Source organism: Rhinatrema bivittatum, chromosome 3 (genome assembly GCF_901001135.1).
Source record: "Rhinatrema bivittatum chromosome 3, aRhiBiv1.1, whole genome shotgun sequence".
Classification (NCBI taxonomy): Eukaryota; Metazoa; Chordata; class Amphibia; order Gymnophiona; family Rhinatrematidae; genus Rhinatrema; species Rhinatrema bivittatum.
Window position 1 is genome coordinate 279,423,212 of NC_042617.1, and position 567,639 is coordinate 279,990,850.

The 567,639-nt window shown below is 45.9% G+C and overlaps 5 protein-coding genes across 15 annotated transcripts; 2 read left to right on the top strand and 3 right to left on the bottom strand.

The window, feature by feature from the left end:
- Positions 1-23,767: 23,767 nt before the first annotated feature.
- Positions 23,768-237,836, bottom strand: SARNP (SAP domain containing ribonucleoprotein). The gene is made up of 11 exons (XM_029594794.1): positions 237,689-237,836; positions 237,123-237,219; positions 235,964-236,010; positions 232,826-232,896; positions 228,311-228,362; positions 215,081-215,154; positions 202,949-202,977; positions 166,491-166,516; positions 100,888-100,956; positions 26,332-26,415; positions 23,768-24,255 (listed from the first exon to the last, which is right to left on the bottom strand). The coding sequence occupies exons 1-11, from the start codon at positions 237,719-237,721 to the stop codon at positions 24,214-24,216; spliced, it is 624 nt and encodes a 207-aa protein (XP_029450654.1). The 5' UTR covers positions 237,722-237,836; the 3' UTR covers positions 23,768-24,213.
- A 252-nt stretch (positions 237,837-238,088) lies between these two features.
- ORMDL2 (ORMDL sphingolipid biosynthesis regulator 2) lies at positions 238,089-337,226 on the top strand. 7 transcript variants are annotated; one of them, XR_003855534.1, is made up of 5 exons: positions 238,089-238,306; positions 268,979-269,153; positions 291,135-291,286; positions 301,980-302,427; positions 334,710-337,226. XR_003855534.1 is itself a non-coding variant. In XM_029594800.1 (5 exons), exons 3-5 carry the CDS (start codon positions 268,980-268,982, stop codon positions 302,113-302,115), a joined length of 462 nt encoding a protein of 153 aa, XP_029450660.1. In that variant the 5' UTR covers positions 238,143-238,279; positions 238,979-239,093; position 268,979; the 3' UTR covers positions 302,116-302,466. The 7 variants fall into 7 exon arrangements, 5 of the variants coding, with proteins under 5 accessions (XP_029450655.1, XP_029450656.1, XP_029450660.1 ...); XR_003855533.1 differs by lacking the exon at positions 334,710-337,226 and adding an exon at positions 332,430-333,105; XM_029594800.1 differs by lacking the exon at positions 334,710-337,226 and adding an exon at positions 238,979-239,093 and having other exon boundaries at positions 238,143-238,279; positions 301,980-302,466.
- On the bottom strand, positions 336,641-373,128 carry DNAJC14 (DnaJ heat shock protein family (Hsp40) member C14). 3 transcript variants are annotated; one of them, XM_029594792.1, is made up of 7 exons: positions 372,985-373,128; positions 353,577-355,528; positions 347,200-347,306; positions 345,752-345,871; positions 345,197-345,357; positions 339,494-339,596; positions 336,641-339,205 (listed from the first exon to the last, which is right to left on the bottom strand). In XM_029594792.1, the coding sequence occupies exons 2-7, from the start codon at positions 354,453-354,455 to the stop codon at positions 338,980-338,982; spliced, it is 1,596 nt and encodes a 531-aa protein (XP_029450652.1). In that variant the 5' UTR covers positions 354,456-355,528; positions 372,985-373,128; the 3' UTR covers positions 336,641-338,979. The 3 variants fall into 3 exon arrangements, with proteins under 3 accessions (XP_029450652.1, XP_029450651.1, XP_029450653.1); XM_029594791.1 differs by having other exon boundaries at positions 372,964-373,103; XM_029594793.1 differs by lacking the exon at positions 372,985-373,128 and adding an exon at positions 372,475-372,913.
- Positions 373,129-503,527: 130,399 nt separating this feature from the next.
- LOC115087506 (transmembrane protein 198-like) lies at positions 503,528-522,549 on the top strand. 3 transcript variants are annotated; one of them, XM_029594801.1, is made up of 6 exons: positions 503,528-503,680; positions 505,997-506,077; positions 509,180-509,447; positions 518,063-518,638; positions 519,783-519,931; positions 520,280-522,549. In XM_029594801.1, the coding sequence occupies exons 3-6, from the start codon at positions 509,258-509,260 to the stop codon at positions 520,427-520,429; spliced, it is 1,065 nt and encodes a 354-aa protein (XP_029450661.1). In that variant the 5' UTR covers positions 503,528-503,680; positions 505,997-506,077; positions 509,180-509,257; the 3' UTR covers positions 520,430-522,549. The 3 variants fall into 3 exon arrangements, with proteins under 3 accessions (XP_029450661.1, XP_029450662.1, XP_029450663.1); XM_029594802.1 differs by lacking the exon at positions 503,528-503,680 and adding an exon at positions 503,749-503,854; XM_029594803.1 differs by lacking the exon at positions 503,528-503,680 and adding an exon at positions 505,077-505,188.
- A 4,155-nt stretch (positions 522,550-526,704) lies between these two features.
- Positions 526,705-545,980, bottom strand: MMP19 (matrix metallopeptidase 19). The gene is made up of 9 exons (XM_029594804.1): positions 545,462-545,980; positions 544,052-544,140; positions 543,779-543,909; positions 542,094-542,306; positions 540,326-540,571; positions 539,974-540,102; positions 529,493-529,657; positions 528,550-528,677; positions 526,705-527,377 (listed from the first exon to the last, which is right to left on the bottom strand). Exons 1-9 carry the CDS (start codon positions 545,558-545,560, stop codon positions 527,135-527,137), a joined length of 1,443 nt encoding a protein of 480 aa, XP_029450664.1. The 5' UTR covers positions 545,561-545,980; the 3' UTR covers positions 526,705-527,134.
- Positions 545,981-567,639: the final 21,659 nt, after the last annotated feature.

Genomic DNA, 567,639 nt, shown 5'->3' on the forward strand with positions numbered 1-567,639 from the left:
CAACGGGAACCGTGGACGTCTCAATCCCTCTAGCCCCGATGAACCCGGTGGAAGATCACAGCAAGGACACTTGCAGCATCATGGGGCGGACCGAGGTTGATAGACATAGGGAGAAAACAGGGCCGCAATTCAGTTGGTAAACCGGGGGAAATCGACAGTGAGGTGACAGGAACAGATCGGCGAACAGGGCTTAGTACTCACCAAGCGTCAATGAAATGTATACGAAGGGAGACCTGTGTAGGGAAATTATTTGTGAACTAAAACTTCAAGTGTTTCCGTGGGGAAAGGTTGTGAGAAAAATCTCACAGAGCTCCTAAACGCGAGGCAAACTGCAGCACTGAAAAGAGAGACACAGAGATCATGGCATGCTCAGTGTGCCAGTCAAAAAAGTGTTCCGTAATAGGGCTCCGCTTGATGACGTCACCCATATGTGAGGACTACCATCCTGCTTGTCCTGGGAGAAAAGTCGCATCAGCTTTCCTGTTCACCGGGGCAACCGACACCAGGTGTTCCCACATTCTGATAATAAGTTGGATTAAATAATAAATAATGAAATTAATGGAACAGTTTTGCACAAGAGAAAAGAATATATTTTGTTTTTATGAGCAAGCAAGGCAGCCTTGGGAGAGAAACAGAAGTGGTTTGTGTAGAGAACTGTCTCCAGCTCAAGGCCTAGCTACTGAGCGGGGAAAAAAGGGAGTGTACCCAGATAATGGCACTGTGACATCATTAGTTTTAGTAGAAGTTTCAGTAATTCTCAACTCCAAATAAGGGAGCCATCCCAAAGAAAAAAAAAGAAAAGGTTCTCAGCCAAACCTGTATATAAGACAATGATGTATCTTGTAATAAGTGAGCAGATTAGACAGTACGTCACTGTTAGATGCACTGTGCTGCTTCCAAGAAAGCTAATTATAAATTCATTTCTTGCCTTTTACTAATAAAGATTATTCATTAAGAAAAGAACTTGTTAATTATTCTAGAAGGGCCGGCTTTCTCGCCAGGAGCATAGGCTGCGGGATTGAACTCTCTGTGTGCGTGGAGAACACAGGTAATGATTCTTTTGAACTCTCTGCAAGGGCAGATAAGGATCTGAACTCCCTAGGCTACGCAGCTCCCAGGTAACTGAACATAATTGGTGACTGTCCGACGTGATTGATTACTGGATGCGAGGAGGAGGAGCTCTTTAAAGATATCATGGACTGGCACCGCCACGACCTCTTTTGGAGCATCGATGAACTGGAGGACCTCCAGCATCTTATGATGGTTATCCTCCTCCGACAGGAACTGGAAGGGAATGGCCTTTGCCATCGCACTCACAAAGCTGGTGAAAGACAGGTCCTTGGGGGGAGAGCGACGCTGCTCTTCTGGAGGGGAAGGCTCCGAGAAGGGGTCATCTGAGAACTTGGAGGACGCGTCCGAGGAATCATCGCCCAACAGGTCATAGGGTCCCTCCTCCTTGCTAGGGTCCGGAAGCCGAGGGCGGGGACCAGGAGGGATGGAAGGCCTGGGCCCCAAGGGCACCGGCAGCATCGATGGACCCCCCAGGCATCGAGGGGGGCATTGGCCACGGTACGCTGTAGGAATCAGCAGCGGCCCAGGGAACCGCAGGCATGGGTGCCCAGTCCCCGATGCCTCATCCTCCTTGGAGGACCCAGGAATCTAGATCGCTCCAGTGGAGAGCGTCTGTGGCCGAGGAGGCATCGGAGGCCTCTTGGGCACTGGTTGCGTCTGTAGGAAGCCAAGCATGACATCCAGATGCTCCAGCAAAGGTGCGAACAATGAAGGCAGAGGCTCAAGCACCGGTATGGGGGCCAGTGGTGCCGGTAGCTCAGTGTTCTGAAGCTCTTTGAGCACCGCCGATTGCACCCTGTGGTCCAACACCTCCTGAAATTCCTGGTTAGTAAGGACTAATGTAAGGGGACAAGGTGTCGCCGGCACATCCTTGAAGGGATCACGAGGAGGCATGGCACCCAGCACCGTTGCCGATGGGGAATGCCTCGGGCTACTGGGGGCACCGGAGGATGGGTCCTCTGGTAGCCGGTGGCACTTCAATGACAATTTGGCAGCCACCGATGCTGCTCTGGAACCGGAACTGTCTCGGAACCGTGACCGGTGTTTATGCTTTCTGGTTTTCCGGTGCTCTGACTGGTCTTTCCCCAGCCAAGGATGAAAACGACCCCGAGGTTAGGGGGAGGGGAGAGACCACAGAGAATTGATCTCCCTTTCCTCGATTCTTAGGGGTACTGGAGAGAGGGACCGTCAGGGGAAGCGATGGAGACTGTTCCCCGTGGTCCTTAGGCATGGAGGACACAGACGCCGAAGTGGAAGGTTTTCAAGAGCCAAAAGGCTTCTCCATTTTATCTAGGCATGCACGATGGCCTTTGGGGGTCATTTGATCGCACAAATGACACCCTCGAACGTCGTGCGAGGCCCCCAGGCAGAGGATACACACCTCTTGCGGATACGTGATGGACCTGGTCTGCGGATACTGGGGACACCGTCAAAAACCTGACAACGCCATCGAAAAAAGAGGCCGGCATGCAGTTGATGACCGACGGGAACCCAAGGCGGGAGTCGGGAATCGACCACGAAAGACTGACGGCAAAAGCCACGGGTACTTACCGGAGGAACCGAATGTGAAGGGGGAACAGACACAGAAAACCCCCCAAAAATTTTAGCAAAAATGCTTTCAAGGGTTTGGAGCTCCAAAACCGTGAGGCTACTGCACCGCAGAAAAGAAGAGACTGAAAGGGGACGTCGCGTTGACGCGCAGATAACAGCAGGCTGCTCGGTCTGCCAAAGTTTTCCATGCTGGGCTTTATCTGATGTTGTCGCCCTACATGTGAGGACTACCATCCTGCTTGTCCTAGGAGAATGAAATAGCCCCTAGAGGTGAGTCATGGTCAAGATGGCTCCAGTAGAGGATCAAAAGACATGCCTGTAGTCTGCGCTGGATCCCCGTGCAAGAATGCAAGGAACAGGAGAGCAACTCACTGGCTCTACTAATGGGAGCAGAGGTAGCGCCAAATGGTCCATTCTATCTGATCTGGAAAACTCCACTGCAATGAAGTGGGAGGAAAAGGAAGCTTGAAGCAATGGCTTGGAGGACATGTGCAGTCCTATGGGTGATAGAGGGATTCTGCTTGGTGGAATTGCCTCAACCAAGTTCTGAAGGAAAGGCTGGAGCAAATTACTAGACTATTTAGATAAAATGGAAGAGAAACTCTTCACCAAAACTGATCTGATCCACCGATTGTTACGGTCTCTGGCCCACTGTAGGTGGTAGTATATCCTCCTCTGACACAAGGACTGGTTTCCCGAGTGTGGTTCTGTGAAGGGTCCGTGGCAAGTTGGAGCACAGAACATACAGGATCTGGAGTCTCCAGATGGTATCCTTCTGCCAACAGTCAAGGTGGAGAAAGTATTCTAGTGATTGTTGGAATTAAGGGCAATCTTACGCTCTCCCCAGGAGATCTAGGATGTGCAATATATAATTGAGCTGGAAGAGCAGCTGCTAAAATTGGCAACTTAGGAGTTGAATGCAAAGATTTTGAAGATTTTTTTTCCCCAAAACATTTTATTAGGTAAGACAAGGAATACAATATCCAAACTATACAGTCCCATTAGCAATAAGCAGAGTTGCTTACCTGTAGCAGGTGTTCTCCCAGGAGAGCAGGATGTTAGTCCTCACATATGGGTGACATCATCGATGGAGCCCTATCACGGAACACTTTTGTCAAAGTTTCTGGAACTTTGACTGGCACACTGAGCATGCCCAGCATGCCACTAACCCTGCATCCAGCAAGGGTCCCCCTTCAGTTTCATTTGTAGTAAAAAGGAAGAAGTGAAAAATAAAATAATAAAACATAAGCAAACCCAACTCCACAGGGTGGCGGGTGGGTTTCGTGAGGACTAACATCCTGCTGTCCTGGGAGAACACCTGTTACAGGTAAGCAACTCTGCTTTCTCCCAGGACAAGCAGGATGGTAGTCCTCACATATGGGTGAATAGCGAGCTACAGGATTGCCTGAATAGAGTGAACCAAAAGCACCCAACGACATGCAACAGGCACAACAAGGGTGCTGTTGGGTATGAGGGCAGCCTGAATTTCACAGCAGGATGCAGGTAGGAAGTTGGATTATTAAACTGAAAACAAATTACGTAGGACAGACTGACCAAAAACGGAATCTTGCCTGCCAGCCTTGTCGAGACAATAATGAGCTGCAAAGGTGTGGAGAGAGCTGCATGTGGGATTTTTGGTAGTTGATGAGAAATCCCAACGAGTGTAGCAGATTGATAGTGAGCTTGAGAGCATTGAGAGCTCCTTGCTTGGATTGGCTCTTGATGAGCCAGTCGTCCAGGTAAGGAAAGACATGTATGTTTTTCTTGTGTAGATGGACTGCAGCCACTGCTAGGCACTTTGTAAATACACGGGGTGCCGAGGCACAGCCGAAAGGCAGGACCCGGTACTGAAAGTGTTGATGTCTCACTAGGAAACGCAGGTACTTGCAGTGATGTGGGAATATTGGAATGTGAGCGTAAGCATCTTGAAGATCCAGAGAACAGAGCCAATCTCCTTTTTTCAGAAGGGGAAGCATGTTGCCCAAGGACACCATCCTGATTTTTCTTTTTGTACAAATTTGTTGAGATTGCGGAGGTCTAAGATGGGGCGGAGGCCACCTGATTTTTTTGGAATGAGAAAATAGCGGGAGTAGAACCCTCTGCCCTGCTGTGCCCGGGGCACAGGTTCCACAGCTCTGGCGCCCAGAAGGGTGGACAGTTCTGACTCTAGAAGACGTGTGATCTTTGTGTATCCACAGTGGATTGGGTAGTAAGTCCGGGGGTACCATGAGGAAGTTTAGATGGCAATTCCAGAATCCATCTCCAAAACCCTGGCAGACATCATAAATTGCTCCCTCACACAAGGATTCTACCCGGACAACCTCAAACTTGCCTCACTCAAACCCCTTCTCAAAAAACCAAATCTCGACCCAAACGATCCTAACAATTTTAGACCGATAGCTAACCTCCCATTCATAGCCAAGATAATGGAAAAATTGGTAAACTCACGACTCTCAAACCACATTGAAGACAACAACCTTCTATTTCCATCACAATACGGATTCCGTAAAACCTTAAGCACGGAAGCCCTCCTCATCTCTATGACTGACCACATCATCCTAGGATTAGACAAAGGACAAGCCTTCCTTCTGATACTACTCGACCTCTCGTCTGCATTTGACACGGTCAATCACTCCCTTCTCGTCAACCAATTATCAGCCATAGGTATCTCAGGCACTGCCCTATCATGGTTCAGAACCTTCCTCAGCAACAGAGGTTATAAGGTTAAGATTCATAATAAAGAATCCTCTATACACCCCGCATCAGTAGGAGTCCCTCAGGGCTCATCCCTGTCTCCTACCTTGTTTAACATTTATCTATTACCCTTATGTAAACTTCTCACTGACCTCAATCTCAAACATTTTTTCTACGCTGACGATATTCAGGTCCTGATCCCCATCGAAGAGTCGCTCGCAAAAACACTGTTGCACTGGGAATCCTGCCTCCAAAATATCAAACAACTTCTTACAAGTCTCAACCTGATACTAAATTCATCAAAAACAGAACTTCTACTCATGACACCAGAAAACAGCTCCATCTCATACACCCATCCCACCGTACCAAACACCACACAAGTGAGAGATCTAGGAGTTCAAATTGACAATCACCTAAACCTGAAAGCTAACATCAACAAAACCACCAGAGACTGCTTTTATAAGCTCCAAGTGCTGAAAAGAATACGACCCCTCTTCCACACACATGACTTCAGAACAATCCTACAATCAATCATTTTCGCAAAGCTGGACTATTGTAACACCATTATGCTTGGTCTCCCTTCATCACATACCAAACCATTACAAATGGTCCAAAACGCCTCCACCCGTATACTCACCAACACCAGGAGAAGAGAACACATAACACCTATCTTGATGGACCTCCATTGGCTGCCCATCCACTTCAGAATAATCTACAAGGCCATTCTCACCATTTTCAAAAACATCCATCAATTAGCCCCAATCGATCTACATATCCCCCTCCGATTACACCATTCCACAAGACCGACAAGAGATGCTTACAAAGGATCACTTCAAGTACCTCCAGCCAAGACTACCAGACACATCACGCTCAGAGATCGGGCATTCTCCACAGCCGGTCCAACATTATGGAACTCCATTCCCCCGGATCTTAGAATGGAACCCAACATCTCAACATTCAAGAAAAGACTCAAGACGTGGCTGTTCACGCAGGCCTTTCCTAACTCCAATTCCATCTAACTTCCTTCTTTCAACACGCTCCGCTAGCATTAGCGTTAATAGCCACCTCTTACAATGTTATTTATACTTATATATAACTATCTGATCTTCATTTCCCTTCTCATTCCAAGTTATTGTTTTCCTTGTTATTTGTAACTGCTTTTCTGCACTATTGTTTAAATGGTAAAGTTTATTATAATTACACCCCTGTTTCTTGTGAACCAGCATGATGGGACCACCGTCTTGAATGTTGGTATATAAAAAAGTTAAATAAAATAAATAAAATAAATAAATCCCTGGGTTATGATGGATATCACCCATTGGTCTTTGGTAATGTTGAGCCAGTTGGTTATGAAATGGTGAATTCGACCTCCTACTGGCAAATGTGGATCTGGACTTGTGGAGAGGCTGCTGTTCTCTGGCTAGGTTTCAAAATCCAGAGGCTTGGCCTGTTTGCGGTGGTGGCTGAGGCCTGGATGTCTTGGGTTGTTGAGGATGTGCTCTCTGAGACGGGCTAGTTGGCCTCACGTGAGATGCAGGTGGGTAGTATCTGCGTGGGCGATAAAATGGTTTTCTAGTGTCCCTTCTAGTGGATCTTCTTGCAGAAGAAGGGGCCTCGGTAGTCACTGTGGATCATTGCCGCAGGGTCTCATTATGGTCTTTTAATTGAGCCACTGCGTCTTGTATCTTGTCGCTGAATAGGTTTTCACCGGTACATGGCAAATCGGCAAGTTTGTCTTGGACTTCAGGTCTCAAGTCAGAGGCTTTTTAGCCAGGTCCACCTCCTGGCGCTGATTCCCATTGCTGACATGCGAGAAGCTGTTTCAAAGGAGTTGTAAGCAGCATGAACCTCATGTTTCCCAGCCTCAAGGCCTTTCTGTAGTATGGCATTGAGAGTATCTTGCTGTTGTTTGGGAAGAGAGTCAGCTATTCCCTGAACCTGCTTCCAGAGATTCCTTTGATACTGTGTCATGTAAAGTTGATATGCAGCTATTCGTGACACTAGCATGGAACCTTGAAATATCTTGCGACCCAAGATATCAAGGAATTTTTGGTCCTTGCCAGGAGGTGTTGAGTGTGGTCGCAATTTTCTGGCCTTCTTTTGTGCAGACTCAACTACCACCGACTGATGAGGCAGTTGTGGTTTTTGGAATCCAGGAATATGTTGGACCGGATAAGTGGCATCTGTCCTCTTATTTACTGGCTGAACAGCACAAGGATGCTCCCAGATCCACTAGAACTCCATGACTTCTTTTGGTGCATCAACAAATTGGAGAACTTCCAATGTTTTATGGTGTGTGTCCTCCTCTGTAATCAGATCAAAGGGAATTGTCTCTGACATCTCCCTAACAAAATTGGCAAAGGAAAGATCTTCTGGGGAAGATTTTTTCCTTTCTTCCAGAGGAGATGGTTCTGATAAGATATCCTCCGTGGATGTGTCGGTGTCAACATCTTGCCATGTGTCAGAAAAGGTCTCTAGTCGAGATCCTGAAGGAGGGAAGAAGGGTGGTATGGTAGGACGTGTTGGCACCGATGGATCCTTCGATGGAAGATGCGGTGGCAACGATGTGGGTTTCGGCGGCACCGGAGGCATCGATTGAAAACAAGGGCCTCTCAGTCCCGAGAGCCCTGATGGACCAGGCATCGGTTCTGGCATCGGTGAAAGGGGACTGGAATCCATGCCTTTGTCGTCTGAGGACCCCGGAATGGGAATCGGGGCTTTCAGAGGCTTTGCGGGTTGCTTTGGCATTGGTGGCCTGGGTTGTGTTGGAAGGGCACTGATGAGTGTATCAAGTCTGGTCAGCAATGGTGCAAATATCGATGGCTCCAGTGTTGGTGCCGGTATGGGGGCCGGCGTAGATGGCTGTAGGTCTTGGAGAGCACCGAGCACTGCCTGGTGGATAAAACCGTCCAGTTCCTCCCTGAAAGCTGGTGTAGATATTGCAGCTACAGGGGGTGGCAGGCTAGGCGCTACTGGCACCTCCACAGGGACTTGCGGGGGCTCAGTACCCGACACAGATATCTGTGGGGATCGCCTTGCTTTTTCGGGTGGAGAGGGGGTTAAAGGCTCCTCTACCCTTGTCTTCTTCGCAAGCGGCTCGATAGCCATCGAGGCCGATGCGGTGTCTGTGCCTCCCTCGGTGCTCAGTCCAGTCTTTCTCCAGCACAGAGGTAGAAGATATAGATGCCTTAGACTGAGTCGGTGACGGACGATCACCACTGCCCTGGTGCTCCCGGCGAAGTTTGATTACTAATTTCTTCGATGCTCCTGCCGGTGATGATTGGATGGACGTCGATGGAGTCAACTTGATTTTAAACAGGGTCTCCATCTTATCGAGGCGAGCCCGCCTACCCATCAGAGTCATCTGGGCACAACTTGGGCAGTGAGAAACGTTGTGTGATGAGCCGAAGCACAGCACACAGACATCATGTGGATCAGTAATCGACATGGTGTCCGGACGTTTTCCGAAAACTGTTGCCATAATGGCAGAGGTTGAGGCCCAAAAACGGTCGATGGCCTGCGGACATCGAAAAAAGGTGGGAGCAAGAACCGACCGGGGACAGTGAACTTTGCTCACCGAGCGATGAAAAACATTATCGCAATGGGAGACCCCTATGAGGGAACTTTTTAATGAAGTAATATTCAAGTTTTTTCCGTGAGGAAAATTGTGTGAGAAAATTCTCACAGCGCTCCTAACCGCGAGGCAAACTGCAGCATGGAAAAAAAAGAGACTGAAGGAGGCCCCTGAGGCTACAGGGATTATAGCATGCTGGGCATGCTCAGTGTGCCAGTCAAAAGTTCTAGAAACTTTGACAGAAAGGTTTTCCGTGATAGGGCTCTGACCAGTGACGTCACCCACATGTGAGGACTACCATCCTGCTTGTCCTGGGAAAACGCTTTTGTGAAGCCTACGAGGACCTGGGGACACATCGTTAGAAAGATCAAGTGATTGCAGAATCAACCTTTCAACATCCATGCTGTCAGAGACAGGGAGTGGAGGTTCAGATGACGCAACAGAAACATATAGAAACATAGAAATGACGGCAGAAGAAGACCAAATGGCCCATCCAGTCTGCCCAGCAAGCTTCACTCATTTTTTCTCTCATACTTATCTGTTTCTCTTAGCTCTTGGTTCTATTTCCCTTCCACCCCCATCATTAATGTAGAGAGCGGTGATGGAGCTGCATCCAAGTGAAATATCTAGCTTGATTAGTTAGAGGTAGTAGGGGTAGTAACCGCCGCAATAAGCAAGCTACACCCATGCTTATTTGTTTTTACCCAGATTATGTTATACAGCCCTTATTGGTTGTTTATCTTCTCCCCTGCCGTTGAAGCAGGGAGCTATGCTGGATATGCGTGAAGTATCAGTTTTTTTCTTCTCCCCTGCCGTTGAAGCAGAGAGCTATGCTGGATATGCATCGAAAGTGAAGTATCAGGCACATTTGGTTTGAGGTAGTAACTGCCGTAACATGCCAGCTACTCCCCGCTTTGTGAGTGTGAATCCTTTTTTCTTCTCCCCTGCCGTTGAAGTTATGCTGGATATGCGTGAAGTATCAGTTTTTCTTTTCCCCTGCCGTTGAAGTAGAGAGCTATGCTGGAAATTCGTGATGTATCAGTCTTTCTCCCATGCCGTTGAAGCAGAGAGCCATGCTGGATATGCGTCGAGAGTGAAGTATCAGGTACATTTGGTTTGGGGTAGTAACCGCCGTAACAAGCCAGCTACTCCCTGCTTTGTGAGTGCGAACCCTTTTTTCCACATTTCCTCTTGCTGTTGAAGCTTAGAGTGATGTTGGAGTCACAGTAACCATGTGTATGTTTATTGAATAAGGGTATTGTCTCCAGGCAGTAGCCATCATTCTGGCGAGTCACCTACTCTTCATTGGCGGCCTCTTGACTTTATGGATCCACAGTGTTTATCCCACGCCCCTTTGAAGTCCTTCACAGTTCTGGTCTTCACCACTTCCTCCGGAACGGCATTCCAGGCATCCACCACCCTCTCCGTGAAGAAATACTTCCTGACATTGGTTCTGAATCTTCCTCCCTGGAGCTTAAAATCGTGACCCCTGGTTCTGCTGATTTTTTTCTTATGGTAAAGGTTTGTCGTTGCCTTTGGATCATTAAAACCTTTCAAGTATCTGAAAGTCTGTATCATATCACCTCTGCTCCTCCTTTCCTCCAGAGTGTACATATTTAGATTCTTCAATCTCTCCTCGTACGTCATCCGATGAAGATCCTCCACCTTCCTGGTCGCCCTTCTCTGTACCGCTTCCATCTTGTCTTTGTCTTTTTGTAGATACGGTCTCCAGAACTGAACACAGTACTCCAGGTGAGGCCTCACCAAGGACCTGTACAAGGGAATAATCACTTCCCTTTTCTTACTCGATATTCCTCTCTCTATGCAGCCCAGCATTCTTCTGGCTTTTGCTATCGCCTTGTCGCATTGTTTCGCAGACTTCATATCATTAGACACTATCACCCCAAGGTCCCTCTCCTGCTCCGTGCACATCAGCCTTTCCCCCCCCCCATCGAATACAGTTCATTCGGATTTCCGTTGTTCTGCATAATTAGAGCTGGATCTGTGCCCAGATGAATTGGTTGCTGTACTGAGAGATCGCGTAGGATGGGAAACCAAACCTGCCGCGGCCAGTATGGGGCTATGAGAATCTTTGTGCCCTGGTCTTGTTGTAACTTCAAGAGTCTTGCTGATGAGTGGAATCGGAGGATATACGTAAAGAAGACTCGTTGTCCATGAGTGGGCAAAGGCATCCCTTGAGGGTGTTGTGCGACTAAGGTGTAGAGAGTAGAATTGGTCTACTTTGCGGTTCTGAATAGACACAAACCTTTATGTGTGGGTGGCCCCACTGGTGGAAAATCATGTTCGCTACAGTGGGATCTAGGGTCCATTCGTGGGGATGAAAGGTCCGGCTGAGACTGTCCACCGTCACATTGTCCACGCCTGCCAGGTAGGTTGCACTCATTACCATGGAACGGGAGAGAGCCCAGGCCCAGATCTGCGCCGCCTCCTGGCATAGCAGGTAAAAGCCTATGTCCCCTTGTTTGTTGAGGTACCACATTGCTACCTGGTAGTCTATTTGAATTAGGATTACCTTATTGGATAGGCAATCCTGAAATGTGAATAGGGCATATCGTATCGCCCTGAGCTCCAGAAAATTGATCTGGTGGTTTGATTCTGCTGAGGTCCAGGTTTGCTGGGTCTGTAGGTTGTTGACATGGGCACCCCAACCCAGGTTGGAGGCATCTGTGTGTTACGCTTAGGCTGTGTTCAGGGGTAGTGAACACCACCCAGAAGGGTGGCTCCAGGTGGAGAGAGACAGGAATGGCTAGAAACGGTGTCTGGGTCCAGGCTGGGTCAAGGCAGGCGGCAAGTAGCAGTGTCTGGGTCCAGGCTGGGTCAGGGCAGGCGGCAAGTAGCAGTGTCGGGGTCCAGGCTGGGTCAGGGCAGGCGGCAAGTAGCAGTGTCTGGGTTCAGGCTGGGTCAGGGCAGGCGGCAGAGCAAGGCAGGTCAGAAGGCCCGTAGGCCACACACACACAGAAGACCCGTAGGCCACACACACACAGAAGGCCCGTAGGCCACACACAGTAAGCGGCAAGGCAGGTCAGAAGGCCCGTAGGCCACACACACACAGAAGGCCCATAGGCCACACACAGTAAGCAGGGCAAGGCAGGTCAGAAGGCCCGTAGGTCACACACACACAGAAGGCCCGTAGGCCACACACAGTAAGCAGGGCAAGGCAGGTCAGAAGGCCCGTAGGCCACACACACACAGAAGGCCCGTAGGCCACACACAGTAAGCAGGGCAAGGCAGGTCAGAAGGCCCGTAGGCCACACACACACACAGAAGGCCCGTAGGCCACACACAGTAAGCAGGGCAAGGCAGGTCAGAAGGCCCGTAGGCCACACACAGTAAGCAGGGCAAGGCAGGTCAGAAGGCCCGTAGGCCACACACATACAGAAGGCCCGTAGGCCACACACAGTAAGCAGGGCAAGGCAGAAGGCCCGAAGGCCGCGCAAGGCAAGGCAAGGCAAGGCAAGGCAAGGAATAAGGCCCAAAGGCCGCGCAAGGCAAGGCAAGGGATAAGGCCCGAAGGCCGCGCAAGGCAAGGCAAGGTCCAGGGACCAAACGCACAGCAAGCAAGGAAGGAAGGAAGGCTAGAGCAGGGAGCCCAGGCGAGCTCGATGCCGAAGCACCGAGGGAACTGTCAGGCAGGGTTATAAGGGAAAGCCCAGAACATAGAGTGGACAGGGGAGATGGACTGGGCCTGCCAGGAGAGCCAGCACTAGAGGGACCCCTGGTGGTGAGGCGGTTGCACAGCAGCCATAGCCGTAACAGTACCCCCTCCTCAAGGCCTCCCCCTCCTCCTGGGTCCCATCTTTGCAGGAGGTACTCAATAATAACGTGAGACCCCTCCGGGGGCAATGCGGCAGGTTCAACTCCTTCCCGAGGCAGTAAGACAGTCCATAACCCCTCCTGGGGTGATAAGGCAGACACAACCCCAACCTGGGGCAGCAAAATAGTCCATAACCCCTCCTGGGACAAGGCGGCAGGGTTAGACCCCTCCTGGGGTAGCAGAGGCGGTGCAGATTCCCATAACCCCTCCTGGGGTGACAAGGGGAACACAAACCCCAACTGGAGCAGCGAAATAGTCCGTAACCCCTCTTGAGGCGACAGGGCAGGTGCTAACCCCTCCTGAGACGACATCAGGTCCGGTATGGGCCCCTCCAGGGGCGGCAGCTGGACCGGTACAGCAGGCTCAGATGGTTGAGTAACAGGGTCTGTTGGCAGGCCCGATTCGGACCCCTCCGGGGACGGCAGCAGAACAGATTCGGACCCCTTCGGGGACGGCAGCAGGGCTGGTTCGAGCCCTTCCGGGGGCGGCAGCAGGGCCGGTTCAGCAGGCTCAGAAGGCTGAGTCAGAAAGTCTGTTAGTAGGACCGGTTCGGACCCCTCCGGGGACGGCAGCAGGACCGGTTCGGACCCCTCCAGGGACGGCAGCAGGACCGGTTCGGCAGACTCAGATGGCTGAGTCAGAAAGTCTGTCAATAGGACCGGTTCGGACCCCTCCGGGGACGGCAGCAAGACCTGTTCGGGCCCCTCCGGGAACAGCAGCAGTACTGGTTTGGCAGACTCAGGCTCTTCTCGGGGTAGTGCAGCAGGCCCGGACCCCTCTTGGGGCGAAACAGCAGGCTTGGACCCCTCTCGGTGTAATGCAGCAAGCTTGGACCCTACTCGGGGTGATGCAGCAGACTCGGACCCCTCTCGGGGTGATGCAGCAGGCTCGGACCCTTCTCGGGGTGATGCAGCAGGCTCGGACCCTTCTCGGTGTGAAGCAGCAGGCTCAGACCCCTCTCGGGGCGATGCAGCAGGCTCGGCCCCCTCTCGGGGCGATGCAGCAGGCTTGGACCCCTCTCGGGGTGATGCAGCAGGCTCGGCCCCCTCTTGGGGTGATGCAGCAGGCTTGGACCCCTCTTGGGGCGATGCAGCAGGCTCGGACCCCTCTTGGGGCGATGCAGCAGGCTCGGACCTCTCTTGGGGTGATGCAGTAGGCTCGGACCCCTCTTGGGGCGATGCAGCAGGCTCAGATGGCAGAGCAGCAAGGTTAGAAGCAGTGCACATGGAAGACACAGATTGCACTGCTGTGGGCGTGATACCTCGAGCCAAACTCTGAGGCTCCTTATTTTGTTTCTGGAGGAGCAGTTTAGAGAAGGCACAGGCAGTTCTAGGACGTCTAGGGAAAGTGCTCGTTATTGTCTCAACAGCAGCTGTGGGAAGCAGAGCCCTGCTAGAGTTAATCAGCTCTCTCCGTTTTAGAGAAACCTGTTCCCGAGGGTCTAGCACTGGTATCACAGAAGCCTTCTTGGTCAGGTAAGTCCTGGGTTTTTCTTCCCACAAACTGCCAGCTAAAATGTCTGTTTTAGTTGAGCCAGAAGCAGAATACAGGTTAGGAGAGCTGATTGTTTTTTCTAATGGAACAGCTGGTCCTAGAGCAGAACAACAGGGGCAGGGTTTGCCTGGTGGTAACAGACACGGAACACAGGAGCATTTCCACCACCCTGGTTTTGGAGTTAGACAATTTAAACATTCCTGATAGACAGAGACGTTCCTCTTATGACAACTGCTGCAAACCCAGTGCTCTTGGTCTGAGAGTTGACATGCAAGACAGTTCTTGTAACTGAGATAGTTCAAAGTCTGGCAACAAGCACAGACATAAAAACTTGGAGGCTGAGGCATAATGTGAGTAGAGGTAAAAGAAAAATTGGCTCACCGGTAGTACCAAGACCTATCTCTTCCCCTGGAAATTGGTGGCTTCGGCATACTGTTACGCTTAGGCTGTGTTCAGGGGTAGTGAACACCACCCAGAAGGGTGGCTCCAGGTGGAGAGAGACAGGAATGGCTAGAAACGGTGTCTGGGTCCAGGCTGGGTCAAGGCAGGCGGCAAGTAGCAGTGTCTGGGTCCAGGCTGGGTCAGGGCAGGCGGCAAGTAGCAGTGTCGGGGTCCAGGCTGGGTCAGGGCAGGCGGCAAGTAGCAGTGTCTGGGTTCAGGCTGGGTCAGGGCAGGCGGCAGAGCAAAGCAGGTCAGAAGGCCCGTAGGCCACACACACACACAGAAGACCCGTAGGCCACACACAGTAAGCAGGGCAAGGCAGGTCATAAGGCCCGTAGGCCACACACACACAGAAGGCCCGTAGGCCACACACAGTAAGCAGGGCAAGGCAGGTCATAAGGCCCATAGGTCACACACACACAGAAGGCCCGTAGGCCACACACAGTAAGCAGGGCAAGGCAGGTCAGAAGGCCCGTAGGCCACACACACACAGAAGGCCCGTAGGCCACACACAGTAAGCAGGGCAAGGCAGGTCAGAAGGCCCGTAGGCCACACACACACAGAAGGCCCGTAGGCCACACACAGTAAGCAGGGCAAGGCAGGTCAGAAGGCCCGTAGGCCACACACACACAGAAGGCCCGTAGGCCACACACAGTAAGCAGGGCAAGGCAGGTCAGAAGGCCCGTAGGCCACACACACAGAGAAGGCCCGTAGGCCACACACAGTAAGCAGGGCAAGGCAGGTCAGAAGGCCCGTAGGCCACACACACACAGAAGGCCCGTAGGCCACACACAGTAAGCAGGGCAAGGCAGGTCAGAAGGCCCGTAGGCCTCACACACAGAGAAGGCCCATAGGCCACACACAGTAAGCAGGGCAAGGCAGGTCAGAAGGCCCGTAGGCCACACACACAGAGAAGGCCCGTAGGCCACACACAGTAAGCAGGGCAAGGCAGGTCAGAAGGCCCGTAGGCCACACACACACAGAAGGCCCGTAGGCCACACACAGTAAGCAGGGCAAGGCAGAAGGCCCGAAGGCCGCGCAAGGCAAGGCAAGGCAAGGAATAAGGCCCAAAGGCCGCGCAAGGCAAGGCAAGGAATGAGGCCCGAAGGCCGCACAAGGCAAGGCAAGGCAAGGTCCAGGGACCAAACGCACAGCAAGCAAGGAAGGAAGGAATGCTAGAGCAGGGAGCCCAGGCGAGCTCGATGCCGAAGCACCGAGGGAACTGTCAGGCAGGGTTATAAGGGAAAGCCCAGAATATAGAGTGGACAGGGGAGATGGACTGGGCCTGCCAGGAGAGCCAGCACTAGAGGGACCCCTGGTGGTGAGGCGGTTGCACAGCAGCCATAGCCGTAACACTGTGGTCAGCGTGATCTAAGGATCTGGAGTTTGGAAGGGTAGTTCTATCTGAGGATTGGACTCCTGTATCCACCAAGCTAGTGAGAGTCGAAGCTGGCTGGTGATGTGGACAATGTGGGACAAATGTTGATGTGATTGGGACCACTGGGACTTTAAAGTCTATTGTGTTACTCTCATGGCTAGTCGAGCCATTGGGGTAACATGAACAGTAGAAGCCATGTGTCCTAGGAAGGTTAGCAGGTGATGAGCTGTAGTAGTGCAGGGAGTTTGTATTGCTTTGGCTAAGGTTGACAGTGTGTGTGCTCGGTCCTTCGGGAGGAACGCCCTGGCTTGAATGGTGTTGAGATCTGCTCCGATGAACGAGAGGGTGCGTGACGTAGTCAGATGTGATTTGGGATAGTTTATGAGAAACCCCAAGTATTGTAGTAGGCGTATGGTAATACGGAGGGATTGTAATACTATCTCCTTGGATGGACCTCTGAGCAGCCAATCGTCTAGATACGGACAGACGTGGATACTGCGCTGCCTTAGGTAAACTGCTACTACTGCCAGGCATTTGGTAAATACCTGAGGTGCTGACGGTAGGCCGAACGGTAGCACTTGATATTGGAAATGTCTGTGACCTACTATGAATCTGAGGTATTTTGGATGAGGAGGGTATATTGCTATATGGGCATACGCCTCCTGAAGATCTAGAGAGTAGAGCCAATCTCCCTTTCTTATGAGAGGGAGCATGGTGCCCAAGGTAACCATCCTGAACTTTTCCTTGCAGAGATGTTTGTTTAGGGCGTGGAGGTCCAGAATAGGACGTATGGTGCCTGACTTCTTTGGAATCAGAAAATATTGAGAGTAGAACCCTTTTCCTCGCTGCAGTCAGGGAACCAGTTCCACGACATTGGAGTGCAGGAGGATCCTGTACTCCAATGTCTCTTGTCTCCTGAATTTTCTCGCTAAACAAATTGTCCTCTGTGCATGGAAGATCTGCCAACCTGTCCTGAACTTCCTGGCGTAGGTCAGAAAATTTAAGCCATGCCCAGTGTCTGGCGCTTATTCCCGCTGCTGACACTCTGGAGGCAGTCTCAAAGATGGCATACGCTGCCCTAACCTCGTGCTTTCCAGCATCAAGCCCTTTTTGGAGGATCGTACTGACTTCCTCCTGAAATTCTTCCGGCAGGGTCTCGGAAAAGTCCTGGACTTGTTTCCAGAGATTCCTTGAGTATTGAGTCATGTATAGCTGGTAGGCTGCTATACGTGCCCATAAGCATAGGTCCCTGGAACACTCTTCGGCCGAAGGCATCCAAGGACTTTTGCTCTTTACTCGGAGGTGCAGAAGAATGAGGCTGGGATCTCTTGGCCTTCTTCTGGATGGACTCAACCACCACTGAGAGGTGGGGTAGCTGGCTTTTCTGAAAACCTGGAGCTGACTGAACCAGGAACATGTCGTCAATTTTCTTGTTTACTGGTGGAACTGTACCAGGGTGTTCCCAGGTACGGTGTAACAAGCTGAGGATCACTTCGTGGACTGGAACTGCCATCACTTCCTTGGGGGCATCCATGAACTGAAGCATCTCCAGCATTTTATGCCTGGCATCCTCCTCCATTTGCAGTTTAAAAGGGATGGTTTCAGACATCTCTTTTATGAAGTTGGCAAATGTGAGGTCTTCTGGAGGGGAGCGGTGGCATTCTTCTGGGGGTGAAGGCTCTGATAGAAGTTCCTCAGAGTCTTGAGAGTCAGAGGAATCATCACCCCAGGGATCGTATGGTGGATCTTCTCCACCCTGCGGGCTTTCAGATGGAGGCAGAGGTCCAAATCCAGCCGGATCTGGAGGTGGCACAGATGGGAAGGATGGAGGCCCCGAAACAAGAGGAGGTGGCACTGAGGACGGCAGTGGCTCCGATGGTATCAGTGTTTTCGATTGTCGTCGGGGTAGAAGTAGACCAGATGGTTCTGGAATCAGCTCTGGCATCGGTGGAGGCTCTTTCTCATCTGAAGACAAGGGAATTGGGATCAGTGCCGGTGGAGGTATCAATGGCTTCGGAGGTGCCGCTGGTCTGGAAGGAACAGGCACCGATAGAAGTGCACTGATCAGGGTATCCAATTGCTTGAGGAGTGGAGCCAGCATGGTAGGCACCGGATCAGGCGTCGGCATGGGAGTCGGCGCCGGTGGCGATTGGAATCCACGAAGTGCCTGAAGTACTGCCTCTTGGACCATCTGGTCCAATTCCTCCCGGAAAGCTGGTGTGGGAAACACAGCAGCCGGGGTTGGAGGCTGAGTAGGCGTTGCCGGAGGGTCCAGAGGAATTTGTGGAGTCTCTGCTCCTGGCAGCAGTGCAGGTGGGGAATGCCTGGGTCCAGAGGAGGATGGGGGCTCCTCGCCCCAGGACTTCTTGGCCGGTGGCTCAGTCGATGTCGAAAGTTTGTTGGTGCTGGCATCGGAAGACGACTCACGTCGGTGTTGATGCCGGTGCTTTTCTCGATGCTCAGTCCGGTCCTTCTCCGGCACAGAGGACGAAGATGTTGATGCCTTTGAGTGCAAAGATGCCGGTGACGGCTGGTCACCGGTGTCTCAATGGTGTTGAGACGTCGATGGTGACTGAGTTGATGAAGAAGACGGCTTTCGACTCGATGCACTCTTGGCTGGAGTAGACGAAGACGCGCACTTAGATTTGAATAGGTGTTCCATATTTTCTAAGCGGGCCCGGTGGCCTTTTGGAGTCATTTCGGTGCAACTAGTGCACTGTTGGAAGTCGTGGGAAGGCCCCAAGCATAAGACGCAGACATCATGAGGGTCCGTAATGGACATAGTCCTTGGACACTCAGGGCACTTCTGAAAACCGGTCGCCATTTCGACAAAAAAGGGCGGCGTGCGGTCGGTGGTCATTGGGCACCGATGGAAGAGACTGCAATAACGAGGTAAAAACTTACCGGTGTTATCGGAGGATGGTGGTCAATGGGGGACCCTGGGACGGGGAAAAATTTTGAAAAATATAAGGAAAAGGTTCCGTGAGGAAAAAGTTGTGAGAAATTCTCACAGAGCTCCTAAGAACCGCGAGGCAACTGCTGTGCAGAAAAAAGAGACTGAAGGGGGACCCTTGCTGGATGCAGGGTTAGTGGCATGCTGGGCATGCTCAGTGTGCCAGTCAAAGTTCTAGAAACTTTGACAAAAAAGTGTTCCATGATAGGGCTCCATCGATGATGTCACCCATATGTGAGGACTACCATCCTGCTTGTCCTGGGAGAACAACTAGTATACTTGTTATAATAACATAATAATATTGTTTGGAATCCAAGTCCAAATACAAGATATCCTGTCTTACCATAACATTTTTGTTATAAACCTCCCTTATTCTATCCTCCCCAGCTTGTAGAGTAAATCTCTACCCTCCACACCTATCCACATTCATACTCATACACTCACATTCATACTAATGTCCTACCCACCTCCCCTGTTACTCAACAAGACATAGTCTGGTGTTTGTTACTCTTTGCTATCTTCCATATTATAGAGTAACCTAGCTCTTTAAGCCATGCTCTCATATCATGTGGCAACAATTGAAAGAAGCATTGCCAGGTGTGCACGTAATCCTGATACTGCTCATGTAAGATAACATACATCATATCTTTCCATCTGCAAAATAGTAGCCATTTGCTCATGCCAAACAACTGAGGAAGGAGTGTTTTCTGAGACCTACTCCTTTAGGATGCATTGGCACGCCACCAAAAGAGCCACAGTAGCAAAACGACACTGACCCTTTGTTAGCTGCAGAAACAAGGTCCTCTGTCTTCTGGTATCTCCCAAAACTAGAATCTTCCCCCTTAGTGGTAAGGTCACTTGCACACATGCCTGCAAACACAAGATAATTTCCTGCCAAAATACAGAGATTTTAGGACAAGCAAGAAAAAAATGAATAAAAGTCCACTTCCATTTCGCACTTTTGACAGTTTTCATTATCCACAAGGCCTGTTTTATATAATTGTATTATGTTTGACAATGATACAAGATTTTAATTGTATATGTTTATAGTTTGTTGAAACAGAAAATGTATGTGTATCCCCAAATAACACCTTAAAATCCTTAATTGTGTAGGGTTCCCCGCTTTATCTTTTCCAATACTCTACCAGCCCCCCTATGATGTCAGTATCAATATTGTTTTTACAGAATTTGTACCAATGTGATATAGAGTTCTTTCCTAACGCTATCCATTCCATCTTAGCCATTCAGCAAATATCAAGTTGGAGAGACTGTTCAGGAATGCCCAGAGACTGGAAATAATGTTTTACTTGCAGGAAACTATTTCAAAGATTTTGACTTGCCAGGCTGAGCAGCACGGCACTCTATGTTGAGGAATTTGATATAATGCATGAATGCTGCACCAACAGAAGTACTATGCATCATTGCTGTACCATGTGCCTCTTTATTGAGTCCCAAGTGTGCTGATCAAGATACCCTGCATAACAGAAAAAAATGGAGGCTTTGGAATGCATCGAGGCAGTGCAGTGCTTCGTTTTGGATGCTCCATGCATGAAGTGTGCAGTCAGAATGCATCAGTCGTCTGCATTGAATGGTATGTGTTGGCATCAAGTGCCTTGAAGTTTCACATTCTGAGGTTTTCAATGCATTGGATAAGTCAGAGCATCATGCGTTGAGTGAGGTGGTGCACCAAGTCTCGACTGCTTTGAAGATTCATGTGCTAAGTATGCCAATGGATCATGCATCACACGCATTGATGCAGAGTGCACCAGAGACTTTGATGCAGGTTGCACAGACGGCATAGATGCTGGCTGGCGTCAATGACACCGGAACTGAGGCATCGCACTTCAAGTGTTTATGCTCCTTTTATGAAGGCTCTAGCGGTTCCAGCAATTGGTGGCACTTTTTCTTTAACGCAAAATGACCACCAGATCTTGATCCCATGCCTTTAGCTTGGGCTGATAGCAAGACTCAGAGGAACCAGAGAGGCAAACAAAGTTGCACTGCAGAACAGGATGTGTTGTGGCTCAGATTTCACAGCTCCTCAATATCAAGTGCCCTGGAGTGTTGTGAGCATGGGGACATCCATCCACAAGCATAAATTTTGCTGATCATGCTCCGGTCCCAGGCAAATGTAACAAAGTTCATGACCATTGGTAATAGACATTACCTTACCACAGATACAGCATCTGAACCCGCCAACAGTCTGTTCTTTCTTCTGCAACATCTCAAGGAGGCAAGGCCTCTTAGAAGAGCAGACAAATATACCGATGGTAAGTGGTTTTTTGTTTTTTTTTAAGTTATCATTGAAAATTTTTGTGGGACTGTCGAGGCAGTGAGGCAATAATAAATATGGAAAAAGTGAAGCAATTTGAGAATTTAGAGAAAAATATAAGGAGAGATAAAGTACACGTCCATACTTTTAACTCAGACAAAAAATGACTGAGGTGGCTTAGCACCTGTGCAGGAATTCCCGCACATGCTTAGTAGAACTCAAAGCTCTATTAGTTTGGATAGAAATTCCATTTGGTGCCAACAGATATAACACCCACATGTAATGGATAATTCAGTCTGCTTAACAGAAAAAGGCCTTTATTCAATCCTTATCCTCTTTGACCTATCTGCTGCTTTTGATCCTGTTAGTCACCATTTACTCTGTTCTCAGATGGATTTCAGGACTCTGTCCTATCTTGCTTCTCTTCTTACCTCTCCAATTGCACTTTTAGTGCAATTGGATCCTCCTCTACTGCCATGCCACTATCAATTTGGTGTGCCTTGGGGTTCTGTCCTGGGCCATCTTCTCTCTCTATATTAATTCCCTTGGTGCTCTGATCTCCTTCCAGATGGCTTTCAGTACCATCTTTATAGTTACTCCCCCCAGATCTCTCTCTCTACACCAGAAATGTCATTGGGAAACCAGTCCCAATCTCAGTCTGCCTGGATGTTTTACTGCCACCTTAGTCCTTAAACTCAATATGGCCAACACAGAACTCTCTCTTTCCCCCCAAATCCACTTCCACCTTTTTCTATTTTTGTGGATAACAGTCATCTCCCAGACCTCGCAGCCTGTAACTTTGGGGATCATCTACTTCTCTCTTTCTTTCTCTCTCTATAAACATCCAAAACACTACTAAAATGAGTCATTTCTCCTCTATAACATTACCAAAATACATCCCTTCCTTTCTGAAAACACTAGCAGAACCCTTATCCATTATTTCATCAGCTCCCATTTAGACTGCTACAACCTGCTCCTCACAGATCTCTCAGTAAACTCTCTCTCTACTACAATCTATCCAAAATTCAGCTGTGTAATTTATCTTTCACCAGTACTGCTACTATATTGACTCCCTATTTCCTTACTCACCTACAAGAGCCTTTACTTTGCAGCGCTTCACACCTCTCCTCTCTTATGTCTCCCCTACACCCCTTTTTGTGAGCTCCACTCACTGGACAAGTCACTTATCTGTGCCCTTCACCACCATCGCCAACTTCTGACTGTGCTTTCCACTTTGCTGCACTGTATGCTGAAAATAGACTTCCTGAATCGGTGCATCATGCTCCCTTCTCCTGCCTTATTCAAATCCAATCTAAAAACTCACCTTGATGTTGCTTTTAAGTCTTAACTTCCTATTATCCTGCTCACAACTTTATTGATTTTAACTATTTCATTTTCTTAATAAATAAAACTCTCAAAGTCTCTTGTCCTGTATGTTTGTCCTGATTATATCGTATACTCTAGTGCCCAGGGATGGTCTCATATGAGGTTTTGTATAAGCTGCACACCCTGAGTAGTACTATAGAGGTGATAAATAGTAGAATTAAGTGTACGCAGGATGGCATCTCAAAATACAAGTAGAGGAAAGATGCTTAAACTACAGTACCATGAAGGAACATGGTAGTGCTCCAAAAAAGTAACCAGAAAATCTCTGGGTTGAATGGAGAAGTTTCTGATGCTATTTGTTGTTCCAGATACTAATTAGCAGAAACAACCACTGTCCTGTGATAAAGCGGCAGATTTCTCTCTCTTCTGTAAAGATGTACCCCACATCAAGATCAACTTTGTGAGTTAAACACTGAATCTGCCTGACTAGCAATGAAGTCTATAAAGAACAATTTAAGATAAGAACTACTATAGGGAGGCTATTGCTGCCCCCTCTAATACTAAGGACTTATTTCTGAAAGGCTTGTTCCCATTTTGTGCCTTGCAGGAAAAATATTCCAGTTACAAGATACCTGTAGACATCTCTTCCATGAGTTAAAAGTGAAAACCATATTGCACCCCTGCCTCAGTAACACTGATGAGTTTATGGTAGTTCAAAAAGAAGCAGGCAGTTTTTTGGGGGGCTAGGGAAGGAAGGGCTATGGCCTCCCAGCTGCTCCATTTCCCTTCTTTTACCATCATAACAACACACTTGTATACACAGATCCTTCATAATTATTATCATAAGAGGCAGCATCTGTTTATATCAGGGGTTCTTAATCTGGGGTCCATAAACCTGGAGCAAAACACACTGTGCATGTGCATTTTTTTGGTGAAGGGGGATCCATAGCTTTCATCAGATTCTCAAAGGGGTCCATGACCCCAAAAAAAGTTAACCACTGGTTTATTCTACTTCATGTCATCAGTCTGTGTACATAGGATAGAGGAAAGTATGATTAACACATGTTCATTCTGGTCAATATGTGAATACAAAAGTTTAATACTGAAAATGAATGGCAAAAGGCAATTCCATATGCCTCTTACTTGGGCAAACTGATCCTCTTGGGAAAGAGAAAGAGAAAGATGGAAAATGAGTTTATTTTTCTCCACAGAATATAAAAAACACTCAACAATTCTCATAATTCCTCTTTTAAATAGGTCTCTCTAAAACCTGGTGGGCACCCTTACCCCCACCCATTTCTTTCCTATGAATTATCATTAAACTCTATTCAAAAACAGCACTCCATTGAACAGTCTTTTGTAACCCCTCCAGGATGGGATGTCTCCTTTGTTCGTTAGCTGCCACTCTCAGTGCAGAAGCTATGGGGAACACATTCTCTAATCTCTGCCAGTACAAAGTGTTCAGGTTATGCACTCTGTTTGGGAGACAATGGCCATTTGGCTTTACAGTCATTTGTTTTTCATTTTACATTTTAGGGTGGGGGTATAGGTACCCTTTTTCATAATGAGCTTCAAACAGAATAAGTTTTTTAAAAACAGGTAGCGGTTATAATAGGCTGCAACCTCAGACGATCCCAAAGCGCTCAGCTCTTTTTCTCTTCTTTGCCTGAAAACAAGGAAAGGATGACAAAAAGGAACAGTTTCAGACAGGAGATCAGCACATGGAATTTATAAGAACCAAAAGAGGAAGACAACAGGAGCTGTAACAGCCTACCAGCAGAGGTGGTAACAGAATTTAAACATGCTTGGAAGAGATACAGAGATCAGTGGAAGTAACAGGGTTGCAAAGCTGAGTAAGAGACACCGAGGAGGGAAAGGGAGCTGGTGTTGGTTTAAATATGGCAAAATATTTACTCATCTATTCAAATGGTAAAATACCAGAGGGGAAGATGAATAGACCGGATAGGCCAAATTGGTCCTTATCTACTGTCATTTATTATGTCACTCTGCTGCATTCCTTATTTTACTGTGGCCATTATAGACATAGGCAGATCTATTAAAGTTACAGCACTATGTGCATCTTGTACAATATTAGCCAGCTTTTCTTAGCCCTGCTGTTTCTGTTCAGTGTATCCCTAGTTCTCCTTTCTTTTTTGCCTCAAGTCATGGATTTTTTTTTTAAACAAAATTGTGATTTTATTATCTAGTCAACTGTGGGTAATGTGCTTTGAAGTCCCTCTGGTGCCTCTTCAGCTGTTCATGCTGAATTCATTCTGTACCAAGGAGCAGTTTCCTTCCCCAAGGTCATTCTGCCATTTATGCTGTGTTCGCACTTTGGTTATAGTAAGAGGTGAAATCTCCTCCCCCAAGGTCATTCTTCTGTTTATGCAGTGTGCTTTTTTTTTTTTTTTTTTTTTTAAAGAGGCATCAGGACAGATTGCTGATTTCAGACAGCATCACAACAACCTACTTTACTCAAATCTGTAATCCTAACTATGACAAAGCAGGAGGAGCTTTAAAAAAGGTAATATATTTTTCTGCACCATCGAATAAAGGTGAATCAATAGAGTATTTTAATTGCACTCAAGGTAGCTGAAAACTTTTTATACTACTGATTATAATAGTTGTACAGATTTTTATTTAAGAATATTTGGATCATTTTTACTTTTGACAGAAGACATTTTCATCTGATAACAGGCTGCACTAATTGGACACTTTCTGAGTCTACAGAGGAGCTTGAAGAGTATTAATTTGTGATTAAAACATTGAAAAAGGATTCACACCTACCATCCCCCCCCCCCCCCAGGTAGTTAGGAAAGCACAGTGCCAACCAGCACACAAAACATGATTTACTGCCACACAAAAGCATGCAGAGCAAATATATGTCACCCCACCACCACCACTCCCCCCCACCCCAAGCTGTAGACTTCTATCAACTTACAAAAACTCTAACTGTTTAAACCCTTGGTGAGCAGAATTCAATGTTTTACGAGCAAACATACAAATATACATACAAAGCCTTAAAGCAGGTGATCTTGCTGCTGAAATAATCTGTTGATTTTGCTAAACATTAATTTAGCGTTTTTTGTGCTTTGGTTAAACAACTTCCCCCCCTCCCCCCTCAATCACTGGCAACATGTTCAGAATGGAGGTAACTGCTGAACAATGGTCACTTCAGAAGGATGGAAGTCCTCGGAGGCAGAAGGGAGTGCAGAAATTAGAAAGAGCAAAGGTTAACATGCTGCCATTCATGGAAAGGTGAAAGGAACACTAAAAATGCAGTTGACTTCTCCAGATATTTCGTTAGCCCATGCACCAGGACCTTATAAATCATAGGGTTTTTTTTAAGCAGGATAGAGTAGGAAACCAAAGGACTAAGTAAAATACAATATCATATAATCAAAACTCTTACAGGGAATGTGAGAGAATACATTCAAATACAAATAAATAAATTTGCTATCTCCACAGTCACAATTCCTAGTTAGAAATGTATATTATGCATTATGTATTTACAGATACCTCAACTAGGAATTACTGCTGCACAATCAGTTCATAATTTAAAAATAAAAGTAAAATAAAAGCTTCAGGGGCAATGACTCCTATAACCACTCCTCCCCCCACCCCAAAAAAAGAGAGTCAGTAATCTGGGTCACAAAGCTAAGGGGAAAATCCTATTGCTAGATATATGAATATAGAACAGGATGGTATAGGGGTGGGGGTCATACACATACACACATTTTACCTCTGTGTCTTCCGTGACTCCTGCTGAACTTGTTATGATGCCAAATCGCTCCTTCCGCTTCTTCAGCTTTTCGTCATCTTCACTCTACAAGAGGAACACTTCACAAGTGACTTTTTAAAAATTGTTTATTGAACAAAGAGAAAACATACATATCAGCTTATAATGTAAGTCATACTAATTGGAGGCAGTGCCCCTAGTGTTCCCCTTTTTTCCTGTGCAGGGCCAGACTAGATGCCTGGTCCACCTTAAATGCCTTAATGCTCTATGGGCGGGATCCTGCGGGGCAGGTGGGGCTCAGAGGGTGCAACCAGAGACTGGGGAATAAGAGCTGGGATCCAGGTGGGGATAACCCAACAAGGCCGGCGGAAGGCAGCTCCAGTGCTTAACACTGTCCAAACCTTGAGCTGAGACGAAGCAACACACTCGGGCCGATACAGTACAGTGTGCTCCGTTGGAGCGCACTGTTAACCCGCCATTGGACACACATTTTCCCTTATCCCTTATTCAGTAGGGGGCCGAAAACGCGCTTCCAATCCCCCGAAATTAATAGCGCCTACAACATGCAAATGCATTTTGATGGCCCTATTAGGTATTCCCGCGCGATTCAGAAAACAAAATGTGGAGCCAAGCCGCACATTTTGCTTTCAGAAATTAGCGCCTACCCAAAGGTAGGCGCTAATTTCTTTGGGGACCGGGAAAGTGCACAGAAAAGCAGTAAAAACTGTTTTTCTGTGCATCCTCCGACTTAATAACATGGCGATATTAAGTCGGAGGTCCCAAAACTTTCCAAAAGTTAAATAAATAAATGAAAAATTGAATTCGGCCTGCGGCTGTCGGGTCGAAAACCGGACGCTCAATTTTGCCGGCGTCCGGTTTCTGAGTCCATGGCTGTCAGTGGACTCGAGAACTGACGCCGGCAAAATTGAGCGTCGGCTGTCAATCCCGCTGACAGTCGCGGCTCCGGTCCAAAAGGCGGCGCACTAGTGTCCCTAGCACCTCCTTTTACCTGGTTTTACCACCGGGCCTAATTAGCATACTGAATCGAGCGCACAGGAGAGTGGCCTGTGAGCGCGCCGGGAGAGCGGGCATTCGCCCGCTCTCCCGCAGACTTTACTGAATCGGCTCGAATGTAAGTAAAGTGTATACACTGTCTGAGGAGAAGACAGTCCATGATTGTGCATGTGGAAGTTATAATAAAGAGTTCATGTTTTAAGAAGGCTGGAGTCAGTCTAGTTCGTCTTCTGGCCTATTGGAATCACCACTCGTTCCCACATATTGATGTCATACGTGGGATTTTTCTAAGCTTTGCACAGAAAAACCCCAACCTCCAAGAAAGTGTCCTTGTGGAGTGCAGGGAGTTGCAAAGAGGACTTGTGGCTCTAAAACTTCGTACAGCGTACAGGGAGTGCAGTAGTGCACAATGGTTTGTGAAAGTATGTGGCAGAAACTGCACTGAAGAGAAGAAAAAAAGACGTGAAAGTTAAATTTTCAGGTAGAGAGGAAACTGTGTGTGGGCCTGGTTGCAGGGTCAGCTGGGAAGTTTTAGGGTTGAACCAGCTAAAGAGAGAAGCCCTGCTGGGAGATAGACAGGGATTTAATAGTGAGCAAGTTATTGCTTGTCAAGCAAGTTTTTTTTGTTTTTTTTTTTGCTTTTTTGCCTTGAAAAGAAAAGTGAAAGAACACTGATGCAGCAGGACTATACTGAGCAGAGTGTGGCCCTGCAAGTTGCCAGTGTTGGCTGAGTGCGCTGTGTGTGGAGGCAGGGTGTGTCCCTTGTAGAAGGAAGCAAGCTACTCTGCAGTGCTAAAAACAAAACCTGGAATGAAGTACCATGGTACGGCAACACCAGGATGCAGCAGTCAGACAGCATGACAGAGGCCTTGATCCAGACTCTCCAGGAGGGAGATAAAAGGTTACAAGAAAACCTGGTAACGAGTCAGCATACTGGGGCCATCGTCAACTTCTGTGTGTGGTGGGGCCTCGCAGCCTTGTTAAAAAGTGGCGACGCAGAGGGTCCAGGATGGGGCACTACAAAATGGCAGTAGCTGGTTGCTCAACTACAAGAAATTTCAGCAGACATGATCCAGTGGGAGAAGGACCGGAAGCAAGCTGCCAAAGAGAATGCTAAGTTAGCGAGTGAGCTGAGAAAAATTCCTAGCCTGCCGGAAGCAAGGCTGGAGATTGGCACTACAGGGGGATCCTGGTGAAGACCCTTAGGGTGCCCAAACACTACCGGGAATCCAGGAATGGTTCCAGTGAGATGCTCAGAGAAGGGGACTGTGAAGAACCCTCAGAGAGAGGCCACAGAGAGCCCAGAGGACAGCAACACAGCTGCCCAGGAAAAGGCAGTAGCGTGAAGTTGGAAGTCGGCACTACAGGAGGTCCGGATGAAGACCCTCTAATTGTGCCCAAACACTACCGAGTGTCCAAAGACTGCTCCTATGAGAAGCCCAGAGACAGAGCGCATGAAAAAGAAAGTGAGAGATGCCATGGCAAGCCCAGAGGGTGGTGCTGCGGAAGAGCCAGCAACTGGCGTGGGTTAGTGGCCAGAGTGAAAAGAAGAGGAAACTGCGGAGAGCCCAGGAGGCAGTGCTGCGGAGAATCTAGAGGAAGAGTCCACAGAGAGCACAGAAGATGGCGCGCTGGAGACTCCAACTATGGAGAATATAGAGAAGCTAAGGATGGACTCTATACCAGAAGCCAAGAAGCGGGCGCAGCTAGTGATTGGGTAACCCCTCAGGCAGCTCCTGTGCGTAACACACTCCAAACCTTGAGCTGAGACGAAGCAACACACTGTAAGTAAAGTGTATACACTGTCTGAGGTGAAGACAGTCTACGATTGTGCATGTGTGAAGTTATAATAAAGAGTTACTGTTTTAAGAAGGCTGGAGTCAGTTTAGTTTGTCTCCAGGCTTGTGGGAATCACTGCTTGTTCCCACACCAATCAACAAAATCACATTATTTGATCTTTGAAGCATTTACAAGTCTTTGTCTAATTATTTATTATCTCCTATAAAGTACTCCTCCCTCACCCCCTCCCTTCTAGCCTACCCAAACTGCTTTTATTAAGGTACTCCATAGTAAGTTCTTTTTCACTCAGCACACAATTAAACTCTAGAATTTGTTGCCAGGGAATGTGGTTAGTGCAGTTAGTGTAGCTGTATTTAAAAAAGGATTGGATAAGTTCTTGGAGGAGAAGTCCATTAACTGCTATTAATTAAGTTGACCTAGAAAATAGCCACTGCTATTACTAGCATCAGTAGTTTTTGGGTACTTGTCAGGTTCTTATGGCTGGGATTGGCCACTGTTGGAAACAGGATGCTGGGCTTAATGGACCTTTGGTCTGACCCAGTATGGCATGTTATGTTCTTAGTCCTTTATTCAACCCATCCTACAAAAATTCCAGAATAAGCAGGATCTTAACTGAACAGAGGAACATCATGCTCCTCGCACCAGGCCTTAAATACTCTCCAAACCCACACATATGCCAAATAAGTGGAGAACGTCTGAGCGCAGAGCAAGGTAGCAATCACCACAGAAGAATATCCATGCTTCAACAAGCGAGTCCTCTCAAGGGCAAAACTGTAAGACATAAAAGAGCCAGATCCTCGTGAAGAACTGGCCCCTGTGCAACAGATTCATGTGCAGCAGAAGACAAAGGGGTTTCTCTACCAGAAGTCTCCGCAGATCCACAAACTTTGGACGCCTGGGCCAATCCAGAGCCACAAGGAGAAAGAGCTCCCTGTAGTCTTCGTTTCTGCGAATGACCCTGCCTACCTAAGGGCCACGGAGGAAAGGCATACAGCAACTCGTTTTCCAGCCAGGTCTGTACGAGAGCATTGACACCCAGGGACCATGGATCTTGCCAGCATCTGAAGAAGCGAGGAGCCTTCACATTGCGAGAAGTCACTAGCAGGTCTAGAGACGGAAGGCCCCAACGATCTACTAGCAGCTGAAACACTTCGGTGGACAATACCTACTCTCCAAGGTCCAGACTCTCCCTGCTGAGAAACACTGCTCTCACGTTGTCCTTTCCTGCGATGTGGGAAGCAGAGATCATCTGTAGATGTCTTTCCACCCATTCTATAAGTTGGTCTATTTCCCTAGCGATTGATGTAGGCCACTGTCGTTGCGTTGTCAGACATCACGCGGACCGCTCAGCCCTGTCATCTGTGGCTGAACTACAAGCATGCCAACTGGACCGCCCGTGCTTCCAGGCGATTGATACTCCAGAGGGCCTCTTCGGCCATCCAACAGCCCTGGGCTGCCAGTTCCTGACAGTGAGCACCCCAACTTTGGAGACTTGCATCTGTTGAGAGAACCAGCCAGTTCGGGGAAGGCAAGGAAACACCCCTGCTCAGATGAGCCTCCTGCAACCAATTCTGGAGGTGAGAACAGATTTCTATCAGCAAGAGGAAACGAACCAAATAGTCCTGAGACTGCAGGTTCCAACGAGACCGCAGTGAGCACTGAAGAGGATACATATGCGCCCTCACCCATGGCACCACTTTCAGGGTTGCCATCAAACCAAGTACCCGTAGACACCCACTGACGTACCTGGGACATCAAATTCTGGATCCGTGCATCCGGCAGAAAAATCTTGCCCTGCCTTATGTCGAACCAAACTCCCAGATACTCCAAAGACTGAAGGCTGGAGACTGCTCTTGGCCCGGTTCACCAACCAACCGAGCTTCTATAAAAAGATCACCTTGTTGGTCACCAGGATGCTCTCTTTTGAAGACTTGGCTTGAATCAGCCAGTCGACCAAGTATGGGTGTACCAGGATCCCATCTCTCCTCAACACTGCCGCTATGACCACCATAACCTTGGAAAATGTTCTGGGGGCAGTGTCTAGATCAAAGGGCAGTGCCTGAAATTGATAACGGCGACCCAGCACTGCAAAGCGCAGAAAACGGATGGGAATATGAAAGCAGGCCTCTGACAGATCCAGGGAGGTCAGAAACTCTCGACTGCACGGCCAGTATCATAAAGCGCAAGGTTTCCACACGAAAATGAGTCACCCACAGATGCCAGTTGATACTCTTGAGATCCAGGATAGGATGAAAAGAACCCTCCTTCTTGGGTACAATAAAATAAATGGAATAGCGTCCCGTATTTTCCTGAGACGTAGGCACAGGAACTACAGCCCTCAGCTGGAGGATCCTTAGAAGTTTAGACTCCACTGCCTGTTTCTTCCGAGGTGAGTTTCAAGGAAACACCATGAACATGTCCCAAGGAATGCCAAGAAACTCCACTCCTTCCTGTAGCACTTCCAGAACCCATTGATCCAATGCGATCTCAACCCACCTCTGATAAAAGAGATAGGCATCCCCTTAACTCCACTTGCTGAAGGTGGGTCGGAAAACCTTCATTGGGAAGCTCGGGATGATCCGCCACCCCAGCCCGCTCCTCTCTTGGACTGTCAGGGATGAAAGGACTGAGACCTCCCAAAAGGCCAAGTCCTCTGAAATGTTGAGTTACTGACAGGATGAAAATGCTTGGAACCCCTGAGTCGATCCCTCATAGAAAAGGGGCGCATAAAAAGCTGCTTAATACTGCGCACACAGACATCATGTAGAGGGCAGAAGAACACGCACAGAAGTGCACGAAAACACCACCGCGGCCTACCAGGCAGCTCGCAGGCCAAAAGCCTTACTGCGGGGCCTAGACCATCGCAGTCACAGTCGCTCAACCCGCCAGGCCGCCCAGGTCCCCTAACTCCAACAGGAGCAGGAATGAATGTTGGGACAGTGCGCCAAGCACGGAGTCCAGAGAAAGTCCTAAAAACTCCTCTAACTGTGTCTGTTGCTAAAGGTAAAACTTTTTTTCCTTTGAAAACTTACCCAAGCTCAGCTCTTACTGGCTGAGTACAAAAATGATCTTGGGCTGCAGGGGACAGGGCAACTGCAGTCACCTCTGCACTCGGCCTCCTGCACCCACTGCCTTTCAGCCATACAAGCAGCTAAGGCCACACCGGGAACAGGCTACTGGACCAAGGCACACATATGAGGGACCATGGAAATCACCTCAGGAATTTTCAACTGATATCACTGCAGGAAAGCGGGGCTTTCGTTTCCTCAATTGAAAATTCTCCTTCCAAAATTTACAGAAATTCCCATAGGGAGATGTATATTCACCATGTGCTGGAGATGGATAATAGTGGCAGGCTGGAGTCACTAAAGGAGTATATATACTGTGACGTCAGCTTGCTCCGTCTCCATCTGCTGGCAGGGGAGCATAACCCACTGGTCTTGAGTCCATCTGTCTACATGCTAGGAAATAATGGTTTATGGACTTTTCCTCTAGAAACTTGTCCAGACCTCTTTTCAACCCAGTTATGCCTCAATACATTCTCTAAAAAAAAAAATAACAAAATACCTTATCCAATTTCTTTAAAATGTATTACTTGTTAGTATTATGGCATGTCCCTTAGTCTTAGTAAAATAGGTAAATAAACATTCCCTATTTACCTGTTTTACCCCACTCATGATTTGATGTGCCCTTGTAGTCATCTCCAAGCTAAAGAGCCCTAACCTATTTAGACTTTCTTCACAGGAGAGTTATTCCATTCTCTTTATTTTTTGTTGCCCTTCTCAGTTCCTTTTCTAGCTTCGCTATATCTTTTTTTAAATGGGGCGACCAGAACTGCACACAGTACTCAAGGTATGGTCATACCATAGATTGATAGTGGCATTATAATATTTTCTCTGTATATTTTCCAGTAATTCCTAACATTCTATTTGTTTTTTTGACCAACACAGCACACTGAACTGAGGTCGCTATGTATTGTTCACAATGACACAAATCTCCTTTTTCCTGGGTGGTGATTCCTAATATGGAATCCAGCATTGTGTACCTATAAGGATCATTTTTCCCTAGGTGCATCACTTCATACTTGTGCATACTGAATTTCCTCTGCTACTTAGATGCCCAGTTCCCCAGTCTCACAAGGTCATTCTGCCTTTCCTCACAGTCTGTTTATGTTTTAACAACTTTGATTAATTTTGTGTCATCTGCAAGTTTGACCATCTCATTCATAGCTCCCTTTTCCAGATCATTTATGTAAATGTTAAACAGCACTGAGCCTAGTTCAGATCCTTCAGACATTCTGCTATTTGCTTCTCCACTGGGAAAACTGACCATTTAGGCCAACTGTTTCCTGTCTTAACCAGTTACCATGATTTTTTTAATTCCCTGAGCAGTCATGATAGACTTAGTAAAATACCTTCTTAAAATCCAGAAAAACATATAGCCAGTCAATATTGTGTATTTACACCTTCAAAAAAATTATAGTTTATTGGTAAGGCAAGAACTCTCTTTGCTGAATCCATATTAGCTCTTCCCCAGTAAGTCATGTCTAGCCATATGAATAGTAATTCTGTTCTTAAGAATAGCTGTTACTATTTTTCTCTGCACCAATGTCAGTCTATAGTTTCTTGGATGATCAAAAGTTCATTGTCTTACAGTTATGTAATAAGACAGGATAACATATAAGTAGCCAGTGGTCACTAGCAGTGTTGTATTTTATTAGGATATGTACAGGAATTATCCCTATCATTCCATACTATACATTGAAACCTCACTATAGGGAACTTGTATTACAGTGTATGCCTTTAAATAACAGTAACATAGCAGATGACAGCAAATAAGGAACCAACTGTCTCATCCATGCTGCACTAAAATGTCTGAAAGAGGAGGATATATCTCTTTTACTGAACCTCCCAACCCTATTCTTACCACTGTACTCTATTTGACCCAAAGATGTCAAAATTCTATCACAGTTTTGACCTCCAACACATCTGCTGGTAGGCTACTCCAGGCATTCACCATTCTCTATAAAATAGTATTTCCTTAAAGTTCCCCTCCTTCCAGCTTCATAGTATGACTCTGTGCCCTTCTAGTTCATTTTCTCTGTTATACTGCAACTTCCTGTAATTTAGTGAAGCCTGTTAAACATTTGAATGTTTCTAACATATCATATCTCTCCTTCTGTGAATATGTTTTGAGTGTTTTTAGCTTCTGTGTAAGACTGTGTCCCAGGCCCTATATCATTTTATTAGCAATTGTCTGAACATTTTCTCCATATCCTTACAAAAAGTACTCTTCAGGACTGAACAATATTCAAGGTAGAGTTCACTAGTAAGCTACACAAGGAATATACTACCTTCTTTTTTTCCAGCTGATATCTCTACTTATATGCTCAATCATACTGTTAGCTTTTCCTGCTACTTTATTGCATTGCCTGGCAATCTTCAGGTCAACTCAGAATTACTCTTTGGTCTCTTTACTATTTAACAATTTCCAGTTCTTGTCCTGTTTGGTATAGGATGATGGATTTTTGCATCCTAATGCATAATTTTTCACTTTTTTTTTTTTTTTTGGCTTTGAAGCAGTTTGCAAACATTTGGCTATTCTTCAGTTTTTTTCAAGACATTTTTTTCACCCCTCCTGGTGTTACAAAATAAATCCCTTAAATCCCACCACAAAGTCACTAATAAGATCATACCAACCAGAGCCTTAACCAGGCAATGTGGCGCTAATGGCTAAGTGAGAAACTGTGCCCTCACCCATTACATGACACCATGATTTTGGAAACTCAAATGTTTGTACAGCAATGCCCACGACCAGTGAAAGGGTATTAGGCACCCTAGGAAAACCTTACAGTCAGGCACCCTTCCTGCCCCAATGAAACCCTCCTTATACACAATAAAAAATTACGCATTTACAACAGTTTTTACATGAAAAAGGACATTCAAAGTACAGTCTAAGGTAAAAATATCACTTACAATGGAGAAATTACTTACCTGATAATTTCATTTTCCTTAGTGCAGACAGATGGCCTCAGGACCAATGGGTATAGTGTACTCCTGATAGCAGTTGGAGACGGATCAGATTTCAATCTGACGTCAGCCCTAGTACATATACCCCTGCAGGAAGCGCAGCTCTTCGGTATTCTCCTCGAAAAGCAATTGTGGATATATGTGTGACTGAATAACTTGATTAACTTGGTTAACTTGAACTGGTTGATATGGTTATAGCTGGAGACCACCACTGCACTCAACCGAGAAACGCCGACACCCGGTAGGTATGGGTGTTCTAATTAGAGGGAAGCTTGGCTTATCAGTGTTTGTCTTGCTCTCAGAGATTGCCCCCGATGTTTCCGTGATTGTCGGCAGCCAGGGGCGGGATGCTGAGTCCATCTGTCTACACCAGTGGTCCCCAACCCAGTCCTGGGGGCCCACCAGCCAGTCGGGTTTTCAGGATATCCACAATGAATATGCATGAGAGAAAATTTACATGTTATGGAAGATATCCCTTTATGGAAGCAGTGCATGCAAATTTTCTCTCATGCATACTCATTGTGGATATCCTGAAAACCCGACTGGCTGGTGGGCCCCCAGGACAGGGTTAGGGACCACTGGTCTACACTAAGGAAAACGAAATTATCAGGTAAATAATTTCTCCATTTCCTAGCGTGTAGCAGATGGACTCAGGACCAATGGGATGTATAAAAGCTACTCCCGAACCGGGTGGGAGGCTGCCCATGGCCCACTTAGTACTGCCCTTGCGAATGCTGTGTCCTCCTGAGCCTGAATATCCAGGCGGTAGAACCTAGAGAATGTGTGGATGGAGGACCATGTCGCCGCCCTGCAGATCTCGGCGGGTGACATCCACTTGGTTTCCGCCCAGGACACTGCCTGGGCTCTAGTGGAATGGGCCTTGACTTGTAGAGGTGGAGGCTTGTCTGCCTCTATGTAGGTCGCCGATTACTTCTTTGATCCAGCAGGATATGGTTGCCTGCGAGGGCCGCTTCCCCTTGTTTCTTCCCGCTGTGAAGGACGAATAGGTGGTCCGTCTTTCGTACGGATTCCGTCCTTTCCAGTTAAGGTGGCGAAGGCGGCGAGATTCTTCCGAGTCCTTATGCTCGTCTGGCAATGGCAGTGAGATGATTTGGTTTAGATGGAAGTGAGAAACCACTTTTGGGAGGAAAGAGGGGACCGTACGTAGCTGTATGGATCCCGGTGTGAACCTGAGGAACGATCCTCGACAGTAGAGTGCTTGAAGCTCGGAGATGCGACGGGCCGAACAGAATGCCACTAGAAATGCAGTCTTTAATGTTAGTAGTCGGAGGGACAGACCGTGGATAGGTCTGAATGAGGTTCCCGCTAGGAAGTCTAGGACTAGATTGAGATTCCATAGAGGCACCGGCCACTTTAGGGGTGGTTGGATCTGTTTGACCCCTTTCAGGAAGCGGGCGACGTCCAGGTGAGAGGCTAGGCTGCCGCCCTCCATCTTGGCTCTGTAGCATGCCGACACAGCCACCTGCACCTTGATGGAGTTGAGAGACAACCCCTTCTGTAAGCCGTTCTGCAAGAATTCCAGAATCGTGGGAATTTTGACTGTCTGCAGGAGGATGTCGCGGTCTTCACACCAGGCTTCGAATATTCTCTATATCCTTATGTATGTTAGAGATGTGGAAAACTTGCGAGCTCGGAGCAGGGTTCAATCACTGCCCCCGAGGATCCGCTCTTCTTCAGGCGAGTCCTCTCAATGGCAAGATCATAAGAGAGAATAGAGTTGGGTCTTCGTGGAGGATCAGGCCTTGTTGGAGCAGATCCCTGAGCGGAGGTAGAAGGAGAGGGCTCCCTGTCAGTAGTCTTCGCATGTCTGCGTACCACAGCCTTCTTGGCCAATCCAGGGCCACTAGAAGTACTGGTATCCTGTGGTGTTCTATCTTGCGGATGATCCCGCCCAGTATCGGCCACGGAGGGAAGGCGCATAGCAGGATTTCCTGTGGCCAGGCCTGGACGAGGGCATCGATCCCTTGGGATTGTGGTTCCCGTCTGCGACTGAAGAAGTTGGGAACTTGTGTATTGGACCGGGTTGCCAGGAGGTCCATGGCTGGTGTTCCCCAGCGGTTTACTATCAACTGGAAGGCTGTGGCCGACAGCCTCCATTCCCTGGGTCTAGACTTTCTCTGATGAGGTAGTCTGCAGTGACGGTGTCTTTTTCCGCAATGTGGGTGGCGGAGATCTCTCGTAGGTTTGATTCCACCCATGACATTTGGGGGTCTATTTCCAGGCACACCTGTTGGCTCCTGGTTTCTCCCTGGCGGTTGATGTAGGCAACTGTTGTGACGTTGTCCAACATGACTCTGACGGATTCGCCCGGAGTCTGTGACTGAACCGTAGGCAGGCTAGTCTGACTGCCCATGCTTCCATCAGTTGATATTCCAACTTGATTCTTCCTTGTCCCATTGTCCCTGGGTGGTCAGTTCCTGGCAGTGGGCTCCCCACCCTCGTAGGCTTGCATCCGTGGTGAGAAGGGTCCAGGTCAGCGGGGACAGCCTTACTCCCTTGCTCAGATGGTCTTCTTGTAGCCACCATTGTAGCTGGGTTTGAACTTCCTCCGGGAGCCGGAGGCAGACGGCATAATTCTGGGACATCGGATTCCATCGTGATAGTAGGGAACGCTGTAGGGGCCGCATGTGAGCTCTTGCCCATGGGATCACTTCCAGTGTGGATGACATGAGGCAGAGGACTTGGAGGTAGTTCCACACCTTGGGGTGAAGACTGCTTAACAGGTTTCGCAATAGGTTCATCAGTTTTGTTCACCTTGTAGGAGTTAGGATGACCTTGTCCTTTCTGGTGTCGAACTGCAGGTATTCCAGAGATTGGGAGGGTTGCAGACAGCTCTTGTTCGTGTTGACCACCCACCTGAGGTTCTCCAATAGAGTTTTGACTCTGGTGGTCGCCTGATGACTTTCCTCTGGGGATTTTGCCCTGATCAGCCAATCGTCCAGATATGGGTATAAGAGGATTCCTTCTTTCCTCAGCGTCGCCACCACTACCACCATGATTTTAATGAATGTTCGGGGCGCTGTGGCTAGCCCGAAGAGTAGTGCCCGGAACTGGTAGTGGTGGTCCAGGATCGCGAAGCACAGAAAACGCTGATGCTCGTGGTGGACCTGGATGTGCAGGTAGGCTTCTGACAGATCCAGGGATGTGAGGAATTCTCCTGGCTGTATCGCCCTTATGACAAGCATAGGGCTTCCATGCGGAAGCGAGGGGCCCTCAGGTGACTGTTGATGGACTTGAGGTCCAGGATGGGTTGGAACGCACCCTCTTTCTTGGGAACGGTAAAATAAATGGAATAGTGCCCAGTATTTTGTTGTTGCGTGGGCACTGGCGTTATGGCCTTTAAGGCAAGCAATTTGGTCAGTGTGGTTTCCACTGCCGTTCTCTTGGAAGGGTCGTGGCAGGGAGATTTCACAAATTTGTCCGGAGGGATGAGGTGGAAGTCCAGATAATATCCCTCTCGGATGATGGTTCGGACCCACTTGCTCGAAGTTATCTCGACACATCTTTGATAGAATAGGGCAAGCCTGCCCCCTATGGCTTCTTCCTGTGGATGGGGCCGGCTGATTTTCATTGTGGGGTGCGGTTGGGGCCTGGACCAGAGCCGGAGCCCCTTTTGTTGTGCTTGTTCCGAAAGGACTGGCCCCTGCCTGCGGGGCGAGATGCTTGATATGTACTCTTGGATGGTTTGAAGCGCTGTGATCCCCTGCCCTTAGATGTTCAAGGGAGGGGCGCTGGCTTCTCTTGTTCTTGTCCTCTGGTAGCCGCGATAGTGGGGATTCGCCTCATTTGTCGGCTAACTTCTCCAGTTCGCTTCCGAACAGGAGGGCTCCCTTAAAGGGCATTCTCGTGAGTCTCATCTTGGACGTCGCGATGGCTGACCAGCTTTGAAGCCAGAGTTGTCTTCTGGCTGCCACAACGGATGAAACACCCCTGGCTGTGGTGCGTACCAGGTCGGAGGTCGCATCCATGAGGAATGAAACTGCTGGTTCTAGTGCTTTGGGCGCGTGTCACCACGGCACAGCAGGCCACGATCTGTAGTGACACAGCTGAAACGTCAAATGACTGTTTGAGGATGGATTCCAGATGTCTGTCCTGGGCATCCTTGAGTGCCGCTCCTCCCTAGACTGGGATGGTAGTGCGCTTTGCAACTGCGCAGACTATGGCATCTACTTTGGGGAAATGCCAGGAGATCTTTAACAGCGGGGTCCAGTGGATCCCCCCCCCCCCCCTGAACGTGGCCTCCGGACACTCCCATTCCAGGTCAATCAGCTGTTGGACGGCTTGTAGCAAAGGAAAATGGCGGGAGGTTTGGCGGAGTCCCTCTAGGAGGGGGTTCGTCTTAGGTTCCCCTGTGGCACTTGTGCCTGGGATAGTGATCTCTTTCAAGCTGTGCGCCACGAGGTCTGAAAGCTCGTCTTTGGCGAATAATTGCCTCATGGTTTGGTAAGGTTCCGTTCCTGGAGGGATTTCATCTTCCTCCAGGGAGTCTTGATCCTCGTCCAAGGTGTCTCCAATGCTGGGGCTTTTGTGCGGGCGAGGCACTTCTCTGGGTTTAGAGGGTCCCGGGATGTTAGGTTCCTCTGGGGGAGGCTGTGGCATCGGGGGCGCCGGTTGCATGTGGACAAAGTATGTAGGCCTTTGAAGAATTCTACCCAGGATAAAGATGCAGGGTCTAAATTGAGAGGCACTGTGTTTCCGGGGAGCCCCGTTTGAAGGAGGCTCCCACTGGGGGTATCGAGGTCCGGTGTACTGTCGGTGGATCTGAATCCCAGTACCGGCTGGGGAGGACCTTGGGCTGGATCACCCAGGACCTCCTCGCACTGTATACACAAGGCCACAGCCTCTTCGTACTGCGCAGCTCTAATGTGGCATGCTGGACAGAGGCCCTGAGCCTTGAGCTTCTTGTCCAGTGGTGCCATGGCTTGTATACGTAGGATTGCAGAAACCTCCGGTCTGCACGTTCAAGACTATGCTGGGAGGCTTAGTTGTGCGCTCCAGGTGCGCCTAATTTGTGCATGTAGGTCAAATGCATGCTCAAGAAGCTGCGCGCGCCGCTGTGTGCACGGGGTTTACTTATGTGTCCAGCACAGTAAAGTGTGCGGCTGAGCACCCTTGTGCGCGTCGCTGTGCGTCCTGCACTTATGCGCGTACCGGTGTGCACACGAGATTTTGTGCGTATGGCTCTGTGCGCACGGATTGAGTCAGTGGACAGGGCACGATCAGGAGAAAATGGCGACTGTGACCACCCAAGCAATATGGCAACCACCTCGGAGGGTCTCCACGTGGGAGGACCCTCGTATCGGACTGGGGTCTAGCCCGGAAAAGGCTGATCAACCTGGTGGCACTGACGCTGGCTGGCGATCTGTGCGGCTCTTCGAGCCTTGGAGACCGGAGACTTTTAGGAAGTTTTCTACCTTACTTGTCTCGGCGTTTCCCGGTCTCGTTCCGGGCGGTCTCCGGCTGCGGGGGGAGAGGGAAAAGTACCTTCACCGCCACGCTCGAAGTTGCACCCACTGCTTTCAGCCGTGCCCGATGTTGGGAGCTAAGTCCACGCAGGGAACCGGCTGCTGGACAGAGGCTTACCTCTGAGGGATCGCGGAAATCACCTCAGGAATTCTCAACTGGGGGAGGGACCCATAGGTATCACCGCAGGAGAGCGGGGCTCGTCTGTAGAGGTAAGATTTCTTCCTGTTTTGGATTTCTTTGGTTAGAATACTCCAACGCTGTGGAAGCGTGTATAGAGTCCCGAACTGCTATGGAGACAGAAAATACTAAGGAGCATGGCGTCCTGCAGGGGTATATGTACTAGGGCTGTCGTCAGATTGAAATCTGATCAGTCTCCAACTGCTATCAGGAGCACACTATACCCATTGGTCCTGAGTCCATCTGTTACATGCTAGGAAATATGTATATTATATTTACATGCACTGCTGTACTGCCAACCAGAAAACCCTACAAAAAAGCATGTGACATGTGAATCTCATTATGGTATTAGGCCTACTGCAATGCATCTTGGACATGGGCATGAGAGAGCCACGAGAAAACAGAATTACGAGAAAACAGAATTACAATGCAATAAACTTTCTATATCAAAAATAGACTAACTGCCAGCACTCAAACAGCAACAACTCTACATATGAAAGTTAATACTGCAAAGATTACACTAGGCCTAAAACAGTAATACCTCCTCTATTAGGAAAACAGATCTTTACATAGAAACTACACTATTGGAATACATCACTTCAGTCTCACATGCAAAATACATAGACCCTCATATACAGAATAAAGATACCATAAAATAGAAATAGAAATGTACAGACAAAAACGGAACTGAAAACTGCAACAAGCCAAATTCTATATGTACTGCAGCAATGGAAAAACAGAAGTATTACCATTCCTCATAAAACAAAATTAGTACAACCATATCAATAAAAAGAATAATTCAAAACTAATGAATAGAACAACATTTAATAACACCGGTAAACAAATTCTGGGAACATTTTGTTTCCTCCACAACCTTTGGTGAAACAAGTAGATTTTAATAAGCTCATCACAAATATACATTTATTATGTCTGTATCACGTACCGTTTGCCAGAAAAGTGTGATACACATTAAGCATTGTTACGTGTCTGTAGTGGCATAAGCTATAATGCAATGTTGGCACCAGAAAACAAAACTAAAAATGTTTTGCCGCAGATTTTCGTTTGTAATCACTGTCCGATGCTTTGCGGATGAGAGTCCAACAATAGTCACCCAGCATGGAGGGGTTCCACTTGCCTTGATATCGTTTCTCCATTTTGACAATGCCTTGATGAAACCTTTCACCATGTTAGTCACAGCGCCAAGGTTGTCTGGGAAGAAGTTCAAGTGGGAATGAAGAAAATGTATCTTCAATGACATGTTGCACTTCATCAATTTTTATGCCTGAAGCAGATTTTCAACCTGTTCGACATAGTCCGCTGCCTTATAGTTGCCTAGAAAGTTACAAACGACATTCTTGAAGGCTGTCCTCGTAACAAGTTCTGTACTTTGCAGAAGACCATCAAAGTGGCTGTCCATCACAACTCGGATTTGTGGACCAACGAAAACACCTTCTTTTATCTTGGTGTCATTTATGCGTGGAAACATTTGCCTCAAATAATCAAAGGCTTTACTTTGCTTGTTCGTTGCCTTAATGAAGTTTTTCCATCGGCCCAAGTTTGATGTGCAAAGGTGGAAGAAATATCTTACTTGGATTCACCAATGGGCTGTGCGTAACATTCTTCTGCCCTGGAACCAACTTCTTGCAGAGAGGCCAGACTTTTCTGATGTAATGCGAATCTCTTGCTCGACTGTCCCACTCACAAAGGAAGCAACAATACTTGGTGTAACCAAGCTGCAGACCCAGTAGAATTGCACTTACCTTGAAATCAACACACAAATTCCAATTGTACCTCGAATACTCAATGTGGTTCAGCAGTAGCTGCATGTTCTCATACATTTCTTTCATATGAAAGACATGTCCGACAGGTATTGATGGGCAGATATTGCCATTGTGCAGCAAAACAGCCTTCAAACTTAAGATTGATGAATCAATAAACAGTTGCCATTCTGTTGGGTTGTGGTCACATGCAAGCACACAAAACAATCCATTGATGTCACAGCAAAAAGTCAGACTGTCTACTTGGTTGAAATATTTTGTCAAATCTTCTCACTGGCACATGGCAGCGCTAAGGCGCTCCTCGGCAGTGGCACCTATGGCCACATTTGTCATAAGGCATGCTACGGCTCCGATACTGACATGAACTAGCCTCAGCACAAGCCATGGGGTAGCCCTTAGATCACTTTACCTTCAACATTCCTTGAATATTTACATTAAAGAGAACTGTGATCTGCTTGGGCTATAGTTATGTGTTGCGAGAAAGGCAGTAGTAACAAAATTGTGAACTAAAAGTTTTCCATTTTCACATCACTATGAAATCCAAGCATTACCAGCAGAATAGTACATATGACATTTGTTAGATCTTCAAACACTCCAACAGTTAAAAAACTATAATCACAGCAATCTCTTTAAATAAAACACAACTCCTATCTTTACCTAATAAGGCATGAACAACACAGTACCATAAAAATGCTTTATCCTGTCGTCCCATAGGTTCTCTTTAAGAATGTCTATTACGATTTAATGATGCAACCAACAGTCCTGCAATGCCTTTTCCTCATATTGGTTATTCTTCATTTTTTCTCCTTTTTTTTTTCCTGTCCCCTTTGTCTCCTTGATGATGGATAAAATAGAGTATAGATGAAAAGATGTAACATATTGACTGTTAATGTTTAAACAGTACCTGTACTCTGTGATTCTTGTTTTCAATAAAAATGCTAATTAAAAAAAAAAGTATAGATTTCCTTTGTACTATATAATTTTCTTTATTTTTTTTCTTTTTCTGTATTTCTGTAGAAAGTGTATTCTTTGTAATTATTATTAAAAAATGCAAGTGAATGAAGGGTTCATGATTGCATGTTCCTAAAAGGAGCTCTTAGTGCACGGTCTTCAGCTGAGGGTTGTCACTGCAATGATCCACCTAAAATAAGTTGTGGGGGTGAACATAAAATAAGGGGGAAAAAATCCCCCGGGTATTTGCAAATGAAGGCTCATGGCATCAGATACCATGCCTGGTTGAGCTGGAAAGCCAAAGAAAGAGGAAGAAACTGTCAGCCTCTGCCCCACAACCCCTTAAAAAATGCAAGTGGTATAAACGTGTAAATGTGTATATGTATCTCTCAGAGCAGCATGGAGCAGGGATTAATTTTTCAAGATATGCGGTGACAATATTTGCCTTCTTTTAGAAATGAAATTTTACTGTCATTCAATAATTGTTTTAATAGGGTTCCATTGTATGTAGAAAAGCCAAGGGGGGGGGGGGGGGGATTTCTCATACAGATTAACATAGAAACAGCATCACATTATGCTGGTAGGAGATTGTCACAACACTGCATCAATTACCCTGAACTGAAAACTGACAATAAGGCACTCTTACAATATCTAGGCTGTAGAGAGGTTCCTCTGCTGACTTAGACCAGTCAATCTAAAATTAGCAGCCTTAATCTCACAAAAGGATAGGGGGACAGATCTGTACAATTACCCCTGCAACTCACTTGGGTAGGCACAGAGGTCTGAGATTTCTTTATTGTTCTGTGTCACACTCCTCCATCCCCCCATCACTGCCTGCAGGGACAGCTTCTAACGGTTCCACCAAATCAGCGCACTTCTAATGATCTTTCACACTTGACCCCGAGGAGGCAGTGTCACAGGGTAGCACGCTTACAATAAACTTCACTCCATCTTTAGCTGCTCACTGACAGCTTTTGATTCATGGGCTGCTGAAAGCCCAGCTGAGGGAAATTGCCTCTATCAAAAAGCAGCTATCTCTGCATTTGTCAACCTCCTCCTCCCCATCCCCACACTGCTGCCCTTGGGCCATGCTCAAGTGCACCCATGGGCACTGTGCAGCTGCTGGGAGCACTGACCTTTCTGACAAAGTGTCAGCTGATTTCCTTAACTCACCTTTTTTCTTTTTTTTCCCCCCCCCCCCCCCCTCTCTTATTTGTCCTTATACATACAGCATCTCTGCATACCCCTTGCTATCTGGGATCTCAGGCATTATCTTCCTTCTTACACCTTTCCCATCCAGTTTTCAGACAGACATCACACATCTTTTCTCAGTGCCATCCAGATTTTCAAAGGGAGCTACAATAATGGTCTCTTATTTCTCCATGCTTCTCATACATCTTTATTCATATTGGCGCACCATGTCAGTAGAAAGAGGGATGCAGTTCTCTGTTGAGCTATTTCTATAGTGCTGCCCTTTGATCACTGTGGTGCTATAAGGGCAGTCTTTGCATTTGCACCACCATGCAGGTGTGACTTGAGATATGATTTTTGTTCAGGGTCTTTAGATTGGTTTGCTTGTGGACGAGGAACTGCTCTTCTAACAGCAGGTCCTGCAAAGGACTGCTGCATGCACAGATGAACAGAATGGTCATTCTTGCATAGAATGGGACAGAATTCAAAAAAGTCTGCATCCTCCTTGTCCTGGTATACAAGGTTTCTGAATAAATCATTCTACCACTACTGCCCCATACCCCTCCATCTTCCTTCCCTCAGCATTTCATACATTTTCACTGATACTTCAAGGTATACCTTATTACCTATCACATCTGTGTTCCCTGTAGCTATGTACTGCTAAAGCAACACTGGCTCCCGGTGGACAGTCTGGGAAGTAAAAGCAATTGGCTAATCACTACATTCTGATTTGATGGGACAATAGAAAATATTGTTCTGCTCTCAAAACATCCAGCAAAAATGTTAATTCTTAATTTCAGCTCAAACTATTAGGACATATAAAAACTAAAACCATTTTTAAAACTCAGTTTAAAATCCAAATTGAAGTGGTTTTCTGCTGTGGAAAATCCAGTTGGTAAGGTGAGGCAGTAATGATCATGCTTTACATAGATGCTGTATGTAATACCTCTAATATATATATATATAATGAGCCTCACAAGTAATACCTATTAGATGTAATCAACTGACACTACGTGATAAGACACTGTGATGATGTTTATACAACTTGTTACATAATTCTGTAAACCGTTCTGATGGCAAAACCGAATGACGGAATACAAAACATGCTAAATAAATAAATAAGTAAATAAATAAATGTCTTGACTGTAAACGTAAAGCATAAGCCCAGGCAGTTAAAACACTGAAATACTATAAGATGCAGACTTAAAATGATTTTGCTTCTGCTCTAAGATATTTTTATCTCTCATCCCATCTGCTAAACTTGGTGCACCTAATGCAATCATAAAGAAATCAGAAGTATTCTCTCAAACAAGTCCTAGCAAACAAGGATAAATAACTTCACTATACCTATCAACAAAGCTGATCATTTTTTTGGAATGCTTTCTGTGCAAGCCTAACAGCATAAGCATGAGAACTACTGGTTTTGAATGCATAGTAAACCACACCACACTGAACATGGAGTCTGGAAGCACAGTCTTTGTACGCACTCTTGTTCATTATAAAATAGTTACTGAAAAGGCAGGGAGAGGAGGAGAACTGTGTGAAGTGGAAAAGAAAAAAATGAACACATTTATGAAGAATAGGGCCTTCTGGTCAGAGTGCGCCTGTAACCATGACTGATGCAAGGATACAAAGCTGCAGGCTTACACCAGACGCTAGATTAATGATGACATGGCTTTGACCTCTCAAAGGTAAAGGTTAGCAAACACTCAAGGGTAACTAAGGCCTTCCAATTTCATACCCCAGGAAGCGGTATGACAGCAATTGCTTGTTTTGTTCTGAGACATAATCCCATGCAGAGTGCCCAGCTGTCACCCATCACCCTGGTTTTAAAACTCATTCTCAGTGAATTTCTGCCTCATGTGTCCATTCCCCATCCCCCATTAACCATCTTCTACAAAAGTAGGTCATGAGTGGACATCTCAAACACAAAGCAAAGGAAGCTTGCATTAAAGAGCAAATTTAATTTTGTTTTCCTCTGCTGTGAATTCACTCCTAGTCATTATACCTAAACTAATGGAACCCGTACATCTCATCCCCTGTGGATGAAGGGATTTGCTTTTGGTACATGGCACTCTGACCCCCTCTTGTGCACAGATCAGTACCTCTGTACTGCAGAAACCTGAGGCTAATTATGCCAGCTTCAAATTGAACAGGTTTATTCAGGACAAAAGCTGCTGCAAGGGTTGAGTTCTGAAGAGGGCACATTTCAACATCAGAAAGTTAAAAGAAAAACGAGACTTAATTGTGGGTTAATTTTTACTTCTATAAAACATGCACTGAAAAAAGTTTTTCAGATATTAATAGGGGATGGGTTTTGATTCCAACCGATATACACCAAAAATAAAATTATAGCTCTATTATTAAAAAGTTAGTGGCTTCTTAATTAGCCTGAAATATAAGCCTGACAAATCTCTGTGGTACTGTGGTGATTTGGCCCAGATTCAAATTCTGTAAGAGATTTTCTTCTTGGCCTAGTGAGCATAACATACGAGCTCTTCTTGCCAAAGCACGGCTTCCCTCCACCCCTGTGGGAATTTGTTTTTGGAGTATTAAGCCACTGCACGAGTCATCAGAACACTGGTGTTAAACGGGGGACGTCTCACTGAGCCCAAAGTTAAGCTCATTTGGTTTCTTTTTGTTTTTTTTTTTTAATTATTCTAATTGAAAAAAGTCCATTTATCTGGTGAATAGAACCTCAGGGCTGCCGCACTCGACGTTCATTATCACAGTGCCGTAGGCCACCATGCTTTTTAATTCAGGCCGCCACCCCTGCTATGTCAGCCATTAACTTGGTCTCTGACAGCGCTGCCAGCAAAGACAACTGCTGGTTGCTGGGGAAATTGACATTTTTCCTATTTTTGCTTTTGTTCACGGCCTTGGTGTTATACACTAAACCCCCAACTCACGTACACACAAAATCTTCTCGCTGTATGACAACTGTTTTTGTTGTACACCCACACCGTGAGATTCTCTTGGCTTCCTGGTAACCCTAGAGCTGTTTCTCCAATTATTCCTGTTGCTACTTAACAAAATGCACGTGATCTTATCTAGAACAAGGTTAGAAAAGGGTCAGATTTCTCCAGAACACCTGCATTCTCTGAATCCATTTCCTCTTTCAGAGTTGAGAGGCCCTCCCTCCTTCCAAACAAGGCAAATGCCCAATAAAACCTCCCAGCTGCTGCAGATGGCACATTATATTTACTATATAGCCACCTTTGCATTGGAGGGTTGTCGTTTAGAGAGGAAACTGTTTTATGGGGATGGGATGCAGGATGCAGATTTAAGCTATAATCCTATGGGCTGCAGTAGCGGGTATGAAATATGCCTCCTACAGCTGCCACTGGGATACTTTCTAGCAAATCTGCTGTGGAAATCTGTGTTAAGATGGCTAAACAAAAACATACAAAACTTAAGAGAGTATCAAGTCAAGTCACTGGAAATGGGATGCGGATTATAAACATACCACAAACATTTGCCTTGCCTTGAATTCATTTTATCAGGTTGCTATGGATATCTTAAAATGCAAAATAATCATAGATGCAAATATAAATATTTCAAAAATGAATACATTTGTCTTTTATGCTAAAAGTTATTTTCAAGAAAAGAAAATTGTGTACACACAGCACTCACAAATCAGAGGCCAGCAAGTGGCCTTTTGCCAGAAATAAAATTATATCTCCTCCCACCCTAAAATAATGAAAAGTTGATTAAAACACCCCAAGCACATCTGGAAAATAAAATTGAAATAATGAACATAAATAAAGTTACATGAATTTTCCTATGCCTTCTCAAAACTGCAAAATTCATGCAAGGAGAGAAATTTAAGAGAATTTCACTCCATCCTGCACTCCTCCCTGTTCTCCATTGCCCAAAGTCTTTTCACATGTAATAGCTTTAAGTGTTACTCCTTGGCAATAAGAGGCTCCATGATACTGACAAGGCATTCTTAAAACATGCCCTGTGGGTAACAGAGGGAATACAGAGGTGCTACACACACCATATCCTCTTCTTAAAAGATGCAAGGATAAACTAAAGAAAAACCTCCTCATATTACAAGGTCAGGCAAGCATTTACACACACCAGCTTTCCTGGGATAGTGTGAAGTCAAGAGTCAATTTTTTGGGGGGGGGGGGGGGGAAAGAAACATGGAACACCCATTCTATCTGGAGAAATTAAAATCTGCAGAGATTCACTGTGAAAAAACCCCAAGGATGGGTCTTGTCCAACACAGATGGCAATGAAGAGTGTATTTGCCTATCAAGTTCAGGCTCCTTCTATTTATAAACTATCCGGCCTCTAGTCTGAAAACTGTTACTGTACAAGAAATAAACACAAAGCCCCAGGTGTGCTGTCATCAGGTGACTAAAGTGCCATTATTGGACAGTGATTAATCCTTCTAATGACAGCAGCAAAGCAAGTTAACATCCAGGGCTTCCTACTCCAATCTTCTCTGTACTAAAACAGTACGTAAAAAGATGTTTTTCAATCTTGAGAGTTGAACAGATATGAGCCAAAAGTTTTAGAACAGTCCCATGTGCAAGGGGGGTCACAATATGAAACTCCAGGGGGTAGACTGAGGGACAGTATCAGAAAATACTTCTTCATGGAAAGGATGGTGGACGCATGGAACGCACTCTCCAGAAGAGGTAGGGAAGACAAGAACGGTAATGGAATTCAAAATGGCAAGGGGTGAACACAGAGCATCCTTAGTGGCTAAAGGATGGAAATGAAGAAAGGGTAACCTGCATGGAGCAGCAGTTACTATCCTAAAAAATATATAAATATAAAATAAACTTGCTGGGCAGACTGGATGGACCAATTGGGTCTTTTTCTGCCATCATCTAATATTTTACTATGCTTTTCATCAGGAAAGGATGATCACAGCAAAGAGCAGTGAGTGCCATGGGTATTAACTGCCTCTGCAATGAAAAACTGGCACCAAACTAAATTATATCACTTGGCAATAATTAACAGGAAAAACTTTCAGCAGCACCCAGGTGTTTATTCTCATGAAAAGCCCAAACTGTAACACCGTGTTCAAGCTTTATGTCCAAAATTGAGCTGTGACTCAACTATGACACTAGTTTTGTTATGCTAATTTACATTTGCAGACCTCATTTCTTGAACAAAAGTTCAACTGAAAGCAGTTTACCTCAAACAATAAGACAGGTTTTTCGTTACAACCTATGAAAAGCAAACCAGTAGGATGCCAAAACCACATTCATAAAAGTCATACACAACATGACTAACCCCTTATGCATAGCTCTTCCCAGTACTGAAAGTGAAGCTAATTTTGTGCCTCCCAGAATCCATCAGCAGCTTTTTAAATTAAAGTTATTAAGCTCCTGGGAGCACTGATGTATATTCAAAGCAGGGCATTGCTAAAATGTCCATTTTTAAAAAATATGAGATGGCAAGCATAAAGCTATAATGAATGACATTTGTGAGCAAAGCACAGGGTGTTAGAGGTATTTTTACCTAAGGCTGCATCTGAAGTTCCAGGCACTGAAAAATCAGTTCAGGGTTTAACTAATGATGTGCATGGACAGCCTGAAGGAAGCATATCACACCAGGACCTTGGGCTTTTATAAAAGCCGCCAATCTGAAATTGGAATGGACTATGAAGTTGGGGTTTTTTCGTCTCTTGGTGGCTGCGAGCTAGGCTTGGTCCCCCATAGCTTGATTAGAACAAGATTCTGCAGGAGTGGGGAAGAGATGAATCCTAGTCTCTCTTATTTGTGCAGTAAAGTACGTAGCTGGGAGCTGAATGGCAAACATGACGACATCATTGACAGAGCTATAATAGGGAAGGGTGGTGAAGGGGTAGATATTTGTGTTACAGATAAAAGACAAATTCTGTATCACAGCAAGGAAAAATAAAGAGGAACCCAATGACTAGATAGGAGTGAGGGCAGGGTTACCTTCCCAATGTTTTGCCCTCCTGCAAGGCCCTAAAACCCCCACCCCAACCTGAAAAGATTTGTTGGGCATACAAAGTCCTTACAAAGGTGACATTGGGGGGGGAGAGACATCAGCAGTCCTCTTACTTTCTTGTCATTCACTGAAACAATGACATCACTTTTCTTTCCGCTACACCAAGACAGGGGGGTTGCTTGATAGGGAAGAACACTGCAGGAAGGTAAAGAACCTTAGATCCCAAGAAAATGAAGTGAAAACAATGGGGGGGGGGGGGGGGGGGGGGAAAGGCGGTTTCTCTTGAATAAATGTGGCACAAGCAAGAGATCAAATTGCATACACACATACAAAACAATGATTAATGAGGCAAGCTGACTTGCAGGATCAAGAGGAAAATAAGGCAGTCCTGATTGGATATGAGCAGAATTCTCACTTCTCATTTTTCATGCAGTTTTGCTGTCTGCACTTGTAAGGGGAAGGGAAGTAGGGTAAGAGGTAGAAGACAGCAGGAAAACTGTTTTAGTTACTTGCAGGAAGTTTCACCAAGGGTCCCATATATGTGCTCTCCCGCAAACAGCATGCCACCAAGAAATTTGCTGGTTTGGATAAGGAGGGGGAAGAGGATTATTCACTACAGGCCACATTAACTTTTATTCAAAAGTAGGGCCAAAAAAATTTGAAAGTTTCAAATAAATAAATAAATACACAAAAATGACCCTGTATTGTAATGGGAAGCTGGGAAAGATATAAAGAGAGGTAAAATTACTAGTTATATGATAGCAAAAAAGAATATTAAATACAGATATTTTGAATTTGGATAAACAGATCTGGCAATGCAAACAATCTTGGACTGAGGTTCCTATAGCAGTAACCGAAGAAAAATATGCTCAGACACAGTAAGCATTAAAATGATTTAATTCACCAAAGAGCAAGTCAACCTCTACAGGCTCTAAGACACAAGCTCTATTTATATGTCTATAAGATTAACAGAATAATGGCTAACTTGGTTCAAGTGCAAAACGCTTCTAAATTTATTCCTAGTACTATAGACACTAGGGGTAACAAATGCACATCTGCATCTTGGATACATGAAGTGTTCAAAAAGTTCTATGCCCAGTTGTATACTAGAGAGCAGGAAGATATTGCTGAGATTGCTTCATGCATGATGGGCACCTTCCTTTAGTTGTTCAGGCAGATCTTCAAAAATTAAATGCACCCTTTATGGCATTTTAAGTCCAAGTAGTGTTCAAAACCTTGTTAAGAAGGTAACATAAGAACTTACCATGCTGGGTCAGAACAAGGGTCCATCAAGCCCAGCATCCTGTTTCCAACAGAGGCCAAACCAGGCCACAAGAACCTGGCAATTATCCAAACACCAAGAAAATCCCATGCTACTGATGCAATTAATAGCAGTGGCTATTCCCTAAGTAAACTTGTTGAACCTTAAAACTTCAGGACTTGATGCTTGCTAAATGAGCACATTACTGAAGATCTGAAGTGCAGTTTTCGAAGTAATAGCTACTGCAAACAAAAGTCCAGATTCCTTAAAAAAATGCTATGATTATAGTTTTATTTAAGCCAATGCAATTACCAGGGTCTTATAAACCAGTTTTTTTGTTGAATCAAGACACAAATTATATGCAAAGATGATTGCTAATAGACTATATCATGTTGGGCCCATGCTTATTCTTCCAGATCAGACTGGTTTTTGTGCATGGTAGGAAGTCTAGTATCAATGTTTGTAAATTACTGGTAGCACTGGAAAGATGTCATCAAGACTCTGGTACAGATTCCCTTTAAGTAGAGTTTGATGCAGAAAAGGCATTCAATCGGGTGTCTTGGCCATTCTTGAAATATGTGTTATCTAAATTTGGCAGAATCTATGACAGTATACGTACTTTGTATTCTAACCCTACTCCTAAATTTATGCCAAGGGCTGTCTTTTTTAGCCCTTTGCTTTGCAGCATGCAATACGTCAAGGATGCCCATTATCTCCCTTGTTAGTCATTCTTACTCTAGAACCTTTAATACACAAAAAATAGAAAGAGTGTCATGAATTTTAGATGTGCATGTAGGAGGTAGAGGCTTCAAGACTTCTTAACGACAATATTTTAATGCTTCTGATATGCTTGATATTCATTGCCGTAGCTCTTTAAATCTTAGAGACTTTGGAACTTTCTTGGGGCTTAAAGTAAAGCAGAATTGCTTACCTATAACAGGTATTCTCCGAGGACAGCAGATGTTAGTCATCACCCATGTGTGAGATCATCAGATAGAGCCCTGATGCAGAAAACTAATGTCAAGGTTTCTAGAACTTTGACTAGGCATACTGAGCATGCCCTATACCAAACGTCCATGCGGTGTCCCTCTCCAATCTTGTAACATAGAATTATAATTAAAACAAAAAAATAGGAGAAACCCAACTCTGCAAAGTGGCGGGCAGGTTTCATAAGGACTATCATCCTGCTATCCTCAGAGAACACCTGTTACAGGAATCTACTCTGCTTTCTTCAAGGACAAGCAGGATGGTAATCCTCACACATGGGTGAATCCCTAGCTACAGGCTGCTCCCCAACACAAAAAGGGAACCGACAGACACCTAACCAGGTTCTAATGAGCACGACAACAATGGTGCTGTTGGAAACAGAGGGGGAAACAGCCTGAACCCAAACAATAGGCTCTAGACGGGGAGAGGTGGGTTCTACACCTCAAACAGGTTCAGAAGGACAGACTGGCTGAACCTACTGTCACGTTGGCCATCCCTATCCAGACAATGGTATAATGTGAATGTGTGCAGAGAACTCCATGTCGCAGCCTTGCCGATCTCCTCCATGGGAACTGCTCACAAGAAAGCAAAAAGTCAAGCGGAAGAAAGGATTGCCAAAGAGGTAAAGCGAGGTGACAAAACATTTTTCAGATACATCAGTGAAAAGAGAAAAGTCCAAAGTGGTATAGTGAAATTGAAAGGTGAAAAGGATCAATGGGTGGAAACAGATGAAGAAATGGCAGAAATATTAAATGAATACTTCAGTTCGGTGTTCACTAAAGAAGACCCCGGAGAAGGACAGTCGCTAGTAAACAAGAAACTGGAGGGGAATGGAATGGATGAAACTCCGTTCACAGAAGAGAATGTATGGGAAGAGCTAAGAAAACTGAAAGTGGTCAAAGCCATGGGGCCTGATGAGGTTCATCCCAGGATACCGAGGGAGCTCAGAGATGTGCTGGCGGCTCTGCTGTGTGACCTGTTCAATAGATCCCTGGAAATGGGAGTGGTGCTGAGTGATTGGAGAAGAGCGGCGGTGGTCCCTCTACACAAAAGTGGGAGAAGAAAGGAGGCTGGAAACTACAGGCCAGTTAGCCTCACCTCTGTGGTGGGAAAAGTATTGGAATCGCTGCTGAAGGAAAGAATAGTGATCTATCTACAAGCAGCAGAATTGCTGGACCAGAGGCAGCATGGTTTCACCAAGGGAAGGTCCTGTCAGATGAATCTGATCGACTTTTTTGATTGGGTGACTAAAATTGGATCGAGGAAGAGCGCTTGATGTCATCTACTTGGATTTTAGCAAAGCTTTTGATACGGTCCCGCACAGGAGGCTTGTGAATAAAATGAGAAGCTTGGGAGTGAGTGCCAAGGTGGTGGCCTGGATAGCAAACTGGTTGAAGGACAGAAGACAATGTGTGATGGTAAATGGAACTTACTAGGAAGAGAGCAGTTGTGAGCAGAGTGCCGCAAGGCTCGGTGTTGGGAGGTGTTCAATATCTTTGTGAGCGACACCGCGGAATGGATAGAAGGTAAGGTTTGTCTTTTTGCGGATGATACTAAGATCAACAACAGAGTGGACACGCCAGGAGTGGAGAGAATGAGATGGGATTTAAGGAAGCTGGAAGAGTGGTCAAAGATATGGCAGCTGAGATTCAATACCAAGAAGTGCAGAGTCATGCATATGGGGTGTGGAAATCCGAAGGAAATGTATTCGATGGGGGGTGAAGGGCTGATGTGCATGGAGCAGGAGAAGGAACTTGGGGTGATAGTGTCTAACGATCTGAAGTCGGTGAAACAATGTGACAAGGCAATAGCTAAAGCCAGAAGAATGCTGGGCTGCATAGAGAGAGGAATATCGAGTAAGAAAAGGGAAGTGATTATCCTCTTGTACAGGTCCTTGGTGAGGCCTCACCTGGAGTACTGTGCTCAGTTCTGGAGACCGTATTTCTGAAGCAACAGAGACAGGATGGAGGCGGTCCAGAGAAGGGTGACCAAAAGGGTGGATGGTCTTCAGCGAATGACTTATGAGGAGAGACTGAAGAACCTAAACATGTATACCCTGGAGGAAAGGAGGAGCAGGGGTGATATGATACAGACTTTCAGATACTTGAAAGGTTTTAATGATCCAAAGTCACCGACAAACCTTTTCCATCAGAAAAAAATCAGCAGAACCAGGGGTCACAATTTAAAACTCCAGGGAGGAAGACTCAGAACCAACGTCAGGAAGTATTTCTTCACGGAGAGGGTGGTAGACGCCTGGAAAGTCCTTCCAGAGAAAGTGGTGAACACCAAAACTGTGAAGGATTTCAAAGGGGCGTGGGATAAACATTGTGGATCCATAAAATCTAGAGGATGTGAATGAGGAGAAGAGACATGGGTGTGGCTTGCGGGAATGACGGCTACTACCTGGTGATTAATACCCTTATTCAATAAACACACACACGGTTAATGCGACTCCAACATTGCTCTATGCTTCAACGGCAAGAGAAGATGCCCAGCAGGGGTCTCCCTTCAGTCTCATTTACAGGAAAAAGAGTGTGCGAAAAATAAAACAAATCGCAAGTGTACTCAACTCCACGGGGTGGCGGGTGGGTTTCGTGAGGACTAACATCCTGTTGTCCAGTGAGAACACCTGTTACAGGTAAGCAACTCTGCTTTCTCACAGGACAAGCAGGATGGTAATTCTCACATATGGGTGAATAACGAGCTGAGGATGCCCGCGCATGTACCAAAAATACCCAAAGACGTGCAACAGGCACAACAACAGGGGCGATTTTTGGAGTACAGGCAGCCTGAAATTCCCAGTGGGCTGTGGTAGGAAGTTGGGTATTAAGCTGAGAACAAATTGCACAGAACTGACTGGCCAGAAAGAGAATCTTATGCACCAGTTTTGTCCAGGCAATAGTGGGCTGCGAAGGTATGGAGAGAACTCCAAGTAGCAGCCCTGCAGATGTCAGCAAGAGGCACAGACCGAAGGCTTGCTACAGACGTTGCCATTGCTCAAATGGAGTGCGCTTTAACGCATCCCTGTAGCGAAAGGTCTGCTTGTTGGTAGCAGAAGGAAATACAGTCCACCAACCAGGAGGACAGGGTCTGCTCTCCCACCGGGATACCCAGTTTAATTTTATCAAAAGAGACAAATAGCTGGGTGGACTTCCTATGGCCTGCAGTGCGTTCCAAATAAAAGGCTAACGCACGTTTGCAGTCCAAGGAATGCAAAGCCCGCTCACCTGGATGTGAGTGGGGTTTCGGAAAGAAAGTAGGCAAAACTATAGATTGATTTAAATGGAACTCAGACTACCTTTGGCAGAAATTTAGGATGAGCGTGGAGGACCACCCGATCATGAAGAAATTTTGTGTAAGGTGGGTATGTTACCAATGCCTGTAGCTCACTGATCCTGCGGGAAGATGTCAAAGCTAAAAGGAAAAGTACTTTCCAAGTAAGATGTCGTAACTTGCAGGAATGCAGAGACTCAAACAGAGGTTTCAGGAGTCTCGCTAAAACCACATTAAGGTCCCAAGCTGGGGCCAGGGGTCAAAGAGGGGGCTTGAGGTGAAGCAAGCCCTTCATAAAGCGTACTACTAAGGATTGTGTAAAAAAAAAAGACATCCCCTGTACCCCGATGGAAGGCGGCCACCGCACTGACATGTACTCTAATGGAGGAAGTTTGTAAACCCGACTCCGAGAGGTGCCAGAGGTAGTCTGAGTTGTGGGGCAGGTAAAAGGATCTAACTCATTTGAAGAGCACCACAATGAAAATCTTTTCCATTTAGAATGGTAAGATATTCTAGTAGAAGGCTTTCGTGAAGCTAGCAGGACCTGGGATACAGAGTCCGAAAGATTGAGAGGCCGCAAGATTAGCCTTTCAATATCCAAGCCGACAGTGACAAGGCCTGAAGGTTGGGATGGCGCAACTGACCACTCTTCTGAGATATCAGGGACGGATCTGTGCCTAGCCGAATTTGCGGACGCACTGAGAGGTCGCGAAGGATGGGGAACCATACCTGTCGTGGCCAGTAGAGGGCTATTAGAATCATTAGACCCCTGTCTTTGCGTAGCTTCACGAGAGTCTTGCTGATGAGAGGAAGTGGTGGGTAGGCATAGAGGAGGCCCGTCGCCCAGGATAGGGCAAAAGCGTCCCGTGGAGGAGTTTTGTGACTGCAAATAGGGAGCAGAAGTTCTCCACCTTGCAATTGTGAATTGACGCAAAGAGGTCGATGTTCGGATAGCCCCACTTCTGAAATATCCAGTCCGCCACCGCGGGGTTGAGGGACCACTCGTGGGGCTGAAACATTCGACTGAATTTGTCCGCTAGAATATTGTCCACACCCACCAGGTAGGTCACTCTCAACAGCATGGCATGAGAGAGAGCTAAGGTCCAAATTTGTGCTACTTCCTGACACAAGAGGTAGGAACCGGTCCCTCCCTGCTTGTTGATGTACCACATCGCTACCTGATTGTCCGTTTGGATCAGGATTGTTTTGTTTGATAAGCAATCCTTGAAGTCACAAAGGGAATATCTGATCACACGGAGCTCCAGAAACGTATTTGATGTCGTGCCTCTTTTGCCGACCAGGTTCCCTGAGTCTGCAGGTGGTTGGACATGTGCTCCCCAATCTAGAGTGGAAGCATCGGTCGTAAGGATTATCTGAGGTTCTGGAGCTTGAAACGGCAGCCCCTTGAGCAGGTGGGACTCTTGAAGCCACCACGCCAGTGAGAGACGAAGCTGCCTGATGACATGGACAATGTTGGACATTGAATGATGTGTCTGTGACCACTGGGATTTTAATGTCCACTGCGTTACTCTCATGGCAAGTCGAGCCATTGGGGTAACATGGACCGAGGCCGCCATATGTCCCAGCAAGATGAGGATATGAAGAGCAGTTGTGGTTCGACGAGACTGTACAGTGCGCACCAGCCCCGCCAGCGTCTGAGCTCAGTCCCTGGGAAGAAACGCCTTTGCTTGGGTAGTGTCGTGATCCGCTCCGATAAAGGAGAGGACTTGAGATGGAGTCAGATGGGACTTCTGATAATTGATTAGAAATCCCAAGGATAGTAGGAGCCGCACAGTAAGATGGAGAGAGTGAAGAATTGCCTCCAATGATTGAGCACTCAGTAACCAGTCGTCTAGATAAGGATAGACGCGAGTGCCTAGGCTTCTTAAGTATGCGGCTACTACTGCCAGGCATTTCGTGAAGACACGAGGGGCCGAAGCTGGGTCAAACAGAAGTACTCGGTACTGGAAGTGTCAGTTTCCGACGAGGAACCGGAGATACTTTCTGTGAGACGGAGTAATTGCTATGTGCATGTACGAGTCTTTGAGATCTAGAGAGCAAAGCCAATCCCCCCGTTGGAGAAGCGGTAGTAAGGAGCCTACGGTTACCATCCGAAACTTCTCTTTCCGAAGATGTTTGTTTAGGGCACGAAGGTCTAATATGGGGCTAATGCCTCCCGTCTTTTTTGGTATTAAGAAGTATCGGGAGTAGAAGCCGTGTCCCCTTTGCAAAGGAGGAACTGGTTCTAAAAGCATTGGCTTGCAGGAGGAAAGCTATTTCCTCTTGCAAGAGATGAGCATGATTGGAGGAAGTCTACCCGGGCCGAGGTGGAGAGTCCAACAATATGGAGAAGAAGTTTAGATGGTAACCTTGAGCTACGACCGACTGGACCCAGCGATCTGTGGTGAGGCTTATCCACTTGGTGGCAAACTGGCAAAGTTGGCCGCAGGGGAATATGACAGTCGCTCTCTAGCAGGGAGTCAAAATCCCGAGGCGGGACCAGGCTGAGCCAGTGGCTGTGTCTTCTGAGATCTGGGTTGTCATGGTGAAGGCTTCTGGAAAGGTCTAGATGGACGAGATCGTGCAGGAGGAGGAAAGTACCTTTGGGCTTTGTAAGCTGGTCTCTTTGCCTCTCTCCTAAACGGCTATTTAGAAGAGGCAGAAAAATCAGCATGAGCAGCAGAGAGCTGTCGGAGCGTTTCATTATGGTCCTTCAGCTGTGCTACCATTTCCTGGATCTTTTCTCCAAAGAGATTATCCCCTGTACAGGGGAGATCTGCCAAACGATTTTGGACTTCCGGGCGTAAATCCAAGGATTTGAGTCAAGCCCAATGTCTCACACTTATTCCAGCTGCTGACAAACCTGGACGCTGTATCGAAACGTCATAAGCTGACCTGACTTCATGCTTACCTGCATCGAAGCCTTTTTTGATAATGGAATTCAGTTGATCATGAAGTTGCTCCGGGAGAGATTCCTCAAATTCCTGCAACTGCTTGAAAAGGTTTCTGTTCTATTGGGTCATATACAACTGATACGCCGCAATACGAGAGATGAGCATAGAGCCATGGAAAACTCAGTGCCCAAAAGCATCCAGGAACTTTTGCTCTTTCCCGGGAGGTGCTGAAGAATGAAGTCTTGGACATTTAGCCCTCTTCTGGGCGGACTCCACAACCACTGAATGATGCGCCAACTGTGTTTTTTGAAAACCAGGAGACAGCTGCACCAAATAAGTCGCATCCGTCTTGTGGTTAACAGGAGGGATGTCCCGGGATGTTCCCAGTTGCGCTGCAGAAGATCCAGTAGAACGTCATGTACTGGAATTGACATTTCTTTTGGTGGATCCAGAAATTGAAGGACCTCCAGCATTTTATGCCTGGAGTCTTCTTCAGTTTGCAGTGTGAATGGAAGAGTCTCCATCTCCCTTATGAAATTAATAAAGGAGAGGTCCTCCGGTGGAGACTTACGCCTCTCCTCAGGTAGCAAAGGCTCCGATGGAACATCAACAGAATCCTGAGAATCAGATTAATCATCTGTCCATGGATTATAAGGCTGATCTCCAGCATCCAACGGGGGTCCAGGCAGTAAAGAAGGACCTCCCCTGGCCGGAGGAGGCCTTGGCACAGAGGGTATCGGTGCCGGCATCGATGAAGGATGAAAAGGCATCTATGGCATCGGTGACTTCGCCGGGCTCCTCGGTGCACTCGCTCCAGAAAGTCCCGGAACGGGCTCAGGCATCTATGACCCCTCCACATCCGAGGAGAGAGGAATGGGCATCAAAGTAGCAATCGGAATAGATTTCCCCAGTGCCATCGGCAGGGCACAGATGAGGACGTCCAGCTTGTCGAGGAGAGGAACAAGCATCGGTGGCACCGGTGCCGGCACAGGAAACGGTACGGGTGCCGATGGCCTCTGAAGGCTCTGGATGGCCTGTACCACTGCCTCTTGCACCATTCGGTGCAATTCCTCTCGGAGCGCTGGAGTGGAGAACCCCAGGTCCGGAGTAGGAGGCATGGCAGGCATCGCCAGAGGGTCCACCGGTCCCGGTGGAGTCTCGGCTGCCGCTCCCACCGAAGGCAGAGAACGCCTCGGTGCATCCGGCTTCGAGGAGGGTTGAGGCTCCTCAGCCCGGGGCTTCTTCCTCGGTGGCTCGATTACAGATGTTGAAGCCACTGGTGTCCCTGAGGTCGACGGCATAGATTTTCGATGTCTATGCCGGTGCTTCTCTCAGTACTCGGCCTTACCTGTATCCGGCACAGAGGACGGGAACGCTGAAGACTTAGACACAGACTGAGAGTCATCGTATCGGATCGATGGCGCGGTTTAGCCGGTGTCGATGAAGTCTGGGATGGCGGGCGCTGCTTCGTATGGAATAAGAGCGCCATTTTCTCCAGATATGCCCGACGGCCCTTCGGTGTCATCTGGGCGCAATTGGTACACGAATCTATGTCGTGCCCAGACAAAGTACATAGACCAAATGAGGGTCCGTGATCTACATTGTGCTAGGACAGTCAAGGCTTCGACAAAATCCCGTCGGCATAGTTACCGTCGAAAATTTAGGCCCGTTGCGGTCGGTGCCGGTGAGGCCTATATAGGTCCCACACGGGAACCTACCGAAAAATGTGGTAAAAACGGACACAGCAATCGACGGCGGAGAAGGGAGACCCCAAGCGTGGCGAAAGCTGCGCGGAAAAAAAAAAGAGACTGAAGGGAGACCCCTGCTGGATGCAGGGTTAGTGCCATGCTGGGCATGCCCAGTAGGTGCCAGTCAAAGTTCTAGAAACTTTGACAAAATTATTCCGTGATTGGGCTCCATCCTGATGATGTCTCCCATATGTGAGGACTACCATCCTGCTTGTCCTGTGAGAATACAGGTAGGCTGATATCAGGGCAGGGCTATGTCAGTGACAACAGCAAGTCAGGTTTACTCCATCTCTATCTGCTGGTAGGAGTGCATAACCCACTGGTGTGGACTGGCCTGTCAGTTGGTCTGTTAATGGACCAATTTGCATCCTATTTTGACCATAGGCCCTGGTTGTGACAATGAGACCTCAGCCTTTTAAGATAGCATGCATTGTCACTATTGTTCACAATGAGATCTCCAGACTGATCCCTTTTCTCAGGTTGTCCTTCTCTGGCCACCACTGCAAACTCTTCCTAACTGACTGTGCAATGGGTGTGAGATACTGGGGTCACCTCAATAGAAGGGAGTTCTGAAGTGGTCACATATGCGTTCTCACCCAGAGGACAGATTCTAGGGTTTCTACCATGGATCCCAAGACCTAAAGACAGTCCCACCAAAAGAGGAGCTTGCTAACAACTCCACTCTTAATTGGAGATGTTTCCTATAGATTTTTTTTTTTTTTTTATAAGTGTTAAGAACATTTTCCCCACAGCAGTTTCTAATCTTATCCCCAGATACTCAAGGCATGAAAGGGATTCAATCTGCTCTTTCAGAAATTCACGACCCAACCGAGCAACTGCAAAAAACTTGGACTACTCCGATTCCTTTGTTTTGACTTCTCTGAAAAGACAGTCACATCAAGATAAGGGTGTACTAGTATGCCCTCTCTGTGCAAAAAAGCCACCACTATCACCAAGATATTGGAGAACATTCACAATGCAGTGGCCAGCACAAATGGAAAAGCTCTGCATTAAAAATGACACTCCATCATTGTAAACTCCAGATTTCCGATTGTTAGAATTTCGCCTGCTACGCAGCCTCATCCTACCCTAACTCAGACTATAATGCCTCCCCACCTGCAGAGACCTCCAGTGAGCTCTGCTCCTGGCCACCAAAGCAGTCTCCATTCCGGTCATCCTACCAGCCTATGGTGCAGCATCCTAACCACCAAGTCCTTAGTGTACCCAGTTTCCAGCCTTGCCAAGCTACTCCTCACCTGCGCCACACCCAAGCACCAGCCCTACATAATCCCTCCTGCCTTGCCAATCCCTCCTCACTTTCGCATGGAGTCAACCTTGGCTCCTTGCTCTAGCCACTGCTACCTTGCAGCCAACCCAGCCTATCCTTTCCTTGCCTCCGGGCCTTTTCGCGCCTTGCCTCGGGGCCTCCGGGTCTTCTCGCTCCTTGCCTTGCCTCGGGGCCTCCTCGCTCCTTGCCTTGCCTCTTGGGGCCTCCGGGCCTTCTCGCTCCTTGCCTTGCCTCTTGGGGCCTCCGGGCCTTCTCGCTCCTTGCCTTGCCTCTTGGGGCCTCCGGGCCTTCTCGCTCCTTGCCTTGCCTCTTGGGGCCTCCGGGCCTTCTCGCTCCTTGCCTTGCCTCTTGGGGCCTCCGGGCCTTCTCGCTCCTTGCCTTGCCTCTTGGGGCCTTCGGGCCTTCTCGCTCCTTGCCTTGCCTCTTGGGGCCTCCAGGCTGTCTCGCTGCTTGCCTTGCCTCTGGGCCTTCTCGCTCCTTGCCTTGCCTCTGGGCCTCCGGGCCTTCTCAATCCTTGCCTTGCTCTGTAGCCTATCCAGGCATATCTTTACTATGTGGCCTATCTAGGCCTCCCTTGTTTTGTGAGCCTTCGAACCTCTGTGATCAGTGTTCCTTGTTCTGTGTCCTGTCCCTGTCCATCCTCAGTCCTCATCCTGTCTTGTCTGTATACAGCCCTTGCCTGCAATCAAGCCTCAGTTCCAGTACAAGCTCCAGCCCTTTCCCTGCACCCTGTTCCAGTACAAGCTCCAGCCCTTTCCTATACCCTGTTCCAGTACAAGCTCCAGCCCTTACCTGTTCCACCAAGATGTACAGCTGCCACAGCCAAGCCCCACCGGTCCCCAGAGTCCAAGGGCTCAACCTGCAGGGGAGGGGGCTAGCTAGGCGGAAAACCATCCCAAGGCCTCTTGCCATCCTGTGCCACTCCCAGGATGGTGTACCTTGAGCCCAATCCAGCCAAGCCCAAAAGGATGCAAAAGCCAACTATTGTACGGCACAGTAATCATGAGCTCCATAGCCTAGTCTGTAAATCTCTTTTTAATTTTCTCCAGACAGACATGAATGACTATGCTTCTGCTTCAGTACAAGATATTCACGATAATGCCTTTTACCAATGTCCTGTCTGCCAAATTTGGAATGATCCTGCCTTTCTACTGTCTTTCTTAAGTCTGTTAAACAGAAAGAAGAGAAGTCTCAAAAAAAAGAAAACATTTTGCACAGCCTTCCAAAACACAATATCTAAGGCTGTCACCCTGTGCCTTTTTTGACTGCTGCGGCAGTCAAAAAAGCAAACAGAATGTTGGGAATTATTAGAAAGGGAATGGTGAATAAAACAGAAAATGTCATAATGCCTCTGTATCGCTCCATGGTGAGACCGTACCTTGAATACTGTGTACAATTCTGGTCGTTGCATCTCAAAAAAGATATAATTGTGATGGAGAAGGTACAGAGAAGGGCTACCAAAATGATAAGGGGAATGGAACAGCTCCCCTATGAGGAAAGACTAAAGAGGTTAGGACTTTTCAGCTTGGAGAAGAGACGGCCGAGGGGGGATATGATAGAGGTGTTTAAAATCATGAGAGGTCTAGAACAGGTAGATGTGAATCAGTTATTTACTCTTTCGGATAATAGAAAGACTAGGGGGCACTCCATGAAGTTAGCATGTGGCACATTTAAAACTAATCTGAGAAAGTTCTTTTTTACTCAACGCACAATTAAACTCTGGAATTTATTGCCAGAGGATGTGGTTAGTGCAGTTAGTATAGCTGTGTTTAAAAAAGGATTGGATAAGTTCTTGGAGAAGTCCATTACCTGCTATTAAGTTGACTTAGAAAATAGCCACTGCTATTACTAGCAATGGTAACATGGAATAGACTTAGTTTTTGGGTACTTGCCAGGTTCTTATGGCCTGGATTGGCCACTGTTGGAAACAGGATGCTGGGCTTGATGGACCCTTGGTCTGACCCAGTATGGCATGTTCTTACTCTGAACTTTGCACGGTATTTTTCTTGCACTGCTTGCAAGATTTTAAACCCATTGCACTACCTTGAACGCATAGTTTGTCATTTCGCCAACTTTAATTTATGGGACTGCAGGAAATGTTGGGTCACCAATCCTGCTTCCACTAAAATCTGTACTAGCTGTGCCACAGCAACATCCTCAATTAAGGATACCAGTGCCTGATAATTCAATTCCATTCCAGAACCCAGCATTTTGGGAATGCAGCAAATGTAGAGTGAGAAATGCTCTGCTCTTCCCAGAGTGCAAGCTGGAAGAAATGCCTATGTCTCCCTGGTTATCTAACCCCAGACAGAGCCTGCCCCATTTGCACTGCTACTAAACCAGCTGCCCTTCAGAAAGCTACAATCAGAGACTGCGACACTGATTTAAACTTTGCTTCAATAAAGATCAATGCAGCTTAGAACATTAATTTAAACTCAACTTCTGAAAAAACAAATTTAGCTTCCACAACAGTAATGAAAATCTCAACCTGCCAAAGTAATTCAGAAGGCACTGTTCCTGTGAAAATCCAAGGGAATTCTAACCCCTTACCTGCTACAGAGAAAGTTACTTCCAAGTATAGCCATGGAAGACAAGAATTAATGAGTACTTTAGAGTATCTGTTTCAGTCTACAGAGGTGATGCCACTGCCAAAGGGAATAAAGTTTGCCTGCTTGCAGGATGCTAAAGAAACTCCCAGTACAGAAGTTTTGAAAAATACAAATTCCCTGAAAGCCTTAGCTTGCCAGCCTAATTTAAACCACACAATTAACACTGAAACCACTTGTTCAATTAAATTAGACCCCTTACCTGGAAAAACAGAATTTCTTTCTGATTCCACTTCAAATAACCAAGGCCAAAAGACTCCTCTGAAAAATTCTAGTTTGCCTCCATCTGCAGAGGTTCTAGCTCAGAGAGAGCTAATTAAATCAGACCAAATCTCACTTCCCATCAGGTGCTTTGGAACAAGTATTTAATTCCAGCCAGTGTACAGCCACAATTCACTCAGAACTGTGTAAACCATTGTTAAAGAAATCTGCTTGGACTCATAGAAAAACTACATGTACCTTTTCCAAGACTGCCTGCTCTGGATCCCTTATGAATAACCAAAACTCTGATATCAACTACAGCCCCCACCTACATTAACTCCTGGTCAGATTTGTGTCTCCTTTTCATATCTTGTTTTGTCTCCTGTTGAACCCAATCAGTATGTAAGGAGAAAGTCTCAGTGATGCCTGTTGAACCATTCCTAGATCTACAGCCAAGCCCAGGATGTCTCACTTCAGGAGGAGTCCATTCCAGCTGTTCCAGTCAGCCTGTGCCTGAAAGACTCCAATCCAGCTGAACTATGCCAGGAAGTGCAGCCCAGCTCAGACAAGCTGCTTCAGGGAGAAGCTATTAAACTGCTTCATCAAAAGGCTGTGTTCAGTGTTCCTTGTTCTGTGTGTCCTGTCCCTGTCCAGTCTTGCCCGTCTGTTTTTTCAGCCTCAGTCATCCTGTCTTGTCTGTATCCAGCCCTTGCCTGTAATCAAGCCTCAGTTCCAGTCCTTGCCTGCATTCAAGCCTCAGTCCCAGTCCTTACCTGCACTCTATACCAGTACAAGCGCCAGTCATTCCCAGCACTCACCAACATGTACAGCTTCGCAGCCAAGCCCTACTGGCCCCCAGATCCCAAGGGCATAACCTTGGAGGGGAGGGGGCTGGCTAGGTGGAAGACTGGTCCAAGTCCTGACCTGCTGTCTCATGCCACTCCCCAGATGGTGTACTGCGAGCCTAGTCCAGTCAAGATGCTATCAATTGATGGGAATATGCAAATATGCTTCTATCAGATCTAGGGATGAAAAACTTTTTTCGTATTGCCTTTATGATCAACTGTAGGGTCTCCAAATGAAAATGGAGCACCTCAAGGCGTTAAATCATGCCCTTTGAGGACCACAATGGGACATTTCCCTTTTTCAGAGTAACAAAGTAAGTGGAGTACATTCCCCAGCTCTCTCTGTCAGCCAGAATTGGAACAACTGCTCACAAATGTAGCAGCATTTGAAGGTTGACTACTGCTTTCTTTTCTGCCTCAAACCAACAAAAGGAGGCAAAGGCAGCATCTGAAATGGGTAAAGGCCAATTTCAGAAAATGGCTGTTTTGAATGACATTCAGCACCCACTGGTCTGTAGTGAGCCTTCCATCCACAGGAATCACTACTGGTCTCCTTAACCAGCAGGAACTGCATTCACTGCTGCTTTTGTTGTGAAGAAGGGGTGAAAAAAGAACAGGCCCAATTCATGGTATATTGAGTGTGACTCATTCTGCTGAGCAGGCTCCTCCTGATAAGCTTGCTCCATCTTGGGAATTTACTTTCTATGAAGGGACTGACTCTGTGGCCCCTTGGGACTTGTAAGACTGGAAATTTCATCCAGGACATTAATGGAGAAATTACTTACCTGATAATTTAATTTTCCTTAGTGTAGACAGATGGACTCAGGACCAATGGGTTATGTGCTTCCCTGCTAGCAGATGGAGACGGAGTCAGATTTCAAAACTGACGTCACCCTAGATTTACCCTCTGCAGTGATCTCAGCCATTCAGTATTCTTTTCAAAAGCCATTATGGACATAATATTGAAAAACTTGATTAAAATTTGATTATAACTTGATTAAAAACTTGATTAAAGATGGCTAACCGTAACTGTACTCAACCAAACATAAGCACTGAATTCCAGCAATATTACAGATGCCCTGATCTGATAGGGCGATGGCTTACCCATAACTTCTTGGAATCAAGATCTACCTCATGGGTGATTCCTTGGCACTGTTCATGGGCAGCTGTTGGTGGGAAGCTGAGTCCATCTGTCTACACTAAGGAAAACAAAATTATCAGGTATGTAATTTCTCCATTTCCTAGCATGTAGCCAGATGGACTCAGGATCAATGGGATGTACAAAAGCTACTCCTGAACGGGGTGGGAGGCTGCCAGCGGTCCGGTTAGCACTGACCTCACAAAAGCTATGTCCTCTCAGGCCCAGATGTCCTGTTAACAGAACCTGGAGAAGGTGTGCAAGGAAGACCACGTTGCTGCTTGGCAGATATCAACAGGAGACAGTAGCTTTGCTTCCACCCAGGATACTGCCTGGGCCCTAGTGGAATGAGCTTTAACCTGAAAGGGTAATGACATCCCTGCCTCTACATAAGTTCCCGTGATCACTTCCTTGATCCAACGAGCTATAGTAACTCACGAAGCTGCCTCACCTTGTTTTCTTCCACCATGAAGGACAAACAAGCGATCTGTCTTGTGCACTGGTTCCTAGATTTCCAGATGCCATACTAAAAGCCTACTGACGTTTAAATGGTGTAGGAGGCAGTAGTCTTCCATGTCCTTGAGTCTATCTAGGGACAGTAAGGAAATGGACTAGTTCAAGTGAAACTCTGAGACTACCTTGGGCAAGAAGGAAGGAACAGTGCAAAGCTGTAATGCTCCTGGAGTCAACCAGAGGAATGGCTCCCGACACAACAACGCCTGCAGTTCCAAGATGCAATGAGTCAAACATATCGCCACCAAGAACACAGTCTTCAGCGTTAACAGGCATAGAGACAGACTGTGCAGCGGTCCAAAGGAAGGCCCTGCTAAAAAGACCAATACTAGATTAAGATTCCACAGGGCAACTGGCCACTGTAAGCGTGTTTGAAGGTGTTTAACCACTTTTAGGAAATGAGCAAGTCCGGATGTGCCGACAGGCGTGCTCCATTCACCTCGCCTCTGAAACAAGAGGTGGTGAAGTGGTGAAGACTAAAACTGTGAAAGATTTCAAAGGGGCATGGGATAAACACCATGGATCCCTAAAGGCTAGAGGATGGGAATAAATAAAAAAGCTTAACCGGCACGGAGCAGCAGTTACTACCTTGGGAAGCTTGCTGGGCAGACTAGATGGACCATTTTGGTCTTTTTCTGCCGTCATTACTATGTTACTTATAAGGAGTTGAGGGACAACCCTTTATTCAGTCCGTCCTTTAATAATTCCAAAACCATAGGGATTTTGGTCGCCCAAAGGGGGCACCCAGCGTTCTCCACACCAGACCTCAAGTATTCTCCAGATCCACATGTATGCTAAGGACATAGAGAACTTCCACGCGCAGAGCAAGGTGGAAATTACTGTCACCAAATATCCACGCTTCATCAGGCGAGCCTTCTTAAGAGCCAGACCGTAAGACAAAACAGAGTTGGGTCCTCATGAAGGATCGGACCTTGTTGGAGCAGGTCCCTGTGTGGAGGGAGGCATAGGGGGGCTCTCCATCGCATGTCTGCTTTCCATGGGCATCTGGATAATCCAGGGCCATTAGAAGGACGTCCTCTGTGGCGTTTGATCTTGCGAATGACCTTGCCCAGCAGAGGCCATGGAGGAAAGGCGTACAGTATGTCTTCCTCTGGCCAGGTCTGAAAAAGGGCGTCGATCCCTTGGGAACGCTGATCTCTTCTATGACTGAATAATCGGGAGACCTTCACATTGTGAGATGTGGCCAGCAGGTTGATGGATGGGAAGCCCCAGCAATTTACCAGAAGCTGAAAGGCTCTGGCTGACAATGCCCATTCTCCTGGATCCAGACTCTCCCTGCTGAGAAAGTCTGATCTGTCCTGCGATGTGGGAGGCCGAAATCCTCTGTAGATTCAACTACGCCCATTCCATAAGGGGATCTATCTCCAGAGACACTTGCTGGATTTTGGTTCCTCCCTGGTGGTTGAAGTAGGCTACTGTTGTTGCGTTGTCTGACATCATGCAGACCGCCTGGCCCTAGAGTCTGTGGCTGAATTGTAGACACGCTAATCTGACGACTCGAGCTTCCGGCAGTTTATGTTTCAGCTTGCCTCTTCCTTGGTCCAAAGCCCCTGGGTTGTCAATTCCTGACAGTGAGCTCCTCACCCTTGGAGGCTCGCGTTCGTCGTGAGGACTAGCCAGTTGGGTGGGGACAGGCTTACACCCTTGCTTAGGTGAACTTCCTGTAGCCATCAATAGAGCCGAGAACATACTTCTATTGGTAAGTGGAGATGAATCGAGTAGTCTTGAGACAGTGGGTTCCAATGTGATAGCAGGGAGCATTGGGAGTGAACACATGTGTGAGTTTTTAATTACAGGCATTTGGACTACTTTTCTTATTATTAGAATCTCACTGTTGGGATGCCCTAATTCTAATGCGTCATTAGTATCCTTTGAAGATTTCTCCCTCTAAACCATGCGCTGCTGAGCGACTGTCTGCTTTCCCCTTTGTTCTAGTTTAAAAGCTGCTCTCTCTCCTTTTTAAAGGTTAGTGCCAGCAGCCTGGTTGCAGCCTGGTTACACCCTGGTTAAGGTAGAGCCCATCCCTTCAGAAAAGACTCCCCCTTCCCCAAAAAGTTTCCCCAGTTCCTTACAAAACTGAATCCCTCTTCCTTGCACCATCATCTCATCCACGCTGACGGCGCCATAGTTAACTGTGACTTGTGCGTTCAGCCAGCTAGCACTTGGACTCGAGTGTGCACAGATCCACCCCGATGCGCTTAAGTATAAGCTCCCAAAAGCATGAATGTGCGCGTCCGGGTGTGCGCGAGCATATGCATGCACTTACACGCGCAGTTATGCACACGGGTATGCACGTGTTAGGCGCACAGTAGGGTCGATCCGCACCAGGCGTACTGATGGTTCTAAGGGGGAAATGGAGCCACACAAAACCGCGTGCAAGATGGCTTTGGTTGTCACCACTGTGCTCGGCTTCCTGCACTCACTGCCTTTCAGCTGTTTCACAGCAGCAAGTCCACAGCGGAAAACTAGTTATCAGACCAAGGCACATTTCTGAGGGATCTCTGAAATCACCTCAGTGATTCTCAACTGGGGGAGAGGGGGGGGGAGGGACCTTTAGGTATCATCGCAGGAGAACAAGGTTCAATCTTTCTCCAATTTAAAGGTACATTTTTTCCTTCTAACAAGTACTGCAATACCACCAATGCTGGTGTAGGGAAAGCACATCCACATCTGCTAGGAGACAGAGAAATACTGAATGGCTGAGGTCACTGCAGGGGTATATCTAGGGTGACGTCAGCTTTGAAACTTGACTCCGTCTCCATCTGCTAGTAGGGGAGCACATAACCCATTGGTCCTGAGTCCATCTGGTTACATGCTAGGAAATATCTAGATTCTTTAAATTGCTACTGTCACTGCATGGACCCCTAAACCGCTCCACAGTGCTTACTTACTGCTAATCTCTGGGGCTTTACCTCCCTCAGATTTTTTACTAACTTCTCCAAGTCTTCACAGAAAGGAGCTTGCATATGAAGGGTAGCTTGCTCAAACAAGACTGTGGCATTATCTGCTGACCACAGTCTCAATCATAGTAGTCTCCAGGCTATGATCATTATGGCCATGGCCCTAATCAAAACATACTACAAGTTACCAGAAGAACTGCACCTGGCTCCATCCAGGCCAACTCAAATGAGCTCCAGCTTCATCTGGAAGTAGATGTGCCCATCTCAGTAGAGATCAGGCCACATATCCCTATAAATTGAAGCTTGCCAACATCTCAAAGGCCTGTTTGAACAGGAATTCTATTTTCCTATCATAAGAGTGCCTAAGATCCATACCCCCCTTCTGAAGGGATTGTGGTCTTGCGAGTAACAGCAGTGACCAAGACATCTACCTCAAGGGCCTTTAATTTATGCTCTTGGCCCTCAGCCAGGAGATAAAGTTCTCTCACCACTTTTCATAGTTTCAGACCACAGTCAGAGCCTTCCCATTACACAATAATCATGTCACTGATAGTCCTGATAGGAAAGGTCTTTGGAGACTTTCTAAAGCACTCCAGAATAGAATCCCCATCTATTCTGGGATTCCATGTCTGCTGATCAGAAATCTTAATGGATTTCTGCATTTGGAATAAGAAAGAGACTAACTCCTCTCTTTTAATCAGCCAGAAGACTCCTTGGTATCCTCCGCTTCCAAGACAGCCGAAAGACTGTTCCTTTCAGTAGAATGGCTAGAGGTATTTTATTTACATTTAGCTCACAGCGAGTAACATACAGATACGGTAGATGGGGCCAATTTTCAAATGGTTTAGGATAATGTTTGGAGTTAGGATCCTAAATTGGCCCTTTTGAAAATTTACTAGGGCAGAGTGCTTAAATTTAGGATCCTAAAATGTGGGTGGCTACAGGGGTGGATTTAGGGTAGGGAAATAAAGTTAGGAAATGCGCACTTAGGGTCCTAAATCTAGGAAAATAAATAGCAGGCCTAAATTTAGGAACCTAAGTTTTACAGCCCTAAATTTATATGAATTTTCAGCTGAAAATTTGGTCCCCTAAGTTTGGTTGAAAATAGGTACCTAACTTGGGTTCCTAAAGTTAGGAGTTTAACTTTTTTGGATATCAGCCTCTAAATATTTCCCTATAACCAGAGGGCTTACAATTTAAGTTTGTATCTGAGGCAATAGAGCATGAAGTGACTTGCCTAAAGTCTCTTCATGCTCCCCTAGTTCTCAGCCTGCTGCTCTAACCAATAGCCTAATCCCAGAGATCATGGGAGAAGATCCCTCTCCTAAAGAATAACATCTCCCTGCAGAGGGTGAGGGGAAGTTGGGCTCCTATTTCCTAAGAAATTCTAAGTTTGGGATGTCTCTTGGAGAACTGGAAACCTATTTAGTAGCATGGGATCTATTTAATGTTTAGGTACTTGCCAGGTACTTGTAACCTGAATTAGCCACTGCTAAACTATCAGTCATCCTGCTAAATACAAAGACCCCTTAAATAGTGAGAAAATGGGACTAGAGTCCACAAAATTGGAGGCTGCCGAGGTGAGGGAAGAAGAGAAGAAATCAACAGGTCACAGCACCGAGAGGAGAATTTCAATCACTAAGGGGACTGGAGCCCTTCACAGTCTTGGGAACTCTGATGCTATTCCTCACCCCATGGACTTTACCAGGACCTCCAAAGTGGTCAGCTAGGAGCCCTCCAAACACTGCATCATTCCAGATATGTCTGCACCTGCTGAAGACAGAGAAATACTGACAAGATTTACTACTGCACCAGTTCATGTACTTTGAGTGACATCATGGAAAACTTGTAGTTCTCTGTCTTGACCTGCTGGACTGGTATGGCAAGATAAAGCAGTTTCCCCCAAATCTAACTGGCCCAGGCGACTCATAAGTATTTTGTTCACACTCTTCCTCTGCAGGCTGGCAAATGCCTCATCCACATCAAGATTTAGCTCTCTAGCTCCATCCAATGGGTGCCAGAAATCTCATTGGCCACACAGAGCATAACACTTCATTAGGAAGTGTTTTGGATGCATCAACACACAAGAGCTTGTAATGGAAAATGAATGTAATCCCAGAGCAGAATATGATCAAACCTAATCCAGGATTAGCAGTACGGCATATAAGGGTTAGGGCACAGAACCCGGATACCCACCTTGGCAGAGATTCCATTCAACAGTGACTCTGTATAGTTTATAGCATGTTGCAAGCAACCTATCCTTAAACTCCAAGTTTTCCTTGGCTTTTTCCCTTTATATCATAACTAGCGGTACCCGGCCACGCGTTGCAGTGGCAGAGTCAGGTTCTTTACCCTCCCTCCCCCTTCCCCTTGCTCATTTACCTCAGTCACTCATCCTCCTCCCCCTTGGTCACTCACCCCCCCTTCCCTCCCCTGTCCCCACTTCAACTCTCTCCCCTCACACTCACCTCTCCCCTCATTCTCCCTCCCCTGAAATGCATGCTTTCTTAAGTAAGAGGACCCAGACTGTAAGAAGCAACTAGGATGCAGATTGAGAAAAAAACACCGAAATAGAAATTGGTGGTGGTAAATGTGGTCCGTCAGTGGGAAGTTGTGCGTGTTCTGTATCAAAATAGGGGAGTGCCTAACCAAGTTAGCCCTCTCTATTTAGTTAATTGTTTTATAGAGGGCTAATTTGGTGCCTTTCCGAGATCAGGGACGTTTTGTGTTTGTGTGTGCCCTCCGTCTTTCCACCCCAAAAGAACCCCACCATAAACGCAGTGTTTAAATACGCACCCCACGCACCCCCCCCCCCCCCCCGGCGAAATACAGTAACCCACCTTCCCGCCCCCCGCGAGAGTTGCAGAATGACCGAAACACCCCCTCCCCCCCCTGAACACGCGCGCAAGAAAATAACTACGGCCCCCCCCACCGTGCAGCCCCCCGGATACCTGTGCAAACAGTCAGTCGGTGGAGCGGGTGTTCGGTTCAGGATTGGGCCGTCGGCTGCTAGCCATGAAAATGGCTCAGACGGCCCTTTGACCTGACTATGTCACTGTGGAGGAGTAATGGGAGCGCTAGGTTCCCTGACATAGTAAGGGCAAAGGTCCGTGGCTGCCAGTCCTGAAAATGGCGTCGATGGGCCCTCGCCCTTACTATGTCACATGGGCTACTGCTGCCATTGTTGTCTCAGAGTGGCATAGCAAGGGAAAGGGCCGTCGGCGCCATTTTGATTGCTGGCAGCCGACGGCCGTAGTGTACGCGATGTGTCCTGGACCATTCTTGGCCCCCGGCTGGAGCAGCACGGACCTGTTTCTGCTTGTGTGTGTGTTCGGAGGGTGTGGGCAGTAAGTAGAACAGGCATGTGCGTGGGGGGTGTGAGGAGGGTGTTTTTGTGTGAGTTCGGAGGGTGTGGGAATTGCCAACATGTGACATGTGCGTGACCCCCCGGTGTAGCAGCCTGGAATTTGGTGCGTTTTGGGAGGGTGTGTAAGTCCAATTGGCATGTGTGTGTATGGGGGGGGGGGGGGGGGGTTGAGGAGTGTGGATTTCTGTGTGTTCGGTGGGTGTGTGAATTAAATACATTTGTCATGTGTGTGGGGTGTATGAGTGTTTGTGAAAGGTGTAAGAGGTTGCGCTGACGTCCGACGTCCACCAGATGTCGCTGTTTTGTGGAACCAATTTTTAAACCTTTTTTACCTGTCACAGGTGTGACATATATGTAATGTAAGTACAGAAGAACCTTCCCGAATGCGAAAGGAAGGTTGTGTCTAAATTTGAAAGCAATCGGTGCAGTGGTTTCTGAGATTAGCAATTTTGTACAAACTATTTAACATTTTTATTTATATAGATGTAGAAAGGAACTCTTACAGTCTATCTCCAGATGTATAATGTTTGTTATACAGATAATGCTGCATATACAATATGTGTTAAGTATTATTCTGTTACTATTCAGCGCATGTATATCATCGTTCCTCTGTGCAACTAAGCATGGGTTCTGCCTTTCACTTGCTCCAAACACATGAACACCCCCATTGCTGTCTTTATTTTGTTGGGGGTGGGGGGGGTGTTAGCAATTTCCTCCAGTTCCTGTGAGCTTCCAGCTCCTTCAGAATCAGAGCCAGAATCCGGCACCAGCCACCTTCATTCACAATTACCTGAAAACCTTTCCCTATTTTATATCCCCTTCCAGCTCATTTTAGCCCAGTCATTGCAGCAGCAGTTTTCAGCCAGAAGCCATGCACCAGAGCTCTTTCAAGAGCCATAAAATCATGGACCCTAAATACCATCCACTATGTGCCACCACTATGCACCAACAAAACTCCTTCCACTTCTAAGGGCTGTGAAAGCTGCCTCCATAGCACTTCCTGTCAGCCTAAAGAGTAGAACACCTGACCCAGACCTTCCATCTGGCTGGACCAATTGTTTTCTTTTCAGTATTGTATTTTGGCTCAGAAGTTTCTCTCTGCTCCTTTAGATGCAGTGAAATAGTACCACAGACCTTCACAGCAACATGTAAGGAAAACACATTGCTTCCCATGCTCCTGAAAAGATGCCATCACTTCCTTCACGAACTCTGAATGCCTCAACCACCAAACCCTCCCCCCCCCCCCCAAACCATTCTTCTGCTTTCTTTCCTTATTTATTTTCTTAATAGCTTTAACAAGCAGGAACCAGACACAGCCACAGGAATCCGCAGACGGGAGGAAAGGATAGAGAAGGAAGCCTTTAGTCTTAAGTACAAAGGCTACAGAAGAGGAGAGAAAACATGGGGTGGGGACAGCGGCGGACTCACGATGTCAGACCAGCCCGGGAATTCGCTGCCCAGGACACGTCATGTGGTCTGCCGAGTGCGGCTCTGTCACGGCCACGCACAGCAGACCACGTGACTGGAGCGATCGGCCCACCGGGGGATGCCCGATCCTCCAATAGGCCAATCCGCCCCTGGGTGGGGGAATTCTAGCAACCATAGCTGGGAAGAATCCTGTTCCAATAATTGGAGCCCACTAGCCAACTGGCTGTGCTCAATCAAGGGAGAGAGAACAAGACTAACCTCAGGAGCTGCCCATTCAAATTTCTATTTTCTTCATGCTGCCTAAACAGCTCACTGCATAGGATGCCTGCCTACCATCTGCTAGAGACAGAATAATGTCAGGCTGAGGTCAGCACAGGAGCTTATATGGGGTGACATCAGAAAGCTTGTTAGTGTTTCCATCTCCCAGTTGGCATAAATCGATGTGTCTGGACTGGTCTGGCTGGCTGAAGAGGAATGGAAAATTTTCCACCTCGTATTTCTGTATGCAATTACCTGGGGGATCCCCCTCCCCCACCTACCCCAGTCGTTGCAATGCCAATTACTGATCAGAAGCCTCAGATAGCAACTCCCTTGGACCTGATATCTAGGTAGTCAGGCTTGAGGATGTCACTAGTAAGAAATGGCAGGGGCTTCTACCTTCTCTCTCTTGAGAACTGTGAATGCTGCCTCCACAGCACCCCTAGCCAGCCCAGGGAGCAAATCTGGGTGCTTCACATAGACTGATGGTAAGCCACCAGGCTGGCATCCTCCCTTTTCCTATCTTACAAATCTCACTCCTCCTTGCAAACAAAAGGAAACAGCAAATATCAGTAACAGGCTGATGCAATACCATGCACTCAGCTAGTGCACAGGTTAATCTGCGGTTGGACATGCGTTTTGGGCATGTCCCAATGCCCTTGATGCATTAAGGGGATCAGCCGTTCAAAATGCGCATCCAGGGGGCGCTGTTGTGCAGCGGATGGAAGCGGACGCCTGATTGCGGAGCTCCATCCCTCACAAGCCTTTGAACCCACAATTTCACCGTTTCCACCTGGAAATTCAATCTGCAAAATAGAATGAGGCACTCGCACACCATTTAACTACTAAATAAGACCACTGACCTGAAGCAATTTTCCTACAGCAAATTTCCCCCGGATGCGAGCCCTGATGCAGACGAGCAGGCAGAACTAAATTTAGAGCCTGAGGGTTCCACAGATGATGCACTTCGCACTCCCAGAGCGCTGGAACCGCGATCTGCCCCCGAACCAATTTTCAGAGATAAAATACGTAACTGGTTTGTGGAATTAAGATCAGATATGCAGCAGCATAAACCTGGGGAGAGAAGGCCTGCGCGATCGGCGCCCAGACCCGTCGGGGTAAGGCCTTCATATTCCCCTTGCCCCCGGCGAGTCCAGCCTCCGATCGCGCGGCCTACTAACCGCGGCGCCCATCAACGCGACTCGCTCTCCTGGACCCTCCCACCAGCAACTAGCAGCCAATTAAAAGCTGAGAGGGTTTTTTGAATTGGAAAAACTCACTTAAATTGCCTGAGCCGCTGGCGCCGCACGCCAAAGGAGCACAACAAAGGGGCTGGCCCCTTTGTGCGCCCCTTCGTGCAGCCACTGAGATTAAGAAGAATTTAAAAGAAAATACTTGAAAATACTTTAAAAAATACTTTAAAATGCTTAGACCTCTACATTCACAGTAATATCACCCCCAACCGTCACTCGGTCTTCGCTCAACCACAGTCATCCTCCAGCAAGCTGCACTCGGACCTCACTCAACCACAGTCATCCTCCAGCAAGCTGCACTCGGACCTCACTCAACCACAGTCATCCTCCAGCAAGCTGCACTCGGACCTCACTCAACCACAGTCATCCTCCAGCTAGCTGCATTTGGACCTCACTCAACCACAGTCATTCCCGCCACGAAGATGTTGACTTTTACCAACCCTCAATTCCAAAACAGACACAAACACCTTATTAACATCCCCCTTTTGAAAAATAACAAAAACTTATATCTCACCTTCCTCCTCATCAATGCTCAATCCTTATCAAAAAAACACATGTTAATTTCTGACATACTACAAGAAAAAAACCCTGACTTCTTTCCCATAACAGAATCCTGGCTTAAAAACACCGATCAAGTACTTCTGAATCACATAGCTAACAACGAATATGACACCTTTTCAATACCACGCAATTACAAAAGAGGAGGAGGCCTTCTACTTCTTACAAAAAAACACCTCTCAATGAAAATGATTCCACATAACCTCCCAAAACAATATGAAGTAGCCCTGTTCGACTCTCAATTCCTACAAGTTTGCCTTATATATTGTCCACCCAAACTACTAGACAGCAACATCTCTCCACTCCTGGAATTCCTCATTACAAACATCAATACTAAAAAACCTTCCATCATCCTTGGTGACCTCAACCTCCAGTGCCAACCCCAGTACACCAAGCTGCGAAATCCTACTAGATATGCTCTCAAGCTTAAACTTCACCCTTCAAGTAAACAACCCCACACATAAAGCAGGTCACACACTTGACCTAATTTTCACCAATTGTTTCTTCACGGACACCTCCATTTCACACACCTCAGTCCCCTGGTCAGATCATCATCTCCTACTATGCAAGTCTCATCTGAACTACAACTTCCCTTCAAATAATAATAACACACAAAAATACTTTAAATACCGTCCTCCTTTTCAAACTAATCCCCTCCTTCAAGAGCTGGGACATCAACTAACAAATCTAGACTTATCAAACATCAACAACGCTATCCAATCTTGGTCTCTTATCACCAAAAAAACCGCCAACATCATTAATCCAGAGAAATTCAAACGTCTGAAGAACAAAAAAGAAAATCAAAACCCTTGGTATAACACCTCTCTAAAAAATATGAAAACAGCCCTCAGGAAAACTGAGAAAGAATGGCAAAAAAACAAGCTGCCTGCAACACAACAGAAATACCGCACACAACTAGCCGACTACAAAAAATCAATCCAAAATACAAAACGAGACTACTATGGTAAAAAAATTATAAACTCCACGAACAAATCGAAATCCTTGTTCAACATAGTAAATAACCTCATTACAGATAATTGCAATTCCATCGTTTTTATCACCAAAAAAAACTTAAGCCAAGACTTAGCTATCTTCTTTAAGGATAAAATCACCAAAATAACAGACTCCTTCAACACCACATCAAGCTGCCAAATACTAACGCCTACAAATAGCAACTCCCCTTGGCTCAACTTCAGACCTATATCCATAACGGAAACAGAAAAAATGATAAAAAAAATCAACCCTGCTCGCCATGTCTTAGACTCCATTCCCACTCAAGTTCTTAAGGAAATTGCTTATCCACTAGCCCCAACAATTGCAGCAATCGTCAACAAATCTCTAGAGGAAGGCGAACTACCTCCCATGCTAAAAATCGCTACAATCACAGCTTTGTTAAAGAAAAAAAATCTCAACCCAGATGACCTAAACAATTACCGCCCAATTTCTAACCTACCCTTCTTTGCCAAATTGACAGAGAAGGCAGTGCTGAAACAACTCAACGATCATTTAGATGACAATAAAATACTTTATCCCACCCAATTTGGTTTCAGGAAAAACTACAGTACCGAAACCCTCCTACTCAACCTTTCCAATACCATATTAAGAGGACTCGACAACAAAAAAGGATACTGATTCTTTTGGACCTCTCCGCAGCCTTCGACACAGTGGACCACAAATTGCTTATTTCTAGTCTTGAATCCATCGGGCTCACTGGAAAAACTCTTAGCTGGTTCTCATCCTTCCTTAAAAATAGATATTTCAAAGTCGCCTACAACAACATATTATCAAACGCCATTCCCCTCGAAACAGGTGTGCCGCAAGGATCAGCACTTTCACCCATCTTATTCAACATTTACCTTACTCCTCTTTGCCATCTCTTATCAAGTCTTGACATAACATATTACATGTACGCCGATGATATACAAATTCTCATTCCAATTTCCTCCTCATTAGAAGATACAATGTCTAGAGTAGCCTCTCACCTGGATACAATCAGAAACATGTTAATCCAACTTAAATTATGTTTAAATATGAGCAAAACTGAATGCATACTCATCGCCAGAAAAAACTCCGGACCTAAAACTATTCCACCCTTCCAATTTGACAATTCCATCATCCAACTTAAAGACAATGTTAAAGATTTGGGCATCTGGGTTGACAATGATCTAAATTATAAAAAACACATCTCTACAAGAACAAAAGAAGGATTTCACAAACTACAAGTAATCAAACACCTAAAACCACTGCTTCACCCCCATGATTTCAAAACCGTCCCACAAGCCCTAATCTTCTCCTGTTTGGACTACTGCAATTCTCTTCTGATTGGCCTACCCAAGTCATCTCTAAGACCTTTACAGCTTCTTCAGAATGCCGCTGCCAGAGTCTTGACGGGGAAAAGAAAATCTGAACACATCACTCCTGTTCTCAACCAACTACAATGGCTCACAATTGAGAAAATAATCGAATTCAAAGTCCTCTCAATACTGCAGAAAGCAATTTACAAAGCAGACTACACTGCTCTTGATGACATCATACATATCCACTACTCCCTACGCACTACAAGAACAACTAGTAAACTACAACTTGTGATTCCATCACTTCCTCACGCCAAACTCTCTTCCACCAGAAATAGAGCCATTTCCATCATCGGCCCAAAGTTATGGAATTCACTACCTCAGTACCTCGCTGGTCAAGAAAACCCTAAATCTTTTAAAAAAAGACCTAAAATCCTGGCTACTCAGCCAATCTCATAATGACAGCTCGGACTATTGATCTCATAACTTTCAGTCTTCTGATTTGACAATTTATCCTGCTTCCTAACTACAGATATCTCCTATTATGTATGAACCCTGTTTTTTCAGTGTACCTAACTTTTGGTATATCTTGTTTTTGCTTGTACCAATTTTATGTTGAATATGTTTATTAAGTGATCCAACAAAACAACAGAACAGAATACAATAGGCAACTAAACAAGGTAACATCCAACGAACTCCACCAAGCAACAATAGAGAATTCAACCCAATAAGGGTGACCTTGCAGCAAATTATAAGGATCATCACTTAGTTTTATCTCCAGAAGCGGGCATCCGCCCCCCGATGCAGAGCGGCAAGGGCCCCCTTTACTTCCCCCCACCATGCTAGGTCCCCGCCGCGTCTGCACCGCGAGCGTCTGACCCCTCCCAGTATTTCCCTCCCCCCACCCCGCAATCCATGACCTCCAAGCACACAGTTCAGGTTTCATGCCGTCACAACAGCTGAGTCATTGAGCACCAGACTTCTAGCGCGAGGAGGCAGCTTCTGAATGTAAGGTTCCCAAGTCTGAAGAAATTTTCCTCGGGCTGCCGTGGACACTCTAGCGGCCAAACTGTCGTATTGCAGTAGACGGTGAAAGTGTATCCGCCACGTCCAGAATGATGGTCCCGTCGGCTCCATCCAGTGAAGGAGGATAACTTTTTTCCCCACCAGTCTTGTACCAATTTTATATGACAGTTCTCAGTCTGTTTAATGTAATTTTTCAAATTTCAATGTAACAGGTTGTTATAATGTAAACCGGAGTGAAGGCAACTCTGCTATACCTCGGTATATAAAAAACGCTAAATAAATAAATAAATAAATAAATATTATGGCTTCTGTAGCTGAACTCAAGGAATATATTGCAGCGATGGGAACGTGAGTTGATGAAATTGACACTTGAGTAGAAGGCCACAGAGAGGCCATAATTCACTTAAATACCCAACAAGCGTCTCTCACGACAAAACTATCTGCTCTTTCTGATAAAATGGAGGATCTCGAGAATCGGAGTCGGCACTGCAACCTCCGTACACTTGGGGTGCCGAACACCCCGGATTATGCTGATGTGCAGGTTATAGCGCAACAAATACGCTCCCACATATCAATAAGCAACACAGCAAAAAGTACACTGACAACACCACCAGCGGAGATCCGATTAGAGAGAGCACATCGGGCCCTGGGGCAACGCCGTGATCAACGACCCTGGGATAGCGTCATCTGCTTTCACAGCTACTCCCAGAAAACACAGGTTTCCGAGGCGGCGCAGCAACAAAAGGACATGCAGTGGCAAAACCACGCTTTGAACATCTACCAAGACTTAGCACCAGTAACATTAAAAAAGCGCTATGAATTGCGTGAAGTGACCTCTAACCTTCATGCCTGTTCGATTCGATACAGGTGGACCTATCCTTTTGGCCTTCAGTTTCAGGCACATGGTGTCACTTATCGTATAAAGACTTTGGCAGAGGATGCGGAGGCCTTCCAGCAAGCGCAACTTCAAATCACATTCCAGGCACGTAAGATGGCCATGGCTTCACACAAGTTTGACAATGCTCCTCGATGGCAAAGAGCTGACAAAGGAGGCAAGCGACTCCGTCGACAATCGGACGCTCGCCACTCACCTATCCCGTATCAAGGCTGAAGGTTCCATTTAAATCCTGGATTGGGAACAGGTTTTTTTCTTTCCCTGAGGAACAGTTCTACAAGTCTTTTAGCTCTGCCAGTCAGTGCAGATTGATTTGCCTTAGTTATACTAATATTTGTTATAATTAGTGAGGTTTGGGTGGACCCTTGGACACTGTGCAGGTGACCATGCCCACGGGGGAGAAGTCCCGTGAGGGGATACAGGTCAGGCTCAGCTTAGGACACACAAACACAGAGATTGATCTTTTATTAGACAATGTGAAGCCACCAGAGGTGGAGTAGTGAGCAGCAGAAGTAGCCCAGCTGGGCTAGTATCCCTCAGGCGCTGGAACAGCGACTCCTCTGGTAGCAGTGCTATAATGGAAAGAACTGAGAATGATAAGTACAGTGGAATATGCACGCCCCAGTATGGAAAACCCCAGGATAGGGAGAGCAGGCCCTCGAGGAGCGAGTACCTGATCCCTGAGAGGCTTGAAGGTAATGTACTCACACAGCGGTTCCACGTAGGAGATGGCACCAGGGCTGGAACGGAGGCAGGCCCTCGAGGAGCGAGTACCTGGTTCCAGGGAACAGCTCTGAGGTGAAGATGGTAGTACTCACTGGTGTTGAAGATAGCGAATCCTTCCAGGCAGAAGAGAAGGTAGGAGCAGACAGCAAGTCAGGGAACATGGGCCCTTGAGAAGCGAGAACCGGTTTCCTGATAGCACCTGAAAAGCAAGTGGGGACCCCGAGGAGCGGGTACCCCATTAGTGTTAAGAGTCCAGTGGAAGATTGGAGGCAGAGTAGCTGGGTATGGAGAGCGAATCCCATTCGTAAAATTCCCCCTTGCTAACTCAAAGGCTAGCAAATATCATAGACTCTAAATATCCGGGCAGCGTGACGTCATCACAGGGGGACGCCCCTGAGGTTTGCGCCAAGTAGGAAATAAGAGTGAGGGCCACGCGGCGCGCGCACCCTAAGGTACCAGCGGAGCATGGCGGGAGGCAGCGCCCAAGCCGGTCCGGGGACACCAGAGAGGACGGCAGGCAGACACCACAGCAGCCAGGTGTCCATCCATAGCAAGAGGAGGTGCAAAGAAAGAAAGGTAGGTGGAGTGAAGCTGTCGGGAAGGGACGGTTGCAACATTAATATCACCATACAGTTTTCAGGGTTCTATGTGACTGTACAATTGGGTTCTATTTAAATTTAATTTTGATTTTAGTATTTTTCACAATGGCTTGTGGGGGATACTTGTGCTAGAGGGTGTTAGCTCCAGTTCGGATGTGCGAGTCCCTCTGGAGTATGATATTCCGCAGGGGAATGGCGGAATACCTATGGACTATTGGGGAAGGCAACGGGGATTGTTACTCTTTTACTAGAGATAAGTCTGGGCTTTGCTTACTGCTTACCAATTGTGTTATGTGTATAGGTAGCAAACTAAGCACAGAAACCTATTATCAGGGAACAGGTACTCTGTCCCAATCTTGTAGACTGAATTTAATATCTATTTGGTATGATGGCAACTCGTTTCAGCTCACTTAATGTGAAGGGGCTGAATATCCCACGTAAACGCCATTTATTGAAAAAGGAGCTGCAAACTCAAAATGCCACCATAGCTTATATACAGGAAACACATGTACGCAAGCGCTATGAGCGTCTTCTTGAGTTCCCTTCTCATTCATGCACATATTGGGCAGCTAGTACTAAAACGTCTTGTTATGCAGGGGTGGGAATTCTAATTTCTAATTCTTTTGTTCACAACATACTATATCAGCGCATGGATTCATTAGGCAGATATATACTTCTTAAAATAAGGGTGGGCACCCGTGTTCTTACTCTCCTTAATGTGTACTTCCCAAACACAAATCAATTAACATTTCTGATTGAAATTGGTCATTTATTAACTAGCTGTAGTGAAGGTGAGTTAATTCTGGGAGGAGATTTCAACGCCACTAGGGAGCCCAACCTGGATAGTTCCTCTAAGGCCATCACTGCTTCTGGGATGAGGAAAAATTGGCAGGCCTTCTTGGAGAGATGGTGCCTGGTAGATATCTGGAGGCAGCGCTACCCACATTCTCGCTCTTACACCTTCTTTTCTCCACCTCACAGTACATATTCCAGAATTGATTACATTTTTGTTTCCACGCATCTACAAAATGCTGTTTGCAGGGTGGCCATAGATGCTATGACCTGGTCCGATCATGCCCCAATTTGGATGGAAGTGCGTATTAGGGACTCTGACAAAGGTTTCCGTTCCTGCAGACTTAATGACAGCCTCTTGAAAGACAAGAAATTTCTGAGCAGCATTGATAACCAGCTCCAAGATTATTTCAGACGTAATCAGACAGATGGCATGTCGCCCTCGATTGTTTGGGAATGCTCAAAAGTGGTAGAAAGAGGCTTATTCATTGCAAGGGCAGCTCATTGTAACAAAGAAAGGGAGAAAGAACACGCGTCTCTAGTGGCAGAGATAGCTCTCCTGACTAAACAACATATGATAACTGACTCTACGGCCATTTATCATCGATTACTAAGGGCCAAAGATGCATTGAGGTCACTCGATGAAGTGGCCATTAGTCATTATTTAACTATGCTGAAGCAGCAGTTTTTTTGAGGGTGGAAACAAAGTTGAGAGATATTTAGCACAAAAACTGAGGGCAGTCAGGTTTCAGACGCTGATAGCCAAAATTCACAATGCTCAAGGGACCCTAGTAACAACCTCTGAGGAGATCAGTGAATCTTTCACGGATTTTTATGCAAAATTATACGCTAGGGACCAAACCATTCAGGAACCTACCATCAGTGCTTATTTAGATTCAGTAAACTTACCTACTCTAACTCCGGATCAGCAGGAGTTTTTAGATAAACCCATAGAGCCCTCAGAGGTCTTAGCGGCCATTAAGAATTTAAAACCAGGAAAAGCGCCCAGAATAGATGGGCTTACAGGGGCTTACTACCATAGCTTTACCTCCACCATTGTAGGCCCAATTAAAGCCATGTTCAATTCTCTTAGGGGTAAGGACCAGATAAGCTAAATATGCTAACACGGCAGGGATCTCTGTAATAGCCAAACCAGGACTGGACCCAACTCAGTGCAGATCATATAGGCCCATCTCACTGATCAATCTGGACTTAAAAATTTTAGCTAGGATCATGGCAGCACGTCTAAATGGGGTCTTACCCAATTTAGTTCATTCTGATCAAGTGGGCTTTGTACCAGGTAAATTAGCGGCTGACATCAGAAGGATAGTTGACATTATTGATTTGGTTCATCATACACACACACCTGCCATACTCTTATCTTTAGATGCTGAAAAAGCATTTGATTTAGTTCATTGGTCTTTTTTATTTCAGACTCTTACACATATGTCCCTTTGGTATCCATTTCATTAATTGGATAATGAAGCTTTATGATCATCCGCATGCCTGAGTAAAGACTATGGTAGTTACGGGAATCCCTTTGCTATTGGACAGGGCACACGGCAGGGCTGTCCATTATCTTCTACCACACCCACACGGGGCCAACTCTAATCAGCCAACGCAACACCTTTAACACAATACAACAGTTTTTCAACGGTCTGTCATCAGCAGCCCAGGAAGACTTTCTCCCTTCCCCTTCTTATACAATTCTCTAACATCCTCCGGCTGCCACCTCTTTACCCCCCCATTCCAGTCTACCACTCTTGCCAAACCGACCTCCCAGAATGCATCCAGTTTTTACAATCCCGATTCTTCATCACTGCCTACCATTGATAGGAAAATCAACCAGGCAAGCACAACACCGCAACCTAAAATCCCTCACTCCAATGCTGATTACACTGATCACCCAACTTCTAGGCCTCACCCTATTTTCGCTATCATTATTCAACGCACAATCTCTAACCAAGAAATCACTGATTCTCGCTGACTATCTCTCCGACGCTAAGCCAGATATATGCGCAATAACTGAAACATGGCTTAAAGACTCAGACACAGCCATAATAAACCAACTACCGACGCTGACATATGACATCTTCTCACTCCCCAGACAGAAATAAAGGGGAGGCGGAATTCTTTTAGCAACTAAAAAAAAACTTAAGATTCTCTCAACACCCAGTCAACTCATACTCCAAACTAGAAATCGGCTTTTTCACTTCAGACCATCTTCAAATTCTACTTGTCTACGCTCCCCCCGGCCTCCTGGAAACAGATGCATCTCCTATGGTGGAAATAGTCTCAACTCTCCTCAACTTGGACGCCCCAGCCATTATCCAAGGTGATTATAACCTGCATGTAGACAATCCCACTCTTACTACCAGCTGTGAAGCCTTTCTCACAGCCCTCTCAACAATGGGATTCAAACAGAGAGTGAACAAACCGACACACAAAGCCGGTCACACTCTGGACATCTATCCTGCATCACTCCTCAATTGCAAGAAAGTACCTTGGTCAGACCACACTCTTATTTCGACCTCATTCTCACTGAAAGAATCCAGCACCCCCCACATTCCTTCACCCACATTTCTTTACAGAAAATCTTGCTCCTCAGAAGACCTTAAGAACCTCCTGACCGCTCAACTTCCCCTTATAGACCTCACCGACCCGAACACGGCTCTCTGCTCTTGGAACAAAATTACAGAAGATATAGCCAACAAGCTCTGCCCACTATCTACAAAAAGGGCACACTCAAATGCTTCCAAAAGACAACCTTGGTTCACCAATGAACTTAGAAGGCTAAAACAATGCTTAAGGCAGAAAGAGAACAAATGGCGCAAAGCCCCATGTGCCAGCACACTCTCCGCCTACAAATCTACACTACACCAATACAAGAGCCTCTACTCTAAAATCAAAAAGGGACTTTTACGCCTCCAAGATCCATAACCTGGTCTTCGATGCCAAAGCACTCTTTGCCTACGTATCTAGCCTTACCCAAATCAACCCCCTGGAAGTTCCTAGCAACCTAGCACAAGCTAAAGCGGAAGAACTAGCTCTATTTTTCCAAAACAAAATTGCCAGCCTTCTAACACAGCTGCCCTCTAATACCACCTCATACTCTACTTCTTTTAATCTCTACTTCAAAAGCACCTGTCTTGAAGCTTTCGATCCCATCTCCTCCACTGAGATACAAGTAGCATTAAGGAGAATGAAACCTTCCTCTCATCCTACGGATCACATTCCTACGAAACTCCTCTTGACAATTCCAGACTCCATTTCCAAAATTCTGGCGGACATCATTAATTGTTCTCTCTCCCAAGGACTCTACCCAGAGGACCTTAAATTGGCTTCTCTCAAACCACTCCTAAAAAAACCCAATCTGGATCCTAAAGACCCAAATAACTTCCGCCCGATCGCCAACCTGCCCTTCATAGCAAAACTCATGGAAAAATTAGTGAACACTCAACTTTCAGACTACTTAGAAGATAATAATCTCCTGTTCCCCTCCCAACATGGGTTCCGCAAAGCCTTTAGCACAGAATCACTCCTAATTTCCCTGACAGACTACCTCATCATGGGCCTCGACAAAGGACAATCATTTCTACTGATTCTACTGGACCTCTCGGCAGCGTTTGAGACTGTCAATCACTCCATCCTCATAAATCAGTTGGCGGCAATAGGAATTACTGGCGCCGCACTTAATTGGTTCAAAACTTCTCTCAACAACAGAGGCTACAAGGTTAAAATCCAAAACAAAGAATCATCACGTTACAATTCAACCGTAGGAGTCCCATAGGGTTCCTCTCTGTCCCCTACGCTCTTTAACATCTATCTCTTACCGCTATGCCAGCTCCTCTCCAGCCTCAATCTAAAATATTTTCTATATGCGGACGATATTCAGATAATAATCCCTGTTAAAGACACATACTTGAAAACACTAGATCACTGGGAAAACTGCCACCAACAAATCAAACTCCTCCTCACTAGTCTAAACTTAGTATTAAATTCCTCCAAAACCGAACTCCTGCTCATCTCTCCCGAGAACAGTAACATCACTTCCACTCACCCTGGCATCCCACAATCCACGCAACTGAGAGACCTTGGAGTTTTAATTGACAATCGGATGAATTTGAAAGCTTCTATCAACAAAACTACCAAAGACTGTTTTCACAAACTCCCAAGTCTTGAAAAGGATAAGACCTCTCTTTCACTTGCAGGACTTTAGAACAATCCTTCAGGCATTAGTTTTCTCAAAGTTAGACTATTGCAATTCTATCCTACTAGGTCTCCCTTCCTCCTATACCAAATCGCTTCAGATGGTACAAAATGCGGCAGCACGGATATTAACAAACACCAGAAGAAGAGATCACATCTCCCCTTATCCTAAAAAGCCTTCATTGGCTGCCAGTGCACTTCAGAATTCTCTACAAATCCATCTCCGTTATCTACAAAATCATTCATCAACATACTTCTATTGACCTGCAAATTCCTCTCCTCTTACACGATTCTTCAAGACCTACCAGAGATGCATATAGAGGTTCACTCCAGGTTCCTCCAACCAAAGCCACTAGACATATTACCTTGAGAGATCGGGCCCTCTCTACCGCCGGTCCCCCTTTATGGAATTCCATCCCCCCAGACCTAAGACAGGAACCCTGCCTCCCAACCTTCAGGAAGAGACTTAAGACTTGGCTCTTCAAACAAGCTTTCCCGGACTCCAGCTAATGTCCTTCAACTTCAAGTTCTATAACACAACCAGCTCATTTAACTGTTCGTTGTAAATATTTAAAATGCTATTAACCTTTTCTTTTTCCTTCCTCTCCCAGTTTAAGCATCCCTGTTTTTTGTAACTGCTTTCTTCCGCACTACAGTTCCAGTTTGTTTTTTCTTTCTATGCACCACTGGTTTTTTTTTTTAATTTAAGTTTTATTCGAGAAATGTAATACAAAGGATACAAAATCATCAATAATCTACATTGAAAGTACAATTAGAATATGGACAATAAAAGAAATACAATGAAAACTTTCAATCTGTCTCTGCGTTTCCCGTTTTTTACCCCCCCCCCTCCCACCCCTCCCCCCATCAGTACATGGGATCTCGTAATGAAAGGAAAAATGTCAAAAGAGGTCCAAAGAAATGGTTTATGACCGCACCTGTTGTTGTTTCCATGTTAAGTATGGAGTCCAAGTACGCTGTTATACCCCCATCTGCTTCCGCCTATGTGCTGTAATCTTGCTAAGGGCACATAATTTAGATACCCGGGATTGGACCTGCATCAAAGTAGGAACCCCCTTATCCTTCCAGTGAAATGCAATCCCGCAGCGAGCTGAAATGACCACCAATCTAATGAATCGGTGTAGCGCTGTGTCGCCCTGAGCATACTCTGCATTAAGGAGAGCCACTGAGGGAGTCAGAGTGATAGGCTTATGTAGAATATCCGAGAGCCAAGTATCTAGACTCTGCCACAACTTTGAGACAACCGCACAGTCCCACCACATATGGTAAAAAGATCCTCTTTCCCCACAACCCCTCCAGCATCTATCGGAAGTAGTAGGGTAAATTTTATGCAGCTTAGAGGGGGTATAATGCCATCTATAAAGAAGCTTGTAGCTATTTTCCATAAACGAGGCCGAGATTACTCCCTTGCCACCAGAAGCAAAGATGTTGTCCCAAAAATCCTCGCCCTGGGGAGTCCCAAGATCGTCCTCCCAGGAGGCAATAAAGGAGGGCTTTGTATGCATGCCCTGTATGAGTAGTCTATAAATTTTGGACATTAAGCTTGTAACTTTATCAGCGGACCTGCAGAAATTCTCAAATAGAGAGATCGGTTTCATCAAATCCAGCGAAATATTGGAGGCTCGGGCATAGCTAGTTAACTGCAGATAGCGATATATTTCACCCTGTGGCAAATCATGTCTGGACTGCAAGGTTGAAAACTCCACCCACGAAGAATTCTCCCAAAGGTGACCATAGTTATATACACCCTTATCTAGCCAACCCTTGAACACCTGGTGAGCCTTTCCCTCTAGAAAAGTTCTGGAGTAAAAGGGAGAGAAGAGGATAGATCCTGTCTTATCCCCCACGACCGAAGACTTCCATTGATGCCAAAGTTGTAGAGTACATTGTATGGGAGTAGGTAAACCCTCCAATTTAGGACACAGACGGCTAGGTTGCCATAGCAAGTTAGTCAACAGAAAGGGCCCCATCAATTCCTGCTCCAAAGTGACCCAGGGTTTGAGTGTGTTTATTCTGTGCCAATCTACTACAGCTCGGAGTTGAGCAGCCACATAATACCGTGTGAGGTTGGGTACTGCGAGGCCCCCCTTTACCTTGGGTTGATACAGAACCTTTTGAGCCACTCTCGGTTGTTTCCCCTGCCACAGGAACTTCATGATCCTGCGTTGCCACTTCAGTAGTGTCGCAGCGGGGATCATACAAGGGATAGTTTGGAATAAGTAGCTTATCCTGGGCAGAAGGTTCATTTTGAAAGTGGCTATACGGCCCAACCAGGAGATATGGTATCGGTTCCATTCTTCCATCTCCCGATATAATTTTGTGAGAAGAGGTGGATAATTGAGGCTGAAAATATCCTTGTGTGCCCCTATATAGATACCAAGGTATTTAATTTTGTCTTTCGCCCACCGAAAGGCAAACGAGCTTTCAGGTCTCATACATGTGCCTCCTGTAGAGTAACGTTTAAAATTTCAGTTTTGTCCCAATTAATTGAATACCCGGACACTTGGCTGTAAGATTTGATGATATCTACCACAGCTGGCAAGGATCTCACAGGGTCAGTCAGGGTCAGGATGACATCATCGGCAAACATGGCCAATTTGGAAGAGTAGGAACCCACATCTACACCCTTAACCTCCCCGGAGTCTCAGATCCTCTGGGCCAATGGTTCAATAAACAAGGCAAAGAGCAGTGGTGAGAGCGGGCATCCCTGCCTGGTGCCCCACCCTAAAGTAAAGAACGGGGAATAACCCCCATTAACTTTAATACAAGCCCTCGGCTTATCGTATAATTTGCGGATCCACTGAATAAAAAAATCCCCAAAACCCATCTTGCGTAATACCTGAAATAAAAAGGGCCAGTGTACCAAATCAAAAGCTTTTTCTGCGTCCATGGCCATAAAAAGAAAAGGAATATTGTGACGTCTCACCCACCAGAGGGAATCCAATAACTTCCTGACATTATCAGATGCCATACGACCCGGGATAAAACCGGCCTGATCCGGGTGAATAATCTGTGCTATATAGCCATTAAGCCTGTTCGCCAAAATTTTGGCTAGGAGCTTAAGGTCTATATTCAGCAATGATATAGGCCTATAGGAGCCACATTTGGTGGGGTCCCTCCCCAGCTTGGCGATAACCGTGATACCGGCCACATTAGAGTTGGGATTTAGGGTGCCATCGGATCGGAGTGCATTAAACATATCAGTGAGCGGAGCAGTTAAATCAGTGACAAAACACTGGTAAAATCTGGCCGTAAAGCCGTCTAACCCTGGTGATTTATTAGCTTTAAGAGGCTTAATGGCATAGAGCACTTCAGCTTCTGAGATTTCTTGATCAAGTACCATTCGAGCTGACTCTGGTAAAGTGGGTAAGGGGATGCCCTGTAAAAAGGCCTGGATATCCTGGGTGTCTATATCTTTGTTATGAGAGTATAACCCAGAGTAGAATTGAAGGAAACGCTCACGAATAGCATCGTTAGAGGTGAGCATAACACCCTGGTCATCCGTAATTTTTGGGATAAGATTTTGTAAGCGCTTGGCTCTCAGCTTATTCGCGAGCAATTTCCCAGCTTTATTGCCCCCCTCAAAGAAAACTTGGTTGGCTTGTTCCAACTCATGGGCAATTTTAGCCGCGTCCAACGCCCCAATTTGGGACCTGTAATCATCCACAGCCACTTTAAGAGCTGCTGTAGGTGATTGTTTATGTTGCCGCTCTAACTCCAATAATTTGGCTGTTAAGGATATACGCTCTCGCGTATCACGTTTTTTAACAAAGGTAGCACGAGCAATAAAGTCCCCCGAATCACCGCTTTTAAGCAGTCCCAAAAAAGTATAGGAGATTGGCCGGGTATTTTATTATGGGTGGTATAGTCTGCAAGAACTTGTCAGCACTGCTCTACAAAAGGTTCACTGTCAAGAAGGCTATCATTTAATCTCCAAAAACGTTGGCCCTGGTCGTACTTAGGGAAGGAGATCTCAGCCCATACCGGCGAGTGATCAGACCACGTAATCGGGTCGATAACTCCTTTACGTACCTTGTGTAATACCCCCTTATCAACAAAAATATAATCTATCCTTGTATATAGATTATGGGGATTCGAAAAAAAGGTATAATCCTTTACAGTGGGATGCAGGAATCGCCACGCATCTACCAACTGAAATTGTGAGAGGAATTTAAGCAGACTAGTACGATCTTTTTTTGAGGTGGAACTCCTACTGCCAGACGTATCCTGGGAAGAATCTAAAGGTATATTACAATCACTCATGACTATAAGTTGACCTTCGTTTTTCTTTTGGACCAGCTCCGCTAAGGAGTCAAAGAATTTACCTTGTTGTACATTAGGTGCATAAAGATTAAGTAGTGTATACTTTTCCCCTGCAATAGTGAGGAGGAGCATCAGGTATCCACCCATAGGATCAGCAATACATTCATGCAGCTCAAATGCAAAATCTTTTTGGAATAGAATCCCCACACCTGCATATTTAGCCAATTTAGAGCTGAGCGCCCAGAACTGATGCGGATAAAGATCAGAACGCATTAGATGTTCATAACGCCTCTTTAAGTGGGTCTCCTGTATAAAAGCAATGGCTATGCCAGCTCTCCGTAGATCTTTATAGAGCAATTTACGCTTACGCGGCGTGTTAAGCCCTTTAACATTAAAGGACATAACCTTAAATGTAGCCATCAAGATAGGTGTAAATGAGGAAAAGTCCCCTGAACAGAGAGCATACACGGAGACTCCACTTAAATCTAAAGATAACCCTCAAAGTCCCTTCCAATATAACCCAAGTCAAAACACGCAAATATATGAGATCCCCCAGAGACCCCGCTCCCACCCCCCTCCCCCCACCCCTATAGGAACCACAATCATCTCTTGGGTTCCGCCACCCAGCACGGGTAAATGATGACAGCTTTCCAGTCGCTATCCCACCCGGTAGCATCCATATAGAACAAGAAAACAACCTTTAACCAACCCTCCAGTTCTGCTGAATCAGCATAGAAGGAGAAACAAAAATCAAGTCTGCAAAACATGAAGATCCAGATCAAGTAGAAGCTCCTTGCACGATTTCCGGGTCAGGGGTTCTCCTCAGTCTCTTGCCCCCCTTTCCCGTCTGCTGCCAACGTGGTTCCTCCCTGTGATTGGCACGTGGAGAAGACGATGACGGCAGATCCACTACGCCAAATCCAAGGTCCTTGAGGATTCCAGCTGCTTCATGCACCGATTGTGCCTTGTATGATTTCCCTTGCAGGGAAAAACTGATGCCAAATGGAAAAAGCCAGCGGTATCTAATGCTTTCTCTGATCAATACATTAGTAATGGGTTTCATGTCCTGGCGTTTTTTAATTGTAATAGGAGAAATGTCAGCATACACTTGCACTTCATGCCCCTTCAGCTGCAGCTTCCCCCTCTTTCTTGCCAAAGATAAAACTTGCTCCTTCACAGGGAAGTCGTGGAAGCAGGCTATCACATCTTTAGATCTATTAAGGGCTCGCTGTCCCTGCACTCTGTGTGCCCTTTCCAGCTTTACCTTGGGGATCTCCCCAGCGCTATCAGTCTCCTTTCCAGTCTCTTGGTGCAATAACTCGGTGCAGAGCGTGGTAATGACTTGCATACAGTCAGCAAACTCTGGAGACTCAGGGATACCCCTAAAACGAAGATTAGCTCTCCTGTTCCTATTTTCTAAGTCTTCCAGTTTTGAGGAGAGCTGTGTGATTTCAGTAGCCATTTCCTTCTGATTATGTTGGAGAGAGCACAGTTTATCAGTGTGAGCTTCTGTGAGTGTTTCATATTCAAAAATTCTCCTCCCCATATCACTCAGCTCCTCTTTCATGTCTCCCACGATTTCTCTAATTTCTGACTTAAACGAGGTAAGATCCCGGCTCAGGGCACCAAACCAAGCTTTGAACTCACCCCGGGAGGGTACCTCCAAATCAGGGAGCGCTGCCGTCTCAGTCGTGTCCTCCGACAGCATCTCTCCCGTCGCGGCCGCCATTTTGTTTTTTTACAGCCGAATCTTCCCGATCCAATTTCTTATAGGAAAACTGATGAAAATCGGGTTTTGAAGCCCGAATCGACATCTAGAGCCTGCAGTGAATGTCCTGATAAGCTTTTCGTTGTTAAAATGAGGAGGTTGGTTAAGATATTCAGGGGATGCAAACCGGCATAGCCAGGAGCTCCGGGTTAGGCAGCCACTCGAGTCGCTGACGTCATCAGCCCCCCACACCACTGTTTTAATGTAAACCAGCATGATGTGATTTTATCATGAATGCCGGTATATAAAAACCTTAAATAAATAAATAAATAAATAAATAAATAAATAAATACACGCACACCTGCCATACTCTTATCTTTAGATGCTGAAAAAGCATTTGATTTAGTTCATTGGTCTTTTTTATTTCAGACTCTTACACATATGTCCTTTGGTATCCATTTCATTAATTGGATAACGAAGCTTTATGATCATCCGCATGCCTGAGTAAAGACTATGGTAGTTACGGGAACCCCTTTGCTATTGGACAGGGCACACGGCAGGGCTGTCCATTATCACCTTTGCTATTTGCTTTATTTTTAGAACCTTTCACCACACGTGTTAGGAGGGCTGATACCATAACGGGCATTCAGAAGGGCATGCATCATTTTAAGATCTCCCTGTTTGCTGACAATGTTATGTTTACTCTTACTAACCCCCCCCCCCCCCCCCACTGCAAGGAGTTACGCAAGAGCTTATCAATTTCACTGCAGTGTCAGGCCTTAAAGTAAACTATGACAAGTCGGAAATACTTAATCTCACATTACCCACTGAAGAAGCACAACTTCTTAGGAAAAGGTATCCTTTTAAGTGGGCACAGTTGGCATTAAAATACTTGGGGCTCATACTAATCAGTTGTTTCAGTTGAACTATGCTCCTCTTAAACAATCAATCGGGAAATTTAGAAAAATTTTCCCAAAGCACACATTCATGGCTGGGTCGTATAGCCATAATAAAAATGAACATTTTGCCTTGTCTGTTATACTTTTTTACTACTATTCCCATTTTCTTATCCTCCTCTCACTGAAGCAATGGCAGCAACTAATATATGGTTTTATTTGGCGCAAACGGCCACCCCGAGTAGCCCGATCCATTCTATATTTGCCAAAAAATAGGGGAGGCCTTAACGTCCCTAGTTTATGTAGGTATTTTTGTGTTGCGCGACTGCGTGCTCTAGTGGTCCTCCACAGAACCACAGTGGTCCCACAATGGATTCTATTAGAGCAAGCGTTGATAGGAGACATGCCACTCTCTGGGTTGCCCTGGCAACATTGATCCACCTGGGGATCGTTTTCACATTTTCCAAGAGCTCTGAACACAACACTCAGAGTCTGGCTCCATTGGAAACCTTTTTTAGTAGGGAAGGAAAGTTAATAATGTGTAACTCACTTTTTCACTAACTCAGTACTTCCGAACGCCTCACAGACGAAAGCATCTCAGACATGGATAACTGCTGGCATCTGCCATATAGAACACATGCAAACGCAGGGCTCCATCTTGTCCAGAGAAGAGATTTGCTCCCATTACCATCTAACTGAACGGGATTTTCTGCTTTATGCCAAAACTTACCACTTTATGGGAAGGGCGATTAGGGCTGGTTCTCTCAGGCTATTTGGCTCCCTATTTGAAAATTACTGTATGAATGCTCAGAACATGCGAGGTGTGATTTAAAAAATGTATGCGCTTCTAAATAGAAGAGTACAGGGTCCGTTTCGCCAACAATTGGCATGGGCTGCTGATTTTGAACATAACATTTGAGGACACGGAATGGGATGTAATATTTATGGCAGCCCATAAATGTTCCATATCGGCAGGCCTGCAGGAAAACTGCTACAAGATGCTTTACAGATGGCACTATCCTCCTGTCTTACTACATCGTTTTACATGCTCTATACCAGAAAATTGTTGGAGAGAATGCGGGATGTTAGGCACCTACTATCATATTTGGTGGCAGTGTCCACAACTCATTCAATATTGGCCACCTGTCATTGCTTGGGTATCCACTGTTCTTACCCATTCATTGCGAACCCATGGCATATTTTCACTTTACCCATAGAAGAATTAAATAAAGAGAAACAATATTTTGTACAAGTTTTTATTGCTGCTAGAACTGAGCTTGCCACACATTGGAACAAGTCATACACCTAGCTTAGCAAAAGTACAATCCAGACTCCACAATTATTATCAATTAGGATGCCTCACAGCTGTGCACCAAAATCGACTGAGCACCTTCTATAAGATTTAGAGACAGTACAGTCAGTGGCTAGATATCCACATGTAGCTGAGGCACCCGTACACTCGTGAAATTTCTGAATGATTGTAGCTACTAGTATGCTCAGTATTTTCGGTCTGGGGTTTAACTACTTGTCTTGTTCAATCTCTAAGGGCAGTTACCACTATGCATGCCCTACCTATCAAGATACATAGTTTATATAAGTCTTATTTTATTGCATTCTTACGTATCTAATGTTTTTCCAAGTCGTTGCCGGGAAGGGAGGGAGGGGATTCGGGGATTAATTTCATATAAAAACTTGTGCAGATATATGTACTTCAGTGCTTTTATACTATTCTGTTGCCTATTAAGCACTTGTTATGTTTTCTTTTTGATAATGTTATAGTGTTATATATCTGCTCCAATAAAAAAGTTTAAACACAAAACGCGCGTCCAAACCAGGGTGTAGCTAAAAGCAACCACCACATGTAAATGCCATATTGATAAGGCTATTAGCTTTTACCTCCCAATGTAAAAAAATAACCATGCACCCAATGCGCATTAAGTTTTGAGGAGCCCCAAAAGTTGAACTAAAAGCAGAAAATACTGCTTTTCTGTGGCTCCTCCAACTTAATATCATGGCGATATTGTCGAAGGAACCACAGAAAGCAGCAACATGGAAGAAAAAAATAGCCTTGATGCTCAATTTATGAGCACCCATTTTCCTAACCCATGCAGTCACTTCTCCTGGGCGCTCAATGCCTAGGAGGCACTAGGGATGCACAATTTCCCCTAGCGTCTCCTTTTTAACGCAGCGGCTCATTTGCCTATTGCATCGCATACCCAAGTGAGGTGGATGGATATGCGTTAGGAAAGTGGGTGCTCAATCATGAGTACCTGTTTTTCCCACACTGATATTGAACCGACCTGTAAGAGCACTGTGAAATGAGCTGTCTGTAAATGAAAGGCTAAAATTACTACCCAAGTGGACAAACATAAGATAGCAACTAATTTAAAAAGCAGATATGGGGCACAGTAGTATGTAATGAAGAGCTCTACCAGAGAGGATACACCCAAATTTAGCCTCTTCAATGCAGTTCTCAAAGCAAGCGTAATGCTAAACACAGACAGGGTCACAGCAGGCATTGACTGCTCACAGGCTATTACCACCACAGGAAAACCCCTTTATTTCACTAAGAACATCTGAGGGATAATCACTAATCAGAAAATGCACCCTTTGTTCAATGGCGAACCATTATATTTTGTCTACATACTTGATAAAATATTTTCCAGAGGTCTGAGTTATATGGAAAACCTTAGTTCACACTTGTGCAAATGATGCTTTGACAGATCTTACTTAAACAATTTTTATATACTGTTTTTTTCACTGGAAAGTAGTCAAAATGGCTTACATTGCATACATACATAATAAAAAAGAAAGTAAAAACGACTCATAAGAACATAAGAAAATGCCATACTGGGTCAGACCAAGGGTCCATCAAGCCCAGCATCCTGTTTCCAACAGTAGCCAATCCAGGCCATAAGAACCTGGCAAGTACCCAAAAACTAAGCCTATTCCATGGTACCGTTGCTAATGGCAGTGGCTATTCTCTAAGTGAACTTAATAGCAGGTAATGGACTTCTCCTCCAAGAACTTATCCAATCCTTTTTTAAACACAGCTATACTAACTGCACTAACCACATCCTCTGGTAACAAATTCCAGAGTTTAATTGTGCGTTGAGTAAAAAAGAACTTTCTCCGATTAGTTTTAAATGTGCCCCATGCTAACTTCAGGGAATGCCCCCTAGTCTTTCTACTATCCGAAAGAGTAAATAACCGATTCACATCTACCCGTTCTAGACCTCTCATGATTTTAAACACCTCTATCATATCCCCCCTCAGTCATCTCTTTTCCAAGTTGAAAAGTCCTAACCTCTTTAGTCTTTCCTCATAGGGGAGCTGTTCCATTCCCCTTATCATTTTGGTAGCCCTTCTCTGTACCTTCTCCATCGCAATTATATCTTTTTTGAGATGCGGCGACCAGAATTGTACACTTCTCATATAACATATGTACACTTCTCATATAACATATGCATTTTAAAAGAATAGATATTAGAAAAATAAATTAAGTAAAAGTAAAAAGTAAGAACCAATTAGTCAGTAAAATTAAAAAATAACTTAAAAAAATAAAAGATAGCTTCCTGAGGGAGTGTCAGATGGTGGAACTATATTTAGACAGGGCAGGAACAGTAGGGTCGGTCAAAGGCCTGGTGGTAGCTGGTCAGGAAGTGTAGTTAGAGCTGATTAATTAGTTATGTCTGGTAAATGCTTTTTCAAAAAGAACTTAAAACCTTTCTTGCTATAGGAGTTTCTTAGGGTGTCTGGGATCGAATTCCAGAGTTGAGGTCCCGCTAAAGAAAACGCTTGCTTTCTGGTTATGTCTAATCATGCGGACTTAATGGTCAGGACTTCTAGTAAGTTTTTACGGGCAGATCGGAGGCTTCTAGATGGTCTATAACAGGGGTGGGCAATTCCAGTCCTCGAGGGCCACAAACCTGTCGAGGTTTTAGGATATCCTAATGAATATGCATGACATAGATTTGCATACAACTGAGGCAGAGTGCATGCAAATCTCTCTCATGTATATTCATTAGGGATATCCTGAAAACCAGACTGGTTTGTGGCCCTCGAGGACCGGAAGTGCCCACCCCTGGTCTATAAATACGAAGCTGTGAACTGAGCCATGAGGATGATAGTAAGTATTTTATATTTTATTCTAAAATCTACTGGTAGCCAGTGTAGGGTGTAAAGAATCGGGGAAATATGGTCTCTGAGAGAAGTTCCTGTAAGAACCTGGGCCGCAGCATTCTGGATCAACTGTAAAGGGTGGAGGGCGTTTTGTTGAAGACCAATAAGTAGCGCATTATAGTAGTCCAGACCATTGAATATTAGGGATTGGAGTATTGTTCTAAAGTTGTTGAGATGTAAAAGTGGGCATGGTTTTTTCAACATATGTAATTTAAAAAAGGAATTTTTTACCAATGTAGATGTGATTTGTTCATGGAAAGGCTGGAGTCAATTATGACACCAAGATTTCGGGCTTTTTTAATGATTGGTAGAGAAGAGTCATTCAGATCGAAAGTAGGGGTGGACCGCAATCAGAGTTTGGAATGGATAACAAGTGAATTTTCAGTTTTGAAGGTATTGAGTTTTAAGCGGTTATGTGAAAGCCAAACTTTAAGAACATAAGAAACTGCCATGCTGGGTCAGACCAAGGGTCCATCAAGCCCAGCATCCTGTTTCCAACAGTGGCCAATCCAAGTCACAAGTACCTGACAATTACCCAAACACCAAGAAGATCCCATGCTACTGATGCAATTAATAGTAGTGGCTATTCCCTAAGTAAACTTGATTAATAGCGTTAATGGACTTCTCCTCCAAGAACGTATCCAAACCTTTTTTGAACCCAGCTACACTAACTGCACTAACCACATCCTCTGGCAACAAATTCCAGAGCTTTATTGTGCACTGAGTGAAAAACTTTTATTGTATTTATGTATAGAGAAAATAATGAGAAAGTATAGGACCATGAAATTGAATAAGGGATATATAACTGTGTATCGTCCACATATTTTAAATTGAATGTTTAGGCTGTCCAATAAATAGCATAGCAGTAAAAGGTAGATGTGGAAAAGGATTGGGGAGAATGGGAAACTGGAGAGATAGACTAAAGTGAGGAAGTGAAAGCTCCTAAGTGAATTTGGCATTGTCTGTAAGAAAGGAGTTGAACCAGTTGTGAACTAAATCTGAAAATACCAATTGATCAAAGTCTAGATAGTAGAATGGTGTGATACAGAGTGTCAAAAACTGCCGAGATATCTAGTAATACTAGGATGTAGTCTTGATTGGAATCAAAGCCTCTTAGTATGGTGTCAAAGGAGGACAGAAGCAGAGTCTCAGATCTTGGTTTAATAGGCAAACTATAGCATTGGCTACAGCTACAAGACAAGAATTTCTTTTTCCCCAAAAGCTACCTTTTATACGGGGTGTTTGCAACATATAGTGTTAAAGAAGAATGAACTTTCCCTCAGGCTTAAGGCTCAGCACACAACATTAAACCACCACCACAACAATGTACTCATTCAGACAAAAACTTTAAAACTTGGCTGTTCACACATGCCTACACCTGATACCTACTCCTCCCTCCTTAACTATGCCACCCCCCACCAGATAATCCCCTTACCCCGCTGCCAAACTTTATCTACCTCCGTTCCATCTCCCCCCTACCAGCTTCTTACGCACAATGGTTGTATATAATGTTTCACAGTTTTTACTATACGTAATGTCTTTTAATGTTTGTACATAATGCTCTCTCACTTTTAATCAATTGTACATAACCTCCTAACCCCCCCCCCCCCACTTAATGCTGCCTCAGTTCCAATTGTACTTTCCATCACAGTTCCTACTGTACACACTGCTGCCTTTGCAAAGCCCCGGGACTTACGCGCTTCCCGGGGCTTGCGCACACCGCCGAGCCTATGCAAAATAGGCTCGGCGCATGCAGGGGGGGTACGCGCGTATCTTACGCACGTACCCCTTTGAAAATCTACCCCAATGTCTTTTTGCATTTAACGATTGTACATAATATCCAATTATTAATCCTAACTCTACCCCTACCTTATTTCCTTCCTCCCCTCTCCCCTCCCCAGTTTTAACATCAATTTCACTGTAAAGCCACGTTGGCTGCATTCTTGTTTTAATGGAAACCGATGTGATGTTTCTAACAAATGTTGGTATATAAAAAATGTTAAATAAAATATAATAAAGAGAATATGTAAGACACTAGTGCTCACCTTCCTGGAAACAGAGGACACATTTAATCCAAACCTTTGAGCTCTTTCCTTCAATTTGCTCATATTTACCTGCAAAGACAGAGATATATAGCTTAATACTTTCCAAGCTGGGAGGAAAGGGTGAGAAAAAAAAGCATCATGCAGGAAAATAAGACAGTCTTAGCTACATATTTTGCATCTGTGAATCTTCATCTTATTCTGGACTGTTGATTTTTTCCTTTGTGCTGGAGGAGGAGGAGGAAACAAAAGATCATAGGCTATTACATGCCATAATTAGTCAATATAAGCCCAGAAGTTTCCTCCTGCTCCTTTATGCTTCCAGCTCAGTTGGAACAACTGGCCTCTACTGGGCTACAGCACCATGAGCTTTCATTCCTAGCTACCCAAGGACTTTCTCCAATTTATCAAACCCACTCCCTACTAGTTTAGCCATTACAGTACCCATCTTTGGGCACATACCATGGCTCCCTCTGGAGTCAAGAATATGTGCACCCTGAGTTTAGCCACTAAGTATTATTGGGCAATAGCCGAGACTCGTTTCTTTCTCCTTCCCAAGGACTGTGAATACTTTCTGCGGCAGCCCAGCTCCACCCAGTCTAGCAAGCTGAGGCCTGGTCCAGGAATTGAAATTAGTTTTTTTGGCTAGCAGTACACAGCACTACCACAGAGCTCTGGGTAGTTTCTTTTAAATTAATGTATTCCTTTCACCTGCTACACCAGTCCAGACAGGTGGGTTATGTCCCCCTACCAGCAGATGGAGGCAGAGAGCAGAGTGTTCTCTGTAACATCATTGCCAGTATATAGAGGTGGTGCAGCACAGAGAAACTCAGTATTCTCTGCCTCCAGCAGATAGTAGGATACAATGTGTAGCAAGGGACACCTTCCCCATATACTGAAAACAAGATCTTCTTACTTGCCAATGCTGTTCATATCCAGGAGCCTAGTAAGCTGAAGGACTGCAGAACCATGATGCTTAAAACCTAGGCATGGGCCAAGCAGGTATGCTTTCTCAGCTGTGTGCAGCAGGGCCAATTTGATTCAAGCCATCACCAATACTAGCTTCTAAGCATGGGGAGGTGGGAAGGACACTTGTGTACAAAGCTTCAGTGCTAGCTTTGACAGCCTGGATGGTCAGAACATCATAAGTTCTACATATGGATGCTCTTTCTTCATGTCCAGAGTGTTCCCAGCAGCGAGAAAACAAAGCACTAGAAGTTACCATGCTTCAAAGTGAAAGATTCACAATTTCATGCATTCTCTTCTACAGTCCAATTTGTTAGGCTATTTACTTATCAAACTCTGGGATAAAAATGAACTTAATACGAGTTTATTTCAATGCCTTAGCAGTATGACTTGACCAGGTGACAAGGACGCCAATTTCCAATCATCCTTTAGTCTCTGGTTTCATGAAGCACTTATTACATTTAAAACCATTATATGTAACGTGCACTTTGAAGAATAAAAATTATTTTCCAAAAAAACCCAAAACCCCTTACCATGTCACCCAGCATATCATGGAACCTCAGCGCGGGCCTCTTGTGTCTAATGAAACTGCCATTCAAAGTAACAGACTTGTCCTTACTAGAGTATCTAATCATTAAAATGGTTTTCATCAATGCAGTCACTTCAGTGAGAATTGTTTAAAAATACGAACTTGGAAGCCCAGACCAGATGTATCCCATGCATTAAAAAAAGCAGCAGGAAGGCCGAACAACTGCCAGCATGATTAAAAGGTGAGATGTAAAAAAAAAAAAAAAAAAAAAAAGATTTTAGCCAAAATAATTTCTTCCAAAAAATGGAAAGAGAATCCAACTGAAGAAAATAAGAAAAAGCATCAGCACTGGCAAGTTAGATGCAAAACAGCGATGTAAAACATTGAGAGGTGGGCAAAAAGAATTTGAAAAGAAGCTGACCGAAAAGGCAAAAACTGAAAAATACAATTGAAGCCCATGAATGAGTCAGCTGGACCATTAGATGATCGAGAGAAAAAAGGGGTACTTAGGGAAGACAAGATCATGGGTAAAAATTAAATGATTTCTGTGTTTACTGAGGAGGATGCTGAGGAGACACCCATGAGGAAAACAGTATTTAATGGTGATAATCACAGTGAACCTGGAAAGTGCAATAGGGCAGATTGACAAATGAAAAAGTAGCAAACCACCTGGACCAGATGGTATACATACCAGAGTTCTGAAAGTACTCACAAATGAAATTGGAGATCTATTACTAATAATTTGTAACCCATCATTAACATAGTCTATTGTACCTGAAGACTGAAGGGTGGCTAATGTAGAGCCATTCTTAAAAAGGACTCCAGGGATAAGCTGGGAAACTATAGACCGGTGAGCCTGACATCTGTGCCAGGAAAAGTTGTAGAAAATACTCTGAAGAACAAAAAACAGAGAATATATAGAAAGACAGTTTAATGGAACACAGCTAACATGGATTTACTCAAGGGAAATCTTGCCTCACTAATCTGCTACTTTTTTTTTTTTTTTTTTTGAAGGGGTCAATAAACCTGCAGATAATGGTGTGCCGAAGGATGTAGTGTGTTTGGATTTTCAGAAACATTTCAGAAAATCCCTCATGAAAGACTCCTGAGAAAATGAAAAAGTTATAGGAAAGGAGACAATGTCCTATTGTGGATTACGAACTAGTTAAAATATAGGAAACAGTAGGACTGAGTGGTTATTTCTCTCAATGGATGAAGATAAACAGTGGAGTGCCCCAGGGATCTGTTGTAGGAACAGTGGTTAATATATTTATAAACGATTTGGAAGAGGAAATAATGAGTGAGGTGATCAAATTTGCAGATGAGACAAAATTATTGTACATTGTTAAATTACAGGCGGATTGTGAGAAACTGAAGGAGGACTTTGTGAGACTGGGAATCCAAATTGGCAGATGAAATTTAATATGGACAAGTGCAAAGTAATCCAAACTGTAGTTACACAATGTTAAGTTCCATATTAGGAATTACCACCGAGGAAAAGGATCTAGGTGCCATTGCAGATGATATTTTAAAATCCTTGGTCCAGTGTGCAACAGCAGTCAAAAAAGCAAACAATGTTAGGAAAGGAATGGAGAATAAAATGGAGAATGTCATACTACTACTGTATCGCTACACGATGAGACTGCACCTAGAGTACTGTGCACGTTTCTGGTCATAGCATCTAAAAAAATAAATAAATAAATATATATAGCTGAATTGGAAAATGTACAGAAAAGGGTGATCAAAATTATAAAGAGGATGGAACAGCTCCCCTATGAGGAAAGGCTAAAGAGGTTAGGGATGTTCCGCTTGAAGAGACAGCTGAGGGGGGATATGACATTTGTCTATAAAACCATAAGTGGAGTAGAAAGGATAAATGTAAATCAGTTTACACTTTCAGGAGTTAGTAAGTAGCACATTTAAAACAAATCGGCGAAAATATTTTTTCACTCATCACACAATTAAGCTCTGGAACTCATTTCCAGAGGATGTGTTAAAGGTAATCAGCGTAGCTTGGATTAAAAAAAGGTTTGGACAAGTTCTTGAAGGAAAAGTCCACAAACCATTATTAACCTGGTAGACCTGAGGAAAGCTACTACTTATCCCTGGGCATTAGCAGCATGGGGATCTTACCAGGTATCTGTGGCCACTACTGGAATTGTGTTTCTGCCCTTGATGAACCTTCAGTCTGATCTAGTATGGCAATTACTCCAATCATCGGCCACCTATCCTCCATACATAAGTTTTTCCTCAATAGGGAGTCTTGCATACGCATCCAAAATTCTTGCTCAAGTTAATCTTGAAGTTTCATTTAAATCAGAAAATTATCCCATCCACCTTCTTTCCTAAAGTGTATATACTGCCAGAACAGGTGGTTTTACATACACTAGACTGTAAGAGAGCTTTGACCTTCTATTCGGATAGGATAAAGCAAATCAGAACATTCACATAGCTCTGTCACCTATGACCCAAATAGACCAGGAAGGCTTATAAACATATGACAGTTAACTGGATATGACTGTATATCCATCTAACAAAGTAGGCCTCTCTGCAGGGCCATGCACATGCTCATCAGATCAGGGCAATGGCTACTTCCATAGTATACATATCAACCTCTCTTGCAAGAAATTTGTAAGGCAACCACATGGAATTCAGTGCACATTATTGTATCCCACTATTACTATAAGTTGCTGTTAGGACAGTAGGTTCAGTCAGTCATTTCTCAAAAGTTCTTCCCACAATCACCTAAATGGTGGGCTGCATTCAGAAGATGTAATTGTGAGAGTCCCCACATGTACAACTATTCATCCTGCCTGTTCATGGAGAAAAGCAATGTTGTTTAACTGTTAACTGGTGTTCTCCATGGATAGCAAAATTAACAGTCTGACATTCCCTCCCACCTGCCAACAGAGTGTAAACAGCTCTTTATTCTGCATGCTGTCAGCTTTGACAAACTGAGGGAGCCTAGCTGAGGGCTGCTTGGTGCACTGTCTAATGCTACATATGCAAAGCCTTCTAGGTTCCAAACCAATGCGCCGACACACTATATATGATGCCATACAATGACATCACAAACATATGGGACTGTTAATCCTACTGTCCACAGAGAATACTAGTTACAAGCAAGCAACTGTTTTACTTCACAAGATAAAGGCAAGAATGACAAACCATTTATGAACAAGGGTACCATAAGGTGAAACTTAAACTTACCTATTAATTTCCTTTCCTTTAGTCCTGCCAGACCAGTAAATGGGTTATGCTCTCCCAGCAGATGAAAACAAGAGGAAAAAAAAAGCTCATAGCTGTCTTCATACCCCTTATAGGGGTCAGGATACTGAAGAGCTGAAGGCAGCAATAATGTTAAAGTTAAGACAATAGAAGGCAATTGTTCAGTTTGGTTTCCAAATCACCATCACAACCAAAATCTGATGCAGCCAAGAAACTTCACTCAATAGTCAATAACCTAGGAATAGATATTCCCTTAGGCATACCCAACCTTCACCTAGACTGGGTAGGAGGAAGTTTCAATAGCTCTTAGGATTCCTGAAATCAAGGTGTAAGCCTCTCAAAGCCTACAGACTCAGAGGTGCTTAGAGCAGGAATGCAACTGAGAAAAAGAGCACTCCCTGCCATTATCCTCTCGAAAGATAGGCTCTGATTTTCTGATTCAGTCTGAGTCTTGCATCTTCATCAAATGGGCATGACAGTCATTTGGGACCTGCAAACTCTTCAGGAGCAGGCTGATTCCTCTTGAAATCAATGCCTTAGAAACCATTATGCTTTAATAGAACATATCAATGACTGAGAAGAAACTGATTATTTATTTATTTATTTATTTAACATTTTTCATGCAGAAATTGCATATCATCTCGGTTTACATTGTAACTGAAAAAGACAAGCATGAGGAATGCAAGTTACATAGAACAGGGTATTAAACTTGGAACAGATTACATGGGTAAAATAACTTAGTACATGGGTAAAATAACTTAGTACATAATAGAGGATGGAGAAACTGAAAATTATCTTATTGTAATATTTTATATTTTAAGCTTGGTTTGAGGGTCTTTAGATGGACTATTTGCTAGTGAGTAGGAGTTGATGTATCTTATTATCATGATTGGAACGCTTGTTCAAATAGCCAGGTTTTTAGTCTCTTTTTGAAGTTGATTGGGCAATGTTCTGTCCGGAGAAAAGAAGGTAGGGAGTTCCAAATTGATGGACCTGCTGAAGACAATGCGCGTTTGCTTAGCGAAGTTTTGACGTGTGTTGTTCGGAGAGTGTTTTTGTAAGCTGTTCTCGTTGGTCTAGTTGGTAGATGAAATTGAAGTGGAAAGTTGAGTTCAAGAGGAATGCCCTTGTGTATGGTTTTGTGAATGATTGATAGTGTTTTGTATAAGATTCTGTACTTTATTGGGAGCCAATGTAGGTCCCTCAAAATGGGGGTGATATGATCTCTCCTGTTGGTTACCTACAAACATCTCAAAAGTGACCTAAAACGGACTTAAAAATGGCCATCCCTGTCCTAGGTAACATGGCTTTACTTCCTCTATGTCATATGAGAAAAGTCTGATTCCGAGAGAAGTGAAACACTACCCTTTGAAGAGGGATAGTACAGGGCATAGAGATATTGCCTTTAAAATTATCAAAAGCCACCAAGAAGATTAATTTCAAAGAGACTCTACCCTATAAGGCTTGAGAGGAAGGGAGGCCAGATCCCTTCAACGTGGTTGAAGAAACGTATCATCGGCAGACGCCGCCACCCCAAGCCGCTCCGTATCCTGTTGGTGTACTGATCTCGCCTGCTATAATTGATAAGTATTTATTTGTTTTTGGTCTAATGTTTTTAGTAACTGTTCACATTTGCATTGACAGCTATTTCGGCCCCCGACGAAGGCATGAGCCGAAACACGGATCCAGTGTCGGGCTTTTTCCATATTAGCCTCGTATGAAGAACATGGCGTTTCTTCACCGTAACTACTAAGCTAAGTTCATGCTATTGAAAGTTAAAAAAAAGTTTTTAAAAAATGTGTCTACACAATTGATTCAAATGAGAGACTATTTTTCACATTATTTGGTGCATTGGTTTCACGAAAGCATATCAAAAAGACTTATCAATGACCTATGATTATAAAACCTGGCAGACTCGATATATGCTAATTAGCATTACAAAACATGCCTGTTTATGAGGTCTGGTATATGAAAAAATAATCTTCCCTCACCTGAGGTGATCAGTAATTATAGTAGGTAAATTGTGGTGCCACAGTAAATTTTTTTGTTTCGATTATATTTAGCTGCTACCACATTCTAAAATCTTGAAGAGAGTCTTTAAGGGGTTCCTTTAAGGCCAGGTACTATCCCGCCCGCGCGGCCCTAGTAGGATTCAGGGGGTGTGGCTTAATCGTGCCGAGGAGACACCGCGGCCATCTTGTGGGCAGCAGCACTGCCGCTGAGGCGGGCTGCCGATGCCGGCCCCAACGTCAGAGCCTGGCCCTGCCACGCGGGTGAGTGACCGACCCCCGGTCGCGGTCTGAGCCCAAAACAACAGTTTTGGGCTCAGAGATATCTTTTACTTTAAAATTACCAAAGGCCACCAAAACGACAGACATCAAACAAACTCAAAGACGCCCTATGAGGTTTAAAAGAACGTAAGGTGGGAACTCTTCAAAACTAAAGTTCCAAACTGAGTAGACCTTCAGAAGCCGAAGACTTGCATTCTTAGCTCCCTAAAAGAAAATATCCCATCCAAGAGAATAGTGTGAGAGCTGCTGTGTCTATTGCCCTTGCAGCAAGCCAGAGTCACTCTCTACACTCTTTCACATTTGCAAATTATGCCTTCATTCCAATCTCCTGTGGCGGAAGAACAAAATTGAAGGAATAGCTCCCTTAAAAGGGAAATACTGTATCCTCCATAAACTGAACTCAGAGGCTCCAAACTCTAATTCAGGCCTACTACAATGTCCTCTTTCTGCTGCCAGATTCAAAGGAACAAAGTCCTTGACCTATCGATGCAGGAACAGTTATTTCCCAAGGAGAAAAGGAGAATCAGTCCCAACAAGACCATCATCCAGCGTGCTCCCAAGACTCAACCTATGCTTCACATGGAGCTAAAGCCTTCCTGACAGCAAGCTATACTCCACTGGGAGCCTGGGCCTAAAGCCTTCCTGGGAGTGGCCTATAATTGGTCCTCACATCTGTACCATCTGCTGGAGACAGAGACATACAGAAGAGCTGAAGACAGCACCAGATCCCTATAGGGAGAGTGAAGCTTTGAGCTTTTATTCTCTCTCTATCTGTTGGCAGGGACTGGCTTGGATAATAAGGAAGTAGCCTAGTTCTCTCAACAGCCAAGATTATAAAAGAATAGAAGGGATCTTCCAGGGAAAAATCCTCTGACTGACAAAGAATGTAGCACCACCCATGCCTGCACTTTCACAACTTGATCCAGGGAATGTTCAGGCTCCCAGTGGGGACACATGAGAATGCCAATAATGTTTCTACCAGGATATCCAAGCCCCCAAGGCTCCTGCTTTCCTTTTCCGGGAAAGGACGCCAGAGGTCACAGCAAGCAATCCAGGTTTTTAACTCCACAGCCCCAGCTTCCAGAGGCCCCACACTCGTTGCAGTAGAAGAGGACCGAAGACGCATCTGCATACTGCTCCCAGCATCTCCCGGGAGAGGACTCCAGAGATCACAGCAAGCGATCCAGAATTGAACTCCACAGCCTCAGCTTCCAAAAGCCCCGCACCATTTGCAGTAGAAGAGGACTGGAAGCATGCGCCGAATCTCAAACCTTTCAATCCTTTGAGTGAAGATCAAGTTAATGGTGGTTGAAGAGGATTGGTAAATATAGCTTTGGAAAATCTATGGACCTAAAGTTTGGAGAGAGGTGAAATAGTGGGACATATTCTTTAGAGCTTGTGTGTGTCTGAGATAATAAAAAAGCGAGAAGGAGTTAATTCTAATGTCTGTCTTTCCAACCCACCCCTAGCTCAACCCTTGATTTTTAGGCAAGAGTCATTTTCTCATTAAAAAATCAATCAGGCTCTTATGTAAATTATACTATTGCACCAGCTCTTATTGAGAGTTTAATCATCCCCATATAGGGCACTAGCAGATTAATTTGTAAATAGATCTGTAAATTTAAATTACTCTAATTCCAACTCCCTTAGTAACCTAAACTTAACTAGGAACTCAACAAAATTAAGATGAAGGGAGGAGGAAGTGACGTCACCGAGCTCGATGGCTGGCTGAGTTGCGAGCTCCGCCGCTGAAAGTTTTTTAAGTCCTCAAAACAGGAGCTAAATTTCATTTAAAATAAGCCGACACGCTTCACAACACATAAGAAACCCTGCGGCATGATCGGGCAATGGCGGCAAAAAGAAAAACTTTAGATTTACAAAGTTTTTCTTACCGGTCGGAGGACCGGGAGGTGGAGGCCGCGGAGAAAATCACGTGTGCGGACCCGGAGGCTGAAGAAGCAGAGATGGACGCTGCATTTAATGTGACCTCGGAGGAGGCCCCCATGAGGTAAGAATTCAGGGACTGGTTCTGCAGTCTCTGGAGAGATTTAAAAGATTTCAAAAAAGAAATGCAATCTCTGCTGGGGGAATATCATGAGGAATTAACAACGATGGGGCACAGAGTAGATGAGCTGGACATGAGATTAGATGCCCAGATAGAGTCCCACAAGCATCTTCAAGAACTTTGCTCTGAATTACAAGCTGACAATATGACCATGCATGCTAAAGTAGCAGACTTGGAAAATAGGGCAAGAAGAGGGAATCTGCATTTCCGCGGCTTCCATGAGACTGAAGCTAACAAAGATTGTGCAGATACCATAAGCCGTTTTTGTGCATTTTTACTGGATACTGCACAAGAGCCCAACGGTGACCCACCACTGACCATAAAATTAGACAGGGCTCACAGGGCCTTGAGAGCTCCCAGCAATGGTCAAAACAGAGATATCATAGTATGCTTTCATGACTACGGCTTAAAAGAACGCATCGCTGGAGCAGCCAGGAAACAAATGAGGTGGTCCTGGGAGAATCAAGAGATTTCAGTTTATGCTGACTTGTCCCAAGCCACCCTTCAAAATAGACAAGACCTTAAGGAAGCGACTACATTTCTCAGGAAGGAAAACAAAAGTATAGATGGCTGCACCCTTTCGGTTTGACATACACCTGGGGTGGAGTATCCGCCCGCATATACAACATGGCGGAAGCTAAAAAGCATCTGAAAGATCGAGGCTTCACAGCATCATCGGAGCAATCATCAGGAATTAAAAAGTCAAACCCGAAAGCTCAACATCCAAGATGGCAAAGTGCAAATTCCAGAAATAGCAGACTTCAATGTCATTCTGATACACAGCAATCGCATAAGGACAAGACCTGATAAACTCATGCCTGCTACTACACCCAGGGTATCTATTACTTACCCTAAAATCAAGGTTTTGTTTTTTTTTTAAACTATGTTTTATTAAAGTTTTTAAATGCATACATCATCCAACTAAACCATAGATAACAAATGTTCATACATTTCCCCCCCCTTTCCTCCTTACCCTTCCCCCTCCCCCCCGCAAAATGTCTTATACTGTTTCAAATGTACAATTTGTGATCTCGTAGATGCTCATTGGTCCTCCTCTTCAGTCCGTCTGGAATCATCTCCTTCAATAGGCAGAGCAGCGCTCCAGGGGTCTTGGTTGGTGCTTGTGCTAGAAGGCAAATGCCGAACAAAAACGGACCATATCCTCTTGGTAGCCATAGATCTCTTTGGCATGACATCATTGAGAACAGCATGTTCCATGGAACAAAGGCGCAGCATTCGTTGAAACCATTGGTCATAAGTCAGGTGTCCCGTCTGTAACCAATTAGCCAAAATAACCTTTTTCCCCATAAGACTCGCCTTCATGAGAAACAGGCATTCTGATGGTGTTAAATGTAAACGGCCTGAGGGGTCAAGCCGAATAACCATAATGTAGGATCAAAATGGAGGAATTTTTTCAAAAATTTTTGACAGGCTCGACGGATCAGGCCCCAAAAACGGTATATCACCCTACATTCCCAAAAACAGTGATAATAGTTACTATTGTCACTGAAACATTTCGGGCATTGACCATTTGGTGTAATACGCATTTGCTGGGCTCTCAATGGGATGATGTAACTCTGCCAGAGGAATCTATAACCAGTTTCCCGTAAAAGGACATTTTCCGACACTCCTAATAAATCAGTAAAACATGTTTCAAACTCAGAGAGTGTTAAAGAGAACAACGACCATTCCACCTACCGTCTATGAAGTTGGGTAATGACATGCGCGTCCTCCTGTCTGATAAGCTCTTTATAATAATAGGAGGTGTTGGGTTTATTATTTTTTTTTGTCTGCAGTAAATCGCTAAGCTTTTGAATTTCAACCGTCATTGTCAGACGGAGTCTCTCTGTGGAAAGAAAGTGATGCACCTGTAGATAAGCATAATAGTCCGTAACCGGTATATGAAAGAGTTGCTGGAGAGTAGGAAAGGGGAGAACCGCCCTCGTCACTCTGTCAAACAGGTCCGATACTAAACGAAGACCCAGAGCTCCCCATCGGTGAAAAACCCCTTTCTCTTGTCCTGGTGGAAAAAGGTCATGCCCAATAATGGTAAGCATAGATGTCAGCCTGTGTGGAATCTTGCCCAGATGACACAACGTATACCACGCTTTCCGACTAGTGTGTAAGAAAACTTGGGCTCTAAGGAAGTGGGGAATCTGACAAGTATCAATCTGTAACAAAGGATTTAAGGACGAGACCCCATACCATTCGAGGAGACATTTATGGGGAGTGAAAGTTGAGGTAGCAAACACCCAGTCTCTGACATGTCTAAGACTGCAAGCCAAATTATAGATTAGTAAATCTGGGCAATCTAACCCCCCTTGATCTATCGGACGTGTTAAAACAGTTAAAGGTATTCTGGCTTTTTTCCCCTTCCAGAGAAACAGTCTAAGGCTCCTGTTCAATTGTATATGATCAGCCTTGGTAATCCAAAGCGGTAACAGCTGTAGGACATAGAGCCAATTGGGGAGCAGAATCATTTTAAATAAGTGTATACGGCCTGTTAAAGATAACGGTAAATTCGTCCATCTCTTCAGCGTAGTTCGAGTGGTTACCACCAAAGGCTTAATATTAGTGTTATATAAATGGTTTATATTAGTGGGAATATTTACTCCTAAGTATTTGAGACTGCCCGTCACCCAGTATAGCGGGAAGACTCCTGGCCAAGCAGCATGGACATAGCCAGTTAGGTCTATGGCTTCTGATTTCTCATAATTTATCTTAAGACCTGAGAAATCACCAAACTCGTCTAATAATTCTAGGACGACGGGTAGGGAGCGTAAAGGTTGTGTTAGAAATACCAAAAGGTCGTCCGCAAAAGCAGCTATCTTGAAAATTTGAGCCGGTCCTCCAAAGCCCTTAATCGCAGGGCAGGCATCAATTTTTCGTAGCAGGGGGTCAATGTAAAGGATATATAAAAGAGGAGACAGCGGGCACCCTTGTCGGACTCCCCTCTGTATTTGGACTGCCGCCGAGAGGCAGCCGTTTGCCAAAACTCGTGCGGTAGGGTTGTGGTAGAGTAAAGAGATATATTGAAGGAAATCACCCCTCAGGCCAAAACGTTGTAGAACAGAGTAGAGATAAGGCCAAGCCACCCGATCAAAGGCCTTTTCGGAATCGAACCCTATGGCCAGTGCGGCAATGTCTTGGTGTTGACAGATATGGTGGGCCGTAATAAGTTTAATGATATTCGCAGTCGGGTTTCTTCCCCTAACGAAACCTGTTTGGTGGTGTGATGCTAGAGTAGGGAGGAAAATCTTCAAACGGTCAGCCAGAATTTTCGTTAAAATTTTAAAGTCACAATTTAATAAAGATATTGGTCTATAAGAGGAAGGTTGTTGTGGGTCCTTTCCTGGTTTGGGAAGAACTGTAATGTATGCTTCATTAAATTTCTCGGGGAAACAATTTTGTTTCAGGCTTTCCGTATAATAAGCTGTTAGGTGGGTACTAACGTGCATTTGCAATATTTTATAAAAATCATAAGGGAGACCGTCAGGGCCCGGGGACTTTCCGGGCTTAGTAGCCGCTATAGTCTGCAACACCTCATAGTTCTGTATAGGTCTGTTCAAAAACATAAGCTGCGCCGCTGTTAGCGTCGGTAAAGAAGTATCCTGAAAGAACAAGTCATCTCCATTACGGTCACCAACCGAGTCCGGTGAGTATAGTGTGTTATAGTACTGACGGAGTAGATCACAGATCTCTCCCTCATCGTTCGTGGGTTTACCCGATTTAGTTTTCATAGTCGCAATGAAAGAGTGTGGTCGCTTTTGCCTTTATTAAGTTTGCCATTAGTTTCCCAGGTTTGTTCCCAAACCGGAAATAGTATTGTTCCCCTTTCTGAAGATAACGAAGCGCGCGGGTATGGATTAACGTATTTAGTCTACCCAGGAGACTATAATAAGCCTTCCGGTGATTAGGTATATTACTTTGATTCAATTTCCGTTTAGCTTGTTGGAGCAGGGTTTCTAAAAGAAGAATATCTTGGTTTAATTTCTTGTTATGGAAGTGTACATACGCAATAATCTCACCGCGGATTACAGCCTTCCCCGTTTCCCAGAAAAGATGGGGATTATCCATATGTTGGCGGTTGTGAGTGGCATAATCCGTCCATTTTTCACGTAACATGGCTTGAAATTTAACATCATTTTTTAAAAAACTAGGGAAACGCCACTGCCTGGTGCTATGACTCGACGAGGAGGAGCCGAAAGTGATCGAAACCGGGGCGTGATCCGAAATGGCTTGCTGTTCAATTTTAGCTTCAGCTATATGAAAAAACTGTGATTGCGATATTAAAATGTAATCAATGCGGGAGAGTGTCCCATGGGCCCTGGAGATGTGAGTATAATCTTTTTCACTTGGGTGTAATGTCCGCCAGACATCTAAGAGACCCAAATGGTGACACAGGTAAGCCACCCCCCTTCTCCTTGTTCCCCGTTGCACTTGCTGCGGGGGAGATTTGTCAAGCAAAGGGTCAGAGAGACAATTAAAATCCCCCACAAGATAAATCGCACCCTGGCCGTGGGTGTGTAACAGATTGGTCATATTAACAAAGAAGTCATGTGAATAATCATTTGGTGCGTAAATATTGCAAATAGTGGTTAAAGTATTGTTCCAGAGGCCAATTAACAGAATGTACCGCCCGTCCGGGTCCGGCATGCTTTGAATAATTTGGAATTTGGCCGATTTATGTATTAGAATTGCGACCCCCCCTTTCCGGTGAGTCGCTGAAGCATACACACATGTATTCACCCACTCTCTTTGCAATTTTTGACTCTCGGAATCAGTCAGGTGAGTTTCCTGTATGCAGGCTCTCTCAGCCCGTAAGTGTTTAAGATGGGATAATACTTTCTTCTTTTTAATGGGCGTTCCCAGGCCATTGACATTCCAGGATATCAACTTGGGCATACTAACATCAGTAACTCTAGTAATGAAAAGGTACAAACATACAAATGAGAGGGATGCCCCCAGCCTAGCATCCTCTCTCGTGGGACTTCAGTAGGAGGTCCACAAGCCCTGTGACCACTCAGCCAACATAGAATCACAAATCGTACAATGAAACATTCGAGATCATACCATAACGTTTTGCATGTCCTCTGCCTTTTCCCATCCCCCTCTCCCTCCCCTGTCCCCCCCTCGTTCCCTTAATCCCCAACCCTGTCTCCCCATATTCCCATCCCCTATGACTCATTTACGTATAAACCCTTCTCTGATTAGAGAGGAGGGTCTGGAGAGCACTAATGATGTGTTTTGCCACCATTCCACCTAAAAGAGAAACTAGAGAAACTACTATTAACGTATATGAACCCAAAATAAGAAAAAACAGTATAATAACCAACTGCATCACAAACGGCTTCTTAATATCAAAGATCCCCAAAAGACAGAGGCAAGAAGGTCCCGTATTATGATAATCATTCGTGCAAAAAACGTATCCCCATCCAGAAGTAGTCATCCGACAAGATGAGGGCCGCAGTCTCGAATAATAAGGAAAAAAAAAACCCGCTGCGGTGCGCGAAAATTCCATGGCACTAGGCCCTTGTTCATTCATTGTGGTTTGTTCTTTGTCTTTTTTTTTTTTTTTGGGTCCCTCGGCAAAAACGCCGCCATAAGACCATTCGGCCAAAGGAAAGGGAAAAGAAAAATCCATATCGAGTGCTATCCGGGTCTGTAGGTCTCGTGACAAAGGCCGTGGCGCTCAGTGCGGCCCCAACATAAATAAACGTCGTTGCATACAAGAAACCTGCGACATCCATTAAAAAAAAAAAAAGAATAATAAAGAAAATTTGGTCAAGAAGTCCAGATGGCATGTCTGATATTATTTAGGGGATAAGCCTCCTTAGCTTTCAGGATTAGGCTATCGACTCGTGACTGTTTGTTTGTCCTTTTTCCCCAAACGGAGCTCATTCTACCATGAAAAGAAACAGCAGAATAACCATCAGCATCATATGCGGCCGCTGAATGTCAAAGCCCTAAAAACAGGGGTAAGGAAGTCCCGTAGTTCAGTAGTCCAACATGCAAAATTAATTGTTCCATATCCAGTAGCTGTCATCTGACAAAAATGTGGGCCATCTCTCAAATGCAGTCCTGATCCTGAGGCCTCGTGACCAAGGCCGCAGCGCATGGTGCGGCCCCAGCAAAAGTTAGTAGTCTTTCCAGACGAGAAAACTTGACGACATTCAAGGAAGAATAATAATAAAAATAAAAATGTGGTCAAGACTTCCAGATTGCATAGCTAATAGTATTTGAGGGACAAACCTCCTTAGCCCTCGAGCTTAGACTATCGACCTTTGACAATGTTTGTTTTGGGCTGCCCCACATTTTATTTTATTTATTTATTTATTTCAGATTTTTATATACCGGCATTCGAGACAGCAGTCACATCGTGCTGGTTCACATAAAACAGGGGTGCATAGTAAACATAACTATAACAATGGTGTTGAAAAGGCAGTTACATATAACAGGGTGATAAGAACTTGGCTGAGAAGGAAGAGAAAGGAAAGGTTATTAAAATTCACACAGGTAAACGATAGAAGATAAGGATGACCATGGTGTATTTGGAGATTAGTTAACCGAGTTGGAGATTAGTTAACCATGTTGGAGATTAGTTAACCATGGTATAGTTGGAGATTAGGGGTAGCTTGGCGGTGTTCTATCAATTGGTGTCCGGGAAAGCTTGTGTGAATATCCAGGTCTTTAGTCTTTTTTTGAAAGTTGAGATGCATGGTTCTGTTCTTAGATTTGAGGGGATGGAGTTCCATAACGGTGGAATGGCAGTAGAGAAAGCCCGGTCTCTTAGTGTGCAGTGTCTAGTGGATTTGGACGGTGGTACCTGTAGCGATCCCCTGTATGCATCTCTTGTCGGTCTTGACGAATTGTGTAGTTGGAGAGGGATCTGTAGGTCAATGGGAGCCAGTTGGTTGATGTTTTTGTATGTGGTAAGAATGGCCTTGTATATTATTCTAAAGTGTATAGGTAGCCAATGGAGGCTCTTTAGAATGGGGGTTATGTGGTCCCTTCTCCTGGTATTTGTCAGAATGTAACTCACATGTAACTCATTCTGCCATGATCCCTGTTGCGAATTCAGTAGCAGAGGTGAGGTCCGTGAAAAGTTGCGGTTTCCCTTTGTACCAGATTTTGAGGTTTGCCGGGTATTACAATTGAAAGCGAATATTCTTTCGGTATAAATCCGAACAGAGTGGGCTAAAGGCTTTCCGCTTTTGTGTTAACTGTACGGAGAAATCTTGAAATATCCGGACCGTGTCTGTTTGATATGTTAAATTTCGTTTGGTGCGGTAAGCCTGCAATATGTGTTGTTTTTGTGCCCAATTTAGGAAACGGGCGATAACCATTCGTGGTCGATTTTCCCCCTCCTTCCGCCTACCTAGTCGGTGTGCTCTTTCGATGTGAAGGGAGGCCTCTAATTCCGGCAGCTCCAGTGCCTCCGGCAGCCATTTTGAGAGAACACTCGCCAGATTCGCTTCTTCTATGGATTTAGGTAAACCCAGAAATCGAACATTGTTTCGACGAGCCCTGTTCTCGGGGTCGTCTAGTTTGTCCTCATAAGTTGAAATCTTCTTTTCCAAAACTGAAATTTTGGCTGTTGCCGAGGCTCGATCATCCTCCAAGTCTGAGACGCGGGTTTCCACTAAGTCCATGCGGGGGTGTAGCTCCTCGAGCGATTGTTTCATTTCCTGCAATTTGGCCGTCAAGTCCAAGAATCTGGTGTCCAACGCTTGTACCACTGCTTCCGTAACCTGTTTTATCGTGTCGTTTGATAGTTCCATGCCAGATGTGGTGGCCTGTGGGGAGGAGGGACTGCGGCCTACCGGCGGCGCCATCTTGTCCCCAACTTCCTTTGTTTTTTCTTTTTCCTTTCTCCCTCCTCTCAGGGGCATGCCAGTGGTAGATTTGAGCATGAATTTGTCGATAGACATGTAGGGCACGCAAAACAAAGGTAGCTGCAATGTTTCGATGGCTAGAATGAAGTAAATTGGCAGATTGTGGTGGATGGTGGCAAGAGCTGTCCCGGGAGACGTCCGTTCAGCTGCACCACATCACGTGGTCCAAATCAAGGTTTATATACTTACTTCATACCGCATACAGTGGGTAACCTTTCTTTTGCTGTTGGTCCGGATATATATACTCTGCAAGTTGATATGTTTCCAAGTAATAATACATTCGGCATTTATTACCCGATAGCTTTATGCTCCTGTTTCGCACTAAAGTTCGGACTCAGTCGGAGCCCATTTGCTCATGGCACTAGTTTCCTCCCAGTTATGGGGATTTACTGAGCTGTCTGGAGGTCATGGCAGTCCAGGGTTGGGGAAAAGGGGGACAAGGGATGGGATGCATATTGTCCGGGAATCCTGCACAAAATCTATGACACGTCCAGGTCGCGGATGCCCAGTATATACTCCTGCTCTGGTTGTCGAGTATGAAAGCATCGGGGCGAAATAGTTTGCTGAGGGTTGGTTACCTGAGCCTATGGTATGGGTCCACTGTAGTTTCGTGTGTGCCTCAGTAATTCTTCACATTTGGTCATTTAGAGATTTCCTTCTCCTTTTCCAACAGGAAGACAATCATCCAACACAACAGTGTAGATATCGCATGATATCCCTTAATGTTAAGGGGCTGAACACACCATTTAAAAGACACTTACTCTTTACAGAACTGGGTACCGAAAAAGCAGATATAGTTTTCCTTCAGGAAACTCATTTGAAAAGCAGATATGAGTCTCTCTTGAAAAAATAGACAATACCCGCAGCAGTTCTTCACTCCATGCTCTAAAACATCCAAATATACCGGGGTCTGCATTTTTATCTCTCAGCAGCTGGTTTTTGAATTAGGCACTTGCATCAGAGACCCTCTTGGCAGGTTCCTTTTATTACAAATCCAGATTGAGAGCTCCGATTATACCTTTGTCAATGTTTATGCTCCTAACCAGGACAAGTTTCTATTAGGCCTTCACCAAGTCCTTTCCACCCATTGCAAGGGAAAATTAATTATCGGGAGGTGGGGGGGGGGGGGAACAGACTTTAATTTGGCAAGAGTTCCACGTGTGGATACGTCACGGGGTTCTGTAACTACTTCCCCTGTGCATTGCCATGCCTTTAAGGAGCTCATGGATAACTTGGTACTTATTGGATGATTGGCGGACACATTACTCTTCCTCCAGATCATACACCTTTCACTCCATGGCATACCAATCGCACTCCAGAATCGATTTCTTCTTAGCCGATAAGGCTGTATTTAATTATATTTCGCAGCCAGATATAATCCCAGTACTTTGGGCAGACCATGCAGCTGTAACACTTGACATTACCTTTACTCTCTCTGACAGAGGATTGCGATTCTGGAGACTTAATGATTCCTTACTTTCAGATGACCAATTCAAAAAAATCGCTTATTACACGGATTCAGGAATTCCTCGAAATCAATGATACTGGTAATGTTTCCCCACCAGTGGTAATGGAGTCTTTTAAGGCATACCTTTGGGGTTTATTAATTTCCAGAGCCGCTTATGTCAGGAAATCGAACCTTCAAGCTACTCAAAAATTGAGATAGGAGATCGCAACCCTAACACGTGAACACCAAACAAGGGGATCACAAAAGATACTAACTAAATTAACTAACTAGGATTAGAGTCTGCTAAAATGGTTCACCTCTTAAATATCACGAAACAAGAATACTTTGAGGGTGGCAACAATGCAGGTCGCAATCTAGCTCGTAATTGAAGAAATTGACGTATCAAAATTCAATAGCTAAAATTAAGGATGAAAAGGGCCAGATTCTGACTATTAATTCAGAGATCCGGAAGAGGTTTTTGGATTTTTATAGCAAGCTTTATGCCTCAGAGTCATCAATACCATCCGATACCATTAATTCTTACCTAGACTCCATAAGCTTACCCACCCTTTCTACTGAGGAACAACAGGGACTGGAGGAGGAGATCTCCTCAGTGGAAATATTAAACGTGATTAAAATGTTAAAAATAGGAAAGTCACCTGGCCCTGATGGCCTTACGGCTAAATTTTATAAATGTTTTGCCCCGCACATAGTCACCTACCTGCAAAAGGTTTTCAACTATCTGAGACAAGGGGGAGGGTTAGCACAAAATGTTAACATAGCGGGAATCAAGATTTTATTTAAACCAGGCCGGGATCCTACAGCTTGTGGCTCCTACCGACCCATATCTTTATTGAATTTAGACCTCAAGATTTTGGCTAAAATATTAGCGGAAAGGATGAACAGATATATTACCAAACTCATACACCCAGATCAGGCGGGCTTTTATGCTGGGGCAGTTAGCTGTGGATAACATCCGTAAGTTAATTGACATTACATGGTTGGCCAGGGAACAGCATGCAGACACAGTCTTTCTATCAGTAGATGCTGAAAAAGCATTTGACATGGTGCATTGGCCTTTTCTGTTTGGGGTTTTGAGGAAAATGGGCTTTGGCCCCAACTATGCACTTGGATATCTGCTTTATATACCAACCCTTCAGCCTGTCTTAAGATTAATGGGGGATATTCAAACTACTTCAAGGTGGGGAGGGGTACACGCCACGGATGTCCGTTGTCTCCAATATTATTTGCTTTGTTTCTAGAACCTCTGGCAATCTTTATAAGAAACTATGTGAAAGTACTGGGTATTTCTATCCCTCCACATACTTATAAAATAGCTCTCTTTGCTGATGACATTATGTTTACTATCACTCAACCCCATCAATCACTACTGGCCATTGAACAGAACACAAGGGTTTTTAGTGCCGTGTCTGGCTTTAAAGTAAATTGGGAGAAATCCAAAATTTTAAATCTTACCTGTAAGCCCACGACAGTCAGGCATCTTCAGGCCCATCATCCCTTTAAATGGGCCACCCACACAGTTAAATATCTGGGTATCTACCTTTCCAATAACCCCGCAGACTTATTTAATTTGAATTACAACCCACTACTGAAGAAAGTATTGGCAGATCTAGACCAGTGGAGCAACCTGCACATTTCCTGGTTGGGACGCATAGCGACCATCAAAATGAATTTCCTACCCAGGCTCTTATATCTATTTCATTCACTCCCTGTACCAATCTCTAATGCTACCCTTAAGTACTGGCAAAGAAAAGTATTTAGTTTCATCTGGAAGAAAAGGCCACCTAGGGTTCAACGCCAGGTCTTATATCAAAACCAAATGGAGGAGGGATTGGGGGTGCCTAACTTCACATGGTATTATGTGGCAGCTCAGGTGAAACCCTTGATCACTTGGCATCAAGTGGTAGACTTAAAACAATGGGTAGATATAGAACAGTCCAGAATGAACGGGATGCCTTTGTCTGCTACCTCCTGGCAAGACCCAAAAACATGGAGACCTAGTCCCACTATGTTACCCACCACCAAACACACATTACAGGTTTGGAGCAAATGGAAATCCAAGTGTGTGGGAAATAAATCACATCACTTCTTGTCCCAGCTGTTTCACAATACTGCTTTTATTCCCTGCTTAGCTCCAGTTTCATTTCGCAAATGGAAAGAGCGAGGCATTACCCGCGTTGAGCACTTATGGGGGGGACAGGCTATTCTACCTTTCTCAGAGTTAATCCGAACCCACAAATTGGAATTTTCAGATTTTCTTACTTACCTCCAAATTTCTCATTTAATCGATTTGGGGAGGCTCTCAGTCTGGGCAAGACCCTATTTGAAGGCTATTGCACCAACCCTCCACAGTTTAAGGGTCTGATATCTCACTGATTCACCAGCCCACATCAAGGCCTGGTCTTTAGACCTATCCAGAGCATGTATGCAAAACGATTGGACTGATCTTTTTGAACAGATATCCAAAATATCTATTTCCTCTTCATTGATTGAAAGCTGTTACAAACAATTATATAGATGGTATCTAACCCCAGAGCGCATGCAGAAATGTATGCCTGCCACTGACGGGAAATGTTGGTAACTTATATCCATATGTGGTGGGCAGGAGACTGCATAAACACTGTATAGAAACAGATTGAAGTTGTGCTTTCACAAATACTCAAGACCACAATTCATTTAACGAAGGAACAAGCTTTACTGAATAAGTCGGATACTGGAACCTCAGTCACAAATACTTCCTTTATTACCCAAGTTTGCATTGCAGTTAGAATGGACATAGCATACCACTGGAAGTATCCTACTTGCTCATCTATACATCAGATACATAAGAGATTGGACACAGTTTGCACGATGAATAAGTTAACGGCGGAAAGACATCACTCTATGCGCAGGTTTCATGAGACATGGGATGCTTATTTATGCTGGAGATCTGAGGACCACACACCTTGAACTAGATTGGACACTGGTGCATGACCTATGTGCGCAAGACCCACATGGACTATGGATCTGGACATTGCAGCGGCTTGTGCAAGTGGGAAGGGAGGGGAGGGTGAAGTACTAAACACCTGATGATTACTGTTATGCGTTAAACAAGTTGTAGTGTGTGTTTATCTTTCTTTTGCTATTCACCAATAAAAATGTTTATGCAAAAAAAAAAAAAAAAAAAATGAAGATGAAGGCAGCAGTCCAGGGGGGGAGGCTTTCCAGTCTTTTGCATTGAGTATCACATATGATTTTTTTACCTGCCAGTGAGAAATTGTATGTGTGCACCCAGTGCAAAGAGCTCCTGGCTCTCAGAGAACGAGTCCGATCTCTAGAGTGGCAGACTGGAGAAGCTGAGGCAGATAGATTGATGAGACCTTCAGGGACATAGTAGCCAAGTCCCAAATCCAGTCTGGCAGCACTGATGCTGCCTTAGATCAGAAAGGTCTCCTGGTTGGAGAACATCATCCTGATGTAGCAGGAAGTAATCCTGTAGCAAGGATGCGTTGTCCTCTCACACTGAAGACAATTCTCCCAGGGTTACTGCCCAGGAGGGAAGGGTTAGGTCGGCCATCATAGCTGGTGATTCGATTAGAAATGTAGATATCTGGGAGGCTGGTGGATGTGAGGAACGCTTGGTAACTTGCCTAGCTGGCGCAAAGTTGGCGGACCTAACACGTCACCTAGATAGGATTATAGATAGTGCTGGGGAGGAGCTGGCTGTCAAGACACATGTGGGCACCAATGATGTAGGAAAATGTGGGAGAAAGGCTCTGGAAGTCAAATTTAGGATTTTACATAGAAAGCTGAAATCCAGAACCTTAGGGGTGGCATTCTCTGAAATGCTCCCTGTTCCACGTGCAGGTCCCCAGAGACATGCAGAGCTCTGAAGTCTCAATGCATGGATGCGACGATGGTGCAGGGAAGAGGGATTCCGTTTTGCAAGGAACTGGGGAAGCTTTTCGGGAAGAGAGAGACTCCACCTTAACCAAAGTGGAACCAGGCTGCTGGTGCTAGCTTCTAAAAAGAGATAGAGCAGCTTTTAAACTAGAACAAGGGGGAAAGCAGACAGTCACTCAGCAGTGCATGGTTCAGAGGAATATATCTTTGAAGGATACTAATGAAACAGGAAAGTTAGGGCAATCCCAACAGAGAGGTTGAAATAAAAGCAACCGTAGTCTATGTGCCTATAAGTAAAGAATCACCTGAGCTAAAGAATTCCAAATTATCCTTATCAACTGAAAACCAGGTTAATACAAACAAAAAACACACTTTGAAATGTCTGTATGCCAATGCCAAAAGTCTAAGAAGTAAGATGGGAGAGTTAGAGTGTATAGCAGTAAATGATGAGATAGACATAACTGGCATCTCAGAGACCTGGTGGAAGGAGGATAATTAATGGGACAGTGCTATATCAGGGTACAAATTATGTGGCTATGACAGGGAGGATCAACTTGGTGGTGGTGTGGCACTTTATGTCCGGGAGGGTATACAATCCAACTGGATAAAGATCATACAAGAGACTAAAAGCTCAGTAGAATCTATATGGGTAGAAATCTCATGTGTGTTGGGTAAGAGTATAGCGATAGGGATACACTACCATCCACTTGGCCAAAATGGTCAGATAGATGATGAAATGCTAAAGAGAAATCAGGGAAGCTAACCAATTTGGCAGTGCAGTAATAAAGGAAAATTGGTTCTTACCTGCTAGTTTTCGTTCCTGTAATACCACAGATCAGTCCAGACAAGTGGATTTATTCATCCCTACCAGCAGATTGAGGTACAGAACCAACTTTGGGCACTGCCACATATACAAGAGTGCCACCTGCAGTACCTCAGTTTTAATTGATACCCAAGCCAAGATAAGAAAAAATAAAGAGCGAAAGAGGCTACTAGATAACCATGCAGAAACGCTAAACCTAGAAACTGAAGCCAGAAAATGGCAAATCTGCTTTGCAAATAAATAAGGCAGTAGACCAAGCAGTCTTTCGGCAGAGATCCTCAGGGCGGGCCTCTGGACTGATCTGTGGTATTACAGGAATGAAAATTAGCAGGTAAGAACCAATTTTCCTTCCCTGAACATACCCAGATCAGTTCAGACAAGTGGGATGTACAAAAGCCCTCTTACACTGGGCAGGAACCCGAAAGACCGGCTCGAAGAACACTCTCTCCAAAAGGGGCTACCTCCGGGGCCCGCACATCCAAACAGTAATGCTTGGTAAAAAAGTGTGCAATGAAAACCACACCGCGGCTCTACAGATCTCTTGGGGAGACACCAGCTGACCCTCAGCCCAGGATGTCGCCTGAGCTCTAAGACCCATTGGAACCGCTCTTCCTTTTGATACATAAGCTGCAGAGATCATCTCTTTCAACCAACGAGACAAAGAAGCCTTAGACGCCTTTTCGCCCTTTTTTGCTCCCCCGAACAGGACGAACAAATGATCAGAACGACGAAAAGCATTAGTGACTTTCAAGTAACGTAATACCACCCGTCTCCCATCGAGGGATCCCAAGCCCAATCCGGAAATCCGGGCAACTCCACTGATTGGTTTACATGAAAAATCGACACCACCTTAGGAAGAAACGAAGGTATCGTACGCAAGGACACCGTATCAGACGATATCTGGAGAAATGGCTCACAGCACGAAAGTGCCTGCAATTCCGAAATCCTTCTAGCCGAACAGATAGTTACCAAAACGACCGTCTTCAGAGCCAGGATCTTCAAAGGTACCCAATTCAGAGGCTCGAATGGCTCCTCGCAAAGGACCCATAGCACGAGATTAAGATTCCATTCCGGACAAATGTGACGTAGAGGTGGACGGAGATGTTTGACTCCTCGTAGAAAACGCACCACATCCAGATGGGATGCCAAGGCCTTCCCCTGGACTCTCCCTCTGAGACAACCCAAAGCGGAAACCTGGACCCGAAGGGAACTATGGGCTAATACTTGGATAAACCCACCTGCAAAAAAGACAAAATACGGGAAACTGACACCTGAAGAGGATCCAATCCCTGTTGTCCACAACAGGTTTCAAACACCTTCCAAACCCTGGAATAGGCTAAAGAGGTAGCAGGGGGTCTCGCTTGGAGCAGCGAGGTAATAAATGGTTCCGAATACCCCCTCATGTGCAATCGCCTCCTCTCAAAAGCCAGGCTGCGAGACAAAAGCGATCTTCTCGATGGAAAATATAGGACCCTGACGCAGGAGATCAGGTAAATGGGTCAGGCGTAGCGGCCGTCCACTGCCAGCCGTACCAGATCCGCGAGCCACGGACGGCGAGGCCATTCCGAAGCCACCAGAGTCACTGACCCCGTGTGGCCCTCTACATATAATCTTGGCCAGGGCTTAATTTTTTTTCTTAATTCCTGGAGGAAGCCGGAAGTATAGATCTCATCTGGTTGTTTCCCCCACCCAGTATGCCTCCAAACCTGACCAAGTGTGCCATGGAAAAGTCACCACTACCTGATGCTCTGATCCAGGGCATCACCTTCCAGCAACAAGAGACACCAGCTGTAGCTCTTAAACTAATGGGAACTTTCTGAGAACATGAGTAATCATGCATGCCTTTTCTAGCTACAGCGTAAGGCCTGGAACATGATAATTAGTGGACAGCATGCAGGGCAACGATAGTTGGCACCCACTTTATGCAATACACAGAGTGTACACATCCCCTCCTCATCTTCCCCGTCTGAATCCTTGAAGCCTCTTTCTTATCCTCAAGCTGAGTAAGAGGTACAGCGTGCACTGAGCACTGGATGTGATTCATTTTGAGTGCTGGGAGTAGCAGCAAAGGAGCTCTGTCAGCCTCATGCAGCAGCCGAGGTAACTAACTGAGCCAATTGCTCAAACACCATCAATTTCATCTTTTCCCTTGGGAGCTAATATATTGTGACAGGTTGTCTTTGCCCCTTCTCTTCTGTTTTGGAAGAGAGATTGGTGGGACTTTCAATACCTTAGTCCTTCTGGCCATGTAAGTCTTCTCCGTTTTCTTCACTGTCTGCTCCATGGAGGTTGGTGTGTCCCATAACATTTTTGTTAATGTAGGTTTGATTTAGGTGTGAAAAAGTTGGGAAACACTTGCCTAGGGAACCATAAAAGCAGCAGACTATGTAGCACACAGTCAATGAGAATTGGCTGAAGTAGTAGAGACAAGCTACTGTAATAGAAAGGGAGGGGATGAGCCAGAAGGAGGTACCTGTGCAGTGCTAGTGAGGCTTCTGTCTGAAATGGCTGGGCTGGGCTGAGATCAGAGAGGCAGCTGGCTGTGGAACCAGCAAGTCTCCTGGAGCATGAGGGTGCCAAAAAGGTTTGAGAATGGGAAAGGGAAAGGACTGCTTCAGGCTAAGGAAGAGCTGGCAACAAACATCAACTTTTACATAATGATGCTGAAGTGCTGGGGCAGGGAATACTCACTGACAGGTCAATCCAGTAACGAGTGGTAGGAAGAGCTGCATTAGCCTTGCTCCGGGAGAAGGGGAGAGAGGACTGCAGTGTAAAGCGACGAAGCGACTTACTTTTTTTTGCAGCCCCCCTCCGGAGACGGACATCGGCGGAGACGGCCGCGGCTCCCCTGCCTCCAGCTGCCCGCGAAGATGGACGCACGGGCGAAAGCAGACCCTGTGCGTGCAATTTGGCCGCTCAAGACGCGACGTCACATGCCGTGACGCCAAACGTTGTGACATCATGCCTTGAGCGGCCCAATTGCACGAACAGGGGCCGCTTTTGCCCGAGCGATGCGTCTATCTTCGCTGGCAGCTCTGGGAGGCAGGGGAGTCGCGGTCCGCCGATGTCCGTCTCCGGAGGGGGGCTGCAAAAAAACTAAGTCGCTTCGTCGCTTTACACTGCCAGTCCTCTCTCCCCTCCTCCTGGAGCAAGGCTGCTTTTCGCGCCTTGCTTTGGGAGGAGGGGAGAGAGGACTGGCAATCCCGAGCGTAGGATTTCCCGTCCTCTCTCCCCTCTCTCTCTTGCAACTTTTTTTTCACTTTTGTTGCTTCGGGAGGAGGGGAGAGGACTGGGGCTGCCCCGGAGACCAGCACCCATGGACGCGGCCAGGGCAGGTGAGCGGGGGCTGGGGGAAAGTTTGCCGCCTACCCTTACTCCTGCCTCTAACGCAGGGGTAAGGGTAGGCGGTAAGTTAACAGGTTAAACGCGCGGCAAAACAGCAGGGTAAAAAAGCGATAGTCAGGGCGCGCGTTACTGGATGGTAGGGAATAGCTAATTCGATCGTTTACATGTAATATACATGCCGCGTGCAGAAGGGGTTACCCGGGGATTTAAGGACGCGGTAAGAGTAGGTTAAAGGGGATTGTGGATCGCAGGAAGGGCTAACGCGGCCGGAAAGTGAGTAGAAAGCGGGTTAGGAGCGGGGTAAATGCGGCCGCACTTTACTGGATTGACCTGTGAATGAGCAGCAGCACAACGGCAAATGTCTGTCTGCATGTGTGCCTTTGTCTATGTCTGATTGTGTGTGTCTGAGCCACTGGCTGGCAGTATGGTTGTCTCATTTTTTGACAATGGTTCAAGAACTGATTGGTTGGCAAAAGACTAACACTAGACCAGAAATCCAGGATATATGAGAGATGTAACCAAACTTGGGAAGGGAGAGACTGACTGCATGGATAGAAGTGGGACTGCAGCTCAGTTTGCTCACCCTTGATCTAGGATGTGCTCTTAGTTGTTTAGGAAAAACATGACATTTATATTGAGAGATTTTTGTATCAATTCTGCCAGGTTCCAGGTGATGTGATGGCAACTCTCAAACCATTGGCTTGGTATGCTTTTGGGAGCTGTTAAAGCACATGCTGCACAGTATATGAGTGAGTCAGATATCCAGTGGGCCAGTTTTGAAAAAATCCCCCAGGCTGATATTTTCCAGCAATCCGCCCCGAAGGGCATCCAGTATTTTTGCTCCCAGATTATTCGGCAACTGTTTCAACTAAACAGAAAGCATTCTCCTCTATCTGTGCTAAGTTGGTGGAGCAGAAAAACCGATTTGTGTTGCAATTCCCTGCAACATTAAAAATAATGCATCAGAACAAAACATGTTTATGAAATGACAAAGGAGGCAAATGATTTTGTCCAAGTCTTTCTGGATGGGAAATGAAATCGGCTGAATGGTTAGAAGAGCTGCAGTTGCTAATAAGGAATGTTCCATCACTTTTAGTAACAATCTATGATCTCTCAATAGAGAGAAGATCAATGAAAACACTTATAAGTTGAACTAGAGCTGGTATTAAAATTTATCTGGAGTTGTTTTAGCATTTATAGTCAAAATCTGCTTTTATAACTGGTTTTTCTGATATCTATATGTATGTGTGTGCATGCTCACGTGCGAGTAATGTGTGCGGCCCTACACATATTACATAGGTCATTTGCCCATGGTGGGGCAAAGAAATTTGGAAGAATTTCAGTTTTTTGGGGGGAGTTTGAGAGGGGGGAGGGAAAAAGGAAGGGGGAAGGGAGCTTCAATTTTAGAAAGATGTATAGAGATGGCAGTTAGAGATCACCACAGATTGGAAGAAAAGCATGAACAATTTGGAAGTTTAATTCATCCGGGGCTTAGGCTGGGAAGCCCAGGCTGGTGGGCATTGCAGAATAAAGAGCTACATACCAGATATATAATGTGGAAAAGACAGCTGCTCCAGTGCGATGTATTTCATGGAATGTGCGTGGCATTTGGTCTGTCACTAAGCATTACAAGTTCTGCAAGCATTGCATAAGCTAAAAGCTCAGATTCCTATGTTACAGGAGATGTATTTCACTGTGGCAGAGCATAAGAAACTACGTAGAAAATGGGTGGGACAGGTTTTCTCTGCTCAGTCTGGCACACAAAAAGCTAGGGTGGCAATATTAGTTGGAAAAGGGACATCCTTACAAGTAACTACATAAGAACATAAGAAAATGCCATACTGGGTCAGACCAAGGGTCCATCAAGCCCAGCATCCTGTTTCCAACAGTGGCCAATCCAGGCCATAAGAACCTGGCAAGTACCCAAAAACTAAGTCTATTCCATGTTACCATTGCTAATGGCAGTGGCTATTCTCTAAGTGAACTTAATAGCAGGTAATGGACTTCTCCTCCAAGAACTTATCCAATCCTTTTTTAAACACAGCTATACTAACTGCACTAACCATATCCTCTGGCAACTAATCAGATTGCGGATATGGAATGACAATATTTAATATTAGAAGGCACACTATATGGAAAACCTATAGTGTTCTGCATGGTTTATGCCCCCAATGTTTATAATCATGCATTTTTTTTTACGAAATTAGCTCGCTTGCTACTACCATATTTATTTTTATTTATTTATACGTTTTTATATACCGAAGTATTGGCGGGGGCCTTCACTCCGGTTTACATTTATAACAACGCTATACATTGAAGTCAGATGAAAAGCTTTAACAGAGTTAAAGTTATAAAGAATATATACACACACTTGTTAAAGGTCTAAGTATGTCAGAACTGTTAGAAACATAGACATATTTTAACATATTTACAAATATATCAGATATAAACAAGAGTAAGTAAAAAACTCTTGGGGGCAATACAGACAGTGGGTTAGCGATACATTATCAAGTGATATGAAGATTAAGATGATTAGGAAGTGAGTTGATTGGATAGGTATTGGGTAGGGGGATGAGCTGAGGGGAAGAAGAGAGGTTGGGTCTGGAGGGGGAGATTAAGGAAGAGGGAGGGGAAATGTGGTATTTAGGGCAAGAGGAGGAGTAGGGATGTAGGTAATTATTAGAGTCATTTGTTAACCTATTCCGTCCTTGTATGCTTGCTTGAAGAGCCATGTTTTGAGTACTTTTTTGAACAGTTTGGTGTTGTTTTGTAGTCTGAGACTGGAAGGAAGAGTGTTCCAAAGGCGAGGTCCAGCTATTGAAAAGGATCTTTTCCTGGTGGTAGTTAATTTGGCTAAGGTGAGTGATGGGATTTCTAGACGTGCTTTATTGGCTGATCTCGTGTTGCGTTGAGAGTGGTGCATTTGTAGAAGGGAGTTGAGGCAATCGTGGTCATTGTGGTGAATAGAGTTGTGAATCATTGATAGTGTTTTGTATTCGATTCTTTTTGCTATGGGGAGCTAGTGTAGCTATTTTAGCACGGGTGAGATATGGTCTGTTCTTTTGAGTCCAGTGAGAATTTGCGCGGTGGCGTTTTGAAGAATTTGTAGGGGGTGTAAGGTAGATTTCGGAAGACCTATCATGAGGGCGTTGCAATAGTCGATGCTTGAGAAGATCAGGGATTGGAGAATGGTTCTGAAGTCTGGTTGGTTTAGTAGGGGTTTTAGGTGTTTGAGGATTGAGAGTTTGTGGCATCCTTCTTTAATTTTCATGGTGATGTGTTTAAGGTTGAGTTGGGGGTCTATCCAGATTCCCAGGTCTTTGAATTGTTCTTTTAGTTTGATGGGGTTGTTGTCAATGATAATGGGGTGGCTCAGATGATCACCGGAGATGCTTTTTTCAATCAACATACATTCAGTTTTGTCAGTGTTGATACAGAGTTTTAGTTGGTTTAATAGTAGTTTGATTTTGTTGATGGTTGTGGAAGCGGTTTTAAGAGCATTCTCTATGGAGTTTGATACTGGAATGATTAGCTGGATGTCATCAGCGTATAGGAAGTAGGTAATGGAGAGGCTTGATAGAAGTTGGCAGAGAGGTAAAAGGTAGATGTTGAAGAGAATGGCCGATAGCGAGGAACCTTGAGGTACTCCAGTTTCAAGAGGGATGGCTTGTGAGGTGTGGTTGTTTAGATTTACTTTGTAGGATCTATTGTGGAGAAAGGATGTGAACCAATCTAGAGTTTTTCCTGATAGGCCAATTTCGGATAGTCTGGTGATTAGGGTACTGTGTTCAACTGTGTCGAATGCAGCTGATAGGTCAAGAAGAATGATGATGTAGCGTTGTCCGTTATCAAAACCTCTTAGGATAGTATTAGATAGGTTGATAAGAAGAGTTTCTGTACTGTGATTTTTTCTGAAGCCATGTTCAGTTGGGTATAAGATGTTGTTAGCATCTAGATGCTCATTTAGTTGTTTGAGTGCGGCCTTCTCTGTTAGTTTTGCTAGGAATGAAAGGTTTGAGATTGGTCGGTAGTTGCTTAGATCGTAGGGGTCAAGGTTCTTTTTTTTTTAAATGGGTTTTATAGTGGCGATTTTTAGGTTGACTGGGAGCTCTCCTTCTTCAAGTGATTTGTTTATAATAGTAGAGATGATTGGTGCAATGGTGTGGGAGATCTCTTTTAGAGCATGTGTTGGTATTGTATCAAATTTGTGTCTGGCTGGGTTCAGTGATTTGATGAGTTTCTCTGTTTCAGTGGTTGTTATTGGATCAAAGTGAGTCCAGGGAGTGATGTCTGGGCGATTCAGGTTTACATTGGTGTATGTGGTCTTGGTTATTTTTTCTGAAATTTTGTTGACTTTGTTTTTGAAGAAGTTTACGAGGTCTTGGCTTAGGTTTTTTTGTGGGGGTTTGGCGATGTGGTTGTTTGCTGAGATTAGGTTATTTACAATATTGAAGAGGGTTTTTGGGTTATTTGAGGAATTTAGGATTTTTTTGCTGAAATATTCCTTTTTTGCTTTGTTTATTAGGCTTTTATAGTAGGCAAGGTAGGTTCTATATCTTTCGAGTGTTAGTTGACATTTGTTTTTCCTCCAGTCTTTTTCTTTTCGTCTGAGGATGGATTTAGTCTCCTTTAATTGAGGGTTGAACCAAGGGTTGTTGGTTTGTCTTTGTGAATTGATTTGTTTAGTTCTTTCAGGGTTTATTATGTTTGCTGCTTCGGTTGTTATGTGATGCCAGGATTGAGTGGCACTGGTTATGTTGGAGAGGTCAATTTTTAAAAGATGTTTATTAAGTTCTTGTTGGAGTAGATCTGGAATGAAGGGTGGTCGGTATTTAAAGGAGTGAATGTTGTTGACTTCTGTCTTGTTTACGGTGTTGGTGTGAGTCGTGCATTGTAGGAGAAAGTGGTCTGACCATGGGACTTGAGAATAGGAAATGGATGAATTTGTGAAAAAGTTATTGCAAATGAAGATCAGGTCAAGGGTATGTCCAGCTTTGTGTGTTGGGTTGTTGACGAGTTGTGTGAATTGAAGAGTGGATAGTACGTCAAGCAGGGTTTGGCAAGCTTGGGAGGGAGGTATAGAGTCAATGTGGAGGTTAAAGTCTCCGAGGATGATTGTAGGTTTTTTGTTGTTGATTTTTGAAATGAGGAATTCAATGAGTGGTGATAAGTCTTCGTCAAGAATTTTGGGGGGGCAGTAGGCTAGGCATATCTGAAGGTTATCTGAGTCAAAGAGGGCTAGTTCAAATTGGTGGGGGAGGGAGATGGGGATTAGTTTCATGTTGAAGTGTTTTTTGATGATTAATTGTAGACCGCCTCCTCGTCGGGATTTCCTCGGAACTGAGAATAGGTCATAATTGTTGTTGGTTAGTTGGTTCGATAGTACGTGGTCAGTGGTTTTGAACCATGTTTCTGTCACAGCAATGAAGTCTGGGTTTTGGTCATGGAGGATGTCTGATATGAGTATGAGTTTCTTAGAGAGGGCTTGTGCGTTTATGAGAAGGAATGTTAGGTAGAACAAGTTTTTTGTGGTTTCTAATAGGGGAATGTTTATTAGGTGATGATGCTTTTGTTTTGGTGAATTTGATGGTGTGAGGTACATGTTGAACTGATGTGGGCGAGTGGGAGGGAGGAGATAAGTTGAGGTAATGGTGTGTGAAAGATTGGGGTGGCTGAGGGAGAGGTGAAGGGTTATGAAGGTGATCTCTAATTTGGAGAATGTCCGTTGGATTTGTGGATTTGTACTTCTTGTTGTATTTGAGGCACGCTAAGGGGCACGACAAGGGGCAGGTCCCTTTATTGCGCTCTTTTGGTGCGCGACGCTTTTTCAAATGCCCCAATCGTGTCCCACGTCGCCGCCTGGGGAGCGTCGATGGGCGGGGTTTCGTCGTGTTGTTGCTGGCGAAGGCCTGGAAGTGAAGGTCGGGGGAGGGCAGCGGTCGAATGATGCTCACTTAAGAGGTGGATCCAGAGTCGTGCCGACGTGTCTGGTCCAGGTGTGGGCAGAGGGAGGTCAATCCGTTCCCGGTCGTGTGGTGAAGCTGGGGTGGGGTGGAGGTCGGGGAGCTCCATTGGCGGTGTGCTCTCTGTGCGCTCGTGGGAAGGGAGTCTGTTTGGAGGACAGCACCGGTGAAGAGGGCTTAGGTGTGTGCGTGGTTCGAGGATGAAGCAAATGCAGCGGTATAATGCTTGGACAACGTTAATTGTTGGAACCGACTAACTTCCCTCATGATGATCAGTTGGCAAGTTACCTCCGTCCACTAAGTCCAGGGTGTCAAAATGCAAAGGAATTGCTTATTTATGCCAGTGCCTAGATCTGATTGATGTATGGAAGACCCTTCATCTTTGTGAGAAGGAATTTACCCATATCACAAGCTCACAATATCCAATCCTGTCTTGATTACTTACTAGACATGAGGAGTTTTCTAGGAATACTGATACTCAAATTGGCCCATTAACAGTTTCTGACCATGCAGCAGTCTGTCTTGACCCAGCAGAGTTTCAACCTCTGGATTTGACTAGTTTGGGAATTCCCTAAATACTTATATATAGATTTGACTTTTAGAGAATACCTCTTAAAACGATAGGATGATTATCTGTTGCATAATGAGGTGCATCTAGACTGCCCAATTTTATTTTGGGAGATCTCTCTTATGTGGCTGCAAGCAGGAAACAAATGAATGCAACAGTATTGGCTTTAGAGAGAGAGTTGCAACAAGATAAGCAGCACTATGAAACGTCTCCCACGGGTACCCAATAAAAAGTTTTCTGGCTACACAAAATGCACTTAACACACTACTTCATCAGAGGGCCCAGAAAAGTCAATTATATTACAATTGTAAATTCTTTCAACTTGATAATAAAATAGGTAAAACGCTGGCGAATGTAGCAAAAACTTGGGCAAGGCCTAAATATATCCCAGCCATGAACATAGTTCAAACACAGTGGTTAATTCAGGGAAAGAAATATCAGAGATTTCAGCAATACCATCAGCAACTACACAAGGGTACACATAAGGGGATAGAGGATATTAAATAATATCTAAGCACTGGGAATCTGCCTAAGCTCTCATCAGTACAACTGGAAAATTTGAATAGGCCATTTCAAATTTCTGAAACTCAAAGAATGATAAAAGAAGCTAAATTACTAAAGGCCCCAGGGTCCGATGGGCTTTCTATAGATTTTTATAAAATATTAGCCACAAAAATGTGTCTTCCATTGGAGGAGATGTTGGGACATTTAGTTAATTTGGGACAATTTCCCTATGTGCCTATTAAAAACTACCATTATAGTGTTGTCCAGAAAAGGACAGAATCAGATGGCTCCAATCTCATTATTGAATTTTGATCTGAAGTTGATGGTCAAAATTATGGCAGATGAGACTGGCAATACTTCTTGATCCATTCCTATCAACTGAGGAAGTAGGCTTTGCAAAAGATCATTGTATGACAATCAATATTAGATGTATTTTGACCTCCATTGCCAGCAGCAGGGAAAAAAAAATATGCCCTCAACGCTGGTAAGTTTTGATGCTGAAAAATCATTTGATAGATTGGAGTGGGATTTTATGTTTAAAATTTAGGGTTTTTGGAATGGAGGGCTTTTTTTTTACTAATGTAATCAAAGCCCTTTATAATGCTCCCAAAGCGGTAGTATTTGTTAATGGGTATCTGTCTGCTGACATCAATCTCAGTAGGGGAACTAGGCAGAGGTGTCCTCTGTCCCCTTTATTCTTACAACAAATTTCTGAAGATTAAAGGAGTGCCAGTGGGGGCCTATGTGTCTCCCCTAAGTTAACTGTATTCACAGATATTTTGGCACATACCCTTGGGATCCTAGTAGCTCTCGAGGCTCCATTAAAAGATTTTTCCACAAATGGGCAACTAGCAGGCCACAAACTCAATTTGGATAAGTCAGAAGCTCTGCCGGTAAATGACCAAGTTCATGATTTATTGGGATCAGAATTTCCTATGACATGAGCTGTGAACTCTTTTACATATTTAGGGATTACTCTTCATAAATTCATATAATTTTTCAAAACTGTTCTTTCTACTAAAGCCTTATTAAAAACAGGCAAATTTTCCTCTATCACTAGCAGGCAGGGTGGGGCTTTTTCATATGATAAATACAATCATTTTGGTAAGATTATTTCAAACCATCCCTTGCTACATGCTAAAGAATGATGTTAATTGTTTAGAAGATATTTTGAGAAAATTTCTCTGGAAAGGTTCTAAACACAGATTAGCCTTGGCAAAGATGATGGGCAAAAGGGAGAAAGAGTATTGGGTTGGCTAATATGAAAGTTTATAATTTAGTATGCAGCCTTAGGCATATAGATGATTGGATCCAAGAGTCTGAATATTATACGCCAATTGCTACAGAAAAGCAAGTTTGCTTACCATAAACGGTGTTTTCCATAGATAGGAGATGAATAAGCCATACTGTCTGTCTGGGTACGTCTTCCGTGCCACTAGGTGGCGAAGCTCTCTAAGTCTAGTAAACTATCAGCCAGGCACTCCCTCTTGTGCTCTCCCTGGATTGCCTGAGGCTCCTCAGTCCGTATCTAAGCAAGATAGATAGTAAGTCGTGTCGGAACTGTCCGGGGAGGGTCAGCATGGCTAATTCATCTATCTACGGAAAACACCGTTTACGGTAAGCAAACTTGCTTTTTTCACAAAGATAAGCATCTGAATTAGCCATGCTGTCTGGGAGTCCCCAGCTGACATATTGAGCAGAGTGTTATAAATGTGATTTGTTAATTATTATGCACAATACGTGAATTGTAGACTGACAGTTCTTATGAAGGTTTCAGATATATAGAACAGATACTCTTATGTAGAATTGTCCAGCCCATGTGCGCATCTTCCCTTGCCTGTTTATCTAAACAGTAATGGGGTGTAAAGGTATGTAACTGATGACCAAGTCGCCGCTTTGCAGATGTCTTCAAGGGTACTTCATGGATGTGAGCGATGGATGCGGCCATTGCTCGAACTTGATGTGCCTTAGGAGTTGAAGATAAGTGTTCTGAAAGTTTTTGGTAGCAGAACTGTATACAATTGGATATCCAGGAAGATAATGTTAGTTTTGTCACTGGAAGTCCTAATGCATTTGGATTAAAAGAGAGGAAGAGTTGTAAGGGTCTGTTATCCTTGTGGGTGTGCTGTTTATAATATGCAAGTGCGCGTTTACAATCCAGGGTATAGAGCTTTCACTCGTTTTCATTGTTATAAGGTTTCGGATAAAAGGTGGGCAATGTGATGGTTTGATTTAAGTGAAAACTGGAAACCACCTTTGGAAGAAAACTTGGATGTGTGCGTAATGTCACCTTGTCATGGTAGAACTGCAGGTAAGGAGGATAGTATATTAAGGCTTGAAGTTCACTAATACACCTAGCCGATGTTAGGGTAATTAAGAATAGTACTTTCCAGGATAGATACCGCAGGTGACAAGAGTCCATTGGTTCAAATGGAGGTAGAATTAGTTGTTCTAGGACTATGTTGATGTCCCAGGGTACTAGAGGCTTCTTGATTGGAGGGCGTAAACACAATACACCTTTCATAAATCTGGATACTAGAGAGTGACAGGATATGGGCTCACTATTCAAAGGTGTATGGTAAGCTGCTATAGCACTTAGATGTACTCGTAAAGACGCTGTCGCCAGGCCTTCAGTGTAAAGCAAAAGAAGGTAGGTTAGAAGGTGTTCTGGTGGGCAGGTAAGAGGATCAATACCCTTAGTATTATACCAAGAACAATAGTGTGACCACTTTCTTTGGTAGTTTAGCCTAGTGGATCGTTTTCTAGAGGATATTAAAATGTCTTGGAATGGAGCAGGCATATTTAAATTTTGAAAGGCGAGCCGCTCAATCTCCATGCTGTGAGGTGCAGGGAGGCATACAAAGGATGAAGGAGTGATCCGTTTTCCTGTGTACGTAGTTGAGGATTGTTGCCCAGGGGAATAGGTTCTCTTATTGAGAGTTGTATGAGATAGCTGTACCAGGGTTGTCTTGGCTAGGCTGGTGCTATGAGAATCAATTGTGCTTTGTCTTCCATGCACCGTTGAATTGTGCGAGCAAATAGTGGAATTGGAGGGAACGCATAGAGGAGGCCTTGGGACCAGTCTAGGAGGAAAGCGTCTGGAGCTAGTCTGTAGGTGCTCAGGTATATTGAGCAGAAGGCTTCTACTTTCCTGTTGCTTTCTGTCGCAAACAGATCGATGCAGGGTAGACCACATATGGAAAATATGTGATCTGTCGTCTGCTGATGTCTGGTAGGTAAGTCGCTTGGAGGTGAATGGATCTGCTGTGTGCCCATTCTAGTATTTGTATTGTTTCTTTGCACAGGTTCCAGTATCCTTAACCTTCTTCCTTGTTTATGTAAAACATTGTGACCTGATTGTGTGGATCATTATAGTTTGTTCTCTTAAGAAGTTTTCAAAGGCTCAAAGTGCATTTCGTACTGCTCGTAGCTCCGATAGAGCGTAATCTATACACAAACCTTTCGGGAACCAAAATCCTTGAGTTTGAAGTTGATTCAAGTGAGCTCCCCACCCCGTGGGAGAGGCATCCGTGGTGAGTACTAACTGATGCCAAGGAGGTCTCAAGGGTGACCCCATGGTCAGCGTAGATGGTAGTATCCACCAATGCAGGTCTGTCCTCATGCTTGTCGTTATGTTTACTGGTGTCGATAATGGGTGTAGGAATTGAGTCCATTGTTGATTGAGACCCCACTGAAGGCGACGCATGTGTAAACGAGTATGTGGAATCACATAAATCGAAGCTGCCACATGACCCAGCATGGTCATGATTTGACGTGCCGGAGCTCTTTTGGCTTGTAGAAGGGTCGTGGATAATTTGCGAATCACCAGTGCCCTTGGGTGTGGTAGGAATGCCTTTACCTGAACTGTATCTATATAGGATCTGATGAACTGCAAAGTTTGGGTTGGCTGAAGATTGGACTTTTCGTAATTGATCAGGAGGCCAAGATTGTCGAGATAAGAAATTGTGCATAGTAGGTTCTTTCGTAGGAGAGATTGGCTGGGTGCTACTATAAGCCAGTCGTCCAGGTAAGGAAATATTTGAATGCCCTGATGACGAAGATGTGCCATCGCTACTGTTAGACATTTGGTGAATACTCTGGGGGCAGAGGAGAGGCCAAATGGTAGGACCTTGTATTGGAAATGACGGTTGTTCATTTGGAAACAAAGGTAACCCCAGGATTTGGGATGCATTGGTATGTGAGCATATGCATCCTTCAAATCCAGGGAACACATCCAATCTCTGGGTTGAAAGAAGGGTAGGATGGATTTGAGGGATGTCATCTTGAATTTCTCTTTCCAAATGTTTGTTGAGTGCACGTAGGACTAGAATAGGACGTAGACCACCCGATTTCTTGGGAATGAGAAGTGTTGGGAATAGAAACCAGTGTGTGGTATCTTCGCAGGTAGTTCCTGAATGCAATTTTCTTGGCCAAGAGTGTTCACTTCTTTCAAAAGATGCTGTTTGTGTGTTACACCTTGTTTCTGTGGAATAAGTGTGGTAGGGTTGGTATAGATGAAGAGTGGAGAGAATATCCTTCCTTTATTATTTCTAAAACCCATTGATCTGATGTGATGGAGGACCATGCTGGGAGCAATGATGTTAAGCGTCCTCCTACTGCCGATTGCAGAGTCAGTGGCGAAGCTATCTTTAAAAAGATTGCTCTGGTTTCTGTTGTTGGGAATCCGGTTGTGTTTGGGCTTGCCTGGGGGCTCTGGGTCTAGCACGAGCACCTTGTTGTTGGAAAGGTTGTTGGTACTGTTGAGGCCTATAATATGAATAAGGCTTGTAAGTGCATTGGTAAGTAGGCTTCCTATAAGAAGGGTATTGTTTTCGGAACGACCCTTGTGGGTGTGTCGATATTAATGACAACACCGCTGTTTTTTGTTCTTTCAGTTTGGTGACGGCGTCGGTGAATTTATCACCAAAAAGATTGTCAGGTTGGCATGGAAAGTTTGCTAGTTTATCATGGACGTGTCCCTGATTGCGCTAGAATGAAGCCATGCTAAATGTCTTGCTGCTACACATTAGCAGATGCTTTAGATGATATATCGAATCCTTCGTAAATGGATCTTAACAAGTGGCGCAAATCTTCCTCTATATTGTGGAATTCCACTGGAAGGGTGGAATCTGCTGTGTCAATAAATGGCTTGAGATTCTGTAAACTGTCAAAAAGATACTGCGCAATAAAAAATTGGTGATTTTGGATTTTTGCGTTTACCATACTGGATTGGTAAGAGCGTCTTGCGAAATCATCCAAAAGCTTGGCGTCTTTAGACTGTGGTGTATTGGCGTGTATTCTCGGCTTTTTTGCTTTTTGCATTGCCGATTCCACGACAAATGACTGGTGCGGCAATTGCACATTTGCAATGTTGCTTACCTATAACAGGTGTTCTCACAGGACAGCAAGATGTTAGTACTCACATATGGGTGACATCATCAGGATGGAGCCCAATCACGGAACACTTTTGTTAAAGTTTCCAGAACTTTGACTGGCCCCTACTGGACATGCCCAGCATGGCACCAACCCTGCAGCCAGCAGTGGTCCCCCCTCAGTCTTATTTGAAAGCTACAGGCAGTGCCGAAAAATAAAACAATAAAACGTTACGAACCCAACACCTGCTGTCCTGTGAGAACACCTGTTACAGGTAAGCAACATTTGCTTTCTCACAAGACAATAAGGATGGTAGTCCTCACATATGGGTGAGTACCAAGCTGAGGATGTCCGAACATGCACAAAATGTACCCAACAGCGTGCAACAGGCACAACAACTGGGGTGGAATTTGGTAGAGGGCATCCTGAACCCCACCGGGCAGGCGGAAGGGTGTTGGTACGTCACGTTGGAAACAGGTTACGCAGGACAGACTGGCCGAAGATGGAATCTTGTCTTCCGGCTTTGTCCAAGCAATAGTGGGCGGCGAAAGTATGGAGGGAACTCCAGGTGGCAGCCCTGCAAATGTCAGGAAGCGGCACCGATCGAAGGTGTGCTACTGAAATCGCCATGGCCCTCATAGAATGTGCTTTAACACGGTCTTGAAAAGGAATGCCTGCTTGCTGATAGCAAAAAGATGTGCAGTCCGCTAACCAGGAGGAGAGAGTTTGCTTACCCACAGGTTGCCCTAATTTGTTGGGGTGGAACGAGACGAATAACTGAGAGCTCGTCCTGTGGGCAACTGTACGGTCTAGATAAAAAGCTAGAACCCGTTTGCAGACAAGGGTATGCAGAGCCTGCTCCCCTGGATTGGAATGGAGCCTGGGAAAGAAGATAGGTAGTATGATGGTAAAAATTTAGGGTGAGTGTGGAGTAATGCCCGGTCCTGCAGGAGTTTAGTGAAATGGCAGATAGGTAACTAGGGCCTGTAACTCACTAACTCTGCGAGCTGAGGTGATAGCCAAAAGGAAAATCACATTCCATGTGAGATATTTTAGGTCACAGGAGTGAAAAGGCTCGAATGGTGGTTTCATGAGCCGACCAAGAACCAGATTAAGGTCTCAAGAAGGGGCCGAAAGAAGTAAAAGGTGGCTTGATGTGGAGCAAGCCCTTCAAAAAGCGTGATACGAGGGGTTGTACCGAAATAGGGACATCCCCAACACCTTTATGGAAGGCGGCTACCACACTGACATGCATCCTGATGGAAGATGTCTTAAGACCTGACTCTGACAAATGCCAGAGATAGTCCAAAAACCTTGGGATTGGACAGGAAAAGGGATCAAGGGTCTGAGAGGTGCACCATGATGTCTACCTTTTCCATTTATAGGAATAAGATTTTCTCGTGGAAGGCTTCCGTGAAGCAATCAAGACACGGGAAACTGGATCTGAAAGGTTAAGTGGCTGAAGTATTAACCTTTCAACATCCATGCCGTCAGAGACAAGGCCTGAAGATTGGGATGGCGCAGGTACCCGTCGTTCTGAGTTATCAGGAGCGGGTACTTTCCCAAGGGAATGTGCCTGCGGATGGAGAGATCCTGGAGTATGGGAAACCACACTTGGCATGGCCAGTGAGGTGCTATCAGGATCATGGTTCCCTTGTCCTGACGTAGCTTCACTAGGGTCTTCGAGAGAAGAGGAAGTGGAGGGAATGCATAGAGTAGACCGGTTGCCCACGAGAGGGAGAATGCATCTCTGGGCTGAGAGCCTTTGCTGCGAATGAGAGAGCAGTAGTTGTCCACTTTGTGGTTCTGAGGGGACGCAAAGAAATCTGTCTGAGGATATCTCCATTGTTGGAAGATTGAGTCCGCTACCGAGGAGTTGAGAGACCACTCGTGCGGTTGGAAAACGCGACTTAGCTTGTCTGCCAGTACATTGTCCACTCCCGGCAAGTAGGTGGCCTTGAGGTACATCGAGTGGGAGAGAGCTTCCGCCCAAATCTGCGCAGCTTCCTGACACAGAAGCAAAGAGCCTGTGCCTCCTTGCTTGTTGATGTATCACATGGCCACCTGGTTGTCCGTCTGAATCAGGATGACCTGATTTGATAGGCGATCCTGAAAAGCCCTGAGAGCATATCGCATTGCTCAAAGCTCCAGGAAATTTATTTGGTGTTTGGCTTCCTCTGGAGACCAAGACCCTTGTGTCTGCAAATCGTCCACGTGGGCTCCCCACCCGAGGTTGGAAGTGTCGGTGGTGAGAATGACTTGAGCATCTGGTAATTGAAAGGACAGTCCCAGGAGGAGATTGAACTGATCTTGCCACCAGGCCAGAGACAGACGGAGTGGGTTGGTGATGTGGACAATGGTCGACAGAGGCTGAACAGCTTGAATCCATTGTGACCTCAGAGTCCAATGCAATAGTCTCATGGCCAGGCGGGCCAATGGAATAACATGGACTGAGGACGCCATATGTCCCAGAAGGACAAGGAATTGGCGAGCTGTTGCTGTTTGCTGAGACTGCAACTGGTAAGCTATAGATACGAGTGTCAGCACTTGTTGTTGCGCAGAAAGGCTTTTGCCTGCAATGTGTCCAAGTCTGCCCCAATGAACGACAAGGTTTGAGATGGGACTAAAAAGGATTTTTCGTAATTTGCGAGAAATCCTAGAGAAATTAGAGTGTGTAGAGTCAAATCGAGGGACGACCGAGCAGCTTGCTGGGTTGGAGCCCTGATTAACCAGTCGTCTAGATAGGGGTAGACGTGAACACCTTCTTTCCTGAGGAAAGCTGCAACAACCACGAGACATTTGGTAAATACTCGTGGTGCAGACGCTAGGCCAAACAGGAGCACTCTGTATTGATAGTGCTTGGGGCCTACTAAAAACCTCAGGTACTTGCGATGAGATGGGAGTTATTGCAATGTGTGTGTGTATGCGTCCTGGAGGTCCAGAGAGCAGAGCCAGTCTCCTCTTTGTAGAAGAGGTAGAAGCGACCCCAAGGTTACCATCTTGAACTTTTCCCGCTGCAGGTACTTGTTGAGAGCACGTAGGTCCCGATTTTTTGGGGATCAGAAAGTACCGGGAATAGAACCCTAGGTCTTGCTGCAAATGCGGAACGGGTTCTATTGCTCTTGACTGGAGAAGGAGGGAGACCTCTTGATCCAGAAGAATGGAGTGTTCGGATGTTCTCCACGTCGATAGAGATGGGGAGTCCGGTGGCAGGGCGAGAAAGTTCAGGTGGTAACCCTGAGCAATGACTGCCAGTACCCATTGGTCGGTTGTGACTGACTTCCACATGTTGTGAAAATGGCACAGTCGACCTCCCACTGGCATGCTTGGCAGAGGAATCTGGCTGCTGCTCTCCAAACAGAGGTCAGAAACCGGAAGCAGGTCCTGGCTGGGGAGCTGCTTGTGGCTTTTGCTTTCGGGCTTGGCGAGGCTGAGGCTTTTGATAAGGTCTCGTAGTACGGGACCTTGCTGGTGGTGGATAGGCCTTCCTTGGACGGTAGAATGACTTCTTAGAGTCCTTCCTGAAGGGCTGTCTTAAGGAGAAGTCGGAAAGCATTGAGGAGAGCTGTTTAAGTGTCTCATGATGGTCTTTTAAGTCAGCCACCATTTGTTGGATCTGTTCACCAAACAGATTGTCTCCTACACATGGTAGGTTAGACAAGCCGGTCTTGTACTTCTTGGCGAAGGTCAGAAGATTTGAGCCAGGCCCACCGTCTTGCCGAAATGGCAGCTGCAGACACTCTGGTAGAGATGTCAAATATATCATAAGATGTTCGAATCTCATGTTTTCCTGCCTCAAATCCTTTGTTGATAAGGGTTTGTAGCTGGTCTTGGAATTGTTCAGGGAGGGACTCAGAAAGGTCCTGTATCTGCTTGAAGATGACCATATTATATTGAGTCATATAAAGCTGGTAAGCAGCAATTCGGGAGATAAGCATGGTCCCTTGGAACATTCTTCAACCAATAGGAACGTTTGTTCCTTAGCAGGTGGGGGTAGATGAGTGAGGTTTCGACCTTTTTGCCCTCTTTTGAGCCGACTCTACTACAACTGAGTGGTGGTCGAGCTGGGATTTTTGAAAACCTGGGGCTGATTGCACTAAGAAAGTGGTGTCAGCCTTTCTGTGTACTGGAGCAATTGATCCAGGATTTTCCCAGTTCTTTTTGAGGAGATCCAGAAGAATTTGATGAATGGGTATAGAAGTAATCACCTTGGGGGCATCCAGGAACTGGAGTAACTCCATCATCTGGTGCCTGTCATCCTGTCCCGTCTGAAGTTGAAAGGGAACCAAATCAGACATTTCCTTCACAAAATTTATGAAAGAGAGGTCCTCTGGAGGAGAACGCTTCCTACTTTCAGTGGGAGAAGGTGGTGAAGGTAAGTCATCGGTGTCTGTTGAAGTATCATCACCCCAAGTGTCATAAGGGTCAGCAGACTGACCTGTAGGACGAGAACGAGGTTGGATACTTGAAGGCCCCAGGCGAGGCTCCTAGAAAATCGAAGGAATCCCGGGGGCACCGATGATGGCACGGAAGGCATCGGCGCCAGCATCGAAGGCGCCGATGGAATCGGTGGCGAGGGACGAATTGGCATCGATGGCTGATGCAAAACTCCTGATGGAGGAATGCGGAACTGTGTTGCCCCTCCCGATGAAGCTGTCAACGGGGAGAGCACTGGAGCCATCGGTGACCTGGGATCCATCGGTGGAAGGGCGGCCATCAGCGCCTCCATCCAGGATAGCAGCGGTGCCAGCGCTGCGGAATCGGGTCAATGACTGGTTCCACAGTCAGTGCCGGAGGAAACCTGGAGACGTTGCATCGCCTTGTCGATGGCCTCCTGAACCAGCCGGTCCAGTTCTTCTCAGAGACCTGGAGCAAGCAGCCCCGGCTCCGGAACAGAAGAGGGAGGCAGAGGCACAGTCGGAGGGACCACCTTTACAGGCGAAATTGCGACTCCCAAACCCCAAACGGGTGAGGGTGGCCTCGATGACCCGGTCGCAGGAAGGATTGGTGCCTTTCCTGGGCGAGGCTTCTTCGACGGTGGCGAGGTCGATGATTTCGCTCCCTCGACGGTCCGAGTCTTACGATGTTGATGTTTTTCCCTGCAATCCCCTCGATCTTGAGGGGGAGTAGAGGGTGTCGACGGCCGTGAAGACATCGATGGTGGTCGGTCACCAGTCGGTGGTCAATGCTGGTGCGAAGTCGACGGTGCCGGTTCCGAAGACGTTGATGCGATGGACGGTGTTGGGGTTTGAGCACGGAAGAGGAGTTCCATCTTCTCCATTCTGGCCTTACGACCCTTAGGTGTCATGAGGGCACATTTAGTGCAAGTCAGGACATCATGCTCATGGCCTAAACACATTACACAGACTCCATGGAGGTCTGTGATAGACATGGTGCGAGTACAGTCCGGGCATAGACGGAACCCCGACGCCATGGCCATAGAAAAAGTTGAGCCGCGGTACGGTCGACGGCCAATAGGCCACAAGGGCCAAACTCTACGGTAATCGACGGAAAACAGTCAAAAAAACTTAACGGAGTACCACAGCTAGAGAAAAGTTAGAGGAGGGACCCCTGTGGGGCAATTTAACTGTAGATAATTCCGTGAGGAAAATTCCTGTCGGGAATCTCTTCAGAGCTCCTAAACCGCGAGGCTACTGCTGCGCGGAAAAAAGAAGACTAAGGGGGGACCCCTGCTGGCTGCAGGGTTGGTGCCATACTGGGCATGCCCAGTAGGGGCCAGTCAAAGTTCTCGAAACTTTGATAAAAGTGTTCCGTGATTGGGCTCCATCCTGATGATGTCACCCATATGTGAGGACTACCATTCGGCTTGTCCTGTGAGAATTCCCCATGCGGTATTTAAGATCTACCTTTCGAGAAGTGGCTGGAGTGGTATGGAGTGTGTCCCATGATTTTTCTATGAGGGCGTTGAGTACCTGATGTTGCGGTAAAACAACAGGTTCACTTGGGGAATTGAAGATTTTTAAAATATCCATCATTTCTTGTCTTGGGTCAGTGAGTTTTTTTTGTCTCAATATTTAAGAGGAGACCAACCTTCTCAATAAATTGTAAGTTAAATCCTCTGGCGGGGATGCTGGTTCAGGTGGAATCTCTGCTGGGTCAGAGGGGTAACCCGTGGAGGAATCATCATCAGAGGAGGATAAATCGTACTCTATTGGTGTTGGTGGCTGAACCAGTTGTACTTTCGGTGAAGGGCCTAGGATGTTTGGATCCTCCGAGATAGTTGCGATTTCCCTTGGAGGAACTTGGGAGGGCTGTTTTGGAGGCTGTGTTTGTTGCTTCATGGACTTTAAAAATTGGGATAAAATATCCATAATTTGTGTCAAAGCTTGCATAGCTAAATTAGATGTTGATGGCATTGGTTGAAAGGGAGTACTAGGCGATTGTAGTACAGGCAGTACTTGAGACGTTGGAGTTTGTGGCTGCAGAATTGGTATGCTGCCAGGAGAGGATGAAGAGCTGTCTGATAAATGGGAAGGTGATATGTCTCCTTCTGGATCCATTATGAGTAATGGGGATGGTTCCCTAGGCCTTGTGTGTCCAGATATGTGTTTTTTAGGAGTAGTATGTGGCAAATGCGTTGACTACATCGATGACTTACTCTTTTGTGTTGGATGCGTTGATTGATGTTCACTCTGAGACTGTGCATCGATATGCATCGATGGAGCTTCGACATGACACATCTTCGATGCACTGTGCGCCATGCGTCGGATCTTCGATGATGTTGCGGTGTTTCATGTCCACGAGGTGCGCCGGAGCGTCTGTGCTTCGTGCTATGCACTTTATCTTTGCTCCTGGAGTCCGTTGGCGTCAGTGAGGCGCGCGGCTGCAACGCCATTGACGCATCACCCCGATCCCTGCCCTTGTATTTGAAGGGGTTTTGGAAATGGGTGTATTTCAGAGGGGGGTTCCATCGAAGAAGCCCTTCTTTTTGAAGATGTCTTTTTCTTCTTTCTGGTCCTGGTGATGACCTTACAGAAGCCCCTGAAGGGGCATAGGAGCCAGATGGTGTTGCCCTAAGTTGCTCTATTCTCGCTGCACACTGGCGTTGTGCTTGAGGAGACATGCTTCCGCAGTCTCTGCAACTTTCCTGATCATGATCAGGTCCCAGGCAAATATAGCAGTACTGATGGCCATCAGTCACTGACAATTTTTCCACATTTGCAGAACTTGAATCCTGGTCAAGGCATGATAATTAAACCAGCCTGTTTTTTGGTAAATCTTTGAAGAAAAAATCTGTTTTTACCTCACAACTGTTAGTCAGAGTCTGGAGAGAGAAAGCTCTGCGTGCTTTCAGTCGCGTGGAAAAAAGCAGACTGAGGAGCCTCAGGCAACCAGGGAGAGCACAAGAGGGAGTGCCTGGCTGAAAGACTTCACTAGACTTAGAGAGCTCTGCCACCTAGTGGCACGGAAGATGCACCCAGACAGCATGGCTAATTCAGATGGTTATCTACGTGAAAACAAATGTATCTATTCCCTTTACACCCCAGTTATATTTTACATATATCTTTATCAGTCTTGCTTCCACATGTCAAAAACAGTCCCTTAGTATATCAATTGGTCAAGACATGGATATGTTTTTCCACTGTATTGCACTTAAAAAGTACAAAATCCCAATTTACACCACTTAGCGGTAACAAGTATTTTCTACCAGGTAGGCATTCACTGGTGTTTTCACCGTGGAACGTAAAAGCCCTAAAAAATATCTCACAGTTCTTTATTGAAGACGGGCATATAAAGTCTTTTCAAATGTTAAAGAATGAATACCAGTTACAGCAAAAGCATTTTTATGCATATCTGCAGACTAGACACTACATATAGTCAAAGTTGAATGACTGGGAGCAGAAGACAAGATTACTGCTCTCGGATTTATTTGATGTTTCAGACCCATCTAGGCATACAATTTCATTCTGTTATCAAGTGTTGTTAAGTAAGGTGGTGCCCAGAACATATGTAGCGATTTTAAATGCATAAGCGAAAGAATTGGAGTTGTTCTGACACAAGAAGAGTATGCGAAAAGTTTTTAATGCGATTTTACATTTCACAACAGAGCATTTCTTATGCATTTTCTGATACAGAGCCATGTAATAAATGTTGCTCGGCAATAAGGACTTCAGATCATTATTTCTGGGGTTGTCTAAAAGTGGCCTCTTACTAGCAATACATAGTGAGGTATGTTTCCACATCTACAGGCGTTATATTGCCGTTTACTGTTAAAGTGCTCCTTTTCGATATTGCTAAAAATATTGAGTTTGCTGATCGTTACCAGAAGCTATGGGTGCATAAAATACTTTAAATGCATTCTATAATGTTGGCTTGCAACAGAACCTCCAATAGTGACTCTCGAGGAATTAGGTTCATCAGCTTTGTATCTTTGAAAGGTACATTAAAAAAATGAATGTCTTTAGGAAAAAAAATATTTTTTTTACGCTTATGGGACCCATATTTACAAGCTTTGCCCCCACAGGCGCGAAGCAGGATCTTGAATGACTTAACGGCTCAAAATTCTGAACTTTACAGGAGCCCACTCTCCTTCTGCCATTAACTGGATAACAAGGGGGGGCGGATATTTGTCTTGAAATGTTTGCTGTTTGAGCTGGACGTTGTACAGAGTCCATCAGTGTTCTAGCAATTTGTGATTTGAAAATTAATAAAAACGATTTAACCATATATCTGAGCTAGAACAGTTCTGCAAGGAAAAGTAGAAAGAAATTACAAAAGCTAGGTCTCTTCCTCTGAACTGGCTACAAGAAACATTTGAAATATATTATTTTTGCCAAAGGTGTTAAAGTACTGACTAAAAGGGTGTCCAAAATTTTGTATATACCATATTAACTATATTTTCAATCTATTAAAATCAGCAGATAGAGGATTTTATATAAAAATTGCAGAAAGATGTCATGTTTAACTTTGTACCATGCAGAGGTCATGTCAGCTCTGGCTCAAATGGAAATTCACTGCCATATATAATTTGACTAGGGTGCATACATTTTTGCATACCACAGTACTTCTATTCTTTGTGAAAGTCTGGTTGGCTTTATTAGATTGGCATTTCACAATCTTTTCAAACCCAAGGCACACAAACATTTTTATTAATGTTGTATGGCATATCAGCTTCTGCAAAGCAAGTTATGAGGACACAAAGGAGTCTTATCACCAAAAAGAAGAGCTAGGGAAAAGCCCTACTAGTCTATTCCAAATTTTAAAATAAAGGAAGAGCAGGGCAGATATGCATGAACCTGTCACAATGGACCAGCTCTCCCTCTATACAGAAGCAGGAGAAGAGAGAAGGGTGTAGGGTGGGCAGCCTTCTCAGTTAGTTACTTTGGCTGGTGCTTGTGGCTACCAGAGCTTCTCTACTACTACTCCCAATATTCAGAGTGAGACACTTGTGGTGCTCTATGCACACACACACACTACCTCACTCAGCCTGGAAGGAATCAAAGGAGGCAGCTCAGGAAGGGAAAGAGGTGGTGGTGCTGCACAAAATGTGGTCCAGTTTTCCATGACCTGCCCATTAATTCCCACACTCCAGGGCTCATGCTGTAACTAGATATGAGAAGCATGCATGACTATACATGTTCAAGAGCCACTACTGTTGTCTTTTTACGGCAAAGTGCTGAAAGCAGAACTTAGGTGATACCCTAGATCTAAGCATCAGGTAGTGCTAACTTTTTCATGGAACACCTGATCAGGTCTGATGGCATACTGGTTAGGAAACACCATTAGACCTATGGAAAAATTAATTCTTCCCTGAATTTCCTTTTCTTGAGTCTAGCCAGACCAGTCAAGAAGCATGGGTTATACTCCCAACCAGCAGATGGAGACTGATTTAATAGTTTTGCTGACATCACCCCTCCTTGTGTTGACCTCAGCTATCCAGTATTCTAATAAAACATTTTTAATATGCTAAAACTTTCCCATACTCCCACAAACAAAAACCAGAAGGCTTTCAAGGGTAATGGAGAAATTACTTACCTGATAATTTCATTTTCCTAGCGTGTAGCCAGATGGACTCAGGACCAATGGATTATGCTCCCCTGCCAGCAGATGGAGACTGAGTCAGGTTTCAAAGCTGTCATTACCCTACATATATCCCTGCAGTGACCTCAGCCTTTCAGTATTCTCTTCAAAAGCCACTGTGGGCATACTATTAAAACGATTAAAAACAGATAATCTTAACCAAACCAAACTTAACCTGAACCCCAGTAAGATTATAGATGTCCTGATCTAGGGACGGGATGACGGCTTACCTGTAATCTCTTGGAATCGATATTCACTCCATGGGCGAACCCTTGGCACCGTTCTTAGGCAGCCATGGATGGGATGCTGAGTCCATTGGTCTACACTAAGGAAAATGAAATTATCAGGTAAATAATTTCTCCATTTCCTAGCGTTTAGCCAGATGGACTCAGGACCAATGGAATGTAGAAAAACTACTCCCGATCGGGGCAGGAGGCTGCCTGCGGTCCGATTAACACCGCCCTTGCAAAGGCTGCATCCTCTCGGGCCTGAACATCCAGGCAATAGAACCTGGAGAAGGTGTGCAAGGAGGACCACACATTGCTGCTCGGCAGATGTAGATGGGAGACAGCAGTCTAGCTTCCACCCATGAGACCACCTGAGCCCTAGTGGGATGAGTTTTAACCTGAAAAGGTAATAGCTTTCCTGCCTCCACATAGGTTCCTGTGACCACCTCCTCAATCCAGCGAGCTATGGTAGCCCATGAAGCTGATTTGCCCTGCTTCCTTCCACCGTGAAGGACAAACAGGCAGTCTGTCTTTTGGACCAGTTCTGAAACTTCCTGATACCATACCAAAAGCCTACTGACATTCAAATGACAGAGGCGGTATTCTTCCATGCGCTTGTGCGTATCTAGGGTTAGTAATGAAATGGATTGACTCAAATGAAAGTCCAAAACTACCTTGGGCAAGAAAGATGGAACGGTTCCCAACACAAGGCCTGTAGTTCAGAGATGCTATGTGTCGAGCATATAGCCATCATTTTCAAGGTTAATAAACACAAGGAAAGACTGCACAGCTAATGATGTGAAAACTTTCTTGGACCACAAAAAGAGTACAGTCTTCTGAGAATATCCTGACAGATAAAGCCCTCTAATCTCAAGGGCTGAGTTTAAAAACAAAACAGATGAATCCTCTTGAACCACCAGCCACTGAACAGTCAGCCTCTGACTTGAGGCAAACATAGTGGATCTTGTCCAGCATCCTCACTAGATCCGCATACCAAGGACACCCTGGCTAACTGGAACCTATCAATATCACTGGTATCTGATGCCTGAAAATCTTCTGCAAGACTCTGCCCACCAGAGACCACGCCTGGAGCTCTGAACTGGCCAGTCTTGAACCAAGGCATCCAAACTGGATGAACCTCTTAACCTTCTTTGGATGAAAAATCTTCACACCTATGTATTTCTGCTAATCACCACCAAGTCCATCACTGTTCTCCCCATTTGGACACAATGTGGGAGAATGCTTCCTGGGGCAGACTTTATCCTTCAGAGTCCAGCCTGTTGCAACTGAGGAAGTCCACTTTCACATTCTCTATTCCCACTATAAGAGCAGCAGAGAGCCCTTTTACATGCTTCTCTGCCCAGAGTAACTGCAGACCTACCTCTTTCCACCATATGCAGACACCTGCTCCAGTCCTCCCACATGGGTGACATCTGAGGAATGATCTCAGACTCTAGAACTTTTAATCATGCTCTACTGAGCATGTGCAGCTGTAGTTATCACTCTGCTCCCTAGGCAGAGTCCCTCAGTCCATGATATAGCTAACCAATGCAGAAACCTTCTCCTAGGAGAGGTGAGCAGGTTTCATGAAGACTGACATCCTGCCATCCTCAAAAAACACCTGTTACAGGTAAGCAACTCTTTCTCAGAGGACAAGCAGGATGGCAGTCCTCACACATGGGTGATTCCCAAACTATAAGCTGCCCAAGCAGGACAAAGCGGGAAACTGTACAATGCTGAAAGCACCATCCTTTTCCCTTTTGCCTGTGAGGCAGCCAATCCATAAAGGTGTCGAGGAGGGAAAAGGGTTGGCTTCTACAAAGAGAAAACCATAGAACAAAATGAAACAAAACCACAAAGCATAGCAGAGGCGCTTAAGGAAGGGGAGCGATGCGAATGCCAGCAAGAAACATACTCTGCATCACGGAAAATATTACAAGCAGGGTTTCGGATTAGCAAACCCTGACGACAGTAGGTCTAGAACCTCCTGGATACAGGAAAAGGCCCAGAGAAGCAAATAAGAGAAGAACTTTTGGAGAAAGACTGCAGTTTCCTTCGGTATCACAAGAAAACTGAAAAACCAAGTGGGGCCAGAGAGCTCCCAGAAACAAAAATGTGGTCCACTGGCATCTGAAGGACAGAATGCATATGCAGAAGTGTGCCCCATGTTTGGCTGATAGGCATAATTTATTTATTTGTTGAGTTTTATTCGGTAGAGCCATCATAACGGTTTACAAAGTATACATTTTCTTAACAGTTGCACAAAAAGTATAACAATGTGAATATTAAACAGAAGTTAAACATTTCAAGTCCAGAAAGTATTATTAAGTGGGACGAGGAGGGTATATAGGTTCTGGTTGGAGAGAAGTTATTCTGAGGTTTTTGGATGAAAGCTCAATTGTGAGTTGGGATGATCAGAAGTATGAAAGTCAGTGTAGAATTTGCGAAACAATGTTTTTAGGTCTTTTTTGAACATTTTTAGGTTGTGCTGGGTTCTCAGATCTTTAGGTAGGGAGTTCCAAAGTTTAGGGGAGGCAATGGAAAAAGCTCTCTCTCTTGTTGTTGCTAGATGTGCATCTCTGATGGGGGGGATGTTTAAGTAACCTGAGTTATTAGAGCGTAGGTTTCTTGGAGGATTCTGGGAGATTATGTTTAAGGTATTTAGTCCTTGATGATCATTGTTTAGAATTTTGTGAATGATGGTCATTGATTTGTATGCAATACGTGCTTTAATTGGGAGCCAATGAAGTGATGTCAATATGGGCGTTATGTGTTCATTTCTTTTTGTTCCTGTTAAGGCTCTGGCAGCTGAGTTCTGCAGTATCTGGAGTGGTTTAAGGTATTCCAATTAGTAAGGAGTTGCAGTAGTCGAAGGTGGAGAAAATGAGTAGTTGTAGGACAGTTCTGAAATCATAAGGGTTGAGAAATGGTTTTTAGATGTCTTAGGGTTAGGAGTCTGTGATATCCTTCTTTAGTTTTATTTGATATGTGGTTCTTGAATGAAAATTCTTTACCGATGATAATTCCGAGGTTCCTGGTGTGGGTGGTGGGGAGTATAGATTCATTTTTTTGTCTAGTATTGGCAGGGGTGGCGGAGTTGGATTGCCAAATTGATTATGAGTTTCAGAGATTTAGGAGATGTTTAATTGAAATAAGTAGATCTGAGGTTTTATTGTAGGTGTCTTCGATCGAATTTTGTATGAGAATTAGAAGCTGAATGTCGTCAGCGTAGAGGAAGTGTGTGATTCCATATTCTTTTAGTATTTGGCAGATTGGGAGAAGGTATTTGTTGAAAAGGGTGGCAGATAGCGCTGATCCTTGGGGGACTCCAGTGTTGAGGTTGATCATTTTTGATGGGTTATTATTGATTAAAACTTGGTATGTTCTATCAGATAAATAGGAAGAGAACCATTGTAAGGTGGTGTCAGTTAAGCCGATTTGAGTTAGTCGTTCCAACAGTATATTGTGGTTTACTGTGTCGAAGGTGGCTGAGAGGTCAAGGAGGATGAGCAGGTATTTTTCACCTTTGTCAAAACCTCTTATTATAATGTCATTTAGGGAGATGAGGAGAGATTCTGGGGTAGATTTACAAACAGCGCGATTTGGCGTACTTTTGTTGGCGCATCAGGCGCCAACAAAAGTACGCTGGATTTTAGTAGATACGCGCGTAGCCGCGTGTATCCGCTAAAATCCGGGATCGGCGCGCGCAAGGCTATCGATTCCGTATAGCCGGCGCGCGCCGAGCCGCGCAGCCTACCTCAGTTCCCTCCGAGGCCGCTCCGAAATCGGAGCGGCCTCGGAGGGAACTTTCTTTTGCCCTCCCCTCACCTTCCCCTACCTAACCCACCCGCCCGGCCTAAACCCCCCCCTTACCTTTGTCGGGGGATTTACGCCTCCCGGAGGGAGACGTAAATCCCCGCGCGCCAGCGGGCCGCTGGCGCGCCGGGACGCAACCTGGGGGCAGGTCCGGAGGGCGCGGCCACGCCCCCGGTCCACCCTGGGCTGTAACCACGCCCCCGGGCCCGCCCCCGAAACGCTCCCAACACGCCCCGAAAACGCCTCGCGGATCGGGCCCGCCCTCCGACACGCCCCCGACACGCCCCCTCTGAAAACCCCAGGACTTACGCGAGTCCCGGGGCTCTGCGCGCGCCGGTAGGCCTATGTAAAATAGGCGCACCGGCGCGCAGGGCCCGGATTTAGGCGGTTTTAGGCGAGCAGGGCTCTTAAAATCCGCCCCCTCTGTGTTTAGGTTTTTTCTGAAAACCATATTGGGTTGGAGGTAGGATGTTGTTTGTCTCGAGATAGTTGTCAAGTTGAGTGTGAACGACTTTTTCAATGATTTTGGCTATGAACGATAAGTTTGATATGGGGCGGTAGTTAGCAAGGATTTCGGGGATCTAGGCTGCTCTTTTTTAAGGATTGGTTTGATACAGCCGATTTGAGGCATTTGGGGTAATTACCCTTCGGTCAGTGATAAATTGACAATTTTGGTGATGGTTTTAGATCTGGTGGGTTCAATTGTTTTGAGGGTGTTATTGGGATGTTGTCTATTGGATGGCTGGCGGGGTTCATTTTACTTATAATAGATTGAATTTTCAAGAGTGGAGGCGGTATCAAAGTTTGACCATGAAGAGCTTATCTTGGTGTTAAGTTTGGTGTTCTGGTTGTGTTGGTTATGTTGATTTGGATTAGATGAGATATTTTGTTGTTGAAGAAATCAGCAAAGTCATCGCTTCCATGTTTGGTACATGTGGACTCTTGGGTGGTTTTAATACGTTTCTGAATTATTGTGAACAACATTCTGGGGTTATGATGAAATTTGGAGATTTTGTTGGAGAATTCTTTTTTCGTGTTTATGATATTTTTATATTGTGCTAAGTTGTTCTGATAACTATTTAGTGTGGTTGTATTTTTGTGTTTTTCTCCATTCTCTTTCTTTTTTCCTGAGTATACATTTGGCATTTCTGATGTTTTCGTTAAACCATTGGTTGTTGTGTTTGGGTTGTTGTTTTGTCTTTGTAATAATGGGATTGATGCTGTCTGCTACTTTTTTTGTGATATTTAGCCATGATGAAGTTGCATCCTCGGAGTTTGATAGATTTATGTTGCTTAATTCGGATTGAAGAGTTTTTTGTAGAAGTTCAGTGTTGAATGGTGGACGGTAGGATATCTTGTTTGGAGTGATTAGAGGAGCTTTAAGGTTGAAGTTGATATGTAAGTTAGCTTGGATTAGGAGGTGGTCAGACCAGAGTATCTCTGTGGTGTGAGTAGAGTTTGATTGCCAGATTTCAGTGTTGATAAAGATGAGGTCGATGGTGTGACCTGCTTTATGAGTTGGAGATTGAATTATTTGTTTTAGATTTAGAGTTGATAGTGCATCAATGATAATGATAATGAGTAGAATAATGAGTATAATAATAATAATAATAATGAGTAGAATAATGAGTAGAAAGAAAACAAGCAATACTTGGAAGAAGGTCCATGGCAGAACCTACCTGCTAAAGTACCAAACATAGCTGGCCATGCAAGACTCCATCAAGAATGTCAGGGGATGAAAGACAATACCTGAAATGGGATCGCTAGCCCAAATCCTCGAAAAGGGTGTTAAACTAGGCTTGAATCTCACCCACACTGCACCCTGTCAAGGGTAGGTCTATCCATCCTGTCTACAGGATAGCTCAGCTGAGCAGGAAGGTACTTTGGAAGTATGAAAAGCTAAAGGAAGTACTGGCCAAAACCTGGAGGGAAAACAGGTGGTAGGCTTTCCCTGTAGGTATACACTAATATATCCACAAATGCCAGAGCTTTTCTTCCCTTCCCCTCAGCATTCCAACTGGAAGTCGGGAGGAGTGAAGAACACAAGGAGGCAGACTGCTGGGCTGCAGGCGTAAGAAAAAGCCACTAGGCTGTATATATGAACCCCAACTGAATAGCTCACTGCTGAATCCAGTAGGGAGCCCCCCACCTCTGCCGAAATAATTTTTCAGCCTGCTTGGAACAGCAGAAACTGAGAGCAACCCCCCTCCCCCTCAAAGGGAAGAAATCCAGAAACATTCCATCAAGAGACATTAAGCAGGGATGCTGCAAGTGCAAACCCCTGCAGAACAGGATATCTTCACTGGCCTAGAAACCCAAGGGTACCAGGGCAGGGTCAGAGTGATCTCTGAACAGACTGCCCACCAGTCTGGCCTAGATATGAATACCTCAGCCATGATTACATATACTTCCCCCAAGGCATACTTGCCAATTAAATGGACCAGAAACCTCCTCCGTGAATTAGGGTTCTGCAGGCGAGACTAATTAGCAAGAGTGGTCCTCCACGAAAAATGCACATTGAGCTCAGCAGGTATCAAATGTGACTCCTGGATGGGAGAAACCCCTAATCTTCACCAGGGAGCTACCCTGATTAGGAGGCTCCAAGTACAACGGGGAATAGCTCCCTTGCGAAATATATCTCCTGTTCCTTAAGATGACCTACAAAGAACAATATCGTCTGACCTGCTCTCAGATCCCGTGGGGGGCAGAGAGCGACTACCAGTCAGAAGCAGTGAAATCCCTTCTCCGGGAAACAGAGAACAAAGGCCACCCATTATAGGGGTGGATAACCAGGTACCTGGAGGGCAACCCATAAGGGTTGCCTCCCCTTCCTGGAGGATCAGGAAAGCAACAGGAATCGGGTCCTCTCGATCCCGAAAAACCTTCCAACACTAGATGAGAGTTTAATTACTATCACAGAACGCCAAGGTTCATACGCGGCCGAATCTGCCACCTGCAGCCACCCTCAGACGGGGTAGGTCACTCCTCTTCTGAGGAAGGGGAAGAGTCCCAACACTACTCTCCTGGTAACCATTTCCATAGGGATTCGACCAGAAATGCAGTCGAAGGTCAGTTCAGTTGCTGCAGTGCACATCTTGTTGTGCTCGCCATGAGGGAAACATACACATTCATACACTACGAAGCAACTGGAAAAAATAGCGCCCTCCTCTTTAAAAGCGCGATGACTAGTACTCAAAGCAGTATCCCATCCTGAGGATGACTGTATATATAAAAACCCACTCACTTTACTCGTGAGTAGAATCCCTCGGCACAGCAAGGACCAAGCACCACCTACTAGTCAGTGCCTACGCTCCAAAAAGCAATCCTAGAGTGTATGATGGCATTCTCCTTGCCAGTGTTCCTTAGTGCTCTGTGTTGCAGAACAGACAAGGCAGATGATACCTTGATGCGACGATGGCAGAACCCTGGCATAGCTGTGTACTGCGCCGACAGAGAGAACGCCGCCTGAGGTGCTTAGAGAAGTAAATGACATCTGCTGTATCCGACCGCACATGCTGCGCTTCACTGTCACACTAACTTCAAATGGCGTCAACAGGAAAGCAGAGTTGCTTCCCTGTAACAGGTGTTCTAACAGGACAGCAGGATGTTAGTCCTCACATATGGATGGTAGTCCTTCCATATGGGTGACATCATCAGGATGGAGCCCAATCACAGAACACTTTTGTCAAAGTTTCTAGAACTTTGACTGGCACCTTCTGGGCATGCCCAGCCATGTACTGACCCTGCATCCAGCAGGGGTCCCCCTTCAGTCTCATCTTATAGTAAAACGTACATGCGAAAAATAAAATAAGAAAACATAAACGAACCCAACTCTGCGGGGTGCGTTTTGTGAGGACTAACATCCTGCTGTCCTGTGAGAACACCTGTTACAGGTAAGCAACTCTGCTTTCTCACAGAACAAGCAGGATGGTAGTCCTCACATATGGATGAGTACCAAGCTAAGGATGCCCAAGCAAAGCACCAAATGCTCCCAAAGACGTGCAACAAGCACAACAGGGGTGGAAATTTGGTTAGGAGGGCATCCTGAACGGGTCGGTGGAAGGATGTTGGGAAGTTAAACTGAAAACAAGTTGCGTAGAATGGACTGGCCAAAGATGGAATCCTGTCTGCCAGCCTTATCTAAGCAATAATGGGCTGCAAAAGTATGGAGAGAACAGCAGGTAGCAGTCTTACAAATATCAGTAAGCGGCACCGAATGGAGGTATACTACCGATGTCGCCATGGCTTTTACACTGTCTTGTAGCGGAATGCCTGCTTGCTGGTAGCAAAAAGAAATGCATTCCGCCAACCAGGAGGAGAGGGTCTGCTTTCCCATAGGATTTCCCAATTTGATGGTATCAAAAGAAACAAACAAGGTATGTAGCATCTGTTCCTCTATTGACAGGTGGTACTGTGCAGGGATGCTCCCAAAGGCGGTGCTGTAATTCTAAAAGCACTTCATAGACAGGTATTGCCATGACTTCTTTGGGGGCATCGACCAACTGGAGGACTTCTAGAGTTTTATGTCTGGTGTCCTCTTCTGTAACGAGGTCAAACGGAATAGTCTCAGACATTTCTTTAATCAAGTTAGAGAAAGAGAGGTCCTCTGGGAGGGGGGGGGGGGGTCTTCCTTCTTTCCTCTTGTGGGGAAGGCTCTAAAAGGATGTCATCTGAATCAGTATCAGTGTCCACATCTTCCCATGGGTTGTATTGGGGTTCTGAACGGGACCCTTGTGGAGGAAGAATGTCCTGTATGTTTGGATGTCTTGGCATCGATGGAATCTTCGATATTTTCGATGGATGATGTATGGGCATCGATGGAGATTCGCCCAGCATAGACAGGAATCGATGGGTAATATCTCCCGATGGACCTGGTAGAGGCATCGATGGTGTTGACGGAAGATCTGGTCGGTATAGTCTCTGAAGAGCGATTGGACCAGGTAGAGGTTCCTCTTCCTCCGATGAATCCGGTATAGAGATTAATCGGTGGAGTTATTTGACATTCCCTCGATGGCGCCGGCAATGGCTGCATAGGAAATGCACCAGTTAAGGCATCGAGTCTGTTTAATAAAGGAGTAAAGACCGATAGCTCAGGTGTCTGTGCCGGTGTGGGAACTGGCGGCTGAAGGTTTTTAAGGGCTTCGATGCCCACCTGCTTGATGAATGTAGTCATCTCCTCCCTGGATACTGGGGTAGTATCCTCAGTCACAGGGGAAGGCACGATGGGCGCTACTGGCTTATCCACATTCGAATGTGGTGGCTCTCTTCCCAACACCGATCCCGCTGGGTACTGGCCATCAATGCCGATGCGGTACCGGTTCCCTCTGGTATGGTGTCCGTCCAATGTTGATGACATTTTCTCTCGATGCTCGGTTCTTTCTTTAGTTGGAACCGAAGAAAAGGCCACTGATGCCGCAGAAGGAGTCTGTGATGGACGGTCACCAGATCTCTTTTTCCCCTTGAACTTTTTCAAAGTAAGAGGGCGAAAACATCAGTGAGGATTGAGTTGACTTCGATTGAGTCACTTTTTTGACTAAGTCCTCCATTTTATCAAGGCGAGCCCACCTGCCCTTCGGGGTCATCTGCGCACAGGTTGAACAGGCGCGAGCATCATGACTTAGACCTAGGCATAGGACGCATGTGTCATTCGACTCAGTGATGGACACTGTTCGGGGGCATTTTGGGCATTTTTTGAAACCCGTGGCCATGATAAAAATATATAGGCCGCAAACGGTCGATGGCTTTCGGGTACCAGTATGAGGTAAATGAACCATTTGAAAAAATGCACCGGAACGGTACTTACTGAGTGTCACCGAAGGGAGACCCTTGTAGGGGAGATTTCTTAAATGATTTTTATCAAAATCTTTAACTATTTTCCGAGAGGAAAAGATGTGAAAAAATTCACAGAGCTCCTTCAACGCGAGGTTAAAAGCAGAACAGAAAAAAAAAGAGACTGAAGGGAGACCCCTGTGGCTTCAGGGATCATGGCATGCTGGGCATGCTCAGTAGGCTCTGTGTGCTAGTCAAATGTTTCTAGAAACTTTGACAGAAAGTTTTCCATGATAGGGCTCCATCCAGTGATGTCACCCAGATGTGAGGACTACCATAAGAACATGCCATACTGGGTCAGACCAAGAGTCCATCAAGCCCAGTATCCTGTTTCCAACAGTGGCCAATCCAGGCCATAAGAACCTGGCAAGTACCCAAAAACTAAGTCTATTCCATGTTACCGTTGCTAGTAATAGCAGTGGCTATTTTCTAAGTCAACTTAATTAATAGCGGGTAATGGACTTCTCCTCCAAGAACTTATCCAATCCTTTTTTAAACACAGCTATACTAACTGAACTAACCACTTCCTCTGGCAACAAATTCCAGAGTTTAATTGTGCGTTGAGTGAAGAAGAACTTTCTCAGATTAGTTTTAAATGTGCCACATGCTAACTTCATGGAGTGCCCCCTAGTCTATTATCTGAAAGACTAAATAACCGATTCACATCTACCCATTCTAGACCTCTCATGATTTTAAACACCGCTAATCATATCCCCCTCAGCCATCTCTTCTCCAGGCTGAAAAGTCCTAACCTCTTTAGTCTTGCCTCATAGGGGAGCTGTTCCATTCCCCTTATCATTTTGGTCACCCTTCTCTGTACCTTCTCCATCGCAATTATATCTTTTTTGAGATGCGGCGACCAGAATTGTACACAGTATTCAAGGTGGGGTCTCACCATGGAGGCATTATGACATTTTCTGTTTTATTCACCATTCCCTTCCTAATAATTCCCAACATTCTGTTTGCTTTTTTGACTGCCGCAGCACACTGAACCAACAATTTCAATGTGTTATCCACTATGACGCCTAGATCTCTTTCTTGTGTGGTAGCACCTAACATGGAAGCTAACATTGTGTAACTATAGCATGGGCTATTTTTCCCTACATGCATCACCTTGCACTTGTCCACATTAAATTTCATCTGCCATTTGGATGCCCAATTTTCCAGTTTCAGAAGGTCTTCCTGCAATTTATCACAATCTGCTTGTGATTTAACTACTCTGAACAATTTTGTATCATCTGCAAATTTGATTACCTCACTCGTATTTCTTTCCAGATCATTTATAAATATATTGAAAAGTACGGGTCCCAATACAAATCCCTGAGGCACTCCACTGCCCACTCCCTTCCACTGAGAAATGTCCATTTAATCCTACTCTCTGTTTCCTGTCTTTTAGCCAGTTTGTAATCCACGAAAGGACATCGCCACCTATACCATGACGTTTTATTTTTCCTAGAAGCCTCTCATGAGGAACTTTATCAAACGCCTTCTGAAAATCCAAGTACACTACATCTACCGGTTCACCTTTATCCACATGTTTATTAATTCCTTCAAAAAGTGAAGCAGATTTGTGAGGCAAGACTTGCCTTGGGTAAAGCCATGCTGACTTTGTTCCATTAAACCATGTCTTTCTATATGTTGTGTGATTTTGATGCTTAGAACACTTTCCACTATTTTTCCTGGCACTGAAGTCAGGCTAACCGGTCTGTAGTTTCCCGGATCGCCCCTGGAGCCCTTTTTAAATATTGGGTTACATTAGCTATCCTCCAGGCTTCAGGTTCAATGGATGATTTTAATGATAGGTTACAAATTTTCACTAATAGGTCTGAAATTTCATTTTTTAGTTCCTTTAGAACCCTGGGGTGTATACCATTCGGTCCAGGTGATTTACTACTCTTCAGTTTGTCAATCAAGCCTACCACATCTTCTAGGTTCACCGTGATTTGGTTCAGTCCATCTGAATCATTACCCATGAAAACCTTCTCCGGAACGGGTATCTCCCCAACATACTCTTTAGTAAACACCAAAGCAAAGAAATCATTTAATCCTTCCGCGATGGCTTTATCTTCTCTAAGTGCCCCTTTAACCCCTCGATCATCTAACGGTCCAACTGACTCCCTCACAGGCTTTCTGCTTCGGATATATTTTAAAAAGTTTTTATTGTGAGTTTTTACCTCTACGGCCAACTTCTTTTCAAATTCTCTCTTAGCCTGTCTTTCAATGTCTTACATTTAACTTGCCAACGCTTATGCATTATTCTATTTTCTTCTGTTGGATCCTTCTTCCAATTTTTGAATGAAGATCTTTTGGCTAAAATAACTTCTTTCACCTCCCCTTTTAACTATGCCGGTAATCGTTTTGCCTTCTTTCCACCTTTTTTAATGTGTGGAATACATCTGGACTGTGCTTCTCGGATGGTATCCTGCTTGTCCTGGGATAATTTTATTTACATGTTTGGTGTGATGTTATTTACCTATACCATAATATGCACCATTATGGGTATTATGAAAAATAACCATTGTCAGACTGTACTTCTGCTTTAGGCTCTTGGAATTAATACAGAAATTTAACAAAAAAAAAAAAAATGAAATGAGTAACTTCCTTAAACAGCTGTGCAATGCAGCGGAGACCCAATGATCTGGGGGAGGGCACCAAAGCTTGCTATGCTCCAGAAATATCGTGCTTGGGACCTGAGGAAGAAATGTTCAGATTTCGTGGTACTTCCTGCAAATGTTCCAAAATACAGCTGCTCGCCTTATTGAGAGTAAAAAGCACTCAGACCATGTGACCCCTATTCTTAAGGCACTGCACTGGTTCCAATAGAGCAAAGAAATCAGTTCAAGATAATTTCCCTTATCTTGAATAGTTTAGACTAAGCTAATCTTGTTACTTGGCTGAGCTGCTTTCCAGTTTTGTATTGCAGAAAGCAGAGGTCTTCCCAGTAGCAGGGCTGGCGGAAGCACTAGGCGAACTAGGCGGTCGCCTAGGGCGCCAGCTTCCCGGGGGGCGGCACTGCCCCGGTAAAATTAAGAGAGCCGCGCTCAGCCGCTGCCCTGGTAAAATGAAAAGAGCTGCATTAAGCCGCCGCCGCCCCCCCCGAAGCCGCTGCCGGCAGCCCGCCCCAAAAGACCCATCTGACCTTCCCCAGCGGTTCGCGTACTCCCGGTCTCTCCCGCTGCTCTTCCTTCCCTGCGCCGTTGCCGCCGGGCTATCAGCATGTTCAAGCCCCAGCGGGAACGGCAGCAGTGCAAAAAAAAAAAAAAAGCTGTGGCATCCGCGGCTGCCCTTTTCTTCCTCCTGCCCCCCCCTGACCCGGAACAGGAAGTGATGCGCGGGAAGGAGAAAGAGCGGGTGCCGCATGAAAAAAATAGCGGCGACAGCAGCATCGGCCCCCGAGCAATTGAAGCAGCCGGGAATCGGAGAACGGAGTCAGCAGCATGAGCCTCCAGCGGCCGATGGGATTCTTCCTGTTTGGCCTGCGGGGGGCTGGAGGAGGAGGCTGTTGCAGCTAACCATTTGTGCTGGGGGGGGGGGAGGAAGTGAGTGAGTGAGAGAAAGAGAGAGAAGCAGCCAGCCTGCCTGTGTGTGACTGAGGAGAATGTGTGTGTGATTGAGAGCCTGTGTGTAAGTGAGAGAATGTATTTGATCGAGAGCATGTGTGTGTGATTGAGAGAAACTGGTCAGAGAGAGCTGATGTATGTGTATATGTGAAGAGACAATGAAAGTGACTGCTCAAGGAGATGACTGATGTGTTGAGACAGTCAGGGATGTGACTGATGTGTGTGTGTGTGTGTGTGTGTGGTGATGAAAGAGAGAAAAAGCATGGAAGTGAGAACTCTGGGTATGTGAGAAAAGCATGGGAGTAAGAAGCCTGGTGTGGTGGGGGTGTATGTGAAAGAAAGCATTGGAGTGAGAAGCCTGATTATGTGAGAGAGAGCATGGGAGTGGGAAGCCTGTGTGTGTGTGCATGTATGAGAGAGAGACTGGTTGGTAAGGTGACGGTGTGACTGGTGTGTATGTGAATGTGAGGAGAGAGAGAATGTGATTCAGGGAATGAGAAGCCTGTGCACCTGGAGAGCGAGCATGGAAATGAGAGAGAGACTGGTGTATGTGTGTGTGTGTGTGTGTGTGTGTGTGTGTGTAACAGAGAGAAAGTGATTATGGGAATGAGAAGTCTGTGCATGTGAAGAGAGTGAGCATGGGAGTGAGAACCTGGGTGTGTGTGAGACACAGCATGGGAGGGAGAAGCCTGTATATCTGAAAGAGAACATGGGAGTGGGAAGCCTGTGTGTGTGTATGCATGAGAGAGATCAGGTGACTGGTGTGTGTGTGTTTGTGTATGTGTGTGAGAGAAAGAAAGTGATTATGGGAATGAGAAGCCTGTGCATGTGGAGAGAACAAGCATGGGAGTGAGAGACTGGTGAGTGAGTGTGTGTGTGTGTGAGACAGAGAAAGTGATTATGAGAGAGTGAGAAGCCCGTATATGTAAGTAGAACACAGGAGTGGGAAGCCTGTGTGTGTGTATGGCATGAGAGAAACTGTTCAGGAAGGTGACTGGTGTGTGTGTCAAAGACTGTTTGGGAGATGATTGGTGTGTGAGAGACAGAAACTGGTCATGGGGGCATGACTGATATGGTGTGTGTGTGAGAGACATGGGCCTTAAGGAAGAGGACCATGAGTATAGAGCTTAGCCACTACTGCTGCTTCTGCTGTGTACTACAGCCTGCATGGAAGAGGAGTAAGAGAGCTGCTGGAGGGGGTAAGTAAAGATGGCTTTTTAAGTTTATTTTTCTTGATTGACTGCCATTTTAATTATTTAATATTATGTGATGTGTCTGCTTTTTTTGTTTGAGCAACAAGTATAGCTTTGGTTTATGTTTATTTTATTTATTTTTATTTATTTATTTATAAAAGAGTTTCTATACCGTCTATAAGACAAATCATCTCAATGGTTTCCATGGCATAAAAATGTCAAATAAGTGTTCTGTTATAAATACAGACTTCGTTATTTTCATTAATGCACAATGTAAGTTAATTGTGTGTGGAGGCGGGGGGGGGGGGGGGGGGGCATAGCTGACGTTTCGCCTAGGGCGCCTAATACCCTTGCACCGGCCCTGCCCAGTAGGTAATAGTGCTTGCATTTCCTACAGTGAAGTTAACTTGCATTTTACCACGACTTTGGAATATGTGTCCCTTAGATATTTGTATGAAGTTAAACTATTTGTCATTCTGGAAGAAGGTAAGGACCTAGGTATTCCAGCTGATGTTTGAATAGATATGACAGACATTTCTACTGGTTTGGTATTAAAAAGCTTCTAATAGTTCTGGAGTGGAGGCTGAGATGAGGGTGGAGGGTGAGATGAGGGTGGAGAGAGAGGTATGAATTTTTTGAGGGAGGATGTGTATATGGGATGGGCATTAGATTAGAGTGGCAATCTGGGGGGGGGGGCACGGTCAGTTAGGATAGTGAATCATTTACTATCATTGTAAGGGGGAAGATGGAATATGAGTTAGCTAGTTTATTTACAGGATGTTACAGATGGGTAATAGATGAATGTTACTGAGGTAGTGTTTTTAATGGATTAGACAATTATTGTTTTAACTGTATTCTGCTCTGAGGTTTTACAGTGTAAAGGAAGAAATATAATCTAAATGAAGTTGCTGGCTGATTAATCTTCAATACCACTAACCACAAATTCAGATTTTGAAGTGTGGTGTACAGGGCTCTGCTCTACTAAAATAGCTGGCAGAAAAGATTTACCAAGTGCAGACTGTGCCAATAATCATTCAAATGCTGACGCAGCTCCAACCCTTCCTCTAGCAGGTTTCCCCTTTGAAAAGTAGAGGGGCATTGTCACAGGACTAAGTGTGTACCAGCTCACAGTCCCACAATACAACTTCCCTGCTAACTCTATTAAGAAAAGCAGCAGTTTGCATACATCTGTAGAGAGGAGGAAGAGATGTAGAAGCAACTCAAGGGTGTGAAGACAATAGCAAATGGAAATTTATGAGAGTAAGGTTTCCTTACAAGTCTCGTTTGTTACAGTTGACAGTTCTATATTCTTTGTTGGCAATCAGAGTGTGCTTGCATGATAGTACAACATATTAAGGAGAATCGCCACCACACAATAGATCTGGGGAAACTTTTATTGTTTTCCAAATATGAAATTTAATCCAAATACCCTGACTGATAAAATACCATAAGGATCCTTAATGAAATTAAAAATTGTAACAACCCATGAAAATACATTATAAAAAAAAATACTGCACTTTGCAATTACACCATAACTTAAGGAAAAATTGTTTTACCCTCAAACTCTAATCGATAGGTGGATTAAGAAAGTCACATTGTTAACTACACAATCAAATTAACACTTCACAACCTAAAAAGACGTATTTTCTAATCCAGTTAAATGGCCATACACTATTTCCAGTAAAGTCTACTAAACTAGCAATGCTTTATCTTTCACTCTTTCCTCATACATGCAGCACCTGAGAGCAATTGTAAAGTAACAAAAAGGCACTGGTATACCAGTGGGTGCACATGGTCACCGACTTGACCAGAAACTTACTCTGGAGAAGACTGATTCTCTCTTCATGGTGGTCCAGAGGAAGGCAAATACCGTCACAGAACTACAGTCAGCAATTTTCTACAGGGCAGAAGGACTCAAGAGAGCATTTGTCTTAGACCCCGGCAATTATAATACCTCATATAGCAAATATATTACTGCTTCCTCTCTAATAATTAAACTTTGAGACCTAAACGTAAAAAGCATCAAGTAAGAATTCTTACCACTGGCTTGATGTCTGACGAAAGGTCTGAAATGAAAAAAGGGAAAAAGTATCAAAATAAATTAAAAAAATTAAAAAAAAGCACAAAGACAACTAATAGGTATAGGATCTCTGCCAAAAAAGCTCATCACATTTACTGACCCATAGCTTTATATGTTGAACCAAAACTACATTCCTTAGCCTGCTATACCAGTCCAGATAGGTGGGTTTTCTTCCCCTACTAGCAAATGGAAACAGAGAACACACCTTTTTCTATGATTCACTGGTAGTTACCATGGTGCAGCTCCAGCAAAAAGCAAGTATTATCTATCTCCAGTAGATGGCAGAACATACTAGTCTGGTGCAACAGGAACTCGACTCCCAAGCTTTGGCTTTTGCCCAGCTGGGTGGAAAACTTTGGACAGCTCTGTGTTTATTAGCCTTTTCTGCTTTATTGACAGCAAATTGCATTGCTACTTCTCAGTTGAGCAAGCTCACAGCCCCAAAGGGGGTTTGGTAGAGCTTAGAGGGTGGCAGTTTGCTTTTAGCTCAGGAAGAACTTCTGTTTAAAGTTGGCATTCCCCCTCTTCCCTCTGGCTTATTAAAGCTTTTAAAGAACATGAAGAAAAGTAAGATCAGCTGCTTCTGCCAAAGCAAGCAACTGGTGGAGTAAGTCTCCAGTGGAAGGGGTGGTGAGGTTATATTTGAGCAGGTGTAAGAGCAGGTCCACCAGCCATTTGTTTCCTTGTCTTCAGGCCCGCACAGCTTCTGACCATGTTGTATCAGAGCCCAGTCAGCGCTGGAGTTTTTGTGAGCTGGCACTTCTGCTGCTGTACCAGCTACTACTGTGCGTAAGCTGCAGTAATTCTTTGGTGGAGTCTGCAAAGGCCCCTGAAGTCAGCAGCACAAGTTTGACAGTGCTTGTGGTCTGGCCCTCAGATCTAGGTGTGGCAGCAGTTGAATCCAGCACTGGAATCCACTTTTATTTCCTCCTCGGAGGCAGCCATTTTGGCAGGAACGAATGCCATTTTATATGCATCCCATAGGTCATTCCTGCCTGTTTCTCCTCCCAAAACTAAGGCCTTGCAATCCTCAGGGGTAGGGGTTTCAATGGTTTTCTCCCGTTGTGGGGAGACCTGTGCTAAAACTATGTAAGGCCCCCTGCCTTCTCTCTCGGGGATTTCTCCCCAGAATTTTTGTTTTTCTTGCATAACAGGCCTTCTGTAGTTACAAAGGCCTGGTGAAAGGGGGCCACCGCAGGCTCCACGGGTCAGGACTCTGCCCTGAACACTTCAGTTGCTAGATGTGGGTGGCAATAACAGCCTAATTATCCACAATGGTGTTTGAAACAGGGGACTCTTGAGAGGCTACCCCCATTTTTTCTGTCCTGAAGGATAATAAGGATATAGTCAGTTCTTAGAGGAAAGACAGGTGCATTACAGCGTGAGAATGACATTTTTATAAATTTATGAATCGCTTTCCAGCTTTTACATTAAAATCTTTCAAAGCAATGTACAAAATATGAAACAAAATAAAAAATATAATAAAAATAAAACAATTGAATACAGAATGCCGGTATAAAAAATGTCTTAAATAAATACTAAAAACAATTAGCAGCCATTGTTGACTGTTTTCTGTCTATCATAAAAAAAAAAAATTTCTCTCATCTCAGGTGGTCATGTCCCTTAGGATGTTAGTTTTTTCAGAATTGTGAGATTACTTACCTGATAATCTCCTTTTCCTTAGTGTATGCCGATGGACTCAAACAAACAAATGGTATTGTGTGCTCGTGCTAGCAGTTGGAGGACTGATCCGACGTCAGCACGGGTACATATACCCCCACAGGAAGTGTAGCTATTCAGTAATCTTCCTAGACAAAGCTTTATGGATATGTGTGACCTGGACCGATCGATTAATCAACAGGATTACCCTGACGGATTGATAGTAGCTGGAGACCGCCAGTGTTCTCAACGGAAGGCGTCGACACCCCGGCAGGGTGGAAGCCTATATAAGCAAAACATGGCTTACCGTGAGTCGGCGAATTCCCATGTTATACCGGCAGCGGGGCGGGATGCTGAATCCATCTGCATACACTAAGGACAAAGGAGATTATCAGGTAAGTAATCTCAACATTTCCTAGCGTGTAGCAGATGGACTCAAAACAAATGGGATGTACAAAAGCTACTCCCGGACTGGGCGGGAGGCTGCCCGAGGACCGTGTAGGATCGCCCTCGCAAATGCTGTGTCCTCCCTGGCCTGACGTCCAGACGGTAGAATCTGGAGAAGGTATGGAGGGAAGACCACGTCGCCGCTTTGCATATCTCTGCAGGCGACAGCAGCTTAGCTTCTGCCCAAGAGGCTGATTGTGCTCTGATAGAATGAGCCTTGACCTGTAGAGGTGGTGGTTTTCCTGCCTCTACGTAGGCTGCCTTGATAACTACTTTAATCCAGCGGGCGATGGTTGGCCGTGAGGCCGCTTCCCCTTGCTTCTTCCCGCTGTGCAGGACGAACAGGTGGTCCGTCTTTCGTACTGCTTCAGACATTTCCAGGTATCTGGACAGTAGTCTGCCGATGTCGAGATGGCGTAGCATTCGACCTTCTTCAGACTTCTTCAAACCTTCCGTGGTAGGCAAGGATATGGTTTGGTTGAGGTGAAAGTGTGAGACCACTTTGGGTAAAAAGGAAGGAACTGTACGAAGATGGATGGCCTCTGGAGTGATTCTGAGAAATGGATCGCGACAGGATAGTGCTTGTAGCTCTGAGATGCAGCGTGCTGAACACACAGCCAGCAAGAACACCATCTTCAAGGTTAACAAACGGAGAGACAGGCCTCGAAGGGGCCTGAAGGCGGATCCCGCTAGAAATTCCAATACTAGGTTGAGGTTCCACAAGGGCACTGGCCACTTCAGTGGCGGGCGAATGTGTTTAACTCCTTTCAGGAAGCGTGAAACGTCTGGGTGCTTGGCAATGGATTTGCCGTCACACCTGGGACCGTAGCAAGACAGCGCTGCTACCTGTACCTTGATGGAGCTGAGGGACAGACCCTTCTGAAGTCCATCTTGTAAGAAGTCCAAGATGAGAGGAATCTTAGCGGCATGTGAATTGGTGCTGTGAGAGTCGCACCAAGCTTCAAAAACTCTCCAGATCCTGATATATGTTAGTGATGTGGAGAATTTGCGTGCTCGGAGGAGTGTATCTATAACCGGCTCCGAGTATCCCCATTTCTTCAGTAGAGCCTTCTCAATGGCCAGCCCGTGAGAGAGAATTGAGCCGGATCCTCGTGGAGGATGGGACCTTGCCACAGCAGGTCCCGGAGTGGAGGCAGAGGTAGAGGGTTCCCTGCCCAGTAGTCTTCTCATGTCTGCGTACCAGGGTCTTCTTGGCCAATCCGGGGCCACTAGAAGAACTAGGCCTCTGTGTCTCTGAATCCTGTGAACAATGGCGCCCAGCAGGGGCCATGGAGGAAAGGCGTATAGCAGGATCCCCTGAGGCCACGGTTGTACCAGGGCATCGATCCCCTGAGCCAGAGGATCTTGCCTGCGGCTGAAATATCTGGACAAAGGCGTGAATCCCCTTAAATAATTCCACCCAGGAAAGCGAAGCCGGATCTGGCCGCAGGGGCACCAGGTCTCTCGGGTTCCCTGGCTGCTCGCCGCGGCCTGCGAAATCCGGTGTGGTCCCTGAGGAACCGTTGGGCTGGGACCAACTCCCATGGCTTCCTCACATTGGGCACATAGTGAGTCTGCTTCCTCGCTCTGTGTGGCTCTGAGGTTGCATGCTGAGCAGAGGCTTAGAGCGTTCATGCCTGATTCTGGAGGTGCCGGCTCTGCGGACGCATGGGCTTTCTTATGCTCCATTCGCCTGAAATGCGGCGTCGCACAACGATGTGCGCCTAATACGTGCGCTTAACAGCATGCGCCTAGAACGGGCGTCTTATAAATGTGCGCCTATAACGGGTGTCTCAGAAATGTGCGCCTATAAACGGGCGTCTTATAGAAGTGCGCCTTAAACGGGCGTCTGATCAATGTGCGCCTATAAACAGGCGTCTTAGAAAGTGCGCGTATCCTAGTAGCGTGCGCTAACAACGTGCACCTATCGCGTGCGCTTAGCAAGCAAAGTGCGCTTAATTGGAAAAGATGAGTAGGCAGGCAAAATGGCGACCTCCCAGGCGGGCGGCCTCGTAGGCAGGCCCAGTTAGTCCACACTTCCTCGGAGACCAAGTAAAGATGTACGCCTTACCTTGTCTTCGGCGCTTCCCGGCTGCGACCCGGGCGGTCTCCGGCTGCGGGGGGAGAGGGGAATACCTTCACCACCGCGCTTAGGGAAGTGCACCTGCTGCCTCTAGGCCGCGCCCAAACTCGTCTCGCTCGGGGGCCAAGCCGCACCCGAGCCCTTCTCACTCGGGGGCTGGGTCCCTGCCGCGAACCGGCCACCGGACCGAGGCTCTTACCTCCGAGGGACCACGGAAGTCAGCTCGGGAAACTCAACTGGGTGAGTGACCGCCTGGTATCACCACAGGAGTGCGGGGCTCGTCTTCAGTAGGTTTCTTCTATGAATTTAGTCGTTAGAAATTGGAAACACGCTCAGCGAGCATGGGGTAGCTCCAAACTGCTTTGGAGACGGAAATTACTGAATAGCTACACTTCCTGTGGGGGTATATGTACCCGTGCTGACTTCAGATCCGTCTCCAACTGCTAGCACGAGCACACAATACCCATTTGTTTTGAGTCCATCTGCTACACGCTAGGAAATGTGGAGATTCTATTCTGCAAATAAAGCCTCTTCTTCATCATTCAGAAGTGCAGAGTATGCTCCCAATGGAGTGGGTATTCCCTGAGAATAGTTCAAAGGTGTTGAGGGCTTCATGAAGCTGTACTCTTATAGCCACCGGATACACACAATGCATTTTTTCAGATGCAGGCAAGAGGGCCCTGGTTTTGGAAATTTCCCGCTAAACAACTATTCTGATAATAGGGGGTCCAGCCCTCAAAGATCATCCAGATATAAAAATTTAGGTTCTAGTGAAACATGCCTTTTCATCCATACCTTTGCTAATGTAGATCATTATCTGTGATGTCTAGATAGCTCAGGTTGGGTATAGCAGCTCCCCAAAAGGCAAAAAGCAGCTTGGCTGGAATCCAGGGCTGCTTTTCTGAAGCCCACCTTATATGACCTTATTGGGATCTCTTCTAGTTCTATAGCCTTGTCGGCTGCAGGATTGGGTGGCAGATGCTTCCTTTGAAGCCCGTCTAAGCAAGCTTATTTTCAAGTGGGAAACTGTTTGGTAAGGATTTAAAACAAGCTTGCAAAGGAACTAGGATTAGCAAAACCTCAGAGAAGCAGTCAACTTTCCAGCTGTTCAGATCCAGAAGAAATCATTCCTTTCAAGCATTATTTGATATGTATTCTACCTTTCAGCAACTTCAAAGTAGATTACATTCAAGTACTGTAAGTATTTCCCCGTTCCCAAAGGGCTCACAATCTAAGGGGGTCACTTACTGAAAGTTTTTTCTCATTTTGTGTTTATGGGAAAAATGTTTAGTAAAAAGGGCCCTACGTTTGTACCTGAGGCAACGGAGGGTGAAATGACTTGCCCAAGATCACAAGAAGCAGCAGTAGGATTTGAACTTTAGCTTCCCTGACTCATAGCCCGCCTCTCTAACCACTAGGCTACTCCAACTCTATAAGGCCAAGAGGCGAATCATCTGATTCCGTTGTGTCGAGCTGTTTCAACCACCTCCTCGGAGGTGCTTGCCTTCAGCAATTTTACAAAGAATGGTCACAAATATTTTCATGGTTGCACCCTATTCACTTTAGTTCCCAATGCATTTCACCCACTGGGAGGGTAGCTGTTCTAACTCCTCTCGAGTAGCTTCCACACTTGTAAGCAGTGGCTCCAGTTCCATGTAAAGTACAGGGGCATGCTCTGTATTCCACTTATTTTGAGGTCCTAAAGAACAATTCCTAAAGACCCATCTTTGATTTGAAAGAAGTAAACAGTCTTCACATTTCCCATTTCAGAATGGAAATACTCTGGTCCATATTCGTGACTGTGCGGCAGGATGAATTTCTCTTCTCAAAATCTTTCCGAGGCTTACTTCCATATTCCTACCTGGAAAGATCATAGGTTCCTCATTTTTATGCATCCTGAAAAAGCTTTTGCGGTTCAGGGAACTTCCATTTTGATCTTACGACGGCTACAAGAACCTTTACAAGATAATGGTAGTGGTGGCAGTTTTCTTATGAAAGCAATTGCTTAACAGGACCAAGTCCCACCAGGAAGGCCTTTATGGTTTCCAATGTTGAGCAGGTTTGGAAGCCTTGAGCTTAGACATCAACTTCGGCGTAAGCTGCTTCTTCCCAGTCTCTGGAATATCTAGGATCTCTTTTTGATATCAAAGCAGGGCAAAACTAACTCAGGAAAGGGTGGCTACAATTGTGAATCAAGTAGAGAAATTTCTTGCTCAAAGGGCTCCCAGAGCTTAGGATTATCTATAGCTCTTGGGCTTCATGGCTGCCTCCTTATATTTGGCTCAGTGGGCCAGGGCCCATGTGTGTCTTCTGCAGTTTTTCCATCTGTCTTGCTGGTCCCCTCAATCTCAGAGCCTTGAAGTTAGTCTTCCTCTCCCAGGGTCAGGGAAGCAAAAACTCTAAGTGGGTGCACCTCAAAACATATGCAAGATTGTTGGGGCAAGGAGCACACTACCAAGACTGAGATACTCAGGGGGGCTCTGGTCATAGGCAGGTGACTCATGGTCCCTCAACAATCTGCTTATGTTGCAAAGTCTGTGTCCTGATTTTTTCATGTGATGTCCATCAGGGTTTGACACCTTGAGCGTACTGCTTATGTAGCAGAATCAGGACACAGTCTCTAACGAAGACAGTCTTTGCAACATAAGCAGTATGCTCAAGGTGTCAAACCCTGATGAATGAATTTATTTCCGAAACGCTGCAGTGACGGCGCAGGGCACTAGAGCTATTTTGACGTACATTGAGAAGAGAAGGTTGCGGATAATACAGCACCTCGAAGTTAAGTGACTGTTGATTAACCAAAATTAACAAAAAAATCAAAAACATAAAAATAGCAAAAAAATTACCAATAGATCTCAAATAAGTGACCGATGATTATAAACCTCTAAGCCTCATTTCGGGTATGTTATAGCTATTAGTGATTAACAACCCGAGGTAAATGATGGTCACTTTGAAATACTATATGAATGTGCACAGTCTATTTTTGAACAGATATCTCTATAGTTAGAACAAGATCATATGATTTTGTATATATTCATTTCTTGTATAGATTGGGTTTATTTGAAATGCTTATGTTTTAATGCAGCATCTGTTTGACACATGCTGTATCGCTGTGATCAGATACTGTTGCGTTCATGGCTGCTCTATGCTCTCACTCCACCCTCTCTAACTCTGTGGCGACTCCCTCCGGGTCTGATGGACGGCTTGCTGCCGCGGCGTCTCCATGCCGCCTCTTTCCGGCATACCGACGGTACAGATCTGCCATGTCTTGATGATGTAGGGCGCGCACGCTCCGATGTATGTACCAGCAAGGGCTCGAACCTCAGGGGCGTCCCCTGAGATGACGTCATCCGCTTCCAATATAAAAGGTCTCATACTTTCGCTAACAGATTGACTTAGCAAGGACTACGAATCGGACATGAATTCGGACTTTGATTCGGACTCGCTACAGATTCATCCAAGCTACTCTGCCTCCTTGGACTTACCAGGGGTAGCCGCTCCTCGGAGGCCTCGCTCTCTTTTCTCTATTTCAGACTGCAGATAGGAACTGGTACTCGCTCCTCGAGGGCCTATGTTCCTGGACACTCTGAAGATTCTCTACTGCCTGGAAGCTATCGCAGATACAGACATTTGTGAGTTACCGTCGCTCTCTCAGAGCTTTCCCTGGAACCAGGTACTCGCTCCTCGAGGGCTTAACTCTTTCCAGCTACTGAGCCTCCTTAAGACCTTATGTGAGATTTATCATCTAGTTCTGGCTATGTATACAGCATACCCTGTCTACTCACTATTTATAGTCTTTCTACAGCTCAGCAACCCTGGGAGCGCTGTTCCAGTATCTGAGGGACTTCTGCCCTGCCGGGCACAACAGCTCACTACTGCCACCTCTGGTGGTTCTACTAACCTGTCTAATATAAGAACTATCTGTGTCTGACTCCATAACCAAGCCTAGCCGGTGGTCCCACTCAGGATATCCTCCTGGGGGCGCTGTCATCTGCCATCGGCCCAAGGATTCACCTATTTACATGTCTCTACAGCTGAGTGCTTTCTCTAACACTCCGCTGATACAGATTGCTAACTCTGCAGTCTATATCCTAACTACGTTACTAACTCTGCTTACAGAGCATAACAAGATTGTTAACTCCTCCTTCAACGGGAGTATTCAGCAGCAGTTCATAACAGATTGCTAACTCCTCCCATCTTGAGGAGTAAAGCCTAACAGATTGCTACTCCCATCTGCTTGCTCCTCCCATCAGCATAGCACATCATAACAGATACTTCCAGCATTTTGGCATTCTTTCAGTGAGGGCTGCATTTCGGCTTAATTTGAAATTTCTCTGAAGTTTCAAGTGACTGCTACCTCCAGTTATACAACAAAACTTTATATTATCCAGATTTTTTCTTGTTTTTATCTAAGGGGTATAACATCTTCATCTCCCTTTTAGGGCCTTGGTTCTTCCATGGGACAGGTTTATAGAGTTTTAGTGGGCTCACCATACAAGTCTCTTAACAGCGCTTTTCTAAAGGCTTTTTTATATTATTTTTCTAGTAAACATTTGTTCAGCTACATGCATTTCTGAATTATAAGCCTCGTCTTGCAGAAATATTTTTCTGGTCTTCTCATTGTTTTCAGTGTTCTCGTAAACCACTTTTTTTTTTTTTTAAACCTAAACTGGTTTCTGTGTTTCACTTAAATCATTTTCTCTATTGGTGTTCACAAGAGGGTAGTTTCATGGTAAAGAAAGGTCACTGGTTATCGAATGTCCATCAGGCTCTTGTTTGGTATTTAGCAATCTCTAATCCTTTTTTCAGAAATCTGATAGATTGTTTTAATTGCAGGGCTTCATAAGGGTGACACAGCTTCTAAAGCCTCTCTAGCTAGATGGTTTAAAAGAAAAAAAAATAAAGAGCTATTGCTTCAGCTTATTTATTCAAAGTACAACAGCCTCTGGCGATACTTTGGGCAAGCTTAGTAAAAGCTCAACTTTTTTCTTGCCCTGGAGGATATTTGTAAGGTGGTCACTTGGTCTTCCTTACATTCTCTCACAAAACATTTCAGTCTGGATGTTCATGCAAGCAAGGACACAACATTTGAAGCTGGTATTCTCAGGCCAGCCATACCTTCTTCCCTACAAGATTAAGACATTGATACTTTTCACACATCTGGACTGGTATAGCAGGATAAGGAAGGCCAAATTTAGTCTTATCTGATAATTTCCTTTCCTTAAATCCCATTACAGTAGTCTAGGACCCTCCCAGCAAGAGAGGCCTGTACAGTTTGAAGCCATGTACCTCAGTTTACAGAAATGAAAAGGCAACTTGAAGTTTACTTTTTACTTCCTCTTTTTCTTCTTTATCCAAGAAAAGTTTAGCAGTAACATTTCTTTAGAGGATTTTCAAATTATGTACGTTATTTATTAGTTTGAATCTGCTATTTTTTCTTCCATAGCTTTGAAATAATATTGGCTTTTTGCTGGAGCTGCACCATGGTTACTACCAGTGAAGTCACAAAAAAGGTGTGTCCTCTGTCTCCATCTTCTAATAAGGTGAGAAAATGCACACATCTATATGGGTATAGCAGGATTCCAGAAAATTATCAGGTAAGACAATTTCTCCTTATTTTCATAATTTATATAGTTCTTTCCAGCTAAGACCCTAACATGCTCTACAATTTAATACTTCAGACTCAATTACAGCTCCCACTGGAGTGTAAAATCTGGCTATTAATTCTGCCTGACAGCTTCTAAAAGGAGAAGAATAGCATTATGACTACCCAGTTACAGAGGGGGAAAGAGGGGCACAAGCTGATACAACAATCTGCCCCTGCTCACAAAGAATCACAAATGACATTTCATCACGTGTCCCAGAACTTCACTGCTCTAGCCATAAGTAACAGAGGGTACATTTACTTTTCTATTTTACTTGTGCTTCTGGTAGTTTGATAATTTAGTCTTTATATGACATTTTGTGGAAAATCAGCAGAATCATTAGATAGGACAGGCACGCCTCCATGGTACTCGCAAAGAAGAACTGTTCTTTTGCCACAAGCACACTTGTTTATATGGTTTCAATGTTTTTTTTACTCTTCATCCAGTCATACCAATCCAGACAAATGGGTTATTTCTACCAATCAGCAGATAGAGACAGATCAACTGGTTTGATGACACCACCACCACTTACAGGCATCCATGCTGACCTCAGCCTGCCAGTATTCTCTGTCTCCAGGAGATGGTAGGAAAGCATCCTGTGCTAAGAACTGAGGCCTGGTTAGGATGGATCAAGATGAATTGTCGGAACAGCTTTGAGGTAAAAGACTAGTTTTCCTTCCCTCAATTATGCATAGTCCTGAGGAAGGGGGAAGATTATTCTCTTATTAAGCAGCACCTGAGGTGAAAGTCTAGAACTCCCTCCCTCAGTCGAGCAGGGACTGGGCAAGGGGGCTACCAGTTGGGGCTAGTGGCTATTATCTGGTCTTCTCCCTCTGAGTTTAACTCCTTCCCTCCCCTTTCCTCTCTTCCTCCCTCATGCACTTTAAAAAAAACAAAAAAAACAGGGGAGGTTGAAAGGAAAGCCTTATTTGTGCCAGATTAAAGTTTTGACAAAAAAAAAAAAAAAAAAAAAAAAAAAAAGAATTAGAGGATTGGAAAACAGGCAGCAGGAAACAGGGGCCTGAAGACTGGTGCAGGAGGCTTGGCGAGTCCACCTTCCTTCGATTTACTGGTTGTGGTGGTTGTGTGGCAGGTGGAAGAAAGCCTGGCAGCATCTGCATAGCGTGGGAAGATGCACCACACGCTGCAGTAATTGCAAGACTCGTAGACTACAAGTAACAGCAAAGGATGCCAGGCCAGTTTGGAAGAGACAAAAAAAAAGAGCATCAGAATGGAGATTTTGGCTCATCGGGGGGGGGGGGGGGGGGGGGAGGGGGGTCTTGGGGGTGGTGTTGCATCACCAGTGATGTCTGCGCAGTCAGTTCCCACCAGGGACGGGAGCTCTGCGATGGCAGCCATTTTGAAATCACAGAATGGGGCAGAAGGGCTGGAACCACCATTTCTCACTCCTGTGGAGCAGGAAGGTAAAAAGGCAGCCATGATTAAGGAGGCTGTCCCTAGTGCCTTTACTATGGAAGCTTCTTCCTTAGCCTGGGCTTCTATTTCTAGGGAATTTCTGAAATGCGTGCACTAAGCATTTTGCATGGAACAGAGTTCAGTTCCAAGATCTGCTCCAGATATTCCCTTTCCCTTGGAATCTCAAAAGGGAAAGATGTGTGCTCCAGGTTAGAGAATTCCCTGGAAGAATTTAGGGTCCTTAAAGGCACTGATAGCGGAGAGGAGCTGGAAGCAGGGTAATTCCCTCCAGAGGGAGAGGACAGCTCTGCCATGTCCACCTGTTTCATAAAGAGGCACATAGGTTCCTTGATTGCTCAGAGGTTGAGTTCCTCTGCAGAAGATGTTATTATGGTGAACATAAGATCTGCCGTACTGGGTCAGACCAAAAGGTCCATCAAGCCCAGTATATTGTTTCCATCAATGGCCAATCCCGCTCACAAGTGCCTGGCAAGATCCCAAACGGTTGATAGATTCCATGCTGCTTACACTGGTCTACAGTCAAAATGCTTCTGAAATAAATGTAGTTAAACTTTTACTAAATATGGGTCACTGGGAACAAATATGATACTTAAAATTGTTGATTGGCTTTAGTTTTAAGATATGCTACTGGGTTGGAATATAAAACCTTTGACTTGGGAATTGTGCAGGACAAGGGAGTCAAGAATGGAAAGGATCTCAAATTAAACCTGAAATGATTAATATACATTTTTGACTGAATCTATAAATAAATCTATGACTGGATTTGGACAGTACTTGCTTTTTAGGAACAACAATGAATGACGCAATCTGAAGCTCGCTTTGCATCATATACGATATGAATTCCATTATGTAATTCCAAGATGTCATTGAGGAAAAAAGTGTTCAGCATCCAGCACTTGTTGAATCATGGAAGATTTTGTTACTACCCTTACACATCAATCTGAATTGGATGATGAACTCTCTCAAGCAGCCTTCAAGTACCTTGGTGGTAAATTTCCAAGGTTAAGTGAAGCTAAGATGAAGGAAGTTGCCTTTGTTGGCCCTCAGGTTCATGAACTTCAAGATGATGCATTTAACCATGCATTGTGTGGCAAAGAAAAGATAGTATGAAAAGCTTTCAAGTTAGTGCTAACAAATTTCCTTGGAAACAACACAGTAGACAACTACAAGGAGTTGGTGGAAATCCTCCTCAAGGCACACAAAAGCACTGGCTGCAACATGTCACTAAAGATACATTTTTTGCATTCTCATCTAGATTTTTTTCCACCAAACTGCAGCACAGTGAGCAATGACATGGCGAGCGATTTCACAAGGTTATTGCAATAATGAAAAAACAGGAACAGGGCAAAGGGAGCCCATCACCGCTTGCAGTCTATTCCTGGACAGTGACAAGAGATGTTCCATTTAATGAAAACAAGAAGCAAGCCAAGAAAAGTCAAGTAGCCACTGAATAATTACTAAACTATATACATATATACTTAATAGTTTTGGGCCTTTTGATTCATAGCAAATTCAATTATATAGTCCTTTTGCTGATTTAATTTTTTTAAAGTGTTACATAAACAAGCCAGGTGAAATATTATGCACCCATAAATACACAAAAAGACCTAAGTTTACAATTTATGATTAAAACTCTACTATCCACACACTATCTACACAATAGACATAAAATGTAAAAACAAACAGCATGGAAACTAGACAAACAACTGGTTTGTTATATTTTAATTCAGCACATCAACATCAATAATAAGCGGTATGTTTTACTGCTGAAGTAGGTGACTTCTAAAAATATGTATACCAGTGTTATCCCAGGAACAAACAGTGGAATTTCCCCAAGTCTAAGTTAATAGTGGTTTATGGTGTTTCTACCAGGAACTTGTTCAAATGTTTTTTAAACTGAGGAATTGAGGTAGACTAACAACTTTTACTACATCCTCTGCAACAAATTCCAGAGTTTAAATATGCATTGAGTAAAAAAAAATAATTTTATATTTGTCTTAGATGTATTGCCTAGTGATTTCATTGCATGTCCTCTAGTCTTTTTACTTTAAGAGTAAACAACCGATTTACATTTAGCTGTTTTTCTCCACTCATTTTACAGACCTCAAATCATCTCTTCTACAAGCTGAACAGCCCTAACCTCTAGCTTTTCCTCATAGGGAAAACGTTCCATCCACTTTATCATTTTGCTTACACTTCTCTGTACCTTTTTTAACTCTGCTATGTCTTTTCTGAGATGCTGTGACCAGAATTTAACACAATACTGAAGATGAAGTCATACCATGGCGTGATATACAGGCATTATAATATTCTCTCTTCCTAATTCCTAGCAGTCTATTTGCTTTCTTAGCCTCTGCTGCACACTAAGCAGAGGATTTAAACATATTCTCCAACACAGTACCTAGATCTTTTCCCTGGGTGGTGATTACCAATGTGGAGCCTTGCATTATATAGCTATAATTTGGGTTGCTATTCCCTACATGCATCACTTTTCACTTGTCCACATTACATGTGATCTGACATTTGGATGCTCAGTCTCCCAATTTCTCACAATCCTCTATTTTAGTCAGTCAGTTTTATATACCGATGTTTGGTGTTTACCTTCACAACGGTTTACAAATTCATTACAAAATAAAAAAAAAAACAAAAAACCTTGATTTAACAAACATACAGTAATAAATTAAAGCTATCAATACATAAAATTCTTAATAAAAATCAAAGTTAATTAAATCACTAAAACAAGTTAATATCTTTAGAATATAAAAACAGAAGAAAACAAAATTCAGATAAAATTATCCAACCTAAAACAAAAAAGTTACTGGCTAATATCTGTTCCATATGCTTGTTCAAAAAGCCATGATTTTAGTGCCTTTTTAAATAATTTCAAGTCTTTCTGGAGTCTTAAATTGACAGGTAAAGTATTCCATAATTTTGGCCCCGCTAATGAAACAGCTGTTTCACTGAGGTAAGATAGCTGATGCAATAGATGGGATTGAAATGGTGAGATTACTTACCTGATAATCTCGTTTTCCTTAGTGTAGACAGATGGACTCAGAACAAGTGGGTATAGTGTGCTCGTGCTAGCAGTTGGAGACTGATCTGACGTCAGCACGGATACATATACCCCCACAGGAAGTGAAGCTCTTCAGTAATCTTCCTTGCAAAAGCTGTTATGGATATATGTGTACTGACGCTCAATGAAATAGTAAAAACAGGATTCCCCTGACCGATTGATAGTAGCTGGAGACCGCCAGCATTCCCAACCGGAAGGCGTCGACACACTCATGTAAGAAGTGATAAGGCTTACCTTGAATCGGTGAAACCAATGTATACAGGCAGCTGGACGGGATGCTGAGTCCATCTGTCTACACTAAGGAAAACGAGATTATCAGGTAAGTAATCTCGCCATTTCCTGTCGTGTAGCCAGATGGACTCAGAACAAGTGGGATGTACAAAAGCTTTACTCCCGGACTGGGCGGGAGGCTGCCTGAGGACCGCGTAAGACTGCCCTCGCAAATGCTGTGTCCTCCCTGGCCTGGACATCCAGACGGTAGAACCTGGCAAAGGTATGGAGGGAGGACCATGTCGCCGCTTTACATATTTCTGCAGGCGACAGCATCCTAGATTCAGCCCAAGATGCTGCTTGGGCTCTGGTAGAATGAGCCTTGACTTGAAGAGGCGGTGACTTCCCGGCCTCTACGTAGGCCGCTCTGATAACTTCCTTAATCCAGCGGGCGATGGTGGGCCAAGAGGCCGCTTCACCTTGTTTCTTCCCGCTGTGAAGGACGAACAGATGGTCAGTCTTTTGTACTGCTTCTGTCATTTCCAGGTATCTGGGCAGCAATCTGCCGATGTCGAGATGGCGTAACAAACGCCCTTCTTCAGATTTCTTCAGACCTGTCGTGGTTGGCAAAGATATGGTCTGGTTGAGGTGAAATTATGAGACTACCTTAGGCAAGAAGGATGGGACCGTGCGAAGATGGATAGCCTCAGGAGTGATTCTGAGAAAAGGATCACGGCAAGACAGTGCTTGTAGCTCTGAGACGCGGCGTGCCGAACATACAGCCAGCAAGAACACCATCTTCAAAGTGAGAGAACGGAGAGACAGGCCCCGAAGGTGGATCCCGCGAGGAAATCCAAAACTATGTTGAGGTTCCACAAAGGCACTGGCCACTTCAGTGGCGGACGAATGTGCTTAACTCCTTTCAGGAAGCGAGAAACATCTGGATGGGTGGCAATGGTCTTGCCATCCCTCCTGGGACCATAGCAAGACAGCGCAGCCACCTGAACCTTGATGGAGCTGAGGGAGAGACCCTTCTGAAGCCCATCCTGCAGGAAATCCAAAACAATAGGGATTGTGGTCGCATGCGGATTGGTGCCGTGAGTGTAGCACCAGTCTTCAAATACTCTCCAGATCCTGACATAGGTGAGGGATGTGGAAAACTTGCGAGCTCGGAGGAGTGTATCTATCACCGGCTCCGAGTAACCTCTTTTCTTCAGTCTGGCCCTCTCAATGGCCAGACCGTAAGAGAGAATTGAGCCGGATCCTCGTGAAGGATGGGACCTTGACGTAGCAGGTCCCGGAGCGGAGGCAGGGGAAGAGGCTCCCCTGCCAGTAGTCTTCTCATGTCCGCGTACCAGGGTCTTCTTGGCCAGTCTGGTGCCACTAGAAGAACTAGGCCCCGGTACTTCTGAATCTTGTGGATAAGGGTGCCCAGCAGGGGCCATGGAGGAAAGGCGTACAGCAGGGCCCCTGGAGGCCACGGCTGAACCAGGGCGTCCATCCCGTGAGAGAACGGATCTTGCTTGCGGCTGAAGTATCTGGGTACTTGAGCATTGGACCTGTCCGCAAGTAGGTCCATGTCCGGAATTCCCCAGTGATCCACAATCATCTGGAAGGCTGTGGGCGACAGCTGCCATTCCCCCGGATTTAGGCTTTCTCTGCTGAGAAAGTCTGCCGTGGTGTTGTCCCTTCCGGCAATGTGGACGGCGGAGATGTCCTGAAAATTAGTCTCTGCCCAAGCCATCAGCGGGGCTATCTCGAGGGACACCTGTTGGCTTCTGGTTCCGCCCTGTCAGTTGATGTATGTCACAGTGGTGGCGTTGTCTGACATTACTCTGACTGCTCTGTTCCTCAGTCTGTGAGCAAATCGCAGGCAGGCTAACCGGACTGCCCGTGCCTCTAGTCGGTTGATGTTCCACCCTGACTCTTCCCTGCTCCACCGTCCTTGGGCGGCGAGTTCTTCGCAGTGTGCTCCCCATCCGCTCAGGCTGGCATCTGTGGTGAGCAGAGTCCACGTGGGGGAGGACATCTTTGACCCCCTGCTCATGTGGTTGGACTGCAACCACCACCGTAGCTGAGTCCGCACTCTGGCTGGTGGAGGTAGATGCATGGAGTAATGCCGGAAGCGGGGACTCCAGCGAGAGAGCAGGGAGCTTTGTAGAGGTCTCATATGGGCCCTTGCCCAGGGTACCACTTCCAGGGTGGATGCCATGAGACCGAGAACCTGCAGGTAATCCCAAGCTGTGGGCCGACTGGCTCCCATCAAGGACCAAAGACGCGTCTGAAGTTTTAATCTTCTCTTGGTGGTGAGACTGACCGTGTCTGCCTGGGTGTCGAACTGGACTCCCAGATATTCCAGAGATTGGGAAGGCTGTAGGCAACTCTTGTTTAGGTTGACTACCCATCCCAGGCTTTCCAGAAGGGCGATCACTCTGTTGGTTGCCCGATGGCTCTCCTCTCGTGATTTCGCCCTGATCAGCCAATCGTCTAGGTACGGATGTAATTCCTGACCTCCTTAAATCTCACGGAGGCTTATCTACAGATCCTGTTGAGGAAGGATCATCAGAAATGTCTTCGTTTTCTGGTGCTAGGTGGCCATTTTCAGTTCTAAGCCCTGCCCTTCAGGTGAAGATAGTGGTGGCAGTGGCTTTGAGGAAAGAAGGAATCTTTGTGCACCCTTTCTTGGACGATTGGCTCATAAAAGCAAAGTCAGAGGGCAAGAGCTTTGTGGCCACTAAGAGAGTGGTACAGCCCAGGAGGTTGCCTACACCCTAGTGCAATGGGCATGCAGACCAAGGGAGCTGACCTTTGCCCATATACACTGACAATTGCCTCCTTCGGTCACCTTGCAGTGGTAGCTTTGGAAGCCTTACCCCTTTCTTCACTCCACAGAACAAAGAGGTAGTCAGACCTCCAAAAGCCTCTAGTAACCTTGAGATACCGCAACAAGGCTCAGATATCTAATAGATGAAGCTCCCTTGCATGGGGCGGCGAATCCAAATTTGGAAAGGCAGGGAGCTCCACCATCTAAGGTGAAAAGCAGAGACTACCTTCAGTAAAAAGGAAAGTACTGTGTGCAATAACACACCAGCCTCCAAAAACTGAAGAGAAAGGATCCCTACAAGACAAGACATGAAGTTCCGAAATCATTCTAGCCGAACAAATCGCCATCAGAAAGACCATCTTCAAGGCAAGATCCTTTAGAGATACCCTTAATGGCTCAAAAGGATCACAGAGCACCTGTAGCACCAAATTAAGGTTCCATGAGAGACATACTCTTCTCACTGGGGAACACAAATGCTTCACCCCATGAAGAAAACGAACCACATCTGGATGTGAAACCAGGGATATCCAGTGCACTCTCTCTCGAAAACAGCTTAAGGCCGCCACCTGCACGCTAAGGAAATTAAATGCAAGCCTCTTCACTAGGCCATTCTGGAAAAAGGTCAAAATATAAAACACAGAAGCTTGAGTAGGCTCAATTCCCTCATTGAGACACCATGCCTCGAATACTCTCCACATCCTGACATAAGCCAAGGAAGTGGAAGATTGTCTACCCTGTAGTAAGGTGGTAATGACTTCTTTCAAAATATCCCTTTAGTCTCAAACAATTCCTTTCAAAAGCAAGCCACCTGAGCCAAGACGACTGGTCCCTGATAAAGCAACCTTTGAAGATGCCCGAGCCTTAGAGATGTCCACCATGAGATTTACCAGGTTTGCAAACCACGGCTGACATGGCCATTCCGGAGCCATGAGCATCACCCTCCCCAGGTGTCTCTCAATCTGCCATAACACTCTGCCTACCAAGGGCCAGTATCATAAATCATAGGAATTTCTGATGCTCTTCTCGAATGGGTACGTGCAGATAAGCTTCTGCTAAATCCAAGGATACCAGAAATTCCTCTATATGGAGCATAGCTATCACAGATCGTAGAGTTTCCATTCAAAATCATGGCACTCAGAGTTGCATTCACCTTCTTTAAATCTAGGTCTGTGTGTGTCCTCCCTTTTCTGAACCACAAAGTAAATAGAATACCTTCCTTTTCCCCCGCTCTCCTAGGGAAACAGGAACTATAATCTCCAGGCTCCTCAATTGATCTAACATGGTGCAAACTGCATTCTATTTGGCATGAGAAGTGCGAGGAGAGATCATGTGAGCTTCTCGAACCGGATGAGCAAATTCTAAAGCGTAGCAGTCTCTTATCACTTCCAGTTCTCACTGGTCTGTTGTGATTTGGTCCACTCTTCATAAAAGAGGGCCAGCCGAGCCCCTGACTACTTCCAAGGAACAATGGACCAACCTTGCTTCATTTTACAGATTTGCTTCCTCCGGCTCCTTGACTGGAGTTCTCTTGGGCTGATTTACACAGGCTCTGAAAGGACTGTGTCTTGCCAGATCTCTGCCTCAGAGGAGAAAGGTCATTTGAGGAGATATCTGCTGTTGTCTCTAAACTGCAAACAAAAGGGGAAGCTTCTCTTGCTTCCTTTCAGCTTGTCTTAGGATAATTTATGGCTCTTGGACTCTCCCAAGTGCTTCACCAGCTGCTCCAGGTCCTCTCCAAATAACAGCTTACCTTTAAAGGGGAGATTATCCACCTATGACTTGGACCAGACATCCGCTGACCAATTCCTCAACCACAGGAGTCTTCTAGCTGACACTGTAGACACCATAATCCTGGTGGACATACAAATCAGGTCATACAAAGCATCCGCCACATAGGTCACTGCTGCCTCCAAGCACTCTGCTTGCTTGACAGAAGTCGAGGAGGCTGTATCTTTTGCCTGTAAGTGCTGCACCCAGCGCAAACACTCTTGTTACATAAAGCTAACGCAGACTGCTGCCTGGATGTCTAAGGCAGAAACCTCAAACATCCTCTTGAGATGGACCTCCAACTTCCGATCCTGTGCATCTTTCAAAGCAGCAGACCCTGCATTCAGGATGGTGGTTTTCTTGGTCAACGCCAAGACTGAAGCACCCACTTCTGGGAGCATCAGGAGCTCCGAGGTATCCTCAGGGACAGAGTACAACTTTGACACTGCTCTACCAACTTTCAGTCCAGCCTCCAAAGTATCCCACTCTCTGACTACTAACTTCTTTATTGTCCTTTGGAAGGGAAAGGCCTTCACTGGGCCTCGCAATCCCTCTCATGATCGACTCTACCTGAGGAAGCTTAATCCCTAGCTCCTTTAGCACATGAAGGATCAGAGGCCACAATTCCTCCTTCCTGAACAGCTAGACCACCTTAGGGTCATCTCCTTCTACCACAGGCACTTCCTCCCGATACGAGAGATTTTTTTTTTTTTTTTAGCAGCCTCGCTTTTGGAGATTCCTCTGCCAGATCTTCTATCCTGGAGTCCTCCAAAGCATTGCCAGGCTGGCCTTTCAGATCAGGCATGTAAAGAATACTCCTAGACCCTCCTGAGGGTCCAACTTTCTAACTTTTGCCTGCCATGGGCAAACCTGTGGGCAGGAGCGCTTTCCCTCTGCACCCTTCCTGACCAGAAAGGCCTTATGCAGGAGTATCACAAATTCAAAGGAAAAGGCCTCTAAAGAAGTAGTCAGCTCCCCGTGTCCTCCTGTACAATGACGGTGCTTTAGACGGTCAGGACTAGGTGGAGGAAGGAAATCCCATCACTCCCCGATGCTTCCATCTTCCCTGCAGATGCTGACAAAATGGCTGCCCTTCCCATGTCTTCAGAAAGGACAGCGTGGTCTGTCCCCGACAACCAGGTCACTCTCCTGCCAGCAGCTGCTATACAAACTGCACCGGAGCTGCCTTCTCCCCTGAAGACACATCGTACACACAGGCCTACAGTTGTCAACCATGAATGCTGCTCACCTCATGAGCAGCAACATTTACAGTGATCCCTGGATGCCATTTGAGGCCCAGCTGCATGCACTGCCAACACAAAGTTCCCATTAACAGCCCCCTCTCACAGTCAGATCTCCTTACCACACTTGGTTAGCCGATTTCACAGTAGCAGCCACCTCCCCTTCCACCCACCTATGGAACTGCACTGGCCCCAGCTGAATTGCTGGCTTACTCCCAGAGACCCCTTTATATCTCATTTACTTTTTTTTTTTTTAAACTTTAACAAAAAATCCAGATACTTGCCTGAAAAGGATTACTGTCTTGAGGTCAGTGGGAAGGAAGGGCTAAATGGGGTAGAGAGGGAGCAAGACCACCAGTTTTCTGAACCTCCACGGATCCTGAGATGAGACTCTGAAAGGTCACCAACTCCCTGCTTGCCTTACTCAACTGGAAGGGATGGTCCACTCAAGAACCTTACAATCTTTCGGAAGCAAATTTTCCCCAAGTCCGAATCTCCCTTTCTTTTTTTCCACTCCAGACTGTAGGTTTTATACCTTTGCCATCTGCTGGAAACAGAGAAATACTGAGGGATTGCAGGTGGCATGCTATCTTAAGTAACAGTGTCCGTAAAGCTTTTCTTCTCTGTCTCCATCTGCTGGTAGGGATGAAAAAAGCAAGTTTGCTTACCGTAAACGGTGTTTCCGTAGATAGCAGTATGAATTAGCCATGCTGTCATGGGAACTGCCAATCAGGGCACAGGAGGCGGAGCTTTATTAAGCAAAGTGTAGAGTTTTGAGTCTCTGTGGCTGCACGTGAGTTCCCTCACAGGAAAGTAACAGATTCTCCTCAATCTGTAATTAAGCTTGAGCGTAGCTGAATAAAAAAAGCGACTACCAGGGAGGAGGGAGGGGGTCGCATGGCTAATTCATCCTGCTATCTACGGATACACTGTTTACGGTAAGCAAACTTGCTTTTCCCGTTGATAACAGGGCTGAATCAGCCATACTGTCATGGGAGTCCCAAGCTCCCGATCACACAGAGGATGATCGTTAAGATGTGTGATCCTTGACGTGTGGTAGTCGCAGATTTAAAGTGGGCAAAGCCTGTAGTATTGCTTGACCTAGCTTTGCATCTACTGCTGACTGTTTGTCTTATGCAGTAATGAGAAGTGAAGGTATGAAGTGACGACCAAGTGGCCGCTTTGCAGATGTCCACTGGTTGTACATTTCTGAGATGTGCTATGGAGGTTGACATGGCTCTAACCTGATGAGCACGTAGGATTGAAGAGAGGCATAAGTTTTGTTTGCTGTAGCAAAATTGGATACACTGCACAATCCAACTGGATATTGTCCGTTTGGCTACTGGTAACCCTGGAGCGTTCGGATTGAAGGATTCAAAGAGCTGAGATGCTCGATCAGTCCTTTGTGTTCTCTCTTTGTAATATCCTAATGCACGTTTACAGTCAAGCATGTGCAATAAACGCTCCCTGTCATTAGAATGAGGCTTTGGAAAGAAAGTTGGAAGGTCTATAAATTGATTAAGGTGGAATTGAGAGACTACCTTTGGAAGAAAGGCTGGATGAGGTCTTAGGACCACCTTGTTGTGATAAAATTGTAGATACAATCTCCATGCAGTCAGATGGAGAGATGAGTGGAGTGGATGCAGGAGCATGCCCTGCTCCTGAAGTAAAAGATCCGGACAGTCTGGTAATCGAATCGGAGGTGCGATCGAAAGACGTAAGAGATAGCTGTACCATGGTTGTCTGGGCCAAGCTGGAGCAATGAGGATCAGTTGACTTTTGTCCAGTATGCACTTTTGAATTGTCCTGGTGATAAGTGGAATCGGTGGAAAGGCATATAGGAGATTGGATGTCCACTGAATGAGGAAGGCATCCTAAACCACCCGCAGGGGACTGGGTCGAATCGAGCAGAACCTTGGAAGTTGAGCATTTGCTTCTGTAGCAAACAGGTCTATCGAAGGAACACCCCAACGAGAGAAGATAGTCTGTCCTACTTCTGGGTTTAACGACCATTTGTGTGGGTGGAATATGAGACTTAACCTGTCCGCTCTGGTGTTGGCCACTCCCAGCAAGTATGTTGCTTGTAAGTGTATGGAATGTTGATGTGCATGGTGGAAGATCTGGAGGGCTTCCCTGCAGAGGAGCCATGAACTGGACCCTCCTTGTTTATGTAGAACATCGCTACTTGGTTGTCCATGTAGACCATGACTCTGCGACCTTGTAGATAATTCTGAAAGGTTCGTAGGGCATTGCGTATTGCTCTCAGTTCTAATAGATTGATTTGAAAGGACTGTTCTGATACTGACCAAAGGCCTTGTGTTTCTAACCAGTTGAGATGTGCTCCCCAACCCTTCTGCGATGCGTCGGTAGTGAGGACTGCATTGTGTGTCGGAGGTTTGAACAAGGCTCCCTTGTCTAATGTTGGTTTGAGGAGCCACCAAGAGATATCCTTTTTCATTTGAGACGTTAGTGTTAGACGGTTCTCCAATGGATGGGAATGTTGCTTCCATTGGCGTTTCAGACCCCACTGTAAAAGTCTCATGTATAGCCTTGTGTTTGAACAGTGAAATTCGCTGCTGCCATGTGACCCAAGACTGTTAAGATGTCGCGAGCTGTAGGATATTGCGTTGCCCATAAGGAGCGAAGCAGACAATGCATTTCCTGCTTTCTGTCGTCTGAGAGAAACGTTCTGCTGCGTATGGTGTCCAGACAAGCTCCGATAAATTGTAGTATCTGCGTAGGTTGCAAAGTCGATTTTAGAAAGTTGATTACCAACCCTAGGTCCTGTAAACAACTGATTACTTGACGGAGATGATCTCGCAGTAGGGTCAGATTCGAAGCTACTATTAACCAATCGTCCAGGTATGGAAAGATAGTCATACCCTGCTGACGAAGGTGGGCCACCACCACCACGCATTTGGTGAATACTCTGGGAGCTGCTGAGATGTCAAATGGAAGACCTTTGTACTAGTAATGCTGACGCTGGTGTTGAAAACACAGGTATTGCCAGGAGGACGGATGGATTGGGATATGGGTGCACACATCCTTCAGGTCTATGGAGCACATCCAATCGTTGGGTTGCAATAGGGGAAGAATGGACTTCAATGCCACCATCTTGAATTTCTCTTTGACAATTGATTTGTTCAATTCCTGCAGATCCAGGATTGGGCGATAGCCTCCTGATTTCTTGGGAATTAGGAAATATGGGAAGTAGAAGTCCTTGCAACGGGCCGCCTGAGGGATGTGTCTGATTGCACGTTTGACGCTGAAGTATGGTTATTTCCTGGGCTAGTTGGAGATTAAGTGTTGTTGATCCCCAAATGGCCAGATGAGGAAGTGTGGGTTTGGCTATGAATTGAAGTTGATAGCCGTTCCCTTACTATCTCCAGAACCACTGGTCCAATGTATGGCTTCCCAGGCTGAAAAACGAGCTCTGATCCTTCCCAGAGGTGCTTCTGTAGGAGTGGTGGTGGCCGGGCACTTAAAAAGAATTGTGTGGTCTTTAGTGGGGCTGCTGGTTGTTGCCGTTGAGACCTAGGTTTACCTCTGCTGTTGAGGGTGATGAGTTTGTGGTCTCTGATACGCAGAATACGAAGGTGTTCTGTATTGTTGATAAGAATGGCATGGTCTGCGTGAGAGTTGTTGCCTATGAGAAGACTGAAAATATCGTTTGGAAGCAGGAAACGTAGTTGGAAACCGTTAACGACTGAACTGCCAGAGCCTGGTCTTTAAGCTTGCTGACTGTGTCATGAAAATGTTCTCCAAACAGATTGTCTCCCTGCATGGCAAATTGGCCAATTTGTCAGGTAATTCTTCTTGTATGGCACTAGCCCTTAGCCAAGCAAATCTATGTGCCACAATCGCTGTAGCCAACACCCGTGATGAAGTTTCGAAGCCTTCGTATACTGCTCTTAATAGATGACGAGAGCACTCTTCCATATCTACCAGTGGAGAAGGAATAGTTGCCCCAGTTGATGTAAACATACCCTTAGTTGCCTGGATACATTCATACATATATTGTACCATATAAAACTGGTGATGATGGATGCGGGCGTTCAACATCGCATTCTGATAAATGCTTTTTGCAAAATCATCCAAACATTTGTTATCTCTCCCTGGGGAATTGGAGGCATGTGTTTTCGATTTCTTGGATCGTTGGAGTGCTGACTCAACCACTATGGATTCGTGTGGTAATTGTGGAGTAGAGAAAGCAGGTTTCTGCATTTTAAATCTGTCTTCCGTGAAACTGCTGGAATCGTGAAGGGGGTTTCCCACGATTTTTGAAGTACACTATGCAAAACCCCTTGGGAAGGGAGAGAGATGTAGGCTCCCCTGGGGTGTCAAAAATCTTTAATAGGCCCAGTGTCTCAGCTCTGGGTTCCGGCAGCTTCTGCACTTCCAAAAGTAAAATGGCCCCCATCTTATCCAAAAACTTAGGATAAGAAAGATCTTCCGGAGGAAAATAGGGTTCAGGTGGTTGTTCCGGCGGATCCGAAAGGTAGCCCGTAGAGGAAGTAGATGAAGTTGGAGAGGCCACAGAAACCTCGCGTGAAGAATGTGTGTGAGTTGGGGATGTAGGTGCTGGAGCTTCCAGTAACAGAGTAGGGTTTTCCAGAAGCGTATCCAGCGGCTTATCTGCCCCTGTAGGACTAGGTGGTTCCGGGGGTAAGGTGAAAGATGATTGTAAAGTCTTAAAGAAACCTGCTAAAGAATGTGACAAATCCCAAAAAGCTTGTTGGGTGTGTGGCGTCATGTGAGATAGTTTGTGATGTGATTCAAATGGTAACGGCTTGTGTGGTTCCAGTTTTAAAGGATCAGAGGTCTCGACCCTGGAACTCCTGGCGACGTCAGAGGGATCAGTATTGTGTTCCGACGGGCGTAAGGAGGATTCTCTTGTCCAATTGGATGAGGTGAGAGAATGTGAGGAGGTAGATGATGGCACCTGTATAATCTCCCTTTTAGATGGGCCTGCAACTCCCGACAGCTCAGTCTGACGAGATGAATCCGATGGCGACGGGCTTAAGGCAGATCTCAAACTGCTGGAATGTTTAGAGTGATGGCTGTGTTTATGTCAATGGGAACGTCTTTGATGACGTCTGGACGATGAAGAACTTCTATGGTGTTGTCTGGAACGTTTAGTATCATCCCGTGAGTGACCCAAAGAAGGTGGTCGCCTCAGCGAGGAATCCATGGAGGTTGATAGTCTTGAAGAAGAATGTTTCCTCTTCAATGAAGAGATCTGGCTCGTGCCCTTGCTTGTTTGGGGTCTGTGTGTTATCTAGAGCCCGTGACACTGTATCATGCGCCGCCCCCGCATCGGAGTCAGGGACGGGTGCTCCGTCCCCGGATGCTCAAATGCCGGCGCCGGATACGTCGATCTCGGCTCCAGATTCGATGTCTTCGGCTTCAACTGCTTCGGTTTCGGCTCCGAATGAGCTGGACTCTGCTCCGGATGTGCCAGCTTTGACTGAATTGGGTCCTGTTTTGGTTCCCGGCGCTGCGTCGTCTGTGCCGGAGACTCTGAATGCGCCGTCTTCCGCACCGTGTCCCCCTCCTGTTGTCTCTTTTCTGGCGCCAGCATCACCGATTGCGCCCTCGACGCCCTCCAGTTTTTTTTTTTGTTTTTTTTTTTAAACCGGGGCTAAGTCTCGCTTCCCTGTACTGTGAAGCAGTGGGGGCAGACTGACTAGCGTTATGCGGCCCAGAGCCCTGGTCTGTGCGCAGATCTTCCCGACGACGGTCGTCCTTACCTCCAGTCCTGGAGGCTTGAGGATCCCACTATGATGCTCTTTTCTTGGACAGGCCCAGCTGCTTAGCTGGGCCCGGAGAGGAGTGTGCCTCTGAAGGAGGGTTTCCTATTTTTAAGTCTCTCATTTTTAGGCCCTATGTCGTTGGGCCCGTGGGGACATCTGTCGACAGTATTTACAGTCTGACTGTGGTCCGGTCCCAGGCAGCGGTAACATCGGTCATGTCAGTCTGTGACCAACATGACCTTACCGCAGGAACACGGTTTAAACCCCCGAGGGTTTCTTTGACATCTTCGCTCAAGAAAGAAGAAAAATATGAGAGGAGAATCAAGCTCTGCATGCGCTCCCGCTCGCGGTAAAAACAGACTGAGGAGAGTCTGTTCTTTCCTGCACGGGAACTCTCGCGCAGCCACAGAGACTTAAAACTCTACACTCTGCTTAATAAAGCTCCACCTCCCGGGCCCTGATTGGCAGTTCCCATGACAGCATGGCTAATTCAGCCCTGCTATCAACGGGAAAACCAATACATCTTGAAAGATCTGGGGTATGAACAGGAACCAGAGTGATTCAGTTGGCTCTTCAGAATTTTCTCTCACTTCTCAGGGGTCAGGCTGTCAGAAATCTGTCTGACACTGCCACAGCAGTAGCATTTGTAAATCATTAAGGAAGGACCAAGAGTACTCAAGTCATGGAAAAGATGGACTTGATTCGGTAAGCAGAAAAAAAATCTTAAGATGTCCGCTTCTCATATTGGGGGAGTGGAGAACTTTTATGCAGATTCTCAGTGACAATGTAGGTCAAACCCTGCAAGTGGACGCTGTCCCTGAAGGTATTCGATCTCATAGTGACCAGTGGGGATTCCCTTGGATGGACCTGATGATGATGGACAGCAATGTGAAGATGCCCCAGTTTTACAGCTGAAGACTAGGTCTGGGTGCTTTGATTCAGCATTGGCCACAAGAGGCAATTCTGTATGTTTTTCCTTCATTGTGTTTCTTGAACAAGTCATTCAAAGGACTGATCATCATCTAGGCTTAGTGGTTCTGGTGGCTTCAGATTGGGCCAAGGTGTCCTTGGTATACAGACCTTGTCAGGTTGTTGGACAAAAAGTCATTACAGCTTCCACAGCACAGGGACCTGCTTTTGCAGGGTCTTATCCTTCATGAAGATCTGGACTGGTTTTGTCTTACAGCTTAGTCCTGGAAAGGTCTCTGTAAATCAAAAAAGGTTGTTCTCCTGAGGTGGTGGACACTTTTGAAGGTAAGGAAATCCTCTACCTCCTTGGCTCATGTTTGAATCTGGAGGGTTTTTGACTGGTATTTTGCAACCAGATAGTTCCTAGGAGTGCATCAGTGCCATGTATTGTGGATTTCTTAGAGGAAGGTCTGGTTAAAGACCTAGTGCTTATTTGTTTGAAGGTGCAGGTTGCGGCGATCACATGCTATCAAGATTGTGTTTTAGGGAGGCCATTATTGTATTCAGATTTTTCTCATTTTTTGGGATAGGTTAAGCATATTAGGCCTCCCATTCAGTCTTGGAATCAAAATCTGTTATTTTTTTCATTCTTAGCAGGCACACAGTTTGTGCCTATTAGGGAATTTTAATTGAAGTTACTTACCTTTAAGATGGTTTTTCTGGTGGTAATTTGTTCCAAAGACGATCTTGGAGTTACAAGTGCTTTCCTGCAGGGAATCCTTTTTAGTTATCTTCAGGGATATGGCTCAAATTCGCACAGCACCTTCCTTTCTCCCTAAGGTGGTATCACCGTTTCATTTGAATCAGGCATTTTTTTTTTTGTCTTCCTTTAGGAAACATATAGAAGGGAGAGAATATAGGACTCCATGTCATAGATGTGCAGAGAGTGCTTTTGAGGTATCTAAAGGTACAAATGAGTTTCAAAAATCTGATTATCTTTTTGTGTTGTTCAGTGGCATTAGGAAAGCTGAAGCCACCATTGCACGTTGGATAAGAGAGATTATTGTGGCAGTATTGGAGAAATTACTTACCTGATAATTTCGTTTTCCTTAGTGTAGACAGATGGACTCAGGACCAATGGGTATTGTGCTCTTCTGCTAGCAGATGGGAGACTGAGTCAGATTTCAAAGCAGACGTCACTCTAGATATACCCCTGCAGTAACCTCAGCTCTTCAGTATTCTCTTTGAAAAGCCATTGTGGATATATCTTTGCTTAAATAACTTGATTAAACTTGAGTGAAACTTGAACTGGTTCAACTAATTTCCAAACTGGAGACTGCCAGTGCACTCAACCAATTAACGCCGACACCGGACAAACTGTGGGTGTCTTAACCTAGGGGTAGGCTGCGGCTTACACATATTTGCTTAGTCTTGAGGTTTGCTATCCGAGGTTCTCCTTTTCTGGGACAGCCATGCTGAGTCCATCTGTCTCCACTAAGGAAAACAAAATTATCAGGTAAGTAATTATCTGGTAAGTAATTTCTCCATTTCCTAGTGTGTAGCCAGATGGACTCAGGACCAATGGGATGTACAAAAGCTACTCCCAGACAGGGAGGGAGGCTGCCCGTGGCCCACTTAATACTGCCTTTGCGAAGGCTGCATCTTCTCAGGTCTGAACATCCAGGCAGTAGAACCTGGAGAAGGTATGTATGGAGGACCACGTCGCCACTCGACAGATCTCGGCGGGTGACAGCAGCTTGGTTTCTGCCCAAGAGACTGCCTAGGCCCTCGTAGAATGAGCTTTAACCTGTAGAGGTAAGGGCTTTCCTGCCTCTATGTAGGCTGCCTTGATTACTCCTTTGATCCAGCGGGCTATGGTCGCCCACGAGGCCGCTTCTCCTTGTTTCTTCCCGCTGTGAAGAACGAATAATCGGTCTGTTTTGCACACCTGTTCCAATCTTTACAGGTACCGCACTAGGAGTCTGCCCTCATTTAGATGGCGAAGAAGGCGTGGAGTCCTTTGTTCATCCGGAGATGGTAGTGAAATGGTTTGGTTCAAGTGAAACTCTGAAACCACTTTCGGCAGGAAGGAGTGGACAGTGCGCAGTTGTATGGTTCCAGTCATGAAACTAAGGAACAGTTCCCGACTAGCCTGTAGTTCGGAGATGCGACGAGCTGAACATATTGCCACCAGGAATGCAGTCTTCAATGTTAAGAGGCATAGTGACAGACCGCGTGTTGGTCTGAAGGAAGCCCCTGCTAGGAAGTCTAATACTAGATTGAGATTCCATAGAGGCACCGGCCACTTTAGGGGTGGTCGGAATTGTTTAATCCCTTTTAGGAAGTGGGACAGGTCCAGATGGGTTGATAGCCGGATATAGTCCACTTCGGCTCTGAAGCAGGCCAGTCCGGCCACTTGGACCTTGAGGGAATTGAGTGACAACCTCTTCCTTCATACCGTCCTGTAGGAACTCCAGAATCATGGGAATCTTGGCTGTCCACGGGAGAATACCACGGTCCTCACACCAGGCTTCGAATACTCTCCAGATCTGTATGTATGACAGGGATGTGGAGAACTTGTGCGCTCGGAACAGGGTGTCAATCACGGCCTTTGAGTAACCGTGCTTCTTCAGGCGAGTCCTCTCATGGGCCAGACCGTAAGAGAATCAAGATGGATCTTCATGGAGAATCAGACCCTGCCGGAGAAGATCCCTGTGTGGAGGTAGGTACAGAGGATTCCCTGCAAGGAGTCTTTGCATGTCTGCGTACCATGGTCGTCTTGGCCAATCCGGGGCCACTAGTAGAACTAGTCCTCTGTGATGTTCTATCTTGCAGATGACCCTGCCCAGTAGTGGCCATGGAGGGGAAGGCGTACGGTTAAGTCTTCCTCTGGCCAAGTCTGGACGAGTGCGTTGATTCCTTGGGATTGTGGCTTTCATCTGCAGCTGAAGAACCTGGGACTTGGGCACCGAGACAGGTGGCCAGTAGATCCATGGCTGGGAGGTCCCAGCGATTTACTATCAGTTGGAAGGCTGTGGTTGACAGCGACCATTCCCCCGGGTCCAGGCTCTCTCTGCTGAAAAAGTCTTCTGAGACGTTGTCTTTTCCTGCGATGTGGGAGGCAGAGATCCCTTGTAGGTTTATCTCCGTCCATGTCATGAGAAGGTCTATCTCCCGAGACACCTGCTGGCTCTTGGTTCCTCCCTGGCGGTTGATGTAAGCAACCGTTGTCATGTTGTCCAACTCTGAGGCATAGATTCAGCCTCAGAGTCTGTGGCTGAATCGCAGGCATGCTAGTCTGACTGCTTGAGCTTCCAGGCAGTTTATGTTCCATTCCGCCTCTTCCCTGTTCCATTGTCCCTGGGCCATCAGTTCCTGATAGTGGGCTCCCCACCCTCGCAGGCTCGCATTCATGGTGAGCAAGATCCAGTTCGGTGGGGATAGGGCTTACTCTTCTGCTTAGGTGGTCTTCCTGTAGAGGCGAATTGAGTAGTCCTGGGACAGTGGGTTCCTTCGTGACAGTAAGGAGCGCTGGAGAGGTCAAATATGGGCCCTTGCCCATGGGACGACCTCCAGGGTTGATGCCATGAGGCCGAGGACTTGAAGATAGTCCCAATCCTTGGGGCATGCATTGGTCATCAATCGTAATTGTTCCATCAGTTTCCTTCTCCTCGGAGGAGGGAGGAAGACTTTATTCTGTTTGGTGTTGAATCAGTCCCCCATGTACTCTAGCGATTGAGAGGGCTGCAGACTGTTCTTGCCTGTGTTCACGACCCAACCGAGTTCCTGCAGTAGGCTCTGGACTCTGCTGGTCACCTGCCAGCTCTCTTCCGAAGGCTTTGCCCCGATTACCCAATCGACCAGGTAAGGGTGTACTAAGACCCCTTCCTTCCTCGATGTTGCCGCCACGACTACTATGATTTTGGTGAAAGTTCTGGGGGCAGTTGCTAGGCTGAAGAGTAGCGCTTGGAACTGGTAATGGTGACCCATTATCACAAAGCGCAGGAAGCGCTGGTGATCCAGATGGACTAGTGTTGCATCCGGTCTCAGACGGCTTCGACCTCTGTGCCTCACCTTTCTCTCTGCTCTCCCCGCTAGCCTTGGGAAGATGGCTACTGCCGCGTCTGCATGCCACTCTCTTCGGCGTCCCCGGAACAGCAATGGCAAGGCAATCCGCCATGTTTCTCCTGAGGGCCTCCTAGGGTGAGCACGCGCACGCCACCCACATCTTTATCCACGTCATGGCGGGAACCTCGGGGGCATCCCCCTCGAGTGACATCACGCCATCCGGGTATTTAGCCTGCCCTTCGTTTGCTAACAAATCGAGTTAGCAAGGATTGGACTTGTCCGGTCTAAGCTACTCTGCCGCTTCCCTGCTGCCGCTGGAAGCTCTCTCTGCCCTTCGGGGGTAATTCTCTAACCTGGGTATCCGCTCCTCGGGAGCCCTTTGCTTTCTTTCAGGTACCTATCAGGGGATCAGGTACTCGCTCCTCGAGGGCCTGCTCTCCCTGCCTCTGTGCCTGTATTCAACTACTTCTGCCTGCTGGGATCTCCATCTATACAGCTACCAACTTAATGAGTAAACTAACATTGTCAGTCTGCCTCATCTATAGATCAGCACTGGGAACCTGCATCCTGCACTCCCTATACTATCATTGCCGAGGGCCCCAGGACTGCTACCTCTGGATCACCTCACTACTGCCACCTCTGGTGGTATTATTCTGCTGTATAATAAAAGACAAATCTCTGTGTTTGCGTGTCTAGAGTCTAGCCTAGTACTGTGGATCCTCATGGGGCTCCTCCCAGTGGGAGTGGTCATCACCACAGTACCCAAGAATCCACTCCAACACCTCAAAACCATAACAACTAGGATGTGAAGGTAGGCTTCAGAAAGATCCAGAGAGGTTAGAAACTCTCCCGGTTGTACTGCCATTATTACGGAGCGAAGAGTTTCCATGCGGAAGTGTAGAACCCGCAGATGACGGTTGACGTTTTTGAGATCCAAGATGGGCCGGAATGATCCTTCCTTCTTGGGAAGGATAAATAGATGGAATAGTGCCCCGTATTTTGTTGGGGCGTGGGAACCGGAGTTATTGCCTTCAGACTGAGTAGTCTTGTTAGAGTGGTTTCTACTGCCAGTCTCTTGGAGTGGGAGTGGCAGGGTGACATCATAAATTTGTCTCGAGGGATGCTGCGGAACTCCAGAGAGTAACCTTCTCGAACGATATTTAGAACCCATTTGTCCACTATCTCGACCCATCTTTGGTAGAAGACGGCAAGTCGACCCCTTATATCCTCTTCCTGTGGATGGGTCGGCCCATTCTCATTGTGGAGCAGTGCTGGAGCCTGCCCCGGGCCTGCTCCTCTCTTGGTCTCTCTGTTCCGAAAGGGCTGGGACCTTCCGGAAGGATAAGGTTCCTGGAACTGCGAGCTCCTGTAGGGTCTAAAGCACTGCGATCCTCTGCCCTTGGTTCTTCTGGGGGAGGGATGCCGAGATCTTTTACTCCTATCTTTCGGTAGCCAAGGCACTGGGGATTCACCCCATTTGCTGGCTAACTTCTCCAATTCGCTTCCGAACAAGAGAGATCCTTTAAAAGGCATTCTTGTGAGATTCGCTTTAGATGTGGCGTCTGCAGACCAATTTCGCAGCCATAGTTGTCTTCTGGCTGCCACTACCGAGGCAAGGCCCCTGGCTGAGGTGCGCACCAGGTCTGAGCTTAGGTCCGTGAGGAAGGCTGCTGCAGGTTCCACTGCCTCACCGGTATGCATTCCGGAGTTATTTGCCTCTCTCGAGAGGAGCAAGCAGGAACGTGCCACCAGTGCGCAGCAGGATGCAATCTGCAGTATCATTGCTGTTGCATCGAAGGCCTGCTTAAGGATGGATTCCAATAGTCTGTCTTGAGTATCCTTCAATTCGGCCCCTCCCTCAACGGGAATCTTTATTTGCTTTGAGACGGCACAGACCATAGCGTCCACTTTCGGGAAATGCAGGCGTTCCTTGGTCGCTGGTTCTAGAGGGTATAGGGCTTCCAAGGCCCGACCCACTTTGAAGCTGGCCTCCAAAGAATCCCATTCCAGGTCAATGAGTTCCTGGATGGCTTCCATCATTGGAAAATAGCATGAGGCCCTAAGAAGGGACACCAAGATAGGGGTTCTTCTTTAGTTCCGCCATAGGGTCCGTGCCAGGAATACACAGTGTCTTCAGAGTCCGGGAAACAAGGGCTGGTAATTCGTCCTTGTGGAAGAAGCTAAGCATGGTTTGGTATGGTTCCATTCCTGGAGGGATTTCTCCTTCTTCCAGGGAGTCACTCATCATCTGAGGTGTCTGGGTCCCTGTTAGGGAAGTTCTTGGTTAGGTGAGGCATGTCTCGAGGCATCCGAGCTGGGCTGGGAGGATCTTGTGCTTCTGGCAGGGGTTGAGCCTGGGGCGCAGCTGGGGCTGATTGTGCCTGAACAAAGGCTTGCATCCCTTGGAAAAATTCCAACCAGGAGAAGGTCCCTGGGTCCATGTTAATCCCAGGGGGAGTCAGAGTAGGGGTCCCAGATGTGCCCTCCTGTGGGGAAGCCATCTCGGAGATGCATAGGTCAGGAGAGCTATCGTCAGTAGTTCCAGAAACATCTCTCGACAGTAACGGACCAGGCTTTGGTTCCCCCTGGGCTTCTTCGCAATTTTGACACAGGCAGGACTCCAATTCAGGCTGTGCGGCTCTTATGTGGCAGGCTGTGCAAAGAGTGCCTTCTGGCCTCCTTGGGCGCTGGTGCCATTGTCCCTATGTGTTTGCGCGCGTGCAGCTGTAAACGTGGCTGTGCGCTCAGTTGTGCACACCCAAGTTAGGTGCATCGGCCGCCTGGCCTGCCCCTCGTGTACTGCCGGTCAAGAAGGGAAGATGGCGCAGACGACCCCCACGTGTTAGACGGCGCCCCCTGAGGGTCTCCACGTGTGTGGACCCTTGCACAGGATCGGGGCCTAGCCCAACCAAGGCTGCTCAACCCAATCGGTGCTCCCTTCTAACCTCGCCTGGTCTCGGCGCTTACCGATCGTGTGCCAAACGGTCTCCAGCTGCGGGGGGGGGGGGGGGGGGGGGGGTGGGAGAGGGAATTACTTTCACCATCGCACTCATTTCTGCACCCGCTGCCTTTCAGCCACTCTGGGGGCTAAGTCCATGCCGGGAACTGGCTACCAGACCAAGGCACACCTCTGAGGGATATCGAAGATCATCTCAGGAATTCTCGACTGGGGAGGGACCCTTAGATAGCACCGCAGGAGAGCGGGGCTCAATCTTCCTTAAGGTAAATTTTGTTTCTTCTTTGCTGAAATGCTTAACACTATTCTAGTGTGTGGGATAGTGTCCGCATCTGCTAGGAGACAGAGATACTGAAGAGCTGAAGTTACTGCAGGAGTATATCTAGAGTGACGTCAGCTTTGAAATCTGACTCAGTCTCCCATCTGCTAGCAGAAGAGCACAATACCCATTGGTCATGAGTCCATCTGGCTACACTCTAGGAAAATGTGGATAAGGGCAAGCCTTTACTGAAACAGATATTCTACTAGAACTTAAGTGGCATCATGGGCAGAGTTATATTTGGTTTCTCCACAGGAGATCTGCAAGGCAGTGATATAGTTTTCTTTACATTATTTTTCCAAGCATTATCGTTTGGATGTGAGAGCAAGAGAGGAGGCTACCTTTGCTGAAGAAAGGGTTTATAGCTGGGTTGGAGGTGTCCTGCCCTGTTCTGAAATAGCTTGGATACATTCCATTCATTTGGACTGGTCTGACTGGATGAAGGGGAATGTGAAATCCATTGCATTTGATGGTCCACAGGCTAATCCCGCGAACCACCACATTCAGCGTGGCAGGTCACCAGTCCGGGGTTGTCAGGCTCCCAAACAGCGCGGCCGCTGCCCTCTTCGCAGCCGATGTCGCCAAACACTTGCATAGTGCAGGTTTCCTTAGGCGTGCACCTTAGGACTGAATTTAAAGGGACCTTCAGGAGCCCCCTCCCCTGTGGCTCCTATTGATAACATCAGCCAGCTAAGGCCTATAAAAGGACTCCAAACCTTAACTTCCTCGCTTTGGCAACAGGTTGACTCCACTAGAGTAATGATTTGCCTCTGTGTGTTCCTAGTTCCTCCTGTGTCTCTTTCACGATTGTGTTCCTGAGTTCTTTGTCCTGTTTCTGGTTTCTGTGTGGCAGTCTAGTCTGAGTTCTAAGTCCCTGTCTTCTTCATGGTCAGTCTTCCCCCTCGTCTTGTCTTCAGCGTCTTCTTCCTGCTTGTGTGGCTGCTTGTTCTCCTGCTCCCTCTTCGCTCCTCACCTCTTTGGATGGTCTTCTGGCTTTGACTTCAGATTGGATCCTGGTACTGCTTGACCTCCGCCTGCCACTGACCATAGCCCAAACTATGACACTGAGCGAACTCAGTCTGAACTTGACTTTGATCACCTGCCGCCTCCCCGGACTACTGCTAGATTTTGAATTCGCTCCTCTTCTGTGGCTGGCCGGTACTTCTTGACTCAAAAGATCTTCACCTCCACAGAGGCCCGAGCCTAAGTCCAGCCGACCCCAGCACCCAAGGGCTCAACCTAAGGAGAATGTGGACTGATATTGGTGAAGCTAAAGTTGGGCCTCTGTTTCAGCCAATTCCACCTGCTGATGGCACCAACTCCACCTCGGCCTAAGGGTCCACACCCATAATATTATTCTTACCTGATAATTTTCTTTCCTTGAATCCAGTCAGAACAGTCCAGAACCCATCCAGTTTTTTCTTCTGCCAATTATTTCTCTCTTTCAGCCCTTAAGTGGATGAAGCTGGTTTAAATTCTAATGATGTTAAAAAGGTAGGCTCAGTGTTCAGATCTATATATCGTTTTTGGAAATCCCTCTGATTTATAGGGGGTTAAACTGGTTAGAAATTAACTTATTACATGTAATACTGGCAGGCTGAGATGGGCACGAATGGCTAGAAGGAACAACATCGGCAAAGCTGTTGATCTCCATCTGCTGGTTGTTGGGCATAACCCATTCATCTGGGCTAGTCTGACTGGACTCAAAAGGAAATTATCAGATAAGAATAAATTTCACCTTTTATATGGTTTAAAACAATAATCCTAAAAAAAAACAACACACATACAACCAAATCCCAATATCCTAAAAAAGGAACAAATTGTTGAACAATGACATTTTATGAGTGTGCAAATATTAGTGCAGGAAAATTTTGAGGCCATCAGCTTTGTAACAATCTGTTTGCAAGCTAAGAAAGGTTGCTGCATAGTTAAATTTTAATTTATGAAAACTTTTTATCAGCCAAGTCTGAAATTAATAAGGGCACAGAGATAAGTCAGACCATGCTAATTGCAAAACTGCTTCTTACCTTTAGGTGTAGGAGCCGTTGTTCCAAACCTGAGAGGGCAGGAAAGGGAGAAGAAAGAAAAATGAGGACTTCTATAAACAAAAGTACAAACAGCCACCTACAAACAATATGATTTTGAGGCCAAAATATAAATCAGATATTTTCTGGAATTTATTCCCATTCATCTGCCTTAGCAAGGCCAGTTTATTCATTCTGACCTGGTTCTCATCCAGTAATTAAGATCTGAAAACCAGAACTGACTAGCCTGTTTCTTATGACCTAGAGCAAAGTCCCATATACAGGTCATATACTGCTGGAGCCCACTGACACAAAGTGAATATTGTATTCCTCCAAACCTGTTACCAATGCCTTGCTATATTAGATGTCCGTACATGAGCACTAGCTTCAGCACTACCTCCCTAGGGCTGTTTGGACTGCTTATTTGAGGGTTGATGTAATAAGCCGTACGTTAAAACTGTGCACATGCTATAAAAAAAAAAAATTAATTCCTGATGCAGTAACTTAATGTTATGCCAATGCATCAGGAGTTTAAAAAAAAAAAACAAAACAAAACACGCAAAGTAACCCAAAAATCGCAATAAAAAAATGCTTAGCACCTAAAAACAATTTATGCACACAAACCAAGTTTTCTGTGCAGAAAATATGATTTTGTACTCATAATCCATGTTTTCTGCATGTAAATCCAGAGTACAGGATCCCCCACACCTCAAACTCCAAGTTCAGCCACAGCGACACCGGCCCTGAGAACCTTTTTAACTCCTGGTCAGAAGTTGAGTAGTTTGGAGCATTAAGGAAACATATATTAAGTTTATACACCTCTCTGCTTTTGGAGGAGGGCAGGGAATAGCTAAAGCCTTCATTAGCATATTTACATATGAGGATGTTTAATAAAACAGTTTCCCAACAAAATGAAGCTGAAAAAGAAAACAAGTATACTTCCCTGCCACTGTCTTTATAGGGACCTCCGGTCAAGTATAGCGAGAGCGCCACTTGGGAAAAGCAGCGTCGCTTACCTGTATCAGGTGTTCTCCGTGGACAGCAGGATGTTAGATCTCACACATGGATTACAGCATCGGATGGAGCTCGGCACAGAGCTTTATTCTTAAAGAATCTAGAACTTTCAAATATGCCCTACTGAGCATGTGCAGCTATAGTCCGTCATCAACCTGCTCCTTAGGCAGAGTCCCTCAGTCCATAATATAGCTAATATGTGGAGAAACCAACTCCCAGGGGAGGCGGTGGGTTTCATGAGGACTAACATCCTGCTGTCCTCAGAGAAGGAGAAATTACTACTTATCTGATATTTTCCTTTTCTTTAGTACAGATAGGTGGATCCAGAACCAGTGGGTTATGCACCTCTACCAGCAGATGGAGATGGCGGCAAAGCTGACATCATGGTATATATATACCCCTGTGCCTGCCAGTATTCTCTGCAAAAGCCAACCGTGGACAAACTAACAAAAACTTGATTATTAAACAACCACTCCAGAACTCAGCCAACAGGAAGCCACTGAGCTCAGGCAAGTCATGCAATAATTCTAGTCAGGGGACTGGATTGACACTTACCAGTACTCCCTGGAATTCTCAGCTATTCTGGATCACCATTCAGCAGCTAAGGCAGGAAGGTGGATCCACCTATCTGTACTAAAGAAAAGGAAATTATGAGGTAAGTAGTAATTTCTCCTTTCTTAGCATTCAGACAGGTGGTTCCAGAACCAGTGGGATGTACCAAAGCTACTTCCAAACAGGGCAGGAGATTGCCTGCGGTCCAGTCAAAACTGCATGTGCGAAGGCTGCGTCCTCCCGGGCCTGCACATCCAGGCGATAATGCCTGGAAGAGGTATCTAAGTTAGACCATGTCGCAACTCAGCAAATCTGAACAGGAGACAGCAATCTAATCTCTGCCCGTGACACTGCCTGAGCCCTAGTGGAATGAGCCCTAACCCGACTAGGCAACAGCTGCTCAGCATCCACATATGTGGCCGTGACAGCATCTTTAATCCAGCAACCTATTGTAGCCCGCGACGCCGGTTCACCCTGTTTACTTCTACTATGGAGTATAAACAGCCGGTCCGTCTTCTTGAGAGTTTCAGAAACCTCCAAATACCTCAAGATATGACTCTTAACATCCAAGCTTCATAATAGGTGATATTCATCCACATCTCTTTCTCTGTCCAGAGTCGGCAGGGAAATTGATTCAAATGAAAATCTGAGACTCCTTTGGCAAAAAAAAAAAAAAAAAAGACAGAACAGTATGTGTCTGTATCGCCCCCGGAGTCGCTCTCAGGAATGGCTCCCAGCAAGGCTTGTTGTGTTTCGAAGATTCTTCGTGCAGAACTGCCAAAAGAACCACTGTTTTCAACGTAAGTAACCTCAAGGACAGGCTACACAGCGGTTGGAAGGGGAAACCCGCCAGGAAATCCAAAACCAGATTAAGACTGGCAACTACAAGGGAGGACAAATATGCTTCACACCTTTTAAGAAGCGAGCCACATCTGGATGAGCCTACAAGGGTCCACCATTCACCTGACCTTGAAAACAGCAGAGAGCTGCCACTTGTACTTTCAATGAATTAAGAGCTAAAACATTTTTTCAATCCATCCTGCAAAAACTCCAGAATGAGTGGGATCTTAACTGAATGAGGAAGGACCCCTCGATTGTCACAACAAGCCTTAAACACTCGCCAAACCTGTACATAAGCTAAGGAAGTGGAGAATTGTTTTGCTCATAGCAAGGTGGCAATCACCGCAGTGGAATACCCATGCTTCAGCATCTGAGCCCTCTCAAAGCTATACCATAAGACAAAATGGAGTCGGATCTTTGTGAAGAAAAGGGCCCTGTCACAGCAAATCCCTTTGAACTGGTAATTGGATAGGATGGTCCGCCAGGAGCCTTTGCAGATCTGCATACCATGGCCTCCTGGGACAATCTGGTACCACCAGAAGTACCATCCCCGTGTAACTCTCGATCCTCCAAATGATTCTGTCCAACATGGACCACGGGAGAAAGACATATATAAGAGTTTGTCCACTGGCCACTCCTGTACAAGAGAATCGATGCCCAAGTACTTTTGGTCTCTCCTGCAATTGAAGAAGCAAGAAACCTTCACACTGTGAGATGTCGCCAGAAGGTCTAGAAACAGGAGACTCCAGTGGTCCACTATGAGCTGGAATGCCTCGTTCGACAATTCCCATTCTCCTGGGTCCAGACTGTCTGCTGAGAAAATTGGCTCTTACATTGTCTTTTCCTGCAATGTGGGAGGCTGAGATCTGAAGATTTACTTCTGCCCATTCCATGAGTTGGGCTATTTCCTGCGACACTTGCTGGCTCTTTGTTCCTCCTTGGCAACTGATGTAAGCCACTGTCATGGCATTGTCCGACATTATCCAGACTGCTCAACCCTGCAACCGGCCCACAAATCATAAGCATGCCAACTGGCCTGGGCTTCCAAGCGATTGATGCTCCAGAGAGACTCTTCTGTACTCCAGCACCCTTGGGCCATCAACTCCTGAAAGTAGGCCACCCAATCCTGGAGGCTTGCATCTGTCATGAGTACTAGCCAGTCCGGTGATCATAGGGAAACTCCTTTCCTTATATTGTCCACTTGCAACCACCACTGCAACTGTATGCCCATTTTCACTGAAAGGTGAAGCCAAATCAATAGTCTTGAGACTGAGGACTCCAGCGAGCCAGCAGGGTGTTCTGAAGAGGACACATATGTACCCTCGCCCATAAAACGACTTCTAGGGTGGTTGCCATCAATTCAAGAACCTGTAGATAAGATCACACAGTCTGGCTCACCGATTCTGCCAATCGCACCTGTGCCATTAGCTTCTAAATGCTGATCTCCAGCAGGAACAGTCTGCCTTGCTTCGTGTCGAAGCGAACACCTAGGTACTCCAGTGTTGGGATGGCTGCAGCTTGCTCTTGGCCAGGTTCACCACCCAACCTAGTTCCTGCAATAAGATCACCTTGCGTGAGACCAGAGGCTTTCTTCCAGACTCTTAGTGAGAATCAGCCAATTGTCCAAGTACGGATGAACGAGAATGCCATCCTTTAACACTGCCGCAACCACCACCATAACTTTGGAAAAGGTTCTGGGCGCGATGGCCAGACCAAAAGGTAGCACCCAGAACTGATAGTGTCGCCCCAACACAGCAAAACATAGAAAATCGCTGATGCTCCAGTTGGATGGGAATATGAAAGGTACGCTTCTGACAAACCCAGTGACATCAAAAATTCACTATACTGCCATTATCACTGAGCAAAAGGTTTCCATGCAAAATCGAATCATCCGCAAATGAAGGTGGACTCCCTTGAGATCTAGGATGGGGCGAAAGGAGTCTTCCTTCTTCGGCACAACGAAGTAAATGGAATATCCACTCATATTTTCTTGAGACCTGGGCACTGGGACTACAGTCTGCAGGCTGAGGAGTCTTGATAACATACCCTCCACTGCTGGTCTCTTCTGCGGAGAGTTGCATGGAGACAGCATGAAGACATCCCGAGGCACATGAAGAAACTCCAGAGTTTGACTGTCTCTTATCACCTCCAGCACCCATTGGTTTGACGTAATCTCAACCCACCTCCGATAAAATAAAGAGAGGCGTCTCCCTATCTCCTGTTCCCGGGGGTGGGTCGCAGCTGGATCCAAGGGAGCACAGCCCTTCCAAGGTTTGGTCCCCTTTAAAATTAGCTTCCGAGGCGCTCCATTCAAAATCAATCAATTCTTGAATAGCCTCCATAATAAGAAAGAAACATGAGTTTTTACGCAAAGAAGTCTAAATGGGATCTTTCTTTGGCTAAGACATGGAATCAGCCCCCGGTACTCCTAGCATCTTCAGTGTCTGGGAAATCAGAGCCAGTAACTTATCTCTATAAAAGAAATGCAACATAGATCTATATGGCTCCAGCACCAGAGGAATTTCCCCAACCTCCAAGGTTTCATCCTTGACACTTGGGTACCTATTGGAGTGACTCGTGGCAGGCCTAGATTTACTCAGACGCCTACCTGCAACACCAGGACTGGGGATCGGCAGACTGCGAGCTGAATTGCTATTAACTGGGGGAAACAATTGTACCTGAAGAAAAGACTGCAGCCCTTGAAAAAATTCCACCTAAGGGGCGTTGGTTCTGCACTCACTGAACTACCTTCCCCCACTGAAGAACGAGTTAGGGGGAAGGTAGTTCTCTTTTTCCATTCCCGCAACAAGCTGGGAAGGACCAGGCTTAGCAAAGTCAGATGGAGATAAGTCTCCTTGAACCTCCAAACAGTGCTTACACAAATTAGAGGGAATGCCAGGCTGAGATGGCCAAATTTAGCAAGCAGCACACAGGGTAAAGTGCTTAGGCTTCTTTGCTATTGGTGCCATAATAAACCACACATGCTAAACTGACTCTGACAAGAGTGCACACCCGGCTGAACTGATTGCTTGAATGGACTGGATGCCCCAAAAATTAGACATCCAAAAATTAGGCACCCAATATAACCCATCAGCTGGACGCCCAATTGTTTGTGCATCAAACTTTTAGGCACACTGAAGCACATCACTGTGCTTCCAACTAAGCGCCTCCAGGCACACTACCAAGCGCTCCAGAAGGCGTCCTATGAGCACAACTGGGCATCCATATGCGTCCAACCGGGTGTACAGCTAGGTGCACAATTAGACACAAAGCCCTGGCATCCAGCCAGGCGTTTAGCATGAACCAACATCCTGAAGCGGGCAGACTTATGCGTGTGGAAAAGCCTGCAAACACCGCCGCAGCATAGCACGCAGCAAAATTCGGCGCCTGAGAGCGTGGCCTAGCCTAAAGGACCGCTCTACCTGCCAGACTACCTGAGTTCCCCCAATTCCCCCGGAGGTGGGAACAGACTGACTGGCATGCCAAGTACGGAGACCAGAGGGAAGAGGAATCCCTAAAATCAACTCCCCCTCTTTTCAGTTTTTTTTGTTTGTTTTTTTACAGCTTAGTCCTCGCCAGAAAAAACAGCTACCAGACCAAGATACCCACCTGAGGGAGAATCCACCAAAATCACCTCAGGAAATCTCAACTAAGAAGGGAACATAAGGTATCACCACAAGAGAGTGGGGCAATACATTTCTATCCTTCTTTCTCCTTCTATTAAACGTCAATGCAATCCCCAGTAGGGAGATGCACATCTACCATCTGCTGGAGACTGTGAATACTGGCAGGCTGATATCAGTGCAAGGATATATATAATGTGACATCAGCTTTTGCTCTGTTTCCAACTGCTAATACATAAGAACATAAGATACGTTATACTGGGTCAGACCAAAGATCCAACAAGTCCAGCATCCTGTTTCCAACAGTGGCCAATCCAAGTCACAAGTACCTAGCAAGTACCCAAACATTAAATAGATCTCAAGCTACTATTGCAGCAGTTTATGGATTTTTCCTCTTGAAACCTTTTTTAAACCCAGTTACACTAACTGCTGTAACCGCATCCTCTGGCAATGAACTCCAGAGCTTAACTATGCGCTGAGTGAAAAAATAATTTTTCATTAGTTTTAAATGAGCTACTTGCTAACTTTAAGGAGTGCCCCTTAGTGCTTCTAAGAGAGTAAATAACCGATTTACATTAACTTTTTCAAGTTCTTTCATGATTTTGTAGACCTCTATCATATCCCCACCTCAGCTGTGTCTTCTCCAAGATGAACAGCCCTAACCTCTTTAGCCTTTCCTCATAGGGGAGCCATTCCATGCCTCTTGGTTGCTCTTCTCTGCACTTTCTTCAGTGCAACTATTTCTTTTTTGAGATGCGGCAAACAGAATTGTACACAGTATTCAAGGTGCGGTCCCACCATGGACAGATACAGAGGCATTATGACATCCTTCATTTTATTTGCCATTCCCTTCCTAATAATGTTGCTTTTTTTTTTTTTGACTGACAGCACACTGAGCCGAGGATTTCAATGTATTATCCAATATGATGCCTAGATCTTTTTCCTGGTTGGTAACTCCTAATATGGAAACTAACATTGTGTAACTACAGCAAGGGTTATTTTTCTCTATATGCAACACCTAGCACTTGTCTACATTAAATTTCATCTGCCAATTGATGTCCAATCTTCCAGTCTCACAATGTCCTCCTGCAATTTATCACAATCAGCTTGTGATTTAAATACTCTGAATAATTTTGTATCATCTGCAAGTCTGATTACCACACTTGTCGTATTCCTTTCCAGAGCATTTATAAATATATTGAAAAGCACAGGTCCAAGTACAGATCCCTGAGGCACTTCCACTGAGAAAATTGACCATTTAATCCTACTCTCTGTTTCCTGTCTTTTAACCAGTTTTTAATCCACAAAAAAGGACATCGCCTCCTATCCCATGACTGTTCAGTTTTTCTTAGAAGCCTCTAATGAGGGACTTTGTCAAATGCCTTCTGAAAATACACTACATCTACTGGTACACTGCATCTACTAGATCACATTTGTCCATGTTTATTAACCCCTTCAAAAAAAATGAAGCAGATTTGTTAGGCAAGACTTCCCTTGGGTAAATCCACGTTGACTGTGTTCCATTAAACCATGTGTTTCTATATGCTCCACGATTTTGATCTTTAGAATAGTTTCCACTATTTTTCCCAGCACTGAAGTCAAGCTCACTGGTCTATAGTTTCCCGGATCACCCCGGAGCCCTTTTTAAATATTGGGGTTACATTGGCCACCCTCCAGTCTTCAGGTACAATGGATGATTTTAATGATAGGTTTCAAATTTTAATTAATAGATCTGAAATTTCATTTTTTAGTTCCTTCAGAACCCCGGGATGCCCATGTTTGGCTAATAGGCATAATGAGCAGAAAACCCAAGCAACGATGGCAGGGTCTATGATAGACCCTACGTGCCAAAGCACCAGACAATGGCTGACCAGCAGGACAGCATCAAGAGTATCAGGGGATGAAAGGCAATCCCTGAATGGGATTACTAGCCCAAACCCCTGAGCAGAGAGATGTGTTAGGCCTGAAGCTCACCCACACTGTACCCTGTCAAGGGCAGGGCTATCCATCCTGTTTACAGAAGAGTTCAGGTGAGCAGGAAGGCACTTTGGGCAACCTGGTGAAGTGAGAAAAGAAAGGCGGGGGGGGGGGGGGGGGGAAACAAGATGGCTGCCCTGACTCGCTCATGAGACACCCGACCGAGCCCAGCCATTTTTGCCCCAAAAATGCCTCACTCTGGTAGAAAAAGAGGAGCAAGAGAGCGGGGTTTACCTGCACAATTGCCGGCTGTGGAGGCTCGGGGTCCAATGGACTTCCATGTCCGACATGGAGGAGTTAATCCGGAAGCAGGCTCGCTGGAGGAGAGCCAGCAAGTAGAGGAAGTCGGTTCGCTCCCTGAGCTGTCAATCTCTCTTTCCCCAAAGGAGCGGTGAGCCCCCTCCAACCCTGCTGAAGTACACGCACTGGGCCGGCCTAAGGGAGAGCTGGCTGAGAGATCTTGGAGACACTGCAGTGCCTCCTGATTAGGCGTTTTTTCAAACAGTGCCGAATAAGGATTCAGGAAAAGTGGGGGTTTCATCTGTCGACGGAGTAAAAAGGCAAGGGGAAGATTCAGCGTTTGCATAGGCAGTTTGCCAGTCTGTGGAACTGGTAAGACCTACATCTATTACTTTAGACTCTCTATGGGATGCTATCCAGGCTTTAAATTTGAATTTGGCTCACCAAATTAACTCTGTATTTAAATTCCTTCTCTATCCTGGATACTCGTATTAAACATGTGGAGGCAGAAGTGGTTGAGACAAAGAAGAATTTTGATTTAAATAAGGCTGAGATGGGAAAACTTATGAGTTTGCAACAAAATGTTATAAAGGAAAATCAAATGCTCGCCTACCGGCTGGAAAATTTAGAAAATCAATATGGGGGGAAAAATTTACGTTTTATTAATTTCCCCAAGGATCCTACTGTGGCCCCAAAAGAAATGTGGAAGAGATATTTAATGGAAAACTTGAAGATTCCAGAGAAAGCTCGGCCACTTATTTCTCGCATATATTATATACCTTCATTTAAGAAGGGCCCTGAAAATATGAATGAAGCATCGGAGTTTTCACCTATAGTTAAATCTCCCTTGAATGTAACAGTGCTTTTGGAAACCACCCAAAAAGATCTGGTTAAACCTGCCACATTAATAGTTTCCTTTCTGATGGAGTCTGATAAGGACTGGGTCCTTAGAATGTTTTTGCGCCATAGGTTGGAGCTTTTCCTGAATATGAAGATTCATGTGTTTCCAGACTTTTCAAAACAAACTCAAAAAAGGAGAAAGCAATTTTTGCTACTCAAACTGAAAGTCTTGGAGCTGGGTGCTTTCTTTATACTAAAGTTCCCATGTAAATGCCTGAAAGTTTCAGAATGCATCATGTCTTTTTCCAACCTCCTCAATTGTCCACCTTTCCATTGAGTAAGATAACATCTACTCCACTGCCTAATAACCATCATGGACAGAATGAAGAATCGTTCAATACATAGATCCCCAATATAGTCAGCATTGCCTATATTTAGTAACAAGCTTACTTTTCTTGAAATGGTGACCTTGATACCCCCTTTATAATGGACTTGGATGTGGTGATTTATTTATGCTGTCGATATTATCTTTTGAGAGTTTTCTTATTTGTATGTGATATGTTAAAAATTTTTCGCCACAGATTTTCTAATCAAGTGTATGGTCTTGATATGTAATTGAAAATGCATAAAGAAGAAAAAAAAAGAAAAGAAAGGCAGTATTGGCCAGTGCTACCTTGCAGGTAAACACTAAGATACACTGCGAATGCCTTAGCTTTTCTCCCTCTCTCCCTAAAATTCCAATTGGAAGTTAGAAGGAGCAATGAACACAAGGAGGCAGACCGCTGGACTGCCGGGATAAGCATAAGTCGTTAGATTGTATATCTCAACCCCAAGCAAATAACTCACTGATGATTCCAGTAGGGAGTTACCCACCAAGATATCCTCAGCCTGCTTGAAACACTGCTGAAACAGAGCAAATTCCCCAGGGAAGAAATCCAGAAACACTCCAGGAAACTGGGGTACCGCAAGTGTGAACCCCTGTCAAACAAGATTTCTTCACTGGCCTGGAAACTCGGTACCAGAGCAGGGCAAGGGCGAACTCAGAACAGACTGCCCCAAACCTGGCTTAGGTACTAATACCTCAGCCATGATAGCATACAGTTCCCCCAAGGAAGCACGTGGACCAGTAAATGGAACAATCATTGCATGATGCTCCTTGTCCCCAAATAGGGTTATTCCTAAAATGGGGAAGTATAGCTTGCAAGCCATTGCAACCAAAGAGCAGTACCTCTATTGCGGGGTCCCTCATCTCCCAACTCCCTCAGCCATGGATATAGCGAGGTTGAAAGGCATACTCACCAATTAGATGGATTAGAACCCTCCTCACTGAGGTAGGTCCCGCAGGCAAGAATGACTAGCAATAGTGGTCCTTATCAAAAAACGAACATTGAGCTTAGCAGGTATCCAAGTTGACTACTGGACTGAGAAACCCCTAATCTTCACTGGGGAGTTACTCTGGAAAGGTTCCCTCGCAAAATAGACCTACTGTGCCTTAGGATGCCCTAAGGACAGCACTTGACCGAGGAATCGAGTGCAACCGCCAATCAGACGCATTGACATGCCTTCTCCAGGAAACCAAGAACGAGGGACACCCCTTGCAGGGATGGACCATCAGGTATCCAGAGGGGAACCCATAAGAGTTGACCTGGAGCCCAGTTGAATCCCCTCTTCCTGAAGGGACAGGAAAGCAATGGGAATCAGAGCCTCTCGATCCCGAAAAACCTGGCAACTCTCCAGCTGAGACAATCACTAATCGCTGAGGATCAGAAGCAACCAATCTGCCACTGGCCGCCACCCACAGATAGGCAAGGTGACCACAGTAATCAACGAAGGGGCCCCAACAAAAATGGTCAGATAACTGCCACAGCTGTGCCCCGGCCTACAAGGAGATGCACCAATTCAAAGAACAGAGGCTCCAGTTAAGCGTTAAATCTGCCAGGGACGGAGCCCCAGGGACTTCCCCACAAAGTGGATTTGTGACACAGAAGGAGTTGAAAGAATATTCCTCTTCTGAGGAAGGAGAAGTCTCCCAACACTACTCTTCTGGTGTCTTAATGCCTTTAAGGTTCGACAGGAACACAGAACTCCATCAATGCCAATCGATCAGTGAAACGACATGGAACTCCTGCCCGGTTAGAACTCAGGAGAGTCCCCAGGCTCAGCAGCCTACACGGATCACCCATGGACTGCATTCAAATCAGTCCTGCCAGCCCCCAACAAAGGTACAAAAACAGACACAGCAAGGAGAGGACACAGATACTAAACTGCAGGTGCATTATTTCTTTTTTTAATAAAAGATAGAAATAGACTCTGCCAGACTGCACAGTGACTAAGACCCACAATGCGGCTGGCACACAGAGGAAAGAAGAAAAACATGGAAAAGAAATAAAACTATTGTAAGGTAAAGGAAAAAACAAAACAGCTGCAGCCCTAGGGGGAAAAAAAAAACCCCACTTACGAAAAATGTGAGGAGAGAGCAAAGCTGAATACCTTGAGATACACAGCTCCCAACTACACTGCTATGTGGGGGGGGGGGGGGGGGAGGAAGAGACTAAGGGACTCTACCTAAGGGGCAGAGTGATGACTTACAGCCGCACATGCTCAGTAGGGCATGTTTGAAAGTTCTAGATTCTTTGAGATCAGAGTTTCGTGCCAGGATCCATCTGATGATGTCACCCAAGTTTGAAGGCTATCATCCTGCTTATCCCCGGAGACCACTGGTTATCAAACTCCCCACAACATCTTACCCTTGGGAGCAATTTGTCTTTTTTTTTTTTTTTTTTTTTTTTTTAATTCAAAGCTCCATTCTGCAGGTTTTGCACCATTACCATCTGCTGGAGAGAGAAAATACAGAGGGCCTGCAGGTGGTACTCTAGGATAAGCAGCAGTATCAGTAAAGCTTTTCTTCTCTGTCTCCAGGCATCTAGATTGATCTGGAGGAAAAAAGGAACAATAGACCCATTCCTCCTGATACTAGACTTCCTACAGCAATACATCTTTTACAATCATAGGGATAAAAGAACTGGAAATGTATTAAATGGCCACTTACCGGACAGCACGTGCGGCCTTCTTACTTTCCAGGCTGGAGGGCACGTTGAACCTCTCTGCCCTCTTCTGAAGTCTCTGGACAAAGGGGGAGAGAAAAGACATGAAGAACAGACTCCACTTGGATGGGGAATCAGTCCAGCCTGGCTTCCAACATGATGAACCAACAGCAAATGTCCCTCTCAAATATTCACAGTGAAATGCCAGATCTGTCTATGGCCTCAGGGAGTAGAATTATCCATTTCCAGAGTAGAGTGGAAAGACACCATGTAACTTGTCTGCTGAGGATGGTACAGGACTACACATTATATAAATCTTTTGATTTTAGCTCACTTTTCAAGACACTGCTCAAGGCAGTTTACAGATTTATTAAGTTTCAGAAAAAATAAGTTCCTTCCCAAAAGCCCTTACAATCTAAGTGGGTACCTGGGTCATGGGGAAATAAAATGTATTTTAGAAAGTGATTCCTTCACTACCCACACTATTTAGTCTGCACTGTGGAAACTATAATAAGGAGAAGGAACAGTCTAGTGGTAAGAAAGGAAAATTGATTCTTACCTGCTAATTTTCGTTCCTGTAGTATCACAGATCAGTCCAGACCCCTGGGTTTTGCCTCCCTGCCAGCAGATGGAGATAGAGAAAGTTTCACGTACACTGTACATAACCCAGTGTGCCACCTGCAGTCCCTCAGAATTGACCTGTACCCAAGCCAAGATGACACCAACAACTCCCACTCTCCGGAGTCTAGATGTTGACGACTGAGGAAGTCGGCTTGAAGATTGTCCTTCCCCGCAATGTGGGAGGCTGCCAGTCGGTCCAGATGTTGCTCCGCCCAGGCGAGAAGTTTGCTGGCTTCCAAGGCTACCAGACGACTTCTGGTGCCGCCCTGGCAATTGATATAAGCCACCGTGGTGCCATTGTCGGTTGACGTATCAAGGGAAGGAAGAACTTGAGTGCCAGACGAACTGCTCAGGCCTCCAGACGATTGATGTGCCACCAGGATTGAACAGCGGACCACAGGCCCTGGGTAGACTGATTTTGACACACCACTCCCCATCCCGAGAGGCTGGTGTCCTTCATAACAATAAACCACTGGGGGTCTTTCCAGGGGCATGCCCTTGAGAAGGTGAGAGAGCAAGAGCCACCACTGCATGTCGGTAATGGTAGAGTCCGAGAGCGGCAGAGGCGCCCGAAACTCCTCAGAGACCGGCTTCCATCAGGACAGTAAAGCTTTCTGTAATGGACGCATATGCACAAAAGCCCAAGGAACCAAATCTATAGTTGAAGCCATAGACCCCAGGACTTGAAGGTAGTCCCAGGCCGTGGGCACAGAAATGGACATCAGATTCTGCACTTGATCCATCAGCTTGAGCGCCCGAGACTCAGGCAGGAACACCTTGCCCACACGAGTGTCAAAGCATGCACCCAGGAATTCCAGGACCAGGGAGGGCTGAAGATTGCTCTTGGGAAAGTGGACTATCCAGCCGAGGGAGGCAAGAGACTTCAGGACCCTGTCGACCGCCACCTTGCAAAGGAGCTAATACTTTGCCCGAATGAACCAGTCGTCCAAGAAGGGATGGACTAGGATTCTGTCCCGTCGTAAAGCTGCCGCCACCACCATCACCATGACCTGTGGCGAAACCAAATGGGAGCGCCCGAAACTGGAAGTGTTGCCCCAGGATATTGAAACGAAGATATTTCTGATACTCCTGGTGGATCGGGATGTGGAGATAGGCCTCTGTCAGGTCGAGAGAGGCCAGAAATTCGCCCGAGTGAACTGCCGTAATCACCGCCTTTAGGATCTCCATTCTGAAATGAGGAACCTTGAGGGCTTGATGGACTCTCTTCAGGTCCAGGATTGGGTTAAAGGAGCCGTCCTTTTTGGGCACGACGAAGTAGATGGAACACTGGCCAGACCCCTGTTCCAGCAAGGGGACCGGGACTATGGCTCTGAGTTCTTGCAGACGACCAAGCGTCTGACATGCTGCTGGGCGCTTCCGACTGCCACAAGGAGAGATGAGATGCCGGTCCAGGAGGTCCAGAGCAAATTCTAACGCATAGCCTTTTTTGATCACGTCAAGGACCCACTGATCCGTCGTGATTTTGACCCATTCTTCGGCAAACAGGGACAGACGTCCACCTAAGCTGAGAATGGAGGAATGGGCTGGCCATATTTCATTGCGAGGAGGACTTTGCGGCTGAGCCTGGCAGGTTACCATCCTGGAAGGGACGGCAGCCACGAAAGGAATGAGACCAGGACTGAGATCTAGAGGGGGCACCCCTTTGAAAGGATCCCCGCTCTCTGGTGTTATACCGATGCTGCCTTCGGAAACGAAAGCGCAAGGGGAAAAAGGACTTCAACTGTTTAGGGCGGTCCTCAGGCAGCTTATCAATCTTATTGTCTCCCAAAGATTTAATAAGCTGTTCAAGGTCCTCACCAAAAAGCAACTTACCCTTGAAGGGAAGCGTGCCCAGCTGCGACTTCGAGGAAGGATCCGCCGACCAATTCCGCAGCTACAGAAGTCGCCTGGCTAACACTACTGAAATCATTGCTCTGGCCTGCACCCTGAGATCGTGAAGGGCATCAGCCCCATATGCAATAGAGTCTTCCCTTTCTGCCTGTTCCGCCTCTGCAGACGGGAGGTCCTGGGTGCTGAGCAATTGTTGAACCCACCTGAGACTTGCCCGCTGCATGAGATTGCTACAGACTGTCGCCTGAACACCTAAGATGTAGTTCCAGTTTACGATCCTGCGTATCTTTCAAAGCCGTAGCTCCCACCACTGGAATGGTGGTTCGTTTAGTGACTGCGGAGACCGAAGCATCCATCTTGGGAACCTTAAGCATCTCCAAGCATTGGTCAGGGAGGGGATAGAGCTTTTCCACTGTCCGCCCCACACGAAGGCCTGATTCCAGCATCTCCCATTCCCGGAGGAGAAGCTGCATGAGCATGGGATGGAACGGGAACGTACTAGGAGGAGCCTAAGTCCCACCAGGTCAGGGTCCACATTACCTGAAGCTGTGACAGACGCAGAGTCTTCAGATGGAACTTCAATCCCCAGCTCATCTAAAACAAAAGGAATGAGCGGATCCAGCTCTTCCCTTTGAAACAATCTAAGAACTCGCGGGTCGTCTCCCTCAATGGGAGGATTAGAGAGAAGTAAATCCACCGCCGGGTCCGTATCAGTATCAGGGGTAGGAGAGGGCTGGGGAGGATCAGGGGTGGGTGGAACACCCGGGACAGTCCGAATCCGAACGGAGCCCTGTGGATCTGGCACCTGAGGGGGCTGGGGGAGGGATGGCCGAGGGAATTTCACTGGCAGGGGGTCCGGAGCGGGATCATCCTCCTCCTGCAGGCTTGCTAAATAGGATTTATGCATTAGAAGCACAACATCCGTGGAAAAACCTCAGTTTTGATTTTCTGGGTAAGATGGGAGGGGGGACCGTGGGGGAAGAGTCAGGGACCCCATCCAGAGAGGCAACGGGGCTTAAATTCGGCAGTAAATTGAAAAAAAAATAAAAAAAATCTGGCTCCCCTCCACCCTGAAGTCCCGACTCCTCCGCAGCGCAGAGCTCAAAACGGCCACCTTTCCCGCGGCTTTTTGTGTGGGAGGCGGATAGCGACACACTTGGTGGCCCGACCCCAGACCTCGCCGCCAGCTCAGAGGGTCCCTCTCCGCCAGGCAAACATGTGGAAACAGCCCGTCGCAGGAGAGCCACAAAGCAGGCTCCCCGCAGGCCAAGAAATCCGCTTAACGCAGCATGATGAGAGCCACGAAGAAATAAAGCTGCCGAGACTGGCTGCGATCGCAAGCGGGAGCAGGAGAGTGAACCCTGCTATGCTGCGTTTTTTTTTTTTGTTCAGTACAGAGCCAAAAAATGCGGGTAAGCAGTGTTGCCAAAGCTAGTCCAGGCTCTAAATTAAATGGCAGAGGTATTAATTCTTCCCTGCAGTGTGACCCGAGGTATTACACTTCTCAAGGGTCCAAGCAGCCAAGGGGGGGGGGTGTGGTGGTGACTGGATCACCAGTTTCACCCAGACAGGCAGCAGGTCACCGGGTAAGGAGTCCTAGACTGACCAGGCAAGGGGCAAGCCCCCCTAGGATCCTGTAAGAGCGAGGAGACAGAATTGTCTCCCAGAGGGAACAGGTTTTTAACTATGCCAAGAAAGTTAACTTTTTTTTTTTTTAAATTTTATAGAAGAGATAGATAATACTTGCTTGATCCTTAAAAGATATGAAGAGAAAAATCTCCCAGAGAGAAGAAAAAGTTAAGAAAGAGAGGGAATCACAGGTTCAACTGCTAGATCTGCTGGAGACAGAGAAATACTGAAGGGTCGGGGGAGGGGGGGGGGGCTCTATCCTGATATAGTATACCCTTTCAGTTTTTCTCTGTCTCCATCTGCTGGACAGGGGATTCAACCCACTGTCTGGACTGATCAGGGTACGTACAGGGAAACTGTGTGCTTAAACTTAAAATCGACCCCCAACCACGCCAAGCGTGTTCAGAGTCTGAGCCAACAAATTCAGCAAGACAACTCTGTGAAGAAAAAAAAAGAAAAATCTAAGCAGAGTCCAAAGCGGCTCTCAATCATATGCAATTTCTCCCTCTTCTAGAAGCGAGAAAGCCAATTCCCCATCAGAATCCTCCCATGTCTCATGATCCACACCCTCTTCAACATTACCACAGACAGCCTCCCTGCGGCATTTGCCCACCATGACTGACAAATGGGAGGCCCAAGCATGTGATCCCTACACAGTAGGTTGCTTCGCCTTCGCTAGGCACCCCTGCAGAAAGGTCTGCAGGCCCTGGAAACATTTCACCCAGGAGGAGGAGGAGGAGGATGGATCTATACCAGAGTCCATAGGCCCAACCTTGCTCTCTCCAACCTCTCTCGGGGAAGCTTCTGCCCTTGGGAACAAGAGAAAACTGACCATCGCCTCACCTCCCACTCCACAGACACAATGGGCCAAGGGGATGTCCCAACATGGGCAAAAGCTGTAGTAGTCAAATTGCTTTGAGCATCTAAAAAGCAATGATACAAATGGAGAGAGAGGACTGAATTGCTATCAGATGGCATGCCTCACAGATAGCAAGGTGCTTGGATCGGTTTGTTCCTGAACTTCGGCTCCAGGCGACTTCCTGTGCGCACACCAATGCCAGCTGGGAGTACACACACGCTCCTCCAGAATGCATGCAAATACACGTTCAAGACTAGGTTGTGGTTGTACGCACACAAGTACCTGCGCCAATACGCACTCCAATCTAGGTTGCAGCCTTACGGCACAAGCAACTGCGCAAATAAGCGCTCAAGTATAGGTCACAGATGTACATGCTCAAATTTAGGTTCCAGGACGGGCACACCTTATGAACAGGGGGGGTGCAAATGCTTCGCCCCCCTCAGAGGAAACGTACCACATCTGAATGCGCAGCTAGGGTTGCTCCCCGAATCTTGCCTTGCAGCCACACCTGCACTCTCAGGGAACTAAAGGACAAACCTTTTTGTTAGTACTTTCTGCAAAAAAAAAGCCAGAATCTGTGCCACTGAAGCTTGCTGAGGATCAACCCCTTGCTCAGAACACCAAGACTCAAAGACCCGAATATACGCCAAGAAAGTAGAAGTCTTTCGAGCCTGCAATAGGGTAGAAATACCATCCTCAGGATACCCTTTCTTAATTGCCTCCTTTCAAAAGCCAAGCCATAAGACAAAAGCGATCCACTTGATCTGAAAATATGGGGCCCTGCCATAGGAGATTTGGCAGATAGCACAGACCTAACGGGCCAAGAAAACAACAAGGAAGGCTATCTATGATCGCCGTGAGGGAAACAAAGTGGAATAGATGCCAGATGTCCGATCAGAATAGGAAAATTAGTTTCTTACCTGATAATTTTCGTTCCTGTAGTACCAAGGATCAGTCCAGGACACCTGGGTTGTGACTCCGCACCAGTAGATGGAGACAGACTAAAACTTGTGGGTGGAGCCATATATGCCCCTGTGCCAGTCACAGCCCCTCAGTCTTACAAAATGTCAAAGTAGAAAAACAGGAAACCAATAAACTAGCTAAATAACCTAACCACAACAGGGAGCAGCTCAAGACTCCCACTGGAAACAGAACTCCCCTAACCGAGGGGGTAAAACCAGAAACAGATTAGGTAATGAGACTACGAGCGGATTCTCCGTTACTGCAGAACAGCACTGCGGGCGGGATCCTGGACTGATCCTTGGTACTACAGGAACGAAAATTATCAGGTAAGAAACTAATTTTCCTTTCCCTGTACGTACCAGGATCAGGACACCTGGGATGTACCAGAGCTAAGTTACCGAGGGTGGGAAGCAGAGAGTCCCGCTCTGAGTACTCCCGCTCCAAAACCCCCGGAATCAGCAGCCTGACCATCCAACCGATAGTGTTTAATGAAGGTATGTAACGACATCCAGGTAGCCGCCCTGCCAATCTCTCGAGGCGACACCTGAGAAGATTCCGCCCAAGACGCAGCGCGAGACCGCGTCGAATGAGCTCTGAGACCCACGGGGACCGGCTTTCCCCGCACCACGTACGCTGAACCAATGGCCTCTTTAAGCCAACGGGCGATCGTAGTGCGGGACGCAGCGGCACCTTTCTTTGGACCCGAAAACAGGACGAAAAGATGAACCGTCACCCGAAAGGAATTAGTGACCTCCAAATAGCGAAGGAGAGACCTCCGGACATCTAGCTTCCGTAAGTCTCTCAATTTTGGGTCCGAAGACACCCCTATCCCGAAAGCGGGGAGCTCAATGGACTGATCAAATGAAATGCCGACACGACCTTAGGCAAAAAGGAAGGAACCGTCCGCAAAGAGACTCCTGAGTCGGAAATACGCAAAAACGGTTCCCTACAGGATAACGCCTGCAACTCAGAAACACGTCTTGCCGAAGCAATCGCCACCAGGAATACCGTTTTCAACGTGAGATCTTTGACCGTTGACCGCTTTAAGGGCTCAAACGGTGCCGAACATAAGGAAGACAGAACCCAATTGAGGTTCCAGGACGGACAGGGATGACGCAATGGTGGACGGAGGTGCTTTGCTACCCGAAGAAACCGGGAAATAACTGGGTGCAGGGCCAGGGGAAACCCCTGAACCTTACCTCGCAAGCAACCAAGCGCTGCCACCTGTACTCGCAGGGAACTGCACGCCAACCCTTTGGCGAGACCAGCCTGGAGAAAAGCTAGTATATCGGCGATGGAGGCCGAAGTGGGAACCACCCTGCGCTGCAGACACCAATCTTCGAAAATCACCCAGACTCGGACATACGCTAGGGACGTAGACTGCTTCCTGGAACGCAATAGCGTGGCCACCACCGAATCCGAGTAACCTTTGCTTTTCAAGCGATGCCTTTCAAAAGCCATGCCGCGAGACAGAAGTGATCCGCATCCTCCAAACAGACGGGGCCCTGACGAAGAAGCCCCGGGAACCCCTGGAGACGAAGGGGGGCGACCACCGACAACTGAATGAGATCGGCAAACCACGGACGACGTGGCCACTCCGGCGCCACAAGGATCACTTTGGACGGGTGCAGCTCTATACGTCGCAGGATCTTTCCTATCATTGGCCACGGAGGAACCACGTACAACAGGACGTCTGTCGGCCAGGGAAGAGCCAGTGCGTCGACTCCCTCGGCCCCTCTCTCTCGGCGTCGGCTGTAAAACTGTGGAGCCTTTGTGTTTTGCCACGTGGCCATGAGATCCATGTGGGGCACCCCCCACGTCCTGCAGATGAGAAGGAAGGCGTCCTCCGCCAGCTCCCATTCTCCTGGATCCAGGTGATGACGACTGAGATAATCCGCCTGCACATTGTCGACTCCGGCAATGTGGGACGCTGCGATATTGCTGAGATGTTGCTCCGCCCAGCTGATCAGGAGCTGCGCCTCCACCGCTACAAGCGGACTCCATGTCCTGCCTTGACGGTTGATGTAGGCCACGGTGGTCGCATTGTCCGACAATATCCGCACCGCCCTTCCCCGTATCAACGGCAGGAAGGACTGCAGTGCCAGGCGAGCCGCTCTGGTCTCCAGCCGATTGATGGACCACTGCGCTTGAGTCTCAGACCACCGGCCCTGCACCGACTTGCCTAGGCAAACCGCGCCCCAACCGGAAAGGCTGGCGTCCGTGGTCACTACTGTCCAGTCGGGAACCAACAGGGACACACCACCCGTCAGGTGTTCCGACACTAGCCACCAGTGCAGGCTGTCCCTCGCCTGATCCGTTAGCGGTAGCGGAAGGTGGAATTCCTCTGACCCCGGCTTCCAACGGGATAGCAAGGATGATTGTAATGGACGCAGATGAGCGAACGCCCAGGGGACCAACGCGAGCGTTGACGCCATAGATCCCAGAACCATCAGGTAGTCGCAAACCAGCAGTAGCCGAAGAGACAATAACCGCTTGACTTGAGACTGCAGCTTCCATACGCGCTCCGCGGACAGGGACACCCGGCTCCGTTTCGTGTCGAAGACGGCCCCCAGATATTCCAAGGACTGGGTGGGAACAAGATGACTCTTGAGGAAGTTGATGACCCAGCCCAGGGACTGCAGCAGCTGGAGGACCCTGTCCACTGCCAAGCGACACTGGCTCTCGGACTTGGCCCGGATCAACCAGTCGTCCAGGTAAGGGTGTACCAAGAACCCCTCCAGAACCTGAGGAACCGCTGAAAGGATGGGTGGATACCCACATGGAGGTACGCTTCCGTGAGATCTAGCGCGGCCAGGTATTCGCCGGGCCGCACCGAGGCAATTACGGTCCGAATCATCTCCATCTTGAAGTGAGGGATGCGAAGGCACCTGTTTACCGCTTTCAGGTCCAAGATTGGTCTGGATGTGCCGTCTTTCTTTGGAACGATGAAGTAAATTGAGTAACGTCCCGTGCCTTGTTGACCTGCCGGCACGGGAGAAATGGCCCCCAGGCCTTCCAAACGTTCGAGGGTCCCTAGCACGGCCGCTCTCTTTTCCGGACGCTTGCAGGGCGACACCAGGAACTTGTCTGACGGGATGCGAGCAAAATCTAAAGCGTAACCGTGTCTTATCACGTCGAGGACCCAGTGATCCGAAGTTACCTTGACCCATTCCTCGAGAAATAACGTTAACCTCGCCCCGACGTTGGGAACCACGGCTTGGGGCTGAGGTGAGGGATGGGTCAGCCGCATCTCATTGTGGGACCTTGGACCCGGCGCCCGATGGGGGTCCCCCCTGTCGCCCGGATCTTTTCCCACGAAAGGACTGCGACCACTGGGAGGTACGAGCGGTATATGACCGGTATGCGGGACCCGAGGATCTCTGAGGACGCGACCTTCTGCTTCCGCGAAAACGGGGCCTACTGGACAACGAGGGCCGGGACCTAGCCCTGTCCTCAGGCAATTTGAAAGCCCTGTTCTCCCCCAGGGAAAGCATCAAATCATCTAACTCCTTGCCGAACAACAGCTTACCCTTAAATGGAAGAGAACCGAGGTGAGCCTTAGAGGAACCATCCGCCACCCAGTTACGAAGCCAAAGGAGACGACGCGCCGAAACTGCCGCGACCATGGATCTAGCAGAGGTCCGTAGGAGATCGTGGAGAGCATCCGCCCCATATGCTATAGCCGCCTCTAGGCGATCCGCCTGTGAGAACCTGAGCCCATCGCAGACTGGCTCTCATGGCGAAGTAAGTACAAATGGTGGCCCGGACTCCTAAAGCTGATACCTCAAAAATCTTCTTGAGTTGTACCTCTAGCTTCCGATCCTGGATATCCCTGAGTGCCGTGGCGCCCGTGACAGGGATCGTCGACCTCTTTGTCACTGCTGACACCGCCGCGTCTACCTTCGGGATCCGTAACAGCTCCAACGCGTCCTCCGGCAGAGGATAAAGCTTGTCCATGGCCTTTGTCACCTTAAGGCCTAACTCCGGGGAATCCCATTCCTTAAACAGAATATCCGTCGACGAGAAATGGAAGGGAAAAGCTACAGCTGGGCCAGTGAGCCCCAGTAGCATCGGATCCATGTTGGCGTCCTGCCTGGCGACCACCATCAGAGCCGCAATGCCCAGCTCCGCCAGAATAGCTGGAATAAGCGGGGCTAGTTCCTCCCTACGGAAGAGGCGGACCACCTTCGGGTCGTTGCCCTCCACGGCCTGCGTGCCTTTGCTCACACTGGGCGGGGTGGAACCGCCCCCTGGCGTCTCCTCGGTCCCCCGTGGGGTCTCCTCGTGGGCACTCACCTCATCTGAGACGGAGGACTCACTATCTGAGGTCTGTGGAACTCCCCGCGGGACTCCCCGTGGGTTCCTTCTCACCCTGGTATCCGCGGACCCCTTGACTTTCTTTTGCTTGGGCCCCGACCTGTGAGTCCCCGAAACGGCCTCCGACCCATGCCTGCGCCTGTGGCGCTTGTGCTTGAGGACCTTGCGGAGCAACAATGCAAAGTCAGCAGAAAAAGAAGAGGACCCGGAAGCCGAAGACTCCTCCCCTGAACTAGCGTCCCCAGGGGCCACTGCCCCCCCTGGGACGGCCCCCCCCCCATCGGACCCGGTCTCGGGGAAAGCGGAGGCGGCAGGGCACCATCTTCTACCGGGATCCGCGCGATTTTGCGGGCCGAATTCAAAATGGCCGCCACTCCCGCGCTAATCGGAAAAGGCTCCTCAGGCCCCCCCGACGCTGCTGCTGTACTCGGCGGCGAGCGATTCGCCCGGGAACGGCTCCCCCCACGCGGCCCGGACGGTCCTTCCCCGCCCGGGACACACGACGTGCAAAGGCCGTCCCTGGAGAGGCGCGCGCGCGCCGAGCCGCATGCTCGGCAGACCGACCTGCGTGGCATGAGGCGCGATCGCGGCGAAAAACCCCCGAAAAAGAACGAACAAACCAAGAAAAGCGCCCCACGGCAAGCGGCCCCCCTCCCCTGTGAAGAGAAAACGCAGCCGCGAAGAAAACGGAGAGCCGGCCTGCAGAAAAAGTAAACCTGGTTTTTTTTGTTTTTTTTTTACAAGTACTCACCGCTGTCCACGGTCCTGGAGCCCTGTTCCAGTGGGGGTGAGTGAACCGGGCTCCCCGGTGTCACCCCCAACGCTGCCACTTGACCAGCCGGGCCCTCAGCCCTGGCAGCGGCCTCAACCAGGGGGGGGATGGTCCCCTCAGAACCTTCCAACCCCCCTGGGAGGCAGAGCGGACCAGAAGAAAACAGAGAAATAAAAACGCCTGGAACTTACAAACCAGACCCTTAACAATTGAAAATGAAGAAACACACTACCCCTAACTGACTATCAGTACCCAGGGCAGCCGAGGCTGTGACTGCACGTGCACCATCTACTGGAGACAGAGTAAGACTGAGGGGCTGTGACTGGCACAGGGGCATATATGGCTCCACCCACAAGTTTTAGTCTGTCTCCATCTACTGGTGCGGAGTCACAACCCAGGTGTCCTGGACTGATCCTGGTACGTACAGGGAACTTTATTTTATGGAGACCTGATTTTAAAACAAGCCAGACTCTGGCCAAGTTTTGCCCCTTACATTTGGGGCTGTCTCAGAGGCTGTGTGCAGTCAAACTTGTTTAATTTGAAGAAGCAGTTTCATTGAATAGGATGGTATTATCTTAGTAAGGCATGGTGTGATCAGTCTCTGCTCAGAGTCGGGCTTGTTTTAAAATCACGTCTTCATAAAATAAAGATTCTGATCGGACATCTGGCATCTATTCCACAGACTTAACGGGTCTGCCACTGTGAAATTGAACAAATCTGCAAACAAAGGTCTGCATTGCCGCTCCGGAGCCATGAGAATCACCTTTCCTGGATGGATCTCTATTCTCCTCACAACCTTACCTACTAGAGGCCATGGTGGAAACATATAGATCAGGACATCGTGCGGCCAAGGAAGAACCAGGGCATCAACTCCTTCCGCTCCGTGATCTCTTCTGCAACTGAAGAAACGTGGTGCCTTGGCATTCTCCGAATTGCCAGATCCAAATGAGGTATGCCCCCATATGCGAGAAATGAGTCCTTGCTTCTTCTGAAAGCTCCCATTCTCCCGGATCCAAACTTTGCTGGCTGAGAAAATCTGCTTGCACATTGTCAGACCCCGCTATATGCGAGGCTGCTATCAAGGCCAAATGCTGCTCCACCCAGGACATCAGCATCACCGCTTCCAGAGCAACCGCTCTGTGAAACTTTCTGTTTCCATCTGCTGGAAGAAGTGCAAAACCCCAGGGGTCTGGACTGATCTAGGTACGTACAGGGGAAACCCCATCGCTGACCTCCCCGAGCTGCTATGGTTGCTTCCCCCCCTGGAACCTCACTGCTGCAGATTCCGCTAGCTAGTTCCTTGTTTTTGTTTTGTTTTTTTAAACTCTCCGAGAACAAAAAGAAACATAGAAGCCAATACTTTCTTTTGGTACAGAGGTTCAGATTCCAGGAACGGAGGCCATATGGCAGATCAGAAAAAAAGCCAAACTTTTTTTTTTCCTTCAAAACTTTACCAAACTTACAATACCTACTCCTTAAAATGGAACAGAGCTGCTAGCAGAAAAGAAAGAAAATCAGCCAAATTAAAAAAAAAGGGATTGACTAAAAGAAAACAGCCGCCCTGAGCCTGTAGCTGCCTCAGCAGCCTCGTGAAGGGGAGGGATCTGTACCACCAGATTTACACCCCACGGAAGAAAGGAGCAATCATACAAAAGGGTCACCAACCCCCAGCTCATCCACCTTGACCAGATAGGGAAGGACCCACAAACCCCCTGGGAGGAAGGCTCATAAATCCAAAACAGTCTCCTGACTGCAGAACTGCAGGTTTTGCACCATCTGCTGGAGACAGAGAGATACTGAGGGACTGCAGGTGGCACACTGGGTTACGTACAGTGTCAGTGAAACTGTCTCTGTCTCCATCTGTTGACAGGGAGGCAAAACCCAGGAGTCTAAACTGATCTGGGTACATAAGGGGAACCAGGGCTCAAACCCATCTTCACACCCACTGATTCTTCTTGTGACCCTGGATGTCACTTTTTGAATCAATTTAAAAGTTGCTTCATGATGGATCTAATGTTGATTAGATCCTCTCTCTTCTGTGGTCAGTGCAGACAAATTTCATCTTTACAGTCATATGGACAGCTCATTTTGCACCAGGAGGTACTGGGCTCAGCTCTCCAGTCTCATGCAGAGTACATATTACAAAAGGTTCTGTAATAAGAAAGAATCACCACATGCAAAAAACGTATACAAAACCAGCTTCTTTCCGCCCTATCGCCATACCTCAGTTTGTGGTAATCCTGTTGCAATTTTTACCATTTTCTTTTCAGCTTCTCTAAGAGAAAAATAAGACAGGAACAAAGAGTCAAAAATACATAAAACTAACCAGTTTCAAAAGTGTACACTAATATTGTAATACAGTGGTTCTCAACCTTCCGTAAATACTATTCCCCTTTTTAAGGGTTTGAGAGGTCTGTGTACCCCCAGGGCCGTAAAAAGTCAAACAAAATACTATATTTACATTTCAGTGTGATATTTGGGCCTAATTTTCAATTGGTATTTAACTGCAAGCAACAAGTATACAAATACACATATACAAAAAACAAACAATCTAACAGGAAGTGACATCTATGCAGCAGAGCTGGTGGTGCTGAGGCACTGGAGGCCTTGATCTCTTTCTGACAAATTGATGCCAGTTTGAAGTTCAGGGGAAGAACAGAGAGCTCTGCAGAAGGGAAAAGGAATATGCCAGACAGCCCAAGTTTAACTTGCTCAATTTAGGGAGATAGAGAAATATTACAAATGGACACTACCCTACCCATCTCTCGTCTCTCCACATCAGAAAAAAAGTTGTCAGAGATCAGATACGGTAAATTAAGCATACATACTACATACAGAAACTAGATCTAATAAAAAGTACAGCAGTGTTATTTGCCAGCACTTGGACAATTAAAAAAAAATTGTACACAAAATATTAATTTAATACTTCAAAGTCATATTCCAATACCTAAACCTGGTATAAAAATTGTTTTTCCCCTCACCTCTGCTTTCTTCAGCTGGTTTGTCAACTTTATTTTCTGGTTCTCCTTTTCTCTTTCTTCATCTCTCACCTCATTTTTATTTAATCTCTTCTCTCCATCTTTCTATTTTAACTCTCTACCTCCCTTCATTACTGACACTTTAGTTCTCTTCCTCTCTTTTCCCCCATCTCTTACCCTTTCTCTCTATTTCCCATGCTTCCACTTTCCCTGCTTCTTTCCCCCGTTGACCCTTCTGTAACCTCCATCTCTTTACCGGCTTTCAACCCTTTATGACTACCTCATCTCACTATCCCTCTTTCTTGCTCCCCCACAACACAAATCAGCACTTTATTTCCTGTCTCCATCTTTCTCCATGTCCCTGCTCTTGTTCTCTCTGCCACCTGTCAGTCCCCTATCACTCCTGTTTGTTTTCCCCCAACTCTCATCTCCCTTTATAGCACTTTCCACTTCTCCATCGCTTCAATCTTGCTTCCCCCCCCCCCCCCCCAGCAAATAGGGAGTTAAAAAGTAAAGCAACTATCACAAGCACGTGAATAGCAGGTCTCAAGAGAGGCAGCAGGCACCATGGGGGATGGTGAAAAATGCTGCAGTTCTGGACCCTGAGGATGCTTCCTCTTACCACTATGCAGGCTTCATTTCTAATTAGGAAGCTCAGGCAATAAGACAAGAAGCAGCAGCATTTCTGGCTGTAAGCTAACAATGCTTGCACTGCCCCTCATCTGCTTTACCATCATAACCGGCTACCTCTCTTACTCCTCTGATGCTAGCAGTGGTAGTTTTGCCTGTTCTCCAGCTGCCGAGATATTGGGAGGTACCCCAGGTGAGCTAGAAGGAAGTGCAGATTGATACCAGTAAAAAAGCATAGAGAACAATGAAGTAGGCTCTTCCTATGGCAAGTAATCATCTCCTGCAGATTGGGCTCCCTTTTCCTGTGTGGCAACTGGAACTGGCTGCATAGCCCCTGATAGTGATTCTGAACCAGAGCAGCCTAGCATAATGCACAAAAGGCACATTTCAGCTTCTTCTGCCCTTTGCTGCTCCGATTTCACTGCCCTTCAGAAATAACTACTAGCCTCTCTCTGGACCATCAGCAGCCCTTCCATTGGACAAATGTTGCTGAAATTTGGCATCAGCGGTGACATGTAGGCAACACACTCTGCTACCAAATTCCAGCAAAATCCATCCATAGAGAAGGCCCCTACAAAATACATAGGGATAGAAGGAAGTATCTTTGACAATAGGCATGGGCAGCAGCAAGTGCAGGCAACAAACTAATTTTTACACTGCTTTATAGGTCTGAGCATTCAGTAACATATCCGCATATAGGAGCTGAAACTACATGGAGGGGCTCAGGACCAATAACAGGCTCTCTCTGCAGTGGTGCACTGAACTTTCTATGGTCATGTATGAAGTAGTCTCGTAAGACCACTAGCAATCCTCACCCAGTACAAAAAAAAAGTTGATTAGTTCTTCTCTTTCTATATAGACAGCATCCCAGCAAAGGCTTTAATCACTAACACTTGAGAGAACATCATGGTAGTAGTAAGTGCTATGGAGCACTCATAAGATCTTCCCAGACTGAGAAACATTTTTAGTTTGTACTAAAGTCTTTTTATGAACAAATCACAGTTACTATGCTGCAAAATTAGTTTGTGAATCTCAAATTATAGGCTCCTTGCTTACATCAAGCAATCTGTGGGCTATTGCCTGATATTATGAGAAGGAAAATTCATGCTTGAGTTTCATAAAGCATTTTTAATTAGGTCAGAGTTAAGGATTAGAAAATATATATATTTTACTGGCAAACTATTAATCGTCATAGCCTTCAAGATACAGAGCAGGCAAAAGATCATTGTCTGAATGTAAGTTTTGGCAGAAAACAGAAGAAAAAAAAAAAAAGTACAGGGGATTAAAGAGGAGGAGAAACTTGTTAGGAAGTTCCCAGGCCCCAGAAATAGTAAATGAAATGGTGTTAACCTCCCATAAAGTATGGGTATTAAAGCCGCTCCATTAAGGCCCAGGGTGTTCATTTAGCAAAAGGTGCTAGTGCCTTTGTCCTGCATTCCTGGACACTTTTCCCATGCTGACCCCCTTCTAAAAGGCAGTAATGGTTTAACAACACTTTCACAGGAAGCAATTTTGAACAGGACTTGAGACGTGTTAGAGTGGAAGCCCTGGGAGGGGGACAGCATGCTGCGTAACAAGGGATCATCAAAACCAGCTTCTACCATTTGGTACCGAATGACTTAAAGGTGAGGAAGGGGAAAAAAAAAAAAAAGCAGCTCTTTCTGCCTTTAGTTTTGTCTCTGCCAAAGAAGAGGGAAGGATGTCCTGGATTTATACAGCACATGACAACTTCAACAATAAGGAGAATCTATTATTACCCAGTTCAAACTTACAAACAGCAAGAGTCAGGTATTCAAGTTCACAAGCCTCAAGCATTCCACCAACTCCTAGTTACATGTTAAATGATCAATAGTGATGGCTCCAGGGGGACACAACTAGTGATTACTGCTCTTAGGAAACACTGTGTAAAACCCAACAGCTCTTGAAAATCATCACCAAAAAAAAAAAAAAAAAAACTTGGAAAGTAGAAAATACAGTGATATTTTCCAAAATAATATTTTTTAAACCAAAAACTGCATGTTTAACAAAAGAATAAAAGTTCCTATAACTTTTGAGAAGTCTGGCCAATAAACTATTTTCAGTACACATTTTAAGTAAGAGCTCCCCCTGGTGCTTGAAAAGAAGCTCCATATGTTAACAGCAAGGTTCTTACAAACAACCAAGCAGAGAAGAAACTCATCTGAATAAATAATGCTGTAAGCCACCTAGGATTTGTGGCATACAAATAACCATAACTAGGCTGTAAAAGCTGTAAATTTTCTGATGCCTTAAATGACTTTTGTTCCTGGAAGCAGACTGGATCTCCAGAAGGACTAGAGCTGGGATATTCCACAAATTCCACCATATCTTCCCTGTGCACTGGATACTGGGTTTGGAAAGCAAAGGGAAAGCATTCTTTTTGCCCTCAGAAGACAAGCAGATTGACAAATGCACTTTCCTTAAAAAGGATTCCCTTTCCTGTACAATGATGAAAAAAAAAATCCAAAACAAAAAGAGCTTCCTCAGTCATTATGCAGCAATCAGAGAGGTAAAAAAACAGTTTTAATACAAAAAGGGTATAATGGGCTGTAAAAAGTGAAGTCAGAGGGATATGCTACCCCCTCTTCTATGAAGAAGGCATGACAATGGATTCCTATATGATAGTCTCTGAAACTGAGAGAAGAAAGTAATAGTACTACTAAATACAGGTAGGCAAACAGACTCACAAAGATAAGTAACTTTCCCCAAGGTCGCCCACACAGTCAGTGTAAATAAAAACCCAGGAACCACAGCTCTCACTAGACCTCTCCTCTTTCTAAACCTGTTTTTCTCAATTGTTTCTACCGGTTAAGGAAAGGAGTGGTTCACATCTCTTAATCTTTGTCAAGGTAGGTTTACCCAAAAATTAATTTTGCTTATTTTTAAACTAGAAGCAAACCCACTGGTCCCATCACATAATTAATATGCTGGCTTTGCTCTCATGTCATTTGTATCAAGACTTCCTTACTATTCTCTTTAATATAACACTACTAAAATTATTTTAAAAAAAAAAAAAAAAGGACATGCTTCAGTCTTTGCAGTGTATGAACTCAGCAGTTTTAATTCATACTTCCACATTAAGAATGCATAAAAAGGCTAAACTGATAATTACATTTCAGGCAATTCCTTTGGTGAGACAATCTCTTCTTTGGCAGGAGGTTCTACAGGTTTCTGCTCCTCTTCCTGAAATGAAATAATGAGAGGTTAGCACTGAGCCTTTGACCATGCAGAAATAGAAACAAGTACTTGCTGAAATGCCCTTCGCTAGCTCCATATTATTCTGGGATGCTCCTGAGCCAAGCTGGATAATACCACTTTATTAGTGTTAAAATGGCAGTCATGACACAGCACAAATACAAACTAGTGGAAGAAACATTATTGCCCAGAAAGCTAAATAAAGACAGGAGCTATAAACTCAGTGCTACATGTACCATACACTAAATGATTTCCTAAAGCCACTCTAGTGGCTCATTAGCAAGTCCTGTGCCCCATGTGGAAAACCCGGGATCAATTCCCAGGCCAGGATTCTCTTCCACAAGCCAGTTATAGATACTGCAGAAGCATCTTTCAGTGCCCCTGGTCAAAGGGTGTCCCAATCATCATACAACTATGACAGATTCAGGATTCACATTATGGATGCAGCTGTGGTTTGTGCCCCCCAGCTGAGGATTATCGCGGCAATGACTTTGGGCTAAGTCAGTCCGAAAGGGGGGGGGGGGGCAGGGAAATAGAAAAGTAGGAGGAAAAACCCCCAGAGTTGCAAATGAAGGTTCTCTGCACCAAAGCCCAACACAGGCTGGTTCTAACTGAGCTGAAAGCCCAAGTAGAGGTGAATATTTAAAGATTTTATTCTAATGTAATAAATAGTTAATTATCTCTTTGGAAAAAGTGTTAACACTCTAGGTTTCTGTGAAGCTTATGTTCTGTCTGTAGGATAATCTCCAGATGCACCCCACCCATCGTCCATGAAGAATATCATGCCCCTTCTCTCTGTCCCCCAATTCAGTGTTTCCCAACCCTTTCCTCGAGGTGCACCTAGCCAGTCAGGTTTTCAGGATATGTATAATTTGATTTAATAAAATTCAGCTCTCCTACTTTTTAAACTAAGCTCCAATGACTTAGCTATAAGTGTCTCCACAAACTTTGGATGTCATCAGCTACTGACCCCCTCCACAAAATTTCCAGCATTATCAACCATGTCTAATTTCTTCCAAAAGTGCATCAGATCTTTCTGTTCCCTAACCTCTAAAGCTAGTTCATTCCACAATTTCAGAACTACCATGGAAATGCTCTATTTTGAAGTCTAACTTGTCAAAAGGCTTTTACCGATGGAAGCTGTAACTGAATACAAATGAAACAGATTTGCATACATTGGAGACCCAGAGTATGCAAATCTCTCTCATGTATATTGGTTGTGGCAATCCCGAAACCCAACTGGTTAGGTGTGCCTTCAGGAGAGGGTTGGGAAACACTGCCCTAATATTCTCCATTTCATCATCTGACACTCCTCCACTAGATATGGTTGCTGATAGTAATTCATGCTAATGAGAATTATATGAATATTAAAATATTTTAACACAATACAGGCTTTTGCATCTAACACACTTTACTTACAAGAAACCAGTTCAGTAGATAGTATGGCATATTCATGGTTCACTGGAAATATTTATGTATTTAGTCTGCCCACTAGTGGCGAGTACTGGTCAGGTTAATCCAATGACAACCCACCTTGCCAGAGATGCCAAACACTGGCCCCCTGAGCACCACAAACAGGTCTGATTTTCAAAATAACCAAACTCTACAAATTATTCTGATTCTTGAATCATTATCTGTATATGCTACCAGGTATACACAGCACTACAGAAACATAATAAACAGTCCCTGCTTCTTGAACATATGGGATGGGGAGGGGGGGATTGTGAGTTAAAAATAGCAGGGCCAGCTGCAAGGAGTGGAGCCTCTTGAGAATCTATATAAGTGGCCCATGGGTGAGTTAGAAAAACCATGTGCAAGAACATTACGTTCATGTTTTAAAAGCAGCCTCAAGGAAGTGAGTTTCTAGGCTGGATTTGAATCTTGCAAGATTAGGAGTACAGCACATTTGCACAGAATGACTACTGCAGGAGCTTGGTGCAGGAAGATGATTAAGATAGCAATGAGGAGAAAAGCATAGATAAGAGTGGTCATATCTACATATAAATATCTCAATATTCATTGGGGAAATCCTGAACATTAGATATGTTTTGGCACTCAACAGAGTTCAACATTTTTGTACTATGCAGTTTGTCCACTTGTTCAATGTATTTTTTTGAAATTACTGATTAGTTTGCTTTTACTGTACTGCAAGTACAGTAAAAGTGATGTGACATGGCTAAAGCAGAGGGAATGACAGTGAAGAAATCACCAGAGACTCCTAAACTAATCCCAGTGTTACCTTACACAAGTTCTATTTTCTTTCTGTATTCTTATCTTACCATAATTATAAAAAGCAATAGTAGGATCTGATAAGTCAGTGGCAGTGCTGTGAACTGTAATGCAGGAGATTTAGATTCAATATCCAAGTTTATTTTTACTCCTTAAACCTGCTGTAGTTGCAGTGTTCACAGTTCCTGTGAGGGAAGACATCCCAGCTATCTCTTGCTCAACAGCAACACCTACAGACCAAGCACAGGGTACATCTATACTGGGCTCTGAAGAAAGCTGAGATTTGTAGCCCTTGCCCAAGAAATATTGTAATGATGGTTGGGCAAACGAACATGGGGGGAGGGGAGGGCTGTTAAATGGATGGAAAAAAAATCCCAGTTGTGAAAGAAGGTCTATTCCTGTAGGAGCCAATTCTAATTAAGTTGAAAACCTAAAGAAACCAAAGGAAAACTGCCAAGTCAAATAAAGAAGAGGATTGAAAAGAGTCAATTTCTCAAGAACTGGAACCATCATAAAATAAGGAATTGTCTCCCCAACACAAAGAAATTCCCCATCTGCAGTCCTACAACGTATTCTCATGTTCTCAGCAATGCTTCCTTTAAGAAGCCTACCAATGCTTTACCTCAAAAATCGTCAGATTTTTTTTTAAGATATTTAGTGTTGTAGCCATGACTAACTTGTTTAGCAAACAGTTCCATTAACATCAAGACTTTTGAAGAAATTAAATATATTTTGCTTGATAGAATCCCTTTTTGCTTTGTTTATTCCCTGAAAAAGCATGAGAAGGGAAACCCGGGAGATGGGAAAAAGCATGGCAGAGCATTACCTCAGTTTCTTCACCAAGAACATCCTCTTCATTTGCTTCCTCTTCAGCTAAATAAATTACAAAACATACAAACTTAATCCGCAAAGCAATAGCCTGCATAGCTGCTCTTTTCTTTTAGTACTTGCTGTTCTGCCTAATCACTCACAGTTAATAATTACGGGCCGATACAGTACAGTGCGTTCCGGCAGAGCACACTGTTAACCCGCGTTTAGATGCGCTAGCTTTACCCCTTATTCAGTAAAGGGTTGAAAACGTGTGTCAAACCCCCCCCCCCCCCCGAAACTAATAGTGCCCGCAACATGCAAATGCGTGTTGATGGCCCTATTAGTTATTCCCGCGGGATTCACTAAGTAAAATGTGCAGCCAAGCCGCACATTTTACTTTCAGAAATTAGCACCTACCCAAAGGTAGACTTAATTTCTGCCAGCGCCGGGAAAGTATACAGAAAAGCAGTAAAAACTGCTTTTCTGTACACCCTCCGACTTAATATCATAGCGATATTAAGTCGGAAGTCCCAAAATAAAAAAAAAAAAAAATTTTATGTAAAATCAGCACATGGCTCACGGGTGAAAACCAGATGCTCGATTTTGCCGGCGTCCGGTTTCCAAACCCGTGGCTGTCAGCAGGTTTGAGAACAGATGCCGGCAAAATTGAGCATTGGCTGTCAAACTCGCTGACAGCCGCCGCTCTTGTCAAAAAAAAAGAGGCTCTAGGGACGCAAGCCCTCATTTAAATACTGAATCACGTGCACAGGAGAGTGGGTGCTCACCCGCTCTCCCACGACTTTTACTGAATCGGCCTGTATGTTGGATAAGCATGCAAAAGTTTGCTGTTATTTTTTCAAGTGTAGCCAATCCAACAAAGTTGCTAGGCTATATTATATCCTTTCAGATCTGTTTTATCATATACATAATCTACTATCACCATGGAGCCAAGCCTAACCAGGTAGGACCATTGTATTACAGACGGCAATGATGCATTCTTCTTTGTAAAACCTACATCTGTGTTTCAGGATTTTTCCTTAAAATGGATGTAATCAACTAGCTTATCTGTGACGTTTTTAATGCAATTTATGGAAAAAAGGAGTGGGAGTAAAGCTTCATTGCTCATTGTCAAGCACATTGGCCCTTGCCAGGTGGGCTCCGGAAGTTGTACCAACCATGTTCAAGGTAAGCTTGTAGCCTGTTGATCAAATCTTGCTTGTTTCCTTTAGTTTCCAAGCCTCGGGCTGAACATTCTTGTTTTAGTTCAACCAGCTGCAAACAAGAAGAGAGGAAAAGTTTCTAGATACACTATACAAAAAGTGCACCCACTACTATCAACTTTCCACTAAAAGGAAGCAAACCCATATTTAAAAACAAGTCCAAAGATCAACTGAAAAAAAGCCTTCTTTACCAACTCCCCACCTCAGCTCAAATGACTTAAAACCTAGAGCGTCCAGTCACCCGAGTCTCCAAGCACCTCAATGATCCCCCTCGCTAGAAATCAGCTACCAGGCGGAGAGTGGGAAGAAAAAGGAGCGAGGGAGACCTTTACTTTGGTTTAATGGGATTTTGGAGAAGAGGGGAGAGCAATGATGCTGGCTCAGTACTGCATGAAATTTCATCCCCCGAGCCATTCTTTTCATTTGAGGCCCTCACGTACACCCTCCGTCTGCTATTCACAGAAACACCATTTTCACCACAGGGTTCGGTCATACTCGCGCGCGCACCTCACTTCCCTCACCTTCAGCTTATGAATCTCCACCACATCCGCCATCTTGTTGTTGTCGCTGCTGCTCTTCCTCCTCCTTTTTTGTGCACCACCAACCGGCCAATGTCGATCGCAATAACTGACTAACAAATAACAACCACCCAAAGAGGAGAAGAAAAATGCCACACTGACAACAAGACCCTTCGCGATTGGTTTAATCAGGCGCGCCCCTGTCCACGCCCCCCGACCCAAAAGCTCCGCCCGCTAAATAATTAGATATTTAGAACCTTCTTTCTTTATTTTTACTGTAGTTAAATGAAATTGTCCCTTTGAATTTCTGCACTTTTGTACTTTTGCACTTTCATTTTTTCTTCACTTTCCCCTCAATAAAGAGCTCCCGGGCTTTCGTCTTTCGCGCGTCACGTGACAGAGGGGGAATTGAGCCTGCTTCGGTTTAGTGGTTGGAAGCGGGAGCGAAAGGACACACCTTGGCCAATCACAGAGGAAACAGTTAATGACGAAACGGTTCATACAAACCAATGTTGTCGCCTTTGGTGCCGGCTTTCCGCTACGGAGCTTTGGAGGCGGAAGTGATTGCGCTTCCTGGAGAATCAGAGGCTATAGGTGGGCGGCGCGGACGTTTTATATCAGGTGGTTTTTTTTATTTGGTCGTTTGTCTTTGCCGTGTGCGGACGACATCAGTTCTCCTTTAGCAGTCGCTAGTTTGTTGGGACGTGTTTTCTATTCTGCACGCCAGGGCCTTCGGGGGGACGACGACGACATTGGTTTATCAGAGCACTCTGGGATTTGTAGTTCTAGGTGTAAACAGCGGGCCCACACCACCGGTCTCAGAGCGGGCTGGTGCCCCTCTCCCGGGCACTTTCGTACGGTCTGAAATAGGCCCACACCACCGGTCTCAGAGCGGGCTGGTGCCCCTCTCCCGGGCACTTTCGTACGGTCTGAAATAGGCCCACACCACCGGTCTCAGAGCGGGCTGGTGCCCCTCTCCCGGGCACTTTCGTACGGTCTGAAATAGGCCCACACCACCGGTCTCAGAGCGGGCTGGTGCCCCTCTCCCGGGCACTTTCGTACGGTCTGAAATAGGCCCACACCACCGGTCTCATGCGCTGTTATTAAAAGTCCGAGGATGATCTGAGTTTATGTGACTCATGCTCCTTGCACGTTTTGGCAGCTAAAGGGGACATGGTTTGTGGTCTTTTCCCAGGTGGTAGTGCTCATATCTGCACTTGAAAGTTGGGTCAGTTCTGGTCGTTCACGCCGTCTGTTTAAAATTCTCTCTCTATCCCCCGTAACCTGAAAAAGGAGAGCATCCGGGCCTGACTCGCCTGTTCACGGTGACTGATTAAGGGCATACTACTCTGAAGCCTCGGGGCAGTGAAGTCGGAATACGGGGCAATGAGAATAAGTGGAACCTGAGGTACCCATTATCATTTGTTAGTTGTTACAGACCAACCCACTCTGTCGTCATGTTGTAGGTCATCTTGCAAATATATTTTCAATAAGTAGGAAAACTGTAGTTTCTGGAATATGAGTATGGGATTCTTGGAGGGAAGGGAGGATTTATGGAATATTTATTCTTTACCATGAAAATTGTAAAAAGCTATCACAGTGCCACATTTTCTGCTATTCTCTCTTTGCCAACCTAGACGGGACCCTGAATCCTAATAAGGTTTATTATGCAAAGATCTGCCCTAAACTGTACACTAAATCTCATGTGGTTGGAGTAATATAAGCTCATGCAATCGTATACTTGTTTCTGTTTTGGCTTGCCTAGCCCAACTAATTTACCATTAAAAACTTGCTGAGTTAAGAAAAAGGGTCTAGAACTTGCCTATACACTAGTGAACAGGCCAGGCTGGCTCAATCCAATGTCCATCAAACCCAGCATGCAGTTTTGTGACAGTATCCAGGCTGTTGCAAGAATCTGGCAGATCCCTTAAAATAGACCTATTTTCTGTTACTCACTCACTGAGCTAGAAATATCTTTCTTTAATGCAATATTTCTCAATGAGCAGGCCCTAACAGCATTTTTGCCAGTACATGCAGTGGTATTATTTGGAGGAGGAAGTCAACCAGTATTGTTGCCACACAAGTAATGACTGCCACCGGCTTCGCTGCAGCCATGAGTGGGACATTCTGTATTATCATAAAACACCTGTGAAAAAAAAAATCCTGGTAGTAACTTTGCTATGGCCCCTACACCAGTACATACTGTTGCTGCTTCCAGGTACAAGGTCAGCTCTTCCCTACCACTGACACTGAACATCTGATCAGTTCAACAGACTAAACAGCTTTAGCCCTAGCTGCCACCACTCTGGCTCTATAAATAAACCAAAATAATCCAACAGGTTGCTGGTTATTCAGCCACCAAGGCTGCTAGAAGCACCAGACCCCTTAAAAGAGTAGCATCTACCACCAATGTTAGTATTTTTAGTCCCACACATAAGAAGTTGCCATACTGGATCAGAGCGGGCATCTATCAAGCCCAGCATCCTGTTTCCAAAAGTGGCCAATCTAGGTTACAAGTACCTGGCTAGTACCCCAAAATAAAATAGATCCCATGCTACTAATGCCAGTAAGAATGGTGACTATTCCTTAAGTCAAATTGATTAATAGCAGTTTATGGACTTCTCTGCCAGGAACTTATACAAACCTTTTTAAACCTAGCTACACTAACTGCCCTAACCACATCCTCTGGCAATGAATTTCAAAGCTTCACTGGGGGTTGAGTAAAAAATAAATTTCTCAGATTTGTTTTAAATGTGCTACTTACTAACTTCATGGGGTGCACCCTAATCCTATTTGAAAAAGTAAATAACCAAATCACATTTACCCATTCTAGTTCTTTTGCTTTTATAGACCTCTGTCATATCCCCCCCTCAGCCCTAACGTCTATAGCCTTTCCTCATAGGGTAGCCATTCCATCCCCTTTTTTTCTCTGGATTCATTGTCCTCTGGAGTGAAGAGAGCTAATATTTTTTTTTCTTCTCCTGCGCTGGGAGCAAGAAACAACTCATTTGTCATAATTCTTGTAATTAAAACATTAGTGGGTGGGTGGTGTGAGACTGGAGGAGACCTCAAAAGGGAGAAGGTGTATACTACTAGCTCTCCCCCTTCACCCTTTAGCCATGGTAGGACCCTCATAGTCTTTAGCCATAAGATGGAACTTCTTTTCCCCTACTCTTCTCCAATTCTACCAACCATCCCATATACAGCAGTTTAAGAGGTCTGCCAGCTGGGCCCTGGCATCAAGAAATACTGCTTAGGTCTACCTGGCTAATAATGTTTTCCGAACATTTCCTCCAAGAACTTGTTTTAACCCCTGCTATGCTAGTCACTTTGACCACATCCTCTGGCAACATATTTTCCAGTTTGTGTGCCGAGTAAAAGTACTTTCTACGATTTGTTTTAAATCTGCTGATTTTCAGTGCCATGGAGTGTGCCCTTGTTTTAGTATTATTTGAAAGGGTAAACACCTTACAACTTTATACATTTATCATGTTCCCTTCTCAAGCATTGCTTTTCCAAACTAAAGAGAGCCCGAACCCGGATAGCCCTCTCTAGCATTTATCACCCTCCTCTGCACCTCTTCTATTGCTGCCGTGTCTTTTTTGAGATGGAGGTGATCAGAACTGCACACAATTCTCAAGATGCAGTCACACCATTCATTGATACTGAGGCAATATGATATTTTCCATTTTATACTCCTTTTTGGATCATTACTAATATGTTCTATTTGCTTTTTTTTTTTGGCTGCTGCTGCCACACACTGAGCTATGGATTTCAAGGCTTAAGACTTGGTTGTTTAAACATGGCTTTCCAGACCCTAACTGAATCATAACCCAACATTAACTTCAGTCAGTCATTTTCGATTGTCGTAAATAATTTAAGCCTTGTTCTGTTAAATTTGTTCTATCTTCTTCTTCCTCTCCCAGTCTTGAACAGCCTTGTTTTATTGTAACTTCATGGTTTCTTTCCCTTGTTCCATGTTCATGTTCATTCACACCCCTTGTTAATTGTAAACCAGCATGATGTGATTTTATCATGAATGCTGGTATAGAAAAACTCTAAATGTATTGTCCACAAAGACTCAAAGATCCTTTTCATGAGTGGTGACCCCCTCTACAAAACCCAGAATTGTGTACCTGTAGTTGGAATTATTATTCCCTCTGTGCACCACTTTGCACTATTCCGGCAAGAAGTAGGCCAAATTACCTATGCTGTTTGGGTGACATCATCCAACAGCGCACTAGGCAGAGCCTTCTCTCCAAAAATAGAGCTTTGCTCTGCTGTGCATGGGTGGCAGTTCCCACGCGTTACGTGTTGCAAAATCTCCTCAGGTGTGGATAACCTTCTCCCCCTTTTTTCCTCCTCCCAGAAATTTTGTCTCCCTAATGCAAAACCCCCAAAGCACTTTTCAGTGCTAAAATGTCCAAAACCAATGTTGATTCACGTATTGCTAATGGGGACTTATTATGTCCGTTACAGACAGACATAATTATTTTAATATACACCTGGGACCAGATTATGACCAGGCTGCCTACAGCAACTGCAGCTGGATGTCTCTGCGAGTGCAGCGTCAAAGGGGCCAGAAGATCGTCCAGCTGCAAAAGGAGGCAGGGGGCTTATTTGCATTGGGCAGTTAAGCCCCCTTCGCCAAGACATTCCAACTTAATTCTCCCCAGGCCCAAAGACTCATCATCCAGACGCACAGATGAGCTGTGTCCATTGGCACATGAGAAAGGCAGACCAGTGTTTCCAAACATAAATCTAAGCACTCGGAGGAACATGAAGCCACTACTCTACAAGTAAAGAGTAAGGCTTCTACAGTCCAGGAAACTGCGACATTAAGACACCCCAGATCGCACTTCGACCCTGAAGATTAGTCATCCAAAGTGTCCTATGCCACCTGCGTCAAAAAAAGGTATATCCAGCCCAGTGCCTCGACAAAACGCTTCGAAGCTAGTGGCGCAGATCTGCAGCCACACGAAGCATGCACCCGATGCAAAAGCGATCTGTCTAAGCACAGAGGCATGGCCACGTTTTAGCGTCCAGTCAGATGAATCCAGAACAAGTGGGCTATGCACTTCTACCAGCAGATGGAGCAAGCTGACTTCACAGTACATATACACCTGCAGTGACAGCCCGCCAGTATTCTCAGTCTCCAGCAGATGGGCAACGTGTATTTCCCCACAGTTTAAGAAGGATAATTAAGGAAGAAAATTACTGCCCTGCGGTCCCCTCCCCCAGCTGAGATTTCCTGAGGTGATTTCTGTGGTCCCTCAGATGAGTGTCTTGGCCTGCTAACTGATTTTCCAGCATGGGCTTAGCTGTTTGAGCAGCTGAAAGGTAGCGGATGTTGGAAGCAGAGCACAGCAGTGATGGCAAATGCCATCTTCTCCTGCAGCCAGAGACCATCCCTGTGCTCAACCAAGTAAGGCTGAGCTCCAGTAAGCTTAAAAAAAAAAAAAAAGTACAGAGACTTAGTGGGAGGTTTTACTGGCACGGCTTCCTCCCTCCAGTCTCCGTGCATCGTCCCGACATTCGTCTTGCTCTGTGGGAGGTCGAGGGACGTAGGCTGTTCAACCTACCAGGCTGCCCATCTAGGCTAGGCCCCCACTCCGAGGCTTTTTCTGCATGCTATGTGGTAGGCCGTAATGACTTTTTACGCGCTTTATTAGGCTGCCCTCTACAGGCTTGTCAATTTGGCATGTACGTCTCGCTGTGCCTCCAGTTTGTGTGCACAGTAAAGCCTTATCCTCTGAGCGCCCACGTAATGCGCCGCCTAGTTGCACGCTTATGTCAGCACACATCTAGCACAGTGTGCTTACTTCTTTGTGCGCTTTCCTGTTGGCTGCCTGGGTGAGCACCTAGGCGTGCGTGCAAAAATATTGGACCCATAACTTTTTGGGCGCCTAGTTGAGCACATATAATAAAAAAAAAAAAATATATATATATATATATATATAACACAGCTAGACTCACACCTGTGCCTAAGAAGTCTAAGCACCTTGCTCTTTGCACTTTGCTCTTTGGAGGCTCAGGGTGAATTTTCTTCCTCCGATTTCACTATGCCTGGTTCTTCCCAGCCAGATGTGAGTCTGGGCAAGGATATCTCAGGTGGGGCACCTGATTTTGGATCTCCCCTAACTGGTCCTTCAGCAGGGGAAAGTAGTGCAGTGAGTACGCCCCATGTACCTCCCGGTCTGGATGTTTCTACTTTTTCATGGATAGATTTTTTTTTTTTTTTCCAGGGCTTTCAGTCCTTTCTTCAGGCGCTGTCCCAGGTTCCTAGGACAGAGGCACAGTTGGGAACCTTGCCTTATGTTGCGTGCCGAAGTACCCCCTCTAACGACATTGGCTCTTTTGGCTGGAGAGCCGGATAGCAAGGATGACTAAGTCAATCCTGCCTCTTTTGATGATGGGTGGATTCTCCCCAGATTGGAACATATAGAGCCTTGTTGCAGTTCTTTCATAAAGATGAACTGCCAGCCTTGATTTCCCCGACCTTGACTATGCTTGGCATTCCTGGCACGGATTCTGCTTCTGAGCCGAAGAAAATCCTATTTTGTTTTTTTGCGCAAAGCCTCTTGTGGGGTTTTTTTTCTGTGATAGAAGCCATTCAAGAATTGATTGGCGACCAAAAAGGTGGATGGTCTTCATCGAATGACTTATGAAGAGAGATTGAAGAATCTAAATATGTATACCCTGGAGGAAAGGAGGAGCAGGGGTGATATGATACAGACGTTCAGATACTTGAAAGGTTTTAATAATCCAAAGTCAACGACAAACCTTTTCCATTGGGGAAAAAATCAGCAGAACCAGGTGTCACGATTTTAAAACTCCAGGGAGGAAGACTCAGAACCAATGTCAGGAAGTATTTCTTCACAGAGAGGATGGTGGATGCCTGGAACGCTCTTCCAGAGGAAGTGGTGAAGACCAAACTGTGAAGGATTTCAAAGGGGTGTAGGATAAACACTGTGAATCCATAAAGCCTAGAGGATGGGAATGGCTTTCGGGAATGACTGCTACAACCTGGTGATTAATACCCTTATTCAATAAACATTCACATGGTTAATGCGACTCCACATTGGTCTATGCTTCAACGGCAAGAGGAAATGTGGAAAAGAGGACTTGCATTCAGGCAACAACCAACAAGGCTGCACAGTCTGGGTAAACAAATAAGCGTGGGAGTAGCTTGCTTGTTGCGGTTACTACCCCAAACCAATTAAGCCTGATACATCATTTGGAATGCATATCCAGCACAGCTCACTGCTTCAGTGGCAGGGGGAATGAAGAAAAGATGGTTTATATTCAGACAACAACCAACACGGACTGAATTGCACAGTCTGGTTAAACAAATGAGCTTGGGAGTAGCTTGCTTGTTGAGGCAGTTACTACCCTAAACCAATCAAGCCTGATACTTCACCTTGAATCAGTATCCAGCGTGGCTATCTGCTTCAGCGGCAGGAGGGGAATGAGGAAAAGAGGATTTACATCCAGACAACATCTAACAAGGCATTGATATGAGCAGTATGAGTATACAAACATCGGGGTAACTTCTCGTAACGAAGGTTATTACCCTCAAACATTAAGCCTTATATTTCACTTTGATGCAGCTCCAACACTGCATCAATGGCAAGCGTGGAAGGAAATTGGAATAAAAAAGTTACCAATAAAAGCCCTGAACTCAGCGGTCGGGGTAACAGAAAGGTATGGGAAAATAAGTGTGAGAGCTTGCTGGGCAGAGTGGATGGGCCTGTTGGTCTTCTTCTGCCATCATTTCTATGTTTCTATATGTTTCTATGATTGTTCTTGAGTGGGGTGCCTCAGAGGCTACTTTCAAAAGGGGTTGGATTTTGGAAGGCCTTTACCCTCTGGATCAAGTCCGTCAAAGGAGGAATGGCCTTGAAGGATGCTCATGGAAAGATTGAGACTATCCTTAAGCAGACATTTGAAGCTGTGGCAATGAACTTGCAGATCGCTTTTTTGTTGTTCTTGGTGGCTCACTCTTATTTGCTTCTCTCCCAGGAGGTTGATAACTCTGGGGAACATTCCAGATCAGTTATGGAACCTGCTGCTGCCTTTTTGGCTGATGCGGGCTGTGATTTGGTCCACACTTCAGCCAGAGGGTAGCTTCAATTGTGGCGGCCAGGTGTCAGTTATGGTTGAGAAATTGATCGGCTGATGCAACCTCCAAGGCTAATCTCACCAAGTTGCCTTTAACGGCTCACTCTTGTTTGGTAGCAAGTTGGCGAAGATGGCCAGTAAGTGGGGCAAATCTCCGGTCCCTCATTTGCCGGAAGATAAGAGACTGGTACAGTGCTCCCTTGTCAATAGAAGTCGTGCTAGAGGTTCCAGGCACTTTCGACCCTATAGCGGAGCAACCTTTCAGAGGATTTGGCCCTTCGGTAAGTCTGTCCTTTTGTTCCCGACAGCCCAGAAGAGGCACAGGCTTGGGTGGTGGACCCTCCCGACACAGCCAATGAAGGCTGGTCGACTCACCCCTGGGAATAGGAGATAGGGAGTCACCTCTCTCATCAATAAAACACCCACACACATTGCTGTATTCACTAAATGTGTAGTGTTTTTTTTAAAAGACAGTCACAATTTTAAAGTTAATTCTGTAATCAAAACAGAGATAGAGACCTGGACAAAATTCATTACATTTAATATTGATCACTAACTATGTTACCGAACCTTATGGCACTTTTGTAATCGGACAAATTGCAGCATTATTACTTTTATGTGCCTTAATGTAAACCGTTGTGTCGGTCCCCACCAAACGACGGTATAGAAAAGATTTAAAATAAATAAATAAATCCAAGGTGGGTCAAGGTCACATCAGATCTGTGGGTCCTGGAGGTGATATGCGCTGGAGTTTCGCAGTATTCCTAGCGACGTGTTCATGGCGTGTCTCTGTCACTCCCCGCAGAAGAAGCAGGTGGCGAAGAATACACTGGCAAGGCTCCTCTGGCTGAGGGCTGGGATCCCAGTACCCACGTCGCAAGAAAATACGGGGTGATATTCCATTTATTTTGTTGTGCCAATGAAGGAGGGCTCCTTTCATCCCATCCTGGACCGCAAGGGCATCAATCGTCATCTACCTCGTGCACTACATCTGGGAGTGAAACACGGTAGATTTAGAGTGGAGTGGGCCCGCTGCTTAGGGCTGCAATCCTATGCAACGCACACGTCCGCGCTCCATGATTGCCAAGCTGCTGAATTCAGCTCATAAGTTGGAGATTCTGCAAGCATATCGCAGACCACGGAAGCTGAAGTACGAAGGTGCGTCTGTATGATTTTCCAAGGCTACTCAGCGACAGTAGCAGCCAAGCGCAAAATCTTTGCACTGACGTAACGGCTCACTGAGAAAAAGATCCTGTTTCTGTTGCAGTTTTCAGCCAAACTCCGGATTACTCACAATAGTACGGTGACCATATGCGACTCTGTGGAAGCAGCTACCCCTTTCCTTACCACGCTCTGAGGCCTGGCCTGGCTGATACCATGCCTCACCTAGTTGGTAACATGTTGATTTCTGTCCCTGAGGGTTGTTTGGTTTTTTTTTCCCCAAGAAGAGACATCACAGTTTTGCTGTTTGTGTTTTTTTATTGCTGGCTGACGTTACTAAATCAGTGGCGTCTTGGACATCACCTCACTAGATTGTTTGTTTTTCTATGTTCCTATGTGTTTGGTAGTCAGTGAGCTCAGATGACTATGCTATTTGTATAGCAAACACTGGCTTTTATCGAGGCTACTTTATTTTTCCTTTTCACTTTGTTTCCCGGTTGCAACACTACTTATTTGACTATGTTACTAGTACTAACAGTATTCTTTTTTTATTTCATCCTTGATGGTCTGCTATTTTTTTTTTCTTTTTGTTTTGCATTTCCTTGTAACTTGTGATGGGAGGTGGGGATCCTCATGATTGCTAGCGGCTCTCTAGTCCCCCTTGTGGGGGGGGATATAGATAAGAATGAGAAGGAGTGTAAGGCTCAAGGGGAGAGGAGATGAGGTTGGTTTCATGGGAGGGAGTGGGGAAACTTGGTGACTTTTATGATTTCGGAAGTATCATTTTACTATTGTATGTCCCAGATGATATGCTACCAATGGCCTGGGCTTAGGCTTGGGGGCTCGGGCTGGGTCTGGGGAACACTGCCTTTGAGAGCTCTGAAAAGGCCCTTGGGTAACTAGTGGTCCGCAGAAGTCTTTAGTTAGAATAGCCACTTGGAACGTTTCTGGCCTGGGGTTGGTGTTTAAACACTACAAGGTATTGCAAACTCTGCGTAGGCAGAAAGTGCAAATTGCTCTGTTACAAGAAACTTACTTGGATGACAGAGAGCATAAAAAAAAACTGACAGGGGTGGGTTGGAGAGGTTTATTCCTCTCAGACTGATTCCAGGAAATCTGGGGTAGCCATTTTAATTGGGGAAACAGGTTGCCTTTCAATTGACTCAAGTGATCGCAGACCCCACTGGCAGATATTTACTGGTTATAGTTATGTTGTTTGGTAAATTGGTCACTCTCTGTAATGTCTATGGCCCTAATTTGTATCAGCATTCTTTTTTTCTCGTCCCTGCTAAAGTTACTGCCTGAGAAAGCCCAAGGGTTAATTTTGATGGGTGGAGACTTCACCTGTGTACATGATCCCAAGCTTGATTATTCCTTGGGGCGTGGCATGCTGGGGGATCAATCCACAAAGGGAGTTTCTTACCTTTGCAAGACTCTAGACTTAGTTGATGTGTGGCGCCTATTGCATCCTGAGGTTTGGGAGTATACTCGCGTATCCAGGGCCCATGGAACCCACTCCCGCATAGACTGTTTACTCACTGAGGGTCTTACTTTTTCAAAAGTTACACGTGCTGAGATTGGGCCTCTGGAGGTGTCTGACCATGCTATGGTGTGGATTGATTTGGAGGGTCTTCGTTCTACTGATGCTTTCTTTGTAGGGCAGTTCCCTAGACGCTTATACACTGACCAGGGGTTCAAAGCCTATCTTCGTTCTAAATGGGAGGATTATGATCAACATAATGGTGTCCACAGGGTTACTCCAGCTCTTTTCTGGGAAGCAGCCAAAGCCGTTTTACAGCGGGAAATAATTTTACGTTGCTTCCCAGAGAAAAGCTAATGATTTCTATTATCGGAAACCCAATTACGGATGGCGAAGCGTGCCTATGAGACTCAGACGATGCCTAGTAATCAACATTTTTTTTTTTTTTTTTTTTAAGAAGTCCAGGCTACACTAAACTCCCTTTTGTGCTCAGAAATCGCTGTTGTATTATAAAGCAAAATTTTACCAGTATGGACATAAGATGGGCCGGATGCTAGCTAATCTGGTGAAACATTGGGGAGGCCAGAGATATATTAGGGCTCTGAAGGGGAACTCTGGGAAGATCAAAAATTCAACCAAGAATATCAGTGCTATGTTTTGGGTTTTTTTTTCATTTTATGAAAAACTATATAGTGGTTTTACTGTAGAGAGCTCAGATATTGTTGAATATCTACGGCAGGTTCCCTTACCAAGAGTACAGGATCCCCAGCAAGATAAACTAAATGCCCCAATTCAATTGGAAGAGATTACTTGCTGAATTTACCAAGCCCCACTTTTGAAAGCGCCTGGGCATGATGGATTTTCAGGGAATTTTTTTTTTAAGTTAATGGGGGAAAACATTTTGTTAAGGGACATGTATGAGGAAATCACGAAAGGATATTTCCCTTGGACTCCCAATTTGGCTTATATTGCAGTCTTGCCCAAGCCGGGTCGCGATCCCTTATTGCCTGGATCATATCTAACTAATTCCCTTCTTAATTTTGAAATCAAGGTATTGGCAAAAATCATGGCGGACAGGCTGTCTGGCTTCCTGCCAGGTCTGATCGGCGATGCTCAGATAGGATTTGTCCGAGGGAGGCAGTGTTCAGTATCCGCAAAGTGGAATACAGTGGCTTGAAAAGCCTACCCTCTCTTAATTGGCAATTTATGTGGGAGGTACTTAATGTATTGGGTATTGATGGCTATTTCCCTGCGGTGCTCCAGTTACTTTATAGTAACCAGACTGCATCTATTTTAGTGAACGGGAGTCCTTTGAGTTTTGCATTAAGAGAGGAACCCGACAGGGTTTATCTGCTATCTCCGCTTCTATTTCTTCTCACTTTGTATCCACTGTTAATAACAATTAGTAACAATATCACTATTATCTCCAAACACCATGTATAGTCTCTTGTTCTCTCCTTCCTGTTAACATGTAAAGTCTCTTGTTCCCTCCTTCCTGTTACCATTTATAATCTCCTTCCTGTTACCATGTATAGTCTCTTGTTCTCTCCCCCCTGTTACCATGTTACAAACAGTTACTATGTTTTATAATGTAAAATAAGCAGGTCATGTCTTATTGGTTTTAGTTATATGTAAACCGATGTGATATCTCGATCGAATGTCGGTATATAAAAACAATAAATAAAAATAAAAATATTAGAGGTAGATCCTTGGGGAGGGGCCTATTTAAGCTCTCGCAGTTTGCTGATGTCTTAGTTCATATTACAGATGTGCACACGTCCTTACCAGCTTTATTAGTGGACTTTCAGGCATATGGAGCTTTATCTGGCTTTAATTAATCTGGATAAAACTGAAGCCTTGCCGATGACTGACACAGTGAAAGTCCTATATGGGACACGTTTCCCTTTTAGATGGGCCCCAGATTCTTTGAAATATTTGAGAATCATGTTATATAGGAACATCCCTAAGATGCAAAAGGAAGATGTTAGGACAGTACTTTCTTATACTTCTAAACTCCTGGATGGACTTCCCCCTCTCCCTGTTGGGACGGATGAACTTACATCAAATGACAATCCTTCTGAGGTGGCTATATCTTTTCCCAATGATGCCATGTTGGTTGATGAGGAGAGAGAGCTAACCAGGATTGAAAGACAAATGCATACATTTTTGTGGCACAGAGCTAGGCCCCAGTTAAGTTTGAACAGGTTGATGAGGAGGTGGGAACATGGCAGCTTAGGTCTAGCCAATTTGAGGTATTATAATAAGGCATGTGGGGAACTGGTTGATAGGGTCCACTTTTTAACATCTTTGTCTATGGAATTGGGTTGGTTGCTCCTCAAGTGTTGCGTTTATGTTCTACATAGATCATATTTGGCTTTGCCCTCACATCTGTAACGTAGTGTTCTTATAGTCCCCATTATAAAAATATGGCACTGGTATTATAGACTTACCAATGTGGATTATAGGGTCTCAGTTTCTGCCCCTTATTGGGAATGTGGATTTTAGTTCGGGTTCCCATTCTCGCCCCATTCGTGAAGAGGGCTTCATTATGGCATATGATGAGCTTTGTTCTAAGTTTGATATTTCCCCAAGGCAACAGTTCTCTTATCTTCAACCGCACAACCTTAGGTCTTTGGATCTTGCTGCTTTACAGGGAGAACAGTGGGCATTCAACTAGAATTGTTTGATATTGTGGACCCTGATTGTCATTCGATTTCCTTCTGGTATAAAATGTTGCAGAACCCCTATAAGGGGCTAGGCTATGAGAAGGTGGCATTGAACTGGAATCGGGAACTTAATGTGGGATTATCAGGGGACTATATATAATTGTCTTTCTGAAGCATGTCATATAACTATTAATGTTCCACTGAGGGAAACTCAGTTTAAATTTTAACTTTGTGTATTTTATTCCCAATTCCAAGCATTTAAAAGTCACTTGGTGCCTTCTGATGTTTGCTTGAAATGTCATCATATGGTGAGGGCTTTGGGCCTCAGTTTCTGAGATTGTGAACACATTCAAGCCTATTGGAGGGATGTGAAGAAATTACTCTTTGAGGTAATGGGGGTGGAATTTGTTGCCAGAGGATGTGGTTAGTGCAGTTAGTGTAGCTGGGTTCAAAAAAGGTTTGGATAAGTTCTTGGAGGAGAAATCCATTAACTGCTATTAATCAATTTTACTTAGGGAATAGCCACTGCTATTAATTGCATCAGTAGCATGGGATCTTCTTAGTGTTTGGGTAATTGCCAGGTTCTTGTGGCCTGGTTTGGCCTCTGTTGGAAACAGGATGATGGGCTTGATGGACCCTTGGTCTGACCCAGTATGGCAATTTCTTATGTTCTTATCAGTACCCTGGAGAGTAAAAGTCAGGGCCAGCATTGGCTGTTGTTTGAGTTAATTCCCCTTTTTCTCCTTGACCCTTTTCTTTCACCCACTCTACAGTCCCAGTCCCTTTACCACTGCCTTTCAACCCCTCCAGGTTCTTCACACCATCCCTCATAAGAACATAAGAAAATGCCATACTGGGTCAGACCAAGGGTCCATCAAGCCCAGCATCCTGTTTCCAACAGTGGCCAATCCAGGCCATAAGAACCTGGCAAGTACCCAAAAACTAAGTCTATTCCATGTAACCATTGCTAATGGCAGTGGCTATTCTCTAAGTGAACTTAATAGCAGGTAATGGACTTCTCCTCCAAGAACTTATCCAATCCTTTTTTAAACACCGCTATACTAATTGCACTAACCACATTCTCTGGCAACAAATTCCAGAGCTTAATTGTGCATTGAGTGAAAAAGAACTTTCTCCGATTAGTCTTAAATGTGCTACTTGTTAACTTCATGGAGTGCCCCCTAGTCCTTCCATTATCCGAAAGAGTAAATAACCAATTCACATTTACCTGTTCTAGACCTCTCATGATTTTAAAGACCTCTATCATATCCCCCCCCCTTAGCCGTCTCTTCTCCAAGCTGAACAGTCCTAACCTCGTTAGTCGTTCCTCATAGGGGAGCTGTTCCATCCCCTTTATCATTTTGGTTGCCCTTCTCTGTACCTTCTCGATCGCAACTATATCTTTTTTGAGATGCAGCGACCAGAATTGTACACAGTATTCAAGGTGCGGTCTCACCATGGAGTGATAGAGGCATCATGACATTTTCCGTTTTATTCATCATTCCCTTTCTAATAATTCCCAACATTGTTTGCTTTTTTGACTGCCGCAGCACACTGAACAGACTTTCAATGTGTTATCCACTATGACGCCTAGATCTCTTTCTTGGTGGTAGCTCCTAATATGGAACCTAACATTTTGGGGTTTTTTCCCTGTATGCATCACCTTGCATTTATTTATTTAAGAGCTTTTATATACCGATGTTCATGTACTGGTAAATATCACATCGGTTTACATAGAACCGAAGTTGGAAATAACATCGAACATTATATCGAACAAGAGGGTACAAATAACAGGTCTAACATCGTGAGAACTTATTGATAACGCTGAGAACTTATAGATAGAGCTGAGGACGACTTAGAATTTAAAATTTAAAGTTATTACAAATAACAGATAAAATAACACCATGTTGTTAAAATAAAATAAAAACAGTCAACAGAGTTGGAATTACAACAGACTTAATAAGCATGGGTGCAGATTGATGTAAAGTGGAGCTAAATAGGAGAATTAAGGGCTACGGCGTCAGACTTCTAACGTGATGGGGTATGAAATGAGTGAATCAAACCCTAGGGAGAGACCTCTAAGTGAAGGCTTTTGTAAAAAGCCAAGTTTTTAGCTTCTTTCTGAACGTTCGATTACAGGTTTCTAGACGAAGGTCCGTGGGGAGGGCATTCCAGAGAGCAGGGCTGGCAGTCGAGAAAGCTCGTTTCTTAAGTAGTGACTTGGCTGGAGGTGCATATAAAGTGCCTAAGTAGCTGGTTCTGATAGGTCTTAGTGATGCGTGGGGACGAAGTGGGTCGCTTAGCTCTAGCGAAGTTTGTGAATGAATAGTCTTGTGGGTTATGGTTAGTACTTTGAAAATGATTCTATGTTTAATAGGGAGCCAGTGAAGGTTTTTTTAGAATAGGTGTGATGTGTTCACCTCTCCTCGAGTTAGTTAGAATCCTGGCAGCCGAGTTCTGCAACATTTGTAGTGGTTTTCATCTGCCTTTTGGATGTCCAATTTTCTAGTCTCCTGCAATTTATCACAATCTGCTTGTGATTTAACTACTCTGAATAATTTTGTATCATCTGCAAATTTGTTTACCTTACTCTTCGTATTACTTTCCAGATCATTTATAAATATATTGAAAAGTACGAGTCCCAATACAGATCCCTGAGGCACTCCACTGCCCACTCCCTTCCACTGAGAACTGTCCATTTAATCCTACTCTGTTTCCTGTCTTTTAGCCAGTTTGTAATCCACAAAAGGACATCGCCACCTATCCCGTGACTTTTTACTTTTACTAGAAGCCTCTCATGAGGCATTTTGTCAAACGTCTTCTGAAAATCCAAATACACTACATCTACCAGTTCACTTTATCTACATGTTTATTAACCCCGTCAAAAAAAGTGAAGCAGATTTGTGAGGCAAGACTTGCCTTGGGTAGCATTGCTGCCTTTGTTCCATTAAACCATGCCTTTCTATATGTTCTGTGATTTTTTTTATATTTAGAACATTTTCCACTATTTTTCCTGGCACTGAAGTCAGGCTAACTGGTCTGTGGTTTCCCGGATCACCTCTAGAGCCCTTTTTAAATATTGGTGTTACATTAGCCACCCTCTAGTCTTCAGGTACAATGAATGATTTTAATGATAGGTTACAAATTTTTACTAATAGAGCTGAAATTTCATTTTTAAGTTCCTTCAGAACCCTGCGGTGTATACCATCTGGTCCAGGTGATTTACTACTCTTCAGTTTGTCATTCAGGCCTAACACATCTTCTAGGTTCACCGTGAATTGGTTCAGTCCATCTGAATCATTACCCATGAAAACTTCTCTGGAACGGGTATCTCCCCAACATCCTCTTTAGAAAACACCGAAGCAAAGAAATAGAGAAGATAAGGCCATAGCGGAAAGATTAAACTAAGTGCCCCTTTAACCCCCGATCATCTAAGGTCCAACTGATTCCTTCACAGGCTTTCTGCTTCAGATATATTTTTTAAAGTTTTTACTGTGAGTTTTTGCCTCTACAGCCAACTTCTTTTCAAATTCTCTCTAGCCTGTCTTATCAATGTCTTACATTTAACTTGCCAACGCTTATGCATTATCCTATTTTCTTCTGTTGGATCCTTCTTCCAATTTTTGAATGAAGATCTTTTGGCTAAAATAGCTTCTTTCACCTCCCCTTTTAACCATGCCGGTAATTGTTTTGCCTTCTTTCCACCTTTCTTAACGTGTGGAATACATCTGGAATGTGCTTCTAGGATGGTATTTTTTTAAACTGTGTCCACGGTTCTTGCACAATTTTTACCTTTTGTAGCTGCTCCTTTCAGTTTTTTTCTAACAATTGTTCTCATTTTATCAAAGTTTCCCTTTTGAAAGTTTAGCACGAGAGCCGTGGATTTGCTTACTGTCCCCCTTCCAGTCATTAATTCAAATTTGATCATATTATGATCACTATAGCCTAGCAGCCCAACTACCGTTACCTCTCTCACCAAATCCTGTGCTCCACTGAGAATTAGATCTAAAATTGTTCCCTCTCTCGTCAGTTCCTGAACTAATTGCTCCATAAAAACTGTCATTTATTCCATCCAGGATCTTCATCTCTCTAGCAAGTCCTGATGATATATTTACCCAGTCAATATTGGGGTAATTGAAATCTCCCATTATTACTGCACTACCAATTTGGTTAGCTTCCTTAATTTCTCTTAGCATTTCACTGTCCTTCTCACCATCTTGACCAGGTGGACTGTAGTATACCTCTATCACTATAGTCTTCCCCAACACACAAGAGATTTCTACCCATAAAGATTCGATTGTGCATTTAGTCTCATGCAGGATCTTTATCCTGTTGGACTCTATGCCATTCCGGACATAAAGCGCCACACCGCCTCCTGCAGCTCCTCTCTGTCATTGCGATATAATTTGTACCCCGGTATAGCACTGTCCCATTGGTTATCCTCCTTACACCATGTCTCTGAGATGCCAATTAAGTCTGTCATCCTTCACTGCTATACATTCTAATTCTCCCATCTTACTTCTTAGACTTCTGGCATTAGCATACAAACATTTCAAAGTTTGTTTTTTGTTTGTATTTTCATTCTGCTTTTTAATTGATAGGGATAAGTTAGAATTTGTTTTTAGCTCAGGTGAATTTTTAGTTACAGGCACTTGGACTACTTTTCTTATTATTGGACCCTCACTGTCGGGATGCCCTAATTCTAATGCATCATTAGTATCCTTTGAAAATACCTCCCTCCGAACCATGCACTGCTGAGCGACTGTCGGCTTTCCCCTTTGTTCTAGCTTAAAAGCTGCTCTATATCCTTTTTAAAGGTTAGTGCCAGCAGTCTGGTTCCACCCTGGTTAAGGTGGAGCCCATCCCTTCAAAAAAGAGCCCCCCCTTCTCCAAAAGGTTCCCCAATTCCTTACAAAACTGAATCCCTCTTCCTTGCACCATCGTCTCATCCACGCATTGAGACTCCGGAGCTCTGCCTGCCTCTGGTGACCTGCGCGTGGAACAGGAAGCATTTCAGAGACTGCTACCCTGGAGGTTCTGGATTTAAGCTTTCTACCTAAGAGCCTAAATATGGCTTCCAGAACCTCCCTCCCACATTTTCCCATGTTGTTGGTGCCCACATGTAACCCGACAGCCAGCTCCTCCCCAGCACTGTCTAAAATCCTATCTAGGTGACACATGATGTCCGCCACCTTCACACCAGGTAGGCATGTTACCAGGCGTTCCTCATGCCCACCAGCTATCTGGCTGTCTGCATTCCTAATAATCGAATCACCAACTAGGATGGCAGACCTAATCCTACCCTCCTGGGCAGTAGCCCTTGGAGACACATCCTTGGTGCAAAAGGACAATGCACCACCTGGAGAGCAGGTCCTTACTACAGGATCCTTTCCTCCTGCACCAGGTTGATGCTCTCCGATCATGAGACCACCTTCCTCCAAGGCAGCACCAGGGCTGCCAGTCTGAAGTTGGGACTTGAATACTATGTCCCTGAAGGTCTCATCTATATACCACTCTGTCTGCCTCAGCTCCTCCAGGTCTGCCACTCTAGCCTCCAGAGATCGGACTTGTTCTCTGAGAGATGGGAGCTCTTTGTATTGCATGCCCATGTACAGTTTTTCATCGGCGGGTAAAAAATCATATATGTTACTCTATGCAAAAGACTGGGAAGCCCCCCTCTTGCTGTTGGACTGCTGCCTTCATCTCAAAATTTGTTCAGTTCCTAGTTAAGTTTTAGGTTGCTATGGGAAGAGGAATGTGTCTAACTAGCGTCCTTTTAAATGTATTAGTGAATTCACTATATGTCTGGTAGTGGCCTACAGGGGAGTGATCAAACTTTCAAGGTGTGGGGAATTTAAGTGAAGTTAAAAGGCTGTTTGGGTTTTTTTTAGTGTGAAAGTGGCACCTGCCTATAAATTAAAGGATGAGCTAGGGGTGGGTTGGGAAATACAGTCTAGCTTCTGTTTGTTTGCTGCCTTACTGACTATTAAAAACATAAACACACTAAATAATATTCCCCAATAGTTAACTTCGCCCCAATACTTTAAAAAAAAATTCCCAAGCAAAATTTACTGATTCTCTTCAGCCACCAGCAAGGTGATCTTCAGTCTCTTCTTCCTAAGTTGCTTCACTGATTCTGCAGTGCTAAATAAAAAAAAAAAAAAGAAAGAAAGAAACCGGGCCTTCCTTTCTGTCATGTCTGGCCCAAAGAAGACGACAATAGTAGTGAGCGGCTTTAAAAGTTGCATCTGTGGAAAGATTACGTCCCTCACTGATTCTCACAAACTGTGTTACTGATGCCTTGGTGCAGAACATGATTAGAAGATTTGGTTTGCTTGTGGATGGATGACCCCACTCTCTCAGGGTTCTAGGGCACTTCACATTGAGAAACTTTGTAGATCTCTCTGGCATCGCAGTAGGTCTGACTTGCAGTGCAGTCATGTCTGCTTCACCAGGAAAAGAGTTGAGCTCTTCTAAAACTCCGCTGTCCACTCAGGCTGAAGCTTGCAGGGTCAAGTTCCACCAACCGCCCTGGGTTGAAGATTAAGCAGCATAAATCCCTGGAGCCATCACATCCTGCATCAAAGAAGCTCAAACACTGTAAATGGGTGCACCAGCACCATTGACGCAGCCATCATCTGTGCTGTTGGCGCAGTCAGGATCAGCATTCCAGATACACGATGCAGGACTCATCCAATGCATCTTCCACTGAAGCACTAGAAAGAGTGGAAGTTGAAAGGGGGTATACTCAGGAGTAATCTTAGGGTGGTAGATACGTGGAACAACCTCCCAATGGAAGTGGTGGTGACAAAAACAGTATCTGAATTAAAGAAAACAGGGGATCTCTAAAGAAGTGATGAGAATTATAATGCTAAATTGATTGGATGGATGGGCAGACTGGATGGGTCATATGGTCTTTTTCTGCCATCATGATTCTATGATGCATTTGACGCACAGTGCTCCAAGGCACTTGACATTCCAACGCTATTGAAGCATGCTGCCTCTACTCTTTGGTCACATGGTACTTGGGATCCTATACTACATGATCCTGCAATGCATAGTGCAAAGACACATGGTGCAATCACCAATTGATTTCAGAACTATTGTCAAGCCTTTGTCTTAAGTAATCTGGATTACTGTAACTTTGTTTATTGGACTTCCAGGTAGTCTGTTACAAGCCATCCAGGTTTTGCAAAATTCTGTGGCTCATTTAGTAACTGAGTCTCACCATTAGGAACATATAATCGCCAATATTGAAAGAGCTACATTGGTTACCAATTGAATCTAGGATTACATTTAAAATTTAATCCTGGTATACAAATCTATGAAGTCTATTGCACCCAGTTATTTATCAAATCGGTTACAAGTTTGTCCCTTCAAGAACGTTGAGGTCTGAAGATAAAAATGTTCTTCCTTTCCCGCAATAAAAATGGTGCGGCTGAGTGAAACATGTCCAAGATTACACCCACACTCAAGCATCTCCCCTGCTCTCTCATACCCCCATGCTCCCCCTCCCCCCTACCTCACACACACTCACTCTCTCACTGGGGCCTTCATCTTCGCCATAAGCGGCGCACCGAGGCTCTCATCTTTACCACTAACGACATGCGCTCCATGCTGCAGTCTCCTCTGCTGTTTTCTAAGCAGAATTTGGCAATTCTGTGCAGGGGGGAATTCTGTGTGAATTCTGTGCTGCACAGAATTCTCCCAGGTCTAGAACTTGCTTTGCATTTGCTTGATGATTTTAATCAGTTTAGAAAACACTCAGTACTATTTAGGCAGGCTTATGAATTAAAATAACTAATTTTGATTTCTGTGTTAAAGCACCTTGAACAGTTTTATATAGTGTGGTTTGTTTTATATACTGTTATTTTATTGATTATATTATTATACAGTTTTATTAATGTAGAATTATGTACTGTAATCTGCTTTAAAACATTATGCAGAATATAAACATTTTTAAATAAAATAAATGAATTTTGCCACAAGAGGATCTTACCTTTTCCAAGTTTGTGGAAAAGATGGGTACAGCAGCAAGCATTTATGTCCACAAAGATTCCTGCTCTGAGCTTCTTGGCCTTCCTCAAATACTGGATATTCCACCAGAACAAGCAGCCCTTCTAGTTCTCAACATTTTCAATATTCTATCGATGAGAATGTGGGAAAATTCCTAATTCAGTCACTCCTACAGCTTGAAATTTATACCTTAAATACACTCACCAGGCATGGGTATTGTCTAGTTGCCTCATAAATTCGTAGTGGTTGAACTACTATGAAAAAAAGCAAAAAAGACACAGAATAACTCATTCTCCTCCAGGAAAAGACTACAAATTTCTAGATAACTTTTGGCAAGAAAAGTTTTCTGTGCTATGCTATCTGCTCACATTACTATCGATCAGTTCTATATGGTGTAGTATATCCTTGACCGCATTCAGAAATTGAAGCCTTTCCTACCTGCTGACAAACAAGACAAATACTATCCACAACCACTCTTGGTTGCAGAAGAGGACATCCACCACATGCTTCGATCAGTCTGTGAACTGTGTGAGGGTAGCAATAGAGAAGGGGTGTTGTGGATACTGCTTCTGGGAGTGGTGCAGGATGGCAAGGCTGGAAGTGGTTGTGGGCGCTCCAGAGAGACTGGAGCAAGGAACAAGTGCAGGCTGGGCTGGGCTGAGCTCTGGGGCAGAGTGAAGGCTGGGCTGGACTGGATCTCAGGAACAAACTGAAGCTGCATTGGAGGTAAGGGTGAACTCAGGAACAGAGTGCAAGTAAACTTGGAACTAAAAGCATGTAAGGGTGAAACTAGAAGAACAGGGTGCAGGTAAGTATGGAACTGGAACTATGTGAGAGACTGAAGACATGACAGGACAAACCAGGACAAGGCCTACACAGAACATGAAACATAAAAACCTGAGGGTACAGTAGGAAGGCTTTGTGAGACAAGGCAGAAACAGGCCTAGAACCAAGGAAGAGACCTAGGAAGTCTCAGGCTAGGCCAGAGGTCAGGTAATAGAGAGAGGAGCCTAAAATCAGAAGAGATCTAGAGAGATCTTAGGCTAAGCCAGAGGTCAAGCAGAGCTGAAGGCCGAGAGGCCACAGGACAGAAACAGGATCAGAAGGCTCACAGAGCAAAACAGGGAACAACTGGGAACAGAAGACACAAGTGCCACAGGAGCAAGCAAGGCAGCAGGCCCGGAGGCCACAGCTCAGAATAAGGAAAGGCCTGGGAAAGCTGCAAGGCATGGGTGACTAGATCAGGGAGTATAGAAGCATGGGAGAGATAGGGCTGGAGTCGGTGTGGTGCAGGCAAAAGAGAGGGGTGTGGCCAGCCAGTGGAGTGAGCTCATGGAGGTTCCCTGGTGTTACAGAGGCTGGAGAACTGGAAGAGGTGAACAGACATGCTGAAGTGTGTAGTTTGGAGCCGGCTTCATCAGGATCATCTGGTAGAGGGGAGGCTATGCAGCGGCCAGAAACACAACAGTACCACCTCCTCCTCCTGGTTCCCATTTCTTCTTGGGGTCCTAGCTGAAGGAGAATGCTGAGGTTTGGCCCGGGCAGATAACTCTTGTTAAGTGGACTGATTGGTAATTGACACCCCTTACTGGGCAGACTTGTTGAAAGCAGATGCTTCCTGCTGGACGAAGTTGCTGTGAGCATGTGCCTTCTGCTGGATGACACCATTGTGGCCCCTTTCGGAGCAGCAAGGCTTTGGGCTCCCCCTGGGGCAATGAGGCTGGAATGGACTCCTCCTGGGGCAGCAAGACTGGAATTGGAACAGTCGCCCCTTTCTGGGTTGATTGGTTGCGAGCAGGCATCCCCTGCTGGGGAGGCTGGTTGCAAGTAGATGCTACCTGCTGCATAATTTGGCTGAGTGCAGGATCCTGCTGCTGGAGGAATTGGCTGGGTACAGGCGCCTCCTGCTAGGTGAACCGGCTGTATGCAGGAGTTCTGCTGCTGGAAGAATTGGTTGTAGACTTGTGCTCTTTGTTGGCTGGTCAGACTGAGTGGCAGCTGTTGACTGGATTATCCCTGACAGAATAAATGTCTTGTCCTTGTCTAGTTGTAGGAGGAGGAGGAGAGCTCAGTACAGAATTGACGGTAGCTGGATTTAAGTTGCAGCTCTTCTGGGCTCGGGTCTCAGGTCCTGGTATTTATAACTGAAGATTAGAAAAAACACTCTGCCTTTGGACTTTTCCCTGAAAAACTTGTTAACTTATGCTGACCTGCAGCTGGAGAAGCCTGAGCTCTGCTCGGCTTAATTAGTGCCTGCTGCTTCAGGAAATCAGAGACCTGAGCAGGATGCGAGAAAGACACTGGAACTCTGTAAGCAAAATTAGTGACAGTCTTTTCTGCTAGAGTTTTTACAGGCTTAATAACTGCAATTCCAGACCTGGTTAGTGCTTTCTGTTCTGGAACAACTAGAGACTGGAAACAGAGCAAGGAACCCCCAGGAATGCGGCAGACCAAGTTGGTATCAGTATTTTCTGATGAGGGTTTTAATTTTTCTTGCTGGAAGATATTTACCAGGACTTCCTGAAGTGTTGTGCTAGGAAATTTTACTAAAGTCTGGGCACTGATAGCTTTAGTTACTTTCCTGCCTGACCCAGGTTTTGGTTTTACAAGTGTCCTGGTTTCCTTGGGAGCAGGTTTTATAGCACTACAAATGGGGCAGGTTTCCTCTGGGGATATAAGGCTGGGAATGCAATTCCACCAACTTGGACAAGGGATTTTGCAATTTAAGCATTCGTAGAATCCAAAAGCATTTTTTTTCCACACAAATTCGTATTCTGGTACTGGAAGGCTACACATTGTAGGTAATGTTTAAAGTCCGGCAGGTATTGCAAGGAAAGTACGGAATAAAGGCTAACTTACTGGGTTGGTGCAGGGCCCTGCCTCCACTCCTGAAAGCAGTGGTTGGCTTCAGCATCCTGTTGGGAGAGCAGCAATAGAGGGGGTGTTTGGACACCACCTCTGGGAGTGGCACAGGATAGCAAGGCTGGAAGGAGGTGTGGGGTGGTCCAGAGAGACTGGAGCAAGGAACAAGTGCAGGATGGGCTGGAGTCAGGAATAAAGTGTAAGCTGGATTGGAGCAGAGTACAGGCTAATCTGGTGCACTGGATGGACTGGAGCTCAAGCACAAACTGAAGCTGCGTGAAAGTTAGGTGTAAACTTAGGTACAGGGTTGCAGGTATGGGTGGAACTGGAACACAGAAACAGGTTGCAGGTAAGTGTGGAACTGGAACTAGGTGAGACAGACTAGGACAAGACAGGACAAACCAGGACAAAGGACTACACAGAACATGAACCGTAAAAGCATGAGGGCTACAATAGGAATGCCTTGTGATTCAAGGCAGAGCGAGGCCTAGAAACAAGGAAGAGACCGAAGAAGTCTCAGGCTAGGCCAGAGGTCAGGTATTTAAAGAGGGGCCTAGAATTGGAAGAGACCTAGAGAGGTCTCAGGCTAGGCCAGAGATCAGACAGAACTGAAGGCCCAGAGGCCACAGGTCAGAATAAAGAAAGGCCTGGGAAGGTGGCTAGAGCAAGGAGCCGAGAAGGACTCTGCTGAAGCATAGAGGCATGGGAGAGACAGGGCTAAGTAGGGCTGGAATCTGGATGTGGTGCAGGCAAAAGAGGGGCTTGGCCAGCCAGGGGAGTGAGCTCATTGAGGTCCCCTGGTAGCATAGAGGCTGAAGAACTGGCTGAGGTGAGAAAAGAGATATGTTGGAGAATGTAGTTCGGAGCCAGGCTCACCGGGGTCCTCTGGTGGAGGGGAGGCCACACGCGACTGAAAACGCAACATGAATCTTTCAATTCCATTTCATGTACCTCCTCATCCTCCATTGGAACTAGACACATGGCATGGCTTTGAATAAGTAGCATCCATGAGGATGTTCACAAGAAACTGCCCGACCTCCCATGCTTGGGGGACAATTTTTGGTGAGAAGCTCTGGGAGGACAGTCGTTCAAATAAAGGATCAATATATGGCAGGGCAATCACTCTGATAGCTCCAGCCCTCCATGGAAAGGTGCCATTTCTACCCATACAAATGTCTATACTGCCACAGGAGGCCAAACTGATCTTTTCAGCAGTACCTGCCAGACTTTGACACAGGAAACACCATCAACCAAAAGCCCGAAGAATCTGTTCCTGACTTTCCCGATAGAGGGAAGAAGCCAACATTTTATAGAGAAGCAGCGTCTGATCACAGAGACCCATGATTCCACCAAATTGTGCAGTTTTTGGGGACCTGCAGGCCCGGATGTAGACATAATCATGTGCCAAATTTTGATGGCACCCACAAAATGGAACACCTTCTGCAACTTTTTAATTTTTGGAGGCAAAAACCCATGGCCAGTTCTCTGCCTATGACTTCCACACTCTTAAATCTGGCCTCAGGTACTGGTTCCATTTCTCTCTGCCACCTTTCCTTCCACATTGGTCAGCACACCATCCAGATCTAGTTCATCTACTGCAGCTTTGTCTGGAAGTCTAATCGCTTTTCCAATAAGTGATAGAGCCAATCCCAACAACTCAACATGCGGGGGGTTTCTAGTCCCAAAATATTTCCTTATCCCCAAGAAAACAGGGACATTACAGCCCATTCTGGACTTGAGATGTCTGAACACATGCATACTCCAGGAGAAATTCAAAATGAACTCCCTCTGCATAATCGTTCCTTACATGCAAAAGGATAAATGAATGTATGCCTTGGATCTAAAATATGCATATGTTCACATACCCATCCTCTAGTCAGCTTCCAGGTGCATTCTTCCCACTACCACTACAAATTACTCCTATTTGGCTTCTCGTCAACCCTGAGGTTTCATGGGTTTGGGGGTGAACCCTGATGATGCTGACTGACAAGTTAAAGACGTATCAAATCATGAGGCAGAAACGTAGTCTGGCACACAAGGTCGAGGCAGGCGGAGTCCGTGCATAGGCAGAGGTCAGGAAAGAGTCTGGGCAGGAGGCAAGCAGAAGCACCGTCAAGGTCAGGCAGGGTAAAAACCAGGAAACAGCAACTGGAGCAACTACTAGCACAGGGAAGAGAACCTGCTAAGGTGTCAACTCAGAGGACTTGGCTTCCCTTTATATTGCAATAATGATGACATCATCAGTCTGTGCAACTGGGAGGCAACGCTGCTGGGTCTATAATAGTGCATTATTGTGGGGTCTACTCAGCAGCAAGATACTGTGGAGGGACAGGATACTGGAAGGCCATGCTGGGCAACCCCAGCAGATTGCAGGACATGGCACCAGGCCCGGGACCAAGAGGTATAGAATGCCAACCATGGAGCAGCGGCCCATGGTCAACAGCATGTTACATGACTGTCTTTATTAGTTGGGAAAGGACCACATTCAGGTCCTTACAGTAATGGCAGCTCATCATCAGCAGGGAATACAAGTCTTCCTGTATCTGGACAATTAGCTCATCGCAGTGAAATCACAAGACAATGTCTTCTAATCCCTGATCTCGACGATAGGTCTTCTGCTCCTCTTGAAGTTTCTGGTTAACTTCAGGAAATTGAGTGTGATGCCCACTCAAGAAACTCAGGTTCATCAGAGCTCAGATAAACTCATTACAGGAAAGAGCATTCCTGCCTCCCAACCAATTGAACATCATGATGTTGTTCATCCACAACCTACTGTCTTGTCCACACTCATCAGCCAAAGGCTACTTGTAGTCCTTGGTCACATGACAGCAGCCATCCATGTGGTCCCGCTGACCTATCTTCATATCCACTACCTTCATTGAGGTCTTCGTATCCAATAGGATCAACTAACTCAACCCACTTGTCTCCAGTTCAAATAACAGTGACTATGAAATGGGAGTTGCAGTAGTGGATGCACCTCTCAGTTTTCAAGGAAGAAGCCCTGATTCGCTTGTTCGCCTATCAAGTGGTACTGGCAACGAATGCCTCCACCAAAAGGCAGGGAGCGCACAGGGCATCTGGACTATTCACGAGAGCCACTATCAAATCAGTCTACTAGAGTTGAGAACAACCTTTGCTATTTGTCTATGGGAAAAGAGCATCCCGATTCAAACTGACTACCAGGTTGCCATGTTTTACATCAATAAACAGAGGGATTTGATTATGGCCTCTTCTCTGCCAGGAAGCCCTAAAAATCTGGAACTGGGCAGAAAGAAATAGAGCTGTGCTACAGGCTTCCTGACTGCCAAGCATCTCCAACATGCTGGCAGATCACCTCAGCAGAACATTTCAACCACATGAGTGATCTTTACAACAAACAGTAACCAATGAACTCTTCAGCTTATGGGGTCTATCATCAATGGACCTATTCACATCACAACACAACACAAAACTAAATCAGTTTTGCTCATTTATGGCAAGTGATCACAGACTAGCTCAAGACGCTTTCTTCCTCTGTTAGGAACAAAGCCTCATCTATGCTTTTCCATCATTACCACTTATTGCCAGGACAGTGCAAAAGGTTCTTCAGGTCTGTGCTCTGCTGCTCCTCATAGCCCCTGACAGATCTAGTATACATATCTTGTACAACTTTCCTGCAGTCCTCCTATACATCTGGGAACAGATCCTAAATTATTAACTCAGGAAGAAGTGGCATTGTATCATCCCAACCTTTCAGTCCTCAACCCTACAACTGGAATGTTGAGTGCTTGGTGACCATAGATATCCACTTACCTACAGAGACTGTGGACATGCTAGTCTCATCTAGAAAGCCTACAACAAGGAGAAATTGTCCAAATAGTGTCAGCAAAATGCTTAGGACCCATTTTCTTGCAAACCTAAGCATTTGCTCATATACTTGCTTCACCTATGTCACTCCGATCTCGCCACCTCTTCAGTCCAAGTGCACCTCAGCACTATAGCAGCTTACCATGCACAACTGCATAGCAAATTGGTTTCTACTCATCCACTGATATCCCATTTCATGAAAGGTCTATGGCATGTGAAGCCTCAGATACAAAAACCACCTGTTCCAGGGAACCTGAATGTGCATTATGTACATCGCCTAGGCCTTTTTAGTGTTAGGCAATTAATAAATTTTATTAAATGAAAAAAATGAATGGTCCTTTCCCAACTAATAAAGCCTCCTTTTGAGCCATTGGAGTTAGCTTCTCTAAAGTACTTGACTTGGAATGTGGTGGTCCTCATCGCAGTGACTTCTGCTAGAAGAGTCAATGAACTTCAAGCTCTCATCCACTATCCTCCATACATGCAGTTTTTCCACAACAGATTGGTTCCTGCCGAAAATAGTCTAGACTTTGTCTTAATTAATCTGTCGTACTGCCTACTTTTTTCCTAGGCCCTGTGCGTATAAAGGCAAAAAAACCCCTATATACTCTGGATTGCAAAAAGGCCTCAGCATATTACAAAAAACAAATTTGGCTACATTGTAAAATCGCCCAAATGTTCATTTCATATGATCCCCAACAGGCTAGGAATATGCTAAGCATACCTGGTCTAACTGGCTGGCTGGCTGAGTGCATTCACCATTGCTATATCTTAGCAGGACTGAAAGTCACAGATTCTGTAAATGCTCACCATGTGAGATCCATGGCTGCCGCTGTTGCTCATCTTCAAGTACCCATTAAAGAGATCTGCAAAGCTGCAACTTGGTCTTCCGTCCATACATGTATGTCCTCCTATCATCTTGATATCCTCTCATAAATTAATAATAAATTTGGACAAGCAGTTTTGTGACACCTGTTCTTATTGTAGTCTACTCTCTATAGTGTGGGCTGGGTTGCTTATTAAGCAAATGCTCCATTGCAACTCTCAGCTTGGGATTCCCTACATATAATGGCTAATTTAGCCTGATTATTGATGGAAAAAGCACGTTTTCTTGCCATAAACAATGTTTTCCATGGATAGCATGATGAATTAGCCATGGAATACTCACCCACTTGGAGAGTCAACTATCAGCTAGATTAGCTCTGGTATAGACTGAAGAGGCTCACAAGGCAACGCCTGTGTGGGAACTCCTGCACATGTGCAGTAGAGCTCAAAGCTATACTAGCTTGCAGAGATGAATCTGTTTGGTGCCACCAGATGATATCACCCACATATAATTCCTCCTGCTATCTATGGAAAACACTGTTTATGTAAGCAAATTTGTTTTCCCTGCACCACTTTCTCATCCATGCATTGAGACTCCAGATCTCAGCTTGTCTTTGGGGAGCATTTCTGAGAATGCAACTCTGGAAGTTCTGGATTTCAGTTTCCTACCTAAGAGCCTAAATTTATTCTCATGAACCTCCCTATGTTATTGGTACCCACCTATTCCAGCACTCTCTAAAATTTTATCTAGATGGCACATGAGATAAGCTAGCTTTGCACCAGGCAGACAAGTTACAAAGCGATCCTCTCACCCTCCAGTCACCCAGCTATCTACATTCCTAATGATTGAATCACTAACAACAATGGCCATCCTAATCCTTCCCTCCTGAGCACACACTCCTGGAGAGTCATCCATGGTGCAAGAGGATAAAGCATCACCTGAAGGGCAGGTCCTAGCTGCAGGATCACTACATGTTATGATCTTCTGCCAGGTGATCTTGCTCCTCCAAAGCAGCACAAGGGCTGCTAGACATTAGGTGGGACCGTTCTACTGTGTCCCTGAAAGTCTCCTCTATATACCTCGCTGTGTGGCTCAGCTCCTCCAGGTCTGCCTCTTTAGTTTCCAGAGATTGGACTCGTTCTCAGAGCCAGGAGTTCTTTGCACCCAATGCACACATACAACATCTCACCAACAGGTAGATAAGCATACATATGGCACTCCATGCAAAAGATTGAATAGCTCCCTTCATGCTGCTGGACTTCTGTCTGCATCTTAATTTGTTGGGTTGGTAACGTTTTAAAAGCTTACTAAGGAGTGGGTATTTCTCAATTTAAGGGTTTTAAAAGTTTGACTAGGATTTTAAAAAATATTTATTAAGAGTCTTAAATCTAAAGTTTTTACATTTGAATACTAGATATCTAACGAAAGTTAGTGAATAACCAGCAAGAGGACTAAAATCGATCAATTGCTAAAATCAGGGTTAATTGTATGTTTTTGTAAATCACAAATTTACTGTTTTGAAGATTTTCCTCTTAATGGGGGTGATCTAGATTAAAAAAAAAAAAAGAACTTGATTGGCGTGGGTGGGTATTGACTAGTGGTCCAGGAACCAGTGCTCTCACCTTCTTAGATCAAATAATCTTTGCAAACTCACAATTCTAACTTGCAATCAAACGCTAATCTTTACTAGCTCACATAATTATTCCAAAGTGTATTTTCCCAGAACAAACAATTATAACACTGGCAAACAAATGCTAACCTTAAAACTAACACACAATATACATGGCCAGTAATGATTTAACTCTCCAAGAATTTTTTTCTCAAGATTTAAGCCCTCTTTCCCAGGAAATCCAACTTACCACAGCAGATGAGATTTACTCGATTCTTGCTTTCCTATATATCTGTGTTTCGAAGGCAATTACTTCAAACAAAAATACTTCAAAAACAATCTCCTCTAAGGAATTCACACTGCAAGTAAATTGGCAATTGGCCCTCTCAGCTAATCTCTCTTCTTGTTTCTAACAGTACTTGCCCTTAAATCCTTTTCACATCAAACACTAGTGACTAGTTGCCCAGGAACCAGATCTCTCACTTTCTCAGAGCTTTGGAAACTCACAATTCTAACACTTGCAATCAAATGCTAACCTTTACTAGCTTACAGAATGAGCCAAAAGTTTGTTTTCTCCAAACTCACACAGTTATAACATTTGCAAACATATGGCAGCTTCAGATTGCATAAAGTATGTCTTGAGTCTTATTCCAGTATCTCCTTTCCCCAGCATGCTCAGTCTGACTTGTTTTTATTGAATTTGCAGGATGAATGTTGGGGTAGCTCATAGTGAGGTGAACCCCAACACCAGAGTACTGAACAGCCGAGGAATATGGCTGGCTTACATTATCTTAGTGGTATTTCTACATGTGATCCTGCTGAGTATTCCCTTCTTCAGTATTCCTGTCGTCTGGACACTTACCAATGTTATTCACAACCTGGTTAGTCAAGACTTTTTTTTTTTTTTTTTATGTTTTTCTGCCATGTTGTTTTCACTTTGCTGATGAGAGTAAGATGGTATAGATGTCTTATTCCAGGGCTTCCCAAAGCTGTCCTGGAGCCTCCACAGCCAGTCAAGTTTTCAGGATATTCACAATAAATATGCATGTGAAATTTGCATATACTGAATCTCCATGATAATCAAATTTCTCATGCATATACATTGTGGATATCCTGAAAACCTGAGTGGCTGGGGGGTCCCCAGGACAGGTTTGGGAAGCCCTGCCTTATTCTGAATAAGACAGACTATTGTGAGAAAAACAGTTTAATTGCAAATTTAGTGCTGATAAATGCCAGATTAAGAGAGCCAGAAATTGAAGTCTTCTGTTTATCCACAGAACAGAATCTTTGCAAGCATACCCCTCAAATGCTACCCCATTGTGCAGTAGGTATAGCAAAGACACTAAAAGCATGCAGGATCCAAGGCAGCATGGTTTTACCAGAGGAAGATCACATCAAACATCTGATCAATTTCTTTGACAGGTGACCAAAGACAAATTGAGATGGCTTTTAGTAAAGGTTTTGACACTGACCACAGAGGAGGCTTCTGAGGTGTATGGAGGCATTCATCTGCCAACTAGATGTGAACCCAGGATGAGTTCTGTCTACTGAGTGCCAAGATCCCAGAAATTACCGAGAGATTGCCAAGAATCATTAACCCTTCTGACTGCTAGCTGATGCTGTTCATCCACATTGGTATAAATGATACTTCTAGGTATCACACTGAGTATATCAAAAGTGACTTCATGGCTCTGGGAGAGAGGGTGAAGAAGATAGGTACGTAGATGATATTCCCTTCAGTTCTCTTAGTCAAGGATAAAGGTCCTGGCAAGAAAGCTCACATTCTAAGATGAATGAATGGCCATAAAGATAGCTTTAAACTAGGATCATTGGGGATGGCTAGACAAAGCCCTTAAGTAAGTAAATCTTTAAACACATATATGGAGAAATGAAGGAAAAATGGGAAACATTTGGATAGCTACATCCACTAATGCTCATAATATGGGAAATAAAGTCCCAGATCTAGAGCAAGTCATGGATTTACTACTACTGCTAATTAATACTTCTGTAGTGTTACTCGACATATGCAGCATTGTACAAAAACATAAAAGACTGTCCCTTCTCTGTAGAGCTTACAATCTAATCAAGACGACCCTAGAGGGCAAAAAAGCCGTGAGGAATTTTATTTATTAAGACAAATTAATGAGGCTATAAACGGGACAATTTGGTTAAGATTTAATAGCCTCAAAAAAGTGGGATTTTAGACAAGATTAAATAAGGCAAGAGGGAGCATAATACACCAGCTCAGAAAGTCTATTCCAAGCATATGGTGGAACCAGGTGGAAAGTATGGAGTTGGGAATTGGCTGTAGAGAAGGGCATAGATAGTTAGTAGAGTACACTTGGAGGGGTGTAGAGAGAGATAAGAGGAGAGCTAGTGAGGAGCTGCAGAATGAAGACCTTTGTGGGTAAGTAAGAGTCACTTGACTTGTATGTGAGGAAAGGATAGTCAATATAGTGATTTGAGAAGAGAGGTTATATGGGTGTAGCAACTTTGCCAAAAAATATTGTGTATAGATTGTAATGGGAGACCTGTGAGGAACAGGTTGCAATAGTCTAAGCGGGAGATGATGAGACTGTGTATAAGGGTTCTGGTAGTGTGTTCAGGAAGGAAGACATGGATCTTGATGATGTTAGAGAAAGAACTGGCACATTTTAGAAGTATTTTGGATATGTGTAAAGAATGTGAGAAGAGTAGAAGATGACTCCAAGGTTATGGGCTGAGGAGACTGAGAAAATGTCATTGTTATCCACAGCAATAGAGAAAGGCAGAAGAGGGAATGTGGGCTTGGAGGCGGGGGGGGGAAGATAAGGAGCTCTGCCTTGGCCATGTTAAGGTGGTGGTAGGACATCCAGGCAGCAGATAAGCAGGCTGCGATCTTGGACTGGATTCCTGATGAAATTTCTGATATTAGCTAAATCTGAGAATCATCAGCATAAAGATGGTATTGAAAGCCATGAGAAGAAATCAGACCACCAAGAGCCTTAGTAAACAGTGAGTAGAGAAGAGGGCCCAGGACAAAACCCTGAGGCACACCAATTGACAGTGGGATGGCATTAGAGGATGATCTGCCAGAGGAAACACTAAAAATGTGATGTGAGGGTAAGAAGAGGATGAAGACAGGACAAAGCCCCAAAATCCAACTGAGAGCAGAATGTAAAGGAATAGATGATGATAATAAACAGTGTCAAGGAAAATAAGGCCTGTGTAAAGGCCTTTGGTTTTAGCTATAAACATGTCATTGGAGACTTGGCTAGGCTGTTCTGTGGAATGCAAGGGCGAAAACCAGACTGGGATGGATCAAGAATGGCTTGAGATGAAAAAGTCAACACAGCAGTGCTGAACAGCACTGCATCGGACAAAGAGGATTCTGTCCTTAAAAACTCCTGCCTCAATAAATTGATTAGTCTTATATAAGGTGCCCCCCCACCTCTTGCCATTTCTCTTCATCCACTGATATACAATGTAGTGGAGAAAAGGAGAGATGAAACAGTAGTGGATCAAGGGTCGCCAGCTTGGAGATTCCTGAAGGTGGTGGTTGTGACTGGACAAGGCTGTGGGGAGGATGGTTTAGTGTTACAGTTATCAGTTGATGGTCCCTTAGTAAAATATACAAACCACCATTAACTATTTTTCTGAAATTACAAAATGGATTTTATTAAGCTTCATTAAACTTTCCTAATACTAAGTAAAAATGTCCCTAATTTTATTTGTATGTTTATATAAAGAACATAAAAAAACTGGCTCACACGCATATCATCCTAAAAACAAACATCACGATGCCTGTGGAACAAAGCAGGGACAAATGTATTTAAATAATTTTTTTAATGAATTCACAATGCATCTTGGCATAAATATATTGTGAGTAAGCCACGAGACGAAAAAGATCGGTGTAAAAAAAAATGTCTTTATTAAAGAGTTGCCTTACTCTGGCCGAGTTTCGCTCTCGCAGGAGCTGCCTCAGGGGCTGTTAAGGGCAAAATTTGAAAATTAAAATAGATACACATACACATGACACAAATACATGTAAATAAATAATGGTGACATACATATGTAAATAAAATGAAATGAACTTACATTGTGTGCACATTTTGACAACATACAGAAGAAAATTTAAATAATTTAAATGAAATGCACAAAAAAATATATAAATACATAAATACAATGATACGCACAAATAAACCATTTTTTTAGTAGAAAATTGCCTAATTGACCTGAAAGAATTGTTTAAGGATGTGATCAAGAACTCAGTTTGTGTATGTGTGTACTGTTTTTCACAAAGGACAGATATGGAATGGAGTATTGATGACAAGAACTTATAATATATATATATACTTTTAACACAAAGGACACAGATGCACAGTGGAAGTAGACTATGGTCACAACAAGAAAAAACAAATAATGATACCTGTTTCTATCCTGTTGATTTAAAAATTCAGTGGAAAGTCATCACCGATTGCCAATATCAATCTAAACAGAGCAACTTGGTGTTAAAATGTCACGTGTAATTTTAAAAATGGAGTAAAAAATGATAAAAACAAACTGCTTTCGTTTCTCGTATACTCATAAAAAAATAGGTTATTCAGTTTTAAAATATTTTTTTTCAGACTGGAATGTATTAAGAATCATGATTGTTTGCCAGCTTGAGAATTTGAATAAATAACTTAAACACATGCAGGATTGACTGTACTAACACTGAGGTAATCAACTGCCATAACTTGTCCTCTTATTTTTACTTTTTAAAAAAAAATGACGTATAAAGTTTTTAGTTGAACATGCTGTGCCCCGTAGATAATATTCATATTGTGCATGGCCATAGAGCATGGGTGGGCCCGCAGCGAATGCCAGGGCCCACGGTTTACCTGGGGCTGTGGGCCCGGAGGCACAGTGAGGGGCGCAGGCCGGCGCCCTGAGGAAGTCCGGCCTCTGAGCACTCCAAGGACGGGGCGGGTCCAGCGTCATCGGGGCGCCCCAGCACGTCCCAATGACGTCAGACGCATCTGACCACGCAGGGGGGGTCCCAACGAGCCGAAGTCATCGGGGGGCCAATGCGGCCGGCCCGATGATGTGGGCCCAGGCCATTTAAACGGCGTTTCACGCCGCAGCCGGCCCCTTTTGCCCTGGAATACCCACGGGAGCAGACCGGCTGCAGCGCGACTCACTTTGACCACATGGTCCAATCGCTGCCATGGATCGCGGCCCAGACCACAAGATTCAACATATAAAAAAAAATACATTTGTGCATTGAATCGATTTAGGCATTTAAAAAAAAAAAAACTCTGAGCTGAAGCAGCCAGCAGGGACGAGCCGGCCAGAGACTAAGCCAGCCACGCAGCGAACAGCAGCTGGCAGAGAGGAGCCGGATAACCTGCCTGCCTTTTACATCAGATGGCCGCGGATGGAAGGACCCCCTCCCTCCACACTATCCGAAAGGCTTTCAACGACGCAGTGAGTACCCAATCATTATGGGAAGGAGCCCTGCATATCTGAGCAGAGGGGCTCCGATATGCAGGGCTCGACGAGCCGAAGGGGATCAGGAATGTCAACAGAGGAGGGAAGAGGCCGTGGAAGGGACCCTCGGGGGAGAAGTAATGGAAGGGACATCCCATAGTACAATAATGAGCGTACGAACGGACGGAGCTTGAATCGTGGTGCTGCTAGGACGAGGGCCATGCAGCGAAGCAGGGGGAGGCGTCAGACTACAGTAAACCCTATGAATAATGCAGGAGGTTCAAAGCCAATCACAGGGGATCAGATCCAGCCCTTTGGCTTCCCATATATACCGGATTTACCTCCCCCCCCACCCCCCGGGGCATGCGGACCTTGGATATGCAGCCAGGCAACCCTGATGGCAGGAGCAGCGGCTCGGGACCTAATGCATATCCACAATACCCGCAGTCGGCCTACCCGGGAGGGATGCCATACCCACTATATCCATGGGGATATTGGCCGGGACAACAAAGTATGCGAGATAACCAAGAGGCAAAAGGGACAGAAATCGACGCACGTCAAGAGGGAGAAGGAGTTCGAGCACGGCGGTCAATAGTCAATCCGAAGGAGAGACACAGCGCAGCGAGATGTCCAGCGCAGTGACCGATACTGACAGCGAGGCGGTAATATTACCGGATGTCAGCACAGGTGACCCAACTACAACAGAAGTGGGAATCGAGCAAAAGCAGCTGGGTGAGTTACCAGACACCTGTTTCTATTCCACAGCCCCTAGCCGGAGCGGCAATAGCGCACACATCAAAAAAGAAAAGTGGGAAGCGGAAGAGAAAGTATAGTTCCACTTCCAGTGACAGTAGTTCATCTTCTGATTCGGACAGCACAGAAGAGAACATTCCCCCACGAGTGCAGTCAGCCCAGGGCGAGATCGCAACAACCTCGATGCCGCAGAACAGCATGGCCTCACTATGGGTAAACATACTGAGGAGGCTAAGACAAAGAATCAAGAGGAAGAAATACATCAACATATTCAGACTGTTGGAAGGAAGAAGAACTTCCAGAGACAGAAAAAAGGCAGAGATTCCATACCGGATGACAATAAGACAATACTGCGCAACCTATGGACATGGACGAGATCATTTCTCAGACTGATGAGCGTGGTAACCAAATATGACCCGTACCAATGTGGACCGATGCTTGGATATGCAGACACAATTTTAGAAGCACAAAGAGCATATGAAGGCTGGGCATGGCTAAATTACGATGAACTCTTCCGCGAAAGAATGGTGGAGACCGGGACAATGTCATGGGCGACGCATGATACTGACTTATGACTGAAAGAAATGACAAATAGGGCGGCTGATGCGGGCGTTCGTCGACGAACTGGAAACAGAGTACAATACAATGGAGGACCTACAAACAATACCAATAATGTCTGTTGGAGATTCCACAAAACATCGTGCACCTTCAAGGACTACAAGTTTAAGCACGTATGTCTGATATGCTCAGCACATCATCCGGCCCACAAATGCACAAAGAAGGCCGCCACGGGGAGTTCTTTCCCAGGGAAATGAAACAAGGCATTTGCAAATGCAGTTTTGCCGATTCGACTGGACAGAATGTTAGAATGGCTCACCAAATACCCAAGGAAGGAGGATGCGGAGAAGATTACCAGGGGTTTTGGCAAGGGCTTCCGAATTCCTTATCAAGGAAAGATCAAGGAATTTACAGCCAATAATGCAACTTCTACAACAAGACATTCGGAAATAGTCCAAGCCAAATTAAACATCGAATTGTCCTTGGGTCGAATGGCAGGTCCTTTTGCAACACCACCATTCAAAAATATGGCATTATCTCCACTGGCGGTGATACCAAAGAAGGAGCCAGGCAAATATACACTAATACAAAACCTATCGTTCCCGCCGGGACTCTCAGTAAACGATCATGACACAGGAAGAATGTTCTGTGCAGTACGCTTCATTTGACTCTGCCATCACGCTTTTGAGGAGATGCGGAGAAGCGGCAGTTATGGCAAAGACCGACATTGAATCGGCATTTCGTCTGCTGTCAGTACACCCATCCAGTTTTCCATTGCTGGGATTCAAGTTTCAGGCCATGTTTTACTTTGATAAATGCATGCCAAGTGGATGCTCCTTGTCCTGCGCTTATTTTGAAGTCTTCAGTTCATTCCTGCACTGGGTAACGGAAAAAAGGGCGCAGTCGAACAATATAATACATTATCTAGACGACTTCCTGTTCGTCGGCCCTGCCGGAACAGGGACGGCGGCTCACCTGTTGCAAACTTTCCAGGACGTGGCACAGGAATTCGAAGTCCCATTGGCACAAGAGAAGACGGAAGGGCCAACCACCACAATGTGTTTCCTTGGCATTGAGTTGGATTTGAAAAGGATGATATCCAGACTCTCAATGGAAAAGATTCACAAATTACATGCTTTGATTGATAGGGCATTTAAAGCAAAAAAGATGACACTAAGGGAAGTACAGACAATGTTAGGAGTATTTAACTTCGCATGCCGGGTAATTCCCATGGGCAGAGCATTCCTGCGCAGACTCTCAGCGGCAATGGCGGGGGTCAGGTATCCGCATAATTTCATCAGGATATCACAGCCTATACATGAGCATTTAGCAATTATGGGCATTATTCCTGAGCAGCTACAATGGAATATCGGTTTGGCAGGAGCCCCCGATATCAAGCCGGGACTTGGAAATTCTTTCAGATGCATCGGGGGGGGGGGGGGGGGGGGGATGGGGATTTGGTGTGTACTGTCAGGGAGCGTGGGCCGCCGTGCAATGGCCGGCATCATGGGTTGACGAAGGAATAACAACTAATATAACATTCCTGGAGTTGTTCCCTATATGGGTGTCTTTGATTATTTGGGGGAAGCACTTGCGGAACAAACACATTGTAGTCTGGTGTGATAACCAAGCAGTGGTGTCAGTTATCAACAGACAGCTAAATGTCCAAGAGTGGCTAACTTGTTTCGTCAGATAGTTTTAAGTAGCTTGCGCATTAACACCACTATAAAGGTGCGACATGTCCCAGGGAAACATAATGGGGTAGGAGATTCATTATCTCATGCTAAATGGTCTTTATCCCGCAAACAGGTACCATTATGGAGCAGATTACCAATTGCATGACTATCTATTCATCGGATGAGGTAATATCAGGGGTAAAACAGTATGAAATGGAGTTAAAATGGTTTTAAATCAGTTATAGGTAGTGAGCATCCATTGAAGCTGTATAAGTCTGTTTAAACATTTGCTTTGTTGTAATGCCGGGTGAAAATTGAAAATAAGAGAGGAAAATAATTGGTTTGTGTGTGTTGGGTTTGACGTTCTTTAGGTAATTTTTACATCAAAAAAGTATTCAATGATAATGTGCTGAAATATACTTTTTTTTAAAATTAATTTATAGTGGCACAACTTATTCTAACTATTACCCATCTGAAAAGACCTGTGATATGTTTTAGGAGATTGAATCCAGCTTGGGTGAATCCTTAACGAGTGTTCCCTTATGAAATATGCTACAATAATGTTGGTTTGGTTGAAACTTCGATGGGATTATTATCTTGTAAAGATCGCTGCAAGTGTGCCTGTTCCCCCTGAGGAAGCCCATGACAGGGCAAAACAAAGCTTTTATAGGGGTTCTTTGTTCATCAATTAACTTTGTGACTTATTTCTATAATGTGCAGTGATCAGAAGAATACAGAATAATCAGTAAAGAACATGGGACTGTGAGAATAGAATTGATGTGTGTCTTTGTGATGGTTTCAAGGTTTAATTGAAGTAATAATGCTGTTCTTTGTTAATTGAATTTTATACAAAATATGTTTATACTGAGATGCATTTTAAAAAATATGTAAGTACATTTGTATCTGCTTTGTTCTACAAAGACTGATATTTGTTTTTAGGATGGTATGCATGTGAATGAGTTATGTTGTGCTTTATATAAACATACAAATAAAATTAGGGAAATTTTTACATAGTAAGTACAGTATTAGGAAAGTTTAATGAAGCTTAAAATCCATTTTATAATTTTGGAAAAAGTTAATGGTAGTTTGTATATTTATTAAGGGAAGTAATATTTTGTGTTTTTGGTTTTGCATTCATGTATTAGACTCCTCCCAGTCATAAGTTGTTTTTTTTACTGCACTAATAGATATAGATATATATAAAAAGGAATTTAGGTCTTTTTATAGATACAGAGCTAAATATGAAATTTCACATTGCTAAAAAAGTAAAAGAAGGATTTTGGAAATTAATGATGTTAAGATGTTTGAAGCCTCTACTTTCTCGAGATAACTTGTAATACAGCTCTAAAGTTATGTTATTCACAGGACTCGATTACTGCAACTCAACGATGTTAGGCCTCCCAAAATCAACACTCCGTCCTCTGCAAATACCTCAAAACACTGCAGCCTGCATTCTAACACAAGAAAGAAAGATCATATTACTCCAGTCCTGAAAGAATTACATTGGTTACCTGTCGAACAGAGAATAATGCATAAAACATTATGCATTATACACAAAATATTGTTTGGTGAACTGATAGATTGGTTGAACACCGTAATTAGATTACACATACCACAACGCGATCTAAGGTCGACTAATAAAGGCCTCCTGTCAGTGCCCACAATAAGATCCGCCCACTTAAGTCAAGTGAGAGAGCGCTCAATTTCAATAGCAGGATCAACACTCTGGAATAAACTACCACCAGAATTGAGACTCCAATCTGATGATAAAAGGTTTAAGAAAGAATTGAAAACATGGCTTTTCCAACAGGCATACTCGATTAATAACTAAGCTGCTAGCAGAAATGTATGATTTTTACTGTTTTATCTTTTTAACTTTATTAATGGAGTTTTAGTGTTAACTTATCTTGTCTTTAATTTATGTTAGATAATTTGTGAATTTTTACTCATTTCATGTATTTCCTTTTAGTATAATTATGTAAGCCGTTGAGATGGAATCTCTCTATGCAACAGTATAGAAAACTATATGTATAAATAAATATATAGAGAGATACACATATCTCAAATTACATCCACACACCTATTAAGAATACATAACTTATTATTTATAAATACGTCACCCAATATTAAATAGCTCAAACCCATATGTTTCCTACAGTGATTCAACAAACTTCAAAAATTTGCTAAAATATTCCCAGTCATACAAATAACCACACTCACTCACATGTACACTTTAAAAAAAAAACAAAACAATGGGAAATGGAGGTGAGTGGTATACGCAATTGGTATAAACCACAATAACCATGGTATAGCGCTAGAGAGTTTTTGCGGATCCTTCAAAAAATGAAGCGTGAAAAGGTGTTAGAATCAACATTTCCATCTTTATTCATGAGTGATTGAAGGAGAGTTTAAAAAAAAACAAAAAACTTTGTTTTTCAAAGAATATCACTAAACATTGCAAAGAGTTAATTTTTATGCAATTCTTCCATTTATAACCAGCCCAAACACAAGCATTTTCTTAGCGAGATAGCAATTTATAGTGCTGTTATGGAATGATCCCAGCTTTATCAAATGCTTCCTCAATACCATTAGAAACCAACTGTTTTCTAGTCCTGTTTTGCCACATATGATTTTGCCAGTTGTATGCAGGAGTGAATCAACATAGTATTTGCTTAATTCGTCCACGATGACATTGGGAGATTCCAAATTGATCTTTTTGTTACACCACCATATTTCAAAAAGTGTCCACAGTGGAGCCATTCAGATAATGTTTACTTTCAGTTCCCCCCGTACACATAGGAACCATTCATATGATAAAGACATTGTATATTCGATTTCAGTCCACCCCAACAAGGATCTCGTTTCACCCGACAAACGGGCTTCTTCAGGGGGAGTTTTTATTCACTGTTCCTTTTAAACGCCTTCATAAATGTCATCTCAGCAACGATCAGCAGTTAAGAACCAGAAAACTTTTATTTTTACTTATGTTCCTTCGATTGCCCACTGTGATCAAACAAAGCAATATAGTATTGCTTCAGAATATATTCCCATGTATGTCTATACACGTTTTAGAATAGTTATTTAAAAATGGTTGTTTAAAAAATTCTTCCTTCAAAAACCTGACCCATGCAATTTCCTACCTGAACAGCTGCACATACAGTCTTTCTGGCAGTTCTCATGTCCACTATCAATATAACCCTCACTGGCACCACCCCTTCTCTTCATCTCAACACCACCAGCTTTATTGGATCTTAATAGAATGCTTCCCACTCTATGGCGGTATTAAGATCATGGGGTTCTAAGGTTTGCCACCTAAAAATATATTTCTGTTCTTTTCATTGCAGTCTCTCCACACTGTTACCCCCTCGTGGAAGAGATAATGGATATGACAATACTTTAACTGGTCCACATCATGTCGACAATGCTTCCAGTGATTGACCAGTGGCTCATCTATTTTCATTGCGCAAATGTGTGACTTATGCTGTATTAATCAAGTTTTTTTATTGCTAATTTGGAATGTCCTAAATATAAACATGGACAGACCACTGGATAGACAACCTGTCTGATATTGCAGTCAAAATGACCTTTCAAGGTATATTTAATAGGTTTACTAGGATGCTGAAACACTTTTAGGTGCAGTACATTGCTACATATTACATATTCCGTGCAGCAAGACTGTACCCATAAATATCCAGCCTGTTCAATCTTGTTTTAGGGACTGGTGTGTACCAACGTGTCTTTCAGATTTCGTCCTCAAGTCTTAGCAAAAATTGGGGGTTCTTCAAACCCTACATGCGGAGTCAATACTTGCCAATGTTTTCAAATAATTCTCTGCACCTCATGTGTACATGTGGATACAGCAGAACACAGATTGGTCTTAACACTGGCCGTCTATTAACTGGTTCCAACAACTCCTCCTTTTTGGCATACAGCACTTTTTATATGCACTTTTAATATCTTATTTGGTTACCCCCTCTGTAGGAATCTGGCTCACATATGTTCTGCCTGAACTTTATATTCTTTGGTGTCCAAACTCAGGCACCGAAGTCTCAAAATCTGACCATTCTCTGTGGGTGGTGACTTGTGAAGTATAGCAAAGTATTCCTATCTGTTTGAAAACTACAATTCACCGTAAACAATAGCCAGCCTGTTTATAAATTACTGTATCCAAAAATGGAATTTGCCTCAAATCTGTCTGGAATGTAAACTTCACATTGTCATCACATGTATTAAGCCACTTACAAAACTGATCTAGTAATTGAGGGCCCTGTCCAAACACAAAAGATGACATCTATGAATCTCAGCCACTGCTGAATATGCAGCCAATACAATGAGCCATATACATGTTGTTCTTCAAAATTAGCAATATAGAGGCACACCATTGATGGGGCCATAGTGGCCCCCATGGCCATCCCTTTTATCTGTTGATAATACCTCCCTTCAAAATTGAAAAAGTTCCTTGTTAAAGCAATCTGTGCTAAATGCATGATGATTACCCTGTTTCTCAAAGGTATGACCAGCCCACTTAAAACCAAACTGATTATGTCTACTGCAGCTTTTTGAGGAATATTAGTATACAGAGCCAGTACATCTGCAGTCATTAATGTCCAAGACTCCTCACAGTTAGTACCATTAAGAATCTGGATAAGGTGCATTGAATCCCTGATGTACGATCTAACTGCCCGAGATACTAGGTCTCAAAAAAGAATCCACGTACTTTGATAAATGCTGAAGCATAAACCTGATCCCAGAAACTATTGAGTGACCCGGAGGATTACACATAGATTTATGTATCTTTGGTACAAGATAAAACCTAGGGACAGCAGGATACTTTTCCAGTAAAAAATCATAATGATAAGAAATGACCCCTTCCTGTCTCCTTTGTTCTAATCTCTATCTATCTCTATACACACACACTCTGTGGGATCATTAGGGGCAATCCTATATAATTCTTCATCTTAAGAACATAAGAAATTGCCATGCTTGGTCAGGCCAAGGGTCCATCAAGCCCAGCATCCTGTTTCCAACAGAGGCCGAACCTGGCAAGTACCCAAACACTAAGACGATCCCATGCTACTGATATCAGTAATAGTAGAGGCCATTCCCTAAGTCATCTTGATTAATAGCAGTTAATGGACTTCTCCAAGAACTTATCCAAACCTTTTTTAAACCTAACTGCACTAACCACATCCTCTGGCAACAAATTCCAGAGCTTAATTGTGCGTTGAGTGAGAATTTTCTCCGATTAGTCTTAAATGTGCGACTTGCTAACTTCATGGAGTGCCCCCTAGTACTTCTATTATCCGAAAGTGTAAATATCCAATTCACATCTACTCGTTCAAGTCCTCTCATTATTTTAAACAACTCTATCATATCCCCCCTCAGCTGTCTCTTCTCCAAGCTGAACAGACCTAACCTCTTCAGCCTTTCCTCATAGGGGAGCTGTTCCATCCCCTTTACCATTTTCGACACCCTTCTCTGTACCTTCCCCATCGCAACTATATCTTTTTTGAGATGCAGCAACCGGAATTGTACACAGTATTCAAGGTGCGGTCTCACCATGGACAGATACAGAGGCATTATGACATTTTCCATTTTGTTAACCTTTCCCTTCTTAATAATTCCTAAAATTGTTTGCTTTTTTGACTGCTGCAACACACTGAGCCGACGATTTCAAAGTATTATCCACTATGACGCCTAGATTTTTTTCCTGGGTGGTAGCTCCTAATATGGAACCTAACATCATGTAACCACAGCGAGGGTTATTTTTTCCTATATGCAACACATTGATGTTGTCGATAAGCCTCTATATTATTTATTTATTTATTTAAAATCTTTTCTATACCATCTCAACGGTTTACATGTAGGCATATAAATTAAGGTAGGTGAATGCGTACTATAGTACATTCTAACAGGTGCCACAAAAGGTTCAGTTATAATATACAAGCCGTTAAGCCCATTAAAACGGGCTACATTACATTTTTTTTTCAGTCCATTTTCTAACACAGCACCCTTCTACACTTTTTCTCCCTCTCTCCCCCTTCCCCTCGTTCACTCCTCCCCCTTTCCTCCACTCAGTCTTACTCACCCTCTGTCTCCCACTGCCTCCTTCCCCTCACTCTCACCTCCCTCCCCTTCCCTCAGTCACTCCCACCTCTCTCCCCTTCCCTCAGTCACTCCCCACCCTCTCTCAATCCCATCCCCTCCCCCTCAGCCCTCCTCCACTCCCTTTTTCTCTGCTCCACAACTTCTTACCCTTCCACTTACTCACATCCCTGTCTCTCACCTCTCACCTCTCCCTCATTCTCCCTCTCCCCCTTCCACTTACTGACATCCCTGTCTCTCACCTCTCCCTCATTCTCCCTCTTCCCCACCCCCTACCTCCCTCCCACACACTCACCCACTCCTCCCTCCCTCTCACTCAATCCCTCTCACCCCCTCACTCAGTCCCTCCCACTCAGTCCCTCCCTCCCCCCTCCCTCGCTACTGGCTGCCGCCGCTGCCACCCGCCGCTGCCATTTTTTTTTCTGACGCTGGCTAAGACCGACGTGCTCGCCCGCACATGCGCGGTAGAGCTGGTCTCTACTGCGCATTTGCGGCACGTCGGTCAACCTTCATTTATTAGGTTGATTTTTTCTGACGCTGGCTAAGACCGACGTGCTCGCCCGCACATGCGCGGTAGAGCTGGTCTCTACCTTGCATTTGCGGCACGTCGGTCAACCTTCATTTATTAGGTTGATTATATAAGACAATCAATTGTTTAGTGAAGTAGGTCATGACCAGGTGTACCTGTAAGGTACTATTCACAGGTAAAATTCATATTCTCTGTGTTTTACAATTACGTTTATTGTGCAATAGAGTTGTTAGACTATTTTAATGCACATTCTGAGAATAGTGCTGTGTGCTGGTGCTCTTCTGCCTATTCCTGTATATTTTCTATTCTCCGGTCTCTTCATAAAATACATCACAATTCATTAACATTACCCCTCCTTCTTTGTTTGCTAGCCGAATAACTATTGATTGATCATTTTGTAGAGCTACACATGCTGCTTTTTCCTGTCTTGTTATATTACTCTGTTTCTTAGAGTCCAGTCAGATGAATCCAGAACAAGTGCGTTATGCATTCCTACCAGCAGTTGGAGATAGAGTAAACTGACGTCACAGTTACATCAGCCTGCGAGTATTCTCTGTCTCCAGCAGATGGTGGACGTGCATCTCCCCACTGGGGATTGCTTTATTTTAAAATAAAGGAGAATTAAGGATACAATTTGCCCCACTGTCCTGTGGTGATACCAAATGGTCCCTCCCCCCAGTTGAGAATTCCTGAGGTGATTTCCGTGGTCCCTCAGATGTGTGCCGTGGTCCGGTAGCTGGTTTTGCCAGCATGACGTAGCTGCTTGAGCAGCTGAAAGGCAGCAGTGCAGGAAGCCGAGTGCAGCCGGCGACTGTCTGTACTCAGCCAGGCATGGTGAGCTCCGGTAAGTTTAAAAAAAAAAAAAAAAAAGAGGAGAGAGAGATACAGAGCCTTAGCAGGAGGTTTTTTTGTTGTACTGTTGTACAGGGTTTCCTCCTCTGCCATTCTCTGTGCACCAGTCCGACGTTTGTTCCACTCAGTGGGAGATCAAGGGACGTGGGCAGCCTGGCAGGTTGAGCAGCCTCAAGTTAGGCCCCACTCTGAGGCATTTAGCTGCGCGCCTTGTGATAGGCTGCAATAGCTTTTCGCACGCTAAGGCTGCCCTCTACAGGATTGTCAGTCGAACGTGTGCATCTCGCTGTGCACCCAGTTTTTGGGCGCACAATGAGCCCTTGTAGTGCACCCACGTTAAGCGCCACATAGTGGCCACGCGCTTACCTAGGCGCACAAGTGGTACTGTGCACTTAATTTTTGTCTGCCTAGGTAAGTGCCTAGGTGTGCGCACCTAAGTGTTGGACGCATAATTTCTAGGCGCCTAGTTGAGCGCCTATCTCAAACAAAAAAAAGAATTCAAAAAACAGCTAGACGCATGCCTCTAGCTGCCTCTCAACATGTTGTTGGCTATCATGGCACCTGTGCCTAAGAAGCCTAAGCATCTTTCTCTTTGCACTTCTTGTTATGTACGGCATCTCAGCCAGGAGTGCCTACTGCATTGTGCCAGCTCTGTTTGGAGGCTCAGGGTGAATTGTCTTCCTCTGATTTCACTAAGCCTGGTTCTTCCCAGCCGGATGTGGGGCTGGGTAAAGACTATTCAGGTGGGCGCCTGATTTTGGAACTCCCCTAATTGGTTCCTCAGCAGGGGAAGGTAGCTCAGTCAGTACACCTCCAGATGCCTTTATGATATTTCCAAGCATGCAAAGGCTGTTGGGCCTGAAAGCCATCATTCCCATTCCTGAATTACAGCAAAATATGGGCCACTCTTCCATTTATTTTGTCATGCCCAAGAAAGAAGGGTCTCAAGGGAATCAGTCATCATTTGCGGGTTACTCATTTCAGAATGGAAACGGTGCGCTTCTGTCATAATGGCAGTACAATCGGGAATTCCTTACTTCTCTGGATCTGATGGAGACATATCTGCATATCCCCATTCACCAGGATTATCAACGGCGAATACGGTTTGCCATTCTGAATTGTCATTACCAGTTTCAGTCCTTGCCTTTTGGGCTGGCCACTGCGCCCAGGAAATAAGAACATAACAAATTGCCATGCTGGGTCAGACCAAGGGTCCATCAAGCCCAGCATCCTGTTTCCAACAGGCCAAACCAGGCTACAAGAACCTGGCAAGTACCCAAACACCAAGAAGATCCCATGCTACTGATGCCAGAAATAGCAGAGGCCATGCGCTAAGTCAACTTTATTAATAGCAGTTAATGGACTTCTCCTCCAAGAACTTATCCAAACCTTTTTTGAACCCAGCTACACTAACTGCACTAACCACATCCTCTGGTAACAAATTCCAGAGCTTAATTGTGCTTTGAAAAGTAATTTTCTCCGATTAGTCTTAAATGTGCCACACGCTAACTTCATGGAGTGCCCTCTAGTCCTTCTATTATCCGAAAGTGTAAATAACCAATTCACATCTACTCGTTCAAGACTTCTCATGATTTTAAAGACCTCTATCATATCCCCCCTCAGCCATTGTTTCTCCAAGCCGAACAGCCCTAACATCTTCAGCCTTTCCTCATAGGGGAGCTGTTCCATCCCCTTTATCATTTTGGTTGCCCTTCTCTGTACCTTCTCCATCACAACTATATCTTTTTTGAGATGCGGTGACCAGAATTGTACACAGTATTCAAGGTAAGGTCTCACCATGGAGCGATACAGAGGCATTATGACATTTTCTGTTTTTTTAACCATTCCCTTCCTAATAATTCCTAACATTGTTTGCTTTTTTGACTGCTGTAGCACACTGAGCTGACAATTTCAAAGTATTATCCACTATGATGCCTTGATCTTTTTCCTGGGTGGTAGCTCCTAATATGGATCCTAACATCGTGTATCTACAGCAAGGGTTATTTTTCCCTATATGCAACACCTTGCACTTGTCCACATTAAATTTCATCTGCTATTTGGATGCCCAATCTTCCATTCTCGCAAGGTCCTCCTGTAATGTATCACAATCCGCTTGTGATTTACTCTGAATAATTTTGTATCATCCACAAATTTGATAACCTCACTCGCCCTATTGCTTTCCAGATCATTTATAAATATATTGAAAAGCACTGTCCAAGTACAGATCTCTGAGGCACTCCACTGTTTACCCTTTTCCACTGGGAAAATTGACCATTTAATCCTTCTCTCTGTTTCCCGTCTTTTAACCAGTTTGCAATCCACGAAAGGACATTGCCTCCTATCCCATGACTTTTTAGTTTTTCTTAGAAGCCTCTCATGAGGGACTTTTGGCAAATGCCTTCTGGAAATCCAAATACACTACATCTACCAGTTCACCTTTATCCACATGTTTATTAACCCCTTCAAAAAATGAAGCAGATTTGTTAGGCAGGACTTCCCTTGGGAAAATCCATGTTGACTGTGTTCCATTAAACCATGTCTTTCTATATGCTCTATGATTTTGATCTTTAGAATAGTTTCCACTTATTTTTCCTGACACTGAATTCAGGCTCACTGGTCTATAGTTTTCCGGATCGCCCCTGGAGCCCTTTTTAAATATTGGGGTTGCAATGGCCACCCTCTAGTCTTCAGGTACAATGGATGATTTTAATGATAGGTTACAAATTTTAACAAATAAATCAGAAATGTCATTTTTCCTTCAGGACCCTAGGATGCATACCATCCGGTTCAGGTGATTTGCTACTCCTTAGTTTGTCAATCTGGCCTACTACATCTTCCAGGTTCACAGTGATTTGGTTCAGTTCGTCTGACTCATCATCCTTGAAAACCATACTGAAACTGGTATATCCCAAACATCCTCATTAGTAAACATGGAAGCAAAGAATTCATTTAGTCTTTCTGCAATAGCCTTATCTTCCCGAAGAGCCCCTTTAACCCCTCTGTCATCTAATGGTCCAACCGATTCCCTCACAGATTTCTTAAAAAATATTTTTAAAAATTTTATTATGAGTTTTTGCCTCTACGGCCAACTTCATTTCAAATTCTTTCTTCGCCTGTCTTATTAATGTTTTACACTTAACTTGACATTGCTTATGCTTTATTCTATTTTCTTCAAATGGATCCTTCCAATTTTTGAAGGATGTTTTTTTGTTGAAATAGCTTCTTTCATCTCACCTTTTAACCATTTCATCTCACCTTTTAACCATGCCGGTAATCATTTTGCCTTCCTTCCACCTTTCTTAATGCGTGGAATACATCTGGACTGCACATCTAGCATTGTATGTTTAAACAATGTTCATACCTGTTGAACACTTTTAACCTTTTGCAGCTGCACCTCTCAGTTTTTTTCTATTTTCCTCATTTTATCAAAAGTTTCCCTTTTCAAAATTTAGTGTTAGAGCTGTAGATTTACTTATTGTCCCCCTTCCAGTTATTAGTTTAAATTTGATCATGTTATGATCACTATTGCCAAGTGGCTCCACCACCATTACCTCTCTCACCAAATCCTGCCTTGCACTAAGAAGTAAATCTAAAATAGCTCCCTCTCTCGGTTCCTGAACCAATTGCTCCATGAAGCAGTCATTTATTACATCCAGGAACGTTATGTCTCTAGCAAGTCCTGATGTTACATTTACCCAGTCAATATTGGGGTAATTGAAATCTCCCATTATTATTGCACTCTCCAAGCAGCATTCTGGTTCACCTGTATCTGGACGATTGGTTGATTCGAGCAAGAGCATGGAAGAGAGTCTCTGGGCTTCTCACAAGGTAGTTTCATTGCTACAAGAACTACGCTGGGTGGTGAACCTAACCAAGAGCTGTTTGCAGACATCTCAGACTCTGGAGTATCTCGGCATTCACTTTGATACGATGCAGGGCAGAGTATTTCTACCAGAGAGTTGAATCCAAAGGTTGAATGCTCAAGTCCGAATCCTGGCAAACACTATTTACCTGACAGCGCGGTCTTATCTATAGGTCCTGGGATTGATGGCTGCCGCATTGGAAGTATTTCCCTGGGCAAGGGCACACACGCGACCTCTTCAACGTGCGTTGCTTTCCCGATGGAACCCGCAGTCGTGGGACTACACAGTGAGGCTTCTCGCACCATTGGAGGTTAGGGCTCAGCTGCAGTGGTGGTTGCAGGCGGACCATCTCAAGATTGGACACAGATCTCCTGTGCGTTTTGGGATGAGGAAGTATTGGGAAAGAATCCCTTTCGAATGAAAGCTTGTGGAACATGCTGGATGGCATTTTGTTTCAGCAGTTTCTTTGCTTCCACATGCAGCTGTGCAATGTGAGAAAGAGCTCAAACAGGCGGGGCTAGATGAGGGAGATTCGTGGAAGTGATGAATTCCAGGTGATATCTGAATTGAATGATAATCAACACTCAGCGGACCTATGTTAATTGGGACCATGCCGTGTGATGGTTGGAAAATCTGCCCCTGACTGGAAGTGGTGACTGTAACCTGGAGGACTAAAAACCCTGCTGGTTTTTGGGAGTCGACTGCTGTTGCTGCTGCTTTTGTGGCCTCCGCTCTCGCTGGCATCCTGTCTGCAGGGGTTGCTGTTGCTGGTACATGGTTGAGCAGTACTGGCCCTACTGTTTGTAGGACTTCCTCTGAAGTTTGGTTTGTTTTTTATATTGGGAGTAGTACCGCCTGAAAGCTGATGGTTGGTAGCGTCAGGGATTGCATCGCCACATTCTGTTCTTTGATTTGGGTGACTGTTTCTTTTAACTTGTCGCCAAACAGGTTGTCTCCTAAACAAGGGAGATCTGCCAATTTATCATGAACATCCTCCCTTATTGCACTTGCTCTTAGTCACGCTGTGCGGCATGCTGCAATGGAGGTTGCAGATGTGCGTGATGTCCTAAATAAGTGTCTTATACCATCCTCTAGATCTTGAAGAGGCTGAAGCAATATTTGCTCACCCGTCTCCGATCGGACAAAGGGTTTCAATTGTTGGAGGCATTCATAACTGTACTGTACCATATAGAATTGATGCTGCTCAATCTAGGATACTTTTTTATTTTAACTCCTTGTTGAAATGTATTTTCCAAGCTTTAAGTTATTATGTGAACCAGTATGATGTACCCACTAATGCCGGTATATAAAAGTTTCTAAATAAATAAATAAATCTTCCTTTTCCTGCCTTTCTTCTCCTTCTGTTGCCTAAATCTTTTCATCTTTGGTGACTGGCAGCAGTTCTTCTCCTTCCCAAGCTTGAATTACCCCTCTGCTTGCATGCTGATAACTATTCTTCTGCTTGGGCCCAACTGCTCTGCTGTACAGAAAATGTTTCCCTAGGCCTGGACACAGGTACCAGATGCCAAATTTTAGGCATCTATAGACAACCTAGAGTGCTGTATAATTTTTTTCACCGCCGGGGTGATGGATACATGGAGCAGCCTCCCGGTGGAGGCAAAATCAGTAGCAGAATACAAGATATCATGGGATATCATGCTCCTTAGTTACAAAGAATTGAAGGTGAAGCCAGTGATCAAGTGTGGCTTATAGTGTGGCAATTAAGGTTGACCTTCTGGTCTTTGTCTGCTATCTTATTCTATTCTGTCACACACTGTTCTACCTTATCTCTGTGGGTAACGTTTTTGAAGAGACAATCGAAGCAAAAGTACATATGTATTTTTACTCTGATTGTTGGTGCAGGCATCATGGGTAAAAAGTACCTGTGGAGTTTGTACCAACCCATGTAATTTATTGCCCATTATATGTGCCTTGGCTGTGTCCCATAGAGGCCATTACTAGGCGTGAATAGTAACTCAGTCTTCATGTCCATTAAGTCCTCTACTGAGATGCCTGTTGGACAGAAACGGTTTTTGTAGACTATGTTCTAAGAGTTTCAAGAAGCAGCTCAAGACTCACTTGTTTGAAATGGAATATTTTTTTTTAAGAATCTTCTATTTATTAGCAGTGAGGCCAGAAGTTAGTAGTTTTATTAATTTCATTTTAAAGTTTATTTTGAGTTTTTTTATGTTTGTTCTTGATTATGACATTTTTTTGTTAGTATGTTGTGATGATTACGTATGTTTTTATTGTTAAGTTGTAATGATTATGTATGTTTTTATGGTAATCACACAAACAGAAGCCAACTCCTCTAAATGTTAACAATCAAAAAAGCACCAAAGAGAGGGAAATAGAATCAAATCCTATTACCACCAATCAATATACACAAGAGACAATATCATAAACCAAAGCTCAAGAATTGTAATCTACTGTCTCTCGCCCACAATGGGCCTCAGGTAGTCGTCAGCCTTCTGAGCAGCATTTTTTGTAATCATTTATTGTCTCTTGTATTTTTATTGTTAAAAACTATATTATCCAATTTTTTATCCAAACTTAAATGCATCTCTTAAAATGATATCGACCTGTTGTCTCTATAAAGGGTGAAAAATTTGGGTGATAAACTTGAGGATTCGTTCCAGTCAAAAAACAGTGGCTGATGAGCGTCTGAATTGGCTAAGTATTCCGGTTTCAAATTAGAGACAACAGGTCGATATCATTTTAAGAGATGCGTTTAATAAAGTTTGGATAAAAAATTGGATAATATAGATCTTAAGAGTAAAAATACAAGAGACAAATGATTACAAAAAATGCTGCTCAGAAGGCTGACGACTGCCTGAGGCCCATTGTGGGCAAGAGACAGTAAATTACAATTCTTGAGCTTTGGTTTATGATATTGTCTCTTGTGTATATTGATTGGTGGTAATAGGATTTGATTCTATTTCCCTCTCTTTGGTGCTTTTTTGATTGTTTTTATGGTAAGCCATTTAGAATTATAGATGTGGCATATACATTTTTATAAATAAATGGGAGGGAAAAACAGTGACTTACTTCTCCTTCTCCCCCTTGCTTCTTCAGGTAATGTATCTTTTCTTACATACGGTTAAAGGAACACCCTTTGAGACACCAGATCAGGGGAAGGCTCGTCTCCTCACACACTGGGAACAAATGGACTATGGCATCCAATTCACTTCTTCCCGCAAGTTCCTTAGCATTTCTCCGATAGTCCTGTGAGTACTGCTGAATTAGAAATATGAGAGAGACACACACACACAGTTCTGCCACATTGGAAACAGTGATGATCTTAAAGGGGTGCCAGGTTTCTGAAAGTTAATACCATTGGGAGCCAAAGGTATAAGAGAGCATTCAGCCCATCATTCTACTCTTTGCCATCATGCAAAAGAATTCATACTTTAAATAATCTCAAAGTTTATCCTATTTGTTGCCAAATTAATTTTTTTTTTCTTTAACTTAAAAAAAATATTTAGCTGCACGTAAGTGGCAGGCTTCCTAGCCACATGGGTAGATGTTTGGAGTTGAAGCAGGGAAAAGAGTCCCAGCATGCTGGTGGTAGAACTAGAGCTGGATAGGAGCTAGAACTATTGCTGGAGCAGGAACTGAGACAAAATTGGAACCAGAACTTGGAACAGGAACTAGAGTCTGAGCTGAAATTTAGAATAGAACTTTGAAAGTGGAGTGGAACTTGGCGCAGGAACAGGACTGAAGCTTGGAACAACCACTGGATCTGCAGCTTGGAACAAGGTCTGAAACAAGGACTAGATCTAAAGCTTGGAGCAAGGGCTGACTGGAAGAAAAGCAATGACTAGAAATTGCAGCTGGAGAAGGAACTGGATCTGGGCAAGATTAAAGCCAGAGCAACAATTTTGAGCTGCAACTGAAACTTGAGGCAAGGAACAGAGTTTCACTGTGAAAGGGAAGACTTGATTTTGCTAGAGAGCTTGGGTAGCCTTCTGGTTGCTGTGAACAACTTCCTGTTCTTAGCAACCCCCCTTTTAGCTTGGCTTTTTGCCAAGTCTGCCTTCTGGGAGTGAGTGGCCATCTTCTCCCTACTTGGTCTCTTGTGGCTTCTGACCCAGCTTTTATCCAATTCCCTGGTTGGCTCTGTTACTAAGGCTCTTGTCCTTCCTCTCCTAGCTCACAACGCGACTTTAACTGTGTCTTGGATCCTACACAGGACCGCTCAACTAAAAAGGCTGGGCCGGGGGATGCTCCAACTAAGGGAGTTTCCCTGGGATGAGCTTATTTAGAAACATAGAAACATAGAAATGATGGCAGAAGACGACCAAACGGCCCATCCAGTCTGCCCAGCAAGCTTCACACTTCTTTTTTTTCTCATACTTATCTGTTTCTCTTGGCTCTTAGTATTCTTTGGTTCTATTTCCCTTCCACCCCCACCATTAATGTAGAGAGCAGTGATGGAGCTGCATCCAAGTGAACTATCAAGCTTGATTAGTTAGGGGGGTAGTAACTGCTGCACTAAGCAAGCTACACCCATACTTATATGTTTACCCAGACTATGTTATTCAGCCCTTATTGGTTATTTTTCTTCTCCCTTGCTGTTGAAGCAGAGATCTATGCTGGATATGCATTGAAAGTGAAGTATGCATTGAAAGCCACATTAACTATCAACAAATATTGAACAAGCCTAATAATTGGTAATACCTATAGCCTATGAACTCACCGTTAATTTTACATACTCTTACCCACCCCTGTTTTTTTTTTGTTTTGTTTTTTTTATAATTTGAAGATGGCAGCCCTCCATTCTTCCGCTCCGTGAAGGTGGAACACCAACCACTGGCCACTGGCATCCCGCTCTGTGAATGCCTCTGTGGCTACTGCCGCTCCGTGCAGTGTTTTGCTGCCTCCTCTTTATACACGTCCTCTAGACCTGATGGATCCACAGTGTTTATCCCATGCCCCTTTGAAGTCCTTCACAGTTTTGGACTTCACCACTTCCTCCGGAAGGGCATTCCAGGCATCCACCACTCTCTCTGTGAAGAAATACTTCCTGACATTGGTTCTTAGTCTTCTTCCCTGGAGCCTCAGCTCGTGACCTCTGGTTCTGCTGATTTTTTTCTGACGGAAAAGGTTTGTCGTTGTCTTTGGATCATTAAAGTTTTTCAAGTATCTGAAAGTCTGAATCATATCGCCCCTGCTCCTCCTTTCCTCCAGGGTGTACATATTTAGATTCTTCAATCTCTCCTCATATGACATCAGATGAAGACCCTCCACCTTTCTGGTCGCTCTTCTCTCTATTTTACACGTTCAGGATTACCTCGTCTGACTGATGCTCAATTAGATCAATTCAATTTGCCAGTTCAGCCCCGGGAACTTCAATTGGCCATAAAGAAGGCTAAGCCATTGAAGGCTCCGGGACCGGATGGGTACCCGGCTGGGTTTTACAAGCTCCTTTCGGCTCAAATGGTACTGCCTTTGGCAGAAATGCTTAATGATCTCATTAAACATCCGACTTCTCCTTTATATCGCAATCTGGCATATATTACAGTCATACCCAAGGACAAGAAGGATCCCACCCTACCGGAATCTTATAGACCGATTTCCCTTCTCAATTTTGATATGAAACGCCTGGCAAAGGTAATGGCCACTCGCCTTTCACATCTCTTACCTGGCCTAATTCATGAGAATCAGGTTGGTTTTGTGAAAGACCGCAGTTCTTCCTCCAATGTTCGGAAAATATTGTCTTCCCTTGAGATGTGTCATTGGCAAGATATCCCATCTATTTTGATAAGTTTCGATGCTGAAAAAGCGTTTGATAGGGTGGGCTGGCCATTCATGTTTGCGGTCCTGGATTCCTTGGGTATTACTGGATATTTTAGATCAGCAGTTCACGCGTTGTATCATGATCCGTTGGCTTCAGTGCTGATTAATGGAGTCTTGACCCCACCTTTTCCCATACATCGTGGTACTCGCCATGGATGTCCCCTATCTCCCCCTTTTGTTTATTCTTACGTTAGAGCCTCTTTTAAATCATATTAGGGGCAATGAGTTTATTAAAGGAATTTCTCCTCGCCCTGGTGCTCAAGCTCCCTATAAGTTGGTGACTTTCGCTGACGATCTTAGTTTATCTCAGCTCCCCGCAATCCTCATGGGAGGCATTAATGAGGGAAATGAGTATTTATGGCTCACTGGCTGGTCTCAAATTAAATTTGGGTAAATCTTTATACTTATTGACCATGCCTGGATCCCAAACTTGGATGCCGGCTGATTTCCCTATACCACTGGCAACTCATCATCTTAAATACTTAGGTATTCTAATACCCAAACTTCCCCACTTGAGTCAGGCTCTCAATTTTAAGGTACTCCTGCAAAAAACAAACACTCTGCTTTCTAAATGGTCTCACTTACCCCTAATGCTCGTGGGTAGGATCACATTATACAAAATGCTCATTTTCCCCAAATGGTTATATGCGATGCAATTACTTCCTATTGTCTGGACTAGGCGGGAATTGAAGGTCCTGGATACTCACTTGCATAAATTTTTGTGGCAGGGTAAAAAACCTAGAATTGCTCTGCCAGTCCTTCGCTTATCTAAGCGGAGTGGTGGTTGGGGACTCCCAGATTTCAAGGCCTATAATGTAGCCTGTCAGTTACGTCATGCAGCGGATTGGCTTATGACCACGTCCTATTATACTCCCCTTGATGATAGAACAAGTGCAAGTCCAGCCTTTAAAACTTGCTTATGTCCTTCACAAGCCCTTGCGCAAGCTCCCTCTTCACCTACGCACTAGCGTATTAATCAAACCTACGTATGTTGCTTGGAAGTGGGCCTGTCAATGACTCCAATTTCCCCGAGGTGTTACTCACTTTCTACCCCTCCTTGGAAATCTGGATTTCCCTCTGGGCTTGCACAACTGGCTTTGTGAGACCTGTTACGAGAATGGCATCGTCTGTTTGGCAAATGGTAGATGATTCTAATATAGCTTATTCTTTTACTAAGTTACAAGACCTCTATGGTATATCACATCGACATTTTTATGCGTACCTGCAGGTCCAAACTATATTGGTACTTTACAGTTGCCGGACCCTCATCATCCTGCTTGGGAGTTTCTGTCTGATTTTTTGAACATGACTGACCCCACTCGCCATAGGCTCTCTTTTTGGTATAAACTACTAGATAGGTCTCGGGATCTCCCTAATTGGGACAAAGTGGTAGCCAGTTGGAATAGGGAGCTGGGCTTATCTTTAACCACACCCTACTATAGACAATGTTTTTCCCGAGCACAATCTTTATTGGTGCCCATCCCTTTATTGGACCTTCAATTTAAATTTCTCCATAGATTTTATATGGCCTCCGTGCAAGTGAGTAAGATGGGGAGAGGTGGTACTGGCTGCTGTCTTAAATGTGGGGCCTCCCGTAGCACTCTGGGTCATCCATTTTTGTCTTGCCCCACTCTTAGATCATTTTGGGGGAAGGTGCACGGCTACCTCCAGCAAATGTGTACCATTCAATTTGCTTTTCATGTAAATGTTTTTCTCTGGGATGATTGCCGAGGTATTTTTTTTACAAAATCAACTACAAAGTGGTGGTTCCGCCTTGTGATCTTACTGGCTAAGAAATGTATTTTGCAGAAGTGGTTGACTGCTGATCCCCCCAACCTTGACACAATTGCGTAACCTTATTCATCAGACCTGTTTGTTGGATAAATATATAACAAAAGTGGAATGGTTTCGTCCTCAACGGCTTTTTGTTGCTCGATGGAAGAAATATCTCTTTTCTTTATCTCCACTGGCAAGGAGTTTAATTTTTAATGACTTGTCTGTAAGTTGAAAATTGAATGTGTGTACATATCTTGGAGTCAGATTATATGTTTTCCCTGATTTCATATTCTTAAACAGTTTGATGTCTGGAGGGAGGGGGTGGGACTTGGGAATTGGGGATGTTTTGTTCCTGATCTGATTATATGATGTCTTCTTGGGCTTGCAGAAACCTGGCTGGAAAGATATATACATGCTAAAAGGATTGTAAATGTATGGAACAATTGTTAAAAACTTTGACATCTTGGTTTGTTACCTTTTAGAAATGTTTACTGTTGTCAAAATAAAAATAAAACAAAAAAATATAGACAGAATCAGGAAATCAGAAACAGAGTATGATGGCAGATAAGGACTGTTAGGCCTATCTAGTCTAAATAATTTAATTCCTATTGTATTGGCTTTGGCCCCAGTTGATCTCTGTTTTCCTCTTCACTCCTTCATAACTAAGAATCCTCTGGGCTTATCACAGGTGGTGTTCTCTTCTGTTACAGGTAATAACTATCGCTCGTGCAGGTTACTCCCATGCCTTCCGTTGTGGGTTGTAACTGTTTGGCACCTCCTCTCAGGAACAATTCCACTCCATTTGTATCCTTTTGGAGGTGACGTTGTACTTCCAACTGTCTTCTTTTTCATACTAATTCCAAAGAGCTTCCCTCCGACTACCAAAAGAACCAAAACTGCCTTTACAAACTATTCCAGATTGCATGCATTTGTCCAGAAACTCTGGAGACTTTGGGAAAACCTGTGTCAGAGAATTACCAAATACAGACTCAACTTTCCATCTATTATTTTTGGAACACTTAAAAGAATTAAAATCCCATCTACTGCCAGCCTGTTTTGTAGATTACAAACAGGACTCTGTGAAGATAAACAAGAGTGATACTGCAGAAGAGAAAAGTAGCTCACTATCTCCATCATATGTTCCTTCATTGTTAGAAAATGCATAACATTCCTATGACTTTCTAAAATTCATGTCAGGAAAACATTCACCAGACACTCCATCGCACTTATCTCTGGAATCGAACAGAGCATCTACATATCCATTCATACAAAACATGTCAGAGAAAATTCCTTTTAACATACAAGAAGAAAAAAAAACACCCCAGAGCTCAAAGGAGTACTTCAGTTGTATACATCTTCCAAAACAGTTCAAATCTGTTCCTGTGCATCAAGCTGTAATAGATGTTGATAAAATTGTGGAAAACACCATATTCTATGACAACAGTAGAAAAAATATAAACCTGAAGTACAGAATACAGAAGTATCTTGGCCATAATAAAGTAAAACTGGCGCATGAGATACTTATTGTGGACTTGATAATGAAGAAGGCCAAAAAGTCCAAAACATATTCAAATACTCCACTGGATAAAGATCTAAGAATCCTGGACACAATAGGTAAAAGAGTGCCACTTTACAATCCAGGATCGAAGCAAACCACATACAAATGGTACAGTACCTTTTTAATTGTTATTATTTGTGGGTGGATCCTTGGGCCGATGGCAGATGACCACACCCACGGGGAAGATCCCAAGAGGGGCCACTGGTCAGGCTCAGAGTTGGGAGACAGACACACACTAGTTATTTTATTAAACTGTAAGTGAACCACCAGAGGTGGCAGTGATCTGGAAGAGCCCGGCTGGGCTGTAGTCCCTCAGGCACTGGAACAGTGATCCCAGGATGGCTGAGCTGTAGAGAAACTGAATATAGTGAGCAGGCAGAGTATGCAGAGTTCAGGAACAGAACCTGGATGGTAACACTCACACAATAGTCTCTTGAGGCAGCCCAGAGCTTGGAATGAAGTAGGCCCTCGAGGAGCGAGCACCTGGTTCCAGGGAAAGCTCTGAGAGAGAGACAGTAACTCACTGGTGTTGTAGGCAGCGGTGACTTCCTGGCAGAAGTTATATTTGGTAGCAGGTTCGGGAACGTGGGCCCTCGAGGAGCGAGTACTGGTTCCAGACTGTGACCTGAAAAGTAAGAGAGAGCGAGGCCCCCGAGGAGCGGGTACCCCTGGTAAAGTCCGAGGAGGCAGAGTAGCAAAGTATGCAGAGAGCGAATCCCATCCGCAGCAATACCTGGAGGAAATCCCACCCATGCTAACTCAAATAGCTAGCAAAAACGAAGACCTTAAGTATCCGGTGAGGATGATGTCATCTCAGGGGGACGCCCCTGAGGTTCGCGCCACAGCTGGTACTTGAGTTGGGGCCGCACCGCGCGTACACCCTTAGGCCTCAGGAGAACATGGCGGAAGGCAGCGTCTAGCTGATCCGGGGATGCCGGAGGAGGTCGGCAAGATGACGCCGCGGCAGCCAAACTTCCATCAACCAAAGAGGGAGTCGCCAAAGAGGTAAGGAGGGTGGAGTCGAGACGTCGGGCAGTGACGGTCGCAACATTAATAACCTGCAAAAACTGTTCTAATAATTTGCCAGAAGAGGAACTTAGCAATTTCTGATGTGATAGACTCAAAGACTGTGCAAGACACAATCTATGATTATTAGACACCTTCTCGAATTTCAGCATTGGGCATAGTAGCAAAAAGATTGGCATGGCTTCGTGTATCTGGCTTAAGAGAAAACATCCATGAAAGATTAGAACACACCATGCCTAGGAGATAATCTGTTCAGAGATAAGATCACTGAAACAGCAGAGTTGATTAAAAACCAAAATACAGCACTTCAGTTGTTCTCAGCATCACAAATGGATACTTCTTCTCAAAGAAGATACTGCCAAGATTCATATAGAAGATCTTATTATTGTTACTAATAAAAAAAAAAAGAAAAAAGATACAATCCATATCACTGTTACAAACAATGAGCAATAGTACTGCACCAACTTCAGCAACCACAACCTCAAACAAGACAGGAAGGTTGAATCTGACAACAGCAAAGGCAAATGCTGTAGCCACAGCAGAGGCTGCTGTCTGGATTTTGACCTGCAGATAACTTACCAGCAAAATCCATTTCCAGATATACAAGTGGGGGTGGGGACTAATGTTCTTCAAGAAAAAATGAAGGCACATCATTATAAACAAATGGGCTTTGAAAATCATTCACCAAGGATATTACTTGAATTTTGAAGGTTACCACTTTGGAACTACCCCCCATTATCTTCATCACACAGGTCTCCAACTAGAAGTGCTAATGCAAGAGGTATCTGCATGCTTTCTAAAGAAAGAAGTTTTGAATAAATTTAGGAACAATCTTCCTCCTCCTTCAGCAACAGGACTGGTTAATTTAGTTAAACTTAAAAAATGCTTATGTACATATTCAAATCAACAAGAAACACAGGAAATATTTAAGATTCACCCTATAAGACCAACATTTCCAATACAGGGTGTTGCCTTTCAGTCTAGCAGCAGCTCCCAGAGTCTTCACAAAATGCCTAGCCATAGTAGCAGTTCACCTGAGGAAGCAACATATATAGTGTTTCCATATCTAGACGATTGGCTAATATTGAGTGCATCCTATGAAAACTCTATTGAAGATGTAACTCGAGTCATAAACATAATGCAAGAACTGGAATTTCTAATAAATTCTGAAAGATCCAACTTCGACCTAAATCAATGGCTAAAGTTCAGAGGAGTGAACCTGAATATGGTCAGGAAAGGCCTACCTTCCCTTACAACAAGCAATCAAGATATAGAAGTTGACAATCTATATGCAAGAGCAAATGGATTAAGCAAGGAAGTACATGAAACTATTGTGTCACATGGCTTCAGCAATTCATATGACTCCATTAGCACAGCTGAAAATCAAACAGGCACAATGGCACCCAAAGAATAACTGGAATCAACATATCCAACCACTCAATTACAAAATACCAATCATGCAAGATCTTTTATACTCTCTAGAGTGGTGGACAAAACAAATTAATCTAGTCATGGGACAAAGCATACATCCCTTAGAAATACAACAAACATTGACAACAGTTGCATCAAATCAAGGGTGGGGAGTGCATGTCTACTGCATTTAGTATGCACGCAAAGAAATTGGACAAAGCAAGAATCAGCTTTTCATTTCAATAGAGAGTTATCAATGATGGCCTTCAAATATTCCCATCTTGTTTGCAGAATAAGGCTATACAGATTCACACAATCAATGTTTTACATCAACAAAGGAGGAGGTACAGGTTCTTATCTTTCAAAAAAGCAGTGAACATTTGGAAACTAGTGACGAAAAATCAAATGCAGATCTCTGCAATCTATCGTCCAGCAAAAACAATATCCGAGCAGACAAGTTGAGTCATCAACTAGAGCTGCAAAAGTGGGTGCTCAACAATGAGACTTTTCCCTAAATTGTGAAGAGGGAGTGTACTCCAATAATGAACCTTTTCATGTTGATATCCAATCACAAGCTTGTTCTAAGAGACCAACAGTCTAAGCTTTAACAATGGATGCATACGTCATTCCATGGAACAAAGGCCTAGTCTATGCGTTCCCTCCAATTCCCTTAAAATCAAAGGCAATTCTAAAATTCAGAAAATACAAAGGAATAATCATTTTTATACACCCTTTTAGCTATGTCAAAGTAGGTTTCTCTGGCTACACAGACTTGCAATAGTTCCATCTATAAAGTTGCCATTAATACCAAACCTCCTACCTCGGTATGGAGGAACAGTTATCCATCCTAACCTACAGTCTGTAGCGCTAACAGCCTGGATGGTGAAAGTGAGCTGATTCAGAAACTTCAACTGCCCCAAGACCTAAATAACATTTTAGCAGCAAGAAAACCAGCTCCTACAAAAGCATATAATTATAAATGGACATTCTCAGAGCAAGTATGCTTGTATACTTGATGCATCTTGTGAAATCAGGCTTGAAATCTAACTCTCTTAGCATACACTTATCATGACTATGAATGAGGCCAACCAATCTCATATCCAGTAATTTCTAGATTCATCAGAGGACTTTATACTTTACAGCCCCTGATGACAATTCCGCCACCACAATTGGATCTAAATATAGTGCTTCAACCATTAGTACATCTGCCATATGAACCTATGGCAAAGGCAGAGTTAAACTTTATCACATGGAAAACACTAATCCTCATAGCCATAACTTCTGCCTGGAGAGTTAGCAAGCTACAGGCTCTAGTAAACTATCCTCCTTACACTCAGATATTTAATAATCGAGTAGTGATACGGATTCATCCCAAGTTCTTACCAAACGTAGTGATCCAATTCCATCTAAACCAGACAATAACATTGCCAACATTCTTTCCAAAGCCACATACAACACTAAAGAAACAGTTTTTTCATATACTAGATTTTAGGACACTTATTTTACCTAGAAAGAAGTAACCACACAGAAATTCAACACAATTATTCCTATCCTATGAAGACAAACAGGAAAGGATTTTCAGTGGCAAAACAAACGTTGTCAAGATGGCTTTCCCAATGTGTATCTCATTGTTACAAAATGATCAATCATCAGATTCTGTGCTCTGTAAAAGTCCATTAACTGAGGGTCGTCGCCACGACATTAGCACATTTAAACTCCAAATCCATACAGGACACCTGGAGGGCCGCGACATGGTCATCAATACATACTTTTACTCAACACTATTGCCTAGAGCAAGAATCTCATACAGACAGTAAATTTGGACTGTCTGTACTCAGTAACATTTTCAAATAAATATTCAACTTCCCACATAATAGCCATGGGTTGCCAAAAAAAAAAAAAAAAGGAAAAATAGAATCAACCAAGCAACCTTTAGTTGGGGAGTCCTGTGTGGCTGTATTATTCTTGCATGTCTGTGGAGAAAGCAAAGTTGCTTACATGTAACAGGTGTTCTCTGTGGACAGCAGAACAAATGAGCATATAATCCCTCCCTCCTCCTGGGAAGCTGAAGACAGCTAGGAAATAGACTGAGGGAGAGGCGCACGGTGGCAAAAGCCCAGAAGATACAAAAGGAACTTTTCTGGCCTAGGGGAGAGCAAGGATAAGAGTTGGCATCATCAGTTGACATCATTTCTTTGGCTGTTTTGCTCTACTGTCCACAGAGAGCACCTGTTGCAGGTAAATAAAATTGCTGGGTGCACCACTTTGATTTTAGGGAAAAGTATCTCTAACTTAAATGTGCCCAGAGCCAGTGTGCGGCATTAACACTTATCTTCTCTCTCGTTCCCCAGTTACCTTCTTGCCAGCTTTTATACCAAGTATGATGTTGTACATTTCATCATCAACACAGCCTCTCTGCTCAGCGTCTTGCTGCCCAAGCTGCCGCAGTTCCATGGTGTGCGTGTGTTTGGCATCAACAAGTACTGAATGAGAGCTCCCAGGTGCTGAAGTCCCCCAGACGTCGAGAAGCGGAATTTTTTTAAAGTTCAAATTCCTGCAAAAGTAATGAAGATTGTGAACTATTTCAAGGCTAGAGGGAGGTGTATGAAAGAGGTCTAGTTGGGTTGCTGTGTTTCAGTCTTGCAGAGCAAGTGAGCCTCCTTCATTCATAAGCCATGCTGATATTTCTGTTTCTTGGAGGTGGGGGAGGCAGCAACCATCATGTGTGTCCACTGGAATAGTTTTTCATTGCCTTTACTCTTAAGCACCGAACGGTAGCCGATGTTACCAAGTCCAAAGGTAAAGACATACCAACTATATTAAAAACTATTAATTATCTGCTTTGCTCATCTTTGTATATTCATAGTGTGATGAATTCTGTTTGATATCTTAAAATGATTACTAGAGTTACACAGAACTCCAGTCTGTCGTACATGGAGAGAGAGGGAATGTCACAAGAGCTTAACAGAAGGTGCAGTATTTTAACGAGCTGGGTCCTGGGGGACAAGGTTGGGAGTTGACTTTGGGTTTTGTGTGGAGTAGAACTTGGTTCATTTAACCTGGAACTTGCAAAAATTGCCCACAAGCTAATAAATCAGTTTAAAGCTTGAGAGAGAAACATTAGGACTGGGGTCCAAGCCAGCAAAATGCTCATAGATCCAGTTCAGTATGCACTAACCATGCAACATGACCAGCTGAAACAGCCTCAAAACTGCTATTAACAAAAAGTGGCAACAAGTTATTTGCACTCAGCGGTAACAAGAAGAAAACAGATATGGTCTTACCTCAGAGGATATTCATTCCATGCAACAATGCTTGTGACTATTTTTCAATTTTACAAATCATCAGTTTTTGTAATAGGAGTAATAATAGCTTACTGCTGAGTGTCACAGTTATGCAACCTCCCCGTGCCATGGTTTCACCTGCTGCACAGCCTTCCCTCCACCAGGGGTCCTCACCGAGCCCCACTCCCTGCTACACAAGTTATCACTTTCCTGATCCCCTGATGCTTCAGCCCCAGGCCTACTTAACCCAGTCTGACCAATCCCTGGGTGCCTCTTCAGTGAGTCACCTCAGCTCCTTGACCTGGCCATCTCCTTACAATTCTACCTCACCTCTTGCCTTCCTCTGTGGCTTCCTGGGCCTCTCTGTCTTGCCTTGCAACCTCTGGGGCCACTAGAGTTACCTTGCCCACTCTTATGCCTTGTTAGGCTTTTTTGTTGCCTATCCAGTCCTGTCCTTGTCTTGCCCTGTCCAGTTCAGTCTCTTGTATGTTTTCCTAGGCCTTGCCCTTATCTCTAGTCATGGCCTTATTCTCAACTCCAGCCTTGTCTCTAACCCAGCCAGTATCTGGTTCTGGTTCCCAGCCAATACCTGGACTCCTAGCCTGTACTGGGACCCGCTGTCAGACTGTGCCCAAATCCAACTATGATGATCAGCAGGAAACAAGTCCTACCAGCCCCTAGAACCCAAGGATTCAACCTGGCAGGGAGGGGGCTGGTTGCCAAAAGACCAACTCCAGTCGGGCCCTGGGGTCCTGGTACTGCTGCTGTGAGGATGCTCCGTGACTCCAGCCTGCCAGACTGTGACACAGATTTCTCTGTGAGCATTGCACTCATTAATTGTATATTAAATATTTAAAAGAAGTGGTTATGATTAAGTGATATAAACAAAAAAAAATAGGTATTTTTATCTTCCCCTTTACAGCTTGAGAGAGAAACATTAGGACTGGGGTCCAAGTCGGTTCATTGTGCTGCAGCAGTCAAAAAAGCAAATAGAATGTTAGGAATTATTAGAAAGGGAATGGTTAATAGAACAGAAAATGTCATAATGCCTCTGTATCGCTCCATGGTGAGACCGCACCTTGAATACTGTGTACAATTCTGGAAGCTGCATCTCAAAAAAGATATAATTGCGATGGAGAAGGTACAGAGAAGGGCGACCAAAATGATAAAGGGAATGGAACAGCTCCCCTGTGAGGAAAGACTAAAGAAGTTAGGACTTTTCAGCTTGGAGAAGAGATGGCTGAGGGGGGATATGATAGAGGTGTTTAAAATCATGAGAGGTCTAGAACGGGTAGATGGGAATCGGTTTTTTACTCTTTCGGATAATAGAAAGACTAGGGGGCACTCCATGAAGTTAGCATGTGGCACATTTAAAACTAATCCGAGAAAGTTCTTTTTCACTCAACGCACAATTAAACTCTGGAATTTGTTGCCAGAAGATGTGGTTAGTGCAATTAGTATAGCTGTGTTTAAAAAAGGATTGGATAAGTTCTTGGAGAAGAAGTCCATTACCTGCTATTAATTAAGTTGACTTAGATAATAACCACTGCTATTACTAGCAACGGTAACATGGAATAGACTTAGTTTTTGGGTACTTGCCAGGTTCTTATGGCCTGGATTGGCCACTGTTGGAAACAGGATGCTGGGCTTGATGGACCCTTGGTCTGACCCAGTATGGCATGTTCTTATGTTCTTAACTCCTTCCCCCCCGCCCAAAAAACTCAAACATTGCTAACATTTGCTGTATTCTAGATATATGTATTTCTAAAATAATTTTCTAAGTAGACCTAAAATAACCAGGGCAGATTTACAGCTATCTGGACACATTTAAAAGTTCTGGGTCAGGGTGACTATAAGAAAATTGGTTCTTACATGCTGATTTTCATTCCAGATCAAATCAGACCACAGATCACTCCAGACCCATGGGTTTTTTATCCCTACCAGCAGATGGAAACAAAAAAGAGAAGCTTTGCTGACACTGGTACTTATCCTACCTAGAGTGTCACCTGCAGTCCCTCAGTATGCACTATATCCAAGCCAAGATGAGACTGAACCATAACCAACTTTCCCACCCATACTTAGCAGGGCAAAGGTTGAGCCCCCAACCAGGAGACCTTCCGTCTACAAAGAAGATTAAATACTCCCAAACCTAAAAATGTCTTACTATCTACACACGAAAAAAAAAAAAAAAAAGAGTACTCTTTCCAGAGAGGGCAGGGTTCTGGACTAAACTGTGGTATTCCAGGAACAAAAATTAGCAGGTAAGAACCATTTTTCCTTTCCTGGCCATACCCCAGATCAGTCCAGAGATATATGATCTACCCAAGCTCCCCTAAACCAGGAGGGAATCTGAAAGACTTGCTCACAACACACACCCTGCAAAACCAGCTGCTTCTGGCACCAGAACATCCAGTCAATAATGACTTGTGAAAGTGTGTAGAGAAGACCAGGTCGCCACCTGACAGATCTCCTGTGGGGAAACCAACTGACACTCAGCCCAGGACACCATCAGCACCCTGCTAGAATGGGCTTAGAGATCCACTGGGATCAAATGCCCTTTGCAAAGATAAGCAGATACAATGGCCTCCTTTAGCCATCATGCAATGGTTGTTTAAGAAGCTTTATTCCCTTTATTCGTTCAACTAAAAAGAACGAACAGGTGATCCGACCTCCAAAAACCATTGGTGACCTTCAAATAGTGCAACAGAACCTGATGCACATCCAACAACTGAAGTTCCTTCACATGCAGAAGAGTCCAAATTCAGAAAGCGGGAAGCTCTACCATCTGACTTCAGCAAAAAGGAAGGTACCGTGCACAAAGACATGCCATATCCAAAATCTGAAGAAAAGGGTCCCTACAAGACAACACTTGAAGATCTGAAATCTGCATGGCATAAAGTCTCTCAGTGACGCTTTCCGCACAGTTTGAACAATGACCACAGAAAACACCAAAACCAAATTAAGATTCTCCAAGGGAAACAACTCGCCTCACCAAAGGCCGCATATGCTATGCCCCTTGAAGGAAGTGGACCATGTCCGGATACAAAGCCAAGGACAACCCCTGCACCTTATCTCTAAAACAGCTCAAGGCTGCTACCTAGACTCTTAGAGAACTGAATGCAAGCCCTTTTGCTAAACAGTTCTGCAAAAAGGCAAAAATGTAAGAAACCAATGTTTGGAGAGGTGCAACCCCTCCTCGAGGCACCAAGGCTCAAAAACTCTCCACAGCCTGACATAAGCCAATGAAGTGGAAGGTCTGTAATAAGGTCATAATGACTTCCTCCAAATAGCTTTTCAATCACAAGCAATCCCTCTTAAAAGCCAAGCCACAAGACCAAAAGCGAGCCGCCTGATCCTAGATGATGGGGCCTTATGAAGCAACCTGGGAAGATGCAGGAACCTCAAAGGACTCGCATTGGCATCCAGCTGCAAGATGCTCTACCTGGAGTGAATAGAGCCATCACCTCTTCCACTATTTCCCATTCTCCAGGGTCAACCAACTGCTGACTGAGAAAGTCTGCTTGAATGTTGTCATCCCCCCCTGCGACATGGACATCAGAGTCCCCAGGAAAAGCTTCTGGGTTTCCCAAGAAACCATGAAGCTCCTGATTTCCCCCCCCCCCCCTTGACAGTTGATATAAGCCATTGTCGTCACATTGTCCGATAGGACCCTCACCGCTCGATCATGCAATTGTGGGAGAAAAGAAAGCAACACCTTCTGAACTCCCCTCATTTCCATATAATTGATAGACTACGAAGCTTCCTCTGTCGACCACCAACCTTGTGCCTTTTGCCCTTGACAGATGCCCCTACCCCCCCCCCCCCCCCAGCCTTTCAAATTGGCAGCGGTGGTCACTAACACTCAATCCAGGATCTACAACTCCAAGCCCAGCTCCAAACTGGCCCAAGAAAGCCACCAAAACAGACTGGACCTGGATTCCCTTTGCAGTGGTAGTTGAGCTGAAGCTCCTGCGACTAAGGATTCCAACAGAACAGAAGCACCCTCTGAAGGGGCCACATATGTGTGAACCCCCTTGGAACTGGATCTAGCATAGACGCCATAGAACCCAGGACCTGCAAATAATCCAGGATTCTAGATACCGAAAGCCACAACAACCAGCTGACCTGTGCTTGCAACTTCAGCACCCTTTCCTCCATGAGGAATATGTTGCCTAGTCTGGTATCGAAGCGGACTGCCAGGTACTTCAGCAACTGGTTTGGAACCAAGTTGCTGTTTGCTAGATTCATTACCCAGCCCAGGGTCTGCAACCTCTGCATGACTTATTGAACTGAATGCTGACAGTTCTTTCAATTTTGCCCGAATGAGTCAATCATCTAGATAAGGATGCACCAAGATGCCTTCTTTCCATAGCATTGCAGCCATCACCACCACTTTGGTGAATGTATAGGGCACCATGAAGTGAAGAAATTTGATGGAAATATGTAGACATACTTCCATGAGATCCATAAAAACCAGGAACTCCCTTTGTGGACCACCGCAATAACAGAGCATAGGGTCTCCATTCGAGAACACGGAACTCTGAGCCGCATTCATCTTCATCAGATCAAGAATGGGCCGAAAGGTACCCTCGTTCTTCGGGACCACAAAATAGATGGAATACTTTCCTTTGACCTGCTCCCCTGGGACTATCAATTGCAAGTGCTTCAGCCGATCTAGTGTTGCACCTCTTGTCTTTGGAGTTGCAGGGGAGAAGCTATGTAAGCTTCACGGACCAGGCAAGCAAATTCTAAGGCATAGCCCTCTCTTATAACTGTTAGCACCCACTGGTCCAGTGTTATCTTGGTCCACTCTTCACAAAAAAAGAGCCTGCTGTAGCCTTATTTTGCAATGGTACTAAAAGGTCAGGCCATCTACGGGAACATGGGAAAAGGGAAAGCTGATGGAGCCACACCACTAGCTATCCGAATGTTCCCCCCAACCAGGGCAAAGCTCCTACTGGGACCTCCAACCTCATGCTCACCCCTACTCATCCAGGGGGATGGCCCAGAACAGAAGCCTACCACCCCTGGGAGCAATTTCTCTAATCTTCAGTCTGATTGCAGATTTTACATCTCTACCAGCTGCTGGAGACAGAGAATACTGAGGAACTGCAGGAGGCGCACTATTTTAAGTAGTACAGTGTCAGCAACACTTTTCACCTCTATCCTGCGACTGGACTGATATGAAGTATGAATAGGAACTATTCTATAGGTGAAGTGAGGGACACTGGTGAGTTTTGTTCTTGGACTCCTACTTCTCTGAGCAGTCCTCTGATTCTGCTTCAGATGTAAGGGACAACAGGATAGAGAGATCTCAGCTCTCTGCCAGCAGGAACTGCCTGTCAGGAAAGCACTGACCAGTAGTATTGTTAAGCAAACAGTGCTCTAAGGAAACTTCAATAGCAGCATTTCATTCCCCAACCTATTCATAGTAGAATGAGCAAATGCTATGCATTTATAGAACATGTTCCAAAATCCACTGGGACATGCAATTTGCTTCCTCCTCTCCAGCAATCATCTTCATCATTGTAGGAGCTGCTCATTATTTTCCCTTTCCTGAAGTAATAAGGGAATCCTTTGCAAAGATCTTAAGATGTTCAAGAAATGATGGAGAAAGTTATTTAGTGTAAGCTCCGTGTGGGACTGTAAACTGTGCTATCTTCAGCCATCTTCCACCCCAGCCCCTAAAACGTTATTTCCTGTTCATATCCCAGATCAGTCCAGAGAAGTGGGTTTTGCATCCCTACCAACAGATGGAGGCAGAGAACCAAAGAGATGAGGCACAGCTCCATAGCCTAAACCTGCGGTGCTTCAGTATTTCTCTTTCACCAGCAAATGGTAGAGGTGCAAACCTGCAGTCTGGAGTTTAGTTTAAAAAAAAAATAAAATAAAGAGAATAATCTTTTAAGAAGGTTTAGCGCAGAAGACATGCTCCCTGAGGTATTAGGTTCTTTTGTGGGCCATCCCTCAGGTTGAGCTGGGCAAGAGAGGGGGTTGATAATATGTGAGTAGTTTGACCCGCAGCGGTTCCAGGGAACTGATAGCCAGGGGTCCTAGTTCCCTCTGTGTCCCTGAAGGCTTCTTCCCATATTAATGCAGCAGGAAAGTAATCTTAAGGGGTTTTTGTTGTTTGTTCTGCTGTTGTGTTTTTCCTGGATGGCTGTGCTGCTCCTGCCTCTTTAAGAGGTTAGTTTAAAAAAAATAAAATAAGAGCAGCTGATCAGCAGCTGTTTCCTGGCAAACTAGGGTTGGCCAGGTCTGGGTAGGTAGCTCGTGGAGACAGCAACTCACAGCTACAGGCTTGGGGAGTCGGGGGCTGAGTTGCACGGCCAGTTTATTCCCTTCTTGTGCCTTAGTTTGACTACCCAGTGAGGTGCAGGCCCGACCATGTGTACCAAGATGGTGCCGCCGGCTGATTCGCACTGCAGAAAAGGTTGCCAATCTCGCAGACAGTCTTGGGGGCACTTGAGTTTGGTGTTTTTATGCTGCGATTGTGCTTCGGGCAGGGAAGATTCCTCGGGGGGGCGGAGGGGGGGGGCTGAGCCCGAGCCCAGGCCCAGAACCACTTGTTCTCAGGGACCAGTTGCTGGTAAGGCAGGGGATCTGAAGAGTCTTGGCTGGTAGGGGGAAAACTAGGTTCAGGAGGAGAACTGCGTCGGGACATGGTGATTCCCCACCCCATTGTCACCAGTTTTGGCAGCAACGGGGGGGGGGGGGGGGGGATCAGGCCAGCTCGGGATCTGATAGGGAGGAGGATTTCTGTTCTCGTAGTTCGTGCCTCTTAAGCATGAGGCATTCCTGGCCAGGAAGAGGATAGGGGTTAGTGGTCTGCGGGCCCTCAGATTCGTTCTGCTTTGAAGGTGCTACAGGCTTCCTCATCAAGGGGGTCAGGAGACCACCTCTGCTGCCTGGGGCTGGATCATCCAGAGGAGCAGGGTGGTTCAGGGACTCTGACCTAGATGACCCAGATGTTTTTTCCTGGGCTGTGCCTGTCAACCCGAATCAAGAGGTAGATAAGGACATGCTGGATCCAGAGAAGCTTGCGGTAGCGGAAGGTGATGATTCCCCATGTGGTGCAGCGTTTTCATAAGGAGGATCTGAAGCCGCTTATTCCCCATGTGCTGCAGGAGCTGGGGATTAAACTAGTTCAAGAGGAGTCAGACAATGAGGGGGTGGACCCAGTTTTGGATGGTCTCCGGTGACTGCTTATGGCTTCTCTGCTCCCGAAGGTGGTCAGGAAGCTGGTAAACTGGGAGTAGGATCTCCTGAAGATGTCCAGGTCTATGGCGAAGTTGTATCCTCTGACTGAGGACATTGCTTCAGCTGTTGGAATTGCCTAAGGTGGATGCCGCAAGTGTCGGCGGTCACCAAGATGACAATATTCCCTGGGGTCAGGGTGGGCGGCCTTAAAGTATGCGCAGGATTGTAAACTGGAGCTTCTTCTGAAGCAGCTGTTTGAGGTCTCGGTTTTGAGATTAAGAGCTGCAATCTCTTGTAGCCTCATGCATAGGGTGTGTTTGCGCTGGGTCCAGAAGGCGCCAAAGAAGTCTTCAGCTGTGGCTGGCATGGATAGTCGACAGCTCAGGTGGAGGCTGAAATTGCATATGTGGCAGATGCTCTTTACGATTTGAACTTCGGCCAGGAGTATGGTCATGGCAGCTTCAGCCCATCGCTTGTTATGGCTATTTATTTATTTTATTTATTTATTTAAGAACTTTTACTATACCGACGTTCGTAGGGCACATCACGCCGGTTTACAAATAACTGAAGCAGGTAGAAAATACATTGAACAAAGGGAGAAGGGTAAGGGGAGCAGGCGAGAAGGGGGAAGAGGGGGTAGGGGGTAAAGACAGCTGGAAATATAGAGACAGCCGAGCGAGAAAGACAGGAGTTAACAATGATGAACAGTAAAAAACAATAGATATTTAACTATTTTACATAATTTCCTTGGAGCATGTCCAAGGCAGGCAGCGTACGGTGGGGAGGGGGGAGGAAGAAAAACACAAGAAACGGAACCGAGGGCAGGGAGGGAAGGGGGGATGGGGGGGGGGAGAGGTGGTTGAGAAGGGGAGGATGGGCTATGTTTGATTGATGTCTGGGTAGGCTTGTCTGAAGAGCCATGTCTTGATGACTTTTTTGAAAGTGTGTAAGGAGGGTTCAAGTCGTAGGTGGGGAGGGAGAGAGTTCCAGAGTGTGGGGCCAGCGATAGTGAAAGCTCTCTCCCTGGTATTGGTAAGGTGGGCGGTTCTGAGGGGTGGGGTGTGCAGGGTGCCGGCGAGGGTGGTTCTAGTGGGGCGGTTTGAGATTCGGAAGCGAGGCATGTCCTTGATCCATGTGGTGTTATTTTTGTGCAGTGTATTACGCAGGATGGTGAGGGTTTTATATTGAATACGGAAAGGGAGCGGGAGCCAGTGCAAGTCCTTTAGAATGGGGGTTATGTGTTCAGACTTGCGGGTATTGGTTATTATTCTTGCCATAGCATTCTGCAAGATTTGTAGCAGTTTGATGGTGGAGGAAGGGAGGCCTAACAGAAGGGCGTTGCAATAGTCCAGTTTTGGAAAGGATGGTCGTCTGCAGGACTAATCGGAAGTCTTGGGCATGGAGGAGTGGCTTCAGTTTTTTGAGTATGTGGAGTTTGTAAAAGCCTCCTTTTAGTAGGGACTGAATGTGTAGTTTGAAGTTGAGGTGTTGGTCTAAAAGGACTCCGAGGTCTTTTACAGAGGAAAAGGTTGGGTGGATTAGGGGGGGGAGCAGAAGTGGTGGAAGGATATGTGTATTCGGGTTGATTGGAGATGACGAGGATTTCAGTTATGAAATGGGTCAGCTGACTTGTGGTCCAAATCGCACTCTAATCTCCCCCTTTAAGGGAAAATTACTGCTTAGGGAGGACTTGGAGCAGTTGATCAAAGTGCTGGTAGAATCAAAGGGCCTTAAGCTGCCGGAGGACAAAAAGGCAGTTCACAAAATCTTTCCGTCTCATTGCCGTTTTTGGGAGAGTCGCCATTTTCACCTCCCTAAAAGCTCCATGCCGGTTTGGGGGGGGGGGGGGGGTAGAAGTATGGGGCCAGGCAGCAGCAGTCCTTTCGAGGAACCCTTTCGAATTCCAGAGAAAGCACTGGCCAATGGACTGGGCCGGTAAGACCTCTCAATGAAGCCGGTGGGGTCTACTCTCTTACGATTGCGGTGAGGGGGCTATCACTTTTCTTTTTTTAAATTTACGATTTTTATTGCTGTAATAGACAAACAATGGTATACAGAACATGTTGAAACAAGACAGCAAACTGTAGTATGAACTAGAGTATGGAATACATCATAGTATATTTAAGAACAATATTCTTCCCCTCCCCCCTCCCTCCCTCCCTCATGCCATTCACAGTCCATATAGTTCTAGTCATCAATCCGCCACTTCATCCAACACTTTCATTGAAGCGGTGATCAATATGAGAAATTGTAAGAAATCATCCTATTATCTTATTGTAAAGGTTAGAGATCTCCAGGAAATATAGGACTCCCAGACTTGATTGAATTTAGAAAGACGGTGGTACTTCAGCGCCGTAAGTCGATAGAGAGTGCAAGTATCATCCAGACGTTTTAATAGCTCGTCCGGAGTGGGTGGTTGGGGTCGCTTCCAGTGATAGGCTATCTCCATCTTTGTAGCCGTGCAGACTTCTTGTACTAGTGTTTGTGCAGATGATGCAAGAGAGTCATTGGGGAAAAAATAAAAGCGCCTGCTCTTTGGAAAGAGTGCAGGTAGTCTGGAGGAGCCCTGATAATAGTTTTGAAACATAAGACCAAAGAGGTTTGATAAAGACACAGTCCCACCACATATGGATAAACGACCCAACTTGATGACAGTTTCGCCAGCATTGAGGGTCCACTCTGGGATAGCAGCGGTGTAGCCTAACTGGTGTTAAATGCTACCTATAAAGGATCTTGTAATTGGCTTCGATAATCCAGGTAGATATATTACCACAAGAAATTTTGGAGAATACAATGGCCCATTCCTCTTCAGATATGGATTTCTGAAGGTCAAGTTCCCAGGCGGTCATATGAGCATGCTTATTAAACGGGCAGAATGCTGATAAAGTTTGGAGATAAGACCCCCAATAACTTTGGAGGAGGCACAGTAGCCCTCAAACAGAGAACATGAGGGGGATAAAAGTCCCTTGGCTTGAGCATGTAGTAGGAAATGATGCAGCTGCATGTAAGAAAGAAATTCCATTGAGGGCAACTGATAGGTCTCTTGTAGTGTTGAGAAAGGTAGTGGTTGGTCCTGCTGCATAACATGATGAAGACGAGTGATATCTCTGGATTTCCAGAGGGCATAAGCTTTAGTAGGAAGGCCTGCAGGGAACAAAATATTGTGGAATATATGAGTGTATAATAGTCAAAGTTTCCCACTAGTTTATGCCTCCACTGTTTCCACACATTGTATGTTTGCCTTGTGCAGGGTGTTAACAAGAGATTTGCTCACCAGGTTTTATCAGGTTGCCAGAGAAGTGATGCTAAAGGCACTGGGGTTATCCCACTCCTGTTCCAAAGCAACCCACGGCTTTATAATAGTAGAGCAGTGCCAGTCAATGACGGGTCGTAGCCGGGCTGCTGCATAGTACCAGGTCAAATTAGGTAGACCCAGGGGGGCGCTAGCGAGCAGCGCTGAGAGATGGTCGCTTGAGCCTTTGGCTCCCCTCAAGCCCTGCCCTTAAAGGCTACTTTAGCGAGATAAATCGAGCGTTCCTATCTGCAAATTATAGTGGGGGGTTGCTGAAGATACGAGGATGGCTCTGAAACGCAAAACCACCGACCTTAAACAATTTTCTTTTAGTAAATTATCTGAAGAGGTTTTGAGCGAAGCGGAAACGCAGGCCGCAAAACCGCGTGGTGACCCTCCAGCAATGGAGGAGGAACCTTCCTCCATTAGAACTTATAAGGGGACTCAAATACCGGCACATTGCATCCGGATATCCCCACCAGATCTGAAATCAGAAGCTGGTTTATGGAACTTAGATCTGACATGAAGAGCTATAAAGCTGAACTGATGGCGCGTTATGGAAGAAATGAAATGAAGAGGATTTAAACAGCATGGGGCATCGCGTGGACGAGCTAGACCTCCGGGCTTGAAAACCAAAGCTCCCACATTGATGTTTTAAATCAATCAACCTCCCAATTAGACGACAGACGTGGTCGCTTTGTCCGAAAAACTAGAAGATCTGGAGAACCGCTCACGTCGTTCAAACATTCGCATTCGGGGGGTTCCTGAAACGGAGCAGTACTCGGATTGCATGAAAACTGCGGCGGCCATATGCCAGGATCTTATACAGGCGCAATGGGGCCTCCTCGAGCACCGCGGTATCGCCGCCGTTAGTGGAATTGGAACGGGCCCACCGTGCGCTTGGCCCACGCCGTGATAATAAGCCCAGAGACATTATTATTAAGTTTTTGGACTTCCGGCGCAAGGAGGAGGTCATAAATCTGGCAAGGGCCACCCCGCATTGGAAGTGGCAAGAACTGGACATTGCTATTTACAACGACTTGGCGGCGTCGACCCTCCAAAAACGGTTCCAGCTCCGAGAAGTCACCGCGGCGCTGCGAGCTGAAGGAATTAAATACCGATGGTCCTTCCCTTTCGCGCTCTTATTTCAGCGCCAGGGTATTACTTATAAAATAAATCAATAGAAGATGCGATACGGTCTTTCACCGACACGGGACTCAAGCCGGAATTTACTGCCGCTGTGCCTACCATGTCTCGAAAGCCTGCGGGGAACATTCCAAGATGGCAGCGACCTGGAGCAGGGCGAGGACGACTCCGCCGGCAAGCCAGCAGCACGAGCGGCATTTCGGCAGACAAGGGATGATGGACTTCTACGTTGCCCATTGCAGGTACTATTGATCTGGTCTGCGTCTCGGATCATAAGAAATAATGCTCTCGGATTCTATGAGCGTATGTACCGGACTTCTTGTTCCACAAGACATATCCTGTCTTAATATGCCATGGTAGTGTCTTCTGCTCATCTGTAGTAACTTCTCATTTTCACTGTTTTGTTTTTTTATTTTTTATTTTATATGCGCTTGAGGAACATGGTGCCCGAACGATCGGGTCTGAGCACGACCACGTCGGAGGTTCAATGACTATGGCCGTTTTTTCGGCGGTTGGGGACTGTCTATGGATTTTACTATCACTTTCTTCATGTGGCTAGTGATGGCTGTTTGGTTGCCCAGTAGGGCACTCCCCGGACACGGCCGACGGCTCATAACTGAGTGACTTTTCTATATTTTTATTTTTTGTCTTTCTTTTTTTTTTTTTTCTCTTATATGCAGTACCTTAAGGCTGTCGGGGGGTGGTTATTGGATTTCGTTTCACATGTGTTTGGGGCTTTGGATTGCATAAGCACTGTTTCTTGGGTTTAACTTGATTTATCTGTACGGTATTGGGAGGGCGGGGCTGGGGGGGGGGAGGGGTTTGTGCTGGCCATTGCGCTGATCTCTATACCCCCAGGGTTGGGATTCGCACGGGAGTAAGGCGAATCTACTACAGGTTCCTTGTTGAAAATTAGGTAGACCCAGACCTCCCACAGCCTTAGGCTGGTAAAGGATCTTTTGTGCTACTCTCGATGGTCGGTGTCGCCAAAGGAATCAAAGCAGCTTTCTTTGCCACTGCAGCGGAGAGGTTCGATTAACCATGACAGGTAGAGTCTGAAAAAGGTAGAGGAACCTGGGAAGTAAGTTCATCTTGATGGTTGCCAGTCGTCCAAGCCACGTAAGAGGGAGAGAATTCCATTTCTCTAAATCTATATCAGTTTTCTTAATTAAAGGTGTATAGTTGAGGTGGAAGAGGTCAGATATATTTTTACGCAGGTAGACCCCAAGATATTTAAGTTTAGTGGTTGCCCATTTGAAAGCGTGGGCTTCCTTTAATTTACAAACCATTTCTTGCAAACATGTTATATTCAAGATCTCGGATTTATCCCAGTTTATTTTGAAACCGGAAATGGCACTAAAGCGTGCCAGATCCACTTCAATCATTGGGAGGAACATGACAGGATTGCCTACAGTTAATATGATATTGTCTGCAAACAAAGACAGTTTGGATTCACAAGTGTATTTATTTTTTTTATTTAGCTATTTTCTATACCGGCTTTCACGACCAGGGGTCACATCAAACCGGTTTACATTTAACAGTTTGTGCATTAAAACATAGAACTGGAACAACTAACTGGTGCAGAAAATACAGTTACAATGAACAAGGAATTATACAACTGGGAGAGTGGGAAGAAGAAGAAGAAGAGAGTATAACAATTAATAAAAATGCATTTACAATGGATCTTTACAAAATATGTAACTTAAAGACCCAGACTGAGAGCAGTCCTGGTCTGGAGTAGGTGGTGGATGATTAAGACTTTATAGTGGAGTTATGAGATGATGCGAACTCTGAAAAAGTAATTAAGGGATAATATTAACATGGGTTAATCTAAGATCGGAAAGGCTTTTCTGAAAAGCCAAGTTTTTAGTCTTTTTCTAAAAGTTAGTAAGCATGTTTCCTGGCGCAGCTCTACTGGGATAGAGTTCCATAAGCGTGGTCCTGCTGTTGATGGTGCTCTGTCTTCAAGTGATTTGTGTTTGAAGGCTTTGGCGTGTGGAACCTGTAATGTTTCTTTATAGCAATTTCTGGTTGGTCTGACTGTGGAGTGTTTTTCCAGGGGGATTTGTAGATTTAATGGTACGAGATGATGGATGACTTTGAAGATGGAAGTTATGGACTTATACATTATTCTGTATTGAATAGGTAGCCAGTGAAGGGCTATCAGGATCGGGGTTATGTGGTCGAATCTCCTAGAGTTGGTCAGAATTCTGGCAGCTGTGTTCTGCACCATCTGTAGCGGTTTTGTATGAGAAGCTGGAAGGCCTAGTAGAATGGAATTACAATAGTCCAGCTTGGAAAATATAATTGATTGTAAAATTGTTCTGAAGTCGCGGGAATGGAAGAGCGGTCTGATTTTTTTGAGGATGTATAATTTGTAAAAACAGTCCTTGGTCGTTTGGTTAATGAATGGTTTTAGGGTTAGGCGGTTGTCGAGGATAACTCCTAGATCTCTTACGTTTGTGGTTTGCAGGTTGGCTGGTGGATTTGAGGTGATCTTGTTATTGTCGTGGGCTATGATGAGGAATTCTGTTTTTGAAGCGTTGAGAATCAGGTTCAGACTGTTGAGGAGGTGTTTGATCTCCGTTAGGCAGCTCTCCCAGAATTCTAATGTGTTTGTAATGGATTTATTTATGGGGATAACGATCTGCACGTCGTCTGCGAATAGGAAGTGTTTTAATTTTAGTTTAGTAAGAAGGTGGCAGAGTGGCAGAAGGTAAATATTAAAAAGGGTTGGAGAAAGGGAGGAACCCTGTGGCACCCCTTGTGAAGACAGATGGTATTGAGATTCTTTATTGTGGATTTTAACCTTGTATTCTCTGTTCTCCAAGAAGGTTTTGAACCAGGTCCGTGCAGTGCCTGAAACTCCAATGTTTGCCAGTTGGTTTAGTAGGATGTGATGGTTAACCGTATCGAATGCCGCCGAGAAGTCTAGGAGAATTAGAAGGTATGCGTGACCTTTATCGATGCCGGCTAGGAGGAAGTCTGTAAGAGAGAGCAATAGTGTTTCCGTGCTTGCTGCTTTGCGGAATCCAAATTGATTGGGCGATAGTATTTGGTGATCCTCCAAGTAGTTGGATAACTGTGTGTTAACTAGTTTTTCCATAATTTTTGATATGAATGGGAGGTTAGAGATGGGGGCGGAAGTTGCCGGGATCATTGGTGTTCAGGTTTGGTTTTTTGAGTAGGGGCTTGATTGAAGCTGTTTTAAGGTCATCTGGGTAGATACCCTGGGCTAGGGAGCAATTTATAATGTCGGCTAGAGATTTAGAAATGGTATCCGGGATAAGTAAGAGTATTTTGGTAGGGATTTGGTCGAAGGGGGTGTGATGATGGTTTCATTTTTTTCAAGATCGTTCGGATGTCATCGGTAGTGATGGGTTCGAAAGTGTTGAGAGTGATGTCTTTGTTTGGATGAGCATATGAAGTGTTGGAAGGTCCACTTGCATTTGGAGTCAACTTATTCAGGAGGTCGGATATTTTTCTATTGAAGTAGAGAGCCAATTCGTCTGCTTTAGTTTTTGCTAGGTCCTCGGATTGCTGGGGTGATGGCTTTTGTGAGGCTGGACACGTAATTGAATAAGCTTTCGAGTCAAAATGAGGTGGTGAATCTTGCGGGCATAATAAGTCTCTTTTTGTTTTAATGTGCTGTTTTTGTAGAAGTGGAAGGTGCGTTTATATTCCTGAAGCGAAGTAGGTGAAGGGGTTTTTCTCCATTTTTTTTTCCTTCTGTCGTAAAGTTAATTTGAGTTTTCGCAGATCCTCGTTGAACCATGTTGACTCTTTGGTGCATTATGTTTGAGATTTTTTGGAGTTAGGGGACATAGTGTATTGGCTGCTGATTCTGTTATTTTCGACCAGGATTGGACTGCTGAGTTGGGGAGTGGAAACGTCTAAGAGTGAAAGATCTGGGGCTAGATGCTTGGCGAGGAGATCCGAGGGGCATGTTTTCCTGTATAGAAATGGTTGAAGTGGGGGATTATTGTAGCTTGGTTTTAATAGAGAGAATGCGGTGGAGATTAATGTATGATCTGACCATGGGACCTTTTTACACTCGGGATGTTCTGGGAGAGAGATGCCGGAATTGGTAAAGAGAAGGTCCAGCGTGTGACCCGCTTTGTGTGTGGGTTTGTTAATTTGTTGTTTGAAACCTAAGGCTGTCATGGCTGTGAGAAATGTTTCGCAGTTAGAAGAGAGAGGGGACTTGTCCACGTGAAGATTGAAGTCTCCCATGATAATGGTTGGAGAGTCCAAGTTTAGCTGCGTAGTAATGATTTCCAGAATAGAAGAGGAGTCGGATTCTAGGAGGCTTGGAGGGGCGTAGACTAAGAGAATTTGAAGATATTCAGATTTAAAGAGGCCTATTTCGAGTTTGGTTGGTGATTTGATTGGATGAAGGGTAAATCTCAGAGATTTTTTTACTGCCAGGAGGATACCCCCGCCTCTTTTTTTTTGCCTTGGGATGGAGAAGAGGTCGTAGTTTTGGGTAGGGAGTTGGTTTAAGAGGGCGATATCCGATGTTTTGAGCCATGTTTCCGTTATGGCGCAGAAGTCTGGCTTGTCATCTTGAAGAAGGTCGTTGAGTATCAGCGTTTTGTTAGTAAGCGATTGCGCATTGAAAAGGATGATGGTGAATAATGTGAGTCCTAAAAACTGAGTTGTGGGGGAGATCATGATCGGAATGAGAGATTTGTACGTGGTTGGCCGGTTGATCATTGTAGATTTTGTAGATGATTAAACTGCCCGCTGAGAAGATGTTGTGGGTATAGTAAGTATTGTCTCCTTGCTGATAATGTGGTTGTTCGAGGTGGCGTTGAGAGAGGAGTTTATGGTCCTGTGTAAAAAGGTAAGGAAATGATTTTGCTACTCGCTGTTCTTTCTCCGAAGTGTCGTCCTTACTGAGTTCTATGAAGTTGAGTCTGGTTGTGGCTGGATGGGTGTTGTATGGTAGTGGATGTGTGCTGGGTGTGGCTGGGTATTGTTGAGTGGGTCCTGGATGTGTGATAGAAGAATATTGATGTGTCCTGTCCGTAGCGCTCCTTAGTGCAGGGAGTGGTACAAATTTAAAGCCCTTCGTGCTAGGCTCTGATAGGCCTGCTGCCTGTCATGGGGCGTGTCTTACTCACTGCGACGGATTCTGCTGGGCGGGGTCTTCTCTTTTGTTTAGTTCCCTTATTTGATTGTTTGATTGGCTCTTTCTCTGCCTTCTGGTTGGCTGGATTGGTGGCAGCGGGTGGATAGGCCGTCTGGGCCGTCTGGCCTGCGGGTTCGGGTGCAGGGCAGCTGGGGCTTTGATCGGCGGTCGGCGGGGCTGAGTCCCAGGGCGGGGCGGCGCCGACTTGGAGGTCCTGTACGTCCCGAAATGGGTGTCGCCGACCGCGCTAGGTCCAGTGGAGGGGGATGGGGTACGGCTGAGGCCGGGCAGGCGGAACGTTGTAATACCCGTTGTGGGTTCTGACAGGTTTCGGATATTTTGCTGTTAGTCTCGGGAGTTATGCTGCAGTTGATCTGTGGTTACTTCCGTGAGTATGGGTCGGGGCTTCTTCAGGGCTGCGACGAAGGGGCAAGACAAAGGGGCAGGCCCCTTTGTTGCGCTCCTTTGTGCGCGCGACGCCCGGCGCGCGACGCCAGGAAGGGGAGCTGAATTTAAAGGGCTCCTACCTGCTTCCTTAGTTAGGTTTCGTCACTTCCTTCGCTTTTGCTGGCTTGAAATTTGGCGCGGTTTGTTTCTTCTGCCTTCTGGCTTCTGATTTGTCCGGGGGTTGTCCCACGTGGTTGCAGCGCTCGGGATCGGGGCTTGATCCTTTCTGTCGGGTCGGCGGGGCTTGTGTCCCTATCGGGGCGGCGCCGACTGCGAGGAGCTGGAGGTCTCTTTGGGAGCGCTGCGAGGTAGGTGGAAAGGAAGGGTCGCCGAGAGGAGAGCCGAATTTAAAGGGCTCCTACCTGCTTCCTTAGTTAGGTTTCGTCACTTCCTTCGCTTTTTGCTGGCTTGAAATTTGGCGCGGTTTGTTTCTTCTGCCTTCTGGCTTCTGATTTGTCCGGGGGTTGTCCCATGTGGTTTGCAGCGCTCGGGATCGGGGCTTGATCCTTTCTGTCGGGTCGGCGGGGCTTGTGTCCCTATCGGGGGACACAAGCCCCGCCGACCCGACAGAGAGAAGAAGTAAAGAGAGAAGCCTTGCACCTGCGAGTTGGTTCTAATTGAAATAGCCAGGGGTTCAAGAAAAATAGCGAATAGTAGGGGTGATAAGGGGCACCCCTGTCTCGTACCTCGTTGCACGGGGAAGGGGGTAGTATACCGGCCATTGATTTTTTAGACTAGCTGAGGGTTTGTAATAAAGTGCCTGAATCCAGCTGTGAAAAAAGGATCCAAACTCCATTTCCTGTAATGTGTGAAATAGGAAAGGCCAGTATACCATGTCGAAGGCCTTTTCTGCGTCTATGGCTAATAGAAGATGATCTACCTGGCAGTGGGAGGCCCCCCATATGATATTTATGATTTTACGGACATTGTCGCTGGCCAATACGTCCTGGTATGAAACCAGCCTTATCAGGGTGAATAATATGCGCTATAAAGCAGTTTATCCTGCCGGCTAGTATTTTAGCTAGGATTTTGAGATCTAGATTTATTAGTGAGATTGGCCGATAGGATGCGCATAAGGCTGGATCTCTGCCAGGTTTGGCTATGATGGTGATGCCAGCGATATTGGAATCTGGATTGAGTGTTCCCCCTCCCCTGATAAAATTAAAATGACTCTGTAAATGCGAGCCAGAATGTGGCTGAATGATTTGTAAAATTTGGCTGTTAGGCCATCGGGTCCCGGAGCTTTTCCCACTTTGAGAGTTTTTATAACATTAAGGATCTCCAGTGTCGAAATTTCCGCATTTAATCTTTCCCGCATTTCTAGAGTTAGATGAGGGAGGGGGAGGGCTTGGAGGTATTGAAGTATGTCCGAGGCCTGGATTTGGGATTCTGCTGAATATAAGTCTTGATAGAATTTAAAGAATTGTTGAGTTATGGCCGAATTAGTAGATTCAATCTGCCCCTTTTCATTTTTTATTTTAAGGATATGATTTTGAAAGGACTGTTTTTTTTAATTGATGGGCTAACACCCTGCCAGCTTTATTGCCCCCCTCGAAATGTAATTGTCTGGTAAGATTTAGTGCATGGGTAATATGGTCCAATTCGAGTCTGTGTAAATCCTCTCTGGATTTGGTGAGCTGGGTCAGACTATGTTTGGAGCGTGATTTACTGTGCTGGTCTGTGAGATCCGCTATCCTGGCTCTTAGTTGAGAGCAGGCTACCTCTCTCTTCTTTTTAATATGAGATGAATGGGAGATAAAATGACCCCTTATATATGACTTAAAGCAGTCCCATACTGTGACTGGGGAAGAGACAGATCCAGCATTTATTATAAAGAAGTCACGAATGACCTGGGTTGAAGTCTGTAGAAACAGGGGGTCTTGCAAAAGGGAGTCATTAAGCCTCCAATACTTATGGCCATGGTCTCCATTAGCTATTCTGAGTTGTAGTGAGATGGGAGCATGGTCAGACCAGGTCACTATTCCCACTTCGGGCTTACTGATCAAATGGAATAGATTTCTGTCTACCATCAGGTAGTCGATACGTGAGTAGGAATCGTGAGGCTTGGAATAGAATGAGTAAGACTGTGAGTGTGGGAAAGTGGTTCTCCAAGAATCTACCAAATTATGCTCTAACAGGAGATCCTTGAGAGCTCTGGCGTGAACCAATGCCGTGTGGGTATGACCCTTAGAAGTGTCTAGTGAAGGGGACAGGGTTACATTAAAATCTCCTCCTACAATGAGATAACCCGAGGCATGTTGGGTAAGAATATGGTGTATATGTCTGAAAATAAATATGTCAGTAAAATACCTCAAATCAATCCAAATTTTTCTAAACCAACTAAAACTATGTTTAAATATGAACAAAACCAAATGGATCCTAATAAAAAGAAACTCCTCAGTCCAACCCTCACAAATACCCTACATTCAAATTGATAACTCCAATATTCAAATGAAGAATCCAATAAAGGATCTTGGCATCTGGATAGATAATGATCTGAGCTTCAAGAATTGTATTGCTATAAAAACAAGAGTAGGCTTTCATAAACTCCAGATTCTCAAACACCTCAAACCTCTTTTGTATCCAAATGACTTCAGAACAATTCTTCAAACCCTCATTTTCTCAAGCCTGGATTATTGCAACGCAATTTTCTTAGGGCTACCCAAAGCTACTCTAAAACCACTACAATTACTGCAAAATGCCGCTGCACGAGTACTCACTGGCAAAAGGAAGTTTGATCACATTTCTCCAACCCTAAAAAATCTTCATTGGCTACCTATTTCACAAAGAATTAAATACAAGTCCTTAACCATTCTCCATAATGAAATTTACAAAGATAACAATTCCTCTCTGAACAACATGATCTCAATACACAAATCACCACGTACTTCAAGATCTTCTGACAAACTACTTCTAATCATTCCACCCCTATCATCTGCGAAACTATCGGCCACTAGAGATAGAGCCTTCTCGATAGCAGGACCGATAATATGGAACTCTATCCCAGGATACCTAAGCTCTATCAGAGATCCCAAAACCTTCAAAAAAGAACTAAAAACATGGTTGTTTAGACAATTATTCACAGACTGATTCGATAAATCTTGGTTTATCCCACTTCTTGATTTCTGTAACAAGCCTTTTTCTATTTAAGTTATATATCGCCTACTGATAACTTGCTCTACTCTGCCTTTTGCCGAGATGTTATATTTATATTATCTGTAATTATTTTCAACTTATAACTCGTTCTCTGTATGAAGTTGTTTCACTGTAAACCGGGATGAAGGCACTCAGCTATACTTCGGTATATAAAAGAATATAAATAAATAAGAAAACAGCCTGCTCCCTGTTAGGGGCATACACAGTAAGTAACGTGAAGTCAAGATCAAACATTGTAATACATAACAGTAGATATCGACCTTGCGAATCTGAAATAATTTTCTTACACTCGAACACCATATGAGATGCAAAAAAGATGCCCACTCCTGTATACTTGGCCTTTTATTAGCAGCAGAGAAAAACTGATGTTGAAATTTAGGGGATTGCATTAAGGATTCGTATCTGCGGGTAAGGTGCGTTTCTTGCACAAATACAATGTCCGGCTTGGAGGATGCCATCTCCCTATAGAAGAGGGATCGCTTCTGGGGAGTGTTGAGACCTTTAACATTTAATGAGACTACTTTTATCATAGCCATTCATGTATTGGTAACTTGTTAAAGGAATATATGAGGAGTATCCATGCCATATAATGAGCAGGGAATACCAACCATGAGAATAGCGAGTAGCATTGGAGTTTCAAAAAACCTGAAAATCATCTATGGAGATATATCAAAAGTGATATGGGATGAAATAGAAAAATCAACCTACCATTAGCAAAAAATATGCAGCATGGAGGAGTGACACATCGACAACCACAACAGCAAAAAAGCAAATTAGCATGACCCCTGTGGGGACCCAAAAGTTCCTGTGATCCCCTGTAGCACTGTCTGCCATAGTCTGCTCGGAGGTTAACTCCCATTCCAAATTGGGGAGGTGGGTGAAATCACGAAGGAGAGAGATGATACACCACTTCCCCCCCCCCCAGATCTACAGCATTAAAGATACAAAATTAAGTTGCACTATTCAACCGCGTTCAGTATTCAATATAACATTTGTATACATACAGAATCAATTATATGACCCTTTTGCAGTAGAGGATTTGAAGCTCCTTGCATTTTGAGCATGTGTGAAGATCAGGCCAGGCCCTGATTTGGAGGGGGGCCCCCCGATTGCCGACGGAGCCAGCTATTACACTTCCCCAACCGTTGCCATGCTGGGTAAGGAGGGCAAGCAGGGTAGGATCCAGAAGTCTTTTGAGAAGGCTGTGGTGCTGCATAGCCCATATTGGAGAGGCTTGGTATGGCCTCCTCTGGGGTCGAGCATCTATGCGTAGTGCCGTCGAGAAAGAATGAGAGGCCAAACGGGTGAGTCCATCGGTATCGCACAGACTTACTGCGAAGAAAAGCGGTAACATCTCTGAAGGATTGCCGACTCTGAAGGGTCGCCAAGGAGAGGTCTGGAAAAATAGCTATGTTATGATTTTCCCAAGACCATTCACTCCTCTCCCGTGCTGCTGCCGCAATCTGCTCTTTGATTTTGAACGCGGTGAAGCAGACGATAATGTCGTGCGGGCGGTTAGGCTGGGGGGCGCACAGGGCCCTGTGCGCACGATCAAATTGAATTTCGGGGGGTTCAAATTCCCCATGCTTGTTTGTCTCCCATAGCATATAGAGACAAAAGTCGCGTACCAGTGCATGGCAATCTTCAGGCCCTGTCACCTCGGGAAATCCCCAGAAACGGAGATTGCTCCGTCGCGCTCTATTTTCCAGGTCTGCGATTTTAGCCGTGAGTTGAGCGTTATCCGCTCGGAGTGAGTCACATGCATTTTTATTAGCAAGTACTTGTTCAGACTGGCCCTCGACCCGCACATCAATATCTCCTACCCAGTGTCCCAGGGCCATGAGGTCCTCCCTCACTTCTTCCACGTGCGCCAAAAGTTCCTGTCAATAAGCTTTTAAATCTGACCTTATCCCTGCAAACCATTCTCTGAATTCGGCCCGGGGCGGGTGTTCTGATAGTGCACCGTCGGCGGAGTCGGAGGCTAGAATGGATGACTCCAGGGGTTCAGCGCGCGAATCTCCACCATCTTGGCTCCCATCCGCCCCATCAAGGGAGCTACCCACATCTTTATTGCTCTCCTTTTCGGGTCGATCCAGTAAGGGCAGGTAGGAAGAGCTGCGTTAGTGCCGGGCGCACCTGCGGTTGCCGCACGCACAGTCCGGCTCACCTACCGCTCGATCCTGTACTCTAATCTCATGCAAATGTAAGCAGCGTCCAAGAAGCGTTGGGCGAAGCATTAGGCCCGTGCAACCTATTTTACTGTATAGGCGCTTAATACAGCGCCTATACAGTATCCTGGGTGCGCTGGTACCTGTCATTTCAAATGACATTTGAAATGACAGGCACCAGGAAGTGGATCCCAACTTTAACCCTAAACCCTAAAATCCCCTCCTCCCGAAGCGGCTCGACATGTGCCAACTTACCTTTTGTTGTTTTTCAGCCCTTTCTGCCTTCTCTGCCGTCCTCTGGAGGGGGGGGGGGGCAGCCGGCGGCGAAAGCGGCGTCCCCCCCCGGTCCCGGTTCTCCTGGCTCTCGATGACAGCGGGCTGCCTCCAGCGCTCACGTCACCAGCGGCCAAGAAATTAAAAGAAGAGCGCGGGTGCAGCCAAGGGGGAAAAAAAAAAAAAGACATCATGCCCACCCGTCCCTGTGCTTTCATTGGCTTGAGCGCCCAAATTGACAGGCGCTCATGCCAATGAAAGCACAGGGACAGGCGGGCGTGACGTCACGGCCGTCCCTGCGCTTTCATTGGCATGAGCGCCCAAACTGACGGTCAATTTGGGCGCTCAAGCCAATGAAAGTACAGGGACGGGCAGGCTAATTCATCTGCTATCTATGGAAAACACCATAGATAATTCATCTGCTATCTATGGAAAACACCATTTACGGTAAGCAAACTTGTTTATTTCCATAGATAAGCAGCTAAATTAGCCATGCTGTCTGGGAGTGCCCAGCTGAAGTATTGAGTGTGTTATTCCATGCGACTATGCTGTAGGTAGTTTAGCGCTCAGTACAGTAATAAGAGGACAGTTCTTATGAGCGTGTTGGATTAGATGATGAAGTGCTTTGCTTTAGAATTAACCGCTCCATCTTGGTGTTATCCCTAGTTTGTTTATCCAAACAATAGTGGGATATGAAGGTGTGCAGCAAGGACCTTGTGGCTGCTTTGCAGATATCTAGGAGAGGCACATTGTGGAGGTGAGCAATGGAAGCAGCCATCGCTTGTACGTTATGTGCTTTGGGTGTGGAAGATAGAGATTCTGAATGTTTTTGGTAGCAGAAACGTATACAGTTGGAAATCCAGGATGATAATGTTCTTTTGGAAACAGGAAGTCCTGGTGCGTTTGGATTGAAGGAGAGGAAGAGTTGCGAGGCTTTATTATTAGAGTACGTTTTTTATAATAAGTGAGCGCTCGTTTAGAGTCCAGTGAATGAAGACGTTGTTCACTGTCGTTCGCGTGAGGTTTTGGGTGGAAAGTCGGGAGGGTAATGGTCTGATTTAAGTGAAAGGCTGAGACCACTTTAGGAAGAATTCAAGGTAAGGTGGGTAATGCACCAATGCTTGAAGTTCGCTTATTCACCTCGCAGATGTGAGGGTGACTAAAAATAATACTTTCCAGCAAAGGTATCTAGGATGACAAGTGTCTAGCGGTTCGAAAGGTGGTAGCATAAGCTGCACCAGAACTAGGTTGACATCTCACGGTACTGGCGGTTTCTTTATCGGGGACCGTAAATGAAGGACACCCTTCCTGAATCTGGAAACAAGGGAATGACAGGATATAGGTTCTCTGTTGAGAGGAGTGTGGTAAGCTGCTATTGCACTGAGGTGAACACAAAGAGAGGCAGTGGCAAGACCTTCCATGTAAAGCAGGTGGAGGTAAGTCAGAAGACGTTCTGGTGGACAGGTGAGTGGATCCGTGTCCATTGAGGAACACCAGGATGCATAACGTGCCCATTTGCGTTGGTAGCTTAGTCACATTGATAATTTTCTGGATGAGATCAAAATATCTTGCAGTTGAGGAGAAATGTTTAGGTTTTGAATATGACCCTTGCAATCTTCATGCAGTAAGATTCAGCGACGTGTGAAGTGGGATGGCGCATTGAGCCCCCCCCCCCCCCCCTCTTGGGTGAGGAGGGTGGGGTTGTTCCCTAGATGGATTGGTTTGCAAATTGACAGTTGATTCTTTAGACCCCATTGTAGGAGATGGATATGTAGTTGCGTGTGTGGAACAACATAGTTGGACGCTGCCATATGACCCAGTATGGTTAAGATTTGACAGGCTGAGGCCATTGTGAGGCCTAATAAGCGGTGGGGCAAGTGTAGTCAGAGTTAGTGCTCGAGGTTGTGGCAGGAAAGCTCTGTCTTGAACGGTGTTCTAAGTAAGCTCCGATGAATTGCAATGTTTGAGTAGGTTGCAAGTTCGATTTCTCGTAGTTTATTAGAAGGCCCAGATTGTCCAGGCAATTGATCGTGCAAACTAAATTGTCCCGCAGAAGAGAAGGATTGGGGGCCACTAGCAGCCAATTGTCGAGGTAAGGAAATATCTGAACTCCCTGTTGGCGGAGGTGTGCCACCACTACCGCTAAACATTTCACGAAAACTCTGGGGGCGGAGGAGAGTTCGAACGGAAGAACTTTGTACTGAAAATGTCTCTCTACCGCTTGAAAACAGAGGTAATGCAAGATTTGGGATGCATTGGTATGTGGGCATATGCATCCTTTAAATCTAGGGAGCACATCCAGTCCTTGGGTTGGAGAAAAGAAGAATGGCTTTGAGAGAAGTAATTGTGAATTTCTCTCTCCGTAAGTGCTTGTTGAGGGAGTGTAGGTCCAGAATTGGTCAAAGCCCTCCAGATTTTTGGGGGATGAAGAAGTATTGTGAATAGAATCTCTTCTGATATTGGGGTGGAGTTAACTCCCATCTGCAGTGTTGTTGAAGTAGTTGGTCGATTTCTTGAAGGAGAAATTTTCAATGAGCACCCTGGTGTCTGGTGGAAACTGGATGCAGGAGAGATGGAGGGGATGCAAAGTTGAGAGAGTAACCCTCTCTTATTATGGTTAGGATCCATAAATCTGATGTTATGTTGCTCCATTCTGGGAGAAAGTGGGACAGCTGTTCTCATACTTTCTTGGTCGGTAGTGGTGGCAGGGTTAGCCCTAAAAACTTTGTTGGCTTTTAGGTGGGTGAGGGTCTGCAGGTTGGCGGGAAGCGCGAGGGCATTGGCGTGAAGCCTGTTGCTGGTAAGGCTGGTTTGGTATTGTTGAGGCCGGTAAGTGGTATAAGGCCGATATGTGCACCTAAGAACATAAGAACATAAGAAAATGCCATACTGGGTCAGACCAAGGGTCCATCAAGCCCAACATCCTGTTTCCAACAGTGGCCAATCCAGGCCATAAGAACCTGGCAAGTACCCAAAAACTAAGTCTATTCCATGTAACCATTGCTAATGGCAGTGGCTATTCTCTAAGTGAACATAATAGCAGGTAATGGACTTCTCCTCCAAGAACTTATCCAATCCTTTTTTAAACACAGCTATACTAACTGCACGAACCACATTCTCTGGCAACAAATTCCAGAGTTTAATTGTGCGTTGAGTAAAAAAGAACTTTCTCCGATTAGTTTTAAATGTGCCCCATGCTAACTTCATGGAGTGTCCCCTAGTCCTTCTACTATCCGAAAGAGTAAATAACCGATTCACAGACCGTTCTAGACCTCTCATGATTTTAAACACCTCTATCATATCCCCCCCTCAGTCGTCTCTTCTCCAAGCTGAAAAGTCCTAACCTCTTTAGTCTTTCCTCATAGGGGAGTTGTTCCATTCCCCTTATCATTTTGGTAGCCCTTTTCTGTACCTTCTCCATCGCAATTATATCTTTTTTGAGATGCGGCGACCAGAATTGTACACAGTATTCAAGGTGCGGTCTCACCATGGAGCGATAGAGGCATTATGACATTTTCCGTTTTATTCATCATTCCTTTTCTAATAATTCCCAACATTCTGTTTGCTTTTTTGACTGCCGCAGCACACTGAACCGACGATTTCAATGTGTTATCCACTATGACACCTAGATCTCTTTCTTGGGTTGTAGCACCTAATATGGAACCCAACATCGTGTAATTATATCATGGGTTATTTTTCCCTATATGCATCACCTTGCACTTATCCACATTAAATTTCATCTGCCATTTGGATGCCCAATTTTCCAGTCTCACAAGGTCTTCCTGCAATTTATCACAATCTGCTTGTGATTTAACTACTCTGCACAATTTTGTGTCATCTGCAAATTTGATTATCTCACTCGTCGTATTTCTTTCCAGATCATTTATAAATATATTGAACAGTAAGGGTCCCAATACAGATCCCTGAGGCACTCCACTGTCCACTCCCTTCTACTGAGAAAATTGCCCATTTAATCCTACTCTCTGTTTCCTGTCTTTTAGCCAGTTTGCAATCCACGAAAGGACATCGCCACCTATCCCATGACTTTTTTACTTTTCCTAGAAGCCTTTCATGAGGAACTTTGTCAAACGCCTTCTGAAAATCCAAGTATACTATATCTACCGGTTCACCTTTATCCACATGTTTATTAACTCCTTCAAAACAGTGAAGCAGATTTGTGAGGCAAGACTTGCCCTGGGTAAAGCCATGCTGACTTTGTTCCATTAAACCATGTCTTTCTATATGTTCTGTGATTTTGATGTTTAGAACACTTTCCACTATTTTTCCTGGCACTGAAGTCAGGCTAACCGGTCTGTAGTTTCCCGGATCGCCCCTGGAGCCCTTTTTAAATATTGGGGTTACATTTGCTATCCTCCAGTCTTCAGGTACAATGGATGATTTTAATGATAAGTTACAAATTTTTACTAATAGGTCTGAAATTTCATTTTTTAGTTCCTTCAGAACTCTGGGGTGTATACCATCCGGTCCAGGTGATTTACTACTCTTCAGTTTGTCAATCAGGCCTACCACATCTTCTAGGTTCACCGTGATTTGATTCAGTCCATCTGAATCATTACCCATGAAAACCTTCTCCATTACGGGTACCTCCCCAACATCCTCTTCAGTAAACACCGAAGCAAAGAAATCATTTAATCTTTCCGCGATGGCCTTATCTTCTCTAAGTGCCCCTTTAACCCCTCGATCATCTAACGGTCCAACTGACTCCCTCACAGGCTTTCTGCTTCGGATATATTTAAAAAAGTTTTTACTGTGAGTTTTTGCCTCTACAGCCAACTTCTTTTCAAATTCTCTCTTAGCCTGTCTTATCAATGTCTTACATTTAACTTGCCAATGTTTATGCTTTATCCTATTTTCTTCTGTTGGATCCTTCTTCCAATTTTTGAATGAAGATCTTTTGGCTAAAATAGCTTCTTTCACCTCCCCTTTTAACCATGCTGGTAATTGTTTTGCCTTCTTTCCACCTTTCTTAATGTGTGGAATACATCTGGACTGTGCTTCTAGAATGGTATTTTTTAACAATGACCACGCCTCTTGGACATTTTTTACTTTTGTAGCTGCTCCTTTCAGTTTTTTTTCTAACAATTTTTCTCATTTTATCAAAGTTTCCCTTTTGAAAGTTTAGCACAAGAGCCTTGGATTTGCACACTGTTCCTTTTCCAGTCATTAAATCAAATTTGATCATATTATGATCACTATTGCCAAGTGGCCCCACCACCGTTACCTCTCTCACCAAGTCCTGTGCTCCACTGAGAATTAGATCTAAAATTGCTCCCTCTCTCGTCGGTTCCTGAACCAATTGCTCCATAAAGCTATCATTTATTCCATCCAGGAACGTTATCTCTCTAGCGTGACCCGATGATACATTTACCCAGTCTATATTGGGGTAATTGAAGTCTAGTATGGACAGGCTCAGACGTACAATTTTTTGTATTCTTTGACTGGGTTAATTCCCGTAATCCACACATTCAGTTTAATTTTAGCATTCATTCTACACAGATTTCTTTTTTGGACGTGGCCATTATCTGGAGGGGTGACCGTTTTGAAACCTCATTGTTCCGCAAAAATACGGATCGAAACACTTTGTTAGCTTATAGCAGCTGTCATCCCAGAGCACTTCGTGATAACATCCCTACAGGACAATTTTTGAGACTCCGTAGACTCTGTTCCGATCGTGCTGATTTTTTGTCACAAGCTCAGAGCCTATCTGTCCGATTTTCAGAGAGGGGTTATCCATCGAGGGTCATAAAGAAGGCGTTTAAGCGGGCACTCTACACTCACCGGGAATGGCTTTTTACACCACCTTCACCCTCCGATGACACATCTTTGAATTGCATTCTTCCTTTCTCGGTCGTAGGCAGATCTGTAGCCAATATGATAAAAAGACATTGGTCAGCTCTTTCCTTGAATGACCTTATGCATGGATCACTCCGGTTCACCTTTAAAAGAGGGACCAATTTACGGGACCGGCTGGTACATACAGCGAGCCACCCCAGTGAAATGCGATTAGATGTGAGAGGCCAACACGCTCCCTGTGGCCACTGTACCATGTGCCAGCACACGGAATTGTTTACAGAATTTGTACACCCTCAGACTGGACGTGTGTTTAAACTATTCTCTAAAACTGATTGTACTACCAAAGGGGTGGTGTATGTGGTTAAGTGCCCTTGCCCCCTGCTGTATGTGGGCAAAACTTCACGAATGTTTAAGACAAGGATCATTGAGCACTGTTGCAATATCAGATCCTCTAGAAGTGATGAACCTTTGGTCTCACACTGGCTCCAGGCGGGTCACTCCGTTGCTGCTCTCTCCTTCCTAGTCCTGGAGGAAGTCGCGCCCCCTCGTCGGGGGGGGGTGACTTTGCCGGGATACTCGGTCGGAGAGAACAGCGCTGGATCTTCACTTTGGACACAGTTTCACCGAAAGGTTTAAATAAGGAAATAGAATGGTATTTATTCTATTAATGAGTCACTAATTCCGCATGTGTGTCACTGTGTACCTACCGCTCTCAGCATCTCGCGAGAGGGATTTTCTCTTTCGCACCATTTTTTCCTTTAAATGGCTGTCACTATTACAAGACATTGCGCTCCTGCTGTCAACACTGAAGGTACGCATTTACATTGCATAATTTATCATTAGCAGCCTGTATTGTTCCGTTCGTGATGTATTTTATTTTATTATAGATTAAACTTTCGCTGTGGTCCCTCCTGATGCAGCTTACCCGAAACACGGATCGTGTCGGGGGACTTTAATTGTTGTTTCGCTTGATTACCTGGAATGGAGTTGCCTCAACTAAATGAACTTTGAATGATTGACGTTACAATAAAAAATATTTGAAGTTTCAATGGAACTAGATGTTTTGTCCTGCACCATGTTTATGTGGGTAATTGAAGTCTCCCATTATTACTGCACTACCAATTTGGTTAGCTTCCCTAATTTCTCTTAGCATTTCACTGTCCATCTCACCATCTCGACCAGGTGGACGGTAGTATACCCCTATCACTGTAGTCTTCCCTGATACACACCTAGGGTAAGATCTCTTATAAGAGGTGAAATGTCGTCAAGAGGATGAGTGGTCATGTGGTGTGGTTAAAGATAGCAACTGCCACTTATTGCTCCTTCAGCTTTGCTACGGTTTTCAGTGAGCCTGTCCCCTGGGCGACAGGGAAAGTTAGCAAGCTTATCATGTACATCATCCCTTATGGCGTTTGCCCTCAACCATGCCAGTCGTCTCGCCGTACGAGATGCCAAAGGCCCTCCTCCATGTCATAAAATTCTTGGGGAGGGGTATTGTTTACAGAACCCTGTTGTAAAATGGGTTTTAAAGATTGTAGACACGCAAATAAATATTGAACCTCATAAAATTGGTGGTTTTGAATCTGTGTGTTTAAGATTCCTGACTGGAAAGCCTTTTTTGCAAAGTCGTCTAGACATTTTTTGTCTCTTCCCAGTGGGTTACTTAAATGCAGTCTTGATTTCTTCGTTTTCTGCATGGGTGACTCGACGACAACCAATGCATGCAGAATTTGGACGTTCGTATAGAAAGGTGAGTCTCGCATTCTATACTTAAGATCGGTTTTCCTCGAGGTTGGTACCATGGAGAATTGAGAGTCCCAGGCTTTTTCCCATCATAAATTCTAACACTGGATGAGAGGGAAGTGCTGTGGGTTCAGCTGGAGTATCAAAAATTGAGGATTTCAAACATTTCTTGCCTAGGGTCTGGTATCTTTTAGTTTCCACATCTAATCGTTGGCCCACTTTCTTTAAAAATTGAGAATATGTAAGGTACTCTGGAGGGGACGCTGGCTCTGATGGTAGTTCTTGTGGATCAGATGGGTAACCTGTTGATGACCCTGGGGAAGAAGATGAGCTAGGGGAATCTCTCGGTGGAGGTGAGGGTCTCCTAGGCTGGTCTTTTGGCACTGGATCCGGTACAGGTGATAAGGGTGTCTCCGATGGTTTGTCAGGTAGTGGCTGGTGTTGCTGCTTTACTGACATTAAGAATTGTGATAAGATATTTGTAATCTGAGAAATGGTTTCGGAGGCGAGGTCGAAGTAGTAGGTGGCTTCAGTTGGTGCCCTGACGGTGGTAGAGCCGCATGGAGGATGTCGCTAGCTGGTCCTCTCAGATGGCGGACATCCCTTGGTGGGCAGGTAATTTTGGAATAAAGTGGATCCTGCAATCTGGAATTGTTACCGTGATGAGAGGCTGCAGATAATACAGAAACAACTTCAGACGAGGGGGAAGAGGATCCGGATAGCCGTGGAGGGAACGGAATATCCTACAAGTCCATGACTAATAGTGGTGAAGGACTTCTTTGCCTTTTATGCCCAGTTGGATGTTTCTTGGGCTGTTTTGTTGAAGGCTGCGTCGGCAGCGTCTATGGGAGAGGCTGTGCGCCGGGTTGTGTCGAAGGCCTCAAGGGGGTTGCTAACGTGCCGGTTATCTTCAATTTCGACGTGTCGTCTGTGCGTCGATGCGATGGTGCTTCGGAGATGCGTTGACGCTTCGATGCAGACTGTGGTCATGACATCCGCAGTGCATCTCCCGTGCCCTGCGTCGGTGTGAGTCCCAGTTTTTCCAGATATTTTGGATCTAGAGAGTGCGCAGAAGTGGCCCTTCGATGGGATTGGGCCTTTGGTGTCCTTTTCGGTCCCGGGGACGACCTGGCTGAAGCCTCAGAGGGGGCATAAGGGCCCAATGTATTTTCTCTCAGTTGGGCAATGCGTGCAGTTCTTTGATGCTTTGCCCGTGGGGACATGCGTCCGCAGTCCCTGCAGTTTGCCTGGTCATGTCTGGGACCCAGGCAGATGTAGCAAAATTGATGTCTGTCAGTGACAGACAATTTTCCCACAGTTGCAAAACTTAAAGCCCAGTGGACGAGGCATATTAAGTTGTAAGCGATCCCTGTGGTATTCTGCCAAGTTTTTGTCACTTTTTTTGTCAATTTTTTTCCTCACAGGAGAGAAGAGCTCCACATGCAGTCAGTCGCATGGAAAAAACAGACTGAGGAGGCAAGGGAACATACAAGAAGGAACACCTCACAAAAAGACTTTGGTGATCTTGGAGAGCTCCGCCACCTAGTGGCACGGAGGATGTACCCAGACACATGGCTAATTCAGCTGCTTATCTATGGAAAAGGAGGGGATCACTTCAGCAGGGGGAGAAATTGTCCCTTCCCCCGTTTGGAAGGGGGATTTTAGGTGGTAGACATAAACAAAGTCCTATCCCCTCCCCCCCCCTATGTTTATAGGTGCTGATATCTTCAATTACCATGGTTTTTCCCAAGAAAAATTATATGCATAGTTTAAAAAATGTAAAACTCCAACCCAGTGATTCCTCCCCCTACTTTAGTTAATGACACTAAATAGTGTCACTTATAGTGTTACATTGCACACAGGCAATTTTCTATAAGTTCATTCCCACAGGTACAGCACTGCTTTACCTCTTACCCTCTCTGTCTGTGCATACACTGCATAGCCAAGGGGCAAATACCTACTTTAAACACCAGCAAATATTTCATGGACAGGAGGCTCAACCCACTGTCTGGACTGATCCGGGTACATACAGGGAAAATAAAGCACCTTGGTACTATATGCCAGTTTGTTGAGAGCCAGCAAATGGAGCTTGTACCACAACTGTATATACATACATACGGTAAGAGTTTAGGCACCATTGGTCAAATGGTGTTTCAATGAATCTCTAAATTTACAGATGCCAAAACAGCTTTGATGTGGTACAAAGGTAGACATCTTTCTGCAATTTTTACCACCATCTCTTATTTCTTGCTCCTTCAATTTCTCCCTCTGCTCCTGTCTCATTCCTTGCTCCCTCTCTCTTCCTCCTCCCTCCCCATTTTTTCACTGTCTCAACTTGCTGTGTTTTGCCTTCCCTCTCACTAGCAGTGACCCCTTTCCTGTGAGCCAGATTTTGCCAGAGATAGTGGGGAAGCAGACTGGCAGTGGAAGTTGGATAATGCTGAGGAAGTAGTAATGGCTCCGAGCAGCATAAAAGTAGCAGCAAGCAGCAGTGTGGCAGTATCATTTTCTATTTGTATAGCACTGGTCTGGAGCGAGACAGGAAGTAAGCTAGCCCACAGCCAGTAGTACTTGTGGGAAAGTAGAAGACAGACACTTGGATATAACTCATATTCCACCCCAAGGGGTGAAAATAGAACATTTCTCTCACTGTTGGGAAGGAAACCTTCTGGATTCATAAGGTGACTATGCTGAAAGCATTTTCTCACCAGACATTTGGAAAAGCCTACTAGAACATTTTAAATTATAAACTGTGGTTTTATATTTTTGTAGTAATTGCCTATTTTAATTAGCTGTGTTGAGCATATGAGTAGAACAGACTGCTAACAGATCTCTCATACACATTCATTATGGATATTCTGAAATCTGGAGTGCTCAGATGATCAAGGACCAGGCTGAGAACCTCTAGCCTGGACTCTCTGCACAAGTTCCATCTATGGATGGCACATAGTCTGACATATACATATGAAGAAATGTCAGTGTGGGCCTGGCTTCATTTTAGCCAAGAATTAAGTGCAGTGGCAGATAGTGGAATAGAATGCCTTCGCAGAAGATCTATGTAGATACATGTGGTATTATTTAACCGTCCCATGCTTTCCTGAGATGCTGCAGCTAGGGCCAAATTCTACAGCTCCTAGCTGTAGAATTTGGCAATCCCTACAGGAAGCCAGCTGGATCAAGCAGGGGCTCCCACCCAGAAAGAGGAGGAGGGGGAAAAGTGTATCAGTCCATGATGTCATCAATTCAACGCACCATAAAGGATGAAGAAGACAAACAGCTCTAACCAGAGCTAGAGACAAAACCTGAGCTCCCAGCCCAGCATACCCTACTCTCCCACTAATAAAACCAGACAAGCCCGTCTTCAAATCATAGACTTTTAATTTAACAAAAGACATAAGAAAAAAGGGGTACAGATTTATAAAATCTATCCTGTAAGATGAGTACAAAGTTTAACAGTGAACATCGCTCACACATAGTAAAATGCCATCGATAACGGCAATTTCTTTAAAAATGATTGTCCAAGACACTTTCTTTTCTAATTTTTTTTTTGCCAAAAAAAATAAATTTCGTGTTACTTCATATAGTTATAGCTTTTTCTTTTATTTTCTAAAGGTAGTTCCATACTGCCGGATCTCCAAAGCTAGCTGCGTCTGTTTTCTCCAGTAGCATCCCTCTCTCTAGATCCCATCACGTCCCCTCCCTCCTGAACTGCTGTTTATATGGATTTATCTGAAGACTCCAATACAGAGAAGATATGCATTACACAGCCCTTTGACACCATCAATATAAAATTAAACCTCTGGCTACGGTTGATGGTTGGTTGTCTGTTTAAAATAAATTCTCTTCTGGCAATAGAGCACTGGTTGCATATCTTCCATAAGCTATGAGATCAGATACAAATCAAGTATTTCCCATCTCAGCACACAGGAAAAAAAAAAAAAGCAAACATTGCACACAGATCCAATTCTTAAGCAGGTATTGCCTCTTGGTAAAATGTGCACAGAGAGAAGGGTCTTGACTAATATGGGCACAGAGCAGACCAACCCATGTTAAATGCTTGCACATGTATATTATTCCTGTTTTGTTAGAACTTGGCTATGGAGGGACAGCACGACTTTGCTCTGGATCACATCTCAGACGCTGAGAATATGAGCAAAAGACACCCCCCCCCCACCAACTTTACTAGACAGCCAGAGTATGCTGTAAAACATCCACGCCAAGCACAATCCTTCCTGTCAAGAGCCCAAAGCCCAGTGCCAGCACACAGGATGCCTGGCAGGGTCCTATTCAGCTGAACAGATGTTACAGCAGTACAACACAAGAAGGGAAATTACAGAAAAAAAATAGCTCTGAAGAATCATTTTCTATTTGTATAGCACTATATTACATTATGCAATCAAAAGGGACTTTTTAATTCTATCTCCGGTAATACTGCTTTAACCTGCCCAGCACATCTGCTGATGAGAATAGCTAGAGGCAATTAGGGACACTGTAAACTCCTGGCCTTCAATGCAGAGAGGTTGCTAGCATTACTGTACTACTCTGCTGAAGAAAATAAAAAGGTACACAGCCAAAGAAGATGGATGTCATATTCCAATATATTTCTAGAAAAAGTATAGGCATATTTCTTTAAATAGATATCTATATCAATATGCATATATTAAAACTCTTAAATTAAAAAAAAAAATGAGAGCAAGCCTGCAGCTTTAAGCAGCACGGTCAGCCCTCATTCACCACATAACATTTTTTTGTTGGCCAGCAGGAGCAGGGATGAGATATGGAGGGGACCTCCTTGGACACACAGGAAAAGTTGTGCTCCGCTAGGGGTAGGACAGAGAGAGAGAGACTTGGTGTGTAAACAGGAAGGCGACTCAGCCCCAGAAATCAGTCAGTATTCCTGGATGCCCGATACATGAAACTATGCCACCTCATTTCATAATTTCTCAAAAATGGGGTGGCACCTGCTTTTGCTACCATAAAAAACTCTTGGGAAATCTGATTAGTAAATTAGCAGCAATTGAATAAATCCCCAGTTTTTACGCAGCTCAAGCTTCTCCAAGCACATTGAGATGTCAGTGTTTCAACCGCTTAGGCAGGAGGCTGTCCAGGGATACAGACACCATGCCTACCACCCCCCCACCCCCTTTAATGCATCCATAGAGTCAAAGCTGTAACCCTTGAAAAGACAAAAACATGGCAGGAGGGGGAAGGGGGTTTAAGGAAGATCTGCTCATCTCATCCTTTAAATCCTTCTTTTACACTCCCAATGATATAGTGTAGAAAAATAAGCCATCTGGCTTTGATCATGGGCAATATACAGTGCCTTACACCATGCCACACTGTTGTATACTTTTGTCACATATACTGAGGGGGTGGGGTTTCCCCAGACCCCTCTCCCTGAAGTTCTTTGGTATGAATAAAAGAAAAAAAAACCCAGAAGCAACAGATTCCTTAAGTAACAGTTCCTTCATTGTCTCTTGTGGTTTTTCCCCTTGCTTAAGGACATGAAAGAGACAAAAAGTTCACAATAAAGCCCTTGTTTCTTCTGTAAACCCCTCTGTTCACCTGCAGTAGGACAAGCCAGTGGTCCCCCTACTTAGGGAAAGAAAAAAAAAAAAGGTGTTGGCCTTTTAATGCTTATGGAGTTAACACCTCAATCCCTTCCCAGATTTCTCATAGTAACTTGTGCAACACTCATCGCTGGAAGGGCCTCTTGACTTTCTTCTTCCGCTTTGATCTGGCATCCACTTTGGCTGCGCTGTCAGATTTTGGCGGGATGGTGGAAGCTGTCCCTGCAGCACTTTGCTGGGGGGTGTTGAAAAAGTCCCCATTAGGCATAGGTCCTGGTGAGCCCTGGAAGATGCGACTGAAGAGTTCTTGGAGGTCAGCAGGAGAAGTGGGGTTGCTCCCTGAGGCCATCCTGACAATAAATAAATAAATAAATAAATAAATAAAAAAGCAAATATAAGATACTGCAGGTCTGCAGATCCCATTACAGAGATGGAAGCCATGCATATGCCCACAGCAGAATCAGCCTGCTTTGTGCTCTGGTTTCTAATTTTCAGACTAACATTTATATTGCTTTTATTCTCTGTTATTTTTATGTATTTAAAATATATGCTTAACACACTGAAATTGACAAGTAAGAACGTGGCAGCAAGGTTTAGAAAACAAAGCTGCCTTCTTTCTGCCCTAGAGCTGTACCAACCTCTGACGCCCTGTGGCTCTGGAATTTTTTGAGCCAAAGGAGATGTGGTAAGGAACGCGATGAGTATCCGGACAGATGCCAATGCGCTGGCAGCCAGCCCACTCTGAAAAGAGAAATGCAGGGTTAAAGCACCAGGCTAACAGGAAATAACTTTCTGTAACATCAAACTGGCTAATAGGAAAATTGGTTCTTACCTGCTAATTTTCATTTCTGTAGTACCATGGATCAGTCCAGACTCCTGGGTTTTGCCTCCCTTCCAGCAGATGGAGACAGAGAAAGTTTTGTAGGCACTGCCTCTTAACCCGATGTGCCACCTGCATCTCTTCAGTATTAAATCGGTACTGAAGCAGAAAATACTAAAAAAACAAAAAACTCCTAACCAATTAACTCTACTATATCCCCCGGAACAAGCAGAGGAGAAGGAAATTCTTAGTTAAGGACTATAATTTAATTTAGAATATATCTTAAAAGGACTGAGAAACCTGTGCCATTCTTCAGATTTAATCAGACTATTAAAAGTAGCTAGATTGAGCAGACTCTCCAAAACTCCTCTTCCCCCACCAGACGGGACCCTGGACTGATCTGTGGTACTACAGAAACAAAAATTAGCAGGTAAGAACCAATTTGCCTTTCCCTGTACATACCCAGATCAGTCCAGTCTCCTGGGATGTACCAAAGCTTCCCTAAGCTGGGTGGGACTGCAAAAGCCCCGCTCGAAGTACACTTCTACCAAAATTGTCGACGTCCAGGGCCTGGATGTCCAATCAGTAGTGTCTGGCAAAGGTATGTAAAGACTTCCAAGTAGCCACGCTGCAAATCTCTTGCGGCAAAACCAGTTGGCATTTTGCCCAGGAGGCCACCTGCGAATGGGTAGAATAAGACCTTAACCCCCCCCCACCGGGACAGGATGACCTTGACAGATATACGTGGACCCAATAGTCTCCTTCAACCAATGTGCTATCGTGGCCTGACGCTTCTTGACCCTTTTTTGCACCACACCATAGCACAAAAAGGTGATCCGACAGCCTGAAACTGTTAGTGACCTCTAGATACTGCAACAATGCCTGACATCCAGACGTCTCATTTCACTTGCATGAGGCGTATCCATCTCCAGATTTGTACAAGCCGGAAGCGCCACCGACTGACTTAAGTGGAATACAAACTACCTTCAGAAGAAAAGACAGAACCATCCCTCAACGAAACTCCGCAATCCGATATCAGCAAAAAAGGTTCCCTGCATGACAGGGCTTGAAGCTCAGACACCCTTCTGGCTGAACAAATCGCTACCAAGAAAACCACCTTCAAAGTCAGATCTTTTATGGTGGCCCTCTTAAGAGGCTCAAACGGTGCCTTGCACATGCTCCTGAGGGCCAAGTAAAGGCTCCAAGGAGGACACAACTTACGAACAGGGGGCTGCAAATGCTTCGCCCCATGAAGGAAATGCAGCACATCCAGACGCGCAGCCAGAGTTGCTCCATGAATCTTGCCCCACAAGCAGCCCAAGGCCAACACCTGCACTCTCAGGGAACTAAAGGACAAACCTTTCGTCGGGCCTCTCTGTAAAAGTCCAGAATCTGCACCACCGATGTTCTCCAAGGAATAACCCCTTTCTCTCCATACACCAAGACTCGAAGACCCTCCAAACCCGGACATACGCCAAGGAAGTAGAGGTCTTGCGAGCCCGCAGCAGAGTAGAAATAACATCCTCCAGATAGCCTTTCTTCCTCAATTTCCTCCTTTCAAAAGCCAAGTTGCTAGACAAAAGCGATCTGCTTGATCTAATATATATATATATATATATATATATCTAATATATTGGTTTTAAAGTCAAAATCAACAATAAAGAGTCACCCCTAACAAAATCAACTCTTGGTGTTCCACAAGGATCCTCCTTATCTCCAACCCTCTTTAACATATACCTTCTCCCCCTCTGCCAACTGTTAACAGATCTCAACCTAATTCATTATCTGTACGCAGACGACGTACAGATTCTAATCCCCATAACAGAATCAATCTCAAAAGCGCTCACCCATTGGAATAACTGCCTACTATCCATCACCAATCTACTCAACAGCTTAAACTTGGTCCTCAACGCCTCTAAGACAGAGCTTCTCCTCATCTCCTCAAATGATATCAATATCCACCAACCAACACCACTCAACTCTCAAATCACATGTAAGCAGGTTAGAGATCTTGGGGTGATTCTAGACAATCGACTAAACCTAAGGAAAATGGTCAATACAACAACGAAAGACTGCTTTTACAGATTACAGGTCCTAAAACGACTTAAACCTCTCTTATTCTTCCACGACTTCAGGACAGTCCTCCAAGCGCTACTGTTCGCCAAAATAGACTACTGCAGCGCCCTTCTACTAGGACTCCCCAAATCCACTACCAAACCTCTGCAGATGATTCAAGATTGTTGACCAGTACCAGCCGCTACGAACACATATCACCAATTCTCAGGAACCTACACTGGTTACCAGTAAATTACAGAATTCTATACAAATCAATCACCTTAATCCATAAAACCATCCATCATCAACTTCAACTTGACCTGGAAATACCTTTCAAACTCTACTCCTCTAACAGACCAACTAGAGACATTTACAAAGGCACTCTTAATGTTCCCCCCACTAAAGCCACACGCCTCGCTACGACCAAGGACAGAGCCTTTTCGATAGCAGGCCCTTCTATCTGGAACAGTATCCCATCAAACCTCAGACTGGAGCCAAGCCTTTTAACTTTCAGAAAAAGACTTAAAACCTGGCTCTTTCACCAAGCCTTCCCTGAACCACCAGACAATCACTAGTTGGCCTTCATTCCTACCTGGTCTGGCTCTCCGTTTCTCAAAGAAAAAATAAATGGACTCTGAGACATTCAGGTTAAAGTACCGTTCTTAAGTTTATTAACTTGTACACGCTATGGTAAAATTACTTTTACTGGCCTTTCTTCTTTCCAGCTTGTTGCAAGCTTCCAAGTTCTCGCCCCCTGTTGATTGTAACTTTGACTTATTCCTACTTATTGTTATCTTTCGTTTACGTGAATTTGTTACTCTAGTTTTCTTTTTTTCCCTTTGTTAAACTGTAAACCGATCCGATATGGTAATTTACTATGAAGGTCGGTATAAAAAACTGTTAAATAAATAAATAAATAAATAAATAAATATGGCCCTGCCATAGAAGATTTGGCAGATGACCCAGCCTCAGGGGGCTGTCCACTGCTAGACTGACCAGATCCACAAACCAAGGCCTTCATGGCCACTCCAAAACCACAAGAATCACCTTTCCTGGGTGGACCTCTATTCTCCTTACAACCTTGCCCACCAGAGGCCATGAAAGAATCACTTAGATCAGAACATCATGTGGTCAAGAAAGCACCAAGGCATCGACCTCCTCCACTCTGTGCTCTCTTCTGCAACTGAAGAAACGTGGTGCCTTTATATTTCTCCGAGTTGCCATCAGATCCATATGAGGCATGCCCCATCTGCGAGAAATGAGTTATTGCATCCTCCGATAGCTCCCCTTTTCTGGGATCCAGTTGTTGCTGGCTGAGAAAATCCACTTACACACTGTCGGATCCTGCTATGTGCAATGCCGTATCAAGGCCAAATGCTGCTCCACCCAGAACACCAGCATCTCCGCTTCCAGAGCAACCAGACGACTCTTGGTTCCTCCCTGACATTTGATGTAGGCCACCAACTGACAGGACTCTGACTGCCCGGTTGTGCAGAAGGGGTAGAAACCTCTCCAGAGCCAACTGCACCACCCTTGACTCTAGGCGATTGATGGACCAAGTCGCTTCCTTCGCCGACTATTGGCCCTCTACCGACTGGGACTGACAGACAGCCCCCCCAATCGGTGAGACTGGCGTTGGTAGTCACTACCATCCATTGAGGGACCTAGAGGTCCACCCCGTGCCCCAAATGGTCCCGGCCAAGCCACCGTCAAAGACTGGACCTGGCGAACTCTGTAAGCAGCAGCAGAAGATGAAACTGCTCTGACATCGCAACACTTTCTGTAGAAGTTTCATAGGAGCAAACACCCATGGGATGAGCTCCAAGATCAAGGCCATGGAACAGAGGACCTGCAAGTAATCCCAGACCCTGGGCACTCTGGTGTCCAACAGGTTCTGAATGTGCGCCTGCAACTTGACGATCCGGTCCTCCATGAGAAAGACCTTGCCCACACAGGTATCGAAGCGCGCACCCAAGAACTCCAGAACCTATGAAGGAAAAAAGGTGGCTCTTGGCCAGGCTCACAACCCAGTCCAAGGTTCTCAAGCGGTGCAAGACCACTTCCACCACCTGTCTGCAAAATTCCTCCGACTTCGCTCAGATGAGCCAGTCGTCCAGATATGGATGAACCAGCACCTCCTTTCTGAGGGCTGCCGCTACCACCATCACCACTTTGGTGAAAGTCCTTGGGGCAGTGCTAGACCGAACAGAAGAACGCAAAACTGAAAATGTTTCAGAGAATCATGGATCTGAGGTATCTCAGATGATCCCGGCGGATACCAATGCACAGATACGCTTCTGTCAAATCCAGGGAAGTCAAGAACTACCCGCTGTGCACCGCCGCTATGACAGACCTAAGTCTCCATCCAGAAACATGGAACTTTAAGAGCCATGTTCACCTTCAAGTCCAGAATTGGATTGAAGGCTCCTTCCTTCTTTGGCACCACAAAATAAATGGAATAACGCCCCTCCCCCTGCTGCTCTCTCCTCAGCAGCCTTAAAGGTTTTCAAGATGGCCACCGTTCCCAAGCTTAGCAGGCAACAGGTTGGCCTCATCTTCTGGAGCAGCTGGCAACCTGCGAGGGCCGCACTGCAGATCCCCGCGAAGAACCCTCCCCACCAGAGAGACAGTGGGAGCATCGAACGGCATGGTCCAGCACGACTCACTGTGCGGCAGGCGCAGACAACAGCAAGCGGGATCAGGAGCCATGATAACAATTCAACCGGAGCACTCTATCTCTGGCAGCCTCCAGCGATGGGGCGAGCAGGAAGAACCAACCACCACTTCACTATACCTGCTTTTTTTTTTTTAACTTTTCGAACAAATAAAAGGATTACTTCCCTGAAGAAGGGTGACAGAGGCTTCTCACGATCCTCACTAAAGGGGAGGGAGCCAGACCACCAGCTGTCTCCTCCAGTGCACCAGAAAGAGCAATTTCGGGGTCCCCAACCCCTGCTCGTCCTTAACTTACTACCAGGGGGGGTGGACCCATCAGGACCTGCCAACCCCCTGGGAGGATTTTTTTTTTTTTACTCTGGTACAGAACTGCAGGTTTTGCACAACTACTGCTAGAGACAGAGAAATACTAAAGAGATGCAGGTGGCACACCGGGTTAAAAGGCAATGCTTACGAAACACTGACTCCATCTGCTGGAAAAGAGGCAAAACCCAGGAGTCCTGACTGATCTGGGTACGTACAGGGAAATACCCTTTAGCTGCACACCCCAGCAAGTCAGCAGTAATCACCCTTGTATCTTGTTGTGATATGTTCATAATTGCCAGAAAGTGTACCCAGACCTGGATCTTGGGCAAAGCAGCACTGCAAGAGGGATGATCTGGGAAGAACAAAATTACGTGGCACTCTGCCACCCTTCTTCAGGGAAGTAATCCTTTTATTTGTTCGTAAAGTTTAAAAAAAAAAAGAGAAAGGAGGAAGAGCACATTTCTCCTTTAATTACTTTAGTTACCTGTGATGTCATAGATCTTTCCATCCATCATGGCAAAATATGTAATCTTCAATCCCAGCATGCTGGATTCAGCCCAGAAATCCCCCTCCTCTGCAGGATGCAGCTTGCTGCACTCAGCACAGTAGCGGGCATGGAGGGCATCACGATCCATTTCAAACCTCCTAAAATAACATGAGAAAAATCATTCAGAAAGAATTCAAAAACCTTCAATAGCAACCCCTTAAAAAAAAAGAAAAGGATGGCCTGGAAGATGGCATTCCCTTCTAACCAACCAGATCCAAGCAACCGTGACAAGGTAATACTCATGCAAACATCATATAGCTACATATTGCACCTAGGTTACCACTCACCACCTCTCCCCAACATCCACTCACAGCACAAACAGTCCCATCCAAACCCACATCACACTCTCCCCATACACTGGACAACACAGTTTACTGCACAAAAAGAAATACAAACCCCACTTGTTACCTTAGACATGACCTGACTAAGCAGAACACACAAAAAGGGATTTACAGCTGTTTACATGGCTCGGTGTTGGGAAGGCAGTATTACCTGTGCTTGCCCTGACATTTGCTGCACATCATGGTGTTCATCGCCTCCTTCAGGTCATCCTGCAGCTTACTTAGGAACTCATTCATGGACCTGCTCAGCTCAGTTTTTGCCATCTCCTTTCTGTCAAGGGAGTCCAAAACATCCGTATATCAGCCACATCACACACATGGCTAGTTAACGCTCCCTGCCCCCCCACCCCAGAGCCCAAAAGCCTTCATCTACTACAGATCTACTGGAATAAGCAACACGGAACACTGGACCCTCCCCATCAGACATTTCTACAGCCCATGGGACTTCCTAACCTAGAGAGGACACACTGTAAACATCAGCAAAAATTTCACAACTATAAAAATAGTTGGGGGGGGGGGGGGAGGAAGCAAAAAAAAACCAAACAAACCTAGGACTAGGATGCTACCAACAGCAGCTATCTGTATGGGTCTGTACAGCCTTTTATGTTTGAAATCATTTTAGCATTAAACACTCCCTTTACAAAGACAAACAGCATGAAAATGTGTCCACTTAGAAAGGGGATTTGTTGTGTGGCTGAGGATGCTGAAAACATCAAAAACAAAAAAAACACCTCATTCAACAGTGGGAAAGTTTTACTGTCTTAAGGGCTAGCTAAGCCATTCTAGAGGCCAGTATAAAGCTGAACCAGTGCCAACATGCACAACACCACACTCCCTAGCCAGTGCACAGCTTCAGTTTAGGTGTCACTGCATTAATGGCCACTGGACCAAACTTTAATTGGCCATTGGATGAATACACATGGAAACATTTGTTCCATGCAAGCTGACAGCTAAATAGCATTAGCAAGAAAGTAAAGAGAGGCACAATTTAATTCCAATCTGACTGCAGGCACTGCCAATTTCTTAGTGTCCTCTCCATGTCATTTCAGAGACAACAGGACACCTGGCACAATGTCAACCCCTCTTGGTGCCAGAATAAGACATGCAGTGTTTGAAGATACACTGGCAGTTTTCCCAGCTTCCAGGATATGCTCTGCTTCTCTCTCAATTCTGGCATGTGTCAGGTGCACTCTGGGGGATTCTGCAGCAAAGGTACACTTGTAAGTATACAATGGCCCCGAGGCAAGCAGGACAACTTTCAAGACTGAAGCACAGAAGAAAAAGCTGCATGCAGCAAGATTATTTCAGGAGAGTGTAAAATGAGATTGTATGGAAAAGTGCATGTGAGATGAGTGCACAGGGAACAACATGACCCACTAGTCGGCTTTCAGGACTCAGGTGAAAATGCTTGCACTTCTGTCATCTGGCTTAGCAAAATCTTTAACACAAAAATTCCCCTCTACACTATGCCAAGTTTTCACCACATAGTAGATAAGTGATCAAGTCTGACATTGTGGAAGACTATAAAAGTTATCAGTTAAAGGCCGGGAAGGATAAAAGCAGCATTTCTCCCAATCTTCCCCATCTTTTCATACATACATTTCATACTCCTTTCGTTTCTCCGGGTTGCTCACAATGTCCCAGGCTGACCGCAACACCTTGAAAGCTTCCTCTGCACGTGGGTGCTGGTTCTTGTCTGGATGAACCTGCCAAGCAGACAAGCAGCAGCCAATCAGAATTCAGAAAACCAGAAACTGCAGACAAAAAAAAACAGCTTTTCCATTGGCTAGTGCCATAACAGGAAATGCAAAATAGTGCATCTAACAAAAACTAACATGTTGGTGTAGGTCTGCCTGTGGATTTCATCTGTTACACTACTGAACTATTATAAATATGAATTTTACAGTTCTACATTTGGATTTCATATCTTGCTAATATAATTAGGGTGATTATCTCCATGCTAGGTGCAAGGCACTGAGCAGGTAGCTGTCTGTGTAGAATATGGGGATGAGGTTTATGTATAAAACTGGACATCAAAGGAGGGGGAGGTGCTGACATCACCAACAAAAATGGCTGCCTAACCAGCGAGCTCCTCTGCTAACCCGCTAGAATCTACTGTGAATCCCTACCATCCAAACCCTAATTGGGGGGTTATTTTTAGGTGCGGGAGTGCTGATTTTCGCATTATGGCTGCTAAAAGGAAAACCGCCGATCTTAAACAGTTTTCTTACAGTAACCAAGCAACAGAGTCGGAGGCTGATGGCAGGCAGGCTGCGCTTAAGCCTGGTGAAAGCGAGCAATTTACTGGACTGTCCGATATCCCAACCCGTGACGAACTCAGAAGTTGGTTCACAGGCATTCGGTCCGACATGAGGCAACACAAACAAGATCTTTTAGCCTCTATTTCGGAGATTCGGGAAGATTTGGTGGCTCTGAGTTCGCGGGTCAATGACCTGGATGTCCGTGTGGAGGGCCAGGACTCCTCCATCCGGAAGATCATGACTCTGCAAAAATGTTTGCAGGCTGAGCAAGAGGTTCTGGCAGATAAGTTGGAGGACCTAGAAAATTGCACGAGAAGGTGCAACCTAAGGATTTGAGGTGTACCAGAGGCACCAGAATACAATGACTGCCTCTCCGTTTCAGCAGCAATTTGTAAATTCCTGATTTAGTCAGCCTCCCTTACTGCAGCTGCTGAGCCAGAGACCCAGGAGGAAATAAAAATAGAACAAGCTCACAGGAGCTGGGGCCCTAGGATTGCAGGCAGAGCTCGAAGACATTGTATTCTGCCTGTATGGTTACACCATCAAGGAGCAGATTTACTCAGCAGCCAAAAAGCAAAATGAGTGGCTTTGGGAAGGCCATAAAATCACGATCTTCAATGATTTAGCGCCTTCCACGCTGCGTAAGCATTTTGTTTTGAAGGCAGCGACTGCTGCACTTCATGAGGGTAATATCCATTACCGTTGGACATTCCCGTTTGGATTTTCTTTCACCGTGAACGGTGTGACCTACAAGGTGAAAACTCTGCTCAAGGCCGAGAAAACCTTTAAGCAAGCTAATCTGCCGGTGCATTTCCAGGCCCAACGGGCAGACGACGACAGGATCAAGACCAACACTTTCCTGCGGTGGCAGAGAGCTGGCAATCACTGGAGACTAGAGCATCAAATTGCGAGCAACCGCTCTGCTCCACCCAAGAAGGGATGATATGCCTGATATGGTTTATGGGGGTCACAGTGCTTCCTGTTTTCTGTTAATGTGTGTCTTGCTCTCACTATTTGTGATATCTGATTGTTTTGCTATGATTCTTTGATGGGGTCGCCCTTATAAAGATGAACCGCTCTCTGGTTATGGGCTCATATTGGTTCACAGAGTTTTCTTATCTGCTGTCGAGGTTTGCTGGGGTTACTGATTGGGAGAGTTTCTAGGTTTGTGTGGCTTATCGCCTGAGATGAGAGGCATCCACGGCCAAACGCAATAGTTGGGGGGAAGAATGAAGGGAGTAGGGAGGGATACACACCTGCAATGGAGCTAGTTACACGTTGTAATGAATCTTTCTTTCTTTGCGCTCTGGAGTATAGCCTATTTTCTTTTTTTTTTTTTTTTTATTATGACCACCATGCGTATTTGGTCCCTTAATGTTAAGGGGCTAAATTCTCATAAAAAGAGAGGTCTTCTCCTCCAAGATTTGTTGCATTATAAAGTTTCCATAGCCCTCGTGCAGGAAACCCAAACAAAGAGAATGCATGAACACGTGCTGTCTTTCAGATTATCCTTTTAAATACTTAGCAGCCAGCACGCAAGGAGTGAAATACACTGGAGTGGGCATCTTTATTTCCCAGAATCTTATTTATGAGTATCTTTTTCATATTTCAGATTCCCAGGGGCGCTATACACTTTAGAAACTAAAAATTGGTGGGGAAATCTTCCCTTTTTTGAATATTTATGCCCCTAACTCCGATCAATATGCTTTTTTTTTTTAGACTGTTAGTGTGCTTGACACTCATGCAGAGGGATTAGTAATATGGAGCGGGGACTTTAATTTTGTTAGAAATTGTCAACTAGACATGTCCTACTCTAACTTTTGGTTCTAAGGTGCAAATGGAATTTACTTCCTTCCTGGCCTGGTGGGGTTTTGTGAACATTTGGAGGCAATGCTACCCTATCTCTAGATCATATACGTTTTATTCCATGCTTCATGGGACGTATTCTCAAATTGACTTTAATAGATGAATTATTGCAGACTAGAGTTCTGGAGACTGGGATTGGTGATATCAAGTGGTCTGATCACACCCCCTATTTGGGTTATGATACAACTTACAGATATTGATTCTTGGCAAAGATTTTGGTGCCTAAATGACAGCTTGCTACAAAGATGCTGGGTTTTGTAAAACTCTTACTTCTAAGCGCAAAGATTATTTTCACTTGAATTCTTCCCCACTGTACCCGCTGGGAATGCTCTAATAGCAGTCAGGAGGGGGTCTCTTTATAGTCTATGCTTCTTTCCTTAAGCGGGAGAAGGAGAGGTGCAGGATTACCTTACTGGCTAGAATAGCTACCCTTTCATGGATTATCATGGGGTCACAAAATTCATCAGGGTTACACAGCAGCTAACTGCTGCTCGTAGTGAACTAAATCTCTTGGATTCTGCTCAAATAGCGTTTAAACTTGAATGCACCAAACAGATTTACTTTGAGGGGGGTAACAAAGCAGGGAGAATCCTGGCCAGGAAATTGAAAGCTTTAGCTGACCAGAACACCATTGCCAAAATAAAAGTCGCCAATGGCAAAATAGTGACTTCCTCTCATGCTATACGGGAATGCTCTTCTGATTTTTATACCTCTCTATATAGTAGGGACGGGGCCACTGATAATGCCACTATCCCAGGGTATTTGGAGTCTGTGTTACTCCCTTCTTTATCGGCAGATCAACTGCAATATTTGGATGCACCTATTAGCTCGATAGAAGCCTTGCAGGCTTCCCGGGGCTAGATGGGTTTACAGGTAGCTACTACAAAACGGTTTGCTTCCATTTTGGTGGAACCCTTAACTAACTTTTTCAGTAGCATTAGGGATGGAGCTTCTTTTCCAAAGCATTCGAATTCTGCAGGAATCACGATTATCGCTAAACCGGGCAGGGATCCCACTTTGTGTGGGTCCTATCATCCAATATCTCTAATGTGGACCTTAAAATTCTTGCTAGAGTGTGAGCAGGGCAATTGAATGGTGTTCTCGCTGGTTTGGTTCATATGGACCAGCTGGGTTTTATCCCCCAACATTTGGCAGCAGACAACATCCGTAAAGTCATGGATATTTTATGGTAGGTCAAGGAGGAGAATATCCCTTTCTTACTTCTTTCCAATGACGCTGAGAAAGCGTTTGACATGTTCCACTGTCCATTTCTATTCCAAAATATAGAGAAAATGGTCCTCTTTTTTTTTCAAACTGGATTAAACAATTATACCATGATCCTCAGGCACGTGTCAAAGTTAATGGGGGCTATGGTAGTTTTCCCATGGAGAGAGGAACGCTTCAGGGATGTCCCTTATCTCTGCTTTTGTTCGCTTTCTTTTTAGAACCCTTTGCTTTAGAATTTGGGCTTCCGATAGGGTTACTGGGATTCGGGGGGGGCCTTGCATCTTAAATTATCCCTTTTTGCAGATATTTTAATTACCTAACCAATCCTTTGCTTTCAGTGTGGGGCGTTACAAGTATACTTCAACTTTTCAGCGCAGTTTCTGGATTTAGAGAGTCAACTATGACAAATCGGAAATATTAAAGGTTATGCTAGCAGACCATGAAGTTTGTAAACTGAAAGCTGCTTTCCCATTTAAGTGGGCCAATAACACTATTAAATACTTAGGGATACAGATTGGTCCTGATGTGCAGGATCTCTTTTGCTTTAAACTATCACCTGTTAGTGAAGGCAGTGGAGAAAAGATTTCCTTAGATGGGAGAGAGACAAATTTTCCTGGCTGGGCCGTATTGCTACTATAAAAATGGATATTCTTCCTTGTTTTTTGTATTTATTTATCACCCTTCCAATTTTCATTAGCTCTGCTATTCTTCACACCTGGAAGAAGAAAATCTTTGATTTTATTTGGAGGAGGTGCCCTCCCTGGGGCTCACGTCTGCTTATGATTCAGTCCTGGGATAGGGGAGGCTTGGGGGTACCTATCTTGGCTTGGAAGATGCAGCTGCTCATCTTCAGGCCTTTCTAGGTATATATAGGAAAGCTACTACTAAACAGTGGGTTCAGTTTGAACAACATATAGTTTGGGGGGGGGGGTGCCTCTGGCTGCATTGCCATTGCAACCACGAGACACTTGGTACCAGTGTTTGAATCCCCCTTTCTCCCTACACACGTTATGAGTGTGGTCCAAATGGAAGACTCAGTTAAGTTGGGCGGAGAGATTATTTCTACTCCTCCTACCTTTTTCACAATAGGAATTTCCCAGCGGGGCATTTCAACAAGGCCTTTAAGAGTGGTGTCTTTGAAGAATTGTATGATTTGAGCGGGTGTTGTCTGGGGGTACCCTTAAGCCTAGTGGAGATTTAATGGCCAAGTATCAGATGGATAAGCTGGACTTATTGGCTTATTCCCAGATGCATCATTTTCTCCAATCTCTGGAGATATCCTCCTCCGTACCTCAAGGGAAAACCCTTTTTGAACACCTTTGCACCATGGTTGATAAACAAAGAGGGCTGCTTTCAAAAGTATACACTTTTCTTAATGGACCAATAGGTGATTCATTTCTTCTCATTGGTACTTGGAAGGCTGATTTGGGGAGGACCCTTTCCCCAGAAACATGGGATCAGGTGTTTTTCAGTGCAGAAATATTCCATTTCTGCGACACTGCCAAAAAAAATTGTTATAAACTTCTTGTACAGTGGAACCTCACTCCGCACAGATCGCATCACATGTATCCTTCTTTTAGTGATCTTTGCTGGAGAAAGTGTGATGAAGTGGGCACTTTCCCCATATTTGGTGGGGTTGCAAGCAGGTCTCATTGTTTTCGGTTGCAGTGACAAAATGGCTGGGGGTGATTTTAGGGATTGGTGATCTGTGTGACGCAGTCATTTTACTCAATGTGCCTTTGCCATTTTTAGAAAAATACCATTCTGCCAACAAGTGTTTTTAGTGGCTAGTTGTGTGCTTGCCTTATACTGGAAACATGCCTAGGTTCCATCCTTAAAAGATGGTGCAACAAAGAATGCACTTCTATTGTCACATTGCTTCTATTACTGCTGCCAGGCATCGATACACCGATGTTTCAGGAAATTTGGGGGCCTTTTCTGAAGTAGGAGGGATCTCATTCCTAATTTTACTTTTTTTTTTTTCTTGCACTGTCTACCACTATTTTCTTTTGGATTATACATTGCCATTATAGTTTGGGTGGAGAAGCATTTTGGTGGTGCATACTAACTTAATCATATATTTAATTGTGTTGAAATTATATGTTTTTCCTTGATTATGTGCATTCATATTGAGATTATACGCCTTTAAATCAAGTATATGTTGGATAATTTAGTATGCTACATAATGGTTAGTGGTCTTTAAGCTGGATAACTATACCATATAATGGTTGATTGTGCTATCCTTGGGATTGTTGTACCATAGTTATTGATTATGCGCAACCTTTCCTTGCTACTATTGGCTGCAGGTGGAGGGGGTAAGGTTTCACTGGTCTACGTAAAGTTGAAAGTCAGTCTCTGTATTGAATTTCTTGTTTGTACAATTTTATTGCTTGTACTGTTTGCTGACCTTCAATAAAAACTTTCGATTATAAAAAAAAATTTTAAAATTTAAAAAAAAACTGGACATCAAGTCCCAGCAACTAACAATATTATTAAGACTGTAAAGTATTCATAGCTCTTTTTTACCCTTGGATTTAAGATGTCAGATGCAAAGAAATGTTACTTTTAGTGAAAGTCTCTTTGCACATCCTGAGCAGTTTAGTTAGTAAATTGGTACCTTACCAGTACAGCCAGCTGCCGATAAGCCTTCTTCAGCTCTACATCCGAGGCAGTCAATTCCACCCCCAAGGCCTTGAAGGGATTCAGCTCCTCTTCTGGTATATCTGCCAGGCTTAACAGCCTTTCCACCTCTTCATTTGGTTGGTAGCGTCCCTTTGTGCCAAGTGAGTCAGAATGGGACACCGGGCCCTCCTTATCTGTCCATAACCTCTTAGATGCCCAAAGAGGCAACTTCCACTTCTGCAGCAACTCAGCCAAGTACCTGCAAGTCCTTGTACCCTTCAACCAGGTCCAGAGTCTCTGTATAAAGGGCAAGCCAGGAACAGAAGCAAAATAAGTTGTGCCACTACAGCTCCCACCCAGCCTTACCACGGCTGAATAAAATGCAGACTTTGCATAGCAACAACAAAGCCGTAGGCAACCTATGGCCACCATGAGGGCCAGGAAGAGCAGTGCACAGAGCATCTTCAACAAGCGAAACATCAAACCTCCCCAAGAGCAGGCCCAATGCTTCAACCTCACAGAGATACTTCTCAGTTGCTGAGCCAACCCCTGTTGGGCCTGCAGCAAGTCCATGAACATTCGGACGCAAGAAACGCAGACTTGGAGCAGCCTTTCCTCCTGCCTGGGATGCTCAGCTCTCAGCGGTCGCCTCCCCTCAGTATGGCTCTTCTTCCTCACAGGCTTATTCTTCCCACTGGCTAAGGAAGGGCACTTTCCTTCCTTCCTAGAACTCTCTTTCCAGTCCTCTTTATCCTTCTGGGTGGACCTGTTCTTTTGCCGCCGGTCCCCTCGTTTTAACACACTTGCCCTTGAGGAATCCTCCGGGTCAAACTGGCTTTCACACGGTCTTGTCTTCTCTGGGCCTTCCTTCATTGTCATTTTTATTGCCTCCTTGAGACCTTCAAGAAGGTCACCACTGAAGTCTTCAGTCTCTACTGTGGTGGACTTGGAAGACAAGGGATGACATGTGAAACTGCAAGCCCATGCCCTTCTTTCAGAATATGTTCCCAAGGGGTCATAGCCATCTCCCTGATAACTACAAGCAAGTCTGTAACTGGATTTCTGAGCAAAGGCAGTTGCCTTACTACCTGTAAGGTGCACATTTTAATTCTCAAAACACGGCAGGCAGGCTTCTGCCTGAAGGGCTCTTCTTCCCCTCTGATCCTCCTGGAAATTTCCCTCCTCACCCTTCTCTGGCTCCTTGTCCACTAGACTAACCCTGGACAGCCTGTTTTACTGGAAGCCTCACCATCAGAAAGGCTCTGATCCAAAATTTCTATTTCCAAACCTCTCTCAGGCCTGTGATTCAGAAGTTATTTCCCTGCATTGCATCTCTCACCCCGATGAGGACACATCTGTCACAGGTCTTCTGAGCTAAGGGAACCCCTGCAGATCTTCACACAATTATGAATGATGCCCAAACATCCTGCTGATCCTAAGAAATACAAAGCAGGGTTGGGAAAAAAAAAAAATCTCAGGTCACCTAAATTTTGGTGCTTGGCATCTGCCACTGAGCCAGAGCCAGGTGGAGGAGCAGAGGGCCGAGAAGCTGCTGTGATGCTGCAGAAGAGGTAGTGGTAAAGGGCTGGAGAGAAGAGTAAAAAGTTGGAGAAAGAAAAAGCAAAAAATACAAAATAAAGAAATCTAAGCAAAACAAAAACAAGAAATAACACAAAAAAATAATCAATACAAAAATGTCTCCTTCTGGCTCCTATGAGTTTTGACCAGTGCCTAAGTTTTCAAAAAAATGTTTCCACCTCTGTGCAGGAGCATCCCAGCAGCTAGCTTTCTGCCTGGCACCAAGGGCTCCTCTGGCCCCAGGGAGATCTGACTGCCACACAAGATGGCTGTTTACATTACTTCCTTGGGTTCTTCTTCTTTCAGGGGTCTGTCTTTCCATATTGGTAGCCAATGAAGTTTTAAGTTACAGCAGCCATTTGTTAATTTTGATTCTGCAAAAAACAAAAAAAGATATTCAGGAACACAAATGGAGAAATTAATTGCCTGATCATTTTGTTTTCCTTAGTGTAGACAGATGGACTCAGGACCAATGGGTTATATGCTACCCTGCCAGCAAATGGAGAGAGTCAGGTTTCAAAGCTGACATCACCTTAGATACACCCCTACAGTGACTTTACCCCCTCTAGTATTCTCTTCAAAAGCCATTGTGGACATGCAATTGAAAAACTTGATTGAAAAACAGATAACCGCTGCTATACTCAAACATACAAAAGCACTGAATCCCAGCAAGATTATAGATGCCCTGATCTAGGGATTGGGAGACAGCTTACTCGTAACCTCTTGGAATTGAGATTCACCTCATGGGCGATTCCCTAGCATTATCCTTGGGCATCCGTGGGCAGGATGCTGAGTCCATCTGTCTACACTAAGGAAAATGAAATTATCAGATAAATAATTTTCAATTTCCTAGCTTGTAGCCAGATGGACTCAGGACCAATGGGATGTACAAAAGCTACCCACGGTCCAGTTAGTATCTCCCTTGCAAAGACTGCGGTAGTCTCGGGCCCGAATGTCCAGGCAATAGAACCTGGAGAAGGTGTGCAAGGAAGACCACATCGCCGCTCGGCACATGTCGACGGGAATCAGTAGCTTAGCTTCCGCCCAGGATACTGCCTGGGCCCTAGTGGAATGAGCTTTAACCTGAAAGGGTAATGGCTTCCCTCCCTCCTTGATCCAGCATGCTAAGGTAGCTTGTAAAGCTGTCTCGCCTTGTTTCCTTCCATCGTGAAGAACAAACAAGCAGTCCCATCTTGTGCGCCGGTTAAGAGAATTCCAGATACCACACTAAAAGCCTACTGATGTTTAAATGGTGAAAGAGGCGGTAATCTTCCATGTCCTAGAGTCCATCTAGGGACAGTAAGGAAATGGACTGATTCAAGTGAAACTTCAAGACTACCTTAGGCAAGAAAGAAGGAATGGTGTGAAGCTGTAGCGATTCTGGAGTTATCCGGAGATATGGTTCCCGACAAGACAATGCCTGTAGGTCAGAGATATGAAGAGCTGAGCATAGAGTCACCAAGAACACCGCCTTTAGTGTTAACAGGCACAGGGATAGACTGTGCAGAGGCTAAAAGGAAGGCCCTGCTAAAAAAATCCAACACTAGATTAAGACTCCATAGGGGAAACGGCCACTGTAAGGGTGGTCGAAGGTGTTTAACCTCTTTTAGGAAATGGGCCAAATCCAGATGCGCCGACAGGCGAGTTCCATTCACCTTGCCTCTGAAACAGAAGAGCCGCTACATGGACCTTCAAGGAATTAAGGGACAACCCTTTAATTCAGGCCATCCTGTAAAAATTCCAGAACCATAGGGATTTTGTCATCCGGGGGGGGGGGGGGGGGGGGGGCAGCCCCACATTCCTTGCACCAGGCCTCAAATATACTCCAGATCCATACATACCGTAAGGATGAAGAAACTTCCATGCGTGGATCAAGGTGGAAAGGGCCAGACCGTAAGACAAAACTGAGTCAGTCCTTGTTGGAGCAGGTCCCTGTGCGGAGGAAGGCATAGAGGGGTCTCCACCAGAAGCCTCTGCAGGTCTGCATTCCATGGGCATCTGGGCCAATCCAGAGCCACTAGAAGGACTAGTCCCCTGTGGGACTTGACCTTGCAAATGACCTTGCCCAGCAGGGGCCAGAGAGGTAAGGCAAACAGCAGGTCCTCCTCTGACCAGGCCTGAACAAGAGCGTCTATCCCCAGGGATCGCTGATCTCTTCTGTGACTGAAGAATTGGGAGTCCTTCACACTGTGAGATGAGGCCAGCAGGTCGATGGATGGGAGGCCCCAGTGATCTACCAAGAGCTGAAAGGCTCTAGTCGATAACATCCATTATCCTGATTCAAATTCTCTGCTTAGAAAGTCTGCTCCGACGTTGTCTTTTCCTGGGATTTGGGAGGCCAAGATCATCTGTAGGTTCAATTCCGTCCATTCCATAAGGGGGTCTATCTCCAGGGATACTTGCTGGCCTCTTGGTTCCTCCCTGGCGGTTGATAAAGGCTAACGTTATTGTGTTGTTGAACATCACGTGGACTGCCTGACCCTGAAGACTGTGGCTGAACTGTAGACATGCGAATCTGACTGCCCTGGCTTCCAGGCAGTTTATGTTCCAACGTGCCTCTTCCTTGTTTCAACGCCCATTCCCCACCCCCAGAGGCTCGCATTCGTTGTAAGAACAAGCCATTCCGGAGGGGACAGGCTTATACCCCTGCTCAGGTGGGCTTCCTGCAGCCACCACTGAAGCCGAGAACCTACTTCCTTTGGCAGGTGAGGCGAATTGCATAGTCATGGGACAGCAGATTCCAACATGACAGCAGGGAGTGTGGAGTGGACGCATATGTGCCCTCACCCACGGTACTACCTCCAGGGTTGATGTCATCAGACCTGAAGATAGCTCCACACCCTGGTGTGTATGGTGTTCGTCAACTGGTGCACTTGACACATCATCTTCCTTATTCTAGAGGGTCGAAGGAAGACCTTGTCCTGTCTGGTGTCGAACTGAACCCCCAGATACTCTAAGGACTGGGAAGGCTTGAGACTACTCTTGTCCATGTTCACGACCCAACCAAGCTCCTGAAGCAGGGACATCACCAAGCAGATCACCTGGAAGCTCTCCTCTAATGACTTTGCCAAGATCAACCAGTCATCCCAGTATGGATGCAACAGGATTCCTTCTTTCCTTAGTGCAGCTGAGGCAGGCCTCCAAGAGGTCCAGGGAGGTTAAGAACTCCCTAGTTGTATGGCATTACAATGGAGTGTAGAGTTTCCATGCAAAAATGAATTACTCGTAGATGACTGTTGACGCTCTTGAGGCCCAGGATGGGGTGAAAGGGACCCTCCTCCTTGAGTACAATGAAATAGATGGAATAGCACCCCATATTTTCCTGGGGCGCATACAGCCCTCAAATTGTCAAGGTAGATTCCACTGCCATCTTCTTGTGCAGGGAGTGGCATGGAGACATCATGAACGTGTCCCGAGGGATGCTGCAAAACTCCAATGCGTATCCTTCTCATATATGCAGTACCCATTTCTCCAACATGATCTCGACCAAGCGCTGTCTGAAGAGGGATAGTCAACCCCCCTATCTCCTTGTCCCATAGATGGGTTGGCAAAACTTCATTATGGAATTCGGGCTGAACTGGCCCTCTCTTTGGTTGTCAACTCCTAAAGGACTGAGACCTTCCTGAGGACAGAGACATCTGAAATGATGAGCTCCTGTAGGGCCAAAATCACAGGAAGCCCCTGGACCGACCCCTCATAGGTGAGGGGCGCTGTGACCTCCTTCTCGTCTTCCAGTAGCTAAGGCACTGGAGATTCACCCCACTTACTGGCCAGCTTTTCCAGTTCACTACCAAATAGGAGGGATCCCTTAAAGGGCATCTTTGTAAGGTTTACCTTAGAGGATGCATCCGCAGATCAATTCTTTAGCACAGCTGTCTTCTGGCTGCCATCACTGAGGTCACTCCTCTGACCAAGGTACGAACTAGGTCAGAGCCCGCATCCGCTAAAAAGGCAGTGGCAGGCTCCATAGCCTCTCTTGAAGGCACTCCAGAGTTATCTGCCTCTCTCTCGAGAGAAGTATGCCCGAGCGCGCCACCAGGACACAACAAGAAGCAATCTGCAGTCATTGCTGCCATGTCAAATGCTTGTTTAAGGATGGACTCCAGCCACCTATCATGTGCATCCTTTAAGGCCGCTCCTCCCTCCACTGGGATAGTTGTTCGCTTCGAAACAGCGCAGAACAGAGTATCCATTTTGGGGAAACGCAGGTGTTCTCTGGCCACCAGATCCAGGGGGTTCAGAGCTTCCAATGCCCAACCTCCTTTAAAGCTGGCTTCCAGGGTGTCCAATTCCAGGTCCTGGAATTGGACACCCTGGACTCCTAGATGGCTTCCAGCATCAGAAAATAGCAAGAGGCTTTCCGCAGAGACACCAAAATGGGGTTCTTTTCTTTGGTTCCATCAGAGTCTTTGCCAGGAACTCCAACAGTCTTCAAGGTCTGGGAAACCACAACATGGTCAGATATGGCTCCAGTCCTGGAAGGATTTCCCCAATCTCCAGCGAGTCTGCATCCCCTTCATTGTCCATAGTGTTTGGGTCCCTGTCAAGGATACCCTTGGTGAGATGAGGCATATTGATAGGGCTAGGGGAACGAGGCCTTCCCAGCTGGAATTCAGTCCGGACAGGGGCAGGAGAGAGACCGTGCCTGTATGAAGGTTTGCAGGTCTTGAAAAAATTCTACCCAAGAAAAGGCTGCTGGGTCCATAACTAGCCCAGGAGGAACTGGGGAAGGTGCAGCTGAATTGCCCTCTCCCAAGTTAGACCCAGCCCCGAGATTACTCAGATCCGGGGTGCTACCGGATAAGATCGTGGCTGACCCATCTTCTGAATGGGAGGAACCAGGCTTGGAAAAGTTCTGGGAGTCAAACCCTCCCTGGGCCTCCTCACAGTTCTGTCACAGGAAGGAATCCAGGTCAGACTATGCAGCCCTAATATGGCAGGCAGCACAAAGTGTTGCTTGTGCTTCTTTGCTGCTGGAGCCATAATCCATGGTAACTTGTGCACTCAGCCGGCCAATGCCTGAAATTGAGTACACACAGATTCGGTCCCTGTGCGCACATGTATGTGCAAACGTATACATGCGCTTAAGTCCAGACTTACGCACACGCGTATGCACGATGTTAGGCGCACAGTGCGCGTGCGGAACCGGCATGCACCACATATACTGACGGGCTATGAAGGGCAATGGAGACACACAATCTGCGCGCAAGATGGTGCCGTTGTGGTCTGCCACATGGAGTACCGACCGAGCCTGAAGCGAGGCCTAGCCCATCGAAGGGCCACTCAACCCACTCGGAAGCCCCCTTCCCTTACCCCAACGGGATCGGGAACATTGTTGGTACGGCATGCTGAGCAAGGAGACCGGATGAAGACTTACCGAAGCCCCTCCCATGTCTCTGAATAGACAAGAATCCTTTTCTCTCTTTACTTACCTGGACTCAGCACATACCAGCTGAGAACAGAGAGTCTCCAGCTGCAGGGGGAGAGGGCTTTGGCAATCACCGCTGCGCTCGGCTTCCTGCACCCACTGCCTTTCTGCTGCTTCAGCAGCAAAGTCCACGCCAGGAACCGGCTACCAGTCCAAGACGCACCTCTGAAGGATCTCGGAAATCACCTCAGGAATTCTCAACAGGGGGAGGGACCTTTAGGTATCACTGCAGGAGAGTGGGGCTCAACCAAGCTCCAATTTAGAGGTAAATATTCCTTTTCCGAGTACTGCAATCCCGCTATACCACCAATGCTGGTGTAGGGAAAGCAGGTCCACATCTGCTAGGAGACAGAGAGATACTGGAGGGCTGAGGTCACTGCAGGGGTGTATCTAAAGTGATGTCAGCTTTGAAACCAGACTCCTTCTCCATCCGCTGGTAGGGGAACATATAACCCATTGGTCATGAGTCAATTTGGCTACACACTAGGAAATCTTATTTTTGTAAAGATAAAATGTTAGCTCATGCCAGTAAATGCTCCTTTGAAAATGCTCCACTTTAATTAATGCAAGATGGGAAGACATTTTCTCTGTCCAAAGCTTATACCATGGTCTTTTCTCACCGGTGTGCTGCCAGACCACAATTAAGATCTAGACCTAGCTTCACAACTGAAAGTGGACTCTGTCCGTGAAAGCTCATGCTTCAATAAATTGGTTAGTCTATTGCCACCCAACTCCTGTCATTAGTATTGGACTCTGGCTCCAATATCGGAAAAGAGCAAATAAGGTCCACACTCTTGTGATGGCACAGAGTAAAGCTGCAGAAAATGAAAATATGCATGCCACCACCTATGTCTTTACATACTGCTATTTCTCTCCAGTCAAAACGTCCCGTTTTTTTTCTTTGCTTCTTGAAGATATGTTTTAGAGCCACTAGCCCAATGCTGCTTTAATCTGTTGTGTTAATCTATTCAAAAAAAAACATTACATATACAAAAAAAAAATAAGGGTCTGGTTTAACAGCTACTTGGCAGCTGACTTAGAGCATCGTAGAAGGTGATTAACGCCTAACTCCTAGTCAGTCTACTTTGAAAGAGAAGGGAGAGGCAGCAATCCAACTTTCTGGGCAGAGCCAGGGAAAAGCTTAAATTAGCTACCCAAATCTGGAGGAAGGTCTGTTCAAAATAAGAAAATTATTCCTTACCTGCTAATTTTCGTTCCTGTAATACCATGGATCATTCCAGACGATGGGTTATGTGCCCTGTCCAGCAGATGGAGTCAGAAACAGATTTCTGGGGGAGGTGCTACACTACGTCACCACCCTCGTCATCATCCCCAGTATCTAGCCTAGCAAAGCCAAGCCCAAGAGGAAGAGAGGGATCAAGTAAATGTATTAACTAAAATTTAATGTTTGAAAACTGTTAAAGAACAGAATGATAACCTCAACAGAGAACTTATTAACACATAAATATTTGAACAAAACAACTTTGAGTGCTAGAGTGAGTAGAAAAAATAAGGAGAGCATAGTCGAGCAGAGATAGCCCACCTTAATTAAAACTTTCAATAGTAATGGGAGGGTGTCTGGAATGATCCATGGTATTACAGGAACGAAAATTAGCAGGTAAGGAATAATTTTCTTTTCCCTGTACATACCAGGATCATTCCAGACGATGGGATGTACCCAAGCTTCCCTCTTATGGGCGGGCCGTGGATAGCCCTGCTCGGATGACTCGATCCCCAAAAGAACCGTCTGATGATGTGGAAACATCCAGACGATAGTGCCTTGCGAAAGTATGGAGAGACTTCCACGTCGCCGCTCTGCAAATCTCCTGGACTGAAACAGAGCTAGACTCTGCCCATGATGCTGCCTGTGCGCGAACGGAATGGGCTTTAACCCCCAAAGGAGGTTGCTTACCGGCCCCAATATAAGCCGAAGCAATTGTCCCCTTCAGCCAGCGAGCAATAGACGTTTTGGATGCCATGTGACCCTTCCTGGGGCCCGACCAGAGAACGAAGAGATGGTCGGAAAGACGAAATTCATTGGTAACTTCCAAATAACGCAACAGACATCGCTTTACATCCAAAAGACGTAAATCCCTGGGTTCGTTTGATTTGAAGGAAGGCAACTCAACTGACTGATTGAGGTGGAAGGCCGAAACCACTTTAGGAAGAAAAGATGGGACCGTGCGGAGAGACACGCCGTCATCTGAAAAACGGAGATACGGTTCTCGACAGGATAGTGCCTGTAGTTCTGAAATGCGTCGCGCTGAACAGATTGCCACCAAGAAGATAGTTTTAAAAGTCAGATCTTTAAGAGAGGAAAATCTTAAGGGTTCAAAAGGTGAACCGCTAAGTGCTCGTAAAACTAAGTTCAGATTCCAGGACGGACAAGGAGGACGTAACGGAGGCTTCAAGTGACGCACCCCTCTAAGGAAGCGACCCACATCCGGATGAGAGGAGAGACGCGATCCTTCGCTACTATATAAGAGGGCGCCCAAAGCCGCGACCTGTACTCGAAGTGAGTTGTAAGAGAGGCCGAGATCTAGTCCTTCCTGAAGGAAGGAGAGAATTTGAGATACGGAAGCATTGGTGGGGTGGATGTCGTGAGATCCGCACCAATTTTCGAAGACCTTCCAAACTCTTATATAAGTGACTGAAGTAGATCTCTTACGAGCTAGTAATAGAGTCGAAATGACCTCCTCCTGGTAGCCTCTGTACCTCAGTTTGCGCCTCTCAAAAGCCAGGCCGCTAGACAGAAGCGATCGGCCTGCTGTAAAAATATGGGTCCCTGCCGAAGTAGGCGTGGAATGTGGCTGAGACGTAGAGGGCCTTCCATGGTTAGGAGAAGAAGATCCGCAAACCACGGTCGACGAGGCCATTCCGGCGCCACTAGGACCACTGGACCGTGGTGATTCTCGATTCTTCGAATCACTTTTCCCACGAGAGGCCACGGTGGAAAGACATAAAGTAGGATGTTCCGCGGCCAAGGCAGGGCTAGAGCATCGATTCCTTCTGCGCCGTGTTCTCTTCTGCGGCTGAAGAAACGCGGAGTCTTTGCATTGCTTGCTGTGGCCATGAGATCCAGGTGGGGAGGACCCCATCGGGAGATTATCAAATCCATTGCCTCCCCCGAGAGTTCCCATTCTCCGGGATCCAGGCGTTGACGACTTAAGAAGTCTGCCTGTATATTGTCTACTCCCGCTATGTGGGAGGCTGCCAAACGCAACAGATGCCTTTCCGCCCAGAGCATTAATTTGTCCGCTTCCAAGGATACTTGAAGACTTCGTGTGCCCCCCTGTCTGTTGATGTAAGACACCGTGGTCGCATTGTCGGAAAGGACCCTGACAGCTCTGTGAAGCAACCGAGGAAGGAACCCTTTTAACGCCAGACGTACCGCTCTGGTCTCCAGACGATTGATGGGCCACCGGGCTTGTTCCGCCGTCCATTGACCTTGTAGAGAGCTCTCCTGACAGACCGCCCCCCATCCTGATAGACTGGCATCCGTGGTGACCACTATCCATTCTGGTATGTCCAGAGATACTCCTTGAGCTAGGTTTCGGTATTCTAGCCACCAGTGGAGACTGTGGACGGTATCCATCGGAATTGGGAGTACCATCTGGTAGTCTTGTGAGGACGGTTTCCATCTGGAGAGCAGAGACCTTTGAAGAGGGCGGAGGTGGGCAAAGGCCCAAGGAACAAGATCGATAGTGGAGGCCATCGTGCCCAGGAGCTGAAGGTAATCCCATGATGTGGGTTCTTGAAGATCCAAGAATCGGAGAACCTGATCGCGAAGGGACTGAGCCCTTTCTTTCTTGAGGAATACCATGCCCTGTTTCGTGTCGAAATGTGCTCCCAGGAATTCCAGGGACTGGGAAGGAACTAGGTGACTCTTGGCATAGTTGACAATCCACCCGAGAGACTGGAGCATGCGGAGCACTATTCTGACCATCCGGCAACCCTGGTCCCATGACTTCGCTCGTATGAGCCAATCGTCCAGGTAAGGGTGTACCAGAACGCCCTGCCGGCGCAATGCAGCTGCCACCACTACCATGATTTTCGTGAAGACTCGTGGAGCCGTCGCTAGACCGAAAGGTAAGGCCCGGAACTGAAAATGTTGACCTAAGATCTTGAATCTTAGGTAGCGCTGATGATCCTTGAGAATAGGAATATGCAAGTAGGCCTCGGTGAGATCCAAGGAAGCTAGAAATTCTCCTCGATGTACCGCTGCTAGAACCGACCGAAGAGTCTCCATGCGAAAACGGGGGATTCGTAGAGACCTGTTCACCATCTTGAGGTCCAGGATGGGACGAAAAGTACCCTCCTTCTTTGGGACAACAAAATAGATGGAGTAATGACCTCGACCCCAATCGTAGGGAGGGACTGGTGAAATCGCTCCAAGTGCGGAAAGTCGGTCGAGAGTGGAAGCGACAGCTTCTTGCTTGTAACTGGATCCGCAAGGAGAGAAAAGGAACCTGTCTCTGGGAGGATGGACAAAATCCAATGCGTAGCCGTGCTTTAGAATATCCAGGACCCACTGGTCCGATGTAATTTGGACCCACTCGCTGTAAAAGAGAGAGATCCGGCCCCCCAGCCGGGGAACCGGGTCGTGGGTCCGACTGGCATCATTGGTTTGTCTTGAAGGAGGAGGAATTAGAGGAACCCCGTCCCTGACCCTCCCTGCCGGGACGGCGCCCTCGAAAGGGCCTGTTCCAGGAACCTGAACGTGAGGATGGGTTCCGAGGAGCTTGTTGACGAGTGTTTCGTGTCCTCCGCTGATTCCTGTATCGAGATCTGGAAGAAGAGTAGGAAAACCTTGAGGATCGTGGACGATCTTCCGGAAGCTTATGCACTGAATTCTCATTCAAAGATTTAATGATCTGATCCAAATCTTCCCCAAAAAGGAATTTACCCTTGAAGGGAAGGGATCCCAGGCGCGTTTTAGAGGATGCGTCCGCGGACCAGTTTCGCAGCCAGAGAAGGCGTCGAGCTGAGACTGCCGCTACCATGGAACGGGCGAGGACTCTGAGTAGGTCATAAAAGGCATCCGCCCCATATGCCATCACGGCTTCCAGCCGATCCGCCTGTAGGGCCTCAGCATCTGGTAACTCCTGCGAGGTAAGCAACTGCTGTACCCAGCGTAAACCTGCTCTCTGAGCAAGAGCACTGCAAATGGACGCTCGCATGCCTAGTGCGGAAACTTCAAAAATCCTTTTGAGAAAGACTTCCAATTTTCTATCCTGAGTGTCTTTCAGAGCCGTACCTCCCGTGACCGGTATGGTAGTGTGTTTGGTCACTGCTGATACAGCCGAGTCCACGGCGGGAACTTTGAGGATGTCCAGAAAATCCTGTGGGAGTGGGTAGAGCTTCTCCATAGCTCTACTAACTCTGAGGGTTGCCTCAGGAGTATCCCACTCACGGGAAATGAGTTGGAGAAAAGAAGGGTGAGTGGGAAAAGACTTGGCCAAAGGCCTTAAACCCGCAAGGAGAGGGTCACCTTTCCTTACGTTTGGTTGTGGTCCAACAGGCTCAGGAGGGGGGTCGATGTCCATTTCCGTCAAAATATGAGGGATCAGGTCCTCCAATTCCTCTGACTGGAAAATACGTAGAATCCTTGGATCATCTCCCTCCAGATGAGAAAGCAAAGTGGGATCATCTCCCGAAGGATCTCCCGGAGGGTCCCCCCCTGAGCACGAAACCGGGGGTGGAGGTACAGCTGAGGGATCCTTGGAAGGCTGAGGTGGAGCGCCAGAAGGAGAGGAAATCCCTTGGGAGGGGGAATCCCCCTGCAATGATGAAAGGCGGGCCAACTTTGGGGGAGGGGGGACAGAGAAGTCTGAAGAAGCATCCTTGAAATGCAAAAAAGCTTTGTGCATCAGAACAACGAACTCCGGTGAAAAAGCAGAAAATCCTCCGGAGGGGGCCCCTGAGGCCTCACCCTCTCGGTGACTGGGGTCTGCTGAGGTCCGCTGAGTTCTCGAAGGGAGTGCTGAAATAATCGGGGAGTCCTCCTCTGATAACCCCGCTTCCGAGTCTGACATTAAAATGGCTGCCGTTTCTGTGCTGAGCGGGAACGGGGCCTGTCTTTTTCTCAAATCGCGGTCCACCATTCCCTCGGCGTCCCCCTCAGCCGGACATGTTTCCCCATCGGGGAGGCAGCCCGAGCAACGCCCCTCCCTGACGATTTTAGCTCCCTGTCGGCCGCATATTACACAGGCCGCCGGGCGCGGCATTGAAAAAACAATGAGGGGGGAGGGGCGAATAAGCGCGGCAAGTATAGCCTCGCGCTGAGATGACTGCGGGAAATAAAGAGAAAAACTCCCCCCTGCCGACCCAAGAACCGCCGGGGTATCACCTTCCCGGCAGCCGGCGGTCCCGGGGAATGAACTTCGCGGGACCGCGGGTCGACTAGATAGCGTTGTGGGGGGAGGAGGGGGAAAGTGGGGGAGAGGCTGGACCACCAGCGTGCACCCTCCGTCGAAAAACGTCGGCGAAAAAGCGCTGAGGTAACCTGAAAATTAAATTCAAAAAAGCAACACTTACCCCAGCCAAACAGAAACGGAGAGAGAGTAGTAAAGAGAGAGAAAAGAGGCTTGTCAGGAAGCCCCGGTGAGGTAACAAACCGTTACTGCGCTCAATTTCCCTCAATAGAAAATTTTTTTTTTTTTTTTTTTTTTTTTTAGACTTTTCCCAAATAAAGAAATTAGCTATAATATAAGAGAAAGTTTTTACTTGATCCCTTAAAGCAAAATGAGAGAAAAATTAATAATGAAGATAAAGTTGTGAGGAACCCAAGTTCCACAAACCGCATCTGCTGGAGTCAGAAAGATACTGGGGATGATGACGAGGGTGGTGACGTAGTGTAGCACCTCCCCCAGAAATCTGTTTCTGACTCCATCTGCTGGACAGGGCACATAACCCATCGTCTGGAATGATCCTGGTATGTACAGGGAACAATAGCAGATGCAGTGTCCAGTGAACAGCTCTTGCCAAGTGTTAACTGTTTAACTTAGGGCCTGCCCTAATTGCTCAGAACTCTCTTCCTTGAAAAAAAGAGCTGGCTGAAGTTACAGCTGAATTAGCAGCAATAAAGAAAGTTTCACCCACTTTATATAATTCAGGAGTTAATCACACATTACCACATAAAAACCAAAAGTCAAGGCAAAAGGGGGTTACAGTGGGCTCAGGCAGGATAAGACCTGTGACCCACAGACACCCGTTCTTGCAGCTGTGCAGCCCACAAGATTACCCCCTCACTCACATAGGGCAATAAGAAACAAAAAACAGAATTACAGTGAGCTCTGGTAGAATCAGACCTGTGATGCAGAGACACACACTGTATCAAGTGACAAGCGCAAAAAGCCTTCTCTGTATTAGTTATTGAAGATCTTGCGAAAGAGATTGAAGTGATAGCTGAAAAGAAAGAAGAAACCCAATGCATACAGAAAAGTCACCCCAGAAATACAAATAAAAATGCTAAGGAAAAGGGTGAAGTGGATAAAAAAATTCAACTAAATAAGACACAAAAGGAGTCCAAGAAAAGCTGTAACCTGAACGAGAAAAGCTGGAAAGCTATGAGCACAAATGCTCGTAGTCTGAGCAACAAAATCCCATAGCTGCAAGCCCTAATGGTAGAGGCAGACTTGGACATTGTTGCTGTCACGGAGACATGGTTCACGGTATCTCATGATTGGGATACGACAATACCAGGCTATAACTTGTTAAGGAAGGACAGAGAGGACAGGAAAGGGGGAGGAGTGGCTCTTTATGTCAGAAACAATATGCAAGCATCTGAACTGGAAGGAAGATGAGGCAAAGAAGAAGCACTATGAACCGACCTACAAAAAAAAAAAATGATGGGACATCCATTTTTATTGGAGTAGTTTACAAGCCTCCAAATCATATGGAAGAGCTTGACAGAGATCTGGTTGAAGACATCCAAAAGATGGGAAAGAAGGGAGAAATGGTGATTGTTGGAGATTTTAATCTGCCGGCTATAGACTGGAGAATCCCTTCAGTGGAATCTAACAATAGTAGAGACATAGTGGATGCCCTGCAAGGGGCTCTGTTCAAACAAATGGTAATGGAACCCACGAGGGAGGGAGCTATACTCGATTTAGTGCTCACTAATGGAGATAATGTATCTGATGTCCAGGTGGGTGCCCACTTCAGCACCAGTGATCATCAAATGGTATGGTTTCATATCACACGAAGGATATGTAGAAGAAACACGAAGACCCGAGTTTTGCAGTTCAAAAACATGGACTTTGATGAAATGTGGAAGTACCTGGAGGAAGCACTAAAAGGCTGGGAGAACAAGAGAGATGTGGATCAACAGTGGACCAAACTAAAAGGAGCAATTATCAAGGCAACTAATCTATGTGTCAGAAAAGTAAAGAAAAGCAAAAGAAAAATGAAACCAATATGGTTATCAAAGGAGGTGGCTGACAAAATAAAAGCTAAAAGAACAGCGTTCAAGAAATATAAAGGATCCCACAGGGAGGAGCACAAAGAAGAATATCAGGTTCAATTGAGGGAGATGAAGAAAGTAATCAAGATGGCAAAAAGTCAAATGGAAGAAAGGATTGCCAAAGAGATAAAGAGGTGACAAAACAATTTTCAGATACATCAGTGAAAGGAGAAAAGTTCAAAGTGGTATAGTGAGATTGAAAGGTGAAAAGGATCAATGTGTAGAGAGAGATGAAGAAATGGCAGAAATACTAAATGATTACTTCAGTTCGGTGTTCACTAAAGCAGACCCAGGAGAAGGACAGTTGCTAGTTAACAAGAAACTGGAGGGGAGTGGAGTAGATGTAACTCTGTTTACAGAAGAGAATGTATGGGAAGAGCTAGGAAAACTGAAAGTGAATAAAGCCATGGGGCCTGATGAGGTTCATCTCAGGATACTGAGGGAGCTCAGAGATATGCTGGCGGGTCCGCTGTGTGGCCTGTTCAATAGATCCTTAGAAACGGGAGTGGTGCTAAGTGAATGGAGAAGAGCAGTGGTGGTCTTGCTTCACAAGAGTGAGAGGAGGCTGGAAACTACAGGTCGGTTAGCCTCACCCCGGTGGTGGGAAAAGTGATGGAGTCACTGCTGAAAGAAAGAATAGTGAACTATCTACAGTCTGAAGAACTGATGGACCAGAGGCAGCATGGATTCACCAGGGGAAGATCCTGTCAGACTAATCTGATTGACTTTTTTGACTGGGTAACTAGGGAATTGGATCAAGGAAGAGTGCTCGATGTCATCTACTTGGATTTCAGCAAGGCTTTTGATACGGTCCCGCACAGGAGGCTGGTGAATAAAATGAGAAGCTTAGGAGTGAGTGCCAAGGTGGTGGCCTGGATCGCAAACTGGTTGACGGACAGACGACGTGTGATAAATGGAACTTACTCTGAAGAGAGAGCGGTGTTTAGCAGAGTGCCGCAAGGATCGGTGTTGGGACCGGTCCTGTTCAATATCTATGTGAGTGACACAGCGGACGAGATAGAAGGTAAGGTTTGTCTGTTTGCAGATGACACTAAGATCTGCAACAGAGTGGACACGCCGGAAGGAGTGGAGAGAATGAGACAGGATTTAAGGAAGCTGGAAGAGTGGTCGAAGATATGGCAGCTGAGATTCAATGCCAAGAAGTGCAGAGTCATGCAAATGGGGTGTGGAAATCCGAAAGAACTGTATTCGATGGGGGGTGAAGGGCTGATGTGCACGGAGCAGGAGAGAGATCTTGGGGTGATAGTGTCTAATGATCTGAAGTCGGCGAAACAATGTGACAAGGCGATAGCTAAAGCCAGAAGAATGCTGGGCTGCATAGAGAGAGGAATATCGAGTAAGAAAAGGGAAGTGATTATCCCCTTATACAGGTCCTTGGTGAGGCCTCACCTGGAGTACTGTGCTCAGTTCTGGAGACCGTATCTCCGAAGGGACAGAGACAGGATGGAGATGGTTCAGAGAAGGGCGACCAAAAAGGTGGACGGTCTTCATCGAATGACTTATGAGGAGAGATTGAAGAATCTAAATATGTACACCCTGGAGGAAAGGAGGGGCAGAGGTGATATGATACAGACTTTCAGATACTTGAAAGGCTTTAATGATCCAAAGATAACAAACCTTTTCCGTTGGGAAAAAATCAGCAGAACCAGAGGTCACGATTTAAAACTCCAGGGAGGAAGACTCAGAACCAATGTCAAAGTATTTCTTCACGGAGAGGGTGGTGGATGCCTGGAATGCCCTTCTGGAGGAAGTGGTGAAGACCAGAACTGTGAAGGACTTCAAAGGGGCATGGGATAAACCCTGTGGATCCAAATAGTCTAGAGGATGTGAATGAAGAGTGGGTGGCTCGCGGGAATGACTGCTAGTACCTGGAGATAATACCCTTATTCAATAAACATACACACAGTTAATGCAACTCCAACATTGCTCTAAGCTTCAACGGCAAGAGGTAATGTGGAAAAAAGGATTTGCATTCACAAAAAAGCGGGGAGTAGCTTGCTTGTTATGGCGATTACTACCCCAAACCAAATAAGCCTGATACTTCACTTTCAATGCATATCCAGCATAGCTCTCTGCTTCAGTGGCAGGGGTGAATGAAGAAAAGTGTATCTATATATAGACAACAACCAACAAGGGCTGAATTACATAATCTGAGTAAACAAATAAGCATGGGTGTAGCTTGCTTATTGCGGCAGTTACTACCCCTAACTAATTAAGCTAGATATTTCACTTGATGCAGTTCCAACACTGCTCTCTACATTAATGGCGGGGGTGGAAGGGAAATAGAACCAAAAGGTTACTAAAGGCCAAGAGTAACGGATAAGTATGAGAAAGGAAAAAAAAGCACGAAAGCTTGCTGGGCAGACTGGATGGGCCGTTTGGTCTTCTTTTGCCGTCATTTCTATGTTTCTATTTCACAACATATATAATCCCAACCTGTTCTGTATCACTGAATCCTCCTGCTAGTACTTCTCAGTTACACAAGATTGAACTCTAAATAAATAGTGGCCCAAAGTTTTCTGCAACTAGTAAATTTTAAATTATATACATACTATAAATATTCAACCTTTTTCCAGAACAAATAAAAGGGTCTGCATAACCTGTGTGTAAAGTTCAACATGTCTATGGGGACTTTTAATGACTTAGGATAGAAGTTTTTACTAGGCATGGGGAAAATGCTGCTTCACCCAGCTCTACAATCCAGACTATACTGTTAGATAGCTGCTACATTCACTAGAACACCCATCAACAGTTAATAGGTGGAAGTTTCCCAGTATTCCCATTCAGGTATTTGTAAGGAGGAAGACTTATCTTTACTTGTTTCCCTTAAGCAGATAGCTTCTTGGTTAAACTATCAACATAAGGCGTACAACATGGGTAGTGGCACCAGCACATGCATATATTCATTTTTAAATAAAGCTGCACCCTTTCAACTGAAGCTGCTCAGACATATGTAAACACTGCTAATGACAATGAAAAAAAACTGATGTTGATAATGGCAATAGTTAAGCTGGTACTGAAGCTTTCAAATAAACTTGCAATTTGACTAATGACTAACCAGAGAAAATGGAAAACACCATTTTGTTCATACAGCTGTAGATGGCACGATTTAAAAGAAAATGCTGGAAGCACTGTTTTAGTAAAAGTCACGCTAGGGAAATAACATGTTTAGATACGAGAAGAGGTTCAATTTCCAGTAGGTTCAGGCTAAATGTATGTGCACGTGGTCTGGCATGCTTCGCAGAAGCTGCAAAACTTCAGGAATAAATGCATACAACTCAAACATTTCAAAGTCCCAAGATCTCAAATAATGTTAATCTAAAGAAATACAATTTCTCCCTCATCAAGGTCCGCATTAACTGCATTAGCAGTCTCCCCAGAGGCAATCTCGGAACCAGTAAGTGTACCATAAGTCACGATGCCAAGTACACACAAGCTTCAGTATGTGGCTTCCGCGTGGATCTCCCGTTATGAGACACCGCCATACTGAGAAAACAGTAGCTCTGCAACTACAGGGGCCGCACTCTGTGGCGTGGCTTCTGTCTGACGCTATGGTTTATCAGGGATGCCGAACTGTGAGGAAGATGGGGTGCTACAGGAGGAGATGGGGCGTGAAGAGAACTGGAGGGTAGGAGCTGAGAAATGAGGCTGGAAAAGAGCAGGGTTTGAGGACGGGATACGATAGCTTAGGTATAAGGGAGAGTGGTGCGATGGGGTTAGGATACACCTGGGTGGGAGTTTGGGGGGCACACATCGGGAGATGTGAAGGTGTAGGAAAAAGGAGAGGTAGCGCTCGCACAAATCCACCTTAGGTGAGATCAGTGCCTCGGGCTTTCGCATGCGGAAGGAGGGAAGTTCTCTCTTTTACCCGCCACCCTTAAGATCCCCTTACTCACCGGAGCACTACCGCCACCCACCTTTGCACTTACGCCTTCGACCAGTTCCGGCTTCTCTCGCCTTAGGCCCGTGCTGCGTCACTTCCGCGAGAGACGATAGCTAGGTGCTCTCGCGCGGCTGGACGGGAGCCGGGGGGCGTGTGCCCACGCCATTTCCGGCCTCTTCTACCTACTTTCTGTTAGGTTTCGCCGGCAATTCTTGCCGGGTGCTAGAGAAATCAAAATATTCTAAACCAGGATCTCTTATCCATAATCAACGTTCGCGTTTGTGAATTCCAGGACTACGAATCCCAGCAATCTTAAATTATAACACGACTGGATCATATTATCATTCATATATCTGCTAGTAGGGAGGAATAAACTCACTAGTCTGGAATAGTTTATTCCAAAAAAGATAAGTCTTCCTATAAATATATATATTATTATTATAATATTATATTAATATATATATATATATATAGCCACAAGGCAAGTTGCAAATCAGTTAGGGTAGGTAGGACCCTGTCCCTGGCCTTCAGGGTTTACAATCTGGGGGCCAGATTTACTAGCTTTTTTTTGGGGGCATAGACACGATGGGAGAAAAGGCTTTGTAATAAATCCCTAAATTTGTACCTGAGGCAATGAAAGAAAAAGTGACTAACCCAAGCCCATATAGAATAGCAGTGGAAAAAGGAAAAGTGTTTCTTACCTGCTAATTTTTGTTCCTGTAATACCACAGATCATTCCAGACTAGTGAGTTTATTCCTCCCTACTAGCAGATGGAGGCAGAGAACAAACCCTTGCACTGCTATATAACCGAGTGTCACCTGCAGTTCCTCAGTAGTAACCTGTACCTAAGCCAAATGAAATATCTCCCCCTAAGGGTAAACTAGAAACTAGGGTTGGAATACCCCAAACTGAACCATGACAATGCCACAACCATAACTCCTGCCAACTGTGTAACTCAACCAGATTCAAAATTCTCACTAGCCAAAAAAAAAGTTGGGGTTTTTTTTTTTTGCAGAATGCATTTAGAAACCCAGTCGGGAGTCAGTCTTTTGGCAGCCACACCGGGGTGGGCCTCTAGAAAGATCTGCGATATTACAGGAACGAAAATTAGGAGGTAAGAACCAATTTTCCTTTCCTGGACATACCCAGATCATTCCAGACTAGTGGGATGTACCAAAGATCCCCTACACTGGGTGGGAACCCGAAAGACCCGCTTGAAGAACGCTTTCCCTGAAATTAGCCGAATCTGGAACACACACATCCAGGCGATAATGCCTGGTAAACGTTTGGAGCGAGGACCAGGCAGCTGCCCTACAAATCTCCTGGGGAGAAAACAACCCACCTTCTGCCCTAGACATCGCATGCGCCAGCGTAGAATGCACTTTAAGGCCATTCGGGACAGCGCGGCACTTGCAAATATAGGCCGAAGAAATTGTGTCTTTTAACCAGCGGGCCACAGTAGCTTTCGACACCCTTTCCCCTTTTTTGCTCCACCAAATGACAAAAAAGTGGTCTTACCGTCGGAAATAATTAGTGACCTTCAGATAACGCAACAAGATGTGATGAACATCAAGGAGGTGAAGGTCTCTGCCCATTGTAGGATCCTGAGACTACTCCAGGGAGCCCGGTAATTCCACCATATGATTAACATGAAAGGCAGAAACCATTTTAGGCAAAAAGGAAGGCACAATTCGCAAGGTCACCCTGTCGTTGGAGAGCCGCAAGAATGGGTCACAAAACAAAAGGGCCTGAAGCTCTGAAATTCGTCTGGCAGAGCAAATGGCTACTAGAATAACCATCTTCAAAGTAAGATCCTTCAGGGTAGCCTGATGTAAAGGCTCAAAGAGTGAGTCACAAAGTGCCCGCAATACTAAATTGAGATTCCATTCTGGGAAGACCTTTCTAAGTGGAGGTTTTCAGTGCTTCACTCCTTTCAGAAAACGAACAAGGCTTGTCCTGGACCTTGCCTCAAAGGCAGCCCAGAGCCAAAACCTGGACCCGCAGCGAACTGAAAGCCAAACCCTTGGATAAATCCTGCTGCAGGAATGACAAAATGTGCAGAATGGAAGCCAACAGAGGATCCAAACCGTGCTATGTACACCAGGCCTCTAACATCTTCCAAATCCTGACATAAGCCAGGGAGATAGCTGGCCACCTAGCTTGGAGAAAGGTAGCAGTCACCGGTTCCTAATTTCCCTTCATGCGCCAATCATCCAAGTACGGATGGACCAACACTCCTTCTTCCTCAGGGCCACAGCCACAACCACCACTTCCTTTGTGAATGTTTGAGGACCCGTAGCTAGGCCGAAAGGGAGAGTCTGAAACTGAAATGCTGACCCAGCACTTTGAAGCACAGAAACCTCTGATGGTCCTTCTGAATGGGAATGTGCAGATAGGCCTCGGTCAGATCCAAGGATGCCAGGAACTCGCCTTTGCGGACCCGCCACAAACACTGCAGCATCTTCATCCTGAAACAGAGCACTATAGGCTCAAGTTCACCTTCTGTAAATCCAAGATGGGGCATAAGGTGCCCTCCTTTTTTGGAACCACGAAATAAATGGAGTACCTTCCCTGCCCCTGTTCGTTGGGTGGCACTGGCACTATGGCGTCCAGAGCAATCAACCTTCAAAAGGTACCCTCTATTGCTTCCTGTTTGTTTCGGGAAGAACAGTGCAACTCCAGAAAGGCTTCTTTGGGAAACCGCAAAATTTCTAAGGCATAACCATTTTTCACTACCTCTAGAACCCACTGGGCGGAGGTGATTTTGACCCACTTCTTGTAAAAAAAAAAAAGGGACAGCCTGCCCCCTACCGCCATCAGAGAGGAGTGGGCCAGTCTGGTATCATTGGGACAGCTTGCCAGCTCCAGCCCCCTGACCAGCACCACATCTGGTGGATCTGCTAGAGCCCCGAAAGGACTGCTGGCAACCCAATGGCTGCTTGGAACCTGAAGAGGAGGCCCCTCTGCCTGACCAAAAACGTCTCGACTCGCAAAAACTGCCCTTTTTGTCTTTCGGCAATCTAAGGCCCTTGGTTTCACCCAGGGACTTCATCAGTTAATCCAGATCTTCTCCGAACAGAAGCTTCCCCTTAAAAGGCAGTTTATATAACTGAATTTTGGACAACATGACCGCCGACCAGTTGCACAGCTACAGGAGTCGTCGTGCAGCAAACACCAAAACCATAGTCTTGGCCGTCATGTGCACGAGGTCATGCAATGCATCCGCCATATAAGCCACTCCCGCTTCGAGGCGAGTCACCTGATCGGGAGATAGCACTCCTGAGGATGTCAGCTCCTGCGGTTTCTGAATTCAACATAAGCAGGCGCGTTGCATCAAGCTGGCACAGCTTCAGATGCCCTTCTAGCTTGCGATCCTGGCCATCCTTCAACGCGGCTGACCCTACTACCGGAATTGTAGTCTTCCTGGTCACAGAGGAGACCACCGCATCCACCCAATGTGTACTCAGACAATCCAAATGCTCGTCCAGCAAAGTATATAGCTTGGACATCACTCTCCCCACCTTCAAGCCCAGTTCCTGGGAATCCTACTCCCAGATAATGAGCTTTTGAATCTTCTTAGGAATGAGAAAAGCACTGAGAGGACCCCACAGCTCATCAAGAGCTGGGTTGACGCCCAGCTCATCTAACACCTGGGGAATGAGAGGGCGAACTACAAGAGGGTCATCACCATCCGCCCCAGAAGCCTCCACCGAATCCAGATCATCTTTGTTAGCATCAGGGCCAGAACTCAGACCCACACCTAGGTCTACCTCTGGGTCCTCCTGTGGCTCATCTGAGTCATCCAGGTCCCTGGGTCAGGGTCCAGACGAGAGTCCCGTGATTTATGACACTTGGCTGCACGGTCCAGAGAGCTTCAGACCTCAAGCGTGGTCTCTTGGATGACCCAGAGGACCTCTCCCTGGTTCTCCAAGCACCTGCCTTCCGAGCCAGGAAGGCGTCGTGTATCAGCCAAATAAACTCCAGGGAACAGTCTTCCGGACCCCCCAAGGCCTGCTCAGGGTTACTGAATGGAGACTTCTCCCCCTATTCCCGGTCCTAACCACGTCCCTGCACCGCAAGGGAAAGAGAAGGGGATTCAGCATCGCCGCAATTTCCCACGGGAACAGGAGATGGGAAGCACCTCCCCCCCCCCCCCCCCCCCCGACTCCTGCCACGGACCTCCCAGATCAGGAGGCCCTCCTGAGTTTGGGCCCCTTGGAGGAGAGCCCCCCCGAGGCACAACCTGTGTACAGGGAGAGGGGACTCAGGCAGGTGGACCAGAAATTTAATCTCCCCACTGCTGCACGAAGTGGGCCTCACCACATGGACGAGCCGCCCAGAAGCGCTGCCGTGGAGCAACTATCGGAGCGTGGGACAAAGGCCAAGACGGGCAAGCAAAGCGCACGAAACGCGGGTCTACAGAAAAAAAACATGGTGCGCTGAAATTGTGCATCCCCCGTCAGGAGAAGGCACCTGCCCACACTGCTCCCACTCTCTTACTGGCCTCAGCAGCTCCGGAGGCCAGCCACCCCCAGTACAGCCCCCCAGGATGATTATCCCGGGCTGGAACTCTTCACAGCATCCACAGAATCAAATGCAGGCTTTTTTTTTTTAATTACCTTTACCCACAAAGAGAAAGAATCAAAAATCCCCAGCGGGGATTCTTCCCTGTAGAGTCCATCAGTTTGTAGGAAGGGACCTCGGGTTGCCGAGAGTGAGCCAGTCCCCTGGATATCAGGGGCCCGGAAACGGCGGGCTGAAACAGCCAGGGATATCCAACCCCCCGTTCGCCCAGCTCAACCTGAGGGATGGCCTGCCAATGGGGAGCTGCACCATTTCACAAACTTCCAAGTCAGTCAGGACTGCAGGTTTGCACCTCTACCATCTGCTGAAGACAGAGAAATACCGAGGGCCTGCAAGTGACACCCGGTTATATAGCAGTGCCTCAAGGTTTTGTTCTCTGCCTCCATCTGCTGGTAGGGAGGTATAAACCCACTGGTCTGAAATGATCTGGGTATGTCCAAGAAAGTGAGATTTGAACCTTGGTTTTGTGATTCTCCCAATGCCCTAATCCAGGGTTTCCCAATCCTATTCTGGGGACCCTGCAGCCAGTTAGGTTTCCAGGATGTCCACAATGAATATGCCTGAGATAAAGTTTCATAGCATGGAGATTCTGTGCAAATTCATTGGGAATATCCTGAAAACCTGACTGGCTGTGGGATTCCCAGACCAGATTTGGGAAGCCTCACCCTAATCACTAGGATGCTTATCCACTAGCCTAGAGTGCTGTATTAATCGTTGGATTTCCAAAAATAGGGTTTTAGTTATTTTAAAAAACATAGCCCACAACCTCCAATATAATCGTTCCACATGAGTAACAGTATACATATACAATTCTAGTTACACAGAACATATACTTAAAATATAATCCTAATTATGTAAAACATGAAATTAATCACAAATATACTGTGCTCCACAGTCCTCCTAATAACAAAGAAATCCCACAACCTGAAAAAGGGCGGCCACAACTAAAATTAAAAAGGAAAAGTATCAGATTGAATAGTGCTCACAGAACGTAATTCACAGGCTCTTGCCCACAATGGGCTTCAACCAGCATCATTCTTTGAACACAAGATTTACATCATATACTCTTCCTAATATTAAAAGAGGGTAATTTACCTGATATACTGAAAGGGGCAACAATTAAACCAATAATAAAGAAGAAAAATTTAGATCCATCAATATTAAACAATTATAGACCAGTTTTGAACCTACCTCTACTTGCGAAACTAGTTGAGAAAACGGTTCAAAAACAACTGGCGGAACACTTGGAGAACAATGGTATTTTATATCCTTCACAGCATGGTTTTTGTACACTACAGTCCGGAAACACTACTTCTTTCACTCTCTGACACTATCTTAAGAGGCTTTGATAGTGGAACACATTACATTCTAATTTTATTAGACTTGTCTTCGGCATTTGATACAGTGAATCATGAAATTTTAATCAAAAGATTAATGGACATTGGCCTTCATAAAATATTATATAAGGTGTTCAAATCTTATCTAAGTAACAGATTCTACCAAGTGCAGATCAAAAATCCAATGTCTGAGAAAATAAATTTGCAAACGGGAGTACCACAGGGATCAGCACTTTCTGCGACCTTTTTCAATATTTACTTATTGCCACTTTGTCACTTGCTTGCAGGTTTGGGAATTGTGCTTTACATATACGCTGATGACATACAGCTAATTTTACCAATCGAAGACACCATAGAAAAAACACTAAAATTAGCAAATATTTATCTTGATATAATTAAACAATTGCTAAACCAAATGGAACTAGTGATAAATATTGACAAAATGGAATTTTTACATTTAGAACATAAAAATATAAATGTGGTAAAAACACCAATAATCCTTAAGAATAATCAACCTGCAGAGAAGGTGCGCAACCTAGGCATAATAATTGATCCAGAATTAAATTTTAAACACATATTTTTGAAAGTGAAAGAAGAATATGCTAAATTGATGATACTGAGAAAACTGAAATCACTGTTAACACTACCCAATTTTAGAACAGTACTACAATCTCTTAATATTTGTAAGCACTGATTATTGTAATACACTTTATTAGGACTTACAATAAGACCACTCCAAATATTAAAGAATTCTACGGCAAGAATATTGACAGGAAAAAGGAAAAGGGATCATATTACTGCAACATTAGCAGATTTACACTGGCTGCCTATAGAACAAAGAATCAAATACAAAGCACTATGTTTAATACAAAAACTAATTTATGATGATAAAACTGAATGGCTCAATACTGCTCTTCGTTTACATGTACCACAGAGAAATCTTAGATCTGCTAATCAGGCATTGTTAACTGTTCCTTTGATTAAGACAGCACGATTGATGCAGGTCAGAGAACGAGCTTTGTCCTTAGCAGGTCCCAATTTATGGAATGCACTCCCATTAGAGTTAAGATTACAAAGAAATTACAAATTATTTAAAGGAATGTTAAAAACGTGGCTTTTTAAATGTTATGATTCTGCCCTGTTTGGGCAGTATCTCCACCTTTTTCTTCCTTTTCCCCCCTCTATCGCTTCCTCAGCACGGCTGGAGCCGCACTTGCTTTACCTCCTACGACCCGGAGGCCCGCACTGCACTTGCGGCAGGAGCCACGCTACTGCTCTTCAAGCAGCCTGGAGGCCTCCAACATGTTTCACCAGCGGCAGGAGCCGCGTTTCTGCTTCTTAAGCGGTCCAGGGACCGCCGACACGCTTCCCATGCGGCAGGAGCCACACTGAACCACCCAGCACAGCCCGGAGGCCGCCGACACCTTCCTTTGCGGCAGGAGCCGCTTGAACATTGCTATGCGGTCAGGAGGCCGCTCCCCTGTGGCCAGGAGGCCGCCAACAGCATTCCCATGCGACCCGGAGGTCACCAACCTTACCTGCAGTCCCTCTGCAGGAGAGGTCCTGCATCCCCGGTCTCGCCTAGCAGCTGGAGCCGTCTTTCCATCTTCTGTGGCAGGAAGCCGCCCATGATGTCCTCAGGCCTGTTTGGGGCCTGCTCCTCCTTCAGGAGTTTGCAGCGTCGCAGCAGGGCCACTGTCCAAGGTCCTGCACAGTTTCCTGCTTCCTCCTAGGGGGCGAGGCCGGCTCTCTCTTCATTATTTAAAGGAACAGTGAGGGAGTGGTGACTTTCTGATGTCCATCTTTGGATCCGCCTCTTCTGCAGTATAAAAAGCTTCAGTCTTCATTCCTTCCTTGCCTTCACAAGGAGCCAGTCCTCCTTAGGACTTCTCGTCATCTGCTTCTCAAGGCACTTCGTTTTATGTGGTGAAGACCAAAACTGTAAAGGACTTCAAAGGGGTGTGGGATAAACACTGTGGATCCATAAAGTCTAGAGGATGTGAATGAAGAGAGGGTGGCTCACGGGAACGACGGCTACTACCTGGTGATACATACCCTTATTCAATAAACCATACACACGGTTAATGCGACTCCAACATTGCTCTAAGCTTCAGCGGCAATGAGGAAATGTGGAAAAAAGGATTTGCATTCACCAAAAAGCAGGGAGTAGCTTGCTTGTTACGGTGGTTACTACCCCAAACTAAATAAGCCTGATACTTCACTTTCAATGCATATAAAGCATAGCTCTCTGCTTCAACAGCAGGGGAGAAAGTCTGAAAATTTCACACATATCCAGCATAACTCTCTGCTTCAACCACAGGGGAGAAAGTTTGACACTTCACGCATATCCAGCATAGCTCTCTGCTTCAACGGCAGGGGAGCAAGACTGATACTTCAGTTTCAATGCATAGCCAGCATGGCTCTCTGCTTCAACGGCAGGGGGGAATGAAGAAACATGAATCTATATTCAGGCAACAACCAACAAGGACTGAATTACATAGTCTGGATAAACAGATAAGCATGGGTGTAGCTTGCTGATTGCGGTGGTTAATACCCCTAACTAATTAAGCTATTTACCTTAGATGCAGTTCCAATACTGCTCTCTATATTAATGGCGGGGGTGGAAGGGAAATAGAATAAAAAAGGTTACTAAGAGCAAGATGAACAGATAAGTATGAGAGAAAAAAAAAAGTGTGAAAGCTTGCTGGGCAGACTGGATGGGCCATTTGGTCTTCTTCTGCCGTCATTTCTATGTTCTATGTTTCTATATATGTAGGATCCTGTGTCATCGTGATGTCCTCACACTCGGGCGGATTTTAAATGCCCTGCTCGCGTAAATCCGGCCGGATTTACGCGAGCAGGGCCCTTGCGCGCCGGCGTGCCTATTTTGCATAGGCCGCAGGCGCATGCAGAGCCCCAGGATGCGCGTAAGTCCCGGGGCTTTTTTCAGGGCCGTGTCGGGGGCGTCGCCAAATGATGCGGCGTTTCGGGGGCGTGATGCGGCATTTGGGGGCGGGCCCGGTGGCGTGGTTTCGGCCCGGGGGCGTTCCGGGGGCGTGACCGCGCCCTCCGGAACAGCCCCCGGTTCGGGTCTTGGTGCGCCAGCAGCCCGCTGGCACGCGCGGATTTACGTCTGCCTCCGGCAGGCGTAAATCCATGTATAAAGGTAGAGGTGGGTTTAGATAGGGCTGGGGGGGGGGTTAGGTAGGGACGGGAGGGGAAGGTGAGGGGAGGGTGAAAAGAAAGTTCCCTCCGAGGCCGCTCCGTTTTCGGAGAGGCCTCGGAGGGAACGGAGGCAGGCTGCGCGGCTCGGCGCGCGCAGGCTGCCCAAAATCGGCAGCCTTGTGCGCGCCGATCCCGGATTTTATAAGATACGCGCAGCTACGCGCGTATCTTATAAAATCCAGCGTACTTTTGTTTGCGCCTGGTGCGCCAACAAAAGTACACGATTGCGCTATTTTTTAAAATCTACCCCACTACGTCTTCGTCTTCATCTTCATCATCTCAAGGTCTCCAGATGTCTCGTCATGATGTTTCCTTTATCCGGTTGATCTTCGTCTTGGCAGCGCAAGTCTCCATAAGGTTTCAGCTTCTTATTTTAACTGTCGTCGTAAAGGCATCCCCTCGAATCCTAAATCTTGCCTGAATCCTTGGAGTCTGCACTCTGCCTCCACTTCACGAATGAACTCTATTTATCCGATCCGTTCTGGCGTGGCCCTGCGTGGCCTTTATCAGCTGTACAGAGTGTATTTTGGAACAGGCTTCGTCGGAGTCTTCACTTCATCTTCTGTCTTCCCAGCGTGGTCCGTGACCTGTCTTCATTGGCTGAGTATATGGACGGTGATGTGCAGTACCAACTCAGCTCTGCCAACTTGTGTGGGGAACCACTAGCATGGTCCGTGACCAGCCTACCCCGGCTGTTTAGGGCGCGCCATCTGCGTGGTCCGAGACGAGTCTGGCAAGGTTGTGTAGGGCGCATGATGTCCGGTACTGACCAAATCTTCTTCAAGAAACTCATGGCCTTCCAGAGTTTCTTCATATATGTGACCAGAGTTTTTCTTCACTCCATGTATCCAGTTTTCAGATTGCTAAGACGGGATCCGGTACTTGCTCCTCAAGTTCCTACATCCCTGAATGCTCAGAAGACTCCCTATTGCCTGGAAGCGATCGCAGACGTGAACATTGTAAGTTTCTATTCCAGTTGCATATAGGAACCAATACTCGCTCCTCGAGGGCCCATGTTCCTAGAACTCTGAAGATTCTCTTCTGTCTAAGACGCTATCGCAGGTACGGAGATCGTGAGTTATTATTACAGATTGCAGATAGGAACCGGTACTCGCTCCTTGAGGGCCCATGTTTCTAAAACCCTCCGAAGACTCTCTTCTATTTCAGAAGTTATTTCATATACAGATATTGTAAGTTCTTATTTCAGTTTCCATATAGGAACCAGTATTCGCCTAGAGGCTCCTGTTCCTGAATATACTAACTATTCTCTATTGCCTAGAAACCATTACAGAGACAGATAACTGTGAGTTACCATCTCTCTTTCAGAGCTGTCCCTGGAACCAGGTACTCGCTCCTTCAGCTACTGAGCCTTCTTATTAATCTATGTGAGTGTATCATGTACTTCTGGTTATGTATCCAGCATATCCTGTCTACTCACTATCTATGAGTCTCTCTCTACAGCTCAGCAAACCCAGAGATAGCAGTTCCAGGATCTGAGGGACTTCAGTCCTGCTGGGCACATCAGCTCACTACTGCCACCTCTGGTGGTTCTACTATCTGTCTAATAAAGAACTATCTGTGTCCATACTCCAGCCTAGTCAATGGTCCCTCTCTTGATATCCTCTTGAGGGTGCTGTCATCTGCCATCGGCCCAAGGATTCACCATTCTACATTAGAGTGCTCATCTCTCACACTTCAAGAGCTGAGTACAACTAATTGCTATCTTGCAGTCTACCCTCAACTGTTGCTAACATCTCCATCCTCAGGAACTGTATCATAACCAATTGCTACTTCTTAGCAGGAACCATACAGATGGCCAACACCTCCCTTCAGGGGAACTCTCGTATATCAGGTTGCCACTCTGTGCGGAGATCCATAACAGATACTAACTCCTCCCCTCTGGAAGAACAGATCTTATGTGGTTGCTGACCTCTCCCCTCTGGGGAGCAACTCCATAATAGTTTGCCAACAGATTGCTAATCCTAGCAGCTCCTACAACAGAGCTACTCCGCAGTCCTAACCTATAACAGATTGCTAACCCTAGCAGAATCGCTAACAGTTTGCTAGCTCCTCCCTTCTGGAGGAGCAAAGCTCAACAGGATTGCTAACTCCTCCCCTTGGGAGGAGCAAACCCTAACAGACTGCCAACTCCTAGCAGAAAAGATATGAAAGATAACACCTACACAGCCGCCCATGACTGGTCGCGGACCACACCAAAAGCGAAGCAGACTCCAAGCGAAGCAGTGGAACTTGAAACCAGGACATGACGAAAATTCAGGAGAGGCCTGCACCAGGGCACTCCCTACACAGTCACCTGTGGCTGGTCGCGGACCACCCTGAAGCGGAGCAGGTTCTGGCAGAGTCTTAGGCATGGATGGAAGCAGGCACAAGTAACTTTGAAGACCGGGACAGGATTCAAGACTCAGGATTCAAGACTCAGGATTCTCAGAAGCAAGGCATCAAAAACAGAAGTCTTCCGGAGGCTTGCACTGCTGACGAGAAGGTAGGCCTTGTGCCACGAGGCGCCCCACACAGCCCCCCATGGGCTGGTCACGGACCACGACGGTGGCATGCCAGGAAAGGTGAACAGACGAGGAACCGAAGAACTGAAGAAGAGACGAACGGAGTCAGGACAGGAACATCGGACATCAGGAACATGGAACATGGTATCTCTGGACATGGAACATCAGGACATCTGGAACATCAGAACATGGAACAAGTGACAAGGGAGCTCTGACGAGAGATGAGACCAGGAACATCAAGGTGAAGAAGTTCAGGAACATGAAGAACATGAATAAAGATCCATCAAGGCACAGAAAGACTACGGAGGACCTGGATCGGAACGAAGACCACAGACCACTGTGCTGACCATATCCGAAGGCCCTGAAGGAATGAAGCAGAGCCCCCTTTTTAGGGCTGGACTGGGGCAAAGATTGATGACATCACTGGTGAGGGCCGCAGGCTTTTCCTGCCGCTGGACCTTTAAATACAGAAGAAGAGAAGCAGGAGACATCAGCAGCATCCCTGCCGTGTGGAAGGCAGGACTGGAGGCGGCCTCCTGCCGCGAAGAGGCACCCCGACAGCGGCACTCGGGCTGCGCAGGTAAAAAGAGCGGCGGCACTCCTCCACATAGAGGCGGATCCCAGCAGTGGCTAGGCTGTGAAGATGGAGAGCGGCGGTCCCTCCCACCGCAAAGAGAATCCCGGTGGCCGCGCAGAGCAAGGTCCCAAAGCGGTGTCTCTAGGCCATGCAGCAGTGAGTAAAGAGCCTGTCCTCGAGACAGGGTCTGCGGACAGGAGTGTAACAGATGCAACCTACAGGGAAGGTCCTGAGGGTCCTCACCACCAACTGGAAGACAGATGGTGCAGAGACTGAGCTGGAGCTTCACCTATATCAGCCCCTTTCCCCTCAAGTTGAGCCTTCATCCTGAAGGCTCAACCTGATCGTTAAAAACTTGAAAGGTTTTAACGATCCAAAGACAACGACAAACCTTTTCCGTCAAAAGAAAATCAGCAGAACCAGGGGTCACGAGCTGAAGCTCCAGGGAGGAAGACTCAGAACCAATGTCAGGAAGTATTTCTTCACGGAGAGGGTAGTGGATGCCTGGTAATGCCCTTCCGGAGGAAGTGGTGAAGACCAGAACTGTGAAGGACTTCAAAGGGGCGTGGGATAAACACTGTGGATCCATCAAGTCTAAAGGACGTGAATGAAGAGTGGGTGGCTCGCGGGAATGAAGGCTACTACCTGGAGATAATACCCTTATTCAATATACATACACACGGTTAATGCGACTCCAACATTGCTCTAAGCTTCAATGGTAAGAGGAAATGTGGAAACAAAAAAAGGATTTGCATTCACAAAAAAGCGGGGTGTAGCTTGCTTGTTACAGCGGTTACTACCCTCAAACCAAATAAGCCTGATACTTTACTTTCAATGCATATCTAGCATAGCTCTCTGCTTCAACGGCAGAGGAGAAAGTCTGATACTTCACTTTCAACGCATATCCAGCATAGCTCTCTGCTTTAACAGCAGGGGAGAAAGTCTGATACTTCACTTTCAACGCATATCCAGCATAGCTCTCTGCTTTAACGGCAGGGGAGAAAGTCTGATACTTCACTTTCAACGCATATCCAGCATAGCTCTCTGCTTTAACAGCAGGGGAGAAAGTCTGATACTTCACTTTCAACGCATATCCAGGATAGCTCTCTGCTTCAACGGCAGGGGAGAAAGTCTGATACTTCACTTTCAACGCATAGCCAGCATAGCTCTCTGCTTCAACGGCAGGGGAGAAAGTCTGATACTTCACTTTCAACGCATATCCAGCATAGCTCTCTGCTTCAACGGCAGGGGAGAAAGTCTGATACTTCACTTTCAACGCATAGCCAGCATAGCTCTCTGCTTCAACGGCAGGGGAGAAAGTCTGATACTTCACTTTCAATGCATAGCCAGCATAGCTCTCTGCTTCAACGGCAGGGGAGAAAGTCTGTTACTTCACTTTCAACACATAGCCAGCATAGCTCTCTGCTTCAACGGCAGGGGCAATGTAGAAAAGAGTATCTATATATATAGACAACAACCAACAAGGACTAAATTACATAGTCGAGTAAACTAAAGCATGTGTGTAGCTTGCTTATTGAGGCAGTTACTACCACTAACTAAGCTACATATTCAATTAGATGCAGTTCCAACACTGCTCTCTACATTAATGGTGGGGTGGAAGGGAAATAAAACTAAAAGGTACTAAGAGCCAAGCGTAACAAGTAAGAGGAAAAAAAAAGCGCATAGCTTGCTGGGCAGACTGGATGGGCCGTTTGGTCTTCTTCTGCCGTCATTTTTATGTTTCTATGAAACAAAGTCAGCATGGCTTTACCCAAGGCAAGTCTTGCCTCACAAATCTGCTTCACTTTTTTGAAGGAGTTAATAAACATATAGATAAAGGTGAACCAGTAGATGTAGTATATTTGGAGTTTCAGAAGGCGTTTGACAAAGTTCCTCATGAGAGGCTTCTAGGAAAAGTAAAAAGTCATGGAATAGGTGGCGATGACCTTTCGTGGATTACAAACTGGCTAAAAGATAGGAAACAGAGAGTAGGATTAAATGGACAATTTTCTCAGTGGAAGGGAGTGGGCAGTGGAGTGCCTCAGGGATCTGTATTGGGACCCGTACTTTTCAATCTACCTTATAAATGGGCTCTGACCGATGGCCCGCAAATGCGCAGTAGAGAGCAGCTCTACTGCGCATGTGTGGGTGATCACGTCAGTCAGAGCCGTGCGTGCCCGAAAAAAAAAAATGGCGGTGGGGCCGCAGGAGCGGCGGCGAAGGTGAAAAGCTGGAGCGGCGGCGGCCGCGAAGCAGGAGTGGGAGGAGCAGTAGCGAAGACGAGCAGGAGCGGGAGGAGAAGCAGCAGCGCCGCGCGCGCGGGAGTGACAGCCCCCCCCCCCCCCCGAGATCTGCTGGCAGGAGCGGGAGGAGAAGTAGCGGCGCCGCGCGCGCGGGAGGGACACCCCCCCCCCGAGATCTGCCGGTTGTGGATGATCAGAGAGGGGGAGTGACTGAGGAGAGGGAGGGGAAGGTGAGAGAGAGGGAGGAAGGTGAGAGGGAGGAAGGTGAGAGAGAGAGAGGGAGGTGAAAGAGAGGGGGAGGGAGGGTGTGAGAGAGGGGGAGGGGTGAGAGAGAGGGAGGGAAGGTGAGAGAGAGAGGGAGGTGTGAGAGAGAGGGGGAGGGAGGTGTGAGAGAGGAAGGTGAGAGAGAGGGGGAGGGAGGTGTGAGAGAGAGAGAGGGGGGGAGGGGGTGAGAGAGAGAGGGAGGAAGGTGAGAGAGAGAGGGAGGTGTGAGAGAGGGGGAGGGAGGTGTGAGAGGGAGGTGAGAGAGAGAGAGGGAGGTGAGAGAGTGAGGAGAGGGGGAGGGAGGTGAGAGAGAGGGGGAGGGGGTGAGAGAGAGGGGGGGAGGGGGTGAGAGAGAGAGGGGGAGGGGGTGAGAGGGAGGGAGGGTGAGAGGGAGGGGGAGGTGAGAGGGAGGGGGAAGGGGAGAGGGAGGGGGAAGGTGAGAGGGAGGGGGGAGAGAGTGAAGGAGGAGGGAGAGGGAGGGGGAGGGAGTGGGAAGGAAACGGACCTAGCCCGTTGTTACGGGCTTAACGGCTAGTATATTTATAAATGATCTGGAAAGAAACATGACAAGTGAGGTAATCAAATTTGCAGATGATACAACATTGTTCAGAGTAGTTAAATCACAAGCAGATTGTGATAAATTGCAGGGAGATCTTCTGAGACTGGAAAAATGGGCATCCAAATGGCAGATGAAATTTAATGTGGATAAGTGCAAGGTGATGCATATAGGGGAAAATAAGCCATGCTATAGTTACAAAATGTTAGGTTCCATATTAGGTGCTACTACCCAAGAAAGAGATCTAGGCGTCATAGTGGATAACACATTGAAATCATCGGTTCAGTGTGCTGCGACAGTCAAAAAAGCAAACAGAATTTTGGGAATTATTAGAAAGGGAATGGTGAATAAAACGGAAAATGTTATAATGCCTCTGTATCGCTCCATGGTGAGACCGCACCTTCAATACTGTGTACAATTCTGGTCGCCACATCTCAAAAAAGATATAGTTGCGATGGAGAAGGTACAGAGAAGGGCGACCAAAATGATAAAGGGAATGGAACAGCTCCCCTATGAAGAAAGACTAAAGAGGTTAGGACTTTTCAGCTTGGAGAAGAGACGGCTGAGGGGGGATATGATAGAGGTGTTTAAAATCATGAGAGGTCTAGAATGGGTTAATGTGAATCAGTTATTTACTCTTTCGGATAATAGAAAGAATAGGGGGCACTCCATGAAGTTAGCATGTGGCACATTTAAAACTAATCGGAGAAAGTTCCTTTTCACTCAACGCACAATTAAACTCTGGAATTTATTGCCAGAGGATGTGGTTAGTGCAGTTAGTATAGCTGTGTTTAAAAAAGGATTGGATAAGTTCTTGGAGGAGAAGTCCATTACCTGCTCAGTCGGGGATAAGTTCTTGGAGGAGAAGTCCATTACCTGCTCAGTCGGGGCAAGAGCCCACTCACCCCTCCCTTCTGTGAGCCAGCAGTGAACAGTGAACCGGGAAATTAAGAGAAAAAAAGAGACAAGAGGGCTCAGAAACCTGCAAAATAAAGAGAAGCAGCAGGACCACGTGGTGAGTAATACTGCTCCCACCCCCAACCCAGCCGTCTAGCCCAGCACTGTTTTCAGGCCCTTAAATTGCAGACACTCCCTGGGGCGTCGCGCACCAGGCGTCGCGCACCCGAAGGAGCGCAACCTAAGGGGCTTGCCCCTTAGTGCGCTCCTTGGAGCGTCCCAGAGCAAGAGCCTTTACCCACCCTTCTCCATCCATCCAGCGATCACACATCCACCCATCCAGTCTCCAGCAGCACTCATCCAATCTCCTGCAGCACTCATCCAGTCCCCAGAGGCACTCATCCAGCAGCACTCATCCAGTCTCCTGCAGCACTCATCCAGCAGCACTCATCCAGTCTCCTGCAGCACTCATCCAGTCTCCAGAGGCACTCATCCAGCAGCACTCATCCAGTCCCCAGAGGCACTCATCCAGCAGCACTCATCCAGTCTCCTGCAGCACTCATCCAGTCTCCAGAGGCACTCATCCAGTCTCCTGCAGCACTCATCCAGTCTCCTGCAGCACTCATCCAGTCTCCAGAGGCACTCATCCAGCAGCACGCATCCAGTCTCCTGCGGCACGCATCCAGTCTCCAGAGGCACGCATCCAATCTCTAGCAGCACTCATCCAGGCTACAGAAGCACACATCCAGTCTCTAGCAGCACATCCAAGCTCCGGTAGCACTCATCCAGCACCGATCCAACCTGAACAATAATGTACTACCGACCACGCACCTACAAATCACTCATCCCAATCATGATTTCCCCCACTACACAGTTACTAGGCCTCACCCTATTCACCATAATCCTATTCAACGCCCAATCTCTCACCAACAAAACTCTTATACTCAACGACATACTGCAGGACACAACCCCAGACGTTTGCGCCATAACAGAAACATGGCTCAAATCCACGGACATCACACTCATTAACCAATTAACCAATTACCAACGCAGACTTACGATTTCTTCTCCATCCCAAGACAAAAAAAAAGAGGAGGGGGTATCTTCCTAGCTGCAAAAAAATCCTTAAGGTTCTCACACCACCCCATCAGTACAGTAACTAAACTAGAACTAGGATTGTTCAAATCAGAACAACTCCAAATCCTGCTAGTCTACGCCCCGCCAGGCTTACTAGAGTCAGACTCCTCTCCTATCATCGAAACCATAACTCTGCATCTCAATCTTGACTCCCCTGCTATAATCCTGGGTGACTTCAATTTACATGTTGACAAAGTTCCCCTCTCTACAAACTGTGAAGCCCTCCTCACCGCACTGTCAGCGATGGGATTCAGACAACAAATCAATAAACCCACCCACAAAGCAGGCCACACGCTCAATCTACTCTTTACAAACACTGGTATTTCTCTTACAAAACAACCAAATTGCAAAAAAGTCCCATGGTCAGATCATTCTCTAATCTCCACCAGTTTTTCCTTACCTCGATCAGACTCCAAACTCAACTCAAGACCCTCTTTCCTATACAGAAAACCTTGCAACTCGGAACATCTAAGTAAAGCTCTAACCTCGGATCTACCACTCATTGAAGTATCTACCCCTAACGCTGCCCTCCAATCCTGGTCCAAAATAACAAAATCTATAGCAAACACTCTCTGCCCACTGACAACCAAAACAAGGTCTGCTAATACATCCAAACGTCAACCCTGGTATAATGATGAACTACGAAAACTCAAACAATTACTTCGGCAAAAAGAAAGAAAATGGCGCAAAGCCCCTTCACCAGCCTCACTCTCTGATTACAAACGATCACTCCATCTTTACAAAAGTACCACGTTGAAAATCAAAAGAGACTACTATGCCCGAAAGGTTCATCATCTCAGCTTTGACTCAAAAGCTCTATTCGCCTTCGTTTCCAGCCTCACTAAACCTATCACTCCAGATATACCACCCGAACAAGCCCAGACTAAAGCAGACGAATTGGCTCTTCATTTTAACAAAAAAATATCGGATCTCCTTAATCAGCTGATTCCAAACACTACGTCTCCAGATAACACATATCTTCCCCAAAATAAAGACATCCAGCTTAATGCCTTTGAACCCATCACAATCACAGAGATACAAAATGTATTAAAAAGAATGAAAACCGTCATCACACCCATTTGATCAAATCCCTACCAAAATGCTTCTTCTTATCCCGGACACAATAGCAAAAACCCTAGCAGATATTATAAACTGCTCCTTATCACATGGCATCTACCCAGATGACCTAAAAACTGCCTCAATCAAGCCACTGCTAAAAAAACCAAATCTAAATGCATGTGATCCCAACAACTTCCGCCCTATTTCCAACCTACCATTTATAGCTAAAATCATGGAAAAACTGGTAAACACCCAACTATCCAACTACCTAGAGGACCACAGTATTCTGTCCCCAAACCAATATGGTTTTCGCAAAGCCGCAAGCACCGAAACGCTACTAATTTCACTCATGGACTACCTACTCTCTGGTATTGATAAAGGCCAAGCATATTTTCTAATCCTCCTTGACTTCTCGGCGGCCTTTGACACCGTCAACCACGCCCTTCTTCTAAAACAGCTGGCAAACATTGGTTTAACAGGTGCCACACTAAACTGGTTCAAAACATTTCTAGAAAACAGAGGATACAGAGTCAAAATTCATAATAAAGAATCCCAATACCACCCTTCTAATAGAGGAGTGCCGCAAGGATCATCACTTTCACCCACCCTTTTCAATGTCTACCTGCTACCACTCTGCCAACTACTAACAAAATTAAGCCTGAAACATTTCCTTTTTGCAGACGACGTACAGATCGTAATCCCTATAAAAGAATCAATCTCAAAAACAATGGAATACTGGGACAGTTGCCTATTAGAAATTAAACTTCTCCTCAACAGTCTAAACCTTGTACTCAATGCTTCGAAAACAGAATTCCTGCTCATATCACCGGAAAACAATAACACACTTCCTAAACCACCCACACTCCTTCAAACAACCCACGTAAGAGACTTAGGAGCCATCCTAGACAATCGTCTCAACCTCAAAACATTCATTAACCAAACCACCAAAGATTGCTTCTACAAATTACATATCCTGAAAAGAATAAAACCGCTGTTTCACACTCAGGACTTCAGAACAATCTTGCAAGCAATAATCTTTTCCAAACTAGATTATTGCAACTCATTACTATTAGGCCTCCCAGCTTCTTACACCAAACCTTTACAAATGGTTCAGAACTCTGCAGCCAGAGTCCTTACAAATTCTAGGAAAATTGACCACATTTCACCTATTCTCAAAAACCTCCATTGGCTTCCGATCCACTATAGAATCATGTACAAAACCATTAACATCATATACAAAACTATCAACCAACACACGCAACTTGACCTACAAATACCACTTAAAAAATTCACCTCCGCCAGGCCTATCAGGGAACACTACAAAGAGTCACTCCAAATTCCAAAGGCCAAAACCTACCAACATAAATCCTTGAGTCTCAGAGCCTTCTCATCAGCAGGTCCAGCTCTCTGGAACTCGATCCCACCTGATTTGAGACAAGAGCCATGCTCTTTAACATTTAGGAAAAGACTAAAAACTTGGCTTTTCAAAAAAGCATTTCCAAGCCTTGAATAAAACCTCCTCTCACTAGCACTAACTCGTATGCAATAATGGAATGTAAACACGAATCAACCAACCTCAAACCCTCTCTCACTAATTCCTGCTGAATATTTATCATACTATTACCATTCACAACTGTCATATTTATTCATTTGATTACCTATGTACCGTTTCATAGTCTTATTTTTTCACTTGCTATTCTAATGTATCAATAGGCTGAAATGTAAATATTGTGCTGTTCAATTTCTCCCCTTCCATCCCAAGTTTATTTTCCTTGTTTTTTGTAACTTTCCCTCTCCCTTTTTCTGATTCACTGTATTTAAAGTTCAAGGTTCTTATTGAAAATATTGTTTTTTACGTTACGTTATGCTTTACACTCCTTGTTATTTGTAAACCGGGTTGATGTGATGCCTATCATGAAACTCGGTATAACAAAAACAATAAATAAATAAATAAATAAAGTTGACTTAGAAAATAGCCACTGCTATTACTAGCAACAGTAACATAGAATAGACTTAGTTTTTGGGTACTTGCCAGATTCTTGTGGCCTGGTTTAGCCTCTGTTGGAAGCAGGATGCTGGGCTTGATGGACCCTTGGTCTGACCCAGAATGGCATGTTCTTATGTTCTTAGTGTGGACTTGATAGGGGATGGATGGACCCTTTTATTACTACTGGTTCCTTCCTGTGGAATTAATTTTGGCTTCGCTGCTCTTATTTTTCACTACTTGGCACCTCCTGGAACTATTTGATCTAGAGTATGAAGTGGTCACTGTGTTCAACAGCCCCAGGGGCCCAGGATGAGAAATTTTCCTCCCCATCCGGACCTGAACCCAGACCCGTAGCACCCCTAGCTGAGGATAAAGCACTAAAACCGGGGACCCGCTACACTAGTTTGTTTATTTTTATGTTTTTTTTTCTACCTGCCTCTTTTTTTCTTTTGTAATATATGTACAAAGTTGTGGATGTGACAGAGTACTGTGCCAATAAGGTTTTTTGAATCTGAATGCATGCCTGTGATATTGCTGAAGTCCAGCAGAGGACACTGCGTCCTCAAAGATAAACCTCATAATTATTTCCTCAGAGAATTCTCCTCCCCCCTTTACTGAGCTGAAGGTCATATGCAGACAATCTAAACCTTAGCTGACTGTTTACTAGTGTAACGCCCCCCTTGACCGCTTACCTCGCGGGATGTTCCTGGATCCGGGAAAGAGCTGGTGGGAGCTTCCCTAGGGCAGACTCCGTTGGTCCTCAAGTTGGCGCCTGGTGCCTCCACCTGGGGAAGAAGGTGTTAGTGGGTGGGATTTCCCTCACTTCACCCCAGGAAACAAATGGGACAGTGAACAAGGCTGGCAGTATGTAAATATATATGCAGGTTTATTAGACTGTACAAGCATACACATTTCTACATGACTATGCACATTGTTAATAGGATGTCAAACAGCACATTTATCTACTCGTGGTTACTAGTCTCAGGCTATGCAACTATATAGATTTCTACAAGATAGCAAAAACATTTAATATTTGGCAATTTGGGATTGCTGGCCCCCACAGTATACCACCATATGGAAAAGAAGGGAACTTTTATATCCCCGCTTAAGCAAGTATTATTATTATCCACCCCTCTTTTTTTTCCCAAGTCTCACCCATGTGAAAAGATGCAACTGGCCTGGTGAGCAGTGTTGGCCTCGGGTGGGGGTGGGGGGGGTGTCTGTTGTATCTAAACATTTATATTGGAGTGGTTTACAGGCCTCCAAACCAAAAGGAAGAGCTGGACAGAAATCTGGTTGAAGACATCCAAAAGATAGGAAAGAAGGGAGAAGTGGTGATCGTTGGAGACTTTAATATGCCAGATGTAGACTGGAGAATCCCATCTGCAGAATCTAATAATGATAGAGAAATAGTGGATGCCCTACAAGTCGCTTTGTTCAAACAAATGGTAATGGAACCCAAGAGAGAAGGAGCTATACTCGACTTAGTGCTCACTAATGGAGATAATGTCTTTGATGTCCAAGTGGGCGCCCATCTCAGCACCAGTGATCATCAAACGGTATGGTTTAATATCACAAAAAGGATACAGAAAAGAAGCACAAAGACCCAAGTTTTGCAGTTCAAAAACACAGACTTTGATGAAATGGGGAAGAACCTGGAGGAAAAACTAAAAGGCTGGGAGAACAAGAGAGATGTGGATCAACAGTGGGCCAATCTAAAAGGAGCAATTACCAAGGCAACTAATCTATATGTTAGAAAAGTAAAGAAAAGCAAAATAAAAATGAAACCTATCTGGTTCTCAAAGGAGGTGGCTGACAAAATAAAGGCTAAAAGAACAGCGTTCAAGAAATATAAAAGATCCCAAAGGGAGGAGCACAAAGAAGAATATCTGGTACAACTGAGGGAGACGAAGAAATTAATCAAGACGGCAAAAAATCAAGCGGAAGAGAGGATTGCCAAGGAGATAAAGAGAGGTGACAAAACATTTTTCAGATACATCAGTGAAAAGAGAAAAGTTCAAAGTGGTATAGTGAAATTGAAAGGAGGAAAGGATCAATGTGTGGAGAGAGACGAAGAAATGACAGAAATATTAAATGAATACTTCAGTTCGGTGTTCACTAAAAAGGACCCTGGTGAAGGACCGTTGCCGCTTAACAAGGAACTGGAGGGGAGTGGAGTAGATGTAACTCCATTTACAGTGGAGAATGTGTGGGAAAAGCTGGGGAAACTGAAAGTGGACAAAGCCATGGGGCCTGATGAGGTTCATCCCAGGATACCGAGGGAGCTCAGAGATGTGCTGGCAGGTCCACTGTGTGACCTGCTGAATAGATCCCTAGAAATGGGAGTGGTGCCGAGTGATTGGAGAAGAGCGGTGGTGGTCCCGCTTCACAAGAGTGGGAACAAAGAGGAGGCTGGTAACTACAGACCGGTTAGCCTCATTTCGGTGGTGGGAAAAGTAATGGAGTCGCTGTTGAAAGAGAGAATAGTGAAATATCTACAGTCGGGATAATTGCTGGACCAGAGGCAGCATGGATTCACCAGGGGAAGATCCTGTCAGACAAATCTGATTGACTTTTTTAACTGGGTAACCAAGGAATTGGATCAAGGAAGAGCACTTGATGTCATCTACTTGGATTTCAGCAAAGGCTTTGATACGGTCCCGCACAGGAGACTGGTGAATAAAATAAGAAGCTTAGGACTGAGTGCCGAGGTGGTGGCCTGGATTGCAAACTGGTGAAGGACAGAAGACAATGTGTGATTTTAAATGGAGCTCTCTCTGAAGAGAGGGAGGTTTTAAGTGGTGTACCACAAGGATCGGTGTTGGGACCGGTCCTGTTTAATATATTTGTGAGCGACATTGCGGACGGGATAGAAGGTAAGATTTGTCTTTTTGCGGATGACACTGAGGGGTAGATTTTAAAAAAGAGCGCGATCGCATACTTTTGTTCGCGCAGCAGGCGCAAACAAAAGTACGCTGGATTTTATAAGATACGCGCATAGCCGCACGTATCTTATAAAATCCTGGATCGGCGTGCGCGCAAGGCTGCCAATTTTGGGCAGCCTGCGCGCGCCGAGCCGCGCAGCCTGCCTCCGTTCCCTCCGAGGCCGCTCCGAAATCGGAGCGGCCTCGGAGGGAACTTTCTTTCGCCCTCCCCTCACCTTCCCCTCCCTTCCCCTACCTAACCCACCCCCCCGGCCCTATCTAAACCCCCTCCCTTACCTTTGTCCCTCGATTTACGCCTGCTAGAAGCAGACATAAATCTACGTGCGCCAGCGGACTGCTGGCACGCCGTCATCCAACCCGGGGGCTGGTCCGGAGGCCTCGACCACGCCCCCGGTCTCGGCCCCGAAATGCCGCGTCCCGCCCCTGAAACGCCGCGTCATTCGGACCCGCCCCCGACACGCCCCCTTAAAAAAAACCTGGGACTTACGTGCGTCCCGGGGCTCTGCGCGCGCGAGGGCCCTGCTCACGTAAATCCGGGCGGATTTACGCGAGCAGGGCACTTAAAATCCGCCCGTAAGATCTGCAACAGAGTGGACACGCAGAAGGAGTGGAGAGAATGAGACGGGATTTAAGGAAGCTGGAAGAGTGGTCGAAGATATGGCAGCTGAGATTCAATGCCAAGAAGTGCAGAGTCATGCATATGGGGAGTGGAAATCCAAATGAACTGTATTCGATGTGGGGGGAAAGGCTGATGTGCACGGAACAGGAGAGAGACCTTGGGGTGATAGTGTCTAATGATCTGAAGTCGGCGAAACAATGTGACAAGGCGATAGCTAAAGCCAGAAGAATGCTGGGCTGCATAGAGAGAGGAATATCGAGTAAGAAAAGGGAAGTGATTCTCCCCTTGTACAGGTCCTTGGTGAGGCCTCACCTGGAGTACTGTGTTCAGTTCTGGAGACCGTATCTCCGCAGAGACAGAGACAAGATGGAGGTGGTCCAGAGAAGGGCAACCAGAAAGGTGGAAGGTCTTCATAAAATGACTTAAGAGGAGAGATTGAAGAATCTAAATATGTATACCCTGGAGGAAAGGAGAAGCAGAGGTGATATGATACAGACTTTCAGATACTTGAAAGGTTTTAATGATCCAAAGACAACGACAAACCTTTTCCGTCGGAAAAAAAATCAGCAGAACCAGGGGTCACGATTTGAAACTCCAGGGAGGAAGACTCAGAACCAATGTCAGGAAGTATTTCTTCACGGAGAGGGTGGTGAATGCCTGGAATGCCCTTCCGGAGGAAGTGGTGAAGACCAGAACTGTGAAGGACTTCAAAGGGGCGTGGGATAAACACTGTGAATCCATAAAGTCTAGAGGACGTGAATGAAGAGTGGGTGGCTCGCGGGAATGACGGCTGCTGCCTGGAGGTAATATCCTTATTCAATAAACATACACACGGTTAATGTGACTCCAACAATGCTCTAAGCTTCAACGGCAAGAGGAAATGTGGAAAAAGATTTGCATTCACAAAAAAGCAGGGAGTAGCTTGCTTGTTACGGCGGTTACTACCCCAAACCAAATAAGCCTGATACTTCACGTTCAATAAATATCCAGCATAGCTCTCTGCTTCAACGGCAGGGGAGAAAGACCGATACTTTACGCATACCCAGCATAGCTCTCTGCTTCAACCGCAGGGGAGAAAGACCGATACTTCACGCAAACCCAGCATAGCTCTCTGCTTCAACGGCAGGGGAGAAAGGCTGATACTTCACACATACCCAACATAGCTCTCTGCTTCAACGGCAGGGGAGAAAGACCGATACTTCACGCATACCCAGCATAGCTCTCTGCTTCAACGGCAAGGGAGAAAGACCGATAATTCACGCATATCTAGCATAGCTCTCTGCTTCAATGGCAGGGGAGAAAGACCGATACTTCACGCATACCCAGCATAGCTCTCTGCTTCAACGGCAAGGGAGAAAGACCGATAATTCACGCATATCTAGCATAGCTCTCTGCTTCAATGGCAGGGGAGAAAGACCGATACTTCACGCATACCCAGCATAGCTCTCTGCTTCAACGGCAAGGGAGAAAGACCGATAATTCACGCAAACCCAGCATAGCTCTCTGCTTCAACGGCAGGGGAGAAAGTCCGATACTTCACGCATATCCAGCGTTAACAAATAAGCATGGGTGTAGCTTGCTTATTGCGGCGGTTACAACCCCTAACTAATTAAGCTAGATATTCACTTAGATGCAGTTCCAACACTGCTCTCTACATTAATGGTGGGGGTGGAAGGGAATTAGAACCAAAAGGTTACTAAGAGCCAAGACTAACAGAAGTATGAGAAAAAAAAATAAAAAGTGCAAAGCTTGCTGGGCAGACTAGATGGGCCGATTGGTCTTCTTCTGCCGTCATTTCTATGTTTCTATGTTTCTATGTAACAGTCTCCTTCCACTCCGTTGACAGGTCCACACGGCAGAAAGATCCATGCCAATGCTGGAGTCTACGCACTCCTGTGGGACATGACTCCGCGTCTTTGTCTGCCGCTGGGATCCACGCCCTCCTGGGGGACCCGACTCTGCCTCCTGGACTGCCACTGGGGTCCTTGCCCACCTGGGGACCCGACACTGCTTCTTGAACTCCCACTGGGGTACACACCCTCCTGGGGGACCCAACTCTGCCTCCTGGTCTGCCACTGGGGGCCATGTCCTCCTGGAGGACCAGACTCCACCTCCATATCTGCCGCTGGGGTCCCCTTGCTCAAGGGGGACTACTCCACCTCTGGATCTACCTGCAGTCCCCTTGCTCAAGGGGGACTGCTTGATCTCTTACTTACGTGCATCCCGGGGCTCTGCGCGCGCCGGCAGCCTATGCAAAATAGGCGCGCTGGCACGCAAGGGCCCTGTGCGCGTAAATCCGACTGGATTTACGTGCGCAGGGCATTTAAAATCCGCCCCTTAGGGAATAGCCACTGCTATTAATTGCACCACTAGCATGGGATCTTCTTAGTATTTGGGTAATTGCCAGGTTCTTGTGGCCTGGTTTAGCCTCTGTTGGAAACAGGATGCTGGGCTTGATGGACCCTTGGTCTGACCCAGCATGGCAATTTCTTATGTTCTTAGATTCTTACCCTGTTTGGCTAAAAGATCAATAATAATTTTGACCTTTTGCTTAATGGCCTGAACATTGGCAGTGGTTCCAGTTCCAAAGCAAGAGTGGAGAAGAGGAAGGTATTCCATTTACTTTGTGATTCCAAAAAAAGAGGGTACCTTCAGAATTATTCTGGATTTGAATCAAGTGAATGAAGCCTTAAGAGTTCTTAATTTCTGGATGGAAATGTTGCAGTCTGTGACTGTAGCAGTCAGGAAGGGAGAATTTCTTTCATCTCTTGATCTTTCCGAAGCATATTCCCATTCGCCAAGATCATCAAAGCTTTCTCAATTTTGCAGTCCTTGGAGGTCATTATCAGTTTTGAGTTCTTCCATTTAGCATTGTCATTTCTCCAAGGATGGTTTTTCAAGGTGATTGTAGTGTTACGCGTGCCGTCAATGGGAGACCCGTGGCACGGCCCCCCTCACCTTTCTACAGTGACTCCAGCTTCTGATTCCTCCTCGCTGGTGGCGGTGGGCTGTCAGCTCCATCCTCGGGCCTCCCCCGGCGCCTCCGGCCTACCACAGTCCCCGGCGTTCCCGGTCCTGCTACCACTTCTTGTCGGGCCTCTCTGCATGGCCCGTGGAGAGATGCTGCTACTCGTGCCGCACCCCTCCCTAGGCGCACGCGCACCATTGATCCTTAAGTAGGGACCGCGGCGGGAACCTAGCCACGGCCCCGGATGATGACGTCAACTTAACTACAGTATTTAATAGGGATGTGAATCGTGTCCTCGATCGTCTTAACGATCGATTTCGGCTGGGAGGGGGAGGGAATCGTATTGTTGCCATTTGGGGGGGTAAAATATCGTGAAAAATCGTGAAAAATCGAAAAATCGAAAAATCGCAAAACCGGCACATTAAAACCCCCTAAAACCCACCCCCGACCCTTTAAATTAAATCCCCCACCCTCCCGAACCCCCCCAAATGACTTAAATAACCTGCGGGTCCAGCGGCGGTCCGGAACGGCAGCGGTCCGGAACGGGCTCCTGCTCCTGAATCTTGTTGTCTTCAGCCGGCGCCATTTTCCAAAATGGCGCCGAAAAATGGCGGCGGCCATAGACGAACACGATTGGACGGCAGGAGGTCCTTCCGGACCCCCGCTGGAGTTTTGGCAAGTCTCGTGGGGGTCAGGAGGCCCCCCACAAGCTGGCCAAAAGTTCCTGGAGGTCCAGCGGGGGTCAGGGAGCGATTTCCCGCCGCGAATCGTTTTCGTACGGAAAATGGCGCCGGCAGGAGATCGACTGCAGGAGGTCGTTCAGCGAGGCGCCGGAACCCTCGCTGAACGACCTCCTGCAGTCGATCTCCTGCCGGCGCCATTTTCCGTACGGAAACGATTCGCGGCGGGAAATCGCTCCCTGACCCCCGCTGGACCTCCAGGAACTTTTGGCCAGCTTGTGGGGGGCCTCCTGACCCCCACGAGACTTGCCAAAAGTCCAGCGGGGGTCCGGAAGGACCTCCTGCCGTCCAATCGTGTTCGTCTATGGCCGCCGCCATTTTTCGGCGCCATTTTGGAAAATGGCGCCGGCTGAAGACAACAAGATTCAGGAGCAGGAGCCCGTTCCGGACCGCTGCCGTTCCGGACCGCCGCTGGACCCGCAGGTTATTTAAGTTATTTGGGGGGGGTTCGGGAGGGTGGGGGATTTAATTTAAAGGGTCGGGGGTGGGTTTTAGGGGGTTTTAGTGTGCCGGCTCACGATTCTAACGATTTATAACGATAAATCGTTAGAATCTCTATTGTATTGTGTTCCATAACGGTTTAAGACGATATTAAAATTATCGGACGATAATTTTAATCGTCCTAAAACGATTCACATCCCTAGTATTTAAGCTCTGGCTTCACTCCCTAGCACTGCCTTTGCAACAGGTCTCCTCGCTGGTCGAGTACTTGTTGCCTCCTAGAGATTCGTTTCATCCCTGCATTCCTGTTCCTCGTTGTTCCTGGTTCTTGTCTCCTCGTTCCTATCTTGCTTCATTCATCGAGTTGACTACGCGGTCTTTGACTTTGCTTTACCTGACTTCGCTATTGCCTATCTCCAGACCCAGACCTCTACTTTGCCTGACTACGCTATTGCCTATCTCCAGACCCAGACCACTGCTTCGCCTGACTATGCTATTGCCTATCTCCAGACCCAGACCTCTGCTTCGCCTGACTATGCTCTTGACTATCTCCGTGATCAGACCTCAGCCTTGCTTGCCACTGCCTTCAGATTGCCGCCAGCCCTGTCTCAAGCCTGCCCTTTGACGTCTGTCCAGCTTACTCCCTCGACGTGGTTTCTTCAGGCTTCGGCCTGCTTTTGCTTGAGCGCCCTCTGTCTGCTTCCGTTCCATTAGTGCCTGAGTTTCCAGGATATTACCCAGTCCAGAGTAAGACTGTACCATCTCTCACCTGCTGTCTCTGGGCTGATTCACTCTTACTTTGACTACAAACAGAGGCCCACCTAAGTCCTGCCGGCCCCAGCATCCAAAGGCTCAACCCGCGGGGAACGAGGGCTAGTATAGGTGAAGCTCCAGTGGCATTCTATCAGCCCACTCCGCCTGCCGATGGTGGGGACCCGTAGGTCCTTACCTACAGGTTATGTCAACCCCACCTCAGCCCAAGGTCTACCTCCGACGCAACAGGTAATGGTGGCAGCTACCCTTTTCAAGAAGTGGGATATTAGTTCATCCTTATTTGGACAATTGGCTGGTTAGTGCAAAGAGTCAGTGGGCAACTTCCAGAGTAGCTCAACTCTTATAAGATCTGAGGTGGATGATCAATTTTGCCAAGAGCAAGCTGGAGCCAACCCAGACGTCAGAATATTTGGGAGCCCAGTTCAACACTCAAAAGGGAAAGGTGTTTATGACCTCTGAGATAAAGGATAAGTTTCAGGGTCAAGTCTGCTGATTGCTGAAGGAGTCAGCACCCAGAGTTTGTGGTCATCTTCAGGTGCTAGTATTGATGGCAGCGACATTGGGCCTTGTGCCTTGGACCAGAGCGCATATGCAGCCCTCACAGACTGTGCTTTTATTCCATTCTTGCAGGATTATGAGAGGACGTTTGTTTTTCCAAGGTTGGTCAGAAGCAATCTGACATGGTGATTGTCAGTTCAAAACCTTGGCAAGGGAATAGACCTGAAGGTTCTGGATTGGACTGTGATTATGATCAATGTCAGTGTAGCAGAATAAGATGGCTCAGGGACAATGGACTGCTACAGAAGCCCTGTAATTCATCAACTGTTTAGAGACAAGGGTGACAAGAAGAACCCTACAGGAATTTCGGTCATTTATCAAAGGGAGAGCAGTCTGAGTATTCTAAGACAATGCCACAGCAGTGGCATATGTGAACAGCAGGAGAGAACCAAGAGTCATGTGGTATTGCAGGAGGTGAGTCTGCTATTCAGATGGGTGGAGCGTCATCTCCAGATTCTCTCAGCATCTCATATTGCAGGAGTGGACAAGCAGATTTTCTAAGTCATCATATCCTGGATCCCAGAGAGTGAGAGTGAGAATTAACAGATTCAGCTTTTGCGATGATTCAAGACAGGTGGAGAATACCAGTCATGGATCTCATGGCATCAAGACAGAATGCCAAGGTGCCTTGTTTTGTCAGTTGAAGGAGAAAAGCAGGAGCCAAAGACCTGGATACCCTGTCTCAGAAGTGGCTGTCGGGAGATCTGCTTTATGTGTTTCCTCTATGGCCTATGATTGGAAGAGTCATTCAGAAGATAGAAAGATTGAAGGGCTAATAGCTTCACATTGGCCCAGGTGTTCTTGGTAAGCAGATCTCATGAGAGTCAAATTGGAAGCTCCATTATGGTTTGACTCCAGTCACGGACCTTTTCACCAGGGTCCAGTGGCTGTGGAAAATGTGGTCTCTTTTTCTCTCACAGCCTGGCTATTGAAAGGAAGAGACTGAGGCAGAAAGGATATTTGGATGAGATGGTAACCACCTTATTGCAAGCACAAAAAAGATCCATTTCCTTAGCCTAATTAAGAATCTGGAAGGTTTTCAAGGAGTGGTATGTTGAAGCAAACATTTCCCCATATAAGGGACCGTGATCGTTGATACTTTTCTTTTTTGCAAAGGAGGATAGAGAAGAGTCTGATGTTGAATTCCCTCAACACGCAGATGCAGCCATTTTCTGTTTGTTGCGGGAGCGCTAGAGAGTGGTCCCAATTCCGGAGAGATTTAGTGTGCCCGTGGACCATGGCGCAACTGCAGAGGAACTCCGAGGAAGCGCCGGGGCCGGCAAGACGTGTCCAAGCACAGGCGGACAGGCTGAAGACCAGGAGCACTGACCTCTGCCGAACCCAAACGCACCAGAAGAGACCCAGCAACACAATGCTGGTCTCTGGGGTAGCCCTCTGGCCACTCGATAGCCCTTTCGGAACTGCCACTTGGGAACGGCAGATGCGATGAGATGGACAGAGGTCGAGAACAGGCGATGGTACTAGAACAGGAACAAGACGAGGAAATTTGGAGACTTGGACGAGACGAGGAGAATTGGAGACTTGGACGAGGCGAGGACTAGAACTAGAACCAGGATTCAGGATGCTCAAATGTGGATTGAGTTACAAGCGTTGCATCCATCGGTCTCAGACGGCCTTCGACCTTTGTGCTTCACCTTTCTCTCTGCTCTCCCTGCTAGCCTTGGGAAAATGGCTACCGACGCGTCTGCATGCTGCTCTCTCCAGCGTCCCCGGAATGGCAATGGCAAAGCCTCACGCCATGTTTCTCCTAAGGGCCTCCTAGGGTGCGCGCGCACATGCCACCCATGTCTTTATCCACGTCATGGCGCGAACCTCGGAGGCGTCCCCCTCGAGTGACGTCACGCCATCTGGGTATTTAGCAAGGTCTGAGCTACTCTGCCGCTTCCTTACTGCCACTGGAAGCTCTCTCTGCCCTTCAGGGTATTTCTCTAACCTGGATACCCGCTCCTCAGGGACCCTTTGCTTTATTTCAGGTGCCTATCTGGGATCAGGTACTCGCTCCTCGAGGGCCTGCTCTCCCTGGCTCGGTGCCTGTACTAACTACTTCTGCCTGCTGGGATCACCACCTATACAGCTACCAACTTAGTGAGTAATCTAACATTCTCAGTCTGTCTCATCTACAGCTCTGCTGCACTGGGAACCTGCATCCGGATCTCCCTATACCATCTCTGTGAGAGGATCCCCTCGGCCGAGGGTCCCTGACTGCTACCTCTGGTGGTATACCTCAGCTGTATAATAAAAGACAAATCTCTGTGTTTGCGTGTCTCAAGTTTAGCCTAGTACTGTGGCTCCTCACGGGGCTCCTCCCTGTGGGCGTGGTCATCTCCACAGTACCCAAGAATCCACTCAAACACCTCAAACCATAACAAAAAGATGCTCAGATGTGGATTGAGATACAGGATGCTCAAACGTGGATTGAGAGACAGGATGCTCAGATGTGGATTGAAGGTACAGGATGCTCAGACGTGGATTGAGACAAAGGATGCTCAGAAGACTCAGACTAGGTTTCAGGTTACTCAGAAGACTCAGACAAGGATTCAGGATACGTAGAGGTTTCAGGCAAGAGTTCAGGAATCAGGAGAAAGTACTGTGTGAGTGCTGAATCGCAGTGCACCCTACACAGCTGTCCATGGCTGGTTGTGGACCATGCCGGAGGTGAAGCAGTCTCCAGACGAAACAGTGGAACTTGAAGCCAGGACATGTCGAAGATTCAGGAGAGGTCTGCACCGGGGCACGCCCTACACAGCCGTCAGTGGCTGGTCGTGGACCACGCTGAAGCAGAGCAGGTTCTGACAGAGTCTTGGGCATGAACGGAAGCAGGCACAGGGAACTCCGAAGACCGGGAACAGGATACAAGACTCGGAACTTGGAATAACTAGATGAAAGGGACCTCTGGAGACAAGGATATCTGGGACGTCTGCAACATGGAGCATGGAACATCAGGTACCTCTGGAGCAGGAACATCGGAACTAGAAACATCTGGAGAGTGGAGCATCTGAAGACAGGAACATCTTGAAGACAGGATGGACGAGGACGCAGGATCCGACGAGAGACAAGGACTTGCAAACAAAGATGAAGACGAAGGATCAGGAACCACAGATGAAGACAAGGGAATCCCCATAAAGAACAGAGTGCCTTGAAGACATGAGAAAGGATCACGGAGGTCTCCTGGATCAAAGAGCTGGAATGGAAAATCCAGGAGCTGACTAATTCCTTGCAAAGGCAACCACAGACTGAAGAGAGGCCCTTCTTATAGAGCTGAAGAGATGACGCCTCGGAGACGTTGTTGCGACCGTTGCTGCCCGACAGCTCCACTCCACCTACCTTTCCTTGTCTGCGACTCCTCCTGCTCTTGATGGACGTCTGGCTGCCACGGCATCCATCTTCCATCCTCTCCAGCATCCCCGGACCGGCTTGGGCGCTGCCTCCTGCCATGCTCTCCAGGTACCTTAGGGCACGCGAGCCGTGCAGCTCTCATTCTTATTTCCTCATTGGCACGTTCCTGAGGGGCGTCCCCCTGTGATGACGTCACGTTGCCCAGATATTTAAGCCTACTGTTTTTTGCTAGCCGTTGAGTTAGCAAGGGGAATCTTACGGATGGGATTCGCTCTCCGTACCCAGCTACTCTGCCTTCCAACTACTATTGAACTTTCTGCTAACGGGGTACCCGCTCCTCGGGGGCCTCTTTGTTTTTTTCAGGTCGCTATGAGATAACCGGTACTCGCTCCTCGAGGGCCCATGTTTCCTGACTCACTGCCTGCATCTATCTCCTCTTCTACTTGGAAGAATTTGCTACAGACACCATCAGTGAGTACTATTGTCATCTACTCCTCAGAGCTGTTTCCCTGGAACCAGGTACTCGCTCCTCGAGGGCTTGCCCCCGTTCCAGCACCAGTGCCATCTCTTACGTGGAACCGCTGTGTGAGTACTTTGCCAACAAGTCTCTCTACCTCCAGGGATCTGGTACTCACTCCTCGAGGGCCAGCTCTCCCTATCTCGGGGCTTCTCCATATCTGGGACTCTGTGAATGTTCTATTGTACAAACTTTCTCAGTTCTCTCCACTACAGCACTGCTACTGGAGAAACCGCTGTTCCAGCGCTCTGGGGAATACTAGCCCAACCGAGCTACATCTGCTACTCAATACCGCCCCTCTGGTGGCTTCTCAAACTGTCTAAATAAAGAACTTTCTGTGTTTGTGTGTCGAGAGCTGAGCCTGACCTGTGGCCCCTCACAGGACTTCCCCCCGTGGGCGTGGTCAGCTGCCACAGTGTCCAAGGGTCCACCCAAAACCTCACTAACCATAACAGATGTCATCAAGAGGAGCCACAGGGCCCTGCCCAGCACGGGCACTGTAAATCCTGAAGAGAGGTGCGGCTGCGCCTAGTAGGAGGCAGGACCATGGAGAGCGGCGTCCATGCCACGAAGAAGAAGCAGGCCCCGAAGTCAGCGGTGCCCTGCAGCGAGAAGACAGAAGATTGATGGTGGCATCCCGCCGCAGGAAGAGGAGCTCCAGGGCAGCCTCTGGGCCGCAAGAAGACCCGGACAGTGGCGGCTCCCTGCCGTGAGCAGCGGCGGTGATGGCGGTGGCCTCCAGCAGTGGCCACCAGGCCACATAGAAGGAGCACCGGTGGTGGCCTCCAGGCCGCAGAGATAGCAGGCATCAGCAGCGGTGGCCTCCGGGCCCCGCTGCAAGGTAAGAGGCTGCTTGTGGGCCTATCCCACAAGCAGCATCACAACACTGTTATTGAGAAAGAGTACAAGGAGTCTTTTTATCAGCACATCTAGATGATTCACGTTTGTGTTTTTTTTAAGGAAGTCAAGCATCTTTGTCCTCCAGTAGGAAAATCCTTCCCATTTTAGGATCTTAATTTGATTTTATCAGCCTTTTGTAAGCCACCTTTTGATTACATTCAGGTTTGTACTGTGAAGGGCTTGAACATAAGAACATAAGAACATAAGAAAATGCCATACTGGGTCAGACCAAGGGTCCATCAAGCCCAGCATCCTGTTTCCAACAGTGGCCAATCCAGGCCATAAGAACCTGGCAAGTACCCAAAAACTAAGTCTATTCCATGTAACCATTGCTAATGGCAGTGGCTATTCTCTAAGTGAACTTAATAGCAGGTAATAGACTTCTCCTCCAAGAACTTATCCAATCTTTTTTTAAACAGAGCTATATTAACTGCACTAACCACATCCTCCGGCAACAAATTCCAGAGTCTAATTGTGCGTTGAGTAAAAAAGAACTTTCTCCGATTAGTTTTAAATGTGCCCCATGCTAACTTCATGGAGTGCCCCCTAGTCTTTCTACTATCCGAAAGAGTAAATAACCGATTCACATCTACCCGTTCTAGACCTCTCATGATTTTAAACACCTCTGTCATATCCCCCCTCAGTTGTCTCTTCTCCAAGCTGAAAAGTCCTAACCTCTTTAGTCTTTCCTCATAGGAGAGTTGTTCCATTCCCCTTATCATTTTGGTAGCCCTTCTCTGTACCTTCTCCATTGCAATTATATCTTTTTTGAGATGCGGCGACCAGAATTGTACTCAGTATTCAAGGTGCGGTCTCACCATGGAGCGATACAGAGGCATTATGACATTTTCCGTTTTATTCACCATTCCCTTTCTAATAATTCCCAACATTCTGTTTGCTTTTTTGACTGCCGCAGCACTGTACCGACGATTTCAATGTGTTATCCACTATGACACCTAGATCTCTTTCTTGGGTTGTAGCACCTAATATGGAACCCAACATTGTGTAATTATAGCTGGGTTATTTTTCCCTATATGCATCACCTTGCACTTATCCACATTAAATTTCATCTGCCATTTGGATGCCCAATTTTCCAGTCTCACAAGGTCTTCCTGCAATTTATCACAATCTGCTTGTGATTTAACTACTCTGAACAATTTTGTGTCATCTGCAAATTTGATTATCTCACTCGTCGTATTTCTTTCCAGATCATTTATAAATATATTGAAAAGTAAGGGTCCCAATACAGATCCCTGAGGCACTCCACTGTCCACTCCCTTCCACTGAGAAAATTGCCCATTTAATCCTACTCTCTGTTTCCTGTCTTTTAGCCAGTTTGCAATCCACGAAAGGACATCGCCACCTATCCCATGACTTTTTACTTTTCCTAGAAGCCTCTCATGAGGAACTTTGTCAAACGCCTTCTGAAAATCCAAGTATACTATATCTACCGGTTCACCTTTATCCACATGTTTATTAACTCCTTCAAAAAAGTGAAGCAGATTTGTGAGGCAAGACTTCCCTGGGTAAAGCCATGCTGACTTTGTTCCATTAAACCATGTCTTTCTATATGTTCTGTGATTTTGATGTTTAGAACACTTTCCACTATTTTTCCTGGCACTGAAGTCAGGCTAACCGGTCTGTAGTTTCCTGGATCGCCCCTGGAGCCCTTTTTAAATATTGGGGTTACATTTGCTATCCTCCAGTCTTCAGGTACAATGGATGATTTTAATAAGTTACAAATTTTTACTAATAGGTCTGAAATTTCATTTTTTAGTTCCTTCAGAACTCTGGGGTGTATGCCATCCGGTCCAGGTGATTTACTACTCTTCAGTTTGTCAATCAGGCCTACCACATCTTCTAGGTTCACCGTGATTTGATTCAGTCCATCTGAATCATTACCCATGAAAACCTTCTCCATTACGGGTACCTCCCCAACATCCTCTTCAGTAAACAGAGTTTTAAGATAGTATTTTCGATTGCAATATGCTCAGCCAGATGAATTTTGATTCTTTCCTCAAAATAGTCTCACTTTTTGTGTCTTGCAGGTTTAGTTTCTCTCTCAGGAAATCACTCAGGTAAGTATAAATTATTTCAATCCTCAATAAGTAAATTTCTGTCAGTCTCACCGCATGCATTCATTTCAATATATATGAGTATTTCTGTGTGTGCTTCTCTGTTTCTGCTCAGAAATGTATGTCCCTGTAGCAGGTGTGCAAAACAGAGCACACTGTTCTACAGTCTTTGCTGGTGATGCTGGCAAGCATAGGCGAGTTTCTTCTTCTTGGTCCTCTGGTTCTCGATTCCTTTGGTCCATGTCTGGCCATAATACAGCACCTACTATCCTGACTTTTAACAAAAAAAAAAAAAAAAAAAAGATACTATCTACAGTTTATGCAAATATCTTCCTGTAGAACCTTCCGCTGGTTCCAGTGAAAGTATGCCTCTTTCACTGGAACCACTGAACTGGGTTATGTACTAGCTAAAAAAAAACAAACCATAAAACACGTATATATCAGTTACTGAAATTTACTTTTCTTTTTCTTATTATATGTATGTCAGTCTGACTAGTGTACAGCTCTAGGAGAGAAGGGTTTTAGTTAGCAGAGAAATCTCCCTTAATTTTATCTTATCTCCTCAAGTATTAATTTGGAGATATAGTTCCAATCCAAAAATTGTACAGGTTTAAAAAAAAAAATCCGCTTTTTTATTATAGCAGTTCACTCTACCAGGGGACCTGGGCAGAGCCAGTACTTGAACACTGTGTTCCAGTCACTTTTTTTTTTTCAGCTTCTGATTTTAACTCCAGTTTCTGACTGATCTAACATCCAAGCTCACAATCAAACAGATTCTATTCAAGCTTTTTCTTCACTCAGCTTGTAACTACAGCAGATTAATATTTTTCCACGCATCTCTGCTGAAAACTTAACTTTAAATTAAATTTTCCTTTCACTCAAATTTCTCCTTTTGCTTGCCTTTCTCTTTAACGTACTCTTTTTCTAGGAGAGCTGTACCATTGAGGTAGAATACAAGGAATAACGGTCTTGCTCTGGCCGAACAATTCCTTTTGCTTTCTGACAAAAAAAAAAAAAAAAAATCGACTTTGTTTTTCTCACTAGCTGCTGCAAACTGCCATGCTTCTTGTCTCTCTCCAACCTGTCTCCAAACTGGTTTCTTTCCCACATGCAGACGCAATAAGTAAGCACCTCAGCTTTCCCTCTCCTATAGATTCTCTTCCTAGTAGAGCTATACCATTGAGTTAGAGCACAACCATGTCTGCCAAGGTTAAGGGCTTTTTCATTTGACAAATAATGTCTTCTTTTTTTTTTTTTTCTCTGACATCACCTTGATTGACTGTAAAGAAAGGTAATTCATTAAATCAAATAAACTAAACTAAAAAAAAACCAACCTACTGTTTTCTATCACTCTGCAGTAGCTACACTGATATGCTTCTTCCTTCTGTCTCTGTCTGCCCCAAACTACTTCTGGCTAAATATTTGCAGGGCTGAGCTATCTCCCAGCTCAATTGCTTATTTACTATTCTTCTCTGTCCTCCCTCTTTTTCCTCATGGCTTTATTTATCTGCTAGCTGTTTGCTTCCTTGTTTATATTTCCTTCCAGCAGATGGCTCTATAGGTCAGCGATTAATTCATTAAAAAACAAAACAAAACCCCCCACAAGCTTTCTCTGTTTGAGCTAATGTGGCTCTAACTCTCTCTCTCTCTCCCAGGACATTCTTCAGGGGCCCAGGCAATTAATAATGTATTATTTTGTTTTTATCTCTTTTATAAAAGTAAGAGAGAAAAATTACAGATAAAGACTAAAATGGTCCATCCAGTCTGCAGGGACATGCATTTGGTTTATTCATTTTGGATTTTAGGTGTGTAATTATTGTTACTTCTACTACTTATCATTTCTACTAGACATATGCAGCACTGTACAGACACATATAAGAGACGGTCCCTGCTCCAAGGCACTTACAATCTAGTCAAGACAAACATAAGACATGCCATACTATGTCAGACCAAGGATCCATCAAGCCCAGCATCCTGTCTCCAACAGTGGCCAATCCAAGTCACAAGTACCTGGCAGGTACCCAAACATTAAATAGATCCCTAATGCCAGCAACAAGCAGTGGCTATTCCCTATTGATTAATAGCAGTTTATGGACTTCTCCTCCAGGAGAAACAACACACTTAAAAACAGAAACTATAGGCCAGATTTTCAAAGGGGTACGCGCGTATCTTACGCGCGTACACCCCCCGAAAACCTGGCCCAAACACCCCCTGCGAGCGCCGAGCCTATGTTGCATAGGCTTCCGGCGCGTGCAAAGCCCCGGGACGTGCATAAGTCCCAGGGCTTTCCTGGGGGGGGGGGCGTGTCGCGATCCGCACGTCATCGGGGGGGGGTGTCGGGGGCATGACACAGCCGGCGCGTCATCCGGGGGAGGGGCCGTGGGCGTGGTTCCTGCCCAGGGGCGTGTCGGGGGCGTGGCCGCAGCCTCCGGACAAGCCCCCGGACCGAAACATGGCGCGCGCAAAGTTACACCTGCCTGGAGCAGGCGTAACTTGTTGAACAAAGGTAGGGGAGGGGGTTAGATAGGGCTGGGGGGGGTGGGTTAGGTAGGGGAAGGTGGGGGGGAAGGCGAAGGAAAGTTCCCTCCGAGGCAGCCTGCGCGCACTGACCCCGGAATTTAATGGATACGCGCGTATCTACTGAAATCCTGCGTACTCTTGTTCGCGCCTGGTGCACGAACAAAAGTACGCGTGTGCGCACATTTATAAAATCTACCCCTATGTGCGTAACTCTGGAATGTATGGGATAGATCTTAAAAACATACGCGCGCGCGAACAAAAGTACGCTGGATTTTATAAGATACGTGCATAGCCGCACGTATCTTATAAAATCCAGGGTCGGCACGTGCAAGGGGCTGCACATTTGTGCAACCTGCATGCGCCGAGCCCAGCGCGCGCTGCCTGTTCCCTCCGAGGCCGCTCCGATTTCGGAGCGGCCTCAGAAGGAACTTTCCTTCGCCCTCCCCCCACCTTCCCCTCCCTTCCCCTACCTAACCCCCCCCCCCTTACCTTTGTTGCACGATTTACACCTGCTAAAAGTAGATGTAAATCTGCATGCGCCAGCAGGCTGCTGGCGCGCCATCACCCAACCCGGGGGCTGGTCCGGAGGCCTCGACCACGCCCCCGGGCCGACGCCACGCCCCCGGGCCCGCCCCCGAAACGCCGCATCATTCCGCAATGCTCCCGACACGCCCCTTTTACGAAGCCTCGGGACTTACGCACGTCCCAGGGCTCTGTGCGCGCCGGCGGCCTATGCAAAATAGGCGTGCCGGCGCGAGGGCCCTGCGCGCGTAAATCCAGCCGGATTTACGCGCGCAGGGCATTTAAAATCCGCCCCTATGTGTATAAACCTGGAGTTAACACACAAAATTTCCATTTTTCTGCATGTAAAAAAAATTGCACATGTATAAAATCCAAAATGAGAGAATAGAATGTACATCCCTAGAAACGGTCATGTTCCATAGCTGGAGGAGTGGGAGAATCTCCTCTTAGGACTGAATCTCTCTGTGCTGGTCCTTCTGCCAACTTGGAGTGCACCTAAGTCCAGCAGCTTGCTTCTCTCCCTCCAGGGAGCTTGAGCATCTCACCTCTGTGACACCAGCCAGAGCTCTGAGGTGCAGAGAATAACCCAAAAGATTAAAAGTCTTTCATTGGGTCTTACTGAGTACTTTCACCTGCTATCTTTGTTGGAAAAAAATCGAGATCATATCTCAGCAAGCCGACCACTAATATTTAAATACGAAACAAAGCAAAAAGAGAGAAATCCAGGCTGGATGTGTTGTTGCTGCCCTGGATAGAAAGGTGTAGACCAGCTCAGCATGAAGGTTTGGGAAGGAGCACTGCGATATTTAGGGTGTTTTCCCTTCCCTGTATAATTCTTTTTCTATCCTCCCCCCCCCCCAAAAAAAAAAACCACCTGCACAATGCTTTCTCTCATCTCTCCTCCCTTATCTTCTCTCTCTCCTCCAGAACTCACTCCCCATCTTCTCTTTTTCATACCCTGTTGCCTCTGAGAATATTTTCTAAGGATTTTGCTGATCTTAAATCAACCTCAACCTCGTGCTAAATACTAGCAAAACTGAAATCCTCATAATAGCTCCAGACAAGTGCTCTCTATTCAACCCAACTAGTTCCACCCAACTCTTCTTCACATCAATCGACCACACACCACAAGTAAGAGATCTTGGTGTACTTCTGGACAACCAACTCAACTTCACCAAGTTCATAAACAATACTACCAAAGACTGCTTCTTCAAATTGCAAGTCTTAAAAAAATTAAAACCTCTTCTACACTTCCAAGACTTCCGCTTGGTACTACAATCTATCATCCTCCCTAAACTGGACTATTGCAACTCACTCCTCCTGGGCCTGCCAGCCAACACCATCAAACCACTTCAGATGGTCCAGAACGCGACAGCCAGAATTCTCACTAACACCAAAAAATGGGATCACATCACCCCTATCCTCCAAAATCTTCACTGGCTGCCCATAAAATTTAGGATACAATTTAAATCCCTCATGATGATTCACAAGGCTCTTCACAACATCTCCCTCCTCAACCTATCCTTCCAACTACAGCAACACGTCTCCAATAGACCGATCAGAAGTGCATACCAGAACATGCTTCACACCCAGCCAACAAAAACCTCATTGAGGAAACGAGCTCTGTCCACTGCAGGTCCCCATCTTTGGAACCTGCTCCCACCGGACCTCCGCCAAGAACCATGCCTTCCGACATTCAAAAAGAAGCTAAAGACTTGGCTATTCACTCAAGCTTTCCCTGAGAGCTAAAATCTGGTGAAGCGACAGACGATATACCTACCTCTGTACATATGTTCCTGATTTATGGTTCCTGATTTATGGTTCACAGTTACATTTAATTGAGTTTATGAAAGTTCTCTTTTAATAGTTTTCCTGTATACTTGTGTTAATGTATTCTGCCTTGAGGCGACTGTTTTAATGTATTTCCGCCCTGGAGGCGACTGTTCAGTTCCTTGTAAACCGGTGCGATATGTATTCTTTACAGGAACATCGGTATATAAAAATTAAAAATAAATAAATAAATAAATAAGAAATGGGCAACATCCTGGCCTCACTGGCCTCCATTAACACGCACAGCCCCCTTTACCAGGCAATTTCCTAATTCACCCTTGATCTTTAAAGGCAGTGTTGCACTTGAGGGGAAAGGAAGCCAAGTCCTTGATCTGAATTTAGGTCATTTACTATGGTCTCAGTTATTAAGGCATGGGGGAAGCTTAGGCTTCGTGAAAGGCCGACCTTGTTGGCCTTTAAGGGAAATCCTAAATGTGAGCCATAAAAGCTCGCAACCAGAGCCCACTCAGTGGTAATGCTGTGCGTTTCCATGAGGAGGACCCCTGGTTTGATCCCTGAATCGGCCTTTCACTCCCCAAGTTGGCTGGCGCTGGGCATGCTGTGATGTCAGCAATCGCGCTCCCCGGCTGAAGGAGGGAGACACCTAGTGGCTGGATTCGATGCCTTTGATTGGCCAGCTTTATGGTCCCCGCCCGACCAGGTCTATTGCTGCAAGGACCAGACAATGAACATCGGGGGTGCAATATAAAGTTTGTGTGTGTGGGGATGGGGGGGGGGGGAATCTCTAGGTGCTTACGAATGAAGACTTAGGGTGCCGGCTCCTAACCCTCGGTCTGATTGGCCTGGAAGTACAAAGAAGCAGGAGGTAACTGCCAGGTCAAGAGAACCCCCCCACAAAGCAACAAAGTCCTTAAATACTGGGAACGACTACGTCTCAAGAAGACAGACAGGTTTGGGGGCAACTTGCAATCCGCCAGTTTGTGCGAGAAGGTGCCCTGGGTACCATTTAGAAAATGTAGCTGCTCTGCAGTTTTCACCTTGTGGCATGGAGCTGGCCAACTCCTGAGTTCTCCAGCAAAGATCCTCTTGAAAATTGCCTTCTTTCTTTGTTTGATTTATATTCTGCTTTGATAATCTAAAAATCTTATTACTATTAACCTTTGAACAAATGCAAAAATATATATATATAATTTTCCCAGGGGCGATGTGCTTTTACATTATACAGGCGAGGAATTTTGTTGGGGGAGCCTTATAACGAGCTTTCCTCTAGAAAAGAAAGGCACAGTCATAGGCAACGTTATTGATGTGAAGACCAAGCGCAAGTACTCTGTCTCTTGCACACATATGTTTATTTCAGAAGGCCAAAGGTGAAAATGACAGACTGCTTTGATGCTGTCATGGTCCAGCAGACTGGCAGGGAGCAGCCCTGCAGGAGCGGAACAGGTTCAGCCCTTGGGATATGGGGGCCGGTAGGACTTGTCTCCGGCTAAACATCAAGGCTAGGCTGGGAGCATTTGTGCAGGCTGGGAACTGGGTGCAAGCACCAGTTGAGCTGGATACAAGTATTGGCTGAGAACTGGACACAGGTACTGGCTGAGAGCCGGATTCAGGTGCTGGCTAGTACTGGAGGCACAGGCTGCTATTGGCAGTGCAGAACTGGAGACAAGGGCTGGATGCTGAGAGAGTGCAGGACTGGAGACATGGCCTGAGTACTGTGGCAGTGCAGGAATGGAGATCAGAGCTGGCTGCTGAGACAGTGCAGGTCTGGAGCCAAGGGCTGGATACTGAGACAGGACTGGAGACCTGGCCTGAGTGCTGTGGCAGTGCAGGACTGGAGACAAGAGCTGGATGCTGAGACAGTGCAGGTCTGGAGCCAAGGGCTGGATACTGAGACAGGACTGGAGACCTGGCCTGAGTGCTGTGGCAGTGCAGGACTGGAGACAAGAGCTGGATGCTGAGACAGTGCAGGACAAGGACTAGACAGGACAGGGCCGGACAAGACAGGAGAGGGAACACAGAAGACCCAGATGCTGTGAGCCAGAGGATCCGGAGGTCACAAGGCAGGTCTAGAGGCCACTTCGCGGAAGGCCCAGAAGCCACATGGCTAGGCAAAGCCTGGGTAGGCCTCAAGGTAAGGCAACAGGCAAGGCAAGATAGATTAGTAAGATACAGGTGGCCAAGTGAGACAGCCGAGGTGACTCAATGAAGAGGCATCAGGGTACTGGGCAGGCTGGGTTAAGTAGGACTGAGGCTTCGGCATGGTGTAATCAGTGCAGGCAAGGCAATGAGCAAGGCTTGCTGGATCCCTGGTGGAGGGAAGACAGTATAACAGGCTGAACCTTGGCAGGGGAGACTAAATAGCAGGCAAAAAAGTACAGGTGCATACCCGGACAAGTATGATAGGTCGAAATACTGCAGTCTAAGATACTAAAAAAAATAAATCTAAAACTAGATTGAGTGTAGGTCGATAAGCTCGAGATCTGATAGAAGTGCAATTTAAATTGTTACGCAAATGGTGTATATCTTCATCAAGAGGACATAAGCTAGGAATTGTTGAAATCAAATATAGGCCCAAAATGTAAACCTGACATAGGCACCTTGCAACATTGTTTTTGGAGTTCTGACTACTTTTTAGGAATCTGAAGGGAAATTCTTATTTTGGTGAAAAAAATTGTAATAAAACCTGCTGATAAAAATATAACAGTGTTGGGTATTCTATTGTACGATCTATATAATGGTTGGCGATTCCCAGAGAAACTAGGGCTTGGAAGCCTTTTTAATGGGGCAAAATTGTCATTAATCAATAAAAAGGTGAGGCTCCACCCCACCATTGGGATGTGAATGGTTAAACTGGTGGAGTTAATATTTATGGACAAACCTCACAGCTGTAGTGGCAGAAGAGGTGCAAATTGACGGCTGTTTAAATAAAAGTATTTTATTGAAAGACTGCCTTTTAATGAACATAAATGTAAGTTTGATAAAATGGCAGCAAAGTGGAAGATCTGTGATGATAGAATATAACATAAGGTGGAGGGAGGGGGGGTTGAGTCTAAATCATAAGAATCTCTGGGCTGGTATTGATTTAAGTTTGCTGAATCGTGTGTATAACTGTTAACAATGTATTTGAATAAGTTAGTGCATAATGCAATGAATATTAGACAACTTTTCATATGTTAGTCTTTATGAATTTATTTATATGTTGTTGTCTCTATTTGTGTTGTTTTTATTATGTATGTGAATTTTGTATATCGCTTAGACCTAACAGTGTTAAGCGATTAATAAATTTTATAAATGAAAAATGAAAATGAAGTTTGCTGGGTGAAAGGGACTAGTAATGGAGCTCTGATCGTTTCTGCTTGGCGTGAATGGGGAACAATGTGAGAAGCTTTAGGACAGTTGGTTGATCTTAGGTTACAAGTTAAAAAGGGGGAGGAGGGTAAGTCTAAGTGTGTATAATACAGTCTAGAAGGGACAGTCTTGAACTTTGATATAAATAACTTGAATGGATAGATGAGGGCAGTAGCCAACAGAGTGCCACTTATGATTATACTGTTCTTTGTACGCTGAGGCATATACTACCTGTTGACTCTTTTTGTCTTTGCTGCTCTGGGTCTGTAAGTAAAGAAACAGATTACTCCTACAGGAGTATGCACGCAAATGACTCTTACAAAATAACCTGGGGCTCTGTACATGTAAAAGGACGCTTGGACCCCTGCTAGACATTTCAGGGACAGGGCCGAGTTTGAACTCACATACTTTCTGGGCTCAGTACTGAAAGCACGTTCAGCGCTACATAGCCGGATAAACAGGACTTATCCAGCTATCTGAAGACCCGGATAAAATGTGGGTGGGCAGTGGGCAGACCAGGGGCAGCGCAACTTAACCGGATAAGTGGCGATATTCGCTCTTATCTGGTTATGTTAATTGGATAAATTAAACCTGCCAAAGAGCAGGTTTAGCTGGATAGAACTTATCAGGCTAAGCAGCTGCTTGTACGGAGATATTCAGTGGCATAGCCGTGCCTTGTAAACTTAGGCAGATAAGTTACATCTGGCTAAGTTACATACCCAGATAACTTAAAAAATTAGGTCCCATGATTTTAAGCAGTAAGTGCATATGTTTAACCGCAAGTGTTGCATCCTCCACAAAGGAGGTGTAACTCTGTGTGCGCTAATCTATGTGCATGCTGGGCCAGTTATCTGAGCATTTCCAAAGTAAACTTAGGGGCGTAAGTTTGTTTCCAAAATGCTGGCTAAAGTTTGCACGTTGAAGCTCCACACTGACTTTAGCCCTACCAGCACAGTTTTAATATTACCCTCGTAGAACTGTAGTAGGAGCATTAACATCGCGACCGCCGATGCTCGGGGCGGTGCTCCATTCGCTCGCGCAATCAGTAATTCAGAGATACAATACGAGACAAACGCTTCTTGTGTGGTAATAAAGGCCGCAGCTTTATTATATAGTTAATAATAACCTTGAAATGCACGAGTCTCCCATCATATCACGTCTGTAGCAAACTAGCAATCCAGGGAGCCACCGCCCTGTCTCCCAGCAAGGGGACCCCCTCTCTGGCCTACTAAATTCGGACATGACTCGTGCACCCGCATAAAACTGCGACATATGTTCGTAGAATTGTACACCGTAATAATTAACAGAGAACTAAACAACATTGAAATGCAAACTAACAGCCTTTATAAATATTACAATATAAATAATCACGCTAGAAACTCTTTAACTGTCATTTGTTATTCGTATTATTTGCAGTCAAAAAAGCAAACAGAATGTTGGGAATTATTAGAAAGGGAATGGTGAATAAAACGGAAAATGTCATCATGCCTCTGTATCGCTCCATGGGGAGACCGCACCTTGAATACTGTGTACAATTCTGGTCGCCGAATCTCAAAAAAGATATAATTGCGATGGAGAAGGTACAGAGAAGGGCGACCAAAATGATAAGGGGAATGGAACAGCTCCCCTATGAGGAAAGACTAAAGAGGTTAGGACTTTTCAGCTTGGAGAAGAGACGGCTGAGGGGGGATATGATAGAGATGTTTAAAATCATGAGAGGTCTAGAACGGGTAGATGTGAATCGGTTATTTACTCTTTCGGATAGTAGAAGGACTAGGGGGCACTCCATGAAGTTAGCATGGGGCACATTTAAAACTAATCGGAGAAAGTTCTTTTTCACTCAACGCACAATTAAACTCTGGAATTTGTTGCCAGAGGATGTGGTTAGTGCAGTTAGTATAGCTGTGTTTAAAAAAGGATTGGATAAGTTCTTGGAGGAGAAGTCCATTACCTGCTATTTAGTTCACTTAGAGAATAGCCACTGCCATTAGCAATGGTTACATGGAATAGACTTAGTTTTTGGGTACTTGCCAAGTTCTTATGGCCTGGTTTGGCCTCTGTTGGAAACAGGATGCTGGGCTTGATGGATCCTTGGTCTGACCCAGTATGGCATGTTCTTATGTTCTTATATAAACAATTGAGATGGGGTGGGTGGGTGGGGTTGCGCCTGGCGTCGCCGCCGCAGGAAAAAGGACGATGGCGGCGGCGAGGCAGGCTTATATCGGCCCTGCGATGTGCCGCCGGAGCATGTCGCAGCCTGATGATGTTGCGGGCATGTCGGGGGGAGGGCGCACGCTTGCGAGCGCCCCGCCTCCGACGCGCCCAGGAAGACCGATGCTGCGCTGGAGGATGGCGAGTTTACAGTCCCGGCGGCGCGCCATTAAGAGCGGGCACGTTCAGGTACGCTAGCCCTTCTATTTATTGACAGTGCCAGGACCAGCTTTTTCTGTGCCGGGTAGATATTCAGAATTACATCCCTCCCCTCCCCCTTGTTTTACCAGTGGCTGCTCCAGCGGCAAAGGCACAGTTGTCTCTCTGGCGCTGGTAAGAACATAAGAACATGCCATACTGGGTCAGACCAAGGGTCCATCAAACCCAACAACCTGTTTCCAAAAGTGGCCAATCCAGGCCATAAGAACCTGGCAAGTACCCAAAAACTAAGTCTATTCCATGTTACTGTTGCTAGTAATAGCAGTGGCTATTTTCTTAGTCAACTTAATTAATAGCAGGAAATGGACTTCTCCAAGAACTTATCCAATCCTTTTTTAAACACAGCTATACTAACTGAACAAACTACGTCCTCTGGCAACAAATTCCAGAGTTTAATTACACGTTGAGTGAAGTAGAACTTTCTCCGATTAGTTTTAAATGTGCCCCATGCTAACTTCATGGAGTGCCCCCTAGTCTTTCTATTATCCGAAAGAGTAAATAACCGATTCACATCTACCCGTTCTAGACCTCTCATGATTTTAAACACCTCTATCATATCCCCCCTCAGTCGTCTGTTCTCCAAGGCCTCTTTAGTCTTTCCTCATAGGGGAGCTGTTCCATTCCCCTTATCATTTTGGTCGCCCTTCTCTGTACCTTCTCCATTGCAATTATATCTTTTTTGAGATGTGGCAACCAGAATTGTACACCGTATTTAAGGTGCAGTCTCACCATGGAGCGATACAGAGGCATTATGACATTTTCCGTTTTATTCACCATTCCCTCCCTAATAATTCCCAACATTCTGTTTGCTTTTTTGACTGCTGCAGCACACTGAACCGACGATTTCAATGTGTTATCCACTATGACGCCTAGATCTCTTTCTTGGGTGGTAGCACCTAATTTGGAACCTAACATTGTGTAACTATAGCATGGGTTATTTTTCCCTATATGCATCACCTTGTACTTATCCACATTAAATTTCATCTACCATTTCGATGCCCAATTTTCCAGTCTCACAAGGTCTTTCTGCAATTTATCACAATCTGCTTGTGATTTAACTACTCTGAACAATTTTGTATCATCTGCAAATTTGATTACCTCACTCGTCGTATTTCTTTCCAGATCATTTATAAATATATTGAAAAGTAAGGGTCCCAATACAGATCCCTGAGGCACTCCACTGCCCACTCCCTTCCACTGAGAAAATTGCCCATTTATTCCTACTCTCTGTTTCCTGACTTTTAGCCAGTTTGCAATCCACGAAAGGACATCGCCACCTATACCATGCCTTTTTTACTTTTCCTAGAAGCCTCTCATGAGGAACTATATCAAAAGCCTTCTGAAAATCCAAGTACACTACATCTACCGGTTCATCTTTATCCACATGTTTATTAACTCCTTCAAAAAAGTGAAGCAGATTGTTGTGTTCGGAGATAACAGTCTGCTTGGTAGTTATCTATCTGTTGTTATTTAGGGAGAGTTGTCGGTAGATCGTTGGACCGGTGGCAGATGACCACGCCCCTGGGGGAAGATTCCGAGAGGGACCACCAGTCAGGCTCAGAGTTAGGAGACAGACACACACTAGATCTTTTATTAGACAGTATACTGAACCACCAGAGGTGGCAGTAGTGAGCTGGAATGCCCGGCTGGGCTGTAGTCCCTCAGAGACTGGAACAGGGATCCCTGGAGGCTGAGCTGTAGAGAAACTGAGAAATAGTGAGTAGGCAGGGTATGCAGAGTTCAGGAACAGAACCTCGATGGTAACACTCACACAATGTCTCATAGAAGCCCAGGAGCTGGAATGTATAGGCCCTCGAGGAGCGAGTACCTGGTTCCAGGGAAAGCTCTGAGAGTGCAATGGGAACTCACAGATGTAGTTGGCAGTGATGACTTCCAGGCAGAAGAGAGTACCGTGTTAAGTCTGGGAACAAGGGCCCTCGAGGAGCGAGTACCGGTTCCAGACTATCACCTGAAAAACAAAGGAGAAAGCGAGGCCCCCGAGGAGCGAGTACCCCTAGTAAGTCCGAGGAGGCAGAGTAACTTGGAAAGTCGAAGCGAGTCCATAGTCATTCCTTGCTAACTCGATGTGTTAGCAAAATCTAAGACCTTAAATATCCATCGCGGGTGACGTCATCTTCAGGGGACGCCCTCGAGGTTTGCAACATCGCTGGTACTTCAGTCGGGGCCGCGCCGCGCCGCGGACCCGCCCCTAGGCCTCCAGGAAACATGGCAGGTTGCAGCGTCTAGCCGGTCCGGGGATGCCGGAAGACCTCGGCAGAAGGATGCCGCGGCAGCCAATCTTCCCACGGATGAAGAGGGACGCGCCAAAGAGGTAAGGAGGGTGGAGAAAGGGCATCGGGAACCGACGGACACAACACAGATTTGTGAGGCAAGACTTGCCTTGGGTAAAGCCATGCTGACTTTGTTCCATTAAACCATGTCTTTCTATATGTTCTGTGATTTTGATGCTTAGAACACTTTTCACTATTTTTCCTGGCACTGAAGTCAGGCTAACCGGTCTGTAGTTTCCCAGATCCCGGTTAATTAGCTATCCTCCAGTCTTCAGGTACAATGGATGATTTTAATGATAGGTTACAAATTTTTACTAATAGGTCTGAAATTTCATTTTTGAGTTCCTTCAGAACTCTAGGGTGTATACCATCCAGTCCAGGTGATTTACTACTCTTCAGTTTGTCAATCAGGTCTATCACATCTTCTAGGTTCACCGTGATTTGGTTCAGTCCATCTGAATCATTACCCATGAAAACCTCCAGTATGGGTACCTCCCCAAGATCCTCTTCAGTAAACACCGAAGCAAAGAAATCATTTAATCTTTCAGCGATCTTTGCACTTCTCTAAAGTGCCCCTTTAACCCCTCGATCATCTAACGGTCCAACTGACTCCCTCACAGGCTTTCTGCTTCAGATATATTTAAAGAAGTTTTTGCCTCTACAGCCAACTTCTTTTCAAATTCTCTCTTAGCCTGTCTTATCAATGTCTTACATTTAACTTGCCAACGCTTATGCATTATCCTATTTTCTTCTGTTGGATCCTTCTTCCAATTTTTGAATGAAGATCTTTTGGCTAAAATAGCTTCTTTCACCTCCCCTTTTAACCATGCCTGTAATCGTTTTGCCTTCTTTCCACCTTTCTTAATGTGTGGAATACATCTGGACTGTGCTTCTAGTATGGTATTTTTTAACAATGACCACGCCTCTTGCACACTTTTTACCTTTGTAGCTGCTCCTTTCAGTTTTTTTCTTACAATTTTTCTCATTTTATCAAAGTTTCCCTTATGAAAGTTTAGCACGAGAGCCTTGGATTTGCTTACTGTCCCACTTCCAGTCATTTATTCAAATTTGATCATATTATGATCACTATTGCCAAGCGGCCCCACCACCGTTACCTCTCTCACCAAGTCCTGTGCTCCACTGAGAATTAGATCTAAAATTGCTCCCTCTCTTGTCGGTTCCTGGACCAATTGCTCCATAAAGATGTCATTTATTCCATCCAGGACCTTTATATCTCTAGCATGTTTTTGATGGTAGATTCAGCAAATCTCTCGCCTCCTTCTCTTCCCCTAGGCCTTGCCCAGCATTCCTTCCCCTGCAATATCTTCTTTCTTCCCCACCCATTTACTGCCCTGCACACTCCCATCTCTCCCCTCCTCCCTGTCCAGCAGCATCTCTCCTTCCTCTCCCACCTCACTCCTTGCCCTGCAGCTCGCTCTCTCCCCCCCCTCACCCAGCGGTTCCTCTCTTTCCCAACCACCTGCTCAGCCACGGAAGTTCCCTCTCTCCCGCAACCCCCTTGCCAGCAGCAGTAGCCCCTTCTCTGGCTACCCCTTCACCCTCGGCCCGGCAGCAGCTCCTTTCCCTCTCCCCTTTTTCTATCTCCTTCCCAGAACAAGCCTGTAAAAGCTCATAATTGGACTTTTTTTTGGGGGGGGGGGGGGTTTATAGTAAACAGATTTCACTTAGATGCAGTTCCAACACTGCTCTCTGCATTAATGGAGGAGGGAAGGGAAACAGAACCAAAAGGTTACTAAGGGCCAAGAGTAACAGATAAATATGAGAAAAAAGAATGCGAAAGCTTGCTGGGCAGACTGGATGGGCCGTTGGTTACTTTTGCCGTCATTTCTATGTTTCTATGTCACAGTGTCAGATGAACCTGTCGTCTGTAATTGTTGGGGATAGGCTGCAAAAAGTAAAAAAAAAAAACAAAAAACACCACCAAGAAATACCTGGGAGGGGAGAGGAGGTGCTGGAGCGGGATGCAGAGGGCACCGACCAGTGCAGTCATGGGGACAGAGGCCCGTGTGCTCATGCAATGTGCCCCGTGCTGTAATCACAGGTAAAAGTAGCCCTGCTGATGTTGCCCCCTTGGCTCTGACATCCCCCGGTCTAGGACAGCCGCTCCCCTTTCCCCTCCCCCAAGCCTTGGCACTGTCATCAATAACAAAAAAAAGGTACAATCAGAGACCCAAGTAATAGAGGCAGAAAGATACAGAAATAATTCCACTTGTCTTGGGCACCACTGGCCTCATTTGCAAGAACTTCCAAGCACACCTCAGCTCTCTTTGGGACAACGCAAGTTTTAGGCGGAGCAACATGCCCTGGCTTAAGTGTGAGGTTCCTTCCCGGCGTGATACAGGGTAAACCTGGGCCATTTGGGTGGGTGGGGGGTCACTTGCCCAAAGCATTACTGGCCGACATGGCAGCACAAGCCAACCACAGTCACGCCTGGGGCTGGCTGAAAGGAATTTAGATTTTAATAACAGCAAAAATGGGATTTTTGCCTTTCTGTGTCCATAGGAAAATCCTTATATAAATAAGGCTGAAATTAATAAGAATTACATCTCTAAGAAATGGCACCTCTTACACTCTTTCTCCTCCCCCTTCCCCACCCCCCACCACACACACACACACACACACACACACACACACTATGGTAAGCGTGTGTGTGTGTGTGTGTGTGTGTGTGTGTGTGTGCTCTGAGATTTTGGAAAGCCGCAATGAGCGAGTCCTTCTCTCCCCGCAGCCCTGGTGCAGATGTAGAAAAGACAGAGAGATCTTTGTGTTTCCAGCCAGACATGAGATCCCGGTGCCCGTGAAAAAGAGGGCGCCTGATTAGAAGTCATCCAGTGGGGCAGGCAGATGCCCTCCTGCCAACCACTTGGATGTGGGGAAGAGAGAGAGGGCAGAACCAGCGGGGACGGGAAGAGGGGGAACCTTCATCTTGTAATTCTTTAAGTGCAGAGTCTATCTTTCGTCCTCCCCCCCCCCCCCACCCCCCCAATTCTTATATTTTCCCCTTCCCCTGATCTCTGAACTTCTTCCAGGCAGGACTCACAAAGGCACAAGCAGGCTGGAGTCTTAGCTTCATTATCATATCTGGCCAGAGTGGGGGAGAAGGGGGAGGGCGGGGGAGGGGGGGGGAGGATAAGGCCTTCTCCACTCTTTATGTTCTTTGTCTCAGCTCTTGGCACCATGCAGGCTCTTTTATAGTCTTTATTATTTATGTTACTGATAGATGAGGTTCAAAGAACAGCCATAGGGAGATGGAGAGCGGGAGATGAGAGGAGGGGAGAGTGGAGAGTGGAAGGGTTTTACTTTTGTTGCAGTCCCCTAGCTCCTTTCCCAGGGCCTGAATCTCATTGCACCCATCAGAGCTGGACTAGCGGGCAATGGCCCAAGAAAAGATTAAGGGAAGGGATGGGAGAGGCTCTTCCAAAGGACATCAAGGGCCTGATTTCATCAGTCTTTTCCCATTGACACGCACACAAAAAGAAAAATACATGTTCACTTATCGGACACAGAGTAACAGACGTAAAAAGCGGGGATGAATTAGCACAAATCGGAAACTTGAGAACAGTCATCAAGGTTTCGACCCTGGCTACTGCCCCTTCATGCATCTTTCATAATTAATCACCTTTAAAAAAAAATCTATCTAAACTGGAAAGCATAACTCACATTTGCTTATGTAAGGGACCCTCTAGATCCCTCACTAAGGATAAGTTGCGCCAGCTTAAACCCTAGGCTAGAATTACGGGTAGGTAGGAAGTAGCACTTTGCAGACCATCCCTTGCAGGCACCCCCTATGTTGAAGTCTGGATTGGTCAGTGGCCTGTATAAAACTAGGCCCAGCAGGAGGAGCAGTGTGTTGGGGGGGGGGGGGGGGGTTGTGTTTTTTAGTTGGAGTTTGGAGAAGCAGGAAAATGTTGCACTGGTCCCCAGTTTAGGCCTCACAGCCTGATCCAGTAGAAGAGACATATCCCTGGCCAGCACCCTCCCAAGTCTGGAAGGGAGGGTTTTGTGAGAGTGGAAGAAGAGTTTTTGTTGAAGAGCTGTCTGTTTTTAAGAAGAGTTTATTTTTTTTAATCCCAGTCCTATCCAGGAGAAAAGTTTCGCCTCTGGAAGGTCAGGATAAGGTGCTGTGATTACCTCCGCCCAGCAGAGGTGGGACAGCACTGAGCTGACCGAGAAGAAGAAAGAAAGCAGTTTGGAGCTTTGAGAAGTTTTGGGAGGGAGTTTTTGGCCAGCAGTGCTTGCCTCCTGAGAGGGAGAGAGAGAGAGAAGACTCATTGGGTTTTTGGACAATTGTTTTGGGACTACTAACACCAGTGGTCCAGAGCTAACATCAGAGAAGGAGAGGAGATCCCAGACCTCACTAGGAGCCCACCTTTTACCACTAAAGGGTGTTGGGATTTTGCCTAGTGTTTGCCACCTAAAGGACACAGACTCCGCCGATAGAACTGAGAAGAGACCCCCACTTTTGCACCGTTTAATTCTGTGAAACAATCAGTTGGAGGATTTTTGTTGCTGAATGGACTTGAGGAGCAGCCCAACAGAGAGTCCAGCACCTGCCACCTGACACTTGCTGAGGAATCTACCACTGAGCTGCTGCAGGAAATTGGGGACTGTGTAGCTACGAAGAGATGTGAATCGGAACCAGAATCGGATCCGATTTCAGTTCCGATTCACTAGGTAGTCCTCCCTTTGATGGCACGAGCCCCTGAACTGAGAAAGCCGAACACCATTAAAGGGAGGAACCTGCAAGCTCCAGGAATGGAAAAGGGAAGCTTGGGGGGGAGAGAGAGAACCCTGCCATTGTATTTGTAATCTCTGTACTTTGCAATTCTTTCCTTTTACCAATTAATGCAAGTACTTTGTTAACAGATAACTTGTCATGCTAATAAAGGTTCTTCTGTCCGAATCAGAGAGAATGTGGGGGAGGGGGGAAGGCAAGCTGTGCATTGTTTTATACTGCAGGATCTATTTATTTGCATAACCTGGGGTCAGCAAACATTTCCAGTCACTGTTTGTTTCTGTCTCTGTAATTAGCATAAATGCTTGGAGTTCACTTCAACTCAATGCCAAAGATACTTGTACTAAATGGAAAACTCCTTAAGCCCACAATTACTCTGCCAGGCCTGCAGAAAACTGCAGGAGTTGAATGATGTGGTATTGGAAGCTATCTGGCTGTTTGGTCCTGGAATCCACTTCCCAAGGCCCCATGCGCTTGGACTCTCCTCTGCACGGGCACTGTGTAAACCGAACGCTGGCAGGAAAGAGGTGGAGCCTCTGGAGGGGTCCAAGAGTGAGAGGGGAGGCAGGGTCTCCGCCATCTTTTGTTTCTGGCACTGACATCCTCCCAGTACATACTGGGGTAGATTTTCAAACGAGCGCGAACAGCCTACTTTTGTTTGCGCTCCAGGCGCAAACAAAAGTACGCTGGATTTTAGTAGATACGCGCGGAGCCGCGCGTATCCACTAAAATCCTGGATCGGCGCGCGCAAGGCTATCGATTTTGTATAGCCTGCGCGCGCCGAGCCGCGCTACCTCCCCCCGTTCCCTCCAAGGCCGCTCCGAAATCGGAGCGGCCTTGGAGGGAACTTTCCTTTGCCCTCCCCTCACCTTCCCCTCCCTTCCCCTACCTAACCCACCCGCCCGGCCCTGTCTACACCCCCCCCTTACCTTTGTCGGGGGATTTACGCCTCCCGGAGGGAGACGTAAATCCCCGCGCGCCAGCGGGCCTGCTGCGCGCCGGGCCGCGACCTGGGGGCGGGTACGGAGGGCGCGGCCACGCCCCCGGGCCGTAGCCACGCCCCGTACCCGCCCCCAAAACGCTGCCGACACGCCCCCGGAACGCCGCGACGACCGGGCCCCGCCCCCCGACACGCCCCCCTCCGAGAACCCCGGGACTTACGCGAGTCCCGGGGCTCTGCGCGCGCCGGGAGGCCTATGTAAAATAGGCTTCCCGGCGCGCAGGGCCCTGCTCGCCTAAATCCGCCCGGTTTTGGGCGGATTTAGGCGAGCAGGGCTCTGAAAATCTACCCCACTAATTGTAACAGAATTGCCAGGGTAACTGTTGGCTATTTGATTCACTGCAGCTGACAGGTGGAAAGGGAACCCTGAGGGTATGGCCAGGCTTGCTTTCTTTGCAACAGAGATCACGTGCTCAGTCCTCTTCAGCAAGCATATGAGTGGGAAGGGAGGTCCCTTATCTGGGGACACTCAGTTGGGAAGGAGTTGCATGGGTGACAAAACACAACAGGCTTGGCACCAGGGGGACCCTCATAAACTGAAAGAACATATGTTGGTAGATCGCCTTGGTTCTTAAATGGAAGAAAGATGGTCTTACCACATAAACGGACCGATACAGTAAAAGTTCTCCCGATGCGCGCACAGGCCACTCTCCTGTGCACACGATTCAGTATTCAAATGAGGGCCCGTGGTAAAAAGAGGCGCTAGGGACACTAGCGCGTCCCTAGCGCCTCTTTTTTGACAGGAGCGGCGGCTGTCAGCGAGTTTGACAGCCGACGCTCGATTTTGTCGGCGTCGGTTCTTAAACCCGCTGACAGCCACAGGTTCGGAAACTGGACACTGGCAAAATTGAGCATCCGGTTTTCGAGCCACGGGCCGATTAAAAATTTTTTTTTTTTAATTATTATTTACTTTTGAGACCTCTGACTTAATATCGCCATGATATTTAGTCGGAGGGTGTACAGAAAAGCAGTTTTTACTGCTTCTCTGTGCACTTCCCCAGCGCCGGAAGAAATTAATGCCTACCTTTGGGTAGGCGCTAATTTCTGAAAGTAAAATGTGCGGCTTGGCTGCACATTTTACTTACTGAATCGCGTGGGAATAACTAATAGGGCCATCATCATGCATTTGCATGTTGTGGGCGCTATTAGTTTCGGGGGGGGGGGGGGGGTGGCAACGTGTTTTTGACGCGCTATTACCCCTTACTGAATAAGGGGTAAAGCTAGCGCGTCAAAAACGCGCAGCCAAACGCGAGTTAACAGTGCGCTCCACCGGAGCGCACTGTACTGTATTGGCTCGAAAGTAAACTAAACTAACAGTGCAGTGGGGCTGTGCTGGTAGAAAGATTTTAATATCCTGAGTCGGGAATAATTGCCTTATTCAGGATTCTTAAGTTAAAACTAGATAAGTAGGCTGAGGCAGACTTACAATTGACTCTGCTGAAAACAGTCTCCCAGATGCAGTGTTACAGTTCTGGGAATCCTCTTAATACCATACAAGGGAATATGTCTTTGCCCTTCTAAATGCGACTGTGTGTACATGGCTCTGCATATTAGAATTTTCTGTCTCGGGACTCCTTGAATAATACAGAAAGTGCTGCAGTGCCTCTCTCCTTAGGTCTTGGCTTCTCTCTCTCCCTTTGGGCTCCAGGCTATGCCGCTTATCTATGCAAAGCAATGGGGGGGGGGGGGGGGAAATGAGCTGGTGTAATGGTCCAGCTGTTATCAGGCTAAACAAACATCTTATGCAGACTGGAGGCACCAGGCCCAGCCTCTCCATGCCAGAGAAGGGTGAAAGCTGTTCCTAGGGGGCTTAAGCACTGGCAGAGCTTCCAAACCCCACCCCCACTCACTAAGGGTCATTTATTTTCTTCCCCCCCCCCACCCCTTTCCCTTTCAGAAGTGATTTTTGGGAGTGTGCTGGGAGACAAGGGGGTGCAACTGTGTGCATCTTCCCTATGTAGCCTTACACCACTGCACCAAAACCCTATGAGGTGGAAAACCTGATAAAAAGATTGAAACCTTCGACCCACCCTCTAGACCAAATACCTTACAAATCTCTGATTCTCATACCAGAATACATCTCCAAATATCTAGCTGATATTATCAATTGTTCCCTCTCACAAGGAATATACCCGGATGCTCTCAAAATGGCCACACTCAAACCCATACTCAAAAAACCTAACCTGGATCCGGACGACCTCAACAACTATCGCCCTATATCTAATCTCCTGTTTGTAGCTAAGATCATGGAGAAAATTGTAAATAAACAACTTTCAAATTACTTAGAAGACCATAATATTCTACACCCATCACAATACGGTTTCCGAAAAGAACACAATCCTGAAACCCTCCTCATCTCACTCCTTGATCAAGTTTACATTGGCTTTGATAAAGGACAATCATTCCTCTTAGCTCTCCTCGACATCTCTGCAGCTTTCGATACTGTAAATCATAATACCCTTCTAAACCGGCTATCAGACATAGGTATTACAGGAGCAGCCCTTAGTTGGTTCAACTCCTTCCTTAGCAATAGAGGCTATAAGGTCAAAATCAAGAACAAGGAATCCTCTCACACTAATGCCCCATTTGGAGTTCCCCAGGGCTCCTCCTTATCGCCTACACTGTTTAACATTTACATACTCCCTCTCTGTCATCTACTCACAAATCTGAAACTCAAGTTATATATTTATGCAGATGACGTTCAAATTTTAATCCCAATATCCAATTCCCTCGAAGCAACACTCAAGTTATGGGACTCTCACCTGCAAACGATCAGTCATCACCTCTCAAGCCTCAATCTGGTGCTCAACACTTCCAAGACAGAACTACTGCTAATCACTCCAGAAGGCAGTCCCTTTCAACTCCAACTGCAAACCAACATACAAACATCCCACGCTAGAGATCTTGGAGTCATTATTGATAGTCACTTGAACCTAAAGCAATTTATAAAACACACAACAAAGGAGTGCTTCTACAAATTACAAGTACTCAAAAAACTCAAACCGCTCCTATTCCATTATGATTTTAGATCTGTCCTCCAAGCCATTCTGTTTTCCAAAATCGACTACTGTAATTCCATTTTACAAGGACTCCCGGCCTCTACTGTAAAACCCCTCCAATTACTCCAAAATGCAACGGCAAGAATTTTGACGAATACCAATCGGAGAGCGCATATCTCTCCCATTCTAAAAGATCTTCACTGGCTTCCAGTACACTTCAGGATTCTTCATAAATCACTTACAATTATCCACAAATATATTCACCATCAGACCCCCCTTGATCTGCTACACCCCCTCAAACTGCACTCGACGGCTAGACCTTTAAGGGATGTCTACAAGGGATCCTTACATGTACCTCCTATTAAAGTTGTACAACACTCAAACATCAGAGACGGGACATTCTCCATCACAGGTCCCTCCATCTGGAACGCCATGCCTCCGGACCTCAGGCAGGAATCTTGTCTACTAACTTTTAAAAAGAAACTAAAGACATGGCTGTTCTGCCGAGCCTTCCCCGCCACTAGTCTAACAGCCTGACTTACAGGTCGATACAGTAAGGCCGCGGTAGAAACAGTGCGGCAGTGTCAGGCGCACCCTTCCTCCCCGCACGCACAGTTCTCTTCACTAAGTCCCCGATACTCTCTTCTAATTGCATGCAAATGCATGCCGCGGCTGTGAAGCGATAGGGAAGGGTTATGCCCGCGCAACCCATTTTACTGTATAGGCGCTTAATACAGCACCTATACAGTAACCTGGGTGCGCTGGTACCTGTCATTTCAAATGTCATTTCAAATGACATTTGGAATGACAGGCACCGGGAGGAGGGAAGCGGCGAAGCGACTTACTTCTTGCTGTGTCTCTCCTCCTCCCGGAGCAGGGCGCGAAAGCAGCCTTGCTCCGGGAGGAGGTGGGACACAGCGGCGAAGCAAAAAAAAAACCAAAGGCGCGTGTTCGATCGGGCGGGTGGGCGCGTGTTCGATCGGGCGGGTAGGCGGCAGCAGCGGCGGCAGAGAAGAAAAAAAAAACCAAAAGCAATTTTTTTTTTTCAAAAAGCGACAATTTTGGTTTTTTCCAAAAGCGACTTACTTTTGGGATCTGTCAAGATCCCAAAAGTAAGTCGCAAAAGTAACTTACTTTTCTGAAGCCATCAGGAACAAGAACGTAGCTCCTCCCGATGAAGACGAAGATGGCCGCCTGCACGGGAAAGCATGCAATTGGCCGCTGAAGACGTGACGTCACGACATTTAGCGTCACGGGATGTGACGTCACGTCTTCAGCGGCCAATTGCACGCTTTCCCCCGTGCAGGCGGCCATCTTCATCTTCGTCGGGGGGAGCTACGATCCTGCTGATGGCTTCAGATCCCGGGGGGCGGGTGGGCGCGTGTCCGGCTCCCGCCCCTGCCTGGATGGGTGGGCGCGTGTCCGGCTGGATGAATGCCCGTGCGATTTTGGCGCTCATGGCATGAGCGCCAAAATCGCACGGGCATTCATTCCGGCGGGGGCCGTGCGTTCATCCAGGCAGAGGGAGCCGGAGGTCGTTCGCCGTCGGCTCCCTCTGCCTGGATGAATGCCCGTGCGATTTTGGCGCTCATGGCATGAGCGCCAAAATCGCACGGGCATCCATTCCGGCGGGGGCCGTGCATTCATCCAGGCAGAGGGAACCGTGGACCATTTTCGCCACCGGTTCCCTCTGCCTGGATGAATGGCCGTGCGATTTTGGCACTCATGGCATGAGCGCCAAAATCGCACGGGCATCAATTCCGCTGCTGCCCCCGGATGCCGCTTTTTTTGCTTCTTTGCTGCCCCCACCCCCGCTGCCGCTGCTGCCCCCGGATCCCGCTGCCCCCCCCCCCCCCGCTGCCGCTGCCGCTTACCCGCGAAATCGGGAGGAAGGGAGAAGGGACTACCGTAGCAGGCCCGAGCCTTGCTACTTTTTCGGTTTTTTTTTTTGCTTCGGGAGGAGGGGACCGGACGGGGCTGCAGGAGACCGGACTGGGGCTACACCGGACGGCTGGACCGGGGACCAGGGCAGGTAAGCAATTTTTTACACTACACTACACTACACTAACACCTACTAGGGGGAGGCGGTAAACTAGCACGTTAAGGCTGCGGCAGAACAGCGGGTTACTGAGGAGATAATATCAGCGCCCGTTACAGTATCGGAGGGGAATAGCTAATTCCTTCATTATACAGCTTTTTCGTTCATTTACATGCTGGGTGCGGAAAGGGTTATGTGTTTATTTTAGGAAGCGCTAAGGACGCGTGAAACTGGAGACTGTATTGCTGGACCGCCTTACTCGTCTGTATTGTGCGCTCCCAGCACATTACAGACGGGGAATCTTTAACTGAACGTTACTGTATCGACCTGTAAGTATTGTTCCAGCAATCATGTAAATAAACAAGCGCTAAATCATGTATATAAATTATTATAAGGACGCTTACAAGTTATCATGAGGACGGCTCCTTGCCTCCCTCATATACTTCCGTGTATTTTATACTCTATCTTCATTCCCCTTCTTACTTCCTACTCCAAGTTAACACATCTTTGTTATAATGTAACTTTATACTCCTTCAAACTGTCTCTTGTTATTGGTTGGTTATAGTTACTGCTTGTTCGATGTAAACCGAGTTGATTTGATTTGTATCAAGAAGTCGGTATATAAAAGCCTTTAATAAATAAATAAAATAAAAATAAAATGTTGGGAATGAGAGAGTAAGGTATTCTGACACAATATCTATGACATCATTTATTAATGTGACATCATGGTAATAGACGTTATTTACAGAAAGATATTTACATACCACATGATTGCATATGCCATCCAGCACCCTTCGTGTCATCAGCCTTGTATCGAGGAGTCGTCAGGTCAGCAAAGGCGAGAAGGGGGTTTTCAGTGTCCAGCACTCTATACGTCTATAGAGGCAATATCTCCTACTCCCGCTGGACACTGGAAAGTCCAGCTCTTTTATACCATGCCATAAACAAGTGTGCGAGCGAGAGAGAAATGATTGATCACTATCCCCCCATGTTATATGTCAACAGTTGCTACTGCCCACTCGGACTCATCCTGTCCTTGGCATGTAGGGGTTGATCAGACCGCCTTATTTCTGACAGGGAGCCAGAAAGCTGAGCTGCACAACCTGTTTAACAAGAACATGTTTATCCTACACTCCACCCTTGATCAATCATTCTCCAATGCAGGCACCACTGCATACGAAGCCACTGTAGTGGTATGTTTACTTTGACGTGCTATTTTATGCACTCGATAGGTAAGATAACATGTGCACACTAGGCACAGGAGGCATACACACATTACAATAAGGATAGGATGAAAAATCCAATTCAGAGTCATTGTAGCAGTAGAGGAACATCCAAAAAACACATCCCACCAAGAATGAGAGGTGTCTTTTATCAATTGTTGTTGTAAATGTAGTAGGCGTTCCTTGGCAAAGTCCGCTCGAAGCAGGGCACCAGTTACAGCAATGTCCACATGTCTCAGGGTCTGTTTCAACGAATCTGAGGTATTCAATACCTTTTGCAGTTTAGTCAAATCCAACAATGATGTCTTAAAGAATGATAATTCCAACTTTACCCCCAATTGTGCATCAGCGATGTCCATTGGTGGTAAATAATATTGTCGAGAACCAAAAGTAAACCAAGTAACATTATACAGGCATCCTGTAAAAGTCAAATTATATACACTTAGGGGTAGATTTTCAAAGGGGTACGCGCGTACGTTACACGTGTACCCCCCAAAAACCTACCCCAAACGCCCCCTGCGTGCGCCGAGCCTATTTTGCATAGGCTCGGCGGCGTGCGCAAGCCCCGGGATGCGCGTAAGTCCCGGGGCTTGCATGGAGGGGCGTGTCGGGTGTGCCGCGAGTGACACGGCGTTTCGGGGGCATGCCGCGAGTGACACGGCATTTCAGGGGCAGACCCAGGGGCGTGGCACCAGCCCGGGGGCGTGGTCGAGGCCTCCGGACCAGCCCCCAGGTTGGGTGATGGTGCGCCAGCAGCCCGCTGGTGTGCGCAGATTTACGCCTGCTTTCCGCAGGCGTAAATCTGCCAACAAAGGTAGGGGGGGGGGTTTTAGATAGGGCCAGGGGGATGGGTTAGGTAGGGGAAGGGAGGGGGAGGGGAGGGGAGGCAGAAGGAAAGTTTCCTCCGAGGCCGCTCCGATTTTGGAGCGGCCTCGGAGGGAACAGGCAGCGCGCGCAGGTTGCACAAATGTGCACCCCCTTGTGCGCACCGACCCCGGATTTTATAAGATACGCGCGGCTACGCGTGTATCTTATAAAATCCAGCGTATTTTTGTTCGCGCCTGGTGCATGAACAAAAGTACGCCCGCGCGTCATTTATAAAATCTACCCCATACAGTTTCAGGGAATGGAATTATGAAACCAGTTACATTATCAGGTAATATTAGAAGGCTACAGTTTGCCAAAGGTTGCTGCAACGAGCAATCATCGGGTAAAATGGAATACATTAACAGGCAAGCCAATCCCATTAGTGTAGGGGTACATATTGTATTGTCAACAGTGTGATTATTGGTGGTCGGTATCCAATTGTTAGTATGCAAAACTTGTATTAGCACACTTCCTCTTTCAGAAAGATAGACTGGGAAAGGAAGTGATGTAAATTTACATACAGTATCTGTTAATGTATTGGAGGCATTATAAAACGTGATTCGGCCTGTACACCAATTTATGTCACATATCGTATACTGTGGCTGTGGCAGCCAGCCTACAGGATATTGGTATGGTACATATGATTGGAACAGTTCCTTACACAAGGAGCCGAATAGTTACGACACTGTATGGCGGTGTAACTGGCTATAGAAAACTGATCCCCGATGTGATAGTTGATGAGTAATCTAGTGATTTTGTCCTGTGTTATCTTTGCTTTCACTACTTTTGCAGTTGTGGTGATGTTCCAAACCACACAAGCATCGTATGCTTTACATGTGAAATTATCCTGCGTCCGCGAGGAGGTGCTGTTCTTCCACTTGATAGTCCCCCGTCCGGAGGTTACTTCTACAGGCTGATATAGGGTGTGCACCATACCAATGATGGCAAAGAGGTTGATCGCCATAAACGGAAGGTGCAAGCCAACCTGTAGCGAGAGAACACATCGTTAGTTATTCCCTTAGTTTACATCGGATACTGGGTACCTGTATCCAATGTTCATTTCCTTCTGGTAGTACAGTCAGTACTGCATCTTTGCTAACAGCTAAAATTTCACCTTTCCTAGGTTCTCTATGAGGTGTGAAGATCCATATTTTAGCTCCTGGATGTAGTTTACTTGGATTGGAGATGCTTCCAAAGGCACCTTGTCCTCGGGGAGTGGAATTGGGAATTCCCCATACCATTTGGTCTGTTACATAGGGAATAATAATCAATTGTACCATTTTGGTTTGGGCAGGAACGTAAATTTCTTTATTCGTCAAGTTGTGATACAGTACATATATGGGACCACGGTAGTCAGAATCAATGATTCCCCCCAATACAGTTATGCCTTGTTTTGCCCAACTAGATCGAATACACAGCCATCCGAAATGTTGCTTAGGGATGCTGCACCCAATCTGTAAATCATACAATAAAGATTCATGGGGGGGCCCACTATAGCGGTGGGATTGGTTACATCATATCCTGCAGCTTCATAACTATTTTGGCGGGGCAATTTGACGTTTCCCGAAGCCGTGGCCCAGCAAATGATATTTCGGATCTGAGTAGAAGCGGGTTCCTGGTTATATAACTTCTGGAAAGGAGTCTTTCCATCCTTTTTTAAAGGTCTACTATTTAGCAGCTGTAGAGCTGTGGACAATACAGATTTCCACCCCTTCATGGTGGCAGATTTTGTAAGAGAGCGTAACATATTTTTCAATAACCCATTCATACGCTCAATAAGGCCGGCAGTTTGTGGATAATATGGGATGTGAAAGATCCATTCAATGTAGTTGTCTCTAGCATATTGCTGCACTAAGTTACCAGTAAAGTAAGTCCCTCTATCGCTCTGAACTTGTTTTGGTATTCCATAATACCGACTCATTTCATTTAAAAGTTTTAACGTAGCTTTCTGATTAGCCTCTGGTGCAGGCACAGCCATCATGATTCCACTAAATGTATCTACTGCCATACATAAATATACATCTCCTCCACATTTTCGTAAAGGGACTTTAAAATCTATTTGCCAAATAGTGGCAGGATTTAAACCACGATGGATATGCCCCTGCTCTATAGCTTGTGGTGACCTTGGATGTGTCAACTGACAATATTCACATTGTGTGAGTGTGTTTTGAAAATCAGGGAGGGATCCTGGTATCCCTCTGGCTTGGGCCCACCTGTGAGTAGCTTCCGCCCCCAAGTGGCCACTTTTTTCGTGTGCCCATTTCCATAGCCCCTGCTCATTTGTGGTCGTGACACTGGCTCGGATTTTTGCGTGTTTATCTGTAATGGAATTGTACAGATTAGATAAAGAAACATCTTTCACATGTGCGTCTACATGGAACACTGTAACATGCTTTTTGTGACACTCAGCCCAGATTTTTTGCCAAATGTCAGCGCCCCATACCGGGCGGTGATGTATCTTCCATTGATCTTTATGCCATTTTGGCATCCACTGAGTCATTCCTTTCATGACTGCCCAACTGTCAGTATAAATGTGGCAATCCGTTTCCCCTTTTTGTAAAGCCATCCATATGGCATAAAGTTCCGCAAACTGGCTAGATTTGCCTTTCCCTTCCTCCTGACTTACTTCGTTTGTATGGGGATTATACACTACAGCCTTCCATAATCGCTCAGTTCCCTTCATTCTAGCCGAACCGTCTATAAACCAAGCATGTAACTGCTGTTCTGTGGGTAATTGGTCGAATGGTACCCCAGTAGTAACCGGAGAAGGAGGAATATCCAATGTTTCTATCTGTTCTTTTTCTTGATTAATAGGAATTTCCGCTACCTGTTCATGGAGCATGGAGTGCCCAGCCAAGCCTGATTTCGCCCTGTCCTGGATATACCATTTCCATTTTACAATGGAAGCTTCTTGCGCATACCCTATCCGATGGGTATGCAGGGTGCTGTGCACCCACTGCATAATTGGGATTAAAGGGCGCTTAAGGATTTCATGGTTCTGAGTTAATTGGTCCGTGTCTAACAAAGCCCAGTAACATGCTAGTAACTGCTTCTCAAAGGCTGAATACTACCATGCAGCATCAGGTAATTTCCTGCTCCAAAACCCTAATGGTACTCGCTTACCGTCTTGTTTCTGCCACAGACTCCAGTCTGCATAACAAGATGAAAATGAAACTTGTAATTCTACTGGCCCCTCCCTGATAGGCCATAAGTCTAATGCTGTTTGGATAGCGACCTTAACCTGATCAAAAGCATCTTGTTGTAATCGTCCCCATTCGAATTTTTCCTTTTTTCGAGTGACTTTATGCAATGGGGACAATATTTGCCCCAAATGTGGAATGTGCTGTCGCCAGAATCCAAATAGTCCTATAAACTTCTGGGCTTCTTTTTGATTCCGCGGCGGGGAAAACAACAATATCTTATCCTTTGCCTTTGGTAAGATTTCTCTTTTACCATTCGACCACTGTATCCCCAAAAATTTCACAGTGTTGCTAGGTCCTTGTATTTTATTCTTGTTAATTTTCCAACCTCTATTCTCCATATTTTCTACTACTTGTGCTAGAGCTATCGCTACTTGCTCTTCTGTATCCCCTTGTACTAATATATCATCAGTGTAATGAGTTAATTGTATGTCTTTTGGACAATCATACCTTTCTAAATCTTCTGCCACCCTCTGGTGACATATGGTAGGGCTATGAAAGTATCCCTGAGGTAGTCTAGTGAAGGTATACTGTCGTCCTTCCCACGTGAAGGCAAATTGTTCTTGGTTTTCTTTACAGATAGGAATTGTGAAAAAAGCATTTGCTAAATCAATTACGGCGTACCACTTCCCCGAATGTTGCTGTATCTGCTCTACCAATGTTACAATATCGGGGACCGCAGCAGTCAGAGGGTCCATATTTTTGTTCAAAGCCCTGTAATCTACTGTCATTCTCCACGAACCATCTGATTTCTTCACTGGCCAGATGGGATTATTCCAACCACTAGTGGTTGGAATTAGCACCCCCGCTTCCTGTAAATCCTTAATTGTTTCTGTTATCTCTTTATGTCCTCCAGGTATCCGGTATTGCTTTTGGCATACCAGACCCCTTGTTTTAGGCAAAGCTATTTCTGGTCCCACAGTTCTACCCACTATTATTGTTCTGGATAGATATACTGGTCTATTGTTTTCAAATGCTACTTGCTTACTTGCCGCCTTTCCAAACACCATTTGCCCACATGTTGTATTCAACTTAAGTCCCTGTAACAGATCCATCCCAATTATATATTCCTTAATGGGTACAATTACTACCTTAGCTTGAGGAATTTTGTATCCTCCCACGACTAAAGAAATTATGGTTCGTTTTCCTATCACAGTTTTTCCTCCAAGACCCGCTAATTCTACCTTTTGCCCCCCATGTTTCTTGGGATTTCCAAATATTAAAGTGGCCTCCGCCCCCGTATCTAAGAACATAAGACCATAAGAACATAAGAAAATGCCATACTGGGTCAGACCAAGGGTCCATCAAGCCCAGCATCCTGTTTCCAACAGTGGCCAATCCAGGCCATAAGAACCTGGCAAGTACCCAAAAACTAAGTCTATTCCATGTTACTATTGCTAATGGCAGTGGCTATTCTCTAAGTGAACTTAATAGCAGGTAATGGACTTCTCCTCCAAGAACCCATCCAATCCTTTTTTAAACACAGCTATACTAACTGCACTAACCACATCCTCTGGCAACAAATTCCAGAGTTTAATTGTGCGTTGAGTAAAAAAGAACTTTCTCCGATTAGTTTTAAATGTGCCACATGCTAACTTCATGGAGTGCCCCCTAGTCTTTCTACTATCAGAAAGAGTAAATAACCAATTCACATCAACCCATTCTAGACCCCTCATGATTTTAAACCTCTCTATCATATCCCCCCTCAGCCGTCTCTTCTCCAAGCTGAAAAGTCCTAACCTCTTTAGTCTTTCCTCATAGGGGAGCTGTTCCATTCCCCTTATCATTTTGGTAGCCCTTTTCTGTACCTTCTCCATCGCAATTATATCTTTTTTGAGATGCGGCGACCAGAATTGTACACAGTATTCAAGGTGCAGTCGCACCATGGAGCGATACAGAGGCATTATGACATTTTCCGTTTTATTCACCATTCCCTTTCTAATAATTCCCAACATTCTGTTTGCTTTTTTGACTGCCGCAGCACACTGAACCGACAATTTCAATGTGTTATCCACTATGACACCTAAATCTCTTTCTTGGGTTGGAGCGCCTAATATGGAACCCAACATTGTGTAATTATAGCATGGATTATTTTTCCCTATATGCATCACCTTGCACTTATCCACATTAAATTTCATCTGCCATTTGGATGCCCAATTTTCCAGTCTCACAAGGTCTTCCTGCAATTTATCACAATCTGCTTGTGATTTAACTACTCTGAACAATTTTGTGTCATCTGCAAATCTGATTATCTCACTCGTCGTATTTCTTTCCAGATCATTTATAAATATATTGAAAAGTAAGGGTCCCAATACAGATCCCTGAGGCACTCCACTGTCCACTCCCTTCCACTGAGAAAATTGTCCATTTAATCCTACTCTCTCTTTCCTGTCTTTTAGCCAGTTTGCAATCCACGAAAGGACATCGCCACCTATCCCATGACTTTTTACTTTTCCTAGAAGCCTCTCATGAGGAACTTTGTCAAACGCCTTCTGAAAATCCAAGTACACTACATCTACCGGTTCACCTTTATCCACGTGATTATTAACTCCTTCAAAAAAGTGAAGCAGATTTGTGAGGCAAGACTTGCCCTGGGGAAAGCCATGCTGACTTTGTTCCATTAAACCATGTCTTTCTATATGTTCTGTGATTTTGATGTTTAGAACATTTTCCACCATTTTTCCTGGCACTGAAGTCAGGCTAACCGGTCTGTAGTTTCCCAGATCGCCCCTGGAGCCCTTTTTATATATTGGGGTTACATTTGCTATCCTCCAGTCTTCAGGTACAGTGGATGATTTTAATGATAGGTTACAAATTTTTATTAATAGGTCTGAAATTTCATTTTTTAGTTCCTTCAGAACTCTGGGGTATATACCATCCGGTCCAGGTGATTTACTACTCTTCAGTTTGTCAATCAGGCCTACCACATCTTCTAGGTTCACCGTGATTTGATTCAGTCCATCTGACTCATTACTTATGAAAACCTTCTCCATTATGGGTACCTCCCCAACATCCTCTTCAGTAAACACCGAAGCAAAGAAATCATTTAATCTTTCCGCGATGGCCTTATCTTCTCTAAGTGCCCCTTTAACCCCTCGATCATCTAACGGTCCAACTGACTCCCTCACAGGCTTTCTGCTTTGGATATATTTTAAAAAGTTTTTACTGTGAGGTTTTGCCTCTACAGCCAACTTCTTTTCAAATTCTCTCTTAGCCTGTCTTATCAATGTCTTACATTTAGCTTGCCATCGTTTATGCTTTATCCTATTTTCTTCTGTTGGATCCTTCTTCCAATTTTTGAATGAAGATCTTTTGGCTAAAATAGCTTCTTTCACCTCCCCTTTTAACCATGCCGGTAATCGTTTTGCCTTCTTTCCACCTTTCTTAATGTGTGGAATACATCTGGACTGTGCTTCTAGAATGGTATTTTTTAACAATGACCACGCCTCTTGCACATTTTTTACTTTTGTAGCTGCTCCTTTCAGTTTTTTTCTAACAATTTTTCTCATTTTATCAAAGTTTCCCTTTTGAAAGTTTAGCACGAGAGCCTTGGATTTGCACACTGTTCCTCTTCCAGTCATTAAATCAAATTTGATCATATTATGATCACTATTGCCAAGCGGCCCCACCACCATTACCTCTCTCACCAAGTCCTGTACTCCACTGAGAATTAGATCTAAAATTGCTCCCTCTCTCGTTGGTTCCTGAACAAATTGCTCCATAAAGCTATCATTTATTCTATCCAGGAATGTTCTCTCTCTAGCGTGTCCTGATGATACATTTACCCAGTCAATATTGGGGTAATTGAAGTCTCCCATTATTACCGCACTACCAATTTGGTTAGCTTCCCTAATTTCTCTTAGCATTTCACTGTCAGTCTCACCATCTTGACCAGGTGGACGGTAATATACCCCTATCACTATAGTCTTCCCCGACACACAAGGGATTTCTACCCATAAAGATTCAATTTTGTATTTAGTCTCATGCAGGATGTTTATCCTGTTGGACTCTATGCCATCCCGGACATAAAGCGCCACACCTCCTCCCGGGGTCTCCTCTCTGTCATTGCGATATAATTTGTACCCCGGTATAGCACTGTCCCATTGGTTATCCTCTTTCCATCATGTCTCTGAGATGCCAATTAAGTCTATGTCATCATTCACTGCTATACATTTTAATTCTCCCATCTTACTTCTTAGACTTCTGGCATTAGCATACAAACATTTCAAAGTTTGTTTTTTGTTTGTATTTTCATTCTGCTTTTCTCCATAGATGTATTTTTTTTAATTCTGCTTTTCCCCATAGATGTATTTTTATTGATACGCTGTGAATCTACAATAAGTCAGCAAAAATAAAATATAGCAATTCTATGTAAAAGGGAAAAAAACAGAATAATTAGACTAATAAAAGATGTGTGGAGCTGGAAAAACAGATCTATCCTGGAATTTAAGGAGCTGTAACTTGGATTGAATTAGGAATAATACAGGTAAGTACTAATATATTTCAAGGCCCGATTAGGCTATTTCTCGACACATATATATATATATATATAATTGCATAGTCCCTAGGAATATTTAGACATTAATTCCACTCTGCAATATCAACTACCATCACCATCATGAATGTGAGTAAATAATTAAGCCACTTTTGACTTAAAAGGGTCGCATTCTTTTGGAATACTAAAATAGGAAAGCAGACCCTACGTTCAGCATTTCTAAGGCTTTTCTCTCATTCTGAATCAATGGGGAAAACTTTATTAAATCAGGCCCTTAGCATGTTATGATCTCCATAGTATATTCTCCCTATAACAAAAGCAACCAGGAAGTCGTTGAAGGAGCTGTGGGTGATCTCCAGTGGCAGGCCAGGTTACGCTTTGCTTATGGATAACAAGATTAATCCCGCCCTTGTGGTTGTAATATTCCCCTCACACGGTAGTCCAAGAAGGCTAACAGTAGAATCTAAAGGTAGCTGGATCCCAGAAATATCATAGATCCTAGAGATAATTTCAGACCAATATATCTTGATGACTGGGCATGTCCACCAAATCCTGCCAATATCTATCATGAGGAAGGCAGCCCATCTTAGATAATCTGTCTGGTGTGTAGTGCCAGCGGGATAAAAATCTGTAACCATTTTCTTGGGTGGCTACACATAGGGCCGGATTTTAAAAGGGTTACGAGCATAAGGTACGCGTGTAACCCTTTTAAAACGCCCCTGCGCGTGCCGAGCCTATATTGCATAGGCTTCCGGCACGTGCAAAGCCCCGGGACACGTGTAAGTCCCGGGGCTTTCTTGGGGTGGGCTTGTTGGGGGTCGTGACGCAGCCGGCGCGTCATCGGGGGGCGTGTCGGGGGGCTTGATGCGGTCAGCGCATCATCCGGGGGCGGTGCCGTGGGCGTGGTTTCGGCCCGGGGCGTTCCGGGGGCGTGGCCGTGGCCTCCGGACCAGCCCCCAGACCAGAACATGGTGCGCGGCAGCCAGCCCGGTGCGCGCAAAGTTATGCCTGCTTCGAGCAGATGTAACTTGTGCGACAAAGGTAGGGGGGGTTTAGATAAGGTCGGGGGGGTGGGTTAGGTAGAGGAAGGGAGGGGAAGGTGGGGGGAGGCGGAGGGAACGGGCAGCGTGCGCAGGGCTCGGTGCGCGCAAGTTGCACAAATGTGCACCCCCTTGCACGCACCGACCCCGGATTTTATAAGATACGCACGGCTAGGCACATATCTTATAAAATCTGGCGTACGTTTGTTCGCGCCTGGTGCGTGAACAAAAGTACGTGCGCGCGCTATGTTTTAAAATGTACCCCAGCGGGAATTGAGCTTACTTATACTCAGAAATAGTTTAGACTATTCGTTATTAGGAACCTCATGGCCAATGTCTTTTGCCCATAAGTATTTAACTCTCTTCAAAAGGACCCCCATGCCTTGCATTAGCAATTTGTATATTTTAGAAATTAGACCTTTGCTAGAAAATGTATCTGCAAGTCAGGCTTTCAAAGGCTGTTAAACTTCTACCACCCCGTATCCCTAAATATGGCTTTTGTAAACAACCCTTTCAGTTTCAGGTACTGAAATACTGGAGCATTTGCTGACCAGCTCAAGGAGATCCAGGGAAATAAGTAAGAGTCATTTTTCTGTGCCCAGCTTTATCAATGCTTAGCCACAGCTTATCCTGTGGGGTTTTTAAACCATGTGAAAAATACTCTTTGGGTATATTGTCTTTGGGAACTGCTGAAAGTTAGGGAGTCCCAGGCCTTCCATTGCTCTAAGGTGAGACAGTACACTAACAGGCCGGTACAGTACAGTGCGCTCCGGCAGAGCGCACTGTTAACCCGCGATTGGACGTGCGTTTTGGACACGCTAGCTTTACCCCTTATTCAGTAAGGGGTAATAGCGCATCCAAAATGCGCATCCAACGCCCCCGAACCTAATAGCGCACGCAACATGCAAATGCATGTTGATGGCCCTATTAGGTATTCCCACGCGATTCAGAATACAAAATGTGCAGCCAAGCCGCACATTTTACTTTCAGAAAGTAGCACCTACCCAAAGGTAGGCGCTAATTTCTCCAGGCACCGGATATTAAGTCGGAGATCCCAAAAGTTAAAAAAAGTAAAAAAAAATAGAAAAACAATTTTGAAATAGGCCCGCGGCTCGCGGGTCGAAAACCGGACGCTCAATTTTGCCGGCGTCCGGTTTCTGAACCCGTGGCTGTCAGCGGGCTCGAGAACGGATGCCGGCAAAATTGAGCGTCAGCTGTCAAACCCGCTGACAGCCGCCACTCCTGTCAAAAAAGAGGCGCTAGGGACGCGCTCGTGTCCCTAGCGCCTCTTTTTGCCGTGGGCCCTAATTTAAATAAATTAAAATACTGTATCGCACGCACAGGAGAGTGGCCTGTGCGTGCGCCGGGAGAGCGCTCTCCCGCAATTTTACTCTATCGGCCCGTTAGTGCTATAGTTGGCCTTTTCCCTAGCCATATAAATGTAAACAAAGACTATTTTAAAAGATCACTGATGGGTTAATATTTAACTGAGCACATACAACTTACATCATGCTTTGCCTGCTTTCCAATAATAACATATTTTTGCTTTCCACACTGTCCCATAATGAAAATATTATGATGTAAATGTAATCATCCCCACAATGTTAAACTCTTCTTTCAGCTACACTGCAGGCTATCAGGATATACAAGGATATCTTGCCTTCAGAAAGTTGTCCTGGAGGCTAGTTTGCTCAGTACTCTTCTTAACAAAAGCCAGGATCCACACCAATTGAATGATTTTCAACTTGAGGAATTTGTTTGGCAACGGGGCGAGATGTTATGATGCTGAAAAAACAAAATTGGTGGTAATTCCTTGACACTCAAAACAGATGTTAATTCGCTGTTTGACCCAGAATGGTATAAGGTTTTGCTAACCCAGACATGATCTTAATCTCATAATCAATCTGCACAACATTCCAAGTATAACTGAAATGTCTACGAGTCAATTGACAGCATTAACCCCTTGTCAGTCTCTCTTCTTAGTGCTCACCGTGGAAGCCAAAAATGATAGGGGCTGCTAAACTCAAACTACCCTTTCCTGGACATAGTGACAGAGTTTGCTTAATACTAGGGGTGCCCAAGCAGCCACAGAGCTGGCACTTATCGTACGCATATAGAATGTGCTTTTCAGCAGAGATCTCAATCCCTCATATAATGTTGTGAATGATCCCCTCTGGGATAAAGCCTTCCCAGTGCCCTGAATCCAGGTGATACCCAAGGGTCTCACAAGGCTCCTGCCAGTAAAAAGGTGGAAGCCCAAAAAAATCAACCTGGAGGAAAGCTCAACCAGCCAGTGAGTGGACTGGGAGAACCACCGTCTGACTCTGCTTAAGATCCCCAGGCAGGGTTTGATTCCTCCAAATAAGCCTGATAACCAATGAAAAAAAACACTACTTACTACCACCTAATTCTTCCAAAACCTAAAACCACTGCCCAGTGCCCACAGCCTCTCAGTAGAGAGCTGCATTTATTACTTCCAAGGGGATGGCCATTCCAGCTCCCTCAAAAGGAGGAGCTGCATTTGAATGGTACCTCCCTCCCCATGTTATTTATCTTACACTGTTTTAGCTAAATTAGGGGTTCACCTGGGCTTAATGTGCTGCGAGGGGTCATTACACCTATTAGGAGTCACCACCCAGGAAAAGGAGCTGGGTGTCATAGTGGACAATATGTTGAAATCCTCGGCTCAGTGTGCTGCGATGGTCAAAAAAGTAAACAGAATGTTAGGAATTATTAGGAAAGGAATGGAGAATAAAATGACAAATGTCATAATGCCTCGTTATCGCTCCATGGTGAGGCCAGGCCTGTAGCACTGTGTGCAGTTTTGATCACCGCTTCTCAAAAGAGATATCATTGCATTGGAAAAGGTACAGAGGACAACAAAAATTAGGAAAAGATAAAGAGGCTGGGGCTGTTCAGCCTGAAAAAGGGATAATAAAGGTCTATAATAAAGGTATAATAAAGGTCTATAAAATGATGAGTGGAATAGAATGGCTAAATGTACTCTTTAAACAAATATAAAGCTTAGGGGGCACTCAATGAAGTTAGTAAGCAGCACATTCAAAACAAATCAGAGAAAATTATTTTTCACTCAACACACAATAGAGCTTTTCATTACCGGAGGATGTAGTTAAGTCAGTTAGCATAGCTGGGTATAAAAAAGATTTGGATAAGTTCCTGGAGGAGAAGTCAATAAACTGTTATTAAGCAAATAGACTTAAGAAATAGCCACTACATATCATGGCACGATAGCAGCATGGGATCTATTTACTGTTTGGGATCTTGCCAGGTACCTGTGATCTGGCTTGGCCACTGCTGGAAACAGGATACTAGGCTTGATAGACTCTTGGTCTGATCCAATATGGCAAATTTTTATGTTCATACCGTATGTAACAGAGAGCTAGGTTGGTAAAAACAGCTGCCATTTCACAAACCCCTATCAGCAGCAGCTTTCTTACACAGCGCTTATTCACCATCCAACTCACATTCTCTGCAGGAGCATGCTCAGTTCCTTCAGACTGCACCAAATTTGTCTTCCCCACAGGGAGTGACTGGATTATACCAAAAGGGTTAGTAACAGCGTATTACATAAATCTGTTTTAAACACTTTCATGCCTATTTAAAATTGTGTCAGTGTTATTATGGCAAGGAAATTAAACATATTCATGCTTTATTAAAATGTGCAAGAATATGGATAAAGAAGTATGTACAAAGGTATATAAAGCTATAAAGTATTTAAAAGAGCGATATTGGAATGCCTCCCACCCGCCACTACCTGCAAATGTCCAGTGTTTAACCCCGGCGTCATGAGTGTTGTGGCTTATAGGTCATAAAATTAAGCCTTTAAGAGCCCCCTGGAAGACTCTCTTGCCTAGAGCTCCAGCAACCTTAAGGCCACCGCTGAGGGGAAAGTTGTATTATTAGTAATTGTAGTATTTGTATAGTACCACAAGGTGTATGCAGCACTTCAGAGACACTATGAGGGCAATTTTTAAATAACAAAATCTCTTTGTGCTCAGACTCTGAAGCACTGCGCTGTTTGGATTGTTGGTGCTCTTGAAAGAATTATTTTAATTGCATCATTACTGGTCAATCTTGGGCTCCACTACCACTGATATTTTTTTTAAGTATTTTAAATATTAGGTATGTATTAATATATGTTTAAACCATATTAAATATATTAATACCCACCTAATACAATCAAATAGAATACAACAATTCAACATGGACTAATTAAATCCAGATGCTCTATAATTAGCTGAGACACTGTTCATTATTAACGTTGTATTTGTTACATCCTTTCAACAGTGAGTGATTTTCTTTCAACTACCCGTGTCTGTCCATAGAAATAAGGAACTGTTGACTTTTCTCCAAATACTTCTTTGGTCAATAATATTCAAAATGATTTTTCCACCTAAACTCTGGACTTAGCTGGACAAACCTAAGGGTTTAAATATGTGTCGTCGTCCCCCGGCACTGACCGGATAAGATTTAGCCAGGTAAGTCATTTTCACTGACGTTTCTCCAAACTGTTGTATTATATGCTGATTCAGTATCTGGAGAATCCTTTTTTTCCCGGGCATTGTTCTTGTACAGTGCATGGCAGACTTTTCCTAAAAATTAGTTCAAACATATTGCAAACATCAGAACTTCCGGCCACTCCCTAGCAGATGGAATTGCACAATGTGCTAATAATCAAATGATATTAGAAGAAGCAAGAACAATGGTGGGCTGCTGGTGAGCCTGGGTGGAAAACTGTGTGGCTAGTCAATTTAGTTGCATTGCAAATGCCTAACTGAATCTGTGTATCGTGTGTTTCGGGGGGGGTGGGATTTTATTTTGATGGGTTCATTGATAGGGATGGCATGGTGGGGAGGATGGTTTTATTATGTACGAGTTTCTGTATACCACCTAGTGAGGAATTGGTTTAGGCAGTGTATCAAGTATAATAATAATAATAATTGGTTAGTCTGGTTTAATCTTAAAACATGGTTGCTTTGAAACTATTACTGGAATTAGTAAGCATATTATTCCTAATTATGAGGGGCAAACTGATTAGGTCTGCATGAAGAATATATATTAAGTCCATTAAGAAATGCTGTATCCACCAGCCTTTTACAATATATGCTGTAGCATGCATGCCAAATTATAGAAGTGTAAATTAGGTAAAGGCTTGCCTCTAGGACTCATTTGTTGCACCCGTCGGTCACAGTCGGCTGCGACCTTTGCTGCTCACCTCTCTTCTCCCTGCACCAGCGATTCTTGGAGCCATGGCGGCCTCAGCCTGCAAACACCGCCTTCCCCATCGGCCATATTGAATCAGGGATTACTTAGGGCATCAGGGCACGCGCCAGGCCCTCTCTTATTCACATCATGGCGGGAACCTCGGGGGCGTCCCCTCCACATGACGTCACCCGCCAGAAGTATTTAACCCATCCAGCCTATGCTTCCTACAAATTAGCAAGGACTTCCTTCCAGCTTATTCCACTCCATTCGGAGACGCTTCGCTTCACTACTTGAACTGCTTCCTGAACTCCTGGACTTAGAACGCCTTAGGTTCTGGCTATCCACTCCTCGGAGGGCCTTCCTGCCTGGAGATTCCTGTTATCCTTATTCGGGATCCTGCCAGTTTAGCCTTGTGAGTGTTATTATCGCTTCCACCATCTTGCTGATGGAACCACTGGTGTACCCCGAGCCTTGGGCCACTACCGTGCTCAACCCAGCTACCTTTTCTACACTCCGGAGTAAGCACCATCATCTACTTCGCTCTACTGATCTGCTGCACCTCTCTGAAACCCTACTCGCTGATCCTCGGCATACCCTGTGCTGCGGGCCACTACCAGGGATATCATCATTGAGCAGCCTTACTACTCTGGACAGTGCCTTCTCTCCATGCTGTGGGTTCTACCCATAATTCCAGTCTAATAAAGTCTCATTCTATCTGTGTCCGTTTCAGCTGAGGCCACACCTATCGTAGTGAGTCCCCACAGGGCTCCTCCCTGTGGGTGGAGTCAGCTCTCACTACGATCCAGGGTCCACAACCACACCAGATTATATCATCATTATAACTTCTTGTCCTTGATTTCTTATTTTCCCATATAAAGTTACTTATTACTTTGTTAATTATTTTGGCATGGAGAAGTAACCTAGTGTTTAGAGCAGCGGGCTATAAACCAGGGAAGCCAGGGTTGAAGTCCCGCTGCTGCTCCTCCTTGTGACCTTGGGCAAGTCACCTCACCCTCCATTGCCTCAGCACAACAAACTTACAGGGTCATTCATCAAATTACATTAGGGCTTTATCGGTTGATAAAAGGGGTCTAATGCTACCCTGTGATATTCCTGTCAGGTTTTTGATAATTTACACAGCCTTTTTTCAAAATTTATTTGGCGCTATAAACGTCCACGCATTAAGCTTAGCCAGCTGTGGCTCCCCAAGAAACAAGGGGGGGATGGCACTTCCCAATCTCAGGGTTTATTACTGGGCTGCCCGTTCACTCCCACTTAAGGTATGGTTTAGACATGCTGGTGCCGCTTGGCGGTCCCTAGAACACTTCCAATTGGATGAAATGGACCTTGCCTTTACTTCCTTTTGTGCCCCTGACTTCCTTGATTCACAGGAGAAGTAACTAGGAGTGGCCCTTTGTTAGCTCACATGCTGCAGATATGGGGACAAATTGTGGGATATTTGGGGCTCACTGGGGAAACTAAACCGCTGTTGGCGGCATCTCTCCGCGAACCCTGCGGAGAGGCCTGATGGATGGAGGCATCCAGGCTGGAAGTCCCGGGAACTGGAGCAGGGCCGGAGGTGCTGGCGGGAGCCCGAGGTCGGAGCGGGCGGCCCACTGCCGCAAGCGACGGGGAGCTGGAGCCTGGAAGCTGCTTAGAAAGGTGAGAGGACCGCACCTCGGGGCTGCTGCGGGCGGCGAGCGTAACATTGCTCTTCCTTGGATTCAGTTGTTCTTTCTTCTTATCTGTTACAGAGGTGATTTCTGTGGTGGAAAAATCTGTGGCTCAGGCTATTCACAGCACTGCAGTCCCAGTGGGGAAGGGGGATCCAAAAACCTCCCCACTACTCTTTAGTCCAAAAGATTCTTTAAATTTTAATCTGGATATCTTCTCTGCCCTCACTGTCTCTCGCAGCAGGATCCATCTCTGGTGCTTGTCTACCTAATAATGTCTACCTAATAATGGTTTTTTGTTCACTGTAAACCGATGCGATGTGCGAACGGTCATCGGTATAAAAGAAACGTTAAATAAATAAATAAATAAATAAATAATAAGTAGAGTAGACCAGGGGTCCCCAGCCACCGGTCCGCAGACTGGGACCGGGCCGTTGGGGGTTTTTTGCTGGTCCGCGGCACCGCTCTCCCCGGCTACCGTTCATTGGCTGCCGCTGCTGCGGGGAGGCGGGGCGAGGCTGGAGACCTGCCTCCTCCAACCCCAAAAGGGAGGAGGCACGACCCAAAAAGCAAGAAGATCAGCAGGGCCGTGGTGGAGCTCATGTCACCAGGGCCCGAAGAAAACAATCGTGTCTAAACGTGCAGGTGCTCCGCCTCCTTTCTGCCCACGCGGCCCCTGAAGAAAAATGTTGCAAGAGCCACACGGGCAGGAAGGAGGAGAAGCATCAGCCGCGTGCAGAAGAGGAGTAGCGCGGCACGAGAAGACCAGGGCTGTTGCAGAGCCCATCCTGCAGCGGCCCGTGAAGAGGAGGCCCAGAGGTGAGAGAGAGGCTGAGGGTTTGTAGAGTGTGTATGTGTGTGTGTATGAGATGAGTTGATAGACTGTGTGTGGGAGTGAAGACCTGAATGTTTGCAGAGACAGCACGTGAGAGCCTCTGTGTGTGTGAGAGAGACAGCATGTGACAGTGAGAGCCTGTGCTTGGGCAAAACAGCATCTGGGAGTGAGAGAGAGCCTGTGTGTGTGTGAGACTCAGCATGTGCCAGTGAGAGACTGTGTGTATGAATGATTGTATGAGAGAGAGAGCATGTGAGAGTGAGAGCCTGTGTGTGTGTGTGTGTGTGTGTGTGTGAGAAGAGAGAGAAAGCATGTGAGAATGAGAACCTGACTGCGAGTTTGAGGGAAGACGACAGATGGAGAGAAAAGAAATAGAAAAAAAGGCAATATAAAAGGAATTGGCAAAAAAATAAGAAAGGGAAGGTGGGGAAAAAAAAGCCTGTGACCAACCGATTAGAAAACTAAGATCAGACAGCAGATGTAAAAAAAAATAAATTACTTTTTACTGATTGGCACATGTAATCTTTGGGAATGTGCAAGAGTAGCACTTTCTCTATGCAGATCTCACAATGTATGAGATCAGCATGGAGGAACTGGAAGCCCATGGGGCCTGCACAGAGGAGGCAGCAGAATGGGCTTCAGTACCAGTAGCAGCAATCAGCACCTCCCCAATAGCCACGCGACAGCAGTGACAGTGGCAGCAGAGGAATGAGAGAGGCTCTGAGGTTGTGAGGGAGCCAGTGAGAGTGAGAGCATGAGTGTGTATGAGAAAATCCAGGGGAGTAAGAGAGTGTGTGTGTGTGGGAAGGGTGTGTGTGGAGGGGGAGAGAGTATCTTATAACCTGAGAGTGTGTGAGAGCGAGAGGTTATGGTTGGGTATAAGAGCATGAATGTGTATGTATGTGACAGTGTATGTGTGAGAGAGAATGGACATGTGAGTATGTGTGAGAGAGAGAGGATAACCTCCTAATCCTTGACAATATCAGGGTGACTGGAAATCAAGAGCTCCCATGTATGGACAGCAGGGGCTTTTTAAAATCCTTATTAGTTTTAATTATTGTGTGTTATTTGATATATGTACTGTTTTGAAATATTTTATTGGTGTTTGGGAAATTGTAAAAAATGTGTATGATTTTAATTAATAGAAATTCTATTTATCAGTAGTTTTAAAATATTCTTTTATTAGTATGGTTTTACTATTATAACTGATGCTTTATGTTTCTTGGTTTTATTTGTTTTATGAGGAATGGTGGTTCTGTTTTTCCATTGTTAATACACAGAGTCTGGCTTCTTGGGGTTTCCATTTCAGTTTTTTCTAATTTGTGTTCCTTTATTTTGTATTCTGTATTTGGTGAGAGTCTGTCTTTGCTCTGTGTGTGTGACCATGATGAGAGATTCTGCTAGCATGTAGTGTCTGTATAGGGATCTATAGCAATCGGGTTTGTTTTGTTTCCTCAGTAGGTGGTGTATTGGTATTCTAGGACCCAGTGTAATATTTACCCTTGCTTATTCACAGGTAGGGTTATTGTTGTTGAGTCCTTGGTGTTATTACTGTTATGTTACGATGGGATTGCAGTATAGATTTTGAGTGTCTTTTTTGTGGGGGTTTGTGTTAGTTCACAATGTGCCTGGCAGTGGAAGGTGTTTGTGCTGCTGTTACTGTGAGGTGACACCAGAATTTGAAAATATCTTTTAGTATGATGAGCTGTAAGGGAAACATCCAAGCTCCATTGTTTGGGGGAATTTCAGTGGATGCACAGAGTTAGAGAACTGGAGGTGCAGGATTTATAAATGTCATAATTTAAATAAGTATGCACTAAAATCCAACCCCATCCATAACCCCGCCCCCATATGACCAAAGCCCCACCCCTGCCCCACCCTCACTCGGCCCTGCAGGGCCATGGAAAAATGGTCTTGCTTGAAGCCGGTCCCTGGTGCAAAAAAGGTTGGGGACCACTGGAGTAGGCTACAGGTTTTTGGTCCCCTGAAGAGAGCTCCTTCCGCTCACCGCAGGTATCAGGCTTTAAAAGTCTATCTCACTGTAAATTATAAGAAGGACGCTCTGGCAGGGAGTGCACGGTGAGGTATCTCTTCTAAAAGAAAACTCCTTTGGCAAGGCCAGGAGACCCTACCAGAGTGTGGAAAAAATACGTTTGCTGTGCAGCTGCTCTCTCTAATTGAATCCCATGAATCTTAAAATGGCTGGGCTAAACAGCACCGAGTCATGCAATCACAACCTCCAGGTGGGAGGGTGTGAAGGGTCTGGATGGCTCCCTTTCTAAGTGTGATCTAAGGACAGGGAAACAGGGATAATGGCATCTAATGGCCAGACCTGATAGAGGTGCCATACAAAGAATTGCTGACTCTAGCTGGAAAAGAAGGCCTGCTTAAAAAGATGTCCGCAGCATTGTTTTGAATGTTTTAAACAATCTCAGTTGCTGTACCATTTCAAACAACAAGTTCCAGAAAGTAAGAACGGTCTCGAGTTACAGCCAGATGCAGCTCCCCTTTGAGGAAAGACTAAAGAGGTTAGGACTTTTCAGCTTGGAGAAGAGACGGCTGAGGGGGGATATGATAGAGATGTTTAAAATCATGAGAGGTCTAGAACTGGTAAATGTGAATCGGTTATTTACTCTTTCGGATAGTACACTAGGGGGCATTCCATAAAGTTAGCAAGTAGCACATTTAAGACTCATCGGGGAAAATTATTTTTCACTCAACGCACAATTAAGCTCTGGAATTTGTTGCCAGAGGATGTGGTTAGTGCAGTTAGTGTAGCTGTGTTTAAAAAAGGATTGGATAAGTTCTTGGAGGAGAAGTCCATTACCTGCTATTAATTAAGTTGACTTAGAAAATAGCCACTGCTATTACTAGCAACAGTAACATGGAATAGACTTAGTTTTTAGGAACTTGCCAGGTTCTTATGGCCTGGCTTGGCCACTGTTGGAGACAGGATGCTGGGCTTGATGGACTCTTGGTCTGACCCAGTATGGCATGTTCTTGTGTTCTAGTTGAAGGAATGTCCAAAAGACCTCTCTGTTGGGATCTTAAGGTTTGAGTTGGTCAGTGTAGCCTTATGAGTGCATTAGACCAAGGAGAGTAGTCATCGCTGATTAATTTAAAGGCTGTCATACCAGTTTTGTCCTGGACTTGCTGTACAACAGGAAGCCAGTGTAAATCAATCAACACTGGGGAGATATGATCGCTGCAACTATTGCCTAATAAGTCAAGCAGCTGAGTCGAGTAATAACTGTAATAACTTTAAAAGTTGAAGCAGAAAGGCCAAGATTTACAATATTAAGTAATCAAGCAACAGAAAAATTGACACTTTGACTACTGATTGGAAATCAGAACTGTCATGTTTCAAGCCACAGAGTACTCTCAATTTTAAAAAACCTGCTCTCGTCACTCTTAATTATGCTGTCGGAAGAACATGTGTGAGCCTATCCAAACACCTAGATTTTTTATACATGAATATATTAGGAATGTTAAATCATCAGCGGTAATAGAAGTACATTTGTTTAGCAGATTTTTTTTTTAATTAAGAAAAAGTTCATTTTTGCCATGTTTAATGCAAGCTTGTTGTAAAATAGCCATTTCTGGATTGTGGATAGACAAATCTGTAACGATTCAGCCACTGCTGTCCAAGATGGCTGAAATTGGACAAAAAAACGTATATCATCTTTGTAAATTTTATATGCTTAGCAAAGGCCTGCTAGAATTTTGCATATAGGGGCTATGTAGATGTTGAAAAGTCGAAAAGTGTCAAATGCAGAAGATATATCCAATCATACCAGAACAAAGCTATTACCAGCATCTAGGCCTCTTCTAAAGGTGACAAGCAGTGAAGTCAACAAAAGTTCATAACTTAGCGATTTTCTAAAACCGAACTGATGTGGGTCAAAGACTTCACTATATTCTATAAAATCAATGAGTTGTTTTAAAGCAGTAGTTTTGAGTAATTTTGCCAGAAACAGCAAAGAAGAGATTGATTTAAAATTAGTGGGATCAGTGATATTTAGGCCTGGATTTTTAAAAAGTGGTTTGAGGCTCCTTTTAAAGATGTTTGAATGATACCCTGCGTAAGTGAAGTATTTGCCAATACAGCTAAATGATGGAGCAACACTATCTCTAGTTGCTTTCAGTACAGCAATGTTGCAGATATTAAAAGGGCAATATGATGGATTTATTTTAGAAATTATCTGAGAAATGTAATCTATTGACACACTTTGAAAAGAGACCCAAGATGAGTTAGTAATCTGAGGTACATTATTATACCAGTTGGGCACAGAGACTTTATTGGGAGTTTTTTTGTTTTGTTTTTTTAAAGTTATCGCAGCTGGGAATATCAGGTGCATCTGATTGGAAAGAATTTTGACAGGAGGACTTGTGAAATTTTTTTTAGCTATTTTAAATAGTTCTTTGGGATTATAAACTATCTCGCAAATGTGTTTGGAGAAATAGGCTCTCTTAGCATTGGAGATCATAATTTTATAATCATCGAGTTTTGATCTGTACATAAAATCTCGTGGGTATGTTGCTTACACCATTTGTGTTTGCTTTGATGAAGGGACTGTCTTAAAGCTCTAACGGATGTATACCAAGGCACAGATTTATTTGCATGACAACACTGCAATTTGATCTACAATAGCACTACAAACTGCTACCGCAGAGTTAATATCCAGAGGCTGGAAAGATGTAAACTTTATTTGAAACAATTTAGAAAACTCATCACTGCCAATGTGACCCCTAACTAGGACATGCTCTTTTAAGGATGGTTTTAATTGATCATTGCTTGTAGAGGATAAAAAGTCAAAACTGGTCAAAAAAATGATCAGACCATGGAATTTCTTCCACTGACAAACTGTGAGAACAGTGCCTGGAGTGTGATCCTCTCTACGGGTAGGTTGAAGAATTACCTGATACCAGTCTAACAAGGGAGAATATCCAAAAACAGAGCGCAATGAGAAAGATTAAAATCTATAAGTAAATTGAAGTCACCAAGAATAATCATTATTTAGGTTAGCCTTTGATGAAATTAAGTGTTCAAAAAATAAAGATAAATTCTATTGAAGCTGAATGAGAGGGCAATATACCAACCATAGACTGAATAAAAGTACTAGAGGCTCATTAGAAGATTCACCGCTGCGATTTTCAGTAGCTGTATGCCGTAAGTCTTTATAGATAATCATCAGGCTGCCACCTCTCTCCTTCCTTCTGAGCTGAAAAGTCACTAAATAACTTACATGGAAAATTTGATTTAGTAGTACAAAGTCTGAATCTAGAAGCCATGTTTCTGTGACACACAAGAAATCTTTTTTTTTTCACTATTCAGGTCATAAATGCCATACAACTTTTGTTTAACAGCTTGCGCACTGATTAACAAAATGCTAACAATGGTTGAAATAGAATTAGCACTTTGACAAACAATATGAACAGAAACTAAATAAGATAGCAACCTGTGATCAACATTACAATAAGTTCCAGAAAGTTCACCTTCCTTACCTGCTCTGTTGTATGACTGGGTTTGAAGATAATGCTTCTCCAACTCTAATGAGTGGAAATATGCTGCATTTAGTGGCCACATCAAAATTCATCAGACATGAAGATGTGCACAAGCTCCTGTGTGTACTTCTTCAAGATTTTGTGGCTCTAGAATTGTGGGAAAGCAGAGGGGCCTGCTTATACTCTTTCACAGGCCTGGCGCCACCGGGTGTACAAACCGTGCAATTGCACAGGGTGGCACACCTGGTGGGATGGTGTCAGGAGCAGGAAGAGGCCCATGCTGCCACTGGTGGACCTAATTCCACAGGCAGCAGAAGAAGAGAAGGTCTGTGGTGCCGCGGTGGAAAGACTAAATGAATTCCTTGCTTCTGTATTTACTAATGATACCGGTTCTGGAGATGGTTTTCAAGGGTGATGATTCAGATGAACTGAACCAAATCACTGTGAACCTGGAAGATGTAGTAGGCCAGATTGACAAACTAAAGAGTACCAAATCACCTGGATCGGATGGTATGCACCCCAGGGTTCTGAAGGAACTAAAAATGAAATTTCAGATCTATTAGTTAAAATTTGTAACCTATCATTAAAATCATCCATTGTAACCCAAATATTTAAAAAGGGATCCAGGGGCGATCCAGGAAACTATACACCAGTGAGCCTGACATCAGTGCCAGGAAAGATCAAAATCACAGAGCATATAGAAAGACATGGTTTAATGGAACACAGTCAGCATGGTTTTACCCAAGGCAAGTCTTGCCTCACAAATCTGCTTCACTTTTTTGAAGGGGTTAATAAACATATGGATAAAGGTGGGCCAGTAAATGTAGTGTATTTGGATTTCCAGAAGGCATTTGACAAAGTTCCTCATGAGAGGCTTCTAAGGAAACTAAAAAGTCATAGGATAGGAGACGGTGTCCTTTCATGGATTATAAACTGGTTAAAAGACAGGAAACAAAGTAGGATTAAATGGTCAATTTTCTCCGTGGAAAAGGGTAAACAGTGGAGTGCCTCAGGGTTCTGTACTTGGACCGGTGCTTTTCAATATATTTATAAATGATCTGGAAAGGAATACAAAGAGTGAGGTAATCAAATTTGCAGATAATACAAAATTATTCAGTGTAGTTAAATCACAAGCGGATTGTGATAAATTGCAGAAGTACCTTGCAAGAATAAAAGGGTGGGCATTGAAATGGCAGATGAAATTTAATGTGAACAAGTGCAAGGTGATGCATATAAGAAAAAATAATCCATGCTGTAGTTACACAATGTTAGGTTCCATATTAGGAGCTACCACTCAGGAAAAAAAATCTAGGTGTCACAGTAGATAATACATTGAAATTGTCAGCTCAGTGTGCTGCGGCGGACAAAAAAGCAAAGAGAATGTTAGGAATTATTAAAAAGGGAATTATGAATAAAATGGAAAATGTCATAATGCCTCTGTATTGCTCCATGGTGAGACTGCACCTTGAATACTGTGTACAATTCTGGTTGGCGCATCTCAAAAAAGATATAGTTGTGATGGAGAAGATACAGAGAACGGTGACCAAAATGATAAAGGGGATGGAACAGCTCCCCTATGAGTAAAGGCTAAAGAGGTTAGGGCTGTTCAGCTTGGAGAAGAGACGGCTGAGAGGGGATATAATAGAGGTCTATAAAATCATGAAAGGTCTAGAACGAGTAGATGTGAATCGGTTATTTACTCTTTCGAATAACAGAAGAACTAGGGAGCACTCCATGATGTTAGCAAGTAGCACATTTAAAACTAATCAGAGAAAATTCTTTTTCACTCAACGAACAATTAAGCTCTGGAATTTGTTGCCAGAGGATGTGGTTAGTGCAGTTAGTGTAGCTGGGTTTAAAAAAGGTTTGGATAAGTTCTTGGATTAGTCCATTGCTGCTTTTAATCAAGTTGTCTTAGAGAAGAGCCACTGCTATTACTGGCATCAGTAGCATGGGACCTACTTAGTGTTTGGTTCTTGCCAGGTACTTGTAGCCTGGATTGTCTACTGTTGGAAACAGGATGCTGGGCTTGATGGACCCTTAGTCTGACCCAGTAAGGCAGAAGGAGGCGGCCCATGGTGCCACCGGTGGACCCGATCCCACCAGCAGCGGAAGAAGAGGAGGCCCGTGATGCTGCTGGTGGACTCGATCCCACCAGTGACAGAAGAAGGCGGCCACAGCAGAGGAAGCCCCTCTGGCAGCTCCTCCTCCAGTGCTGGCCCCGCGGTATTCAACACTCATGGTGCTATAACTTCCTGTATTCTCAAATTGTGAGAATACAGGAAGTATTCTCACAAGTAATACCTCACGGCCAGCACAGGAAGAGCACATAAAGAATTAACAGAGTGGCAGCAGCAGCAGAGGAGGAATGACCTATAGACCCTGACTGCCTGGTCTGCATGTGTGTGTGTGAGTGAATGGGAGACTGCCTGCAATGAGTGGATGAGTGAATGGGAGGCTGCCTGCAATGAGTGGGTGTGTGAATGGGAGACTACTTGTGGTGTGTGTGTGTGCATGTGCATGTGTGTAGGGCTGGTGCTAGCTTTGTTGTTGCCCTGTGCTACCAATTACTGTGCTACTCCTGTTGTGGCTCCTGGCCGTGGCAGGCCATGGCAGGTCCCCCCTACCTTCTCCGATGCTCAGCGGGCCCTCTCCCGGCCGGCGCGGTGCGCTCTGCTCCGGAGTCAGCCACTGGCGTGCCTCCCACGCGGCTCTGGACACCGCTGTACGTCTTCCGGCAGGCCTTTCCCTATGCGTGCACGCGCGGAACGCCCCACCTCTTAAAGGGATCACAGCAGGAAACTTCGGCCCGGCCCCCGATTGATGACGTCAGGAATGAGGGGTATTTAAACCCTGCCTCAGTCCCCAGTTCTTTGCCTTGGCAACAGGTCCACGTCCTCGGAGTGCTAGTTGCTGATCCATTTCTTGACGTCTCCAAGTTCCTGTCTTCTGTTCCTGATTCTGCTCCTGATCCTGTCCTTGGTTCCTGATTCCTGATTCCTGTTCCGGTGGTCCCAGTTCCTGCATTCCTGTCCGTTCCTGTGTTCCTGTCTCCGTAACTCTCCTCATCCTCCAGTTTCTATGCTTCCATCCTCGGCTTGATCTCCTGGTTCTGACTTTGGCTTGCTTCCTCGTCTCTGCTCGTCTGCTGCCGTCCTGACCCTTAGCCTGGTTTCTCGTCTTGCTTGTCTGCTGCCTGTCCTGGACTATCATTTTACACCTTCACAGCCAGCCATGTCCTGGACTCCTGACCTCGCCTCTGCCTGCCACTGCTCCAGTCTTCGTCAAGGCAATCCGCACCTAAGACCTGCCGGCCCCGGTACCCAAGAGCTCAACCTGAGGGGAACAAGGGTTGGTATAGGTGAAGCTCCAGCCGGGTCGCCCTCACCTGCACCGCCAGCTGGCAATGAGGGCCATTGGGGGCCGTCCCTCAGTGGTAGTACCAACACTCGTCCCGGTCCAAGGCTCCGCAATCCCAATGGTTTGCCAAGGCCATGGACCTGGCAGATCTGTCCGGTCTTCAGGCCATTCCAGGCCTGGCCCAATATCTGCAGCAGCAACAACAATGCCTGGACGTCTTGACAGCCACAGTTGAGCACCTGGCCAATCTCCTGGATTCTTTGCCCATGCCTGGGGCCTCCACTCCACCTCTGGTGATTTCTCCACCACCGTCAACATCCTTACATCTTCCAGCTCCTCCTCGGTATGCAGGGGATCCGAAGCAGTGTTGGGGTTTCTTGAACCACTGCTTCATGAGGTTTTCCCTCCAACTCACGCAATTCCCCAGCAACCAGGTTAAAACCACATTCATCTTTTCCTTGCTGGATGGCAAGGCCCTGGCCTGGGCCTCTCCGCTGTGGGAGCACGGGGACTCCATTCTTGGGGATCTTCCCCGTTTCGTTTGGACATTCAGGCAAGTGTTCTATGAACCGGGACGTCAGTCCACCGCAGCCTCCGAGCTTCTTCACCTTCGCTAGGAGTCCTGTATTCTGGCCAAGTATGCAGTGGAATTCCGCACCCTGGCCTCAGAATTGGGCTGACGGGAGGGCTGACGGGAGGACAGCCTGCGGAGTATTTTCCTCAAGGGGCTGGCCTCTAGAATAAAGGATGAACTGGCTGCCCGGAAGTTGCCTGAGGAACTGGAGGCGCTCCTTGACCTAACGGGCCGAATCGATCGGCGTCTTCAGCAACAGTTGAAGGAGCTGAAGCTGGGGCGCCGGGCAGTTCCCTTGGCCCCATCCTTTTCCCAGCCTCTGGTCTCTCCTACCACCTCTGAGGCTTTGCCGGCTCGCAACGAGGAGCCTAAGCAAATTGGCCGAAGTCACCTAACCACAGAGGAGAAGCAGCGTCTTTCCTTTATTGTGCCAGTAAGGGACATCTACTAGCTCAATGCCCTGAATGTCCAGGAAACTCTCAAGCCTAGGCATCACAGGGAAGCTGACCCTAGGCTGCATCAATCCCGCTCCCCAATGTACGGTGCCTGTGACTCTCCAGTTTTCCGGTGGATCCTTTATGACTGTGGCCTTCATTGACTCCGGGGCCGGGGGGAACTTTATTCTGGCTGAGCTAGTGAGTCAACTACAATTTCCCATGGTCTGCCGCATGCCTCCACTGCTGGTCTCTTCCATCCAGGTAGATCCCCTACCAAGTCGAGTCATCTCCTGCACTGCTCCCGTGATTCTCCACACCAGGGTGCTTCATGAGGAGGAAATCTCCTTCTTCATATTCGAGAAGGCAATCCACCCGGTGGTATTAGGACTTCCGTGATTGCAGAAGCACTCTCCTTCCATCAATTGGGAGACCCTACAAGTTGCTGCCTGAAGTTCCTATTGTTTTTCTACCTGCCTTCGGGAGTTACCTTGTCCTCAGCTCCTGCTAGCTGCCTCTACCGTCGCAGTATGCAGACTTCGCCATGTGTTTTCTAAAGAGAAGGCAGAGACTCTTCTGGAGCACCGCCCTTTTGATTGTGCAATTGATCTCTTGCCCGACACGGTGCTACCTCGTAGTCGGGTTTACCCCTTGTCGCTATCTGAAACTCAAGTGATGTCTCAATACATCCATGAGAGAGGGGCTTCATCCATCCTTTCACTTCCCCAGCTGAAGCAGGGTTCTCTTTTGTGGTCAAGAAGGACGGTTCACTAAGGCCATGCATTGACTATCGGAGGCTCAATGCCATCACCCGCTGGGACCAATATCCGCTCCCGCTCATTCCAGAGCTATTGGACCGTCTTCAAGGAGCCAAGATTTTCACAAAGCTGGACCTCCACAGGGCCTACAATCTGGTCCGTATTAAGCCTGGGAACGAATGGAAGACCACCTTTAATACGCGGGATGGCCATTACGAATACCTAGTAATGCCCTTTGGCCTATGTAACACACCGGCGGTCTTCCAAACCTTATGAATGAGGTTTTCAGAGATATGCTCCATGACAACGTGATTGTCTATTTAGGTGATGTCTTAATATACTCCAAAGACCTGTCTGCCCATTGTGCCAAGGTTTGCCGGGTTCTCCAGCGCCTAAGAAAGCATCGCCTATATGCTAAGTTGGAGAAATGCCTCTTCAAGCGGGAGTTCCTGCCCTTCTTGGGGTTTACAGTCTCCACATCATGCTTCTGAATGGATCCGGAGAAGCTGGCTAGCATCCGGGAGTGGCCTCAACCTGTGGAACTTTGCTCACTGCAACATTTTCTAGGTTTCGCTAACTTTTATAGGAACTTTATCCCGCGATACTCTCACATCGTGGCACAACTCACTGCCTTAACCAGGAAAGGCTCTGATGCCAGACACTGACCTCCCGAAGCCATTCAAGCCTTCGAAGAACTGAAACAGGCTTTCCTGCAAGAATCCTGCCTCCGTCTCCCGGATCCTTCTCGCCCATTCATTGTGGAGGTTGACGCCTCTGGCATTGCAGTGGGAGCAGTTCTCAGTCAGTACTCCACTCAAGGAACCCTTTTACCATGCTCATTCTTCTCCGGCAAATTCTCCTCAGCAGAGAGGAACTATGGAATTGGAGGTAAAGAGCTCCTGGCCATAAAAATGGCATTTGAGGAGTGGAGGAGTTGCTGTATACATCAACCATAAGAACCTTGAATACCAGGGGTGAGCAAATGCCTGTACCAGTCCCCTTTCTTGTTAAACCTGCCAAAATAACGTTGGAATCAGTATGGGAAGCACTAGCCTCGATTGAATCAGCAATTGTTACCTTAACACGAACTTACCTGGATACAAATAAGCGTAGTATAAATAACGAAGAAAGGGTTTCTGAACAAGAAAGGAAATTAACTATCGTTGAAGAAAGATTAACTACAGTTGAAAAACTTCAGCAGAATCTGATACAATCAGAAAATATCCAAAGTAAAAAGATTGAGAACATAGAAAATTCATTAAGAAGCCTTAATATTAGAGTGCTTAATTTTCCTGTTATTCGACAGTTATCAGCAATGGATTTATTTAAGAACTATCTGATTAACAACCTTAAAATCCTGGTTGAAGCTATCCCTTTAATAACCAAGGCATATTATTTGCCTCAGAAATCTATGGAGAATATACAAGATAACATGGATAACCAACAGCAATTAAACCTCACGGATGTTTTGGAACTTTCTCAGGAAGATGAAGTTACTCGAAGAGGAGCATTGCTAGTGACTTCTGCATTTATAAGCGATAAAAATAATGTACTTAGGCTCTTTTTTCGTAACAGATCTTCGTTATTTCATGGTAAAAAATTATGCTGTACCAGATATTACAGGGTTACTCAGGAAAGGCGAAGAAAGTTCCTAGCCATGAGATCTGAGGCTTTGATAATTGCTCTGAGTATACTTTGCACTACCCATGTAAATGTGTTGTTAAGTTTCATAATTCCAGTTATATTTTCTTTGAACCATCACAATTGCGATTCTTTTTAGATTCACACCCCAAGTGACAATAATCAGTGCAGTATGGAAATCATATCGGCAAATCTCAGATTTCCTTTTGCTATATTTCTTATTATTCGCTCTTGGTATTCTTTGTGCTCCTCCCCAGAGGATTTCTTATATTATTGGGGTATATTACTTTATTGTTCTTTATGATGTATGTAGCTGGATTAAACTGATTTTCCTATTTACCTCTGATTTCTGTCACAAATAATATTTATGTTAAAATTGAAATGCAATAAAAATAAAATTATAAAAAAAAAAAAAAAAGAACCTTGAATACCTTAGCAAAGCGCAATGCTTGAACCCCCATCAGGCCCGCTGGTCTCTTTTCTTTAGTCGGTTTGACTTTGTGCTATGCTACAGACCAGCGTTAAAGAACACCAGGGCGGATGCCCTGTCTAGACTCCACGAGACTGAGGATGTACCCGATTCGCCTCGCTATATCCTGGATCCTGCCAGAGTCCTTCTGGCTGCCACCAACACAGTACCTCAGGGGAAGATGGTGGTTCTATTCCACCTTCGGCAGAAGGTTTTAGCCTAGGGCCACGATTCTCTCACCACCGGACACCCAGGCAGAGCCCATACCCTTGAACTCTTGTCTCGCTTCTACTGGTGGCCCTGGATGACTCAGGATGTTTGAGCTTACGTCAGCTCCTGCCCGACCTGTGCCCAACAGAAGCCACTGCCAGATCACCTGTGGGGGCTCCTGCATTCTCTTCCAGTCCCTCAAGAACCATGGACCCACATCTCCACAGACTTTGTGGTAGACTTGCCTTCATCCAATGGCAACCAGGTGATCTTAGTTGTGGTCGATAGATTCTCAAAGATGGCACATTTCATTCCTCTACCCAAGTTGCCTTCAGTGCCAGAATTGGCACGACTATTTACTCAGCACATCTTCTGCCTCCACGGCCTTTCTCAACACATCGTGTTGGACCGTGGTCCCCAATTCATGGCCAAATACTGGAGGTCTTTATGTAAAATAATTGGGGTACAACTAGATTTCACATCTGCCTTCCATCCTCAGGGGAACGGCCAAGGTGAACGAGTCAATCGAGGCTTAAAGACCTTCATCCGCTCTTTTGTTGGGAGCCTTCAAGATGACTGGACACTGTTATTACCTTGGGCAGAATTCTCACATAATATGCATGTGCACTCTGCTACAGGGACTTCTCCCTTCCAGGTAGTCTTCGGCAAGCAACCAAGACCTCCTCTGCCTCTAACTGTGCCTTCCCCGGTGGCCCAGCTCATGGCTCAACAACTCCACCACCAATGCCAACCTCCTAAGAGCTGCCAATGCTGCCAAGCAAATGACAGATAAACACCGTCGCCCAGCTCCTCTGTTCAGACCGGGGGACCAGATGTGGCTAAACCCACACCATATCTGCCTTCAGGTCCCTTCCATGAGGCTTGCTCCTAAATATATTGGACCGTTTTCCATTAGTGAGCGACTGGGCCCTGTGACTTACTGCCTACACCTTCCCGCCGGTTTAAGGATACACAACTCCTTCCACATGTCCCTGTTAAAACCGTTGGTGCTTTCCTCGTTCCATGCCACACCGCCTAAGACTCCATAGGTCTCCTCTGAAGAAGACCCAGTCTACCAAGTCAAAGAGATATTGGATGTGCGACGAAGTCACAGGCGTTGGGAGTACTTGATTTCTGGGAGGGATTTGGCCCTGAGGAAAACTCCTGGGAGCCGTCCTCAAACATCTTGGACAAGTCTTTGCTTCAACACTTTCATCACACTCACCCCAACAAGCCTGGTCCCTTCTGTGAAGGAGCGTAAAGGGGGGGTATTGTTGTGGCTCCCAGCCGCGGCAGGCCACGACCGGTCCCCTCCTCTTAAAGGGGATACAGCGGGAAACTTCGGGCCGGCCCCTGATTGATGACATCAGGACCGAGGGGTATTTAAACCCTGCTTCAGTCTCCAGTTCTTCGCCTTGGCAATAGGTCCACCTCCTCGGAGTGCTAGTTGCTGATCCAGTTCACATGTATGTGGCCCAGGATCTAAATCTGGCCCTATGTCACTAGATATGTGCCCTTTATTTACTCCTAAATTCTGTCATTTAACCTCTACTCAAAGCTAACTTTTGGGATGTATGACCTGTGCAGTTGCACAGGGTACCATGCACAAGGTAGGGGGTTCCACTGCCTAAAAGCCTCCACCCTTGGGGCTAAAGAGCTGCTGCTCCTGCTGACTCCTTTCCTCTTTTGTCATAACCCGCAGAGTCCAAGGGCTTCTACTGCCTGGCCTCTTGACTTGGCCTGGAAGGGGCCACAGAACAGCTGTTGCAGCCTTCCTCTTCCCTCCCCAAAGCCCAACTGTCAGTGGAGCTGATTGATCGGTGCTTCAACCTCCTCCTCATGCTGCTAGCTCCACTGTCTCCTGCATGGTTCAAATAGCTAATCTATAAACTGAACTACCTGAGAGAAGCCGACAGCAAGAGGAGGTTAGAAGTGCTGGTTGCCGGCTTTACTCTTCTGACCTTGGCCCACTGGGGAGAGGAGTGATGGAAGAAGGGTGGTGGTAGAAGGAGAGGAAGGCAGGGGGAAAGGGTTGACCTTAGGGATGTACAACCCCCCCCCCCCCCACTCCTTCCAGCCAAGGGGGGGTGGGGGGAAGGCATTGCTCCAGGGCTCATACAGAGCATCACCAGCACTAAAGCTGACCCTGCCTCTGCTTATTGGTTATGAGAGATTCTTTTCATTACAGGCAAGAGCATGGCATGGATTCTTACTGTCTCTTTAATCAATGGTGTGAGAGAGAATCTCTAGGGAGAGTGTGCTCTGTTCCAAATATTCTAGACTGGGGGATTCTTTTTGCAGTGACTTCTGGTGGATCTACTGATCTACCCAGTTCAGCAGGGCCATACCACCATGGAAGCAAGGGAAACACCTCAAGGTTCCTAAGCAGGACCATGTGGCATCTAGGGCAGTGTTTCCTAACCAGTGTGCTTTCAGACATGATCAGGTGTATCGTGGAAAAACCTACACTGCCCAGTATTCATATCCAGGCCAGCACCTGGACTCTGCTCTTAGCACGTCCCAGACTCAAGAGACACTAGTGATGGCTTTTAAACTTATAGGAATTCCTTTCTGTGAACATGTGCAATCATGCATGCCTCTTCTTCCTAGCTATAAAATGAACCACAGATTGCAGAAATTAATAGGCAGCATGCAGGGCATGGATAGCTGGGACCCACTTTGTGCAACACACACGGTGCACAGAGCAGTTCCTCATCTTTCCTGTCTTTGAGTCCTTCAAGCCTCTGCCTTATCCTCAGACTGAGGCGGTGAGAGCATGCACTGAGCACTGGATGTCACTCATTCTAGCAGCAGTGAAGGAGCTCTGGCAGCTGCATATGTCAGCCAAAGTAACTAACTGAGCAATAGATGTGCCCAGGGTGTGAAAAATTTGGGAAACACTGATCTAGGGGCACCTATGGACCACAATGTCCTTTTGGGGAATACTAAATATTGTGCTGAGTTGTCCTGAGAATATTTATGAGAGAGGTCCCTGTTGTATATTTCTGATAAGAGCTTGTTTGAAGAAATGACTAAGCCACTTATAATGTTTTAAGAACCTAATTAAGATCAGAAACATGTAGGAAATGAACAAGTTTATATTTTTTCTGCTGCTCATTCCTGTGATTCATCCTTTTGATGATCTTTTTATTAGTGTGTATTGGACTGCTGGTAACCCCCAAATAAAAATTTCTGTTTTGAAGATATCCTTTGAGTCAGGCTGTATTATTTAGTCCCAGGGCATGGGTTCAAAGTGTGAGTCTTGCCGTCAAAGGAAGAGAAGGAGGGCCGAGTTGTTGCAGGCAATCCGTCACAAAGAGGAAAGGAAGGAATTTAGAAAGACAGAAACACCAGGGCAGAAAAAAGGCCATTCAGCCTATCAAGTCTGCCCATCCATTCCAACTAATTCAGCTTTAGAATCCCTGCCACTCTCTCAGAAATCCTCTGTATATATCACATTTTTTTAAATTCAGGTGTTGTCCTTGTTTCCACCACCTCTGCTTTTCCCTATCCAGCATGATAAAATACAGCTCTTGCCTCTGGGTCAGGTCTTGCTACACCCTCTGCTTGACCATCTTGTGATTCTTGATCCCACAGAGATTGGGTTTTATATTATGTACCTCAGCAAGGGGGTTACATATATGTATTCAGTGCATCTAAAAATAAAAATCATTCAACCTTGCAGATTAATAAGTGTTATATATACAAATCATATCTATATTTTTATAATATACAACACCAATTAGTGTATACAGATATTACAGATATTATAGGAAAAAGATAAAGGCAGACCTAGGAAAAGATGGACTGCCAGCATTCTATACTGATGTATATAGATAATCGCACGCATACACACATTGTCATGGAAACTATCAAAATATGGGGTTATATTTATAGATAGCACTGTGTGTGCATATGTTTAGAAGAGGATCTCTGTGGTACTTCTGAGGAGCTAGCTGGCTCATGTTTGCAAAGCGTTGCTTTAGTTTGTTTATGCTTCTGCTCCTGGTAACACTGGCCTGGGAGTGCTTGAACTTGTTAGGCTGCAAAAGCTAAGGAAGATCAGGTCTAGCTGATAGGTGGATGAGTGACTACCAGGGAAGGGTGGGTAGCAAAGGGCAATGGCAAATCTCTGCAGTATTTTTGCCAGCCTAAAATAAAACACCGTGATTGCTTAACCTGTTATGCTCGTAAATGGGGAAAAAGAATGTCTGGAAAGCAGACTCTTGTATGCATCTCCTCTAACAGATGTTCCAAGCTGCCATGCAGCCACCACTGAATTCTCTCTCTCTTTGGTTTTACCCCTGAACTCTTCAGACAGGGCTCGCTTCAGGAATTTGCTGGTACTGTCATCTTCTTCCCCTTCCTGGGCAAGGGACAACAGAGCAGAAGATCTAAGGCACAGCCTCCTTTGCTCTACTCTATCTGCTTCAGGTTCACACCTCCTCCTTTCATGCCTTTGAATTGACAAGATAGGGGCGTGATTAAGGAGCACAGTGGCTTTTATTTTCCTGCTCCATGTTGTGTGCTCTGGCCTCATCCCCCTTTCCTTCTGTTCCATGCCCATGACAGGAGGAAAGAAGCTGGAATGGAGAGTAGAGCATTTTTTAATTTGGTCTGTCCCTTCCAGCCTTACCCTCTCCTTCTGATTGCTGCACTGGGAGGGAGGGACTGGAACAGTATGCAGAAGGCTGTTCTCTGCTGAGCTTCAGCAAAGCTGGGAGGCAGTAAAGCGGCTTGCTCCCCTCCCATGTTTGCCACCCTAGGCACTGGCCTATTGTGCCTACAGGGAGGAGCCCTGCAGGTCCCCATCCTCGGCTGGTAGAGCTGGCTGTGGAGCTTCACCTATACCAGCCCTCGTTCCCCTTAGGTAGAGCCCTCAGGTGCTGGAGCCAGAAAGTCTTAGGTGGCAGCTACTGCTGATGAACTGGAGGTCAGTGGAGAAGGTCGGGTTGCAGGCCAGGGTCTGGGGCAGGCTGGTTACAGGCATACTCTGAGACAGGCGGTGGTCGAGGCAAGCAGTGCTCAGGTGTGTCAGAGAGTCAGGCATGGGTCAGTGGCAGGCAGAGTTCAGGCGTGGTTATGAATCAGGCAGTGGTCCATGGAAGGTGGAGTTCAATTGTAGAAGAGGGTCAAGCCGAAGCCAAAAATCCATCCAAGGAAAAATAGGACAGATAGGCAGGGAGGTGAGGAGCAGCACAGGTGGGCAGGAGAAGATACTGAAGACAGAAGACGAAGACACAGACTAAGAACTCAGAAACGCAGACCAGTAGTGGACCTGTTGCTAAGGAATGGAGGTGCTGCTGAGCTGGCCTTTTATAGGCCCTTGTTGGCAATGTCATCATTGGATGCCGCTGGCATTTCCTGCTGTGGGCCCTTTAAGGGGAGCAATGTCAGGTGGGCACATGCCTTAGGAGGGCCCGGAGGAAGTAGTGTCATTGAAGGCAGATTGAGCACTTCAGAGGCAAATTGAGTGCATCTGTTCAAGGGCATGCCCTGGCGTCTGAGGGTGTCGTTGGAGGTAAGTGCAGCAGTCTGCGGGCCTGCTAAGCAGACCACCAAACATAACAGCATCACTACTCCATGCAGCAAGAATCTATTTTTTGTGCAACAAGTATTGAGTTAGTGTGCAAACGTCATATACTCTTGGGAAAGGTCATATCATCAAGCAAACCCAGCAAACTTAATCAGGACTGAACAGAGCTATATTACTACAAGAAGCTTCCCAAATTTAAATAATCCCCCCACAATAAAAAAAAAAAAAAATCCAAACAGTTAAAAAAATTAGCAGTAGAAGTTTAGCATTTTGCACTGAGAGCATAAGAACATAAGATGCATCGAGCCCAGCATCCTATCTCGGACAGTGGCCAATCCAGGTGACAAATAGCAGGCAGATCCCCAATAGTTAATTTATTACCTATATCTCACTCTTAGGGATAAGCCCTGACTTCTCCAAATGGGCCTGGCTAATAACTGTTTACGGACTTTTCCTTCAGGAACTTGTCCAATCCTTTTATTATGTTTACTAATGTGAGAATATAAATGAGCTCAATACACAAAGGGGCGGATTTTCAGACTTCGCGAATAGGCCTACTTTTGTTTGCGCTCCAGGCGCAAACAAAAGTACGCTGGATTTTAGTAGATACGCGTGGAGCCGCGCGTATCTGCTAAAAACCTGGATCAGCGCGCGCAAGGCTATCGATTTTGTATAGCCGGCGTGCGCCGAGCCGCGCAGCCTACCCCCGTTCCCTCCAAGGCCGCTCCGAAATCGGAGCGGCCTTGGAGGGAATCCTCTAACGCCCTCCCCTCACCTTCCCCTCCCTTCCTCTACCTAACCCACCCCCCCGGCCCTGTCTACACCCCCCCCTTACCTTTCTCCGGGGATTTACGCCTCCCGGAGGGAGGCGTAAATCCCCGCGCGTCAGCGGGCCTCCTGCGCGCCGGGCCGTGACCTGGGGGCGGGTACGGAGGGCGCAGCCACGCCCCCGTACCCGCCCCCACAACGCTGTCGACACGCCCCGAAAACGCCGCGACGACTGGGACCGCCCCCCGACACGCCCCCGACACACCCCCCTCGGAGAACCCCGGGACTTACGTGAGTCCCGGGGCTCTGCGCGCGCCGGTAGGCCTATGTAAAATGGGGGTCATTTTCAAAGGAGTTACGCATGTAAATGTGACATACTATCGTAGCAATTTTCAAAAGCTATTTACTCGAGTAAAGTGCACTTACTTGAGTAAATCCTATGGACAATTCAATGGCATATATTATAGCAATTTTGAAAAGCCCACTTACTTGAGTAAAGTGTATTTACTCGAGCAAAAACCAGTTTTGCTCGAGTAAATGCTTTTTAAAATCTACCCCAATAGGCGCACCGGCGCGCAGGGCCCTGCTCGCGTAAATCCGGGTGGATTTACGCGAGCAGGGCTCTTAAAATCCGCCCCAAAATGATACAGTGGAAATAAAGTAAAGGGCATTACAATACAACTTTGAGGAAATATAAGCAGCTCCAAAAACATAAATCTCACATTATCACGTTTTAACTTTTTTTTTTATAAACTCTTTATTTAGGAATTTTCAACGATACAGAGAATAAAAACTTAATACAGAATGAAATAAGACAGTAGTTATCCCTTTACTCACCCACCCTCCCAGGAGCCGGACCAAGAGCACAATTTGAACAGAGTAAATAGATTATGCAAGTATACCCAGGTTTAACCCAGCAACACATAACCTTGTCCAATGACAGCTGAAGTGCGTTGTTATACAAGGAATGTCTTCCTGTAAAACCAATAAGGTGACCCATATTGTGTAGCATACTGATACTTTCCATTTAAGAGTGTAAGTGAGCTTCTCCACAAGAGCAATCTCGTGTACCTGCTGCAACCATTCTTCCAGTGTAGGAGGTGATTTCCACATTGGCACGACAGTAAATCGTCCTGCATGAATTAAGTGATCGGCTAGCTTTCTTTGTGCAACCGTGAGGGTATGTTTCTTCCATAAGTCAAGTGAACACAGCTCAGGAGTCTGGGTTATTTCCTTACCCAAAATAAGGTAGCATACCCTGAACACTGCTTTCCAGAAAAAGATCAATATGTTTACAGGTCCACCACACGCGAACATATGAACCAGACAGGCCACACCCACGCCAACATAGGCCGGTAGAGGTGGGATTGAACTTAGCGTAAAAGAAAGGGTAACAATAAGTCCTGTGGAGAAGCTTCACCATAACTTCCACTTGCCGGGCACATAATGAAGTCTTATACGCTTTTTCACAAATAAATTTCCAATGCTGACCTATCAAATCAAGTTGTAAATCGCTATTCCACTGTTGGATAATGTTGGGAGGTGGGTCCTGCATACCCTGGGCATTCAATAAAGTTTTATAGAAAAGGGAAATTCCCTTGCGGGGAAGGGTGTCCTGGATGATGGTTCGTATAACAGGATCCGGGAACACCGGGTGCCAACCCTTTTCCTGTAAACGGTTGAATTACACTAGCAGTTGACTATGGAACTCCGCCGAACTATCATCTAGGTTGTATTCATCTTGAAGGTCTTGAAAAGATTGAAATTGAGGTACTCATTCTCCCATAGCTGACCCACAAATTTAAGGCCTAATTTCCACCATCTAACGGGCTCTGCGGACATCATAACCAACAGTCAAATTCCAGTTTCCGCGCAGGGAGGTAAGTGCAGTAACACCATGGAGAGACAATTTGTTTCGTGCTCAGAGCCTTCCATATTCTGAAGGTGTAACTTATGTGTGGACTAGCTCTCCCCACGCGTCTGGCTTTCTGTGGTGAAGGTTTTTGCAATAATAATAATAAAGATAGATCAGTGTCACTTAGGAGCATGCACTCCAGCTCGTACCAAGGCATAGCACAATCTCTATTGCAGCCACACCCTGGCACCCGCAAGACCACAAGCCCAATAATAACATTGCAGGTTAGGCAGGGCCATCCCACCTGCAGCCTTAGGCATCCAAAGCATGCTGAGCTTAATATGCACAGGTTTCTTATGCCATATAAACTTGGAGATAGCTCCATTCAGTGATGTGAAAAAACCTTCAGGTAAATAACATGGAACATGTTGAAAAAGGTAGATCAAGCGTGACAAGATATTCATTTTAAGAACATTAATTCTGCCTGCCCAGGAGAGAAAATGATCATCTCATCTGTCCATATCCTGATGGATCTGATGTCGCCCATGGTATCCAGAAGCCTAATTACTTTAATCCCTTCCATGCTGTCTTGAAAGGGGAAAAATAACGAGGTACCCTCCTAAGGACAAAGGGCCAAGTGGGAATATTTCCGATTTAGAGAAGTTAATTTTGTAGCCTGAATGTTTACTGTAATGAGACAGGACATTCAGGAGATGGGGCCCTGTCTGATTGGGGCTGGTCAGATAGAACAGAACGTCATCTGCATAAAGGGAGTTGATGTGTTTTACCCCTGCACATTGAAAACCCCTCACCCCAGGGTCATTGTGAAACTTAAGTGCTAAAACTTCAATAGCTACGTTAAACAAAAGTGGGGAAAGGAGACAACCCTGTCTACTGCCGCATAAGATTGGAAAAAGGCTGGAGCAATAACCATCAGTGTAGACTTGGGCTCGGGGATGTGCATATAGGATGTGCACTAATTCCCTAAACTCTATAGGAAGTCCTGCTTTTACCAGCACTTTAAACAGAAAGGCCCACTGAAGGTGATCAAACGCCTTTTCTGCATCCAAAGCGACCACCAAACCAGCAGTGTTAGTTTTCTTTGCCAGAGCAATAATATTAAAGAGCCGTCTGGTATTAGTGGTCGATAAGCTACGTTTAATAAAACCTTTGGCCTTTGCAACGCCCCGGCCGTTTTTCAAAACATGATGACTGAAATCTTTAGGGACATGCTTTACCACTGTGTAGTAGTATACCTAGTAGGGGTGTGCATTCGTATTGAACATAAATGTAAAACGCTACTTTTTTTTTTTTTTAACTTAAAAAAGTGATGAGACATAAACGATCGGATTTCCAACTTATTCAACATTATTCAAAAAGGAACTTTTGGCCAGCTTGGGGGGGTCAGGAGGCCCCCCCAAGCTGGCCAAAATTTCCTTTTGGGCCGAACGAGGGTGCCGGAGGGAACTCGCGGGGAATCACGTGACGCAGCGTCACTCTGACGTGGCGCCGATGTCACGTGATTCCCCGCAGGGTCGCTTCTGGGATCCTCGTTCGGCCCAAAAGGAACTTTTGGCCAGCTTGGGAGTGTCAGGAGGCCCCCCCAAGCTGGCCAAAAGTTCCTTTTGGGCCGAACGAGGGTGCCGGAGGGAACTCGCGGGGAATCACGTGACGCCGCGTCACTCCGACGTGACGCCGACGTCACGTGCTCCTTGCAAAGTTGGTCAGAAATGGCGTCCTGACCCCGCTGGACCACCAGGGAGTTGTGGTAAGTCTTGGGGGGGGGGATTAAGGAGGGTGAGGGGTTTAAATTTTTATTTGTACATATGGACATATACTCAACTCATTGAATTCTGTTTATGTCCATATTGACTGCAAATGGGACCCCCTTTGGACATATGGACATATGAACTTAAACTTTTGCTCTGCACATCCCTAATACCTAGATAACATATTGGTCTTCTCTCAAGATCTCCAAAGCCATCAATTAGATGTCATCAACATTCTGCAGAGACTACGAGACAACCACCTATACGCCAAATTGGAAAAATGCTCCTTCCACCAAGAGTCAGTTCCATTTTTAGGCTATGTCGTATCCAGCAAAGGATTTCAGATGGATTCGCAAAAAAAACAAGAGTATTCGGGACTGGCCACAACCCACGGGCCTCAAGGCTCTGAGAAGGTTCCTTGGTTTTACTAACTACTACAGATCTTTCATCCATCACTATTCTACATTAACTACACCTCTTACAGCCATGACTCAAAAGGGAGCCAGTCCCTCTCAATGGTCTCCAGAAGCCGTGGCTGCCTTTCAGGAACTTAAAGAGGCGTTTCTTCAAGAGCCATGTTTACGCCACCCCGATCCTCAACGATCCTTCATCGTAGAGGTGGATGCTTCTGACATCGGGGTTGGTGCCGTTCTCAGCCAACATAGTGATAACCACACCTTACATCCCTGCTCTTTTTTTTCTCGATGCTTCTCCCCAGCCGAGAGAAACTAGGGGATTGGAGACAAAGAGTTATTGGCGATTAAATTGGCATTCGAGGAATGGCGCTCATGGCTCGAGGGTGCACAACATCAAATTACGGTTTACACCGATCGCAAAAACCTCGAATACTTACGTCATGCGCAATGCCTGAACCACAGGCAGGCCTGCTGGTCTTTATTTTTTAATCGTTTTGACTTTCTCTTGCGATATCGTCCCGCAGACAAGAATACCCGTGCTGACGCACTCTCTCGATCATTTGCTATGGAAGATGTACCTGACTCTCCGCGTCACATCATTGACCCTACAAGAGTACTTCTCTCTGCTCCCCACACGGTTCCGGCCGGGAAGATGGTGGTTCCCCAGACACTCAGAAAAAGAAATCCTCAAATGGGCACATGACTCTCTGCTCGCAGGTCATCCGGGACAAGTCAAAACACTTGCCACCATACAAAGATTCTACTGGTAGCCCTCCATGAAGAAAGATGTCCAGACCTACGTGGAGTCCTGCTCAACATGCGTCTGACAGAAACCACTGGTGGGCCGTCCCTGGGGACTCCTTCAACCACTCCCTGCACCAAGTGAACTGTGGGCGCACATTGCCACGGACTTCATTGTTGACTTACCAGTATCCAACGGCAACAACACCATTTGGGTCACGGTGGACCAGTTTTCAAAGATGGCGCATTTCGTGGCATTACCCGGTTTACCTTCAGCTCCTGAATTAGCAAAGCTTTTTATCCGCCATGTCTTTCGCCTTCATGGCCTGCCAAGACACATACTCTCTGATCAAGGGGTCCAGTTCATAGCTAAGTTCTGGAGATCCCTATGCAAAATGTTTGACATCTCCCTGGATCTCACATCAGCTTACCATCCGCAGGCCAATGGACAGACTGAGAGGACAAACTGTACATTAAAACAGTTTCTCCGGGCATGCGTTAACTCCAGACAGAGTGATTGATCCGAATTGCTTCCCTGGGTCGAATTTGCATTAAATGCACACCAGTCTGCTTCAACCGGTTCATCGCCTTTTCAAGTTGTCTACGGTTGTCAACCTCTACCTCCTCTCCTAGTGCCTTTGTTGGTATCGTCCCCCGCAGCACAGGTGTCAGTGCAAGACTGCACCAACTCTGGGAGCATACCAAGCAACTACTTCAAAAGACCTGGCAAAAGGCTAAAAAATTCTATGACACTCACCATCATGCAGCCCTGCAGCTACAACCCGGAGACAAGGTGTGGCTCAGTACCCGTTACATTTGTCTAAAGCTGCCCTCTGCTCGATTTGCGCCAAGATACATTGGATCCTTCGCTGTACTTCGCCGCTTGGGTCCAGTCACTTACAGCCTTCAGCTGCCTTCCTCCCTTCAAATCCACAACGCCTTCCACATCTCTCTGCTAAAACCACTCATTCTCTCGGAGTTTTCTAAGAGAACACCTGAACCTCAGCCAGTTACTGCAGAGGAGGATATCACCTACCAGGTTGAGGATATATTGGATGTAAGAAAACAAGGAAGACGCTGGGAGTATCTCATATCCTGGGAAGGGTTTGGTCCCAAGGAAATTAGTTGGGAACCTGCAAGCAACATCCTCGACAAAAACTTGATCAGGCAATTCCACATTGCCCATCCTAGGAAACCGAAACCCCCGGGGAGGGGCCCTAAGAAGGTGGGGTACTGTTATGCCCATTGGTCGCAGATGGCTGCGACCTCTCATGCTCACCTCTTTTCCTGCTGCATCTTCATTCCTTGGACGAATGGCGGCCTCCGCCAGCCACCGCCGACCAGTCTGGCGTCCCTGGGGCGGCGTAGGCGCTGCCGACCGCCATCTTGGACCAGAGATCACTTAGGAGTGCATGAGTCACTCTTGTACATGTCATGGTGGGAACTTCGGGGCGTCCCCCCTGAATGACATTATCCGCCTCTGGTACTTAAACTACTCGGGGCCCTTCACTGCTGCGAGTTAGCAAGGACTTCCATCCTGCTGAATTCCACCCATTGGAGTTCCGTTCCAGTTCTTCATTGGCGTCGGTTCCTGTTCCTGGAACTCCCTCTGGAACTGCCTTCTGTGAGTAACTACTTGTTCGGACTTCTGCTATCTAAAGCCTTGTTTGGGGATTTGCTGCAGTGTACACTGCACCTCTGGCCACTACCGCTTCTCCCCTGAAGGAACTATTCCGGTATACCTGGCCTATTGGCTTTTACTGCACTTCGGACAAGCCTTCTCTTTTCATCTTTGAAACTCATCTCTGGCATACCCCGCCTGCAGGCCATTACCGGATCTACATGACCGAGTGCCCTCCATTTCTGCAAGACTTTCTGGTATACACCGCTCCACAGGCCACTACTGGATCATCTGTGACATCAACATCACTGGATATACCCCCTGCTCTGAGCTTTACTTTCTGCTATCAATAAAAGACTCTATTCCACAGCTGTGTCTGATGTTGCTGAGGCCACGCCTGCCGGCGGTGAGGCTCACAGGGCTCCTCCCTGTGGGCGGAGACACCTCTCACCTCGGCCCAGGGGTTCACACTAGAACAAATATAAAAGAAGCTAAACGATTATCTTATAAAAGAAAAGAGATATTTGGAGCGCATCTGGGAAGCCATAGAGGACTATTTGAGCCTGAATGATGTAGAGGGATCCTCACCTAACTTGGTATGGGAGGGGGTGAAGGCTGTAATACAGGGACAGTTTATAGGACTGCGATCATTTCATAAGAAGCAGAGAGAGGAAAAGAAATCCCTTTTACTACAAGAGCTCAGCCGGTTGGAGCAGCGATATACACTGTGCCCTGGCTCTATACTGGCTGGACGATTAGCCCAAAAACGGGAAGAGATCATGTCTCTAGACTCAAAGATGATAGCTTACGGATTAGATATGCTTTAACAGCAATTCTTTGAGTTTGGCGACAAAAGTAGCAGATTATTAGCAAATAAGTTAAAAGCTAAAAAGTTGAAAGTGTTAATCTATCGAATTAAGGGGAAATCTTGGAATATAATAATAAAACATAAGGCCATTCAAACATGTTTCCAGCAATTCTATGAGGACCTGTATTCCCCAGATACTTAGGCCACGGATAAAGACATCTCCTCCTATTTGGCAGGGATTGAATTGCCAGTATTGACAGAGTGAACAGGAACAGTTGGGGAAACTAATCTCGGAATTAGAAGTAGATTGGGCAATAAAAGATTTAAAGCTGGGAAAGTCACCAGGGATTGATGGGTATACCCCCTATTTTTAAGAAATTTTGAGTTTTAATCTGGAACCCTTTAGCTAAAATGTTTAACAAACTTCGGGAGGGAGGAAGGCTTCTCCCATTTGGGAATGCGGCAGGTATCACTATCCTGCCTAAACAGGGAAGGATCCCACTATCTGTGGCTCAGATAGGCCTATCTCGCTCATCAATGTAGATCTGAAACTTTTAGCGAAAATATTGGCGTTTCGCCTTCGTGGAGTAACTGGTAAATTAATACATGCAGATCAAGCCAGCTTTATGCTGGGGAGGACAACGGCTGATAACATCCGGAAAATTCTGGACCTGCTCCACATGTCTAAGACTGCTGGAGACCCAACACTGTTTCTGACTATTGATGCAGAAAAAGCCTTTGACCAGGTCTACTGGCCCTTTTTATTTGCGGACATAGAGAAAATGGGACTAGAAGGCTCCTTTCTGGAATGGGTCCGGGAGATCTACAGAGAACCGTTAGCATGTTTAAAAATTAACAATAGCTACCCAGAGAGCTTCCCCATCTGCAGAGGAACGTGGCAGGGGTGCCCCCTGTCTCTCCTACTGTTTGCAGTAAGCATGGAACCCATGGCAGCAGCTGTCCATCAGGCGGAGCAAGTGAGAGGGATATCAGTGGGAATAAGGCAGTACAAAGTATCACTATATGCAGACGATATTTTTTCCCTCGCCGAGTCGTTGACATCCATGCCAGCGGTCATGGAACACCTGGATAGGCTTGGATATGTCTCAGGATTTTGGGTAAACTATGATAAATCCAAGATTTTGCCTATCAACTTCTCCCAGGAGCTGAAGTTAATTTTTAGGGGGAAAGGTCCTTTTCGATGGACAACAGGACCTATACGGTATCTGGGGGTTAACATAAGTCTAGATTTCAAGGATTTGATACAGCACAACTACGACCCACTGATACAGTCCCTAACCAAAGATTTAGATAAATTGGGCAGGCTTGATATGTCATGGTTTGGCAGGATCTCCGCAATTAAAATGAACCTACTGCCCAAAATCGGATATCTTTTTCCAAGTCTTACTGTGCCTACTCCCGGTTCTTGAGCTACAGGCTCTCCAGAGCAAAGTCTTTTATGTGGCGCAGAAGACCCCCATGAGTATCCAGAGGGGTTTTATATAGGTCTAGAAGCAAGGGAGGTTTGGAGATTCCTTAGCTTTTGAAATATTATGTGGCCTCTCAGCTCAATAATGTCATAGAATCTCATGACTTGGGCTCCACGGAGCAATGGGTGGCAATACAGCAAAGTTTACTGGATCTGACCCCACTGCATGCAATATTTTGGTTAGGCACAGAGCTGGTCCGTGACTGGGCCCGGGTATCTCCTTTTTTACACTGTACAGTTTCCGTTTGGAAGCACTGGAAACCATCTCTCGTGGGGCCCAAGTCTTTTTCAGAATTATCCCCTATCAGACACCTGCGAGAGTTCCCAGTTGGATCTGATTACGATGTTTTTCGACAATGGGAAGATAGAGGACTTTACAGTCTCGGGCAACTGTGGGCCAATGGTGGGGTTGTCCCATTTTCAGACTTGCAGAACTCTTTTGGCTTACCCAATAAAGGATTTTTTTTTAGCATACGCACAATTAAAGCATTTCCTCCTTACAAAGGAAATAAGGGAAGATTTGCAACAGGGGCATTCGACTTTTGAAGGGTAAGGTGGGGAAAGTTATCACAAAAATATATCAGCTGCTTAACTCTGGGGATTTCAGTGCAGCAAGACATATTCTAGCCTGGGAGATGGATATGGGCACCCACTGGGCAAAAGAACAATGGAAAGAATATTTTCGCTGCCTGGGCAAGTTCTCCATGTCAGCAGCTATGATGAAAAACTGGCATAAGCTACTCCACAGGTGGCATTATTCACCTGCTTAGACAGCACATTGGTTCCCCAAGGTTACCCCCTTGTGCTGGCGGCAATGTTTAAACAAGGGATCTTTTATACACATGTGGTGGAGTTACACCAAGATTAAAACGATTCTGGGAAGACTGTCAAGGGCTTGCAGAAGAGATTTTAGGAGTCAAAGTCCCCCTACAAATGGAAATTTTGTGTTAGGCCTTTCATATCCTGACTTGTTATGAGAGACAATGTCTCTTCGCATTCCTAGTGACAGTAGCCCGGTTGCTGGTGGCAGCACAATGGAAAACTGCTGGGACACCAAACAGAGATCAAGTGGTACAGAAACTGCGTCAAGTGCAGTATTTAGAGAGACTGACTGCCATAAGGCGCGATACCCTGCCCAAGCACTATAAAATTTGATCCCTACTGGCTAAGTATAAATAATAGATAATGTGTAAAAATAGAGACCTTGTTAATCATGTTCCTATCATGGCGGGTAGCATTCTACAGTACATGAAACTATATATTTGTTCTAATTCCCAAGATTATCAAGCACCATGCTTGATGGATCGAAGAGGGGGATTAGGAGGGGTAGGAAATGGGAAGGGGGAGGGGGGGTTGTAATATATAAATGGGGTAAAGATAGAGTTTTGCAGGATGTAGAAGAGGCTGCTGTAATGATGTTAGCAAATCTTTGATGACACTGTATCCTATAAGAACATAAGAAAATGCCATACTGGGTCAGACCAAGGGTCCATCAAGCCCAGCATCCTGTTTCCAACAGTGGCCAATCCAGGCCATAAGAACCTGGCAAGTACCCAAAAACTAAGTCTATTCCATGTTACCATTGCTAATGGCAGTGGCTATTCTCTAAGTGAACTTAATAGCAGGTAATGGCCTTCTCCTCCAAGAACTTATCCAATCCTTTTTTAAACACAGCTATACTAACTGCACTAACCACATCCTCTGGCAACAAATTCCAGAGTTTAATTGTGCATTGAGTAAAAAAGAACTTTCTCTGATTAGTTTTAAATGTGCCCCATGCTAACTTCATGAAGTGCCCCCTAGTCTTTCTACTATCCGAAAGAGTAAATAACCGATTCACATCTACCTGTTCTAGACCTCTCATGATTTTAAACATCTCTATCATATCCCCCCTCAGTCGTCTCTTCTCCAAGCTGAAAAGTCCTAACCTCTTTAGTCTTTCCTCATAGGGGAGTTGGATTTGCACACTGTTCCTCTTCCAGTCATTAAATCAAATTTGATCATATTATGATCACTATTGCCAAGCGGCCCCACCACCGTTACCTCTCTCACCAAGTCCTGTGCTCCACTGAGAATTAGATCTAAAATTGCTCCCTCTCTCGTCGGTTCCTGAACCAATTGCTCCATAAAGCTATCATTTATTCCATCCAGGAATGTTATCTCTCTAGCGTGACCCGATGATACATTTACCCAGTCAATATTGGGGTAATTGAAGTCTCCCATTATTACTACACTACCAATTTGGTTAGCTTCCCTAATTTCTCTTAGCATTTCACTGTCCGTCTCACCATCTTGACCAGGTGGACGGTAGTATACCCCTATCACTATAGTCTTCCCCGACACACAAGGGATTTCTACCCATAAAGATTCAATTTTGTATTTAGTCTCATGCAGGATGTTTATCCTGTTGGACTCTATGCCATCCCAGACATAAAGCGCCACACCTCCTCCCGAGTGCTCCTCTCTGTCATTGCGATATAATTTGTACCCCGGTATAGCACTGTCCCATTGGTTATCCTCTTTCCACCATGTCTCTGAGATGCCAATTAAGTCTATGTCATCATTCACTGCTATACATTCTAATTCTCCCATCTTACTTCTTAGACTTCTGGCATTAGCATACAAACATTTCAAAGTTTGTTTTTTGTTTGTATTTTCATTCTGCTTTTTAATTGATAGGGATAAGTTAGAATTTTTTAGCTCAGGTGAGATTTTAGTTACAGGCACTTGGACTACTTTTCTAATTATTGGAACCTCACTGTCGGGATGCCCTAATTCTAATGCATCATTAGTATCCTTTAAAGATACCTCTCTCCGAACCATACGCTGCTGAGCGACTGTCGGCTTTCCCCTTTGTTCTAGTTTAAAAGCTGCTCTATCTCCTTTTTAAAGGTTAGCACCAGCAGTCTGGTTCCACCCTGGTTAAGGTGGAGCCCATCCCTTCCAAAGAGACTCCCCTTCCCCAAAAGGTTCCCCAGTTCCTATCAAAACTGAATCCCTCTTCCTTGCACCATCGTCTTATCCACGCATTGAGACTCCGGAGCTCTGCCTGCCTCTGGTGACCTGTGCGTGGAACAGGAAGTATTTCAGAGAATGCTACCCTGGAGATTCTGCATTTAAGCTTTCTACCTAAGAGCCTAAATTTGGCTTCCAGAACCTCCCTCCCACATTTTCCTATGTCGTTGGTGCCCACATGTACCACGACAGCCGGCTCCTCCCCAGCACTGTCTAAAATCCTATCTAGGTTCTTGTTGTTTGATACTGTGAAATTACCCTTAATAAAAACTGATAATAAAAAGACAGAAAACAGAAAGTAGGGCTAAACGGTAAATGTTCCCAATGGAAAAGGTGAATAGTGGAGTGCCCCAGGGATCTGTTCTGGGACTGATGCTTTTTTATATATTTATAAATAACCTGGAAATGGGAACAACAAGTGAGGTGATCAAATTTGCCGATGACACAAAATTATTCAAAGTTGTTAAATCACAAGAGGATTGTGAGAAATTGCAAGAGGAGATTGGGCATGCAAATGGCAAATTAAATTTAATGTAGACAAGTGCAAGGTGATGCACTTAGGGGAGTAACCCAAATTATAGCTACAAAATGCAAGGTTCCACATTAGGAGTCATCACTCAGGAATAGGATCTAAGTGTCATTGTTGAAAATACATTGAAATCTTCTGCTCAGTATGAGCAGGAGCCAAGAAAGCAAATAGAAAGGGATTATTAGGAAAGGAATAAAGAATAAAACAGAGAATATCATAATGCCTCTGTATCGCTTCATGGTGCGACCTCATCTTGAATATCATGCTCAGTTCTGGTCACCACATCTCAAGAAAGATATAGCAGAATTGGAAAAGGCACAGAGAAGGGCGACCAAGATGATAAAGGGGATGGAACAATTCCCCTATGAAGAAAGGCTAAAGAGGTTAGGACTCTTCAGCTTGGAGAAGAGATGGCTGAGGGGAGATATGATAGAGGACTATAAAATAATGAGTGGAATGGAACGAGTAAACATTAATCAGTTGTTTACTCTTTCAAGAAGTACAAAGACCAGAGGGACACACAATGAATACATTTAAAACTAATAAGAGAAAATATTTTTTTATTCAACACATAATTAAGCTCTGGAATTCGTTACCAGAGGATGTGGTGAAAATTATTAGTGTAGCTGCATTTTAAAAAGGTTTGGACAAGTTCCTGGAGGAAAAGTCCATTAACCATTATTAAGGCAGAGTTGCAGAAATCCACTGCTTATGTTGTGGAGGTGGACCTTTGGCGCTACCCACAGGCGGGCAGGCAGAGCTGAGGCCCAACAGAAACGTTGCCAATACCAGCCCTCATTTCCCCTTAGGTTGAGCCCTCGGGTGCCAGGGCCGGCAGGACATAAGCGCGTGACTGTGAAGAGATGAATCCATCGCGGGACTCTGTGAAGAGATGAATCTGTCGCAGAAGATATAGTTGGCTGCGGGAATAGAACAAAGTCAGTCCAAGCAGTGGTGGGGGCAGGCAGCAGAGACGAGAGCAGGCAGAGGTCAGGGGCAGGCAGAGTTCAACAAGACGAGGAGTAAGCAGTGATCACAAGGCAGGCAGAAGTCAAACGTAGCCAAGGAGCAGTCTGAAGTCAAGCCAGGAATCCAAATAAAGACAAAGCCAGGGATCTGAACCGAGGTCAAGCTGAGAAGTCAATCCAGGGGAAATAAGGCAAGGCGGAACAGCAGGAAGACACTGAAGACAGACGAGAACTCACAAGAGGGGAACGCAGGAACTCCGAAGACACAGAAAGACACCAGGATCAGGAAGACAAGGCACTGGAACAGGAGCAGGAACTGGAACAAGGAACAGCAAACAGCTACTTTGAGGAGTTCAATCTAATGCCGAGGCGTCTGAGGCAGGGCAGAGCAGGCTTTATATAGTGGAAAGCCTGTGATGTCAACCAGAGGCACCACGGTGGGTTTCCTGCCATGGGCTCTTTAAAAGTGCCTGAGCCGCGCACGCGCACCTAGGGACACCCTGCTCAGCTAAGCGGCGTTCCTAGTGCAGTGCGTCAGGCCTGTGTGGCAGCCGGTCACATCTTCACCCTGGGCCCAGCCACAGCATCAGTGGGCCCCCTTCGACCCAGGGCTGGAGGTAAGAGTGGCCAGTCATGCCAAACACAACAGCTTATTCTTGGGATAAGCAGCTTGGAATCTGTCTAACTCTTGGGATCTTGGGATCTCCTGTGACTGAGCTCCCAGGCCCTTAAAGGCAAGTCCCAGGTGCCCCGCGCCGAAGGAGCACGACAAAGGGGCCTGCCCCTTAGTGTGCCCCTTTGTGCTGCCCCAAGTAACTTACTCCTAATCCTCTCTCCTATCAACCCCCATGCTACCCCAGCCAGACTCCCACACTGGCTTCCTCTTCCACTACCCTCCACACGTAACATACCATCCCCCTCTGCAACTACCTTCTTTATATCCTCATCCCTTTCCCTTTCCAAAACTGGTCTCACTAACTATCTATACGCCGCTCAGACCTACTCAAAGTTCAGCAAACACTTGCAGCTGTTTACACCATCCACACATACCCTGAGCCCACTCTAGCACCTCCATCTCCAACATGCAATACCACAACATACATACACAACTCAATACCACAACATACATACACAACTCAACACAACATGCAATACCACAACATACATACACAACATAAACACAACTCAAACACAACAAACACAAACCCGTTACCCCCTACAATCTACGGCACCGCTCATACCTTAAACCCATCCTCCCTACCATGATCTCCCCTCCTCTCACCCAAATCTTCGGTATCGCTGCCCTCTCACTCATCCTACTCAACGCACAGTCTCTAAGTAAAAAAAACTCCCATACTTAATGACCTCCTTCTTGATGAGAACCCGGACATCTGTGCAATAACAGAAACTTGGTTTAAGGATACCGACACCGTACTCCTAAACCAGCTCCCTACCAACTCATACAATATTTTCTCCTTCCCAAGGCCCAAAAAAAAAAAAAAAGGAGGAGGAATCCTACTATCCGTGAAAAAAGAATTCAACATGATATACCAAGCTATCACCTCTCCGCCTAAACTTGAAATTGGCTTCTTTAAATCCCCTTCTCTGCAAATCTGTTTAATTTACGCCCCCCCCTCCCCCGGAACTCTTGACAATAATCCTTCCCCCTTTATTGAATATATAGCCAAAAACATATCCATAGACACCCCAGCAATCATTCTAGGTGATCTAAATCTACATGTTGACAGCACACCTCGAACTCCCTCATGCAACATCATACTCGAATCTTTGAACGCATTAGGATTCAAGCAGACCTCCCCAACACACAAAGCAGGTCATACCCTTGACCTAATTTTCACCAACTCCCAGATACAGGCAGACCCCCCAACTTGCATGCCCATCCCCTGGTCCAACCACTTCCTTATAAGAACTTCCTGCTCCATAAAGAAACCCCCTAGCTACCCTACCTCAGGCAACTTTATACACTACAGAAAAACATGTAAAAGAGACGATCTCATCTCGGCCCTCTCTAACACGCTAGACAAACTAGATCTGTCGCATGCCAATGCTGCCCTATCATCATGGCACAACATTATAATACTGTGGCCAACAAGATCTGCCCTTTACAATCAAGACAAATAAATTCACAGCATAATAAAAAAAACCCTGGTACACACAAGAGCTAAAAGACATGAAACACAATCTTAGAAAAGTAGAAAAGGCTTGGCGCAAAGATCTGACCCCCACACTCCTTGCCCGATTCAAATCCTATTTACATTGCTACAGGGAAAGGTTAAATAATGTCAAAAGGGACTTCTTTTCTTCCAGAATACACCAATTTCAATATAATCCACGAGCCCTCTATGACTACATTGCCTCGCTAACCAAATCAGCACCTTCAGATATAGCGGAGGAAATAGCCAAAACCAAATGCGAGGACCTCGCAATACACTTCCAAGACAAAATCAATAAACTGCTTACACAATATCCCTCCCCCTCCTCACCAAACCAATCCTCACAAGAAGCCTACCCAGCCCTTCCAAAAAAACCCCTAAAGGCCTGAACTACTTAGAATACACCACTGCTCTGGAAATTGAATCACTTCTTAAGAAAGCCAGACCTTCCTCCCACCCCTCAGACACAATCCCCACAAAACATCTCCTCTCCATCCCTAACAAAAGCACAACCCATAGCCAACATTATAAATGCCTCCATCACCTCAGGCCTTGTACCCAACCCCCTCAAACAAGCAATAGTCAAGCCAATACTGAAAAAACCTAAAATTGACCCCCACCAACATGTCCAATTACCGTCCCATCTCAAACCTCCCGTTCATCTAAAAAATTCTTGAAAAAACAATCAATAAGCAACTCACTGAATACCTTGATGACCATCACCTCCTCTCTCCATCTCAGTATGGATTTCGTAAATTCCATAGTACGGAAACCCTCCTCCTTTCCTTGTCCGACCAACTCATTAAAGGCCTTGATAAAGGACAAGCGTACATCTTAGACTTATCCTCAGCTTTCGACACCATCAGCCACAATATCCTCCTGCAGTGACTTAATAAAATTGGAACAACAGGTGTTGCCCACAACTGGTTCAAATCCTATCTCAGTAATCGAAGCTTTAAAGTCAAAATCGGAAATCATAAGTCCAAAGTAATACCCCTTGACCAAGGAGTCCCACAAGGTTCCTCCCTGTCTTCCACACTCTTCAACATTTACATCCTCCCGCTCTGTCACCTCCAATCTGACCTCAATCTTCCCCACTACATCTATGCAGATGATGTGCAGAAAGTTATTCCAGTATCTGACACCCTTCCTAAAGTCATGAACATCTGGGAATCTACACTACTTTCAATCAACAAGCTCCTATCCAACATTCACCTTGCCCTTAACATGGCAAAAACTGAAATTATGCTTATATCACCACAAAGTTACCCTAATACTCAGCCCCTATTCCACACCCTATCACAACCAATCTCATTCTCCCAACAGGTGATCTAGGGGTCATTCTAGACAACCAATTCAACCTCAAGAAATTCATTAACACTACATTGAAAGAGCGTTTCTTTAAAATGCACACCCTAAAGAAATTAAAACCTTTGCTCCACCCTCCTGACTTTCGTACAGTACTACAAACTACAATATTTTCTAAAATCGATTACTGTAACTCACTTCTCCTAGGCTTACCCAAAAACTCCATCCACCCACTCCAAATTCTACAAAACACAGCTGCCCGGATCGTTACTAATGCACAGAAATGAACACATTTCACCCGTACTAAAGGAATTACACTGGCTCCCTATCGCATCCCAAATCCAATATAAGATCCTCTCCATCATACATAAGGTTCTTCACAAACCCAAGATGAACTGGTTCAATGATTCACTGATATTCCACGAGTCATCTAAACCAACCAGAAACAAATACCTTGCTACCATACGTACACCTTCCCCCAAAACCACCAACCTGGCATCCACAAGAGCACGTGCACCATAGCCGATCCCGCCTTATGGAACACATTGCCTGTAGATATACGCCAGGAGGACTGCCAAAAAATGTTCAAGCAAAAACTAAAGACATGGCTGTTCGCACTAGCTTACACCTAATCCTACTCATCCTAGCCACCCAGCTTCCTCCTTGTTCCATCCTTATGTTGTTTACATACTTGAGACATTTGTTTATAGTATTCTTACATGTGCAATAACCTTTATTTCCTAACTTCTCTTACCTAATCTCTAAGCTATACCATGTACCATACCTCCCTCTATCCAGTACCATACCTCTCTCTATTCTGTACCTCATAACTTCAATCCACATTCGATAGTGAAACTATTTGATAACTTTGCCCCTAGTGTATTATAAGCAGCTTTGTAAATAATTTTAGAGCTGTGTATATAGCTCCCTTTATATTTACTCTCCACATTTGCATCCCCATATATATCCATATATACAATATCTACTAGATAAATGAAGCTTGACCGACATGCCGCAAATGGCGCGGTGAGGAGCAGTAGCAGTAGCGGCGGCAGCAAGGAGCAGTAGCGGCAGCAGCGCGTGCGAGGGAGGGACCTCCCCTGGAGATCTTCCGTCTGCGCCATCCGAAGGGGTTCTGAATGAGCTGAGAGAGGGGGAGTGACTGAGGGGAGGGAGAAGAGAGTGACTGAGAGGAGGGGGGAGGGAGGAGAGAGTGAGGGGAGGGAGGAGAGAGTGACCGAAGGGAGGGGGGAGGGGGAGAGAGTGAGGGGAGGGAGGAGAGAGTGAGGGGGAGGGGAGGGAGGAAGAATGAGGGGTAAGGAAATGAACTGAAAAAAAAATGTTAATGTAGCCCGTTGTTACGGCTAGTATATATATAATCATAAAGACATATATTCTGTTCATGGCATTGTATGTATTTGTTTTGTTACCTGTCAAACGCCACTTAAGCGTAGTTTCTCGTTTATTGTAAACCGATGTGATATCCATATTGAATGTCGGTATATAAAAACCGTTAAATAAATAAATTAAATAAATACCCTGCTGCGTGGCAGGGAGGAGGTAAGAAGCAGGGGATCAGGGCCAGATTTAAGAGTTTGGCATCCATAGGCGAAGTGCCATGGCAGCATCGCTTTGAGGCAGTGCTGGTACATGTCTTTTCTTTGGCCTGGATATTTGGGCCTACAAAATCTGGTGCCCTGGGCAGTTTCCTATGTCAGTGTTTCACACCCGATTTCCCATGGCGCACTGCTGTACCTTCAGATCTGATCAGGTGTGCCACAGAAAGTCACCAAGGCCTGATGCTCAGATCCAAACCAGCTCATAGCGCCTCACAGCAACAAGAGACACCAGCCATGGCTCCTAAACATGTGGGACTTCTTTTCTGAGGACATGTGTAATCAATAACCATGCATGCCTCTTAACTAGCTACAGCATGAGCCCCAGACTGTGATAATTAATGGGCAAAATGCAGGGTATGGATAGCCGAGCCCCATATTGTACAGCACACACTGCCTGCTGAGTTTCCCCATCCTGAGCCTCCTTCGAGTCCTTTCAGCCTTTGTGTCTTATCCTCGGGCTGAGTGAATTGGGGAGAGCATGCACGGAGCACTGGATACGCCTCTTGAGTGTTGGGAGCAGCAGCAGTGAAGCAGCTCTGGCAGGCAAGGTAACTGAGCTGGCTGCCTGCACCTCACCGGCCTCTCCCTTCTCCTGCACTTGTGTATAGAGGGAGCGGGGTCATGATGGGTTTTTATATGTATCTACACTCCCCCTCCCCCACTCCCTTGGCTTCAAAATTTGGAAGAGAAACTGATGGGACTTTCAGTGCATTCCTGCTCTTCTTTTGGCTAGGGGGCCTCTCCATGTCCACACTACCTGCTTTGTGGAAGATGGTGTGCCACACAAAATTTTCTCTCTTCATGGAGAAACATTATTTTAAATTCAGAAAGTTAATAAAACTCTGGTTATTTTCCAAGGCTTTTGCTGATTAATCCCTAGTTTGTAGTCATTTAGATGTTTTTAATGCTGGGTTTTAATTTTTTTTTTATTATTATTTTATTCCTCAGCTCTGTCTTTTTTGCTGTTTTTAGTGTTTATGATTATGTGGTTTTTATTGATTTATCTCATGCATGCAATTGATCCTGTTTATTTATGTTTGGAATTGAAAATATTTTATTGTGCACTGATTTGATGTTCTTGAAAATCAGTTTTACCAAATAAAAATTGCTGTTGCTCTGAGCTTGAAAAGGTTGGGAAAACACTGCCTAAATCTGGGCTTGCAGGGGAGGGGGAAAAGAAATGAAGGGTACAATGTGGTGAGAGGCAGCTGCAGCCCACACATCCTTCACAGCCTGGGAAAAGATCTTGCTTGCTGGAATCCTGCTTGGCCGAGGGCTCAGAGTGGGTGTCCCCTGCTGCCTGTGCCAGCACAGACAATTTCTCAGTGGGGAGCAAGGTCTGACAATCACAAGCACTTAGCGCTCTGGGAAAAAGTTGACGAAAGAAACTGCTCAGCCAGGAAGCTGCCAGAAAGAGAGAGAGAGAGAGGGAGGGAGAGAGGAACTGGAAGAGAAAGAGAGAGGGGAGAGGGGAGAGAAAGTGAGAAGGGGGTGGAGAGAGAGGCAATGGATTGAAGAAAAGCGAAAAGGAGAAGGGAGAGCCTGTCCAACAAAGTGAGAGGGGAAGATAGGCAGCAGTGTATGGAATACAGTAGTTGATGTAGTGGTAGTGCTTCAGAGTTTTGAATTGTGCATGCAATGAATGTTTCAGTTGGTTTCTCTAACATTCTTTAATACATTTCTAGCTCGCTGAATTTCTTGCTTCTGCCATCGTCGTCCGCAGGGTTGCTTCTTGGCACTTCGCTGCTGGCACAGTCAGGCACACTTCACACGGCACCATGACCTCATGAATATGCACAACGCCGCTCCCTCTGCCCATCATCCTGTACAGCCAGACAAGTCGGGTGCCACCCAGGCCGGCACCCATCATGGTCTCCTGGAGGTAGGATGGCCAGGTGGCTCCACATCTTCGGTGACAGGGGTCGCTCTCGGGTTTTTAGGTTTTGTTTTTTTTTTTGTCCCTCCTTGAAAATAAGAAGTAAAAGTCTCTGCCTACATTGGGAAAAATCAGATCTGGCTTAACCTGTCCCTGAGGAGCAGCACTCAGCAAGGGACTCCATGGCAGGCACAGCTCTGACAGTTGTGTTGGTGACACTTACCCTTGGACCATTGGGAATTCCCAGAACATGCTCAGCATCGGGGCATGACTGACCGCCACCTCGGATCGAGAGGGTTGGGATTCACAAACCATCTCTCAGTGCCTGGGCAGAGCTACCACCCCACCTAGGAAAAGCCAAAGAGGCTGAGCTAGTCCGGAGTCTTGCCCCATTGCATGCATGGAATTGTAGTTCTGATTCCCTTAAGAAGAAAAAAAAATAGGAGCGTGTCTCTTCATGCATACAGTGTGAGGGTAAAGTGGAAACCTTATCTGGGCATCCTAAATATTAGAAAGAAAAACAATAGGACACCCTCAGTCTTATTAAAGAATGGTTTGCTGACAGTGAGCTCAGCCCTTTTCCGCCAGCAATAAAGGCCCATTCACTTGTCGTCAAAGCCTTTTGGTTTGTTTTCACGCACTGGGAGATAGAGAGGTGTCCTTCCCCCTCCCCCAGCTCAGTGGTGAGAGTGCTACCCTAGTGAGACCTCCCGTTCTCTCCAAGCCTCAACTCAGAGCTCCCTCACATCTGTCCAGCTGCTGTTTTGCTGAGATGCTGGCAGGGCTTCAGGCACCTGTTGGGTTTCTCTTCAGTTAATCAGCTTCTGGCTGGGGCTGGCGGGTCAGACAGAGGAGATGGCGGGAGTATAGAGGAAATGGAGCCCAGTATTCCAGAGGTGGGATGGGAGTAGGAGAGAGCAGAGACAGAGTAGGACAAGAGAAAAAGAGATTGGAGGGGGGGGGGGGGGGGAAGGAGAGGTCATATGAGTAGTACACACGACTACCCTTCGTGTGTACTACTCATATGACCATAAGGAGTATCCCAGAAGTCCCTACTCCTAGGATGGAAAATAACATGTGCCCAAGGCCATGGAGCATGTGCTTCAATGTTAAATATGAAATTAATTTGCCAATACAGGGAATTCCTCTCCTTCCCCACAAACTGCACCAAGAAACCATAGTCCCAACATATTAAGAACACACAAAGGGATTTCTCTTTTCAGCATAAGTGAGCCTATAAGTAGGTGTTTTCCTTCCTCCCTCTTCTTAGAGATGATTATCCTGCAACCTGTGCAGTGCACTGAAAACTATTTCAGGGTTTACCATAAGCTGAGCAGTAAGAGACCGGAGCAGGTAAGCAGCCCACAGTCAGCCTAAGCGGGCTGTAAAGGCCAGAATGGCTCAAGGGCTTTTCAGTAGGAAATCTTACCATTGCTCTAATTCTCAGCTTCCTTCCCGTTGTGGGGGGCATTTGGAAGAAGAGTCCAAGTGTATTTAATGCATATTATAAGCAGCTATAGTTGCAAGTTCTTTAAGAAAGTAGGAACTGGAAGTCCACAGAGGGGAAAAAAAAAGCAGGTCTGGCTCGGTCAGGTGGGCCTGCCCCTGATGACCCCGAGTTGTCTAATAAACCCTAGGTCTGGGCCTCTCTTTGCTCTAGGTTGCTTTACTCTACTGGCTCAGTCAGGGAATGACCAGGTTAGCCTTTAATCCTGAGGCTGGTAGGGAGAAGCAGGGCCGCTGGTCACTGTGGTGCCACATTGCATTGCACTGTGTTGTATTCCTGGTCCCTCGTCTCCTAATCCCTGGGTAGCTAAGGTCTTGCTTCTGCTACAGCAGCTGGCACACATCCATCAGGCTAGATTTTTTTTTTTTTTTTCCCATGGAACAAGCTTAATGTAGAAAACAGGAAGAGAGCTTCACTGGGATGATGGGCTGAAGCTCATCCCATCATCTCTTGGAGAGGAAATGATGCAGACACTCATATCAGAGAGTAACAAAGTGGAAATTCATGATTCTCCTTCACCAGCAAAAGGCTGTAATCCAACAAATGACACTGCTTCATGTAATGAACTTTCAGCACTGGCGTCTCTCTCTCTCGGCTCTGGGCTCTCTCTTTCTTCCACTGTTTTCCTGTCTGGCATGCACGTTTAAGGCTGTAATTTGGGTGGCAGTGCTCAGAGGAGGGGCAGCTTTGGTTGCAGTACCCAGGAGAGAGAGGGGGGCAGATTCTGGGTGTCGGTTCTCAGGGGAGAGGGTGTTGGGTTGGATCAGTTGAAGTTCCTGGAGATGCAGGACTCTGCTTGTTCATTCTCAGCACAATGTGACCGTGACTACCAGGGGGCCAATGTGATAAGGTGCACTCGGCAGAGAGCGAGTAGAATTTCCAGGGCTAATGTTAGGCTATGGATGGAAACTGGAGTTCAGTGCCGGGACCTGTAGTCAGGATTTTATGTGCAGAAAGAATTTTTTTGTGCTTATAAATCATATTATATGCACAGCGAATATGGTTTGTGCTCAGAAATCATGGTTCCAATATAGAGAGTATGGGTTAGGTGCATAAATCATGACTTTATGCACACTAAAAACATTTTCTTTGCATGCATTTTCACGTGTGTGTATATATATATTTTTAACTCCCGCTGCATTAATATATCATTCACTTACTGCATTGGGAGATTTAAAAAAAAAAAACTTTTTAGCATGTGCATTAAACTGAGAGATGAATTTCAGCACACACTTTTAACACTCAGCTTATTATATCAGCCTCCAAGTTAGTATGTTTGTGCATGACAAGAGTATCCCTGGGACCTTTCTAGCCTTAAAGGCAGCTACAGCAAGTGACCTCCCTTCCCTCAATTCTTGGAGCCTTCTAAATTTATTTATTTATTTCTTTCAAGATTCTTATATACCGCGGTACGTATAAAGATACATCACCTCGGTTTACAGACAACATTAATTTTAGCAACAGGCTTTACATAAAACAGTTTATACAAAATTAAACAGCATGAATATATTAATAACAGATTTTACAATTAATAAATCCAGAGGACCTTTCTACATCCTCCCTTGCAATTCATGTCCCCCAAGAACACGCACTCTCCCCTCCTGCCTGCTCTCTGTACCGAGCAGAGAAATAGGGGCAACCTAAAATTTCTTCTCCCAAGCCCCTCACGACTCTCCTACTCTTCCGAGAGGTATGAATGATCCAGTAGCACCTCAGTACATCTCCCCTGGGATGCCCAAGGCGATGTACTGTGTTGGAAAAATCCTTTTCAGCCACGAAAAAGATTCCTTGAGCATATTACCTCCTCTCTTAAGTGTCTCTAATTGCTGGTCCCCTGGAGAGGATATTATGGGTGTGTGTGTGTGGATATCTGCCCGAGTGAGTGTATAACACCATCAGTTAACTACAGTAATAAACACCTCGATATTGCAATGTTACATTACACAGCGTCCCTCCTGCCTATTTGTGAAGGCAGCCTACAGTCCTTTGCAGTAAAAGCACAGGAAAACAGAGCACATAGATACAAATCAGGCCAATGCAATACCTTGCACTGCGGTCAGCACACAGCTCAACGCGTGATTGGATGTGCATGTTGGATGCGCATCTATAACCCCCAATGCAAAACGAGGGTTAGTGTGCCAAAACGTATGTCCAATTGAGCGCGAAGCTAATAGTGCTCATCACGAGTAAATTCATGTTGATGAGGCTATTAGCTATTCCCCCCCATGCAAAAAAAAAGTGCACCCGACGTGCACGTTTACTCTCAAAAATTAAAGCCTGCCCGGAGAAGGTGTTAACTTTTGGACTCCTCAAGAATTTTCAGAAAAGCAGAAAATACTGATTTTCTGTAGTTCCTCCGACTTAATATTGTGGCAATATTAAGTCGGAGGAACTGAAAAAGGAGAACCATTAAAAAAAAAAAAGGTGCAGGCCATCAGGTTAGGAAAATGGATGCTCAATTTTACAAGTATCCGTGCTCCTAACCCGCCGACAGCCACCTCTCCTGGGCACCCGCTGCCATCGAGGCGCGAGGTACACAAAATTTCCCCTAGCGCCTCCTTTTTACCGCAGCAGCCCATTTAAATATTAAATCAGGGACCCGGGAGAGGCGAATCGGCGCACGTTAAGAGAGCAGGCGCTCATGATTGAGCCCTCGTTTAATGGGTGGCGATATTGTATCAGCCTGAAAAGAGAGGAATCTGCCAGCAAGCCACATTCCTCACTGTCCCTGAGCTTCACCTCACCCTCATCCTCCCCTCTGCACTAGGCTGTAATTAAGGCAATGAAGGCATTTACAGTATATTTTAGATCTTAGTGATTTTAGATGGGTGGTTCAAGCAGTTGTGTTATCAACTATTGATTACTAAAACGCCTTATATGAGGGTTCTACCTAAGTGCTACATGTCTGCTTTATAATTCCTTTTGAATGCAAAAAGCATGCTTGGTCAGGGGCTATGACCTTCGCGACCACATCACGCCAGTGCCGAGAGCCCTAAACTGGCTTCCTATTGGGCAAAGAATAAAATTTAAGATCTAATCTTAACTTTCAGGGTTTTACACGAGGGTAGTCCTTCCTATCTGAAAGATTTTTTTTTTGATTTGGTATCGTCCTGCAAGGGTGCCGCGGTCAAAGCATCTATTTTTATTGGAGGTCCCTGCTAAAAGAAAGATTCGTCTGATGGAGACATGCAATCGTGCTTTTTCAGTTGCTGCCCCTCGTTTATGGAACAGTTTTCCCTTATCTTTATAGTCACCTCCTTGCTGTAATGCATTTAGGAAGTTGTTAAAAAAAAAATAAACATTTATTTAGGGAGGCATTTGCTAGTAATGTTTGATTTATTTTAGTTTAAGCTGTTTCAATGTTAGCATTGTGTTATGCTTGAATTATGATTTATTGTTTGATTTGTTGATTTATACTGTCATTTGCACTTAAGACACTCTTGATATTTCTTGGAATCCACCCAGAAAAGGCTCTGGAACTAGGCAAGAGGTTTCGGTGTCCCTGAAAATTCTCCCCCAGAGATCCTGTCCTACCCGCTGATCCGCCCAGGGGGCTGCTCTCTCTCTCTTCCCACATTTTCCTCGACAACTGGGGGGGGGGGGCCCAGCTAAGCCCAGGAGCACTGAGCGCAGGCCCTAGCTAGCTCTAAGCCCTGCCCCCCTTCTCCCCCAACCACACTCAATCAGGGAGAGGCACACAACCCTTACCACATTTTGGGGGTTAAATCGGTGATCTCTGGGAAATCTTTCTTCTTGCATCTTTCTCCGGCAGATTCTGCTCTCCTTCTAATAAATAATTTAAGCTTTGAATTTTAAAAACATCGTGGAAGATAATACCTGCTGCCTGCACTCGTTCCAGGAAATTAGCCGTGGCTGTAGTGGAAGGAATTTAAGTGCTTTGCTTTCTCTGCAAGAGGCACAGCCAGGTAGCTTTAGAGCAGTGCTTCTCAACCGTTGGGGGGTCCACGGACCAGCACCCGTTCCCGGCGACATTCCCGCGGAGCAAAGGTGACTGCAGGGGGGGGGGGGGGGCGACGAGGAGGCAGCGAGAGCGGCCCTGCAGCTGCACAGTCCTCTGCACCACAGCCACTATGGGAAGAGCTGGTGAAACTGAAAGTGGACAAAGCCAGTTCATCCCAGAATACTGAGGGAGCTCAGAGATGTGCTGGCGGGTCCGCTGTGTGTCCTGTTCAATAGATCCCTAGAAACGGGAGTGGTGCCGAATGATTGGAGGAGAGCGGTGGTGGTCCCGCTTCACAAGAGTGGGAACAGAGAAGAGGCTGGTAACTACAGACCGGTTAGCCTCACTTCGGTGGTGGGAAAAGTAATGGAGTCACTGTTGAAAGAGAGAATAGTGAACTATCTACAGTCAGGAGAATTGCTGGACCAGAGGCAGCATGGATTCACCATTGGAAGATCCTGTCAGACAAATCTGATTGACTTTTTTGACTGGGTAACCAAGGAACTGGATCAAGGAAGAGCACTCGATGTCATCTACTTGGACTTCAGCAAAGCTTTTGACACTGTCCCGCACAGGAGACTGGTGAATAAAATGAGAAGCTTAGGAGTGAGTGCCGAGGTGGTGGCCTGGATTGCAAACTGGTTGACGGACAGAAGACAATGTGTGATGGTAAATGGAACTCTCTCTGAAGAGAGAGCGGTTTTAAGCGGTGTACCGCAGGGATCGGTGTTGGGACCGTCCTTTTCAATATCTTTGTGAGCGACATAGCGGAAGGGATAGAAGGTAAGGTATGTCTTTTTGCGGATGACACTAAAATCTGCAACAGAGTGGACACGCCGGAAGGAGTGGAGAGAATGAGACGGGATTTAAGGAATATGGAAGAGTGGTCGAAGATATGGCAGCTGACATTCAATGCCAAGAAGTGCAGAGTCATGCATATGGGGAGTGGAAATCCGAATGTACTGTATTCGATGGGGGGAGAAAGGCTGATGTGCACGGAGCAGGAGAGAGACCTTGGGGTGATAGTGTCTAATGATCTGAAGTCGGCGAAACAATGTGACAAGGTGATAGCTAAAGCCAGAAGAATGCTGGGCTGCATAGAGAAAGGAATATCGAGTAAGAAAAGGGAAGTGATCATCCCCTTGTACAGGTCCTTGGTGAGACCTCACCTGGAGTATTGTGTTCAGTTCTGGAGACCGTATCTCCGAAGAGACAGAGACAAGATGGAGGCGGTCCAGAGAAGGGCGACCAAAAAGGTGGAAGGTCTTCATCAAATGACTTATGAGGAGAGATTGAAGAATCTAAATATGTACACCCTGGAGGAAAGGAGGAGCAGAGGTGATATGATACAGACTTAATGATCCAAAGACAACGACAAACCTTTTCCGTAGGAAAAAAATCAGCAGAACCAGGGGTCACGATTTGAAGCTCCAGGGAGGAAGATTCAGAACCAATGTCAGGAAGTATTTCTTCACGGAGAGGGTGGTGGATGCCTGGAATGCCCTTCCGGAGGAAGTGGTGAAGACCAGAACTGTGAAGGACTTCAAAGGGGCGTGGGATAAACACTGTGGATCCATAAAATCAAGAGGCCATCAATAAAGAGTGGGTGGCTCGCCAGAATGACGGCTACTGCCTGGAGATAATACCCTTATTCAATAAACATACACATGGTTACTGTGACTCCAACATCGCTCTAAGCTACAACAGCAAGAGGAAATGTGGAAAAAAGAATTCGCACTCACAAAGCGGGGAGTAGCTGGCTTGTTACGGCGGTTACTACCCCAAACCAAATAAGCCTGATACTTCACGTTCAACCCATATCCAGCATAGCTCTCTGCTTCAACGGCAGGGGAGAAGAAAAACTGATACTTCACGCATATCCAGCATAGCTCTCTGCTTCAACGGCAGGGGAGAAGAGAAACTGATATTTTACGCATATCCAGCATAGCTCTCTGCTTCAACGGCAGGGGAGAAGAAAAACTGATACTTTACGCATATCCAGCATAGCTCTCTGCTTCAACGGCAGGGGAGAAGAAAAACTGATACTTCACGCATATCCAGCATAGCTCTCTGCTTCAACGGCAGGGGAGAAGAAAAAAGGATTCGCACTCACAAAGCGGGGAGTAGCTGGCTTGTTACGGCGGTTACTACCCCAAACCAAATAAGCCTGATCCTTCACTTTCAATGCATTTCCAGCATAGCTCTCTGCTTTAACGGCAGGGGAGAAGAAAAACTGATACTTCACGCATATCCAGCATAGCTCTCTGCTTCAACGGCAGGGGAGAAGAAAAACAACCAATAAGGGCTGAATAACATAGTCTGGGTAAAACAAATAAGCATGGGTGTAGCTTGCTTATTGCGGCGGTTACTTCCCCTACTACCCCTAACTAATCAAGCTTGATATTTCACTTGGATGCAGCTCCATCACTGCTCTCTACATTAATGGTGGGGGTGGAAGGGAAATAGAACCAAAGAGCTAAGAGAAACAGATAAGTATGAGAAAAAATGTGTGAAGCTTGCCGGGCAGACTGGATGGGCCGTTTGGTCTTCTTCTGCCGTCATTTCTATGTTTCACTTTTCCTAACCCTCCCCTCTGCCCTGAAGACCTTTCTTTTTCCAGTTGGGGGGGGGCAGTCCTTGGGCCCTGAATGTCCATGGGCAGATGTGACACCGCTCCGCTCTCAGGTTCCGCCTGCCGTGCAGGAGGGGACGGGGGTCACCGCGGGGTCTCCCAGCGGAACAGGCTCTGTCTCAGGCAGGCTCATTAACATTCAGCTTTAGCTGCTCCCCTCCCAAAGATTTGACCTTGGGATCAGCCCAAGCCAGGGAGCGAGAATATTTAATGTAGTAGTGTTGCTGGCTGGCAGAGGGAGGAATGTCTTACCTTTTTTTTTATGGCAAGCTGGTGACTGACTGGTGGAGAGGGAGGGAAAGAGAAGGAGGAGAGGGATTTTTTTTTCAGGTGTGGAGAGGGGAAGGGTTTTTTTTTCTTTTCCGGAGGACAATACTGTTAGCTGCCTGAAAAAGGGAATGGAGGAGAGAGATTCGTTTGTTTTTTTATTAGAAAATGTTTCATAACCTGGCTAAATTACCTTCTTAAAATGACACAGACCAGCTGCAGGGCTGACCCACAAGAGATTAAAAGACCTGGTGGAAGAGGGAGTATATCCTCCCCCCTTCCTTTGCGGTTTAATTTTCCGTCCACATAATTTAAGGAAGGAGGCTAGCGGGCTCCCGGCATGCCAAAGGTTGAGAACTGCAGTCAAATACAGGGGAGGCGATAGCAAAAAAAAAAAAAAAAGCCCTCCTGTTTATTGTAAGCAGAAGAGCCCTTGCCTCAAATTTTTCTGATGTACTTCTGTGCAGTGATTACAGAGGCACAGAGCTATCTAACTTCCAAGGTTATTGTTGGGCAGCTGGGCTTAAACTTGTTCATGTGACGTTGGGCTCTGAACCTGCCTCCTGGAATCAGAAGGAGGGGTACAGAATCAATTTTGACAACCTTGCCCTATTCATAACATTTGCCTCTCAGATGGCTGGAGATGGTGAGGCCTGGGCTGCCACCCACTTTGAAACATAAATGGAACTTGGACCTTCACATTAAGCTTAGTTCAGATGATTGGCTTTTTGGAGTGTCTAAAAAAAAAAAGGTTAATTTGTTTCAAAAACCCTGATTTGCTGTTTGGGTGACTTCACTGCACATACCAAACATTCCTTTTTTTCCTCCAAATTCAGTAATTCTTAGAGCTGGAGAGAGCAGATCAGTTCTTATGTGGCACCCACCAAAACTTTTGAGTATCAGTTGAGAAAAAAAATAAAGGTTTCTTGGATTTGTAGATTGCTTTTTCTTTATAGCAGGCCTATGGGATTATTGGGGGATTGGGAAGAACCTCATGTCTGGTGCTAGGTAGAGATTGGTTAATCAGTTGTCAGTGCTGCCCCTTTAACTATCCCAGTGGGAGTTCTGGGGAGCAGGTGCCCGAGATGAGATGATCGTTTTCTGGGAAAAGTTGACTTATGTGCTTACTGGTATGAATGCAGAAATCAGGCCTAATTAGATGTACTAAGGTTATTTTCTTGTATTTGGTTTGAGATGGCACCACCACCTTCCTGAACAAATATCAACGGAAGACCAAAAAGTCGTATCATACAAAAAAAAAAAAAAAATCCAGGAAACAAGAAGTGACGGAATTCTTTGAGCTCTGTCTTTTAACAGCAACCAAATGAGTGAAGAAAAAAAAAAAGATTTTTGAAAAATTGTTTTTTTTTTAAATGTTAATTTTTAATTTTTTTTTAGGCACATGCAGCACTATATTTATTTGGTGATAAGTCACTCCCCGAAAAGCTTACAATCTAAGTGCCTCACAAGTGAGGCAATGGGAGTCAGAGTAACTCTCCCAAGATATTAAAAAAAAAAAAAAAAAAAAAAGTGTCAATGGGGGACGGGGGGATTTGAATCCTCTTTCCTGATTTTTGGCCTATTTTCTCTAAATTCTAGGCTACTCTTCCTTTTTACTACCAGGCTCCTGCAAGGTGTCCAAGCGCATGTAGCTTCCATGGGTTGATTTATGTAGCCAGCACCTTCCACACCACTCTCCTCGGTTATTATACAATGAATACTGTGTAAAAGAATGGCTCTTTATAAAGCAGCAATCGCTTCCATAGCCCTTCCCCAGCAGGATTCCATCCCAGGTCAGAACTGGAAAGAGAGGCCTGGAGAGAAAACGTTTGTGCTGACTGCTGATCACTGACCTTTCCGCTTGCAGTCACCTCCTTGGAGGGTGGGGGGGTGGACTGCTAAATGGGTTGACCAGGGGGGAACATAAAACAGGACCTTGTTATTTCTGCAGGATCAACATCAGTTAGAAGAACATTTTTTAAACTCACTACTCAGAAAGATCCCCTATGCCACCCAGGAATATTTTCAGGACTAAACACAGATCAGTGACACAGATGCCCCCCGCTCCCCCTTCCCTGTTGCTGCTTAAAACCCTCTTGATCCAAGTTTTCACCCCTCTGCATGGCAATAGGAAAACTGATCATAGCAGGCAGAGAATGGTAAAAGTCATTTTCGGTATCTGAATATGATCTGCTTTGAAGTGTCTGAGAGATGGAATATCTATCAATTGACCAATCAAATTAAAAAATGTATTTAAGTTGCTTACAGCTGCCACACCCCTAACCTCCGAGCTCCCTGTGACAGCCAGATATGGATTCTGCAGTCAAGGGTCCAGAATTCTGCTGGGACCAAATTGTTTAAATTCTGCAATGCAAACTACATGGATGTTTTGCCATACAAACAAATTCAGGCCGATGGCCGAGCGCACAGTTTAGCCCCCATTTGGCCGCACGTTTTTGACTCGCTATTATTACCCCTTATACTGTAGCGAAACTAACAGCGCTCATCACATGCAAATGCATGTTGATGAGCCTATTAGTTAGTCATCCGCAATACAGAAAGTAAAATGGCAGCACATTTCACTCTCAGAAATTACCAGCAAAGGCAGGCATTAATTTCAGACGGCACCAGGCAAGTGTACAGAAAAGCAGAAAAAACTGCTTTTCTGTACACCCTCCGACTTAATATCATAGCGATATTAAGTCGGAGGCCCCCAAAATTAAAAAAAAAAAAAAAATCTGTCCGCAGCCCGGAAAACGGATGCTCAACTTTGCCGGCGTCCATTTTCCGAACCCGTGGCTGTCAGCAGGTTTGGCAACAGATGCTGGTAAAATTAAGTGTCAGCTGTCAGACCCGCTGACAGCCACCGCTTCCGCCAATAAGGAGGCGCTAGGGATGCGCGGGCCCTAATTTAAATAAAGAATCACACGCCCAGGAGAGCGGGCGCTCGTCTCAGAGCTCCAGCTCTCCCGCGGACTTTATTGAATGAGCCTGAAACTTCATTACGTAAGAAATTTTTATTTTACTAATTAAGACTTCCAAAACCATATTAAGGCAGCTACTGAACTATTTCTATTTAACAAAGTGGTACCTCATTGTCTCTCCTTTACATATTACCCCAGTATGATGGGGGGAGTAGAGCAAATACAAGTACACATTAACTGTCCAAATTCAAATGTTAGTTTCCATACTTACATTGAATATAGTAAACAATGCTTAATTTACATCCTATTTTCCTTTTATCTACTTCCTTTCAGGCATGGTTGTACACAAATGTTATTAGATTCTAGTCCTTTCAGAAAAGACAAAAGGAGTTTGCATCTGGTTACGATGATCATCATCATTGATCTACCTGCTTTGTGTGTGCATCAATGCTAAGCCTGCCTGAGGCAGCCTCTAAGAATACTTGCTTCTGAGGAAGTAACCCATTTGTTCTCACTGAATAGTTAAGGTTAAAAAAAAAAGTGTGCTTAGAAGAGCGTAAGAGACAAGGGCATTAAGGCAAATTCCATACAGGCAGAAACTCAAGAAACCAGGGCCCTTGCCCCGAGGTAAAGATGCAAAAGCTACAGTTACAGGCCTTCAGATCCACAGTATTCAGCAAGGACATTAATGGAGCTAGCAAAGGGCAGAAGGTTAAGAGAGAGGGGGAACAACGGCCTCAGCTCGCTCGCCAACTCATGAAAATTATATTTTACTGACAAGTCTGCTAGATTTTCACCAAGGACCTAACATTTTTTTTTACGGAGGCATACTTTCTGGGAGATCATAGCCAGGCTATGCCCGTGGGTCCAGTAGGTGTCACTAGTATTTTCTCACATCCCCTCCCCTCTCAGCCTCTGATCTCACCGGGACCCGCCGAGGCGGCTGGCAGGGAAAGCCTCCTTCAACTCAATGACTTCCCCGGCAAGACAAGAGAAGAGGAGGGCACTCCACGCTGCAGAGCCTGGAGCCACCACTGCCGCCACAGCAGGATAAATGAGCCCTTTCTCTCGCACACAATAAAGTAATTATCTTTAACTGGGTGCAGCCATCTCTACAGCGGGGCCCCCGGGCTTTTCCCTGGAGTCCTCGTTTTGCTTTAGGGAATAACAACGACAAAACCAGGAAAATCGGTCCTCTCCTGCCTGATTTCTGCCGTCACGATTTGGGCCCCCCGCCCCCCAACACTCCTCCCACGAGCGTCGGAGGAGGCACCAGGCACACACGAGGGGCAAAGCCTGCTCGCATCTCCCATCCACCCCCCCCCTCCTCAAGTGCTGCAGTGGTGCGGTCTGGCCGCGGTGATGTCATCCTTCAGCTGTTGGAGAAGAGATTAATCGGGAGAGCTCAAATTCAAAAGGACTTTCCTGTGCAGGAAGAGAGAGATCCTGGGGGGAGAGGGTGAGTGGTTGTTTGCAACATGGGGGGTTATGGGTGGGGGGGTTTTCGGGGGTTGCTTTAAATGCACAGCGGTATTTTATGTTGCAAGCGGAGGAGCAAGCAGTTCCGGGGCTGCAGCGGGAGCCCCCCGCTCCCCTCCCTCCCTCCCTCCTGCACGCTGTAGGCCGGGAGCCGGTAAGGCAGTCTTGCTTGCGGTTTTGTTGATCGGGTTTGTCTCATTTTAGGAAGCTGTCGCGGTATGATTAGTGCTCTGCAGGGGGCTGTCAGTGTTAAGGGAAATGTAAATAGCACCGTACACAGCGCTGCGTATGCTCCCTGCGCTATGTCAATACAACGATACCTTGCATAGGTCTATGTACACCCCCATGGTATGTAAATGTGATTATGGCACTGCCCTGTGTGCAGAGTCAGATTTGCATAAATAAATAATAGTTTGTACAGTGCTGGGTACGTCATCGGCTCTCTTTGGTTGTAAATAGATAATATTCTGTCCTGAAGAAGCGGGCATTAGCTCTGGAAAGCTCGTCGAGAAATGTATGGAGTTACTTCAGTAAAAGGGTATCGCCTTATACAGTTGATATTTCTGGTGTTTATCTGTCCGCTCTTATTTCTGTACTGGCTTGTGTATGTGGGTATTGCTGTATGAGCTATTATACAATTTATCATGTACTCCAATCCACAATGTTGAGATAAATATGATGTCCCCACTAATATCGGTATAGAAAATTTAATAAATAAACAAATCTTGTGCAGTCGCTAGCATGGAGTTCACGCTGCACCTCTTGGATGAAGCAGTGTGCCTGGTGCACGTCAGTGCGTGGAAGCAAAGGTTAAGCTCCCTCCTTGCCCTAATGCCCCTGCCTGGCACTACCTCCGGCCAGGGCTCCGAGGCCGTGACCTTGCGTGGAAAGCTGGAGACGCCGTCCGGCAGGGGCACCTGGGGGGGTCTGCTAGCGAGCTCCGGGTGGGTCAGCAATAAACCAGCCATGGTCTGGCTACCCATGGCATCGATGGGTTTGTAGTTCCCGCTGCTGCCCGAGGAATCGGAAGTCCCAGGACGGGGGTGGAGATGGGGGCGCCGCGACCCTGTCTCTGACATGGAGCTAAGACAGCAGTTCTGGTGGGGATCACATCAAATGCTTGGCTGGCCTGTGGTGGCCCCACGCACGCACGCACAAGGCCCTCCTATCACATAGTGAGAACGCCTTGTTCTGTCAAAAGAGAAACAGTAGCGGAGAACTTGTTCTCCGCCCGTAATACTGCTAGCACTGGAGCCGATTCAGTGAGTGTGGGTTGGGAAGAGGGAGCAATCATAATTCCCCTCCCCCCCCCCACTCCACCCCTGCTTTAACTTCTGAAGGATTGTGACTCATACAGCAGTCGGATCTCTCCCACACAGGCCCCTCTCTGTTTTGTTATCTTCCACGCTGCCCGGTCCTCAGATGCTGGATAAGGGCAGACCAAGCTCCGCATTTCAGGGCAGGAATCGGAACCATTTTCTGCATGGGGTAATCGTGTGTCCTGGCAAATCCAGCTTCACTGTCTGGTAGTGGCCCACCTGTGGCTATGGTTCCCTGAAAGCCCCCACGGTTCGTCCTCTGCTTTTCTGCTACCCCAGGAACCCTGTGTGGGTAATGCACTGAAGACAAGCACCTAAGAGTTCTGTCCCACGGGTGGCTGAATGGTGTGATGCCTTTTTAGTGCTAAGCCCTGGAATTGTCTGCTGGGATGGAGAAGAACCTATACGCTTTGCTTGCCCCTGGGGGAGGGGGGTTAGTGGAGGAGATGTGTGTGTGTATGTGTGAAAGAGAATACTGCTTGGTTTTCTTCAGCTACATTGGTTGTGTAGTAGCAGAACTCTCATGCATTGTGCAGCAAAACTTAAAGTTCGCAATGGCAAAAACATGGTGCAAGTTGCCCATTCAATGCAAACTTAAAAAAAATGTGTGGTGTAGGTGTGAATGTTTATAGTGGATGGTCGCTTCCTACCCTTCCTCCCTCCTTTCCCTGGGCCGGAGAATTACAGGGGCAGCTGCTCAAGGAATTTGGAAATTGCCAGCTTGAGGAGAGATCTGGCTTACACAGGGCGAGCTCTGCTGTCTGCCCTGATTCGGTTATCCAGCACAAAGAGTTCAGAGGAACATAAGAGCATTGCTACTCCTCCCTGTACAGACCCACATCAAAACCCTGGCGTGCTCAGTGTGTTGAGCCCTTCTGCCCCAGCCTGGGAATTTCAGCAGAGGTGTTGATGATGTGCTAGATCTGAAGGGATCTGTGCCTGTGATAACTCTCCCCCCCCACCTCCTTTCTTCACAGGTCTCAGATTTCAAGAGAGATGGTACTGGAGCTCCTGTACCCACTGGAGAGCTTTACCCTGCCCAGGATTACGTGGAACTGGTGAGGCACCTACACTGTTATACGGAAAAATATATCTATGTACCAAGATGCATGATGGTTTTGGGGGGTTTTTTTCCCTCATTTTTCCATTCCTGAAAGTTCGTCTTATTATTCTGGGTCACTGGCAATGCAAGTGACTCTGTGGACAAGGGGGCTGGTGAACAAGCCTGGTATTCATACCCTGGAGCAGGAGGTCAGGGCAGTTCAGTCTCCAGGGGAGGAATAAATAGATTGCCCTAGGAATAAGTGGAGGGGCATCCTTCAATCCAGTGGGGCTAAGTGTGGGAACTTTCAGGGAGCTCAAAGGGGTAGGGAAAGGATTCAAATAACTTTATTGGCATGACAATCTTATTATTATAAAATTAACCTCATAGTTTTCTTTCTTTTGTACATATGTATATAATTGCAAATTTTGATTATAATTTTATTGCAAAACTTCCCATATTATTGTTCCCCCCTCTCGTTAATGCCTTGTTATCATGTTTTTACTGTTCAATGTAAAGCGCCAAGCCGTGCGTTTGTTTTTGCGTTACAATGTGAACCGATATGATATCCTGGATGAATGTCGGTATATAAAAATTTTAAATAAATAAATAAATAAATTTGTTGCTAGAGTAATATACAGAATTATAAGAAGAAAAAAATGACAGGATAATAGTAAAAGTTAATAGACTTGTAGAGAGAATCTCAAGGTGATAAACTGGTCGCACTGCGGCCTGCTTGCCTGGGCCCAGAGTGGCACTGCTTTTCTCACAGTTGTGTCATTCAGGTAACATTATGTATTACTTTGGCAACACATGTATTGTAACCGCTTTTATTGGTATGAGAATTTTTACAAGGGGGGGAAAAAATGTACAAAATAGCAATAATGTCGCCAGAGAAGCAGTTTTGATCCTCCAATGCACATGCATCCCTCCTTCCAATCTGGTTCTTATCAGGGAGCCATTGTGCACAGCCTCTGCCATGATTAATGCCAGCTCAAAGTATGAGGCCTGCTTGACATTAAATCTAAATCTAAAACTGTAGAACCATGGAAATACAGCTCAACAACACTACTTTATTGACACTTTAAAAAAAAAAAATTTTTAATTCCACCTCTCAGCAGTACAGAGCAGATTATGGTTCAGGTACTGTAGGTATTTCCCTGTCCCCAGAGGGATTATAATCTCTAAATTTTGTACCTGGGGCAGTGGAGGAAGAAGTGACTTGCCCAAAGTCACAAGGAACAGCAGTGGGAGGTATGAACCCTGGTATCCCTCGCAGCCCACTGCTCTAACTGCTAGGCTAGTCCTTCACGTCAGGACAAGAACCTGGTCCGCATGTAATCTTTCTAGTGCTGTCTGTATAGAAAGTATGGCCGTCCTATAAAGAATAAACATTAACCCCCAGATTATTTGTTGTTGAGTCTGGACTGAGTTTGATTTGTTTTATTATGTATTTATTTATTTGAGTTTTATATACCGTCATTCGGTAAAGCCATCATAAAGGTTTACAAAATTTAAATTGTAACTTTGTTATATTTTTTCCACAACTGTTAAGAATGTGCATATTAAACAGAGGTTAAACATTTCAAGTCCAGAAAGTATCATTATGTGGGAGGAGGAGGGATTGTTCTGGTTGGAGAGAAGTTATTTTGAGGTTTTTGGATGAAACAATGTAATCATGTATATCGCTTAGGGCCTAGGTATAAGCAATCAACACTTTTTTTTTTTTTTTTTATTTTTATTTATTTAAATAAAATGCAAATAAATACAAAATACAGAGAGGTTTTGGCCTCTTTGCAGGACCCTGGGTCCTCTTAGAAACTTCCTCCCCTGTTCTCACTACAAGTGAGAAAAAGGGAGCCAGATGTTTTCACATGTGCTGCCTCCAGTTGCAGAGTGGGAGCCAGATGTTTGGGGGAGGGTAGGAGAGCAGAAATGCTTTCTGCACTTAACTCTGGCTCATGAGATGCAGTTGTCATATTTTCCACTGCTGCTAACTGGGTCTCTCAAGAAGATTGCCTGTCCCCTTCCATGCAGAGAGAGGAGTTTCTGGTGTCTAGCTAGTGAGGTAAAGTGTTATGATCTATTTGCAGCAATCCAGGGGTTCCCCCATCCACTTTTAACAACTTCCTGCCTCCTCAAGCAAAGGGGCCACAGACCTCCGCTCCCTCGGGATCCTGGTATGTGTCCAGACTGAGCCTGACCCTACTGAATAATAAAAACATGACTGCCCTACCACTCCCTCGGAGATCCTTTGGCTGGGGGTCTTCCCCCCCCCCCCCCCCCCCCCGCCTCACTACAAGGTTGCAGTGAATGCTGCCTTATAGCAGGAGCCTGGGCTCAGAAATCAAACCCAGGATTGCAAAGGCACCTTAATGGGGGAACACCACCGATTTCATATCCAGCTGCTTTAAAGGCGAGCCATATTGTGAGGTTTGGCGGTGTGAACTGTTAGATGCGGTGATTTTTTTTTTTTTTTTGGGGGGGGGGGGGGTCAAACCTCCTGGTTTTCTCCCTCTCTGGATGCCACATTTATGGTACAGATTAGGTTTCAGGAGGGGATGGGGACAGTGGGACCCCCCACCCCTTTCTTTATGCTGTCTGTCTGGGGAGCAGATGGTGGCAACTGGTGCCAATCTAAGGGCCTGTTAAGGTGTCCTGTGCAGTCCTGGGATCCTCATGAGGATCTTCTATTAGTAGGCCAGGGGAGGGGGGGGGGCTTGGATATGTCTATGCTGTGGCAGAGCGGACTCTTTGAACATAATCCTGGCATGCAGATGTAGGGTAGACTAATGGATTTCTTACTTTTCTGCAGGAGCTGGACACTAGCATGGGGGGAGGGCCCAGTGGAGTTCACTTCCAGAGCATGTACAGTACGGTCTCTGGTCCCTATGCTACCTGGTGTTACTGTTAGATTTAATCACAAATTATCTCTTTATCGATTTGATAACACTTGTCTGCCACCTGCATGATATTTCCACCATTCTACCTAATGTTGCAGTCTCTAGATTACTGTTGCTCCATATATTATTGTGGTTGACCACTAGAAACCCCTCCAGAGGCCTATATGTACGTGCAAAGCCTACACTTCTTTCTCTCTCTTGTGCCATCTCACCAGATTTCTGCAGCGTGACCGGATGGAGACGGAGAGGTGTGAGTGACTTCCCTCCCTCCTCCCCATGCCCTTTTTGCCACCATGGAGTCTGACCTTTCGCCTCTTGTCTTGACCTCTGACCCCCGGCACTTTAACCTGCAGTCTGTGGAGACAGGAGATGACAGGAGCCTGCAAAGCCACTGCGGTCTGGAGCTGGAGCGCCACTATGACCTGATTCCATCCGTCGTCTGCGCGCTCTGCTGCTTCTTCGGCGTCACCTACAGCTTCTTCGGTGAGTGACTGCACTGGGGCAGAGGATCCCCGGAGGCTGGGGCGGGGGAGGCTGGTCCTGCATGTCTTCTCACCGCCCCCCATTCAGCCTTCACTGGATGATTTAGTTTTATCTGACTGTGTAGAATTGTTTCCTGCTAAAATGTTCGGTGAATGTCAGTGGGGGGATTAAGGTGCCTCTCTGTTCTCAATTTAGAAAGGTTCATTGGCCTGACACTTTGTACTTATTAATTGGTCAAAGGAAAGAATTACAGTTTCTGGTAATGTTCACTGTTGTCTCTGTTCAGATTGCATTTCTGGCTTAGTCACAGGATACAAAGTATTTAGCTGTTACAGCCACTTCTTCCTGGAGGAATATATGGAATACTTCCTACTCCTTTTTGAAGGAAGGATTTTTTTTTTTTTTTTTTTTTTAATTTTCTCTGTCAGCTTTGGGAAATGTGTAGCTCTTCTGTCATTTGGGTCGGCTCACGCTCAGAGGTTTGAAGAGCAATCAAATGGTGTGTTTTGTGTTTTGGTTGCTGTTTATGGTACTCCTCTCCCTTTTTTTTTTTTTTTTTTTAGGAGAGGTAATAAGTGATTTTGGATGGGCCTGAGCAAAGCTATTCAGAATGAATGGGAGGTGGAGCCATTCCATGATTGGGCTCTGCCCATGCCGCTTGGACACCCCCCCCCCCCCCCCCCCCCAAAGGGTTGTTCACTCACCTAGTTATGTGGGTTTTATTTGCCTCCTTTTATGCCTCAACCCCAAAGAGATTTAGGCGTGCTCGGAGCAGCAGTCAAGTCCAATGGGCCTCCCTTGAGGCTACACAGCTCCCGTTATCTTCTATGGGAAGAAAAAATGTTTCTCTTCCTCTCATGGAAAATCATGGGGCTGCATTGTTCGGCTCCCTGCTCTTTCCTTTTAATCTATCTGATTCCAGTGCAATGGAATCTGATAAATAAGTCGCAGGAAAGAGATTTTTGAAAGTTAGGTTTGTTTTTTTGTGGGTTTTTTTTTGGGAAACACTTTTTGCTGCTTTTAAAGAGATGGTACTCTGATCACTGCAGTACATTACAGAACTTGTCTGTGTAAAGATAGCTTTGCTTGATCTATCCATACAAGTATTTCAACACACACACGACCCCCCGCTCCTCCTTATCCATACATGCACTGTGGCACCTGCACTCGGGAGCCAGGTTAGGGAGCATGCAGCTCTGTATCTGAAAGGTCCCTCAGTTACAGTCCACTGGCTACAGCCACTCCGTTCAAAACCAAACTGCAGCAGTTAAGGCTCTTTAGAGAGGAAGTTGTGATGGCTGACTGTACATATATTACGAGTTGCATAAGAGAAGCAGATTCTACAGAATAGAAAAGAAACGCAGTGAAACGGTGGTCTGCACTCGCACAGTAATAAGTGCCTTTCCACTACATGCAACAATCAACCACACTGGAAAGGATAGCTGCACATGGGTACCAAGGACCAGCTCTACCAAGGATCATGCAGTCTGGAAGAGCTCAAACTGTGGTGCACAAGCATGATCCAGCACCTGCCCTCATCAGCATGTCTGGATACAGAGAGCATAGCACAGCTCACTTTCTACTCTATGTACAGAATCCGACATGGAATTAAACCAGAGATGTGCAAACTGCTAGGATCATGGAAGGTCCTGTATGACTACCTCATTGCAGCTCTATCCACTGGTGATGGGACTATGTGCCCCCAGCTCATAACTTTGGAGGAAGGTGCCCTTCAATGGGCATCCTAGATCAGCACCATTTTTGGTAAATTGCTCTGATTCCTATGGAAAAATACCAAATTCAGCACATGATCCACCAAATCTTATAACTTGGTCTAAGTGCAATATTCAGGCTCTTTCAAATCCTCTTCCTACTAAATAGAATGGTTGCATCAACCATGTCTGCTAATCATAGGAAACTAACACAGAGATTGTAGGCAGAATGATTCTTCCCCTTACCAGAATATTAAGGAAAACCCTTTCCTTTCTCCAGGGCATGTCATCACCATCTCATCTGATGGCTGGGAAGAACATCTTTGGGAACAGAGGCCTGGGAGGACTTCTCTGCTGGCTGACTGACTGTTACTAGGCTTGTGGACAGTTGGGCAATGACCATTTTGTCGGACAAGCAGGATGGTAGTCCTCGCACATGGGTGACATCATCAGATGGAAGCTGATGTGGCAAACTTATGTCAAAGTTTCCAGAAACTTGACGCTCCAGCATGTGTGAATAAGACAAGGAACCTAAGTGAGTGCAAGAGAAGGGGGCCTGTCTGAGTGAATAAGGTCGGGGTGGGCGCAAGGCAGAAGATTCACCTAGGGTGCCTAATACATTTTAGGGACCCCATCCCCTGTAGCATACAGTGAGGATTAGGGTCCCTAAGACCCCTGAGGGGATGATCAGATGGAGTCCTCCAAGGATTCTGGTGGTCTCCTGTCACTCTTCTCCTTCAGATGAGCAAAGGAAACCTCCGCCTGAGGACATAACATTTGCAGGTTTTGTACAGGAGATGGCGGAGGCCATCCCATTCCAGCTTTTGATTGAAGAGGATGTCAGGCATAAAATGCTTGAAATTTTTCAGTCTGTGTAGCCTCCTAAGGAGATTATGGTGGTCCCAGTGCACGAGATCTTAAGGAGTTGCTGCTGAGGATTTGCAAACATCCCCTCACAGTGCTTCCCATGAATAAGAAGGTGGACAGGGTTTACCTCGTCCAGAAGGCTGCCAGATTCGATAAGCATAGCTTTCCCACCAATCTGTGGTGGAATCTGCCTTCGAGTGCCAAGTACTCTTGGACCCTCTCATCTGCACCCCTGAGAAGGACCACAGAGCAATGGATGCTCTTGGGAGGAAGGTGTTTCAAGGTGCCATGCTTATTGCTGCATCACTGCCTACCAGCTCTACATGATCCAATACTCATGGGACATCTGGAAGCAGGTGCAGGAGGTGGCTGAGCAGTTGCTTCAACAGCAGTAAGACACTCATGTCTCTAGTGCACAAGGGTCTGGCGTGCAGGAAAACATGAGGTCCATGCAACCTACAGTGTTTTTGAGACTGCAACGAGGGACTGTACAGTGGGAATCAGCACCCACAGAATGGCATGGCTGCAGGCCTCTGATCTCCAACCAGAGGTACAGGAATGACTCGCTGACGGGCTGTGCACTGAAGAGAATCCCTTCAAAGATAGGGTGAGGGATGCTGTAGCTGGTCTCTGGGACCACCATGAGACCCTACAACAGCTCTCCACCAGTACTCTGAATCTGGCCTTCTCCTCCAAGAGGTCATTGAGGCTGGGGCTAAGGAAATCTTTCTTTCACCTTTTTGCCTCCTCTATCCCATCAACACCATCTGAGCTCCCTCAGCCATCCCAGGCAGCAGAGAGCTCCCAAGCCTCAGCCAGCTCCTCAGTTAACACCAGGGATAGTTTTGACTGGGCCATAGAGAATGTAAGCCAGTTGCCTGTACCATGGACCATCCAGTCAGGGGCAGGCTGCGATTCTTTGCGAACCAGGGGCCCAGTGTAACCTCGAACCAGTGGGTTTTGTCTATTGTCTGCCAGGTGTACCAATTAAATCTATTGGGTGTCCCACCAATTTGCCCTCTGTGCCTATACCGGGGGCCATTACTGCATCAGGAGGTGCTACAAGCAGAACTCTCTTCCCTCTTAATGACCAGAGTGTCGAGCCCATACCACCAGGGCAAAGAGGGTGGGGATTCTACTCCAGGTACTTCCTGATTTCATCTTAGATCTGAGGGCCTTGAACAGGTGTTTTGTTTTGCTTTTCTTTTTGTTTTTTTAAAAAGAAAAGTTCAAGCTGGTTGCCCTGGGCACCTTGATTTCCCCCCCCCCCCTCTTTTTGCAAAAAGGGGACTGGCTATGGTCCCTCAACACACATACCCATAGCACAATCTTCCCTGGTCACAGGAAGCATCTCGGATTTGTGGTAGGAAAACAGCATTTCCAATACCAGTGTTCCATTCAGGCTCACGTCTGCCTGGCCATGGTGGTGGCATAAAACCACAGACTAGGAGTGCATGTGTTGCCGTATTTGGACGATTGGCTGGTCAAGAGTGAGTCTCCAGCAGGGGCCACCAGGTACATGCGCTTGACCATTCGGGTGTTTGGAGTCACTAGGGTTTCTCAACTATCCAAAGTCCCATCTCAGTCTGTCACCTCCATTGGACTTCATCGGAGCCCTGCTAGACACTGCTCAAGCCAGGGCCTTTCTATCACACCAGAGGGCCATCGCTTTGGCGACCATTACGGCAGAAGTTCAGCAGGTATCAGACCGGCACGTTAGGGCTGTTGGGTCACATGGCTGCGACCGTCCATGTCACTCCCTTGGTACGCTTACACATGCGCAGAGCCCAATGGACCTTGAGGTCACAGTGGTGCCAAGCCACTTGGAGCCTTGGGAATTGCATCTGAGTTACGTCTCTCAGGCTCATTGTCCTGGTGGTGGGTACTTTCCAATCTGGAATGAGGGATTTCCTTTAGAGACTCCCTACTCAAATTGTGCTAACCACAAATGCATCTATCTTGGTGTGGGAAGCTCATGTAGATTGGCTTGGCACCCAGGGACTATGGGTCTGCTCAGGAGCATTCTTGTCAAATTAACTTCCTGGAGCTTCGGGTGATCAGGTACACACTATGGACTTTCAAAGATCGTCTGTCCAATAAAGTTGTCCTGATTCAGACTGACAAACAAGTAGCCATGTGGTATGTCAACAAGCAGGAAGGCACAGGATCATATCTCCTGTGTCAGGAGGCAGTCCAGATCTGGTCTTGGGTTCTTTCCCACGGGATAGTTCTCAGAGCCATGTACCTGGCCAGGACGGAGAACATGGTAATGGACAGACTGAATCGAGCCTTCAGACCCCACGAGTGGTCCCTGGACCAGGGGGTAGTGAATTGGATATTCTGCCTCTGGGGGAACCTGGATGTAGAGCTATTTGTATCCCCCTGCAACAGGAAAGTGCCTCTTATCTGCTCCCAGTACAGGTCAGATGGCAAACCAACCTCAGATGCCCTTGTCTGTCATTGGGGCAAGGGTCTTCTAAATGTGTTTCCTCCAATTTCCCCTAGTGGTGAAGACTCTCTCTTGAAGCTTCAAGAACAATGATCTTCATAGCCCCTCATTGGCTGAGACAGGTCTGGTTTCCACTCCTGTGGCAGCCATCCATCTAGAAACTGATCAGTCTGGGGACTTCCCCAGATCTAATCCCACAAGATGAAGGCAGGCTGTGGCATCGCAACCTCCAGGCCCTGTTCGCTGCCTGGCTGTTGAGAGGTTAAGTCTACAGCCATTTGATCTTTCAGAAGATGTGTCTCTGGTCCTGGTGGCTTCTATAAAGCCTTCCACTAGAAAGTCCTATGGACTGAAGTGGAGGAGGTTTGCTGTGTGGTAGGAGCAGAAGGCTCTAGATCCATTCTCCTGCCCCACACAAAAAACTACTTTTATTACCTTCTACATCTATCTGAGGCTGACATAAAAACCAACTCCGTTAGAGTTCATCTTAGTGCAATTGGCACATATCTACACGGTGGTGGTATGCCCATCTCCATACAGCCTATAATTGTATGTTTCATGTGGGACCTGCTTCAACTGAAGCCTCCCCTAAGGCCTCCTGCTCCATCTTGGGACCTCAGCAGGGTGTTAGCTCATCTGATGAAAGCTCCTTTTGAGCCGTTGTGCACCTGTGACCTGAAGTTCCTGACCTAGAAGATCATATGCTTGGTGGTAGTCACTTCAGCGCACAGGGTCCGCGAGCTCCAAGCTTTAGTGACTTATCCACCTTTTATATTAAGTTTTATCAGGACAGCGTGGTCTTGCGTACACACCCTAAGGTGGTGACGGACTTCCTTACTACCCAGTCTATTGTCCTGCCAACGTTCTTTCCTAGGCCCCATTCGCACTAAGGCGAATGAGCACTGCACAGTTTGGACTGCAAGCCGAGCCTTAGCTTTCTATCTGGAGCAGACAGAAGCCCATAGACAGTCCACCCAACTTTTTTTTTTTTTTTTTTTTTAATTTCTTTTGACAAGAAGAGGTTTGGCGTTTCCGTAGCCAAACAGACTATAGCCAGTTGGCTAGCAGATTGCATCTCTTTTTCTGTTTTGCCCAGGCAGGACTGCATCTTGGGGTTCATAGCAAGGCTCATTCTGTCAGAGCCATGGCAGTGTCAGTGGCCCACTTGCCAGAAGTTCCCGAGGAGGAGATCTGCATGGCTGCGATGTGGCGATCTCTCTACACATTCACATCCAGTTACTGCCTGGATAGGGAATGCCGACGCAACAGAAGGTTCGGCCAGTCTGACCTCCGGAAACTTTGTGTAGAACTCAACTCTCACAACCTAGGGCCCGTTGTCTCCCACTCTATAACCAACAGCATCGGTGGTGTTGTGCCCACTGGCACCTGGTTGGGTGTCAGTCCAGTCCCCTTTTGTGTTGGGGAGCAGCCTGTAGCTAGGGAATCACCCATGTGTGAGGACTACCATCCTGTTTGTCCTCTTGAGAAAGCAAAATTGCTTACCTGTAACAGGTGTTCTCCCTGGACAGCAGGAGTTTAGTCATCGCAAAACCCACCCGCCAGCCCATGGAGTTGGGATTTCTCCTATTTTTTATTTTATCGTAATTCTGTTTACAAGATTGAAGAGGGACCTCGTGTGGATGTGTGGTATAGGGCAGGCTCAATGTGCCGGGATCTCATGAACACTGTCCTTTCATGGATAAGACAGGTGCAAGTGAAAAATGGGAGGATGAAGAATGTGTAAATTTTAAAACTAGTTTTTGGTATGTGCTAGCCTGGTATGCTAGCAATTTCTCCTGCATTGCAGCTTGCTAAGACACTTATGGGTTTGTGTGCACATGCTGGGGTTCCCTTCATGATTCCTGTGGAGAAAGTGAGATGAAAAGAAGGAAAGGCTGTGACTGAAGTGCGGGGCAGCCACTTTTGGCTTCTTGCCCTCTGTGGTGACTGCATGCCCCGCACGTGCTGAGAGTAGTTTCCGACCTTTTTGTATAGAGCACGGAGCACTTTTTTGGATTGGTACAAAAAGGGGATAAGGAGGATCATGCATATTGTAAGGATGCTGATAACGTATTTCATGGCTGCGAGGAGGTGCTGTACCTGCCTTATCCAGACTGCTGCTTTTCATCTTTTTGCATAACCTGTCCTCAAGCTTTGAATCCTATGTGACTTGTGTTTATTCACCTTCCCTTTCTTATTAGCTATTTGGGGATGTTTTGGGTTTGTTTGTTTTTTTTTTGTCTCTGACTGGATGAACTCTCCTCTAAATATTTTGCACACTATAGGAAGAAATGCATTTCAGTTTCTCTTTCTTCACCGTTGCATGGAATGCAGTGCGTGGCTTCTCAGGATTTCCCATTCACGTTGTCTGCATATTTTGATTTCTAATTAATTGTCACTTTTCTGTATTTGAAGGTTTGTTGCTGTGACAAAGGTGACGTATTCTGCTAGCGTGAAGGATCTGTATCTGTCCCGTGTGCTCTGTTATCCCCATAGGTGTCATCGATTTGTTCTTGCTGTAATATTTGCAGTGCTTCCCTTTCATAGGTAGGGTTGTTGCTGTTTGAGTCTTAGGGACGAGTTGGTGCTAGGTAGTTTGTTTTTATTTGTGCAGAATTGCTTTATCACAGGATACCGGATAGTGAAGGAAGGTTTGCCACTTTTATTGAAGTGGCACCAGATTTGAATATTTTTATTAATTTTTTTTCGGTGTAGTGGGCAGTCTTGGGAAATGTCTTAATTGTGTGTGTGGGGTATGTGGTTTTTTTTGGGGGGGGGGGTTTTCACTTATCCAAAATAAAAGGAAACCTATCCCCTTGCCCAACCTCTTCTCCCCTCTTACTCCAATCTGCTATAGAACATAATTTTGCCAGCCTTGGTGCAACTGATGGTCATTTTGAAGAACTGGAGCTGCAGGGGGAGTGGTGACTGGGGAAAAGAAGAGTTTGGGCAAAGATAGTTTTCCTTTTTGTTTTGGATAAATGGAAGAAAATATTCATAGGTTTGGATGGGAGGAGGGACCAAGATTACAGGTAAGTGGTTTTTATGCATTTGAGAATTATTTTTTATTTATTTTTTTGGGTTTGGTTTTGAAAATGAAACAAAATAGAAAATCTCATTGTTATGTCATTTCAAAATGACAGCAAATCCCTAGAAATTATAGTATTGGGGGAGGGGGTAATATTGTTATGGCACAAAAATCCCTGATTTCCTGCCCCATCCCCTAACTAAAGTACAGGGCGGTCTCTTATTCCACCCCTTCCCAAGACGGTCCTGTATAAGAGACTTGGTTGATTTTGATATTGAGTGACCTTTTAATATTTAGGTTTCCTGGGTAGTTGAAGATGGCCAGGACCCTCTTTACAAAAGCTTTTCTGTTTTCGGCTTGCCTCTCTTGCTGTCACTTTCAAAAAAAATTTATCCTTGTAGGAGGTCTGAGACCTTCCAGAGTAGTTTTTTGTTGACACATGATTATGGCTCTCAAGGCGTGAAAGGGCAGTATGCTTCCTTCCCTTGGGCACTGGTGGAGGACAGCTCAGAAGCCTTCAATTGGCCTTTTTTAATTTGCTTTATTGTTTCTTTCTTAGGTTACCGCTGCTTCAAGGCCATCATGTTCCTCTCGGGCCTGCTGTTTGGCTCGGCCGTCATTTTCCTGCTCTGCTACAAGGAACGGATCCTGGACACACAGCTGAGCATGGAGGTCAGCGCAGGCATTGCCCTGGGCATCGGTGTGCTTTGCGGCCTGGTCACCATGCTCGTGCGCAGCGTGGGGCTCTTCATGACTGGCTTGCTGCTGGGGCTTCTGGTGGCCAGCGCTGCCCTGTTGGCCATGGAGCAGTTCTATCACCCACACACCGTCTGGGTGCCTATTGGCTTCCTCATGGGCCTGGCCATGCTCTTTGCCGTGCTGACCTTGCAGTGGCAGAAGCTCTTCACGGTCATCTCCACGGCCACCTTCGGCGCCGCCATCATCGTGGTCTGCGTGGACTACTTCGTGGAGCTGTTGGTGCTCGCTCACTACATGTACGACAGAGTTCGTGTGGCCAGGTCTGAGCCTCTGTGCTGGTACAGCTGGGTGATCCTGGGAGTGTGGCCGGTGCTCAGCATTCTGGGAATCGTGGTCCAGTGGAGGATAACTGCAGAGGGCTTCTCACATACAGATGGTAAAGAACACACAAGTTTCCCCCACCCCCAATTCCTCAGCAAATATACAGACAGCAGCTGTCTCTCTAAGAGATCATCATTGATTTAGATGGGGCCCCATGGACACTGAAGCCTGCCAGTGTCCATAAACTGTAGTGTTACTCTGCCAGTGACTTTTGATTTAAACTGGAGAGGTAGTAAAAATTTGAGGTTATACAGGAAATGTGGATGAGAGAGGGCAGATAGCATCCCTCTCCTTCTTTCCTCCAGCTCCTGTGCTGCTGCTGTCAGCTCTATAAAAGAATTGGTGAAGTTTTTTAGCCATAGGTTAAAGTTCTTTTTTTTTTTTTTTTCTCTTCAGTTAGGAGGGAATCTGCAACTGCTGCTCCCATGGGCAGGGCTGTTATCACCCTGCCCCAGGAGGTAAGGCGAGGGTTAGAAGCCTGCTCTGTCCTCTGGTACTGAGTGGCAGTCGCAGACTCTGCTATTTCGCACTCTGATATGAGTCAGACATGCAGCAAATATTGCTGCAGCTCCCAGGGACAGCTGGGGGAATGGCATTTTTGACCACTGCCAGCCAGGCCCGGGGTGCCCGGCTACTGGAGTCGCTAGAGGGAATCCCTGCCTGAGGGGACCAGCTGGGGAAGATGGAAGAGGGTGTGAGGATTAAAATGAGGAGAGAAGGAAGAACACCAGTTACCTGGAAACAAAAGTTTAGGGGGCCCTAATAGAGTTCAGTTTGAAGGTGGCTGCTAGACCAAATTTAAAAAAAACTAAAAAAAAATTTGAGATTAGAGTTGTAGCTTTTGATTGGTGTGTCCTTTTTTTTTTTTTTTTTTAAGCACAGAATAAAATGGAGCCAATTTTAGGGTTAACCAGGAAATGCATTGTTTGTGGATCCTGGTGTGACCAGGGGCAGCAGAAATATCTGATTTTTATCACGCCTGTCCCAAACTTTGGGTCATGATTAAGTGAAGATGAGGGGCTATAGGTAATGGAACTTGAGGAGAGATTTTGCTCTATTGCAGGGTTTGGAAAATGTGGGTGCGGGTTTTTTTTTGTTTTTTTTTTTGTTTGTTTGTTTTTTTCCTAAGAACTGCATTTTAATGAGATCTGTCATCCTCCCTCTCCCCCCCCCCTCCCCCAAATACCACCTTTTTATAGTGATACTGAGTCACCGGCAGAAACGGCTACAGCTGCTGCGAATCCATCAACAAGAAGTGAAGAAACGGAAGAACATGGTACCACATGATGTATCGTACCGGCGAAAAGCCAATCCCCCCAAGAGGTACACCGGAGACATCCTGGCACCGGTGAGCAGGGACACTAAAGCTATTCTGGCATAGGGGAAGGGATGCAGGGGGAGGAGTGAGGGTCCCCCCCCCCCCCCCCCCCCGAGGTATACTGGCACTAGATGTTGGGGGGGGGGTGGGAAGGAAGGTCACTGGAGATAAAACTGGCATAGGTCAAACAAGGGATTCTTCAGTCAGAGATGGGAGGCCTGGTTCCCTGTCCAGTTCGGGACCCCACTCTGTAGGTCATGGAAGGTGAAACCAGCAGCCACTGATGGGTTATGGAGGGCTTGGACTAGGCTGACTTGGGAGTAGCTGGGGCAGGGTTGGAGGTGATCAGCCATTCACTGCTGACTCGTCTGTCTCCAGAGTTATATCCAGAGCCTGCGGGAGCGGCAGACGGGCACCGGCACTTCCCTGAGCAGCCTGGGCACCAACATCCAGAGCGTTATCGACTTGGACTACGACTGTGGCTCCACCGTCCCGCTCACAGCCAGCGCACCTGCTGCCCGTGCTTGACTGGCGTGCACAGAGTGGACCGGTGCGCCGTCCAACCGTGGGCAAGTGAGGGGAGGGGGCAGGCATCTGTCCTCCCATGTACAGGTGGGGGACTCCTTACCCACTTGAGCCTTAAAAACAGCCCTCTGGGCCCACGGGGGCTGTTGCACTGATGTCACGGCTGTGGGGACTTTTTTTTTTTTAATGGCACGCAAACCTTTACTAGTCACAAAGGAAGACTTGGCGCTGAAGAGGGTTAGGGGCAGAAGACCCTGTGAAATTGTTGCTGTGACAGTGTGTTTTGTGGGTGGAGCTCTGGCACAGGTCCACTCTGTTTACTGAGTTAAAAAAAAAATAAATAAATGTTCTCCTACACTGTTCCTGCAGAGGCCGTTGTCTCCAGAAGCTGTGGATGGGTCCTGTCAAACATGGATGGTTTTAGGATGGCTGGGTACTTGCCCGTTACCACCAAGGGGAGGAGAACGATTGCACACTAGCACTCCACCTGTCTCTGCCTGCGTCACTCCTCTGTGACTTCCAGCTCAGCCTTCCAGCAATTATTTTAGACTAGAGAACAACATTTTTTTTTTTTGTCTGCTGGATAAAATCACCACCTACCACTGTTACTGCATGGTGGAAACAGACCTCAAGTGTGCTGTTTGGAGCTGCTGCCATTAGATGATAGCACAGTGCTCCTGTACAGGATGGAAATGTACCCTGGCCTTTTTTTTTTTTTTTTTTTTTTTTTTTTTTCTTCATTTTGAACTGGAAGATTAAGCAGCTGTGCTGTGGTAATCCTAGAGCAGTCGCCTCCCTGGCAACCTGAATAGCCAGAGGCCTGGTGGAGAGTGGGTAGTGCTACACCAAACACACAGGCTTCCATCCCTGCAGGGAGGGTCTGCGTCCCTGAGTAACCTAGCATCCAGCGCAAGGCTCCTATAGGGCTGCAGGCTAAACGTGGCCATCGTGTAATATGAGAGGGGAGAAAAGGGATCGGTCCGGGCAGGAGTGCTCTTGATGGGCTGAAGTTCAAATTCTGCCCCCCCTCACAGCCTCTGTTCCCTCTTGAGCAGGCCCCGTAACCCCTCAGTTTATTGCACTTCATTTGGGTGTACGGATAACCAAGCACAACAAATAATTCCAAGCCCTCCATCCAGGGGTGAGGAAAGGTGCCTCCATGAGCAGTGCAAGCTTAGGTTTCATGGGTTGAAATAGAAGCAAGGTTGCTGCAGCAGGGCACTGTTTTGGTTTTTTTTTTCCCAACCCTCTCCTAGAAGCTGGCCTCTCCCCTCAGGATTTTAGGATATCCATGACGAATGTGCAGGAGATACGATCTGCAAACACTGGAGGCCCAGGACATGCCAGTCTTATCTCCTGCATATTCACTTTGGGGGGAATCCTATTCCCATCAGGTTTTCAGGTGTGCCTCCCAGGAGAGGGTAGGGAATATGCAGGTAGATCTTGAGGTCTATCAGTGTGGGCTGGGTTCTGCCTATGAACTCTGAGCTGACTAGTAAAAGCTGCGGCTGGAGCCCTCAACTGAAGGACGGTGCTGCCTCCTAGTGCCCAGCCAGGGGCTCCTCTGCTTGTCCTTCCCTGGCTGCAGTTTTCACCTCTCATACTGTTAGAGTGAGCTATCAGATGTTGGGGGGGGGGGGGGGGGGGTATCCTCTGAAGTATTAAATTACAAAGCAGATGTAGGTACAAGGCTTCTCTGTGTATCCTATTCAGTGACTGATGAATAGCTGCAGCCTCGGGTTTTCAGAGTGCTCCAGCACGGGGAGAGAGAGGGGGGGGGGAGGCACGGCTCCCCCTGCTGGACTTAAGGTGCCTAACATTTTGCGAACAGCACTTTGTAAGAAAATGTTTCACTTTGTTCATTCTTATCCGGTTTTTTACTAACTGTGGCTTTTTTTGCCTAATCCGTAACCAGTACTGGTGCTCCTAATCTCCACCAGGGTGACTATTTTTTTATTGTAATTGTTTGCTTATAACTTTATTACCAATACTAAGGTCTGATGCAGATCTACAAAGAATTGTTTGTAAAACAGGATATTTATATAATTATGTACACCCCCCTTCTGGTGGCTGGGTGGGGGACTGTAATGTAAGATGGCGCACTCTTGGTTCATTTTCATGTTTGTATCACTTGACAAATGTGTAGATATAAAAAATGTGACAAGAATGTGTTTTGGTCATGGTTTTTCTCTGTTGCTGGGCCATATTCCAGACCTTCTCATGGTTGCACCCCTCCTCTATCTATGGTCTTGTGAAAGCCATTTCAGCTCACACATTTATTAAAACTACACCTGGTAAGGCCCCAGCTCTCACTAAAGAAACAGACTGACCTATGGCTGAGTAACTAGTTGATGGGTGTGTTTTTTGTTTTGCTTTTTTTTTTCCTTAAGGCCTGGGTGTTGTAGTGGGTTTAAACAAATTAAAAGGTGATAGGAAACGAGGGGGGGGGGGGGAAACGTATTGAGCTTGCTCTGGGCATATCCTTTTTTTGGGGGGGGGGGGGGAGGGAGGAGGAGGAAACATCAATATCTGCTGCAGTACACACTTCCTCCTGCTTCCAGCTGCAGCTATAGCCTGGAGCCACCCAGCAGCCTGTTCAGGTGACAGCTGCAGCACTCACAAGGAAGAACATGCCTTAAAGCATTACCAAAACCTAGGATGAAAAACCCATTTTTTTCTTTTCTTTTGCCTTGTGGTTGATTTCTGAAGTAGGTATTAGGACTGTAAGCGGTGTGGGAGTGGGTTGGGGACAGCTGTCCCAAAGACACAAAGCCCCATGCAGATGGGGGGGAAAAAATGTGTGAAATGTAAGCGTGGGCTAGCACCAGCTGAAACTCTAGGAAAAGTGCAGTTGTCACCTACTGGGCAGTTTTGGGAGAGGGGGGGGGGGGGGGAGGAGACGGCAAGAAAAGAGGCCTGGGACACAGGGTGGAGAGACAGAGGAGCTGGAGGCAGAAGGGGTAAGGTCAGATGCAAATAAGCTTGCCTGCCTTGACTCCTAAAATACCTAACGTGCCATGGTCCTTTATTTTCAGTTGTGATTTTTTTTTTTTTAACCAATAACTGAATGTTTACATTTGGCACAAAAAATGCAATTTCAGATCTAGAATAGTACAAATATTTTTAATAATTAGAAAGCCAAGGTGTGTGAGGCATGGGAGCATACAGCACTGTCCTCCTGTGTACTGCTGGCATCCTTCTGTTCTTCCTCAGGCACTCACAAAAGGAGCCTTTCAAAGAGCATTATTGGAGGAATCGGGAGCAGGAGGCCAGCCCTGTCTCATTGCCACTCTGATCCCAAACGGTGCATTCCCCCCCCACACCCACCCTAGTTTCTTTTTCCCTGGGGAGCTGTCAAAAACTATTCAAACATACCGTATTTTTCGCTCCATAAGACGCACTTTTTTTCCCCCAAAGGTGGGGGGAAAATGTATGTGCGTCTTATGGAGCGAATATAAAAAAAAAACCAAACAAAAATCTAACAAACACCCCCCCCCCCGACTCCCCAAGACCTGCCGAATTAATTTCCTGCAACCCCCCACCCTCCTGACCCCCCCAAGACCTGCCAAACGTCCCTGGTGGTCCAGCGGGGGTCCAGGAGCGGTCCGGGAACGATCTCCTGGGCGTGAGCTGTCGGCTGCCAGTAAACAAAATGGCACCGACGGCCCTATGCCCTCACTATGTCACTGAGACCGACCAATAGCAGCGGTCGGTCTCAGTGACATAGTGAGGGCATAGGGCCGTCGGCTGCCAGTAAACAAAATGGCGCCGACGGCCCTATGCCCTCACTATGTCACTGAGACCGACCAATAGCAGCGGTCGGTCTCAGTGACATAGTGAGGGCATAGGGCCGTCGGCGCCATTTTGTTTACTGGCAGCCGACGGCTCACGCCCAGGAGATCGTTCCCGGACCGCTCCTGGACCCCCGCTGGACCACCAGGGACGTTTGGCAGGTCTTGGGGGGGTCAGGAGGGTGGGGGGTTGCAGGAAATTAATTCGGCAGGTCTTGGGGGGGTCAGGAGGGTGGGGGGTTGCAGGAAATTAATTCGGCAGGTCTTGGGGGGGTCAGGGGGGTGGAGGTTGTTAATTTAAAGGGATGGGGGGGGGGTTTGGGGGTTCCCACAGAAAGAAAAATTTTCTGATCTGGGGAGTGGACCGAAATGGCCCTCCCCAGACCCGAAAACAAAATGGGGAGAAAAAAAAAAAACTATGCACTCCCCTAATTTGCTCCATAAGACGCCCAGACGCAGAGCCGGTTTAGCACAATTTTTTTTTTTTTTTAATTTTCCCCCTCTGAATCCTAGGTGCGTCTTATGGTCAGGTGCGTCTTATGGAGCGAAAAATACGGTACTTCTTGCTGACTTGGAAATGAACCTGGACAGTAACAGGTGCAGGGGGTTTGATTGGTTTCATTAATTTAAGAGTATGGCACCAGATGTCCTAATGTCTTTTCCCCATTTTGTGGCTGGGGGGCTAGAGGACACGAGAGACTTAGTTCATCTGCCTGTATCTGGATCCGCATACTCCATTCTCTTGGTTCTGTGCTTCTAACTCGGCCAAGACATTTTACATCTTATTAGAAAGATGGCAGCAATGGTACCTGCTCTCACCCACGCAGACACAGATCCCGCACCAGCCTCTGGCGATGATAAGCTTTGCAAAGCACTGTCATGCTTTCTTTCTACCTTCCAGCAGCTGCCTCGTTTTTTTTTTAATATAAATCCTGAGTAGCAGTAATTATAATAGGTCATCTTCAGCACTGTTGTAAAGTGACTATTTGCAAACAGATACTTCTAGAGGAGATGTGACTAATGTTGATTAGTTTTCTGTCCAAGTAACATTGTGGCCTGAGTACCACACTTAAGCTTTGTGTAAAAGATCTCACATGTCGTATGATTTGAGTTCTCCAAATCCTCATAGTTCTGGCTTCGTTCCATACCTTTTTTTTTTAAGTAGTACATTTGTATTAAAAAAAAAATTCCAGAAGGATTCTGTAAATGAGCTAGATTTATTGTTAATAACTAATGAGTAGTAGCATTTATTTTAAAATGTCTTATCCTGTTAAATTCAGTTTTTATTCTGAACTTATTTTCATTTAAGAGAGATGCAAACTAAGTGACAGGGAACAGTCACTCCCTAAAGTGCTGTGTTTGGTGTTGGAGGCTGTATCTCCAATACGTTACAAGTGGTCCAGAGAAAGGCACCCAAACTGGTGTGGGGTCTGCAGTGAAGGACATTGGAGGAGAAGAGAGACGGGGCAGATATGATCCATACTTTTAAATAGCTGAAAGGTATGCATGATGGACAAGAATCAAACCTTTGCTGATGGAAAGGAAGCTGTAGGCTTAGGGATCAAAATATGAAGCTCCACGGGGGCAGACTCTGGAAATAATTTTTCACAGCAAGGTTGGTGGATGTATAGAACCCAATCCTCCAAAAGGGGATAAGGACCAAAATGGGAACAGAATTGAAAAGGGTAAACACAGGGGAGTCAGAGTAGCTGAAGGCCAAAACTGAAGAACAGATGGAACCGGTATTACTTTTGGGTGAAACATTTCTGCATGGAGTGGCAGTTACAACTCTAAACCCCTTGCTGTGCAAATTGGCTGAACATTTTTGGTCTTTATCATCTTGTCAGTTACTATAATATTTGCAACACTGTGCTTATTTTAACTTTGCATACAATAAAATGAAAAAAAAAAAAGCATTTTAGTATACAAAATGTTTAACTTTTTTTTTGAGGAATGCTTCTGGAGCTGGTAAGCAATGTGAGACTTGCCCAAGGAACAATTTGGATTCCCAATGCATAGTTGTTTGAGCTTTTCCTATGACTGGAAGTGGTCAGAGTAATGTACGTGAGAAATGTGGTGCTCACAAAAAAAAAAAAGCTGGAATGGAGCAAAGTGCTATACAATGGGTGTCTTAATATCCCTTGATCCCATAAGGAGTCTGTACGGAAGGAGCAGGGATGGACTAGCTAGACGGGGACTGTTTTACTTTTTTTTTTTTCTAGGATTGGGAAGGATGGTTTCTGAAAAATGTTCTTGGTAAATGTTTAGAGTCCCCGATTAACCGCGCCCAGATCCGCCTTGTCCCTCTCAGGGCCTGCAGGCGCAGCCAGGTCCTGGAAGCTACCGTTTATCAGGCTAAACCCGAGGCTGGCTGGGGCCTGTCCTCTTCTCTCACGATGGCACGTGGCAGGATGCACTGGAGAGGCTGAGCATTGTCTGAAACCTTCCTGCAACCCTTAGTATTGGTCCATGTTACCCTTGCCCCCCCCCCCCCCCCCCCCCATGAATAAATGTCTTGTGACGTGCATGGCGGAGGTTACCTGCACCTCTGAGCCAAGCTATTTCCTCCCCCCAATAGATGCGGATTATGAAAAAAGCATTTAGCAAATCAGGCCCTTAAGAGATCCAAGGGAAAGCCTGGGACCTGTAGAATACCTTGCCAGGGGCTGAAAGCTGCACCCCCCCCCTCCTGCCCCCACACAAGTGCACATCACTACAGCTATAGTCCCCGGCCCTTGCCAGCTGCCCACTGTGGTGCATTTCCAGCATGAGCAGCTACCCCCCGGGGAGCGTGTTAGTGACAGTAGCACCTTCCGCAGGCAGCAGTTGTTGAGGAAACTGAAGCACCCACATGATGCTCCCCCCATCTGGGGGCCACAGACTGGAGAGGAGGAATCGGGGAGCTGGGGGTCCCCCTCTAATCAATGTTCTGACACTGCATCCAGCGCTCAGACTTGCTGAGTGGGTATCCCCGCTCTGTCCGCAGCTGCTTGTTCACCCGCCAGTAGTTGTCCCCTTTGAAGAAGTAGGTCTTGCCGTTTTTCCAGGTCAAGGCGGCATCCAGGCCCGAGGGGACCCCCGTGAAGAGGCTGGAGATTCTCTTTGGGTACGAGCTGAAGTCCGTCCAGGCCAGCTCATCCCACTGCCAGTAGCCGTCGCCCTGAAAGAAGAAGCAGTCTGGATTAGGAAGAGCACAGGTGCGCCAGTCGGGCAGGGAGCCAGGGGAAGAAGGCACCCGTCGGGGGTATCCCGCTCCTTTAAAAAGGGGAACGTTTTCTAGGGTGAAAGGCAGGGAAGCCATCTGGGAATGATAGGGCTTGCGCCCAGTGAATTGTTTGTATGCTTCTAACAGGCGCAATAAGAAGATGCCTGAATGGTTTCTGCAGGAGGGACTTTTACTTAGCCTCACACTGCCTGGAATTATTAACTCTGCGTCACTTCCCAAGCTTGGAGAAAAAGGTTCAAAGCAGTTTGCTTTGAGTAATCAGTGTGATTGACCCCCATTAACTTGGCTGTCTATAACTGCTCTCCCTCGAGGCGGCTGAAAGCTCGGGCATCGTTCCGCAACATGTGCACACTTTGCGGGGCCGAGAGGAGGCGTTCCTGGCGGCGTGCGTGGATCGGGGGAAGGGAAGTGATGGCTGTAGATCACATTTTCAACCCTAAGCCCGTTATTCTCCTTGGGGGGAGGGATCCCCTGCAGAACGAGCAGCTGCAAATGTCTTAAGTGTCCACGGCAAGTCTCAAAACCAAAGTCCAGGGTGCGTTTTGCTTGGAAACCTGAGGCAAAGTCCACAGGTAAAATACACCCCAAAACGCACAGTCTGAAAAGTTTGCCCCATGCAGTGAGACGAGCCCAAGTGCTTCTTCCACATCGGATGCAGGGCACTTGGCAGAAACGAGCCGCAACGCTGTGCAGAGACGTCCCAAATGCAGTCTTTGGGATTTGCCTGCTGCTCGCTAAGCAGACGGACGGACAACTGCCTGTGTATGAGGATGCACTGCCATGGTCTCCCCAGCACCATACTTTCACAAGCATCGCATACAAAGCAGTTATGCTACTGCGAAGCCTCTGCTGCACACAGGCTGGAGGGAGGTGTTTAAACAGGGCCGTCAGCCATGCCTCAGAATTGGGGTGAGGGTGGGAGTTGGGAGGTCAACCCCTCCATCGCCAATGGCAGCCCCAGCTGGGGGAGGGGGGGGCTCCCTGCTCAAACCAGGGCCACAGAGACCGATCATAACATCCTCAGCCCCACCCCTGGAGGCATCTCTTTCCCCCTTCCCCAGGACTCTTGGCACCTGCCAGATTTTTAGAGCTTCTTACTCGCTTACCTTAAACAGGAAAATCTTCTGGTTCACCGGCCAATAGAAAGCCGCGTTGAGATTAGGAGGCACACGAGTCAGCAGTTTGGGGTAGCCATAGTTGAGTTTGAAGTCCGTGTAGCGCCAGACTTTGTCACCTGCAGTGGGATGGAGCAAAACCAGGTTAGGGATCTCCTACAATGCCTCCCCCCCCCCCCCACCCCCCGCTTCAACACCAGCATGAATCTGCAGGGGACACAGGAAGCCTCTCTGCACTGTTCTTCACTTCCCACAGTGCCCCATCCCCTTCCCCCTCCCCCCTCCCTACCAGTAGCAGGGCTGCACCACTCTGCAGGGGGACCGTGTTCTCTTTTCCTGACACTAGATGATGGTCATAGTGACATAGATACAAAATGTCATGCCAATAAAGTTTCTTGAGCCGGCAGCTCAGGAACGGGCACCATGGGAAATGGAGTTCGGAGGGTGGAAATGACTCGCGTTCTGAGCTGGCTGACTGCCCTGACTGCAAATACCCTCCCTGGGACCAATGTTTCGTTATTATAAAAAATGAAAATAGCTAGCATAAAGTAAAAAAAAAAAAAAAAAAGTTGGAAAAAGCAAAAAATGCTTTATTTTAAGGGGATCTATGCTTAAGCTCCTGTGTACAAATATCCAGCACACACACAGCTGCCATATAACCAGTTGAAGGAGGGAGATTTCAAATGGTAGAAACAGGGACTACAAATACCACAGAGTACTAGGAAGTGAGTTAAAAAAAAAACAAGGATTGGCCAAAAATCTCTCTCCTTGAATCAGGTCCCATGGCAGCTCTGCTCAAACAGAATTAATAATAAATGTGGAAAAATATGGAAGGAAAAGCATCAGACCAATTTTTCCTCCTCCCCTCCATAAAACTGAAAGCCTGGCAAGTATTACAGGGGATAAAACTCGCTCCCATCAGAAGCTGCCTCACCTTTGAAAAAATAGGTTTTCTTGGTGCGTGGGGAATAGACCGCGGCGTCGAGGTTCCCCGGGAGCCCCTTCCACAGGGACCTGATCTGCATCAGGGGGTTGATGCCGAAGTCAGTGACGGTCCAGACGTAGTCGCCCTTAAAAGCGTAGGTCTTATCGTAGGGACCTGGATTGGGGGAAGACAGCAAACAGTGGTGGGTGAGGGAGGCGCAATGGACACGGCGATGCATCGTTCTTTCGGTCCCGCCGATCATCCGCTGGCCAAGCCTCATGTCGTGCACCTTCCCAGGCCAGCTATCCTAGAAGCACAGAGAAATGACAGCAGACAGAGACCTCGAGGCCCAGCCAGTCCACCTGTTCCCGATGCGAGATTGACAGAGCCTACCCTTGCTCTAGTGATCACCGGCTTCCTGGAAATTCTGTTACTGTTTTGGCCTCTACCAACCTCCGTTGGGAGGCTGTTCCATGTATTCCCCTGCTTTCTGCGAAGACATAGTCGCTTGGGTTATTTTTTAATTTTATATTATGATCTCTTGCTCTACAGCTTCCTTTCCTCTTTAGAGCCTTATGTTTCACCGTCTGGGGCTTTTGGTACAGATGGTGAAGTTGCTTACCTGAAGCGAGTATTCCCTCACGACAGCAGAGCAAAGAGCCACACAGCTGGGTCATATCACCCAAGTGGAGTTTTTCCCAGAAATTCTGGAAAATTAAACAAAAAAAGGAAGACAGGACAAGGTTTGCCAACGGGCAAAAACTTAGAAGAGAGAGTTCCTGCCAAACATTTTTGCTTGTTGGCAAACCTTGACTTGTCTTTTTTTTTTTCTTCCTATGATTTTCCAGAAGCTCAGAGAAATCTTTGCTTGGGTCATATGACCCATCTATTATATATATAATATGTATATTATATATATAGAGAGAGAGAGTGTGAGTGTGTGTGTGTGTATATATATGTATCTATATACACACTTGCACTTTGTCAATAGGAACAGTGACAACAGAAAATACGATCCAAAGTTATAACAAAGGGCCTTAGAAGGGCTAGAGTTGGGCCGTATCTCTCGTATAGGCGCTGGAGGATGGACAGTCTAAATTTACAATCCCACCAAAAAGCCCTATCTAGACAATACTGAGATGTGAATGTGTGACCCGAACTCCACATCACAGCCCTGCAAATCTCCTCAAGGAGACCAAAACCACCACGGGCTAAGTTTAACTGCTTTGGACTATAAAAGGGGAGGTATCCTAGTAGCTCTAATCTGGAAGACTCAGCTGCCCCAGGCTATAAGGGCCAATGATTTGCAAAAATACTTAGCTTTTACCCCAGAACAGAATCTTCCAGTACACAGACTGGCAGACTAAGTATCCTCTCTGGATTCAGTCAAAACCCAACTCTGGTTTTGACTGGGTGGCAGTTTGGGGCTTAGAGCTCCTCTCTTCACGGGCCTTGAGCCCTGTGTCTGAGGAAAGGGTTGCCTCCTGTTGTTGAACTCCAAGGTGCCAGAGGCAGGGTTGGAGCTTTCTTCTGTAAAGTATAAATAAGATGGAGTTGGAGAGGATATGAACCTTGGCACAGTGGGGGTTTTTTTTTCAATGGAGCTCCAGTACTTTACCTTTTTTTTTGTTAAAAAGGTGATGTCCAGATCATAGAACATCTCCAAGCGTTCCATGACATCCTCTCTGAAAACTGAAACTGGCTGCTATCAGACCTAAGAGCATGTGAGAGTCTATCGCCACAGCAGAGATTCTCAATGCCATGCCAAAAGCATCATAGGCCAAGCGGTCTAGATGTAGTCCACGCTCATTCCCTTTGCCCCAAGGGTACAAAACTCATCCTTTTTCTCTTGAGGGAAAGATGGAAGGAATTGTTCAGCCTCTTGCCAGAAGGCACTGAGCCCTGAAACCCTGGCAGTCTGCTATGTAGGGCCTGAAGCACAGCATTTTGAAAATGACGTTTCCCGATAAGATCCAAATTCCAGACATATCTTGCACATGCCTGGAAAGATTTTCCAGAAGCTCAGGCCATACGATGCTCTCATGGCCCATCACTGAGTCTGCTTGTCATCAGAAAATCTAAACCAATTCTTTTCTGGACTGCCTCTGCTCTATCTATATTCAGATGTGGACACAATACTCTGGATGAGCTCTTACCAGCAACCTGCACAGACAGGGACGTAGGGTGACTGCTGAAGCTGGCGGTGCACCAGAAAATTTGCTGCTATCAGGTGCCCTAGAACACAGTGCACCCTCCTACATTACCTTGTGAGCACTACATTCTTTGATGCAAAAAGCCTATCAATTTTATACTCACAACAACTCAATCCTTAGAGGGAAAATGAGCTAAATACATCCGTTACATAATTGCCTAATCTACTAACATCAGTTACAATAAAAAGTGAATGAAAAAAAAATTTTCTGCAAGAATATTCAAAACCATTTTCTGACATGCAAATGAAATTAATAAAGAGTAAACTTCTATTTAAAATAAAAATGAGGAAGAGAAGACCATAATGCCTAAAAGTCAGTGATGATAAGTACCATCATTTTCACAGCAAGAATTCAAGTTACACAAGAACTGGACCTTTAAAATTCAGACAAACCCTCACCAAATATAAAACAGAAATGCGCCACCAAAAACTGTACTGGAAACCAGAAGCCCAACTGTATTATTATTCCTTGTAAAACATCAAACAATAAAATCAAGAGATATAACACATCATTCAAAATATTAAAACCATGATAATAAAAAAATAAATTCAACACAGTTGACAAATATTAATAATTTAAAAAAACTTGCATAAATTTGTTCTAATATTTATGGAACATCAATAAAATATTTCAAAACATCTGATGAATAAAACATCCTTTCTTCCTATGATTTTCCAGAAGCTCAGAGAAAGGATCTAATATTTCCCCAAAAAAGCAATAAAATGTTGCAAAACAATAGAAAAATAAAATTACACCCAATAATTAAAAATAATAAGGATTAAAACATTTCCTGCTCTTCATATCTGGGACCTTTTGATTTCCACTCACCCTGAGATTATCATAGATTGGGGAAGTAGGGCCACACAAACTCTCTCTTCTCTCTCTCATTCACACACACACACACACATATACTAACACATTCATTCTTTCACACATTCCCTCTCTCATATTCAGGGCCGTTGGTAGGTCCTGGGGCTTGTGCGTGCTGCCGAGCCTATGCAAGATAGGCTCGGCGCACGCAGGAGCAGCTTTTCGGGGGTTACGCACGTATTGTATGTGCATAACCCTTTGAAAATCTGCCCCACAAGCGCATAGATAAAAACTGAACTGGAAACTGCAAGAAGCCAGACTCTCTATATAGTGCAACAATGAGAAAACAGAACCATCACCATTCCTCAAACATCAAACAATAAAATCAAGAAATAAAATAAATGCATAATCATAATACTAAAACATACTAATAATATTTACAAACTGATGCATAAAAGATCAAATACAGTAATTAAAAACTCAAATACAAGTTGTTTTATATGTCACAAACAGTAATAAAATATTTCAAAACAGCAGACACAGCAAATAACACCTGAAAAATAAAACTAAAAAGGATTTTTAAAATTCACGCTCTCCATACCTGGGAACTTTGGATTTCCAGATACCCTGAAATGGTCATGGATTATCAGGCAGAGAGTAACTGAGGTAGTTCTACACACATGCTCCCTCATACACACACATGCTCTCTCTCACTCTCCCACACACAAGCACACATGCTCTCTCTCACTCACTTCCCTTGACTTAGCAGGCGGTAGTGACAGCAGCAGCAGCATAGTCTCCTTCTTCAGCCCCCGTGGCCAAGGGAACTACTTCTGGCCACGGGACATTGGATTGCTTCCTGCAGGGTGCGCTCCTCTTCCTCCTCAGCCCCGCGGCCCTGCCAAAATCAACAGCGTGGTCAGCGCTGCCTTATTAAGTGGAAAAGCAGCGCGGCTCTGCTAGCAACACTGCTGATTCTGGCGGGGTCGCATGGCTTCTCCACTTACCAAGGCAGCGCTGACTACACTGTTGATTTCAGCAGGGCCGCACTGCTTTTTCTTGGCAGCATGGACCTCTTTCTTCCGCCGCTGGTGGGATCAGGTCCACCAGTGGCACCCTGGGCCTCCTCTTCTTCTGCCGCTGGTAGGAATGGGTCCAACGGTGGCACCAAGGGCCTCCTTCTTCCGCTGCTGGTGGGATCGGATCCACAGGAGGCAGCACGGGCCTTTCCCTGATCCCAACACTGCCCCACCGGGTGTGCCGCCCCAAACAATTGCATGGTTTTCTCACCTGGTGGCACTGGGCCTGCCCATATGCATGCCAATGCTCTGACACACACTCCCTCTCTCTCACACACAAAGGCTCTCTCTCTCCCATGCGCCTGCTTGCGAGAGTCCGTGTGTGACACACCAGGCCCTAGAACATTAATACACCACCTACTGGTCAAATAGAACAAGCCAGACTGCTACAAATCCCTACAGAGAAACTACATGCTAGTCAAAATACTGCACCTCTGTCACACATGCACATCACAGACAGACTCTTACCTAATACAGAATAAGGGACTACAAATTAGAAACAAATATGCAGGCAAAACCAAACTCTGTGAACGCTGGAATACTGAAGAAAAAGCAAAATACAAATATATAAGAAATGCACATTCCCAAAAAGATATATTCCAATTGCTGAAAGGCAAAATAATTTTTACCACCTTTGTTGTCTGATCTTATTTTTCTAATCAGTTGGTCCCAGTCTTTTTTTTCCCCTTCCCCTTCTCTTTTTCTTATTCCTTTTTCAGGGTCTCTTTTATTCTGTTTCTTCTTTCTCCTCCTGTCTTCTTTCCTTCCTCCATACATACACACACAGGCTCTCTCTCACATGCGTGCTTTCACACACAAGTTTTCTCTCACACAGGATCCACCTCTTGCATGTCCTCTCTCACATGAAGGCTCTCATGCTCACATGCTTTCTTTCACATGCAAGCTCCTATTCCCACACACACACGCAAGCTCTCACTCTTACCTGCTCTCATTCACACACAGGCTCACACTCCCACACACACACGCTCTCACACTCACATGCATGTTCCCATTCTCACTCACTCACACACACACATACACACTCTCACTCTTACATGCTCTCTCACACACACACAAACTCAGGCAGGATCCCATTCACATCCCCCCCCCAAGCAGGCCCCCATTCACGCACTCACTCCCAGGCAGGCTCCCATTCCCACATACACACCCCCTCACACCCAGGTAGGTTACATTCACACTACAAACACACACACACGCACACACAGTCAGGTTCACACACGCCCAGGCAGCTTACCATTCTCTCTCTCACACACACACACCCAGGCAGACTACCATTCATACACACACACACATTCAAACCCAATCAGGTTTCCTTTCACTCACATACATAAAGACAAAACACAGGCAGGCCTCCCCAGCGAGTCTGGAAAGCCACCAGCGGCTGAGAAGAGCACGCCTGGGAGGCCGTCGGTGGCCAAGAAGAGGAAGGAGCCCATTCTCTTGCTGGTCCTCGCATGCCTGCCCCACGCCATTCACACTAATCTCGCGATGCACGAGATCAGCATAGAGCTCATACTGGCCGCATGTAGTTTGAAGGCTGGCACACAAAGAAGCAGAAGAACGGGCTTCTTCCTCTTCTCAGCTGCTGGTGGCTTCCCAGGACTGCTACTCTTCTCGGCCGCTGGCAGACTCCCAGACCTCCTCTTTAGCCGCTGGTGAAATGGGGTCCAACAGCAGCCTCCCAGGCCTCTCCTCTTCTCAGCCACCAGTGAGATGGGGTCCGCCGGTGGCCTCCTGGGCCTCTTCCTCTTCGTGGCCCGCTGCTGTCCTGGATGTGCATGCAATTGGTGGTGCACAGCACACCCCGTCTCAAAGTTGCTGGTGCTTGTGCACCACTGTGCACTATGGACGCTAGGCCCATGTGAACAGAGACATCATCCCCTCTTTTTTATATTTACCAACATAAAGAACGTTGGAAAGAATTATGTAAAAGAGATTGATGTCCATCTATCTATCGGTAGGCTCAATAACTCAAAAAAATGGGATGGAGGAAGATAATGTGAATATCTTTGAGAAGTTTGACATCAGATAAGTATTTTTAGAGAACCAAACCTCAAAAAAATATTCCCATTGTTTTCTATGGGAATCTGTTAGAATCTGTTTGAACTGTTAGAATGCTGACCAGTGCTCCATTCCAAATGCCCCCCCCCCCAACTCTACTAGCACTTTGCAACAGAGCAACACAGGCAGAGGCAGAAACAGGGACAATAAGTGAAGCAACTGGCAAAGGATGACACAAAAAGACGCTTCTAAAGTACACACTCGCCACACCCATCACCATGCGCACACACATACAACCCCCCACACCCACATACTGTTCCCACACATGCCCTCAAATGTACTCCCCCCACACACACACACATACTCTCCCCACACTCCCACATGTATCCCTACAACCCCCATACACATGCACCCTGCACATCAACACACCCACAAACCAAGGAGACAGAGAAAACAAATGATGCACTTCTCAGTTCATAACCTTGCACAGATCCTTATATACAAACACATTTGCCCCAATCACACCACCACCTACATACACACACCGGACAGTCAGGTTTTCACTCTGCTGTACAGTGTCCGGTCAGAAGTACTGACCGGACACTGAAAATCCGGTTTTTGCAAGAGGCTCCTCTTTCCCACAGCTTCCTGGTTATAGGGAAAGACAGAGGCAGAGCTGAGCTGTGTCCCTGCCCTCCTGCCTCCTTTCCTGTGTTGTGATTGGATGGGTTGGGGAGAGGAGGCGGGGCACAGCACAGCCCTCAGCTCCCAGTGGCTCTACAGATCTCTGCAACAATGCCCTCTGGGTCCCTCCCCCTCCCTCACTGAGTGCTCAGCCAAGACCCCAGAGAGAGTACTGCTAGCCAAGGGAGGGGAAAAGACAGTCACAGGGTGAGGAAAGGGGAAAGACAGAGGGGGACACAGAGAAAAGGGGAGGGAAAGGAAGATAAGCACATGGGGAGAAAGGGAGGAAAGAGACACAGAGGGGGTATGGAAGGAAGAAAGGTCACAGGGAAGGGGAGAGGCACAACACGAAGGGAAGGACAAGACAGAAGAGACACAAAGGAGACAGGAGGAAAGGAGATAAGAAAGAGGAAGGCACTGGGGAGGAGATGGGGACAGGAGGGAAGAAGGAGGGAGAGAAAGACAAAGAGCATGGGGAAGGAGGGGACTAGAGACAGGAGGGCTGCACAAAAGAGGCGTGCACAGAGGAGGGGGAGGGCATAATGAAAGGTGGCACAAGTGAGACACAGATGATAGGCTGGGAAGGTTTTAAGGAAAGGGAGAGCGAACTATCTGTGTATGAGATAGGAGGCTGTGTGTTTGGGTGTGTGCATATGTGTATGAGATTGGAGGCTGTGTGGGAGTATGCATGTGTGTATGAAATAGGAGAATGTGTGTTTGGGAGTGTGTGTGTGTTGTGTAAGAGAGGAGGCTGTGTGTTTGGAAGTCTGCGTGTGTGTGAGGGAGGAAGATGTATATTTGGGACTGTGTGTGTGTATGAGAGAGGAAGCTGTGTGTTTGGGAGTGTGCGTGTGAGAGAGGAAGCTGTGTGTTTGGGAGTGTGCATGTGTGTGTGAGAGAGGAAGCTGTATATTTGGGAGTGTGTGAGAGAGGAAGCTGTGTGTTTGGGAATGTGTGTGAGAGAGGAAGCTGTGTGGGAGTGTGTGTGTATGTGTGAGAGAGGAAGCTGTGTGTGTGTGTGTGAGAGAGAGAGAGAGTGTGTGTGTGTGTGTGCGTATAAGATAGAAGGCTGTGGGGCAGATTTTAAATACTTGCGCGAGTGCGTACTTTTGTTCGCGCAGCAGGCGCGAACAAAAGTACGCTGGATTTTATAAGATACACGCGTAGCCACGCGTATCTTATAAAATCCGGGGTCGGCGCGCACAAGGGGGTGCACATTTGTGCAACCTGCGCGCGCCGAGCCCAGCGCGCGCTGCCTGTTCCCTCCGAGGCTGCTCCGATTTCGGAGCAGCCTCGGAGGGAACTTTTCTTCGCCCTCCCCCCACCTTCCCCTCCCTAACCCACCCCCCCGGCCCTATCTAAACCCCCTCTTACGTTTGTTGGTAAAGTTACGCCTGCTGAAAGCAGGCGTAACTTTGAGTGCATCAGCCGGCTGCCCCGCTCCGTGGTCCGGTCCCGGGGGCTGTTCCGGAGGCCGCGGCCACGCCCCCGGAACGCCCCCAGGCCGAAACCACGCCCACGTCGCCCCCCCCTGAAACGCTGCGCCCCACCCCCTAAACGCTGCGTCATCCTGCCATGCCCCCGCCAGGAAGCCCCGGGACTTACGTGCGTCCCGGGGCTCTGCGCGCGCCGGCGGCCTATGCAAAATAGACGCACGAGGGCCCTGCGCGCGTAAATCCGGAAGGAAAAGCAACTGGGCGTAAATCCAGAAGGATTTACGCGCGCAGGGGTTTTAAAATCCGCCCCTGTGTGTTTATGGGGAAGTATGGAAGTGGGTGTGCATTAGAAAGGCTTTAGTTGTGATAGAGAGCAAAACTGCAAGAGAGACGCTGCGGTTGATGTCTTTATGAGGATAGTTGAAATAACATTTTATCAAACAAAGTATACTGAGGGGAGTGCTTGAAAGCCAAATAATGAGAGGATCGACAAATGACAGTAGTCTGTAACCATCCTTCCCACCTCTGCCTCCCCTCCTAAAACATGAACTTTAGTGGGGTGCCCAGTTTGGTCCATGAAAAAGTTGGCCACCCTAACATATACACATACACACACACACACACATACCACCCAAAAAAACCAAACACCCCCTACCATGACTCTTACACACAACTCTGCAACACATTACCCTCCACAAACCTATCCAAACACAAACATCCATCCCCAACACCTATACACCCACTTACAACTCTCACATTCCCAGAAACGGCCATGGATGCAGCCCCGCCACACACATCCAACTTACACATAAACACCACCCACAAATACCCACTCATACACTCTCTCACAATCCACTACTTACAAACACACAGCCATACCCCAAAAAATACAACCCCCGATCCACCCAAAAACACATAGGCACCCTACATACCCATGTCCCCAGACACTTTCTCCCCCCACTAAAGACAGCATTACATCCCCACATACAACCCCCCCCCACTGCCAAACACATACCCCACTCATCCATGCACACATAACCCCATCCAACCCCACACCCTTTATACACCCAGACCCTCCACTCTCCGCAAACACCCCCCCAACCCCCTCCCACACAGACATACCCCATACCCATGCTCATTCCTGAAACCAGGCCTCTGCAGGCTTTCCCTGCTCGTTTCTACAGGTTATACCGCTTCCTACGCTCCTTTGCATTTCTCTGGTTCTCACCACTGACTTGCTATCTTATGATCTTCCTGAGGTTTCTCTCCTGTTTGGTGCAGATCAATATCTCGCTCCTCTCTCCACCCCCCACCCCCCATCCTCAAACTTGTACTACCTGCTTGGACTTCTGAATCTCAAATGCATGACTCTATACTTTCTTTTGCATGAAACTTTAGTTACCAAACTCATGCCCATTCATCAAATATTCTTTGCACACAGGGTCTGTCCATAAATGGCGTCGCACTATTTTGGCATGAAATCAACCCACAACCCCCCCACCCCCCCACCCCACACACACACACACACACACACACCACCACCAGTAGTCACATTTCATCACAAATCTACAAGCCCCCTTTCAACTTAGAACCCCCCCCCCCCCCCGTCACAAAAGTTGTACCCCACCCCGTGGGAGCGCGACATCATTTATGGATGGCCTCACTACTCATTCTTTTCGGTTCCATCTGGAGTGTCCAAACTATTGCAGATGTTTGCACTGGCAGCAACAAGACAAACATTTCCTGTTAGCCCCTCTGAAATATCTCTTATGAAAACATTGAACAGAACTAGTGCCGGGGTCGATCTCCGAGGCACTCCATTACTCGCTCCTCTCTCCTCAGAACGGCCTTCACTTAACCATTACCCTTTGTTGTCTATCACTCAACCAATTTTCGGCCCAACAACCTACCTGCACATCTATCCTCCTTATTCCTTCCCAACAGGTAGCCATTGTACTACCAGTCACTGCTATTTTGCATTATCTCTGTTACACAGCGCCCTCCTGTGGCTGGAGGAGCAGGAAGCCACTTTATAAAAGATCTCCTATCAGTGCTTTGCTTTGCCAGCCACTAAACTAGATGGCACAGTAAACTCAGGAAGTTACTCTGTGGATTTGCCTAAGACCAAGAGGGAACTTTTTTTTTTTTTTAATCGACACAAACAGGAGAAGCCAGAGACCCATGAGTGACCACAAAAGCAGCACTGAGCATGGTCCGAGCAGAAAGAGCATTCCTAGAGCTCTTACCCAATATGATAGCATCAAGGTCATCTATGCAGGGGTTCGGGACCTTGCTGGTGGGCCCTGCGGGTACTGGCTGGGTCGTTGGAGGCTCAGTGGGAATCTCCTCGGCTTCTGTAGGGAGGATCTTTTTACCTTTCAATGGAAAACAAATATATTTAAAATCATTTTCACGACGCATTAGAAATGACATTTGACTGAAACAGAGTGGGTATTCTGGGAACTGCAGTGCTGTTTCCTCAACAGGTGAAGTAAGACTGCATTCTCTCTCAATGCTTTGCAGCATGATTTTGAGAAAAACGCCCATTACATCCACAGTACGTATTCATCCTGCAGTTGATCTGAGGACAGTACTTACCATACAGTTTCTGAATCCCAGTGATGTCATCAAAATGGAGGCGGAAGTTGGGCTTGTAGCCAGCATAGAAGGGTGCCATGAGGGCACTGGCATAGTGAGAGTGCCCCAGCCCCAGGGCGTGGCCAATTTCATGTGCAGCTATGATGCGCAGGTTCACCCCACGGTAGGATCCCTCCGTCCAGAATTCATCTTCATCAAAGTGTACGGCCCCTTCCTCAGGGATATCTGCATGAGCCAGGACTTTACCTGCAGGGCCAGAAGCCCAGACAGAGAGAGAGAGAGACAAAGGCAGACGCAGTGAGAGAACGAAAACAAGAGAGAGAGGGAGAGAGAGGTTGGATGACAGGAAGGGAAACTTTCTTCTAGACCTGCCATATCACCCACAATCACAGTCTATGGGAGGCATCAACTTTAGTGGATCATCCCCCACACTCCCCGCAGTAGAAAACAGCTTTCTGTTTACTGCTCCAGCCCATTTTCTCCACACAGCCTGGCAGAGAACATGAAGTGAGAGGCTGGAAAAGAGAGCAAAGTAATTGTTTTCTGCTCTGCTGTATCTGCTGCAGCCTCAACCCCTCCCCTCCTGTCTGTCAACATTTGGACAGGTGGTGAGAGAATGGAGGGGCTGGAGAAGGGAGCAGGGCAATTACTTTGTACTCTGCTGCATCCCACTCCCACCTCACCCCCTCCCTATTCCTTTGTCAACCAGGAAAAGCAGGAAGAGAGAGGCTGGAGCAATGCTCTGGCCATCCCGGGACTGAGACTCAGCTGAGGGCAGAGCTGGGAGAGCAGAAGGAGACACTTTGGAGTAAAAGTCAAAGAAATGAGCTATTTTGGGAGAGGGAGAGGAGGTAAATGCTGAAAGTGGGTAAGGGGAAGAGGGAGAAAGGGTTTAAGGGGGTCCTTCTGTGAGAGGGGATGAAGCTTTAGGAGGATGGCAAAAAAAAAAAAGGGGGTGAATGTTGGGGAAGATGAATTGATGGGGGGTGGTCACAAGAGGAGGTGAATGTTGGGAAGGTGAGGAGGAGATTGACTGCTGGGAAGCACAAGAAGAGAGCTGAATTCTACCTCCTCCTCATCTCCCTGGTCAGCCATGCAGACATGGGCTGTCTGGCATGCTTATTCTCCCCAAGGTCTGTGGTGCCATGTGTTTTCCATCCAGTGCGAGAGGACTGGAGCTAGGATGGAGGGAATAGACGAGGAGTGAGAGAGAGTCTGTGTGTGTGGGTGGGAGTGGGGAAGGGAAGTGGGTGTCAGTTGCTCGGTGGGGGAAGGGGGTGTTGTATTTTTCTGGAATGATCGGGGGGGGGGGGGGGGGAGGAGGGAGGAGTGCAGTGCGCACACATACGTACGTGCTGAAAGTCTCCCTCTTAAAAACTGCTTCCCTTTGGCAGCTCTGCCATTCCTTGACTCTCCCCCCCCCCGCTCTTCTCCGACAACTCTTCACTGTGAGGGCTCCCAAGCTCTAGTCTGGAGCCCGCCTTCCCCCAGTCTCACTCTCAGTCAGCCTCCTTAAGGTTGATATCCCCTGTGGGAGAACTGTGTTCTGAACGTCTGGCATGCCTACATTTATCTCATGAAAGATGAATATCTGCCTGGAAATCCCTCCTCCCCGCCACCACTATACGCACGTGATGAGGTTTTGGCAGATTTCAACCTCTCTCAAAATGATTATTTATATTACAGTAAATACTGTTAAGGGTTTGGGTCTTGGCCTTGCTGTGCAATCTTGCAGGCTGCGTGGGAATCCGTTTATTCAGGACCTTACCAGGCCCATCGAATGGGCGGGAGCAACCGAAGCCCCGCCGATGGAAATGAATGCGAATATCGGCTCGTCCGTAGGAGATTTCCCGAAAGGCGAGGGGCGAGACATCGCTCCAGTATTTGAAAGCAGACCGGATGGCGGTTCGCACCTCGCTGGCCGACATGTCCGCGGTGTAACTGTAGATCCGATACGTCAAATTCTTCTTACGCCAACGACCTGTCAAGATAATAAGACGATCGAAAATTACGGTAGCCCCTCTTCTAGTGTGTGCTGAGAAGGCAGGAGGTGATACTCAGTCCCTGGGTTTAAAGTCCTCAGCACGTTTCTGCAGCCCCAGGACTGGATTCCCCCAATATGGGCTGCAAGGTAATTGCCAATTAATTAGACTGCACACTACAGAATGGTAGGGCATTCCAAACTTAGCGTTTACTGCAGCAGACCTTTCGGACCGTTACATCCTGTGTCAAGACGCATTCCCCAGACTTCTCTTTACCTGTGCTTGTGTCTCTCAGTACCTGGGTCCCGAGATTTCCTACCTTTCAGAGCAGGGTAAAGTCAGGATCGCAGGTTGGAAATGGGGTTTCCTAGCTGTAGTAGCGCCCCCCTTCCCCAAAAGATAACGGAGGGTCAGGTGTTCTGCCAGGCCTTTCTCTTCCAGGGACAGTGGGGGGCTCTCTCCAGGTGAAGTTCCTTTATGCCTCAATGCCTTCCTCCAAATGGAAAATCCACCAACAGCAGGGAAAGCGCCTCCCTCTTCCTCACCCCTGGGCAGGAAGGCAGGACAGCAGCTTCCTCCCAAAACAAAAAAAAAGGGCGGCACACAAAAATCTCCAGACGCAGTCCACCCCAGCAAGACTGGAAAGATTCTCTCTCTCTCCTACCCTTCTCCATCACAGAGCAGGGGCCTTTCCCTTTCTCAGCCAGGACTAGGGGAAGCCACAAAAATCTCCAAAAATAAAGTCTAAGATCCCCATAAATCCAAAACTTGAGCCACCCTCACCAGTCAGGTCGGGCGCTATAAAAGTACCATCTCCTTTCTACCCTGTGCAGCCAGGGGTGTAAGGGCCTCGCCTTTCCCAGCTTCAGACCTCCCACCCTGCCTGCTCTTGACAGGCAGAAGCCTACGACTGCAGCAACCCCACAGGGCTTTCTGCACCCCTCCATCTCTATCCCAGATCTTAGACTGGGGCCAAAACTAGTGGAGATCCCGGGGGGGGGGGGGGGGGGGGGTCTTTACATTATACATATATATATATATATATATTTCTGTTTTGACACTCAGAAATGTGCTTCTTCTAAGACAAGAAAGAAGCCACATCCAGTTCCATTTGTGGTCACTTTATCTCTCGGTCTAGGGGAGAACTGTGGTTCATTCTGGTTTTAATGTTGTCTCTGGCTGAAGCCATTAAACTTCATTTCATATTTAGCGCTGGTTAATAAGCACTTAACGCCAAGCACAGAGCCACATCCCGTTCCAGACATCTCTCATCACTTTCCCCACAGGCTCTATAATAAGCCATCTAGTCCCCACTTAGGGCGCCAGTTTAAGGAAATGCAGTCCCAGACAGGACAGGAGTGAGCAGCTCTATCCCCGTAGTTAAAAGACTATCCTGGCTCTCCAAAACGCTTATATGCTGAAAGTGGCTTTGGAGCAGGGGTGTCTGCATCCCGCTCTCTGATCACCTCACCTAGCAGGAGATATCTCAAGGTCTTCTGGTTGAATGGGTCCTCAATGCCACAGCGGGGCATCCTCATGTGTTCCAGGGTCACTTCATCTAGGGCACCTGTGACGGGCAGTTCCGAAGCAGCCTGGAAGACCCTATGAGAGGAGAAGGGGCTGCTTCATATATGAATATACGCTTTCAAGGCTCCTTTTCTCCAGTCTTCTGCCCCCCCCCTCCCCCCACAACCCCCCAACCTCACAACCCCCCAACCTTTATAGCCGAAGCTTCCCAGCTTACCGCAGGGCTTCCTGCACCTCGTGATCCTGGAAGTCATCTGTCAGCTTCTCTAGTGGCTTCTGCAGGTACCCGAACTGCAGCAGGTAGCTCTGAGGGGGAAGATGAAGACACACACGGTTAGCTACAAAGTGATTTCAGATCTATATTATTATTCTCATGATTTATGTCCTGCGTACCAGTTGTATGCAGCGCTGTACACATGTATATATATATAAAGGACAGGACAGTCCTTACTCCTTGCAGCTAATCTACTCAAGACAGACAAGACACACAACAAAAACAAACAATACCCTCCCTTCTTTTCTTTAGTTCTTATTTAAAGTGGTGATGTATGGCTGTAGCACCTGAGCCCTGCAACGAGGGGGCAGCCAGGGCTTACACAGCGCACCAAGAACAGAAAGTCCTTCTAAAGCCTGGAAGCAGTGACCAATCAGAAGGCGGATTGCAGCATAGGTATTCTCCGATTGGCTGCTTTACCTATTCACAGGAGATAAAAACCAGAGGCATCTAATAAACGTAATTTGTTTCTCTCCATAGGTCTGCCTTTTACTAGAAGGTGACCAGGACAGGTTCTTATGGCCTGGATTGGCCACTGTGGGAAACAGGATACTGGGCTTGATGGACCCTTGGTCTGACCCAGTATGGCATGTTCTTATGTTCTTACATATATGCAAGCTGGATCAGTTCTGGTTCTACGCCATTACAATTTTCAATCAGGGCTTTATACGGTAGTTTCAACAAAAGACAACCACTTTCCAAAGAGTCCCTTACGCAAACCGTATTATTTGTAGTTTCAAGTTCTCTAAGAATAACAGGATTACAAGTTCACTGGCTCTGCCTATTTCTGGTGATTTGAAGCTATTTGATGACCCTGCTTTAATCCACTGAAGGCCAGACTCTTCTCACTAAAAAGCTCCTGTTGTCCCAACATTCCATATCTCATAAAAAAAACTCGGGGGTTTTGTTTTTTCAGATGCCTTGCCAACTCTAGTCCTCAAAAGCCAAGACCTGGTTTTCAGGATAGCCATAATGAATATGCATGCAGGTAGTGCATGCACATCTATCTCATGCATATTCACTGTGGCTATCCTGAAAACCTGGCCTGTATGTCACGCTGGAGGACCGGAGTTGGCCATCCCTGCAATAAAATATGGTGGCTGGGGGGGGAGCCAGGCTTGCTTTTATGCCTTCCTTCCCTAAGCATTTTGGAATTTGTAGTCCTGCTTTTATTTATTTATTTTTTTTTTTACAGGTTAAAAACAGGATTAGGAATTCAAGCATAGGAAGAGAAGAATGGTACAAAGGCAGGATTGGCTCCGGGTGTCCCTGATGGCTTATGGATTGCTGCTTGCATCCAGCCGCCAGCCAGGATGGAGAAGAAATGTGTGGCCCACCGGCCAAGGGACTCACCAGAGCTTCCTGCTGGGGTGCCGGGAGGGCAGTGGGAACAGCACTGGAGGGTACAGCCGGGGCCAGGAGCGAGAGGAACAGCAGTTGTGGCCAACTCATCCTTCTGACCGACTTGAGGTTCCAATCGACCAGCAAAAAAAAAGAAAGAAAGAAAGAAAGGAAAAAACCCCAAATAAAATAAAACTCAGCAGGGAAAAAAAAAAGCGCTGACTTTCAGCGGTGTCACAGGATATCCCAGCACTTCAGCTAGATTAAGTTCCCAGGAAGAACAAAAGCCAATGCTGCGCCCCTTCTTTTCCTCCCACTGCTTTTTTTTGGGCTCTCCGGCAACTCTGCCTGCTTCCCTCTCCTTTTAAACTTGCAGAACGCCAGCAGCTGACATGACTCACGCAGCCCTGTATCAAACTCCCACATGTCCTCATCCCAGCGCGGAGCCCCCTCCTGTCCCGGAGACACGCAGACAGAATGTGCTTAACCCTACTCTGTCCGCAAAACGCCTTGACCTTCTTTTACAAGGCGGGCTGGAAAGAAAGGGATGTTCTAGCCGCCACCCCCTCCCCCCCTCCCCCCCTTCTCCTCGTTTCCCAGGCCCCCCTACAACGATTTGCGGATTTGAGGGGACGCCCTGGAGCCAGATCTCCCAGCAGAGCACGGCATCTGCTTCTCTTTCCACTCGGTCACCGTCTCCCCCCTCCTCCCACAGTGCGCCTAGCTCTCGGCGACAAATAGTTTCCAAACATCCCCAAAGACAACACAGGACATCGTCTCATCTCCCCACCCCCCATCATCCATCCGCTTTTTGTGTTATAAAACTCGATGCCAACTCTTTTTACATGGAGAGAAGTATGTTGCTCTTTTGGTGTTCCCTTTTGCTTCAACCACTTTTATGGATTACTCTTTGGGCACGTGTGTAAATTGTCATGCCAGTAAAGTTATCTGAAGCTGAACTTGTGTGTCCAGGACCCCTTCTCTGGCTCTGTCATGAGCCCCCCCAAATAATGAAATCAGACTGAGTCAGCGTTAGCCACCCTGGGGGTCCGGACATGTTCGCAGAACGTGTGTTACACAATCGTGCGTTTACGTTACGTGTTTTCACTCAAATAAAAGAGACAAGATTCATGGGCTGACTCAGGCCGGTCCAGCTTTATTCCGAGAGATCCCTTAGTAAGGAGTTCATCACTCAGCACCATGCTCTGGAGGAAGCTGTCTCACTGCAAAAGATCAGAAAAGGGCATGTATTTGTCATTCAGTATCTGATCAGTACTGGCAAAGTCAGTCCTAAGGATTCTGGGGACCTGAGCAAAAGTCAAGGATGTGGACCCCACACCTCCTCTATTTCACTTAACCAAGAATAAAGTCACCAGTTTTCACAATGTATTTCCCTTCATTAATGCACCTCAGTTTGCATTATGATACCCCAGCGCAAGACCTCCCACCACACAAAATAATGTTTCTGACCTGTGGCTGTCCCCCTGTCTCTTCCTCAGATGGTGGAAGCTCCAAGCATGCAGTAGGGGGGGCGCCTTCAGACATGGTGGTAGTGGGGCTCCCAGGGAGGCAATCAGCAGACCCCCAGCTTCAGTGGCCATGGTAGTAACAAGGGGAACCACCAGGCATGCTGGACCCAACTTCAGTGGCCAGTGGTGGTAGCAGTGGTGGTGGTTGTCGTGGTTACTCCCAGGCAGGCAGGTAACAGGCCCCCCCGAGCTTCAGTGGCTGAGGGGGCAGAGGTGGCTCCCAGACAGGTAGACTACGGTGATGGTAGGGGGCTCCTGAGTCCCAGAAAGGCAGGCCACAGTGGAGGGATGGAAGAGAAAGTTCCCAACTAGGAGGCAAAGCAGTGATGGCAGTTGACAGCAGGAGGAGATGGTGGCTCTGAGGAAGAGGCAATGGCAGCAAAAGCACAAGGGTGGCAGAGGTGAATGTAACAAAGCCGCCTCCCACATTTTGTACCAGGCGTACCTCCTGCTGAAAATTCGAACACATTGCTCCAATTCTGGCTCCCTGTTGAATTTTGCATTATGCACAAAACCTTAACCATTATTCACAATGTTCTAAAAATCTAAATAGTGATATGCCTTTTTCAATTAATTTGCTCTTTAAACTGTTGTCCTTCAACTTCTAGTTCTATAACACAACCAGCTCATTTAACTGTTCGTTGTAAATATTTAAAATGCTATTAACCTTTTCTTTTTCCTTTCTCTCCCAGTTTAAGCATCCCTGTTTTTTGTAACTGCTTTCTTCCGCACTACAGTTCCAGTTTGTTTTTTCTTTCTATGCACCACTGTTTTAATGTAAACCAGCATGATGTGATTTTATCATGAATGCCGGTATATAAAAACCTTAAATAAATAAATAAATAAATAAATAAACAAACTGTATAGACAAGTCCGTGTTTATGGGCAATGTCTCCTAGGCATTCTCAGTTGTAAGAAAGTTTACTTATCTGAGTCCAGAGTTTGGATGCTCTCAATTGTTGGTGCACAATCATGGAACAAACTGCAGTGCCCGTTGCACCAAGAAAGCAGGAATGTAAAAACGGATGTAAAAAAGAACTAAAGGCCCATTTATTTAGGCTAGCTTTTAATTAAAACACATTACCAGGGAATGTTGATTATGTTCTGAAGTTGTTTTTACTGTATTATGTTTATTATATGATCATTTTTTTTATGATTGGAACATTTAGATCATTTGTTTTAACTGCTTTATGTTTTAACTATTTTATGCTTCATGCTTATTATATAGTGATGCTCTTATGAATGTAATATTTGGAAGCAGCCAAGAACACTGGATTGTGCGGCCCGCAAGTCTGTTAAATAAAATAAACCAATCCTCCTGTCGCCAGAGTTTGGCTCCTCACTGCAGCCGGAGCAAGTGCGCCAGAGGAGGGAGGGGGGAATGCCACTGCTATCACTGCTCACTGTAGCCAGGTCCACGTGTGCCAGAAGAGGTTATATAGTATATTACTCCCACCTACCGTTGGACCCCCCCCCTCCCCCCACCTAGCGAGGGGCTGTGGGTAATTGTCCAGGCTCCCTCCTAGGTAAGACCATCTCTAAGTACTGTGGGGTGCTGCGGGGTAGGACTGAGGTGCATTGGTAGAGCTGTGCACGGAGGTATGAGAGTGGGTGGTAAGTGTAAGGTGCATTGACAGATCTGTGTGTGTTTGTGTGGGGGGGGGGAGATCAAAATGGAGGGCGCTGCAGAGGAGGATTGAATGGAAGCTGGTTACAGCGTGCTGGCTTGTCTTCTGTAACTGGAAGAATCTCTTTATTCACACACACACACACATACACACCCCATCTTTGGGTGCAGGATCTCTGGGGTGGGGGTTGTGGGAGAGAGGGGATGGGTAGCTGGCAGTCACAGCGGTCCCGGAGAATGCAAACCTCAGAGGGATTAGGTGGGGGGAGCGTTTGATTCACGTACGGCGCAGCTGGCGGGAGAGAGGGGGCTGTACACTGCAGCTGCTGCTCTCTACCCCCTCACATTTCATCCCACTTCCTGCAGGGATGCTGGCAGCCAAGAATCCACTCTCCCTCTCCTATCCTTCTTTTCCTCATTCTCTTCTTTCTTTTTCCTCACACGTTAAAAGTCCTGGGAACGCAATGACCGTTGCCAGAGACAGTATCATGGGGAGCAAGCAGCGTTTCACCCCCCCTCCCTGAGTAATCCCAACCGGCACCTGGAAATAAAGTGAAGATTTCTGGCGCTGTAATACATTTCTTATGCTGGGAACACCGGTCCTGATGATCTGATTTGCACTTGAGCTGGAGGCCAGTGTGCTGGGAAATTAATGCAAAGTAATCTACATGTAATTACTACAGGGATACCACGTGATGTTATTTTTCTGTCTGCCAGGATATCTACCCAAAAATATCAAACTCGCATCTTTAGAACAAGAACCAGTTTTCATAGGCAAACGCTGCACAAGATTGGGGTTGGGCATGCTGGGACCCAGAGTCGAAAGCTGGGACCTGGGCCATGATCTCGGGTCCTCTTTCCATCCCGGTTCTCTCCCTGCTCCTCCTCTCCCCTCCCCCCATCTCCCCATGGCCTCTTCCTGAGTCCTTGAACCTCCCTCCTGACTTCCAGTTCTTAAGTTATCTCATTCCTTCCCTAATCTCAGGTCCTTGAACCTCCCCGCCCCTCCCCCAATCTCCTTCTTCCTTCCCTCTCCCCCTCTGCTGCTCTCCAGTCCTTCAGCCTTCCTTCTCTCCCAAGGTCTTCTCCCTCCATGGTGCCTTCGTTCCCTCTCTCCCTCCCTCCTCCCAGGTCCCCCCATCTCCAGCAGTTCTTTCATCTCTTTTGGCTGTTCCAGGACCAGTGACAGCGGCAACGGGAGAAACTCAGTTGGGATTTGTGAGTCAGCGTGTGCTCACAAGCCTCATGGCAGCTCTCTTCCCTCACCACAGAATTCTTCTTACCAAGGTCCCCTTTGTTCATGCTGCCAGCAGGCCCCACACTCCTACTGCTGTAACCTGATTGCCTCTGCTGGCAGGTGGCAGACCCATGGGGGCCCATTCTGGGGTGAAGAACCCAGGCAAATGTTCTGGTTCCCCCCACCTCCAACTTTAGTCTGGGTGCAACAGGGAGTGTGAGACCCTCCTATATGGCTGTCTAGCCCTGTTTTCTATTACCACATTCCTCGGCAGTGCCACAGGTTCTGGGTTTTATTACACACTTGATAATTATGACCAAGGCCCATCCAGCCCTGCGTCCTGTCTCCAACAGTGGCCAGTCCAGGTCCCAAGTACTTGGCAGATCCCGAAAAGAAGATCTACTTCCTGTTACTCCCACAGGGCCCAATGCAAAAAAAAACCAAAACAAACTAAGCGTTTCAAACTGTGCACTGAAATTCAGCACACAGTTTCTTAATGCACAGGCTAATATTTATTTTACCTTCCAATGCAATAAGCTAATGGTACGTCCATGTATTGGGAGTTGAGAAATGTGCACAAACTGGAAAGTGTGCGCAAAGAAAAGGCTTAGCGCAGAGCAAAACATGATTTATGCGTATAACTCAGATTTTTATGCGCAGAAAATATGGTTGATATAAAGTATGATTTATACACACAAAGCAGGTTTTCTGCACATAAAACACCAAGTACAGGTCCCGGCACCAGAATTCCAGCTTCCATCCACAGACTAACAGCCCTGGATCTTCACTCCATCTTGGACTAGGAGTAAAATTTCCAGAAAACACGAGGTAAGCCAGCGCACGTCTCTGCACTGTCGGGTAAGAGCTAATGCCTTCATCAGCATGGAGTTTCCATGTGAGGATGCTCACTTACATGCACATTGCTAAATGCACATTTTTTTGTGTGCAAAGCGCCTTGCTACATTGGCAGTAACGTTTGCACACAAAAAAAAAAATGTGCGGACAATTGAGGTCTAAACTATGAGCTCTGCCGTACGCACGTTATTGCATTCGCCTGACAGATAGCAATAGCTTTCTGTAGTCTACCTGGCTAATAATGTGTTATGGACTTTTCCTCCAGGAACCTGTCCTTAACCTCTTTTAAACCCCGCTATGCTAGCCAACGTGATCACATGCTCTGGCAATAGATTCCATAGCTTGATCGTTCGATACTATGTACTTGGAAAAACGTGTTACGCAGAACGGCTATCTCCTCTGTTCCTTCCTCGCTCTCCCCCTTGTGAACTACCGGCACACTTTACAATGCGTAACCTCTCTTTTTGGAATGACCATGGGATTATGCTACGAAAGCCCTATTTAGGGATACGGGGTGGTAGAAGTTTAACAGCCTTTAAAAGCCTGAGTGCAGATACATTTTCTAGCAAAGGTCTAATTTCTAAAATATACAAATTGCTAATTGAAAGAACGAGGAATCCTCTGAAGAAAGCGCTTATGGGCAAAAGATATTGGCCATGAGGTTCCTGCTAAACAGGTTGATACAGTACGGACGCGCTAGAAAAGCACGTCCGTTTTCGGCTCTTTCAACTCGTGCACAGCTCCCTCTCCTGGGCGCACGATACAGCATGCAAATGAGGGGTCACGTTAAAAGGAGGGGCTAGGAACAATTACACGCCACTAGCACCTCCTTGGCCCAGGAGAGATGGCAATCAGCGGGTTAGGAAAACAAACGCTCGTAAAATTGAGCATCTGTTTTCCTAACCTGGCCCGCCGGCACACTTTTTTTTTTTTTTTTTAACCCTGGTTCCTCTGACTTAATATCACCACTATATTAAGTCAGAGAATGTACATAAAAGCAGTATTTTCTGCAAATTTTTCGGCCTGCTCAGAGCGTAAAACATGTGAATCAGGCGCATATTTTTTTACGGTATCTGGGGCGAATGACTAATAGCCTCAACAGCATGCATCTTATGCATTTGCATGTGATGAGCTCTATTAGCCTCGGAGGTGTTTGGACGCGCGTTATGGACACGCTAAACCCCTTATTGTATAAGGGGTTGTGGACGCGCATCCAAAACACACGTCCAACCCGATTTAAAGAGTGCGCTCAGCTGGGTACACTTTACAGTATCGGCCTGTAAGATGATTGGTCTAAACTTTTTCTGAGAATAAGTAAGGGCCATTCCCTATAAGAAACCACACAAGAAAAATGGTTACAGATTTTTATCCCGCTGGCACTACACACCAGACAGATTATCTAAAATGGGCTGCCTTCCTCATGATAGATGTTGGCAGGATTTGGTGGACATGCCCGGTTATCCAGATATATTGGTCTGAAATTATCTCTAGGATCTATGATATTTCTGGGATCCAGCTACCTTTAGATTCTACTGTTAGCCTTCTTGGACTACCGTGTGAGGGGAATATTACAACCACAAGGGCGGGATTAATCTCGTTATCCATAAGCAAAAAATAACCTGGCCTGCCACTGGAGATCACCCACAGCTCCTTCAATGACTTCCTGGTTACATTTGTTATGGGAAGAATATACTATGGAGATTTTGATTATGATGATCCAACAGAATGGGAACCTTTTAGGTTGAAAGTGGCTTCATTATTTACTCACATTCATGATGGTGACGGTAGTTGATATTGCAGAGTGGAGTTAATGTCTAAATATGCCCAGGGACTATGCAAATATATTTGTGTTGAGAAATGGCCTTGAAATATATTAGTACTTACACCTGTATTATTCCTAATTCAATCCAGGTTACAGCTCCTTAAACTCCAGGATAGATCTGTTTTACCAGCTCCACACATCTTTTTCTAGTCTAATTATTCTGTGTTTTCTTTTACACATATATATTATGTATATTGACTTGTACTTACATAAGTAGTTTAAAAAAAATACTTTCTATGATTGGTTTTATCTGCTGGTTATTAGTTACATGGAGTGTCCCCTTTGTTTGAGTATTATTTGAAAGCGTATATGACCATTCTTTTTATTTACCCGTTCCACCCCAATCATGATTTAAAAAACTTCTATCATGTCCCCTCTTTTCAGCTGTCTCTTTTCCAAGCTGAAGAGCCCTACTCTGAGCTCCATTCCTTTTATTATTTTTTGTTGCCCTCCTTTGCACCTTTTCCAGTTCCGCTACGTCTTTTCTGAGATGGGGGCGACCATGCCAGGGTGCCACTCAAGCTGTGGAGGCACATTGTCTTGATACCGAGGCAATATGATACTGTATATTTTCCATTTTATTCTCCATTCCTTTTCAGATCATTCCTGCTGTTCTGTTTGCTTTTTTGACTTCTGTCACACACTGAGCTGACTCCAAGGTCTTTATCCTGGGTGCTGGTTCCCAGCACAGAACCCAGCATTATGTGCCTGTAGTTGGGATTATTTTTCCAACTGTGCAGCACTTTGCACTTGTCCACATTCAATTCCATCTGCCATTCAGATGTCCGGTCTCCTAGTCTCACAAGGTCCTTCTGCAATTCTTCACAATCCACTGCTCTTTTAACAAATTTTGAATCAAGTCCTGGTATAAGTGATGTCATTTAACGATTGCTTGAGCAATGATTATATAGCAGCGGTATATGACATAATATGACAATTTGTGCCATGCATGTATTGTACAAAAGAAGGGCGGAGTAAACGGCACACACATATAGATAAATAGCAACAAAAATAATGTGTGGCAAAAGATAAACTGATCCATAACAGCCGACAAAGAAACTTTTTAGTTTGCATATGCACACATCAGTTGTGCATAATATTGAACTCCACAGTAAATGATATTATGTAAATGAAGGGCCCCTCCTGTGATATCCCATTTAAAGTGTTTCCCGGACTTGCTTCCATTGAATCTACAATAAGAGACCTACCCGGTCCGGTTCCATCTATAACTGTCCAGTTGCTCAATTCAATAACAACTTTTGATTTGGCGATGTTTCCAGCACTTTCATTCCTTAGCTTAGTACACTTGTTTGAGATGTGAAGATCCTTCTTGGATTTCGAGTCCATCAAGGTGATCCACTCCATTGGCGCCACGGCTGGTTTGCTTCCATGGCCCCATAAAATTGTTCTTCCTCTGTTAAACCTTATCCCGTGCTACACACTGCACCTTGAGAAACAATTGTGCACCGTTTTCTTCAATACATAATACACATTTGTGGATATTGTGGTCCCCCTGACGCAGCCCTGACGCGAAACACGGCCGTGTCGGGGCCCTTCATTTACATAATATCATTTACTGTGGAGTTCAATATTATGCACAACTGATGCGTGCATATGCAAAATAAAAAGTTTCTTTGTTGGCTGTTATTGATCAGTTTATCTTTTGCCACACATTTTTTTTGTTGCTATGCATGTATTGTAACCAGGTATATTATGAAGGCCCTCTCCCTAAAATTAAACAGAATAACAAATCTGTTGCTGGATATTGCATTCTTCTGATTCATAGGATAGTGTACTGCTTATCTGAGGTGGATTCATTGGGTTATCTTTTTTTTTTTGAGAGTCACAAAGGAAACGCCAACTCGTGCTGTCACAGTGAATGCCTCCAGTGGCTGATCTTTGTTAAAGAGGTTTCTCATTAAATCAATAGTTTCTGTAACTCAGCTCAGCTTTCTGAGCGAGCAGACGTTGCCTGTGCCAAGCATTCTGCTTTACAGCCAGAGCTCTCAGAGACCCTGCATCCCCGGGGACCGCACAGAAAGCAAATTTCCCATCTGCTGTGGCTGCAAGTCAGCGCTGAGAGAAGAGGGCTGAAAATGTTCAGTTGGGCTTTACCCAGATACTTGGAAACCACACCGGATCCCTTAGTCAGTCCCTACAGCAGCCTCAGGAATGAGAGGAAGGCTGCAAGGAAAGTCAGAGAGACAGATTCTAAAACCCCAAACAAGCTGGGATTGGAACCCCCAGATTTCTGAATCCAAATACTAAAACTCCCACTTAACAGCCGACAGAGGAGCGTGTGGAACGTGCTGAAATATGGCTGATTGCTAGAGATTCTTGGAGACCACAGGTGCTAGCTCTGTGGGTGCTTGAGCACCCCCGATATTGAGCAGACTCCTTCACTGTGTACTGTATTCAGTTCCGGAGACCGTATCTCAAAAAAGATGAAGACAGGATGGAAGCAATCCAGAGAAAGATGACCAAAATGGTGTGGGGTCTGCACCAAAAGACTAGAGATAGGGGAGATATGATACAGACTTTCAAATACCGAAAGGTATAAATGATGCACAAGAATCAAACTTTTTCTAATGGAAAGAAGCTGTAGAACCAGGGATCATGATATGAATCTCCAAGGAGGTAGATTCAGGAATGATGTCAGGAAATATTTCTTCATAGAGACTGTGGTGGATGCGTGGAATGCCCTCCCGAAAGAGGTGGTGAAGGCAAAAACAGGAATGGGATTCAAAAGAGCATGGGGCAAACACAGATGATCCCTACAGGCTAGAGGATAAAAATATAAGAACATAAGAACATGCCATACTGGGTCAGACCAAGCCCAGCATCCTGTTTCCAACAGTGGCCAATCCAAGTCACAAGTACCTGGCAAGTAACCAAAAAACTAAGTCTATTCCATGTAACCATTACTAATGGCAGTGGCTATTCTCTAAGTGAACTTAATAGCAGGTAATGGACTTCTCCTCCAAGAACTTATCCAATCCTTTTTTGAACACAGCTACACTAACTGCACTAACCACATCCTCTGGCAACAAATTCCAGAGTTTAATTGTGCATTGAGTGAAAAAGAACTTTCTCAGATTAGGGGGTTTTTTTGTGTTTAAACGATTTTTTATTGGTAACCAGGGGAAACATATAATTCCAAGGCATATACAACATGAAACGTGGAAACACGCCAAAAGGCGAAATAAAAGGAACAAGCATTATAGCCAACAAAAGCAATGCATCTCAACAACTGGTACCAAGGGATATATTCTTTATAAGAAATCCCCTGTATTATTGAACCTCCCTTGACAGTATTACTCACTTTCCCATGCTCCGATTAGTTTTAAATGTGCCACATGCTAACTTCATGGAGTGCTTCCTAGTCCTTCTATTATCCGAAAGAGTAAATAACCGATTCACATCTACCCGTTCTAGACCTCTCATGATTTTAAACACCTCTATCATATCCCCCCTCAGTCGTCTCTTCTCCAAGCTGAAAAGTCCTAACCTCTTTAGTCTTTCCTCATAGGGGAGCTGTTCCATCCTCTTTATCATTTTGGTAGCCCTTCTCTGTACCTTCTCTGTCACAACTATATCTTTTTTGAGATGCGGCGACCAGAATTGTACACAGTATTCAAGGTGCGGTCTCACCATGGAGCGATACAGAGGCATTATGACATTTTCCGTTTTATTCACAATTCCCTTTCTAATAATTCCCAACATTCTGTTTGCTTTTTTGACTGCTGCAGCACACTGAACCGATGATTTCAATGTATTATCCACTATGATGCCTAGATCTCTTTCTTGGGTTGTAGCACCTAATATGGACCCTAGCATTGTGTAACTATAGCATGGGTTATTTTTCCCTATATGCATCACCTTGCACTTATCCACATTAAATTTCATCTGCCATTTCGATGCCCAATTTTCCAGTCTCACAAGGTCTTCCTGCAATTTATCACAATCTGCTTGTGATTTAACTACTCTGACCAATTTTGTGTCATCTGCAAATGGATGGAAATGAAGAAACAAGATAAAAACATAACCTGCAGTAACTTTAGATGCAACATTCCTGAATGGGGGTAACCTGCATGGCATGGCAGATACTTCCCTAAACAACTTGCTGGAGCATCGAACCCTCATCTGCCATTGCATTCTATGTTAGGGTCTGAGTTTAGCACCCTCAGTCATTCTGAAAAGTTGCCTCCTTTGGTGTCGAGACCTAGCCTGTCACCTGTCCCTGGCAGGGTGCTGCAGGAGGACCATGCTCCAATTTTTGTCCCATGGCAAGTTGCAGGGTTCAAGTCCTTGGACTACAGGGGTGTATTGGTGTGGGGGCCCTTTACAGGGAGCTGACCTCCTACCGCAACAGAGCAGCACTGACAGGTTCCACGTGATCAGAGACTTTCCTTCCAGCACTCAATCGGCAGTGAGACCACCTCAGATGATGTGACCTGCTAGGGGATGTGCCCCGGGGATCCTGCTACCATCTCATGACACAGGGAATGACAGTGGCTGTGAGGGAGCTTTACCTCTGCCACTGGTCTGACAGTGGTGTCATAGCGCACTGACAACCCTCTGGCCTGGCACCCCAGATGAGCACCTGTTTTGCCCATTCCTTCTGGCATCCCAGACTGTGCCACTGGAGAAGGAGTAAGAGAAGTAAATAGCGGAAACAGGCTGAACAGACCTCATACCTTATTAGAAGATTAAAGTCCCCCCAGTTAGCTATGCAGAGATTCTGAGGCAGGTCCACAGCTGTGCTCCAGAGACACAACACAGAAACATGAGCTCACTTATTTCATGGCTGTGCACCAGAGAGAAAGCATGGAAGTGTGAACTCACTTTATCTAGAGCTGTGAACCAGAAAGAGCTTAGTGCATCTCATGTATGACTGTGCTCCAGAGAGAAGATTTGGAAGTTCACTTTTCCTAGGGCTGTGCACCAGAAAGAGTGTAGAAATGTTAGTGCATCTCATACAAGTGTGTGCCTCTGACAGAGCATGGAAGTGTGAACTCACTTTATCTAGGGTTGTGCATCAGAAAGATCGTAGAAGTGTGAGCCGAGCGCACTGTATAACCTGCACTTGGATAGGTGCTAATCCACCCCCTATTACAATAGGGAGATTAGCACCTATTTAATGCAGTCCCCACGTGGAGTGACTGCAATAGCTCTCATTACATGTAAATGCATATGAATGAGGCTATTACTCATTCTCTCTGCATTAAAAAAAAACGTGTGTGTCTCAGACCCACATTTTGCTCACAGATATTAACGCTTGCCTAGAGCAGGCGTTAATAGCTGAGCGCATGTAAAAGAAGTACAGAAAAGCAGAAAAAACTGCTTTTCTGTACTTTTTTTTTTTTTTACTTAAAAAGAAAAAAAATACCTCGGCAGACCACCAAGTTTTTGTTTTTTTTTAATTTACTCTTTATTGAAATTATAACATTTTAACAATGACTTAATTTAAGAAAATAAGAAAATAATAATCATATACCATGTACATGAAACATGTATAAATCATGCAATTATAACATTTTTTAGCCCACATCTAGAGGTTGGAAGAAAAAAACCTGAGCAGTATTTCAACTTTCTTATTTACAACCTATTTTCCCCCCTTTAAACTACATTTACCCGACATTCAATCTTAACCCTAAGAAATTGATCTAAGTGCATAGGATCTATAAACGAAAATTTTTTATTCTGGTAAGTTACTAAGCACTTACAAGGATATTTTAGAAAAAAAACTAGCGCCTATATCTAGAGCCTTTTGCTTATAGGAAAGAAATAGTATTGACATGCCTGAGTGGCCTTGGAAACATCCGGAAAGATTTGGACTTTTTGTCCACAAAATATTAAATGTTTGTTTTGGAAATATTTATAAAAGACCAAATCTCTCTCATTTTTTGAAGAAAATGAAACCACCAAAGTGGCTCTAGAAACAATATTGTCAGTTGAATCTTCAAGGAATGTGGTGATGCCTGGACTCTCCAGGACATCCATTCCCCCTTCCTGCACTATAGTCTTTTTCCTGTTTGGAATATAATAGATTTTCGATAAAACAGGCAATTTATCTTCCTCAAAAGATAAAATATCACACACATATTTCTTAAATAATTCCTTAGAGGAAAGTAGCCGGGTTATAGGAAAATTAAGAAAACGTAAATTATTCACTCTTATTTCATTCTCTAACTGCTGAATCTGGCTATGAAGAAATAAATTGTCCTTAATAAAGGAAGTACATCCTGGGGTAGATTTTATAAATGTGCGCACATGCGTACTTTTGTTCGCGCACCAGGCACGAACAAGAGTACGCGGGATTTCAATAGAAACGCGCGTAGCCGCGCGTATCCATTAAAATCCGGGGTCGGCACGCGCAAGGCTGCCCAAAATCGGCAGCCTGTGCACGCCGAGCCTCGCAGCCTGCCTCCGTTCCCTCCGAGGCCGCTCCAAAATCGGAGCGGCCTCGGAGGGAACTTTCCTTCGGCCTTCCCCCACCTTCCTCTCCCTTCCCATACCTAACCCACCCCCCCGGCCCTATCTAAACCCCCCCTACCTTTGTTGTACAAGTTAAGCCTGCTCGAAGCAGGCGTAACTTGCGTGCGTTGGGTCGGCCGCTGGAGCGTCAGGGTCCAGTCTGGGGGTTGGTCCGGAGGCCGCGGCCATGCCCCTGGAACACCCCCAATGACGCGCTGGCCGCGACACGCCCCCCGGATCGCCCCGATGATGTGATGGCCGCGACATGCCCCCTGACACGCCCCACCAGGAAAGCCCCAGGACCTACGCGCGTCCCGGGGCTTGCGTGCGCCGCCGAGCCTACTCAACATAGGCTCGGCGCGCAGGGGGAGTTTGGGCCAGGTTTTCGGGGGGTACGCGCGTATCTTACATGTACCCCTTTGAAAATCTGGCCCCCTGTTTGTAAAGAGCCAGACTGAGCGTTAAGTGTAGAAATAGAGGTCGCAAAATTATTTAACCTGGTATCTTGTTCCAGTAACTTATCTCTTGTTTGAGATGAAAAACTATGAATTTGAGATATAGTACTGATGTGGAGGGTAAAGGAGATGAGGTCCAGGTCTTAGATTTTCTTTTCTTCCCCATTTTCTTTCCCAGGGGCACGCCCCTTTGGCGCGTGGCTTCGGCTGCGCGCCTGCGGCTGTGCGCCGCTGAGCCCCGATCTTAAAGTTCTTCCGGGCTCCTCCCAGCAACGTCAGGGCTCACGAGGGGGGCGTTCCTCTCCCTCTCTCTCTCCTGTCGTCGGCGCGGGAAGATGGCTTTCGCCTCGGGGATCCTCCTCCTCCCTGCTGCAGGTTTCGGCTTCCTCCCTCAGACCAGACCACCGAGTTATGAAGGCTTTCATAACCGGCCATCTGCCAGTAATGAAAACAGACGGCCGGTTATGAAAACCGATGCCGAGTTCACCGGCGTCGGTTTTCGTAATCAGCAGCCAAGGCAGGGTCGCGTTAGCCAGGAAGCGCTAAGGTCACGCAAGCGACCCTAGCGCCTCCTTGCTGGCGCGACCCCCTAATTTGGGTCTAGCATGGCGCCCCCCCTTGCGGGCGCCATGCATGCGTTAAGAAAGTGGGCGCTGATGCCCGCTTCCCGCACTTTTTATTGCATCGGCCCCTTTATGCGTGACCATGCCCCTGAGAGAAGGCGTGGAAGTATAAAGCTCACTTGATCTATGGCGGTGCCCCAGAAACAGTGTAGAAGTGTGAGCTCACCTCATCCATGGCTGTGCCCCCGAGAGAGCATGGAAGTTTGAACTCACTTTAGGCCTGTGCACCAGAAAAGAGTGTAGACGTGTGAGCTGACCTTGTGCACGACTGTGCCCACCCCTCCCCCTCCCCACCCAGAGAATGTGGAAGTGTGAGTTCAAGTACAGTTAGGGACCTTCGTTTTCAGTTTTTATTTTATTTTGCCTAGGAATTTCGATGTTAAAACAAACAGAAATCAGTGGGGGGGGAAAAGTCTTTCCACTGAATTTGCTCCTGTGTGTTATAAAAAAAAGTCATTTTTCCGCCGATAGAACAAAAAAAAAAAAAATATAACATTGAAATTCCCAGGAAAAATAAAAACTGAAAACGAAGGTCCCTAAGTACAGTCAAGGGGTGCCAAAGTCAAATTTAAGTGGGGCCACTTCACATTCATGGGAAGGATCATTTCGAGAGGTTTCAGGCGGTGAACCTCGCTTTCCCCCATGTAAAAATGCCTTTGGAAGATTGCCATCATTTCTCTCAGGGTGGGGGAAGGGACGGGTTAGCCTTAGGCCGGGGAAGGGAAAGAATGCAAGCTGATGTCACTTTCCCGCCCACGGAAGTGCGTCCCGGCACGCTCTCAAAGGGGGGAACGTTGCCAGGCGTTTTCCCTTTCGAAGTGAACTTCCACGCCCGCGGTTAGCAGGATCCCATGGAGCTGCAAGCTGCCTGGGAAGTCTGGAAAAATCCTCCCTTCCTGGAGGCACAAAGGTAAAAGGTTAGCAAACACAAACAAAACAAAACAAAAAAAAAAAGATATGTAAATGCTGGGACTTTTTCATTGGATTCACTTCGTGCACTTCTTGATGAGCTTTCCAGAGCCAACGCGCTCTTCTTCAGGTCAGAATTCAAATGAGCAAAAAAATGACCTTTCCATGAAGGGGCAGTAGGGTGTATGAGGCCACCAGGGATTGACCAGGAGCTGAAAGGGGCTCAGACTAGAGAGGAAGCGGAGTCCATTTGGATAAAAACTGCATCTCTTCCAGTAAAAGTTGTAACTTTTTTTTTTTTTTTTCCTTATTAAAACGGATCACATAAGCACTGTTTCAGTTAGTCACCCTGGGGCTTCCACAGAAAGAAAAGTAAGCAGCTTCCGGATTATTCTTTTAAATTAATCACGATTTTTGGTCATAGGCGGTTGTTCCCGAAGTAATGTGGAACTGGAAGCTGTTCCTGGAACAGAGAGAGAGAGAGAGGGTGAGCAGCGCCAGCTGCACAGAGCGACCCGTAGCTGCCGTCTGCCACCCCTGGAACACCTCCATCGCTTCCAGAAATGTGAAGGGGGACCTGCTGAGGCAGATCTGCCTGTCCTGCTTACATACCAGTTACTCGGCTCCCATGGAGACCAGGAATCCCACTGCATGCTGAAAGCAGCCAGCGTGCGCAGTGTTCCAGGCAGCAAAGCCGGCTCCTGGAAGGAGTCCAGGGAACAGCTGGAACCTTGGCACCCAGAGGCCGCACCTGGAATCTCCTACAGGTGCGCCAAGGAGCGTTACGCACTCAGAATGATTCAAAGGCCCTACTGCAAGCACACCTGACATGTTCCTGGTAGCAGGAGGACTCATTAACGAGGGTGCCTGTTAGGTGGTATCACACTGGCTTGATTCAAACTTCTCTCCATCCCACGTCCTACTGCCACTCCCCTGCACGTTGGACCTGGGCACACCACAGGAATCAGCCAAAGAAAGGCGATGGTAAGCTTTTGTGGAGCAATGCCTCTTCTAGCATCAGGCTCTGTAAACGCTGGCCTCAATATTCCAAAGTATCAAAAGTTAGCTGGATAAGACTTATTCAGCTAACTTACATGGGATATTCAGTAGCACAGCCATGCTGCTGAAAATCCATGCACCAAACCTCTGCTTAGCCGGTTAAGGTCCAAGTCATCCAGTTACCTTAACCAGATAAGTTAGACCTGCCGAATATCAACACTTATCCAGGTAAGCTAACCGGATATGTAGTGATGCCCCTGAGTTTCCAGCTATCTACTTATCTGGCTAAGTAACGACTGCTGAACATAGCCGGATATTCAGCGGCCGCCACTTAGCTGGCTAAGTGCTACTTATCTGGCTAATTAGCTTTTGAATATCGGGCTCCCTGTCTCTTGGGATACATTTTTTGTAAGCACCAGGCGTGATAACTTCTCTTATGCTATGAGTCGAGTTATCTTGCAGTTTGAGCAAAAGGACCATGGGATCAATTCCTTCCCTCCCTGTTTTCAAACTTTAAAAAACTTATTTGCAAAAGCCCCTGAAAAAAAAGAAAGATATTTGGGAGGAACATATAGGAGGTGGAGCCTGCCTGTAATCTCCATCCTCAGGCTCCACTTGTCCACTATTCCCCTCCTCAAACAGGTCATTCAGAGCTCCCCTCCCAGATATGCAGCTTTCATTCACTTCCCAGAGGCCTCTAGCCTGACTACATTTACTCCAGCTCAGAGCAGGCATCTTTAGGCTGAGGTATTGGGAGGGATGGGAGGAGGGGTGACAGGGGGCAACTAGGTATGGAGGTGGGCAAGCCAACATGCTATTTCCAGATGGGGGCCAAGCCCTAAATTCTGGTTCTTCTGGTTCTATGCCACTAGCAATGCCACGCACAGTTAGTAAGGGGCTGGGCAGCTCTGACAAACCCCTCCACACGCACGTGAATCACAGGAGCTCGGCAGCCCCAAACTAATACCTCCCCATGATATTGACAATGGGGGCACCACTCACCCCACTATGGGACCGATGCAATAAGATGCACGCTAAAACGGGCGCTGGCATTGAGCGTCCATTCTCCTGACGCCCGCACAGCCAGCCATGACTCCTGGGCGCCCGATGCCATATTTTACTGAGCTGTTGCGTTAGAAAGGACGCGCTGGGGAAGAGTTATGCATCCCTAGTGCTCAAATGCATCGGGTGCCCAGGAGACGTGGCTGTGCGGCCATAATTGCAACGGGCACTCAGTACGAGTGTCCATTTTATCCTTTCAGGTCAATTTCACCCAATGTACACGCACAAAAGCAAGTGGCGAAATCGGCCTGCTGCGTGTCTTTTGTGCGTGTATATTATGCGTACAGAATTTTGTTTTCATCAAGCCGTTACATTATACCTTTATTCTTAAACATTGCAAGCAGTAATGTGTTTAAGAATAAAGGTAGGAATCACACAGGACAGTATTTTGTTTTTTTTAATTTCTCCTGAGCCCTTGATTCGCCGGATTGATTTCACGCCAGCTCCAGGGCTGGAGTTAAATTTGCTGCGTTAAAAAGTGTGCATTGGGTGCCCAGCAATTTCCTGCATCGGGGGGATAATAGCTAAAAACCTCATCTACGTGGAATTTACACATGATATGCGCTATTGGCTCGGCATTTGTCTGGATGCAGATTTTGGACGCACTAATCTCCTTACTGCATTGGCCTTTATTTATGCTACTTTGCCCCATATCTCTCCCCACCCTCTGACCAGCACCAGAATGCCCCCTGACTCCTCTATTTTCTGCCTGCCCCCAAGCCCCTCTCCTCCCCTCTCCAGCACCAATATCCCCCTATCCCCTACTCTTTCTCCCTGGAAAGGGAAATTTTGATTTATAGCCCCCTCTTTCCAAGGAATCCTCACAGCATTTTTGGAATTCAGCAGGAAGCAGTAACAGCGGCTGCCTATGCTAGTCCTCTGATCACCAACCTCAGATCGGCAGCAGGGACAAGAGGGAGATCGTCATGGGGTGTGGGGAATGGGTGAGTGAACGAATGGATTGGTGTAGGGAGAAGGGGAGCTTGCTTGGATTCACTTGCTTTCCCTAGCTCTCCTAATGCCAGATCTCCATCCCCCTGATCCAGGAAACCCCCCTTTCTCTCCTCCACCCATCCTCAGTTCCCCCTCATCTCTCGGTGCCTCCCACCAGAGATTCCTTCTCCATCTTCACCTCCGCTTTCCCTTTCATCCCCGCCTCTTCCCTTCCCAGTACCAGTCACCAGGATCCTTCACCCCCCCCCCCCTTAAAAAGAACAAAGTTAATTATCTGGACACACAAGAAATGTCAGAAAATGGAGGGAAATTTTGTGGAAGTGTGCCACAGGATTTTCCTATTCTATCTGTAGAATAAGAAACTGTGGACTCTGCTTACTTGGATAAGATTTTGTTTCCTGTATTTAGTAAGCTGTGGGGGGGGGGGGGGGGGGAGTTGTTTGTTTTTGCCAATTTTACTTTGCTTAGTTTTGTTTCTTGCTGAATTTGTTTTTAATTTGTAAATCACCTAGATCTTATTTTGGATGTTCCATAATTCCATGCTTCAAAGAGCTTACAAGCTATGCGGATACCCTGAACCTATTCTCCCTCTCACTCACTCCCTGCCCCAAGCCCTCTCTCTCTCTTCTCTCCTCTTCCTGGAAAGTTAAATTTGGATTTTTAGCTCATCTTTCCCAAGAATGTTCAAGGCAGCTTTCTGCATTTTGTTATGGTTGAGTGGTGTTTGGGTGGATCCTTGGGTACTGTGGCAGATCACCACTACCCCGAAGGGTAGTAAGAGTTCCAGAAATCACTGGAGTGGCAGAGTGGCTTAGGAACGTAGAGCGAATCCCATCCGTATGAATCCTGTTGCTAACTCAACAAGCTAGCAAATACTGTAGGCAGATATGCCCGGAAGACGTGACGTCAGAACAGGGGGACGCCCCTGAGGTTCGCGCCAACGTAGGGTTAAAGATGAGGGCGGCGTGCGCGCATGCTCTAGAGGTACCTTGAAGGAGAATGGCGGGAGGCGGGGACACCAGAGAGAACGGCAAGCAGACGCCGCCGCGGCCATCAGTCCAAGGTGAGCGGGAGGAGCTGCGAGTAAAGAGAGGTAGGCGGGGCGAAGCCGTCGAAGACCGATGGACGCAACAGTCATGAGATCATATATATTAAAGAGCAGTTACTCAGGAGGCTAACTGGGCAGATATCAGGGAAAACAGGATGGTAAGCACTTGGCCACACTTACGGCCCCGGGGTTTATGCGCATGGCCGAGCCTTGTGCGCGCCAAGCGCATTTTCAAACAGGTCTGGCCAGGCGCGTAAACCCTGGTATGTGCACAAGTGATGGGCCTCTTCAAAGGGGTGGGCTGGGGAGGGATGGGGCTCGGGGCAAGCCAGGACAGTGCCATTGTACGCTGTTCCAGGGAAGCGCATGCTGGCAGCCAGCTGGCACGGGTAAGTTGCTTCTGCTCCCTAGGAGCAGTAAGTAAAAAAATAAAAAAATTCAGGGTAGCTAGATAGGCATTATGGGTCGGAGTGGAGCGGGGAAAGGGAAGGAAGGTTAGGTAGGGAAGTTCCCTCCCAGTCTTCTTAATTGGAGAGGACTGGGAGGGAACTGGGGGAGGCCCAATTTCGTCACTGCGCATACTCATGCAAAATTCGGCCCCCGTGTGCTCCGCCTGCACATGCGCTGGGAACCTCATGCACATGGAGGGGCGCATGCACCTTTTAAAATATACCCCTTATTCCTTATGCAAACTCTAATCTTGCATGCTTTTATTGCTTATTCTTAGACTTGTAAGTAAAAATTCTAAATGTGTTGTGTGTTCTATCACAAAATAATCACCAATTTTCCTACCCATTACACTCCCCTGCTCCTGTTCCCCCTCCCATTTCATTGGCTGCAATTGGCAACCAAAGAAGATCATGAAGAAAAGTACCGCAAGCTGAAGTGAAGGGTGTTGGTGAAAGAAGGGGCACCTGGTGCCAACACGGCAGTGCTCCCTCTGGCCTCAGGCTTGGCTTGGCCTCCCTGAATGAACAGCCCAGTGCCCAGGGGCTTTGGCACTCCCTCGGTCCTCTCTCTTGGTACAAAACTGCCTCCCACTCCTCCTCCTGCTCCCCCAGCCTCCTATTCCCCCCTCTGACTTTCACCCACTTCCTAGTCCCCCAGTTCCATCCTCAGTACTCACCCACTCCTCAGCCCTCATCTCCTACCCTCTGCCTCTCATCCTCTCACCATCCCCAGCTCCTGTCACTCCTCCCCTCCCTGGCTTCCAGCCCTTTTCTATCTATTACCACTTACCCATTCCCTCTTTCATCTCCTTCACTTCCATGCTGTCTCACCACCTTTACATACCTGCATAGTAACATAATAATGATCCATCCAGCCTGCCAGCAAGTTCCTTATGGAAATAACTGCCGCTCCGTGCTGGTTACCCCAAGCCTTATGTTAAGGGTGGTAATAGTTACAATGAAAACCAAGCAACTGGCAAACCCATAACAAAATTACTGCTAGCAACATTTTCATGGGGTGAGCAGCCTTCCTGATAAATCAAAGAATGCTTTTGGGCCTGGCCATAGACGCAGACCTGCGCTTTTCTCCTAATGTCTGCGTATCAGTACCCTGGAGAGTAAAGGTCGGGGCCAGCATTGGCTGTCGTCTGAGTCCAATTCCCCTTTTTCTCCTTGACCCTTTTCTTTCACCCACTCTACAGCCCCAGTCCCTTTACCACTGCCTTTCAACCCCTCCAGGTTCTTCACACCATCCCTCCACTCCTCACTGCCTTTCTGCACCCTGTCTCACACCCCTCAACCCACCTAACGCTCCCCTATTCATAATCCCCACCCGACTGCCTTGATCCCCCTGTCCCCCCCCCCCCGATCCCCCAACTCTCCTCCCAATCCCCACCCAACCTCTGAGGCCATGCTCTTCTTCTTTTCCAGCCAAGTCCCTGCTCTGCCCTCATCCCCCAAGTCCCCGCCGAATTCCCGAGTCCCCGACTCTTCACCCCGTGCCCAAATCCCCACCTAATCTCCCTCTTGGGGCTCTTTTCCCTCACCTTTCAATTCCAGGGCAGAGCAGGGACCAAGAGAGAGGAGTCGGCGGCTGGGCGCTTCTAAGGTGCTCCTCCTGCTGCCTCAGGCGCCACTGCCCCCTGCTCGGTTCAAACAATCAGCGGTTTGAGGCCCCGTGCCCTCGGCCTATTTTGATTTGAACTGCATAGGGGCAGCAGGAGGAGCAGGTTGGGAGCACTGGGATGCTGGCATCTCTTTCCTGCTGGGCTACAGAGGAGGTAAGTTGGGGGTGGCATAAGGGTGGGGGAGAAAGCCATTTTTTGGGGGGGGGGGGGGCACTTACCATTTCCACAAATTCCAGCGATTGCCATCAGTAGGAGAACCCCCAGTTTATTTACAGGATCCTGGCCATGCCCCCTTCACAGAATTTACATCTTGGTAACAGCTGGATTTTGTTGGCTCTTTTGACTTTTTTCTGGTGTGCACTGAATCCTCTCCTGTGCGCAGGTCACACCCACCCACATGGGGGCTTTTGTATGAGATCCCAAAATATTTTGCAGTGACAAAACGTAAAGAATGTGCATTTAGATAGATTGGGAGAAGAGGTTAGTGCAATTTTCCATGGGGACGGTCCACTGGAC

Bases quoted from the DNA above. Each gene is read 5' to 3' on its own strand.
- SARNP (XM_029594794.1), bottom strand. From the start codon at position 237,721: ATGGCGGATGTGGTGGAGATTCATAAGCTGAAG. The intron at 232,897-235,963 runs GTAATGCTCTGC...ATTTCATTTCAG, and splicing joins TTCTTGGTGAAGAAACTGAG to GAAGAGGAGCAGAAACCTGT. The intron at 100,957-166,490 runs GTAAGAATTCTT...CTGTCTTTGCAG, and splicing joins CGTCAGACATCAAGCCAGTG to GTAAATATGAGCAAATTGAA.
- ORMDL2 (XM_029594795.1), top strand. From the start codon at position 238,170: ATGACGAAACGGTTCATACAAACCAATGTTGTCGCCTTTGGTGCCGGC. The intron at 269,154-291,134 runs GTTAGTCAAGAC...TTGCTTCTTCAG, and splicing joins CCAATGTTATTCACAACCTG to GTAATGTATCTTTTCTTACA. The intron at 291,287-301,979 runs GTGAGTACTGCT...CTCGTTCCCCAG, and splicing joins AGCATTTCTCCGATAGTCCT to TTACCTTCTTGCCAGCTTTT.
- DNAJC14 (XM_029594792.1), bottom strand. From the start codon at position 354,455: ATGACAATGAAGGAAGGCCCAGAGAAGACAAGACCGTGTGAAAGCCAG. The intron at 345,358-345,751 runs GTAATACTGCCT...ATGTTATTTTAG, and splicing joins AAATGTCAGGGCAAGCACAG to GAGGTTTGAAATGGATCGTG. The intron at 339,597-345,196 runs GTAACTAAAGTA...TTCTCTTTTCAG, and splicing joins AAAGATCTATGACATCACAG to AGTGGGCTGGCTGCCAGCGC.
- LOC115087506 (XM_029594801.1), top strand. From the start codon at position 509,258: ATGGAGTCTGACCTTTCGCCTCTTGTCTTGACCTCTGACCCCCGGCAC. The intron at 509,448-518,062 runs GTGAGTGACTGC...TTTCTTTCTTAG, and splicing joins CGTCACCTACAGCTTCTTCG to GTTACCGCTGCTTCAAGGCC. The intron at 518,639-519,782 runs GTAAAGAACACA...ACCTTTTTATAG, and splicing joins GGGCTTCTCACATACAGATG to TGATACTGAGTCACCGGCAG.
- MMP19 (XM_029594804.1), bottom strand. From the start codon at position 545,560: ATGAGTTGGCCACAACTGCTGTTCCTCTCGCTCCTGGCCCCGGCTGTA. The intron at 544,141-545,461 runs GTGAGTCCCTTG...CTTCCCCCTCAG, and splicing joins CACCCCAGCAGGAAGCTCTG to AGCTACCTGCTGCAGTTCGG. The intron at 542,307-543,778 runs GTGAGGTGATCA...TTATCTTGACAG, and splicing joins CTTGAGATATCTCCTGCTAG to GTCGTTGGCGTAAGAAGAAT.